The sequence below is a fragment of the Typopeltis vanoorti genome, chromosome 15, assembly GCF_054136105.1.
Source record: "Typopeltis vanoorti isolate ZY-2024b chromosome 15, IOZ_Tvanoo_1.0, whole genome shotgun sequence".
Lineage (NCBI taxonomy): Eukaryota > Metazoa > Arthropoda > Arachnida > Uropygi > Thelyphonidae > Typopeltis > Typopeltis vanoorti.
In genome coordinates this window covers 28,865,618-29,442,333 of record NC_143563.1, presented here as the reverse complement: position 1 = coordinate 29,442,333, position 576,716 = coordinate 28,865,618, and the positions used below count along the sequence as shown (strand labels likewise).

The window sequence follows — 576,716 nt, the reverse complement described above, 5'->3', positions numbered from 1 at the left end:
TGCGTGTGTTCCCAGGCTGGTTTGTCTATTTTTGAATTGAAAGTTCTCATTTAGACAGGAAGTATTTTTAAAATGAATAAGAAGTTGAGGCTTAAAGGATTTTGTTATGAAGTTCACGTGGAAAACGCGTAGAAGAATACTTGGGAAAGAATCTTCTAACAAAATGCAACGAGAATCAGAAGAGAGAAAGGAGGTGTTTGCGTTCATCCTCATACAGAAGATGATTTTTTAAAGTCTCCCATACATCTTCCTTACAATATCTCTAACTGCCAGAAGACAACGGAAATTTTACTCAGAGTTTGGCTTGCAACTGTCAGGAAGGCGAATTATGATCTCACTGGCCATGCGTGCACGATGAGCGGATCCAAAAGATCTGCTTGCAATTAATTTGTGCATATTTCTTTGTGTAAACCAGCCGGTTAATATTTTCTAAATAAAATATATTATTCATTATAATCTATAGAATAAATCGAAAAGATGTTGATCACCATAATCAATAAACTGTAACGGAAGAATTATATATATATATATATATATATATATATATATATATATATATATATATATGTTAAAGATACCAAGTAATTTTAAACCTGGTTTTACTCCATTTCCCAAGTAAGCAAACAGACTAAAAGTCAAGTTTGCGCCTGCAATTGATGCAAGTCTAACTGATCCCACAGGTAGTGCAGGACCAGGACAACTCGTGGCAAAGGTGGAACAAGCTCCGATCACTAATCTTAATATTTACCCTTAATGCCAAAACACATCTCCAAGAAGGGGATGTATGATGTTTTGTATTAAAGGCAAGGGGCCACTACCCAGACCGGTTTCGACCTTTATTGAGGTCTCGTCAGTGGGAGCTAGGCTAGAATTAGAAATACCAAGATTTAGTAGTACAAGTAGTATTTCTAATTCTAGCCTAGCTCCCACTGACGAGACCTCAATAAAGGTCGAAACCGGTCTGGGTTGTGGCCCCTTGCCTTTAATACAAAACATCATACATCCCCTTCTTGGAGATGTGTTTTGGCATTAAGGGTAAATATTAAGATTAGTGATCGGAGCTTGTTCCACCTTTGCCACGAGTTGCCCTGGTCCTGCACTACCTGTGGGATCAGTTAGACTTGCATCAATTGCAGGCGCAAACTTGACTTTTAGTCTGTTTGCTTACTTGGGAAATGTAGTAAAACCAGGTTTAAAATTACTTGGTATCTTTAACATATTTATACCCAAGGTAAAAATACTTTCTACATATATATATATATATATATATATATATATATATATATATATATATATATATATATATATAATTATACTCTCTTAGACAGAAAACCGAACTAATCCTTGGTTACATATACATTTAAAAACGCAGTTTCTAAATCCAGGTATTGGCTGCTTCTTAGACCATTATTAAAATTTATATTTATCTTTTAAATGATTTCGTACTAAAACAAAGTTCCATAAGAACAGTGCCACCTGTTGAAAAATTTCTGAAATTGTACTGGTCGATTTAAAATGTAACTTGACTATCATCTCCATTATCGTGATTTTTTTTTATTATGACCGAGTTTGCAATTAACATTGTTATGCACTCAATAAGTAGTAACTACATTATATTCATGGCTGCATTTTCCCTTCCCACCCCCCTCTTTACAGCTCCACTTTCTGTCACAGTTTTGCCTCGGCACCGAGTAGCAGACCTTGGAGAAACCATAGCGTTCAACTGTACGGTGTCTGGATTTCCAATCACGAAAATTAAATGGCTGAAAAACAACCGTCCCATCGCTAACAGCGGGAGAATCAAAGTCGATGCGAGAAACGAACTCGTTTTAAATTCTGTACAAAGAATAGACAGAGGAGTTTATCAGTGTTTTGTTTACAACGATCAGGAATCCGCCCAAGGAAGTACACTTTTATCTATTTTAGGTAAGTAAAAACTTTAGTTCATGATAAAGAACTCTTCGGACCGTAATTAGAATAAATTTTCATTTTAAAAGAATATTAAAAGGAATTTAGCCGTATTTTGATTTTAAGGATCAAACCTCCTTCCAAGAAAGCACACTTCCATCTATTCTAGGTAAGGAACAAGGGTTACAAAATGCATCTTAAAATTGTAGGCTTATCTGAACTTTCGAAGCTTAACTTGGTTTTCTAACAAGGAACACGTCGCGGACGTAATTAAAGTTTAAATTGTAACTCGAGAGGCACTCTTTTATTAGTACTTCTGAAAGTAAACTATCTTTTCACTCGCACATCAAGTTAACTTAAAAATAGAAGACACAGGATGGTAGTAGATAAAGTCCAAATTACTCCTCTTCTTTCGTCTTCGGTTTCCCAATTAGCAGTTACGTAAAACTGCGTGAGAAGCTCGTGCTTTAAAGTGGCACTCTCCTTTCTCTTTCTTCTTGGTTCCCCAAGCTGACAGCATGTTGTCTTCTATTAAACTTTCTTGCGTACTGCTATAACACAAGTCATCTCTCATAATGCGAAATCAATACTAATTGCTCCCGTCCTGGGCTTGTTTTATTCGTTGTAATTATCGCACCAGAATTAGAGGGGTGCTGGCGTGATAACTACGCCTTCGTTCTACCATTTCTCCTATCTTCGGAGACAAGAGAACGAAGGAGAAGGAGTAAAAAAAAAAATACAATTTCCTGGCATTGTCTCTGTATGGCTCGAAGGTACCATTTACTTCGTTGTCGAAATAGGAGATGGTCACAGCGCACATCTTTGTGTGTGTGTGTGTGTGTGTGTGTGTGTGTGTGTGTGTGTGTGTGTGTGTGTGTGTGTGTGTGTGTGTGTGTGTGTGTGTGTGTGTGTGTGTGTGTAGAGTGCGTAGTTAGCACCATTGTCTTGTTGTTAGTGTCAGAGAACAAGTGGCCATCTGATGGCCATCAAACTTTCCTTAATAGAAAAACAAAAGACACACACACACACACACACACACACACACACACACACACACATGGAGAAGTTGGGCAAATGTGACATACCAAACATCCCGTCATAGGGAAAAAAAGCAAAACTCAGAATCCCTCCACCAAACAGGAAGTCAACGAGTGATGTTTATGTGTAGCAAACGCACTTCAAACAGTCCACCCCAGATTTCGTTTGTAGAAGATGGAAAATACGTCAAAGTGCTAACGGAAAATATTTCTAATGATCGCAAGGTATAGGTGAGTATTGAAATTATCATGCACTTTTTTACCTATCAACACACACACACACACACACACAAACGCAAGCAAAGCCCATTACTTCTGACAAAAGAACGCTCACGCCATCTGAGGATCAGGTGGTGAACTACTGCATTTCTGGAGTCTGGTGAAGGTAAATGATTTAAATAAACATTTTTTTTTTAATTTCGTATAACTTCGAGTTTTTTGTCAATGAATAGAAATCGGGAAATTTTGTGTTTATTTTTTTGCTCGTTGGTTCATTCTAACCGTGTTTTTACCGACTTTTTTAAATGTTCTTATTTCGTGCGACATAATTTTTTTTTGTTGATAAAAAGTTTATTCGGATGTAACTTTTTTATTTAGTTTAGAATTCTTAAAATTTTTTTTTTTCTTCGTTAGTCCATTTTAACCGACCTTTTACAGTCAGAAAGTCCGTAACTTGGATTATGGTTAATTTTTGCTACTCGGGAATATATTTCGAACACAATTTTAATTAATGCATTTGAAAACTATCAATACCCCGTGTTTTTTTTTTTTTTTTTTTTTTTTGCGGATTCTTATTGAAAAATTAGTCCATTTGGCGGGCCGGATAAAATCATATCGCGGGCCGCATCTGACCCGCGGGCCGGAGACCCCTGGTCTAGATGATCAGTCTCTTGTTACAGATGGTTCAATAATTGTTTTCAACTTATGATGTTTTTTGCGACGATTCCAGAATTCTCCTGGAGTAGAATTTACGCTTACTGGATGTGAAAATAGTAAATCACTTTTCTTAAATAAATTTTAAAAAATTCATTTGTTCGTAAATTTTAAAATTAATATTTTAGTACTAAACTGTAGAAATTAGTGTTTCATCATCTTCAGTGTCGTCATCCGAATTTTGCAGGAGGTGGGCGGGGAGATCCCACACTATAAACCTTTCATATGCTGGAAAAATGAACTTAGATGCACATCCTGATTAGGAAAGGGCTTGTTTGAGAACTTGTTTACGGATATATGAAGGATCAACACGTGATACTTAAGTCTTACGCTTTGGCAAAGTAGTTGAATATCTGATAAATTCAAACTTTCTTAGAACTTTTACTTAAACAAAAGTGGGATAATTAAAATTACTTCAGGACTATTTAGTGTTTTAATTGTTGATTTTTTTTATTTTATATTATTTATTTTTGTAGCCTCCTTTCTCTGTACTAACCAAAACAGAGACCTTCATGTTTGATTCCCTCTTTGCTTGGATGAAATTCTCGCAGGGAATTTTCTCAATGCTTCTACATTTATGTAGAGACATAAATATAAATAGAAAAAACGAAAATAAATATAAAAAGATGTTGACGTACTTAGCTTTTATATCGCAATTCAAGCGAAAATGTTTTTGTGTTAATCGATCCGTTGAAGTCTCTGAGTTTGCCACTTCCTGGACAAATTAATTACCTTATTTTTTGATAAATTATGGAAAGTTTTGTTGTTGGAAGTGCCCAAAGTTCTCCCAACGAAATAATTAATTTATCAAGTAAAAACCAGAAAAAAAAATAGACATGAGGTGGTTAACAGACTTTCATGTTTTGTTTTTTGTAATGCGAACCACAAGCTCCTTCTAGATGAGGCAAACTCGAACTTGTTGGCATCACGTGCGTGCGCTCGTGCTCGCATTTTTTCTGAATTATGAACAACGTACTGAAGTGATTTATATTACCATCTGTGATAAATATTAAAATAAAAAAAAAATAAATCAATTATCTTATCATGTCTCAATCAGTAAGAGCAAACTCACAAAGAAAACTGTGGAATCTTGGAATTTGTTTTGTCCAATCTTGGAGAAACAATGATGGGCTGAACTATTATACGTCTGTACGGTATTAGTTTTCAACAGGCTTCAGTCGTTTCAAGAAACGACTTTTTTTTCTTATAATCACAGAAGAAAGCCTTCATTGTAAAGTAACTGCTTTGGGAAACTTCGGTGAATGCTTTGCATCCATGGCGATAACATTCTTGCTGATCATTACCCATCCACGACTTTTTAAATAATTTTAATAGTCTACAACCGCCGTCAAAAAAAGCATTAGTCGATCGCACATAATCCACGTATTGATCTTTTGTAAATACACAGAAAGCACATTACTTTCACGGCAATGAACCCATAAAGCTAGTTCCAGAATTTGCATGCATAATTAAGATCGCGAAATATCTTTAATTAAAATTCTGTTTGTTCACATCAGTAAATATCATCTTTGCTACACTGCAAACTTATAACAAAATAATGAAAGAAAACAACAGCGCAGGCAGACAATCAATGCTTTTAAAATAACTCAGATATAATTTTGATTATATATATACAGTATATATATATATATATATATATATATATATATATATATATATATATATATATATATATATATATATATATATATATATATATATATATATATATATATATATATATATAGAGAGAGAGAGAGAGAGAGAGAGAGAGAGAGAGAGAGAGAGAGAGAGAGAGAGAGAGCAACCACTGGTGGAGAACGCCTTTTGTTAAAATATCAGCCTCAATTCTGTTTATCAGAACATCCACAGAACTGTATTTAAAAATAAAAAGTGAAACGTACATTTTTAAAACTTACCTAATCATCTCCACGTGCAACTAGTTCCTACATCGTGTGCGCGAGATCTATACGTCGGTCTTCGGCAGAAAATGTCTACAACTGCGTCATGGGAACTCGGGACTCTTCTTGACGCATTCAAAAGTCTCTTCAAGGTGGTTAATATTTCTTGCATCTGTGAGCTTCTTAGGTAGGTTTTTATCCGTTTCTTTCCTGAGAAGGTTCCTTCGACAGTGACTAGTGGAAGGAATTGTCAAAATTAAAGCGTAGAGTTTCATAATTTCATGCAAGGCTGAACATGCTAAATATTCATAAACTTCTGATGTGCAGATCTTCTAAAATTCTGACGATGAATAGAAGACCAAGAACTCAGTTTTAAGCACATAGAATTCAAACAACTTTCATAAGATTTTATTCTAGACCCTGGAGCAATCGGTTCTCAACCATGGCCCATCAGAACCAGCTGGACCAAGACAATCAAAGATTTAAAGCGGTATCCAGACACCCTCTGCCATCTCATGAACTCTTTCGATAACCCAATATACACCATTCGATCAAACTATCCAGAAGCTTGCTCATCTCAACTCTCATTCTAATATGAAAGGAATGAATACGAAGTTGGTTCGCCGTTTCTTACTATAACAGTCTTCAGTCTTCTGGGAAAGTATTGCATTCGCTTCTGGTACTTCACTGCAGTAATTCCCTTCCATACCTACGGAAGAGCATTAGTGAGGTTGGCCACTGGTGTTAGACGATTCGGCCTGGCGCAAACGACGTTCCACTTCATCCCACTGGGGTTCAAAGGGACTGAGGTCAGGGATATCTGCCGACCAATTAAGTTCATCAACACCCGTCTCATCGAACCATTCCTGCATGCACCTTGCTTTTTGGACCGGGACACTGTCGTGTTGATGGATGAAAAGGCCTTCACCAAACTGTTCCCGTACATTTGGAAGCACAGAATTGTCTGGAATATCATTTATAGGCCGTCACATTAAAGTTTTCTGTCAGTGGAACAAGCGGCCCAGCTTGGACCATGAAAAATAGCCCATCACATTCCAGCACGTAGCTTTCTCCTAACATCAGAAAAAACAGACTCTTCGATTATCTGATTTATCCCTAAAGAAAACGAGTTTCCACTGCTCCAGAGTTAAGTAGTGTCCGGTTTTACACCTCTCCGCACGACGTTTTGCGTTGTCTTAGTTGATTTCAGGCTTGAGTAAGGCTACATGACAATGGAAATCCCATACTCTTCAGCTCGATGAACAGTTATGATGCTGGTGTGGCTTGAAGAACCATTTCGAAACGGTAGCGAGTGTTTCCAATGAAGACAGGCGATTTTGTTTATTTTTTTTTCTGCCACGCACTTCAGCACTCGACTGTCCTGGTCTGTGATTGTTTGCAACCTATCAGGTTGCGAGTGTGCTGTTTTGGATCCTAGCGGTTTTACACTTCACAATAACCATAGTGTATGACATTTGCAGAAAAATAGGATTATACTTCTGTTCGTCGGCATTTGTGGATAATCCTTTACGACGAGAATAGATAATAACTTAGCTTGGTGTAGTAAAACTCCTTTGCCTTATTTTTACGAAATAATACCGAGATCAAAGAGAAAGATTGAGGTCTCATCCGTGGGAGCCAGATCCAGAGGTCTGACTCCCACTGAAGAGATCTCAATAAAGGTCAAAACCGGTCTGGGTGGTGACACTTCCCATAATGCATAGAATTATACATGTCTGCAAGGAGATGCTTTGCATTATGGGATACTAAGGCAAGTGATGTGAAGTCATTAGCCTCTATACGAGTTGCCCAGTCATGAAGTTACTTCAGGCGCAAATTTTGTTTGCTTACACTTTGATAACGGTTTAAACCAAGTATATAATTTCTTGGTATCTTTATTTATAATATAACCAATTGAAAAACTTTCAAGAAGAGATTACTGTTGTTCTTTCGAAACAACTATTAATGCCCTGTGACTCTCCCATCTTCCCATTTAGAGAATGCTGTTATCACACGTGATATTATGGAGGAAGTCTGCTTGTTTCAACTTCGTTCATCCACTTCGGTGGTCGATACTTACAATGGGTGGTGGCTGGTCAACAGTCAATCAGCTAAGCTGATCTAACTTTCCTTTTTCTGCTAGGCTTTTTTTTCGTTCATTCTGTAAATGTCACAGAAGTGTCAAACCGGCGTACACGTAAAGGAATCCAAGTATGACCTTTGGTTTGATAGTGAATCTTCTTACAAGAAAGAGGCTAAGTACAAATGGTGTATTTATATATTTTAACAAAACTTTAACTCAAAATGAAGGATAGAAACCAGAAACAATCGAGAAGTATATTTTATATATATTTCTTTTAATATAACATTCCAAGAACAGTCAAAACGTCGTATGTGGACTTAAAAGTTCTTAAAACGTTGATACGATTTAGTTAACAAGCAACTATTTCACTTCGCTTTGAGGCGAACGATGTGATTTTTTTCAAGCAATGTTTAGAACACTCAGCAAGTATTTTTATTTCTTTTATTTAGGTTTCTGTGAAGGCTCCGATATGATCGCAGTACAAACTGAGCGTGTGATTGAAACATGTCCGAGAGCAGCCAGATGTGTACGAACTTTAAGCCATTCTAACAAGCAGCAATGATTGATATCTTACATGTTTAACACTCAGTGCTGGAGAAAACTTCCGTTGCTGCCACTCGTTCCTTATTTATCAAGTACATCACGTACATGACAAATTGCAAGCGCTTAAAGAACGCTCGGCTGAAGTTCTTTACAGAATATTCGAGACAAATAAGAGAAATTTGAAAGAATTAAACGTGGCTTTAGTTTTAGCCATCTCACGCGGAGTTTGCGGAAGCGAAGCCTTTCAAACTTCTCTCTTCCCCACCCTCTATTCGCAGTAAACTAGAGATGCGGTTCAGCGGTAAAGATAATACATAATTAATGATGGTGTCAGGAGAACAATGCTGACGACCTCGGCCTGTCAATGGCTTGACGACATTGTCTTCCTACATGCTGGTGAATTATCCACGCACCTAACACAGGCACTTTATTCTCCTCCACTTGACAGCTGAGGAACGTTCATTATGTCAGCAATTCGATGACAGTTATAAAGAGCTTTAGTAGAGTTTAAAATTCCTTGTTGGATATTTCAGCACCAAAAATATTGATCCGACTGAGAAAATGCTGTACTTTCAAAAGAAACGATTGGAAAACCAAAATAAATTTTTCAAAAATCCGGTTTGATTTTGGAAAATCCACTCAGACGTGGGACAATGACATAATCTTGTTTTGGTCGCCACCAGAATAGTTTAGAATTTTTCCAATACTATATCTTCGAGTCTACGAGATCTTAGGCTCGAATCTGTTATATCAAGGACTGTTTTGATGCCTCGTTTTGGTTACATTTATTAGCTGGATATCTGCGACAGGGTAAACTAATGTTCGTACAAGATTACAACAAGAAATGGGGAGAAAACCTTTATGAAACGGCTTTAGCATTTTTACATTTTTTCCCCTTTTTTGCAGTAAGAGTAGAACTAAAAGAAATTTGAGAGTTTGCAGACATTGAGTACAAAATCGTGTTGTCACACATTACAATAAGATGGCTAAGTCTGGTGCCTGGTCTGCAAAGTATTCTTTTGATTTGGGTAGGATTGAAATCTTACTTCCTTTCGCAGTGTGAAATTTCTCCCCCGAAACTAATCAGACATTTTTTGAAAATCTACTGAGTGAATTATTAGCCTTATTTTTATTCATGGAAGCCTTCAAAGTTTTCAAGAAACTGCGTCAACGTCTGAAAAAAAAACACACGAAATTTCCGCTACAGAAGTAGCTTTGAAGTACAAGGAATTGAAAGTAAAATTAATAGTCAGAAGAGACAAGTTCATCCCCACAGCTTTGCAAGCAAACGTATTCTCTGTATGCAAACGAATGTGACACAAATAAAGTACATTTTGAAAAGCATATTTTGAATTTTTATAAGAAATGTATCTCGTATTTAGAAATGTTGGAAAACAGTCTCAAAGATACAAAGCAGTTTTTCTTGGATATAAGAAAGTCAGGATTTTGAGCTTCAGTGCCGAGATGTTGAACCATCCGTAAAATTAGGAATAAAATTGAGAAAAGCAAGCAATCAGATTAAAGACATATCGAAGAATATCAGAAGGCCACATCGAATGCTGTTCATTTACGAGTTACGGTATTCAAAATGATGAAAACAAAATGGGAGTGAAAACTTTGAAAAGCTGATGGAGTTCATTTAATGCTTGCTTGATCAACAGCTGCAGTTGAAAGAGTTTTTTCTCTGATGAACAATGTTTGGTCTGCTGATCGAAGGAGACTTTTTAACTGAAAAAACCATCATCTCCTTCAAATAAACGTGAATTCAGTTGTGAATTGCTCGGAGTTCTGTTAAGTAATAAATATGACACTTTTTTTTAAAAGAAAGTTCATTCCTCTGAAAAATACGAATGGTAAAATTAAAGTGAATAAATATTTATTTGAAGGCAAACATTTCATTTTTCTTAACAATTTTTTTTATGGTCGACATTGATGTATATTGCTTTCAAAAAATATGGTAACTCTACTTTCAGACACATGTTAAGTTTAAAGTCTTAAAGTCGCGAATGTAGGCCACTCTGCGATGAATCCTACTGATTAAGCTGTTGCAAAAATGTCGACATGTTAGCCCTTGTATCAGAATATTAATTCTGACAAATTAACCTATTATCATACTAGCAATGGTCTGCAAATACATAGTAAAAGATTATTGGAAACATAAAGATTTCTGTTTAATAATGCATGCGAAAAATATTCACAGGTGAAAATTACCAAGTCGCAGTGCAATCTCTTCACACAACAGTGTGAAATTAACAGCAAACTAACAACAAAACACTAATGAAGAGTCCAATCCTGTGTTTGACTCGTTTCCTTTAGTGAACACTTACTAATGCAAAAGATAAATACAACAGTCTGAAGTACAGGGTGTCCCAAAATTCACGCAAGAAGTAATTTTGATAGAAAACACAGCTTTTTAATTAAAAATTGTAATTTCTTATTGATTCATAAAGTATACAGTATAGGGTTATGCATGGAATAGCATATCGGGTAATTGGCCTCCACGGCTTTGCTGGCACATACGCACTCTTTTGTCGAAATTTTCCATGACCGTTTTGCATAAATGTGGCTGAATTTCGTTGATACAGCGCTCAATTTCCTCCTTCAAGGCGTGGGCGGTCGTGGGCCTGTTGGCATAAACCTTAGACCTCAAAAACTGCAAAGAAAGCAAGTCCAACTGCGTTAAGTCACATGATCTGGGAAGCCAATTCTGATCACCAAAACGGGAAATTACACGACCAGGAAATGACTCATGCAGTAATTGAATTGTTTCTCGGGCTGTATGGCATGTGGCACCGTCTTGTTGAAACCACATGTCGTCCACATCCATATCTTTCAATTTAGGCACAAAAAACTGGATTATCATGTCGCGATAGCGAGCACCATTAACTGTTATTGCCTTACGAGCCGCATTTTCGAAGAAGAATGGACCGATGATGCCTCCAGTCCAAAATCCGCACCAAACGGTGACACGTTGTGGATGCATTTGTTTCTTAACAATCACTCGTGGATTTTCTGAACCCCAAATGCGACAATTTTGTTGATTAACGAAGCCATCAAGATGAAAATGAGTCTCATCGCTGAAGATGATTTTGTTCGAAAAATAAGCATCCACTTGTTGTTGTTCCATAATCCATTCAACGAACTCTCTTCGTTGTGTGGTCATTTTTAATAACCCTGAACTGTCAGCTGTCACGCTGTCTTTTTTTTTCTCGTTGGCAACACTTTACCGAACAAATGGCGCTAAATTTAAATCTTTCGTGAATTTTGGGACACCCTGTATAATCTTCGGAAGTCATAACAGAGGAATTACCTTGAAAATTATAGTAGCAGACCTAATATTCAGTTAAAATGATAAATAATTATTTATTTCTGGTGGTACAAATATGTAACATAATAAGGATGAAGAATATAGAAAACCATTCGAATATAGATGAAAAAGAAAAACGAAATTTAAGAAATGAATAGCATTACTCTGCACAATTATAGATGCACAATTTCTTTGTGGTGAAGACCCAACTTTATTTCCTGAAGAAATTTGTATTTCAGTTGGAATTATTGTAAGATATACTATGACAAAACCACATTCTGGTGGAATAATTACCTGAAAAGTTAAAAAACAGAATTCTTGGTTAGTTAAATACAACCAGCAACTGAAATGGGACATTGGTTCTCTTTCTCTGGACAAACTAAGAGATCTGGACAAACTAATCGTTCGTTATGTTTCCATAACGAATGATTTTGTGCTAATATCAATGCTCAAAAGTATATGTATTGGTTTAAAAAAATACAAATATATGCATCAATTTTACTACAGAAAAAATTTCCTGGATGGGCACAGAGATGAATAAGCTTTGCCCCGGTGACATCATGAAGTAGGATGACATCACTTCAAGGTCACTAGCATCATGTGAAAACATGCCCATGAGTCATCTACAATGAAAGTTACATTTTGAAAGAAACTGCCAGGGTAAAGAATCCTATAAGGAACAAAACATGAGTGCATTTTCAATTTACTGCAATTCGTTCAATCACTCCAGAGATCGTCTTGTGTTGTTGCTGTGTTGTGTGTCCAGTAAAGTAAAATAATCAGTGAGTGCCATAAGCCTTTGAAATTTTCTTTCTTCAAGAAAATAGCATGAGACAAAACACTCCAGACAACTCTAAATGGATAGAAACTGATTATTATTTGGAAGATATATACATTGTGATGTGGTTATCCAGGAGTACTTAGAAAAAATTATGTCGCTAGTGGTGTGATATCCTCGGATACTTACAAAGAAGATTAGATTATGAATGGGACATCAGAGACTGTAATATTCTCAAATGTCAAAATGGTAAACTAATCGTCGATGTTACAGGAGATGGTGTAAGTAAAGATTTCTCTATTAACTGCGAAGAAGCTGAGCGATTTTCACCAAAAATATACGACACTGATAATCATTTACTAGTTTTGGAAACTGACGTACCGGCTATCAGAATCATGGGAAGAATTATAACCACTCATCTTAACTCTTTGATGGTTATAATAGACTTTCGAGACTTTATGCAATTCAATAAATATTCTTTATTTTGGGACATTTACGAACTGTAAATGGACTGCTTGTGTATATCTGGTGACAAAAGAATACATGGAAATGATAAACAGGCATGGTGTTGTTTCAAGACTAACACCATATCAAATGTATGGATCTGTGCTTCCTATTATATCTGATCTTAAGATTCTTTTGTGTGACCAGCTGTTTTGATGTAATATAATCAAGAAACAGTGAGTAACGAACATTTGTATTATTAAACTCTTTGGAAAAGGTTAATCAGTAGGGAAACACTGATATCCAGTAATTAATTATTTTAGAAAAATGTGTACCACTACCTATTGCAAGAAAACGTGAATGTAAAAAAAATGTGAGCATATGTGTGTGTGATTGTGGGGGGGCACAACTGATATCCGGTGGTTAATTATTTTAGAAAATGTCTAACTGCTACCTATTGACAGGAAAACGTGAATGCAAAGAAAAAAACACCGCTGCCACCATATCTTGACTCTGAACTAAAAATTCCCATATTCAAAATCAGGAATGAAATACCACAAACTTATATTGGAAAACTCGTGCTGCCACCTATAAACAAATATTCTCGTAGTCCCACAATCGAGCTAAAGACCCTAACACTTGACCAAATATTCTCCCAGAATTCCATCTAATCATTACCCATAATGCCATACTCAAGCCAAAGGCTCACCTCACATCACTGCCAGATGGTGGTACCAGGACACATTCCAGAATTCCATGCTCAAACAAAAATGAAAGAATGCGACGTCATCCACAAATGGGCTCAACAGACCATGTCCCAGAATTCCATACTCAAACCATTACCCAGAATTCAACACTTGAACCAAAAGACATAACATGACGTCATAGACGGATGGTTCCTCAGGGAAATTCCAAGGATTCCATACTCTAACCATCATCCAGAATTCCATGTGCACCACTACAAACATACTAAACCAAAAGAGGGCGCTCATAGGATACAGATGGCCACGACAATGACGTCATGAAACTACGTCTCAAAAATTACGTCATTTAACCACTTCAGGTCAATGATATCACTTCTCTACATCTGATAAGAACAGACAGGGATGGCAGTGACGTCACATCCCCCATTTACCCTACCCCTATTTGGTTTAGAGTGACAGATTAATTACTAGTAAGCATCACAGCAACAACTTTTTCTATTCACAAAAACAGTTCTGTTCGCCCCAATGACTGGGAATCGCAACCATTCATTACGACCTGCCAGCGGCACACTCTGTATTTTACAGTACTCTTATCTGCACGTATTTGCAAATAATGCATGTGGTACAGCGCCCTCTATAGGTGAAAAATTGAAGTAACTTTTTGCCCCTCAAAAATTCCCCCTCCTTGTGATTCATTTTTGTTCATACTGCACTCTAATATGGATTTGGGGAGAACAAGATAAGAGACAAGTGGTAGAAGCTGAAGAAATGAAGTTCCTAAGACCGATGGCAGGTTATAAAAGAATAGACAAGACAAAAAATAAGAAAACGGTTATCCATAATTAACAGAATGAATGAGGACAGATGGCCAAATATTGCCTGAACCATTTGATTCCATCCTAAACTTCCATCTAATATAAACCAAAGGGACACCGATGAATAGGATGACCCAGGAGGAGATGGGCAGAAGTATTTTAGATCCTCGAAGATGTTACAGGCAAACAATTGCCTAATATGCGAAGCCAAGTACAAGATATATATTATGGAAGACGAAGAAATGCCCTGCGTGTCTCATGTTTCCTGAACCTCCAAAACAAATTAATTAATGGCCGATAAGTTTTTTTTATCTTGTTCTTCTGTTATATCTGTTGCGTTTATGATGTGGAGCATCATTGGCACCATGTTTTATTACTGTTGTTCTCCCTACGAATGACAAGAATTTATGACATTTTTTAAGAACAAAGTTGTTCTTTTAAAGTGCCGTAAATTCACCCATTCTATAACTCGCTGATGAAGACTATTCCACATACTGTCCACTTGAATAGTAAAAATGAACTTCATTCTCTTCTTGACTAACTTCTTTTCATATGTCATCTAATCAAACCCGGTTCAGAATGAAAAATGTAGTAAATCCCATAATCCCGCTCTTATACAATTTCTATTTTCATAACTATTACGATAAAACCTCTGTAGATAATCAATTTTATCTCTTATATATATTCTCAAAGTAGACTCTTTTTAATGGAGATTTTCCACCTCTTCGTTTCCCAATTCTGAAAAAAAAAACAGCATTGAAGAGTGATTGAATAAGACACATTTCGTCAATTTTATAGTAGATATTGATGGCCATCAGTTTCCCTTCAAACCGGAGAATATTACGTAGATATCCAACAGAAATTGATTACCATAATCTCCAACCTGGCAGACACACAGCAAAGTATTTTTCTGCGGTACTTTATAATAATAGGGAATGATGAACTGACTACTTTGTCAAGCCGTCGACATCACATGTAACAGATGAAGGTGTATCGATTTCACCAGGTCAGCGTAAGTTGTTCTCGAAGGAGATACCCAAGATGATCCTTGGTAATTAAAGTCACTTGATCAAGGTTATATTTAAGGAAATTATCGCCTCCTGTAGGCGCTGCTCTAAATATTGCCTGCATTAGGAGCTATCTGCAAGGTAGGGCGTGTCGGCACACTACGGACACAATAACATCCACCCTTCTTCTGCAACTGACAGCTTTTCCATCATCTCACACCTACAATTCATCACGTCTACTCCAGGATGGTAAGCAGGAGTCGAAGGAATAAAAAAAAGCTCCCACTTTCCATTTTATTTCATTTTGTTAGAATTCAATGGAACGTGACAGAATATTGTGAAAAACTGCACTTTAAGATGCCTTCCATCCTAAACACTGAACTACGTTACACATTGAGTGACATCTTTATCCAGGATATAAATGCTCGGTAGCTTTCGAGTGTAAAATGAATTAAACGATTTTTCGCTTGAAATCTTTCAATTAAGCATTTAAAGAATTTGACTAAACATCGTTCACTTTTATTTAGGAATTTAAATAATATTTCAGCCATGAAGTAAACAAAGACATTCAACGAACCATCTTTTTATATTCATTTACATAAAATCTCTCAAACTTGTTTCATTTCATACAACGAACTGAAAAATACTTTTATGATGTCAAAAACAAATAAGTTTGGTTTCCTCTTTCAAGGTTTTGCCTTTTAGTGAATACAAGTAGACATAAAAATGTAAAAATGTAAATATAAAAATATACATGTATGTGTTTGTTTATATATATATATATATATATATATATATATATATATATATATATATATATATATATATATATATATATATATATATATATAACAAGTTATCCATCCATATAACAAGAATCCATCGATAACAAGTTATCAACCAATTACGTATGGTACTACTAAATATGGTGCCATATGTAAATAAATACAACCAATTAAAAACCACCTTACCAGCCATTATGGATAAAATACGCATCCTCATACGCTTCGTATCCATCATATATTTCAATGTAATATCAGTGGTATTACAATTTTAATATGCACATCGCATCCATGATAAACTGGACGTATATATACGTCTTAGGTGGGTAGCGTGGTTAAATATGGTAATACCAAAAAAGACATTCACAAGCGTTCATGGCCAGAGGGATCCGATAAATATGGTCGGAAAATAGTCGATGCTTTTCTCAGTGAGTAAATATTAAAAAAAAAAAAAAAATTCCACGTGATTATCTTTTGATAACATTTCTTTACGCAGTGTCCTGACTCAAGGAAAGTGTAGCAACTCATTACAACTGACTTGGCAGGCGGCGCTGATAGATGACGTCATTGTCTCGTTTCCAATAGCAACATCCACTTCTCAGGTAAGTAAAAAAATCACGCACAGATAGTTCCGAATATTAGGAACGAAATAATGACTAATCAACATTGTCTGCATAAATGTCGAATTCGCTTGGAAACCAAACAGAAATGATTTCAATTTATTATTTTAAGTCTGGCAAAGTTTATTGTGGAGTGGCCACCAACCAACCGGGATCGTCCAACACAGCGCTGCAATGGTAATTCATGGTATGGCTGCACTGGCCTACTGACGCATTGTCTTTGCTATTATTTTTACTCCTGCCTAATTGTATTTTTGCAGTAAATGCCGTAAATATTTGTGATCTTGAAGACAGTTCTAAGACCTTTTTAAAGGGTGGGGCGAAGCAAGAATGCTTTTCATCTTCCCCGTTATCAGTAGAGGACAGTGTATGGATAAGGTTATTGAGCTATTGAAGCTCTGATCATGGCAGGAGGGTGACAGCAATAGCCAAGTCTCAGTTAGAATTTCATTGGCTACAGCATTGCCATCTATTACCATCCAAGGGTATTAATCACCGCATCTCACGGTCGATTCTCTATATGAGAAGCTTAAGAATGGCCTCACATTTAACTTTTATTTATTTATTTTTAAATTTGCTTTATCGCAAAATACTCATTATATAAATAATCGCAATGAATATTGTAACCATAGTTTAAGAATTTCATAAATTAATTAATTTAACCAATAATTATTAATGTAGTATACAATTTTGATAAAAAATTAATATGGAAAATGGAATAAAAATTGATACATTAATCGTTACCTTTATTTTCGAGTGCTAATATTCTGTTTTTAATTTCACCTGAAATTTAAGCATCATAAATAAAAAGATGGTCGAATAGTAATGTTTTAATCAAAATACGAGGGTGATCTGAAAAGTTCTCGGCCTCGAACATAGATGGTAACACTATCGGCAAGATTTATTTTTAAGTTGGTATATCTGTCATAAGCATCCCTGTGACACTGCAAGTGATTCTATCAAGTAGTTTGATTTATACAGCTGTCTGAAGAAAGTGTTGCCTGTATCCCCTTGAAATGGATAAAATTGAGTATCGTTTACCCAAAGGTTTAACGCCAAAGAAATTGATTGTAAGTTTATAAAAGTTTATGGGCACTCTTCTCCTTCGTTTTCGACAATTAAGAAATGGGCTGCAGAGTTTAAACGTGGCCGTATCAGCCTGGAAGGAGATCCATGTGAAGGACGTCCAAAAAGTGTAACCATTAACAACACCAGAAATCATTGATCAAGTGCACGATATGGTATTGGATGACCGACCAGTCAAAGTACGTGAAATTGCTGAGACTATAGGCATTTCAAAAGAACGTGTAGGATATATTTTGCATGAAGAATTGCAAATGAAAAAGCTTTGCGCAAGATGGGTTCTGCGCTTGCTCACAGCAGATAAAAAACGCACTCGCTTGAAAATGTCTGACCATCTCTTTGTGTGTCGATTTATTACTATGGATGATAAGTGGATTCACCATTACCCACCAGAATCCAAACAGCAGTCAAAACAGTGGACAGAAGCCGGTTGTTCAGCGCCAAAGAAAACAAAGTCGGTTCCATCAACAGTAAGGGTCATGGCATTGGTGTTTTGGGATGTTAAAGGCATTTTGTTTATTACTTATCTTGAAAAGGGTAAAACAATAACCGGGGAATATTATTCCGATCTTTTAACCAGACTACACGAAACAATTCGTGAGAAAAGACCCGGTTTGCAGAAGAAAAAAATCATCTTTCATCAGGACAATGCACCCGCCCTCAAAAGTGTTTTGGCAATAGGAAAATTAAGGGATCTGCACAATGAATTGTTGGGATATCCACCCTATTCCGCGGAGTTGGCTTCCTCTGACTTCTATCTTTTCTCAAAACTAAAACTCTTCCTCGCTGGTCAGCGTTTTTCTTCGAATCAAGAGGTGATTGCAGCTGTAGAGGGGTATTTTGTAGATCTTACTGAGAACCACTACAGGGACGGAATAATGGCGCTGGAGCATCGCTGGTATAAATGTATTAGTCTTAAGGGAGATTATGTTGAAAAATGAAAATAATTTTGAAATTATAAATTCGCTTTTTCATTGTTAGGCCGAGAACCTTTCAGACCACCCTAGTATATTAAAATGTAAATCGTTTTTGCATTTTCAATATTTTTTATTAAATTTTAAGATATAAAAAATCGCTGATCTCCAAATGATTAGCTGTTCTCTTTTCTGGTGTTTCATTTTTGTACTAATTATATTTCAAGCTGTGATCATTTTAATTAATTCCAGTTTTGATTTCATTCGATTTTCATTATTTGTTGCTGTTATTATCGTCAATGATTTGACTTAATTTCTTACTAATATTAGACTCTAACCGAACATTTTTCCTTTTTTATTTAATTTCTTTAAAAGCGCATTAGAGGGTTAGGCTTTTTTTCCCCAGAAAACTTCCTTCTTCTTTGCAAATTTTTTAATGCAAAAAAGAAGCAGAACATCTGGTGGACATCGGAAGCAAATCTACTGCAGCAAATTTTAACGAAAAAAAAAGCCTTAACGATTTAAAAGAAACAATCCTCGTTTAGAACAATTTAACTGCGAGGGAAAAAAATCAAAGTAAAAAAAAAAAAAACAACGCTCGCACTCATATCTAACAATAGCCGGCAGTGAAGTTAGCGTGCTGTATTTGTTATGCAATAAATTTAATTCACTTATACTGAATATTACGTGTGGTGCCCTCTAGGTTTTGAGTGGATTATTTAGTTTTGCAATTAACAATTGAGGTATATTGTTTTCCGAAATGCAAATATTCTGACAAAAATAAATCGTGTGGATTGCATCGGCCATAACAAAAGAGAATTAATTCTGTTATTTTAAGGGAAAATCTTATTAAGTTAGTTGAAGTTCCAGGAAAAAAAGCGTTTGACAATGAATTTTCAGTTTACATTTTATTATGATTATAGAATTTCTATGGCAATCGTTTTTTTTTTTTTTTTTTTTTTTTTTTTTTTTTTTTTTTTTTTTACGTGAAACAAATTGAATATTTTACAGTAAAAACTTGGTTATTGCGTGCGAATATAACGTCATCTCTTCACGGAAGAGTTGTCGATCTTTTCGGGGAATTTCAGAATTTTTTTTTTTATTGCCTGCGAGTTGCACTACAGGAAACCAATCTAATATCCTGTTGTTCAACAGCGCTGAAGACTTCATTCATAAAATCCTTCAATATTGCACTTCTCGCCAAAATCAGAATTTGAGTGATATGTTGACTTTCGCCAGCGTATACTTTAAAAAAGGTAGTAATGATATTTGATTCCGATATTTGATTCTTCGCGTCACACGTGTATTTCTAATACAAATCTTGTTTTTCAATGCCTTCCAGTTTAATACATTCTTGCCTTGAAACTTTATTTGATAAATGATATGAGATCTAAATATGGAAATAAATCTGTATTTAAATGAACCATTGGCTAAAACTCGATCCATTATGTGGTTCGCATTCATTTTTCACGCCTTTAATGATATTAAAGCAAGTCGAGTGAGAAATCGATTTAAGAAAACTGCTGCAATTTTTGCAAACAAAAAAACTGATAGGAAAAATACTCAGCGGAGTTTAAAAAAGACGATTCCTTTAATATGTATATATATATATATATATAAACTATTTCATAAGTATATAAAATTCTCTTAAATATGCGCCAGAATTTTGTTATCATTAAGAGTAATAAATATGATAAAAGTTATTTTTAAAAAAAAGAGTGGTCTAGATGTTCATTACGTATTTACAACTTTTTTTTTTTTTTTGGCTAATCAATTACGACTTTTTAGTCAACATTTTATCCTCTATACGAGTATTTTGTTGCATTGATAATTATTATCTTAATCTTATATCTTATAATATCTTAATATTATACCAAGAGTGATGAGCATGTTGGTTCTTATCAGAGCATATACTGTAAATATTACAGTACACAAATGCAATGGATCTTTTAAAATGCGTAGTTCGTCAATCAATTTTGGGAGGAAGAGGGGACAACTCCTGTAAGGGGGCCATTAAAATCATGCAAAATGAGTTCCAACACAAAATTTCGTAAAAGGTCGATTCCTATTTTTCCCCCATTATCTGAGTTGTATGTCGGTGTTTTTACACTCTCATTTGACCTTTACAGGTTCAATGCCAGTGTCAGAATCCTAGCTGAATAAAATCGAATAATATGTCGTCAAATACCAACTCATAAATTTCAATTTATCAGTTGACATTTGACTTATCGTCATTTCTGTTCAGGGGTTTGAAATCTTCTCGTGGGAGTCAATCTTTTAAATGAAATGCGAGATCTTGTGCTAATAATATTCTGTCGAAAATCAACTTAATAAATAATCTTTATATAATAATCTTTATAAAGCACTTCATGTCGTTATCTTACGATTTTCTGTTCACCCGTTGGACAGAAAATGATTTCATTGAAACGATACATACACAGACCCTCTTATCACATAATTATGAGCACATCAGGGGCCCTCCCGAAGAGTCATCACTTCCTCTTATTTTATAGACTTTGCAAGTTTTATTATTGTATAACTTTGATTACAGACCAACTGGCTATAGCAGGATTATTTAGATTTTAAATGATTAAATAAAAATTAAGATGACTATTATTTATCATATGGTTACCCATTATCATTAATTGTTTGGCGCACTCGCCCCTCTCGAGGCAGCTTGAGAATTTAACGTTCACTCACATAATTTGGAAACTTCCAACCAGTCCTAGATCCCATAGGACTATCCTTAAATTTAACTTCATCACCTTGGTGCACAGCACTCTGCTTTGTTATGATTTAGGACACGACAACGTTATCACTGCGTATCTGTGCTACAGTTTTAGTAGGGAAACGATCTTCCCACCGAAAAAAAAAAAAGAGAACTTCTTGTTATGAGAGTAACCAGGACCAACACTTTGGTAAAAAATAATTTGTAGGATATAGGATGCTACATAATGATATACCAGACAATGATATTCAAGATATATACACGATATACATGTAAAGATAATGACAATCAAATTTAACATTAACATTAACATTTCTGGCTAGATGGGTGAAGCAAAATTGCTTTTCATATTCCCCTTTGTCTTGTAATGGAAGAACTTTGAATGGAGTGTTTGTGAGCTATATGCTCGCCCATTGAGGGCAGTGAAGTTAGTTGCGTTCAGCTGAACTTAAAATAGATTTTGGTCTTTTAAATTTGTAGATTTCTTCTTCATTATATTCCGAGGCTTCCTTGATTAACGGGTTTGGATGGTTACTTGTCTTGGTAAAGAACTTCTCAGCTAGATTTATGAGAAAGGAAGAGATATAAGGTATATTAACTTCTCTATTGATCTGGGTGTTTCTTATGAACCAGGGGGCATCCAGAATCATCCTCAGACAATGACAATCAATCCTTATTCTTATAAGGACTGGCTTAAAGGGGCGAAGCAAGAATGCTTTTCATCTTCCCCGTTATCTGTAGAGGACAGTGTAGGGATAAGGTGTTATTGAGCAATTAAAGCTCTGATCATGGCAGGAGGGTAACAGCAATAGCCGAGCCTCAGTTAGAGCTTCACTGGCTACAGCATTGCCATCCATTACCCTCCAAGGGTATTGGATTGAATGAATCAGTAACCGCATCTCACGGTCGATTGATTAATTTCTCCATGACAATCAATAACACAAAGTGCTATTTACATTTTGATTCTATACAAAACAAATAAAGGTGTATTAAATTATACTACATTCTTAGAAGGGGGTATTTCTATAATCTATATATAATTTTTAAAAAATGTTTTTTAGTAAATTTTACAATAAATTATATTATATTTTGTATTTTATTTTATTATTTGTTTTGTTATTAAATCCAACTGAGAACGCACTGAGTCATTTGACATCATTATGGACAATGTGGTCAATCAGAATGTGCCGATGATCAGCACTAGGGAAACGCACACAATCAGAATAATTGAAGCAGATGCCTGTGAAGTTCTGAGAATACTCTTGGGAAACCCAAGTGCTGATCATCGGCGAAAAACTCCTTTCTGGTGATAATTTATGTCTATTTTTCTTAATATTGCTGAATTTTCTAAAGTTTTTAGTATTTTTTGTTTTTTTATTTATTATCATTTTTCCTCCAATAGCGTAAAATTCATGATCTCAGGGACCGCATTTTCTGTAGGAATCGTCGGCACTTCAATTATAGTTAACAGGAGACAAAAAATGAAGACAAATTTCTAGCAATTTCCTTTTCTTTTGTCCTTCTTATTTTCCACTCTGTCTTTCTTTTAAAAGGCCTGCTTACAGATGTGTAGTAAGGGCATAAAGTTATGTACACATTTTATTTATCCCTGGTGCTAATCAACCAGGGATTTAATTAGGTTTTATCGATCACTCGAAGTTTGGGGCTCTGCCAAAAAAAAAATAAATAAAAAAAAAATAACAAACCAGAATTACCGACTTTTAAAAAACAAGTCAGCAACCAATTAGCGTAAGCACATGTTTATTCCCACATGTTGAATAAACGATATTTTCTATAATACTCTTCCTAGTAGATTCTTGATAAAGCGATCGCCAGCGATAACTGGCGATCGCTTTATCAAGAATTAGGGTGACTTCGAAGCTTCTTTCCATATCAGGATCATCATCAAACAAAATTTCCTTAGCATGCTCAATGTGATTGAAAACTAGCTCAAGTTCTTTTGCAGTTAGTTGAAGGAGATCATTCTTCCTTTACTGTTCTGAATGGAAATCGAGCAAATTTCTACCATGTTCATTATCCAGTTCATCAAATCCGAGTTTTTTTTTCTAATTGCGCTGATTTCTTCAATAATGTTAGATCTTGGATTTTGCGCACGATGAACTATCATAGGCTTGAGTTTAAAGTCACCTTCTCCATTGCCTTCTAATAAAAGCGTAAGACGATCTTTAGACACTTCGTATCCTGGTTGAGATGCTTCCGTTTTAGCTACGAAAGTTTTTGTTGCTATACGCTTCCAAAAAGAGACCAGTTTCGTCGACGTTGAATATTTGCCGATCGTCATAATCACCCTCCTGAATTATCCTTTGCGATTCTTCAGGAAACGTGGCCGCAGAATGTCTTTTTGGTGAAATAGTTTGAAAAAGACGTTTGCGCTTTCCTATTCAGGTTTCTTTGGATCTACACAATTAGCAAAATAACCTTCATTGAAATCTGTTTCTCCAACATTCTTTCTATCTACTGCAGTTCGTCTGTGAAACGTCAGAGTTCAAAGCGCACCAAACAAACCTAAGTTAATTAGACGTTTTCTAATCCTCTGTGACTCTTGGTCTGCTGGAATTCCTTTCAAAAACAGAATAATTAAGGTCTTTTACTCTCAGCTTCCCTCTTTCATTCCCTCGGCACGTGCCTCTATCGGGTGGACTGTCACTAGCAGACTCTCGGCCATTACTTAAAAATGTAAATTACTTTGTGCAATAGGTTTGGTGATTCATAGCTGCCCGATCCTTCTGTCCTTCGCCTATTTAATACCTCGCCGACGGCCACTTTAGAAAAGCAAAACCCATTAGAGAAGTTCCTTCATTTTCTTAAGGAGGTTTTGTTGAACCTATGGCGCCCATCAACTAAGAAGAGATAAACTAAGAAGAGATAAAAAGAGGGGTGGCAGATGCGAAGCAGAACAGATGAGAGGAGAGAGAGAGAGACGATAAAATGAAAGGTGGATAACTGGAGTGCTGAAACACTGTGTTAAGTAACACACACACACACACACTGAGAGCAACATAATATACTGGACATACAACTTCAGTTGTTTCTTTCGTAAAACTCAAGCTGTTCATATTTTGACGTATTTCATTGCATGAACACATTCAAAAGGAATTAAACATATTAAGAGAGGAATAATTACCATAATTACGCATAATTCAAATATCCGAAGTAATTAACGTAATTTGTTCATTCAAAATTTTGATATTATTTATTTTTTTAAAGTAGTGATCTTAATGTTGGTTCATACTTAAGGGTTACTTTTTCTGAATTGATGGAAACAAACTGACCTTTTGAAAAGAGTTCATACGGAGATTTGTTTTTAAATTTTTATCGAAAAAATTTTCCAAAAATAAATTCCGAATTAAAACCTAACAGCGATTGTCTGCGTGTAATATTGAAGACAATTCCTATTGATTTTTTTTTGCCTCTTCTTCATTCTCGCTTGAGACCGACGCTTTAAACATCCCTTTTCACCGATGGTGTCCTCGGGCCATCTTTGAAGGTGTCCGAGGAATGATTCCGTTAAATCTTATTCCAATTTCCTTATCTTTCTTGGCTGCAAATGTTCTCTGCCATTCACTAGAAGAATTTGCTGGCTGGTACATACATTAACGTCAACTTGCGCCATCAGACTGGAAAGAGGGTACGACTTGTTTAAAAAATACTCTTACAAATCACATTTCTAGTGTCATTTTTTTTTTTGCGCCGAGGAACGAATATGTCAGAAAGTTAGAAGCGGACGATAGAATGGCAGTCCAAGTTCACACTTCACGATATTCTTATTCATTGGTATATTCGCCAAACCAGAGAAGAAGTTTGCATCGAATGTGGCTGGACAACCATACATAAAAAAAAAGTAATTATTTTCTTTTACACGACGGTAATTACGATTTCACTGAATGTACTTTCAAACTGGTTTTCCATGATAATATCTGGCTAAACTACCATATATTACAGGCCCACGTATAAGCAAAACTTCTTACCTATAAGCAGCACTTGGAATATTATATATATACATATATATTTGTCGTCACTTTATTTTTAATTCGTGCTAGAATTCAAGTTATTAATTTAGAAAAAATAGCATACAAATATTCGAAAAACGGGAAATTATTCAAAATTTGTTAAAATCAACGTGGATTTCGTTGCAGTGCTTTTTATATTTTTGTTTTCGTTTCCAGATGGCGATGGTGTCTGACATCGTGCTAAGAGTAACCAATAGTTTAAAATACATTTAATCATTTCAATCACGTAAATAAAGCCTACTAGAAATTATCCTTAACGTAACTTTTAGTTGTGTACTGGAAAGTATATTTAAAATGGTGTTCCATCGCATAAACTAGTGTTAAAGCGATTTTTGTAGAAAATGCAATTTTTCAGATTAGAAACGCGGTAAGCAATCAAATATTAATAATCATTAAAACCTAATCAAATACTGATTTGTCTTACGGTCTCAAAATATGGCAGTGTGGGGAATTACACTTTATGCCTGCACGACGAACACAAAAACTGAAATAAATTTATCTGGACATTGCTTACGGGTTTCTTTAATTTTTTAGTGGAGATCTTAGGAGTGGGAGGTCAGAAGTTCTGTGGTCGATTCTAGACAAAGGGGGGGGGGAATGATGAAGAGAAATGAGAGATCACTTTAGGCAATCGGGAACAAGAAATTGTAAGAAATTTATTAGGAAAATAAATTATTACCGAATGCACGTGATGACGATTGCTACTAGCCAAGAAAGTGATTCACGATTATCTCCAATTATATCTAACTGGTTTTTTCAGTTATAATACACGTTCCTTTTCTCTCCCTCATCCATTTCTTTTTTTTTTTTCAGGTGCATTCAATTTCTTCTTCTTCCGCTGCTTCTCCATGTTGAGAGATCACAGTTACGTTGGTACTGGCAGAATGCCACAAGAGAGGCTTCCCCAGCAGGCCCTCTTTGCCAAGGCAGTGGGTGGAAGGCCACAGGGAAAAGGCCAAGCACCCGCTGGATAGATTATATCCAAAACCTTGGGTGGACACGTCTGGGAGTTCCACCAGAATACCTGAGTTTGGTGGCCGAGGATCGTGACCATCAGAAGTTCCTCTTGCGTCTGATGCCCCCATAACAGAATTAGGAAAGGTGGGCCTTGAAGATGGACGGATGCATTCAATTTAATAATAAAAAGGAGACCGATGAACATCCAGAAGCAACTTGATCATTAATATGTTTTGGAATGTTCATCGGTCTCGATGAACATCCCGAAATTGTTTTTCACAGACTTTGTTTCCCAAAAAATTGTTTCTCATAGACTTTTTTTGCATTTTCTTTCCTTCCGCAGTTGTTATTTATTACAAGCCATGCGCGCTCCTGTAGACACGCAAATACCAATCATTTGTCAAACCTTTTCCGCAACATGTGTTGCCGTTCCTCCTCCTCCACCAATCATAAATCACTTCTCTCAGTAGTGGCTTTAATAACCAATAATTCCACCCAAAGAAGACTCACACTCGTCTACTTCACTGGACCGTAATTCTGGTCTATAAAACTCTCCGTGTCAGACTACAGGATCAATGGAGATGATGTATGTATGAAACATGCTTAAAGTTTCCGAAATTGTCGAATCAATCAACCACTATTTGCACTAAAATAACCACTTCCAGTCACCTATGGGATGTTATGAAGGAGTCTATTAGCCGCACATCAATCATCGAAGCGGAAGATCTAGTATTGCCTTCAACATCCCTCACACTTCCTGTGTCACCGCAGAAACCCGTGACTAATTACATAAAAAAAGAAAGAGCCACGAGCAATGAACAATTATCCGTTTCCCAAGTCGATATTTTATGATAAAAATCGATCGTAATAGAAGTTTTAGAAAAATTATCTTGCATTCAATTATTGGACTCTTGTTTTCTGCTCTTCAATGCACCGCAATAAAATAGCTTGTCGAGTGTGTATTTGTTGCGCGTAGTGTAATTAACTAGAACCCTAACTCATTAGCTGCACCTGAAACACGTGTCTGTTTGTAGAATTAATGACCACAGAGAAAACGAAATATGGAAAATGAACTAGAGGCTAGTTCAAGAAACATATTCCATTGTTGTGGATGATGAATTAAAATACGGAAGCTGGCATGAGACATTACACAATGATGACATGGTTGAAAACCTGATAAAGGATATAAATATGCAGTCCATTTAGAGTATGTAATTGTTGGCTACATATTCTAAATCTATCTGCACTGTTAGCCGGTTTATCTAAAGACTATGTTCATTCCTGGTTTTAGAACTTGTTGTATCGTTACAGTTCCCCCACGATGGAAAGTGGAGCCGACAGAGAGCAATGTAGCCATGGGAAGAGACGTGACAATCGATTGTCAGGCCGATGGCTTTCCTCCTACCAGGTTAAACTGGAGAAAGGCAATAGGTGAGTATACTCAACAATATACTGAACTGTAAAACGTTAAAAATTAGGAACTAACCTTCTTTTTTGATAGATACAATAACCGTGTTCTTCTCTATTTCTTCGATTTCCGAAGATTGATTTTCTTTTAAGAAATCTATGAAGAATACAAAGCATACGAGAACAATAATAAAGAAATGGCTGTAAAATGGTAAAGCAAATGACATGGAATAATAAGATGAAGTTTTGTAGTGTAACGGGAATGCATACAAAAGGATGCGCATTTTTTCTTTTTTGTATAAAATAAAACTTTCTACGGAATACAGTGTTAAGATTAATCCATTTGCAATTTGTGGATATTCCACAGAAGTAAAATCCATCCTTAAATGAGAGGCTGTTTTGACGTGGATGCGTATAAGTTGACACTTTTCCTTAGAATCTCCAAAGAACAGGCACAAGCACACAAAGAAATTGTCGTGCAGTATCATTAGCCAAGAAATGAAAGCATTGTGACTGGTTGCAAATCGCTTTCCAGCCAAGTTTCCTCTTCCCTGGTCCATGGAGATTGAAATCTCATCCCTGGGTCCATCCACGAGAACTGTGCGAGGAATAGGTTTTTGTGTAATCCGTCAACTACGGCATTAAGCGCTTTTCTTTAATATTTTTAAAGAAACGATTCCCAACACCTTACTCAGAGAGATGTTAAGCTTTTGGATGTGTTTGGTTAAGGCATGGAAAATGCGAGATAAACATTGTGATCCCACTGAACATGCTTGGATGACTGTGTCGCTGCTTGTTTCGGACGTGTATCCTGCCTTGAACAAAGGCGTTAGCGTACACTTCTAGCCGAGGATGTATTTCTGCAGCTAAGGAACTTGCAGTAATCATTGCACTCTGCACCTCTCCATATAAACATTATTTGATTGTTATTCCATTTTAAATCTGATGACGTAGCCACTATGATTCTCACGTGATGAGAATAGGTTTCAAATTGCTTCAAACGTCCCATGCAAAAAGTTATTTTAAGCCATTTTATCATATAATGATTTTGGGTACTTATTATTTATTTATTTACCATCCATATATATCATCCAAATATCAAGTAAACTGCATACCAGATGTGATATTTTTTTTCTCTAAGATAACGGTATTTACTTGCAGTTCTATGATGTATCCTTTGAACAAGAGATCCCTCGGGACTTCACACAGCCACGCCAACGTTCGCGTCACTGCTTTAAATCGTACGTTTTGAATGGAACAAATCTCCTTTCAATAAAAAAGATTTTTGTCTTCGCTTTAATGTGTATTTAGGTTTTAAAAAATGTAAAAAGTCACAAGACACCAGATCCATAGACAACAAGGAAGGTGTACACCTGTGCCTTCTCTAGGGAAGGATACGCTGCACGTAGCTAGCACTAGCTTCAGACCCGAGGCTGTAACACGAAGACCATAAATTGTGTATTATTATTATTATTATTAATTATAATTATTATTATTATTATAACCAAAGACTCATCGCGCGAGGGCACACTACTATACTTCGCTAAATACATCTCATCCTCTCCACTACTACCATCAACGCCATCTATCGCCAGTCATCACTAACAACAGTAATTTTGTCTGTAAATTGCGTGTGTTCTGAAGGTCGATTTGCCTGTACGCGGGATGAAGAGGGGGGGAAAAACCCTACTACCTCCGTATGGTATTATGGTGTAATGGTACAAGATATTATATCGTATATCGTATTATGGTATAAGATAAACCTGAAATGTTATTTTATTCTTACTTCTAAAGCTATAATGATTTTAAAATTCTTAGTGAAGAATTCTAGATCACGTAAGAGTTTAATTTTTATACAAAAATGCCTTAGTACGCAAAAGTAACTTAGAATCTTTCAAATTGTATGTCAGGTCTTCCGATCATTGCGAAGTTTATATGGGAGATAGATATAAACCAAAGTGCGCCGCTTTCGTTTGTCGTTCACGCTGAAGAAGGTGATTGGTGTTTGTGTAGTCGAAGCTAAAATAATGCTTCACAGTTTAATTATTCTGCAATGATAAAAATTATGTCTCATTTACTCAAACAGTCGACCTACAGTCAAAGTTCTTTCTCATGGCATTTCAAGGAACTGTACTTACAGAGGATATGTCTGTGGTTAGTTGGTTGGCATTTGGTTGGTGTATACAGGATGCGCTTGAACTCATAACAAATTCTAAATGAAATCGTATGCGAAAAGTGTTATTATTGTTGGGAATTATGTGTAAGTCACTAAGGTCATGAGAAGCATGTTCATCGGCAGGCTTGTTTCCGTTGCGAAGAATAAATTAGAAGAGTCCTGAAAGAAATGTCCTTGACTTTAACTCAGTGGGCACCCATTTGCACAGCCGTTAAGACTGCTTCATGAAAGATCGTGATATATTCCTTACTGAGAAAAATAGTAAGACCAGTTAATATACTGATTACAAAGACTGCCTTGTTTATTATCTGTGCCAAACGTCTAGCAGGATTGGCTCGGATTTAAGCAAAGTGATTCCTATAGTCCTTATAAGGACTGGCTTAAAGGGGCGAAGCAAGAATGCTTTTCATCTTCCCCGTTATCTGTAGAGGACAGTGTAGGGATAAAGTGTTATTGAGGTATTAAAGCTCTGATCATGGCAGGAGGGTAACAGCAATAGCCGAGCCTCAGTTAGAACTTCATTGGCTACAGCGTTGCCATCCATTACCCTCCAAGGGTATTAATCTTAATCACCGCATTTAACGGTTGATCAATTCCTACCACTTCGATCTAGCCCAGCAAAGTGATTCAATCGTCTGTTCATGGTAAGTATTTTATATAAGTAAGTATTTATTTGAGGTGTCAATCATTTCTGTCTTTTAAATTAGATAAAATTTCGAAATAATTTCGTAATATTTGATTTTTATGATATCGATGATACCGTCGATGACAGAGACACTCGCTAATTCGCAAGTATAGTTGGTGTAGGTTTACAAAGCGTGCATCCTCTTTTAGTTTTGTGTACAGATCACGTTTCCACAAACAGTATAATTAGAGCGACAGCCAAAAATGACTGACAGGGACAGGAGGGTGTTAAAACGGGTGACACGCAAAAACCGGCCAAAATCGGCACTGACCATCCGTGATGAGTTCTACAGCGCCAGTACCTTCATGGTGAGCACTAATACTGTACGAAAAGAACTGCATTTACTGGGTTTCCACGGAAGAGCAGCGGCACACAAGTCGAACATCACAACAACGAACAAGGCGGTTCGTCCACCCTGGTGCAAAGAGAGTGTGAACTGAACAATGAAACAGTGGAAAACGGTACTCTGGAGCGAGGATAGCGACGAACTTTCAGCTAACATTTTTTAGGTGTGGAAAGGAGTTCATAAACTTGGGATCTTTACTCCGTTGAGGGGTGTACTTTCAGAATGAAAGTTCATCTGTTTCATTCTGATTTCTGGAGATGAAGCCTAGTGAACGCTTGTCACCATAGTGTGTTTTATACTCACAGTAAAATTTGGTAGTGGAGGAGAAGTAATGGTGCGGGGTGCGTTCAACTGGTTTGGAGTCGGAATACTGGTCGTTGTCCGTGGTTCCATGAAGGCAGCTGAGTATCTTGATATTCTGGATAATCAGCTGCTGCCTACACTATGGAGTTTTTAGGTAACGGACCCGTGTTACTATCAGGACGACAATGCCCCATACCACGAAGCTGCAGCTGTTATGGAACGGTGAAGAGATGGGTGTCAAACGACTGCCGTAACCTGTGAAGAGTAATGACCTCAACCCAATCGAACGCCTATGGGACGAATTGGAGCGGTGATTGAGCTCCAGAGCAGCACGTCCTTGATCTGTAGCTGAATTGACTGCTGCATTGATGGAAGAATGGAGACAATTTCCACGTGATGTCTGTCTGTTTGCTGCACATTGGTGTAAATCCTCCCTCAAAGTGTGCAGGAGGTGATCAAAGCCGAAGGTGGATATACCTGATATTAGGGTTCCCCCTGATGGTATCAATTATAAATTGCTGAAGAGTCTGGGCAATTATTAGTACATAGCGTATTTGGAAAATGAGAATTCCTTCATCTCACAATTCTTAGCGTTTTTTTTTCTTCTTCGCTACAAATTCAGAATTATCTTCTCCACGTAGAAAATTTTCGGTAATCAATTACAGGAATTCTAATAATAGAAGCAGAAGGATTTGGAGAAGTCTCTTATTTATTTAGGTAACATTTTTGATTGTTACCTAAATTTTTAATTGGTGGTTATCCACTTAAAGCCTTAAAGGAAATTTTTTTATTTTATAATTTATTAATGTCTTTTGAATGCGGTACTTCGATAGACCAACTCCATCTAAAATTCTCTCAATTGGAGTATGGATTCTTTCCGATATACACTTTGACCTTGTAATTAATTGGCAAAAGTTACACCTAACTGAATCCAGAAAGATAAATCTAAATATCATAAAAAATGTTAAATAATCTTAAATATTTTTCTATACCAGGTATGCAATCCTGGCTTGTATCAAGGGAATGTTGAGAACTGCATTAAACGAACATTTATACAAATTAACCCTTCTGAAAAAGATTGAAAAATCAACGATCTGTAATTATTTTTAGTTTCTTATATCTTCTATTTTTCTGATTAAGAAAATAAAATAATATCTGGAAGGTTTTATCTATCCTTTTGTTGTAGAATTGAGACAACGAACCCCAATTTGCATTCCACTACATCCGCAATAAATGGATGTAGATCACGTGGTTCAATAAACCAATGAGAGTTAAGTTCCCATGATTGACATCGGTCACTTTCCATGATGATTTCCCAGTATTACTTTTATTGTAGACCAGTGGCGGCCGGTGAAAATTTTAAGTGACGAATTTATTAATAAATAAATTTACATATTAAAAATTGCTCTTATAAAAATATTTCATCCTCACCACGAACAAACACCAATAATAAAAGTTTCGTATCAATAGATGACAAGCGCAAACGAACATCGGCGTTAGATCGCAGTGCATCTGTTTCGTGATCTAAAGCGTCAATCGAACAATTCCAATTATTAACTATTCAATCAATGTCAAAACATAAGCTGTAACCTTTAACATGTTGTATTGCGTTTATATAATGGTGTAAGCATTGTTATTCTTTTTAAACACAAACAAAATTTATTTTTTTCATTTTTTGCTTGGGGATGCTGGAGTGTCGCAGTGCTTATGTACGGGCCGCCACTGTTGTGGACCCAATTCCAATCAAATTATGTAAATATTCAAAAAATTAATGAATTTAATTATTATTGTTTTATCTCAGATTAAAGTAAGCACAAATTCCTAAAAACATTTCCTTTTAATTCGCCGAGATTGTCAAAAGGACAGAATTCGTTCAAGTCGTAGAAGCAACGATAGATTCTCAGCGCAGTCAACCTGAAGCCGAGAGGCTCCCACTAATGTAACGGATTAGATAGTTGGCACGACACTTAAAAATAGTTGTCGACTTTAGAGACATAAATCCTCACACTATCCCTCCTGGGATTTTCTGGATGCTTTTTTCAAAAAATCTTCTTAATCCTTCGATTATGGCTGACGGGAGACATCCCAGCGGCAGGAGAATCTTTCTACTGTCTCCGGGCGGTGAAAAGATTTAAATAACTCGAGCTAGTGTCATTATCGACACTCTTTGCGACGTGTAGCAAAATGAAACACGCTCAACAGGATGCTCTGCTTTATATTTCTCATTGGTATGTTAAAACAACTGATATAATCCCAAGAAAGAACATACTCTGTTTGTTCTAGGTGTTTATCAGAACCCCTCGTGTAACATTAATCATATCATACTTCTTATGTATCATTGAGAATATAAAAATGCATACTTTTTTGTGAAAATTTCCCTATTTTTTGATAAAAAATAGGGAAACTAAAGCAAAAAAAAAAGGTGGACACTGTTTAATGAAGTGTTTCGATTTTTTTTTTTTAATTTGAAGAAGTTTTTTTTAATTTAAAAGCTCATATTAGTGTACTTACTCAGCATTTTTGTTGCGTCATTTGCTTCCTTTTGCTTATATTCAACAAATGTATGATAGCATACTAGCATACTCTGTTGATGGCAATACAATTAATAAAACTAAAATTTGAAAAAATACGATACTGTCAAAAACCGTGTTCTTCTTTTGGCTATAAAAATATATAATTTTGTAGAAATTAAAATTTCCATCCTACTTTATCTGTCCTAAACTCACCAACAACACGCAGCGTTAACCATGTATTATTTTATCGATATTAAATAATCCATACTTATAATCCCAAAGCAGATGTAAACTTTCTCTTATTTGTCATTCTCGCGTTAGCTGGCGCGTTTTCTCGTGATTGCCGAGTAAGCTCGTTGGGTTTGTTTGCGTTCTCTACGTGGAGTTGCTGAGTAGATTTACAGCCTGCTGAGACCCAACTCCTAGCAAAATAATAATATATTCTACGCGCATACACATAGCGCAAGCAAGAAAAATTGCGTTCGGATACAACTTTTTTACTGAGTACGAAATATAAGACGTCGCTAACGGTTTTCTTCAGATCCCTAAAGTCTTTTTAAAGAATAAAAAAAGATAAAAAATCTGTTGATGTTTTGCGTGGTAAGCATAAAGAAATATTGAAGAAATGGATTACTTATCACGAGAGTTTTGTTTTGGGCTGACGTATTGATTGTTCGTTTAATGACGTATGTGCGCATGTCAAACCAAAGATGTGCAAAGAAAGATGACAGGTGTGTTTTACTCTTTCGTTATTCCCATCTAAAACTGAACTTCTAGTTCAGTAGCGATGTTAATACGAAGCTCTTCCTTTTACGCAAAGAATGTGTTTTTCGTTTTAGATGCAAATAACCCACGAAAAATACAAAAAAGGTTATTTTACCTAAGAACGCTTTACTTAGATGGAATATATCATCGGCTGTTATGTGAATGTAGTGAATATATTGTTTCTTGAAGCATCTATTAAATAAAAAATAAAATGTCTGTTACAAACGTGCATGCTCGCGGATTTTGCATTCTCAGAACGTTAGCAATTGTTGGTAAACTAATAATGTTTTCCAATAATTATTATCTGAATATCAACAATTTCTCATGTAATCCACGTGTTCTTTTTGTAATAAAAGTTGTGGGTTTTTTAATTTTTTTGATTTTCTGTTTGTAACCAATATTACCGCATGCTTCACGAACTTCATAAGCTTAATTCTTAAACACGAAATTACTTAGAACAAAGTTAACTGTACGTCATCATTTTTGATTATTTTTTGGCAATCCACGGAAAAAATATAGTTCGGCCCTCGAAATATTTTCAGCCAGGAGTGGGGAAAAAACAGTTTTCCCTCTAGAAACACACTAAGGAGCCTTAGAACACGTGCACTAGACAAACATAATACACCGAAGCGCCTCACAGCTTTTACTGTGTCGTCAGTAAATTTTAAACATCACACACCAGCATCTTCACTTGTAATGTTTATCTCTAATTCTTGTTCAAAAAATGAACCTGCAAATGATTTAAACAAACTGCAACAAGGACCAGAATTTGACACTCGAGTGATCAAAGAATAGAAAAACAAAGAAAGAAATTCAGTGGTTTTCTTTTGTTTTTATGCTTACTGTCTTTCCTTGTGCGTATTTCTAAAATGCAGCTCGAGGGAAAAGTTGCCCGAACGAAAATGGATCAAATGCACCGCGTGGCAATCTGCAGACGCACACAATTTTTCGTCTGCCGAACAATCCAACGCTAGAAATAGCTAAAATCGTGAGAGTGTTGTACGTCTGTCATCCCGCTTTGCTCGTAAGCTGCAAGGTTGCCGATTAGGATGGTATAGTGCGTGCGTGCCGTAACCCAACCTTTCTCCTCACCCCCGCTCTCCCAAGTTCTTGCTACTTGTAACTCCGTTGGATCGGACCAACTTTAGAGGAAGTGCGGGAAACATTATGCAGACACACAAGAGATTCGTATCTCCGCGTTTTCGGCTTCGATTAGGTAATGAACGCTGGCGGTCATCGTGAGGCAAGACCAGCCGTAGTTACCTACGCTAGCGTTACACGGATCGATTACAACGCACAGCGACAACAGCTGGTGCCTTCTCCCCAATACCTGCGCCAGTCAGGCACGTAATCCAGACGCACGCGGAGTCTGGGGGTAACATATGTTATAAAGCGATACTCAGGCCAACAGTGGGAAGGTTGCGCGCTCCGATACACAACCCCCCCCTTCCCAACGTTCCGTTTCCTGAACAACATCCTCCACGCTTGCAGAGATGAAATTTATTCTTTTAAGAAAAGATTGGGATGATACCGAGATCGCTGCATCACATGTCCACGGTTCTCAAGGCCCCAACGACCCCTGTTAACATCTGAATCGGAAAACGATGTTCGAACTGATGCAGACTATGAAACTCAATAGAACAGATGAAAGAAGCAGACAGATATGTGTGCTGAGGATCTACACGCTTTGTAATAATGCACCCCGCTAATAACAATACGAATATCTCGTCCTCATGTAATACGAGACTGCACAAAACACTTTTTGTTTCTAATTTTGTTTTACAATCACAATTGCTGATTACAAGTATTCTTGGTTTTTCTTTTATGGGGAAAAATAACCCTTCATCTCTGTGTGAAACCAGCGAACTCACCTTCAATTAAAAGTCCCTCTGCATAATTCAGAGGGCCTGTTCAGAAGGTCCAATACCAGATGATTGGAGTAGAACTCTGATAGGTCTCATCTATAAAAAAAGGGAGAATAAAGCTGAATGTAAGAATTATGAGGAATTTCTCTACTAAGTATTCCATGTATGATTTATGCAATCATACTTGAAAAGAAGTTGAGAAAGATTGTGGAAAAGAGACTGGAAAACAAGCTGGATTCAGGCCAAACGAAAGTTGTCATGATCAGATTTTCACTTTAAGACAAATAGTTGAGAAATCGTGAGAATATGAACAAGGAAATGTACTTAAGCTCTGTAGATTGATGAAGTAGATTGATTAAGTACAAGGAAATGTACTTAAGTTCTGTAGATTGATGAAAGGCATACGACAAGGTGTCCAGAGAATAGCTTTTCAAAACACTATAATTGATGGAGTGAATAGAACATTATCCAGAGCAATACATAGTGTATGTTTAAGTTGTAAAGCGATAGATGTGAAGGAAATACATGAAGATGGTTCGATTTACGCAGACGATGTTGTACTCCGAAACACATCTAGTGCAAGTCTCCAGGATTCTCTGACTAAATTGGACACACTGCTCCCAACACGCACATTTTAAGAATAATGTCGGCCGTTAGGGAGAAGAATGGATGTGATTATCTAAGCGACGGTTTAGATTTACGGCAGTACGTTTGGAAACCATCATTTCCTCCAAGTGAGGTTTTAAGTGACGCACCGAACGTGATTTGTCATCCACTGGGATTAGCCATTAACTGAATTGTGCGCGGAAATAGTGCCATAATGGACCTCCAACCTTCTCAGATCAATGCCAGGAAAACGCAGCATAATGGTTCTTGGCAAATCAATGCAACCAATGATAAGTAATTACTGAACTATCTTTTGGACATATCTGACTTCGCTGGACATTCAACTTACACGTGGAAGTCAATTTTCGCAACTAAGTTGCTCTTATCAGGTACCGATGGTTAAATGCGTTCATAAATCCAGGTGAATTGTAATACAAACTCTATCCCCCACCCTGCGATTTCCTCGTCGTCTCATGTGACTTCAGCTTGACCACATCCGCGACTGCTCCTTCGCAGATCGAAGTGATGGGGCCCCCTTTAGAGAGAATGATTTATAGCTGATTTGTTAGAGAATTTAAATACGTTTTATCCTTATCAAATTCCTCATTCGCAGCAAAATGAAGTTTTATGCAATTAAGATTTCATGATTTCAAGATCACGTATTTAATTTCCGGGAGAAACTCCAGATGATCATGGAATTCCTTTAATATTACAATCAAGCATTGTGTGACATTTCTCTAGGTGCATGTTCGATCGAAATTAGTTACCTAAGTTATAAACATTTTATTCTTCGTCATTCCTACAGATCCACCACGACCCCCCCCCCGCACTTGGTGTCACCTCTGTTACAGCTTCTACCATCAATGGCAGAGAGATCCTGCAGATACCAATCCCGTAGATGGTAAATAGCGCAATCCGCTCTTTCTGTTTTCGCTTAATGTTCCCTTGCATGCAGAAATAAAGAAAAATAATACAGGAAACTTTCCTACATACACTGGCTACCAATAATTTTCCGGACACCCGTGTTATTTGAAGTTATGGAGCATTCCAGATTTGTTAATAACATAAAAATCGGTGTACAGATAGTAGGAAGCAGTATTTCATCGTAGCAGTTGAATTCAGGTGGTATGGCAATATGACGTGAACTCGGTGACTTCGAGTGAAGTGTCATCATGGGCTGTCGCAATGATTTCATGTCCGTACGCCATTGGCACTCAATTCGTGCATCCAAAATCAACGGTTGGCGATGTGATCAACAAATGGAGACGTTCTGGTATCACTAGTGCAGGAAACACTCAAGACGACTGGCGAAAATGACTAACAGTGAGACAGGAGGGTGTTAAAACGCAAAATCCGGCCAAAATCGTCACAGACCATCCTTAATGAGATCCAGAAGCGTTAGTAACACCATGGTGAGCACTAATACTGTAAGAAAAGAATTCTGAAAAGAACTCCATTTACTGGGTTTCCACGCAAGAGCAGCAGCGGCACACAAGACGAACATTATAACATCGAACAAGGAGGCTCGTCTGGTGCAAAGAGCGTGTGAACTGGACCAATGAAAAACGGTAGTCTGGAGAGATGAATCAAGTTTCACCTGTTTCCAGTCTGATGGCAGGGTGTAGGTGTGGAAGCAGCTTGGTGAACGCTTGTTACCACAGTGTGTTGTACTCACAATAACGTTTAGTGGTGGGGGAGTAATGGTGTGGAATACATTCAACTGGTTTGGCGTGGGGCTACTGGTCGTTGTTCGTTGTTCCATGAAGGCAACTCAATACCTTGAGGTGCTGCCTACACTGTGAAGTTTTTATGGAACGTACCCCTATTATTGTCAAGACGTGTTACTATCAATGCCTCATGCCACAAAGCTGCAGCTGTTATGCAATGGTACGAAGAGAAGGGGTGTTATATGACCCTGGCCTGCTCAGAGTACTGATCTCAACCCTATCGAACACCTGTGTGACGAATTGGAGCGGCGATTGAGGTACAGAGCAGCACGTCGATCTGTCGCTGAACTCAGTGCTGCTGAGTTCAGGGAATGTGTAGCAGATATCAGATGGAAACAAATTCCACCTGATATCTGCTGCACATTGCTGGAAGCCTCCCTCAAAGGATGCAGAAGGCGATCGAAGCCAAAGGTGGACATACCCGATATTAGAATTCGCTTGCTGGCATCAATTGCAAATTGCTAAAGTGTCCGGCCAATTATTAGTAGATAATTGTAGATAATGAGCAGTGAGCAGGACACATATGTTCTCAATGACCTCCAATTCGGACAGCTTTACGAAGTGTACTTTACTCCTTTTAATGCAATAGGGACAGGAGAATCCAGTGACACCGTATTCAGTCGCACTAGCGGAAGAGGTGAGTATATTTCGCCTTTCAATGTCATGTGATTTTCTATCCTGTGGTTAATTCAGGTTCTCCCTTTGGTTAGTCAACCCAGTTCTGTATAATAGCTTTCGTTCGTCTACAGTATATTAATCAAATATTGTCTTATATTCCCGTTTTCATGCATATAGAACGCTTTTCGTTCTATATGCAAGCAGTAGTCAAATATGTTCCCCCCAAAAATATAACTCACATTTCAAGAGTTGCCGGAACCGTACAAATGTACTTTAACAACGCATCTTGGTCTGAGACATTAATTGAAAAGGGAATAGACATCGGAGCATGCCACGTGAATGTCTCACCAATCGCAACTGCTCCCACAAAAGTAACAGTGTCAAATGTCCCACCGGAAATAAGCCATCAAATGCTTCGCGGATTACTATCAAAATACGGCACAGGGACAGGTAAAATCCGAACGCTACGCGCCTCTACAACTAGGCCTGAATTCGCTCACATCAAGAGCTTTAGAAGACAGGCTCTAATGCACTTTGGCGACAACACAATCGGCTCCATACCCAAAATAATCAACACAGAAATAGACGGAGTACCCTACATCTTTTATATTACTGTTGCTTCTCAGTGCTTTTACTGCCACGAAGAAGGCCATGTAAGGAAGTTATGCCCGTATATATCCAGAAATGAGAAACCAGTTAACAATACTACCAACCCTAGCGGATCAGAGAATCAGAAGCAGCAAGCAGCCAACCCCAAAAAACAGAGCATCCCTAACAAACAACAAAGATCTCCAGGAAACAGCTCTCAGTCGAGTACCGGGGAGACAAAATCAAGTGGTAGCACTATCGAAACCCACCTTTCGGAAGAACCTCCACCAACATCGAGTAAAAGCAATCCTAGAGAAGAGGAAACAGAACACAGACAACTAACTAACTCTGAAAAAGATAAAAATAACGAAGAGGAGCAAGAAACAAAAACGGAAAAACAGCCAAAGACAAACCAGCGCAGCTGCAGCAGGGAACCTTTGCCTCCAAGCATTCTGGAACCCTCCCAACAGCCTGTAGAGGAGGATGAAGAGATCGAGCTTCTTGAGTCCTCAGATGATGAAGAGGAAACTGGACATGCAGGTCTTCCTCATACTGAAGGCCCACTTACAAATGAGCAGCTTCAGAGCTTTCTTAAAAAGGTTCGAGGCTCTTCACAAAAACTGCTGAAAGCCTATGACTACACCACTGACATCAGTGGCCTTATCACCCAGCTGGAAGAATTAAGAACTATTCTGGCAGGAAAAAGAGGGAGAAAAACCACCAATCTCAGGAAAAGGATATACTACCTGATAAAAGGGCTTGAATCCCAGCGGCAGCGTAACTATCCGTAAAGGAAGTGAAGATTACCGCACCAAATAAAACTTAACCATAAAATAATGAGCGCCTCAGTAAACCTTCTCTCACTAAACGCTAGAGGATGTGCCACACCACTGCGAAACAGGCTGGTCCTGCAGCATATCCTTGCCCACCGGCCAGAAATAGTTATGCTGCAGGAAACTAACTTCCATTGCAACAGCAAAGCTTCATATCAACACTGGAAGAACTGGCCTTATACCATGCACCACTGTCCTGCCATACAACTTCATAGATCTGGAGTCAGCATTGGAATTCACCAAAACAGCGCTATAAAAGTAGAAATAATCGATACCTTTCCTGGGTGTGCAATATATGCACTCATTACAACTCAGACAGGGAAGAAAATATATATCATTAACATATACATCCCACAAAATGAACAGCTTGCAGTGCAGGTACTAGAGTTTGTGCGAAACCACCTCAGCAAGGTGAATGACCACATCATACTTGCAGGGGAATTCAACTGCACTCTGAATCCTGCAATGGACAGCAATGCCAAGAACATCGACACGCACTAGCTCAGCTTCTCCAGGATGTAATAAATGACCTCGAGCTGACTGACACCTTCAGACACTTGCACCCACATGAGAAAGTGTTCTCCTGGAGAGCCAAAGGTGGTCCTACTAGTGTCCTATACCAGGCACGGCTCGACAGATACTACACTTCGATGCACACAATACCCTACATCAGGAGAGTCAATTACCATCCATTTCATGCATCAGACCATGATTCCATCCTTCTTAGCATTTGCATTCCTGAACACACCAGACACAAAGGAGGAGCATACTGGATTTTTAACAACAGCCTACTCAAGGATACAGAATATCTCAGAACCTCCAAAATCTATATCGAAACTCTCATCAGAGATATACCTACTTCACAATCAATTTCCGAGTGGTGGTCACTTTTTAAATCCAAAGTTAGGGTATTCACCCAAAAATATAGTCACAGAAGAAATTTGGATAAGCATTCAGTCCTTAAAAATTTGCAACAACAACAGCAATTGCATCATCCAGAATCTGAGGAATACCAATCCCTAGAAGTCACCATACGCTCACACCTAGAGCACTCTGCAAGAGAAGCACTAATAAGAGCACGACGCAAACATATTAACTTCGCAGATGCCCCCACAAAGTATTTCTTCTCACTAGAAAAACGCCAACAAGAGTGCACCACTATATCTGCTATTAAAACAGATAATGGAAACATCATAGAAAATCATGACGAAATCCTCTTATATACCTTGCAGTACTACAAAAATTTGTACCAAGCCAACTCAACATCTATGGAGGCCATGAATATAATTCTCTCCGATGTGAAAAGACTCTCACCAATAACAAGGAGTAACACAGAACTCCCCATCACGTTACACGATCTGAAAACTGCCTGCACCTCCTTACCAAAAGATAAATCTCCTGGCATAGACGGGCTCACCACTGAATTTTACCAGTCCTTCTGGGAACAGCTTGGACCTATCCTCTACAGAGTTTTTATTGACGCGAATACCAATGGCTTCCCACTCAATATGACAACATCAGTTATTAAAATCATTCCAAAGAAAGGAGACGCGACGAAACTAGGAAACTGGAGACCCATCTCTATCACAAACACCGACTGCAAAATTATATCAAAAGCCGTTGCCAACAAACTTAAACCCGCTCTGAGCTAAATTATAAATAGGCATCAGAGCTATTCCATCCCTGGAAGATCAATCCACGAAAACTTACACCTCATAAGGGATCTCATAAGCATAGCGAACAACACTGAAACAATGGGTCTTGTAACACTAGACCAAGAAAAAGCGTTCGACCGCATTGAACACCTGTACCTCTTCAACTGCTTGAAAGCATTTGGCTTTGGTTCAGGCATCATTCACTCTATTAAGATGCTGTATGCAAGGCACAGTTTTGCATGAAAATAAACAACAGGCTTACCATAACTGCACCATACAGCAGAGGTATTAAACAAGGCTGTCCACTCTCCGGTCCTCTTTACACAATTGCCATTGAACCCTTTTTGTGTAGACTCAGCATGCTGCTCAGGGCATGCCACCCTAAACTTCCCTACCAAACCATAACCCTGACAGCATATGCTGATGATGTTACAATCATAACCCGCAAAGAAGAGGACTTCCATAACATACAGATGGCATACCAACAATATCAGGCAGCCTCAGGAGCGAAACTAAACACATAAAACCACAGGACTGTGGTGTGGCAAATGGAAAAACCGAACGGATTCCCCAATGTCTGGTACCTGGTCCACAGAGGGAAACAAATACCTGGGGATTTACCTCGGAAACACACCCTCTTATATGGATAAGAACTCGGAAGCACTGAACAAGCGTTTCAAGCAAGTACTAGGAAAGTGGGCAGCAATACGAGCCTCTGCCTCCACAAGAGGGAGAGCAATAATCGTTAACCAAATAGCCACCAGTGTCCTTTGGCATACACTAAAGATTCTTGCTCCACCAGAGGAATTCATGAAACAAATAAAGTCAACCATATATCGATTCATATGGAACAAAACAAACTGGCTTTCATACTCCAAGCTATGTACTTCTCTCAAAGATGGAGGACAAAATTTGACCTCCATTGACAATAGGATAACAACGTTCCGCGCTCGATTTCTCCTGAATACCATACAACCAAAGGAAATATCACACAAATGCACCACTGAATATATTTTCACTTCTGCCACTAGAGGTCTCTCTCTCTCCACAACCTTAAGAATGACAACAGCTCAAGTGCCAGTAAATTTAACAAACTTCTACAAAGATGCCCTTCGACGATGGAAGAAGCTAAACCTCCAGCACATAGTGAAGACAGCATCCCTACCTGAAATCCTCATGGAACCCATCTTTCACAACACGATGGTAAGAAGCCCTATCACTCAGAAAGAGTTTTTCTTTCCTCCATGGAGCTGGCGAAGCGTGAGGATCTTGGGTGACATTCTTTCTCCAAGCCTCACCTGGCGCTTTCCAAATTCTCTCGAAAACCTGGAATATGGGAATCAGTCTGAGCAGATAGACAACGTAAAGGCCGCTTTTCAAGCCGCTATGCCTGATAGCATAACAGAAGAGGGGCTTAGCCCTCCCAACTCAGAAGATCTGGCGCCTATCTTTCTGATAAAAACCAATAACTCATGGGAGAAACTTACACCCAGCAACACCAACAAGATCTACAGCACTCTAACACAACAGTCGAACCAAAGCACTTTATTGGAAAATCCTGCATCATCGGATCAAACACTATTTCAATGGGATCTACCATATCGCACAAGAGCCATCAAACCTGATGCAGATATTCAGTGGAGAATGTGGCATAATATATTACCCACTCCTACTATATTACGAAAATTTAACTCAAACGTCTCAGATAACTGCCTCTTCTGCTACCAATTAGGAACGGTCCGGCATATCTACTTGGAATGCCCAGTCGACACTAAATTAATCAGTTTGACTCGGGAAACGGCAGCTCTTACCTGCGGTAATCTTCATACAGAAGAGGAATATTTCAATCTCTTCCGTGTGGAGTCAAATAACCATTCATACTGCAATTACCTTTTCATCACCGCAAAAGCGGTAATATACAACTTCTACTTCAGACATACAAGACCAGACAGCACAGCAACTTCACAGAGAGAGGCAACTGACCAACTCACTGCAGCCTTCCAACAAAAGGTGAGAAGTCGGATCCTACACGAGTATCACCACCACCACAGGCAATATAACACCTTAGATCTTTTCCACTAAGACTGGAATCCACGGAATCAACTCCTGGCTGAGCAGGGCAACTGCATTATAATTCACTTTCCAGCATAGAAGTGACACCATCCCCCCCCCCCAAAGAAAGGGGAAAAAAGAAGGATTGTTGTGCTTAACAGTGCGAAAATTAATCAGCTGGCACTCTCATGTAAATAGACAATATTGTGCAATAGAAACTCCTATGTTCTTCCGCTTTTATGATCTTATACAGTATCATGTTAGAATAACTCTTAATGGCTTTAATCTAAAAAAAATGTAATTTTTCTTTTAAATGACTTCGATGTAACATACCTCAACAAGAATATGAGCATGTAATCTCTCTGCCTGACTGCAGAGAACCAAAAACCGGTTAATCCTGTAAATAAGATTGTTATGTTCACAATAAAAAAAAAATAAAAAATCTATCTATCTATCTATCTATCTATCTATCTATATATATATATATATATTTCTTATGAAGGTTGTTTTATATTTCCTTATGTAAAACTCAATTCTTTCTTGTAAGAAATCGAAAAACTGTCAGTAATACACATGCAGCTGAAAAGTCAGGGCCGGCGCGTGCATAGGCAGTACGTAACTGCAGCACCCGTAATTTTTCTCGATATATAAATATATTTATTAATTTATTTATCTTTGCTTGTAATATTTAATTTCATCATCAACAATCCCATACGATTCTCTTATTTTGCATAAAAAATAATAAAAATCCATCTTGTAGCACTTAGGAGGGTGAAGGACGCTAGCGGCACTGTGATTTCCACAGTGTCATATTGCTACGCGCTCAAGCATATGCATGTCATAGTGAGATGCGAGCTATTAGTGTAATGTGGCACTATCCGTCGCGCAGTTCCACTGTTGTTTATATGCAGTTTGCGCCAGTTGTAGAGTGTTCGTAGTGCTTTGCTCCGTCTCTTTAAATATTTGGACATTACAATTAAAGACATGACATTTGTTATAGTAATTTTTAATAGTTTTGAATTATATTAAACTGTAGAAATAAAATTTTATTAATACAGACCAGTATTTTACAATAAAATCATTTATTCAAACCTACCAGTTTCGCCAGCAAACTGTCTGGCTTTTTCAAGGCATTACGGAGATATGAAAGTTAGTAAATGCAAATTAAAAGGAACATAAAAAACGTAAACCAAACTAGTATCTAGGGTTTAACGTTTCGCGTGACAGAGATGACTTATTGTTCTTATTCATTATTACGCATGCGTGTTTATTGTAGACTTGTAATGTGATTACTGGCTAGTTGTAGTTCAGATTGATTGAGAGAGAGAGAGAGGATCAGGTTTTTCCACGAACTGTTTAGAATTACACCCTGATTTCTGTTGAGGTTTCCGCCGGTTATTAGTACTATTGTGGCTTCCTTAAATACACGATGCCTGTAGTCGTCATCGAGATATGGCATGGAGCTGTTTTGCCAATCTATCCTGTGGTTAGACGTGCAGAAATGATGTGCTAAGCCGGAAGAGATGCTTCTGTTGTGGTTTACATCACCAACATGTTCTTTTTGTCTAATTTCTAAACTTCGTGAAGTTTGTCCGATGTAGGCAAGACCACAGGAGCAGGGAATGGAATATACTCCTGGATATTTGTAGAACGGAACTTTATATTTTGGAGATCCTAAAACTTGTCTGATGTTGGTGGTTGGTTTGAAGACCACTCTGATGTTGTGGGCTCTTAGTATTCTTGCTATTTGATAAGAAATTGACTTGATGAAAGGTATCACTACAGTAGAAATGTGCTGACAGTGGGATTCTTCTTGTCTTGCGTTGTCACTGTATAGATATTTTTTGATGATGTTTTGAGGATATCCATTTTGTGATAATGTGTTAGCTATTAGTGAGAGTTCATTCTGTGTATCCTCCTCTTCTGATATAAACTTTTTCGCTCTATGTTTCAACATGTGGATAATACTCAGTTTGTGTGTCTTGTGATGGTTTGAAGTATAGTGAAGATATCTTCCAGTATCTATGGGCTTTCTGTAAATGGATAATTTGACACTGTTAGGTTGTTTTTTTTATCAAGATATCTAAAAAAATGCAGCTGGTTGTTGTTTTCTACTTCCAGAGTGAATTTTATCTTGCTATGTATTGAGTTGATTTTATCCACAAACGATTTTAGGTTGTCTAAGCTGTCTTGCCATATGATGAATATATCATCCACATATCTCCACCATGTAGATGGTCTCGGAGAGATTGCAGAGAGAATTTCGTTTTCAAGTTTTTCCATGAAAAGGTCTGCACAAGATGGTGATAGCGGGCTTCCCATTGCTAGGCTTTCTAATTGTTGGTATATGGTGTTGTTAACCTTGAAGAAATTAGATTGAAGGCAGTGTCTAAACATCTGTGTGATGTCTAGAGGAAAGAGGTCTTGGATGATGTTTATTACCTCTTCTACTGGAACATTGGTGAAAAGGGATACAACATCTAGACTGGCTAGCATGTCTGTTGGTGCAATCTTAATGGCTTGGAGTTTATTTACAAAATATTGACTATTCTTGATTCTGTTGATCTTATTTTATTATTTAATAAGTTTGTAAGACCTTTGCCAAAAGGTAGGTTGGTGATGATCTTCCATCAACTATTGGACGGAGAGGTATATCCTGTTTATGTATTTTAGGTGCCCCATACATATAGTCTTGGAGTGATAGGATGTGAGGACTTTAGTGTTTTCTTCACTTCTTCTGGCCAATTGTTACAATTTCTGATTAGTTGGTTTGTTTCATTATGATTTTTTTTTCATTATTACAAAAGCTGATAAAGGAAATTCTACAGTTATTCTCAACTCTAAAGATTATTACGATAAGTTAAACGTATTACTATCAGACAACTCCACCTATAAGATCTAGACAGAGACACCACAATAAAAAATCATGTACTTTTTGTACATTTACTAACTTTCTTAAGTCCGTAATGCCTTGAAAAAGCCAGACAGTTTGCTGGCGAAACTGGTAGTTTGAATAAACGATTTTATTGTAAAATACTGGTGTGTATTAATAAAATTGTTTTTCTATTATAAAACGACCAAAAATATATAATTTAAATAATTTATATTAAACTGTATAATTGTATCGATAATAAACAATATTTTTTCATGTTTAATTTTTTTTTTTTAATTTTTACCATAATTTTGATATTTTATCTAAACACGTACGTTGATTGACTTGAGAGAGAATATAAAATATTCCCGACCTTTCATGAAACCAGCGTTCAACGTTTCCCTTTCCTCATTGTATTTATTTCTTTGTTTTATTTTATACAAATACTTGACGAGCATCTGGTATATTCTGAAAATAATTTATATCCCCAAAGTATTGACTATTTTGCAAGTCAATGCACAGCCACACTACCGCTTGGCGCACATGAATGAAGTATGAAATGTCTTGATAGTTTATGTTTATTCCAATAGGTTCGCTGTTTTCCAGCCACCATTATATCATTTAAATAATAAATTATGAAATCGGAACACATGAGACTGCGCAGAAGTAACAAGGTGGTCTGGCAACGTGAAGATAGCAATACAAGTCGACTTAAAGTTTGATAAGTATCCAAGCACTTCGCTCCAAGCTAAGATGGGGATCAACATGACAGTTTATGCGACCTTACCAATAATTTAGTGAGCAGAAGCGACACAACCTCGAAAGCTAAACAAACCAACAACACTAATTGCGCACTAATCGCGCCTCACGTAACCAGTGAGAGGTGGCGCATGCGCGTTAGAACAAAACAGTTAAGAACTTTTTTTTTTTTGACACCTGTAATATTTGAAAAACACGTGGGTATATAGTGATGTAAAAACACCAAATAAAATTACCAACATCGAGATTATCGATTAGTGATAGAATTAAAATATTTAATACGCATTCGATTCAAATTGTTATTTTATTTTTTTCGCTTCTGAAAATCAAAACCCACAGGCGGGTCGCACAAAATCGCACTGCTGGCCGCATGCGGCCCGTGGCTGTGTTTTGGACAGCCCTGATCTAAACAGTCTTAATTATCTTACTGAAAAGTAATGATTTTTTGTTGTTGCTAACTTTCTCATAGTTGCGTGCGTGCGTACGTCATACGTTATTAATAAAATTGCAGCTGTTGACATTTATTAATTATAGTAATTGCATGCCAACGTCACTCGATTTATTATTAGATATTTGGCCGTTTCAATGCGAACTTGATATTCTCCATGGAGCATTTTATCTTTCGTTTTATTCTTGCAACTGATTTAGTTTAGAGCCTCTACTGGTGGATAAAAAAAATTACCAAGCATTGTGCACGGAATTACCTAAAATACTGCGTGTAATGTCTTCGTTTTTGACACATCTGGGAGCGAGATTAGAATTTTATATCACTTTCTGGGGGACTGCAGTGATATCCTATAATTATTGTGTGTCTATCCGGTGTCTTTTAAAATGTTCGGGCAGAAATGATAGCAAAGTACTAAAATTGGCAGTTTGAGTGAAAGCAATAAAAGATAAAAATGTTTTAAAACAGATTTCCAACACTTAGAGGACGGTGTGCCGTTAATATCTTTCAACAGCGAACGAAATAATCCCACATTGTGACGTCAAACGGCTCCAGAACACAAGCACTTGAAATGGCTTAATAATGGCACGCGAACCATCGTAAAAGTTCATCTTTATGGCACGCTAGCCATCATAAAGTTTGTTATTACAACACGCAGATAAAAAAAAAAAAGTTAAAGGGGAGTTTTCCCTACATTAATATCCAAGCCGCATGTTTTGAAAGGCTCAAAATCATCTTGAATAATTTCGACATTTTAATCCAAATTCAGTTTATTCTTTTTTTTTTTTCTATAATTTCTACATCATATCTCAATTGATGACTGCATTCTGTAAGGATTGAAATATTTCCGAACGTGCTGTTACCGCAAAATGAAATTTATACAAGAGCATTTCATTTAAAGTTTTGGAAAAATTAATTTTAACACGTGATGTGTTGCATAATGTTTTATAATTAGGCACGTAATGTACCTCTTCCAGAACATAATTATTTTACAGAATTTGCAAAACGTATTCTTCAGAGACGTAGGAGAAATTTTACGACCACAGTAAAGTTCAATTTATAAAATAAAAAATAATATAAAATAATATGAAAAATTGCCAGGACCCGGTTAGATGAATGTAGAACGTACCCTTCCTCCAACCGACAGAGGGGGTGATTGGTTTCTAAAGTAGAGTTTTCGGATTGATTAACCCCGTAGCCAATTCACGCTCTCTCTCTCTCTCTCTCTCTCTCTCTCTCTCTCTCTCTCTCTCTCTCTCTCTATCTATCTATCTATCTATCTATCTATCTTGTTTTGGTGGAGACTATGGAAGTGGAGGCTATACAATGAAGGCTATGGCATAACATCTTGCCACTTGCTAACTCCTACTAAACTCCACAAATTTCAGCTATTCTGCGAAGCTTCAAGCACCTTGGAACACACCTATCTAACCTGTCCTACTGTTGTGTCCCAATTTACGATTTCTACTCTAATCTTACAAATTCCTTTTATCTATATTCTTCTGACTTCTATGCCCGAGATTTTACCAAAACTTAAACCAATATCTAAGTTATTGCTCCCCGTAGTACCCCTAATATTTGTATTTATACTGCGCCTTTTGGGACGTTTAGTTTAGGATATTACATACATAAACAAGGAGAAAGAACTCAAATATATCTGAAAGCGTAACTATTGCAGTCGTGACACTCAACTCAATTCTCAACTTAAATTTTCCGCGTGACTAAGTACAATATTTTCAAGTGGTTATCAACTGCACCATTTATGTTGTCATAAATAGGGAGAAAGTCAATCTCGAATATATCTCTTAGTATTTAAATATTATTGCAGTCGTGACTCTTCATCTCTTTCCTCAACATTAAATTTCCCGCGTGATTAGGTACGATGATTTTAAGCGATGCATTGGATCAGCAACATCAGACAACTCTTTTATCACTGAACAAAAGGTTTATTAAGTTTCTAAACATGGTACAATTCAAATACTAAACCAAAATACTTATAGACTAACATTAAATCATTACAAGCAATATGGCTATTTGTGATTATGCCGCCATACACATTAATTCATAAATTCACTTGATGTGAACAAATTAGATCAATTCACACTATCTGATTATTCATACTGAAGTAGATTAACAAATCATTCACTGCTAACACATACTTGTGACATTTCAATTATTTTATACATTACATTAGGCATTCAATTCTTAGGATACGTAATTACTTAATTCACACTATTCCGTTATACCGTTATTTGCACTAACACACAATTATGTCATTTAAATATCTTGGGTATTTTTGCACGTCTATTTAAATAGACATGCAAAATTAGGACTCTTAATCATTCACAAATCTTTAACACTAGTCAATCTACACGTAACACATTCTATCATATACTAAAGTCCTAGTATAACTTCAACAGTTCTGTATTGGAATCACGATACTTTTCACAGACAAATTTCTAGCTAACACAGGTTATGATTTACAGTACCTTTCTTGAGCTTTTCGTATGGGCCTTTATTCATTTCCAAACGAACCTCTGGTATAACTTCTCGTAACTCTGGAATACTTTAACACACATATATTTGCTCTACTATCAGCAACGAGGACATCGATCTCTTTACAGCTTTCTGCTTTGCGTAGTTATCATTAGCGTCGAAACGAAGAAGATCCCTCCTTTTCTAGGACTCGATGGCAATTTTTCCTTTGCTTCCTACTCGGGAAAACGGGAATCGAAATCCCGCTCACTTTCGTTTCCGTGTTGTGATGAGGAGATATCACCCCTGTCGCCACTCAAGAAAACCCCGTGAACTCCACCGGAACGAAACCCAAACTCCAAGGCCAAAAGCTTCTTACTTCCTTTCTCCTCCTTCTACTTGTTTTTTAATCATCGACCAATTAGGGTGGCGTTTTCCCGCCAAACGTCATTTGATCGGCAAGTCTGTTTTCAATGTTTCAATCCGGGGATCGGCCCTAAGCGATAACTTTGCTTTTCTTGTGCTAGCCCGACTTAATCCCCTTTCAAACGTTTTCTATGAATTCTACTTAATAACTTAATCTCTCACATAACGTATTTTATGACTCACCCATTTCTACTTATTTACTTAACTCTCTCATTTTTAATCGTATTACAATATTAATCTATACTTTCATTTGTTAGCTACTTATTTAGTTAGAATTCCTTATTTTAAGTCATATTACAATATTAATACATTCCTTCCTTTATCAGCTACTTTAACAACAACCCTTATGTTTTATACATATTACTGGATGCAAGAAATTTTCCATTAAATAATTCATTTTTTTATGCAGGGGTTTTAATTTATGATATTTATTCTTCATGTTACACCATGATGGCTGAGAATACTATATTCCTAAGATATCAGGTGTAACACTACAAACCAAGCGATGATCACCTACGCCCTGAATACAGCTTCTAGCATCTGTAACTATGCACACAGCCAAGAAGACTACTGGAATTTAGTCAATACAGAAGAGGACAAACACAGAATATGAAATTTCGACTTCATCTGCGCCAAGGCCATCATTTACAGTTTCTACCTTAAGCACACAAGAAATAACCAGCACCCACCCATCACCGAATCGGAACGTACCCCCATGTGTAGCCTACGGCGGAAACTGCAAAGAACGTTTTCGCTGGAATTGGATTATTACAAAGCAACAGGAAATGTCGCAAAATTCATAGAGGAGTGGAATCCAACTGGTACCCTGTTCTGGATTGCCGACGACAATACACTTCAGCTGAAGAATAAGTAAAGGTCATGCTGAACTCTAATATTGACTCTTACTGAAAAGACACGTCCTGCCTACCACTAATTACTTTCCCCCTCATTTCTATTGTAGATCTAAAAAGAAAATCATTTTTTTTCCTCTTTCATATACATTCTTATAATATGTAAATAGTCATTTTTGTTGTGTATCTTCCAATGTATATTTTATCAAGTTTAATAAAAAAAAAATCTATCTTGTTTTGGTGCAATGTTTGACAGTAAGAAACATGCTTTTCTTTTTCTGTTGAATATTTGAATAAATACGAGTATACAGTTCTGACTGGCTTAAAGAGCTAAATACGAAATGGTATGAAGAAGTTCAATAGCTTAAATATTATATGTGTTATAGTTTGTTAACATTCCTATAGTCTAGATGTTATAGATGATTAACGATCCTATCGTAGCATTGATATATGAAGCAAAATTACATCGCAGTGAAAATAGATTGAAAATGAGAAAATAAGATGTTTTATTTAACGGTAAAACGCTAATCTTAATCTATTGCAAGGTCTTGTAACTCGATCTGTTAAATTCATTTCTTTTTTTGTGTTTATTTGTTGTGCAGATAGACCCCATCTCGGTTGCAGCTTAATTAATAAATTAGCATTTCTACATATAAAATAAATTTTCCTAATATTCAATAATCCTTACAGTTTACCTATAAAACGTCGCATCATAACATGAATATCCTATACAGTCATCTAAAGATCCCAATACTGGGAATGTTGTAAATTGTGGAGTTCATAGACTATAACTTGAAGAACACTTCTAGAGATTAATGGGCATACTAGAAGAGAAAATGTTAGTAAAATTACATTTAAAATATAAAATGCAATTTTTTTTTAGTTCGTTAATATCTGAAACTTTAAATATTACCCATTTAGATGAAGGCGGTTAAAATTGATAACAATGCATTTTATATTTTAAATGTAATTTAAAGTAGGAAAAGTAGAAAAAGAATTGATTATTAGTCACCTTTTTGGATTAATTTTTCAATGGAAATTAATTGTTGTTTTTGTCCTCACATGTTCTCAGACTAGGCCTCACAGCACATCCTTTCACAGATAGTCTGATATGGATTGAGAAAACGCCAGCTTCCCTTGCAGCAAACATTTTAAAGGGCGAATCAAACTATACGATGTTCAGAAATCTCTACTGAAATCTTTCAAGCTATAAACGTATTTGGTAATGAAAAATCCTGCTCTGTGGTCTCTGATGAGATTCGACAGTTCGAAACAGTGCCCAGGAAAGTGAAACCTAATTAAAGTACTAATAAAAAGCGAACATACGTGAGTGCTCCTGAGCAAAGCTTGTACCTTTTTATGTAGTACAAACCAATGAAACTCCAATGCCGAAGGTGCTATTTTCTCATAAGCTGTCTGTAAATTTTCTAAACTTTCCTAAGATTTTGGCTATAAAATATAGCTGCATCCATAATATCCTCCATTATTTTCATAAATAAAGCCTTTCAGCCTTATAATAATAAAGATAAATTTTCTACACCACACAAACACTAACGAAGATGAAGGTATAAATACGTTATGGTATGGTGTCATGTGAAATCCAATAATTTGTAATTTAATGCTTAAGGAGGACGTCACGTTTATTATAAAAATCCTTTGGACGAAAAGTAAATATAATGGTAATTATTTCTGGTATTTGTGGAATATCGGTAGACATACTTATCTGGGTATACTCTGTACGTATACCCAGATAGAGAATGATGCAATACATACATGACAAGCAGTTGTTATGTTATATATTAGTTGACATCATAGTATTTGATTGCTTTATTCGTCGCCAACGAAACGAAACCAAATCCTTAACAAATCTCTTTAGGATACCTCTTTTTTTCTATTGATTGATGAAGACCACCAAATGGATTCTTTTGTTTCCAGCTGAGTCGGTGTACGGGTCAAGGAAATCTCAATGTCGTGAGTCCGTTCACATGTACGACATTGAGAAATCGGCCTATCAGCGACCAACGAGTCGAGCAGAACCGGCTTACTATAATTCGACTTATGCCATAAGGCGAAAATAATAAAGCATTGCTTTATTATTTTCCAGAAACGTGTTTATTAATATATGAATTAGTTTAAAATGTTATTTTAGTAGATTTATTATCCGACTTCTACTCGCTTACTTTTATCAGTAAATGAAGTGGTTGAATGACGTAGACCAAAAAAATAAATAAAATTAAAGGTATGTCTGGCATTAAAGAGCTTAAAGTAGACGTTTTATTTATTTATTTTTATTATTTTTTTCTGTGTCTCCTACCCATGAAAGGAATTTTTAAACCTCTACTACATTCATACCACGACAGAGCTAAGGATGTTTTTTTTTCGATTTCTATTAAATTCATATGTTTAATAACTTTTATATTTAATGTTTAGATTTATTTTGTTTTTTATTTATGTTTTACCTGTGCGTAAACCTTGCTGTAGAGACCAATCATGGAACTGTCTGAAAGCTTCAATAAGCGGTGTGAGATCACCGCTAATTTTATCACTAATTTCATCAACACGCAGTGAAGAGACGGCTAACAAGTGCCGCCATCTCGCGGTTCCTAACCCTGACAATATTTTTAATGTTAATTAAGACAGTACTTAATTACTAAGACATTTTGTTCGTAAAAACTTTACAGACTATTTTTATGAACTTTATTTAGTTGATATGAAAACCAACTGCCAGCTAGGAAGCGGGAGCCAACGACTATCAAAACATTTTAAGCATCGGTAAAAATCATCGCATTAATCGGTCGTATATTCAGCTCTGATTTGGTTCCCTGCTACGATTTGTAGTTGTATTCTTATACAAGTAAGAAGTAGTTCCTAGTACACTCCACCAATGAAAACTTTTCAGGAATTTTTTTTTTTGGTGTGTGTGGGATGGGAGGAAAGAAAATGTCTTTGACTAACGAAATAATATCTTCATTTTCTGAAAAAGGTGAATGTTTGACGGAAGTGTTGGCTAATGAAATAAAAAATTATGTTGTGCAGGAGGAGTGGAACAATCGTGGGATTACACAATGATTAGATGTACAAATACATCGATGCAAATATTTTTTCGAGACCCCGCGTCAACCAGTGAAATTGATTTTATATTTTACTCGTTAATTTTGTTTTATGGCTTATTTTATTATTTTAAATAAAGCATTTTATCTAGAAGTTACTACTAAATTGAAAACCTAACAAAGTATTTCACTCAAAATGGGGATCCTAGGAATGCTGGTTTATCAATTGCTGCACTAGTCTAAATATAGAGAAAAGTCCAGATATAATTTTTTATATTTTTTACTCTCTCTCTCTCTCTCTCTCTCTCTCTCTGTGTGTGTGTGTGTGTGTGTGTGTGTGTGTGTGTGTGTGTGTGTGTGTGTGTGTGTGTGTGTGTGTGTGTGTGTGTGTGTGTGTGTGTGTGTGTGTGTGTGTGTGTGTGTGTGTGTGTGTGTGTGTGTGTGTGAAAACTTAAGCGGAATTTGATCCTGCTAAAACACTCTGCCTTCCCCAATATTGTGAACGACAATACTACAGAGGCTGACTTCTCTACTCCCGTGTCTTTATGCAGCCACTCTTCCAGATCATTTCTCCAGAGGGATGGAACAAGACTGACATGAGACAGATGGCGCTAAATCAGTTTCCTCTTTAACAATAAAATCTTTGGCAGGTTTAATGCATCATGCGCACATAATGGAGTTTTGTAACAAATTTCCTTAAATCTCACATTAAACTCTCTCTCTCTCTCATCTAAGTTTGCTCATCTAAGCGTTTTCTCTCTCTCTCTCTCTCTCTCTCTCTGCAGGGACACACACAAAGATGTCGTTGTGTGGAATTGCAACATCAGCCTCTTTCATCTTAAAACATCAACGAGCTGGATGGGTTAGCGGTTCGCACCGACGTCTAGCAGTCAAGAGGTGAACTGTCTCATTACTTGGGGATACATAAACAAACAACCTACAGATGAAGTATCAGATGAAGTTTGGATAGATGCTTTAAGTTTGTTACTGTTGTGAAAGTATCTGGGCTGTTGGAGACCCAGTACTTTAGTACGCAATGAGGTTTTCGATATTCGATATTTTCTTGTTTTCGTGCCGACTCTTCCCAACACAGGATGATACCCTCTAATTGTTTTATTTCTGTGTTATAATATGTGTCACATTCATCGTACTTTATCAGAGTCACGATCAAATGAGGCCATCGTTGCCCCCGAGGCCAAAGATGTTTAAGAGTTATATTATTCATCATTTTGGCAGCAGCAGACTTTTATTGTAGCTATTTATATGTTGGGTTGAAGTGTCTTTTTTTACTTACGTTGAAAATTATTGATGGAGTTGAATTTGAAGTCTGAATTTTCCTTTTGTCCGTAAACTAAGTGAAGAATAATGTAAGATATTTATACATCAGTCTTTCTTGACGCCATCAAATTGATTGTCAGTGGTTCATAAACGTATCACGTGACCAAAAGTGATATAATGTGCATGGATGGGATGTGCAGTATATTTTTACACAGAAACTATGCAACTCTGATTTAAAAAATCAAAAACTCTGATTTAAAAAAAATTCTAACTGCATTTTTCCTATTTATATATCCGCAGTTAAACTGTTTGAACAAAGCCTACAACTTAAGGAAAGTTGTAGTGTTTTAATTATTTTTATAACTTGATGTTTCTTTCAATTCGTTACTGCTCAGTGAAAATGTGTGTCATCTCCTTTGAGTGCTAAAATTGCTAGTTGGTGCATCCACTGACTTAAGAGTCAGCCAAATTCACAAACACTGAATACCCGAGGTGTTTTATTTGGTGTTATTCACGTACGTTACACGTTCGGTGGTATGATTCTTCTCCTTAACTCGGATTTAGATAACTTACCTCGATGCAACTCAACTAGCAGATATAATACTCTGACTTCTCAATACCTTAGTCCAACTATCAGGCGAGTCCTACGCTAACCAACTCTGTATTAACTTCAAAATATTACACAAAAGGAAAGTCATCACTTGTTTTTTATGGAAAGAAACTTTCATATTTATTTTTTTAAATAGAAATAGTAAATTGAATGAAAGAGTGCCAATTATCTACAATGAAGTATAACTTGGAAATGGCTCGATGTATCATAATTATAAGATAGGTATATAGCAGTTAGTATTGTTTTAATTTCATTGTAATTCACTATGTACAGCTACAAACAATGTCTCTTTAGTTTCATGAAGATATTTATATTATTTTGAATAATCATTAATATTCCGCGGAATTTTGAATTTATTTCTTATTATACAAAGTATAAAGAAGCAATTTTAACTTAAGTTAAATACACCTTTTATTTTCGAAATATTTTTCTTATTTATATTACGAACCCCTTTGAGGAAGATAGATGAGAAGAGGAAAAATGAACACCTGATTCCCGAAAAGTCCTTTTCAGGACTTCCAGGGTGACAAATGGCAAAATGCTATAGCCAATGAAGTTTTAACTGAGGCTCGGCTATTGCCGTTACCCAGCCATGACTAGAGCTTTTTAGCTCAATAACACTCTATCCATACAGATTTACTTCATTCAGATGACGGGATAAAGAGTCAAGGACTCAGTCCATCGCCCAGTTCTTTTAAGAACTAAGGAAGATAGATGACTGAGGGTATTCTGGAAGAACAACCTAAAGTCCTTTTCAGGACTTCCAGGGTAACAAATGGCAATGCTGTAGCTAATGAAGTTTTAACTGAGGCTCGGCTATTGCCGTTACCCAGCCATAACTAGAGCTTTTTAGCTCAATAACACTCCATCCACACAGATTTACTTCATTCAGATGACGGGATAAAGAGTCAAGGACTCAGTCCATCTCCCAGTTCTTTTAAGAACTATTAAGGAAGATAGATGATCACAATATCCTTGGAGGGTAATGGATGGCAATCTGTAGCCAATGAAGTTCTAACTGAGGCTCGGCTATTGCTGTTACCCTCCTGCCATGTTCAGAGCTTTAATAGCTCAATAACACCTTATCCCTACACTGTCCTCGACAGATAACGGGGAAGATGAAAAGCATTCTTGCTTCGCCCCTTTAAGCCAGTCCTTATAAGGACTATAAGGTTTTCGATAGGGAAGTGGTAGGTGGAGAAATCTATTAGTTCTTTTTAGGACTTCCAGGGTAACGAATGGCAATGCTGTAGCCAATGAAGGTTTAACTGAGGCTTGGCTATTGCCGTTACCCAGCCATGACTAAAGCGTTTAGCTCAATAACACCCCATCCACACAGATTTTCTTTATTCAGATGATGGGATAAAGAGTAAAGGACTCAATCCATCTCCCAGTTCTTTTAAGAACTTTGAAGGTTTTCAAATATTTTTGGAAATTCTCGTCTTCACAATTCTGTAAAATACGTAATTAAGAAGATACAAGATCTTTATATTTGAATTGTATAAGAGAATATCATTTGATGTAGCATACAACATATAATTAAAAATCGAAATATTTATGCATATTGCAAGCTGAGTGCACAAGATTGTTCTAATTAGTCACATTTGCAAAAGAGGAAAATTCGTATTACTCTCAGCTCTTGCATCCATTGAAGAAATGCTACATAGTTTCCAGTTACATCTGATACTGTCCATCAGCAGAAGTTCAAAGTATAATATAGTAAAGTAAGAACTATCCCAGGAAGGGTTAGGCTTCTTTTGCCTTTACACGTTTTACATTTTACGATATATAATAAATAGGATGATCTATGAAACTAATCTATTCGTCTGTTAAGGTTTTATTTTTGGATTAAGTTTAAGGAAGAGGTATGTTAATAGATTTCATTGAGCCACCCCCAGCACAAAACATTCTGTTATGCAAAATAATTTGCAATTAAAATAAATTAAATGCATCAATTTTCAGCATATTCACAAACGCAATACTTGTAAAGAAGTCAACGGACACCACAGTGTGAGGAACAAACAGTCATGACGCCCACCTTAATAAGATGCAGGACTTCCTTTCGCTGCGATGATACTTCCCACAAGCGTACGATATCGATCATAATGGAAATTTTGGACCATTTTCCTGTAGGCATGTAAGGAGGTTTGGAGTCTTGTGGGGTAGATGTCCTATGAACTCACCAGATGCTCCAGTGCATTCCAATAAGGCTGGAATCCGGGATTTGTGCAGGCCGGTCAAGTGTGTGTCCTTCATGTCCATAAACCAACAGTTACAGCAGCAGCCTTATAATATTATTGCTGAAAGAGACGATGGTCAATGACGTCGAAACACTGTATTGTCTAGAATGTTCAGGTACCTCTCGAAGATCAGTGTTCATGGTATCACAAACACAAATCCGTGGTTAAAACGGGAAAAACAGGACCATGCCATCACACCGCCATCTCTGAATTTCATAGCTGGGGTTATTCACTTTGATAAGAGACGTTCACCGAACCTACTCAATACCCATGTTACGAGTTTCGGGTCTGAAATGTTTTTGTGCATATTCGTGTTCCAGGCACACAGTCGATGCTTGGAAATCCGCATTAAACGTGCCGGCCGACGATTAGCGGTTTTTATATATTTTCGTAGCACTCTATGATCACTTTCGGTGAGTGCGGCTTGTTAGTCCACTGCATGTAGCACTTGCACTTAACTCCCTGCACTTCCTTGTCAGTATGGTTCACTGATTGTTGACCTGAAAGATGGCCCAATTCGTCAAAAACTTGCCAAAGAGATAGACCTGCAACATGGCATCCTATCATTCAAAGTTCCTTTTTGTTCAGCCATTTCTACTGCATACAGTTGCACTGACTTGGGAGCATCGCATTGCTCCAATTTATTCCGGCTACAAACACGTGACTCGTTCCATGGCACGGTGAACCTTGTCCATGAGAGTGTCTGTTGACCTCTTTCGAAGTAGTGTATAAACGCAATTTAATTTTGAAATAAATTTGTTTATTTTCGTTTTACTGTGTGTTTAAGCCACACCGTAAAACACACTCATGATTCTCGTCCAAATAAGATTTTTTGTATTTTCTTCTAATGGAAACAATCTTACAATCCAGTTCTCATCCTATCGCTGTGGCTATTTTAGTCTCTTTCCTTCGACTTATAATTTTAGAAAGGACTTTTCTAAAGTTATGGGGAAGCGCGATTCCTCGCGATGTTTCTAAGCATTAGATCAGGTTGGACACAAACATGAATCAGGAAGTTTCCATCATATGGTCTATCTTCTGAGTTTCCGGCCGTTTTTATAGTCGCCCATTATATGTGATGATAGATGAGCTTCGTCTTAAAACTATAAATAATCCTGGCCTCCTTTTACAAGACACTGTTCTTTCGCTTAATTTTTTCCATCAACCATCTACGGTTAACTACGAATCCAGTTCATAATTTTCTTGATGCTGGCATAATACGCTGCCCTTTGTCATCAGACAAACATTGCAAATCAACCAAACTCCAGACTATCTGCTTCTCCATCCTGTTGATCTCTCATCCATTCTTCAGTAAGGTGCTGAAGAATAACTCCACTTGGTCTTTTAAGTATTCAAACTGAAGTATCATTTTTGGTGTCGAAACCCGCTCGTAATCGTAACGAAGACCTCAAAAATAATGGCATTGCACAAGCCACCCATATCTTCTTTTAACAATAAGGTCGCTTCAGTTGGATTTAATATGGAAATATTCAGTCGAATGTTTCCATATTAAAACAATTTCTTTAATCTGTTCTTGCATCATAAGGAGAAAATTCTCTCCATAGCAATAAACTCCTGCTGCATAAAAATACATTTATTCGCACGTGTGTTTTTTTTTTCCAGTTTTATTATGAAAGAGAGATATACTGGGCAATTTTTCAGCAATACAAAAAATCGCCTTATTAATTCGTGTGCTTTTTGTCACATGCAAGGATGTCACTGTGAAAAGAATACCTAGACCATCTAAGTCCGACACGGACATATGCCATTATCCAGGCAAGCATTATTTTTTACTGTGTGTGTGTGTGTGTGTGTGTGTGTGTGTGTGTGTGTGTGTGTGTGTGTGTGTGTGTGTGTGTGTGTGTGTGTGTGTGTGTGTGTGTGTGTGTGTGTGTGCAGTAGATTTTACACATAGCTAGCATTCCTAACGAGCATGATACGAGATGTGTATGCTAATTAAATGCAAACATTCTTCTGCAGCCAGAATTTAAAACGGAGTGTCGTCCAATAAAGGAATCCTTTTCCGGGTCTAAAGAATTGGCTGTTTTCATACTGGTGTTGCACTGATAAACTAATTGCCTTTCACACAACATACGTTTCCATTAAAGAAAGGTTACAGATGCAGAACATGTCACAGATATTCGGTACGGACGTAAGTAAATAAGCTAACGCACGTCCTCGTTTCTTCAAAGAATTCTTTACATTTTTAATAAGAAGGTATTTTAACACCCGAAAAAAAAAGTTTCCTATTTATCAAAGAATCCTACTAGGAAGAAAGAGAGAGGGAGCGTATGCAAATAAGCAGTTTTTGGGGCTGACTCTGATTGGATGACAGAGCATGGACCGTGAAAAGACAGTAAATCATGCACAGACTCTAGTTAGTGAAGCCAGTGGAGTATGCTTCGAGCTGCTACCGAAGCGATGAATTCGGGAGAATGAAGACAAATTAAAACAGGACAAAGATATTACTTTTTTGCGAATCAAAAGACTTTAAAGAATAAATAAATGTTGGTTTCTTTCTTTCCTCATTTATATCGTACGCTGTCAACTAACCTCTTTTGCTTAAAAGAGAAAGATTGGTCCAAGACCACGCGAATATTAACACCTTAATATGCACCATCCGTGATAATCCTTGCCTAATTTAATACCTCTCTCTCTCTCTCTCTCTCTCGCTCGCTCTGTTTTTATCCCTTGCTTTTTCTTTTCTGTTTTCGTTCTTTTTAATCCGTTACATTTTATTTTTGATTTCTTCCTTTCTTTCTATTTGTCTTTCCGATTTCCAAACATTTTCTTTTCAATCTTGTTGCCATCTCTCTCTCTCTCTCTCTCTCTCTCTCTCTCTCTCTCACTTACTCAAATGCCATATATCTTTCTGGAAAGATATCCTCCCCTATTGCATAAGATAATGGACTATTCCCATAATCTAGATTATTTACTAATAAACTGTGGCCACTTCTCTACTATGATTCGCTTTGTTGGAGCAGTTTCAAGGCTTGAGCCATTTCGCTATGTAATACACATCGTTTTCCATTTCTGCAAGTGCGTTTGTGTGTTGACACCGTGCACTTACGTTGAGAAATTATATGTAAATAGTCATTTCTCTCGAATGTTGCTCACTAAAGGCAAACTGCACAGAGCAAAACTCAATGTGATGGAAAACAGATACACGCGAAGGCACTGTGAATGTATGAAAAACTGAAACTGGAATTAGGATGTTGTTTGAGTTATGGTTTCATCTGTTAAGATTTTTGGCAGTTTGGTATGCAGGTACGTTTTCGAGTTTGGATTAGGAAACAGGACTACTGAAGTTTATACTGAGATCCTAGACAACCCTATCCTATCGTGGCGGAAGTCCTAAAGAAATTATTCAGTCGAGTATTGACATGATAATGCACCATTTCAGTAGTGTGAAAATGAAATGTGATAGTTGGTTGAAAGCGACACGATTACATTGTTCACTAAGTTCTGATCTGAGCCCTTACAGCTCCCTCTGGGAAGAGTAAAGTCTTCCATGTTCAACTTCCTTACTGGAAATGACTCCAAGACATGAACTGGAATTCTCTAAATTTAATTTAGATTATTAATGTTTAAATTTAGAAGAATGCAGTCGTATTTATTCGTATCCAAATGTTTAGGAAATGCAGGAGAGAGAGAGAGAGAGAAGAGTCTAATACACCCAATAACAGAAGAAATGAATGAAAGATGTGGATGAAGCACGTGTTGTGTGAGTTTGTAATTGAACTGTGAAGAAAGATATTAACTGCTGCTACAGCACGCGTTTTTAAAAGATGTCAAATACATTGGAGGACTCATCGTAGGCAATTTGAATGAAGATCGACCAAGGAAATATCTGTATAAAATGCAAGCCGTACAAAAATTGAACTTTAGTGAGAAAGAAAGTGGAGCGAACAGTTGAGAGATGGATCATCATTCTATCAGTTAATTATTTTACGAAGCGGCATTCTTATTAGCACCACCATCATCTCCAATGTGGTAACAGGGTTCAATAGTTGGATATATTTGTTATTATGGTAGCATTATGAGCTATTCAGAGATAAAGTAACGAACCAGAAATCTAATTTATTAGATACTGAGATCTCATTACTTGTGATATATTTAGGCCAAGAAATAATGGAGTTTAAAACAAGTAGAGAAATCTTAAAATTTCAAAATATTTGTGTGTGTGTGTGTGTGTGTGTGTGTGTGTGTGTGTGTGTGTGTGTGTGTGTGTGTGTGTGTGTGTGTGTGTGTGTGTGTGTGTGTGTGTGTGTGTGTGTGTGTGTGTGTGTGTGTGTGTGTGTGTGTGTGTGTGTGTGTGTGTGTGTGTGTGTGTGTGTGTGTGTGTGTGTGTGTGTGTGTGTGTGTGTGTTTGAAATTATACCTGAGGAAAGAAGTCCTTTTTAGGGGACACATACGAAGGATAAAGTTTTGCTAGCAATGAATTTAACAAGGTCATCAGAAATCCACTGAAGAATGATGGATTTATGTTTATGATAGATATATTTGGCACCCCAGCCATAATTTATAGCAGATATTAGTGGAAAGTTGTGACAATGCATTGCGGTAGTTATTGCAAAGTTCACCCAAACCATTATTCATTTTTTTTTGTGAAAAACCTCTTGAAGACTAAACACAATATGTATTTATAGACTTTTGTTTATATCTGCAAGGGTTCTATAAACGTTTGGTTGAATATCGACATTTTAAGCTAACATTTTAAATGACAACCACATAAATCTAACAAAAAAAAACAATTGAAAAGACAAGTTTTATTACTCATGAACAAAATGCTCCATCGTAAAAATAAATAATTGAAAAAAAAAATAACCAGTCGAAAGACAAAGCCTGCAAACGATATTTGGCTGTGAAGAAAAACAACCACAACAAAAATTCAATTAACTCAGACAAATGCTATAACAGTTTGCTGCCGGGTGTTCTAACGATAAAAAAAAGCAACACGTGTAATTAAAAAGAGATGAATCAGACCTCGGAAAATTCGATAAAAACACCAAAATGAAGAGATTAGTGTGACAAGAATTGTAATAAATCAGATATGTGTAAGTATCACGAAACAGGGCAAACGGGAGATTTCTAACTCTGCTAATTGGATGAGCTATTAGTAAACTGATTACGGTAATTGGAAGTAATCGAGTGAGTTTCCGTGCAAATGGCCACATCTCCTGGTTAACTGTCAAATAATACTCGGCAGTAAAAAAAAAAGAAAACGTCCATTTATGTAACTGAGACTCTGCAATACCTCATTAAGATGAGGACCAAGATTTTGCCGATATACGCTTAATTCCCACATAGATTCAACCAATAAAGGGGAAAGTGGAAAGCGAGCTTTTGGCCACGTTTTAAATGAGTGGAATGCAAGTAACGGTGTTAATGGATTTAGAGGGACAAGGACAGAATTGTTTTATGAATACGTTCTTTGTTAAATTTCATTATCTGATGCTCGAACGTAACTTAATAATGATCATGCGTGCGTCTTGTTTGTAATATGCAAATGAAATCGGACAAACCTAAAAACTGGTCTGTGTTTTCCTCTCTAGCTCACATACCACATGAACTACTAGAAGAACTGGAAACTCACTCGTCTCATACAGTGAACTTGAGCCCATGACAAGACGGCCCTTGTTACGTTGGTAAGTGCGAAAAATGTAATCTTAATCATCAGACATTTATCATTGGACAAGAAGGTCCCGTTACAAAAATCCACACTCGAGTGAACGAAGTCGATAGTGTTCCACCAGCGTTTCCACCTCTCAGAGAAATTTCACTCTCACAAAATTTTTATTCTAATACGGATGTGTCAGGAGCTAAAGCCTGTAATTTCCACAAGAGATTGGTAAATTGATTTCACATTAGATTCTGTAATTTTTTCTAAAAACTCAGAGGTAATTCGTGAGAAAAGTGGATCTCATTCGCTTAAGAAATGTTCACCGCATGCAAAAAAGTACAGTAAGAAGCCCACATGAAATACGAATCTACATAAAATATATTTTTAGATACTAGCAGTCTATCCAACGAACTTGACTTGATTGTAAGGAAACCACATCTCATCAACACGGAAAACTGAGTTTGAAGAATGCACATACAACATTAAACGACTCTGGATAAAATTTCGAATTGCTCCACTTCTTGAAATTTGATCCAAGAAACTGTTCGCCCAATCCAATAACATTGGTGAGGCCCTTCCATCAGACACCGCAATGTTTTTGAATAAAAATGACACGATATCATGGAATGACTTTCTCCTCGCTCCAGCTTCCGTCACAACCATTCATAAATCTCAAGGAGAAACTTAACGATATGGTTGTGTACAATATGAAAGAACCAGCAGTCATCAGTTTATGCCGCCTTGACCAGAGTAACTGATATAAGTGGACTCAACATCGCTTCTCCTACCTGTGACAAGACCTTTCACTTTGGATTGGGAAATGCGCAATTTCTCAGAAAGGAGTTTGAAAGGTTAGAATGTAATCAGTTGAGAACCGTACAAGATCCTTTACTCGAGTTTGTCAAAAAGTAGAAAAGAATTATTCGTTCTTTCTCTTAATTGTTAGTCTCTCGGGTCATTCCGTAGATCTCATCATTGCCCGATGACGAGATGGTCTCTGAAACTTGGTTAAGTAATGACGACGGCGTGAGCCTGCCTACATTCGACAGTATTATTCAAATGAAGCCAGATTGTCGACGAACAGATGGAGTTGCCAAATAGCAAAACAAGAACAGTAGTGTACATGTTCTTACTTCCTATCTCGATATTATCTGACTACAAACGACAAGAATGTTCTGTAGGCTTCGCCAGAAAGGGGTTGCTACTTAATGTTATTTGCGTAAAGAACAAACCGTTTTCAAACCATTCGTATACATTTCTTCAAACCAGTCATTGAAGATATTGCAGATTTCATTAGTCGTTCTTCTGCATATCATTGATGGCAGTACGTTTAAAAAGAAACATTATCATCAAATACGAGGAATTTTAAATGAGGAATTCAGCTGGGACTGAGGGATTTTCATTCCTCTTCACAGGCAAACGGGTCCATGACCATACATATTGACCATACGTATCTGCAAGCATAGAACACTTAAAATATAACACCAAAAGATACATTTATTTTCAATAACGGACTTCACGATTGGTTACGAAAACTTTGTAAAAAATTGGTCCAAATTTAAAACACCTTCATGATAATTATATTACTTATAAGGTATAAAGAAAAAAAGTTAATATAAAGTAAGATATAAAAGAATATTATTTACCAGTGAAGAAATAATAGGGTATTATAAGATAAGGAAAGATGTGTTCAGTAATAAAACAAATATTTTTAAGTAGAACCCATTTCTTGTGGATCCTCAGAAAAATACAACAACCCTAATGAGTACAACCATAACTCCTGAACATCATCTTGAAGTAAACCAAAAATCAGATCTTACCAGTCAAATGTTTTTTACCATTTTTTCCCAAGTGCATTTACAAGTAATATTATGCATAGAAACTACAATTAAAGTAATATTTTTAGTTAACGGATGACAGCAGAAATATTAAAAATTGCGCTTCCAAAATTTATTCACGTTTAGTGTCCAGATTTATTTTTAAATTATCACGTCCATAACAACTGACAAAACCAGTGGTACTTCAACTGTCAGCAATGATCTTTCGGATATCTTTCATACAAGGGCCGAGCGAACCGCTAATCTATCCTTGAACCTTATTAAGGCAATCAGTTCTTGCCTACACTGAAAAATGTTCAATCATTATGTGAAGCTGTGAAGTAGTCTAATCTATCTTTTAATCTTATCCAGTTCTTATTTATTGTTTGCTTGTTTTTTTTTACTGCAAAAGCGCGATACGCAGTAGAATATTTACAGGAGAAATCTATATTTAGTCTTCAGATCTGATATATTTGCCGACAAATATAGTTAAGAAGTGCTTGAACGATTTGTCAAGCAAACCAATGTCATGTTTTGTTATTCTAGTTTATTCCTAATCGAGACACAAGCGATCTGATTCACATAAGACCCATCCAAGTATCAAAGAAACGAGATATGAAGCACATACGCACATCTCATTTCTTTCTTCTTCTTTAGTTGTTCGTTATAGGATTAATTTTGACATTTCACGATACTATAAAAAATAAATATATATATTCTAATAACGTCTTTTATTCTATAAAGGAAGAAGGCAGATAGATGAACTCCTTCAGCCATAACTAACTTCTTGAAGACAGGCGGCACACAGTCTGCAGGCTTCAAGCTTTCAACAGTAAGCCCAAGCTATCCATGAATCCGAACTATTCAGCACAGAGAACTGTCTCCTGGTCATAAACCCTAACATTCATATATTGTCTATAGCAGTGCATGTTCTTTAGTCGATTTTTGAGGTGCGGTCTTAAAGCCTGAATTCCAAGCGTAAAAAGCCTATATACCAAAGACAAAAATTTATTAATTCAAAAACTGGTCACAGAAAAAAAAAAAAAAAAGTAAAACTTCGTAATCGAGCCTATAACTGTCTTTTTCGAGGGGCCTAGCCGAAAAAATAAATTAATTTATTTTGAGTTATTATTCTTATAGAGTTATTGTTTATTTTCACTTTAATTTGCTTGTTTCTTTAACTTTTTATTCAATCATTAATAAAACAACCGTGATAATTAATTAATTTCAATAATTAAATCATTTTAATGAATTCATCATGTGTATGAAACTGGGCATCAGTTATTGTTTAAAAATGCACACAGACGGAAACAGACTCGAATGTTCTCTATTGCTTCCGTAGCTCAGTCGGTATAGACGAAGCCCATTGGTCGAAAAGATTTGGGTTACATTCCCGTCCATGACGTGAAAAAAAAGGTCTCTTACGTAGAAAGAGACATTTGTCCGTCTCTTTCGATGAAAAGCTAGTCTCATACGGATGTCGGGCGATTTTTTTTTCACCCAGAAACTCGGGTTGGTTTTTCGTCCCTCAGAACAGACAAACCAGCCCGTGAACACACAGATTTTGGGTAAAGAAACCCTCCCACGTGGTGCAGGTCGTAAATGGAATGGTCCACCACCATCCGACCTTTGGTAGCTTTATGTTGTCAGCTGAAAATTAGACTAATCAGTTAAATAAAAGAAATGCAGTTATTATGAAAATAATTAAGATTTAAGTACTCACATAATGGCACAGTTAAAACGATAACTCAATGCGATTTAAATTTAATGACCAATTAAAAGATTTTAATTAAAATATCAGTTATAACTACCTCATGTTAATTCAATTCGATGTTTGTGATGTTCATTTTTATTAAGCGTACACACCAATATCATAAAATTGAAAGAAATACTAAACGCTCCATTATTTTTAATTTTTTATGAAAGATTGGACAAATTTAAGTACTTTTTAATACAACACGCGTTGCATACTCTTAATAAGAATTTTATAAATAATAATAAAAACATAATCGCACGCTTTTATTTGATTATTAAGGCTTTTTTAGTAGGGAGGGATAGTTTTATTGATTTTATCTGTTTATTAATAGGCCGTTTGCGAAATAAGTTTCGCAGTCGGTCATCAAGCTGTCGCAAGTCAAACAATAAAAATAAGTAAAATGTCCAGAGTGGTAGAGGACAGAGAGGAATATAGAGAGAAAAAGCAAGAAGCCAAAAGAGTTGCCGCACAGGAGAAGGCCATGGCGTATCAAGACCCTTATGATTAATTAGAAACAAAGGAAGGACAGAGAAAGCTTTATCGATTGCAAAATGTAGAAATAAGGCATCAAAGGACATCGTGCATGTGAGGCAGACAAAAGACTCTGGAGAAAGGGTATTAAGGAGCGACGTGTATATAAGAAACAGATGGAGAATATACTTTGCAGGGCTTTTGAATGAAGAAAATGCAAGGACTCACAGAGAAGATGGGGAGTCTAATGAGGGGATGGTGCAGAACATTAATAGAGTGGAAGTGAAGGAGGCTATAAAGAGGATGAAGAATGGAAAATCAGTAGGCCCTGACAGGATCCCAGTGGAGGCATGGAAGGCACTAGGGGAAGTGGGAATTGACCTGCTGTTGGACCTGTTCATAAAAGTTTGTCAACAGGAAAATATACCTGAGGAATGGAGGGAACGTATTCTTCTCCCCATCTACAAGAGTAAAGGAGATACCCAAGACTGTAAGAATTACACAGGAATAAAGTTGATGTCCTACCCAATGAAGATCCTAGAGAGGGTTCTTGATGGAAGACTGAGGAAGGAGGTGGAGATTGCAAAGGAGCAATTTGGCTTCATGCCTGGTCGATCGACGACAGATGCTATCTTTGGGTTACGGCAGATGATGGAAAGGTTTCGAGAGAAACAACGGGAGCTACATCTGGTGTTTATTGATCTGGAGAAAGCGTATGATAGAGTGCCGAGGCAAGAAGTCTGGAGGTGTTTGAGGGAGAAGAAGGTACCGGAGAAATATGTCAGGTTGGTGCAGGAAATGTACAGAAATGTGAAGACAAGTGTTTGAACCTGCCTGGGAGAGACAGAAAGTTTTCCAGTGACAGTTGGCTTGCATCGAGGGTCAGCATTAAGTCCGTTCCTGTTTAATATTGTGATGGAGGTGGTGACGGAGGAGGTGAGAGAGGACGCACCTTGGACTATGTTGTATGCAGATGACATCGTACTGTGTGCACAATCAAGAGAAGAAGTGGCAGCTAAACTGGAAAGACGGAGGAAAGTACTGGAAGAGAGAGGTATGAGACTGAGCAGAAGTAAGACAGAGTATATGTGTTGCAATGTGGATGACAACCAGGAGACAGATCTAGAGCTCGAAGGAGATTTCATCAGGAAGCTCAGTGACTTTAGATACTTAGGTTCAACAATGAAAGAGGATGGTGAGGCTGAGAAGGAAGTGGGATGCAGGATACAAGCAGGATGGAAGAACTGGAGAGAGATGGCTGTAGTGCTATGCGATAAGAGGATACCGATCAATCTAAAAGGCAAAATCTATCGGGCAGTAGTGAGGCCAGCTATGACGTATGCTATAGAAACTGTGGCCCTGAGGAAAAATAACATCAGCAGGATGGAGGTAGCAGAGATGAGAATGCTTAGGTGGATGTGCGGTGTGACCAGAAAGGATCATATGAGAAATGACTATGTAAGGGGAACGGTGAAAGTTACGAACGGGAGCAAAGATACAGGAGGCAAGGTTGAGATGGTTTGGTCATGTGATGAGGAGGGAGGAAGATATGTGGGAAGAAAGGTCTTACAGATGGATGTGTAAGGGAGGAGGAAACGCGAACAGTCAAAGAAGAGATGGAGGGAGATGGTGGAGGAGGACTTGAGAATGAAGAACTCGTATGTGGCTACAGTCCAAGACAGGAGGGTGTGAGGGAGACTCATCATCAACAGTGACCCCACTTAAGTGGGATCACTGTTGACGATGAGTCTTTCAAAAATTCGCACATAGTCTATATTAAAACTATCAATATTAAAAAATAATAATTTCGAATAAAATTAATTCATTACTGTATTTCAGTTTTTTTAATTACAACTATTGGAATAAATTGGAATAAATCAGTATAAATAATGTACGCCCACAGATGCGAGACCCTTAGACACTTCTGCGCATGTCAGAAGAAGGAGAATCCATTCCGATAATAGGGTAATCAGTTCGTATTGTGGGATGAGTTGTTTATTATAACACGTCTGAAAATTAGCTTCTCTTTCATGAACATAATTGTAGTTTTAAAGTAGTAACTAATTTGCTCGTATAACAGTTGGAAAATGTTATGTATAAATCACGTGTTGTCGCATGTTGGTGATCAATTCGTACATCGCCTTATTTCTTTCTCCCCTTAAACAAGAACTGAGTCTTCTTGGCACATTGTCAATGAAGTGCTCGTATCTGTGGTCGGAGAGTACTTATTAATATCAAAATAAATACCACTGAATGTTCTTTTATTAAATTTTGATTTTATCAAAATATCAGAGTAAATCAACAACGGTGTAGATCAGTGGTTCTCAAACGTTTTACCTCTGATTCCCATCTGACAAGAGAAAACACTGTCATCCCCCCACAGCCGGTTTTATTTATTAAAATAGAAGTCATACTAAGTTTGACGTTTTATTCAGTTTATTTTGTGTTTTCTACACACTATTTAACAGTTTTTGACACAAAATAATTAAAGTATCACAATATTAGGCCTACAATAAAAATTAGTTTTAACACTTGCAATTAACCAAAATATGTATCGAAATGAAACAATATTTAACTTCTTCTTCTTCTTCTTCTTCTTCTGTAGCTTCTCCCACTTAAGTGGGGTCACTGTTGATGATGAGTCTCCTCCACATCCTCCTGTCTTGGGCTGTAGCCACATACAAGTTCTTCATTCTCAAGTCCTCTTCTACCAACTCCCTCCATCTCTTCTTTGGCCGCCCACGCTTCCTCCTTCCTTGCACATCCATCTTCATGACCTTTCTTCCCACATATTCGTCTTCCCTCCTCATCACATGACCAAACCATCTCTACCTTGTCTCCTGTATCTTCGCTTCTAAGTTCGTAACTTTCACTGTTCCCCTGACATAGTCATTTCTCATACGATCCTTTCTGGTCACACCGCACATTCACCTAAGCATTCTCATCTCTGCTACTTCCATCCTGCTGATGTTATTTTTCTTTAGGGCCAGAGTTTCTATAGCATACGTCATAGCTGGCCTCACTACTGCCCGATAGATTTTACCTTTCAGATTGATCGGCACCCTCTTATCACATAACACTCCAGCCATCTCCCTCCAGTTCCTCCGACCCGCTTGTATTCTGCATCCCACTTCCTTCTCAGCTCCCCCACCTTCTTCCGCTGTTGAACCTAAATATCTAAAGTCACTCACCTTTCTGATTACATTTCCTTCCAGCTCCAGATCTGTCTCCTGGCCGCCGCCCACTGTGCAACACATACACTCTGTCTTACTTCTGCTCAGTCTCATACCTCTCTCTTCCAGTACTTTTCTCCATTTTTCAAGTTTAGTTCCGGTTTCTTCTCTTGAATCTGCACACAGCAAGATGTCATCTGCATACAACATTGTCCAAGGCGCATCTTCTCTCACCTCCTCCGTCACCACCTCCCTCACAATGTTAAACAGAAACGGACTTAATGCTAACCCTTGATGCAAGCCAACAGTTACTTGAAAACTTTCTGTCTGTCTCAGACAGGTCCGAACACTTTTCCTCAGACATCTCCAGACTTCTTGCCTTGGCACTCTATCGTATGCTTTCTCCAGGTCAATAAATGCCAGATGTAGCTCCCGTTGTTTCTCTCGAAACGTTTCCATCATCTGCTGTTCCGTTGCAATCTCCACCTCCTTCCTCAATCTTCCATCAAGAACCCTTTCTAAGATTTTCATTGTGTGGGACATCAACTTTATTCCTCTGTAATTTTTACAGTCTTGTGCATCCCCTTTACCCTTGTAGATGGGGACAAGAGTACTCTCCCTCCATTCCTCAGGTATATTTTCCTGTTGACAAACTTTCATGAACAGGTCCCAGAGCAGGTCAATTCCCTCTTCCCCCAGTGCCTTCCATGCCTCCACTGGAATCCTGTTGGGACCTACCGATTTTACATTCCTCATCCTCTTCATGGCCTCCGTCACTTCCTCTCTACTGATGTTCTGCACCATCCCCTCAGAATGTTGCCCATCTTCTCTGTGAGTCCTTGCATTTTCCTCATTCAGAAGTTCCTCAAAGTATATTCTCCATCTGTTTCTTATGTCCACATCCCTCCATAATACTCTTCCTTCAGCGACTTTAATCTGCCTCACATGTAAGATGTCCTTTGCTGCTTTATTTCTACATTTCGCTAGTTGGTAAATTTTTCTCTGTCCTTCCTTTGTTTCTAATTGATCATACAGATCTTGATATGCTATGGCCTTCGCCTGTGCCACAACTCTCTTGGCTTCTTGCTTTCTCTCTCTCTGTGCACCTCTCTATCCTCTTTCACTCTTGACTCATCCCACTTCTGCTTTGCCTTCCTCTTAGCTGTCACTGCCACTTGTACATTATTATTCCACCACCAACCCTCCTTCTGCTTTCTAATCTTTCCAGATATTTCACTAAGCACCTCGATTTCACAGCTCAGGATTACTTTTGAATGATGTGTCCACCAATCTTGTACACTTTCCAGTCCATCCGAAATCCTCTCTAACACCCTCTCCCTAAAACGATTCCTCACACTCTCTTCTTTTAAGCGAAACCACTTAAGTGTCTTCATCCCATGGCTTCCAGAGGTTCTTATCTTCGATCTTATTTTAAAGTCTGCGCACAACAGTCGGTGTTGCTGTGCCACTTGATCTGTTGGAATTACTTTACAATTTTTCACAACCTTAAGATGTTTTCTTCTAGTCAAAATGTAGTCAATTTGTGAACTGTTGTTACCACCAGTGGCGCACTCAGAGGGGGGGGGGGCAAGGGTCCCGGGCACCCCCCAAAGAAAAGGAAAAAACACTAGAAAAATTTCCAAAAATCTTTTCCTAATTAAAATTCATTTTTTTTTTATTTATGTTGTGTGCTACTTATGAATTAGCGATCACTGCAGATGCTCAGTTATAGGTCGTATGCGATGTGTAGTGTGTATTTGCAAAACGTCTACTCAACTCGGCCCCCTCTAAAGGTTAAATCCTGAGCGCCCGGCCCCCTCCAAGATTAAATCCTGAGTGCGTTACTGGTTACCACTCCTAAATGTTATCAAATGTTCTTCCCTCTAGTAGAAAAACGAGTTCACAATTGCCAGATCAAACGCTACTGCAAAGTCCACAACCCTCTCTTCTTCCTGGTTCATCATTCCCACTGATTTTACAGAGAAAAATTAAATACTTGTTAGTTAAATGAAACAATATTTAACTAACAACTATTTAATTTTTCTCTGTAAAAATAATCAAACATTTCAATGTCAAAGTGTAATGTGATCGATGTTTTAGGCAAGTTCTGTTAGGTGGACTTCAAGCCAGTAAGCTTTCTAAAAAAAATCTTTTGGTTTATTTGTAAACTCAGGATGTTGGGTTTTAAAATATCTCTTTAATTTGTTAGGTTTCATACTATGTGCAGCTAAAATACTTAAACAGATTACACATTACGGACGTTCATCATTGATTACAGTTTTCGTAAAGCCTAGTGATAAATAGTTCTCATCATACCTCCTTATTTTCACACACACCGAATAGCTTCTTTCCCACCACTAGTTGAAGGAGCACTGGTAGCTTCATTTTTATCAGGATTCAGGAAACGCTTCATGACTAATTGTTCATAATCAAGTCAACTTTAAGAGGTAAACAAATCAGCACAATTGCGCTGAAACAAGGGCCAATGAGATGTCATTAAGTTGCTGCTTTCAGCTGCGCGTGTATAGTGCTGCCTAGAAGAGGATGCGGCTGCTGCCGAACTATCAACACTGCCTCTGGCGTTTTATAAGTGAGAGTGAAGAAAATAATTATTAGTTATTTTGAAATCTGGGATAATTAAAACCTGTATCATCAAAAGTTTTTCTTTCTTTTTCTTTTCTTTTTTCTTTTATCTGTAGGAAAGTATGCCGCGCCCCCTTTCAAGCAATTCGCTTCCCCCTGGGGGTCACCCCTCACAGTTTGAGAACCATTTGGTGTAGATAATTGTTAATTATATAAGGGATCAGAGGGTTAAGTATTCGGAGCTAATTAACACACAGACACACACACACACATACAGAGAGAGAGAGAGAGAGAGAGAGATGGTCAATTATCGAAGACTGCATGATGTTTGAGTTATTCGATTGTTGTTGTGTTCGTTCGATCGTAGATCGGTGAGTAGGCGACAAGCGAGTGTGTTCAATGTCAACGGTAAGCAGATTGAGACTGATGACCGACTGTGCATCGCGCGGAGGTGTCAGCCAAGAAGTGTGACCTGCATTCACCGTTACGCTACCGCCATTTGTTAGTCGAAAACCCCTACCGTAACCCATCACTACCTTCAATGTGTCCTCCCGACATTAAACTGACGACTGCACTTTTCACGTTACCAGGCAACGGAGCAAATAACGACCCTTTTATAGCGGCAGTACTTAACTTGACCGAGCAGACACTTTCTCGACACTCGCCTGCTAACAACCAGCACGTACGACCACACATTACTGCGATCGTAAGTCTTCTTCTTCGACACTGGAAGTAAGTCGGTTGTTTTTCTAGCAACCATGAATCTCAACTACTAACAGGATTGTGGAAGCGGTCTCCGTAATGGAAGAAGCCGAAAGCGTTTGAACGAAGTAGAGGTCACATTGGATGAGTTACTGCGAAGATAGCGGTTCCGGTGGATGGCCAAATTGTTCTTTCGCAAAAATAGAAAGAAAAGGAAAAAAAATTACTCTGGTAGGTTACTAAGGGTATCTATCGTTGAAATCAGGAAATTCATTTCTAAAAAAAAGAGTTCTTTTTTCGCTTGAAATATACACTGACTTAGCAAAAGTTATGGTACAAGTGCAGATTACATAAAACATCTTTCTTAGCCGAAATTATTAAAAGTAAAGTTTTCAGTCCACTGAGTAAATGTTTCTACTAAATTCGGGTAAAGAGGTGGTGATGGTTTTGCCCATTTCAAGTTTGAAGAGCAGTAGTTGTTCCATTTGCTGTGAATAATCAGCAAATATCGTTCTGTGCTTCAGGATTGTCACGTTTAAGCACTCTATAGCGGTGTGTATGTGTGTGTGTCGGGGAAAAACAGAGAATATATCCTTTTTTTTTATTCACCACAATTTCATGACTAGATTAGGTGAGACGTCAGGATTAGAGCCCAATCAACAGTTAGGCCCACTTGACAGTTAACGTAATGTTTTTGCTTGGATCGTACAAGGAGCTAATAGAGAGTGGGTACAGTTGTCAGACTTGCTATATACGTTGTCATAAAAAGCAAGAGAATAAAAGTTAACGATATGAGGATCTTCTGTTTTGCACAACGTGTAAAATTTTAAGCATTTTCCTGTTTCCACATCCACAGTAGGGGATTTTGTCCAAGGGCGGAACAATACAGAGCGATGCCGAAATTTCTAAAATTGCATCCAGAGAGAGAATTAACGTTAGAAGAAAGCCACTCAACTCGGAGTACGTTTTCTTGTATACTCTGAAACCATCCGACAGAATCATAAATCGAAGTGAACACCTCTTCGAAGGTCTGCTGCTTGTGGAAGTAAAAGAAAATCTCGCGAAATGACAGATCTAAGATTCCCCCCGCATATTTCTTAGACTTTTGCTAGCACGTGAGGCGAAGGCAGATGACAAACGGAAGATTTTCTTCCTATTTCTTGTAGATTTCAAACAATGTCAGAAGAAATGCGATGGTTGAAAGCTTATTTGTAACCCTAGAAACAAAAACAGATTTAAAATTGCACGAGATTTGAGCAAGTAGGTGAGAAACAGACTCGCATTGTTTCTTGTATATCGTAAATCTGTTTGAAAGAAGTGGATGTATTTTTTTGGAAACAGAATAAAGATTTGTAAAATCAGATTCCTTACTGGGAAACAGCGTTCAAAAAGTTGCATGTACACTAAGCTACCAAAAGTAAATGGATAGCTGTGTAATTATTGAGGCATTTTGCACTCCATATTCCGTATAATAAATAAAATACCACACGCACGCACACACATTCGAAAATATTAAAGTAATTGTTGTTTACTGCTGACAGTTATCTGAGTAGCCCTGGAGACAGCGGTAGATCCGATGGAAGACGAGTGCTAAAGCGAAAGAAATATCTCTTCAGTGCCCTGCTGAACATGGATCAGATGAAGTGTAGCTTCACATTTTTCCGATAGAGTACGCCTGATTAATGAAGAAACAATTAAGGAGGAAATAATTAAAAAATTAATTTTATTAATACGAATCTTATACCTGATAATGCAGGTAACTAGTGTGGCATTCCCCTTTATATTTAACAGCACTGACATTTCATATTTTATTGATCAAATATTCGTATTTTAGTCTAACAATATAGTTTCCATTTCTGTCGCCAGATGGCACCATTCTTCTCGGTGTGTTTGGCAAGACTGTGTTCCTGGCCGTTGTCATATCAATAATTGTTATTATTATAGCGTGGAGGTAAGATAATCATCTGATTTTAATCTGAAGTAAAAAAAACAAAAAAATAAATAAAAATGTGCCATTGAAACAATGTATAGAGGTCGTTCAAAATTAATGGGAATTTTAATTAAAAAGGTACTTTGAATATGGCACTTGCGTTAGTTAAAGAATCTAAAACTAAATCAGTTTGCTTTTAATTTACAAAAATTAAGCCCATTATGGCTTAATATTTGTAAATTAAAAGCTATTAGGGCATTAATATACACTGAAACGATCTTTGAGGATCTAATAAATTAGATCAACCATCATATGTTGAAAGGAAATAAAGTGGTTTAGCAATAACGACCTTAAAATTAAAAAAAAAAAAAAAAAAAAAATTAAATATATACTCTGTATATTTTGATAAACAAAAAAGTTTGATCTTTTTATCTTTTCGGATGTCCCAATATCTTTGGCAAATAAAGCATATGTACCACTTAATTTTATTAGGTATAGTCTCCGTAGTTCAATACGCTCTCAAGAATGGACAGGGTTGTTTAAAGCCGATTGCATTTGGCTGACTTAGATGGTCCAGTAGCTAGCTTAGTGCTCTCCAACCAATAGGCTGCACGTTCAAATACGACTTGAGCACAGATGTTTGTGAATTTGTCACGTAAAAATTCCAGATTGCTTAAAAATAATTTCGAAAAAATATAAAATGAAAATATAACTTAACCCCCCCCTTAGCAAACACTCAGCACCACTGCATTAAACGGCCATGGGTGGATGTCACATAAAAATAAAATAAAATACGATATATGTGATTAGCTGTGGTTTCTCGTTAATAAGATATAATACGATACGATGTATTAGCTGCTTGTGTTCCAGACCAGTTTATCTATGGGTAAAGTGAAGAAAGAGTTTCCGTAGCTCAGTCGATATAGACGAAACCATTTGGTGGGAAAGACCTCGTTTCGATTCACATCACTGACATAAACCGAATCATTTCTTTATTATTTTTAAGTGCCTGTGAAATATTTTATACAATTGGTTTATAAAAAAAAAAAGAAATATCCTATTTGTTTTAAGATTTCTGAAGAGATATTTCTATGCTTTAAAATTTTGAAGTTTAAGTTCCCATACTAGGAGAAAATTTATAAGTTATGGTGTGTAGAAGCTTTTATATTATGAGAGGTTGTTCATATAAATTTTTATATGCCAAACACACTTATTGGTCGTTTCAATGCTTCAGTTGTATTTGCTAATCCATGGAATGCATTATGTATTGGATTATATATATATATACTAGGGGGACTACACCCCCCGGCGCCCCCCCACCCCCCGAGTTCCGGACTGGTAGGCCGGTTCTCATTGAATTCTGATGACTCGAATTTTAAAGACTCGACACTCAGGGTATCCCCTGGGTTTCAAAACGTTTAAAAAAACGTGACATACATACATACTTGACCGCGACATACAGACTTGACATACAAACGCGACATAAAAAGTCTTATCATATTATATATATATATATATATATATTGAATTTTTAATATAAGAGGAAGATTTTCCTACTAGACCTTTTAAGGAGGATATTAGATATTTTGATAATTTATATGTCGGTGAATCAATACTATCAACTATTTGCCTGAGTGGACAATTTGCTTTATGCACCTTTGGTAGGTCGTATAATCTTGGAATAAGTGGATGTAAGGACCGAAGAGAAAGACGCTTTTTTCTTGGAAGTTCTGTTGTCCTCTTAAGGGGATTTTTTGTTCGATTATGTATTTCTCTCAACGGACTTCGCTTCTAAAATTAACGATACAAAACTGAAGAATTCCGATATTATGGCGAGCTATGGTGTTGTGGCACTTTTCACAAAGGCTCCAACGCAAAATGTTCTCAGCATTTTAAAAAACAAGAGCTCTAAAAAGATTTTTGCTCTCCTCTCACACTGCATTAATTCGGGGTATTTTAAGTTCGAAGAGAAAATTTACAAACAGAACAGTACTAGCTATGGGTATCCCCCTGTCTCCAATTCTGGAAAACATTTTCTTCGAGGACTTCGAGGAAAAAGCCATCTCTAAAGAAACATTAAAACTCAGAACATGGCTTCGCTATGTAGATGATATTCCTTATTTGGGAGCATGGTGTAGAGAATCTCACATCTTCCTAAGTCATTTAAACAACTTCCACGAAGACATAAAATTTACCACTGAGATTGAAGAAAATGGTTCCTTTTCATAGACATGAAACTTACTAGGATGTCTGATTCTTTAAAAATCTCAGTCTTCAAGAAATCAACACACACACACACGGATAGATACCTACATGCATCCTCACATCACTATCCCGCATAAACGTTAGTTATCATTTCCACATTGGCTTACCGTACTCACTCAGTATTGTCCGATGAAGAAGAACTAAAAAAAATGAACTAAAATATCTAGAAAGAACTTTCTTAAATAATGGATACTCTTCCAAAAACATTAAGAGGCAACTATACCAGCGTCCTCGAAACAATACAGAGATCCCTAATAACCCCAAGGGTTATATTTGTTTTACCTTACATCAGCTCGCTATCCCCGAAACTAGGAAGAATTTTGAAAAAAATTTAATATTAAAACGTGTTTTTCAACTCTTCCAAAACTAAGGTCAGTTCTAAGCCACCCAAAACGGGCTCATAAGCATCTTCAGTTCCCCAGTGTATACAAGGTAATATGTGATTGTGGGAGGCCGTACTATGACCAGACTGAGAAGTCAATCCTCCTACAGCTAGAGGAACATCACAAAGACATTTCATATAACAGAGTCACGTCTTATTTTCAGTGAACACAAACGATGAAGGACGCCAACAAGGAGTAGATTGGGATAAAACACCGAACGTTTATATTTGTCACGATGAAGTGGAATGGCGCATAGTTGAATCCAAAGCAATTATCCTAGACTCTTCACACATAAACAGTAACCTTAGTTATATACCTGACTCACAGTTCTGCCATTATATACTGGCGTACGCGTGAACTCCTACGCTCGCATTTGCACAGACAATAGAACTACAGAAAGGATTATAACGACAATTCAAACTTCACTTCAAAGTCTGTTATTATAACAGCACAGTGTTTTTATGGTTTTCTTAGTTTGCTTTAAGTGTTATCACATCTGAAGAAGTCATTTTTCACGAAACATGTTGTGTGCTCCATTAAATTAACTTGTTATCTATTTTCTCTGTAAAATTTATCATTCGCCAGTGTGTTGCATGGTTTGTAGCAATGCATTTGATCTATAACGTATTACTATAGTGATGAATTATGTACAAATATAACAAAAATTAACATAAACTGGGTTTTATATTGGTCGAAGGATTTTAATTGGTACTAAGTAAGAAACACCAACACGTTTTTCTTATATTCACCCTGAAGAAGCCAGCTGAGTTGTTTGGCTTCTTCACGGTGAATAAAAGAAATACAAAACAACTTAAACACTTAAACTGTTCATGAAAGAATGAACCGAATACAATTGTATTTTTTACAAAAAAACAGAAGAACGCGTACATCAAATGCATGGAGCGTGTATGATGTCGACTGACATGGAGCGTGTATGATGTCGTATGATATTATGCAGGAACGTTCTGTAATTAGCAGCGAAATTTAACTCTGGCGTGCTTAGTGAACTTATGAGGGTCTTCCAAATATCAGGCAGAATTGATCCTTGGTTTCCATTGAGCTTGTGTTTAGAACCGACGACTTTTATGGCTTGTTTTATGTATCGGGAGAGGAAATCTTCCTCTAAATAGGGCAGGGATCTTTCGTCCCATTCGATGGTATGGTTTCACCTCGAGAAAGGAAGGGCTAACCCAGAATTGTCTTCTCTATTGTTGTTTACATCGCCTACGTGTTCTTTTTTTCTAATTACGAAACTTCTTGAGGTCATCAAAGTATATCAACCGTCCCAGTAAGAAAATCCTTTCTCTGTCTTTTGTGAACGTAAGTCCAATAAAGGAGAAGTGTATTGCCTTAATGACAGTTCAAGTTTGAACGTGTGTGGTATTGGAACAAGTTTCAAGATTGAAACTTGTTCCAAGAGAACGTGATGTAAGTTCGAAACTGACTTACTAAGAATTACTGTAATAGATTGATACGACTTTAGAATTCCTTGGTGTGTATTTAGCGATATGTGCTGTGTGTATCATGAATGGCTAAGCAGAGTTGACAATTGAAGTATATCGAATTGTCTACAAGTGTGCTTAGAAGTTTAAAACTCTAAGAAGGGTAGAAATCTATATGTTAAGAATTTAACCATGCTGAGTATACTCTACTGTGAAGTTACTATTGTCTTAATAAGAACTTCTTTATTTCATGATCATTTTAATTATGTCTAGATCTTCTTAGATTAATGTATATTCATGTGATAGTGTATTAAATGTTTTTATTTAATTTGAATCTTGTGCTTGCCTGAGGTCATTTCAGTGCACCACGCATTTTAACAGTTCAGATCTAAGCGGAACTCTATTCAATGTGAAAGTAAGAAAAGATTAGAGAACCACGACTGCTATATAACTTAAAGGTAATTTGTCTAAGGAAGGTTCTGTCTTATTTAGATTACTGTAGCATTGTTCTTACAACTGTGGACACAGATTGGCGCAGTTAAATATAAATTTGCTTCGTGTTCTAAAAAGGAATTAATTAGATTAGCAGAAAGAATTACCGACTTCGTCGATAACCTCCCCTATTATCTTAACTCTTGTACAGTGTTACCCATATAGAGATTAGGCCTAGACTGTCTCGTGACTGAATACCAAAAATAAATTAGAAAACTGAATTCAGGCGGAATAGAACACACAACGAAGAAGAAAGACGTCACAACATCAGGAATGGTAATTGTTTGTCCTTCTCAAGTTCCAAGGTGAATTTTATTTTGTGATGGAAGGAGTTCATCTTGGTTAGAAAATCAAAAAGATATTTTTCTGTGTTTTTCCATACAATAAAAATGTCATCCGCGTACCTCCACCACCCTGTGGGTTTAGGGTCTATTTGAGACAAAATGTTATTTTCCAGTTTCTCCATAAACAGATCTGCACAAGGGGAGGGAAGAGGGCTGTCCATTGCGAGGCCTTTTAATTGTTCGTAAATCGTTCCATTCCATAAGAAAAATTGAGATTTTAGGCAATGATGGTAAAGAGAAGTAATATCTTCAGGGAAGAGGTTTCCCAAAATGCTGATTACTTCTTCTACTGGAACATTCGTAAATAAGGATATTACATCCAGGCTTGCCAGAAGGTCTGTATTGGAGATCGAGATGTTCTTTAATTTATCAAAGAAATATTGTGAATTTTTATGTAGGTATCCGAATTACGGATGTGTGCCGATAATAAGTATGTAGGAGAATTAATTCCATCCACTGTAGGGCACAGCGGTATTCCATTTTTATGCACTTTGGGAGAGCAACAAAGTTGCGGCGTTAGTGGATGTAACGACTTTCATCTTTGTTTTAAGTCTGTGGGCCAGCTGTCTGTATTATTTATCAAGTTGATTGTTTCATTGTGATTTTTTCCTGTGGGGAGGGGAGTCTGAATCTAAAACACGATAGGTAGATGTGTCAGGGAGTAAGTCTGTGATATTTTTCTTGTAATATCCGGTGTTTAATACAACTGTAGAGTTTCCTTTATCTGCTTTTAAGATGAACATTTCTCTATTTTTCTTCAAACTAAACATAGAAAATTTTTCTAAAGGCGTGATATTTGGGTTTGATACTTTTGAAGATGAGAGAATGGTGGCGCTTTTCAGTCTGAGATCATTTGCTATGGGTTCCGGTAATGACGAGACAGCCTTTTCTATGTTACACATGATGTCCACTTTAGGAATGTGGTCTGGGGCAATAGCAAAATTGAACCCTTTCTTTAGTATACTAACTTCCAGTTTTCTTAAAACTGGAAGTTAGTATACTAAAGCCTTTTCTATCAGCAAAAAAATCCAAATTGAAAAAAATTCAACGCTCTTTATGAAAACTATTATTTATCATGTTGTCTAAAAGTGACCATGGTTTTGGTCTACATTGTTGGAGATGTCTTCTCTTTTCCATTCATTGCCTAAAATCTTATTTTTTCTTATGGAATCAAAGATTTACGAACAATTAACAGGCCTCGCAATGGACAGCACTCTTTCCCCACTTGTGCAGATCTCTTTATGGAGAAACTGGAAAATGACATTATTTAAATTAAGGGGATATTAAATCCCACATTGTTTTAAAACCGAATAAGAAACTCAAAGATTGGAATCAGAGAGTTTCTTGCCGAATATAGTAAACTATAAAAGCATCGGCGATCACTAAGCGTCCGCTAAATGCAAGTGGCCCAGCACGTAGTGCAATACCGGAAATCTCGCAGCAAAGTCGGTAAAGTTCTGATCACTATTCTTAGGTATTTACCATAATGTAAAAACACATTTCCTAGGAAATGTATGCTGTTATTACATTATGGTGTTTATACATTTCCTAGGAAATGTGTTTTTACATTATGGTAAATACCTAAGAATAGTGATCAGAACTTTACCGACTTTGCTGCGAGATTTCCGGTATTGCACTACGTGCTGGGCCACTTGCATTTAGCGGACGCTTAGTGATCGCCGATACTTTATAGTTTACTATACTATATTCGGCAAGAAACTCTCTGATTCCAATCTTTGAGTTTCTTATTCGGTTTTAAAACAATGTGGGATTTAATATCCCCTTAATTTAAATAATGTTTTTGTTGCCGAAATGAAGCTTATTAGCTCTTTATATTTAAGTAAATGGAAAATGACATTTTGTCTCAAATAGACTCTAAACTCACAGTGTAGTGCAGGTACGTGGATGACATTTTTATTATATGGAAAAACACTGAAAAAGATCTTTTTGATTTTCTTACCAAGATCAACTCCTTCCATCACAAAATAAAGTTCACCTTGGAACTTAAGAAGGACAAACAATCACCATTCCTGGATACTTTAATTAAGAAACAAATGGATAGACATATCAGCCTTGCAGTCTATCGCAAACCAACCAACACAGGTCGATAATTGCACTTCGCATCTTCGCACCACATTTCTCAAAAACGAAGCATCGTACACATGCTAAACCATAGAACCTCTCGCATCACTACAGATGATAATGATTCCACAAATCAAAAACCCTGATAGACAATGGTTATCCAAACAAATTTATCCATAAGATACTTTTCTGTGACTCCCACAACAACAATTTGAGGAAACACATTACAAAGCCTCCTTTGCCATTCCTTATGCTGAGACAGTTTCTAAAAATGTTGCTACACTGCTCAAGCCACATGAAATACGAGTGACTTTTAAACCTTTAAAGACTATCCGCCATTTTTTAAGATCTCCGAAAGACAGTCATGCCTTCTTCAAATACGCCGGTGTCTATAACATTCGCTGTTCAGGTGCATTAAATTACATTGGTCAGACCTCAAGAAGTTTGGTAATTAGAAACAAAGAACACTTAGGCGATGTAAACAACAATAGAGAAGACAATTCTCGGTTAGTCCTTCCTTTCTCGAGGTGAAACCAAAACACCAAATGGGACAAAAGCTCCATGCCCTATTTAGAGGAAGATTTCCGCTCCCGATACATAAAAGAAGCCATAAAAGTCATCCGTTCTAAACACAACCTCAATGGAAACCAAGGATTAATTTTGCCTGATATTTGAAAGACCCTCATAAGATCGCTAAGCACGCCAGAGTTAAATTTTGCTGCTAATTACAGAACGTTCCTGCATAATAACAGTTGACGTCATACACCCTCCATGCATTTGATGTACGCGTTCTTCTGTATTTGTGAAAAATACAATTGTATTTCTTTCATTCCTTCATGAACAGTTTAAGTGTTTAAGTTGTTTTGTATCTCTTTTATTAACCCTAATGAAGCCAAACAGCTCAGTTGGCGAAACTTGTTGGTATTTCTTACTTAGCATCAATTAAAATCCTTCGGCCAATACAAAACCCAGTTTATGTCAATTTTTCTTACGTTTAGATGGTCGAAAATAACTTGGAATCATTAGGTAAAAATATTTATATGTACTAAAGATCTCTTTTTGTGCTGTAGGGTTGTTTGAAGAGCGGGAAAAGCGTGAATTACCACCACCACCAGAACACGAAACGGGATCAACGTTTAGAATTAGATTTCTACTATAAAAATGAAGAAACTTTGTCGCAGTATTAAAATTTCTAGTCTCACAGGAAAGATGAGTCTGTTGTGGTCTATCATTTAAAACGGTGCTATTCATGCCTATAAATGTACAAGGAAAATTGTAAATACATGACAAATAAATAACGTATGTCTTCTGTACCTAGTGGTGTCATTAGTCACTGTTATTTGACTTTTCTTTCAGCGCACGCGTGCGCGTGTGTGTATTTAACAAACTTAGAGGTGCCTGAGTGTAACTATGTGACTTTGTGACTTACACGAGTGAGCACATCCGCCTTATCATTCAAGCTGTAGTTCGTCTGGGTCGTTATCGCATTCCTAAAGTACAGGTTAATGGGTGCGTAGAATATAATGGCACTTTCCCTCATCTGAAACTCTTCCATAATATACAACTAATAGCCCTAATGATCACGGTTACTAGACACAGTTGTCATTTACAAATAGCCAAATTTCCTACTCCTGTCTGTTCAAAGTTTAGGATGCTAAATATGTTTTAATACTGTAGAATCGATTGCACACTTTAGTCGAAAAGCTCTAATACAGGTTTATCGCTTAGATGAGAATCGAATCCAGATCTTTCAAAGGGCTTCTTCTTTAGCGATTGAGCTACTGATGCTCCTTGGATTGTGTTCATTCCATACCACCTACACGAATTGTTTCAGTGACTTGTTAGACCGAGAACTGTTTGGTTTTCATTCAATCACTTTGTTTCAGAGGAATTCTACGATTAACAATTCACTTTCTGAAATCATATTAATAAGCACGTTTTTAAAATTATATAAAATTGGATGAGCTATAATGGTCGACAAGATGTAGAAATGCCATCTCGCAATGGTCAAAGCATATGTGAATTGGGGTAAACGAACAATTTTGATTCTCAACTAAACTGACTGGTGAGAATCAAGCTACTTCTCTTCACCGACCGAGCCGTTGAACATTTACTGAACATGCATGTGTAAGAAAATTTACATAAATAACATGGAAAAATTACCAATCTTAGGAATCTATTAATGGTAAATGTAACGGCAGCAACAATGTTTAACATTTTCCCAGAAGATTCAAGCCGGCCGTCAAGATTTAAATGGATCATTGAGTACTTTAGTTTGTTTTGCAAGTAATACTGAAGCAACTAATTGATGATACCGCTGTTCTTCACTGAGTTCTTAGGTTGGTTTGCCTGCTTTTTGGGATAAAAAAAAACTCGGGCTTCCAGTAGGGAAAAAATCTGTCCCCTTTGTATGAGATGGCATCTTAGTATGAGGTGTCACAGTCGTGATACCATCTTTTTTACGCATTCAGCATTCATTTTCAGTAATCAGAGGTTTAGTAATGCAGTCCTAACATGAATATTGGATTTATGAAGCTCACATCGTACAACGTTTATGGAACAAGATCTGTAAAATGAATATTCAATTCCACTGTTGCCAGTGCTGCAGTAGTTCGTTGTTTTTTCGAAACAATCCTTCTGAACGACGATCTCTTTCGGTCATATTTTATTTTCGCCCACTGTTTCTCTTTGATGATGTCGTCTTGCCATGATCTGTGTATGCAGACATAACTTTAGAAACTGTCGATCTCGATGCACCTAATAATGTGGATGTTTTTGTTCATTGATGCTCCCGCTAAGCGCCATCCACGATCTGTCCTCTCCCAGTTTTTCGATTTTTAACATGAATTACCACTCACTACAATCACTAATGCAATCCTAAATATCTTAGTATTTCCATTATTTTGTCTCATCCCTGTATATACTTTTTTTTGATGCAACGGATTTACTAGGCTTTATGATATGATTAAAAATGTAATAACTAGAAGCCGAATGATACCAAAATAGAAAATATACTATTTATTATTTGAAAGGAGAACTAGTTTCATTTTCTTAGAAGACTTCATCGGGTGCATAACATGAAAAGAGAAATACAAAAAAAAAAAAGTACACATTACAAATTAAAACATTGCAACCGTATTGCTGACATCTGAAGCAGTTCGGGATGCCCTAGTATGTCAGCAAAAATTTGCAATTTAATTTGTAGCTGCGTCTTGTAATGTGTACTTTTTTGTATTGCCCTTTATGTGTTATGCACCTGATGAAGTCTTCTAAGAACACGAAACAAGTTCTGCACTCAAATAGCAAATAGTATTATTTTCTATTTTGGTATCTCCCGGTTTCTAGTCATTAAATTTTAATAGATAAAATGGTCAATCATATTAGAATATCCATCCATCCATCAATGGCTTTTAACAGGCACTTAACAGCCATGGCTATCCTTGGACTTCCCAAACCATAATACGAGGATAAGACGAAAAACCCGACTTTCCGGGAGAAAAACCCTCTACCTCCGTATGTGACCGGCTAACTCACCTTTAGTCGAAAAAGACCAGATAAAGGTTCTTCACTTAACTGAAGGGAACCCAGGTTTTCCGACCAAAGGTTTCGTCTATACTGACTGAGCTACGTAGGCTCCATTTAATAATATAATATGCATAAATGACTAAAATTAATTATAATTAATATAATTAATTAAACACAATTTATCTATCTGCAATTCTATCTGGTAAGTTTTAATTAATTTAATAAAATAAAGTGTTCTAGGCAACACCGAAATTTCCATTCTCTTCTTGTTGATGTTAATTTCTGTCATAAAAAATATAAAAAATTGCATTCAGAAAATATACAAATATGAAATATTATTTTTCTTTTTTTAATTTCTTAAATTATCTAAATTTTCAAAATGTTTCCACTTTATTTCAATTACTTGATATTAAACATAAACCTAATTACGCATTAATTTGTAATCTGTTACCTAAATCGGTCTTGTTGCTTTTATACTGAACCTTCATTAAACTTAACTTGATTTTCTTCGAATGATGAGCAGAATTTGTTGTTCCATTTCATTTCGAACTCGATTTCATAGTGATTCGCTTTAAATATTCATGTTGTCTCGAGATTTCAATCAGCTGAATAAATCATCTCTAGTCTTGGAACAGAATTCAATTGTTTTGTTGCACTGTTTAAATATCTATTTCCTTTCACATCAACGCATCTAAACAATTCCCGGATCTTTTTATTTTATCTGCTTAATTACGTTTTCCTTTTACTAATTCTGTTTTTAGAACCAATTATTTTACATAGCGATAGAGAAATAGAAGGCATTTAGACACTTGTCCCCACAATACCACAGTTTGTGAAACATAGATAAAAACACATTGCGAAAAAAAGGTAATAACTACTATCTACTATAGCGTTGTGCAAATAATGCAACTAAATTATACACTGGTGTTCAAAAGTTAAGGACGAACTACATTTTACCTATATATGAAAAGATTTTCATGACTACAGCCAAATGTGGATATAAATATATTACCAGCATATTAATAAATTATATTAGAAATTTCGAACAAATTCAATTGAAATAAGTTTTTGACAAAAGTTACAAGTTTTTTAAGGACATAATTAAGGAACATGTCCACCCTAACCGCAGTTCAGCTCTCACAATGTCGAATCATGCTTAGCACCAAGTGATTCAGGAATTCTTCAGGAAAAGTGGCCCATTTCTCCTTCAGAGCAAGGAGAAGGCCTTGTTTGTTTCGTTAGGGGGATTTCGAGCGGCAATGCGTCTCCCATTACGTCCCAGACGTGTTCTATGGGGGGTTTGAGATCTGGAGAGCTTGATGGCCAATCGATTCGATTAATATCCTCGTTCTCCAGAAGTATCTACACTGCTCGTGTACGATGTGGTGTGGTGTGGCATTGTCATCCATAAAAATGAATTCTTCGCATACAGCACCACGGAACAATCGAACATGATGTTGAACAACTTTGTTGCAGTATCGTTCACCAGTCAAAGTCTCTTTATATTGCGCTTGAAAAATCTGAGAGAGGTCAATATGATTGTCATATGCACAAGAGGCAGTCTGTGGTGAATGTTTTTGTTACTAATGGGTAGAAATAGTAGCAAAAACAAAGATAGTGAAGCTAGTACTGGTGTATTAAAAAATAAAAAGTTCGAGTCCAGTCTTGGACAAAAAGAGGTTCTTTTTGTCCAAGCTAAATTGTACACAAAGTAAGACCTTTTTTACGTAGATTTTGCCTATAATTAAATTGAAAATAATCTGAATCAAAAGTTGGATATAATTATTTGCATCCTCATAATTTGCCAAAATAGCTGTTAAAATAAAAAGAAACAACAGCTAAGTGTAAATTGAATTTGAATAAGTAATTCTAGCTAATTATTGGATTAATTAGATATGTAAAGTGATATAAATGTAAACCATCTTCCGTTTTGTTAGATATTTCTTGATATCGCTGTCAGGTGAATGCTTATATACCAGCATATTACAGAAGATATTATCAGTGAAATATTTAGGAAACGCCCTCTAGCGTTGTTTTCGACGCACCTTTGCTTTTGTTAAGATCTGCTTGCAGTATTATTTCACTATTTATAGTGAAATAATAGCTGCAAGTAGATCCAAGTACCAATTCTAAATTGCTAAATGTAGAATAGCATGGTCAGTTAAATATTCAGAATATTGACTTAGCAAATATGAACTTAACTTTTTTGTCTATGATATTTCAAACTATTCGCTTCCAACAAAGTTAATCAGTGCCTCGCTCTTGACAGGAATATTAAAGTGTGTATGCGTTTCTGTTGGTTGGTAATCGATGTCAGTATAAAAATTATATAATTTTGAAGGGTTTATATATTTGCATAGTCATAAAGTATTCGTTTCCGTTTTTATTAAACATTAGCTTGAAATATAAAACCAGCGCTCATAGACACCACTGCTAATTTAGAATAGAATTCGATAAGAGGAATAACTACGATAAATGTAAGGCATATGAATTTTCGTTTTGACATTTAAATTCTCATGAAATTAAAAAAATCAGAAAGAAAGAGGGGAAACAAAAGGTTGGACATTTGACTGCACTTGTGACACCTTCATCTAATCGTTGACATTTCAAGTCAATCACAATAAAGTTTCACAACATGAAAAAGCCAATAAAACAATAAGAACGACTTTGTGATTTCTACGCAGTCTTTTTTAACAGCTGTTTCAGCAAATCATGAGGATCAAAACAATTATATCCAACGTTTGATGCAGATTACTAGAACTAATTATAATAGTTATTAGCTGTCTTGGTGTCTACGAAGGGAATGTTAGCAATATTCAGTGGAAAAAGAAATTCGAAATTAAGACGATATCCAGTAAGACTCGCAGTGTACGGCCAAAGAGAAAACTAATAAAATTTTTAAAACCAGCCCTTTTAACTTCCACTGAGCATTTTTTTATCTTCTGTATTTTCATAGGAGATCAAGAACACTGAGCCTTAAATTAGTTTTCCCTAAACAAACTTGGCGATATTTCTTTTTAATTATGTTTAAATGAGCTTGTACTTTTACACGATGGAGTTGATGGTTGAGATTACGGAAAAAACGACTTTGCCCACGACATCTGATGAATCAAAAAATTAAAATGCGCGATGAAATAAGAAAGCTAATGTTAAATATAAATTTAAAAAAAAATAAAATAAATAAATCCTCTAGTGGCTTTTGTTCTCCAGAGGAAGAAGTCGGAGCTCCTTTAGTCCTCACCAACATTTTGAAATTTCCATCCTTCAAGCATTAACTGATAGTAATTCAAACTATCAAGTCATGATATCAAAGCTTTAGTTATATGGTATATTTCAATTATATTATTATTATTATTATTATTAGTTTTTATTAATATATATATATATATATATATATTTAAAGATTTGAATGACTAGAACCGAGATTTAAGTAAAAAGGTTTTAATATAAAAACACTACTAGTTTAGGCCTGTAACAGCCTTCTTCAGGTGACATTATAAAAGAAAGAAAAAACACTAAACATTGAGGGTTAAAAGACTATGAACAACATAGACAGTCTCTATACATAATTAGCATGAAAACGTTGTAGTTGTATTTAAAGCTGTTCTTTCGTTTGTTGCATTGTTGGGAGAGTGCGTGCTTGCAGCCTCGCGTGAACGCCAGTACATGATTACAGCTGAATGACTATCTGGGAGGTTGTAGCTCAAGTCATTATTTAGATGAACAGGACTGAAGATGATTTCTCTAGATTCCACGATTTTTCTCTCTATTTCGTCACTGCAACGGAAGATGTTAGTAGATTTTTCCCAGCAGACTTTGTGACTTTGGTTTTCATCATTAGGATTAGCCGAGAAAAGGATATGACTTGATAATGCACTGGCTCGCTGTCTCTTGTAAGTAATGTCCCTCATGTGTTCTTCCATACGCAATTCGACAGGTTTGTCTGTCTGCCCAAAGTAAGGAATATCACAATCACACAATATTTTATATACACTAGGGTATTTCAGTTGATGATGACAAGGTTTTGGGTGGCTAATTAAGGAACGGATTTTTGGAAGTTGAGTGAACAAGGTTCTGATATCGTATTTTCTTAGAACGTTTGCTAATTTATGTGAAACAGTACTTATGTAAGGAATAGATATATTGCCTTTGAATCTATTTGTTTCTTCTGAGTGATGTCTAGGGGGATTAAGAAGGAATTTGTCAATGATTTTCTTGGAATGTCCATTAACTTCGAAAGAAGTTTTCAGATCGTTTATTTCTGTAAGAAATTCAATTCATTTGGGTCATCAAGAAGAGAACGGGTTCTATGTCCCAATGTGGAAATTATTCCAAGCTTCTGAGGAGGGAAATGATGGGACTGACTGTGCAGATATCTGTTGGTATGTCTGGGCTTTCTATATATCGATATTTTGAGTTTATCAGAAGAGCGAGTCAGTTTGACATCAAGAAAATGTAAGGAATTATCCGTTTCAAGCTCGGCAGTAATTTCTTGGATATTCCAAGAAAATCATTGACAAATTCCTTCTTAATCCCCCTAGACATCACTCAGAAGAAACAAATAGATTGAAAGGCAATATATCTATTCCTTACATAAGTACTGTTTCATATAAATTAGCAAAAGTTCTAAGAAAATATGATATCAGAACCTTGTTCACTCCACTTCCAAAGATCCGTTCCTTAATTAGCCACCCAAATCCTTGTCATCATCAACTCAAATACCCTGGTGTATATAAAATATTATGTGACTGCGATATTCCTTATTTTGGGCAGACAGACAAATCTGTCGAATTGCATATGGAAGAACACATGAGGGACATTACTTACAAGAGACAGTGAGCAAGTGCATTATCAAGTCATATCCTTTTCTCGGCTAATCCTAATGATGAAAACTAAAGTCACAAAAGCTGCTGGGAAAAATCTACTAACATCTTCCATTGCAATGATCAACTAGAGAGAAAAATCGTGGAATCTAGAGAAATCATCTTCAATCCTGTTCATCTAAATAACAACTTGAGCTACAACCTCCCAGATAGTCATTCAGCTGTAATCGTGTACTGACGTTCACGTGATGCAGCAAGCACGCACTCTCCCAACAATGCTGCAAACGAAAGAACAGCTTCAAATACAACCTACAACGTTTTCATGTTAATTATGTATAAAGACTGTCTATGTTGTTCATAGTCTTTTAACCCTCAATGTTTAGTGTTTTGTTCTTTCTTTTATAATATCACCTGAAGAAGGCTGTTACAGGCCGAAACTAGTAGTATTTTTATATTAAAACCTTTTTACTTAAATCTCGGTTCTAGTCATTCAAATCTTTTAAAAAATATGTATGTTAACCGAGTCAATGATCATTCTGTCATATATATATATATATTTATTTATTTATTATATAATAATATTTATTATTATAAATAATAAATATTAAATATTTATTATTTATAATAATAAATTATTATTATTATTATTATTATTTTATTAAATTTAAAAAAAATATTATTATTATTAAGAGAGACCTCCATGGAGACTTATTCTTGAATTCACACACACACACACACACACACACACACACACACACACACACACACACACACACACACACACACACACACACACACACACACACACACACACACACACACACACACACACACACACACACACACACACACACACACACACACACACACACACAGAATTGAATGACAATCCATTCCAATCACGCACCACCCTATGAGAGAAAAATTTAGCCCTGATCCACATCTTTGCGGCATTCATTCTCAGCTTCCAAAGATGCCCTCTTCTCCTTTTCCCACCCTCCATAAAATAAAAGCTCCATCAATTGAAACTCTGTACCCTTTCAGAAGTTTGTACATCTCAATCACATTTCCCCTCTTTCTCCAGTTTGCTAGGTGTCCGCAGTCTACAAATTCTCAACATGTCTTCATAATCAGTATTCCACAATCGTGATATTTTTAACACTCTCCTTTGCACTCTCTCCATTGTATCAGCATCCCAACGGAAAACAGAAGACCAGAGCGCACAATAGTCTAATTGAGGTATTATCAAGGCCTTGCAAAGAGGCAAAATAACATCGTTATCTTTATATGTGAAAGTTCGTTTCAGCATTGCAATTATCGTTTGAGTTGTATTTGCAATCTTTGCTATATTGACGTTGAATTTCAGCTTGCTATTTCTATCATCACTCCAATATCCCCAGCCTTATCAGTTTCTTCAAGAATAATCCCACCAATACAATACGACATTGGATATTTAATCATGTCAAAGTGCATGATTTTATATTTACTAACATTGAACTGATATCCATTCTCACGTGCTCACAATTCCAGCCTATTCAAATCATGATGCAAGTACTGCATATCAGCAGCATTCCTGATTATCTTACCTATCTTTGCTTCATCAGCAAATCGCTGTATGTCGTTTGTGAAATCCTTCTCAATATCATTAATGTACAAATTGAATAACAGTGGACCAATGACTGATCCTTGTGGTACACCACTTCTTCTCTTCTCTTCTTCTTCTTTGGTGCATCAATCCGAAAATTGGTAAATATAGCAGCACATCGCAACATCCTGTCTAATTAATAAATTAGATCTTAAATATAATAAATAAATAAATTATATTATAAATATTATAAATAATAAATAAATTAGTCTTAAATCGTGCAGACACAAATCCCCATATTCCACTTTTTGATATCTGTCAATCAGCCATCCTCTAACCCACGCTAATATTTTATAATCCAAACCCATATTCTCCAGTTTATGCAACAGTCTTCCATGCTGTATTCAGTCAAAAGCCTTAGCAAAATCCAAAAGTGTCATGGTGTATCCATTCCCCTTGTCTAGATCAATGATAAAATTATTATAGAGTGGGAGCAAGCTGCTGAAACATGATGTTTTCTTAGTAAACCAATTGCAAAGAGAGATTCACTGTCAACCCATTTTGGAATGCGAACCCCTAACAAATTTTTCGAAAATCTTCACCACCACTCCTAAGATACTGATTGGTCGATAGTTGGATACATCGAGCTTTGCGTTATCCTTATGCAATGGGATTACGATACATTCTTTCCATTTCAGCGTAATCTACTATGTTCTCTGTCTCAAATTATATAGCCTGGTCAAAGGAACAGTCGGTTCACCTGAACACACTTTTAGCACCCGTGCTGATATCCCATTAGTCCCTATTGCTCAATTGTTAATCAGTTTGTGCAACAGCTATAATACCTCCTCTTCATACACCTTAGTGTCTTCAGAAGAGGTCGCAGTGAACTCAATGTTGCATACACCAGGTTGGTGTATGCAACATTAGCCTTTAGCAGAATGGGCAGTTATTAGTTGAACAATCTTCTTTGCATCTGTCACCCTCACACCATCTGCATTTAGAAGAGTTATTCTTTCAATTTCATTCTTTCGTTTACTTGCAGCATATCGATAGAATAATTGTGAATTGTCTTTAGCACGCAGAGGCAGTTACTTGTCATACTCAAACTTTGTTTTCCGTACAACAGTTGTAACTATTCTAGTTTGCTACTTATAACCTTCATAACGGACGTCATCCTTATGCACATGATATACCTTCCACAACGTTCTTTTTTTACGAATCTCCTGCTTAATAATATTACACATCCACTTGACTCCTACCCTATTTATTCTTCGAACTCTCGGGACATATTCTGATATCGCATCATTTAAGTATTGTTTGAATGCTTCCCATGCACTGTCGATATTCTTTTCATCCAGTAACCGATCCCATTCCACTGAACTCAGTACACTCCTCAGTTGGTCATAATTTCCTGTTTTGTAGTTCAGCATGTAACCTTTTCTGAATGGAACATTCATAGACTTAGTCATTTCCCGAGCGAGTACCACATGATCACTGTCACCAACCGCAGGCAGAATAGTTGCGTGTTTAATTATAACATGCTCTGACAATATATAATCAAATCTAACACTCTTTTACCTCGAATTCCTTCTGTCACATTCTGCTTCAGAAAGTTGTCTCGCAACAACTCAATAAATTCAGTTTCGTTCTTCTCATGCGACTTTATTGCTACCTAAGAATTAAAGTCTCCCAATATGATCACTATTTTCGTGTTCATCTTTTCTATTTAGCGATGCATTTCTTCATCACTAGCACCGATCCACCAAGTCTGTAACAAACACCCCCACAATGTAATTGATCTTGTTGGATTCCACCTCAGACCAGATGGCTTCAAACTCACTGCTACATGAAATACTGTTATTAGTATTACAATCATAGGTCTCATCACTAACTGGATTCAAGTCATCCGATATCATTAGCAGCACGTCCCCTCCTCTCCTATCCTCTCTATCCTTCCTAAAAATACTGTACCCTCTACTCTCGACACCAGTTAGTATGTCTGAATCTGATAGCTACTAATGCCTACAATCTGAGGTCGCAACATATTGACTAAGGCAACAAACTCTACCTCTTTGTTTCTGATACTCCTAGCATTCGTGTGTAGACATGCTAATCTACCTGCACGTACTTCTGTATACTCTTGACTGCAATCTGCATGGCACAGTTGGACAACTTGCAGATCTCTATTCTTCTCTAGCGTCTTATACATGTAGACTTCTTTGCACACGTTTGATGGGTCCGAACAAGACGAACATAAAGTCGAAACCGTTCTCTCCTCGTCAACATTTCTACGATAATGCCCATTCCCGTCATTACCACAATAACTTTGTCGCTCTTACACTCATATTCTCACCATTGTTCCCATTATGTAGGATTAAAATCCGATTTTCTGGAAGAAAAATATCTTATTCGCTTGTAATTAACTTGGGAACTGTTCGAAGATAAGCTTAGAAATAATTTTTTCTAGTCAGGAAGAGAATTGAATTTATATTCTAGTAAGCTATCAGAGAAATTAGAAAGAGAGCTTAGAACGGTCATTGTCCTGGAAGTCTAGTGTTATGGATGCAAACGGCATTTCCTGAGGACTATTCAGACATACAGGGAGATGGCATTTGCATCCAGAGTTGAACTCAAATATTTCGAACCGAAAGAAAATATCTACCGAGCAACGAAATTTTAGGTTCTCAGTACCAGATAGCGAACTCAAACGTAGTATATTAGAAATTTTGGCCATCTTTAAAATTATATTTTTATATTTTACTTAATTTTTAAATGCATCTGATGTTTATGAATTATAAGCTGCTTTTCAAATATAAATATCACCTAAATACAAACTCTCTCTCACTCTCTCTCTCTCTCTCTCTCTCTCTCACTCTCTCTCTCTCTCTCTCTCTCTCTCTCTAGAGATTGCAAAGTAAAATCTATAGTAGACTGGGGTCGAGTGTTAGCAAGTAATTATGTCATAAGAGAGAAATTGTTGAATCTGATGGTTGTAGTGCGAGGGAAGAAATATGAAGACAATTGTATGTTCGAATATTGGTACAGAGAACAGACGTAAATAATATAAGAGGAAGATGAGCAATGGGTTCGATATTTCAAGCTCGCAAGTGTTGATCAGCAGCAGCTGGTGTTTTAATCCACAGAAAAAACTGCAGCCATTTCAGCTATGAAAATGGCTATTTGAGGCATAAGGCAGAAACAGGATGTCTAGATAAATTGACTGGAGATTGTATTTGAAAGAGGCGATACATCGACACTGGGTTCCATAAATTAAGGAACAAAGAGAAATATCGCGATAACTCGGAGGGAAGGGAAAATATTAAAATCAGGTACATTATTTAAAAAGTGACACTACGTCTGATTATCGCATACAAATGAGTGGCGTTGTGTTGTGAGCAGTATGTGCAAATGAGCCATGGCATAAAAGCGTGCGTTTTAGAGTGGCTTTGCATCTCGTGTCTGAAATTAGAACAGGGCATTTTGTAATAGCAAAATTCTTGGATAAGGACCAAGATGTCATTTAACCAATGAATTTAGGTGGTAAACCTAAAGACAGGCGCGCGGAGGTAGCCAGATCAGATGGCTGCAAGTTTGTCGTTCCGTGGTTCACAGACTGTGGAACCCATTGCAACGGCCACAAGCAGTATTTTGGAGATACGCTGAATAAAGCCATCTGGCGGCAACCTCAGTGAGTGACCGATATCAGCTACCCCGAATCTGACCTGGCATCAGCTACAGGAGTACTGGCATCAACTTCGACTGAGCACAGAAGGATTCAGGAAGTTGATGTGCAATCGGTTCACTCGCATTGTCTGCGTCCCATGCTACAGGAGAGAGAACGTTTGAAATGGGCAAGCTCCACGTCAACAGAACCCAAGACCAATAGAGAAGTAGCTATTGTTTACAGGGTTTTCCCAATTTGCTTTACAAAGCGAGTCCACACGTGCACTAATATGAAGAGAACCAGGTGCACGCTAGCATTTCTCTGATATCCATGAAAGGGTCATTTATGGTGGAGGTAGTGTGATGGTTTAGAGAGGTATCTCGATGGGTGGACATACTTACCTATATGTGCTTCCTAGCGAAACCATGAATCCAGAGACTTAAAGTACAGGTCCTAGGCCTCTCGTTCGTATATGGGGGTGGAATAGACAAGACGTTTATTCCACAAGACGATACTGCTAGCCTTCATCGAGCAAAGCTCGTCGATCAATTATATTCATGAAGAGACTGTCGTACATAGGAACTGGAAATCAGGTCTCTTCACCTGCGACTGAGCATAGAAGGATTCAGGAAGTTGAATCCTTCTGTGCTCAGAAAGATTCAACTTCCTGAATCCTTACATCCTTAATCCTATTGAGCTGGTTTGCTCAATAGGATTAAGGATGCTCTAGGTAGGAGTGTTTCTGCTGTCAACCCGCTCCTCAATACCTTGAAGGACTTAGCAGAGCGTTGCAGGAGGTATTATGATTCTTGTTGTGAACTGAACTCCGAACAAACAGTATGAAGCGTTGTTGTGAGCGCTGTGTTGCTGTGCGGGATGAACACATTCCTTTGAGGCATTTTGCAATCTAATTTTGACCTGTTCTTTTTTAACTATGATCTTCATGTACCCATTTGTTTCTGAATTAAATTATTTCTTTACATTTTGTGGGTGTCTTTCGTTCACATCTCTTATCATATTTCTTCTTACTGAAATGCATAAAAACTCAAGATGCCGTTTTTAAGTTATCGTGATTTTTCTCCGCGTTCCTTAATTTATAGAAACCAGAGTATTACATGCATTAATTTATTCCGGATAGAATCAATAATTTTTAGGGATGATGCCAGAATAGACTAGAGGTACTAGTAAACTCAAGAGGAAACTTCATGTTGAGTGGAGTGTATTTTGATAGAGTTAAGTTTATCCTCAGAATGTCGATGTTTAAGACATTGAAAATGAGAAGCTTTGAAGTATGAATCTTTTGGGCACCGGAAAGTTTATCGAAAAGATAATGAATGGACTGTGTTCATCAGAAAATCTATGAAAATATTTCAGGTTAGTTAAAGAGAATCATTTATCGATGTGAGAGTACCTTGAGTACTCTCACATCGATGAGGAAATCTGAAGAAAGGAAGCCATTCACCACAGTGAACGATCGGAGAGAGAGAGAAAGACAGAGCCTCCAAGCCCAATTAGTGGCGACGATGCCCTTTGCAAAGACCCATGTTCAAATAGCGTCTGGGGATGGCTGAAGAACCTTTATCTGGACGTTTTTCATTCAGAAGAAGTGAATTAACCGATCTCATATAGGGGTAGAAGGAATTTTCCATATGAAAACTTTCATTTTTATCTCATTATGACAGATAAATGAGCCAGAACCCATACAATTGACAGCAAAATGCACTGGTCTCATGGCGTCTTAATTTCTTTGGCCATTACACCCCTCCTAAACATCCTAACAAATAACACCCAAATGTAGCTCGATAAATAGTCTCGATGCCAGATTATTTATCAAGAAATTAATTGATCAAATCGAATATGAGTTTGCAGATGTTAATCATATTCCATCATGAATAAAAATTATATTTATTGCGAAGAATTAGTGTGAGAAGGTTTCAGTTTGGTCATGCAAGAGGAAAAGAAAAAGTATTCCACCGAAAGAATATCGACGTTTATGAGAGTCAGAATGTGAAAGTAAATGAAAAGAAAAAAGAACTGGAAGCTGCATCTTTAAACTTGTGTAATTAGAGATAATTCATTCTAAGTACAGCAAGTTTCATTTATCACTTATTTACTCAGCAATTTTTCTTAACGTGAGTTTGCTTGCTTGGTTAGAAATTAAAAAAGAATATTCCATCTCCCATTAAAACAAGCAAACACTCGTTAAGAAAACGTGAGTTTGAAAACAAATTAAGGACAAATTAATACACAAACCTGTCAGGGCCAATAATAATTAGTAAAATATTTTTCTTAATTATTGAGTGTTTCTCATTCTAGACTGCCAGAAGAAGAACCGTATACATTCCATTTTAGTTGCCAACTCGCTGAACTTTTTTCCTTGGATCTTTACTGCGCCAATTATTCAAAATAGTCAATCTCTGGCGAGTCAACATTCGATGTGACACCAAGATTGGATGCCAGTTACACACTGGTTCCCGAAAGCTAGTTGCAGTTGAAAGAGCTTCATCTACTTACTCCCTTCAGGGAATAGAGACCATTAGAGGAATTGTTTATTTAAATCGAAAAAATCTCCTTTGGATTTTTATTTTTCAGAATCCTCTTATAGTTTGATATGCAAAAAAATAAATGATAAAACAAATGCTTCTTATACATCCCCTTGTAAAATGTAATAGAAAAATAATCCATCTATCCATCTTTAAGTGAGAACCCCCTTGGACTTTACGAATGTCTTTTTTATTCCTTTCTTTTAGTTCTAGGATAAGTCAGCCTACTCTGAGTGGATGAAAAGACGACTGCTTTTAACCCTGAAAGGTGTTTTTTCTTTCTATCCTTCCTAACAATAAATGGTCTTTCAGAAACCAATGAAACACGAATCCAAGTAAACTTTACAAATGATAATTGTAAAGTTCTTCTTTGTATGAGTATTTACTGTTTTGTTCTGATAATCTTGTCACAACCATCTTTATAAGCAGGTATAATCTGACCATGGCAGAGACCGATATATTTTATAATTATTGAGGCTTCATCCTGTTTTGCCTTAGCAGCCATAAGCTGTATCTTAATCTAGGACCGCCTTATTTAGTGAGGGGGTTTCCAAGTAGTTGTTTGATTATCAAAATCCTGCTAACCACTGATGCCTCGTAGTTTACGTTCTCAGACTCTTCCGAGATCGCCTTTCTTGAGGGACCCCCCCACCCCCAAACAGATTCCTCTGTTGATACTGTAATTTGAACTAGGAAAAATATGAAAGAAGAATTCTAAGCGTGAATATGCGAACGTGTAAGTATTTGGTGCTAAGGATTAATTAGACTGCATTATAAACACAGTTCAAATATTTAACTCACAACAAATTTCAACATATTCCAAAAGTAATTTTTATCAAATCAGTAATTAGATATCTGAGATCCCGTGCTCAAAACGAAGACAAGATTTCCACTGAATTCAAGTCTTGGTAGCTCAGTTAGTATCGACTTTGTCCTTTGTTTGGAAAGACCAACCTTGGTTCTAATCCAATATACAGTGTGTCCCAAAATTGACGCAAGAAGTAATTTTGATAGAAAACACAGGTTTTTAATTAAAAATTGTAATTTCTTATTGATTCATAAAGTATACAGTATAGGGTTATGCATGGAATAGCATATTGGGTAAATGGCCTCCACGGCTTTGCTGGCACATACGCATTCTTTTGTCGAAATTTTCCATGACCGTTTTGCATAAATGTGGCTGAATTTCGTTGATACAGCGCTCAATTTCCTCCTTCGAGGCGTGGGTGGTCGTGGGCCTGTTGGCATAAACCTTAGACTTCAAAAACCCCAAAGAAAAAAAGCCCAACAGCGTTAAGTCACATGATATGGGCGGCCAATTCTGATCACCAAAACGGGAAATTACACGACCAGGAAATGACTCATGCAGTAATTGAATTGTTTCTCGCGCTGTATGGCATGTGGCACCGTCTAGTTGAAACCACATGTCGTCCACATCCATATCTTGCAATTTAGGCACAAAAAACTGGATTATCATGTCGCGATACCGAGCACCATTAACTGTTATTGCCTTACCAGCCGCATTTTCGAAGAAGAATGGACCGATGATGCCTCCAGTCCAAAATCCGCACCAAACAGTGACACGTTGTGGATGCATTTGTTTCTCAACAATCACTCGTGGATTTTCTGAACCCCAAATGTGACAATTTTGTCGATTAACGAAGCCATCAAGATGAAAATGAGCCTCATCGCTGAAGATGATTTCGTTCGAAAAATAACCATCCACTTGTTGTTGTTCCATAATCCATTCAAAGAAATTTTTTCGCTGTGTGTGGTCATTTTTAATAACCCTGAACTGTCAGCTGTCACGCTGTCTTTTTTTTTCTCGTTGGCAACACTTTACCGCACAAATGGCGCTAAATTTAAATCTTGCGTGAATTTTGGGACACCCTGTAGATCACGAAAAACCTTTATCAGAAATTTTTAACTAAAGAAGAGAAAACCGGTTTCATACGAAAGTGAAGGGATTTTTTCCCAGGAAACTCAGGATTTTCATCCGGAAAATCCACTAGAAGAACAATCAATAGGCTTAATACACTGGGCTCATAGCCTTAGTTGCATCGGCTATAAATCCAAACAAAAACTTCCTCTGGATTCTGTCTGTTCCTTGGTTTTTTTTTACGTCTTCTAAAATAGTATCTGTGCAGGTCCCTTAATAATACTCATTACGTTTCCCAAAGTTGTGATACTTTATTGGTGTGAAGTGAGGATACACGTTGTTCATAGAACTTCAGGATTTCCCCATCATATACACAGAGTTTGGTTCTGTTAGTTTATTAAGAATAATTTTACTATTTTGAAAGGTGTCGCTATTTTTTATAAACAATTTAAAATGTTTGGTAAATATACTTTCTAACTTTTATTACTTATCTTAAATATATATATTACTATTTTGAAAGCAAAGCCAGAAACCAAATTTTCTCCGAAATGGGAAGAATATAATAAGTTGTATGATATAAAAAATTATCAGCATTTTATCTGCATCGATCATCAGATGCTTCTGGGATTTATTTATATTATGTACTTGTATGTAACGAGTCAGGATATCTGTTGAATAGTTTTATTTTAAAATGTCATGTTCTTCATTTGAGAACTATACAAGCGTGAACTGTTATTTGGTGAGGATTAATTCAAATCATCGGGAAATGAAAAGAACCTATCAATAGAAGTGTTCTATACAATGCTGTAAGAAAACCAGTAATGGGAGTTATTCGATAAATTTCAAAAGCATTGTTAGTATACTCGAAGACGTAATTATTCACCTGGATAATGGTTATTCTACGAGAAGTATTACACGGAAGTGTAGTAAGCGTCACTTAGATTGCACTTAAGGGGAAAAATTGGAAAATTATAATCAATCATAAATCACTACCTTGGACTCAAATGTCCTCAACGCGTATCAGAAGGGAGGACATTGATTTAACATAAATAGTAATTCTTGCTGTCTACACTATGTACAGCATTTCTAGCATTAATCGTTTTTTACTTGTTTATTTTAGTGTAATAGTTATCACTGGTATGTCTAATTTCGCCTTGACTACTCACATTTAGTACTGCTTCTTACTTTGATATCATTAATACACTGATTCTTATAAATATTCACATAAAAATAAATAAATGAACATGATAATGCATTTTATTTCGCAAAGAGAATAGGTGAGGCCTTTAACCCTAACTCGCTTTTGGAAACTTTTAATCCCTATAGTTTAAACAAAACTATAGAGGGATTAGAAAACCAGCAGAAAAAGTTCTGCTAGTTAGCGGCTACAATAGAACTCGGAACTCTCATTCTTCTGATGGCCTAGCGCTGTGGATGCAAACGTCTTTTCCTATACGAGACGAGTAGCCAACATTGGATCCTCGAGGTTACAGGACACATTTTCAAACATAGCTATTCGTTGCAAATATTTAACACGAGTATATCAGGGATATACTCGTGTTAAGTATTTGCAACGAATGTTGAATATACTTTTCATTTACTAGTTAAGTGTTGAGATATACATTTATATCTTACTTAAAATCTTTCTAAAAACTCAAAACGATTTTAATCTTTTTTTATGATTCTTAAAGACAAAAATGTAACTCTTCATCATACATTTCCCCTGTTTTTTTTTTTTAATTTTAAATTGATATGAAAATGTTAAAGGTTTGCCATTGTTAGAATTTTAGAAGTACTTCTTTTATTATGCAAAGAATTTAAATAAAAGGGAAAATATTATTTCCAAGAAAAAAGAAGTAAAATGACTTCAACAAAAGTAAAAAAAGGAATGCATTTACATTACAATAAAAAAGATATCATTCTTATTAACTGCAAAGTTACTTAAGACATTAACGAGATTCAAAATTATTCTTGTGTAGTGCAGTGTCTTATGTGAATGTAATATTTTACACGAGGAAAAAGTATTCCGAGTAGAGTCTGTTTACTTTGATTGGTGAATGGCAAAAAGGTACCAAAACCACTTTTAAAGGGTTACGGAGAATCAGAATAAACAGCAAAAAAAGAAATTTGATGCGACCTCTTTTGCAGAAAAATCTTATCATGCAATTACAATAATCTCTGTTCCATTATGGAATTAATATAACATCAATGTCTTTTATGGGCTCTATATATATTCTAATATGTAGCTGTCTACATAAAATTCTCTGTCCTTAGGAGGTAAATTTATTTATAAAATTTCTTACTTCTATAACCAAAGTACGATTGTATTAGACGTATTAAGAGTCTACCAGTGTGTCACTGGAATTATGGGAGACGTATTGGGATTCGTGTATAATAGATCGATCCTTTGCTCATTGCTATTCTTAGTTTCCTCCAAGTCATTATAATTACCTCGTGAATAAAAGCGCATCAACAACCAGTAATTGCTCTTCTCTAAGACACTGTTCTACTGGATGGAAGGAGAGGAATTCTAATTGCTCCCAAATCCATCATGGAAGACAACACAGGTGCCAAATGAAAGCTGTGACAATTAATCAACAGATCCCTCGTGCCAGGAAAGGAGTTTTCTCTCCAGAAAACTCCGAAGAATATTCTCAAGTTTATATCCAATCGGAGATTTGAGTAGCTTTGGGATTCTGGAGAACTTTGTCTTCGAAAATTTACAGTCCGTTTCACAGTCATGTGAAACAACTTTATTTTCAGAGATAAAGCGCATTGTCGTAGCTGAGGGAGATATGAAGCGATTTTTGCTTTTCCTGATAGAGAATAGCATTGATGCTTTGTTAGAATACGGGTTTTTTTGCAATGATATCAACTAAGTTGCTGCAATGGATGGCAAGTTCTAACAAAAGGCGATGATGCAGTTGTGAGAGTTTAAATTTCTTTGTGTTGAGGACTTCAGTGTTACTAGGTGCAAAATAGATAACGGTATGCACAGTATACCGTTATCTATTTTATTTTTTTATTCTTCCTATCTTCTGTATTTTTTTTATCGTATGAATGCATCGCATAGCTAAACTAGACTGTTTTTTAAAATAAAATCTGTGTTTCAATCTTAGCTGAAGATGTTCATCTCTATAATGTGTTTAATCCTCATCTCTATAAGGATGATGTTCAGAATTATCCCAATTTATCCCGTGACTAGCAACGATCTAAGAGTAGGAATAAGTCTCAAGTTCTGGATTTAAGAAATATGGTTACAATTAATTTAGTGAAGTTCATTTTAGAATATATTTGTTTACGAATTCTTGGCTAATCGTAATTTGTTTACTTCTATATTTTACAGTCCTACCCTATCTATACACACCACACCCACACACCCACACATATGAAAGGTTGCTAAACGTATAACACAACGGAGTTGTAGCTAAACGGCTAAAGGGATAAAGAAGAAAAAAGAAATCTAAACTAAAGGGATAAAGAAGAAAAAAGAAATCAGAACAGTTGAAGGTGGGAAATCTGGTGTGAGGAAGGCCATTCCAAAGAACAGATGTACCTGAGATGAAAGAAGTCAATGAGACGTTGGTTCGGTAAGTTTCAAGAAGCTGAACTCTACATTAATGTTCACCAGCTGCTCTGGGTTTTGGATGTTTAAAGGAAATAGAAGAAATGATGGTTGGATAAATAAAGAAAAGGCTAAATAGAAATCCAAAGAACAGTAGGCACAGTAAAAGAACTTCTGCAGAAATTCATTGTTGTATGTTTGAGAAAGACAGGAAGAACATCTGCTATTCAAAATTCATTCCACCTTCTAGATAACATGAAACAATTCGGTGAGATTTTTTGTTCGAGAACAATTGCGAGAAAGAACGATTTATATAGCGTTAGAAATTGTCAGGTAAAAATAAGCTTCTTGAATGGAAGAGGAAACCAAGTTTTTTGGAAGCTGAAGTGGTGAGAAATATGATGTGCCAGGATAGAGAACAAATATGAAGTTCAACCAAAGAAGAAAAACTTATGTTGACTGGAGATAGGAATATTATCAAAGGAAAGTGAAGTTAACATTTTCTCTGTAAACATTATGATAATAACGTTTTTGTATATTTTCAGTTAGTAAGTCTGGATCGTGTTTTCTTACAAATGAAATTCACTAAGTTGTCATCGCTCCACTTGAGAACGATCAGGAAATCAGTACTTAAGACAGTGATTATGTAACATCTACAAACTTGAATTATTTGAGCACTACGCGTCTGCAATGAAGAGAAACATTGCGTGTACTATCATCGGCAAAACTATAAGTAGGATGAGTTCATTGAGAGAAAGATATTCGTTTATAGGATGAAGAAAAGTACATCATCTTGGGGTAAGGTGACATAGGTGGAGAAACGTGAAAAGAAGAAACCATCTACTATGTCATACAGTAAAAGATCAGAGAAGAAATTCAATAATTACTCCACTCAGTAACTACGCTCGCTGGAACACGTGCAGCTGCTGCTCAACATTCCTTCATAGTACACCTAGAAACAAAGAACAAGTTTCCTTTCCTCCTCCTTCATCCCCGCAACTGCTGCACTGTGGAACAGTCTGCCCCTGCTGTGTTTCCCAAGGAACATAATTTAGAGTCATTCAAATCAAATGTAAACAAATTACTCCTCTCCCAACCCACTGCCCATACACGGTACTAAGGTTGATCAACCAACCTCTCGTGTATGGGAACAACATAAAAATAAAATAAAAAGCTTTGGAAAACTCTATAGGGACGAAATGAATTTCTTCGGATCTTTCCATGCCTTGTGTCCAGAGGTGGGTGACGACAGCTGAGAGATATGATGTGAATAAAGATCGACAGACTTCATATTGGTAACTAATTAAGTATGAGCCTACAAGTAGTGAAAATATATGATTTTGATGATTTTCTTCATCGTTTTTGAGAGAAATGATATCAGAAAAATGGGACGATAGTTTCAGGGCTGAATTTTGTTTCCTTTTTGGAATGAGTTAGGCCTACTTCCATACTGTCGTGTGGAGATGGACCAAAAGGTCCAACTTCGTTGAGCAGGAGTTAACTTCTTTCCACTTTTTTTTTTCGTTATCTGTCATAGTTCTGAATAGGCCCCTATTTGGCTACGCTATACTGTATATGCTAATTAACATTTCTGTTTATATAAAACCTGGAAAAATGTCTTGCTCATTCTGCTGCACGATTCGGCGTTTATAATAATTTCCCATCCACTATTATAACGTAGTCAACGAAATTTAAGTCACCATAACGTAAGGAGGCTGGATAAAATATGGAAATACTGGTTATACATACATATTTCTTTATTAATATAGTGGTAGACCGCCTTTTACCTTCAGAACAGCCTGAATTCTTTTTCTTGGAATAGATTCAAATGAGGTTCAGAAGTTTATAGTGAAATTTTGCACCATTCTTCTTGCAGAACATCTTGAAGTTCTTATAAAAAGGTTGGAGGTGGAAATCTATTTCTTATTCAACTCTCAAAACTCACCAGAGTGATTCAATAAGGTTCAGATCTGGTCAGCGAGGGAAGATGTTGAAGGTCACCTTCATGCTCTTCAAACTACAATCTTTGGATATAATCAAATCTTGGATTTGGATCAAATCTTTGGATTACCTAAAATGTCCAAATAATCACTTGCAGTAATTCTACCATGAATGTAATAACGTGATCAAAAAGAATACTATGATATTGCTGTACCAGATGAACGAATCTCTTTGATATGATTTTCGTCCGCTGTTTCTCTTCGATGATGTTGTCTTGCCGTGATGTGTGTATACCAACATAATCTTAAAAAATCTAATAATATGGAAATTTTTGTCAGTCATGCTCCAGCTAAACGCGCACCAACGATCTGTCCGCTTTCAAAGTCAGAAAAATCTCCCATTTTTTGATTTTAACATTAGTTATCACTTAGTGAAATCACTAATGAACATTCATTGCTGCCACCGCAAGGTTATTCAATGTAGCCAATACAAACAAATTCAGTTCCTAAATATCTTAGTGTTTCCATTATTTTACCCAGGTCATATATGTATGTATGTCTGTGTATTAGTAACAGTAATATATAAACCCGTGTTTACCACATGCTTCTTATATAGTCCTTATATAAGGACTGGCTTAAAGGGGCGAAGCAATAATGCTTTTTATCTTCCCCGCTATCTGTAGAGGACAGTGTAGGTATAAGGTGTTATTGAGCTATTAAAGCTCTGATCATGGCAGGAGGGTAACAGCAATAGCCAAGCCTCAGTTAGAACTTCATTGGCTACAACATTGCCATCCATTACCCTCCAAGGGTATTGAATTGAATGAATCCACACATGCTTCTTGAACTTGAACTTAATTGGTTGATGGACTGAGTCCTTGAACTCTTTATCCCTTCATCTGGATTTTAGATTGTGGGTGATGAGATTATTGTGGGTAATTTACCCGCTCATTGTGAGCATTGAGGCTGTATCAGCTTTCTCTTGCGATGGAGGATTTCGGTTTTTTATGTTTGAAACGATCTGAGGGCTTGTAGTCCGCTGCCTGTCGAACTAGCTGATTTGGGTGATTATCCGTGATTGTGAAGAATTTCTCTGCAATGTTTGTCATGTAGGTCTTAATATCTGGAAGATTGGCTTCTTGATGTAACTGGATGTTTCTGATGAACCATGGGGCATTAAATGCCATTCTTAGGCATTTGTTCTGTATTATCTGAAGTCTGTTGATGTTGCTTTTAGTCGTGTGACCCCCAGGTTGGAGAGGCATAAGTTAGTTGCGGTCTGATTACCGATTTGAAAAGTAGGATTTTGTTGCTTATGCTTAGGAAGCTGTTCCTGTTCAAAAGTGGATATAGCTGTGCTATAGTCTGACTTGCCTTAGTGGCAACACTATCCATATGTGACTTGAAGTTTAGACGTCTATCAAGATAAATTCCCAGATATTTGGTAGAATTGCGCCAAGGGATGATTTTACCAAACATTTGTATGCTTGTATTCGGTTCTGCTTTACGTCTGGTGAAAAGTACTGCAGAGCTTTTGTTTGGATTAATTGCGATACGCCACTTGGTGTACCAATCCTCCAATTCATTGACTGCTCTCTGCAGCTTGATTGTGGCCAGGTGTGGACGGAAGGATCTGGCTATAATGATTGTATCGTCGGCATACAGAGCGGTGATAGCTGGAGACAGTTTGGGGAGATCTGCCATGTATATGGAGAAGAGTAGGGGAGATAGTAGAGAGCTTTGAGGTACTCCGGCGGTGATTCTCCTCTCTGTAGATCTGATACCGTTGAGTTTTATTTTAAATTTTCTGTTGTGTAGATATGATTTGATAAGTAGCACTAGTGGCAATGGAATACCAACTTCGTGTAGTTTAAAAATTAGTCCATGATGCCATACTCTATCAAATGCTTGAGTGATGTCTAGAAAAACTGCGCCAGTGTGTTGGTGCCATTCATACCCTTGGGTTATATGTTCGATAACTCTGTAAATTTGTAGCGTTGTGGAGTGATATTTCCTAAAGCCGAATTGTTCATCTTGAATTATATGGTTGATATCTGTTGCCTCTTGAAGCCGTGTGAAAATAGCACGTTCGGCTATCTTACCTATGCATGAAAGAAGGCTGATTGGTCTGTAATTTTCAGGAAACTGTGTATTTTTCCCAGGTTTGGGAATTAGGAAAACGTCGGCAATTTTCCATCGTTGTAGGAAATAATTTAGCCGGAGGATGGCATTAATGATGGCTACTAGATGCATAACCCCTTTGCGAGGAAGTAACTTGAGTACCTTATTTGTTATTCCATCTGCACCTGGAGCCTTTTTGTTATTTAGTTTTCTTAAAATCTCATATACTTCTGTTGGATGCTTCTTATCCTTATAAGGACTGGCTTAAAGGGGCGAATCAAGAATGCTTTTCATATTCCCCGTTATCTGTAGTGGGCAGTGTAGGGATAAGGTTATTGAGCTATTATTAAAGCTCTGATCATGGCAGGAGGATAATAGCAATAGCCGAGCCTCAGTTAGAGCTTCATTAGCTACAGCATTGCTACTCATTACCCTCCAAGGGTATTGCATTGAATGAATCAATCACAGCATCTCACGGTCGATTGATTCCTTCTTCCTCTTCAATCCCTGGATGCTTCTGACAATTGACAATTGACATTTATTCTTTAAAGGTGAAGCAAAATGCTTTTCATATTCCCCGCTATCTGTCGTGGTTACAGTGAGGGTAAAATTTACGAGCAGTTTGCTCGCCCTGAATGGGCATGGAGATTATGTATCGCTATAGGAGGCTAATATAGTTTTTGGTCTTCTATATTTAAATATGTCCGTTGGCTCGTATGCTGCAGCTTGTTGAACCAAATCGTTGGGATGTGTGGACGTCTTTAGAAAAAATTTGGAAGCTAAGGATTGTAGATAAGAGAGAATATAGGGAATATTTGTGTCTCATTGGAGTTGGCTGTTTCTAACATACCACGGGGCGTTCAAAATCATTCTCAAGCACTTGTTCTGCACTCGATGTATCTTAATAATGCTAGTATTAGAGGTGTGGCTCCAGGCTGGAGAGGCAGAGGTGATTATAGGACGAATCGTCATCTGGTATAGCTGCAATTTGATTCTGTTGCTGAGTTTGCTATTTCTATTAATTAGCGGGTAGATCTGAGCTATGGCTTTAGATGCTTTTGCACATGCAGACTTGATATGTTGGTTGAAAGATAGCTTTTTGTCGAGAATCACACCCAGGTAATTTGTTTCTTTCTGCCAGGGAATTTTAGTATTGAATAGTAATACATCTCCTGCAGGAGACATTGGCCTTTTTGAGAAGAGAACCGCTGAGCTTTTCAGGGGGTTGACTTCCAATCTCCACTTGGAGAACCAACCCTCCAGCTTTAGAAGATTTTCTTGAAGATTTCTGGTAACGAAGTGGGGTCTGAGAGAGCTGGTTAGTATTGCCGTATCGTCCGCATACAGTGCTAAAATGGAAGTTTTCGGATTGTGTGGGATGTCTGACATGTATACAGAAAACAGCAATGGAGCCAGTAGAGATCCCTGCGGCACTCCAGCAAAGATATGGCGCTGGGACGATGTAGAACAGTTAATTTTAACTGGCATTGATCTATTCTGAAGATATGAACGGATTAGATGAACCATTTTTAGTGAGATACCGGTTGTGCAGGAGTCCAAAATGCCAGATTTTGTCAAATGCTTTAGATAGGTCTAGGAATACCGCTCCTGTGCACTGGCGCCAGTTGTAGCTGGTGGTGATATATTCCACAATTCTGTGGATTTGCTGGGTAGTACTATGGTGTTGTCGAAATCCAAACTGTTCTTTAGGGAGGATGTTTAGGTCATTTACTGTGGTTTGGAGTCGTGAGAGGATGACCTTCTCTGCAACCTTACCCAGATTGGAGATGAGACTGATTGGACGATAATTCTGCGGTAAGTGTGGGTCTTTGCCTATCTTATGTATAGGTATCACATCAGCCATTTTCCAGGTGGAAGGAAAATAGTGAAGTCTTAAGATTGCATTTATTATACTGGTCAGATGCACTATAGCTTTTCGAGGCAGCAGCTTGATCACCCTGTTTGAGATGCTGTCTGGCCCAGGAGCTTTATTGTTCTTAAGTTTTTTAATAATATCATATAATTCAACAGGTGATGCGGGTGCAATATGATCGGCACTGGTGTCCGGGAGGTTTAGTGCATGCCTAACCTGTCTGTGGATTTTGTACAGATGATTGAAATCAATGTTGTTATAAGAAGGTTTGCACTGATCCTCAAGATTTTTAAGTATGGCTTCTGCCTTATCTGCATTTGTGTGGACTAGGCCCTGGTTTGAGATTATAGGGGGGGAGGGATCTAGTTTTATTTTTGATATTTCTCAGTACGCCCCAGATAGAGTGATCAATAGGTGAGATAGAGGCTAACTTTTTATCCCAAACTTCGTTTCTATGTGTTTTAAGTGCATCTCTTACTGCTCCATTCAATCTGTTAAGCACTGTCTTATCCTGAGGTGCGCGAGTGTTATGAAATCTCTTCCTAGCTCTGCTCTTTTCTCTGATCAGGTCCATAATGTCCTCTGCAAACGATCAGGCTTGGGAACAGGTTTCTGGTAGGATGCAACCAGTACAGCGGACTTAATCTGTTGGGTGAGGCTAGTCATTGCAGATTCCACATCTTCCGGTGTGCATATGTGAGGGACGGCATATGCACACCGACGACAGCTCGTTTAGTGATGTAAGGCTGTACTGCAGATTAATGCCTTGCAGGATGGCTATATCCAGGATATCAGCAGTGCCAGATGTACTGAGATGAGTTGGTTCGGTAGGTCCAGCCACAACAGCATGGTTTAATCCTGTGTAGCTAGAAAGGATGCGACCATTTTTGTTGGTAGATTTACTGTTCCAAGCAGGATGCTTTGCATTGAGGTCTCCAGCAATGATGACCGGTCCTTTTACTCCAAGGATGGCATCCAGATCTGAGGTCAATAATGTCTTTAATGGAGGGTTGTATGCAGAAAAAAATTGAGGTTTCCAATTGAGTTTGTGAGAACATTGATTCCTGTGATTTCGAGGTTGGTGGTAGTAGGGTTGGTTATTGAGTGATGACTGATATAGTTTTTGATAAGGGTGGCTGTACCTCCACCTCTATACCCAAGCCTGTCGTTTCTGTAAATCTGATACCCTCTGATTTTCAGGGTGTCAGCAGGCCTCAGGTGAGTTTCATTAATTAGCAGTATATCTGGGTTGTATCTATTATTAAATTCCTGGATTTCTAACAGTTTGATTTTTATACCGTTGGCATTCCAACCGATAATCCTAAGAGAGTTTGGGACGATTTTTTTCCTATGCATCAGAGAGTGCCGATAATATGGATTGGGCTTGCTGTAGGAATCTTTTTGTGACACTTAAGGATGGATTTGAGTTGCTGAAATCCTGCAGCATGTTTGCAAGAGAAGAGGTGATAACAGCTGATAGATTTGAGTGTGGATTATTCCGGTTCTGGGTTTGTACTATCTGATTGGAGCGGGCCACATCAGCATATGTTCTTACTTGATGTTGAAGATTCGTTTTCTTAAGGGGCTCAGTTAATGATGGGCGAGCACCTGTTGTCATGTATTCATTCTTGGAGAACTGAGTAGCCTGAGCTTCAGGAACTCTCGCACTAGATTACGAGGTAGATTGATGACTTGTATCATTCCATCTGTTTTTGGGGTGATATATACACCCTCTATAATCAGCAGGGTGAGGAACCCCACAATTAGCGCACTTAGCCGATTTTGGCTTGGATTTTGGCTTGGCGCAGGTGTTTGTGGGGTGATTCTCGCCACATTTTAGGCATTTGAACTGAGCTTTGCATAGCTTCTGGGCATGGCCAAATTTTTGGCATCGGTGGCACTGCCCAGAAGATGATTTCTTTCTCAATGGTTCTGGGGTGATTTTGAGTCCACATATTGATTTTAAATTATAAATGTCTTTGTAAATGTTATGAATTTCTACTAAAACTAAAGGCATAGGTGTCTTATTTGATCTAAACATTCTAGTAACCTTTATAGGGGGTAGTTCTTGTAGGTTAAGGTCAGCAAGTACTTCATCTATGTCAATATCCTCGGAGACTCCACGTAAGACTACTTTCAGATTTTTTTCGGAGGCAAGTGAAAATGTGTGATATTGGGTTCCTCTAGTGTCCAGTTCCTTTGTAAGATTTCTATAGTCAGCCACCGTGGTGGGCTGAATACGTATTCTCTCGTCTGAATTTTTAGCAGACGTGTAACGAATCTGTGAATTAGCCATGATGGTTCTGAGTGATGACCATCTCTGCTTTTCCCTTGGGATAATCGGTGGCACCTTTTCATTGGGGGAAACAGAGGGATCTGAAATGGGAACATCCTCGTCCATACCAACATTTGTTGACTCAGCAGCAAGAATATTTCTCTTCTTACGTGCGTGGGTTTCTTCTTGATCAGAAGGATTAGAGGTAGAGACAACTAGATTGAGTTTTTCCTCCATTTGAGGGGAGTCTTCATTTTCCTCAGCATCGACTTCAGGTGAGGAATACAAATTTAAGTACCCGGGCCAATCCCGTTCAAGCTTTTTGAGGAGCTTTTTAATGAAACTGAGTGCTAGCTTTTTATCGAGTGACTCGATAATAGTGTCGGGGTCAATAATAGTAGGCCATGTCAGCTTGAACTTCTTTTGGAGTTTATCAATGAGTTCAAGAGCTGGTATTCACTGATTTGCTCTTTATCGAGCAAATCAGTGAATACGTCTAGGTCAGGTACGCTCATATCGATTTAACTTCGTATGTGCGTTAATAAAATATCCCGCAGGTCTGAAGACCTGCCAGCAGAAATATTTGTAAAATATCCCGCAGCCGCAAAGGACTGCCTGCAATATCAAGCATAGCCGTGTCAACCAGCAATAAGATGTTAAAGTACAACAACAATGGCGATACTAATGGTAGTAGGCCTAGCGTATCGCCTTTGTGAAGTCAGTTGACTTACCTGGATAAACCAGTATGGAAAATAAAATGCCTGTTTATGGCAGCAGCAAATAACTGATATTACTAAAGAATAAGCATAAATCTCTAAAAACTTATCAGTCACATTCACAATTCACCATTAAAATACACGACACGAAACACTAACACGCGAGCCGCCATCTTACCTTCTTTTTTTCTCTGGATGCTTCTTAAAGTTCTTAAAAGAACTGGGCGATGGACTGAGTCCTTGACTCTTTATCCCGTCATCTGAATGAAGTAAATCTGTGTGGATGGAATGTTGTTGAGCTAAAAAGCTCTAGTCATGGCTGGGTAACGGCAATAGCCAAGCCTCAGTTAAAACTTCATTGGCTACAACATTGCCATTTGTTACCCTGATTAGTAAGTAAAGGGTAAAATCTCAAAAAATCGGACGATCTCTAGGCCACTCCATAGTGGGCGAAAGACCGTCCATGTCTCAGCGTTGGTTCCACTCATTGACGGCCGCCCCGTCCAAGCACCCCGACGGGCTCCCCGTTTAAGCAGAACCGCTCAGCGTTGGTTCCACTCAGTGTCGGCCGCCCCATCCTAGCACCCCGATGGGCTCCCCGACTCCTGAGCAGAACCGCTCAAATTCCGAGGAAAATAATTCACCGACAAGAACCCCTCAGCGGGCCCTGCCGGAGAACACTTTCCCCGGAGACTCAAGGTGCTCCCTTAAGGCAAAAACCCTAAGGGAGCGAACTCAAAAACTCACACCCAGGATAACAGCAACAGCCGAACCTCAGTTTACTTCCTTGGTTCAGCATTGCTAATTGTTACCCTGATTAGTAAGTAAAGGGTAAAATCTCAAAAAATCGGACGATCTCTAGGCCACTCCATAGTGGGCGAAAGACCGTCCATGTCTCAGCGTTGGTTCTACTCATTGACGGCCGCCCCGTCCAAGCACCCCGACGGGCTCCCCGTTTAAGCAGAACCGCTCAGCGTTGGTTCCACTCAGTGTCGGCCGCCCCATCCTAGCACCCCGACTCCTGAGCAGAACCGCTCAAATTCCGAGGAAAATAATTCACCGACAAGAACCCCTCAGCGGGCCGTGCCGGAGAACACCTTCCCCGGAGACTCAAGGTGCTCCCTTAAGGCAAAAACCCTAAGGGAGCGAACTCAAAAACTCACACCCAGGATAACAGCAACAGCCGAACCTCAGTTTACTTCCTCGGTTCAGCATTGCTATTTGTTACCCTGATTAGTAAGTAAAGGGTAAAATCTCAAAAAATCGGACGATCTCTAGGCCACTCCATAGTGGGCGAAAGACCGTCCATGTCTCAGCGTTGGTTCCACTCATTGACGGCCGCCCCGTCCAAGCACCCCGACGGGCTCCCCGTTTAAGCAGAACCGCTCAGCGTTGGTTCCACTCAGTGTCGGCCGCCCCGTTCAAGCACCCCAACGGGCTCCCCGACTCCTGAGCAGAACCGCTCAAATTCCGAGGAAAATAATTCACCGACAAGAACCCCTCAGCGGGCCCTGCCGGAGAACACCTTCCCCGGAGACTCAAGGTGCTCCCTTAAGGCAAAAACCCTAAGGGAGCGAACTCAAAAACTCACACCCAGGATAACAGCAACAGCCGAACCTCAGTTTACTTCCTTGGTTCAGCATTGCTATTTGTTACCCTGATTAGTAAGTAAAGGGTAAAATCTCAAAAAATCGGACGATCTCTAGGCCACTCCATAGTGGGCGAAAGACCGTCCATGTCTCAGCGTTGGTTCCACTCATTGACGGCCGCCCCGTCCAAGCACCCCAACGGGCTCCCCGTTTAAGCAGAACCGCTCAGCGTTGGTTCCACTCAGTGTCGGCCGCCCCGTTCAAGCACCCCAACGGGCTCCCCGACTCCTGAGCAGAACCGCTCAAATTCCGAGGAAAATAATTCACCGACAAGAACCCCTCAGCGGGCCCTGCCGGAGAACACCTTCCCCGGAGACTCAAGGTGCTCCCTTAAGGCAAAAACCCTAAGGGAGCGAACTCAAAAACTCACACCCAGGATAACAGCAACAGCCGAACCTCAGTTTACTTCCTCGGTTCAGCATTGCTATTTGTTACCCTGGAAGTCCTGAAAAGGACTATTCCTTCGGATGGATACTTTTGGAACTTTATTGAACTATTAAATAAATTTTATATCATATCCAAAAGGGTGTATTAATATATTCTGTATATACTAATAATATTTTTTTCAATAAAATGAATGCTATAGCATAACATCGTACTTTTATTTTACTTTATTTTAATATATATTCAAATAGATATAAATATCCTATTATAATTACTTTTTTTTTCGATTTGTAGAAATGAGTGGATTATTAACTTGTTTATTACAAAAATGAGAGAACTTGTAAATATAAATAAAGTTCTACATCGAGTCTTTATTAAATACATAAAGGTTGTAGAAATAAAACAAGCTGATACGAGAATATAAAAAGTATATTAATTAAATAGTATTCGTATACAATATACTAAAAATGAAGTCATCAATATTAAACCTTCGCACGCCATCTTAATTCTTCCAATCGATCTAACAGCGAGAACCAATACTGTATTTTAAAAAAATTGATGTCGACTGATTTGTTCGAGTATTCACCGGTAGAGGCAGCACCTTACTGATCCTCAACTGTTCGACGCTTCTGACGTAACAGACACGGTCAACGCTACCGTTAAGAAATTTAGGAAATTTTTACCTATCCGTCGTGGATATGATTTTTAGCGAATATTCGTTACTGTTTTCGTTCATGCATAAAGATAACTCATTATTTTCTCCTACTATAGGTTCCCCTTCTGATTATTTAAACTTATTTTACCTGGTAAGCAATAACTCTTAAAAATGCTATCCACTGAAGAGAATGTCTATATCAAAAAAATTAATCATTAACAAGTTTTGTACTTCGCATTTTTTATTTATATAACTTTTAAATACTTCTTCAAATAGGAACATAAGAAAACTATAGATTTCATTTTTTATAGAATGTAAAATGAATTTTTAAAATAAATTAAAGAAAGTAATAAATTTTAGAAATTTTTTAGTTTAAAGAAGTTTTTAATAGTACACCTTTTATTTTTTATTATAATATTTATAGTACACTGCTAAGTGAAACGAATCTCTGGTGTCAGTGTTTTACTTTCCATCGCGTTTTTGATGATTGTTTCAATGTTATGTTAAATTTTTTACGAACTTTTTTTATATCAAAAAAATTAATCATTAACAAGTTTGGACTTCGCATTTTTTATTTATATAACTTTTAAATACTTCTTCAAATAGGAACATAAGAAAACTATAGATTTCATTTTTTATAGAATGTAAAATGAATTTTTAAAATAAATTAAAGAAAGTAATAAATTTTAGAAATTTTTTAGTTTAAAGAAGTTTTTAATAGTACACCTTTTATTTTTTATTATAATATTTATAGTACACTGCTAAGTGAAACGAATCTCTGGTGTCAGTGTTTTACTTTCCCATCGCGTTTTTGATGATTGTTTCAATGTTATGTTAAATTTTTTACGAACTTTAAAAGGATTGCCCAACGTTCGTAAGAGAATGAAATGCGGCTGAGGGTCGGGGCGTAATGGCGGTTGCCAAGTGTTTATTTATATGTGTGATCAGTGATTTAAATAGTCGTTATGATTTTCTGAAGAAAAATTTATTTTGTAAAATATTTGCTACTGATGCTGGTAGATCGATTTGATCTACGGGATATTTATATATAGAGGTAAGTGTTCTTCATTCTGTGAAACATTTACTACCTTTGCTGGTAGATCGATTTGATCTACGGGATATTTACATTGGGCTCTAGGTCCCACTTCTCAAACTATTCTAATAGAGTTGTTGCCTTCTATCAATCATGACAAAACCTCTCAATGAAGGCATATTTGAAGAAGTTTACAGAGAATTCCTAAGATTAGGAAAACTTTTGAGCGACAACTGGCCAGGGAAAGTAAAGCTGTTAGATACATTCCCCCCTACAGCAGTCACAGAAGATAGGATGGATGATTCTAATGAAGGAAGTATGTTAACTGAACCAGAATCAAGTCACTCCACGAATACAGAGAATGCTGCATCTCAGGATAATACTCCGCAGTTTTTGGAAACCAACACAGAATTTCAAACAGTCAAAAAGAAAAGGAAAATCTCCTCTACTGCAGATACACCCAAAACAGTGGAGATAGAACCAGATAATGTAATTAAAGAAAGGGTACCCCCAGTCGTCCTAAGGGCCAAGGAGCACTGGACATCCGTTGCATCCACACTGAAATCTTCAGATATCACCTTCATTAAAGCCACAAACACAGAAGAAGGGATTCGCATACAACCTAAAACATCATCAGATTACAAAAAAATGACCAAACTTCTAGACAACAACAATTTGCCATATCACACTTTTGCACTCAACAGTGAAAAAAATTTAAAAGTAGTGTTAAGGGGAGTAACTGAAACATTACAACTTAAGGGATTTAGCCCAATTAAAGTCAGCCGAATGCGGAGAGCTGATAAAACACCCTATCCCCTAATTCTAGTGGAAATAAGCAAAGACCAAAAACATATATACAATCTCCAAACCATCTGTGATCTAGTCATAAAAGTTGAGGCATTGAAACATAAATCAACTACAACCCAGTGCCATAGATGCCAGTAGATTGGGCATGCACAACGATGCTGCAAGGCTGAATTTCGTTGCGTTAAATGTGGTGGCAAACATGCATCAAATGAATGCCATAAACCTCGTACACTTCCAGCAAAGTGTGCAAACTGCGGAGGACCACACCCTGCAAACTATAGGGGCTGTATAGCATTTCCTCAAAACCAGTAAACCTCTTCAAGAACAAGCGTCTTCCCATCAAACCATAGTCTCCACAACGGATGAAAGATCGTATGCTGAAGTTACAAGATCAACATTCCAAAAAGACCCAAAACCAAAGCAGTCACAGCAAACCAACAAACCTATCCTCCTAAACATAACAAGCCACTTAGGTGAAATGCTTGCTGAACTCCAACAAACCAACCCAACTCAAGAAGCCAAAGATATCATCTTAAGGCATACACAATCACTCTTTATGGAAATTCTTAATGGATAAATCTAAAAGAAAACCGAAATCATTACAAATTGTTTCATGGAATGCAAATGGTTTATCTATCAAATTACAGGAGCTGCAGGAGTTTGCAGCAGAAACTCAAGCAGACATCATCCTCATAAATGAAACACATCTTCGTCCAAGTGACAAAATCAGAATCAATAGTTATAGCACTTACCGTACAGACAGATGCTTTGCTAGAGGTGGAGGCACTGCCATCTTTGTGAAAAGTAACATAAAACATAATTCAATAGCAGAACCCCAAACAGAACACATGGAAACTACAGGAATAGAAATACATATGGAAAACACAAGCAGCATTACGATATATGCAGCCTACAACCCCCCAAATAAAAAACTCCTTGAATCTGACTTAGAGGTGATACTAAATACAGGCAGAGCAGTGATTATAGCCGGAGATCTTAATGCCAAACACTCAGTCTGGAACAGCAGAAACTCAAATATTAATGGAAGAATACTCAACTCTTCAAGAAATATAACAGTAATAGGACCCACTGAACCCACACATTATGGAGCTACCGGTCGTCCTGATGTACTAGATATAGCTATATTAAAAAACATAGCGCACAGCTATCAGATACAAGCAATCAACGACTTAAGTTCTGATCATAACTCCATCATATTACAACTAGGCACCATACAAGATATAACAGAAAACACCACCACATTTATAAATTGGAAACAACTTCCCTCAGCCTTCCAGGAAAACCTTGGTCCAATACCGCATATAACATCTGCTGAAGATGTAGAAAAAGCAGTGAAGACTCTTGAAAAACAACTGCTGACAGCTATAACGCAGGTAACAAATATAACCAAATGTACACCATCAAATAAACTTCCACAGGATATAAAACGTCTTATCCAAGAGAAAAACAGATTAAGAAGACAATATCAGAGAACAATGGACCCAGCGGATAAACAAGCAGTCAATAGAGCAACAAACCAGGTTCGATATGCCCTAAAGGACCACCGTAACCAACTCTGGAATAACAAAATTCTCCAATTAAACACAGAGGATCAGCAATATGGAAAATGATGAAATCACTCCGTTCAAAGCGTTTTACATTTCCTCCAATCCAAGGTGAATCTAATGTTGTCTACAACGACGAGGAAAAAGCTGAAGCATTTGCTGACAGTTTAGAAAAACAATGCAGCCCCAATTATATCAATAGAGATATAAATTTCATAAGTAAAATTCACACCCAAGTGCGTAAAATAACTCAAAATGCCTCATTCCAATCCAATAACAAATCCGTGTCACCAACAGTATATGAGATTTTAAGAAAACTAAATAACAAAAAGGCTCCGGGTCCAGATGGAATAACAAATAAGGTACTCAAGTTACTTCCTCGCAAAGGGGTCATGCATCTAGTAGCCATCATTAATGCCATCCTCCGGCTAAATTATTTCCTACAACGATGGAAAATTGCCGACGTTTTCCTAATTCCCAAACCTGGGAAAAATACACAGTTTCCTGAACATTACAGACCAATCAGCCTTCTTTCATGCATAGGTAAGATAGCCGAACGTACTATTCTCACACGGCTTCAAGAGGCAACAGATATCAACCATATAATTCAAGATGAACAATTCGGCTTTAGGAAATATCACTCCACAACGCTACAAATTTACAGAGTTATCGAACATATAACCCAAGGGTATGAATGGCACCAACACACTGGCGCAATTTTTCTAGACATCACTCAGGCATTTGATAGAGAATGGCATCATGGACTAATTTTTAAACTACACGAAGTTGGTATTCCATTGCCACTAGTGCTACTTATCAAATCATATCTACACAACAGAAAATTTAAAATAAAACTCAACGGTATCAGATCTACAGAGAGGAGAATCACGGCCGGAGTACCTCAAGGCATTCTACTATCTCCCCTACTCTTCTCCATATACATGGCAGATCTCCCCAAACTGTCTCCAGCTATCACCGCTCTGTATGCCGACGATACAATCATTATAGCCAGATCCCTCCGTCCACACCTGGCCACAATCAAGCTGCAGAGAGCAGTCAATGAATTGGAGGATTGGTACACCAAGTGGCGTATCGCAATTAATCCAAACAAAAGCTCTGCAGTACTTTTCACCAGACGTAAAGCAGAACCGAATACAAGCATACAAATGTTTGGTAAAATCATCCCTTGGCGCAATTCTACCAAATATCTGGGAATTCATCTTGATAGACGTCTAAACTTCAAGTCACATATGGATAGTGTTGCCACTAAGGCAAGTCAGACTATAGCACAGCTATATCCACTTTTGAACAGGAACAGCTTCCTAAGCATAAGCAACAAAATCCTACTTTTCAAATCGGTAATCAGACCGCAACTAACTTATGCCTCTCCAACCTGGGGGTCACACGACTAAAAGCAACATCAACAGACTTCAGATAATACAGAACAAATGCCTAAGAATGGCATTTAATGCCCCATGGTTCATCAGAAACATCCAGTTACATCAAGAAGCCAATCTTCCAGATATTAAGACCTACATGACAAACATTGCAGAGAAATTCTTCACAATCACGGATAATCACCCAAATCAGCTAGTTCGACAGGCAGCGGACTGCAAGCCCTCAGATCGTTTCAAACATAAAAAACCGAAATCCTCCATCGCAAGAGAAAGCTGATACAGCCTCAATGCTCACAATGAGCGGGTAAATTACCCACAATAATCTCATCACCCACAATCTAAAATCCAGATGAAGGGATAAAGAGTCAAGGACTCAGTCCATCAACCAATTAAGTTCAAGTTCAATCTCTGGTGTATTACTCGTCTGTTGGCTGGGATAAGAATAGCCCCAATGTAGCTCATTACGACAGTCATTCATTAATATGAATGGCTGTCGTGTTCTCCAAAACCATATGAAGATGCTGTTGGATCAATTTTGCAAGTCAAAGCGATGTAGAAACTTTTTATATTTAACAACAAAAAGTCAGCATCTGGTTGTTTAACTCATCATAATCATTGGAAAAAGGCATCCTCGTCTTACAGATTGTTTCGATTGACTTCATTTCTGCCACAAAACCTATGAAACACTTCTGCAGCTTCAAAACTAAAACCTGTTTTTGGCACACTTCTCTGAAGCAAATTCCCCAACATTCCAAGGGGTAGTGTTACACCATTACGCGTGGTTCAGGCGTGAGTAGAGCCGAAATATCGCGTCGTAAACTTGTGTCGTGTTAGGAAAAACAAAAGATGCCAACCTCTCGAGGGATTAGACATGACGGAGGGCTTCAGTTGGGACCAACAATTTGTTACAGAGGTTGACTGATAGTTTCATTACCTCCCCTAAAAAGAAACGATCCCCGAAGGCAAATAACATTCCTGTTTCCTCCCATTTTAGTCACTCTGCTGTGGGAGTACAAGGAGCGCGTGAGATCGGCGTGTAATTAATTTCAAAACGTTCAATCAACGTTTAAATAACTAATTACTGAGCTGACACGCATGGCGAGGCAGCCTTAAAGCCGAAACTACGTTTCGTTGCTTACACGAGTCCACCGTGCGCCTGCAGAGGACGTCCGTTCGACACGAGTTTTCCATTACGACGCTGCGGTAGTGTCAACACTGTGACACCGCTTCTGTGCACGGAAGAATACTCCGAAACTCGCTCAACTTTTATCACTGTAATTGTAGTCTCAAACTTATTGCAACTGTTCGGCATACAAGTTTCGTCCTCGCAGCAGATGAACTGAATAGATATCAAGTTAAGTGGGCAACTAATGGATGCCACTGCTTTTATAGTCCGTTACAAAAGGAAATTCTCCTTTCAATGAATAATGGCCTCCTCTTCTAGTTGCATCACTTCGTACTACTCTAAATGTACACCTATATATATATATATATATATATATATATATATATATATATATATATATATATATATATATATATATATATATATATATATATATATATATATATAGATAGATAAGATAGATAGAGAGAGAGAGAGAGAGATGGATGAAAGGTTTAGAAAACAATTCCTCTAATCGGTGACTAGAATATAGCATTTCCCATTTCTTTTAAATTAGAATTGTTGTCAAACTGTTTTCCTTATAGAAGCTGGAGTGGAGATGAGAATTAATCTCATTCGGTATCTACGTCATAGCTTATACGTATTTCCTGTCACTGCCAGATGTTCATTTAAGAGTGAGTTTTCCGTGATGAAAGCAATCATTTAACCTCGAAGTAAAACTATTGGTAAATGTCTTTTATTCGATGGATACGTTCTTCCTTGCCGATGTTACACGAACGTGTTTCGGGAATGGTCGGCTTTCTGTTGATAACTTCGACCATGTCTTATCCAATATTTTGAACAATCAGTTTATTCTGCTAACTCTTTTTTGTCATATACTTTTCACTGTAACTTCTATCAAAGCGAATCCATCAAACTAATGCGTGCATACAGTAGACTGTGGCAATTTCGGTGCACCCAAAACCGGATTGGTTCATATCAGCAAATTACAGCTATCAAATGCATAGTCGCATTTCGTTGGAAAACATTTCAGTTTATTTTATGTACAGTCAGAAAATCATTTGCATTTTTTTTCTTTTTTTTTAAATCGCAGCCGAATCTATATCTTCTATCTACAACACTCTACTCTTAGGTATACAGGTCACTGATGATCTATATGTAGAATTGTACCGGAAAATAAGTAGTTGAGGAGTTGTTTATTTGATCCCTTCCTCCATTCAGGGTGTTTTTAAGACCGAACAGAAACTCCTTTGATGGGTGATGCGTGGTTCCATAGTATGACGCATAGCAACTCGTGCTGTGAATATTCCAAGAGAGAGAACTGCGTAGAAAGAACAGGAAGCGTGCTTTGAATTCTTTAATGTTGCAAACCACGATAAACATTCTAAGTATTTACGAAAAATATCAAAAGTCGATATTAAGATTCCTACAGAAGTATGTTAGATTAGTAATGTTAATATGGACTGTCTTTGATGTAGTTGAGAATACCCATATGATATCCAAATATAAACTTTAAAAATATAAATTGAACACAATTTCATGTAAACTTTAATAGCTGCAATAGCCATACGGGAATTAGTTTACTAAATACGAGGTAGGAAATATAAGCAGGGGTATTAAAAAAAAAGAAACTAAACAGAATTGTAGAGAACAATTCAAACGTGAAATTCAAAAAGAAACACATTTTTCCTTTATTACGAAAAAGCTTTTTATAAAATTAGTAGACAAACACTGTTTTAAAATATTACCCCGGTTTATATGCACCAAAACAACTCTTTCATTCACTTCAAGAAATATAAACAGGAATAAATAGCAATCAAATGAGAAAAAATATCCGCATGGAAAGACATATCAAGAGGAATCCATCACGTGTGTAACTAACCTCATATCTACCTTTTAATATACTCGTATAAAAAATAACAATCTAAAATCAGCATACCGATTTGGTGTACAAAACAAAACACCGATAAAAATAGATACACTGTTGTTTGTAGTTCATCAAATTGTATTAGTTACGTCAGAGGATGATTTACGATGATCAGTAAAATCATTAAATAAAATTTGGAAACGATATAATATGAGTATGTGTAAAGTAGAGACAAAAATAATAGCGTTCAAAGTAGAAAACCCACTAAGAAGTAAAACAGGAATAGATAATAAAATATTATAACCAAATGCTTTCAAATACCCTTGTGACTTATCATATGAAGATATAGACATTAAAATATCAAATTTATTGAAGTAAACGGAATAATACATAACATATATAAGGCACATCTGATACAAAAAAAACACATCAGTATCAGACTATATGACATCCTTCCTAAGCCGAATTTTTTATATTGAAGAGAGATATGAATTATAAAAAAATGAAAAACGAATTCAAAGAGTTCGAAATGAAATTTCTTAGAAATAAACAGTTGGATATATCAAGTGTCACTATAAAACAGATGAAGAAAATTTCAATCCCTGAATATAAAAGCAATAAATTATTTCATACGTAAATATAAATAAAACTGGATAAAATATTTAAATTCAGTGGAGAATAACAGACGGTCAAAAATAATGTGTGAATAACAAATAAATAGAAAAAAGAAATTGGAAGACCAAGAAAGTGATAACATGAGACCAGAACGGTCCACTTCGTCTAAAATCCATAACAAGAAAATGAAAAAGAAGAACTTTAATAAAAGGAAACAGAAAAAGTAAGTAAACAGAAAAAAAGTTCAAATTATTTGTCTAATTTCTCAAGACAAAACAGTATGTGCTAAACTTTCAGGAGAGATTATCAATAAATATCTCGGAGAGAGTTTTTTTTTATAGGGTGAGAATCGAAAACCATGAAAGTAGCAAACTATACAAGACAACTCCTTGTAACATCTTCTGCCAGAAAATAGGAAACTTGACCCAATCATGAGTGAGCGGAAGGGTCAGAAGACTTTCCCTTCGTCATAATTTCCATCTATCGCACTGTGAAATAGATACCTTGGCATCATATTCTGTTACAAACTTGGTAAGATGCCAAAGAATGTAACAAATCTTCAAGAAGGGTTCAGACAAACAACTTTCAGTTGCTCCTCATCTAGACGCTATAATTTAACTCCCGAGAGGAGAGTGTCACCATCCGTATTCAGCCAACCAACAGATTGCAGGTTTGAATCCTGCAATAGCCATGGATGTTTGTAATGTCTTTAGGTGAAAGATGAATTTTATCGTCAGGTGTGAAACCACCCTCGTTGCTTATTAGAAAGTTCCATGTTTGGTCTTTAGAGCACTGTACCCGCATTATCTACTCTCAGTCTACCACCCACAATATTGCATCAATACTCGTATATTGCAGTCTATCAAAACATTTATTCCCAAAAAAATTAAGAAATATATGCATAACGTAGACTGCATGTAGTATCCTATGAAGTTATTTCGTTTAATAATTTTTATTTAATAAACAAAAGGTCAGAATATGAGTGAATACCTGATATGGCTGCGGGTTCGAATCCCGCCGTGGGCATGGATGTTTGTGATTGTCTTTGAAAATACTAGTGATGGTGGTGGTCAATAGATGGCGTTGGTGTAGTTGCGGTTCGTTGTAGCAGGTGGACTGAGTGGTGGAGACAAAGAGTTGTAGAGTAAGTGCCTCCATCGATGAGTCTTTGGACTCCCTGGAGGTGTTATGTAATAATAATAATAATAATAATAATAATATTTTTTACTAAATAATTTAAGGAAATTACGTCAACTAGGATATACATTAAAATAAATTTTAATATACTTCAATATTTCGGAAACGTCAAGTTGCCGAAATATTGATTTTCAAGAAACTTAAGAACAAGACACGTGCACGCAGGCACAACAAACAGTAAGTGAGGAAGAAGCAGGAAGCTATTATTTCTCCTAAAGTCCTGATGGTGCCCCCTAGCAGGCAATGTTGGTATTCTTGGGCGATTGGGCTGAAGGTCTTCTGATATAGGTTTCCCAAATTTGAGGCAATCTCATGCAGCCAAATTTGTTGAGGTTTGGATTGTTTCTTAGGGCTGAAGCTGATTCCATGAAAAGCCTTTCGTATTTGAATTTACTACGGTGTATTATCGTGGCTTTCTTCCACCGTATTCTATGGCGGGTATCCAGAGCATGGTCAGCAAGACCAGAGTGGCTGTATTGGTGAAACCGGATGTAGTCCTTGTGTTCTGAAATTCTGATATTTGCTGTCCTGCCTGTTTGGCCAAAGTAGGACAGCTTACAGCTGCAAGGGACCTGGTATACACCAGGTAGGTCTAGGGGGGGGGGGTTGGTCTTTAGTAGAGCGGATAAGGGATTTAAATTTTTTATATGGTCTGTAACAAGAAGTTAAGTCATGTTTTTTTAGGATTTTTGTAATTTTTTACGGAATCGAATATAGGGTATGGTGATGGATTTAGAATAATCCTTGTTGTGAGGGGGGGAGGGGGTTGTGGTTTACTGGCTTCAATATTTTTTGGATTTTTTGGGGGGGTAGCCATTGGCTGAGAAAGTGTTGAGAATGTGCTTTAGTTTTGTGGTTAGGGCATTGTCATTTGAACAGATAAGTTTAGCCCTGTTGTGTAGTGTCTTAATGATTCCATACTGTTGTGAGGGTGGCAGGATTGTTGGTGATTGTATCTGCCTGTATGGGTGGATTTTCTATAAAGTGAGAAGACCAAGGTTCCATCAGGCTTTGTTTTTTTCCTCTTCCATGGTGAAATTGATTCTGGGGTGTTGGTTGTTTAAGTGTGTTAGGAAGGAGAGGAGTGCATCGGAGCCATGTGGCCAAATAGCGAACACATCATCAACATAGCGAAGCCAAATGGTTGGTTTTTGTTTAAGGCTTAAACAAAAAGAGGGGACAGCCATGGAGAACCCATGGCTGGCCCCTCTATTTGTTTGTAGAATTTTTCTTGCGAAACAAAATAGCCTGAGTTCATTGTGAACTGAAATAGGCCTGTGATATCGAGAGGAAATTTAGCTTGGATTAGCTCTAAGGATTCTTTGAGTGGGACATAATAATAATATTATTATTATTAACGCAGTGAAACATTTAATCTCCGAGTAAAGCGATAGTTCTTATAGTCCGATTAAAAAAATATAAAAAAATAAAATCGGACAGAAAGAACCACAAAAATTTAAATTTCAAGTTTTCTCTTAAAGGTTTAAATATACAGTCTTATTAAATCGGTTGCTTCATTTCTATGTTGCTTCAAACAAAAACTTGAAGAAACTAATTGGTTGTGTTCTCGTCTGCGAAGTGGCGTGAAAACAGAATTGCGTTTCTGTTTCTTTCACAAATTGATTGAAAAAGGATCTTCCAACGCCTTCAAGATTTAGTTCTTCAAACACTTACACAACAGATCTTCCTGCACCTGATTTCTTAGTCATGCCCAATGTTACGTAACATTAAATGTTTGGAAGTTTTTAGCCAACCAATCAGAGCATCCTTGTGGTTCCGCATCTTTTCTAGTCTGACTTGTTCATCTCAAATTGACCGGAAAACATCCAAAAAATGAAAATGATTTCTAATTCTTCTAGTTCGGTTAATAACATTAATTAATCAAACTAGTAAAGACTTGCGATTTTCTTCCCAGAACCATTCCAAAGACTTCGATTGCACACACACACACACACACACACACACACACACACACACACACACACACACACACACACACACACACACACACACACACACACACACACACACACACACACACACACACACACACACACACACACACACACACACACACACACACACACACAAAATAATAATAATAAATAGATAAAACGAAGGAATTTCCAGAAGAATGTAACAAACATTTTTATTTAGAACAATGAGACGTCTCATAGCACACCAGTAACTTGGTTGCATCGGGAGTTGCGAGAGCTCTTCAGTAACCGTTACAAGCAATAGTTGACAATAAAAGTAACTTTAATTGAGCGCATTACAGCTAACCAGTATGGGAGGCCATCAGATTGCGTGTGTGTGTGTGTGTATGTGTGCGTGTGTGACCCAGTTTCTTGTTCGCAACAAAAATGCACTTAGAAGGGCGTTTTAGTATAATATCGGATACAATAGAATCCCCGCTGACGACACTGAGGGTAGTTAAGCCAACAATCTTTTTAATTTCTTCTACAAATGAACTTTGTGGAAAGAATGAGTCCATTTGGGATGTTTCATGAGCTGTTATGCACCTTTAATTAGTGGGCTTTAAAGCCCGTCCCTTGAAGATACAGATGGGTTTAACATCTGCAAATGACCTCGCAAGCCCACTCGTTACTTGGCTACAAACTCTTAATGCCTTCCTTTGAAACATTCAGGAACAATACTTAAGTCTTAACGTTATTTCTTTTATGGAAAGCTAAGAAAATCCACTAGCTAACACCGAATAGACAATGCAACGAATAAATGTAAAGAGAGGAGACATTAAAGACATTAAAGGTAGCTAAAGCTGGACTATAATTATTCTTTATGAAATGTATTAAATAAAAGCTTGTAATAAAAAAAAGGATTAAAATTTTTGTACTTTAGTTGTTAAATAAAATAAATTGTATTTCGTTATAAAACTAATATAATTAAATTTTATAAAATCCTCCGCTATATAAGATTTTTAACACATTATATTGCACTGTTCATCTTAACCAACATGAGTAACTTTTTAATAAAAGTTTTGTTGCTGTTTACGTTTATAAGAGGAAGAACGGACTGGTCATCCAATAACTTTGAAAGACCGAGAAAACACAGCTGTTTTTTTGGAAGAAGAAAAAAAAGGACAAAAAAAATAACTGGTAAAAATTCCTAACACAGAGAGTCAGGAAAACGAAATTATAAAGGTAAGAATGGTGAGAAAGTGGGTGTAAGAGCGACAATGGTACGTAACTGCGTTAATGATAGGAATAAGCTTTGTCATTGGAATGTTGACGAGGAGAGAACGATTTTGACTTTGTGTTCCTCCGGGTCGGACCCCATCAAACTTGTGCAAAGATGTCTACATATGTAAGGCATTAGAGAAGAATAGAGAATGTCATACAAAACATTAAACATTTATTTAAAAAAAGTGTACAATAAATTCAAAATTCGATACATACCATACCATACAAAATACAAACATTAAATAAAAAGAGAATTTTTAAATTTTTATTGCCTCATCCACTTCCTCACTTTATGGTTAGCGAAATCTTTATTTAAAAAAAAAGTTTAAATGGGAACATTACTGTGAATGCAATTACTAGCTAGCGCTGGCGCGGATCGCTATAACTACAGTGATCCGCGCCGAAAGAATCAGTGTCTTCTGGACACTCACAGCCAGCTAAAGAGCGTAGCCGTCTGTCTAAAACAAAACACAGTATCATTCTCGATATGCCATTATCCTTTATCATTGTTGTATTATTACGAGAATTAAAATCATGCATTACAAACACAGTTATGTGACACGTCGGGGCCTTTTTCTATGCCGAGCCCGTGACAAAAATCTCAGATATCACCCCCTCTCGGCGTCCCTGCGTATGATTATAGTATTACTACTAACAATATTTCATGTGGCAGTGAGGTTGAAGCCATCTGGTGAGCGGTGGAATCTAACAAGATCAATTACATAGTGGAGTGTCGTTAGGGATCTGGTGGATCGGGTGCTAGTGATGAAGAAAAGCATCACCAAACAGAATAGATGAGCACGAAAAGAGTAATCGTAATGGGAGACTTTAATTATCCAAATATTGATTGGGTAGCAGTAGAATCTCATGAGAAGAATGAAAATTCATTTATTGAGCTGTTGCAGGTCAACTTCCTCAAGAAGCATGTGTCAGAAGGAACTCGAGGTCAAAGCGTGTTAGATTTGATTAGCGTGTCAGACGGCGTTTCAGTTAAATACGTAAATATTCTGCTCCCCAGTCGGTGACAGTGATTATACGGTACTCACTTGGGAAGTGACTAAGTTTATGAATGTTCCATTCAGAAAAGGTTACATACTGAACTTCAAAGCAGGAAATTATGACTAGCTGAGGAGTATCCTGAGTTCAATGGAATGGGATCGGTTACTGGATGGAAAGAATATCGACATTGCATGGGAAGCATTTAAACAATACTTAAATGATGCGATATCAGAATGTTCCCCGAGAGTTCGAAGAATAAATAGAGTAGGAGTCATATGGATGTGTAATCTTATTAAGCAAGGGATTCGTAAGAAAAGGACGATGTGGAAGGAATACCGTGTGCATAAGGATGACGTCCGTTATGACCGTTATAAGCAGAAGGCTAGAATAGTAACAACTAGTGTACAGAAAACAGTCTGAGTATGAAAAGAAATTGGCTCCGCGTGCTAAAGACAAACCACAAGACTTTTCTCGATATGCTGCAAGTAAAAGAAATAAAATGAATACGAAAGAATAACTCTTCTAAACCCACGTGAGGGTTAGAGATGCAGAAGAGGTTGTTCAGTTAATGAGTGCCCATTTCGTTAAAAGCTATCAACCTGGTGAACGCAACATTCAGCTCGCTGTTACCTCTTCACTAGATGAAGAAACGCAGCTGTGTCAGGCCGAGGTATTAGAGCTGTTGCACAAATTGAATAATAATAATTCAGCAATAGGGACTGGTGGGATATCAGCACGTGTGCTAAAAGAGTGTTAAGCTGAACTTGTGACCAGCCTATTTATTATCAATCTCAGAACAGAGCAGATTCCGCAGGAATGGAAAAAATATATGGTAATTCCATTGCACAAGGGTGGTGCAATGGAACTACCATTACTAGTAACATTATTAGTAATAATGTTACTACTGAGATAGAGAAGGGGGATGGATACACCATGATACATTCAAATTTTGGTAAGGCTTTTGACAGAATACAGTATGGAATCATGTTGCATAAACTGGAGAATATGGGTTTGGATTATAAAATATTCGCGTGGGTTAGAGGATGGCTGACAGACAGATATCAAAAAGTGGTACAGGGGGATGTGAGTATGCAAGATTTAGGGTAACAAGTGGTGTACCATAAGGATAAGTGCTTGGCTCACTGTTGTTTAATCTGTACTTTAATGATATTGGGAAGGATCTGACAAGCGACATACAGCTATTTGCTGATGATGCAAAGATAGATAAGGTAAGACAATCAGGAATGTGGCTGATATGCGGTACCTGCAGAATGATTTGAATAGACTGGAATTGTGGGCATGGGAAAATGAGTGTCAGCTCAATGTCAGTAAATGTAAGGATTCACTTCGGCGTGATTAGATATCGAATGTCGTATTATATTGGTGAGATGTTAGAATAAACAGATGAGGCTAGGGATCATGGATTGTTAGTAGATAGCAAGTTGGAATTCAAAGGCCATATAGCAAAGATTGCAAATACAACTCAAAAGATAATTGCAATGCTGAAACGAATGTTCACATGTAAAGATAAGGATGTTATTTTGCCTCTTTACAAGGCCTTGATAAGACCTGACTTGGACTACTGTGCGCAGGTCTGGTCTCCTGGTTTCTGATATATTGGACAGAGAAAGTACAAAAGAGAGGTTTAATAATGATATCAGGATTGTGGAATACTAATTATGAAGTCAGATTGAGAATTTGTTGACTGCAGACACCAGCAAACAGGAGAAAGAGGGGTGATATGATTGAGACTTACAAACTTCTGAAAGGGTCATACAGGATTTCAATTGATGGAAATTTTAATTTTATGAAGGGTGGGATAAGGACATGAGGGTATCCTTGGAAGCTGAGGGCTAGATATTTCTCTCAGAGGGTGTTACGTGATTGAGTATTGTGAGTGTCCACTCACAACACTGGATATTGTGAGTGAAAGCAGCGTGAATGAATTCAAGAATAAGTATGATAGCTGGTGTGTGTAGTATGTGGCCTCCCTCGATGAGTCTCTGACTCCCTGGAGGTCTCTCTTAATAATAATAATAATAATAATAATAATAATAATAATAATAATAATAATAATAATAATAATAATAATAATTTGCTCCAATAGAATTGGTATTAAAGGATACATTATAAGTGGTCAGTGTGTTTAACGCTCTTATAAAATTGGTGATTTTTATCTCTTTTTATGTGTTTTTTTCCTTTGAAGATTTATTAGTGTCGATTTTTATATTTTAGAGTATTTAGTGTTTTATAACATATTTTTCGTAAGATATTACAGAAAATCGCGCGGCGTTTAACTTAGTAGAGATAAAAAAAAATTAAACCGAAAAATAAGAAACAAAAGCACGGAATAAGGTAAGATAGAAAGTAACAAAAATCAGTTAAGTAACGTACTTTGTAAAAAAAGAAGAACATTATTTGGTTTATGAGTACCATAAAATATGCTATCGATGAGCGGATTATAACTTCAGTCTTCTCGGAGGAAAAATTAAAAATATAGCACGTACAATTCAAAAACAGAAAAGGAAAGAGATCGTGATTGTAATTGGCACTAATGAATTAACTAGTAATAGGTTCAGTATGAGAGAGGACATGAAAAGGTTGTTGGAAGAGGCGAGAGTGAAGAGCGAGAAAGTGAAAATCGTAAGTACATTATTATTATTATTATTATTATTATTATTATTATTATTATTATTATTATTATTATTATTATTATTATTATTATTATTATTATTATTTTATTCACATAATTGATACAGAGTCAAAACAAGCTATCATATTAATAAAAATTTGACTGGTGATTCAGAACAATTCAGATTCTACCCAAGAATCTAAGAATATTCCGTCAGGTAGCGTCGTAAAATATGGACTGTTCCAAGTAATGCTGTTTTTTGTAGGTCATATGGGGTCAATTCGTTGATGTTTAATTGCTGTAAATAGTTGGATAGCTTCGCTGAAGTTGCACCGATAACTATTGGGATGACTTTGGTGTGTTTAAGCCACAGTCGGCCAACTTCGATTGCCAGATCTCGATATTTAGTAATTTTTTCCAGTTCTTTGTTGTTGATGTTGTTATCACTGGGTACTGCGATATCGATAATCCAAACCTGTCGATGTTCGATAATTGTGATGTCAGGTCTATTGTGTTCCAAATACCGATCAGTTTGTATTCTGAAGTCCCAGAGGATTTTTGCTGTTTCGTTTTCCGATACTGTCCCTGTTGCCACCAGTTATTAGAAGAAGGAAAGCCATATTTTTTGCATACGTGCCAGTGAATTATTTTGGCCACTTGATCATGGCAGTGTAGCTCAAAAATTATTATTATTATTATTATTATTATTATTATTATTATTATTATTATTATTATTATTATTATTATTATTATTGTGTTGCGCTCGTAGTCTGATTGTATCACCCCAACGATACAAGCAAACTATGAACTGAACAGACAAAAAAATACCGGTGAGTCTTATAATTTGAATTCCGTAAATTTATTACTAGAAAAAAGTTTTAGAAAATATAAAAGCCAGCTTAGTAGATCTTGTCCAAGAACTACTTGATAAACAGAATAAACAAATAACAAAACAAATTAGCGAATATGAAGAGTTTGTTAAATTTAATAATACAACAGTCGAAGAAGTCTTACAAACAGTAAAAGACATTAAAACCAGCATTAACCTAACTGACAGACAACACAAATTGATAAAAGACACATCCGAACTCCGTCAAGAATTTAATTCCCTAAAATGCAATTCGAACTTTTAAATCAACAACAACATAAAGAACACCTTGTCATAAACGGTCTTCCAGAAAGTGAATCCACAGAAAATCTCAGAGACGTAGTCATAAAGTTGGTCCCCTACAGCATAATGATATTCAGACCATAAATCGGATTCCCGGGAAGAACAGAAAACAAGGCTAGCCACGACCCGCACCAGTCATATAATTTCCTTCGTCTCACAAGCAAGGCTGCAAGAGACAATCTTATAAAAGCCAGCAGACCTGAAAAAAACAGTTGTCAAGGACTTAAACGCAACGCAAGACAACCACTCTTTCTATCTGAGTATTTAACACCTTTCAATCAGAATCCTTTGTACCAAGCAAGAACAGAAAAAACAGAAAAAAAATTATCAATTTTTGTGGATCAAAGACGGCAAGATACTCTTGAGAAAGTCACAGACTTCAAATTCTATACAAATAAAAAGCTTGGAAGATATAGATAGGTTGCCAGAGTAAAACAAAAGACTCCAACTTAGTTCAATAAGAAGATCTCAATACAACAAAAATGAATATGAACCATCAGATAGATGTAATCACACCATAATACATCAGTAATTGTACTTTCGAATCGCTTGATGCATGGAAACAACACACACAGTACAAGCGAGAGGTCTCTCAATCGCATATTAACATCGGAAGCATCCGAAAACATTGGTTATTGTTACAGGCTTATCTGAGGAATTACACTGATATTATTGATATACTGTATTGATTCTAACAGAAGTATCCATAACTAATGACGAAGCGACTGCTTTCCAAATTCCAGGCTTCCAACAACATAGATCATGCCGCCAAACAAAAAGAGGGGTGGAATATTAATATTTATCGAGCATAAATTAATAGCAAAAGAAACTGCCTATCAATTTGAGCATTCTGAAACCCTTTGCCTCGAAATCACTAATACCGCCAATAGACAGCATCCCATAACACTAAATGCTATTTACAGGCCACCAAACCTAAACATGATAAAATTCTTGCACGAACTCAATTGCTGGCTTTCAAGCCAAGAAATATGCTCAACCGAATACCTAATGATAATTGGCGACATAAACATAAATATTGCAAACGAAAACCAGAACAACACTGCGCAATACCTAGACACGCTATCCATGTATAATCTAATACCAAGAATACCATCATATACTATGGAAGAAATATTCGGAAATATTATAACTGCTTCCTGCCTAGATTACATAAACGTCCGAGCACCACCAAACAGTTACACTGCATCAGTCATAAAGTGCAAAGTAGCAGATCATTACCTCATGGCTCTAAACCTGCACACTAAGACAATATCCATGCAAGCAACGCCCCACAAAAGAAAAGCAACACAAAACAATAATAGACGAAGAAGTAGTCAACCACGAAATAAGAAAAACCAACTGGGAACACATGGCATCAAATTCAGCAGATATCTTATATAACAACATTAAACTCACACTGGAGGAAATATATAAGAAAGCAGCAAAGAAAGTCAGAATTCTCTCAAACCTAACCCAAAATCCTTGGATAACACAAAACTTAATCCTAGAAATACACAGAAAGGTCACTTTATGGAGAGAATTAAAGCGATATCCAAATAACACAGCTTTAAAAACTGAATATAAGATAACAAGGAATCGCCTTACAACACAAATCACAAATGCAATAAGAAGCTACTACAGAGAAGAAGCTACTACACAGAAAAATAACCTCTTCACAAAACAACATGAAGCAAACCTGGCATCTGATCAGTGAGATGCTAGATTGTGTTCTCAACACCACCTCCTCCGAAACCATAAAACACAGCTTTATGAAAGACACAAAACCTATCCAACAACTAGCAAATGACTTTAACCAATACTTTGCAGACTCCATCCAAGAACTGCACAGAAATATTCCCCCAATCACAAAACGTGATCCTCCACTTGGACTACAATCAAAACAGACATTATGGTTCCCAACGATGAATGAAGCAGAACTTCTCTCTGAAATACATCAAATCAAACCAAATAAAGGCCCAGGAATTGATGGTATAAGACCTAAGGATATCAAGAAACTTGCAACTATCTTAGGTCCTATCCTACTAAAATTAATAAACAAAATATTTAAAACAGGACAGATACCAAGTATGCTAAAGACCGCCATAATCACACCCATATACAAACATGGAAAAAGAAATTTAATCAGCAATTACAGACCCATAGTAATTTTTAATTTTTGGTCTTTATTGATCTAACTAAAGCACTTGATACACTCACACATCAAACCTTGTTAGAAAAGCTGAGGCACGTTGGAATAGACGGGCCTGTGCGTAGGTAGTTTACAAACTACCTCGAAAATAGAAAGCATAACGACACGAATGGGGTCGTTACTGGCAGCTCTGTACTTCAACCGAAGTAGAGAGCTACCAGTAACCTGTGGAGTGCCACACGGAGCTGTGCTCTCCCCAACTCTATTCAACATTTACACGCACGATATTAATCAGCTACCTCTCAAAGTTAAGATATCCCAATACGCAGACGATACAGCGATAATATCCATCCATAATAACACAAACATAGCCCAAACAAATATACAACATGACATAAATCTGATCATAGACTGGCTCACGAAAAACTCCATACACCTAAACTCAGATAAGACAAAATTAATGATATTCAGAAATCCACTGACTCGACCAGTCGATAACAAATATATAACCATCCAACATCTACTCTCCAACATAAAAATACACAGAACAGCGAAAACCACTACAATCACTCAGATTGAAGTGGTTTTCGATACCTTGGAATTTACTTCGATGCAGATATGAACTGGAATAGCCACATAAAGCATCTACACAACAAACTCCGAACAATAAGTGGCAAATTCTACAGGCTAAAAGACAGTTCCCACACGCCTAAAAACACTAATATACAAAGCACTACGCCAAAATATACTAAGATGCGCTATAACAACGTATGCTTTCGGTGCACTCTACAAACTAAATAGATTAATGTCGTTACAGCACAAAATGATAAAACTAATATTTTGGGAACAAAGAGACAATAACGACTTTATATACACTGCAATGTCAGAACACAAAATAATGACAGCAAAACATTAATGTCACTATGCAGCTTTGCTAAAACATTATTTCGATGCCAACTACAGGACAGTCAGAAACACATATCGCATAACAACACCTCGGACAACTAATTATATCACATATAAATACGATAATCACTACGAAAAAGCCACACGAAACTTCTACATCCCAGACATGATAAACAAATTACCTTTTGAATACAGAAACCTTACAAACTTCAAAAGAGCTCTGAGGACATTCTATGAACAAGAAACACCCAAAATACCATATAAACTTAATGAAACACAATATATTCGTTCAGGATTCCACTTCAGCGACGCATCAATATTCCAAGTTATTGTGTGTGTGTGTGTGTGTGTGTGTGTGTGTGTGTGTGTGTGTGTGTGTGTGTGTGTGTGTGTGTGTGTGTGTGTGTGTGTGTGTGTGTGTGTGTGTGCGTGCGTGTGCGTGCGTGCGTGCGCGAATCTCTCAATCATAGATTTCGTAGCTTCCCAACACAGCAAAAAAAAAACAATAAATAATAACCAACTGGTGTCATCCTCAGATAAGCTTACATAAAAGCTTCGAGGATGAAAGCAAAAAAAATGAGTTCTCATCCAAGATGTGTCACATGTAAACCAATATATGTAATGTAAGTATCATATGTAAACAAATGTAAGTAATGTATGTAATACCTAACAAATGTATGCAAAGTAATAAAAAAAAATGTAAATCATGAGTTTACACCGTATGTTTGTGAAAATAAGGACACATAATATTCAGATTGCATATGTGTAAATACTGTTGTATAATCACACCTTTTCAAACTTGAAAAAAAAAAAAATAGTAAACCACAACATGTAATATTATACAACTTATGTAACTCTGAACAATATAATTGTAAATTATTACTGTGATTGTTATTTAAAAAAAAAACTATTTTATCATCATTACTATCTATATCTCATTACATGTAGCACAAAGTGCTGAACCTTGTAAAATAATATACTGAATAGATGATCATTGTACATATGTAAAGATTTGAAAGAACAATAAAAAAAATTAATTAATTTAAAAAAAATTGAAAATTATTATTATTATTATATTGAGATAATACCGAACAATATGAAAGATAATGCTTTCTTGAAATATTTCTTTCAAATATCCCTTTGCTGTAGTTTACGCAAAGAATATACTGATCTAGCTGAAAGCCTGAAGTTTGTTTAAATTTAGCTGAAATTTAGCTAATTTAAAATAAATATATATTGAATTGAATTTAAAACACAATTACTTTTCACTTATTTGAATATAAGGGTCAAAAATGAAATTTATTTATTCTAAAATAATTCCAGTTATGTTCAACAGCTCTAAAAAAAGAATAAAGTCAGTTAGTGAAGGTTAAATGATAATATATTACTGTCAAGAAAGTCAATTTACTAATCGAAAATCTCAAGAAAACTGATATAGTAATACATTCAACTACAGGATATTAAAGATCTATTTTATAGCCAAGTATAGAAAGAAACTTAAACTTCTGAAATTTATCCTGCGATCTCTTATGAGAATATGACCATCGGCATTGGATTTGGCTGGGTTACAAGACTTCAGTATGAGATCACGTAATATTGCTAGGGGAAACGAACTTATTTGCTTCGTTTGAATTCTAAGCAGTTAATTTAAACATTGTACACTTGATTATAAGCATTGACAAAATTAGCAAATCCAAAGCTATTGACGAAACAAGACTGGCGAAGGAATTCATTTCGATCAAACAGAAACGAATTCCCTCAGCAGCAAAAGGCCACCAAATAACATTAACATGTTTGTCGCGTTCGCTTGTATCGTTGGGGTGGTTAAAATAATTTCTCTTTCCCCCTAAACCACGAGCGCAACACCGGAATTCAAACTCGTTGGAGTAGAAATACCCAAATTGAATTAAAATCCTCGCGGTAGCCCCGGAATTAGTAAGGAGGAGGAGGAGGAGGCTGAGTCGGCGTCACGGAGTGGAGCTGTCCAGGAAAGAAAACCAAGAAGGACATTCTTTCTCACGGAGGCTGAGTTAAAAAGCAGACCTTGGCGTGACTCTTAGCTGTCCTAATGGAATGCCGACGTTCTCATCCGAAACTTGTGGCCGTGATGTGTGGCGGTGTCAGCGAAGGCACGAACGCGGGCGTTTTATAGTGTAAGTTATGTTCCGCCAACATTGGCGACTTTCTCTGGAATGTCAGCCTCGGGCCCGTGGGACTGCTGCCGGAGATTACGCGAATATTTAATGTTCCACGGGACTGATTCGTGCTGCGAATGTCTGGCATGCCACAAACCTACGCAAACGTAAATCACGAGCTCCTGGCACATGCAGGCGACGTCAAGGGAGATATTCTGAAGGAAGAAAATCGCGAGGCATACGTTGTGCGCAGCTGTTTTGTATAATAACACCTTCCGGAGAAATACGACGCTGCTTCCAGATAAGTGCTGCCGGCAGCATTTTACGTGTGCTTATAGTGGCCTACAGCGCACTCGACTCTTTCTGTGTGCGGTAATTTTCGCACTTGGAATGATTAACGCTCTTTATAAAATCTTCCATTCCCACTCCTTCTAACCTCCAGTGTACGTTAGATGAGGCCATCATACGATGGTTAAAGAGCTAAGCTCACTCCACACAAAACTAATGACAAAAGGTTAAGCTTAAAGTCCGCGAATATTAAGGATACATAGCTATGTTAAACGTTTTGAAGTGTAGGTTCAGAAAGATAATATATTATTATGTGAAGCGATTAGGTGATCAAATCACGTTACACCATGTTAGAGACGGATAATAGCTGTGGGAATAGTAAATGACACCCTCATTAAGCAAATACAGCGTGTACTAATTAAATCATTTAGAATTCTACTAATTTTCCGTGCGGTAGTTGATTTTCAGTGGGATTCATTTTCTCTCCCTTAAAACTGATTAATAAATTTGGGTAGACAACTTTGGACAAGGAAAGGAAGAAAAAAGCACTTTGATAAAGAGGTGTACCATCGGTTCGTAAATTTGATATATTTGCCCTTAATTAAGTCCGCATCCACTTCTCTCATTTGTAGTGATCGTCAGGGTACACGCTCATCTTTATTAGGCTTAGTGATTTACACAGCGTCGCCTTCTGATGGTCGGCCTGATTGCAATAATCACTCAATTGCAGCCATAACTTTGAAGCAAGCCATGCATTTTCTGTCTCGGATGATTACATCATTTTGGTTGCTATCCTGACACGTTCGCGTTCGGTATGTATAAAATTGCAGAAGATAAATTGGGATTTTGCACATCACTACTCTCACCCTTTCCCTACACTTCCATAACACATCCGAAATTTTCTTTCCATCTCTATCAATTTTATGCTCTCCTTCCATGTATCGCTCCATCTACGGACTGTATTTACACTACTTGAAAGAAGTCAACGAACACCCCAATGGGCAAGGTGCATCCTGCTATGTAACGATAACGTGTTTGTAGTGGGTATAAATTGGAGGAATATGATGCTCCCAAGTCAGTGCAACTGAATTGAGGAGGAATGGCTGAGAAAAGGGAACTGACGAAGTTAGAAAGGGGCGTTGTGATAGGATATCATGTTGCAGAACTGAAACACGAATCTGCACAAAAACATTCAGAACCGATAGTACAACATGGGTTTCTATAGCAGGATCGCAGTATATGCAAGCTCCACTGAACCAACAAGCTGCGTCGCCTTCAGTGGTGCAAAGAACGTGTACAGTGATACGTGGAAGCTTTGAAAGCTGTGCTATGGAGCAGCGAAACACTACACCTTGTTCCTAGCAGATGCATAAATGTGGGTGTGGTGGATGCTCGCTGAACGTCTCTTCGGAGGGCGTAACTCCAGCTATGAAATTAGGAGGTGGTGGTGTAATGATGTGATTCTGGTTTTCTTGGTTTGGCCTCGGACCTCTGTTTGTGGTGCCACAGACATTGAACTCCGAGAGGTACCGCACATTCTTGACAATGCAATGCTTCCTCTTTTGTGGCGTTTCTATGTACTAACCATTGTCTCTTTCAGCAACGCAATTCAAAGGTTATAAGTCTGCTGATGGACCTACGCGGTTTGTGGGAATGAACCGCACTTGTCTGGTCACCACAGAGCCCAAATCTCAACACCCATTGAGTATCTGCGGGATGAACTTTAGCACACATCCGCACAAAAACATACATTATCGAAGCGCACAACACGGATTTCTATTGCAGGACCGCAACGTGCAAACTCCACATCACCAGAACCAACATGCAAATATTAAACATCTGCGGGATGAACTGGAGGGTCGGTTGAATTCAATGGACGTCCATCTCACAGTGGTCCAGGATCTCATTACTTTCTTTCTCATTTTCTTGGTCATTAAAATGAAAGAAAGGTGCCAAAACCTCATATCCCAGCTTTTCTATAACAACATGCAACATTCTGATTCTTAAAATGATAATAAATTCAATTTATAAGAAGAATTTTATTGATTTATTTTCTTTTTATCATCTGCTTAAAAGTGAGCGATCAGCAACAGGTTTCTCTCTTCTTGATTCATTGCCGTGATTTTTAAGAAAAACGTATTCACTTCTATGCATTTATGTTAAGTAACATCTGTAAAAGGCAGGCTTATCGACGAAGAAAAGATGAATGAAACTTGAAATGTGAAATGCCTGGAAACAAGATGCAAGAAAAATGTTAACTCTCAGTCAGCAACACGTAGATGATTGAAGAGAATGACATTTAGAGAAAAAAAAAGTTTTCGATGAGTCATCACTTTTTGCCATTTTATGAGCTCCAAACTTGTGCAAGGAAATCGATGATTTAATGAGCACATTTTCCATCTTTCCTGAAAACGAGCAACAAGAAGAATGACTCGTCTCTCAATATGTCGCCACCGTCGTCAACAGGTTTGTTGATATGTCTGGTTTGCAGTTCGTGCAAGAAGCACGCTGAGAAAAACAGTCCATTGCCTTATCGATAAAATGTTATTAATGTAGTGACACGCTGACATATCTCCTCCATTTCCTCTCTATCTCTGGCACACCGTCCTTCTCCTGTCTGCGCGACCGTATCAAAATAAAAATAGAAGGCGGGCGGATAAATGAAATCCGCTAACAAAACGACATTCACCAGTTTTTGTAGACAGATAACAATCCGTTTATCTCCCTTCCTATAACAAAAAACAGGAATAAATGCAGTTAAATACCACACGCGCATTTCAAAGTTTTTTTATTATTATTTTTTATAATCACAATGCGTTCAAACAGAAAAAGAATTTTGTTTTTACACGAGCCACAATTTGATTTGCAGATATGGTGCGTTGTTGTTTTCTCGTCTGTCTATAATCACATTAATAAATCTTGTTTCGTGAGTTGTTCTTTGTCGAGTTATTCACAAGACAATATGATTGGACAGATGTAAAATACACGGTGATCAAAATTAAAGTATCCCTGTTTAAGGCCTTGTGGATCATCAGGCAGTGATCCAAATGGTCCGAAACTTTGCAGAAATACACCATGCGTTATGAGAAACACGTAGTCTCAAAATGCACGACCAGGAACGTTGTAAACATCAAATTCATGAATATCACCCAACTCAGCATGTGCCAGGAGGTTTAAAAAGATGGACACGGGATTTTTCCCTTCGTTCTGATTGTTAATACTGTCCATAGTGATGGCATTAACCTTGCTTCAAAGCTTTGCTCGTGAAACTGCACTACCTAAACGATTGCAATGCCGTTGATGACTTCACGAATTTCGTTGGTGCTCTGTTACGAATGATTAGTCGTTTTACAGAAACCGGATCTTTGAGAATAAGACTTGGCAGAGGTCGCAAACCAATCGGTTCACAAGTGAATGAAATGGCTACTGCTGTTGTGGAGCAGGCCAAGAATAACAGCGTTGGTTCTTGCAGTGCACTTGCTGCATGAAGACACGTGGATTACACAGCTGCGCGTAAATTCTAGGAATTTAATTCGCAAGACTTCGAAAGTCGACTGACATTCGCTTTAACATTCCTTCCTTGAGTGGGGTTGAACGCTGTTTGGCGGTGGCGGATTTTGTGGAGAAATGAGGCCCACTTTCACCTGAAAGGAACTGTGAATAACTACAATTTCCGGTATGGGTTATCCAAAACTTGCATGCGACCCCACAAATTCCTGTGCATTCGAACAAAGTTACAGTCTGGTAGGGGGATTACAATTTCGTTTATCATTGGACCATTCTTCTTTGAGGACATTCGCCAGTCACGTCCTGTGACCTGCTCACTTACTGCCGAGAGCTACCGCGAAATGATGAACAAATTTGTTGTGTCACAGCTACAGCAGGGCATGTGAATGGAGTCGGTTATTTTCGTTCAGGAGGCGGAGGCCCCTAGCCACATGGGTCGATCCGTACATGAGGTTTTTGAAAACATTTGACGGAAGCCAGAGTGATCAGTGCCTTTCCCATTGCATGACCGTCTCGTTCACCTGATCTGAAACGCTGTGTATTCTGGCTCAGGGAATTCAAAGACAGGGTTTATCGGGATCATTCTGATAACCCATCATGTGAGCAACATCAGTCCCGAGTATTCTGCTTCTGACCGTGCAAAGGATGGTTTGTGGAATACCGGGAAGGGCGGCACATTGAACAGTACAGCTCGTGAATCCATAATAGAAGACACACAGAAAAATTACTACATCTACATTTGGTACAGCATACATCGCCCCTGGTGGTGGATTTTAGAACTTTTTCACTCCAGATATCGCTTCCGCATGACGTATCATGTATTCCTGCAAAGTTTCGCAGCATTAGGATCACTGGATGACATTCGACAAGGAGTTCAACAAGGATAGTTTAATTTCGATCACCCCGTAATCTACGTAGTAGTTTCAGTACATTTCTAGGTAATATTTTCTCTTCCATTTATAAATAGCTCACAATGAAACTTTCATCTCATTTAAGAGTTTGTAGATTCTTTGAAAATACTTCACATAAAAATCATTTAGAACAACTGATTAGAAGTGCTTGGATTATCTCTTTTCCACTGCGATGAACTGTCTTTGAATCAATACCGTCTACGAAGTGTCTTCATCGATCATTTGACTTGGTAGCGTAACCTGTTTCGCCCTTTCCCAATATCAGAAAGTTCCATCAGCTAGATGCGAGTCTGAGAAAAGTGAAATGAGCTCTACTCTGGCACCAGGATCAGTTATTTAATGCCCTTTGCAACTAAATCAAATCAAAAACGAAATTTACCCTAAGTTTAAACGTCGCTGTACATCTGTAAACATTTGCGATTCGTTAGGTATCGTAAAACATTTTCTTTATTTCAACGGTTCTGAACTTTACCTGAACGACAGTCCATTAGTGAAATTAAAGTGAAATCTACTGAGATGAATTACAGATGGGATTTGAAGGTACATCTAAAGAATGAATCTTAAAAAAGGCCTAAAACACGGTTCAGTTATTTGCAGAAATTCGATAAAAAGATTCCCATTTGCATGCATTAGCTAGATGACAACACAAGACTCATGTGTTTTAGGCAATGCAATCCATAGAACGAGTCGATAGCTCACACATTCCCAAAGTAATTTTAAATTACGTTGCTCAGTTGATGAGCTGACCTGCACATAAATATATTATTACAAGTGCTGCCATCTGTCGGAAAATCCTAAAACTATCTACTTGCAACGCAGGGTTTGAACGAACGTGTTATTCAATAAATAAATTAAAAAAAAAACGTATAAAGCAAACAAAGTTTTAAAACTTTTGTGAATAGCAAAAAATGTATTTCCAATAATCTACTGTGGAGTTTAATAGTTTACACAAACTCTAGATAATTTTCCGTTCTGTTTGCTGTAAGAATCACTTCTTTAATTGACTCAGACTTAATTATTCGCTTAATCAAAGTCATTCACTGCATTTTTCAAGGTGGTCACACACGAAAGTGATCGAACTGTCGGGTACACGTAACTCCCCTAAGTTGATGACATCTCTTGTAACGAGATTACCTTCTTGAGTGTTGTATTTAGACTGCGTTTATCTGGAGGTTAGAAAAGAAAGTGCAGCTAGCCAAACAACGCCGTATAAACAGCGTCAACTGTTGTTTGGATGTTAACCAATTTACTCGTAATGCGTCTTCCTTCTCTCCTCCCCCCCATAAATGCTTTCGGTAATTGTTTTTGTAGTAGATGAAACTTCCGCGACCCCTATCGGTAAGCATTAGAATCTTCATCAGAGGAAATTAGTCTCTACAAATCGAATTTTTATCCATAAAGAAAGCATTTCTGGTATGCAGTAGAAGAACGTTCCGTTTGCTTAGACAAAGCAAAGAAAGGACGAAAACAATTAACGGGAAATAAGTCGTTAATTAAGAGATGCCGTGGCTTCGACCGAATGGGAAAAATACTGACCGAGGATGTATAAAGGTCGTCCGTTTTAAATTATATTTTAAGATTGTTTCCGTATTTTTTATTTCTGATCCATGCCACAATTTCTTTTACGTGACAAAATATTTTGTCACGTAAAAGACATTTAAAGATTTAAGATTTAAAAAATTTTAAAATTTAAAATTTAAGATTTAAAAAAATCTTAAAATATTTTAAGATTTTTTTAAACGTTTTTTTGAGAACTACTTAAAATGGGCTTTGTTTGTGTTGCAGTAGTTTTATTTTTATGAGAAATATCAGAATATTTATATTTTATCTTTTTGAATCATTTCCCGTTATATATTATACAAATAGATTCTCCGTAGCTCAATGGGTTTCGACGATGCCCTTTGGTTGTAAAGATGTGGGTTTGAATTCTGTGTAGGGCGCTAAGAACACCTTTCAAAGGACTTTTCAACTGAAGGTGAGTTAGTTGGTCTCATACGGTAAGTGGTAGGTTTTTCTCCCGGTTCTTCTGGGTACCTCAACTGCCGAGGAAAACACACGCAATTTACAGACAAAGGAGACTATAGAATAAGGATTAACCACTGGTTTCGAAAGCCTAAATATTAAAAGCGATATTCTACGCGTAAACGTAAGACAGAAGATATTGCAGCAATGCCAGGTAATAATTCCATAAAACAATGTACTGTCACGGTTCACAGTCCAAGGGGAAAATAGCAACGGTGCCTCCATCCATAGTACGTAAAGAAGAGGCTTTAGAAATCACGTATATTGCTTGCTCAGCCAATCCAGAAAACAGAAAAATAAAAAATAAAATAAAAATAAAGGTCCTGAGTGACTCGACATGAAACGTTGTAAAGAGATATCACTAATATTTCGTCATACTATGCGTGCGTGCGTGCGTGTGTGTGTGTGTGTAACTTTTTTGTTGTCTCTGCTGATCCAGAGGTTCACAGCAGATAAGTCATTTAAATATTCTTGTGCAAAAGTTACTGTTTTCATTTTTAATTAATTTATTTATTTGAAAACATCTTCGTATTTCGAATATTCTGTTCGAACTCATTTATTATTCTGCATATTTACCTAAGACATGTTCGTATTGTTTGCATTCTGTGAAATACGAAACTATTTTACATTTAGTTGAACATGCGAATATTGTTTGGCTGCGAGCTAAACCTATTATTTGTTGCCTTAATACGTTTGTGAGAATCTGTTTGCTTAGTTAGCACAGCTCTTGCAACATATTAAATATTATTTGATTTAGAAACGGAATTCGCATTTCCGTAGCATGCTTCAATACTATTTGTTTTCTATTCAGCGAATCTTATAAGGATCTTGCTTTTTACTTCGATAACAACTTTTCCAGTTCGTTTAAGCCTTTTAAATAATTCAACCGCCAATACTGAGCAGAAGGACTGTTGTAAGTTTAAGGGATGAATATATCGGCATTGCGTCTCCAAAACAATAGAATCCCATGAAACAATATAAAAAGTTGGAATAATTTTGTTAAAAATTACCGGCTAGTCAAAGTGTGTGAATTTTCTGAAACTATAAGCATTTCGAAAGAACGTGTAGGATATATTTTGTATGAAGGATTGCAAATGAAAGAGATTTGCGCAAGATGGGTGCAGCGCTTGCTCACAGCAGATCAAAAAACTCACTCGCATTAAAATCTCTGAAGAGTGCGTGGAGCGTTTTAACAAGAACAAAACTGATTTTCTGCGTCGATTTATTACTATGGATGAGACTTGGATTCCCCATTACACACCAGAATCCAAACAGCAGTGAAAATAGTGGACAGAAGCCGGTTGTTCAGCGCCAAAGAAGACAAAGTCGGTTCCATCAGCAGGAATGGTCATGGCATCGGTGTTTTGGGATGCTAAAGGCATTTCGTTTATTAATTATCTTTAAAACGGTAAAACAATAACCGTTTTAAATTATTCTGATCTTTTAACCAGACTAGACGAAAAAATTCGTCAGAAAAGACTCGGTTTTCAGAAGAAAAAAATCATCTTTCATGTGGACAATCCATCTGTCCACAAAGGAGTTTTTACAATGGGAAAATTAAGCGATATGCACTATGAATTGTAGGAACATCCACCTTATTCCCCAGATTTGGCTCCCTCTGACTTCCATCTCCTCCCAAAACTAAAACTCTTCCTCGCTGGTCAGCGTGTTTTTCTTCAAATCAAAAGGTGATTGCAGCTGTAGAGGGATGTTTTGTAGATCTTACTGAGAACCACTACAGGGACGGGCGGTGGAGCATCGCTGGAATGAATGTGTTAGTCTTAAGATAGATTATGTTGAAAAATAAAAATTATTTTGAAATTATAAATTCGTTTTTTCATTGTTAGGCCGAGAACGTTTCAGACCACCCTCTTATGCAGCCAAAAACATAATTCTTTAAGGCGTCATGAAAAATAAAGAAAATGTCACGCGAAATATTCAACTGGACTGCAGGAAAAGACCTGTTGCTAAATTTAAATAAATGAACCGATTAAAATTTTACTTATAAGATTTTTCATTATCAGGATTGTGAACGAAGTAGCAAAAATAATTCATGAAATATTCAGATATCTGAATTTTGCACCTCAGATAGGAACGATAAATATTTTAGTACTTCAAGTACTCCAGTCCCCTTCGGGTAGAGCAATTTCGAGTTTTCAAAAGTACTTCATGTCTTAATTAAGGATAACACTAAGAACCAATTAAGGATAACACAAAATACAGCATACATGAATACATGATACGCTTCATGGCATTTTTCTTAATATTAACAAGGCATCTTAAAGAATTGTTAATGCGTTTTCTACATTTTTAGTATTACAATATATTAAAAATAAAAAAGAGGGTGGTACTTCCCACACCGTCTTTCCTTAAACATATCTAATGTTAAATTGCAGTCGGAAGAGGTTGACAGGTCCATCTCTCTGCGTGTAGCTTATTCTTATCTGTGTGTTCCCAGCGGCGAAACTTGCTGCCCATTTCTCTCTCTCTCTCTCTCTCTCTCTCTCTCTCTCTCTCTCTCTCTCTCTCTCTCTCTCTCTCGCGTAGAAAAGTGGGCGAAAGTTCCAAGAAGTTGAGGTCAATATTTGCCGACGTGTGCTACTCTACCACGTGGCTCGTTTTTCATCGCGTGGCAGCAGGTTGTGACGGCCGGTGCTATTGCGGGGCCTTCGGCCTCCTACTACCGTCAGGGTCGCACTCATCACATTGCATGTCAAGCCTCCGGGACAACCGTGTACATGAGCGACTGAACGCAGTCGGACAAGGAAAGGGCGTGTTCGCGATATCGTCTGTCGTCACATCGAGTCACCATGCTCCCAGCTAGTAGGCAGACAAGGTTCGGAGTGTCTTCGCTGGGATCCTCGTACTTCGTTCAGGTGTAAATGCGCGTGGGGAGGGTTGCTAGGTTGATTTGAAGTGCGGAGTTGTCTAACCCACCCACATCCATTACTTAAACACTGCTCATTACTGTCTTACTCGAAGTTTCTCCGTAATCTGCTAACTGTGCTGGACTGTCGTACGGTGGTCAACTAATGTGAACGTCTATTCCGGTTGCGGTCAACGAATCACGGAAATGGAGATTGTGGACACAGCATAAACTATTAAACTTGGTAAACGCCATGATAATTACCATCATTTATTTAAAAAAAAAATGGAAAAATGGCAAAATCGTGTATTCATTGTTGATGTTACCAGTTTTGCATTTCTCTTTGTTGTCTTTTAAAGCTGTATTATTGCGGTTTGTTTTATTGTCAGTGTGACCAACAATACTCCTCCTAAACGACAGAATCAAATATGATATTGGGAGTTCTGAGTTTTCTGGATCTGCATTACTGGACAACGAACCATTTCAACTTATATATCAATAGACATCAGTTTAGGTTTGAACATTTCCGTTTCCATGTACCAATTTCTTTTATAATAAGAATTACCCAAGCCCTGCTTTTGTCCTTAGAACTGCAAATGTGGATTTTAGAGAAAGGATGGCGTTAGATATGTGCAAAGATACGTTCACAGAAATGAAGTAGCTCAGTATGTTACTCAAATGCTGTTCACTGGAATGATCGAGATTCGATTGTCGGCTAAACACGCGAAGAACCTTCATTAGAGCTTTTCAATCAAGTTGAGTCCACCTGTCTCATACTTAAGTCAAAGTGTTTTTTTTTCTGAAAGGATTTATGGTTTTTCATCCCACAAAACTGACCAGAAGAACACAAATAACATACAGACATTGGAGACTATGAAACAAGTTCTACTCTGGGGATCGAATTCCGTCTAGAATGTAAAAAAAAAAAAAAAAAAGAAGATTTTTAGGACTTTTCAAATGAAGGTGAGTTAGTCACTCTCATACAGGGGTGTAAGGATTTTTTCCTCCCGGAATCACAGGTTATCTTTTCCCCGAAACATACAAATTGGCCATAAGAACACTACCATGACATCCATAATTAAGTGAATAGATAGGATTAACCGTCCTATCAGAGTATTTATTAGGTTTCAAAGAAACGAAGTTACATCCCTGTGACAAGCTATTAGGTATAACTTTACTCTTCTGGTTCGCCCGCGGTATTAGACTGTACAGCTGAATATCACTATAAAAAGAATAAACCATAAATCACTAACGTAAGAAATTAAATTCTTCTTATAAATATTATTATAACCAACAAAGGCACAAGCATCAAGAGGCATCCTTAGTATGAACTTACTTGAAAAAGTAAACGCACTTAACAGAAAAAGCAAGCAGTGTTAAAGTAAATATCGTGAATTTTTAATAGAATAGCACGGTCTGGTTTTTCTAAACTCCTAATGGTATTTAAAAAATTGTAACAACATTAAGGAGAAAGAGGAGATAAACAGAACCCATCATATCTATTAAGGCTAAGTATTAATCTTTCGCCTTTAATTAAACAGGTTTCCATGAGAACCATTTCTAAAAAAACTGTAGAGGTGATAGCATGTTCGACAAAGACAGATTTTTATTCTTCTTACTACGAACAGCTATAGATCTACCGGACTGGCCAATATATGACAAAACCACACGCGCAAGGGAAACTAAACATCACTAGAGTAGTGTGATTGTTATAAAATATTACTTTCATTCAAAAATAATTTATATAATCCTGCACACCATCTAAATTGATATTTTCCCAAAATTCATGATATCTGTTTAGATCATGTATTTTGGTCAAAATGATAAGCAGGTTTCATGACACGTCTCAAACCTATTTCAATGGCTTTAAAAATAGAGAAATATGTAGTAATGAAAGTACAGTGTTAAGATAAACAGTAAATGCATCTAAATCTACATTGTTTAAAACTCACTATTGTTGAAACTGAATATTGTTCAGTGAAAGTCGATTCCAAAAACGATTCATTTGCAATTTATTTGTTACATTAACAAATGCTCAGTTAAATGAACTAATTTCTTTAAATATTTTCCCAATATATTTAATTAAAATATTAAGGCATATTATTTACTGATTAACATATCAGAATCAGTTGAATTGTTCACAGAATACCATGATCATTATCTATAGACTTTTAATAATTTTCGTTGTTTTGAAAATAGTATTAAATGCAATTCTTTGAACCGTTAAAACAATGCGAAGTATTTTGCCATTAAATAGGCAAATAGTTTCGAACTATTTCCATACTTTCTTACAATATTGATTGTTTCATTTCACTGCAACTTGGGAAAACAGAAGCATTGTTTAAACTTTTTAATAATAAAATTGTGTAACAATTTGAAGTTTGCATTGTTGGGTTACATCCAGCAAAGATGAGTTTATTAAACATCGGCGAAAACATTTCATCGTTCTCTTCCTTATTTCATTCTTATCCTGTTTACGGCTGGAAGTTGAAAGGAATGAAACACAAAAACATGTTTAGCGACATTATTCTTTATTTTATGTTTAATATTCAGAGTTTTGTGTTCCGCGTGGCTTTGTGTAAACTTCGCATATTGCATTTCTTTTTTTCTCCATCTGCAGGTGCAAAGTGAGCAAAAAACTGCCGCTTATGAGTCGTGTTTGGACCGAAAGAATATCGTTCCCTTTCTTCATTTTAAGGGATTTAAGGCGGAAGTTCGCATTCCTAGATGCATAACGTGCGTCCGTTACTCTGGATTAGCACTCCGTTGCCATAGTTACCTGTCGCTTGTTTGATGTGTTCGGGCAAGTGGAAGGCTTAGTTTAGTCAGCACGCGAATTTGATTTCAAACAGCACGGACTGACTTTTCTTATCTGATTTTGTAGTTTGTGGCTACGTTTGCAATTACAGAAGTTCATTTTTAAAAGAAAAATCCATAACTCTGATAAAGCGTGATTTTCCCCCTAAATGCCGCTTTTTAAAGGAGATCAATCTCCTCGGTTTTCGTATTGATTGATTTTTCGCTCTTCAAGAAGATAATTGCGACTTTATGACTTTGCTATACTGACTAAGACTGGATGGTGCTGACTGACAGAAAACAACTGAATAGTAAAAGTAAAATCAATTCGCTCTTATTCAATATTTTGAATATTTTCCTATAAAATATTTAAAAATAATAAATTATTTTTGGAAAATTAAATATTTTTTTAATCTTAGATGATTTTAAATTTTAAGGAGGACAAGCGATTACACTCATTTTATTTAAGAATACGGATTAGATTTTTTTTTTTTTTTCAACTTCAATTGAGAATTTTCGAAAATATAACTGTTTGACTGTAAATGTCTTTTTAAAAAAAATAAAAATGTGGATTTATTCAATTGAGAACATAAATTTAAAATATGAAAAACGAGGATGTATAAGAAAAATAGTTTTAAATTATAAGAATTATATTTCCTCTTTTAAACTTTTTTAACTTTTAAAACAGTGCGCCAACCGACACAGAGAGCGCGCTGGGGCAACACACCAAGCGGCAGCTTTTGACAACAAGCTTCCATTTCCCCCATTCTGTTATGAGCATTAGTCGTCGAGTTACTCCGCTGAAGTGAGCACGTGCACAATCTTTTCGTCGAATCAGTGACGAAATGACAATGAAAGAGTTTGAAGAACAAAGCGCGCGCGGGTGTGTATGGGGGAGTATGAAATTTTGATACAAACTTGGTATAGATTTTATAGAGACATTTCCATTGCTTAACCAACCATACGGGGAGGGTCCCCTCGACCAATTTATTTAGCGTATGGCTCACACATGAAAAGTTACCTTACAATAATCTTTAATATATATATAATCATTTAGTGTAAAATAGACAAAATACTTAAACATGATACAAAACAGTCATAAAGGAGACACCCAAGAGTAGACTACAACTGTATGTCTAGGTTGATTATCCAATCAACTGCGCTTGGTGTAGCGTGAATGAAGTCCGAAAGGTTTCCACTGCATGCACGTTGGGCACATTCTACTGTAATTTGACTAATTGTCTGGCGGGGTGATCCACAGTCGCACTTGGATGAGGCAATCATGTCTCATTTGTAAAGATGGTCTGCACATCTGCCATGATTGATGTGGATTCAATTAAGGGTTGACCAAGTTTTCCGAGGTAGGTCAAAACCCGAAAGCATCTCTGTTGAGTCCATTAATTCATGGAAATCCCCTGTTGAAATGTTACACCAGGACTCTTTCCACTTCTCCTTCATGCTAAAACTTGTCTCCGCAAGATTTTTCGCTGTTATGATTGGAGGGTGCCTTGGCTTTAGCCTATTTATTTCTAGGGGCAGGATGTCTTCATGGATTCGGAGATCTTGGATTTCCATGATTTTGCTGTATTCATGTAGAAGAAAGTTGGATCTGGTAACGGACCTGGAGCCTCGTGAGGTGTGGAGGTGGGATGTTGCTTAGCACATGGCCGCTGTTCAGCCATAGAGGTGAGTAGCATTCAGCTGCAAAGTAAACGAGACCAAGAGAGCAGTGGAGCAAAGCGTTGCTGCTGAGACACCCCAAGTTTTGTTCCACAGATTTTGCAGTATATTGCTTCGTGTTTTTATCTTGGATGCTGTGTTAATGAGATGTGGTTTAAAGGAGAGCTTTCTATCAAAAGTGATGCCCAGATATTTTGGGAATCTATTGAAGCGTAGCAATTTGTGGTTGAAGTAGACCATCAGTTCTTTGTTAACCTGGTTATTGTTCACGTAGAAGAATGAAACTTCTGTTTTGCTAGGATTCGGACGTAATCTCCATTTGCAGAAGTATGCATCTAGGACTGGAAGGCCATTTGTTGGTATATATTCCATTGTAGTAAAGTTGGCTAGAACAATATCATCAACGTAACAAAACTTCTTGGAGGCTGTAGTAAGCAAATCCGCGATGCATAAGTTAAAGATTATATAAGTTAAAAAGGAGGGGAGCCAGAAGTGACCCTAGTGGTAATCCATTATCCAGTGTTCTTTGTTTACTTTTGTTCTCGTCCATAAACGCTTGGAACAGGCAGTTTCTTACCATGTTTTCAATTAGTTTAGCTATCGTTCTGCATGGAACCGCACGGAGTAACTTGTAGATTGCGCCTTGCCTCCAGACTATCAAAAGCTCCATTAAGGTCTACAAAAGCTACATCTGTTTTCAGGCATTGTTGGTAGCCTGTCTCTATATGTGTGGTGAGTGACAGAACCCGATCACAGCAGCTTCTGTGATCAGGTTCTGTCAGGCCAGATGCCTGTTTCACTGGGACTTGTTCTATTATCTTAGGGGAAATTCTATTGAGGATGAGCCATTCTAGGAGTTTATAACATACACTAAGCAGGGCGATTGGCCGGTAATTTTCTGGTTTGCTGTTGATGTTTCCTAGTTTTAAGATGGGGATAGTTTTTGTCCTCTGAAATGCTTTCTGAAGTCTACCAGCCTGGAGGATGTCAGAGAAAAAGCAAGCCAACCATTGTCGAGCTTTCTGGCGTGACTTCAACAGGATATAGGATGAATTCCATCGAAGCCTGGAGCCTCGCCTGGTTTTATATCCATTAAAACACAGTGTGAATATCTTCAAAAGTGAAAAGTCGCGAATATAAAGGGTCTGATATTCTTCAAATACGTAAGTTCCCTTTTTATTTGAAGAGTGTGTTGTTTATCCTTGGCAGTATATTTTGATGTACTGATAATATGTGTGATGCATATTGGTTAGGAGGAAATAGCTGATTGTTCTCAGACAGTAGGGTGCCACTACCTAGTTTTCTTAGAAGGCTCCATGCTTTTCTACTGGAGTGCTGAAAATCGAGTCTTTCTACCATCTCGGTCCATTTTTTCTGTCGGTTGGTGACAAGGCTTTGAATGAGTTCATCTGCAATGTCAGGGTCGTCACACTCTAGGTATTCTTGATACAATTTTTTACTATTTTCGTCCCATCCAGGGATATACCCCATGCGGAAACCTTTTGGTAAGGTCTTCTTACCTACAGCTAAAACAGCTCCCCCCAATCTCTTGTAATTATTGCTTGTTGGAGAATCCAACGATCATACTTGTCAAGATAGGCAGCAAATATATCCCAGTTGGATTTCTGGAAATTTCAGCGGGGATGTTGGATGGATCTGACAAGGAGTACCTGCAGGATTACCTCTAATATAATTGGTCTATGTTGGCTTCGCGGAAAGTTTGAGAGAACTCTTCTCGATGTAGGTAACTGTCGTCCATTGTTGTCTTGAGTGACGAAGCAGAGGTCAGGGTTGTACTCCGTGTTCCAAGCTGCTGACTGGAAGGAAGATCAATCTTTCGGATCGAAAATTAGGTTCATGTTGTGAATTTCTGCCCATTCAGTCGAAGGCTCTCCGCATTCAATGTTGGAAGCATATTTCCATTGGCGTGGTGGCTGTTGAAGTCTATATGCATCTCAGGGTGGTTGTACACTGGTAGAACTTGCGGGGCCCACAAGAGGACTGGGGATTTGTACACGTTGGAAATGGTTATATTCCCTATCTTGGTTGTTATCAGATGCACGCCATTGACAATGTTGGTTGTAATGAGGTGGGAATCTTGTAGGATACTACGTACATAGGTGGCAAGGCCCTGTGCATGATGGTAAGTGGCTCCAATAATAATGTAACTAGAAATTGTATCCCTGTGGCACAGTTGGTCCTCATCCTTGCAGTGAGTCTCTCGGACAAATTTGGGAAAACCAGACTTGGATGTTGGAAAAGTCTGCTGGAGCTAAGTCCAGCAGACTTTTCTGGTTTCCCAAACTTAAAACCACTTTGAAAGGACGTCGTTTTCAAACCATAGAGGATATTCTGGAAAATGCGACAACAGAACTCCGCGCGATCACAGAAAGTGCGTTCCAAGAAGCATTCCAACAACGGAAGAAACGTCGGGAGGTGTATCGCCAGTAGAGGGGGGACTACTCTGAAGGGGACAGTGCTTAAAATGTTGGGGGTAAAAGAAATAACTATCACATCTACAATTAGAAAAAAGAAATTGGAACAAGATAATCTTTGATGGATTATTATTATGAACTAAATAATAGGAATTGTATTTTTGATTGTCTGCTTGAACTAAACAATGCACGAAATATCATTGTTTTAAAGCTATCAGAGACCAGATGCAAACGTAACAATGAATAGTAACTCGTTCTAGCTCTGAACTCCTTTATTCACATTTAATATTCTAACTGACTTACTTGATTTGTTAGGAATAGGAACACCACAAAACGATTTTAAAAGTACTTATAAAACAAACATTTCCTTATGTAATTATGAAAATAAATGGAGACTCCAGTTGAATTTATTATTTTTGTTACTTGCCTAACACTTACTCTTTTTAAAAATTTTTAAACAATGAAGTTAAAAGGTGTGGTGGGGGGTGGGGGTTCATGATTACGTGCTGATTTCTTTGGAGTTGTTTTCAGTTTTTAATTATAGTTGTTATTATTATTAGGTTGAAAACAACATAAAATATCGAATTAACTTAATTAGTTTCATTAATTAAGTTTCATTAATTTCATAAATTACTTTACACCATCCTAAATGACAACCAGCATTTTGGCGTTAAATACTGCGTAAGTGTGTGTGTGTGTGTGTGTGTAATAATGTGAAGCACAAGCGATCTCAGGATGCAACAATTCTTGTATCAGCTTCTGGAGGTCTCCCAGTAATGACGGATGCTTTCAGAGAACTTAATTTTTGATATCAAAACTAATGCAATCGGAGGATTTTGGATGTTCATTGCAATGGATGTAATTATTGCAAATGAGTGTGGATAAACAATATTTCGTGATATTCGCGTATTTAATTTGGATGCAATTTTAGATAGGATAGCAGTGTATAAATGCAAACCGAATTAACGTTAGAAAATCTCACCCCTTTACGTATCTGGATTAGGTATAAAACGCAGCTCTGAATTACCTAGAAAGAAATATGGAACTGTGATACTCGTGATACTGTGTCTATAAATGATGTCGAAATCTAAACATTTAGAAATTGGCTTAGTGTGTGTGTGTAATATGGTAAGCGATCGTGAATTACACTACTATAGAAAGAATACATGAATATTAATTGATAAAATGTACCGCATTCTGTACTCTTTCCAAAACATAGCTAGACAATGCAGTAGATCTGGTTGCACGAGTGATTAGCGTACCCGATCTCTGAACAACAGTACGTAGGTTCGAATTCGTTTCCGGAATATGTACAAAATAAATACATAAAACAAAAATATGAAATTAATAAAAAAAAAACTTATCCCACTGACGGTGGTAATGGTTTTCAACTTTAGTGGGTAGTTTCTAACTGGTTTGTCATTATCTTAGGTTGAGATTACTTCACAATTAATTTCGACATCGAAATCCCACTACCATCGCGTAAGGCCAAAAATCTTTGCTCGTGCAATTTATAATCCTAATTTCCCTTTATATACATGTGGGAAGACATTGTCAAGAGTAATTAGTTAAACTTAAATTTTACCTTTAGAGAAATGGATGATCCCAAATTTTCCTGAGTGGATGATCCGAACTTCCATTAAAAAAAAAAATAAAAAAAGAAAGTCCAATTAAGAATTATTTTAAATAACCAAAAAGATAGTTTTAAATGATTTAAAAAAAAAACTACAATGAAGTTTTCGAAACGATTTTACCTCCATTTTAATTGGAACAATCTGCACTAACAGAACCTGCTTTGATGTATAATTTTCTAAATAAGCGACGATAAACCGGGCGGTCAGGAAAGTTTAAAGATTAAACTATGAACGACAAAAGCGCGTTGAACGGATGAGGATTTTGCATTCGTTATAAGTCGATTGGAATTATTGTGATGCGGTGTTGAGACAATGTTTTTTAAGCACGAGGATTCCAAAATCGAGTTTTGTGTTTCTGATGTTTTTCTTAGTGAGCAAACGGTTTAATTTATTTCGTACCCTTTGATTAAAGCACTCTAATCCGATTTGGGAACGGAAGCCTCGTCTTTTTAATGAGCGCATTTACATTTCTATTACTTCTCGCGCATCTTTTACCACCACCACATCTACATTGGTGCGTTCTCATTTTACCTTATCCCCTCTTACAGTCGAGGTGTAAATGGTAATCAGCAAAAGGAAATTAAAAATCCCGCTGCTACTCTTGCTAAAAAAATCAACAATAAAATGTTCATTTCGAATGCGTTGCACGAGACTGTAACTGTTTAACGAAGTCAGTATTTTGCTACTCTCTCGTGCTATTATTATTATTATCTCTTGGTTCGTTTACTTTTTTAGCGGTTTATAAGACTTCGATTGGAGTTGGGATTTTTTACGCTCCAAATAGTGAAATGGATGCTGATACATCGTTACTATTTTGGCATCCATTTTGATAAATGGCAGAGCGGAATTTAGTTCGTTAATCTTCTAATAAATGTAACGGGACAACAATTAATTTCAACTCGTCAGTTTCATTCGAAATGCAATTGGATAACAAATCATTTCAACTGGTCAGTCTTGTTAGAAATGTAATGGGACAACAATGCCTTTTTTTAACTTTATCGCATATATATACATCGATACTTTAATGATAATAAATATGATTGTTATCATTTTAAATAAATATTATTAAAATATTATTAATTTTAACTCGTTAGTATTACTCTCAACGAGACAATAACTCATTTTATATTCTCTATGTAGGGGGATAAAAATTAGCTTTAATTCCTCAGTTTTGATCTTAATATAATGGGTCAAAATTCAATTTTACCAGTTTCGAATTAAACCATGTTCTATAGAATCTTGAAGAGATCTCGATTACATTATGCTACTACCCGCACACCGCGTTTCTACGCTGTTTCGTCTTGTATTGTTTTCATGCAAGTATATCAAGGAAGCTTAGTCTCTCTAAGAATATTTACCACAGAACATGATCCTTAGCCTGGTTGGAGAGTGGGGGGAGGGAAGTGACAGAGGAAATAGGGGGAACTCTTCTCTTCAGCTGGATAATCAATGCGTAATTATGATCATAACCACCCATTATCTAGATCAGTTTACGATACGTTTTAGAAGAAAGTCACAGTAATTAACTATCCATCATTTGGTTAGTAATTTTCATCTCTTCTTTTAGGGAAAATATCTCGTTGCACCCGGGAAAAAGAACTTGGAAAATGGAGAATGCGCGCGCACACATAGACACACTTCGATTAAGTAAAATGTGAGGTACAATACACGCACACACAGGCGCGCTAAGTAAAAGATGTCGCATACAATACACAAGTTATGGACACAAAGAAAGGAAGGAATACATAATTTACTTAGAAAGATATGACATGGGATTATAACGAATAATATTTAAAGCTACTAGAAAGGGGGGGGGGGGATGGATAAGTCCGGTGTGATTAGCATAACTTTCCAAATTACCAAGAACTGCCTAATCATGAACTGAAAACTACTATAATTTAGAACGGGAAGTGTTTAAACCATCGAAAACATTCTTTGAATTATAAACAATGATTACAAACATGTTTTTATTCACCATAAATATAAAACAATGCCCTTTTTGTTAGAGAAATATTTTTTAAATAGCTACTCACTGCAGATTTTCCGACAATAGTGGCTAACCTACATTATCATTTGACTACTGCTCTTGTACAGAGTTAATAAATGACCTTCCGTCAGTGTCGGAATAAAGGATTATTTCTTTCTTTAAGCGTTCAAGTGATGCACTTAGCTTGTTCTGACCATAAAAGCGGAAATATATTCTTTCTACTGCTTCCGGGGGATAAAGGCTTTTTCTGCTTAACCACAGAGCCATATTTCTCGGATCACCTTTAATGGGAATTTAATGTCGACAGGTCTCTCGCCCATTTATATCGTTAAGTGCTAAAAAGTGACCTGTATAGAAAATCTTTTATTCTATCCCTCTTTGCAAGTTCACCGCAAACCGGAAATCGACATCACCTCCAATCAATATACCCCCTCTGTGCGTGTGTGTGTGTGTGTGTGTGTGGTAAAAGGAACATTTGGACTTATATTGATCGAAATAAAGATTCCGCACCAGTCCTTGCCCCCCCCCCCCAGTGAAGTCACGGATGGGTGAGATTTCAAGCTTTGGTTTCATCTTGTATTCGCCCTGCCGACTTCGAAACTTATGAACAAATGCAGTTGTGCTGAAACCTCGAGATTCTGTATTAATTTTTGTTTTTCCCAATGTTGTAAGTTTTTGTTGCAAAAATAGATTTTTGCCGAAAGATGGACCATAGCTAACCACAGTTGACCTACTTCGTGGAAAACTTCAATGCATTTTCAGTAGTTGTGTTACACATTCCTACACGAGATATTTGTCTAGTTCGGAAATTTTGGGTTTAATCAATAGACCAGAATGACATTATTTCAAGTGTCTCCCATAATAATAAAAATACTTGATTTCATTTAATTTAATTTGAATTGTATTGTTTACTTGTTTAATGTTAGAATTCTCGATTCAATTTCATTTTTATTTGCATTGAGAAATATTCGTTACAATCAGCAAACCAACAGTTTGGATTGTTTGTACTTGTATCTTTGTAATTTGTTTATTTTCATTACGTTCGTTTTGTAATTTATTTTAAGGCAATTTATTTGCATAATTTGAAAAGAACATCTAATAATCAGTTTTTATCATTGAAAGCCTAAAAGGAAATCAAGAAACAATAAACTACTAATAAATCGTGACTGAAATTCTTTTCATCTTTTTTAATACCATTCCTCATATCCACTGCCATTAGCAAACCTAATGACAAATTTATGTTTCTAAATTAAACTTCAAACGGCCGAGTTTGGTAGCTTCTGTCGTTTTTGTTTGTAATTCTGTTTTTTTTTTTTTTTTTTTTTTTTTTTTTTTTTTTTTATAACGCACTACAGATAATGCGGTAATTTTTTTGCGTCTAATAAAGTGTAAAAACTGAAAATTCAGCACTTTCATCAAGAAAACATAAAGCGATTTATATAATTCGAGAAGCATCTAAATTTAATTTGATGCAAATAGCTTTAACTTATCAACATAATCTATTTCCACAATTATTATTATTATTTTTTTTTTATTCAAAATAAATGCAAAGATTACTTGCCGGGAGATGGCATTATTATCATTTTACGTAATTTATTTCATTTGATTATCATGTCACGAGCTGTGCAACGTCATGATCGTTTGCTAAATTCCCATTGTTGCTTTGCCTAATACACACGTAAGTTTGGCTATTTATTTAATTTTATTGAGATTAGGAAAATTGTCAAATATTACGATTATTTTTTTTTCCATTTCACAGCAGTAAATTTCAATACTTTGAGGAATCTTAGTCGATATGTTTACGCAGCAATTTATTATTCTGATATGTCGCATGTTAACTCCGAATTTAATTTCATAAATATTCTATTATTCCTCTATTCGTGGGAATTCATATTGTATATTTAAGCAAACGGAAATGGAATTTTTAGAAATATCTTGCTGTCATCAGCTCCAAACCGTTATAGAGTAGGAAGGGTAGTTTATGAAGTTGATATTAGATGATGTCAGAGAAAGTTGAGTTCTATTTTCTTCTGTTAGACGAATCACTCAATTATCGTTCTTCAGACAGGAGACTTGGTCACGGACCAAGTTCGAAGAAGTGCTTTCTATTATCGCTTGCAAAACATGAACAAAAGAATGAAAGAGAGAGAGAGAGAGAGAGAGAGAGGGTGAGTGACTCAACAGCTTCCTTGAACGTGATCTTTTCGCACGCTTGTGTAGTTCGGTAGATGAGATCGCAAAATGTGTGCTTTACATGCCAATTGCAGACTCCATTTTTGTCGAGATCAATAGTGTGCGTCATAAAGGAGTCGAGAGGCAAGAACTCTCGGCAGCTTGTGAAAGGCTCATATAAGACCTGGAGATCGAAATCGACCCAGAAGTCAAATGAGGTTAACGGCTTTTTGTGATGTGCCGAGGGGCATCTCCACCTCTCTCACACCGGAATATTGTGCCTATCAACAGACAAATATCGCTTCGTTTCTGGAAACCTCCCCGTCCTATAGGATAAAAATAGAAACACTTAGGTGTCCTAAGGTGTCTTCATCTTTAAGAATGCGTACGGCCACGAAATTGATAAAATACGAATGCTTTTAAAGTGGACTTGTCGCTTTCTTTGATAACACTGCGTTAGATTGCATACTCAAGAGACGTCTGTTATATTCGGGGGAGAGATGTGCCCCCTGCTTAGAAAGAGGGTGCACTTGATTTGAAATAACGGAATTTATTCTCTTGTTCATTATTTACATCAAAGCAGCTCATTTCTTATGAAAGTGTAAGGAAACTTGCCTTAGCAATAAAAGATGACTTTTAGATCTTTGTGTTGAAAGGACACGGATTTAACTGTGGACACTCGCGCACAAGTCTTATTTCGAATAATATATCTTTTGAATGAGCGTAGAAACTTACTCTGATTACTCCGCTTCAGCAAAAATTAAATTAATAGATTTATTTATTTGTTTGTTTTTCTTTATTTATTTATACATTTTTCTTAGTCACGCGATTCGACTCTGAGATTATATTTAGCTTAGTCTGCTTTGCTTCTTTCGGCTTCACTGCTTCATCTTTTTTTCCCCTGCTAGTGATTGCTGTCAATCCATTCTATATTGTACAATAAAATCAGTTTTATCAGATTTTATTTAACATTTTCTGCTAATACAGTGAACAAATGTGTGTGTGTGTGTTGCCAACTAGGACTGTGTATGAAAGGGATCCATTTTCAGGAAAAATTAATTGTAGCAAGTATTTGTGTACATTATCCTTTGGGAAGTTCAACTAACATCAATAATATTTCCACACAAATCCATCTCGTTTTCATTGCGATGAATATAGACTGATTGATCAACGGACACCATAGTTTGACAAAAGAGCAGCCAAGGCCCCCTTTAATACCTTAATAAGATATAGGACCATCTTTTGCTGCAATGACTGTAGCAATCATACGGGACATACTTTTAACAGGTGTACGATAGAGTACTGATGTAGAGCGAACGTACCTTGACTTCACCCGACACTCCAGTTCATCACACAGCTGTTCAATACAATTCAGATCAGAGTTTTGTGGAGGCCAGTCAAGTGTGGTAACGTTCATGTTTACAAACCACGCAGTTACAGCAGCAACCTTATGACACAGTGCATTGTATTGCTAAAAGAGACAATGGCCAGTTTCGTAGAAACCCCACAAAGAAGGAAGAATTGCAGAACTCCAGAATGTTTAGGTACCTCTCGGAGTTCAATGTTCGTGGCACTACAAACAGACGTCAGAGAACAAACCAGGAAAAACAGGATCATATTGTCACACCGTTACCTCTGAATTTCATAGTTTGGTTTACGCACTCTGGTAAGAGACGTTTACCAGGCATTCACCACATCCAACACTCGTCTATCTCAGTATCGTATCACCGATTGTTGATCTGGGATGGCTCAATCGTCAACAATTTGACGAACAGATAGGCCTGCAACATGACATCCTATCACAATCCCCTCTTTAAAACTTCAGTTCCCTTATCACAGCCATTTCACAGAGATACATTTACACATACTTGGGAGCGTCGTATTCTTCTAATTTATACCGACTACAAACACGTGACTCGTGTGTGTGTGTGTGTGTGTGTGTGTGTGTGTGTGTGTGTGTGTGTGTGTGTGTGTGTGTGTGTGTGTGTGTGTGTGTGTGTGCGTGTGTGTGCGTGCGCGCGTGCGGGGGGGGGTAGAGCTTGAGCCACCTTTACAAGGAATTGTTCCAGCAGTTACCAGATCACTCCGAAATAGTCCACACAAAGGCAAGGCTTTGAAAAAAAAAGTGACTGATTCGCCTTATTTAAGTAGCTAGACCTTATCAGACATATCCACATACATATTTGTATGATTTATATATTGATGTGATATATCACTATCAATAGACGTCTTTGTGTGATGAATCACGAGGGGATTCATCTCACAAAGAGATAACCCTTATACACATGTTAGTCTTTTATATACTAAGAATGGAAAATACCCTCCTGCCATGATCAGAGCTTTAATAGCTCAATAACCTATCCCTACACTGTCCTCTACAGATAACGGGGAAGATGAAAAGCATTCTTGCTTCGCTCCTTTAAGCCAGTCCTTATAAGGACTATAAGGACTAATAAGTAAAAAAAAAAAAAAGAATTCATTTTAAAATTCACCACATTGCTTACCAGTCGTGCTATGTGTGAAAAAACAACAAACCAAAAAAACAAAAACATGTGACCTGATCGGTGCAAAGCAACAGGCGTAAGTGCAACAATATACCCGCATCTTGCTAGATATCTAGTAATAAGGTTAGTCTTTCTTACACAAATGAAATAAATTAAAGTTGTTGGTCAATGAGTTTGGATTTCACCTATGGACGATCACGACTACAGTTTTTAAACTCCAAATATTCCACGGATTACTCACCCGTGCTCAATCGTCTGTTGTTATTTAAGACTGCAACTTTCGAAGCTTGAAAAGAAGTTTAACATTTCGAACAGAATGGGGAGAGCGACAGTTGGCGTTCTCAAAATAGCGAAGTCTGGCTGAATATCTACGCCTGGTGGTAAGATATGTCTCAGTGCCTGCATACAATTTAGAAATATGAACCAGGACGTAAGATAAATGTTTAGTATGCGAGACAGGTCCCCCCCCCCCCTCTCTCTCTCTCTCTCTTTTAGCATGACTACGTTAACACTCACCTATATTTGATCTCTCCTTTTTAACTGAAATACCAGTTTAGTTAAAACTTACCTTTCTGAATGGAAACTATTCAAGTATAATGGACGATCAACACCTTATGTATTTCTATACCAAGCTGGATAAATCCGTATTAAATTAACTGCGATGATAATCGTTGCATCTACAGTCTAGTCGAGAGGGTCGTTTGGTGAAGTTGGTTGTCAGATGGACCTCGGTAAGGAACCTGTATTAAATAGTTCATAATAAGAAAATAAAGTCAAATAAAACACACACATACACAATTTCAGGAAATAATTAAAAAAACATAGAAAAGAAAGCACGACATTACTATAAAATTATAATAAACATTTTACTTCTGTCTAAAATAAATCTAAATTTAGGATAGACTTGAAAGATTTATAAATTCATCCTAAGGAATAAGTTCCCTATCCTCATTAATAACAACAGGAAGGAAAGACATCGGAACGTGTGATGATGACCATGGTACTCTTTGGAGAATGGTAAAAAAAAAAACATAAATTTTCTTTTCTTTTCTCTTTAACACTTTCGAAAACTTTCTCCATTGAAACTCCAATGAACCATGAGGGAGAATGTGGAGGAAATGGTTACAGCATAAAGTTGGGCGAAACTTTACGTCGAATTCACAGGGGTGGGAAGGTTGTTGCCTTCGTGTGCAACAGATTTAGCGTCTGGTGTGCTTTGAAACAGAAGTCACGTTATTCCCAACTGGGAATAACGTGACTTCTGTTTCTCCTTCCCATGGTTTGGCTACTGATTCAGTTCTTATGATCCAAAGACCTGCTCAAACCGAATAATAGAAATCATCCTCAAAAGAAAAAAGGCTTTCGTCCCTTATTCCACACCAAATTCTCAGTCACTGCCCAAGGTTGGTTCTCAAAAAAGTGCGCAAATGCTGTAAAGGAAAAAACCTCTCTGCTTTATTTATGTGATTCCCAACCACGAACTTTTACTAGTAAACTTGTAATATATAGGTAATGTGGATGGACTAAGGATGTTTTCATTTTTATCATTTTATATATTTTTAAAACTTTTTTATTTATTTTTACACGAATGGCTAAAGACCAAATCCCCAGCTGCTCACTTTGCCAATACTGCAGTCCGCAAGAGTTGTAAAAGAATGATCACCATCCAAGTCAGACTTTGAAAGGTCCAAATGCTGCAAAAACTCACCTCCAGCCCAAATGACAATCTCTCTCTTTCTGATCCCTTACCAAGGCCATTAAGCACCACTTCGGCCCACCCAGTTTTCCACCATTCTCATATCCGAATGGTACTGTAGTTATCTCACCTAAAGACAAGGCCAATTTACTGGTCGCTCTTCGCTTCCAATTGATGCATTGTTGACCTGGGAAAAACTCCTTTCACTTCACCAGAAACGACTCCCTTCATGTCACACATTGACTTCCGACAAAAAAGAAATCCAAAGAATCCTTAATAACCTGAACACAAACAAGATATCTGGTCCTGATGGTATCCCATCTATTGTGTTAACAAATTGCGCCACAGAACTATCACCTATCCTATATCGCCTCTCAAATCTATCCTATCCAACTAGCTAGCATCGACCCAACAACATGGAAACAGGCCCATATTCAGCCCATCCTAAAGAAAGGTGCTAAAAGTCACCGTAAAATTGGTCTCACATCTGTTCTTTCTAAAATTATGGAGAATTTCATCAACAGTAAATTCCTGAACCACTTACAGACATACCAATTAATCAGTGACCAGCAGTTATGGCTTCCGCCTCTCGCGATTTACAGCTGATCTTGCTGTCACATCCACCTCTGGACTCAAGCCATGGAAAAATTTGGAGAAACTGCCCTCGACGTTTCAAAGGAATTTGATCCGGCTTGGCACAGGGGCCTACTTAAGAAACGGCAAGTCTCCTCACTCTGCAACTGGATCACTCAGTACGTATCATAGTGGACAGTTTCCTCTCCGCAGATATCCCCACCAATGCAGGAGTACGCCAGGGTTATTTCACCCAATCTCTTCCTCTTGTATATAAAATGATCTTCTCTCACAGACTTCCAATCCTATCCATAGCGCTGCTGATGACGGTACACTCCTTTCCTCCTTTTCATTCGACAAACGTTTTAGTGATCAAGTATTAGAATCCTTAAAATCTACCACGACCAGTAAATTGAACTCAGATCTCCTAGCTATATCCCACTGGGGCGACAACCACAGCTTTGTAAACTTCATTGTCACCAAAACTCATTCCAGTCTGATCTCTCGCTAGAAAGAGCTTGCATCCCTTCCCCGCTTATCTTCAGTAATACTGAGATATCCAAACATGATCAGATTTCTCGTCTTGGACTGACATGCACCTCCGATCATTCCTTGCACAACCATATTTCAACTATAGCTTCTGCAAACTCCAAAAAACTTGGTGTACTTTTTCGCACAAGGTTACTTCACACCTCCACAGCTGCTAGCTCTATACAAATCCCAAATCCGTCAAGTCATGGAATACTGCTCTCATATTTTGGGCAGTGCACCAAAATCTTCTCTAAAAGTGATCGATTCTATCATCAAGAAAACAATCCGGCTAATTAATGATCCCCCTCTCACCTACCCACTTCAACCCCTCTCTTACAGACATTCAGTTTTTGCCTTGTACCTCTTCTACAGATACTTTTATAGATAGTACTCTGATGAATTAGCCACTATTATTCCGCCATTCTCCTCCAAAATCATTAAAACAAGAGCCACTGCTAACGAACACCCTTTTCCAGTTCATCTTGAAAATCACCGACCCAACTTCACTGCCTCCTCTTTCATTCTACCTACATCTGTTATTTGGAACAGTCTCCTCCATTCTGGCTTCCACAAAGTTTACAATCCTCAGCTGTTCAAATAAAATGTGAACAGATTCCTCCTTTCTTCTAATACTCTTGCCCACACACGGCACTAATGTGCTATGTCTTGTGGTCTTTCATGTGTGGATCATATATATGAGAGTGATCTGAAAGGTTTTTGGCCTCGACCATAGATGGTAACACTATCGACAAGATTTTTTTTCTAAGTTGGTACATCTGTCATAAATATCCATGTGAAATTATAAGTCATTCTATTAAGTAGTTTCTTTATACAGCTGTCTGAAGCAAAAGTGTTGTCTGTATCACTTGAAATGATAAAATTGAGTATCGTGCGGTTATAAAATTCTTTGTGAAAGAAGGTTTAACACCAAAAGCAATTCATTCGAAGTTCCTAAACGTATATGAGCACTCTTCTCCTTCGTTTTCGACAATTAAGAAATGGGCTGCCGAGTTTAAACGTGGCCGTACTAGCCTTGAAGATGATCCATGTGAAGGACGTCCAAAAAGTGTAACCATTAACAACACCAGAAATCATTGATCAAGTGCACGATATGATATTGGATGACCGGCTAGTCAAAGTGCGTGAAATTTGCTGGCGCTATAGGCATTTCAAAAGAACGTGTAGGATATATTTTGCATGAAGTATTGCAAATGAAAAAGCTTTGCGCAAGATGGGTGCCGCGCTTTCTCAGAGCAGATCAAAAACACACTCTCATGAAAATCTTGGAACAGTGCTTGGCGCGTTTTAACAAGAATAAATCTTATTTTGTGCGTCGATTTATTACTATGGACGAGATCTGGATTCATCATTACACACCAGAATCCAAACAGCAATCAAAACAGTGGACAGAAGCTGGTTGTTCAGCACCAAAGAAGACAAGGTCCGTTCCATCAGCAGCATCGGTGTTTTGGGATTTTGGCATTTTGGCTGAAGGCATTTTGTTTATTAATTATCTTAGGCGCCTTTCCACAATGGTGTTTTGTCAATGGGAAAAATTTAGGTATCTGCACTATGAATTGTTGGAACATCCACCCTATTCCCCAGATTTGACTCCCTCTGACTTCTATCTCTTCCCAAAACTAAAACTTTTCCTCGCTGCTCAAAGTTTTTCTTTAAAAGCAACAGTTCTCTTACTGAGAATCACTACATGGACGGGATAATAGCGCTGGAGAATCGCTGGATAAAATGTATTAATCTTAAGGGAGATTATGTTGAAAAATAAGAATAATTTTTAAATTATAAATTCGTTTTTTCATTGTTAGGCCGATAACTTTTCAGACCACCCTCGTATATAAATATATATATACACGAGGTTCAGTAGATTTCTATTCGTTTTATCTTTATGCAACAATTCTTTTATCATTTATTTACAAAAATAAAAAAAACAAACAGGATTAAGGATATCGTTGAATTCATAGTCTGTCGTCAAACAGAATCCACTGGTTTAGTATTTACTGATAAATATAAACACTTAGAATCTCATCTTCCTTGAGAATTTTTTTCTGTCTCTAAGAACCAATCAAGTCCATCTCACTATCTGGTAGAGAAATTTCACTTCTGATGCATATTTTACCTGCAGCCAACTGTTCATATACTATCAGCAATGCACGATATTAAAATCTCTGGTCTAAGCAGAGAAGACTACTCTTCAATGAATGATTATTCCCTATTTTCAGTACATAAAATTCGGAATTCAAAACGCCTTGAGTGGTCTGAACCGTCACAAAAGAACCTAACAGTATTCTTGTTATTAAAGTATTTCACAGCTGAGATAACATCATTTCTCGAGGCATGTATGGGTATAAGAGCATAATTTTTTTCTTTTTTGGAAAGAGATGTTAGTCTTACTGAGCAACGTCAAATAGATAACCTTGAAAACCAGCCATTGCCACTAGTGGGTTAACTTCGTTATCATTAGAAAATTGCGTAGTTTGTTTAACATTTACTTAATTAAACCAATGTAATGGACTTCGATATGAGAGGCATCTTCAAGTGGGTCAAAATTCATGACGAAAAACGTTTTGCCCAATTCAGCAAATTATATGACATTCAGATATGACATTGTGTCATAATGCCCGTCCCGTGTTCTGGGGAATACAAGAAAGAAAACGCAAACTTACACCCTCTGTCCAAAATGAAACCGATCTTTTCGAAAATAGAAGAAACTAGTGGCGCCACCTGTTGTAACTTTCTGCTGTCGAAAGCGGCAACCTTCATTAGTGTTGTGTCAACCGTTTATGACATTTGTTTCATTAGACGACGAATTATAGTGCCAAGAATGACAGTGTGTTTTGACGAACGGTCGGGAAATGAGTTTGAAACAGAGTGCTGTGAATGACTTTTGTGCTAAACTTGGTAAAAGATTTACCGAAACGCATCAAATGCCTCAAAAAGCATACGGTGATGAATGCTTATTCCGTACTCAAGTTTACAAGTGCTTTAAGCGATTTCAAAGTGGTCATAAGACGCTTAAGGACGACGAAAAACCAGGCCATCCAAACACTGGACTGAGCGAAGTTAACATCCAAAAAATGCGTGATTTCATCAAAGAAAACCCGAAATCGTCCGTGAGATTGATTGAACATGAATTGGGGATTCCAAAATCAACTGAGTACAACATTTTGACTGAGAGTTTGGGCCTTCGTGAATTGAATTCGCGATTTGTTTCCTACAAGTTGACCGACGACCAAAACATGTATCGAATTGAACACCGCAAGGACCTCATTAAAACTGTTCGTAAGGACTCAAACTTCCTCGAAACAATCGTTACTGGTGAAGAAACGTAGTGTTTTGAGTATGAACCTGAAACAAAGCACCAGAGTGCCGAGTGGAGACCACAAGAAGAGGAGCATCGGAAAAAAAGTCGCTTGGAGAAGTCAAAAGTAAAGACAATGCTGATTTGTTTCTACGATTCCAAGGGCATTATCCACAAAGAATTCGTTCCGCCTGGCCAAACGGTCAATGGTGAGTTTTTATCTCGAAGTTCTGAAGCGATTGATAGCGAGAATTCGTCGCGTACGTCAAGGATATCGTGACGACCACCCGTCCGTCAAAACACACTGTCACTCTTGGCACTCGGCTTCTAATGAAACAAATGTCATAAACAGTTGACACAACTCTAATGAAGATTGCTGCTTTCGACAACAAAAAGATACAACAGGTGGCGCCAATAGTTTCTTCTATTTTCGAAAAGTTCTGTTTCTTTTTGGACAGAGGGTGTACGAACAATACTCAAAGAATTGTTTCCTTCTTATTATCTTCTTCCTTCATATTTAGACTACCAGTTGTTCATTCCCCCCCCCCCCTCGTGCAATTGTTATTCAAATGCTGGATTCTCTTCTTCGGAGATACGCATAGAGGGCATACCTCTGCATTTTTGTGCTCACAGCTACCTCATAAAGTGAAAAGAAAAAATCATTATGATTGATTATTGTTATGATTCTAAGGAGTTATAATGTACAAGAAACTTCTAAATGACATCCAGCGTCTCCCTTATTCTATCTAAAATTAAGTTGAAAGTTGACTAAACAGAATAAGTAATTATTCTCAGATAATTACTAAGGTCCTTTTTCAATCACTTATTCAACTTAAATCAGTGAATATTAGTAGCATTTTGAACAGTAATTGAGTCCAAAATACCAGCCTTGTGGGGGGGAGGCTAAAAGAGCAGGTTTCTTTGCTAGAAAACTTGGGATAATTCCTTCTAAAAATCACCTTAAAAGCAAGAGCAGTTGATAGACGTATCACAGAAATATCTGACAGCGATTAGTAATCTTAGCACTAATCTTAATCCAACGTTCAACCTTACACAAGCAAGACATGAATATTTATGTCTTGTTTACTTATGAATTATTCTCCACTAAACATTAGTGACCTCTGGCGATAATAAAAAGAGAAGAGGTTAATGTGACACCATGGAAAAAGCAAACCCGCACTGCAAATATTTGCTCAGAGCGCAGTCGACGAGCGCTGTATAGTAGATGGTCTTATTTCTTCGTAACGATATGGCTTCGGGAAACTTAGTTACTTAGCGCGATGGTCTTGCAAAACAATAAGCGCTTCGCTTAGACACTCAGCAGGTCATATTAACCATAAACCGCAGAAAGTTAGAAATGTATGGAAGTCGTAGAAAATTCGAGCTGAACATGATATTGTGGATAAATTGAAATGCTTCATCTTCGACAACAATCGTATCTCTATTAATATGATCTATAGTGCTGCCATCTAGAATTATTTTAAATTATTAGGAATATTTTTATGAGATTTTCTGTATTAAAAAAATTACAGTCATTTTAAGAGCACTATAAGTTGTTTTAGACTTTTGCATCGATGCGATCTGGGACTGACTCACATCAAAAGATAAAAAAAAAAAAGCGGAAACTTGAGACAGAGTTTTCTGCAATACAAAACAAAACAAAATAAATAAAGTCTCCGTATCTTTATGTTCCAGAACTCGGGCCTTGTTTATACCCAAATGTATTCGCATACAAATACTGCCATCTGCCGGTGGCTACGATCTGTAAATAAACAGAGATGCCATTAACCGGGCTATTTCGACAAGGCAGAGCGACAGCTGACGAACGATTTCAGGCATGGTGTTGCTAGACAACAGGAACACCAAATCTCGCCATTATCTCGAGCACTTAGAGCCTGCTTGATGGAGTTCCCCAGGCAGAGCCATAATTAGGTAGACACCGCGTGCAGAATATAGCAACGGTAAAGGGAAGAAAGCGCGAGGGGAAGAGGGAACAACCGAGTGAGATGTTTCAGTTCACGAGCTTATCCGACATCGTTTTACTGGGAACGAGATTATTTCTTAGTCGGGAAGAAAGAGAGAGAGAGAGCATTAAAACAAGAGAGAGAAGTAATCAAACGTCTTCCTCGTGCGTTAAAGCAGCTTTTACTTACTTTTTCAGCCAGAGAAACACAACCTTCGTTTTGTTTTTGCGTTTCACGCGCTTCCACTTCCCTTCTGTTATCGGGATCAAGTCCTGCACGAAAAGGTTCAGTGAGCGCGCGTGTTAATAAAGCGGACCCTTGCAAAATGGCCTCTCACTACTGAATGTGATTGGCGAAGGGAGAGTTTTACAGCAGATAATCGTGTAAACACTTCAGTCTAAGTCGTCGTTCATTATTTATTAAAGTGATTGCTGTTGGAAGATGCTTTGTTAGATCCGTTGGTGGAATTGAATTCTCCTGTCTCTTTCTGCTTATGTCAGCTTCTTCGTTTACGTCATCTCTCCTTATCCACTTGTCGCTATGTAATAATCAATCGCGTCACTGCTTGATGCGTCTATTGCGAAGAATTTCATGCTTAGATTATTCGGAAAGTGCCAGTACAGAGAGAGAGAGAGAAATAAATTTGACGACATTCAAGTCTTGTCTGTACTTTTTTAGCAGTTCGATGTATAATAACGCTTGCCTGTTATCGGCTACACATTACTTTAGTGATGAGGCATCGTCTCGTTCTCTTCTATGTACGGCTGTTATGGAGCTTCTATGATTTGATAAATAGTACTAACTAGAACTCACACTATATATTTTTAATATATCGGAATAATCGGAGTACGCCCGTCTGGTTGGCGATCCGCTCTTCACTGAAAAGGCTCGACAGAGGATAGCCATCCTCTCGCGTATTGCAGGCATGAAGTAGTTTGATAAAGTTCCATGTTTGGTCTCTAAGCTAGAGTACTCGTCTATGTAATAAACAAATAAAAAATACAAAACGAAATAAGAACTAAAAAGTAGAAAAATCCGTAAACGTATTTTTGTATGGTAGGATTACAAAAACCTTTCTTGATCGGAGCCGCATAAATAAAACAAAAAACCAACATGCATAAAACGCAGGGATGGATACCGTAGTGGATCACCAACTAATAGTTAATGGATTCGAACCTACTGCGAACGGGGATATTTGCGAACATCTGTAAGTGAAAGATGATTTTCTTCGGCCGGTGTGAGACGACTGCTCTGCTATTGAAGACCTGAAGTAGCTTGAAAATTTCCACGTTTGATCCCTAAAACTGGGTTTTCGAGATGCCTGATCGTTACCCCAGTAATGAATGAATGATAGGTTTACGACCTTTAGTGGGTGGGATTCACATAAAGTATATTTTATTATGCAAAAAAATGTTTTAGTATGGTTTGGTTGGTATTTTATGGGTACTTTTCTGTATAATCATCTAGTTATTTTGCTCAGATTCCCCTCTACATTCAGGTTTTCGCTTGATCAGCACTTAATCCAAATACTACCTTCTCGAATAGGCTGCTATTACGTCTTACTTTCTTGGATCAGGTGTATTTAAGAACATTTATAATTCTGTAGACACGATCAGCCTTTGTACATCAAGATGTTCATCTGTAAGTTGGCTGTTCTTTACCGATTTTTTTGTTTCTTTGATGAAAATCCCGAGTTTCTGCAAGGAGACTGGCCGCTAGCTCGTTATCAATTCAAAAGGTCATTTTTATTTCGGATTAATGTCCTTGATATCACTGACGAGAATCGAACTCGACACTCATTTCAAGGATCAAAAGTTGGCTTTTTGATATGTCAGAACAGTCATTTTTAACATGTAAAAGAATTTTTTTAGGATACGCCAAATGAAGTATACTTTTTAATAGGCCAGAACTATATTTTGTTATGTATCAGAATAGTCTATGATGTGCCAGAACTATATTCTCTAGTAATCCAGACAAACAGTAATTGTTCCAAAAGTACTATGACATATCAACAATATGATAATTATATAGTACTTTTGGAATGAACTGCAAATGTCATAATATTTTTGGAAGGAAATTATTCCAGGAAATACACCTGGAAGATCACATTTCTGATCTTCCAGGTGTATTACATTCTGACTTGCCAAAACTACGTTTTGATATGTCAGGCGAAGAATATATCACCGTTTACCAGATGATGGATTATATTTTCATTAAGCGCCAAGACGTGCTGGTCTTGCCATAATGATGAAATTCATCTGAAATCGGAGAAATTCAACAAACTCAAACAGGAATCCCAAGCAGTGCTTGGCTAAGTGAAGCGATTCCTCTGCACGTTACAAGACTTCTAAGTGGAAAGTTACAGCTGGTCTTAAGATGTTAAGAAGCCTTATGGATGCAGGGCGACTAAACGAATATTTCGAGCAAGACATGACACTGAAAGGAAACTAATTAGGGTGTTTACGAAGCTTCAAATCTTCCTTCTTATCTTTCTCATCTTGACGCTGATCCCAGGAGCAGGCTGGGTTTAATGTGACCCCGAATCCTGTTTCAAATAACACACGCAAACACCCTTTACAGAGCGATTTATCGTCGTGTCGATGTAATGGACGGAGACTTTGAGGTGCAGTTTCAAGTGAACAACAATCGGTTAGCCGCTTCTCATTTCCTCTCTCGCGATGATGACAACCAAATTGAAAATGCTCGGAAAATTACCGTCAGCGAAAGAGCTTAAAACCGTCGACCGATGCGGATAAGTGCGGAGAGGTCTTCTCCAACAGAATACTTTCGGGTGGCTTTTAGAATAATGAAAGACGCATCAGAATCCTTCTTTGGAAAAGCAGAAGAGGGAATTATAGCTTTAAAAAAGGGTTATGGAAGGTTGTGCCTTAAGAAGAAAATCTTTGTCTATTACGAAATTCACTGGATGGTAATGGAAATAAAGCGTCTTAGAAAAACACTCCACTTTACGATATTAAGTCCCTCTCTTTCTTATTAAATAGAGTTGCTTCGGTCCGAAATGCAATCTCAACCCTGCTTGCCTGTCGACAGTGGTTGTGAAGTGAAGCTAATCACGTGGGAAAAATATCACGTGGGAGCGCTCCGCACCAGAGATGGCAAACATTTCAGGGAAAAGAGTATCGAATCGAAAGATTAACCAACGTACTTAACAGAGGCGATGCGACAACAGAATTTTATTAATGGAAATACTCCGATGTTATGCAAATGCTTTGCGATTACATCACGTGCAGTTTACGACTCATATTTCGCCAATTCGTCTTCCTTTCTCCACTTGTGTGCATTTGAAAGTATTCGACTTTCCTTTCGTTGCTGCAAGGATTTCAATGTGTGTGTGGGGGGGGGCGAGAACGAGGAAGGGGAGAGTGAGAAGGGTGATCTTTGTATAAACAGAGAACGCTGTGTTTCTGTTTACTTTACTCAGACGTCGATTTCCGTTTGCTTTTCAAGCTCCGTTTTCCACTCCAACGCAGATATCGGGGAGGGTTCAATACCGTAATTTACTTAGAGAGAAAAGATTTCAAGTTAAGAACGACTTTTGAGATGTGTTTTGATGGATGCGATCGGTCTCCTTGTGCTCCATTTGTTTTTTCATCTCTCTCTCTCTCTCTATCTCTGCTGACTGGCATTAAATAAATAAATATAAAAGATGTATCCGTTTTATTTCCAGTTCGTTTCTCTCTGTCTATCTTATCATTAAGAATCTTATTTATGTATGTATTCTATAATTATCATATATTCAAATCTGTTATTATAGTGCTTATAACTCGGTTCTTTTTTTAACTCATCCTTCCCTTAGGAAGAGTAGATTCCTCTGATTTCGTTTAGGAGAATCATTTTAGTATAATTTTTCTGACAAATTACTAATAATATACTAATATAGTGCTTATAGAAGTCAAATATTCATTTGTACAGCCCTGCCCTGGAGACTGAAATCCATTCTTGCAGACACATCTTCAGCAAGATCTAAAAAAAAGAAACAATATTCGTCTCCCTTGAAAAATGCTTGCTTAGATCCTAAATACCAATTTTCATTAGAGTACGCAAGTGCTGAAAAACGAATCTAATACGTGCACAATGAATCTTAACAATAAAAGTAAACTAAACGTGTGATCCATGGCAACTGAGTTTTGGTAGTGGTGCCCTCTGTGGATATGTTTAGGAGTCACTGTCTTCTTATTATGGGTTGTCTTTTCTCATGGGGCTTCTCGTCCCGAAAGTTAAACAGCTTTTAAAAATTAAAATATTCCTTATAATTCAATATACAGATAAACATTTGAATGTTTTTAGTTTTTGATGCAGGCAGAAAAAAATCTTCATAAGAGCATAACTATCATATTAACGAATCCTATGGCAAGGCAAAAATGTATTTAAAAATTAAATACTACTAATAATAAAACTTCTAAGATTCGTAGCGACTCTCTCTCTCTCTCTCTTTCTCTCTTTCTGATATGAACTATGTCTGAAGCCATTAGATTGAAAATTTTATGTGTAGTTTCTTTGCTTGTAATTCTTTATCTATTAAGCTTCAGTGTGGGTATGTGCGTCTGTATGTGTGTGTGTGTGTGCGTGCGAATGACAGAGAATAAGTCAGTAAACAGAGCGATTAATAATTCATGGACAAAATACTTACAATCTCAACTGAGAGTTGCAGAGTATTAGTTTAGCAGAAACAGCAAAGATATCAGGACAGAAATTAATAATAAATTTCTTTCTTTCACTTTTTAAAGAGCGGAGAAGCGATTTTGTTGCATTCTGAGTGCTTCTTTAAACTTATACTATCACATGAAGAGATTCTTTAGAGAAAAGTCCATAGTTGTACGATAAGGGGATGGTTAATAATGGAATTACTGCATAGGTCCGACTGTTCTGGAGTTGTTGTTTGGATCAACTAATGTAGGTTATCGCTAGAAATGTTTTTTTAAGGGTGGGGAGTCGCACTTAATTTTCCATCAGGGCAATTTCTTTCATTCCTGCACTAGCACAAACGGGGCCGAAACAGCAGCAATTTTCTTTATTATTTTTATTGCATTCACGGTTAACCTAATAATTCGACTATAAGCAGCCCCAGAACCGAAAATGCTTTCATCAATTATCGATAGATCAAAACTAACCTTTAATGATATTAGTTATATTTTATATAAATAATTATTAATAATTAACTGAGGCTTCATGTAATTCATGTAGAATTATTCAATGGGTGTTTTTTTATTATTCGACGTGTGTATTCCCTCGATTTTCCGCATTAAAATTGGTTTGTCTGCGCGATGTTATGAATTGATTTTCTTGATATAAAATCTTCGTTCTGGTCAAGTGCACCAAATGTTTAAAATTCCTTCTATTCAGTTGAATGAAGTTGAGTTTGGGAAAGAGGAACCCGGATGTTAGTTTTCGTAGCAGCAGCACTAGTAGTAAGAGTGCTCTTCGACGTTTTGCGATCGGAGAATTGAAGTAACCCAGAAAGACAATGAAAGCGAGTCCTTACAATATTTATGGCGTATGCGAACAGTGATTGATAACACGGCCACGCTTTATGGATTAAAGTCGGACGCTTCTCCCAATATTAGTAACGTCGAGGCCTTTGCTAGCTTTGCCAATTAAATTAGACATAAATGCCCGCAGCCATTGTGATGCGACGCACAGCAGTTGAGCGCTGTCTGTTACAATTGCAAGGTGGTCACTGACCGAGAGAGAATCACATCCGACGGAGATGCAATTTCAAATATCTCTACGGCGCCTGGGAGCTCGTACACCTTTCCAAGGAGGAGAGAAGAGGGAAGACTGTGTGTCTGCCCTTCTCTTCTGAGATAAAATATTCCGTCAAAACTTTGCTTCTCAAGTGAAGGGGGGGGACATCGTTAACTTTAAGAATTATGCCAACTTTGTGTTTCCCTTTATGCGATGTATCCCACAAGTTCCACCCCACCTTCGTATAAACATCCGCTTAATGTCCAAGGTGCTGTTTAAATCAGTTTCGCCCCAGGGAATCCTTTGCCATCGGAGACGCGCAGTCAGCAACCAGCGGCGACTCTACGACTCACTTACTTCATGGCAGATAACGGGGATCAAAGTCATCAGTGTCCGTCACGGTCGCCGATCTCGGTCTTGTTTTATCGAGCGTTCCAGACACCGCTACGGTCAAGGGAGGTCTCCTCATTTACGAGTGCGATTTGTTTGAACAGTGCTGTGAAAGTACAACTCACTCGAATGGAATGGAGGCGAAAGGCTCGCGCTTTTTCGAAACACCTAAGTTGGATTAGGCCTGGATAATGTATCTGGTGAATTTTTTCCCCTTCACTCCTCTTGCTTTCATCCTCTCCATCCCTCATATACTTCTCTTATTCATCCTTTTATTTCTTTCCCCCCCCTCTCTCTCTCTCTGTTGCTGAATAATTTTCTCCTCTCTTTTCATTTTCTTTCCTTCACTGATTATAGTATTTTCTATACTATTTCCTCTCCTCCCTCCCTCCCTCCCTCCCTCCCTCCCTCCCTCCATTTGTTGAATTTCTTTGTTTAAATGTGACTCTCTCTTTCGTTGATAGATGCGTTTCGCCAAATTTATAAGCGCCTGTTTATCCATCTGCCCGATGCAAGCCGCTCCCTCTGACTCTTGTTAGACTAATTTTGGTGAAATCTGATATTTGGGATCCTTACAAAACGTCCTGTACTAATTTTAATTGGTCCATCTCTAGTGAAAATTATATATTGCAATATCTTCGTTCTGTGTTGATGGAATTTAATAAAATTTGTGATATAGGATGAGCCTAAAAAACTGTCCGTGGGATTCAATTTTGGTTTCAAACGATGCTATTTGGTGATAGAATTGCCATTAAAATTTGTCTTTTTTGTTTCAGCTGAACAATTTGTAGTTGAAAAATTAAAATCGAAACCGAATTGTATATCCAGAGTATGCGAGTGAACAAGAAGAGAAATAGTCGCAGGAAATCATAAAAGATGAGTGTTTAGTAATATCTCTCTTGTATTAGTAATTGCACTCATTATCACAATTGAAATTCGGGCTGCTTTTGTTGACATACGTACATATATACACACACACACACACTGCACAGATTGTTTCATTTTTTATATAAAGGTTTTTTACTTGGTTGAAAATTACATTAAACTTATCAGTACATTATATTTTATTGTCCTTTCTCATAAGTGTTAAGTTTGCGCGTGAAGTATCTTCAGAGTTACACTACTTATATATAGAGCCTGATGACTTCACATCAATTGCCTTAGTATCCCATTATGCAAAACACACATCCTTTCGGGTGTGTATGAATCTATGCATTATGGAAAGGACACTAATCAGACCGGTTTGGAGCTTCACTGAGGTCCAATCACACCTAGAATTTAGATAGATATATACCAGTTGCGGTTTAGAATCACGAGGTGGCAGTAGTTGTTTGTTGAACACTCTCACTATGCCTTGAAAATCATCAGTAGCCATGAGCTATGAACGAGAGTAATTAACGGAAACCGGATGCCCATTTTGCAAAAGTTATTACAGGATATGTCATCGATTTTGGGGAAGGAGGAGGAGGAAGAAGATTTTTAGACTGTCGATATTTAGGTTCTCGATAGAACTATTATTATTATTATTATTATTATTATTATTATTATTATTATTATTATTATTATTATTATTATTACAGAAAAGCTGAGGCATGTTGGATTACACGGGCCTCTGCACAGGTGGTTTACAAACTACCTCCAAAATAGAAAGCATATCACACGTATCGGGTCAAACCGAAGTAGAGAGCTACCAGTAACCTGCGGAGTGCCACAGGGAGCTGTACCCTCCCCAACTCTATTTTAAAGTACAACTTTAAAGTAAAGCGAAACCACTACAATCACTCAGACTGAAACAATACGATACCTTGGAATTTACTTCGATGCAGATATGAACTGGAATAGCCACATAAACCATCTACACAACAAACTCCGAACAATAACTGGCAAACTTTACAGTTCCCACATGCCTAAAAACACTAATATACAAAGCACTATGTCAAAATATACTAAGATACGCTATAACACCGTATGCTTTCTGTACACCCTACAAACTAAACAGATTAATGTCGTTACAGTACAAAATGATAAAACTGATCTTTTGGGAACAAAGAGACAATAACGACTTTATATACATTGCAATGTCAGAACACAAAATACTGACAGCACAACATTTATGTCACTATGCAGCTTTGCTAAAACATTATTTCGATGCCAACTACAGGACAGTCAGAGACACATATCGCATAACAAGACCTCATACAACTAACTATATCACATATAAATATAATAATCACTACGGAAAGGCAAAACGAAACTTCTACATCCCAGATGATAAAGAAATTACCTTTTGAATACAGAAACCTTACAAACTACAATAGCCTGAAAAGAGCTCTAAGGACATACTATGAACAAGAAACACGCACCCAAAATACCATACAAACTTAATGAAACACAATATATTCGCTCAGGCTTCCAGTTCAGCGACGCATCAATACATTCTAAGTTATTTATTGTGTGTGTGTGTGTGTGTGTGTGTGTGTGTGTGCGCGTGCGTGCGTGGTGCGTGGTGCGTGGGCGTGCGTGCGCGTGTGTGCGTGCGTGCGCGTGTGTGTGTGCGTGCGCGCGCGCGAATTTATCAATCATAGATTTCGTAGCTCCCCAACACAGCAAAAAAAAACAATAAATAATAACCAACTGATGTCACCCTCAGACAATCTTACATATAAGCTTCGAGGATGAAAGCAAAGAAATTGCTTCTAATCCAAGATGTATCATATGTAACCAAATACATGTAATGTACGTATCACATGTAAACCAATGTATGTAATGTATTATATGTAATCAAATGTATGTAATGTATGTAATAACTGTAACAAATGTAGGCAATGTAATTAAAAAAAAAATTTTAGTAACCTCCGTGGAGTCAACGGACTCATCGTGGGAGCCAGCCCCACTCTATCATCATGAGCTTTGAAGTTATTTACATTGTCTGCATTCATAATACACTCCGGCAATGCAATCCACTCACTGACAACTCTTCACATAAAAAATCTACTCCTCACACCCTTCTTCACTACATCTTTATACAACTTCCAGGGGTGGCCGTTCGTTCTTCCCATCTTAAGATCCACTATTTTTATAATTTCTTCTGTATTAATCTGATTGAATACTTTATCTAATTTAAAATTTTCTATCATATTTCCTCTTTTCCTTCTATCCACCAACCTCTATAATCAACATTCTCTGAAATACTCTTCATAACCAACATTCTAGAGTGCTGATATCACTTTGGTTATTCTTCTTTGGACGCTCTCTAGTGTTTCCACATTACAATAAAATCTAGGTGACCAAATCTGAGCAAAATAGTCCATATGTGGTCTGAGCCATGCTTTATATAGATGCACCACCACCACCTCCTTATCCCTACATGTCAATGTACCTTTTATCACAGCAAAATACGATATGCAGTCTTTGCAACAGGTGCGATGTGCCCTCGAAACTTCAGCCCACTGTCCACTATCACTTCAAGATCCCTAATCTCAACCACTTTCTGAATTACAGCTCCTCTAATACAGTACACAGCCTTATATCTCTGTACTCCAAAGTGTAACACCTTGCATTTATGAACATTAAAAATTCACCTCAACTCATTTGTCGACAGCTAAAAGTCTATTTAAATCTTCCTGTAGAGAATTAACATCAGTAATACTCATGGTACATCAACTTAAAATGTGGTGTACAATGTACTTTTTTAATTGGGTTGTTTGAATAAAGTTTCTTTTCTGCATGCAGTTTGATAAATTTCGGTTGAAAACAACAGAATTATCAACTATCGAAAATTATGATTTTAAACAGCTCAAACATGTGGTGTGTATAAACCTTGTTATATTACCCCTTCTAAAGTTAATTTGTAAGTGGTGTGAATGATGCTGTGCAACAAGACAAAGGGAGGCAACAATTAGGAGAATTAAAAGTGAAAGAATCAGAGGCGTATCAGGTGTTGCTTGGGTTAGATATTAATAAGGCTGTCAAACTGGATGACATCACCACGTATTTTTAAAGAATGTAATTGTATTGGTCATATGAGTACCGTGCTGTGTTAAAGCAGTCACTTATTTTTGCATACGTTACTTTGAAATAGCAAAAATAGCTAAGGGTGCAAAGAAGAGTTACAAAGATTATATCCGGATTATGGGATTTAGATTATGAGGACAGATTGCTTGTATGTGGTAATACAGAGGTGTTATTTATATGCTAATAATAAAATATAATTTCCAAATAAACAAAAAGAAGGAATCTAAAATTTTGGAATGAATACAATACAAAGTTTTTTTTTATTATTTAGAGATGAGTTTATATTTTTGGAGTAGAAAAAGTTTCTCTTCGAAGATCCCTCTCACAATCAAAAATGGGAGGAAATCAGCAGCGTTGTATATATTTATTGTATTAAAATATAATATAATGATAGACAATAATATTATTTACAGTTATAATAATAAAATAATCTTTTAAGAATGGTAATTATCTGTCATTATATTATTTTAATTCATTAAAGGTATTAATTATTTCAAAAATATTAAAAAAATATAATGGGAGAAAAACCTAGCTCTTACTCCTTTCTTGATTGCAAATAAATTTAACTTCCATGCATGTCCCATGTTCTCTGCCTACCTTCCATATAACGAAAAATTTCAACAGACTATATCAGTGGCGGTTCGTGGCTTGAAATCGTGGGGATGCTGCAACTTTCGAAATAGACATACACACTGTAAGTACAATATATACGTGTTGGGATAAAATATCAAAATTATGGTAAAAATTAAAAAAAGAATTAAACATGAAAAAATATTGTTTCTTATCGATAAAATTATACGTTTGGTATAATTCAAAATTACTTAAAAATAAAATATATTCTTCTTGTTTTGTTTCATGAAAAAATATTGTTTATTATCAATAAAATTATAGTTTAGTATAATTAAAAATTACTTAAAATAAAAATCCATTATCATAACCCCAATAATGTTCTAAAATAAAAACTATAACAAACGTTATGTCTTTAATTGTAATGTCTAAATATTTAAAGAGATAGAGTGAACAGGATAAGCACTACGAACACTCTATTACTGGTGCAAACTGCATATAAACAACACTGGAACTGCGCGACGGACAGTGCAGCATTACGGTAATAGCTCGTATCTGACTATGACGTGCATATGCTTGCGCGCGTAGCAATATGACAGAGTGCTGCTAGCGTCCTTTGCCCTGCTAAGTGCTATAAGATGGATTTTTATTACTTTTTATACAAAATAAGAGACTTCTATCGGACTGTTGATGATAAATTAAATATTACAAGCAAATATAAATAAATTAATAAATATATTTATATATCGAGAAAAAGTGGGGGTGCTGCAGTTCCGCAGTGCCTATGCACGAGCCGCCATTGGACGATATCCTATAACACCCATTCAAAAGTTTATAAAACTCTACTATATCACTCCTCCTTCTCCTGTTAACCAGAATCTGTTAACTCGCAACCTGTCCTCATAATCTAAATCCCATAATTCCGATTGTAACTCTTCTTTTCACCCTTTCCACACTTTCTTGATCTCCTCGGAACTCGAGAGACCAAATCTGCGCACAATAGTCCAGGTGTGGTCTTATCAAGGTCTTGTACAAAGGCAAAATGATTTTCTTATCCTTACGTGTCAAGTTTCGCTTTGACATCGTATTTATTCTCTGAGATATATTTGCAACGTTTGCTATGTGACCTTTGGACTTCGAATTCTTATCAACCATTATATGAAGATCCCTAGTCTCATCAGTTTCTTGTCGCCTCATCCCACGAATATAATATGCCGCTGAAAATCTCATCACGACAAAGTGCATAACTTTACACTCAATAACATTAAACTACAGCAATTTTTGTTTGTCCAAATTTCCAGCCTATTGAAATCATTCTGTAGGTGCTAAATATCAGTAGAATCTCTGATTGCCCTGCAGATCTTCTTATTATCAGCAAACAATAGCACATCTCCTGTTAGACCCTTCCTAATGTCATTAATGTACAGATCGAACAATAATGGCCCAAGGATTGAACCACCAGTCACCTTAAGTCTAGAAGGTTCACACCCACCGTATACCATTTGTCTTGATATCTGTCTGTCTGCCATCCACTTATCGAAGTCAAAAGTTTATTCCTGTCCCATATTCTCCAGCTTATACAACAGCCTTTCGTTTGGTATCGTATCAAATGCCTTAGAACCATTTCCTTTATCCAACTCGGCCGTAACATTGTTATAAAATATGAGCAAATTGCTAAAACATGACCTTCCTTTAGTAAACCCATGCTGCTCGTTGCAGCGTATAGCTTATTTGTCTATCCATTTCTGTATGTGAGTTCTTACTATCTTCTGTAACATCTTCACTACCATTCCAGAGGTATTGATACGTCGGTAGTTAGATACATCAGTTTTTGCATTACCCTTGTACACCTTTTGCACAAACCTGGAACTGTTCCTGGAACTGGAAGTGTGCATGATAATTCCAAATGGAACTATCGGAACTATCAAACACATTCCTTCAATTACTGTGGTATCATTCCTGAGCTGAGACTCAAGTTATACAAACATGTGAAAGGCCTAACTAATTCGGGTGAACATACCTTTAGCAACGGTGCCGATATTCCATCTGTCCTTATAGACAAATTCTTATCCAGCTCATGCAACAACTCTTCTTCCTCATTTTCCTGCACCTCTAACCTTAATCCAATGTAGCAGAAGCACTATGCACCATTTTACATACACCTGGTTGATATATCTCAGCAAAGTGAGCACTCATTAATTCAACAATCTCATTAGCTTCCGATACTAGAGTGTCATTTGTATTCAGTAAAGTTATTCTTCCACGTTCATTCTTTGATTTACTTGCAGCATAACGATAAAATTCTTTTGGATTGCCTTTAGTTTGCATGGCCACTTTTCTTTTCATATTCGGATTTAGCTTTACGCACAGTACTCGTTATTACCAATACTCGTTATTACTTTTCTGGCCTGTGAGAGGAGTTATATTTCATAACTCCTCTCACTTTTATTCCAACAGTACTTTCCACATCATCTTCTTTTGTGGATCTCTTGCATAATAAGGTTGCACATCTGTTTCACTCCCAAAGTATTTATTCTTCAAACACTAGGGATACATTCAAATACCTCCTCATTTAAGCACTTTTTCAAGATTTCCATGCATTCGTGACATTTTTTCCAATCCGCAACTGATACTATGGGACAAAAGATAGTACTCTCCTAAGTTGGTCATAATTTTTGTTTCCAAAATTCCGAAAATAAGAACTACACTAAAGGATGGCAAAAATCTTTTACTATCACCTTCCAGATAGAATGGCTTGTTAAATTATTCTGCATTTTTTATTCTGTAATTCTTATTTATAATAAAAAACTGTATTGTCATATAATCTTGTTAATATCACCATTTACAAAAAAACAAAAAAAAACATACTAAATAATAAATAACTTATTATTTTTGTGAATTATCTATATAATTAAATTAAAATTTAGTTTTTAGTTACCGGATAGTATTAGTACTTGCAACTAATAACTTCTTCAGCAAGACAGCAATATCAGAATTTAATTCTGAAGTTGCGATACCATGTTTGTTAATTAAAAATTAAAAAAACCTTATTAAGATCATTAAGGCATAGCAGTAACTAAATTATTATTTAATTCAAACAGTAATTAGTTGTCTAATGAAAATCTAACTTCCTGTTCCATAATTTTACTGCAGTTTTTATCGAAGGATATCGCAACGGATTCCAAGTTTGGTTAATTCAGTTACTCCCAACTAGGAGTTTAGGAAAGGCAACATCTAATGTATCCGTGGAGACTCTTCTTTGAGAGATAATTACAGAATTATTTGAAAACCTTTTGTTATTGCTTGGAATTTTATGAAATAATTCATTTACAGAATGCCTCCGCCCCCCCCTCATTTCCCTCTCAAAACGCCGCGATAATATAGAATTAAAGTATTTAATTCGACTCACTCTTCACATAAATAAAGTAAAGCTGAATTTTAATTAATTCCAGCAACGCTGGAGAACATCACAACCTTCGCAGTAGTTATTGATCAATACGTATGAACTTTCTACAGCCTCGCCTAATCTTTTTTTCTTTCTTTTTCAAGAGTGTGTACTTGGAATGTATTCAGAAATATAAAGCCATTTATCAGGACTTCAATAAAGACAAACGAATCTTCCTTCTCTGGGGAAATTGTTATCAAAATTGCTTTCTACTTCTGTAAATACCGGGAAAATAGATCGAAAAGTCTATCGAGGCGAGGTCTTTGTAAAGGTAATTGCAGCCTTTGGCACACAGTTCGTGGGAGTTTATTTGTATGCCAGAAGAACAATAATTCCTCTAAGTCCTTCCACCCCTTTATGAAAGGAGTCCCAAGGGTGATTTGTATTGGACCGCACATTGTTTAAACAAAATTTGCATACGGTTCTGGTGGTTTCAGAGGTGAGGTGGAGTAAATTTCTGACATAATTTATGTATGCTGTTCGGAGAGTTAATATCCGGTCCCTTGATCAACTACGCGAAATTTAGGCCTAACGTTATTGGTCGTCTCGAGATAAAATTTTTGAGGCTGTGAATACATCACTTACGCTTTTTCGAAATGACTTTGATTGCAAACATATTTAGTGAATTTCAGATGACGTATATAAACTTTTCGTTAATCTTATTAAATACAAATGAATGTATATTAATATTCACCATATAAATTTGAACCCTTTGGGCTTAACACTGAATGTTCTATTGCGTTTCCATTTGAAGACTTCGCTATGTTTGAATCCAAATTTCGAATACCCTTGGATAGTTCTATTTTCAGCTTAGAAAGAAATATCTGAGTTGTCCAAAAACAATTTGGCTTTTAGACACTATATGACAGGACGATTTTTAAGCTAAGCAACCGAGATTAAAACCAGATGAAAAAGATTACATAACATATTGGAGTCAGATAGTGCTATATAGCCAAACCGATCGAAAAAAAATATTAAATGTTAACAGTTTTAAAGAGAAGTATCGTAAAAATCTGATTGATTATCACGTAAATTAGAGAAACTAACAGGAATTGTTATAATTAAGAGAAAGCCAATCCACTTAATGTAGTTCTTGTTTCATATTAAGAAAACAGGCAGAGAAGTACATTTTGAATTCTTTCTTTCTTTCAGGTTGGATATTTTTATTTACTCAGGATAGAAAATCTGAAAATTAAAAAAAAGGCTATACTAAATAAGAATATCTTGCTTGTTTTTAAAAAAAAATATTTTAAAAACATGCATTTAATTTTTGATAAAATTTCAAAATGTTTAGGAAAAAACCTACTTCCAAGTTAAAGTAAAAGAGAATACTGTAAGTCTTTAAGAGATAAAAGTTAGGTTTAAATGAGGGATTTGTTAAATGAAAGTAAAAAATTAATTTTCAATAATCAGACTTGAAAATTGTGTTAGGAAAAATAATTAATTGAGTTAAGGAAAGATCAACTTTCTATAGTTTTAGTAGTTATATTAGTGACTTTCTTGACTGTTAATTATTATTAATTATAATAACTAAGTCCTAGTAGCCCTAGCAATTGTTTTCGATTGCCTTTCATAAAGTATGTTCACATTGCATGGCAAATAAAAGTTAATGTTCCTCTCTCTCTCTCTCTCTCTCTCTCCCTCCCTCCCTCCTAAATCTCTCTATCTATCGTCCATTACATTTTTCATTATTTTCTCGAGATTTCTTTCTATCATTTTACGATTCCCTCGGCAAGCAGTTCTCTGCAGAACGCGATAATATTTCCATTCCGCATCTTCTTTCATTGTAATCGCTTCTTCTGCCGCTGCTTGATTGAAACCCATCGCCTTTCCTCCCTCTTTTTCCTCCCACACGCGCCTTTCTAGGGAAACGTGATATCGTTACCCGCGTTTCTTGCTACGTCAGCTACAATTGCAACAGTCGCCATTCTGATGGTTTTAAGTCACGAGGAACAATAAACGAGACCACTTTGACGAAACGGAAACGATATCTGGTCCTCCTCGTATTTACAACACGCTTCCGGTGTTTTGATGTGTTTTTTTCCACGTAATATATAAAAAAAGTCAGCTTTCATTTCATTTTTGTCTAAAATTGATTCGTGCACGCTGTTAATTTTATTTTTATACATCAAACTATCAAAAGAAAAACTCTTGGTGGAACTGCAGTCGAAAATGCTGCTGCTAACATCCTTTCCTCGCATGGGAAGCAATGCATCCATTCCCCTACCTCTTTAGAATTTGATCTTCAATCCCACGGAGTCGCATTTCTTCGTTGAGGTAGGCGAATTAAAGGCGTTTGATTTCATTTCTTACTAAATGCAAAAACCTGTGGCTGTTTAATTTCTTGGTTTAATTTCGCCATCCATGTTTCTAAGAAATAATTCGCTGAAGATATGTCCAATCAGCAGAATGTTGTTCAATACGCTCGTCCCTGTACATGTGGCTTCTCTGCAGAACTCCTTAGTACACCTCAGCTGCTGGATTTCAATTTAAACCTTTGTTCAGTTAATTCACAGTTTAACGCGAGCCACCAAACGCTTTCCATTTGAAGGGTTGTTATGATGTTCGGTATTAATTTAAGGTTAGAGAGCATTCAAGGTTTATAACAAGAACTGATAGAATTAATGAGGTCGAATAGTGATTGGAAATTCCCGCTCTCTCTCTCTCTCTCTCTCTCTCTCTCTCTCTTTTAAGATTTAAGATACAGTTTTCTCTCTGGATATGAATAAACCTTCCCAGTTACTAAAAAAACTCTAGCAGGAACTCCCATTTTTTATTTTAAACGAAAACCTGAGTAATGAATCATTTGGTTCTATTGTTGCGCTTGCATTGTATATCATACCTTCTCAGATTCAAAAAATAAAAATAACAAATAAAAAAAAAAAAAAAAAATATATATATATATATATATATATATATATATATATATATATATATATATATATATATATATATTGTTCAAGCTCCGACAAATCCCTGTCATTATGCTGAATCGTAGCTAGGCTTTTTATCTTCTCTTTTTTGACATTGTCTATTGTGAAACTTTACAGCTAGTCTTTCGTTTGTTAGAATAAAGAGATAGATTTTCTTGTCACTGTTTTCACGAAGATTTTATATTATGAAATATAGATTTCTGCTTCGTATTTTCCTAACCTTTCTGAAGAAACAAAAGTATTTATTACTAACCATATATTCAAAAAACAAGGTTTACACAAAGACATTCTGCAGTTAGAGAAATTCCTACAACCTTTCTTATTCAACCACTTTATTTGCTTAAATCGTAGGTATAATATTCTTATATTCTTATTGATCGATCTGTAAGCAATGATTATCTTAGTTATATCTTCATAATATTTATCTTTTTAAACGTAACAAGTTTTGTTATCATATAAGCTTACAACGATTCGACGTACAAATATTTCGTTTATTAACCCGAAATCAATTTATTGATCCAATTAATCCCTTCAAAGTCAAAATCTATTATTTCGATAGATAAAATAAATTGCTATAATAGCGTAGCCCCAGTAAATTACAAAGTCTGAAGTATTATGAAAAGGATTTTTGGTTTTTTTTAAATGAATTATTTCCAATTAATCAAAATTATTTGTTTTTTCTATATTTTGAGACAAATAAAGTTTGAAATCTGTCTGCAGAATAACAGTTATACTGAGAATCTATCTTATAGATAACACACACACACACACACACACACACACACACACACACACACACACACACACACACACACACACACACACACCATATCCTTTTTATTGTGTTTCTCATCAAAGTGTAAGCACCACATTAACTTCGTTGTGTACGCCCATCCGTCTGTAAGCACACATAGAACAACTTCGCATTAAAAGGATGGAATTTAACGAAAGTGAGTATTTGGGATATTTGCCAAATATTCAAGGACAAAAATGATTCACAGCATGCCAATTTGCCTTTTTGATAGGGGCTTTAAATTAAGATTAGATTTTAATAAAAAGTCACAAATTACAACAAAGCAACTGAAGCCAATAAAAAATACGTTCGTTTAAAAACGGTAATAAATACACTGAGCCTACAATATTTCGAACTACAGAAGCCATGAGTTCAATTTCTATAATGAATAAATCTCTATACAGCAATGAAGGTGCGTAGTTTGTGAATATAATCGAAAACCAAATTAATAGCAACAGTGTTTTGTAAAAATCGCGCAACACATTAGCGAGGTATTAAATAATCGTGTGCTGGGTATTGTACACATCAGGGGACATTTACGCTGATGCAATAACCATAAAATATTTCGATTCTTTAATATCTGTGACCCATGTGACCAACGCTATCATAATAAAGCAGATGCGCATTTCTGTCAAAGAACCAGCCAAATAAACAGACGGTGAAGTATTTTATGATTGTTTCTGCTCATTTACATATTATTTTCTTAGGCTGCTGTTTAAGTAGTTTAATTTGAATGTCATGAGGTTATAGTTATCAGAAAAGTATTGTAAATATTATGTAAAGAAGCATTTAAAAATACATTATTAAAATAAAAAATGAACCTGTGTTATAAAACTTCTTAATTTTCGAAGGGGTTGGGCATTTATCTGAATCGAGATAGAAGATCATTAACAACAAATTAGTTTTATCTGTTTAAGTGTGAAAAGCAAATTCTACAAATGTTTTGTGAAGTTGTTTTTCATTTAATGAATTCAAAGAAACTTTTGTGATTTTTCTAGATCACAACTTTCATATTAACGGAGCGCTGTTTTGACATTTTTATTCTGTCGCTGCAACAATTCCTTACGAATAAGAAAACCTAAGAATCAAGTTATCCTAAAGGGAAAAAAATCTCTTCATTTCCACTGTATGCTTCCTATTCTACGTGTGTCAAGCATTTCAAGTTCTTAAGGACATTACTTGGAAACACATGGAATGAGACAAAAAAACACAAAGCATATTTTGGAGAGCAGCTTCCTTCTTTTTTATGAGTTTACCGGATTTTTAAGGTGTCGTTTCTATTTTTTCATAACGCTAAAAAGCTGTCGAGGTACTTGACCGGATTGTAAGCAAAAGAAAGGTGCAAAACTTCGTTATGCTTGACATAAAACTGCAAAAAAGAGGAGAGGCGAACTTTGTGTGAGTGTTTTATTTAAGAACTAAACAAGATGCCAGCTAAGAACACACGTCCATAGATCATAAGTGGAAATGCAAGGAGAAAATCAGGCAAAATGATGAAGATCCCCATAGACGTGTATGAAGGAGGAGTTAATGGCCCGGGAGATACGTGATTCAGTCGACATCGCTGTAACCCGACATCACACCCGCCATCCGCTGGGGTGGTTGTAAAAAGCCGTCGTAAACCGCATTAAGCTAAGAGAGAGTAAGGTGGGGGGGGGGAGAAAAAGCGTCGGTTGCCTTGCCGAAGTTTGGATGTTGGAACTGTCGTAAAAACAGGCAGGGCTTGTCCAACCAGTGCTGTGACTGAGAGATGGAGGACCCGTAATGTGTGTTAAGGCAGTGTCACGGCTTTGTGTGAGGGTTAAGTACTCCTCAACCAGGATAAACTGGGCATAACGGGCAATTCTAGAGTTGTCCGATCTTACTAGCTTTATAACGGCTCCTCCGAGGCAAAGTGGAACGCATGCGTAGTCCTGTTTTTTTTTTTTTTTTTTTTTTTTTTTTTTTTTTTTTTTGTTGACTTAGCCCAGAGAAAGACTGGTTATCGCAGAACACCCTTGGCATTCAAAAAAGGCAGAATATTATACGGCTTCACTGCTGCATTAGTGACACCAAGCGGTAAAAATATAATTCGTAATTATTAATGCAAAAAAAAAGGGGAGGAAAAGGAAAATCTTTATTTTCGAGACTTAAATTCTACTAAAAGGTGTGTGCGTGTGTGTGTGGCGGAAGCTGTCTGCTCCGATGAGCATATCTGAAACTCATTAGCTGTTTCGTAAGGAATTCCATTTTAATTCCGTGCATACTTAGTCGTTGCAATGCACTCTTATACTAAATTCCCTCATAATGCATTCGGAGTCGAGAGTAGGTTACCCAGGCAACAGGAAATCTGGACACTTTGGAGATGGCAGTGATTGAAATGCCTCCGATGGAAAATGTTGTGTACGGAAGTGTTTCATTCTGAGTAAGAAAACTGAAACGATGAACTTTTTGAAGACGTACCGCGGAGTGGATCGTAGAGTCATAGAGGATATTAATGTATTATTTATTATTTCTTCGGGAGCATTTAATTTCACAATTTTGGTTGTATTGATAATACGCGATAGTCTTTCTGCTATTCTACTGACGTCAGTTTCCGTACAGTTAATGCCATTTGCCATATTTTATTTAATTAAATGGATGTTGCCACATGATATATTCCAAAGTAAATGTCATTGTTATAAATGCTTAGTATGAGCACCAAAACAAATCAAGAGATTATGCAGATTTCGTTCTACGTTGATGTCTCGTGATACACACATAGACACATTTTCTCGTCTCTCTTCTTAAACCGACTTCCTTCTCTGGGTTCGAATCGACTACGAGGAGAGAACATTTACAAATGCTTTTCAGCTAAAGATGAATTAAGTTAAAAAATTAAGGGTAGAAAGATTTCCCCTCCTTCCCCTAAACTGGAAAATCCTTTAACAGTGGGCAACAGTCTTTTTTCGAAAAGAAACCACAAAGAGAATAGTTTCTATTTAAAAATGCAAACAAACTAAATTTACTAATTAATCTTTTATGTTAATTTGTCTAATAGAACTTACCCGACACTTTCGCCTTCGCAATCAATGAAGTGCGTAAGTGCGGTCTAAAATGGACACGAAGTACTCTATCTCAATGTTACCTGAAACATTGTCAGGTATTAAGAGTATTACCAATTACAAAATTACGGAGTCTGTCTTATCCTAAAACAAAAAAAAACACGCCCCTACGGATGAAAGGAAACTAATTAATCAATATTATCTATGACCATAACTGGCCATAAACAAGTTGCAGATATCAATCAACGAATTAGAGAATTGGTACAGCAAATGGCGCATCTCGATCGATCTATTCACCAGACGTAAAGAAGAACCGAATACAAGCATACAAATGTTTGGAAAGTTCATCCCTTGGCACAACTCAGCCAAATACCTAGGAGTTCAGCTTGATAAATGCCTAAACTTCAATACACACATAAACAGCGTCTCCACTAAAGCTAATCAGACCATAGCACGGCTATATCCACTCTTGAATAGGAACAGCTTCCTAAACATAAACAACAAAATTCTTCTCTATAAATCAGTGATAAGACATCAACTAACTTACGTCTCACCTGTCAGGGAACGCACGACCAAAAGAAACATCCACAGATTACAAACAATCCAGAACAAATGCCTAAGAATGGCGTTTAATGCTCCTTGGATCATCAGAAACTTCCAGTTACACCGAGAAGCCAACCTGACGGATATCAAGACGTACATGACAGTCATTGCAGAAAAATTCTTCACAGTCACAGATAATCAGCTAATTCGACAGGCATCTGACTACAAACCTTCAGATCGCTTCAAACATAGAAAACCGAAATCCTTAATCTCAAGCGAAAGCTGAAACAACGCAAAATGCTCACAAAGAGCGGGTAAATTACCCACAACAATCCCCTCATCCATAAACTAAAACTCATATAAAGGGATGAAGAATGAAAGACTCAATCCATTATCCAAAGAAGTTCCCAACTTGCCAAGTACCACAAGAATGAATGGGAAAAGTCTACTTCTCCCTTGGTACCTCTTTTTACAAAAATACTAATAAATATTAGTACTTCAGTAAAAAATAATATTCTAATACTAATAAATTTTTCTTCGTGAACTGTAAATACCAATTGCTAAGCTTCAAGGTATTGCCACGAGCTACGCAGCGACACCTAATCGTGTGTGTTTACTCCATGCTAAATAATTTCCATTTACCTCAGTTAACAATCATCACTTAGAAAAAAAGTAAATTAAATAAAGAGACCGGTGACTTCTGAGAATCAACATCAAACCCATTCGATCCATTATAATACACCCCCAGGATCCAACTCGGATGTGTAATATTCTACTCGAAATATAGATACGAAACAAATTGCATGTCGAATTAAATTAGTCTAAGGGGTGCATTAACACCTGGACACAACAGACAATAAAAGTGTTTGTTTGCCCACTTGCGTTAACCTTACAAAGAAGGTGATCTCTTGACGCTCTTACGAACATGACCCTGAACGAGCTGCGCGCTCTTTGTTCAAGAGAGAGAGAGAAGAGGTCGCTGGTTACGGCATAGGTTCAAATAATTAGCTCGCTCCTACGTACACTGCCGGAGTGGGAAATGTTAATTAATTCCATGTCGGCAGCCCCGAGTGGCAACTTTTTTTGTCGGACCAGTTCGAGTTGGACTTTCCACTTATCCAATATCCAAGGCAAGCAAGCCCCCCCCCTTTCGTCCCTCTTTCCCCTGCACGCAACCTGCAGACGTAATTAATTTAGAGATAAGACCTGTCGTTGGTCTGTGTGTTTTCTTCTTGGCCAATTATTGAGGACAATAAGGTGGTGAGTGGTTGGGCTATCAAAACTCCTCCAGCGAATGTCACTCGCGGACCGTTCAAGCCATCCCTGACGCACGTGCTAGTGACAGACGCTTCATTAAATCTATTGGTGGCACCTTATTAGTTTTAGGAGGTGCGCAACAGCGTAAGTAAGTCCTCTCTCTCTCTCTCTCTTTCTCTCTTTCTCTCTCTCTCTCTGCCGTCTCTGAGTTACGCTTGCCTGCACATTAAGACGCTGTTGACGTGCGATCGATGGCGCAGGCGCCACATTTCAGACGGAACCTGGCGTCCGCGATACATGCTGTGTATTCACGGACGTTCTCCTGCCCGCTACGGCTGTGAAGGCGATAACGGCGGATGCCGTGTGCGAGCCACGAACAGCAGCCGATGTCCAAGTCAAAGAATTCTCTGTCAGCTCTCGTCGAGTGGCGGGCCGTGAATGCGGACAAGTCGTCGCGCGAGGCGGAAGTCGTGTTCGAAACTTTCTCAACTTTCTAGAAAAGGCCGCGTTCAAAGAGTAGTCGCAGAACTCGGAAACCGCTTTTCCGCCCTTCTGATTCTTCGCAACTCCTCACGTGGAAAGCGTCGTCGGTGTGATGTGATACGCGTTGTGTTGTTGCCACGTGCAAGTCCCTGATACTGTTGGTGCCCGCAGGAATCTGGTGTCATGCATTGGATAAATTACGCACTGGTCGCCTGTTGGAACATTCTGTGTGCACGTGCGAAATCTGGTAAGAATGATCTCTTTCTGCATCCCTTTATTGTGACGTGTCGCTGCTTACGTCCACTCGAAGCGCCGATTGTTTCACTCAATTAGACAAAAAAAAAAAATTATAAAATTAAGAATTCCGAATTGTAACCGAACTGAACCCGATTTTAAACCTTGCATTAGTCAGCGTTGATATTCAAATGGCATCACTTTTCGCATCCCCACCCTCTGCAGATATAACACCATGTTTGTTATGTTCAGGGAGGGTGGGGATGGGAAACCCACGTCTGTTTGAATTGCTTCTAGCTCAATCCGATACTCTACGTATGTAACGGAGGCTTTTTTACTTCTCCGACCTAAGGAAAACAAAACATTCCGAAACAAAAATTTTAGTTCAATTTCATATTGCGACAGTATCGCATTTTTGCTAATATCGTAACTGATCATGTCTTCATTTTTTAAATAAAGTAATACCAATTACCTCTTGTCGTCTTGTTATGAAATTGATGTTTTACAACATAACGCTTAATTTTCAGTGTTTCAACTGCATTTTAACTTCTTATCATCCATGGTTCGTCTTTTTTTTTAGTTCGAGAAATCTTGCGGATGTAATGCAATTTCTAGAATATTGAATTTTAATGGAATTTCGATGTAGGACGGAAAATTTTGTCCCTGTTTTCTCTAACACATATCTGCGCATAATCAGTACACATTGTCTTGTATTGCCGTTGATAAAACGAATTTCAAATGTGCTCCTATTTTTACTGCCTTAGAAATATTACTGATATTTCTAATTCTCCTATTTTTCTATTGTTTTATTGTTTCTGTAAATTTCATTTTAATTTCCCCTTTTGTACAGTTACGTCATTCGAGTGAATTATTGTACATAGTTTTTAATGGCTATAACATCGTCAATATTCCACTGTTCTTGGACGAGAATTTTGTCGGTGTTTTCCTTGATATTTTCTGTATTTAATTTGAAGCATTCCTTCATTAAGACGATTTTCTTACTTAGGATACGTCAATGCGAAATACCTTTATTTTTATAATTAGATTACTAAATAAATCGGAGCTTTCTTGCTGGAATAGCTCACTTCACACTTGCCATCGAACATCGAATGCATTGCCATTAACATTCCTCGTGGATCGGATTCCCACTTGCGTCCTAACTTGCCTTCGCTATTAATGCAAACCGATGGACATGCTTTTTCCATTAACGTCTTCACGAACTCTCGTACAACATTCCAACTCGTCGTCGCTCTTGCTGATCCAGAAGAATGCACCCGGGGTGAGTTCCAACCTTCTTTAACAAAGTTATAATTAGTTCATTTCTCTATTCGTTTGCCGGTTTAACTAAAATGATTTTTCTTAATGAGTTTCTGATAATTTCTTCAGGCTTCTCTTTTACCTCCTTTCTTCATTTACTCTCTCTCTAAAAAGTATATTTAGAGTGGATGAATTATTTTTGTATATGAGAAAATGTAAACACGCCTTCGGATAATCCTTTTAAAAACCTGCAGTCTTTTTCCTTCCTGCACTTGTATGACTGGATAAATATCACTTTCAATAACTAAACACGAACTCTGCTTTGCTTTGAACAGATGATGGGACAGTATTAAAATATTTTGAAATGATGTGTTGGAGCACTTCATTCCAAATGAGTTCATCGTGTTCAATAGTAAGAATACTTCTCTGCACGCTCATCTGACAGTCATGTTATATTTATATAAAATATATTTCATATATATTATTTAGGAAAAAAGCGCATGCACTTCTAATAATTATGGGCGTGGGTGTGCATGCATGTGTATATATATATATATATATATATATATATATACATTTATTACGCAATTAATATTAATAAATTAAAAAATACCTAAAAACGTCGTTGAAAAGAAAGCGGATACATTAAATCAATTCTTTTTCGGTTTATTATTGTTATTCATTCTGAAGGTAATGAATACGACTCCATCACATCAAACAAAACGATGTTTTTTTTCTGAGGATCAAGACCTTTATAGTCCTTATAAGGACTGGCTTGAAGGGGCGAAGCAAGAATGCTTTTCATCTTCCCCGTTATCTGTAGAGGACAGTGTAGGGATAAGGTGTTATTCAGCTATTAAAGCTCTGATCACGGCAGAAGGGTAACAGCAATAGCCGAGCTTCAGTTAGAACTTCATTGGCTACAGCATTGCCATCCATTACCCTCCGAATGTTTACGTAAAAGTGAACTCAAAAAAAAATTCGGACGATCTCTAGGCCACTCCATAGTGGGCGAAAGACCGTCCATATCTCAGCGTTGATTCCACTCAGTGACGGGCTCCCCCACCACCGAGCAGAACCGCTCTTATTCCGAAGAAAAGCATTCACCGACAAAGCTCCCACCGGGCCGTGCCGGAAAACACTTTCCCTGGAGACTCAAATTGCTCCCTTAAGGCAAAAACCTTAAGAGAGCGAACTCAAACTCTCTAAACTCTGCGCCCAAGGGGGTAACAGCAACAGCCGAACCTCAGTTAAACTTCATTGGTACAGCATTACCCTGTGTTTAAGTAAAGGTTAAAATCTCAAAAAATCAGACGATCTCTAGGCCACTCATTCGTGGGCGAAAGACCGTCTAAATCTCCGCGTTGGTTCCACTCAGTGAAACTCGACCACCGAGCAGAACCGCTCATTCCGAAGAAAATAATTCATAATTCACCGACAAGAACCCCTCAGCGGGCCGTGCCGGAGAACACTTTGCCCGGAGACTCAAATTGCTCCCTTAAGGCAAAAACCCTAAGAGAGCGAACTCTCGAAACTCAGCAGGATAACAGCAACAGCCGAACCTCAGTTAAACTTCATTGGTACAGCATTGCCATCCGTTACCCTCCAAGGGTATTAATCACCGCATCTCACGGTCCATCCCATAACCGAGGATCAAGACACCCACCTTAACTGCCTAGAATATATTTATTATGTAAAAAATCAAATACTGTTGAAATCGATTTACCGAAATTTTGCAAATTTTAAATCATATAAAAATATTTTAATTCACTTTTAAATGGTATATTATACTTATCAAGAAATTATATATTCAATTTCTTATTTACTCTGTATTGTTTTAAGTAAAATTGAAGTGAGTTTAAAATGTGAAGTCTATTATGGCAAAGGTAAGAAGGTTTAGACCACGAGTAAGAGGTTAACAATTAAAACTTAAAACATCACATTATGTAAATAATTACCAACTATTTATTTGATATCCCAGTTACCTAAGAATAGAATTTTAATCTTTCCAAGATGCTAAGAGCACAGTGGGTATGTGCAAACGTTGATTTTCTATTCGTTATTGGGATATGGAAACCAATCCGGTTTCTTAGACTCTTTGTCCATCGGTAAACAACAATGCTTGCTTCTTATTCTATGTGAGGGGGAAATATACAGATAACAAAGTGCTTTGAAGAATGTTGAATAAATGACAGCGGGTTTAAAGGGAAAGCGGAAGACAAGATAAACAAATAAGAATGTGCGAAAGAAGAGGTATATGCAGGATAGTCTGTATATTGATATCCAACATACTTTTCAATGATTGCTCATTGCTCAGAGCCTAACATTGCTATACGCGGTTCTAGATAATTTTAAAACATTCCCAATTCAGTGAAAAATGTCAATAAAATATATAAAAATAAAATAAATAAATAATTAATTAATAAAGAAAAAACAACCATGCATTCTAAAACGTAAATTTGCTTTTTTAAATATATTTCTCTTGTTTAACTCTCAAGTAGGACTTTCCACGATGCATTGTTTGGGATAGAAATACGCAGAATAATTGACTTAAGCCTAATTTACATAATTAAACTGGATTTTTTTTTTTACTTGCCTAGCAGCAATGGCTTAAGTAAGCTAATTACGTTTAAAATAGTTAATGTATAATAAAATAAGGGAACACTGTCAATTCTCGGCGTTTCCTTACTTTTTACAGGGGAGTGTAAATAATTAAATAGAAAAGTCCATTACTATCAACCTTAATCGCAGCAATGCTAAGCGAAATCTGCTTAAACGACCGCCATAACTGCTTGAACGTCCTCAGATTAGCGATATACAGATGTCACAGTAATTAATTTACACCTTAATTATCACAATTAGTAGAACAAATTAATTAGTTTGCTTTACTTAAGATGCGAATGTTGGATTCCGTCTCTAGCATAAACAGATTAACGACTAGGGACGAATTTATCTTTGCGCGCGCGCGCACACACACGCGCACTCACATACACACAATTAGGCTAATTTCATTTAGGCAGTTGATAGCATTTGATGGCTAACGATAGAAGGCAATAGAGAAAGTTGATAAAAGCATAATTTAAACGAATATAACTCGCAAAGGATGTCCTTGGTAGCAGAAAGACATAATTTTAGATAATAGAAAGCAGTTAGTAAAGCAGGATTCAGGATTCTCTTTGATTGCCCGAACACAAATGGATGCTAACAATGAGCTTCAGAAATTTCGAATAAAAGAGTGAAAAATCCAACGAAAGAACCCAACAGCAAATGCGGAAAGTTAAACTGGAGAGTTAACTGTTTGTATTTAGAATAACTGTTTTAACGATAGTTTATGACAGTTTTCAATTTGTATTATTTTCCCATGTCTCAAACCGATTCACAAAATTACGTGAATTGTCAAGATCTTGATTGCACCTGTGAAATAGTTAAACTTCTTGATTCTTAAACCGTTGCAAAATATCAAAATAGCTGTTACAACATAAAGAAACAAATACTGCGTTTTGACATACACTATGCTGCAAAAAAAAAAGCATTGAACACTGGATGTTTTCAAACATCATGCATTTATTAATGTCCATATACATTTGGTCGTGATTCAAGATGCTAAACTTACGAGTAGATTTCTTTTTGTAAATACTGATAAGTGGACAAGGATATTTTGTTTTCTTTCTTCGCCAAAGTTTATTTTCTGTAAAATGTCCAACTATCAATTCCCGTAGTGAAATCGTCATCTATGATTAACCCCGATAATCAGCGGTGGCAAGTAATTTATGCGTTGTCGTTTCCCTACTCGTGTGGCTACAGTGCTCGCAGTAGAATATATTGCGTTACCATGGTGATACCTAGTTGAATCGTTTCCCTAGAACTGTCCGTCGTTGACAATACAAAATTGTCCACAATGTCAATATATGTTCGCTGTTAATTTTTCCAGTCATAGCAAGGGGTTGTTGGTAAAAGAAGAGAAGCATCCATCCCCGCACTTACTATAACATTACACGAAAATGAGACAATCTTCTCCAGTCGATAACTTTCTTCTGGCAACTGCAAAACCCAAACTTCTTATAATCAAATACTCCAACTTCAAATTTCAAATTTCATTTCACTGTTCTTTTAATCAATATCCTAACTGGAGAACATAATGAACACCGAACTAATAGGCTTAGTGGATTGCATACCCGCTGCTCTACAACCAACAGATCGTCGGTTTGGATCCCACAGAGCCATGGGTGTTTGTAAAATCCTGTTCTGAACGAGTTTGTATAGCTCCTTGAGTTTTGCAAGGCATGTCTTTAAAAATGTTGAATGAATTTCGACAATTTAATTACTTCAGTTTAATTGGAAATATTTACGAAGTGCTTGGCGTACTGACATAGTAGGTTGTATCAAGTATAGAAATCCGCTGTTTTTAAGAACTTCACATACTAAGCAGGAATAAGTCGGAAATACTCTTTCAAATAATGTCAGCTCTGATTAACTATCTTAAAAATAGATTATGCAAACGTCACTCATTCTTAGTCAAATGTAGTGACGTCATAGTCACAAGTATATTCTAGGTATTCTAGTAGATATAAAATGTTAATCGCGATCTGTAAGATCAGCATCCAATTTCTTTGTCCACCCCCCCTCTCTTTCTTTCTCTCTCTCTCTCTCTCTCTCTGTGTGAGAGAGAGAGATTGCTTTTTCTGAACTAGAAAGTATAATAATGGTTGGATAGTGGAAGAAGACGTATGATGAGATGAATCAGGTGGATGTATATTTTAAATAACTTTAATTAAATCCCTGCTAAAAGAAACATGGGTGAAGCGATGTTTACAGTAGTCTAATACTTGTTATTTGCCAAGAAAGTTTACATTTTATAAGTTCTCTTTCCTACCAACAAAATGTTTTAACTGCACATTGTTGATGCAACGTATTTCCACATTTCTTTAAATTTCCACAACGAACGCCGACTGTATCGATATTTCGCATTTAAGAATGGCACACTGGTGTCCTCTGAGTTTTTCATTCTTTTGTGTGTTTAAAAAAAAATGTTTTTGTTACTTTACTTAAAGTGAAAATTTTCGAAATATCGGGTTTCTTTGTTTGTGAGCGAAATATGCTGCCTTCAAATATTTGTGAATAGCTCCATCGGTAGGAATGCACTGAATTCATCAGAAAACGAGGGGAAGGAACGGGGGATAAGGTTTAGCTAAAAGCAACTTTTTTTCAAAAACTATGAAACAAAAATATTCTTTTTTTACAGTGGAACTGATACCGTCCATAAAAGGGAGTCTGGATAATGTACGCGAACGGACAAAAATGTGCTAACTGCTGCCAAGTGAAGGAAGAAAAAAGTGCTAATCAAATTACGTTGGTCTCTATCTGAAAGAGTTCGCAGCTTACAGCGCAGACTCTGTTTGTCTGTTTTAATCGACAGTACAGAAAGAGAACACTTGGAAAAAATAATACTTGATTTTGCGAATAAAAATAAAAATCCAATTTCTAATTAAAAATTAGTATAAAATGTTTTATATATTTTTATTATTTTAGTCTTATACTAACCAAATTTTGAATTATCGAGTGAGGTTAGTAAACGATTCATTATTGAGTATATCTTTTATACTTGTAATACAATAAAAAATAGCTTTTTACAGCGAGAGTGTTGTTGTGCATGTACATATATATGTGTATATGCACATGAAGTATATATATTGATTACCCATGTGTTCAAACTGTTCAATCGTTGGCATTTATACATCACTAATCTAATATGCTTAGGTGGTTCTACACATTTCATTTGCCATCCTCAAGTGATGCAACTTTCTTTTACGATAGATATTTGGGTATCTTCTTTATCAGCAACTGTTTCGACAGAAACTGTCAGTTCCAGCGGATCGGGTCTCTTAATGTCTTTCTATCCTCCCATATTTCTAAAAGGAACTAGAACACGTTCTCATTCAAGCTCCTTTTCTTCTTAATCTTCTTCTGTTCTTTCCACTTTTTTCCGTGGTCTTTCTCTTGATTCTTTTCTCATCAATTTTCATACACATTCTCAATAATAGTCTAAACCACTTCAAATGAAAGTTTATAAGAAATTCTTCAACACATTCTAGCCCCAAAGCATTCCTAATAGCTATATTTCTTGTATATTTCTCTGTGTTTCCCAACATTGTCCTTAAAACATCATCCTCGTATCCATTAGGCTCGTATTCTACTTCTCTTTTGGAGTCTTTATGTCTCTGCTCATAAAACAAAATACTCAAAAAATAACTTCTATAAAGCAAACGTTTATAAATGTAAATATAAGCGTTAAATCTGTATTACACTATTTTATTTGTCCAGTTTCTTTTGTAGCTCTTCTTGTGAAACTATCCACAGTTGTTTCTCCTCTCTGGCCATTACCTATATCTAATATGATATTCATCACAACAGAGAACAGCAATGGAGATGAGACCCTTGCTTGTAGCAGTCCATTATAAAGTGCAAGCCACTCCGAATTATCAAAGTTAGTATTCACACAGCTTTAGACTGAAGATACATATTCTTTATCATAACTATTTCTTCTTTTCCTGCACCTATCTTTTCTGAACTTCCCAGTCTTTTTCCTTGGGTCCCATTCAAACGTTTTACCCAGTCGATAAATGCCATAAATTTCCTTTTTTCCATATATAAAAATATCAAATTATAATTTGATCTACCTTTTATTAAACAAAAGTGTTCTTATAGCACTTCTATTTTATTCCTTGTTTCCATCAACCTGTCATAAATCTTTGCCAGTAATGTTATTCCTCTGTAGAGGAATAACATTGCTGTGCAAATAACATTGAAACATAGTAATGGAACAACAATTCCCTTTGTTTCAATCATCAGGAGTCACCTTCTTTTTTGAAATATATCTAAAGATGTCATACCACTGTTTCAATCTTGAACTATCAGAAACTAATTAATTCAACAGACAAATCATCTTCTTTTCCATATAATTTTTCTTGTTCAAATTAATATATTCTTCCAATTAATGTATAAATTAAAGCTAAATGTTTATATTTTCCTCTTTAAGTATTTTTTGCATGGCTATTTCTTTAATTATAAACAATATTATGATCATATGTTTCTTTAACTCTTTCTTTCCACCATCGTGGTTCACTTAATTTTCCGCAGACCTCTTCTGTTCCTACCATTACATCTTGAAAATTTTCCACAGCATCAGCTTACTATTTCTTTTTTACCACATTTCGTTTCCATCATACTACTTAGATACCACTTTCTATACAGATCCCTTAGAAGCCTAGGACTTCCATCCAAGGCTACATTTGGCAAAATTTTGATGTCGCAACTTCCCTCTCGATTCTTTATCAAGGGTGCAATAATCTACTATCGATTTTTTCTCACCATCCCAACTATACCTTGCAACTGTGTGGGTTTGTTTTTTCTGAAACCCACTGCTAAATCGATGCGCCTGTCGGAACTTTACTAGATCCCGTCATTCATACCAATATCCATTGATACTGACGTGGTATGAATATTTACAGCTCCATATTTCCCCTCCTGTCATTTTTGAACTAATTATTAGTCAAATTTCTTCGCCATAATTTGGTTAGTTTACCCACTAAGTTTGAGAGTATTTTGTCTACTAGTTCTCTTTACAGGTTGTCCCGAATACGGTCCCGAATACGAATAATTTGAAACACCTGTATATACATGGTGAAATGATAATTTGTTAAGTTATATAGATTTTAGACATTATAATAATAACCTGCTATTGTTATAAAATGTCTGCTTGTTGGTTTGTACTTTATGCACATGCAGGAATGTTAAGGTATATGAAAGGGTGCGTGATAGGGCACATAAAACTCTACATGAATACGATAGTGAATGCAAGAATTTGTTAAAAGCTTCTCATTTTTATTCGCAACCAGTGTAGACAACTTTAACCCAAAATATATTGAGAAACCAACGTTCCATCGTCCATATTAAAGCATCCGAAAGGGAGAAAATAAATTGCTTGTTCAAACACAGCCCTCGTTGGAATTATAAACAACTCTCATTGCATCGTACAAAAATTATGATTTTTTTTATTATTATTATTATTATTCGCCGCACTTTAATCTCCTTGTAAGAAGGGACACGCGGAGCCTAATTTCGATGTTAATTACAGCACGATTATCAGTACCATTCGCCGGTGGTGGATTCCTAAAGAAAAATGTGTTCTCTCTTATGCTTTTTTTATTTCTTCACCTGTTTTCACCTCAGAGATAAGTAAGAATTCTAATTATCCCCGAATTTCTCGTCTGTCTGTTGAATGCTTAACAAGAAAGATCCGCTTTTCCATTCACGATTCTTTTTTTTTTTCAGCGAAATCTGCAGATTCAAATTACTCCTGCAGATAGAAAAAAAAATCACCTTCGAAAATGCATTCGACGATATTAGCAAACGATGATGCTTTCGGAGAAACATTTGCGAGCGGTGTGATTTCAACGTAAGACTGCTCGCACCTTAAAAAAATGTAAATAAAAAATAATAAAAAATATAATGAAGAAATTCTCATAAATAATAATAACAAACATAATACATAGAGAAGGAGTGAACTTTTAGATCTTTAGTTAACAGCTAGATCCTGGACATTAAAAATTAATCATGCAGCTGATTTCATCTTCCCAGTGACTTGCCAATTCATACATTTCAATAGCAATAGTGCGTAAAAATATAATATACGTAACATATTTTATTGGAATGGATTCGTGACCAATTTTATTAGAATAGATCAAAGTATTACTAAAAAGTAATGAGTGCTCACCTAATTGCCGAGTGTTTTACGGTCGATGCAACTGAGGTTATGATGCCACTGTGTTGTATGTAAATTATGTGTGGTCTTCCTCTTGCCTGTTTCTTGGATGAAAAATCCTGCCCTCCCGTATTAGACTGGATAACACTCACCTTGAATTGAAAAAACCCTGATAGAATCTCTTCACGTCCTAGATAAGTATCGCATCCAAGTATTTTCAAGAGGCTCTTGTTGGGAGTGCATAGCATCTTTGCATTTAACACAAAAGGCTTGTGCATTTGAATCCCGTTGTCGCATGAATGCTTGTAAATATCTTTAGATTGTAGATGATTTTCATCTCCGATGTGAAGACTATTTATTGGCTTGAAAAAGGTCCATTAGTTTCTGGAACTAATCTGATCAAGAGAATTTTATACGGTCAAATATCAATTGACTGTATGGTGCAATTCGTCCTTATATCAGGATGGACAGCGCATGAGTCGATTTTTTTCCTCATATAGTTGAAGAAATGCACAACCTGTATAAACTATATTTATTTCCTTTTCACAATAAATTTCCCAATAGGGACCATGAGTACAGAAAGAAGAATCTAGTTAGAGCTGTATAAAGCATTTATTATACTCTAGCTTTTATGTTACGGTGAACTAAGACTGTCTTGTTCTCTTTTGATTTCTATCCAGCAAAAGATTTGTGCTGTAGTTTACGACTGTTTGCGAAATAGAACATTTTTGTTACGATGCGGAAGTGTTTGCAAATCTTAGAAATCCGAGAATTTCCATTCAATGAAAGTACGTACACAAATAATTTACAGGAGGTAGTCTTACGAAATCACCGAGTTTTTACTTTGTTAGTTACTCTCACTTTAGACTTTTCAAACGAAGGGAGAAAAAAGTTGACGTAACAGAAAATGAATGCTGTATTAGCAAGCTTTCTCAGAAACGGAAGAAAGAGCTGAGAGTGGAGCTGTTTTAACACCAACACACAACGTTTATAATTTCAGTAAAATACCAAGGTTATTATATCGATGTTGGTACACTAATTAAGTTGAAGATGTCTTAAAAGTATTCTTTAATATCACGTTCTTCTTTAAAACCTTAAAAGAACGATGTCAGAATGAATACACACACACACACACACACACACACACACACACACACACACACACACACACACACACACACACACACACACGTTTACATTCAATTCGAAACCATCAGTCATAATAAATTAAATATATTTATATTTAAATCCCTTGATATGAAAAAAAAATCATTTGAATGCATGTCATGTTAAATACCGAAATGCAGCGATTAAACTTTTATACAAACACCGTTGAATTACTTTAACAGAGTTGAAGATGTCGGTGCTAATTACCAGTAATCCGAAATAAATTCCGAGTGACATCATCCGTTAACCACAGACGCTCGAAATCAATTAATAATCGCAAACACGTCTCTCATCCTTGCAACGGGATTTTCGCAACCAGAGATGACGGGGATTTTACCCTCGCAAAGGGACAAAACCGACCGAGAACACAATCCATTATCAGATATTATTCATACCTGCCTTATAATCTTAGATACGTCCTTAATTCCAAATACAGGGAAATTAATACGTAGTCCAATATTACTGCATTCCATCCCCCCCCCTCTCCATACACAGATGGATTTAAGGATCTTCTGCAACGAATGAATCGCTCATTCTTTAGGGAGCACCCAATAACAATTGTAGGTCATTTAGCCTTTTTTATCTAACAAGAAATATTTTAAAATAATTTTGGAAGTTATTTAATTATTCATGGACTTGAGTTCTTTTTGGGGATTACAATCTTCAAAGATTGGTAATGATCACGAGAAAAAACGCTGTATTGGTTTATTTCTTTGAAATGAAATAAAGAATGCATTAATATTAAACATTTTTAGCATTCTAAATTGGTCAATGTGTTTAGAATGTTTTAGCTCGTGCAAGGAACGTGAAATAAACAAAGCGTGCAAATTTTGCATTTTTATGATGAAAATAGGACGTAAGCAAAATATTACTCAACACTAGTATACTGCCTTACAAAAGTTACCATACACTTCTTCTTTTTTTTTTTTTAAATCAAAAGTAAAGAGAATAGCTTGACTTTTTTGCTAGTTCTTACCAAAGCTTTTCTAACTTACTTTAACTTTCTCTCTTTCTCCCATCTTCCAGTAACAATTTTAAGAAAACGATATGCATTACAAAGTATAGAAAATTGTATTTTCGTTAGCGATGAAGTGTTTTATTCTAGAAATCCCGAACATGCACACTTTGTGTTCGTAATGTTCACTGCAAAAAGGGAAAAAAAAAAAAAAACAATCGGAATTTCTGAATGCGGAATTAAGATCTAGGACAAAGTTAATGCTGCAGAAACTATTGATTTTTCAGTGTTCTCCTTTTTGTCATCAATTCCTATTTTCCCAGGATGCGCTCCATCCATCATTACGGGCTTCTTTCGTCATTTTGCCTCGGAAAATAACGATAGCTCGTGCCTCCGTCGCGAGCTGTGATTGCACCTTCCATCCGAACTAACTCCAGTTCGAACTCTATCTGCTATGTACACAAGAATTGCCGACAGCTGGATGAAGGAAGAACGGGAATAAGGGACAGTTTAACGAGAGGATTGAGGGGGGGGGTTGCATTTCGATCGCACATATTGATGAAAAATTTCCATTGTTTGTCGAGGCCAATTTCAGCGAATTATAGGGTGACATTTGACACCCCAGCACGAGCAAACAAATAACGCCGACATTAAAAGAGGTACTTGAACAAATTTTCGTCCGTCACTCCCGAACTGTGACATATAAAGTGATGACCCGAGGATGATATTCAAGGTGACAGCTGACGTCTGCTTTTGATAAAGCGACCGCCAGCACGCTTTAACGGACCGAAGGTTATGTAAAGATCGACGAAGATCGTCTAGTAAGGAGGAAAAACAAAGTGAACTTCGACTGAATAAACTATTCGTCCTTCTCCGTTTATTTTTTTTTCAATAAGCTGAGCTTAGGTTTTTTCATCGGCGCACGCAAGTTTAAATTTAATTAATCTTATTATGACGTCATATACAATAACACCAGCTTCCGATGTGTACTTCGTTAGTAGAGATTATGCATCAGCGACATCTACCAGAGTTTTGCAGCATTGTTTATCAAAGTAGTGAAGGGGAAAAAATGGATGACTACTTCTAACAGAATAACTAGAATATCACAAAATATTTTTTCATATATTAGTTAACATTGACCTCAGTCACCAGTAAAGAAAACAAAATCGCTCTGTGGTGTACCGGAGAACTTCTCAAAAATAGATGAATAAGACTTTTAATTAAATTACTGGAAGTTGGAATTTTTTTTTTAATCTTAGTCAACGTTGACCACAGTCGCCAAAAAAAAATTCCTCTCTGGTGTACCTGCGTTCTTTCCACTTTACCTTTTAAGCCATTGGATCGAACGGCAGATGGTTCGGTTTGTGTTTTCCCTTTTTTCCTTTTATTTTCTTTTTTTTTTGTGCGTTTTGAAACTCTCTCTCTTTCTTTCATTCTTTGTATAAAAGTGAAAACAACCCAATGAGTGCCCAAAGAGAAAACAGCAACAGCTGTCTCTTTTCCATTGAAGCTCTCACGAAAAATGGAACCTCATCGCGAATTCTTTCGTCAAGAAACCACAGACTGTTATGAAGCGTGAAACGGACTTTCGCTTAAAAACAAACGCCCATCACCGGGATGCTTCTCGCCTCTATTGCGGGAGAAAAAGAGCGAAACTCTCTCTCTCTCTCTCTCTCTCTCTCTCGATGGCGATAGACAAATTAGGAATGTGGTGATTACTTTTCTATGGATGAGACGAGATAAAAATGAAACTTCACATCATCTAGTGTGGTAAAATGCTTTCCCTTTCTCTCTCTCTCTCTCTCTCTCTCTCTCTCTCTCTCTCTCTGTGTATGTGAGAGAGAGAGAGAGAGAGAGAGAGGGATACGTTAACAAAACTAGATGGTTGTAATGTTTACTGTGCACTTACATTTCGGTCCCGCATTTCTACTTTCTTCAGTTCTTTTTTTTCTCTCGTAAACATTTCTGTTTGTTTTTGTGATTTGCATTCTGTTTACCAAATCCCTTACCGTCAGTGTTGTTCTTGTGCACTCCCAGTTCTGATATATGCTAATGATCGCTGACACGACTTCCCCAATACAACACAATTTTGCAGTGAAAGAAACGTCAACAAGACTCATCAAAGACGGTATTTCGATTCACAGATAAAACACATAAAGAGGTACGGAAATTATCTGTCGGAATCATTAGGAAAACGGTGGTTAGTATTGTTTAACTCAAAACCTGTTTCTCGTGTCACAGCAGCATAAATGGCTTAGGGAAATCATCCATAAGTTGCGTTCCGGTGTTTTTAAGGTACCCCTTATGACTGAAGAGGCGGATTAATATGTACACTGTCCTTGTTGTTGTTATTAAAAGTAATTCTTTCTCTCTTCCTGAAAGAACAGTACAGATATAAACGAACTTTATTAATCAGTAGAATAACGAAAACAAAGCTCTGATTCCCATCGTCTTTTCAGCAGGAGGAAGCAATGCCTAGGGAAGGGGGGAGGAGAGAGAGAGAGAGAGAGAACTGCAAAGTTCCAACGTATCATTCTTTAGAGTAGTCCAAAGAACGACAGTAAACTTGAACCTAGACCGGAAAGGCTTTGATTGAGTCCTCTGTAACTGATCAAACCATTAAATGAATGTGAGTTTGCCCAGTCTCATACGGAGGCTTTATGGAAGGAAACCCTAATTTCAATTATCCTTTCTTCTCATCTTCTTTGTGTCATCGAATGATTTGCTGTGCTTCATAAAAAGCCTACAAACTATTTTCTATCAATCAAGATTTAAACTCAGGTGCCTTCTCCATCACGCAACTGTCGAGTTTCGTCAGACATCAAGTTGGCATCACTTCGCCAAACCGACGTTCAAGGAATCTTTCTCCATGATGGCACGTCTGTTATGATAACAATTACGTGCTTTTATTGAAATCGAAGTCCCTTCAACGTTTTTTCTGCAATATTTTTTCATGCCATTTGCTATCGTTTACCATCATTCGAACAATTAAACAAGTTTAGCTGATTTACACAAAGCCTTAAATTGTTTAGTACGGTGTTACTAAAGATTCCAAACACGAAATCTGCAAATCCAGAATTACGTTACTATATGCATGCTTACACACCTTTATATATAGACAAAATGATTCTATAGTATGTAATCAAATAAATGTAGTGACTTAATAACTTTTTTTATTTTTTGTGAAAAGGTGAATTGGTTTCATAGAAATGCTAAAATGAGGTATTGATGATCTCCCATATTTAGGCTTAGCTCATTCCACTTTAAACTTTTACAAAATTCTTATAGTTACTAAGTCTTTCTTCCTGAGTATTGATGGACACTGTCTCTCCTCCACTTAGGCATCCACGAACGAAGAGCTCCTGTCTTTCTTCAGGAGCCGCCATCAAAGGTCGAGTTCATGAACACTACGGGAACTGTCGTTTCGTGTTCTGCGTACGGAAATCCGCCTCCAGCGATTAGCTGGGAGACTGCGGATGGTCACGCCGTGCCTGACATCACTGGTCTGCGATACGTGAGACTCGATGGATCCTTGGTGTTCCAGCCGTTCCACGCGGATCAATATCGACAGGATGTTCACGCCATGACCTACACCTGTGTGGCCTCAAGTGCAATTGGGAGTATCGCCAGCAGGAATGTGCACACAAGAGGAGGTATGGTCCGTCCATTTCTTAAATTTATTTTTAGTTAAGTATTTCCTGACTTATTTTATTTATTTGTAAATCGCTTTATTGGTAAAGGCTACCTGCTGGTATTAGGGTAAAAAATGTAATTCATCTTGAGTAAAGTTTGAGGGACCAGTCCCTATAATACGCAGAATGTATTATATTCTCCTCACGCCATTATTAGACTTGCATTTGGACCATGATCTGTTCAGTCCTTTGAAATAAACTCTGATCTCTTACGCCTGACAACGGTGGCGCTGTCCCTCTCATGACGTCATTGACTCTTGGACAACAATGCTAATGTTAAATGCAGCAAAGTTGTAAGCAAATAAACTGCAGACGTGAAGGAGGCTTAAATGCGTGCTTAACCAATTAAAACAAACTAAACTTGAACAACGAACTATTACAGAAGTGATTTAATTCACAGTTTCCATTCTTTTACATTTAGGCTTACAAGAAACACTCGGATTTTAATTATTTTGCGTGAATAGCAACAAACTCTTAAAATTAACGAAGTCATCCAGTAGTATTGTAAACAGTACTGTTTTACTCTTGTGTAAACACAAGACTCTGTTCAGACATCTTCTGTTTCATAATTTCTCCAACGAGGCTCCACGCAGTCCCCTGTTTCTAGTAACCTACCTGCATTTGCGGTGATTATGGGGTAACCTCGGCGCTCCATTCTATATAATGAGAAGAACGTTAAGTTCGCGAGACTGTGTCACTTAAACCTCCTCCAGCTAATGCGTCGCAGCCGATAAATATTCATGAGAGATATTAACAGCAAATCTCCAACGCAATCCCACAGAGTTTTGAAATTTTTCTTTCCTTCTCTTTGCTTACTAACAATCGCCCAACATAAATCTAATTTTGAAACTCATTCCGTAAAAACCTGCAATTTCAAGAGGCTCTCGTACCGCCGGACAAAATTCTCCGAAATCGCAAATTCGTCAAAATTAGCGCGAATATTTTAATGGCAAACGATTTCCTCTTCCCCCCCCCATCCCCTCCCTTAATGCAATCCCCATCTGTGTTAAAACTTGAGCGACTGCTTGCGTTTAAAATTAATTAACTCCCCAAATCTCCGTAACGATTTGTGACACGCAGTTCAGTATTCCGCTTCCGTATTATTGGGCGAACGGTCTTTTAAAATGACGGCTGGAAGTCACAACGACGACGGGTTGGTTCCGTTTTCGTCAGTCAAGGGAACAGATGTCGAGGAAGTTTTGGACGTCACATCCAAATGTATTTGTTTCTTCTTTCTTTCTGGAACGATGCGATAGAATATCGGAATGAAACTTGGGTGAGTTGGTGCGTGTAACACTAATCTGCTTGTACGTCAGTTCGCATAAACGAACACGCCGAGATGAAAGTTCATGTGACTGAATTGTCGCTATGAAAGGTGAATGTTGGTTAATGAAGTTTCAAACTAAGTAGAGGACACTGTTTTGTCAACTATAAGAAGCATGAAATGTGTATAAAATATATAATTCGTGACTCAAATCTAGACGTACTTCGCTCGAGGTTTGTGCGCTGATGCTGAAAGCCTGTTTGAATTCTTTTTCATGGTTTCAACCATCGATTTTGTTACCTCACAGTTTTGCGTGGGGCCGAGTGTAATACTGGAGGAATGATAGATAGAAACAGATGTCCTTCTTGTCCTGTAAGTCAGTAAATTATTCAACGACACTTTGGCTTAAAGAGAGATGTCTTAATCTCTCGCAAGTTAACTTTATTCTTATTTTAATCTTACGTGAAATATTTAAAGGTTATTCTGTATTTCTAACGTAGAGACAATTGAAACATGCAGAACTCAACCAAAAGAGTGAACTGAAATCAAAACCAAAAATAGTAAACTGAAAACCAACATTATTGTGAACTGAAACAAAAACCTAACCAAAACAAAAAAAAATGACAAAAATTCGGCTTGTTCGGATTAATTTGTTTGCTTTTGTAGGTACGAGAATTTGATTATTATTATTTTTTTTTTGTTTACGCAAATTTATTTAAAACAAATTATTTCATTCAGATGTTTTCCTTAGTTTTTATAATGTCTTGTTGAAACAATCGCTAATGTGTTCAGCTGTTGAAATCCTTTCCTGGATTATCTTGTTGTTCAGTTAGGGCACTTTTAGGTATTGTCATTCATATTATTCTTGACATAATAAGCACAAATATAACTTGCATTATCATTTCAAATTTATTTATTACTTTATCGAACGTATTTAAATATATTGCATTCGAGTGTTTTCCTTAGATTAACGTTTTATAATGCTGCCTTGATCACATTAGTTGTGGAAAAAGTATTTGCACTGAAATCCCTCTCCGGATTATCTTGTTCAGTTATACCACTTTTAGGTACGAGTATTGTCATACATTATCCTTCATATAATAAGCACAAATGAAGATATTAGGGACTATTCAACTAAGTAAACATGCAGCAGTTTTGTTTCGAGTATAAAAGTGTTGCTTATAGAATGAAATTGTAAAAATTATATAAATCAAATGGATATTGAATCCAGCATTATTTCAGTATATGGAATTGTAAAGATTCGCTCATAAATGGCAACTTTCATGATATTACATTTGAGCCGAGCCAGAGAGAGAGAGAGAGAGAGAGAGAGAATTGATGGAAGATCGAGTGATTATTCTCTCTCGCTTCCAGTTTAATTGCGACAGAATGTGCTGTGAATTAGACGTTTTCCTCATTTCCACATTCCGTTTTTCCAGATGGATGGCGATAAAGAGACTGCTATGGATGAGAACCCCATCCCCGACACCCATAATTCCATAAATGCTTTTTGGGTAACTCAGGCAATAATAATAATAATAATAATAATAATAATAATAATAATAATAATAATAATAATAATAAACCTTAAAAGCATCCAATTCATCTTGAGATGTCTCTTTTTTGCTTCTTGAGACTTTAGGCACAGTAAAATAATCAAGAAAAACCAAAGCATTCTGTATCACCTTCCTTTCTCATGGAAGGAATAGATAAAAAGAAGTGAGGACAGACCCTCTCAACAGCATTACAGAACATTTCGGCATTGTGTATATGTGCTTTCCAAGCTCTCTGCTTCAGAATAAAGTACTAGGGTTGCAGATGGTTAGATAATCCACGTGTACCGGGTCTGATATCCATTATGCCTCACCGATTACGAATATGAACTTTGACTACCTTATGAGAACTTTGCGCAGGACTACACCACGCTAACTTCCTATCCCATACTACAGAGCACCATCGTGGTCCTGTACAGCTTTTTAGCTATCTTTTCTCGTAGTCGAGAGCCTGTGCATCAAGTTTGTAGAGTGTGCGATTTTAAATAACGTTGAAAAACTTTTAATATTAATTTAGGAATTTGAAAAACAAATGAAAGAATATTGATATGTTAAAAAAAGTCTTCGTAGCTGTTGTGAGTTAAGCCCTAATAAACCTCATTCGGACACATCCAGCTTATGAATGGAGAGAGAGAGAGAGAGAAAGAGAGAGAGAGAGAGAGAGAGAGAGAGAGAGAGAGAGAGAGAGAGAGAGAGAGAGGGAGAGAGAGAGAGAAGAAATCAGCATATTTCTTGCAGTTGCGATTGAAATACATTTCGAATTTATTTAAATGCAAAATTACTGAAAAAAGTTTGGAAAGACTGTTTTCAGCCAAAGCGATTTTGGATTACATTAGGAGTGGAATTATTTGTGTATTTATGGCAGGGGCCCCGAGAGTGCACGATCCAAGTTTGCAGTTCGTTTATAATTCTTTCATCACTGCAATATTCGGTTGCAAAAGAAGTCTTCGGGTGGAAACTAGAGTCGCCTTTATTTCACTCCCTGTGCCTCGACGGTAAACCAGAGTGCATAAAAAATCATCAAAGTAAATGGAGTGAGTGCTTTTGTGCGTTCGTTCTTTCTCTGTAAATTCGGAATGTGTAGCTAGAAGTAATTCATTAAATTAATTGGAATTGCTTGGACATTCAGAGAGAGAGAGAGAGAGAGAGAGCCGTTTGTTGCAGAACTTACTCGGGAAGGATAAATATTTACAAAAGCGCGTGTAGATGTTGCTATGCAAACATTCGGATTAAAATTCGCAAAAGTATTCTCATTCTGAAAAATCTCGAAGGTTTTACACACGTTTTAGGGATCGATAAACAACCAGAGGCAGAGTTTTTTCTTTTTTGTACTTTTCTTAATGTTTTTCTTCTGCAGTTGTATGAAAATACAGAAATACGATTCACTAACAACCTACTAAAAACACAATTATGGTGCTGATTTAAGCTTGGAGAAATAAATGATGCAAAACGTATTCACTTCTATTGCGTGTCAATAAAATTTATTGAACTTAAAGAACATAAAAATTAATCAGCGAATATTTATTTAAATTCATAATCGAAATCAGTTTTCATAAAAATACTGAAACGTCAACCATCTAAAACAACAAACTCTTACTCAGAATGCATTGAATAAGATGAAGCAATCCCAACTTGTGAAGAGAGTCAATCAAAATATAAAAGGAAATAAAGCCATTTCTTAAAGAGCTGCGGAAAAATTAAAGCAAAACATGTTAACGATAACACATTTCCAGAATACAAACACAGATCATTGTTACAGCTTGTTACTCCGCATTCTTCTTTGGTCTCCGATATAAAGAATGTTTTTATTCCACGTGCATTTCATAGTCTGCTTATTCTTTTCCTTTATATGTTTCTTAACAAACTTTATAGAAACCATTTTTCGTCATCACTCACAATCAGGCCAGATTCAAAATTGGTTGAATCGTCATTGAATGATGTTTCTATTATCAATTTACTGTTGTGTTAATCATCTAAAAATAGACAGTGACGAAGCAGTCTATAGCATCCAATCCGGGCTGGAGATTTAGAAATTTCAAACTCCATATAATTGAATTTGATTAATTTCACTCGTTTGTCTTTTCAATAATAATTATGACAAATTCATAGTTCAAACCTTTGTAAGTATACTCCGACAATGTTTCTAGGGTCAGCCGAGATCTAAACTTCTCTTCTGTGATTTTCGTTTTTACATAAATCTTGATTCGCACTGTACACAAATAAAAAATCACTTTTATTTCATTTTTTTTCCGAGGGTACTGCACATGTTCGTCATAAATCGGTGTAAGTTGATTACTGCGGTAAAGAAAGCGAATTTACTGAGTACTGTCCGACCACAGATGCGAGACCCTTGGCTGGCAATGTGCCAAGAAGAGTCAATTCATCTTGAAGGGGAGAAAGGAATAAGGTGATGTACGAATTCATCACCAACATGCGAAATCACGTGCTTTGCAGGTAATATTTTCCAACTGTTGTACAAGCAAAATAGTTACCATTTTAAAAACTACAATTATGTTCATGAAAGAAAAGCTAATTTTACGACGTATAATAATAAACACTAATCCCACGAAACGCACTGATTACCCTATAATCGGAATGGATTCGCCTTCTTCTGACCATGACCATGCGTAGAAGTGTCGAGGGGTCTCGCATCAGTGGTCGCACAGTAGCAGCTACAAACAAAAAACTTCAGAGTTCAATAAAATTCCAACATGAGCCAGTTCACTGAATTTCTTTTCATTTCCATCTAAAAGTGAGCCAGTGTTCGGTATTTTTCATTCCACGCAGCCTAATCGTCGAAAATAGAAACAGTTAACAGTCGTAAGTACACTGCCCTCACGTAGCCTTAACTATTTGGATCGTCGTCAACCACTTCGTCGTTTACAACGAATCCTTAGATTACATTGTATAATGTAACATTCGTTACATAATGTAAGTTTATCGCGCTAATGTACAAGATCAACAGAAACGTATAATATTGCTGAGAACATTGCATTCGTCATTTTGCACGGGCTATATTTTATTCTTGTATCAAGCGGAAGAGTCATTTACTGTCATTCGCACTTACTCTCTTATCAGCGATTCTCCCGACATCAGAAGCACATGAAAATGATTGCAGCGACTCTCAGAGCAAGCACATTCATAAATAAATTCTGTTTGGCTAATTTACAGGAGTTACACGACGTGATTCTTTCTCCAACTACACCTAAATCGTGTCTTTTTCCTGTTTAATGTTTCTATCCTGGATTTATAAAAAAAAAAGAAAAAAAAAGCATTAATTATTCAGTATGCAATCACGTGACTGTACATCTGAAGAGAAAAATAGTTTCATTCATATTGTTACGTCACAACCCAAATCAATTTGTGCTCGTGGCAAAAGAAACGTTAAGTCTATATCGCACACTGGAAAAATAATAATGATAAAAAAATATAATAATAAATTTTAAAAATAATCGAATGTTAAAATAAATATACGAGAAAAACAAACAATTTTAATAAATAATATGCAATGGGGGGGGGGGGGACATAAAAAAACTATCGATTTATAAGCGATGATGAATGTTAATAACAGTTCGTGGAAGGTGCAGTTACTAGTCTAATACGAAATGCTTCAATATTTTGTTGCAAACACAATAATTATCTCGCATCCGTAAAACCATTTACGGTGTAATATCAATATCACGATTCCCAATTTTACGTTTCCTACCAATTTTTCCACTTTTTTTTATTTTTTAAAGCAGTTTCAAATTTTCCCTGATTTTACGTTTCTACAGTATCATGTTTTTTCTGAAGTTGAGATTTTTTTAATGTTTACTTTATAAACTTCCTGTATCTTTAACAGTTTAACAATTAGATTTCTCGGAATGGTTCAAAAATAAACCATACGAAAAGATTCGTATCTCTGTTGGAAATGGTGAATAGAATTCTGCAAATGCATATTATCGTTTGGCTGATTGATGGTTACACGTGATTTGCCATGCCGTATGTCATTGCATAAGGTTTGTTCCTGTTGCTCTTTACTATGGCCTAAGACTTTTTCTAAGAATTTACATCATTACTAACTTCCTGTCGACAATTTTCCTCCAAATCAGTCTGTTACCTATCAAGACTCCAGCATTATCAGATCTTACATTTCTGTCTTCTAAAGCACTTTTTACCGTATCAATCCACCTATGTCTTGGTCTTCCTCTGGGTCTTTTTCCTACCAAACTGGCAGAGAAAAATTGTTTTGCTAATCTTTCCTCTCCCATTCTGTTTAAGTGACCATATCACCTGAGATTAGCTCTGCTAACGCATTCCTGGATGCTGACAATGTCAAGTTCTTTCCTAATATCCTCATTTTTAATATGATATTGCCATTGATGCCATCTGTTCACGCCTCTAATCTTTCTCAGGACTCTCATATCTGCGATCTCTTGTCCTTGGGCTCTCATACTGCGGTCCCTAGTATGTATTTCAAATAATTTCAAGTTTCAAATTAAAAAATAAAATAAAAAAACTACCTCCCACTAAGAAAACATACTCCATATGTAATACATTGCAAGTACTTGATAACAAAATCATTATACAAAGCTTAGATTAGAAATTAAAAGATGTTCAAATCGCAGCGTTAAGTAACTATTGATACAGAAGACTAATATGTGCAAATTTGGATTAATATCAGACTTGAGAGATGATAATATTTAAAAGAGGGGAAATAAATATTTATTTACACAGAAAATCTGAATTACATCATAAAAGATCTTCCCGTTCCTTTACGAAGGTCTAGACCAGTTTTCCAGATTTTTTTCGTCTTTCAGAATGTATCTCACAGATTTTGTAGCTTTAACATGATTATTGGTGAACTGTCTTAATGATAATGTATAGTGTCTGTGGGAGGGCAGCTGTTTATCCTTAACGACCCGATTCGAACTGGGATCAGGTCGTTTTCATTCTAGTTGTCTCCAACTTACACTAACTGTCGCTATGTGAACTAATTGTGTCCGTACAGTACTTAATTATACGTGTACTTACAGTATATAGTGTTTTACCTAGCGGTAAAACATTACTATGTAATGTTTTACCGCTAGGTAGCGCTAAGGTAAACGAGGTCATATTATAATTTTGTTTATACTTTTTTTTTTTTTTTTGAAGATTGTGCTAATGCTCTTCTATTTTAGTTTCTTTCCTGCTAAAAGTATTCATATCGGATATTTTTATTCTGATAATTTATTCCCCAGCGCCCTCTATTTGTGAACTGGAAAATAGGCGATGATATGTTGGCGGCTGCAAATGCGTGTTTTTGTGTGTAATTAGCCTCATTAAATTTTCATTAAGTCGCCGTCTTAGATGCAGTCCTGGAGGTCGTGATGGGAGTTCGGGTTCCATTTTTTTTTTCTTTCTTATTGAGAACGAACGATGTATGAAGTGAGTAAAACGGTGAAGAAAAAAAAATCGCATCTGTTTAAAAGTTACATTTGATGTGTTTGATTTATGATTTACAGTAACTCACGAGCAATTACCTGACAGTGATGGTGCCAGAAACAGTCGGGAGTTCTCACTGATTCTGAGTACAACCCGGGAGACTTCCTTCACACACACACACACACACACACACACACACACACACACGGATGAATCTGCTAATTATTTTCGATTAAATTCAACATCTCAGTGTTACGTAACAAAGCTAGCGGACACCTCGGTCTTTCGTTACATTACTGCCATCTAGTGGATGAAACAGTCACTAATATTTCAGCAATAAACTTTTTTTTTAAAAAAAGTCTGTATATTTCATATAAGTGCCAGAAAAAAACAGCGTGTAACATCGAGAAGAAGCCAATAAAGAAATCAGAAAGAGCAATAAACAAAGGAACATGCAATACTATAAAGCTTTGGTTTAGAGATTGATAGACACAATGGATTGCCTCTCGTCTGTCCATTTGTTTACGTTTGTTTGTCATGGAATAATTCGGAATTTCGCCATTAGGAAAAAAAATAAGGGAGCGCCATGATTCAACAATAGCCTCGTGCGCTTGTGCACACGAAAAAAAAGGGAGTATTGTGGAAATCGGGGTTCCATTACCCGGCGAGTAGGGGAGGGGGGAAGAGAATCAGTGAAGCGAGACAGAAAATTTTCTCGACCGCATTACATCTGGCACGAGCCATCAATAGAGTGAGCACGCGTCTGCCCGCCGTGTGCACTGAGAGATAAATCATTCTGGAGAGAACATCGCCCGCTGCAACGATAACATCCGTTTCCTTTTCAGCGAAGGTACTTTTATCCCGACTATGTCCGTCACATTGTGTGAATCTCTGATTTATAACGCCCAACTTCAACGCCAATATGTACAAAGTGTGTGCGTTCGATCCCAGAATTCTTTTCGGCGTCCTCCCCGTTTCTTTCTCATTTACGCGAATTCAGCGAAGAGTAAAACCAATTCTCGCACGTGTCTGTTCTACGGACGCGGAATAAACTTGTGTCTCTTTACTTTTTGCTTAACTTCTAACGTCTTCTAGAACTATCAACACCCTTCGCACACCAAATGAATCTTCGCTCGCGCGTGCTTCAGATAATTCCTCGAGAGCGGCATGGAATTGTTGTTACTATTGTAAAAATTAGTTGGAAATACTTTACCAGGTCCTCCCTGCTAGATGAATACATTCGCAAGCTTATGTCCAAGAACCCGGATGTTACCATTACGCCTTTCAAAGTTATGCACAAGAAACATTAGAAGGCAATTACAGATAATAAATTAACGTGTGATAGCCTAATACAGGAATGTGTTACGTCATTATTGCATCACGCATTACGTCATTATGCGTCACTTGCAAACGACCAGTCTTTCTTTAGGAAGATTGAGTTTCTCGATAACAGCGTTTCTGTTTTATTTGTTTACTTTTTAATTTTAAATTGACACAAAACATATTGATAATAATTTTTTCATTTGATAATAATTCATTATTTATCTTACGTTTCTTTTTCACTTCTACAGGTACATAGCTAGAGTTCACTTTTTTTTTCGCCACCCATACTTTTCGTTGCCCCTCTTTCTCATTTATAAAAGATAATAATTTAACTCTACCTACACATATTATTCGATTCCAGTTTATTATTTTTGCATTGATAATAAACGTAAAAACTATAAATTTATTGCAAATTTCAAAGTATATAACAATTAATTATAAAGCCTTAAGTATTGGGCAAATAACTGTGAACAAACGCAAGACTATAAAATACCTCTTATAATATATTATTGCGTTTAAAGAGAAAACGTTTTACGACTTAAGAACGCTCACTAGCAGCAAGAAAATTTATTGATCGCTAAAATTTGAAAAATATGCCCACCAATTTCTCATCCCTACAAAGAATTAGTGGTTTCATCAGGACTCCAGAAACATCAAAAATATATAAACAGAGTTGACTCAACTAAACGCTGCAAAACCGTTACAACAAACTTAAATAGATTCATGCTAATAGATAAGCGTGGATTTGAGGTGAGAAAGAAAGAACACGTTGCAGATGTCGAACAAAAATAAAAGACAGATCTCGAGTAGCCATCCATACTTATAATATTAACCATGCAGTTGACTGGAACCTTTCAACTATATCTTGTATAGAAAAGATCTTTTACAAATTAAATATTTTACCATCATAGACGTCACCTTGCCAAGTTGTTAAACTGAAGAGAGCTAATACGTGCCACGAGATTTCACGTTTATTTGTTATCATTTATCTATTTTTATGGTAATGGCTTTTGCGTTGGTCAATTCTGTTGTCTATTTATACATTTTTGATGCTTAATGAACCCTGATTAAGTTCATTGTAGGTGTATTTTCAAATTTTAACGACTAATAAATTACCTCGTTATTAATGAAATATCTTGTACATTTTAAAATGTGTAGTAAATTAAAAGGTACGCTTTATATTAAAAGTAACCTTTAAGTGCAAAGAGATTTGAGAATTTACAAAAGATCAGTTTTGCATGCATTAGGTGTCACCAAATAGTGCGAACGTATTTTTCGATCCACAGAGCCTCTGTAGCTCATTTGCGAAGACCATTCAACATCTAACGTTCGGATACAAATCCTAGATTCCGCTTCCTAGACGGATTTGAATTTCATCGATTTTTGACGATACTTTTACAGGACTTTTCAAATGAAGGTGAATCAGCCACTCTCATCAGATCAGCGTGGAATCGAACAACTCCGTGCTTGTGTGCGCGAAATTGAGTTGACGATGACCTCCGGAGGTTTATTTATGTCGTATGATGATTCAACGCCCGTGAGCCGATTTTTACGGGGAGGTTTCACCATTCCCCCCCTCCCTATTTTTATCCGGGATCGGGACCGGCATAGCTGACGAATCAGACCTATGGCTGGAGGGACCGTCTGAGGAAATTCAGATGCAAACTTTTTACGATTACATTCATGATGACGCTTTACATTACTGGCTTTAAAGTGGCTGATGGTTGTATGACAGATAAGACACAAAGCCCTTTCACCCTTTACAGTAATTTTAAATTTCTTGTTCGTATTTCCGTTTTATGCTCTTCTGTTCCTCAGTCATTTTAAACAAAGGTTTTATAACTTTCACTAAAATCAATCTTAATTATTTATTCATCAGAAAAGTACTTATCTACACTAAAATTCACTAGTTATGTTCCGCTACCACCACAAGCGCGTAACTTGCGTGTACTGCATGAAGAGTGATGACGCAAAGTCCAGGCAACAGAGGCGGTGGGTAATGCAGCGATCCCAGTAGTCACTTTTGGAACTAATTTTGGCGGGAGCGACACAGGTCATAAAATGTCGAAACACTTTTTTACCAACCAAATACGATAATAAAAAACCTTTTGGCAGGTACCATTTAAAAGTTAAAAATGTAAAGTTTCAAAATATAAATGTAAAGTTTTCAAAAATGCCTAATCTATAGCTTATATAAATCTGGGGGAAAATACACCGTCCTTTAACTTTTGGTGGAATAGTGCACATTTTGTTGTTACTTTTGTAGCACAAAAGCTATTATGTATGTTCATTATTACTGTCAAGTTAATTTGGTATTTAAACGTGCTTCTATGAGGCTCTTTCTTCATTGTTTAAATGTAAAATGCGACTCTTCAGTAGATCTCTTGTTTAAAGTTGTAATTACAGCCGATCATCTGCAGAAACAGCCTCGAGACCAGGCATGTTAATGACGTCATCGTCCGAACTAAGCTATCGTTATGTGCTTGACACTGTATGCAGCATGTAAACACGGCGAGCATAATAACAGCGACTAGGACTTGCCGAGGCTTATCAGTAAATGGGGTGTTGTACGTAGCAACCCTCTTGTGCAGCTGTACGTCGGAAGGCGACTGCAGAAATGATTAACGTTATCAGGGTAGCGTTGGAGGCGGTATATATTTGGAAGTGCAGTTTCTGTTTTGCCGGAGGGGGATAGGCGGATATTTAATTAGGAAGAGAAACAGATCTTTTATTATGAGCTCAGCACAGCACCAGAGGGAAAAAGCTTCCAATGCTTTAGGAGGTTGCATTTAAAAGCGAAGAAGAAGAAATTTCTAAGAAATGCGATGAACGAACGGTTATTTCTTTGGAAAAAACCCAGCGGTAAAAAGCTTTCATAAAATGAAATGGGGGAGGGGATGGATGCGATTAATATGATCCGTGAAAGTAAAACTTGGAAGATGAAAATCAATTTAGCTTTCGAAGGTAATTTTACGCGTTTATTACAGCAATGGGACTGACAGAGAGAAAAAAGTGGCAGGTAAAATAGTGTGTAATGAATTTCTGGTGGAGAACTGTTTACTTCATAAGGGGAATGATTATGATGCCTTTTGCTTCATTTATAATAACGATATATTAATAATCACATTAATAAGTAATTTTTACATGTCGGGCGCTATTCTCTCTCTCTCTCTGTCTATCCAAGTTCAACGTCACAAAAATCCACCTAAACAGGCCACAGACTACATCTTATTTTCTCCCATCAAAAGTTTCTTCCTCTCTATTGTCCTACAGTGCATGTGCAGATACATTTGACCACCTTTTTACAGAAATGTCTTTCAAACGTGGAAAAGGCTCGATTTACAACATTCAGCGAAAGTACCCTCACTTCTTGAATTACTCAAAGAGCTTCTATTCCATAATAACATGGTAAGAAGTTCCAACACAACGAAGCAGCTCTTTTTCCCTGCATCGATTTGGTGCGGTGGAGTCGTATGGAGCACTTATCCGCAAATCTCACGTGATACTTCCCGTCAATTCCAAGCAGAAGAGATGGAGGTTATCAAAGCAGTATTTCAGATGGTAAACTAATTAAACCCAAAACTAATATCAAATGGAGAATGTGGAACAATTTCGGTCCCCGCTCCTATCATACAACACAAATTCAATCCGGATTTTCAAAGAATTATTCTACGATGGAAACGGAACAGTTCAGCATATCAGTCTGGAGTACTCAGTTAATAGCAAATTGGTCACTTCGTCTTGGAGAACTGCAACTGTAACTTGCACTTGTCTGCATTTTCAGAAGAAGATTACCTTCCACCTTTTGGTCATACAAAGTCCAAAAACCTTAGTCTAGAACTTTTCTCTTCAGCACTGTGAAAGCTGTGATATACACCTTTTATCTTCGACACACAAAGAGCAGATGCCACGAAACCTCCATTGAGAGAAATAACTGACCTTCTGTTTGCAGCTTTCGAACAAAAGGTGAGAAGCTTTTCTCCACAAGCACCATACCATGTTTGACCAACACCATTCATGTGTTCTACTAACAATGGAATGTATTCCTCGGTGAGCAAGGCAACAGCATCACAATCCAGAGTTTGTAGTAATAACATTATACCAGAAAAAAGAAGAATGAAATGGAAAGGGGAAAAGATGGCTTTCCTGCATACATATTGAATATAAATGTTATTTTCTTGTTTTCTTCTATATATATATTTCGCTCACGATATGGCATCTTGTAGTCACTCCCCTTCCAAGAAAACGAGTTATTTGAAGTTTTTCCTCCATCCCATCAAGTTCCTTCATTATTTTTCAACTGCCCACAACACACACACACACACACACCTACGGTTACCTAACCTGTCCTCTTAAAACAATGGCTGAAGTTCTTCCACGATAAATGCTAGGCCTAAAATCGGTAAGCTGTAGTGGACTCTCCAAATACAATTCATGCTGACACCCTCGATATATCAACCCCAGTTTAATATCTGTTAGAGGAACCACGATTACTGTGATAAATCTATTCTGAGACCACTAGAGGGTGTTCAAATCGGCTTCATTTTACTTTCTGGAAGATTGAGGAAGTAAATCTCTTGCGAAACTGCAGTGCAGAGCCATTTCATCGATAAGCTAAACTGAGGCATCGTTTTTTCCCCTCTCTCTCTCTCTCTTTCTTTCTATCTATCTATCCCCCTCCCTTCCTTCCCCCCTCTCTAAAGGTTTAGTGCGCTATTAGCCTTCCAACATGCCCGCTCAAAGATTAAAAAAAAAATTATGGATATAGTTCGGAAATTGAAAGTCAGATGACGCTGTGGTCTAAATGACTAATGACAAAACATATATCAATATGTAGGAGTGTCAGTTGAGTATGGAAGTATGAATTCCGCTGCTCTCTGAAGGAATGTGTATACATCTTATTTAAACCACAACTGAATTTCTGTTTCTAATTGGTATCATATCTGGTGTATAAGGGTATACAGAAGGTGGATTAATGAATTTAAAAAATTTAATTAAAAATTGAGCTCATCTTGTTAGTGATAGAATGCCTTTTGGAACCTTAGGAAATTCTTATATCAGTATATTGCTACTATTAGCCTGAAATTCCACTTCTTGACAATTTCTATTGAATTAACAGCATTTTTTGCCATTAGTCAGTTTTTCGATTAAGTTATTTTACAATCCTCAAACTTTAAGCTTAATAGAAAGTTGCATAGACGTGCATAAAGTTTAATTTTCTGTCTAACGATTTATATCCAGAACACTTGTTATATATGCAGTCACCAGAGCGAACTGTAGTGATAAGGGAGAAAATACGGTTCAAATAAGACACTCTTGCTATTAAATAGCAATTTTATTGCCTTGGCTTGATCGGGTTTAAACGGGAAATCAGCAAGAGGAGAACTTGTCGCCTTTTTTTTTTATTGAAGACAAGGGCAGTAAGGAGCAATAAAATATCCGTCTAAAAAAAAGTCAAAGAAACAGTTAAGACAAACGATGGAAAGCTGAAGAATGGAACTGCAGAAGATATCGCAAATACACCACGCGAATCAAGATCAATAGCAGCATCGATTTCTAGGAATATTTATTTTATTCCAAAATATTAAGAGTACAATTTTCATTTTACATTAAACTTCGGAGCCTCCGTAGCTCAATCAGTATAGACGAAGCCCTTTGGTCGGAATGACCTGGGTTCGATACCTGTCAGTGACGTGAGGAACCTTTATTTGGTCTCTTTCGACTAAAGGTGAGTTAGCCGGTCTCGTACGGAGGTAGGGTTTTGTTTCATCCGGAAACTAAGGTTTTTTTTCGTCCCCCAGAATAGGCAAACCGGCCCCGTGAACACACATGAATACAGTCATAAATACGTCCCACCCATATACCGGTCCCGAGCCCGGATAAAATTGGGGGGTTGGGGGGAAGCAATGGTGAACTACCCTGTAAACATCTCACCAGGAATACTTTGTGGGGAATGCCTACAAAGTCACCTACGGTCGGAAACGACTGAAAGGGAAGAACCAGGAACCATCAAGCTATAAGTAGAGCCATCCTGGCATCATTCCCAAAATGAATTGTTTAGCCTTAAAGTGTAATTAAAATTTTAAAAGAAATAAAATCAATAGTGTGCCTTTTAGTCGAAATGCACTTGCATTGTCATTTTAGAGGGATGTTTAATTTTCGGAATAATATTAAAATAGAAATTATATATCTTTATTATTATTATTATTCAGTTAGCCAAAAAGCTGGCAATTTTCGAATACTACTGTAACAATGATGATTCAAAATAAAAATGGAGAATATTTTTTATTTATTATTTTTAAAACAATAAATATACAAATTGTAATTCGCAAATTGAATATTAACTAACCGAAGAGAAAAATGCTACTGTTCTAAACTAAGTTTGACCTATTGAGAACGCCATTTGCAATAAGTCGAAAGAAGGCTGTCAATGAAAATATAGCGTACATTTAATTCGAATCTACAAATATCAACTTTCAATCAAAGCAAAGCATATTTGATTTTTTTGATTTAAAAAATGGTAAATTATCATTTTTTTAAAAAAATTAAGTTTATTTTTTCAGGAGTTTTTCGTTTTTTTTTTTTTTTTTTTTTTTTTTGAGTAAGATATTATGCTGTACAAGAAATTATATATGCTCTATTTATTCTTCGTCAGGATATGTCTAAATATTTTTCTAAAATTTCTTTGGTAATAAAGATTCAAAATTTGCAATGAATTTTATACCTTACAATAATGTACGTATAGTAGACTCGTGCGGTGTGGTAATTGTCGGTAGGTGGCGTTACTATAATTTTGGATCTAATTAAGTCGGTTAAACTGTTCATCAGTTAATCAACTAACCGATGCCTGAACTCCATAACTTTAAATCTTTAAGGTCATCCCATGAGGAGCTGGCACACTCTTATATCTCGAAGTATTTAGAAAAGCAAGTCTACACTCGATGAGAATTTCGATTTGAGAAACGAAACGATCAAACTGCACCCTGGTGAGTGCTTTTAAATCAGTGACGTTACATCAGAAGTTAGACTTTTTTTTTTTTTTTTATTTATCCCGCCATCCAACTGCCGTACTTCACGAATAGCAGTTCGGGACGTGGAAGGTTCCTTCCTGCGAACAAGAACGCACTTCCTTTTGGGCCAGGGAGAGCACCTAACTTTAAACTGTGCCGCCAGCCGTAACGGCACAGCTCCCAAGAACCATTAGCGCGGAGTCTCGACGAACACTGGGAGCAATACGTCAAAATCCATCTTAGCAGCCGTCCAAGGTAAAGGCTGAAGTTTCTCTTGGCTGTAACAGGAAGATAGTTTCGGACTGGGGAAATGGGCTGAAGATAGGAGAAACAGAGAGTGAATAGTGCATACTTAGAGGGAAACTGCTCTTCTGTTTGCGCTTTTCAACGCTCGTGAGCGATGAACGCAAGTTTTACTGATTCCAACTCCTGCCACGCAACACCTCAAGAAAAAGATCTTCTCGATAGAAAGTAAAAAGGGAAAGCATTAGAGATGGCTGCAAGTTCTGCTCCTTATTTATTACAATTCGGTGTCAGAATAAATACTTTTCGGCACGTCGCTTCTTTACTTCTTTTTTATCTATTTTCACAAGAGTTTTCCTCCTCAATGTCAGTCACAGCAGTATAACTTTCGTCGCCAGGTGGCATGGTTAACACCATTTAGTAATTTACTATTTAGTTAGAAACTTCGCCATTGTTAAGCCTACTGTGTTTGAAATAGGGTGATCCAAATTCCAGTTATGGAGTACTTCATACGCAATTAACCTGAACTCTCTTCCTCTTTAAAATTAAACCAAAATTTTATGGCTATCTAGAAGAAGCAAACAGGTACATGTCATATTCGCAATTAAAAACAGTCTGTTTGATAGCAAGTTGATGATAGCAAAACTGCATCGTCAAGTTCTGTAAACAGAGGACAGCAAACACGGTTTGCAAATACAAGTGAATCTCATATTTTAGAATAAATTTAATAACTATGGGATTCACGCATGCACGAACAGTTGATGGAATATCTGATAAATACCCCTTCAAATGTTGAATGATCACGTGGAATCTATTAAGCCATCTCATCGACAGCTTAAGCTTGTGTTGTTTCTAAAAGTTCTCGTGTCGTTCTTGAAATTCTAACTCACGTATATTCAGACCGCCGCCCATTCAACGGTTTTGTTAATTACTTTTTTGTTTAATTACTCGGTATTGCCATTCTAAATGGAAAGCGCAATACTTGGATCATATCTAAGACTAGGGTGAAAGACATTACAATAGTAGCCATTAAAAGATCTAATTGGCAATTGGCAGCACGCATTGCTAGAACTAACACTCAATTTTACAAGTTGATATCTGAATGTTATTCTACAGACGGAAAAAAGCTACAGGAAGAACAAACAGACAGTGGGGTGATGAGATTAAAGATATGGTTGTAATTCAGTGACATAGAAAAGCTCAGGATAGGACTGAATGGGGAACTTTCAGGGATGCTTTCGTCCAGTAGTGGACAAAAAATGGCTGATAATGATGATGATATTTGTGAGACTTCTTTTATTTTAAATTAAAAATTATAGAGGAATTTCAAACTTCTTTTTACAATTTAAGTTCTGTTTGAAGTGTATAATAAGTATTGTTTTATTATTTATAATCAATCCAGAAATTATTGGATTGATTATAAATCATATATATATATATATATATTAATTTAGGGAAAATTTTTCTTTAATCCGTAAATAAGACTTTTAGGTAGGTGGCGCTTCCATCGATAATGATTAAGCCTAAATTAGTATGATCCTTAATGCGTTGCAAACGTATGTGATAGCTTTTTGTCTAAGTGCTCTTGGCTTTATCCATTAGCAGACAAATCCACCTCCCTCCCTCCCCACCTACCCTAAAAACTGTTGGTTAGTTTTGCATCGATAGCACTATAATCCATAAACTAGCTAGTTAACAAACAACGTAAGTGAAAGTACTTAACGTAAGTCTTTTAATTAAATTATGAATACTACTGTTCAGTTTTATCTTCTTTTAAATTCTTCATAAACTTTTTTTTTTCTTTCTTCATTGCAATCCATTTGGAGATGTCTGTAGAGCTCAAAGCGAGAAGTGGCCCATTTACAAATTAGTTCGCATAATTTATCAAAGCTGGCAGCGATTGTAAGCTGTAATGGTTGCCATTAGAGTTAATGACCCCAAATACGGATGGATAATTTTGAAGGAGCACTCTGTTGAATCTTTTACGATCCACTCCGAGACAGAACCCCCTAAGAGATTAAAGACAAACAATGACCGTAATTACAGCGAAACTAAGAAATTAAGAAAATGTTGAGCTATTTAACAAACTAGTGTATTGAAATAGGCTAAAGATGATGTCTGCTCCTTTGAAAAAATCAAACCGACTAAATCTGGTTACCATGGTAACGAAAAGTCTCGTTACCTCTTTGATAGATTAGGTTGATTTGATTAAGAGCTACTAAAATGCATATTTCTTATTTAAAATATTTTTTTTGGTTCTCTCTCTCTCTCTCTCTCTGTGTGTGTGTGTGTGTGTGTGTGTGTGTGTGTGTGTGTGTGTGTGTGTGTGTGTGTGTGTGTGTGTGTGTGTGTGTGTGTGTGTGTGTGTGTGTGTGTGTGTGTGTGTGTGTGTGTGACACATCTCTTCCATATAAAGAATTTCTTTGTGAAATGCGCGATGGCTTGTCCGTAGATAATCACTTGCTCTTCAGTAACATTCTGCATCTCCATTACTAGCAAATGTGTTATGCTCTACTAAGTCAGAAACCTCAGAAAGAAAGAAAGAGAGAGAGAGAGAGAGAGAGAGAGAGAGTGGAGGAGGAGAAGGCTAAAATGGCGCGAGATAAAGTAGACAGCCTTGAGATTCCTGAGTATGAAGTACGCAGTTAAGATCCAAGCAAGAGCATAAAAATGGATGTGGATTGCCCACGGAAGGATAAAGTGATGGATTTAAAACTTCCCAAAGCCGGAAGAAAAGAAAGAAATGGCACATTAAAACTGCAAACGACATGGAGATGAAGTAGTTTGCCATCAGAGACCACGCTGATTGTGCTAACCCTTAATTTACATCGTTTGTACGATGTAATAATTGCTTAATTAATCTTAGTACACTGCACAGTAAAGTGCTTATAAAATTTTTTCCCAACTTCTTTAATTTAATTTTCATGGTTTTCTCTTGCATCTTTCATTTCTTATCTGTTTCGGCACACGCTCTCTCTTAGAATCAATTAGGTGCACCTACCAAAAGACACTACATGCTCATTGTTCTAAGTTTTGACTTGACAGGATAACGTTCAACAGCAACTGTGGCTAGGTTAGGCATGAATTTTAAGGAAGCGAAAAAAGACTGAAATACAATAATCATTTTGACTGGTTCTCATTACAAAAAAGACCCAGCTCCACTTCCCGCATGAAGACGGTTGTCAAGTCTTTGCTTCTCGGCACTATTCTATCTTCGCTCACTCAGGCAAATTTCTCCTTAGGAGAGTGCGTGCTCTGAAAATCATAGTTTAAAGTTTTATAAGCAGAAGCGCGTATAACATTAACCACACTACAAAACACCATCTCTCTCTCTCTCTCTCTCTCTCTCTCTCTCTCACACACACACACACACACACATTATTATAATTTTATAATCATCTGCATGTTGATCAGCTCTCAGCTGATTTCTTCTCAAGTTATTCTAGAATAACCTATTCTTAAGTTGTTTACTTTACTTTTTCGAATAATTAAAGCAAGAAGATTTTATATATTTCTCATTAATTCTATTAAATGCATAATAATTATTATAGATTGAACAGAATTTATGTTCAATTTAATAGACTTAACAGAAATAATTAAATAATAATACATAAAAAAATAAAACACTATCTGCATGCAAAATTTCAACGTTATAGGAATAACTATAAGTTCCTGAATTTCGTATCTAAGCCTTAAAATCCAATATATACAGAAAGAGGGGGGGGTTGTTGCTTCCTCTTTAAATTAGAGTGCTTCTGCATTTCCCACGCCAAGCAGAATTTCAAATATGTATGAATTCAGCATTTTCAAAACAGATACGCACATAATATACATAAGTAGGCGCCGGACATTTTCTCGTGGTTTAGGTGCTTTGAATCATGAAAAACTTTGAGAACTATTGCATTTATTCTTAACGAACAGTGCATACAATCATCGAGCATTTCGATGCTAGAGAGCGTGGATTCAACAAAAAAAAAAAAAAAATCTCGTGTCCCGATCATCTAATACGAATATGTCAGCACTTCTACCAACTGCACCAAAATTACAATGGATTCTCCTGTCTTTCACAGTTATGTCTTGAAGAATATGCTATCTTTCAAATTTTGAATTTATATTTTCACGTTGGTTTCTCTCATTACCACATTACTAAGCACAGAACAGTGAAATAAATTTTTGAATAGATTGCCTGTAGCTCACTTGGTACAGACGATGGCTTTCTAGAACCAGAAGAACCTTCTTAAGAATCTTTCTACTGATGCTGAGTTAGCCTTCGTCATACTCTTGGCAAAAGTGTTTTAACAAAAATTAACAGCTCGTTTTTATTTAAAAAATCGTAGTTCTATACATAGAATTCATAACTGATTCCAGTTGGTGAAAGAATTATGGAGATTTATACGTGTTTTTAAACTAACTCTGAAAATTACTTTCGATAATATTTTAGCTCTCTTAGTGTGTGAATAAAAACCTTTTTATTTTTTGCATCAGTGCTATCCGTTGATTTAACTGAAATTGTTATTTAAGCTTAATTTGATATTAAAGAAGAGTGTGTGTGGGAGGGGAGAGAAATGCGCAATATAACATCCATTGTGACAATCAGCTTTTCCTGGTGACATTTTTATAGTACAAAATTTTGGCTTTTCATATAATTTTTAATTACGAGTTTATTAAATGATTAACTGAGGAACTAATACGATTTTGTAATTGTCCATATTAGAAACTCAAGAGATTTATTATGACTTTAAAATGTCTTCGTCTTTATCATTTACAGCATGTATTCGTAATGCCTTTTCTGAAAAAAAAAACAAAAAAACCATATTGGATTTTTACTCGAACTTTAAAAAAAAGTCGAATTTTATGGGCGTTGTAAAAATCAGAAAGATTTATATTTTTCTGTCAACAACAATGCAGCCTTCGCATTCGAAGTTCTGTGTCGTTTTTTGAAAAAAAAACGTAAGTTGGGAATTTTTAGAAAAGCAAGTTCTTTTAGCGTCGAATATGTTTGTGGTTTAGTCTCAAACATTTCCCTCTCTATGACTCACCTGCGCATTGGTTGTTCATATTATGGCAAACTTGTTAAGAACATGTGAGGCCTTTGTAAATACGTCAATTAATTGTCCTATGGCCACTTTATTTTGCAGAATGAAAAACCCAAGATTCTTGGAAGAAAGCTCTGCCATCTCTATATGTCGTTACATTAGTAAAGCAAAATCGTACCAATCGGAACTGTTTAGCTTTATTTTCTCTCTCTCTCTCTCTAGATCATTGGGATTCGGAATGATGTTGATTTATTCATGATTCAGTACACCTTCGAGATTTACTACGATATCTATGAGGCGTGAAGTTTTATCTTGCTTCTCTATTTTACATCAAAAATACAGTTTTTGATGTAAAATACAAAAATACAGTTTTGTTTGTTCCGATATAAGCAGCGATATCGACATATCCGGGATATATCCACATATCTATAATAATAATAATAATAATTCCTATTCTCTCAGCCTTACGGCTGGTGGGGTAGCTAGGGAGATGATTATGAAGCAAGGTGGTTTCCCGTTGCCTTTCTTGTCGTAAGTATATTTATGACTGTAGCCGTGTGTGTTCACAGGGCGGGCTGGTTTGCCTGTTTTGAGGCACGAAAAACCCGAATTACCAGGAGAAAACCTTCTACCTCCGTACGAGACCGGTTAACTTACCTTCAGTCGAATGAGACCAAATAAAGGTTCCTCACGTCATAGACGGGAATCGAACTCAGGTCTTTCCGATCAAAGGGCCTCGTCTATATCGATATAAGCATGGATATCGACAAATCCAGAATATTTCCACATATCTGCGAAGATAATAATAATAATAATAATAATAATAATAATAATAATAATATAGAAACTCTTTCTGCACGCATACCCGCTGGTTGAGGCTTGTGTCAATAAACTATTGCATACTTTAGTTAGTTGATGAGATAATAGGACAAGTATTCCTCTCTTAATATAATGTTGCTATCTAAGAAAATGCATTAATATGCTAGAAGACGTGTATGGGAAAGAATCAGTGGATTTATATCTGGAATGAGTAGCTACTTTTATGAGAAAACACTCGTACAGCTTCATTTATAGTAGAAAGGAACTTTTTAATACCCTAATATAAGCCTCTGGTGAGGTCGATATTGGATTGCAGCTCACAGAGTTTTTAGTGGATGGCAAGAGAATCAAAGGTATTCAGAGAAGATTGCATCTTGATAGTTATAAGAATCGGTTGGTTAGTTGCAGTCTGATGAATTTATCTAACAGGAAACAGCAAGGAGATTTAGTAGAAGTTACTTCGGGATGTATATAAGTTTAATATGAATAGGCTGTTGGCACCTTCTGAACCTGAGCTTTACTGTAATAAAAAGGTAGTGAAGAAGTTCAACTCTTACTGTTAGATTATTTCTATCCATTCATGACGGGATATAGAAGGAGTGAATTTATGCAACTTTAGACAGAATTACGCAGTCAGTTCCAGTGACTGGAAGAGATGTTATTAATTAAAATATTAATCTAATGTGCATTAATTGTGCATAAGAGATCATTATATATATAAATGAAAAACGTATACATAACGATCACAGTGATCAACAAACTTGAACTTTTTCTTAATATACTGGGGAAAATAGTCCCTGATTTCAGAGATTTCGAGAAAAATTATTATATCTGTTTAATAAAGTATCTGGATTTAATATGAAAAAAAAATTTTTTTCTATCCAAACAGCGTTTCTAATTTCATAATCTGTCATAAGACATTCACTATATGGATCCTCCAATAGTTGTCCCACGATCATTGCAAAATATTGCGATTATGCGTAGTTAGGAAGTTGACAGCAAATATCATCTAAGTGAACAGAGGGTTAGAGATGTGAATTTATCAAAAACGAGAACGCAAGAGTTGTCTTCAAAAAGGGAACTAAACTTAGCTATAGAAACAAAACCCCTGAAACCGGAAAACTGTGATGTAGTAAGGCATGAACGGAATGAAGAGTTCCACCGGGCAATCGTGGTAATAATGCAATTTTTAAAATGCAAGATAAAGAGCAGTCTAAATTCAAGTACTTGCATCATTGACTATATATTTATAAATCTTAAGTCTGCTATGGAATAACAGACTTTAGTCTGCTATATTAAGGAAAACTGAATGCTGGTAGGTATGTATCTTCGATTTTCTCTTTTTTAAAAAACCAGCAAAATTACTCTTGGTTTCTTTAGAGTGGAACGGAGGTACGTAGATAAGAAAGAATGTTTTCCGGGTTAGTATATTTTTTAATCGGGATTTTCATCTCACAACTCAGAAAATGATACCAAAGAAAACTAGGATCACTGATGGCAACAGTTGCCTGTTGTATTTTTATGCACTTTCGTCTGTACTCGAAAGTAGAGACAACTAATCTAGCAGCGAATGACAAAGGTGAAGACTTGCTGACAACCGAATTCAAAACTTGTTACGTCTAGAAGTATCTCCTTTTTTTTTCGAGAAACAAAACACCATAGCAGACTTAAGATTTATAAATATATTAATATTATATATTCAAGTACTTGAATTTAGACTGTTCTTTATCTTGCATTTTAAAAATATAGATTTATTTTTAACTGAGAATTATGGGAAGGTGTGCATTTTTTTTTAATAATTTTAGTCCTGAATAATACATTAGCGCCAAGCTCGTTTTGACATACTTGTTACAAAGAACGATCATGTGCTGATATACATACCGCCACTGAATGAGAAACTTATTTTACGTATACGCATGCGACTGCCAATACCGATCCTCTTCAATTCCCTGAACATATTTCGGCGAGATATGGATCGCAAACAACCTTCATTAAATGCTTCGGTCAATTGCTGTAAATAGGAAGTTCTGTTGTCCATACAAGCTTCTCAGACGACGGCTATCCCGTTCTTGATATAGGATCAAAGTTACGCCTCTTAGACAAGCGATGTGGGTTATTTTTCTACTGAATCAACACCCGAGATATCCCAGCATTTGAGAAACCAGTTAACTCTGCTGTTTTCAAAATCGTGGCTCCACCCAGACGGGCACCCACAATTTCTCCTTATGATCAACATATTTGACGATTACTGACCAGCAGTATTCTCAAATAATTGCCTAGAATCCGTGATGACACAAGTGACTAAGTATTTTGCAAATACGCTGCTTTTACATATTATACATCTGTATAAAGGTTTATAATTCAACGGTCGGTATGTGTTGTTTCGTTTTTAAATTATACGTCCTAAAATACGTAGAATCCAACTCATGAGATCCATCCTAGTTAACTATATCATTGTTGACCAATGTTATCTAATTCAGTTGAATATGTCGATGTTTTAACGGGTCTGCGTATAAATACGTATGCAAAACCAAAATAATACTACTAATAAGCATAATAATAAAGCTATATAACGAATAATGAGTATAAGCAATTAGGGGAACGGCAGCACACACACACATGAGGAGAGAGAGAGAGAGAGAGAGAGAGAGAGAGAGAGAAAGACTATAAATACGAATATCAACTCTAACTACATTGGTGATTCCACATGGTGTAGCTCACCTGCTGTTCAATTTTTTTCCAGCATCGAGTTAGGCGATTTTTTAATGTGGAGTACGATTCATTCCCGGATGCATATATCCTTGCAGACCTAAACACTAAACCAGGATGTATTTGGTAGCAATGTTGCATGAACTGTCAAGGTATGAATTATGAACTGGGATAATTTTCACCGTTCATGCCATTGCCAGTTTAGATGGGTCTTAGTCTCCTTGTAGAAGGCTGATAATACTACTTCTAATAACAATTTAAAGAAACAGTTTTAAAAAGAAGATATTTTCCAGGAAGCAAGTACAAGGGAAACCCTTGGGATCTTATGAAAGGTATCTTGACAGTTGGATATATCGAAGTATTCTTTGAGTAGTTAACCGCAAAGTTAATTAAAATAGTACTTAATTATTTAACTAAACTTTCAGTAAGTATAGCACTCGATACCTAATCTGGGTCAACATTTTTGAAACTTCTCTCGCACCCCTGGAAATGCTTTCTCGCACCCCCAGGGGTGCACACACCCCAGGTTAAGAGCCACTGTCTTAAAGAGATTGGAGAAATATTAAAACAGGCAAAGGTGAGTTTCGATCACCTCTTATTTGCTTGAACAAACGATGAAAGAAACATTCTCTAGTGGCTATAACATACTTGTGTGATTAATATTAAAGTACACATTATTTAACAATGACAAGTGGTAGAAATATTCGTTGATAAGCTTCGCAGTGTCAAAAATAAATTCTGTATACACATCTATTTAATTCACGAAAGAAATTCTTTTATTGATTTTCATTAAAGTTTTCCGTCAATCCAAAAGTCACTGTTAGAGTTTATGTAACAGTCTGAGAAAAAACATAATTAAACATTTAAATTACGCAATTAATTTTAGGTCTTGGATAATCAATTTAGGCTGAATTTTTTTTCATCTGCAATAACCGAGTAAGAAGCAATAATAATAATAATAACTAGTACTAGTCTTGAAGAAAACTTTCCCGGAATAATAAGAAGAGAATGGCTTCTTTCATTCTGCGAATTCCATCCAGTCAACATACCAGACGTGCACACGAAGATCTTCAGATGGGTAACAAAAATATAGATTATCCAGCTAACTCGAGCTATTAGCATACCCGAGAGATAAACATTAACATTCCTTCTGCAATAAAATGGAAGCAAATTTATAATGTGCACTGCACTGCGCTCAAGTTCAGAAAAACACGGCACTAAAGTAATGGACAGGTTTAAGAAGAAAAATAAGGGTTATTTTGCTTAGAAAATAAGAAAGAAAAAGCGACTTAACTGCCATTGAATTACAGAAAGTTTTGGACGCAAACGAACGAAGACTCAAACTACAGAAAAAATTAATTAATTATAAGAACATCATATGACGAATGATACCATACTTTACACACTCACACGACAGTCCTATTAGTGAAGACATTATGCAAAAAAAAAGAGCGCTCAACAGTCGATTAATAGTCCCTTGGATGTCTGACGGGATCTTCTTCACGGCAGTCTGTACACGTACAGAGCAATGGGGGAGTTATTCAAATTTTCATTTCTCTCTTTTTCGTTGTCTCCTTTGCATAAACAGGATTCGTGAGAAGGCTCCACCTGGAGTGGTATTTTATTAACTTGGGATACCAACTACATATTCAATGAGATCTTTACAGTTGGAAGGGAGGGGGGGGTATGGAGATGTCATTTATCTGCTTGCTGCTTCGTGGAATTCCTTGAATAAAAAGCTAGCGTTTCAAATTATTTAGATGGCCAAGTGAGGCAATTTATTCGTGAGAAAAGTACGAGGGAGGAAAATGAATAGATGAGAATCTGTTATAAGAGTAAGATTGCGTCACACGAATGATAGCATATCAGGTAGTCGCACGAGTAGAGAAAATCGTGTGATATATCAGCAGTTTTGTTCTTTTTTTTCTTCCATTGAGAGTAAAATTAAATCCAGTTTTCGTTGATGTTTCCTTCCAAGTGGATTAACAAAACCTGACATTATGCCAAAATAACTCCGATTAATCACTGACGTGGAATGGTTAATTGCTTGTTAAAATGTTAAAATGACTTTATATATATATATATGTGTGTGTGTGTGTGTGTGTGTGTGTGTGTGTGTGTGTGTGTGTAAAGAATTGTTTTCCCACGCCAATTATTTAAAACAAAGTTTTGAAAAGACATTTTTTTTCAATTAATAGGTACATGATGCAGTTATTTTAACTGCGAGTTTTCTAATATTTCATACTTATTTAATTATAAAGGAATTAATATAACTGGCTATTGATTTCTTTGAAATTTTATAAACGTTTTCACAATTCGCAAAAACTTGAACATTTTTAGCAAATAATCAAACATTATTTAGTTTGTTATATGACTTTGTATTGATGAATTTTATTTATTCAAGTCTCTCAGGGCCGAAAAGGGACCATAGGGTGAGAAAGGTTGACGCTCAAAGAGGAAGTGAATGTGTTTGTAAACAATAAGGATATGGGGTGGCCTGGGATGTAGAGAGAAGAGATAGCTTTGAAGAAAGTTCTCTAATAGATATGGAGAAAAATAAATGGCTCGAGAAAGGGATGGAGTAGTCATATCTAATAAGTGGTATCAGTGAAACTTGTTATCGATACAGAAACGAGCTGTTATATTTACACACGAATGCTAGAAGTATCGGAAACAAGGAACAGAGAAGAAAATGTATAATGTTTCTCATGCAAATAGAAAGGATAAAAAAAAGGAGGTGGAGTGCTATTGATGAGAGAAAAATAGTTTATGTCCATACAAGATAGAGATGCAAGCGGGGAATAGTGGCAGTGGTTTAAGGGAAGAATGGTGTGAGATAGAAGCGAATAGAATGAAATACTTAATCGAATGTTTCTGTAGACCAGGTAATGTGGGTTATAGTTTCCATGAAATGTATAAGCACATTAGTAAACTAAACAGGAAAAGAGTGATCATTATGGGTAATTTTAATTATGACTTGGGATATTATAGATTGGGATGACGAAATAGCAACCAGAAGTAAAGAAAATGAATGTCTTGAGTTTTTGAGCCTCAGACAGTACGTAACAGAAGGCATGCGAGGATTGAGGTTCTTGGATTTGATCATCTCATCAGAGTACAGTATGTCATCATAAATGAGTTGTCAAATGTTCATCCAGTTAGTGAGAGTGACCATGAAGTGATTACCTCGGTGGTGGTCAGCGATGTGAAGACTTTTGTGAAGAAAAGGTATATGTGGAACTACAATGTTGGTGATTGTTGAGAAGTTCGGGAGACATCTTGCAGCTGTAGCAAGGAAAGAGTAATTGGATGGAAAGTAAATTAATGCTGCTTGGGTGCTATCTAAAAACGATCTAGTAGAAGAAGGTTAAATAAGGTAGGTGTGAAATTATTATGATTATTATCTGAGACCTCCAAGGAATCAATGACTCATCGAGGGAGGCTGTAAATTACCCAACCCAGCTATCATACCTTCCCTTAAATTCGTTCACACTAGATGCACTCACTACCCCTAAGGGCAAATTATTCCACTCACTGACCTCTTTCTGTGAGAAAAACCTAGATCCAACACCTTTTTTGACTGTGAACAAACTTAACTACCATGGATGCCCCAGTATTCTCTCTTCACCTTCATATAACGAAAATTTCACCAGACGATATCCTATAGCACCAATTCAGAAGTTTATAGACATCTATCATATCACGCATTTTTCTCCTGTTTACCAGAGTCAGTAATCCACATATAAGCAATCTCTCCTCATAATCTAAATCCCATATTCCGGTTCTAATTTTTTGCAACTCTACGTTGCATCCTTTGCGCAGCTTATTTATTCCGTTGAAACCCGGGAAACCAAATCTTCGCACAATAATCCAGGTGAGGCCGTATAATAAAAAAAAGAGGAAAATGACTTCCTTATCCTTACATGTCAAGGTTTGCTTCAATTCAAATTCCATGCTTCAACATCGTAATTATCCGCGTGGATAGACTTATGTGTTCGTCAGACATTTTTGTAATAGATTTCACAGTTTGATATGAACACAGATGATTAAGAAAAAAAATCGTAATTATCCTCTGAGTTGTATTACAACTTTTGCTATTATGACCTTTGAACTTCAAATTTCTATTCACCAATATCAAGATCCCTTGCTTCCTCAGTTTCTTGTAGCATAATCCCACTAATATAATATACCGCTGGAGATCTCATCACGCTACTAAAGTCCATAACTTTACACTTACTAACATTAAACTAATAGCCATTTTCGTTTGCTCAAATTTCCAGCCTATTCAAATCATTTTGTAAGTGATGAATATCAGTAGCATCCCTGATTGCTTTGCCTATTTCGACATGATCGGCAAACAATTGCACATCTGATGTTAGACACGGCCTGATGTGATTAGTGTATTGAGTGGACAATAATGCTCCAAGGATTGAACTCTGAGACACCACTGGCCACCTTAAATCTAGCAGATTCACGCCTACTGTATACCACTTTTTGATATCTGTCTGTCAACAATCCACTGATCCAAGAGTTTACATTCCAACCCCATGTTCTCCAGTTATACAACCGCCTTTCATGTGGTATCCTATCAGATGCCCCAGCAAAATCCAACATTATCATAGTGTATCCATTCCCTCTATCCAAATCGACCGTAATAGTTTTATTGCCGAGTTGACCTAACGTAAAATGGATGCATGAAGCGATTAAGCATGAAATATAATAGAAAAAGAAGGCATAGAATGAGGGGAAGCAATCAATTCCATGAGGAGTACAAAGAAAAGGCAAGAAGGGTGGCTCGGTTGGTTAGGGTAGGAAAAGTGCGGTATGAGCAGCAATTAACCAATGAAGCCAAAAATCAAATCCTAGGGGGTTCTTTCGATATGTAGCCAGCAAAAAAAAATAATAATGATTATATGGTAGGATGACATTGACTGGAGAAAATAGTATAAGGACAACTGCTGCAGACGATAGTTGAAATATTTAATGAGCAGTTCATAAAGTTCTTCGAATGTGACATTATGGAGAGTTTGAGAACAGTGAGTGATGAAGAGACTGGATGTGAGTAAGGAAGAGGTATATGGGGAATTGAGCAAACGTCATGTTAATAAGTTTGTGGGACTTGATATATCACCACGTATTTTGAAGGAATGTGCCAGGGAGTTGACATCCGCCTTACATATTTGTTTAATATAAGTCTTACATTGGGTCAAATTCAAAAGGAGTGGAAGGAAGGCAAGATTGTATCGTTTCATAAAGGAGCTTCCAGAGCTCAGGCATCGAATGATAGGCCAATCTGTGTGTCAGGTGTTGTGATTAAGATGTTAGAGGCTGGTGAGAACCAAGATTCAGAAGTGGGTTGACAACAGCGGTATTATCTTTGATAGACAGCACAGGGAAAGCAATGTTTTAGTAATCTAGTTATTACAATAAGGTGACAGCTGCACTGGACGAGACGAGGGAGATGGATACACAGTGATATACTTAAAATTTGCAGAGGCTTTTAATAGTTTGCCACATGATAAGTTGATAGTCACTAGTGGTGTGCTAAAGGAGTTAGGTTAAACAACAGTGTCCCTGTTTTTAGGGACACTGTTGTTTAACCTGTGTGATAATGATATCAGGAAAGATTTGAATGGGGATGTTGAGAAGAATTATAAGGGTTTGAGCAGTTTTCGTGGCCTTATAAGAATACTTAAACAGACTGAATGAATGGGCAAGGGAGTGGGTATACCAGTTCAATGTTGCGAAATGTCAAGTTTTATAATTTGGAAAGCAAAGATTGGATGTAGAATTTATACTTGGAGAGGATATGTTGTTGAACGTGGAAGAAATAAGAGATCTTGGGATGATGGTGGATAAGGATCTAAATTTTAGAGGACACAGGTAATGATGGATAATGATTTAAAATTTCGAGGACACACTGCCAAAATTCGAGTAAAACACAATCAATTCTGCCAATGATGCGGAGGGACACTGACCTATAGAAGTAAGGCGATTCTAGTTCCATTGTTTAAGGACTTGATCAAGCCACATATGGTCTACTGTGCACAGATTTCGTCACCTGTTTTCAAATGGATGAAGAGATATTAGAAAGGGTCCAGAGGCGATTGACTAAAGTAGTTCCTGGTCGCGGGAACGTAGAGGATGAAGAAAGGCTGTGAAGATGCAATTTCCAGAGTTTAGTGGATAGGAGGAAGACGGATGATATGATAAAGACGTACAAGTTGGTAAGGGGTTGTTTTAGGATTAACGTTTAAGACGTTTTTCATAAAATGGTGGGAGATCGCGGAGAACAAGAGCTCATCCCTGGAAGCTGTGTCATCCTTGTGAGCAAGGGAGTATAAAGCAGGTTTTTTCATGGATAGTTCTGAATGATTGTTATGCATTGCCTGAGAACGTGGTGTCTGGAGAATTTGAATGTATTTAAGGCACAGTATGAAGAGATTGTGTGTGTGTGTGTGTGTGTGTGTGTGTGTGTGTGTGTGTGTGTGTGTGTGTGTGTGTGTGTGTGTGTGTGTGTGTGTGTGTGTGTGTGTGTGACAAAGGGACCACCCGCATCTTTGACTTCATGGGGGTCTTGGGATAATAATAATAAGTCACCTAATCTGCATCAAATTTCCTATAGCACCCTGATTCTGTTGTAAGATCATTGATAGCATGATCAAGTTGATTGCGATGAAGCACAGTAATCTAATATCCAAAAATGACTGCTTCTTTTTTTTGTTTTTTGTGACGTTGACTACTACGGATTTTGAAAGCATATCTGATGGCTCAAACTGGGTAATAATTCATTTCATGTGTCACATTATGCTCTTTCTTTCATCCCTTGGTTTCCTTTTACGATCAATACGTTCTTAGTTATTGCGTCAGCCTGCGTTTAATACCTAACTCTTCCGTCATTTGCATCTGTGTCCACTTATCCGTAACTAAACCACCGGTTATAACATAGTACATCGACTCGTGGATGTAATTAATTATGTACACGACATCATTATACCTGAAAAGCATCTTCCATCATACCGCCACTCACTATATATTTCTTCATAACTCTAGTTCATGCTGCAGTTGGACATGATATGCCAAATAATTAGATAAATGGACGAATTATTCGAGATGGTTAATTATCTGAGACAGCAGATTATCAGACATGGTTAAATTAATTTCAATAATATAATTAGGTCAGGGTATGGTTTCAGAAAAGTTTGGAGGGGGAGGGTATTTACTTATAATTATCTATGAGTGAAAGGACTACCTGTCAAAATTATATTTGGAAAATAATTGGGACATGAAAAACTAGCTTTGAACACATGTAATCAGATATTGATCCACTGCGAACACTTTGATATCCATTTTCTAGGTTGAATGTAAAAAGATACAGGGTGTGTAAAAATTATATGCAATTCAAAGAAATCAAAAGACGGTTTACACTTGCTTTCTAGTGATCCATTTGATTTAAAGAAAAATAAAATAAAGAAAGAAACCATGTGAGCTTGGATCTTATAACTGAGCGGTTAGACAGACATGTCTGTTTCAATAAATTAAAAAGAGAAAAAGAAATAACATAAAAATTCAAATGATCATAGGCGTGTAACCGTCCTAAATTGCGGCCATGTTTATATGAATTCTTTGAATCAAAAACCCACTAGAAAACGTCCCTGATTTTGTTTTAAAAATAAGTAATTTTAAAAATCAACCTCTGCATATAATACTAGTCTTCATTCAGTATTTTTATTTATTTTTCATGTAAGTCCCACAGGCAGAAAGAGTGTAACCTATCTTACGTTAGTACAGGAAGTGTCAAAGGTCTAAATAATTCAGAAATCCTTCTCAGAGAGAGAAGAATTTTGGATTATTGAAACTAATATCACAGTAAGACGTGGTGTAACAGTTTTCCTTTGTTGTATACACCAAATTATATGGTCCTTGTTTAGTTTCTGTCATGAGGTAGAACTGGCTTGTGAGACGTTATTAATGTGAACACTAAACAAAGTTTATTAAATGAGGGTGTGGGGAGGGGTGGGGAACGAATCAACATCTCGTTACTATTGCTGTCTAAGTGCAGCTTTCTTAGAAATCGAACTCAAGACTGTAGCCATTTAACATGACAGAAAGGCGATTCTTAAACTGCGCCAGCCCTATAACTTTCCTAATGGTCTTAAAAGTATTCCAGGAAGACAAATTTACAATCCACTTGACAAGTTAGTCGTTTTCTCAAACCAATTGGATTTTACGTCGCTAAAACTATCCGTCTGTATGGGCTGAGCGTAAGACATTAATTGCCGGGGAGGGAGGATAAGCTAACCCGCTCTCAACTAAAAGCGTATACACAATCTTCTTAAGATGTCAGTCTTAGGGAGAGCGGAGATGAATAAAATCACCTCCAATGTCTTCGATACTAGTGAACTGTATGCGTTCTAGTCACCAATAAGATGGAAATACCGCACTCATTGTCTCTAGAGCCTACTAAAGCAGCTTGTAGGAGAGAAAGAATGCTGCATTGTATACCCGTAACTGCCCCACAGGGACTGTCTCACGAGCGCTTATCTCTTCTCACCGCCAGCAAGCGGAAACTTCTCGCTGACATATTGAAACGCTGCAACAGCGAATGAAGCCTGCTTTGTTAATGATACGAACAGAGCATCTGGCGTGTTCACCCCCCCCCCCTCCTCCTCCCCGTGATTCGCTTGGTTTCTGTAACTCCTTCGCTATTCCACGCGACCTACCCGGGAAGGGGAAACGGAACAGCAAAGTAGTCACCGATAATTAGACTCTTGCAGTCAATCTGCTCCGATTCGTCTTCGGGTAGCGTTTCTTCTTCTTCTTCGTTTCTTTCTTTTTCACGGTTGCCAAGCGACAGTTTAGCACATGCTATGTTGGTACGCGCACGCGAATGTTCTCTTCCCCCCACCCCTTCCAATCGCCTTTTGTTAACCGTTACTTGGCTCGCGCCATCTGGCTAACGCTCGCTAAAAGAGACAGCATCAGAACAAACATGACACAAATCCAACCGCACAGCCATTAAATGGCGAAGTCCAATTACCTGTTGTGATTGTTGCAATTCCCGGATGTAACCTGTCAACACCATCCCATGCAATCTTCCATGGCTGCGTTTAAATTTCCTGTCATAAACTGCTGGCAATAGATGGTGTGGGTGATAGATTCGTGGAAGTGTAATGAGGATCGGAAAAGAAGGTTGGGAAAAGAGTTAGTTTCGAAGAGAGCAAAAGATTATGACCAACCCTCCAATGAAAAACTGCTGCATCATCGGTTTCATGACTACGAATATCGCTGGATCCTCTGTGATCTTATTGACTGGCTAATAAATACGAACCAACATATCATACCGCTTGGAGAATTAGTTTAATAATAATGAACAAAATCAAAACAGGTTTAGAGCGAATTCTAAAAGAAATAAAGTTAGGTCCGTCGAATGACCTTAAGAAATGGTTGCGTTTTGTAGTAAATGTCATTGCTTCATATAGGTTAGCGTCGATTTGAATTAGGTTTCAGAGATGCAAAAAGGTCGAATATTGAAAAAAAAAAAAAAAAAAACTGAATAATGTATGGCTGATGATTAACCGACTTGCTACTCTAAAAGACCAAATAACCGAAAAATTAGCATGAAAAATATTATTTTTCAAACAAAAAATTGACAATGAAATTTGTTACTGTATACCCCCCCTCCCTCCTCCTGCCCATCCAAAAAAGAAAAACGTTTTCTATGTTTTTTTAAATATTATTTAAAACTTCCTTATTAAATAATGTATTATATAACAGGTGATGGTGCTTTTCTTATTTTAACCTTTATTCCTGTTCTCTTTTTTAAAATTATAAGATACTATAATTATATACAATTGTTTTCCATAAATAAATTCCATTATTTTTCTTCTAACTGAACGAAATGAATCCTTATCTGAGAAATTACAATTAATTTTTATATGAACATCCTGACCTGCATGCTTTCCTTCCCATGTTTCCTGAACAAAGGTCGTGATACCTGCAGAAAAGGTTTTTGATCCACGTTTCGTATTTGTGAAACTATTTTGTAATGATAGCCCATTTTCAAAAGATATAAGTTTAAAAAAAACGATAATACATTGGCACCAGTGAGCTTCAGGTTAGGTGATTTGAAAACTCTGCATTGAAGATAAAAAAATAAAACATTTTCAATCCATTTCAAGTTTTCACTAAAGAGAATGGCGGTAGTACATATGAAAGTGAATATCATCTACCGCTTAAAGACAATCATCCATGCTGCAGCATGATTCGAATCTGTGGATTATAAAGAAAGGAAGATTTGTGCACAGCCAATAAGACCGGCAAAATATTTGCCGAATCCATCCATCCGAATCTATGTACTGAGTCGGGAGTATCATGACATTTTCCTGACTTAGTACACAGAGAGGTTAAGAAGTACTCTATTAATGGCAAAATTCCCTGAACCTAGTAGTATTAATGCTTTCTTGCTTCCGTCACCAATTAAAGATCTCTGCATGTCCCTTAAAATCATCAGCGGACATCATGCAAACATATCCTGAAGAGACAAATGTGGATATAATCTTTTTTCCAACAGACAAATAAATTATATTACACCAAAAATTAGTTATAAATTTTACAAATTAAATTTCAGAACCTTTTTGAGAAAGCGTACACATTTCCTAAGGACGTTGTTAAGGTATTAATGCACAGTGCCTACAGAAAACTGTGGAGAGACATGAAATATGTCCACCCCTAACTGCGATGCAGTTCTCACAACGTCGTACCATGCTTAGCCCCAAATGATTCAGGAATTCTTGAGACAAACTGGCCCACTTCTCCTTCAGAGCAAGAATGAGACCTTGTTTGTTTTCTGAAGGAAAATTTCAAGCAACAATACATCTCCCTATCATTCCAAACATCTTCTATGGCTTGAGGTCTGGGCTGGAGAGTGCTGGCTACTCAATTTGATTAATATCCTCGGTCTTCACAAGTATCTCCACCGCTCGTCTACGATGTGGTGTGGTGTAGCATTATCATCCATAAAAATGAATTCTTCGCTTACAGCAACCCGGAACAATCGAACATGACATTGAAGAACTTCGTTGCAACACATTCACCAATCATAATCCTTTCTTCCAGCACTTGTAGCTCAGTGCGTCCATTACGTATAATGCTTCCCCACACCATGATCTGAGCACCGCTGTGCACTATCCCTTTCAAGAACAATCTCGCGATCGAAAGCTGTGCATGCACATTTTAAAGCCAGATCAGGTGTTGTCTGAAATCGGATGAAGGACTAAAACGGCTCTCATCTGTAAAGAGTACCATACCCATTTGGTGTGTTATTCATGGACACAACATCACCGAAAACGCGCTCTGTGATGAGCTGTGAATAAAGGGAATCGGATATCTTGTCAGTTTGTTGAGATATCCGAGTACCTTTGCTTGAATGGAGTCGACTTGCAAGCTGACCTGCCGTGGTGCGTTGATTACGTTTGCTGTTAAAATCAAAAATCTGTTTTCGTGCTCCGTGGTAGAGCGAGGGCCACCTCTCGGTGGACGCTGCCCACAGCCTGGATACAACGCTATGTGAGATTGCAAACTCTCTGGCAATATAATTAATCTTGCGGTCTTCTTCACGCTTTCCAATAATTCTTTCGAACGTGAAATCATCTAGAATCTAGATGATGCCTTTGAGACATTACAAGACATCCAAGTTTGCAACTTTATTCCTTCACGAAAACAGCTTTATTCAAACACAATTCGCTTAGCGCAGCCTTTTGCTTTTTTATCCTGTTGAGAGCTACCACGTGGAACCTTTGCGCGCAATTGGAAAATTTAAATGTGCTTTCTACTCGAAATCGTCAGTTGTATCAATTAGCACAAGCTGATTCGTCTGAATTTGTGATTGTAATCTTCAGAAGTAGTGTTCGTCCAAAGGCTTTGTACAGCAGCGTATATAATTTTTATGTATTTATAATCTTTATCTTTTACTTGTTTCATGATTTTAAATGTAGGAAATATTATCTAATATAACAAAATCATTATTCTGATCAATCATTAACCTACTCGGGGTACACATGCCTAATGGGCATTTGTCAATTCTTATTCATTCCTCGAATACAAAAATCAGTTTCACATTGCTGTGACTCATTCTGGCTGGATGAAATTTAATACATTTAGAAATTTAAATGTATTAAAATTTAATACATTATATATAATACGACAAAGTCAATTTTTTAATTAAAACGTCCCACTACACTCTCTAGAGCTCTATCAAGTAATATTCAGAGCACAATGACAACTTGTGTTTTTACTCTGAACGGTTTCAAGTTGTATTCTGTGTAAAGAGTTATAAGAACTCGATGTTGAGGTGTTTATGTCGTCTGTTTGGTACGTTTTATTGCATTCATTCACATTGTTAAAATCCAGTCTTAATTTGAAGATCAATCGATGCTTTTTCTTGATCAATAACAATAATAATATACAGGCGGCCCGGTGTTACGGACGACCCGACTTACGGTGTTCCGTACTTACGAACGGACTTCCAATAAGGATAATTAATAATTACATTAATAATTCAGGAACTCGTTTCATTCGCGGATGTAAACAAACCCGCACTTCACCATATTATTAAAGCAGCTCTTACGTTATTTGGAAGTCAAATTTAAGGGCCTGGGTCACACTTGCCATGTTTGAAGATTGGTTCGTGAACTGTTTTATTCCTGCTGTGGAACGTTATTGTTCGTAAAAGAAAATTCCCTTTAAAATTCTGCTTTTGCTGGACAATGCTTCTGGACATCCAATATCTTTAGATGACCTTCACCCCAACGTAAAGGTCGTATTTTTACCACCCAACACTACATCGTTACTACGGCCAATGGATCAAAGAGTCATTTCTGCATTTAAGTCTTATTACTTATGGCATACATTCCCGCAAGCAGTCAGGGCTACGGAAGATGATGTGATGGCCTTTAGAGAGTTTTGAAAGAATTATAACATCCACGACGCCATCAAAAACATTGCTGATTCTTGGGAGGAAGTGAAGCAATCAACAATATGAGTAGTGTGGAACAAACTGTGACCTCAATTCTGTGATGATTTCCGTGGCTTCACAGAAGACATCGCCGAAGGCAGAAAAGCTGTGGTGGATAGTAGCAATGCACTGCAATTGAACATCCATGAAAATGATGGCATTGACTTACTAGAGTCCCATTCACAAGAATTAACCAATGAAGACCTTATGGAGATAGAGAATCAGCTGATAGAAACACAAGAACACGAAGAATCGGAAGATCCAGAGCCAAAAAAAGTTCACAACAAAAGAATTAGCTGAAGTCTTTCGTCTCGTTGAAGCAGGATTTTCTAAGCTTGAAGAGAAAGGTCCTAACATTCAGCGGTTTACAAAGGTTTATCGTGCAGTTAGTGAAAATATCAGCTGCTGCAAGGCCATTTACGATGAAAAAAAAAAAGAAGGGAACTTCCTCCTTTTCTGGAGAAAGCTCCTCTCCTCCAGAAACAGAATCAAATCCTGATTACAGTACAGGGGTATTATTATTATTATTATTATTATTATTATTATTTCCGCATATGCGCTGTTCATCAGAGATCCGAGTTACGTACAAATCCGACTTAAAGACGTCCTTAGGAACGTATTTCGTTCGTAACCAGGGGACTGCCTGTATTCTTTTACTATTAAAATTTCGTTTTAAGCGGGCTATTTTAACGACAAACTAGACAAAATTCTTCGTAGTGTGCACCGCTGAATATGGCCCTAGGGTCAATCGTTGTGACTGATACCACTACATGACAATGTAAATACAAAAACACATTTTTATGTCGTCTACAACCACTTCCTTCTTTGTTTTCATATCAGATTTTTTTACGAGACATCACTTATTTTTATAGATGAAGCAGGTAAAATATTCGACAAATAACTGGCCAAATTAATTGAATAATGCGATCTGTAGTATGTCTATAACATTTTCTTATCTTCTAACTCCTTCATAACACCATTTTGTACCCTAGTTGATTGGAATTAATTGTATTAACGCTTAAAATTTCAATTAAAGAGGAGAGAGAGAGAGAGAGCTTGAATATTTTAATAGCATAATGTTCTACTGAGAGCTTGTATTTAACAATGAATAATGATAATTTAATCTGAAAATTGAAATTTGCATCTTTTGTTAAATTTTTATTATTTAAGCGCATCGAATGATATCATTTTAGAAGTGTTCTGATATCTTCTCTTCTAGAATTAATAAGCCAGAGATACTTAAAACCGCATTATTATCAGGATGATGCATAATAGAAGGAAAGTTTTTGATAGAGTTTCAGGGTCTAAATTATTTAAGAATAAGATTTAATATTAATTAATTATATTTATTTTAGTTTAAATGTTTTTTTCGATAAAGGGTCAAGTAATACTTTCCTGAAATTCTAAATCCAGGGTCTAGGATTTATTTTAAATCTCTAAGGCGCAGTACAGTTCTAAATCTGTTTCTCAATCTGATATAACTGGAACGCTTCCACTTCAAATAACGTTAAGTGACCCATTGGGATTGGTATATACGAGTATATGGGAATTAGAGGTCATTATCGAACTTCAAAGTTGGCATTCCTGCGAATAGGATTTAAGGCGCATGCGCGACTTACCTCGTGATAACTGAAAACACTTATTACGATGAGCAAAGGTCACACGTTGTTGAAGTTCCATTGCAATTTCTCAGTTTTGTGAAGGATTTAGGGTCCGTTTCGCCCCTTCCCCAAATACACACTTCTAAAACACTCTAGTGTTTTCATTTGTTCTGCGAATAACAGAACAAATGAAAACAAATTGGATTCTATATCGCACAGCCAATAGGACTGACACTTTAATCAGAAAGATTGGAATTCAAAGACGCCAGGAAATGTCCCTTTCGAAATCGATAACTCAGTTTCTTCAACTTTATATACGAACATAATATTTGAGCAATGCAATACTGAAAGGCTATTATATAACTGTATTTTAAAACTCTAAATTTGATAAGGTAAGTCCTGTTTTCTTGTGTGAACAAGTAAAATACGTATACAAAGCTGGGAGCCCATCGATTTCGATGGACTTTCGTTATTTGCTGCCAGCACCATGTAGATGATTGCACGTCCTTCGCATGCTCTATTTCGCTAATGAAAGTATTTTCCAATGAATTAAGTTGATTTATTTGACAGGATTAATTAGCAGTCTCTCTTGTAAATCTTGTACTTGATCTTTTGGATGTTATAAGGTCGAGTATATAATGAGAGTTCACAGCGGTCAAAAAAAATATGTCGTTATAAGAATGTCCGTTATAACGAATTATATGGTAATACTTGTTTCTTAATCGATTAGCAAATATAGTAATTTTTTTATTCATATTTCCATAAATATTGCAGAGAATTTCATTCAATTAATAAGTGAATTTATCTTACTGACAATTCAATCGATTTGTCAAAAAAAGATATTGACGCGGGTTTAATAACTCCAGGCATTCCTGCTGGCCATCATGTTAGTGCGAATATTGGGAAAAACTTGGCTCTGCGTGGAGTGAGGTGGCAGTGAAAAATAACGTTCGCTGTATATTATGCGCAGCTTACCTCTGTCCAACTGAAGTGCTTTTTTTTTTATTGTGATAATTATTTTGATAGTTTACACGCGCTATACGCATGCAAAATGGCTTTTCAAACTCTGCTACATTAATGAAAGAACGAAAAGAAAAAAAATCTCTAACATGCATAAATAAATGCAAAGAATAAAACCAAAATAAAGAATAAAAGATTATAACGTATTAAGTAAAATTAAAGAAAGATTCCAGAAGGTTATTTTATTCTAACTTTAGTTGCTAATCAAATCTTCACACGATAATAATTCTCAACAAATCTCTGAAGTGCCCTGACAGATATATTATTGAAATAATGCGAGGTGGAAGGGGGGGGAGGTCAAAAGTGCTCAATATAATGAAAATAGTAACGTGCCATTCTGGTTACATGTATTTAATATTATTACGTGGTCTGTGCATGCAAAAACAGTAAAAACGGTTTTACTTGGCTTTATAGACAGTACGCGTTACAATGGTGTAATGCGATATCGATTGGAGTCTTTTTTGGTTAGGAGGAATTTCATCACGAGTTTCTACCAAATCGAAAGAGCAGCAGCGAGAGGACATTCCTCAAAATCTAGTTGGAATGTTTCTCTATGATACTTTCTTCAAACGGAGAAATCAGCCAAATGATGCTTATACGAATGGCTATTTCAGCACGACAAACCCCAACACATCACTTGATTATTACCTACATAAGATAGGGCCTGCATAGTGCAATAGGGGCAAATGTTTTCCATAGGAAATTTCTGGATTCGAGTCGCATAGAAAACGCAAGGAACTTCATAATGGCTTTTGAAGATAAAGTGGAGTAAGTCGCATATCGGTGGTTTCAAACTGTGTTTTTCAATCACAAAAATAGACAGTCCATTCATAATGAGGACACGTAATAAATCGACATTATATATACTGCCCTTACAGCCTTGGTTGCTTCAGTCGCCATTCAGATCGAATTCATCTAAAGTGGATATTATTTATATTATTCTCTAAACACATACTTTCTGTGTTTTCTCTTTTCTTTTCTTTTTTCTTCCAAAAATGACCTCCAGTTATTAAACAAGCGGTCGTGTTCAAAACAAATCCAGCTGTGTATAAACAAATCTTCGTTGAATTTACAATTTCAGCATTGTTTTTTAAAAAAAAGGTCATTAGCTAAGTGTTAAACGATCTGGAAGAGAGCCCAAACATGGAATCATTTCAAGATATTTATTTATTCTACACACGAAAGGTACAATAACCTACAGCACATCAGTGCTGTGTGAGGTATAGATGATGGTAGAGAAAGAAGAAACCTATTGTCATTTTTCCTTAAAGACCTATAGGTTGAAATTATTGGAAAACATGTCACGAGGAAGGCTGTTTCAGAGGTAGATGGAATAAATGAGGAAGGGAAGAAGCGGATGTTAGACAGCAGCTGCTCTTGTTTTAACAGGTCTAACAGCAAGTGGAGGAATGATGTTTACCAATTCACTGTCGCATTAATCATGGAAAATCTGTAGAAGAGACGCAGAGCTAAAAATGCGTCTGAGAGATAGAGGTTGAAGTGAGCTTGTGAGGGAAGGGTCATCTATGAGCCGAATTGGTCTCCTCCTGGAGAGCATCAAGAATTTTTAAGGAGTTTCATACTTTCATACATCCTCTTTTAAATCGGAGTTGGCAAGTGAACGGGAATTTTGTATGGAATGAGGGATGAATGAGTTCATGCCACTGAGGATGATTTCTTGTGACTCGCTCAGAGAAGGTGTCTGGGTCAGTAGAGCGGAAGCACTAGTCACGCCATGGATAATAAGAGTAGTAATTCCGGAAGGTGTGGTCATAGGAAGGACGTTTTGTGATGCTGGAAATTTGTACTAGATTGTGGTCTTATTTGCCGAGAGGAGAGGTAACTTCTACTGTATGTGGAAGGAGAACTAGTTAAAAAATAAAGATCAACGGAAGAGTGTAGGGGATTATCTGGAATTCGGTAGGTAGTTGTACAATTTGCGTTAGATCGTTGCTAATAGCAAAATCTTCTGCATCACGTCCGGCTTGATCTGTAGTGTTGGAGAAGGGGAGCCAGTTGGAGTTGTGGATATTCATCTATACATTAATTCATTATACATACATACATACATATAAAGTTTATTCACAATATGATACAATGTGAAAAGGGAAAAGAGATTTATATTAAAAATTAAATATTGCAAATTATGGTCTTCCAAGTCTCTCTATCTTGAGCTAACTGGTAGATGTCAGATGGAGTTTTGCAGTTCAGCCTGCTGATGGTTTCACATATGTATTGCGAAAATTGTTTGCATGGTCTTCCTCGACTGCGTTTGCCATCTTCCGGTTTGCACAGGATGAGGGATTCCAAAAAGGGCGACACTTCGGGATTTCTGAGTTGATGCCCAAGCCATCTGAGTTGTAATTTTTTGACTATACTGACAAGTGGTTCTTGCTTAGCCAGATCTAGTACAGCAAAGTTAGTAATGCGGTCCATCCAGGTGTATCCAAGGATCAGTCTGAGACATGTAGCTCCAAAGGAATTAATTAGATCTGTAGTTTGTTTGGTGCTTATTGTCCAGGTTTGAGAACCATACAATAAGATAGATCTATTGGTTGCATGGTATAGTCTTAATTTTGTATTTAATGATACTAATGATGATTTCCAGATCTGACGGAGTTTGTTATGGAAGACTAGAGCCAGGTGTTTACGTTTCCTGGTATAATTTTCTGCATTGCTGATGTACGATCCAAGATATTTAAAGTCATTTACTCTTTCTAAGGATTTATTGTTGATATGAAGTTTTCACAACCTATTGAGAATACTTTGGACTTTTGGATGTTGATCTGCAGACCAATAAGTTTAGCCTGTGCCTCTAGTAGACTGAGATGTTTTTGTGCACTTGTTGGTTCTGTATCAATAAGTACAACATCGTCAGCAAAGCTAAGATCAGTTATTTGCATGGTGTGAGTGGATATTTTAATATTAAAACCAAGATCTTCTGTGTTGATGGTCCGTAAGATGTAGTCCAAACATATTAGAAACAAATAAGGTGCTAGTACATCACCTTGCAGGACTCCTTGTCACTGGAAATGATTCAGATGGTTCTGTTTTAAAGATTACTGTAGCATTGTAATCTTTATAAGGCGCTGAGATTGCTGGTATGAGTTTTGAGGGTAGACCGTAGAATCTGAGTATTTTAAGCATTGCTTCTCTATTAATGGAGTCAAAAGCTTTTTTGAAGTCTATGAAGGTTAAAATAAGTAGTAAGTTTTATCACGTGAACCTTCTATGATTTTTTGGTCCAATGTATCTGTTCTACTGTACATCGTTTTTTTTAGAAATCCAGCTTGATTTTTTCTTAAAAGTGGTGTTAAGTAAGGGTCTATTCTATTGAGTATCATCCTATTGTGGATTTTAACTGTGGTTGATAGCAAAGTAATACCTCTGTAGTTATCCATTCTATTGAGACCCTTTTTGGCTATTAGAACAATAAGGCCTCGTTTCCATTGTTGAGATATTATTCCAGTGTTTAAAGCTTGATTCATTTTGGCAAGGAGATTGGAATATTTATTATGTATTATTTCATTATACGGATATATTAACAAGAAATTATTGTTTTGTAATATTAATATTTACAGGGTAATAAATACTGCAAGGCATATTTCCTTTTGGTGAGCAATTCTTCATGTTATTTTATTGTCGTGTAGGGATAAATATTTACAAATAAATGTATTTGAAAACAAATAAACTGTTGCATGTAAACTGTTAGGATTTAATTTAATTCTTCTGAAAAATCCTGATTTCTTAATCCTTCTTTTTTAATCATTGTTTTTCACGAGAATTGTTTCTGTTCTTAATTCGGCCTTCTTTCTGAGGAATTTCCACTCAGTAAGAAAATGAACGGCTATCCTAAACCAACTTATTCATTTTTGACAGATTCTGCAAAATATCGGCGTATTTGATTCGGTTAAAACAAGGAAATTTTCTTCGCGAACTGGCGCCTCTGGCTGTATCCTTTCCAATTATTTTCAACGTAGTGGGTTAAGGCTGAATTAAGTCGCCACAATTCCTTGATACTAAGGAATGGCGACTTATGGAGAAATGGCGAAAATTTCGAGCGCTTTAACTTAAACAGAATTTTGATAAATGTTATTCGACTTCATCGGAAAGATTTTTATTGCCTCAAAGGCAAAAGCATTCATATTTTGCCATTAGGTTGTTGAGAGTAGGAAATATAAACAATAGTTTCTTGTTTGGGTATGAAACCAGTAATTATTATGTGAGGTTCCTCTTCGCATTAAAATCTTGTTTGAATTCCAGAAGAAAATGTTCAGCTCACTTAACTCTTCTCCTACTGGCAACATTAGTGTAATATTAATAGGATTTTGCCGTTGCACAGGGTGTATGCTTCTCTTTCTTAGTAAACTTACCGCATAGTCTACGCGTATATATCAACATTTTTCATGAGAGATTCATTAATTTCGGACTCATATTCTTACTGAATAAGGTAACTTCCTCCCTTCCTTATATAGGCCCTAGTGGCCTGTTGCGTTCGTATTAGGCATGGCCTCTTACGATTCGAACCGCGACCACCTCGAGGATAAGGTGATTGGCCCTATGCCTCCTAGTGTGTCTTAGGTCTGTAGATGCGTGTGTTCACGGGGCCGGTTTGCCCATTCGAAAAATCCGAGTTTCCGGGTGAAAAAACCGCTACCTCCGTATGAGAGCGGCTAAGTCACCTTTAGTCGAAAGAGACCAGATAAAGGTTCCTCATGTATTGGAAGGGAATCGAGCCCAGGTCTTTCCGACCAGTGGGCTTCGTCTATACGGACTGAGCTACGGAGGCTCGACTAAGATAAGTAGTGTTTGTCATTTTTATTGCAAGCTATTACAGACTCTGTCATTCAAATAAATCGTCCTGGTGGCTAAATTTCGTCATTTGTTTATTTGTTACGTTTATTTATTACTGATCAGTAGGTCATCTGCTAATGAACTTCCCCTTCTCCTACTCCTCAAAAGGAAAATGCGACAAACAAGGCCTTATATTGAGGATGGATACACACGCACGCACGCACGCACGCACGCACGCACGCACACACACACACACACACACACACACACACACACACACACACACACACACACACACACACACACACACACACACACACACACACACACACACACACAGCATTTGTGGTCCAACCTACTATCATTTCTGTAGTTCCGTCAACATTTCAAACGGCTTCATGTAATTTTAATCCAAATTCTGAAAACTGTGGATTTTCAGATGGCTTTTATTGCTTAGTTTGAGGTCATCAACTGCACTTTTCTTAGTACATGAAAAAAAAAAAAACATATTTAGCGTCCAGAGTAAGGTTTTATCCCTGATTATCTAATCCTTTTAGCTCATTTTACGGTTTTAATATACTATATTTTTCTAAACAATTCTGAAATGAATGTTTTTGCTTGTTACATAAATATCAGAGAACGCTTTTGGTTTAACCACTACGAAATTTCAGAACTGATACTACAATCTCCTTGTTAGCGCCCTCTTTAATATGACACGAATTTACATTTTAATAATAACATAAATGGTATTTACTATAAATAGAATATGACATCAGACTTGTGCAATCTATACACTAGACTTGACATTTTGTCCTGAAATGCCGTCTCCTTGATTTTCTTTCTTATCGAAACGTCCTTTTCCTCCTCGCCCTCACTAATTCACGTTCTCTAGATTGTGGAGTGACATCTTTCCTCAATATTTTTAGGAGGGTTATTGGCTTATATCTATACTGTAGCGAACAAATTAATCCAAAGAAGCCAAATTTTCTTCAGCTTTTTCGTTTTGGTTTTTGTTTCAGTTCACAGTAATTTTTCTTTTGGTTTTAGTTTACTATTTTGGTTGATGTTGCGTGTTTATTTGTTTCTGTGTTTATTAATATTGTTGTACGTTTGTAATAGTGTAAACAAGCTGACATTCATACTGTCTTATTCATTTTGCGTAGATATAAAATACATCTCAAGGAAACTGTTCAAAAATATGTCCTCTTTCTCAGCACACATCTGTTTCACAGACAAATTGCCAATAAGTGTAGTGTTGGTTTGGGAACGATAATATGATTTTAAATAAGTTCAGAGGGACAGGTACCTTTATTCAAGACATAAAAGGAAAATGTGAGCGAAAAGAGAAAACTACACTTATTCAAGATCGTTTATAGATTTTTAGGAAAAGCTAAATGAATCCAAGAGTGCCTGCTGTAGATTTAAATTGAGACTTGGAAGCTAGTGGGGTTAATGTTTCTGACATGATAGTCCGAAGAAGATTGTTGGAAGCAGGGAGGACTGCCCACAGACCAAAAAATAAACAACTGTTAACGAAGCCTATGCAGAAAAAGAAGCCCCATTGGGCAAAAGTGTACAAAGATTGGACTGTTGAGAAGTGGAAGGTAGGTCACATTCTCAGAGGAGAGCCATTTCTTTCTCCAAGGCGAGAGAATACCCTATGTTCGTGAATCAACGGCTGGGAAGACCTCTCACCTACCTTCAACAAGCTCATAAACACCCAGATAAAAAAAGTTCCGGTGTTGTTGTTTTTTTTACACATGATGGTCCAAGATTACGTATACCTTATCGATTACGATTTCATCATACCTGTTGACGGTATGATGAAAAATATCCAATACACAAAACTATTGGAGAAAAGAGTTGACCCAGAAAGACAAAAACTCATCTTCCAACAGAATCTCGCTCCATGCCATACTTCTAAAAAAGTTAAAGAGTTCCTCAAAACTCACAACATCCAATTAGTTCAGTGGCCAGGTAAACTCTCCTGACATTAACCCAATAGAAAATTTAGACCATAGTGAAAAAGAGACTTGGAAAATTAAATTGTGATACAAAGGATAACTTAATGCAGTATATTCCGTTATAAAAATATGGTTTCGAGATGCAGAAATAAGAAAAATGTGTTCTACGTTGGTAGAGTCCATGCCTAAGCGAATTAATGACCTTACTAGGAACAGAGGAGCACATATAAATGATTAGGTAAAGTTGGAGTTGAATTTTTGTACTTATTTTCTTGTGAAATTAAAATGTTTCTTTAAAATGTGTGTTAGCATTAATTTGTTGGCTACTGTAAGTATTTAAGTATTCACAGCGTATACAGACTTAGTATAAGATCCCTGTCGCGAATATGTCATTGCGTTACAGAAGCATGAAAGATGGTAAGCCACCTTCGTGTGTTTCTGGAACTGTTTCTGTATGATCGATAGTTTGTGAAGGAAGTAACGTCTAGCAGAAGAATAATTTGTGAACAAAATCGGTTGCACCTGGTCTGCCACAAAATTCCAGATAAAATTAAAATTTGTTCCATCTATAGTAGCGTGTTTTTTTTTTTTGTTGCTAAGAGTGTAACTGACTCGATGAATGAAATTGTTATTACATCCCATTAACAAAATAATCTGACGTATTATTCATTCCGATATGTGCCTTTGCAGGACATGGTCGCTAGCTGGATTTGTTTTCTATTTATCAAGAGCTTCTGGATATGATCTTGATCTTCATATGTATGAATATCTCAGCAGGGAGAAGAAGTTTCCATGATACTGCATTGCATAACTAGTTCAGATTAACCTACTACAGTCGGTTACTTATCCCGTAAAACTAAGATCGTGCTGAATTACATTTTCCTTCCATGCAGGTGCCCCTGTATCTGCTGACTTTCTTTATATAACCTAGAACAGACACCCGAAATTTCTGTCAAACCTGTACTGAATTGAAGCTCATTACAGTGTAAATATAAATACAGGGTGTCCCAAAATTCACGCAAGAAGTAATTTTGATAGAAAACACAAGTTTTTAATTAAAAATTATAATTTCTTATTGATTCATAAAGTATACAGTATAGGGTTATGCATGGAATAGCATATCGGATAAATGGCCTCCACGGCTTTGCTGGCACATACGCACTCTTTTGTCGAAATTTTCCATGACCGTTTTGCATAAATGCGGCTGAATTTCGTTGATACAGCGCTAAATTTCCTCCTTCAAGGCGTCGGTGGTCGTGGGCTAGTTGGCATAAACCTTAGACTTCAAAAAACCCAAAGAAAAAAATCCAACGACGTTAAGTCACATGATCTGGGCGGCCAATTCTGATCACCAAAACGGGAAATTACACGACCAGAAAATGACTCATGCAGTAATTGAATTGTTTCTCGGGCTGTATGGCATGTGGCACTGTCTTGTTGAAACCATATGTAGTCCACATTCATATCTTGCAATTTAGGCACAAAAAATTGGATTATCATGTCGCGATAGCGAGCACCATTAACTGTTATTGCCTTACCAGCCGCATTTTCGAAGAAGAATGGACCGTTGATGCCTCCATCCCAAAATCCGCACCAAACAGTGACACGTTGTGGATGCATTTGTTTCTCAACAATCACTCGTGGATTTTCTGAACCCCAAATGAGACAATTTTGTCGATTAACGAAGCCATCAAGATGAAAATGAGCCTCATCGTTGAAGATGATTTTGTTCGAAAAATAAGCATCCACTTGTTGTTGTTCCATAATCCATTCAACGAACTCTCTTCGCTGTGTTTGGTCAGTAAGCTTCAGTTCTTGAGTCAATTGAACTTTGTAAGCATAAAGATGCAAATCTTTCGTGAGAATACGCTGTAGAGAGCTTCTCGAAATGCCCAATTCAAGACCACGGTGCCGAATTGATGTTCCTGGACTCTCAGCAATACTCTCACGAACTGCTTCGATGTTTTCTGTTGAACGACTTGTTGAAGGACGGCCAGAGTGTATAAGATCACTATTTGATCCAGTTTCCTTGAATTTTTTAATTAATCTTTTCACAGTTGATGAAGTTAAATCACTATTCCGACCATATTTTGTACGAAAATTGCGAACTGTAGCTGCCAGACCTTCATTATTTTTAAAATATTGCTCAACAATGAAAATGCGTTGTTCTTTCGTGTAGCGCTCCATTTTTAATAACCCTGAACTGTCAGCTGTCACGCTCTCTTTTTTTTTCTCGTTAGCAACACTTTATCGCACAAATGGCGCTAAATTTAAATCTTGCGTGAATTTTGGGACAGCCTATATATAGAAATGTATTATAGTCCTCTCTTGACCAGTAGGTGGTGCAGTTTGTCGACCACCTCTAAGTTTCTGTATTAAGAGAGGCGGTTATAAGCGCTGGAATATTATTTAGGGATAGATTTATTTTTAGCAGACTAGGAGTATATGCTAACAACATGTTGTCTTATAAAGAATGAGCTAAATTTGTTTTAGTTCTTTATAGGATACGATTTTCAGGTAAATTTTCATAATAACTACTATTTCCTTTCAGTTTGAGAATAGTTATTATAATTATATATTAATCATATTGGTGTGAGTTGTAGCAGTGTGGTAAACTCTATAGGATATAATATAAATAATACAATTATAAATACTTGCAGCAATATTCGAGCTTCATTGTACCAACTATTTTAATACTTCAATTACAATTTCTCTCCTGGTTGTGTCATTCTTTCTCTTTACGTGTCAAACAAAACCATCCCAGTGGCTGCATTCTAATCCGGGTAGTACCCCCCCCCCTCATCGAGTCAACAAAGCAGAGCGATGGGCGAAGAGCCAAACAGTGTTGCACTTGCGACAGAAAGCAGAGAAACTTCCTTCCCATAACGATTTATTGATAAGCCTAATCTGAAACCTTTTAGTGAGATTTTGACATTTTAAAGTGAGTTCGATCGCTGCACGTGACTTGTCAAGTCAAAATGGCCACCATTAAACACAGATAACTTAAGTTTCTTTTAATGGTCGCTGACAACCAATAAATCAACATGAAATTTGAAAAGATAAAATGTTGAGTCTTGTACTAAACATAACATGCGCAGTATGAAAAAAACCCGGTGATCAATAAACGGTAGATTTCACAATAGCGCGCCTTCTTCTGGTGACGTCACTTATCACAACAATTGAACCCAGAGTCGTTTTTTGGTGAATGTGATTATGGGTTCTCTTTATACTTTTATACTTTCCAATATTTCTACTAAAATCGATATAAATTAAATTTGAGGTGACTCCCAAAGGGAGTAAACACCTAAGTACCAAATTCTATTATTAATTTCTGCTCAGGTAAAAAAACAACAGTTACTAGTTAAATAGTAAACATGCGTAGACAGATAGAACGAATCTAATATAATTCTTAAGCATGTATCATTAAGAAATGAGTGCGGAAGCAACTCTTTATTATTATTATTATTATTATTATTATTATTATTATTATTATTATATATTACATGCAATAATCGCATTTGTAATTTTAAAATTTTGAAATAAAAATGCTATATACATTGAATGTTTTTAAAGCAAACATGAGAAATTGGCCCTGATGTAAACAAAACCCACTTCCAATATTTAATTTTCCAAGGCTTACGAAGTGCAATGCAACGTGAGATTGAAACCTATTTACCGCATTTCAGTCCGGAAAACCCACACCTAACTAGCGTCTGTCCAGGTCTCTCTCGTCTGTAAATATTGGTTGAGCAAAAGTAGGCCTACGCAAAGCTCTTTGAATGTGTTTACTCTGCTACGAGTTCGCAGGATTACTTTTTCACTGTAGATATTACAAAATCAATTTGAAAATATTCGCCGGCACTCGATCTCAACAATTGAATTTAATGTCAGAGACGGGCGATCGGAGGACTCTGCGCGATGTGCTATTAATTCCAGGACGGTAAATACGAAGTGGACAATCCTGGTTAAACACGGCTGACGTTTCTTCACAAAAAAAAAGACGTGCAGTTAGAGATACTTGCAGTTAAAAGTAGGTCACGTTTTTCAAAGAAATGTATATAAAGAACATTCGATAGATTTAATATAAAATACCCTGACGTCGCTTTATACATAATTACATAAACCTTAAAATAAATTTATCCGAATTATTTATTTATTTAATTATTATTATTATTACTATTAACCTATAAATAGCCTGAAAAGAACTCTAAGGACATACTATGAACAAGAAACACGCACCCAAAATACCATACAAACTTAATGAAACACAATATATTCGCTCAGGCTTCCAGTTCAGCGACGCATCAATACATTCCAAGTTATTTATTTATTGTGTGTGTGTGTGTGCGTGTGCGCGTGCGTGCGTGCGTGCGCGCGCGCGAATTTTTCAATCATAGATTTCGTAGCTTCCCAACACAGCAAAAAAAAACCAATAAATAATAACCAACTGGTGTCATCCTCAGATAAGCTTACATATAAGCTTCGAGGATGAAAGCAGAGAAATTAGTTCTCATCCAAGATGTATCATATGTAACCAAGTGCATGTAATGTACGTATCACATGTAAACCAATGTATGTAATATATGTATTATATGTAATCAAATGTATGTAATGTATGTAATAACTGTAACAAAAGTATGCAATATAGAGTGATTATATCCATTGCTATTGTATATATAGAGTGTAAAATTGCAAAGAAACATCTGTAATAATCATCATTATGAATATTATAATAATATATGTTGTAAACAGTTATTGTTATTATTATTATTTAAAAAAAAACTTTATGTACGAGAAAGTATATGTTATGCATAATTGTGTTCATATAATGTATGTAATTTATCTGAAAAATAATAAAATGTTAAAAAAAAATTTAAAAAAAAACCTCTATGGAGTCAAAAGACACTAGCGGGAGGTCCCACTGTCACACATAGAATGATACCGCATCTAAATATGTTTACAGTCTCCGCACTCACCACACTCTCCGGCAATGCATTCCAATCCCTAACCAATTTCCTTGAAAAAAATCTGTTCCTCATCCTCCCCCCCCCCTACTCCACTCTCCTTATACAGATTCCAGGGATGACCTCTTTTGCTCGTCCTGTCTTCACCTATTCTATGTAAAACATCTTCCACATTTGGCAATAACCAATCAACTATTAAAATTATTTATAGAAATAAATAATTCTAATATCATTTGTTTGAACGTTTTTTCCACTAGTAGTAGTAGATTTGATGACAGTTTTATCTGGTGCAATTTATGCACTAACAATACTGACAAGTATTGATGATTCATGAAAATTTAAATAATTTAAATATCTAATGAAATTTATAAAAACGTTATATTTAATAGTTCAAGCACGAAATAAAATACTAAAATAGTAACTTTCCCATTTTTTTAAATTTTATTTTAGATGCTTAAACAGTATATAAGATCCCTTATAATAAATTTAGAAATGCACCTAATTTTTTATTTCCTAATTGCTAGTCGTTGAACTTCCGTTATGAAAGTCCGTGAGAATACGGTCCTCAAGTACCAAAAAAAAAAAAAAAAAAGATTTCTGATCAGTATCTTAGAAAAGGGTTATATGATACTCATCACATACCAGAGCCACTAAGAGTTCAATGATAAATCAATTAACTTCACTGAAGATTTAGATTAGCGGAATCTCAAGCAGTACACGTACATATTGTACGCCCACACTTCGTACAACCGACAAGAATAATCAATTCATGCTGAAGGGGAGAAAGAAATAAAGGATGCATAAATTGGCCACCAACACGCGAAGTCACGTGCCTTATACATAAATTTTCCAACTTCTTTTGACATGCGCAGAAGTGTCGAAGGGTCTCGCATCTGTGGGCGTACAGTAGACGAAAACGCACGAAGATACGGCATAACTGTCACTATTTCGTGTTTCTAATCCTAATTAGCATTACGAACACAAAATTATCCTCATTATAAAATTATTATTATTAATTATTATATTGTAAAAAATAATGCTCTATTTACCGACACCAGTGATCAATTATCTGGACCATCTAAAAAACACAAAAATACCTAGAGAAATTTCAGTCAGTGATTAGAATTGATCCTATAAGTTCTCTTTTTTATCCATTTAGCCATATGTGCTTTACTGCGAGTCACGCAGGCACCTAAAATAAATATGTTATTCAAAAAATACGACATATTCTGGTGAATTATTATGAAACTATTTTCAAGTTTTTGATACCATAGTTTATACCCAGTCATTTTAGCTATGAATAGTGAGTCTGTTTCATTTATAAAAGTAAAATTATATTGTTCATGCGCTTCGCACAGATGGACAAATACAGGGTGTTCGGGATAAATTTGACATATTTATAATTAATTATATTTTTCCGTAAGTTACATGTATTAACACACACTTCTCTTCATTTAAAAGTTTGGACCCTTCTTCATACAAGATGTCAGAAAGGATGGATAGCTGGAACCCACCTGAATCATGGAAGAGAATAACTTGTATCATGATGATTCGTGCCCGCCATCAAAATAAGGATATTACGACTGCTGCCCAATGCTCCCTGAATACAGTAAAAACAATCAGGCATGAACTAGAGACTTGCAATGGTGACTACGAGGATGTAGCAAGAAGAAAGATCCCTAGCAGACGATCTGATTGCGTTCGTACAGCAGAATTCCTCGCAAATCTGCAGGAACAGGTGTTGAAGAACCCTGGCATTGGAATTCGGGCTTTGTTCGTGGAGTTGCTAACTGTAGTCAAGCCCTGGATAACAAGGGTAGCCAATGGTAGGCCGTATGTATGGCAGCAGGATTCGGCCCCTTGCCACACCTCTGGGAAAAGTCAAAAATGGTTGTCTGAAAATTTCTACGACTTCACCAGTCCAAATGTTTGGCCTCCAAACTCCCCAGACCTTAACCCCATGGATTATTTTGTATGGGGCGCAGTTGAAAAAGACACCAATCGCACTTCCAGTAATACAAAAGCCCAGTTAATGGATAAAATTAAAACAGTTTTTGCGGCCCTTCCCAGGGAGACTGTAGCATCAGCTTGTTCGAGGTTCCGAAGCAGAATTGAAGCTGTGATCGATGCTAATGGTGGTTATTTTGAGTAAATCTTGTTGATAGTATTGTAATTAACTCTGCCTGTAATGTTTTTTTGTCAATTCATTAAATTTAATAGATACAAAGAAGATTTTCTTTTTCCTTACGAAACTGTCAAATTTATCCCGAACACCCTGTATATGAGTTATTTTCAAGTCCTTTATAAGGAATCATTTTAGAATAATGCTGAAAACAAAAGCGAGTGTTTGTGTACTATATATTAATTAATGAAACACGCAAAACAGCTTTGTGCATATTTTTCTGAAATCTAGAATATATTATTATTATTATTATTATTATTATTATCATTATTATTATTATTATTATTATTATTATTGATCTTCAGCCAGAAGTATATCCAGGGTGAAAACGGCAGAACATCAAAATTACCCACAATAAACGTAATTAGAAGTTGATTAAAATATTTCATTATGTATAACAAAACAAGCCATTTACACTTTTTTAAATAAATATTTCTGATAAATAAAGCACAGGTCTGTACATAAACTGAAAGAATCAAAATATAATTCTAAAATGAATATATTTTTCAGGGTTATACAGGAGAGAGAGAGGGGGGGGGGGAAATTTCTATGCTTTCAGCAGAGCAATTTTCTGAAAGAACTCGTCTCAGCTGCACGAAGCGTTTCGCAAAATCCTCGTTATTGAGAAGCGTACCAGTTTACTTGCATTCCTGCTTGGATCGGGCTACACTTCCTTCTTCCCTATGGCAGTGATGTTAGAGGAATAGTCTGCTATGTAGGCTCCATTTGAGGTTTTCGCTAGTCTTAGTAACTGTTGGGCAATGATTTCCTCTTATGTGTTTTTAGGTCGAAACTGGAGATAATGGCTTTTGCAACGATGAAGAAGTTTTATGTTTTGTGTCTTATGGACTGTTTAAAGTAGTTACAAGTGATCTTCTAGGCTGTGAGTTTGAATGCAAGTGGTAGAGCAGTAAACTTGTAGGCGTTTCGATTATATATATGAAAATTAAAAAGTTTGAATGACTAAACATCGAGAATAGTAAAGAATGGGATTTAATAGCAACACTACTAGTTTCGTTGATAAAACAACTTCTTAAAGTGTCCAACAGTTGGATTCCAACTACAAAGGATTATATATACAAAAAACTACAGAAACATTACATAATAACGACAAAAGATCTATTATAAACTGTAGTACAGTTTAAACTGGATTACGTGCTATAGTTCCAGCTGTATATGTAACTGCGTGTGAGAGAGATATCGCGAGAGCGCCAGTACTGAACAGTAGAAATGTGCGTATCAGATAAATTGTAGCTGTGGCTATTATTCAGGTGGGTTGAATCGAGTGAAATTTCTTTGGATTCGAGAATACGTCTCTCAAGTTCATTATAACATTTATGTATGTTTGAAGTTTGAGACCAGTCTATAACGTGGCTGGAGAGAGCGCTAGCTCGGGTTCTGTTGTAGGAAATATCTCTCTTGTGTTCCTCAACACGGAAAAGGATATATATATATCAGTCTGACCGTAGTAAGGCTTTCCACAATTACACATAATCTTGTAAACTTGTAAGTGATGTTTTTCTTTAGGTCGACTGAGGATGGAACGTAGTTTAGGAAACGTAGTGAAACATGTTTTGATGTTGAATTTTTTAAGAATTTTAGCCAGTTTGGGAGAGAAGGAACTGATAAAAGGCAAAGAGATATACGCTCTTGAGGAAGAAGAGTCTTCCGTAGTGGGTTGATGATTGCGGAAAAGAAATTTCTCAATATTTTTTTAGAGAGAAACCATTTTTGAGAAAGGTCCTTTTTAAAAAATTAAGTTCATTTTGAAGTCGGATAATAATGACCTGGCTCGATGTGCCGGGGTGGAGAGAATGCCAAATTTCTGTGGAGGGTAGTATTGGGAAGAAGCATGAAGGTATCTGTCAGTATGTGTAGGCTTTTTGAAGATGGAGATTTTGTAAGTTTTAAGTCTGAAAAAGTGAGACAGTTGTTGATTTCTAGTTCATAGGTGAATTTAATCTTGTGATGAAAATTGTTGAGATGATCCAGAAAAATATTAAGGTTATCTAGGCCGTATTCACAAATGAGAAAAACATCATCAATAAAACGCAGCCAGATCTTAGGTTTTAGTGTAGACGAACTAATTGCTTTTTCTTCAAAGTCTTCAAGAAATATATTTCCTAGAACTGGGGAGAGTGGGCTGCCCATGGCTAATCCTGAGTTTTGTTTGTATATCTTGTCTTCAAATTTAAAGTATCCTGAATTAACACAGTGGGAGAGTAAGGCGAAGAATTTTTTTGGATAATTTGTTCTTAAGGAGATTGAGAACTTCCTGGGTTGGAACATTTGTGAAAAGAGACACTATGTCAAAACTTGCCATTAAATCTGATTTGTTTAGTTTGAGGTTTTTGATTTTCAAGACGAAGTCAGCTAAATTTTTTATATAAGAAGATTTTCCTGTTAGGTGTCTTAAGGAAGAGGCGAGGTATTTAGACACATTGTAAGTTGGTGAGTCGATACCTTCAACTATTGGTCTTAGGGGAGTATTGATTTTATGGATCTTCGGAAGGCCGTATAATCGTGGGATTAAAGGATGAACAGATCTGAGCCAAAGACGGATGTGCCTTGGTAATTCTGAAGTAGTTTTTAGAAGAATGTTGGTTCCGTTATGAAATTCTCTTGTTAAGTTCAGAGTAAGTGTCTGTCTCCAATAATTCAAGTATTTTGTTGCGGTAGTCAGTTTTGTTCAGAATGACTGTGGCATTCCCTTTATCAGCTGGAAGAATTATGATATCTTTATTATTTTTTAAGTTCTTAATGGCTAATCTTTCCCTATGAGAAATGTTATCAGTAGGGGATCTAGCATTATTTATCGTGAATATAACTTTTATACGTAGAAGGTTTGCTTTTTGGTATATTCACGATAAATAATGCTAGACCCCCTACTGAAAACATCTGTTGGGGTTATCAGTAGGGGAGGTTAGCATTATTTATCGTGAGTTTTTATCTTCAGATAAAAACTCCAAGAACTTTTTACCCATCAACTCAAAGGCTATCTCTGCACTGCTCCGATACATAATCTCTGTATCATAGGTGGAGAAGATTTTAAATGCACAAATAGAATTAGATGATTTAGGAATTACAAAAAATATAGGATCTTTCATGTAACACAATACAAAAAATGAAAAACGGAGATCTTCTCGCTGAACTACAGCATACTAATAACCTTGTCGATTTACTGGGAAATTTCTCACAAATCTGGAAGAACATGGAGCTGTCAGCATCCAAATGGAACAATATCACAAACAGATCATATTTTAATCAATGGAAATTGGATAAGATCAGCTCAAAATTGCAGAGCTTACAATAATGTCGAAGTAAACTCAGATAAAAACTCAGAACTAAACTAAAAAGAGTGAGTACATATATAAAATTTTGTCCATCGCGGGAAAAGCCATTATAATGAACAATCTATCCATGAAGTAGCAGCAAAACGTTTGGTCACCAACACTTCATCTTCTGAAGGAAATGGGTATCATAAGTATCATAAGGTATCATATCCTTTTTTGTTAGAACATGTTTCTTTGAGAACTTTATTATTCATTCAACTAACTCTGAATGTGTACGAAATTTACTTCTAGAGATAAACTTAGACATTAGGCAAAATTCCCCAGAATACTTCCATTAATATTCTCAATGGAAGCATTGTGGGAGATTTTACATAATGTCCCACAAGGTCTCTTATCATCAATGTTGCATGCGTTTTGAATCACATTAAAGCTTCATAATTGTCCCTTAGTCCTAATTCCTCTTCCAAGAGCAAATTATCAATATCACGAAGGGATTTTTAAGAAATTAGTAAAGTCTCTCATCAATTCTTCTGTTGCTATTACAAAATCCAAGAAGTATCCTTATTTTTTTCCAGATGTGACGTCATAATAAATGTTTTCGTATTATGACCTCTAAGTACACCATAATGGCGTCATGGGAAAGAGAGGGTATTGAAATTCGAATGTAATTTCTGTTTATCGGTGTGTACATAAAACTGTGCTATCTGGTTGTCAGTTTGTATATCCCCTATTACTACCAATACGCTACCTAAACTTGTTCGAGTTTGGTAAACATCTCGATAAAGTTTAATCAACTCAAACATTCGAAGAATCCCAAAAGGGAAAAGGGGAAACTGAGTCCGATGAGTGATGACCCACTTCCTTTGCATGCTTGCATCAAATGCCCATCAGCTTAAGATGCCGTAAAATTTGACGCATTACTCAGTCAGACAAGCGACCATTACCGATATCTGTAGGTTCGAGTGTGAAGTCAACCCCCTTGTCACGTCTTTTATTATGTGTGCTTCAGTGGCCACACGCGCAACTCGTGGTTTAGACGTTTCTCTCAATGCTTCATGTCTGACAAAGACACCGCGTGATGTAAACTTACCAGTTTGTTGTCACGAATGGAGCTGAGCTACGAGATAAAGTGCTGGCAGAGGGAGAGTAAATCCATTATATCTAATTGCAAATTACTTAGGAGAAAACGTTACGATGCGTCAGCATTCTGCTCACTCATGCTAATGGGTACTAAAATAAAGATTTCATAAACTTGCATTTTGAAATAAATTCAAGTTTCCGCATGCTATCTTCCACATAGTGAAACAGACATGCGTACATCCGGGTTCCATTCCAAGGTGCCATGTTGTATTTATGGGGGAATAATCTACTCTGCTAAAACTCGTGCATCATTTAAGCCATTGTTGAAGCATGATAAATAAAGAATATTTTGCTTTCGTAATATTTTAGATATTTAAGGACTTTTAAATGCAGGAAATTTACGTTGTGCCGTAACACTAAAAAGATTCAGGTTTAGTTTATTTTTATTAATGCGCAACAATTGGTAATAACATAGCGCAAGCTTTATTTATTTATTACTAAAACAAATAAACTTTTTCAAACTTTTTAAGTTTCTTTCTATATTTGGCTATAAAATATGGTTGGATCCATAACATTCTCCATTTTAGTATTATCTTTCTCAATGGAAATGTAAATATTTTTGTGCTTATTTTGTAAGGTATGTTGACAATAGAACAAACTGTTGTTTACGGAATTTAACTTTGACGCTACCTAAAGCGACGAGTGTCGACGAGACACAAGTGGACAGTAAGGAGATATCACAGGTTCATCCTCCAAGGCTGTCACTTGAAGAGGAAGTGAAAGGATTTTGTTGAAGAATCCTTGAAAGTATTTGCGATAAAAGTTTTCTTCGCGAGGTTGGAAGAACAAAGATAAGCAATAATACAAGAACAGCATCATGTACAGAGATAAAGAACGGAAAAGGGAGGATAAGATTTTTTGTAGCAGATGCATAAGATGAAAGAAAGACGAGAGGAACACGTATTGAAAAATTGTAAAGATTTTCATGCATCGAAATGTTAATAGTGCAGCAATAAGAATAATACATTCTTTTTTTTGGATTCATATCTAAGCATTGCAGCATTAACCATATGGAAATAATAAAATTAAACTAAAAATTGTTAATGCCATTATTAGTACAGGTATCAGTTTTTTAGTTTATTTGGTTTTAATGTTTGGAGTGGTTATTGTCGATAATTATTAAACATATCGAATTGTTATCCGAAGCGGCATTACCTTTGTGATTTATGAACGATGGGCTGTATCCACTAGATGTACCGTCTTAAGTTAAAATAATTATTTTGATTTTCGTTTCGTGAATAATTTAATATAGTATACCTCAATTTACGAAGCTTCGCACGTACGGACATCTTGAATTGTCACTTACCCCGAAGTTACGTCGCTTGCTTAGGAGTTACGATTCTTTAGTACCATCACACTACCACGAAATATGTCGCTGTCTCGCTATCGTCAGTGTGCCATCACACATGGTTAGTGTCAGACCTATTTGTGTTGTGTTGCGCTCTTTGATTGCGTATTAAACTGGCTCTTATCTTCAGTAATTTTCTTCTATCATTTTGTTGTGATTATTGTGATTAAACTTAATATAATGGCAGATAAAAGATAAAAAGAGAAATAGTTAGACTTTTCTTATTTTTTTTTTCTCATTCGATTCAAAGGTTAAAATGATTCAACTTAGTGATGAAGGTCTATCGCAATCTGAATTCATTCAAATTCATGAACTCATTAAATAAACCACTTTTCGTGCCATTAGTATTTTTTTTTTTTTTAGTCATAACCACACCATCTTCAAACTTCGACATGCTTCGATTTACGGACATTTTCGAGTTAGGAATTCTGATAAGATAAATTTCCTTAATGTTCAGAGGTACATAATTTTTATATAATTATACTAATGTTATGATAATGATAAAAATTGCTACAAATAAAAAGAGTATATGAGCTACAGCTAGACATGGTATTATGTAATGGTAATTGTTTTCAACTGACAGTACGTAAAAAAATTGCACAACTGGAAGAAATATTTATTCACATATCGAAACAGGAAATACAAAAAAATAAAAATAGAATAAAAAGTGGGTCAGAACGTAAGGTTAAGACAATTGTTAAGAAATTGGCCTCCTGAAGAGAAAAAAAAACTCTTTTTTTTTTAATTCGTTTCACTTTTCACTTCGTTTTAACAAAACGAAGTGAATTTTGATATTATTTTGCTGTAGATTTGTAAGACATAACAGCAACTATATTAGTTTTCAAATATCAGATTGCTTTGCAGCAGTTACTAACACGTACTTGTCACGATGAGCCGCCCAAAGATATTTCTCTTGTAGAAATGATGTGTCGTTCCTGTTTCTTTTTGAACATTACCGGTATTGGAAGTCGATAACTTATGAGTCTTGCCAGCTATTGTTATGGTTTAATACATCAAATAATAACAGAAAAAAACTGTAATTGTTCTGCTGGGTGAAATATTTTCAAAAGGAATCGGTTTTAACAATGGACTCCAAGGTAAAGTGGAAATCGTTGCTAGTAGTCGGTGCATAAGTGAGATACCGTAGTTGATTAAAAAGAAAACAAAAATCTGTTTCCTTGCTGTCTGATTTCATTTAAAAGTGGAACTCAGTTAATTACAATCTCGCAAATGGAAAAAAGTACTTTCAGTTAGAATCTAGGGGAAATATTTTATGAAACAAAATAAAAAATAAAACCGCATTGAAATGAACTTGGAATAAAGAAAAAAAAAGTATGATATTTCGTTTTTGGTTAGGAACTCCTAGGACTGTATTATCATATTAATATTTAGAGGATAGCCAAACTTTCTCTTGATAAAATTCTAGTTCTGTTTAGCATAAAAATGTACAAAAAAGCATACCAAATTGAAAAGGAGAGGAAAGTCATGAGATTATCAATAACATGAAATCTAGAAAATATTTAACATAAAATTCAGAATCGAGTTTCGCCACGCACTATTCTGGATATTTAAATTAACCAACCAGAAGAAGTTATGAAGGATTTGATTTGCAGATACCAATATAAGGAGCAATATATATTGCTCCTTGTATTGGTATTCGCATTAATTAAGATTGCGAGAGTGAAAAATACTGGAAGCGATTCTGTTGCTTCCATCAAAAACAAGAAAAATAAGCAATAGATGGAGAATTGGAAAAGGTTAAAGAAAACTGGAACATTTGAAAATAGTAGATTAAAACTAAATATCGTTTAGTTTTATCATCCATTATACGAAAAAAATCAATTGCTAATACAAAGTAATCTGCATTTCGTATGCTTGTGCTATGTTAATTAAGAGCTTTTGGTTCATTTATTTGATAATATATTGGTATTTCTTTGATGTTTCCTTTAGTGCTGCATCAGCATTACAAGGTGGAAACGCGAGACGAGTTCGTGATGAAGGGGAACACAGCTGTGCTCCAGTGTGTCGTTCCAGAACCACTCAAGGACTTCATCCACACCGAAGCTTGGGTCAGAGAACCAGCCGAAGTTATCGAAGCACACCGAGGTGAGTGAGGATCTCCTGCAGTAACTCGATAATTTTAATTTCAGGTGCAGCCATAACCAGCGGCAGCAGCTGGAGAGACAGAGGGAAAGAGAGTAGAGTTTAACGTAGAACTTTGGGGAGGATTAGTCGTGTAAATATCTCATGTAAACCCATTACAGAAATCTCGGCCTGTCGACGCTGTTTGTTCATTTAATTATGGACTAACGGCCCCCTTTTCAACAGTTGGTTTATTTACAGATCTAATCACTCACGTGATTCCGGGAGATCTGCATGCGTGTTTGCACTGGGACACATAATTAAGTTGTGAGATTCATTCTTTTATGTTTTAACTCTAATTCTTCGTATCCTCTCCATAGCATTCTTAAAGTTGTCCTTCACGTTATGTGCTTTGCTCCAAGGTGTATAGACAGAGAGAGAGAGAGAGAGAGAGAGAGAGAGAGAGAGAGAGAGAAGGCTCTCTCTCTCTCTCTCTCTCTCTCCGCTATTTTATTTTCATACATTGGTAACCTTTGAGGATATCGACATCTCTGATGCTTGAAGTGCACTCACACACTTGCTCTGATTCATTTTCTGCTGAGTTCTGCGTGATTCTCAGTTTTCGTATCCCTAGAAAGTGATTAAGTCCCAAATATTTGCAAGTTTTCCTTTGTGATTTGAGTCCTTCACTAAGAATAGTCCGTTTTCGGATATGACATGAATTGGTGATCGAGTGTGTGAGGTTAATGAAAAGGTTAGAACGCACAGAGAACCATCGGCTTTATAATATGCCGTTCGTTAAATTAATAGCAGACTTTTGCCTCCGGCTTAATCACAACACAATGGCTTTGATGACTCCGTCTGCATCCACTTTTCCACGTATAAGGAAATGCAGGCTACTTACAGTAGATTCGATAGGACTGTTTGCATCACCACTTTTGTTATATACGTGTTTTTTTATAATAATCTTATACGAATAGCTGCTCAATCAAGAGCACATCGTAGATGGCTATGAAGCGTAGAAGCGATCTGCTAAGCTAGCTTAAAATATGGAATTATGGCATCATGCATGACAAACGGTAATGACAAAAATATTGTATTAGAAGCGTGTAAACAGATTGAACATTAAACGTGAAGCTAATAAGACCGAACTGTTTTGTGCTACAAAAATTCTTGGAGGGCTAATTCCTTTCAAAGTAGTATTCCTTTCATAGTTAATTTCTTTCAGTTCTCCTTTTCAATTCTACGTTTTTATGTAGTCTTTTATTTATTATTATTATTATTATTATTATTATTATTATTATTATTATTATTATTATTTGGTAGATATCTTCTAGTCCTGATTAAAACATCAGCATCATTGAATTGTTGATCTTTCTTGGCTGTTTGAAACTCTTTAAGTTTCTCTTCTAATCTTTTGTTCGAAAATTTTCCCTTAATCATTTATTATTGAAACAATAGATAAATCTTAATTAACCTTAAATCTTTCCCACATGATTGAGAGCTGTGTTTTTTGTGTAACCATTATGATGCCGCTGTTTTAATCTGTATCCGAAACGTAGACCGTATCTAGCCAATGCGGTATACACAACCTGCATTTCCGTGATAAAAACCTAAGTACCTACCTCTATATGAGACCGGCTGACTCACCTTCAGCTGAAGAGCCCTGTGAGGCTCTCGCATCCTAAATGAGATTCGATCCCCAACCTTTCCAACCAAAGGTGTTTGCTGATACCGGCTGAGAAAGTCACCCAAAGTCAAAAATTAGATAAATTTATACCAGTTTAGTTTATTCTTAAAATAATTTGAAAAATCCAGCACTAATCATCAGCACAGATTCTTCGATAGAAAGTTTTGAAGTAGCTCTTGTAGTCATAGTTATAGTCTTTGGTTAAGGCTCGGGTAAGTATTTGGGAGAAACCCAAGGAATCCAGTAGCTATTGGCATTTCCAAAGCATTTGATCAGGTTCAATGTCCTTCCACACGCATTTTACGATTGGGTCTATATCCTTTCTCTTGTCATTCAGTGCGTGTTGATACGTTTTTATTTTCTATTTTTTTCTACTAATGTCAAAGTTCCGTAGAATTCACTTTATATCTTCACAGACGAGAAATCCGGGGTTCCTCGCTTGCGCGCACAAACTTCTGCGTCTCTAGTTTCTATCGCTTATGTTTGATTTCAAAATCAAAGAAGAGAGGCAGAGTTGTGCAAAATGAAATGAACGATGCCAAACTGTTTAACTGTTGCCAAACTGATTTCCTCCTCTCTTAATTTATGCAATTCGGAAAATTATCTCTAAACCTCAGGAGTCCTAAACATAGTTCTGAGGTTAAGTCAGACTAACCGTGATCCATTTCTCATTGAATTACGCCCTGCTCTCTCAGGACTATTGAGTGGAGCATGATGGATATTTTCTACACATATTTTCGTGTGGTGCAATTTCATGTTTGCGCCGTGGAACAAATTTCCTCTATTTTCCAGATATTCTATGCGAGCATTAGCGAGCATTATTCGAGAGGCGGAAAAAAAGTCGATGATTTTTTCTTTCTGGCCATCGGGACGATGGTACCCTTTTTTTTCTCTATTTTTTTTTCATGTTAATTCCAATGGAATGTTGTAAATTTTGTAGTATTAGTATTAGAACCGCAGGTAGACTAAGGATTACATAATACGAAACCCAGCTCTAAGACCAAACATGAAACTCTTTTTTTTCAGCCACTTCAGGCCTATTCATCTTCTTAACACATCCACATATCATTCATACATATGATTGTAGTCGAACCTGACTAGCAGCCATTTGGTTGGAAACGAAAACGCAATCCACTGGCCAACTAGATCAGCAACCTATATTTCATTAACTACAGATGCAATTGCTATTTAGCAACAACCAAACAAAGTTGAGGACATGATAACCTTTTTGTTGAGTGAGTATTGGTATGGTCAGAAATTATAGCAGAAGTTGGGCAGGTGCATTATCTTAGTTAAGATGTCGGATGCTCGCAGCATCTTCTCACCCATTACTCATTTTATCCGGTGACGCTTGAAATGAGTAACCCTTCATTTTCTAGGAATGTTTGTCCATTTTGAAAATGCAGAGTCACTCGAAAACTATCTCGCACAGTTCATTGAGTCACCCTTAATACTGATTTTAGTAAGTCGTGTTTCTATTCGTCTCTTTCTGAATTTTACACAATATATAAATGTTCAAACACGTGACAAAACTTACATCGCCACCAGACAGCGTCGTTGGCCAGATATAGTCATTCTTATGATGCTTTTTTTTTATCAGGTAGTGTACTGTACACCAATTTCACGACTGGGTTCAAGGACTTTAAAAAATGGCAAAAGATGGAGACAATTAGTTTACAAACATTTGTAGACAGCAAGCGATCAGCTGATTGCAGAGAGAAAGTGCGGCCAGCATTGGTGTGGCTGATCTGTTTGGCCAATATTGGTTAGCGCATCTGCACTTTAACCAAGAGATCGGATTCGAATCCCGCTTTGATTCTGGATGTTTGTGATTATCTTTAAGTAGGATATGATTTCGTTGTCCGTTTGAAGGAACTGTCCCGAATATTGTTAAGGCCTTCAATGGCTTAAAAAGCTCCATGTTCGGTACTTTTTAGCAGGTCAGGTAAAAGATTAATAATCTATACCCCCCCATCCGAGATACCAATGTATTACTTTTATTTATGTTACTCCTACCCATGAATGGTTGTAATTTAGAGATAATTACGCAGATTTTTCTGGAAATAAAAACTAATGTACATTTTTCTTAAAAACACTAATAGACGTAGAATCCATCAGTGGTATCTTTCTTCCCTCCGGGAAACTTGGTTTTTCACCCCATAAAACAGGCAAACCGGCCGAAGAATACACGCAATTGACAAACAAAATACACCGACTTGGAATTGGAATTTTTATTGCAATATTATTGGACTTTTCATTGAATTTTTCTTAACTAACAATTTTCTTTGACCTCGAACTCTTCTATTATTGTAATATTGCTATTTATTATTCCGAAATAAACAAACAAACAAAAACGCTCAGTTTTGTTAGTTTCGTGCGGGTGGCTTATAAAAAATACTTCAGTTTTTTGTAAGCAAGACTTCAGTTTTCGACAAGACAAGTCCTTTCGCATTTGTATGCGACTGAACAATTCATCTACAACTGAAAAGTTCTGACTTAAGTTCCGTGACAGCATTTGAATCCGGTTCTTTCCAATCAAAAGACAGTAGTTGTTATTCCAACTACGCCACTGCCGCATTTCGTTCCGTCATGTTTAATTAAATTTAATAACAGCACAGAAATGGTACGACGTGTCTTCTAGTAGACAACTTAGAAACTTGAGTTTGAGTTTTCATTCTATCCAAAGAACTCAAGAACTAATGAAGTAGACAATCTTAACTCTGCTCAACTACGAAACTGTGGTGAGAAAATTATACTTTCTGTCCATTAAAGTTTGTCACTCTCCAGAACACATCCTTCTCGTAGCAGTTAGCCGAACAGCGAGACTTCGGTTAACCAGATATCGCGAGTGCAGCTATAACGGCTACAGGGCGCATTTCTATTCACCGTTCATCACACAGGCTGACAACTTTGCCTTCTGGTTATTGGATTCACCTTCGTTCGAGGTTAATAAGCAACGCTGCAATTGAAGTGTGCTATCAAACGCTAATGACTTGTAGTGCATAATGACACGAAGCTGGTGTCAAAATGTCTCCATGTCAACTTGTGTGCGCGTGTGTGTGTGCGTGGGTGATAATGTCGTTGTTGCCAAGAGCCTGGAGCTGTTCACAGCAGGTGTGATAGAACGACAAGCAGTTCCCTCTTTCCACGCTAATAAACCACTCAATTGATCTTAATGCTCAGTTACAGAGAGACCTTCCCCACAATAGAACTGCCAACAGATCAATAGGACCACGACAATATTGACAACGGAATTACCCGAATTATCCATTCATAGGTGCACGTGTGAATAAACTGAATGTTGAATAGCTAAAGATTATGGAAATTCTGTCACGTGTGTACTCGTCCGTTGTGATGGCAACCGCTATAGGGTGTATGACACGTGACTTCCTTATTATATAAATCCACACCGGAAAGGATAACAGTACTAGTAAATAGGCTTAATGCTGTTTTCATAGTCTGAGTTATCCTTAATTGTATTACGCATGCGTGATCTTTTGCTGGTTTTCAATTGTGTTCAGCAGTCTTGCATATACCGTACACTGAGTAAGCTTAGCACACACACACACACACACACACACACACACACACACACACACACACACACACACACACACACACACACACACACACACACACACACACACACACACACACACACACACACACACACACACACACATTTCAAAATGAATAAAGAAGAACGCACTGTTTATAAACTTAAGGGGTTATACTCGTACAGAGCAGGTTTTCACGGAAGATTCGAACCCACAAACTTGTTGGAGAGCGGATATGCCATAGCTGCAATGCCATCCAGGCCGGTTAATTTCCTTATATTAACTTATAGTTTCCTATAAGTGATATTTTCTATTGACCTCTTGTTATTGTTACATTTTTTGTGAAGTCGTTTCGCCTAGCATTTTGTTAAAGCTTATTAGTGCAGTGTTAAGTAACAAATATATTCGTTTAAAATTTTGGCTCTTTGATTTATTTTGTTTTATATCCTTAACAATTTTTGTTGCTTTAATATTTCAGTTCCTAGACTTTTTTTATACCTGTAAAACTAAACAAATAAACTCGTATACAGTCACAAGAAGGGAGTGAAAGTTTCACAATTGAATGCTTGTACAGTGACGTCATGCAATATCACAGTACTAAAGAAACTAGAGCCGTTTTTTTGGCCTAAGCATGATAAACATTTTTCCCCTTTCAGTTTTTCCATTAAGATAATTCTCGAGAAATTTTAATGCGATCCTGAATAATGAATTTCATTACATTTCATCAAGCAGGGAGGAATTATTATTAGAATTTCGAATCGTTTTGCTAATTAAATTATACTATAGCAAAAAATATAGCAAATTATAGGAATTATAGCAAAAAAAAAAAAACGAATCATTAACCATTCTGAAGAATAAAAATCAATCCATTACAACACAATCCCTACATGAACAAATAAACATACGTATTAGCAACCGTTATAATTGTTTATGAATATTATGCAGATGTCCGCGCGGTTAGCAGAATGGCTTTGCCCTTCGCACAATCATAAGGAAAGGAGTGTCCTAAATTCGATTCTCGTCGGCGACGTGAGGAGCTGAAGGATCTTCCTCAGCCATAGCCAAGTTAGCCAGTCTTGGGCATGGACAGCAGGGTTTTTCCCCAGTTAACCTGGGGTTTTTCATCCCACAAACAGGCAAACTGGCCACGCGAACACACAGCCATAGGATATAGTATGGCAAGGAAGGCAACGGGAAACCACCTTGCTCATAGTCATTTCCCTAGATGGTGGCATATAGAGCTACCCCTGAACAGCCGAAAGGCTATAACCACAACAACATCGTGCAGAACATGGCGCCAAGCTTAAGCTTGACATCTTGTAATGGAACGCAAAGGATCATAAAGGGGAAGGGGGTGGAATTGCAATGATATATCGCAATAACACTCTAGCAAAATAGAATTTAAGAAACTTCAGAATTTCTGTGTACACAAGGTATCCAGTGATATTAAGAATTCCTCTGTATTGGCTGAACAGGTTTGAATGAAATTTGAAATAAAATATTTCACTTGCAAACCTACTACATATCGACATCCCTACGTACGGACAAAACAGAATTTAATAAGTACTTAAGCAATTTGCCAAATGTACATCAAAATGTTTTCATTGTTACCAGTAGTTCTTAATACGCGTGCATGCAATTAAATTTTATCCTAAAATATGGAAATAGAGACGATGTCGGGATTAGGATTTGTGGTTCTGATGAATGTCTTATTTCACAGTAATCTTTGTTCTACAACCCATTTCTGATAAAATGTCAAAGCAGTTCGTTGATCTTTTTTGTTGGTTTCTTGTTTCATAGCCAGCGTTACTCGATATTCTCCCATCAACAAGCCTGTACGTCCATGTTCGTTGTTCCGATGCTCGATACCGTTTTGATAATTAGTGAAACTTCTCCATCGGAAGACAAACTGTTTACGTCCTGACATCTATTCCTTTGGTCGTAATTAAATGCATGAAGAGTTGATTAAACCGCTTTTAATGATCTCTAACGAGGGTTTCAAGCCTAGAAGATTATTGGTTTGATTAAAAGGCGTAATGTGTAGGAAAATGGAAGCCATTCTATCTCTATTAAGATACTTCTTCCCACCTTAGCCCTCCCCGTTATCTTAATAGCGAGGGGAAAGGGGGGGGGGGGAAGTTAGGATGGCAGTTGCGGAAAATTCTTCCAGTGTTTCCTAAGCATAACGCAGGAGTTGAGAATAAATTAGCGAATTGCAAGTCTTCAAGTCTTTGCACGAATTGTGGGAGGAGAAAATTAATTAGAAATTGAGAATGTTCCTATAAAGGATCTTTAATGAGCAATTCACGAACTGCTTATCGGCACTGTGAGAGATAATAATTAGCATTTGGAAGCAGTGCCTAAGAAATTCTCACACCGTGTTAAATCTCGAACGTTGTTAGACACTTCTGTAGATGGAACAGTCAACCTTAGAAGAAACCGTAAGCAATATTTTTAAAACTGGTGGCCCTCTGCCTAATTTACTAGATGAAAACAAGCCCATGAAACGTATTAGTGTAAAAGTATTAGTATAAACAATAATATCAGATCATCTGAAATAATGCCAATGAAAGGTAATACTAAGATAATCACTGTTTTATATTTTTCTATCCCAACGCTCTCAATAGAGAAAATTGGTTACTTCATAGCTTCTTCCATTACGAGTCACTTCAGTGATCCATTCAGTATTCTGGATAGAATTCGATGACAATCACTTTGCAAAATGTTAGCCTCAGTAATCTTTGTTCTACGACTCTATCCAACTGAATCCAACTCCAACTGCGATAATAAACATTTTAGCTCCGAGACTTAAAAACGTTTGCAATTTTAACCCTAGAAAACTACGAAATAGTTAACAATAGAATGGCAATTAAAGGAAGCGATATCATTAAATACCTACAAAAATTCGTGCCATTAGTATAGCGATGAACAAAAAGACTGAATGGCAGCGGGAGAAGAGAACGAAGGGCTCAGTGAAGATATGGAACGAAATAAATCTTTGATAATGAATAATAATGCTTCGGTTTCAATGACTGGCGGGTCAAAATGCACAACGGCATTTACAAAACCGAGGTTTGTATTTCTTTCGTGTCAGCCATTTCAATATTTCGCTTCGTACAGTGTTACATGTATCGGTGTGATGCGACTGCGCGTGCTACTTTATTGGTAATGGTGTAAAAGACTAATTAAATAACTGAAAATGTTTTTTACATCTTTCATGAGTCGATATATTTCTTTCCCCGTTGCATTTTTCAGGTCGTTACAACTTTTTCGCTAGCGGAGAACTGCACGTGAAAAATGTCCAACAAAGTGACGGACTCAGTGCCTTCACGTGCCGAACAAAGCACCGCCTCACCGGAGAGATAGTGGCGAGCAGCACACCTGCGCGAATTATAGTAACAGGTGAGTGGCATTCCTTCATGGCACTTCTTTATCAATCAATTCAGAATTCAAAAAATACTTGAAAATGTAAATAATAATAATAATAATAATTAAATGGAAATTTTATAATAATAAAGCAACGTACGAAATAACGCTAACTAGTGATAACTAATATCAAGCAAAACAAACAAACAAACAAAACTATAAAATTCTGTGGCCATTCTCGTAAGAAACTAATTTCCAGTATTGCAACAACGAAATTTTTTATTGATTTTAGTAGTTTCTCACACAACTGTGGCAGGGTTCTTCAGGAAAATGTTTACGCAAGAACTGTTACACCAAAAGTAGGCTTAGATGTGAAACGTTAAAAAGTAACCAGTAATTAATAAACACCGCACTGTCTTTATCACATGCACGCTTAGTAGTTGAGTTGGAAAACACGTCATTCATCAGAGACTATCCTTATAAAATTGAGATGTTTTATGATGCCTTGATTTTTGTCGCACTAAATTAGATTAGATCATCTCTGCTTTTTTTTACTTATTTACATTCATAGCCATTGAAATCGAGGCCATTTTTCTGTCGACAGTCATGTTTTTCCTTTGCGTATGAAAGGCTAAGTCTAACTTATGAGCTTTTTATCCCTTTTTTATTTCATTTTTTATTTTATACTTTCGAGTTGTGCAATTGAGAATTACGGCCGTTTTATCCGTTACGTTTTTAATGTATGACAGAAATGACACCACCTTCGTAAATGTTATTTTATTGACTATTAGAAATTTAATGATCATCCATTTTTGTAGTTGGTTATTAATTGGTTTTTTTATTATTCTTTTATTTAAATGTAGCCATTTTTATGATGATCTCATACATGCATACATTTTTTGCTTGTTTATATCACTTAATATTGCAGAGTTTCCTGATACCTCGTTTCGGAGCAGGGTGAGATGGTGAGAAGCTTTAAGCCTGCTTTCGCTTGTAATATTTCTTATGTAAACATCGTATTCGTTACCTCGCCACCTTCATTTATTAAAACAGGAAAAAAATCTTGATTTCATTAGCGACGTGTATGTTGAAAATTAATATAAGTTTTATTAAAAAGTAATCAAAATTAATTATATTAAGAACGAACTGAATCTGCTGATTTAAATTAAATTTCTGTTGCGAGTAACACAATTCGCAATACAGCTCCGCCAGAGTTCACATTAAAAAAAAGGTTAAAAAAATGCCATTTCAATTGTTCCTACAGAATAACTCACTTAATTTCGTCTTTTTATTTGTTTTAATTTTCCCACGCTTTGCACACTTGCCACGCGAAGGACTGTTTTAATTTAAAATATCGCAATCATAGCTGCCATTTGTTTTCTCATAAGGAGCTCACAACAGTCCACGAAAACCTCATTAAATAAATGGGTTTTCTACTTTCTTTGGTCGCCAAACTTGTAATTGAACTTTGCACTATGTACGCTTTTTTTTCTCCCTCTCAAATTCAGGTAATCATAAAAGGGTTCATGTTGATCCATATTTCTCTTCATTCTTGAAATTCATTAACCAATATGCTCTTGCTGTTGCAAGTTGAATAATATCGTCGATGATGTCATTTAGCATAACGTTGTTAGTATGGTGTTCACTATGACATTCACCAACGTTTGGAAAAAAAGCAGAAATCACTTCGCAAAATGTTTAATCAATGCTAAATATGTCTTTAGAATATTTCTAAATATTAAGCAAGTTTACTTCTAAAATGTATGTAATGAACATACATAGTTATAAATAAAAAATTGGAATCAAGAAATAAGTATGGAAGTTTCAAAGGCAAGTGTCTGTGGTTTAGAAGTTCTGTTAGAAATTTTCGGTATTGAGATCCTATTATGATGTAAATAGAGTTTAACAAAAATAAGCAATTAAAATCCGATAAGTTTCGTAAGTCGTAAAACTTACATCAGGAGTACTGGTACAGAAACGTTTTACATAAAAGCGTATTAACATTTACACATATTAGATGTTTTTGACAGCTTCGTAACTGTCAAATATAATAGATAAACCAGAATACAAACAGTAAATTCGTTACTGCATGCGTGTTGGAACATTGCTAGTTGTTGCTATCACGTTCTGTGGTATCACGCGTGTGATATCCTACGTCCGTAGCAGTAAATGTTTGATGAAAGCAGATCATAGTTGATGTAAAATGAAGTTAATTTTCATTGTATTCTGTAAGGATCCTAATCATTTGCGAGGTTTCTTTAAATTTTCTTGTAAAACAGTTAATCAATATATGATATATTTGTTTGTTGCCAAATTACTTGAAAATTTCCTACAGTGGTTGTGTGGGGGAGCTAGGCCTGATTTCGAGTAATTTAATGCGGATCTCTCCGGACCTTCCTGTCTGGCCTACATAACAAATGCCACAATTTCATTGCCGGCCTTGTTTGGCGGAGTGGTTAGCATATCCGCTCTCTAGCTAAAAGGCTGGGAGGTTCGAATCCAGCTGTGGGTATGGATGTTTGTGATTGTCTGTGGAAATACTAGTGGAGGTGGTAGTGGCGGGTAGTAAATGGCGTTGGTGTAGTTTCGGTTAGTTGTAGGTAATCGATTGAGTGGTGGGGACAGAGAGCTCTAGAGTAGGTGCCCTCCCTCGATAAATCTTTGGACTGCCTGGAGGTGGAGTTGTCACGTAATAATAATAAATGCCTGGGATGATGTGGAAGTTCTGGTGGATGTAGGAATCTTCAGATTTTTTGTAGAGGTACCTATACATACAGTAGCATACACACGCATACAGCAACGAATTTACCTTTGTATTCTGGCTTATCAATTATATGTAACAGTTCATCAAAACATCTAATATGCGTAATTAATTGTTAATACGCTTTTGTTGTGAAAACATTTTCTGTATCAGTACCCCTGATGATAAGTCTTACGACTTACGAAACTTGTCGGGTTTTAATTGCTTATTTTTTATTAAATTCTTTATTTACATCATAATGTGATCTCAATACTGAAAACTACCCACAAAATATGGAAGTTTGGAAGTTATACGAGACTAATAAAAAGTCATTATCATTCTTGTATGGTGACCATTCAGTATTTGCAACAATTGAAGCTACAGTTGTTTTTAGCAATGCCTACTGCACGAGTTTATTTGTTATCATTATAATATTGTGTTTGATATCAGATCGCTTTGATTGATTAATTTTGCTACTTTTTTAATTCTATTAAACTCAATATTTGGTAGAAATCTCAATTACCAACATTAAAGAAACTTGGGGGAAGCTTCCAGTATTGAGACCAGAATTTAAGGCAAATAACGAGTTTAATAAAAAAAAATAAGCTATTATAAATCTACAAGTTTCGTAAGTCGTCGACCTTACATGGTTAGGGGTACGAACAAAAAATTATAACAACACTAGACTAGAAACAATTAATTACACATATTAGATGTTATCAGAACTTCGCAATTGGTAGATACAAATAAAGAAACTTGTTAAACAACATTTAGTGTATGCGTACGGACGGACAAAGAGAAAATACAAAGTTATTGATTTTAGAATTGTGCCTAAACTAGTTTCTACATATTTCTTTATTGTTGTTGGATGTGCTGATAATTTTCATTTTAATAATCTAATCGACTCGTATATAATGGCTATTTTGCCTATTTTTTAGGAGTACCCTTTTTACGATGTCAATGGTTTTTCGCTCAATTTTTAGAGCATTATTAGTATTTTAAAGACATATATACATGAAGAATATAAGGAAGGAATAACTTTGGACCTACCTTTGTAGGATGTTCTTGGTTATCTTCATTTGGAGCAGCATCAGTCGTCTAGCGATAAACATTTATATATAACTGCTGAAGTATGACGAAAAGGAAGATAACGTGGGTGCAGATGTGGAGATAAAAGATGTGGGAGAATTTCGGATAAAACAAATAGAATATTTTTAGGGGAAAGGAGAAGGATAGAATATGATGATGATCTTGATTACCGAATTTAAAACCCGGGTTTTAAATTCGCATACCTTTGTTTTATTCGCAATTCTCCCACTTCTTTCTATCTCCACATTTTCACCTCATTTTCCCTTCCTTTCTATCATGCTTCAGCAGTGCTATATAAACGTTTATCGCTATACGCCTGATGCTGCTCCAAAAGAAGACAACGAAGAACATCCTACAAAGGTATGTCCAAAATTATTCCTTCCTTTAAATTAAAGATACCAAGAAATTATATACTTGGTTTAATCCTTTATCCAGGTGTAAGCAAACAAGTTTGCACCTGAACTACTCGCATATGAAAATATGACTTTTGCATTACTTCTATCTTAGTATCACCTCTGGATCTGGCTCCCACTGATGAGACCTCAGTAAAAGTTGAAAACGGTATGGGTAGTGACCTTCCCATAATGCATAGCATTATACATGTCTTCAAGGAGATGTGCTTTGCATTATGGGAATACTAAGGCAAGTGATGTGAAGTCATTAACTTCTTTATACGAGTTGCCGCAGTCCTGAAAATAGTTCAGACGCAAACTTGTTTGCTTACTCTTGGATAAAGGATTAAACCAAGAACATAATTTCTTGGTATCTTTAATTTATAGTATAACCAAGTGGAAAAACTTCCAACAACTTATTCCTTCCTTATATTCTTCCTGTATCTGTCTTTAAAATACCAATAATGCGCTAAAAATTGAGTAAAAAGCCAAGACATCATAAAAGGGGCACTTTTATGATGATAAATAATATCTATTTTATTCTATTTTAATATTGATTTCATCGACTTGCATAATGACGTCTTTTACCCATTTTACTTTTAATTTTTCGCGTATAATTTAATTTATTATATGCTAAGGATAATATTCTGTGTTTGTTTCATTACGTATTATCTGACATTTTAATTCCTTTAAAACACTTGATAATATCTTATCTCGATAAACATAAATTTTCAGTTGTACATGCTATCCTTTAAGAGTTTTAGAAATTTTATTAAATAATTATTCGTAGAATGGATCAAATTAAAATTATAATAAAACTTAACGAATACGTTACTGACTTACAAAATCTGAGCAGTGTAATATAAATTACTTTGGCCATCGGATAAAAACATTAGAAATAATGTTTCGCTATCAAACAAAACTTTTATATATTTATAAAGAGATCGAAAAAGTGCAATTTTAAAAACAGAAATAAATGCATTAGAGATATATTATGATAATATAAAGTTTTCGAAAGCGTATTTTAGTTGGTTTAATGGAACGAATTTTTTCCCTCGTTCGCTTAAAAATACTGAGAAATTATTCTGATTTTTATGTTTTGGGTACGTCAAGTCAGTATATGACACCTTTGACAGACTAATTATCTTTATGGATTTTAATCACGCTAAATGAGTTCGAGCGATGGTCGGCTATTCTAATTTTCTAAATTCTTTTTTTCGCTCTGAAATTTCCTCCTCATTTTCTCGTTGCACTTCAGTTTGTTTCCTATTACTAGTCTACACTCGCAGAGCATTGCATTTTTATGAAACTCTATTCAGAATTATGACGTCATTTCCGTCTACTTATTTGACTAATATTGTTAAAATTTTCGATGAACAAGACGCCTCCTCCGTCTTATAGTTGACAACGATGGTGACAAGTCGTTTACTTGAACGCTTGAATCAGGGTTCGCGAAGATCGGCGGACTGATAAACTTTTAATTAAAGAACATAACCCAAACAGTGCGCATCTCAATTGAAATAAAAAAAAGTCATATTATTTAAATTATACATATTTGGTCGTTTTATAATAGAAATACAATTTTTATTAATACAGACCAGTTTACACGTCTACAACAAACACGCATGCGTGATAATGAATAAGAACAATAAGTCCTCTCTGTCACGCGAAACGTGTAACCATAGCTACTAGTTGGTTTACAACGTTTTTTATGTTCCTTTCAATTTGCATTTACTAGTTTTCAGATCTCCGTAGACACCTTGAAAAAGCCAAACAGTTTGCTGGCGAAACTGGTAGGTTTTAATATAAGTTTTATTGTAAACTGGTCTGTATTAATAAAATTGTATTTCTAAAGTCATATTATGCACAGTCAATGCTGCTATATTCCTGCACTTGAAAAAAAAAAAAAAAAAAAACCCAACCACACACAGAGAGAAACAAAATTTACCTTCATATTTACCGAATCGACTTTTCATCCTTCTCTTTCATTCGATCATCCTATTTTTCGGAACAGTCTTCCTGTTCCAAAGAAGATGCTATTTGTTTATAAATTACTTTTTCCAGCTGTTCAGAAAAACCTATCTGCCGGTTCCAACTTTCTCGTAAGTCCCTTGCCCACGTATGGTAGTGATGTGGTACAGGTTTTGCAACTTCTCGGCTTACGGTTGATGCAAAATAATAATAAGAAAAAGAAGGAGAAGACGATGATGATGAGGGGGAAGATTAAACTTTCCAATCGAGTTGAAATTATACGAAATTAATTATCAAAGTCTGTTAACGTAAGCATTTTACTATTCTTTACTATTCACTAAATAATCTTTTTTTACTAACTGCCACAAATTTTGACACTAATCTTCAACGCATTCATGTTATTGTTGAAGTTGAAGAAGAAACAGTGTAATATTTCCTTCTGTTTCAACGTTTATAGGTAATGCAATTTTGGTTTATTAAAAGAAAATGCTGTATTTATAACTTAAGTAGTTCATAAATATTGAACATTTTAGTTTGGGAGGGAAGAATGTCATTCTTTGTTTCGGAAAATTAGTTCACCATTTTTTTGTTCGTCTCTCATCTCATTGTCGGTCATCAGGGTACAGAAAGGATGCTTTTACAGAAAGGTAAAGGGCCATAATGAAAGGGGAAAAGATCAGAGTATGCGAGAGGATTACAGTTAAACTAACGTTTTAATCCTAGGGAAGTTGCCAAACTATAACCAAACTATTCACTTCTAAATTTGCAGAGAACCCAAATATTAATCTTGGCCTGGAACTCAAAAATTACCAAACTGGAAAAGCGTCTGATAAGACATCGTAATAATACTTTTTTTTTATCTTGGATGAGAAGTAATTTTTCTGCTTTCATCCTGGAAGAGCTTATATGTAAGCTTATCTGAGGTTGACACCAGTTGGTTATTATTTATTATTTTGCTTTTGCTGTGTTGAGAAGCTACGAAATCGATGATTGAGAAATTCTCGCATTTGCGCGCGCGCGCGCACACACACACACACACACACACAATAAATTGGAATGTACTGATGCGTCGCTGAATTGGAAGCTTGAACACGAATATATTGTGTTTCATTAAGTTTGTATGGTATTTTGGATGCGTAGTAGTTTGTAAGGTTTCTGTAATCAAAAGGTAATTTGTTTATCATGTCTGAGATGTAGACGTTTTGTTTGGCCTTTCCGTAGTGATTATTGTATTTATATGTGATATAGTTGGTTGTTTGAGGTCTTGTTATGCGATATGTGTTTCTGACTGTCCTGTAGTTGGCATCGAAATAATGTTTTAGCAAAACTGCATAGTGACATAAATATTGTGCTGTCAGTATTTGTGTTCTAACATTGCAGTGTATATAAAGTCGTTATTGTCTCTTTGTTCCCAAAAGATCAGTTTTATCATTTTGTGCTGTAACGACATTAATCTCTTTAGTTTGTAGAGTGCACAGAAAGCATACGTTGTTATAGTGTATCTTAGTATATTTTGGAGTAGTGCTTTGTATATTAGTGTTTTCAGGCGTGTGGGAACTATATCTTTTAACCTGTAGAGTTTGCCACTTATTGTTCGGAGTTTGTTGTGTAGATAGTTTATGTGGCTATTCCAGTTCATATCTGCATCGAAGTAAATTCCAAGGTATCGTATTGTTTCAATCTGAGTGATTGTAGTGGTTTCCCTGTTCTCTGTGTTTTTTATGTTGGAGAGTGGATGTTGGATGGTTATATATTTGTTATCAACTGGTCGAGTCAGTGGATTTCTGAATAATATTATTTTTGTCTTATCTGAGTTTAGGTGTATGGAGTTTTTCGTATGAGCCAATCTGTGATCAGATTTCTGTCATGTTGCATATTTGTTTGGGCTATGTTTGTGTTTTTATGGATGGGTATTATCGCTGTATCGTCTGCGTATTGGGATATCTTACCTTTGAGAGGTAACTGATTAATATCGTGCGTGTAAATGTTGAATAGAGTTGGGGAGAGTACAGCTTCCTGTGGCACTCCACAGGTTACTGGTAGCTCTGTACTTCGGTTTGACCCGATACATATGATATGCTTTCTATTTTGGAGGTAGTTTGTAAACCACCTGTGCAGAGGCCCATCTATTTCAAAAAAAAAAAAAGAAGAAGAAAAAAGTATGTATCATATGTAACGAAATGCATATAATGTACGTATCACAAGTAAACCAATGTACGTAATGTATGTATTATATATAAACAAATGTATGTAATGTAAGTATATTTATCGCTCGAACTCATTTCGCGTGATTAAAATCCATAAAGATAATTAGCCTGTCAAAAGTGTCATAAGTATAATAATAATAATAATAATAATAATAATAATAATAATAATAATAATAATAATAATAATAATAAAAACAATCTGATCGGAGTTGTTCGGCCCTCCACGAACAAGAAGCCACGTCAGTATCCGCGGTAACTGACATGTTCGGCTGATCTGACAGTTCAGTTTATTTAGTAAAATACCCTCTTACAATACCATACCTTTGTGTAGTATTGAGAAGAAAGAGGTAAGAGATGAATAATAAATCCATAATATAATAAGAATAAATGCTCCCCAGGATAACCGTTTGAACAGCTGAGAAATGTAGTAAAGGAAACCAAATTTCTTCTCTCCCTGAATTACTGCCCAAATCAAAGATAGTCATTTATTAACAACGCACTTCTTCTCAAAAAAAAAGAAAGAAAGAAAGAAAAAGAAATAATCATTAATCTTCGTATATAACTTGTTTTGAACTTTTTTGCCTTTTACGTATTTTCCAAATGCGAACTATAAAATATTTAGGAAGAAAAATGGACTACTTTGTCTTTTCCTGGGATGGGAAAACGCAGCAGAGGTTCTTTAAAGGATTATCATTGGAATAAGGAAAGATACTCAGAGCCAGCAGACAAAACTAGAAGTATTAAAATTTCACTGGTATTGCAGTATGGATAGCATCTATTGTGAGCATAACGGGATTCTCCTCCTGCGATGGAAGATATCTATAAACTCTTTCGAGTTATTTTACCGCTCTCAACAAAACACCGTACATTCTGATGAAGATTACGAATAAAATTTATCAACGTTACTCTAATCAGAATCTTATACTTCGCTTTGTTTCATGTTGACAGCAAAACGTTTTGTCGTTTTTGTACGAACGGTGTTTTTACTACATTCATCATCAACATTCAAATGTAGTTTATTACGGAGAAATATTTTTTCTTAAAGGAATTTACCATAATTTATGAGAACATGTATTCTTATTCTCATTTTATTTTTAGTTTAAATCCAAATCAGAAAACAAATACTTGTGAACAAATGTTCCTCCTATAATATGCTAAATCTTATACCAATCGCAAGAATTTCAGACTGTACATTCAAAAATGCAACTAAAGAACAAGAATATTTCTTCCTATAGGTGACCATTGCAATTACTCTAACTAGAACTGTAAAATTCATTTAGAGGATGTTACACACTTTCAGTTACCAATAAATATTGCATTAACTCGTGCATATAATTAATTCCTCTTTTTAAATAAATAAATGTTCATCTTTAATCGTAATTTAAAATCTCGGTTCCAAATATGATCTTGTTTAATAATCGAAAGTTTCAACGAATAATGTCAAATATATGCATTAATAATTTTTTTTTTCTTTACGACACGAGCTGTTATCTACTCACCGCGCATAAAAAGGTAAAGAAAAAAAATCTTGTGTAGATTGTAAAGGTAGTCCTGTTTTTATCTCTTTCAACATAAAGTCATCCAAAAAAGTTCGCAGCGATAAAAAAAAGGGGATCAGCTAATATTTTTTTTTTCTTCAGTTAGTTCGTTCGGAGTACAAAATGAACGATTTGAGAATCCCACCTGTACAGCTGAATAGATTCGTTTTCCTTAACCCTTTGATTTACATCCAAGACAGGCTAAATTCACATTGAGTTATCACAGTATTCCATTCCATTTAAAGTACCTTGGACTCGGAAACTTGGACAAAATAAAACAGTCCTCCAAGTGACAAATAAAAGTGTGGGAAATGGCTGAAATAGTCATCTAAATTTTGCACGCTTTGACAGAGCGGAGGATAACTGTCGGATGGCAGTGAAGACATTGATCGCCTTGTCGATTAAGACGTCTCTGAGTGAAGAACGTTACTCTGATGGATGGAGCTCTCCACGAGATTGGAGAATTAGAAATAACGGCGTCGATGGACAAAGCAAACTGACATTAGTAACTAAAGGGAAAGAAGGGTTGCTAAGAAACACTTAGACGTCAACACACGCAGAGAGGGAGAGAGCTTTTGATACATGCGGGGTGACATCGCTTGCTTCAGCGAAACCAAAAACCATTAAATGAATTATTGATAAAGCAATCTTCAGCACAATGGGACAGCTGAAAGTCGGTGTGACTTATTAACTTATCTTGATCGCCGAACGTCACTGCGATCGGACAAAAATATAGCATCGACGAGACGAGAAAGGGAAGCTGACAAAGCATCTCTATAATTAAGCTGCGTCTAGCAAAGATAGTTTTCTCGACTCTTTCTATTTCTGCACTTGCAAAAATGCAGATTGGGTTCGAAAAATCACGCTGAGTTGTTCCGGTGTAATAGATGCACTGGGAGGGAGAAAAAGGCTTCGATTTGACTGATATTACAATTCTTCCCCACCTCCCTTAGCTTCCCCGCCGTTTAGTTTGTCGTGAAGGGAAGGGAAGAGCCGATAAAAGATAGACGCTGTGGAAACAACGTGAGAAGTGCATTCCGTTATCTCGGCTGACGACAGATTTCATGAGCTGGCAGTTAATTATTACACTTGAGAGCTCGAGGAAAGCACCAGCGATAACTAATACGAGTGACCTTAATGAGTTTGCCATCAGAATTATTCGTGGAGGAAGCAGCACGACATCGAAGGAGAGAAAAAAAAGTCTTTCATTTAGCAACCTTAAACAACCTGTTTAAAAAGTTCGAAGAATTATTTTCGTTGCTACTCATTGCAAAACATTGCCTGGGGATGATTTATTCTTTCCTTCTTTTCCCACACCACACATTTATTTCTATTACATTTCTTTAAATAAAAAGTTGCAGGTTGCCTAAGCTGTAATTTGGTCTACGCTGATAGCTTATTTGTGCTGCATTTTTGTTTGTTATTATATCAAATACTGTATATTTTCGGCTAGAATTCTCTGGCATCTTATAATGAGAAATCACCAATAAAATATTTTCCTAACGTTTCTCTTCTGTTAAATAATCAAATTATAAATTTATAAGAATGTAAATTCATCGTTATTTAAAAATCAAGTAAATAATAATAAAATATCTTTCACTTAGATTACGTGATGGCAAATGTCTATAGCGAAAGACTATTTGGCACAAGATCAGCTTTTATTGGATTGATTCCCTTAAATCGAAACGTTGAAATAAGACGCACTTAACGATCGAGTTTACGTCGTGGCGTTTACTTCTCTCAAAGAATCGCTTTTTTTAAGTACTTTCAATTCAATTTATAATTTCATTTTTTTAGGAGTTTCTTTCTGAATTGCTATTTTCATATTCATCAGCTTTCACTTTGGAACCATCCGGCACCCAAAAAAAAAGGTGAAATAAAAATAATGAGAAGGAAAAAATGGTACCAAGCTGTCTTCGCCTGCTTACATAAGCTATCGATTTGGATGATATTCATCTGCGACATAAACGAGAACTAGAAACTCGGATTTTATGTATTCTACCATTTTACTGTATTGAAGAGTTTGGAGTTAACTTACAAATTATTATAATTGGTAATAAAGTATAAAAATGAAATCAATGAACTCGTTGGATCTCCGTGGATCATATTCCGGAACTGTATATCGGAGCTACTAACTCCGGCGTAGAAAATGCTTGAAAACTAATTTAAGATAATTAAGTATCGGAAACATATGCTATTAAACAATGTTAAAATAAATAATTTATTTATTTATTATACTTTTACAAAAAAAAAAAAGAAAGAAAGAAAGAAGGTAATTCTATTTTTGCGCTCAGTAACAACAACAACAACAACAACAACAACAATAATAATAATAATAATAATAATACCAAATGTCATCCAAAAGTTTATTAATGAGACCAGTCGGTCTACTCAGCATAAAGCCAATCCTGCATGCAATCTTCAATAATTAATCCAAGCTTTTCCTGATTTCTTTCCTTAAAATAATTAATTTAATCGGTTCTATGAAAATTCATCGAAAGGCAGTTTACCGGATGGCAATTGATCAAAAACGCAATGTGTCGAATAAACAATTAATCGAACAACAATTTAACATATGGCAATTCATCGCAAATTCAATTGATGGAAAACACAATTTACCGATAATTTTTCGATGAATTATTTCATGATTCATCGAAAGATTAATTTTCTTGAAAACTATTGTTTTAAAGGGCTCGTTAAGAAAAGCCAACGTCACCCGAGATGACAACATAGGTAAGTGGTAAGTGGTCATTGAGACGCAATAATTATTTTTTGTTTTTTGCAACATTATCCTATAAGCGTAACTGCCACTGTGTAGATAGTGATTTATCTCTAGACAAAAAAAAAAAAAAAAAAAAAAAAAAGTTTGTTCTGATTTTTTCATAACAATAACGATCAGGTTGAAACCAAAACTGTCACTTTTTAAAATAAATCTTAACTATACAATTTCATTAAATCTTATCCAACTAGAGCGGAATTATTAATATTATTTCTAAACTTTTCCATTATTTTTAATAAAAGTGATCCTGTTGGAACTAAAACTGAAACACAGTGACTTCTTGTGCGTTTTACCACTTCGAAGTTTGCGTGTATGTATTCCACAATAGCAGAGAGTTATTGCAATAGAAAATGTCGACATTGCGACTTTCTGTAGCCCCGAGTAGTTTAACTGAAAACTGAAACGGTTCGACAGTTTTTTTGTAAAAGGTTCAAATACTAAATCTGAGTAAAATGCATCCCATATAACTGATGTCTGCGTGCGTGGGTGTTGTGTGTGTGAGGACGTCACCATATTAATACTATTATTACTACTAATAATGGAGCCTCGGTAGTTCTGTCGGTATAAACAAAGCCCTTTAGTTAGAAAGACCTGAGTTCGAATCCCTGCATGACACGAAGAATTTTTTCAGTTCTTCAACTAAAAGTAAGTTATCGATCTCATATGAAGATGTCAGGGTTTTACTCCCGGAAACTCGGGCGTTTCATCCCGCAACCCAGTCTCCATGATCATACATATATACGGACATAAAATCCCTACCGGATAAAAAAGATAATGGGAAGCCATCTTGTTCTTTGATTATTCCCTAATAAAATAGCAATGCATTAAACTTTCTGTTGAGGGAGAGGAGAGGGATAAGGGGAATAATCATTATAATAGTGATTAAGATTGTTTACGTATTATTTTCCAGATCCTGTAAAACACACATAAAATACACGAAACGTATATACTGACTAAAAAAAATGCCACACACGTGTACAAAATATATGTAAAGGGAATATCATGCTAAGCTTCAATTACACAACTTAATCCATTAAAAAATGCAGTTCCGTTTGATAAATATACTTCACTTCACGTCTTATAATTAAGTTTTCGATTTAACTGTTTATTCGATGATTGGTAGTTTTGACGAATTGTGACTTTTCGATGAATTGTTCGTTCTCGACCAATTCCTTTTCGATAATTTGTGTTTTCGATTAATTGTCGTTCGATGAATTGCTTTTCCGCGGAACTGCCTTTCAGATAATTGTTTTTTCGATTACCTGTTGTTCGATGAACTGTTTATCGATTAATTGTTGTTTCGATAAATTGCCTTTCGGTGAATTGTCGTTCGATAAATTGTCATTCGTTGAATTGTTTTCGGTGAATTTTCTGGATGAGAGTTTAATTGACTTCAGCATAGTATTTCCAATTAGTTATTATTAGAAATAATTAAAGAAAATAAATAAAATTGTATATATGCTAGAAAACGTTGTTAAAATAATCATTAGTATACGCCAAATAATGGTTTACAATACATAAATATATCAAGATGTAATAAAAACAGCCGATTTTCCTTTTGTGGTATTAAATTATAAAGTGGTTACAAAAAAAAAAAAAAGGATGTAGTGCTTAAAAATAACCGAGAAAAGCTGAGGCTTTAACCCAATTCTAATCCATATTCCAATTCGTAAAAATATCTGACTTCCGAATGCACATTGTCAGAGCAATAAGACTACTATACTTTACGTTTGTTTAATTAAGATTAGATTTAGAGAATATTGTTTTTTTAATTAAAATAAGATATAGTTTTTCATCTAAAAGAAGAAGACAAAAATTATTATATCCGATTTAACAAATTGAAAAGAGAGGCTGGAATGTTAAATTAAACCTGCAAATGAGATATTTTAATGGAACAAAAAATCACTTATGCAGAACAGATTCGTGATCTTCAGAATGTTTTACTTCGAACATAGGATTATAATATGAGTTGTAAGGGTCAATTTTTACAAATTCTCTCAACGAAATTATTTGGTATTATTCAGGAATACGGAGGAAGCTATCGATATTACATACAAGAGAAAACCGGTATGGAGCAATCCTGACAGGGAATTGAATGTTACATGTACCATTCCTCACAATCACATTTCTATCCAGAAAAAAATTCTAATAAGAAATATGTTTCTATTGAATTTTATTTTAAAATGAATAAAAAGACTTGTGAAACGTGTGAATTACCGGAAATAACATATGGAGATGCTACTTCCGGATGTTAATATGTCATCGTTCTAAAAATATAAACATAAGTTAACTTAAGTATAAGTTAACTTAGGAAACTTGATAAGAGGTTTTTATTATTATTATTACCTGAAAATAAGTTATCGAGACTCACACGCAGATGAAGGGGTTTGCATCCCGTATAAAACAGTCCAGCAGGTCAGAAAGAGACGCATGCAATTAACAAACATAATACGTTGTCCTTATAAGTCTCATAACTTTGGTTACTCAGGCGGTAATTAAAAATCGCCTAATCAAAGCTTAAAATCACTCAAGGAATTGATTCCTGAAGTCGGGCAGATTTCTCCTGCCGCGTGTATGAATAAAAAAGAAATGGAAATCTACGCATTGTTTATGTGTACTACTAAAAGTTATTGGAAAAATGATGCTGCATTTTATTTGATATTTGTAAGATTTCCTCGATTAATAATGCGAGTTCATTTCCTTGTGATTAGAAGGCAAATGGAAGAAATGAATTGTGGACTTTTATTCCAAATATGTCAGAGTATTCTGTTCAGAAACAGCTTTCAAACCACTAACTCAGTACTGAACAAACGTTTACCATCTTTCGAAATTAAGTGGCATTTCTGTTGTTCATCTATTATCTGCTGGCGGCTATTAGGCAAAATAAATGAAGCTGTGGCTTCGCCGCGCGTGTTTCTGTAGGAGTGAAGTCTCTCATTAGATCCAGCAGGGAGCTTTTTAGACCTGTCTCTGGTTCGGAATAAAAATGGTGCGCGCCATTAACAACGTGCTAATCTGCTTCATGGCAGACCACTGATAACAGCCGCATTCGTGATTCGATAGAGCGAACGCAATCATAATTAACCTCGGCGTACTCTTTCCTCGCACTGCTCTTCCTTCCAGCTATAATTCTTCAGTGTTCTTTTACAGTGTTACAAAGTGCTCGTGGGAGCATTAATAAGCGCGTTTAAATAAAGCACGCGCTCCCAATTACATTTCGATATGTACATACAGTAGAGATTGTTCGGAGATAAGGAAGAACAGACAGCACGAGATGATTTCATATTCACACCGAAGCATCTCAACGTTCTTAATGCACGGCCGTTCAGAGTAATGAGGAGGAGAAAAAGAAATATTTTGTTCTATTCGTTATTAGCTGGTTTTCTTTAGTTCTTCTCTGCCTCTCTCTCTCTCTCTCTTTGTTTTTCGGTCTTTATATCCTTCCTTCTCTTCCCTTGCTTGCTTTTTCGTTTCTCCTCTTTCTTTCGTTTTTTCTGTGTTCTTCGTTCGTTTTCTTTTCCTTTCTGTTATCCCTCTTTCTCTCTTTCATTCTTTCTTTCCTCCTTCCTTTCCTCCACTTTCTCCTTTTCTTCCTTTCTTGTTTCCCTACACTCTCTCTCTCTGTCTTTTCTCTCTTTCGCTCCATTCTTTTTTCAGTGTGTGTCGTTTCTTTCTTTCTTTCTGCGTTGTCCTCTCTTTCTATGTGTGTCGTTTCTTTCTTTCTTTCTGCGTTGTCCTCTCTTTCTATGTGTGTCGTTTCTTTATTTTTGTCTTTCTCTCTTTCTGTATGTGTCGTTTCTTTCTTTCTGTGTTGTCTTTTCTCTTTCTGTGTGCGTATGTCGTTTCTTTCTTTCTTTCTTTCATTCTGTCTGTGTTGTCTTTCTCTCTTTCCGTGTGTGTCGTTTCTTTCCTTCTTTCTGGGTTGTCTCTCTCTGTGTCGTTTCTTTCTGTGTTCTCTTTCTTTCTTTCTTCCTGTGTTGTCTTTCTCTCTTTCTGTATGTGTCGTTTCTTTCTTTCTGTGTTGTCTTTTCTCTTTCTGTGTGCGTATGTCGTTTCTTTCTTTCTTTCTTTCATTTTGTCTGTGTTGTCTTTCTCTCTTTCCGTGTGTGTCGTTTCTTTCCTTCTTTCTGGGTTGTCTTTCTCTCTTTCTGTGTTGTCTCTCTCTGTGTCGTTTCTTTCTGTGTTCTCTTTCTTTCTTTCTTCCTGTGTTGTCTTTCTCTCTTTCTGTGTGAGTAATTTCTTTCTTTCTTTCTTTCTTTTTGTATGTGTAGTTTCTTTCTTTCTTTCTTTCTGTGTTTTCTTTCTTTCTCTGTTATCTTCTCTCTTTTTGTGTGTGTCGTTTCTTTCTTTCTGTATTGTCTTTCTCTCTCCTTCTATGTGTGTCTTTTTTTTTCTCACCATTTTCTTTCTCTCATTTCTCTTTTCCACTGTTTTCTCTTTTCTTTCTTTTTCATTGTTTCTCTATCTTCTCTCGCTATCCGCTCTTTCTTTCAATGTTCTCTCTCTCTTTCTCTGTTTGTTTTTCGGTCTTTATATCCTTCCTTCCCTTCCCTTGCTTGCTTTTTCGTTTCTCCTCTTTTTTCGGTTTTTCTGTGTTCTTCGTTCGTTTTCTTTTCCTTTCTGTTATCCCTCTTTCTCCCTTTCATTCTTTCTTTCCTCCTTCCTTTCCTCCACTTTCTCCTTTTCTTTCTTTCTTGTTTCCCTACATTCTCTCTCTCTCTCTGTCTTTTCTCTCTTTCGCTCCATTCTTTTTTCAGTGTGTGTCGTTTCTTTCTTTCTTTCTGTGTTGTCCTCTCTTTCTATATGTGCGTTTCTTTATTTTTGTCTTTTCTCTTTCTGTTTGCATGTGTCGTTTCTTTCTTTCCTTCTTTCTGGGTTGTCTTTCTCTCTTTCTGTGTTGTCTCTCTCTCTGTTACTTTCTTTCTTTCTGTGTTCTTTTTCTTTCTTTATTTCTTTCTTCCTGTGTTGGCTTGCTCTCTTTCCGTGTGAGTAATTTCTTTCTTTCTTTTTGTATGTGTAGTTTCTTTCTTTCTTTCTTTCTGTGTTCTCTTTCTTTCTTTCTTTCTGTGTTCTCTTTCTTTCTTTCTTTCTTTCTTTCTGTGTTGTCTTCTCTCTATCTTTCTGTGTGTGTGTTGTGTCTTTCTCTCTTTCTATGTGTGTCGTTTTTTTTCTCTCACCATTTTCTTTCTCTCATTTCTCTTTTCCACTGTTTTCTCTTTTCTTTCTTTTTCATTGTTTCTCTATCTTCTCTCGCTATTCGCTCTTTCTCTCATTTCGTTCTTTCGCTATGTTTTCTCTCTTCTTTCTTTCTTTCACTGTTTTTTTTTTCTCTCTCTCTCTCTCTCTCGCTCTATCCATTCTCATTTCTTTCTTTCACTCTTTTCTTTCTCTTTCTCTCATTCTTTCTTTAGCTCTAATTTCGCTCTTTATATCTCTCATTTTTTTTCTTTCTTTCGCACTGTTCCGTTCTCTCTCTCTCACTGTAATTTTTTGTTTCTTGATTTCCAAGAATAGCAAAGTTTTTTTTTTCGTGGATGGTTTGTTTTTTTAAGTTTTATATACCAATACAGAAATAAGCACTTACTGAAAATACAAAGATGGTGTCAATTAGACACTCATTAAACACGCCCCAAGAATGACCAAAAAAAAAACTTGCGGCACGTTGCCAGGCAACCCAAGACAATACAAGGAACCATTCATCAAATGTTTACTTTCCACTACTGTTGCGAAGAGGAAGCAAACAATGGAGTGATGAATGTCTGATGTCACAAACTACTGAGAGTTGGTGAGCTTACTCCACTTATTCTTTAAGGGCAAAAATCGAATGCGGCGAGAGAAAGTCATTATCGGTCCAAACTATCGCTAGGGTGGTGGCGGCTTGTCTCTCGCACACCATACGGAACAGCGGATGATGCCGGGTCGTAAGTTGGATTCCACCTGATGATTTGAGCCATATAATTACTTTCTCCCTGCCAGAGAACGTGCACACGATACATTTCACAAGCGGCTCGTGAAGTTCACGTTTTGGAGAACATAAATTATTTCTGCCCCGCACCCACCCCGAGCTGTCAAATGACTCCTCCTGGTCTCCCTCTCTATTGGATGTGCTCTTTGTTCTACGTTGAAAGGCGAAATCATCATGCACAGGTGTTCTGAGCACAGACACACTGAAAATTGATTTCGGAAAATTCTCGGCAGTTTATTTTAACGAATCTGTCTTTACATGTTAACTAAAGGAGCTTATTTAATCACGAACACGGGATGTGGGTGTAAATCACGGCGCAAAGCGCGTCACTACCAACGCCTATTCGCACGAAGATTTTTAAAATAGAAAATTAAAATTCAATTGCGAACATGGATAGATCGAGACCCAAGAACCAATATGGAGAATTAAACGTCTTAATGTATTAGGAGATTTGCGAAAGAATAAAACAGAAAGATGTTATGGAGGAAAAAAAAAGGGTTCGGGCTATTCATATCAATAAATTAAAAGGATTAAGTGAGTCAGGTGAATAATTAATGGCAAATCACTTCATTGTTTTCATAATTATTATTAATATAACAATTAATATGATCTTATATACCTTCAATAATCGAATATAAATTTTTACACGGATCAACATGCAACAACTGATTTGAATTTTACATTTCCATCCGTGTGCACTGAAACAGCATTATTCAAAAGGTTGACTTAGTTCAGCGGAAGTGTCAGAGGATCACAATATCCTGTGATGCCATAGGCGATGTTATTTACTGAACACTTCGTTTGTACAAATATCTCATTAGTTATCATTTATGGTGAGGCCAATGCTTCACAGATGAAGTATCCGTATAAAATTAATTTTATATGTAAAAACTTTACGAATTATAATTATAATGAATTCGCGGTTTTGGTTGGTCAAGCTGAATCGATATAATGTGTCCGGTACTTGAAACCGTTAGAAGCAGTAAAAGTATAACAGTGAGTGATTTTAATCTGTAGATTATTGATCGCAGTACTGAAGCAGCTGCTATTAAGAAAGTGTCCGAGTCCTTATATTCGTGGTTTTTCTCTTTCTTCTCTTTAGAACAGCAGAACCGAGTCTGCAAAAATGATAACGTTTTCAATCTAGTCATAACACTTTAGGAACTGAAGATTAACCGAATTAGCTTCTCTAGGATTTTAGGCAAAAAAGAATTATTTGGAATTGACAATAATACGAAAATTAAATAAAAATTCCTAGTTTTTATTAAGTTCAAAATTAATTATAATTAAAATACTTTTAATTAAGTTTTCGATGAATATCATTAAAATTAATTATTATCCATAAAAATATACATAAATTAGGTAATTTTTGTATATTTTTTGTTTCATGTGTGATGACCATTAACTTCATTAACCAAAGAATACGATTATTATTATTATTATATACACGGCCATAGTGTTCATTCACAACAACGCAAACACAGCTTATATAAATATGCAACACGGCATCAATCTGATCACCAACTGGCTAATTGAGAATGGCATAAACATAAACCCTGAAAAAACAAAGCTAATCATATTGAAAATCCCCACACAAGACCATTAAAAAAACTAAGCATCTCACTATCTGACATCCATCCTCCTAAACACTGTACACAAAGCGCTGATCCTAAAACTGCAATCATCGCACATGTTTTCGAAAACAACACGTTATCTTGGACTTCGCTTCGATGCTGATCTAACTTGGAATAGCATACAAATTATCTACACAACAAACTCACGATAATAGTAAGCAAACTGTATCGATTAAAAGGCATTGCTCCGACACACACAAAAATACTAATTTATAAGGAATTATAAATAAGTGAAAACATTTTAAGATATGCAATTACATCATACGTAACTTCAGTGGCACGCCAAGGATATTTGCCGCCCGAGTGCAAACTTTTATCGGCCGCCCCTAATGCTGCATTGTATAATCCAAATTAGATATTAGCTACATAAAATGCCGCACTATCAATGTTGGTGCTCGGGTGCAGTGCACCCTCGCGTTGGCGCGGTCCTGCGTAACTTAACATGTTACAATCGTTGCAATATAAAATGGCAAAACTGGTAGTCTGGGAACAAAAAGATATCACACTCATATGGGCACAATAACAGAAGACAAAACTTTTAAGGTAAAACACTTATGTCACTACTTACTCATGCTAACACCCTACTCCATATCAAACAACAGACTATCCAGAACAATATATTACAGAACAAGACCAAGTCAAAAACTAAATAACATATAAGTATGATAAACATTATGGAAAAGTCACCCGGAGCTTCTAGATATCTGACATGACCAACAAATTGCAATTCGATAGGAGCAACCCAGAGACCTACAGAGAGATGAAACAGGGACTATATGGATATTACAGCCAGATTGGAAATTAGAGGGAAATTACAAAAGCAAAATAAATAAAAAAAATAAAAAGAACGAAGTTCTCTCAAACATCAATACAAGGACAGAAACAAACCCAGTTTCTCTCCCCATCCGAAAAGCTTTCAAAAAGAAAGCTAAAGGCGCACAAAGACAGCGGTTGTCCGTGGGGCATATACTCGCTTCTACAAGCTATCCAGAAAAATGCACTTTTTACTCTATACTGTACGAAGATGGGACAGAATAATAGAAACACTAAGATATTTAGGAATAGAATTTGTTTCTATTGGCTATGAAAAAGATTGTGGTCGCAGCTGAATGTTTTTGTTTTGTTTTGTTTGCACTCTGTAGTTCTCGCGAAAGTACACTGGTGAATTTATCGAGCGATAATTCGCTTTAAAAAAATCGGAAAATTGGAGATTTGTCCGACTTTGAAAGAGGACAAGTCGTTGGTGTGAGTTTAGCGGAGCATCATTGACAAAACTTTCCACATTATTAGGTGTATCGAGGTCGACAGTTTCTAAGGTTATGTTGGCATACACAAATCATACCAAGACAACATTATCGAAGAGTAAAACAGTGGGCGAAAATCAAAAATGACCGAAAGAGATCGTCAGACACTGAGAAGGCTTGTTTCGAAAAATCACAGGTAATAGCCGAAGTGAATATTCATCTTGCAGAACCTGTTTCCACAAAAACTGTCTGACGTGAGCTTCATAAATCCAATATTCACGATAGAGCTGCAATTGCTAAAGCTCTGTTGCGAAAAAGAATGCTCAGTTAAGTAAAGGATATCCTCACAACCGTCAAACATGGACATTAGAAATCTGGAAGCGTACGATATGGTCAGATGAGTCAACTTCGAACATGTTTCCTACATCAAGACGAGTTTACATTTGGAGAACACACAAGAAAACTACAATCCGGAATGATTGCTTCGAACAGTAAAAAACAGGGGGGGGGGGATTCTGTGATGGTTTGGGCAGTATTATCGTGGTAATTATTTGGTCATTTTGGGTAATCAAGTGCATCACATGATCAAAACATTATTTTCAAACAACAATACAGTATTCCAAGATAACCATGCTCCAATTCACATAGCTGGGAGTGTATAGATGTAGTTTGAAGAGCATGAAGGTAACTTCAACATCTTCCCTGATCACTAAAATCACCAGATTTGAACATTATTGAACCACTATGGTCAGTTTTGGAGACTAGAATAAGAAACAGATTCCACCTCCAACGTCTTTGAAATAACTATTTGAAGATGTTCTTCAAGAAGAATGGTACAAAATTCCAAATTTAATCTAACACCACATTAATAAAGAAATATGTATTCATAACAAGTGTTTCCGTTATTTTGTGCAACCCTGTATATATTTATATATGTGTATCTATATATAAACAGTTAAATCGAGACCTGACATGTAGTGCATAATGAAACAAGCCCTCCGTCATCAAATGTCTTCCTGAGATGAGCTCACAACAAATTTTGAGGAAGATAGCGAAAACGCCACCAGAACAAAAAGAAAAAAAAATCAGCGCAACTGTGGCAAACACAATCATCGATAGTTATCATAAACGAATGTTCTCAGCATTTTGTATTGAAACCCTATAATCTCAGTGTTATCTGGTCTACCCTCACTGATTGAGACCTCAATAAAGGTCGCAACCGGTCTGGGGTAGTGACCTTCCACCATAATATATAACATCATACATCTCCTAGGAGATGTGTTTTACATTATAGGAAATACTAAGAATTGTGATCAGAACTTTACCTACCTTTGCTACGAGTTGCCCTGGTATTGAACCATGTGTTTTAGCTTACGCTGCAATCTGTCGAAACTTTTATAGTTTGCTATATTCGGCATGAAACTCTTGGATTGGATTTCCATCTTTGAGTTTCTTATTCGGCTTTGAAATAATGTGGGATTTAATATCCCCTTAATTTAAGTAATAATAAAGTTTTAACCGTTGTAACTAATATTGAAAAAAATGATAATTACGCGACCCTTCCAGTGAAACTAAAGACTCATCCCGGTAGGGAACTGTACACTGCAAATCAGTATCGAAGTGCTTTAATCCACCATTATACTATGCCATCTCTTCCCCCCCCCCCACTAGTTTCGACCAGAGATAATAGGGATGATTTCTTCCCTGAAAATCTGGTTTTTCATCCACAAAACAGGTAAACCAGCCAGAAGAACACTTACAAATAATAGAAGGGAATACACTAGCCTCAGTTGATTCAGCTGTAATCCCAAATTACAACAACGACTGCGCAGTAATATACTATATACATGGTGCCCATAAAATAACTTTCCCTCTTTGGAGGTATCTGTAGTTAAAACCAATAAACAGAATGAGACCAAATTTTATATTGACTTTTGAAGGCATGGAGAGATGATTTCCCCGAAAAAAATATTTAGTACCAGAAGTCGCCGATAGGGGAATTTTGGCGCTGGCGGAGGAAAGCAGTCAAATATTTGCAGTAAAAGCAGGTAAAAAAGATTATGCAAATTTTACTGTGCGTATGTGACAGCAGCGCCACCAATTCGACTTAAAAAGGGATTGGGAACATTCAGGCAGTTATTCGAATGACTGACGAATTGTGCTCAATATGCGTCCTACCTTGCCTCAGCATGCTTTACTAGTTAAGTTGTTTTACCTTAAACAGTGAAATGCCGTACCAGCTCTTCGGGAATTTAGAAGGTTTCATAACCTGTGTACAGATCCTATGTCAGCTGTAGCACTGAGAGCTATAATTAAGAAGTTTGAAGAAACTGGATCACCAGGAGTTAGATCTCGCAGAGGATGGAAAGCAGTGCAAGAAGAGAAAGTAACAGACGTTGCTACTGCGGTGTTCGACGACACAGGGACCAGTATTGGTCCAAGCGCTCGTGCCATAGCTCGCAAATTTGATATGGCTTATGGTACAGTCTTGAAAACTTATGGAAAATGCTTCACTTCTATCCGTATAAGTTCAGTCGTGTGCGAGTACTAACTGCCGCAGATTATGATAAGCGCATGACATTCGCGTTAACGTTTCTTGCCCGAATGGAGGTCGACAATGACTGGCCTTGGAGAATATTGTGGGGTGATGAGGCTCATTTTTATCTGAATGGGTCGGTCAATATTCACAACTGCAGAATTTGGGCATCTGAACATCCCCAAGCGATCCAGAAAGTACCACTGCCTCTCCAAAAGTAACCGTGTGGTGTGGCTTCACGGCCGATTTCATAATAGGACCATACTTTTTTGAGTGCATTATCCTTACAGGTTCTGTAACCTGCTCCATTACTGGAGAGATTTATCGACGAATGCTGGAAAATTTTGGCATTCCTGCATTGAGCGAAGGCAATGTTTGGACTCCATAATTTTTATGCAGGATGGAGCACTGCCACACATTGAACGTTCAATACAGCGCCTTTTACGCGAGCATTTCAGTAATGAGAGGGTTATCAGTCAGTTCTTTCCGACGGCATGGCCGCCTCGATCCCCGGACATCACTCCATGTGACTTTTGGCTGTGGGGGTATTTAAAATCCGTTGTGTATGTTGCTGGCATTCCCAACTTGCATGTCTTGAAAGAGAACATAAAACGAGCTGTTATGAACATCCAATCCGACTCCTTACGCTCAGCTGTAGACCATGTCGCACACCGGATGCAATTTGTTGTACAAAAGAAAGGTCAGTACATTGAAAATCGTGAATGTCGTCCAGGGGACCCTGATTCTGATGAATAAAACATTATTTCTTGTGAGTTCAATCACTACATTAATTTCTGTGTCTCTCGCAAGTTGTTGTTTTAGTTTAATTATTATTATTATTATTATCATTGTAACGCGCCACACATCCGGCTGGAATGAGTGACGTGGCTGTCGCTTACACCCTCGAAATGTTATTATTCCATTTTATCTCCCTTTAATGTAATTATCCGCTTGTTTTCGGCTCCGCCAGCGCCAAAATTTCCCCTATCGGCGACTTTTGGTACTAAATCTTTTTTTCGCGGAAATCATCTCCTCCATACCTTCAAAAGTCTCAATATAAAATTTGGTCTCATTGCGTTTATTGGTTTTAGCTACAGATGCCTTCAAAGAGGGAAAGTTATTTTATGGCCACCCGGTAGTCCACTATCTACACACTACGCCATCTACTGTCCACTAATAATATTTCGGTTTGTTAATGAGTGTATTTTCTGTGTTCTCTGGCCGATATGCCGGTATGTGGATGAAATAAACGAATTTACAGGAGGGGGGAAAAACTGTCTACCACCGAATGAGAACGGCTAACTCACTTTCAATTGAAGAAGTCTATATAAAGATGCCTTTCCTCATAATGAGAATAATTTTCATTTTCGATAATAAAATAATTTTTAGAAACTTCAGGTAATAAGGAATGGTACGGTTTTTAACCTATAAAGTGCGCGGTGATATGTGTGTGTGGGGGGGGACACCGTGTCGTTCCTTAATACCCGAAGTTACTCTATAACTTCGGATATTACCGTATAGTAGCTCCGACATGATAAATGATATACCATATAACACCATGCTATAAATTAAATTGACTTAAAAAAAAAAACAGTGAACTGAAAACCGTTAAATTAATTTAAAATGTATATATTTTTAATTAAAAAAATTAATTGAATACATAACATACCAAATAATAGTAACTAAATTATATTTAATATTGATGAATTACGTGTTCATTTGATTTTAAATATAGACTGAGATTAGATATCATTTTACCCCCCCCCACACCCCCTAAATGTATTTGTGTGACGGTTTGAACTGATAAAGAAAGTAATGTGCATAATCTAGATAAACATTCTAAAGAAACGGACTGTATCTTCTCACAAGATTTCAAGAACTTGGAAATTTTATTATTCAAGACTGATTACTTTTTTTTGCTGAGCTTTAGAAATTTATTTACCATCGGTACCTAACAACGCTACGAATCTTTGCTTAGCAAACAGAAAGTTATAAGTAATTAAGATATTTATTGCTCGGCAAGTTCAGTATATTGTTTTCAAGAGAGTTTGTGCAGCGAATAAACACCGATATTCGTTTTGTCCGTCTGAATGCATATAAAATGCATATATATTAATAATAATAATAATAATAATTACTCACTATAGGCAGGTGTTTCAATCAAATAAGCATTTTTTTACTCTTGGGAGGAGGATCAATTTTCTTGCAAATGATTGTTAATCCTGTGAGAATTCCCTTGCCATTCACAGACGTGGCGTGCTTGTCCTCAAACCTGCACAAAAATTGTTTTAAAAAACGAATAAAAAGGTTATTAATATCACACGATCATGCAGCTTATGAAACTGAAGTGTCAAGTTAAGTTGTGCAACTATGCAATGAGACAAGAGCATTCATAAGAACTTTTTAACTAAAGGGGGTGAGTTAGAGGGTTTCACTCGGTGGTAGGGGAGATCCCATTCCAGAATGTTGAGTCTATCCATAACAGGAAAACCGTATTGGGAACACACAGACAGTTTAGAGACATCCTTGGTGTAATCTAAACAATCAACGTCATCTGCACTAAATATGAATGTTTGCAAACGACTTAAGTCATAAAATGAGGAAATCACGTGAACTCTTAGATACCATAAAAAGAAGGAAAACTGCATATCTTGGTCACCTACTTCGTAATGAAAAATATAAGATACTTCAGTTGATTATAAAAAGGGAAGATAAATGGAAGAAGAGGACAAGGAAGACGAAGAAAATCTTGGCTGGTAGACGTCAGACAGTGGACTGGTATGAACTCTGAGAGACTGCTCAGAGTAGCTGAGGATCGCTCAAAATTTGCCAAGGTGGTCGCCGACCTCCGATAGGAGATAGCACTCAAAGAAGAAGATACGCAATATAACAAGCTACGTTTGGTTTTATTTTATTAGAATTGCAGTCAAAACAATGAGAAATGTTTTGATCCAAATATATGCTGATACACCAGAGTTCTGATCCTGTATCGGAAGTTTACCAGGAATTCTTTCGTTAAATACTAAGTCATATGATAACAGACAATGAATACAATTTCTTCCCTCCCCCGTTAATAATTCTTTGTTGAATTATAGTCATTGACAGGTTAAATTTAATCAAATTTTAAAAGAAATACCGAAGCTATTCCAGAAATGAAATTCGCCACTTGGAAACAGCCTGTTACAGACTCAGTTTCTCCTGTTTGCTTATAATTGGGTTGCATGCTGTGCACAATTTCCTGAAAATAAAGTCAACGGAAGAGGAATGCATTAAATGCTATGCTAGGATACAAAGACAGTTAAAAATCAAATGACGTGTAAACAAAATAAAGATGCAACTCGCTGAACGTCCAAAAAGTCAGCTGGGAGTTATTTATGATAAATGAGACGTCAATGATTGTGTCGTGGATGGGAATAAATATGCGAACAACGCAATCACTTTGAGTGACTTAAATCGAGACTGAATCGCTGTTAGCAAATGAAACTGCGATAAAACGACTTTAACTACTAAGAGAGGAAAAATTAATCGATTTACGAATGATAGATAGTTTTCCTCATTATCCTACCTATATGTTTCTCCAGTCATAGATACCATTGGAGGAATATATAGGTAGGATAATGAAGAAAACAATTAGAAATGACAGCATTTACTGAATGCGTAAAACAAGGCCCATTTAAGAACTTTAGAATTAATAAAGAAATTCAAACTGTTTTATGATACGTATAAAATCCATCACAGAAGTATTTTGAAAAGTATATGTTTGATCTCTCCTGCTACTGTTTTACAGTTTTTCGCTATGAAAAATACAGAGGAAGGAAACCAACAAAGTCTATAAGGGTACCATCAAAATTCTCAAGTGTTAAGGAAAGCATGTCGCAGGAGGGGTGCAAAAATCGAATAGATGTCACTCTCATGAAGTCTATAAATCTTTTTATTTTTTTTTTACGCTGAATACATTTAACTAGACAATCAATGCATTGGCTAGGTATGACTTTTGCCCCAAAAATCATGCCCTAAAAATGGTTTCTTTGGAACCTTTAGGATTTTTGTTGAATCCATTGGAATCGTTTTGATCCACTTAAGTTCGTGTTTCTTTTGAGGTCTAGTAATTAGTTTGTAAAAGGATGGTTTCAAACTGAATACACGGATTACTGGTAATTTTAGGTATATCATCCGTAAAAATTAGTTTCACAATCTTCCTGTTTCTCCGAGTTTTTTTTTTTTTTAATGTTCAAATTACTTTTGATTTTCCGGTTAGCGGCACAATGGACACTTTCTCACCAACCACAATGGTTCCTATCGCTCTACTTTGTCTGTGTAGGAGTTCTAGGCTGAAATCAGCACAACTCTTCTTCAACACCTTTTTTTATTTAATCATCGCATTTGGCATCCCGCAATTCGAGTAGAACTATATTTGGAACTAAATAGAAGATATTAGGACATTATCACTATTCAGAAAATAATAAATAAATAAAATCACATGTTATAGTTTAAAAAGAATGAACTTCTGTAAATGTTTTCAGCAATGGCCCATTCACTCTAAGAAGTCGCAAAAGGAATGACTTCGAAGTGGTCAGTATGGAATATCAGGAAAATCAAGTTAACTTCAAGAAAGACACAATCTGGAATTTTAATCACATCTCTCTCTCTCTCTCTCTCTCTCTCTCTCTAACTGGATACAATTGTATACAACCATTATTAATGTCCAGGTTAGTTGGGTACTTAAAGAATTCTTCAGCTACGCATTCACAGTCTTGTCCATGAATGGTGCATATCTCAAAGCTCATAAATTCCTTCATTAGTTAAAGAATTTTTGTATCTTCAGTTCTCCGAAACGCACTCAAAGAACAGTATTTGCAGTCCAATACTAAACCGGAATTGGTGCACGCTGTACTTTAATCAGAAATTGTCTAAGATTTTAGTCAAGCAAAACTGAAAAATCAATTGGATGTACGTCTTCATACTCATGGTGAATGAAAGCAACATAATTTCCGTAATCTCCCTTAGCAGGTTTCTATTTGACCACTCTTTTAATGATGCCTTAAGTGGCGGTAATCAAGCATACAGGACTGGAGGTTCGATATTACAATCTGAAATAACCAATACACAATACTTCTAGTGTAAAATTCAGCAAATTATAAATAGTTAAATAGCATTTACTGGTAAAACAAAATATGTTCTGAAGGCGCATTCTTTTCTTCTCCTTCCATCTTCTTCTCTGAAAACGAGGTTCTTCGTTTAAAAAAAAAAAGAAGGAAAGAAAGAAACAGTTACTTGAAGGATTTGAGAAAGTAAGGGGAAAAGCTGGCTGAGAAGGACCGACAATCTTAATTAACACAAGGCTTAATTACATTCGACTCCACTCCTCCATTTACACGTTTTCGATACCAATACTCAACATTTCCAAATCTCATGAGCACGAACTGGCAACTTCCATGTGAAACATTTAACCGCAGTTCAATCGCACTGCACATGGACGGACTATTTTCGTCTGTCGGTACGCAGTGCGTTGTGTCACATGAGTGACATGTTGGTGCATCCAGCTATTCGTATTGAACGCACAACTGTCGAAAAAGCTTCTTACCTCGCCACCTGGTGCCCACAATTAGCAATTTAAGCAAGCATAAATTGCATGGATTTTCCATTTTCGTAGATGCTGTAAATGAAAAATTTCTAAAAATGTGACTGAATTGACGGGAAGAGAAAAGTTAGTATATGGATGAAAGACTTAGTCATTACAATATATCTTGGATTTTTTTGTTTGGCAAGGATAAAAATGATGATGATGATATTTGGAATTGCCTCGTTTTCTACGTATTTATACTTTAACATTAAAAACACCTGCAGGAACGCTAATGTCTTTTCCAAATCCATAAGTTATTTCTCTTCGTGAGTTCTTGCTTTTCCATCTTTCAGGGATATACATTCATCTATAAGCACATTTTTTTCTATTTTTCATTTAATATTAATTTTGTACCACATATCAATTAGATGCTATTTAAAAATTGACAGCCTCAAATGCAGGTAAACTTATGTATTCTAGTTCTAAATAGAATGAAAATGAAGCACGATGGCGAACTTCCCGATGGCAGCGAAAAGTGATTACGGAACTAGGGTCGAGCAAACTACACTATTTCGATACTGTTTGAGGTTTTGTTTTGTAATGTTATATTAACACTAACACGTATTTCGTCTCTTAATTGTATTGTGTGTTAAGTTCGTTAATTATGATTACTTGGGAATTACTTGTGAATTTCTTTTATGTCTTGCGATTTATGTTAATTTCTTTTCATGTGAAATTGTTTCTTAATATATTTTATTTTAGTTTTTAATTTTCTCAGCGAGAAACAATCAAGCTTTTTTTATATTTTTTTAAGTACAAGATTACTAAAACACAGAGCCGCCAAATGTATCTTCATCTATACAAATCCCACCCGCATTCTTAGAATACTTTGTATTTTATCCTGAAGAGGATTCGGCGTTATTTTTAATGCATTTTAAACATTACCATCTAGTCATTCAACTTTTTTAAGAGGAGGAGAATTAACATAAAATATCAATAAATCGAATAAAAACTCTCCAGCGACATTTTATGAGAAACCATTTGGTATCTTTTTAAATGATTTTAGGTCAAGTCCTCAAAAAGCAAACATGCGTCTTCATCCTTAAGTATTTTACTTCGCAACTCGGTTATTGTTCATCGTGATTAGCATTATCTAACTGCGACTCTGTGCACTGAATCCCTAACTCCCTTCCTATTTACTAGCTCTTGCAATGGGGGTCCGTCACCTGTCTTTCCCAAAAGGAGGGAAAACGTAACCAATATTAATGTTTAGTAGCATAATTAATACTTGTCACGTTTACTGCGTAGGAGTTCAAGCACGCTCCCAAGACAAAACCATTTTCGGCAGCGGGATCAACTCACTTCAGCATCGTTAACAGAAGTATTTGGCCGTCGATGGGGATTATTTTGAAACCAATAAGCGTTCTTCTCCCTTAACACCGACTAAACAAATCCACTAAAGCCTTTTATTGCACATACGGAGTAAGCGAGATACTTATTCATGCTACGGTCGTCTCACTCTACTGTTGTTGAGAAATCCTGTTGACAGAGCAATATCCGAGAAGAAAAAAAGAATAACAAATAACAATATTAATATGAACGTGTAAAATATATATGTAAATAAATCAAAATTAATTTTTCAGCATATTACACACCAGTATTCACATAAATGTGATCTGACATTTTAAAACAAATCGGATATTAATATCTATATATTGTCGCAGGCAGTTTTAATTAGTCATGCCAATTACTGTCTAGAAGAAAGAGTTAAATCCCTGTAAGCCGGATAAAAATCCTAGTAATAATAAAATAGTTGTCTAAATTGAAAGTAGTGACCTTCTTTTCACAAAAAGAATAAAGATAAGTTTCTGTCTGCCTGCGAGCAAATATTTCATTAAATTATAAATTGCCTTTAAACAATTTTTTTTTTCATTTCATATTAAGTACTTTTCTTCTAACTTTGTTTTTGAAATTGCAGTAATTTCTTTGTTAACTCGGACCATTTAAATAATAAATTGCTTTAAATAAAGCTCGGGAGTTAACATTAATGCAAAATTAATATCAAAATCTTTCTGTACGTCTTTTTTTTTTACGCCTCATTTAAAAGAGCAAACGACTTTCATATTATTCAGCGAGTTAGACATTTTTCACGCGACAGAGCTTCACGTAACATACGTCATTGTTACCATGGCATAGCACGCGCTTAATGTGAATAGAGTTGGTAGTTCTGGATTCAGAAAATTTACATCAAACCAACTTTTCGTCATGGATGAATGAGTAGCTTTCGAAAATCTCTCATTCTATTAAAGAAATAAATTATTTTTCCATCGATCAAATTTGTAATGCGAAACAAATTTGCACTTTATTCAAAAATTATACTTTAATGTTTAATTAAAGTTTTGGTAAAATAAGTATAATATTTAATAATGAACTTACAAAGAAATACATATTGGCATCAATGTACAAATGTATCCCAAAGGCCAAAAGGCTGAATAAGGTTCTTGTAAAATAGATGAATGTGGAGCTTAAGCACGAAATTTGGAAAAAGAAAGTCCTTTGGAGGAAGTACAAGATGAATAATGGTAATCAGTCACACGAAGAATATAAAGAGCAAGCCAGGAGAGTGACTCAGTTAGTAAAAAACAAAAGTAGAGTATGAGCAGAAATTGGTAAATCAGGGCTAAGAAAAACCCTAGAGAGTTTTTTAGATATGTGGCAAGTAGAAAGAAGAATGATCATGGAAATATAAAGTTAAGGAGTGAAAGTGGTAGAATGGTAACTGCTGCAGAAGACATTGTTGAGGTATTCAGTGATCGATTTATAAGTGTGTTTCATCCTGATCAGGATGGAATCATGAGGAACTTAAGTGTAGAGGACATAGGAGAGGATAGCTTAATTGTGAGTGAGCAGGAGGTATTTGAGGAAATAAATAACCTTGATGTTAATAAGGCGGAAGGATTTGATGAAATATCACCACACATCTTAAGGGAATGTTCCAGGGAACTGGCAGTAGCATTGGCATGCTTGTTTAACAAGAGTTTTGCAACAGCACCGGTTCCAAGGGAGTGGAAAGAGGATAAAATTGTTCCACTGGAGTGGTGAGGCGTGGGATCAAATTATAGACCGATCTGTATATCTGGAGTTGTGGTCAAGGTCCTGGAGAAATTAGTGAGAATTAAGATACAGAAATGGGTTGTTAACAGCAGTATTCTCTGTGGTTATCAGCATGGATTTGAGGGGAGATCATGTTTCACTAACTTACTTATGTACTATAACAAGGTGACAAATACCTTGGACAGAGGAGATGCATATACAGTGGTGTACTTGGATTTTGCAAAGGCTTTTAATAGACTGCCACATGACAAGCTTTTAATTAAATTGAAAGATATGGGATTAGATAACAGACTTCTGTGTTGGATCAGTGATTGGCTGTCAGCTTGGTATCAGAAAGTTGAATGTGGTGGTGCAGTATCTGGAAAGAGAAAGGTCACCAGTGGTGTGCCACAGGGGTCAGTTTTGGGGCCATTGTTGTTCAATTTGTATGTTAATGATATAGGGTTGGGTTTAACTAGTGATATCCAGCATTTTGCAGATGATGCAAAACTGGTGAGAGCAATGCACAATCAGGCTGATGTTAATGCCTTACAAGAGGACTTGAATAGATTGCATGAATGGGCAGGTAAGTGGATATATCAGTTTAATGTTGCCAAGAGTAAGGTTTTGCGATTTGGTAAGCAACGATTGGATGCCAAGTATACACTTGGTGGGGAAACTTTAACAGAAGTAGAGGAGATGAGAGATCTAGGTGTGTGATGATGGACAAGGACCTGAAATTCAGGGGCCACATTGCACAAGTTGTGAAGACATCACATCGAATAATGGCAATGATGCGGAGAACCGTGACATACAGAAATAGAGAGGTTATGATTCCATTGTATAAGGCCTTGATCAGGCCTCATATGGATTATTGTGCACAGATTTGGTCGCCGGGTTTTCATGGTGACGAGGATATGTTGGAAAGGGTACAGAGAATATTCACAAAGGTAGTCAGTGGTCTTTGGAATGTGGAGTACGAGGACAAATTGAGGGAATGTAAGTTGCAGAGCCTCGTGAATAGGAGGAAAGGGAGGATATGATTGAGACATATAAACTGGTCAGGGGGTTGTTATCAGGTAGATATGGAAGAGATTTTTCATAGAATTGGAGAGAGAAGTAGAACAAGAGGCCATTGCTGGAAAGTGTATAAGGAGATTGTGAGCAAAGGAGTGAGAACCACGTTATTTGCATGGAGGGGGGTTGGTGAGTGGAATGCATTGCCTGAGTGTGTAGTGAATGTGGACACATTGAATCAGTTTAAGACGAGGTTGGATAAGCATTGTATGCAATAGTGAGTGCCTCCCACGATGCTCTGACTCCATGGAGGTCTGGTGTTGATGATGATAATAATAATAATAATAATAATAATAATAAAGCTCTCATGGACTCTACGGAGGTGCTACAGTAATACTACTACTATTACTATTAATAATATTTTTTTATGACAACGACATGGTGTATTGTCATACAGAGCATTTACGTATATATATATAGATGAGATATATTTTCTGTAAAAAAAAAAAAAAACTGAATCAGTACAAGGATTCAGTACAAAATGCAGAGTACTTAATTCTTTAAAAATATAATTATACATTTTTAAACTAATTAAATATTTATTCATATTTACATATGGACTGGCATGAATGTGCATACACCTCACTAATACAATGCAGTAATACAACTCATAGTTCAATAGTAATAATAATAATGGAATGATTTTTATTAATATGCATAATTTTTCTGCATTTTTTTTCAATAATTTTCATAGATTCTGTGTTTATTATTATTATTATTAAGAAAGACATCCAAGGAATCAGAGACTCATCGAAGAAGGCCACCTACTACACACACACATACACACACCAGCTATCATACTTATTCTTGAATTCATTCACACTGCTTGCACTCACAACAACCAATGGGAATCCATTCCAATCACGCACCACCCTATGAGGAAAAAACCTTATTAGAGACATTCATTCTTAGCTTCCAAGAATGCCCTCTCGTCCTTTCCCTACTCTCTATATATTGAAAAATTCCATCAAATGAAATCCTGTATGACCCTTTCAGAAGTTTGTAAGTTCAGCCTCGCTATAATATTTATATAGCTCCTGTTTCAGCTTTTTGTAGGTTCCTAGAATTATGTTGTCGAATGAATGTTTATCATGTCAGGTATGGAGAAGTTTCGGGTGTATTTTCTGTAGTCATTGTTACACTTATATATTATGTAGTTTGTTGACTGTGGTCATGTTATCTGATATATTGTCCTGGTTACTCTGTATGTTGGACTGAATAATCTTTTAGCATGACTGTGTAGTGGCATAAGTGTTTCACCTTAAATATTTTGTGTTCTGTCCTTGCCGCCCGTATAAGTGTGGGCATGTTTACCATTTTATTTTGAAACAATTGTAATCTGTTAAGTTTGTAATCTACGCAGAATGCGCATGATGTAATTGCATATCTTAATTGCATATCTTTTCGCATAATGCTTTATAGATTAGTATTTTTATGTATATTGGAGCAATGTCTTTTAATCTATATAGTTTGCTAGCTATTATCCTGAGTTTCTTGTGTAGGTAGTCTGTATGGCTATTCAAACTTTGATCAGCATCGAAGTGAAGTCCGAGATAGCGTGTTCTTTTCGCTTGTGTGGTGGTTGTGGTTTTAGGTTCTGCGCTTTGTGTATAGGAGGTTGGATGTCGGATAATGAGATGCTTAGTTTTTATGGGTTTAGTGTGAGAATTTTGAATATCATTAGCTTTGTTTTTTCAGGATTTATATATATGCCGTTTTCAGTTTCCGGTTATTGAGTTGATTGGTGTCGTGTTTCGTATTTGTATAAGCGATATATGCGTTGTTGTGAATGGATACAATGGCCGTGTCGTCTGCGTACTGAAATATTTTACTTTTTAGGGGAAAAGAAGGCAAATATCGTGTGTGCATATGTTGAACAAAGTGAGAGATAGAACAGCTCCTTGTGGTACTACACAGGTTATCGGTACCTCTTTGCTGTGCGCTGATCCTATACGTGTGATGTGCTTTCTGTTTTTCATGTATGCTTTAACCACGCTACCGGCCAAGACGTCTATAGACGTTCACGTTATCATGGATGCGAAGTGCTTATTAAAATTGTAATACCATTGTTATAACAATGAAATATATGATGGATACGAAGGTATGTGGATGCGTATTTGATCCATAACGGCCGGTAAGGTGGTTAAACCACTGGAGTAGACGACCTCCGATTCTTATTTATGTGTTAGTTTGTTCAACAAGATTTTCTGAGTTAGTGTGTCAAATGCTTTTGTAAGTTCAATAAAAACGGCTAATACTATTCTGTTTTTATCTAATGCAGTGTGTGTTTATTAGGAGAAGTGTTGATGTTCCTTTATTTTTTTGAAAGCCATATTGTGTTTTTGGGACGATAAGGAATTTTTCAATATATGTGGAGCAATACTACTATTAATAATAATTCCAAGTATTTTCCCGTTGGAGAGTGTTTTATACAACAAATACTAAATAATTCGTTTTTCTAAAAAGAAGAAAAGTATTTCGTTATATATATATATATATATATTAAATATTCTTTCCAAGCCTTTATGCGCATAGTAAACATTTCTGTCATTTTGAGTGGAAAATTTCAGTGCAGTATCGTACAGAGTATATAATATTAAATAAATATCCATTTTGAAAAAGACATCGCAAATAGATTTCAAATAAAATATTTACTTTGCTTGCAATATTCCATGAAGAAATTGAAGAAAACATATGAAATTCCGAGAATATATTTTCCTGATATTGCAAAACAAGGACTAGGAAAGCGTGAGTCACTGATATGACATAAAAGACAATCTAAAAGAGTTCATGACAGTAATAGACCCACACCAGATGATTCTTTTCCTGTTTGCTGTGCACACGGCATTGTCTATCAAGAGTCGGATTGAAGAAAGATTTATTCTGCATTATACTGACATTTCACATAAAATATGAAAAATCTGCGTTGCCTATCGATAGCTCTGTAATTCTTGTCAATACTAAAAATATCTTCAAGGTATTCGGCGATAACAAAATACTTTGTTTCAAAGTGAAAAGAATGGATTGTATATTGACAGTCTTATACATCCTAAACTTAAAAAAATTCAGCATTTGCAATATGCGTTGTTAAAATATTGGAGTTCAAAAACGCGCTGCCTGTTTACATTAAACAGATTATGTAAATAGATGTTTATTGTTGCGTATGATAGTTCTATAAATATACTAAAATATATAAAATATAAAACAAAATATCCATAACAGTACTACGATTATTATATTATTAATAATACGTTGTTTTTTTTTAAATACTATATACTATATATTATTAAACAGTAGTTATATTTTTTCTAATAGTACTATAATGTAATTACAAAGCTAGAATATAAGGTATGAATTCGCGTTCAAAGTTAACTTAAAGTCATTTCGAACTTCATGATTATCTTGAACAAAACATAATGGATGTCAGTTCAATGTGGAAAAGTGTAAAGTTATGCATTTTAGCATTAAAAGATTAAAAGCTGTGTACTACATTCGTGGAACAGTACTCCAATAGATTGATGAGGATAGGGATTTAGGGGGGGGGGGTTATTGGATAGATAGGTAATTGAAGTTCAGAGGACATATTGCTAAGGTGTTCAAGATAACTTATAGGATTACTTGGTTATTGGAGATTGAACAACACACTAACATGCAGAGATAAATATGTTATTATTCATCTTTATAAGGCGTTGCTACACCACATCTGGATTACTGTGCTCGGGTCTGGTTGACTGGACTCCTTGGAGATGAAGAAGTGGTAGAAAAGATTCAGTGGCGAGTGACCAAGTTGGTGAATGGCGTAAGGAATGCTCCCTACATTGATAGATTGTGGATTACAGAGATTGGCTGATAGGCGGAGAAGAGGGAATATGATAGAAACATTTAAGTTACTAAAAGATTTTTATAAGATTGATGCAGGCGAAATAGTTCATCATTGGGATAATGATAGTGGTGGAAGAACAAGAGGTCATCCCTGGAAATTAAGTAAGAGTGTGGTTAAGAAGGGTATAAGGACTAGATGTTTCGCATGGAGAGTGGTGAATGAATGGAATGCGTTGCCTGACTCAGTTATGAGTGCTTCGTGAATAGTTTGGGTCTCCCGCGATGAGTCTTCTGATTCCATAGAGATGCCATATAATAATAATAATAATTAGTAATTTTAGTACATAACCATTCTTCAAAATAAATAGGGATCACATTTCTTTGAAATGAGTGAATACTGCTTCTCATTTTTTAAAACTTAATCATAGTATCCTTATAGAGAGGCCTGCTAATACAATAAATGGAAGTCTGATCCATATTTAGGCGGATTATTTATGCAATAAATATAATATCCGTATTGACTTTCATGCTTGATTGTAATTAAAACTATTCTTATGTGTAGATTTAAAGATAACCAATTGACTGTCAAATATATCTTAGGTTTATAAAGGTTTTTTTTTTTTGTCTCGATGCTTGAACGTGCAGGGATAATTTTGATCCTACTTTATTTAAGGAAAAATGTGAAGCCATGAACTGAGTTTCATAAAGTTCTGTCATTGAAGAACTATGTAAAAACGCTAATATATCGAACATCTCAAAATGGTACAGAGGACAATACATTTAAACTCTTTCCTATCTGAGATTCAACGAACATATTAGTTAATTATTCACACCAGACGTTATTTTGACGCCATGTGATCACTCCCATACCGCATTCGGCTTTAAGAGTGAAGCCTTCTGCTAGAAAAAGTAGTAGGAATGGATAGTCCCTTTCCAAAAAAAGGAGTTAGTATAACAATCACAAACATCCACGCCTCTAGTAAGATTCAATCCTGCAGACTCTAGGTTCTAGAGCGGATACGCTAACCACTCGGTCAACCAGGCTGGCTAGTGAACACATTACATAACTTAATTAACTTAGTCCAGAAAAATACTAAATCCACAATATGAAAGCTCTGTGCAATGAAAAGCAAGTTTCATGAGACATATATCTGTTTGTTTTTCATTTTTTTAAGAAATGCTTAGCAATCTCTACACACACTTTTCTAACAGATCTTCGATACAAATTTTCATAAAGCGAATGTAAATATGTAAAACGTATGCAAATAGTGAGCGTGTTGTATTTGTGATGTACCTCCCTGATAATCTTTGCAGCTTAACGGGATAAATCCACGCAAACATAAAGCCCACGTTTAGCCAGTAGAATTAAATCTTAATGTTTATAATGAATAGATAATTTGGCGTATGAGCTGAATGCGTACTGCTAGTAGAAGCCAAAGTGAAAAACATTATATTATGAAAATCAGCATGTGAATATCTCGTAAAATAACTCGATTTGTATTTTTGCGAGTATAAAAGAGCAATAAAAATCGATTGACAGATAATACTAATACAAAAATTTGCAATTCAGTTATACTTCACTCAAAAACATTTATAAATAAAACAGAAGTGGATTTTCAGAGTATTCTTATGCTTATATTATGTAAAGGTTTGGTTTGGGGAGATCAAATATTCGCATCAGAAATTCAGTTTCAAAAAAAAAAAAAAAAGCGATAATAATAAATAATAATAAAAAAACACACTCAAACTTGCCTAGTTCCTTAGCCCAGCAGGGATATCGGAATATCTTCAAACTAAGATAAAAAAAACTAATTCAGAAAGCTACGTTGCTGACTGTCACACATATCGTTTCCGTCCAACAAGAATTTAAAATATTTGCTGAATGAGGAGAAAAAACATTATCGGAATTGTCAAGCCAAAGAATTTTTATTCTTTATTCGATTTAACCGATCTAGTACGGAACAGCAGCGCAATTTTTAATTCTAGAAATTTGGCCTTGTATTCATAAAGAAATAAACCTCCTGTGAAGCGCAAGCACTCATTAAAAGTCATAATTGTATTTTAATATATTACTAAACAACGGTATAATATATATATATATATATATATATATATGAGTGGGTCGGGTTACACTGCATGTAACATTGCATTTTTCTCCCTACTTTCATCTCGGTATGGTATCACTCATTGTTGACTTGGAGATGGCCCAATTATATATATATATATATATTATTAGACATCTCCAGGGAATTCAAGACTCATCGAGGGAGGACACACTTGCTCTACAGCTCTGCCTCCGGCACTCAATCCACCAACTGACTGCAACTACACCAACGCCATCTACCGCCGATCACTACCACTAGTATTTTCCAAAGACAATCACAAGCATCTATGCCCAAGGCGGGACTCGAGCCCACAGTCTTTTGGCTGGAAAGCGGATACGCTAACCTGGCTGGCCGAGTGGTTAACGTGTATATATATGTATGTATGTATGTATATATATATATAAGCTCCGATAACTTTCCTTAGAATTTTCTCCTAATGCAAAGCACATTTCCTTGCGGAGATGTATAATGCTATGCATTAAGGTAATGGTCACTACCCAGACCGGTTTCGACCTTTGCACCTTATGGCAACTTGTTTAGGTAAAATATTTATAAGATCTGTATTACTTCACCCTTGGCATTTTTTAGGTCTGGCTCCCACTGACGAGACCTCAATAAAGGCCGAAACTGGTATGGGTAGTGACCATTACCTTAATGCATAGCATCATACATCTCCACAAGGAAATGTGCTTTGTATTAGGGGAAAATTCTAAGGAAAGTGATCAGACTTACTCCACCTTTACAACGAGTTGCCTAGTGTTGCACTACGTGAAGCCCCAAACTTGACTTACTTGTCTGTTTGCTTACTTGGGAAAAAGGATTAAAAACATAGCTTATAAAATTGGTTGGTATCTTTAACATAATATATACCCAAGGTAAAAAAACTTTCTACAATAATAATAATTATTATTATTATTACAAAGATCTTTGTCCTCGGTTGCTTCTTTCACAAGATGCATAAGAAAGTTATCACGCAACATGTCAATAAATTCTCCTTCGTTCTTATCATGAATTTTCTATGTTATCCAATCAATATTCGGATAATTAAAGTCACCCATAATAATTAGCTGTTTAGTACTCGTCAGGGTAATTTGGCGATACATTGCTTCATCCCCAGCATCTGAACCCGCATGTGTGCATTAACATCCCGTCATTCTGGTCTGAGCTTTATATATTTCATAATTCCTTTATTACTTAATATATGAAACAAGCCCACTTGGTTGGCTGAGCGGTTAGTTACTGCTTTCCTGAGCGGAAGTCACAGATAAAAAATTTCGAAATAAGTATAAAAACACTGATATCAATTTCTAAATGTTAAAAAGTCTTAAGAAAAATTCTTGAAACGTTTACATTTTTTTTAAAGAAATTTTTCATAAAAACAAGATATGGGTTAAAATGGACCATGTAACGTTTGATCTCTAGGTCAATTCAAATAAAACAGAGACAAATCCAAAGTGTGCTGGCTATTAAATTTTGAAAGAGATAATTAGAAACAGATATGATTACGAGTGGTACTGTATAATAGGGACACATTCAGATAGCGCATCATTTAAACTTCTTTTCAAACCATCCCATGCACTTCTGATATCCTTCCCATTCAATAACTGATACCCTGGAACTATGGATGCAGAGACAGAATCTAGCATACAAATTAATAAGGAACTTATATAAAACGAAGTTCCATAAAGATATAGAATAAACTAGCTTGTCTGGTTGGCAGAAGGGCCAACCATGCAGGCTAGGTATCTGCTCTCCAACAATAATGGTCTGGGTTCAAATCCGTCATGGACATGGATGCTTGTGATTGTCTTTAAGAGGAAGATTAATTTCATCTTCGAGTGTGAGACTACAGTTTTCTTAATGGAAGCCTGAAATAGTGCGAATGATTTGCGAATTAGTACAAATAGTACTAATGTACGGTATGCTTTCAAATATGTATATATGTAGAAAAAATTCTTAGCCCATCCACGGTACAAATGTTCTGAAGGTTTACAAAACTATTTTGCCGGTGGGAATCGCGTAAAAAAATAATTCGAAATCAATCTAAAATACTAAATATTAAAATTCTCAAGAAAAAAAATCAGTTGTGCAGCGCCGTATTTTAGGAAAGCATTCGTGGATTAAAATGGACTCATATATAACACTAAAGTCTTTAATAATATAGAGAAACAAATGCAAAACGCACTGGCTTTTAAGTTTTGAAAACAAGAATGAGAAATATAAATGCTTATGAATAGTATTTGAATAATAGGACACACACACACACGGAGAGAGAGAGAGAGAATATAACGTATAAATAAATAAGGATGTATAAAATGAAGTAATAAATATTCACATTAGCAAGGCTGTAGATAGCTAAGAATAAATACTTCTCATGAACTGGTGAATATTGTGGTTGTCCTTAAGTGTGTTTTTAGAAATATCCGCCTCCGAATCGCCACACAGAAAACTTATCATTTTAATACGATCCAAACAACTAACGTAAACTTTAAATGAAAATAAAAAATAAAATAAAGAAAGAATAGCGAGATGGCGGAGTAGTTTTAATGTTGCGAGAGTTTTAGTATGCTAAGAAAGCGTTTCAAAGAAAAATCGGAAGAACGAAATGGAGTGTGTGTGGGGGGGGTGTATAATTTTATACAGTGTGGGATTTTCTGGGAATCGGATTACAAGCTAAGCCCAGAAACTTAACAGTTCATTAAAGACGGGAGTAACGAACAAAAGTTCAGAAAGCCGAATCTGCAGAAAGTGAGTGAGGAAAAGCTAAGAATGCTAATGTCCAGCAAACAGCACGAGCGACTGGAGCTCACTATCCGCCTTTAATGAAGGCCACTCAGTGTTTACATTTTCTCTCTGTCGTTGCACAAAGCATGTGGGGTAATCAGTCGCAGGAATTACAGAGGCTTCGGAGAGAAATTCGATACTGTCGCATAGTGTGTGTGACTGGAATGCAAAAATACGCAAGCAGTTAGAGAGCCTGAAATTCGAGACACTGTGCGTCATCGTCAGTCGGTAGGGAAGTTTTGAATTGGGTATTTAAATAGCAAGCGATCAGCTCGTTTTCTGTCAATAGGAATGAAAAAATAGTATTTATTGTTGCGCAGATGTGTGGGATTAATTTACATTGCGATCTTATATACATTATAAAAATGTAGTTTTTTTTTAATACTAAGAATTATTCATAGTGTCGCAAACCATCATTAATATTAGGCATGATTCGCAACTTTCGTTTCCGAAAGTTGCGAAACTGCTTATCAATTTATATTAAGAAATTAGTATGTTTACTAACTTTTGAAGCTCACTTCTAGAACTAGAGTCTCATTTTAGAATGCAGTTTAATGCGAAAAATTTGAAAAAAAAATATAATTGATTATACATTCTTGGGAGGTTAGTTTCTGAATGGGCCATATCTACTCCCCCCCCCCTTCTCAGGCTTTAATAGTAGTAACTTGTATTGAAAACATTTGCTTATTTACTAATGTGCATATTAATAAATGAACTGGATTCATTCCTCGCTAATCAATGATAGCAACACCCATGGATATCAATACTGTAAGTAATAATTCTGCAAGCATCGTTTGCCGAGTAGTTAGAGTATTCACATTTTCTCCACCCAACAGGCGGCGGTTCACATCCCACATTGGGATGTGAGCCGCCTTGTCTTTTTTTCGTACTTGTCTTTTTTTTTGGAGGGGGGGAGATAATTAATTTCATTGCCCATAGTGTGAGACCAGAGTCCCTCTTGTTCGAAGCTTGAAGAGAATTGAAAAGATCCATATTTGGTCTCTAGAGCAGGGTTCCGGTAAAGATGAATAAAAACAATTAATAAAAATCCTTAGCCTATCTACGGTACTAATATACGATAGATTTACGGTTTATCGTGGGTGGAAGTCACATAAAAAGTTCATATACAGTGTGTGTGTCCAAGGAATATCCAAAAAAGTAGGATCTTTGCGAGAGTAAAATAATTTTGACATTAGACTTCAAACGAATATAGAGTGCAGGTTTTGTATTTTTTTTTTCTAATACCTGCCCCCTCCCTTTAAAACTCTTGTTACGAATGGGGATATTTCCCAAGTCGAATCGCGTACATGATTTCTATTATAATAGCAGTCACGTATTTTTATTTATTTATTTATTTTATTTTATTATTTTGTTGCTGTTCTTCCCGCTACTTCTATTTTCCTTGGAACGAATAACACTAAACATAAATCCAATTAATATTGATTGAGTACATGTGTAATTAAAACTAATACTGCAAGAATGTTATGTAGATATTTTTTTTGCCATCTATGCTTTTACAAATTTTAACATTAGCAGTTGTAAATGAATGTCTGCGATATTTAGCGATTAACCCTTCATTGACTCTCTGCGACCACCATCAAAGCACACAGCTCACATTTATAAGTGCTTCTCACCCGAAATTGAGTTCTGCAGTCTCATATAGAAGTGACTGGGCATTTCCTCAAAAAACACAATCCACACACACCGGCTAGTCGTATTTATTGGGATTTAGAAATCCGGATCTAATTGGGGTCTCTTTAATGGCTAACAATAAAAATTTATTATAAATTATTAATATTATATTTTCACTCAAGCAGCGAGAGGTCATGCAGCTGGTCTTATTTAAAAGATGCAGTAGGTGAAATCGCACGCCGATTTTCAGTTGTGACATCACAGCTAAATTTGCATGGTTTTTTCCCCATTTTAAATGGATATCAGCTATTGATTCATAATTTCATTTTCCAATATTTTAATTTTGATACTTTGGATGGTTAAGTACTCTACTTCTCCGAAAGATCCATCCGTAGAATCTCTCTCTCTTGCTCTTCAGTCATCAAAAGTTGCCCGTAAACATCGCTTGTTCCCTCTAGATAACACATTTCACTGTTCGTTAAAATCGATAATCGCTTTGGCGTCATAAAAATAAATTAAAGTTTTTTTTTTTTTTTTTGGTACCTCTTTTCGATAAACGTTAATGGACAGGAAGAGCAGAAAGCTGTTATTACACATCTCACCTTGTCTGCCAGAGATCATGCACTTTTAATGTTGCTACTTTAAGTCATCCAAGTCGATTAGACATCACCGAAAATTTGCTGCTCTGTTTAGCTTTACGTGATTTTGCACCGATTAAAAAAAAAAACGAGAATAGCACGATTATTTCTTTCTCTGAGTGAGGTTTTAATACCGGTGATACCCGGATGTGCTTGCTTACGAGACTAACGCAGAGAATCGTAACTTTTGCCTCGAAGCGTTTTAAAGAATCGATAGTCATTTTGTTCTAAAAAAAGAGACATTATCATGTCTATAAAAATTGTTTCACTTAGCGCCATTACAGCTTTTACGGTTATAATCGAGGACCTGATGTGCGACCCAGCAAGCGTAACGATTTGGCGAAGTATTCTTAAATATGCTAACATACAAAATCTTCGCTCTCCAGGTTTCTTGTGTGTCTTAATGATTCCGCTGGTGGGAAGGAAATTTGTTTATTAATGCTTGCACTTTCAGTCAGCAACTTTTGTTGTTTCGTTGATGTTATTTAAGTGGGTATCGTGATGACAGGAATGGTTTCAGTAGAACAACCTTTCCGCATTTTTAAAACAGAAATTCAACTTATAAAAATATATGCTGATATTAAACACTTAAAAGATCGTCTGGTAGCTTGTTCATGAGTATTCGTAAATAACGAATACTCATGAATACTCATGAGTTTTTCTCGGAAAATCGAGTTTATCATCCTGCAATCAGGCCAACCGTTCACGAGAACACACGCAGTTTACATACAAAGTATACTTATAGGCATAAGGATATACGGAAGCTTAAAGGCCTGTTAGAACCAATTATCATGATAAGTAGGAGGATATCCTGATTATATCTGTGATATATCAAACTCGTGTTTATTATAAAGAACGTCGGCGCAAAAAGTGAAAATTGTACATAAGAGATTTTGTTGTTTTTTAGAGATCTTTCAAAAAAAATGGGAAAAATGATTAGTTCAAGAATCCTGAAATAGTTTCATGCCTTTCCTTTGAGGTTAGCTACATGCATATTGATCAGTCGGTAATAATGTTAATATTCGATGTCACTATGGACAAGTATAGTTTGTAGCTAATGTGTTTCATTTATCACTTCCTTCTATTATCCTGCAGATGAAGGACATGCAAAAAAAAACTAAGAATTAAAAGTTCACTTTTTAATTCACGATGTACCTTGTGCCTTATTTTTTATAAATACAGAAAATAGTGTTTATTTAAGTTAAGGGATATTATATCCCATATTGTTTCTTAGCCGAATAAGAAACTCAAAGAATTTCATGCCGAACTATATAAAGTTCGGCAATTCCAAGCGTAAGCAAATACCTGGCCCTTGTGCAGTCAGGTGTAGAGGGTCAGGTGCTGTACACCTGACCCTTGAAGGTAGTGCAAGCTGAGGCAACTCATGTAATGTCCAGGTATTTGCTTATGCTTGGAATCGCCGAACTTTATATAGTTTCTATATTCGGCATGAAACTCTGAGTTTCTTATTCGGCTAAGAAACAATATGGGATGTAATATCCCTTAACTTAAATAAGTTCATGTCGCCGAATTGAAGCCTTTGGCTCTTCGTTATTATTAATAATTAGTAAATAGTGTATTTATAGACTCTTGTAAATACAACATTTTGTCGTATACGACAAAACGAAAAATTGATTGTTTTATAAGAATATTTAAAGCATTATATTTTGGCTTCGCACAAAATTCATCATGGAGCAAACGCCCAAAGTTAAGAACATACATGCACTTCAGTAAAATTATAAATGTAAATTTAAACTAATCATTTTTGGGATAATGTAAGATTCGAGTTCATACAGGCCCATTATTAGATTTTTATTCTTTCCCTGAATTCACTGGTTGAAATGGGTGATTTTTCACACCTGTGCCAGTAAATTCTTTCTCTTATAGCTTGAATACGTTTATCTTTCTCTGGCGGAAAATACAAAAAAGTATGGAAAATAAGTCGCAAATAAAAAAAAAAGGAAAAGAGAATTGATATACGAAGAGTTTTATTTTGATACAAGGATAAACTAATGTGACAAGTCGCTCTAATAAAATCAGCAAACTTGGAAACTAAATTAAATTTTCAGCTGATCGTACATACGCAGCAATAATGCAATACTATTTTCTAATATCTTTCAGTTCTCTTACATCTTACTTTTAGTAAAATCGAACAAAATCAATAAAGAAAGATGAAAGAGAATACAAGTCTCGAATGTGATGAGTTATTACGACATACGGGGATGATTGAAAGAGATGCGACAGAAGAGCCTTCAAAGCAAGCACAAATGATGTTATACGTAGCAAAGACTGTCGTGTCTTGTCGGTGAGAGATGTAATGAGAAGTGGGAAGTTCACAAGACGGCAAACTATTTTGACCAGATTAGGTTAGCGACGTAAAGGGGTAAAAGGAGTGTCACTTATTCCAGAGAGAGAGAGAGGGGCTCACATACGAATGTCAGAGTTTTGCAAGTATCATTATTGAAGTGGTAATATAGTTGTGTGTGTGTGTGATGGAAATGTTGGAAGAGGAAAACAGATTTCGCTGTAAACAGGTATTCTTGGTTAAAAAATAGTCTTTTACTCCACATACTACGAGTTCGTTTTAATAGAATAAATCCTGATGAGATGACGTCAACTTGCAATTTAAAGAATGCTTCGTATCGTTAAGCCTAATGTATTAACAATCTATCAGTAAACTTTCCGAGAGCAATCATCCCCAAAGTTAATATGCGGAAAGGGGCGGGTGTGTGTGTGAAATGAATGAAACTTTCTCTTAATACCCTCAAATGATGTCTCCTTCCTGCGGGTATCCGATTGCATACCGGAGAAGTAATTTCGAGGTGATCAATATTGCAGAGTAGATTGTTGTCAGCGAAAACGACTCCACTGTCTATCCTATATGTGGGAATTATCCCGGTAATTATTCTAATCATCAGCTAATGATTCGACGTCCATCTCCATCGGCCAATTAGTTGTCACGATGTCCCATCTAATGAAGGCTGTTGGCCAACTACAGGAGGAGCAGTGCGCACTCGTTCATTTTTTGTTCGCAAATACAGAATAAATAAGGAGCTACTACATACATATACGGAAGTTTATTCACCCCACTCATTTGTCATTTTTCCAGTAATTTTATCCACTCTAGGTGGGATGAGGTTCATATTTCCTTAGCTTTCTTCACTTTTAGAAGCCGTATAATTTGGCTAATACTTACAGAGCTTTATTATATATTTATGATATTAGTACTGGTGTATTGGAGATTAACCTTTTTCCCCTTCAAACAAACGATGATTCACCCTGAAAGCCATTAAACCTGTCAAATATTTACCCACGATCCCGCATAATTTCCCCTATACTGAATACTCTGACCAAGGCGCGTTAACAAACCTCAATTTTCAAAGACGTATACGCATGTCCATAAAAAGATGCAAAACCTCTCATTATACCTCCAATCAAGAGGCTGCGGGTTCGAATCCCGCCGTGGATTCGTAGATTGGATGTTTGTGATTGTCTGTGGAAATACTAGTGGTGGTCAGCGGTAGATGGCGTTGGTCTAGTTGCAGTCAGTGGGTGGATTGTGAGTTATGGGAGCAGAGTTGTAGAGTAGATGCCCTCCCTCGATGAGTCTTTGGATTCCGTGGAGGTGACTAATAATAATAATAATAATAATACCGAAATTATCTTTCTGTTTTCGACTCATCATATAAGCTTAGTGTCCCTGATTTTCATACTAAATTTCATACTAAAATAGTAAACAGATTAGAATTAAAAATATTTTCTTTTATTTTATTATTTTTCAAATTCATAAATCAGTAAGCTAATACACCATTTTACGTTTTCTATCAAAGAAGATTATTTAATCAATGTCCACATATCTGTTTCTAGATAATTACATCTAGTTTAAGCTAAACATTAATAAATTTAATTATACTTATTGGTCAGGTTAAACATTTGTTATATGCCCAGATTTTGATTGGTTATTTGCATTTAGGTTAAATTATTTCTATTGATATTTTGGATTAATTATATATACATGCTGTATATATACACATGGCGGCCATAATTAAACTATTCAGTGCCTCATTAACTCGATCTAACAACTGGAATGTCACCAAATTTGGTAGAGAGACCAATCAAGACATAAGAAGGATTCTGTGAAAAAAAGTTGAAAGAGTAGCCGATAGGAGCGCTGTAAAACATTTAATATCAATTTAATTTAATACAGTAATTACGGTATTACAGTTACTGGAGCGTGTTGCACAAACCTGGTGTACAACTAAAGCATTTCGAGTTCATCATGCGAAAGAGGACTAGGTTCAATGTGGGAACCTTTCTGGTGGACCGGAAATTGCATGATGTACACAGTATTCTCAATAGCAGAACGTAACATGTGAAATAATGTTCGTCACAGTGATACGTTGTCCTTTAAAGCTACCAAGTTCGAGACAGCACCCATGATAGATGCTCGGGTAACCTCACAACCAAAACATCGCAGAGTAATATCAGGGGAACGAGGCGGCCATGCAAGTGAAAGAAGCCACTAATCACTCTTTCTTCTATGAAATGTTGCCGTAGAAGCCGCTGTATCGGTCGTGCAATGTGGGAGGTGGTTAAAAGTGGTCTCGTCCAGACGTCGTTGCTGGCGTTTCGGAATGACAAAATTGTTCAGCATATCGCGATATTTCCCAGGGTGATGGAATAAGTTACAGGTCCGGTCGGAGTGATGTTCTCAAAAAACAATGGCCCTATTATAAAATCTGCAGTGAAGCCACACCAAACGGTAAGTTCCGGTAAATCTAATGGGAGTTCCTGGAACACATGGGACGAATCAGAAGCCCAAATTCAGCAATTTTAGGTGTTTACAGTCTCGTTCAGATAAAAATGCGCCTGTCTCCCTACAGAATTTTCCAAGACCAAGAATCGTCGACTCCAGTCTCACCATAAACTTCAGAGCAAATGTCAGTCACTTATCATAATCATCGTGTAGGATCTGCTGAACGCGGCTGATCTTGTATAGATAAAATGTAACAATTTTGCGCAAGACTTTCCATACCATGGAATAAGGCGTATCCAATTGTTGTGCTACTTCACGGGCTGTGCTAGTGCTAGATCGAGTTAATGCGACTCTGAATAATTTAATTATGGCCACCATGTATATATACAGCATGTATATATAATTAACCCAAAATATCAATAAAAATAATTTAATCTAAATGCAAAAACCAATCAAAATCTGGGCATATAACAAATGTTTAACCTGACCAATAAGTATAGTGCTACCAGTAACATTTTCGTGTGATCTGATGCACTACACTCGTTAAGAGAAAATAACTTTACATTTTGCCTATCAACAGGAATGCGTTTGTGAAGTTCTTTACTTTGTAGTTCATATGATGGCAGCAGAACAGGTGTTCAACTTCGTTTTATGCACATTTTCGGCTTCTTGGACTACAACAGCGTCATATTCCTGCTATCGGCAACTTTTCGAACTATTTTTTTTTTTCACGGAATCCTTGTTCCCATGTCTTGATTAGTCTCCCTACCAAATTTGGTAGATCGAGCTACATAAGGCACTGAATAGGAGAAGTTTAATTATGAACACCCTGTCTACTGTATATATAGGTTAGATCAGATATTTATAATATGCATATTTCGATGAGTATCATGTGAAGTTCTCTAGATTTGATACTGCTCTCGGCGATCTGTTTTATTCGTGTTTTTACTCTCGATGCCATATTAGGTTTAGATTTGTTTTTTTACTTTTTTAAAACTCTCGTTATCTAGTTTAGACTAGCATAAACTATCAAGATGTACAATTCAGACTGTTTGATGTTTTAAAGTGAATAATATTTTGCTTTTACCACGCAGAACCGTACGGACAAGTTCCACCTCGCATCACCCATTACGTGCCTCGCATCCAGAAGAGCCGAGGAGATGATACAGAACTCCCCTGCGTCGCCCAGGGCTATCCTCTCCCCAAGTACAGATGGTATAAGAAAAACGGAGAGAAGTTAATGCCCGTGTCAGGAGGGAGACGGATTCGTGTTGGCGATGGATCGCTAACGATTCTACAAGCAGAGGTGATGGACAGTGGCAAATACGTGTGTGTAGCGAACAACACTGTGGCAGAAGATAAAGCTGAAGTGGAGGTTACAATAACAGGTAAGGTGCGAATTTCTTGTGCGAATAAACTCCCTTAACATATTATCAAAAAAGTGACTTCTTTTTAGATTCGAAAAAGCAAATTTTAAATTAAGTTTGATTTAACAAAAACAGAATTATGTCATCATAGGATAGTAATATGCAAACAGTTTTAGGAGTGAGAAAGAGAAGAATTTATTAATTTTGGATTGTAATGTATACATCGCATAAATTTCGGAAGTCGTAATGTTCTTTCATCGCAGAACAAACCACGTCTAAAAGAATACTTTTGGCTAATTTCAATATGCAACATTTGTGGAAAAAATCATTTAACAGTCTGGATTTGCTATACGGATGATGTTTTTGCCATTTTGCTTCGGTGGACAAGATATTTTAGATTCTTTTTAAGTCGCTTAAACAGTCAACACCCTCAAATATAATTCAAAATAAAAATAAGTCAATTACTATCCATTCCTTTCTTGTCGCACTAATCAAACATCTTTCAAATGGTTCATTATCTCTTCTGTTCATAGAAAGCCGTCAAATAACACTGAATGATACTTAAAAATCATACTATTATCCATCCCAACAATATGGAATGTTCAAGACACTCACACGAAGAGCCAGAGTTATTTGTTCTAACGAGGCTCTCTTCTCACAGAATTCAATTACCTTCAGCATACTTTAAACCAATGGCTAAGATCCCTATAAAATAGATAAAATTCTACATTTCTCCTACATAAGAGAAAGCGCTATTATTCCTAATGTATCCGTGGTAACACCCGAAAAGACGACAAACGTACTAAGTCAATATAACCTTGACACCATATTCAACCCACAGTGCAAGACACCAACTCTGACCTGCTCACCAAAGGACAAACTCCATCCTCCATCACGTCCTGAGATGTATGAATCGCCCTACGATAAGTACTTGGGCTGCTATAGAAAGGCGGTCAACATCCTCTTTGGAGAACACAAGAAATATACTCGCTACAGTCGTTATCCCTGTCCCAATGGCTTTAACAGGCCTTTAGGGCCCATAACCTTCCAATGCTTGGATTTCGTAACCGAAGTAGGAGGATACGATGGTCACTCCTATGCCTCTAAGCATTCCTGGCTGTATCCTTGTGTGTTCACAGGGCCGGTTTGTCTGCATGCGGGATGAAAAACCCCAGATAAACTGGCGGAAAAACCCTGCTGTCCACGCCCAAGACCGGCTAACTTGGCTATGGCTGAGGAAGATCCTTCAGCTCCTCACGTCGGCGACGGGAATCGAACCTAGGACGCTCCTTCCCCAGGCATATGGTTGCGAAGCGCAAAGCCACTAGGCTAACCGCGCGGACACGCTGCAGTCTTATGGCAAATCAAAATTGGCAGACGATGCCTTCGATAGCCTTTCACAGGATTACATGAAAGAACACTAATGTGTTATACAGAAGTCTTTAGATGTCGGAGAGATCATTTATATAGTCAGCATCGACAGTGAAACACTTGCGTAACCTTAAAAAGCATGGCCGCATTGATTTACCTAAAATTTGGGAGATAGTCGTTTTAAAATCGATTCCAATTCAGCAACTGTAAAAACTTCTATTTATACAACGTTAGAGGAAGTCAGGTTAGGACTTTGGATCTTCTGTCCGTTATACCGGTTTGCTACATTCATTATCGCTTATATATCGTTACGAATAATTTCATTCAGAAGATGCTGGTTGAACATCCAGACGAAACAGACAGTTAATAAAAATCTTATTTATCATTGATTGTTTTGGTGTTGTGTAATACTTAAAACTTGATGAATAATATCCAAAACATAAGGTCAAGAATATCGTGAATGATATTCTTGGTGAATGACGAGAATAATCACAGTTCGCTTTAGATTTATTTTTTTTTAATTAAATATTATATGGACCATACTTAATATGAACGGCATTTACCGGTAAATTAAATATAGTATAGTACAAAATTTTATGAACCCTCATATGAGATATAAAATAGTCTGTTACCATCACCATATTTTATAACAGCATGAATAAGAAAACATATTCATATACAGAAATATGCATACAACTCATGTAGATAAAGTATTAAACGAAACCAAATGGCTCTGTTGTGTATCAAATGGTGAATGTCAGATGGCAAATGGGTCTTGTCTTAAAAAAAAAAAATGTATTGCCAATACTGTTTTCCTGACCTTCATCTTCCACTTTGTCGACTACTTCGAGCAAAAGAGCAACTTAGCAATCCACCCTCACTATAAGTGAGGGTGGATTGCTAAGTTGGTGTCCCAGTCACCTCACATAACTATTCTGAATTTCTTCTAATAGAGATCTTTGCTGCCTCTCTTCAACAGTGACAGCATTCAGAATGTGATCTTGTATATCCCAGTAGAGATCAAAGGCAAGTTTTCCCAAAGCCGTTTTGATTATATTAACTGCGCGTTCAGTAGTGATGTTCTGTGTTTGGGAGCAATATATAAATATGGCGTGATTGGTGGTTTTGTCCACTAATCAAGCAAATCCAAGAATATTTTGGTGTTTTTGGTGATGGGTTTGAATTTCCGATATTAGTTAGGCTTTCTTGGAACTGAATACTTTGTGAGCTTTCTTTTCACTATGTCAGATTATCGATGTACGAACCAAGGTACTGAAAATATTTTACTTATTCAGAAATGTGGTCATTTAGCATAATGTTTCCTTCTGTTCCGGTTTTAGGACTTTAGTTTTTTAGGACTGCTGTTTACTGCCAACCGCATCAATGCTGCATTTTTACATAAGTTACGTAGGTGGTTTGGGGAAGTGTGAATACTAGAGTCGATTAGCACATCATCATTTGCAAAGCGGAGACTGCCTATGTGAATTTGGCCTGCGGAATCTTCAAGATTTATTCCGTATCCATCTTTTGTCAGTCGGAACACGTAGTCGAGGGTGATAATAAAAATATATGGTGTCTCCCTGGAGAAGTTTAGTCGAGGAAAGCTCTCAGTCATCTCTCCTGTTACCAATACCCTTGCATGGTAATTCTGCTATGGTTCTACTATTGCTTTATTTTCGACTATGCATAATAACTGAGAATTTTGATCAACCATATTATTATCATGCCACATTACCAATATTAGCGTATTCTTATTAAACTTTGGATTTAAGAAAGTTCTAGGTTATTTTAGTGATTGAGTAGTATAATGTTAATTACTGCAAAAAAAAAGCCCACTTAAGAAGCAGTTTTTGATTGCTAAGTAATCAATAATATGAAGAGGATAGTAATAAAGTTATAAGAAGAATATAAAGCCATTTAAAATAATAATGAATAAAGAATTAAAGTAGCTTATTGAGAGCAGGCGCTTAAAGAATAATATTACTACACATTGCATTTTTATCGCACAGTTTTTCTGATAAAAATGCTACAAGACTGTTTATGAATATGGTAAATCACCAAACATTACCAGACTTGAGCATTAGTCGTGTTAATCATACTATGTAGATCAATATTACAGAATGAATAGTCAACAAACACGGCTAATGGCACATCTTAATGCGATGTTTATTGACTAAAATATTCGCTTCTGTAATAGTCATGAAACATTATTATTTCTTTCCAGAAATAACAGTGTCTTTTCAATTATTTAAATAATTCCTATTTTCAGTGAAAACATATTGCCGGACTGATACTCTTTTCATTTGTATCGGTAAACTATTAAATAAAACGATTAATTCACCACTACTACCTTAATTATAATATTTAAGTATTGATTTTTGATTCTTCTTTATTTATAAAGAAATATCTCTAGTAAAATACATCTTTCTAAATTTTAATTAGAAGTTACTAAAAAATTAGAATGGAGAACTTTGCTTTTTCTATCTTCGACTAACTAGCAATTTGTTTTCCCACAAACAACATCCGAAGGTGGTTTGTTGCGAGTATGCTTTATTCAAGCGTGTAAAAAAAAATCAACTAACGCCTTTTATTCCCTAATAGGGAGTAAGCGAGGCCTTTATACCCTATCTAGCTTTTGGAGACTGAGTGGGCAGTTCAATCTCCACCGGTAGCCAATCAGAGATAGCTGGCCCATGTCTATCACTAATTATAGCAGCCGCCGATGAAGAGGCTGGCAAACAAGTGCTGCCATCTCTTGGTACCTAACCCTAACAAGATATGTCACTGTCTGAAATAATGTGGATACTACGGTCGATTTTCCTGAGTTTACGGGACGAAAAACCCGAGTTTCCGGGAGGAAAAACCCGCTTGCCTGTGCCAGAGATCGACTAACTCCGGAACCGGTCGAAGATAGGCTTAGAAACAGTCGAAAAGGTGATTAAAATGTGCAATCGAATTAAAAACTATTCAGAATTCGCCTCACATTTGATGCATTCCTGAAAACAAATACTACTCCTCATCCAGTAGACTTGTTCCACTGCACAATGGGCTTTTCTAGCGTTAATCGTGTGTAAATTTCTTCCAGTTAACAGCGGCTGTTGAAATAACTTTGCTACTTTTGCATACTCCGCTATCCTAATAGACAGTATTTTAAATTTTGCAATTTAATTACATCGTAATAAAATGCTATTCATTTATTATTCATTATTGTGTATGAAATTTTCTCTTTATTAAATTCAAGTAGAAAGAGAAACGAATTATTGTACAAAGAGCATCGCGTGCTATTTTAAGGAGTTAGCGCAAAATTTATAACCGTAAACTGCTTCTTCAAAAGAAATGAGTTGTTACATAAAGCTCGAATTTTCCTTCACCAACTGGAAATGCAGTATTTAAGTATGAGGAGTATATTAAAGATTATGCTAAAGCTGCTATGCGTTTAATGCTTCTAAGATTACTTTTTTTAGCCAATGCCACTTTATGGAATGCGTGTTTAAGTGGCTTCGTAATTATGGAAATGGGAAAAATATTCTCTACATATATTATTGTTAAAGAATAAAAGCAGCTCTACAAGCTATTCGCTTTGAAGATAAGCGATTCAAATCGCTAATGGCTGATTGCGTGAAATTTGTATGATTAATTTCGTTTTTGTCTACAAAGGTCTATGCTTGGGATGCTCAGAGAATAGATAGTAGCAAGTGTAAATTAAAGCGCTGGTTCACAAAATTGTAATTAAAAAATGTGTTTTTGTTCCTCTAGATCATATAATGTACATTGGAAATGTTTATTCTTGAATTTTCTGCAAATTAAAAAAAATCCAGCCTTAATTTAAAACAGGATACAGTTCGTTCCATTGGATCAGCACATTGTTTGTTTATGATGTTGCCACGAGAAATATTTCTCTCCCCGGGTAGAACAATGCAGTAGACGATGATGGACGAACAAACAGTAGTGAAACGTTTCTGGAAGCAACATTAACAACATGCATTCCATTAAAAGCTTCAATGAACGTGGGACTGTGCAATGTCCGGAATGAACGGAGCACGGTGAACTTTATTCCGTGTATGCTAATGAACCTCCAAGTATTTGATGACTAAAATGGCAAAGGATGTCCGTCTGCCAAATACGAATTTTGAAAAAAAAATCTGAATTGTGAACCTGAATTAGAAATGGATGCAAAGTTAAAATAATAAATTCTCGAAAAGATAAGTAAGAAGTGGAATTATGTTTGTTAACTGCATGTGTTCACAGGCTAGTGTGCTTGTTTTTGGAGGAAGGGTCCTATTTTAGACAAAGAGACGGCTTTTTTAAAATAAGCAAGAAGCAAAGACTCAACGAATTTTAATATGGCGAAGAGGCTCAACCGCATTTGTTCACATTGAAAACGTCTAAAAAAATTCTTCAAGCGGAATGCAACGCAAATCAGAAGAGAGAAATGAGAAGTCTGCGTTCATTTTCATACAGAAGATGACGTTTTTAAAACCTCGTTAATCCCATACAAGTCTTCTTTAGAAAATCTCTAAATGTCAGTATATGACAGAAATTTTACCCAGAGGGTAAAATCAACCAACCAACCAACACTTCCTCTATGTTTTTTTTTTTCAGCTGCGCGCACTTGCTACTACTCTGCGCGGAAATTTTTTACACGACTCGAAAATTAGTGGGCACTTAAAAAATGTTCGACCACTCACTCTCGCATTGCGATTGACTTTTAAAACCGTCGAACTTCAGCTAGTCATTTATTTTAAACAAAAACGTATCTACACTGGTTCTTTCTCGTTAAAATGCTCCAACTCTAAGACTTCTAACTTTTGCTTTAAATAAAGAAAACAAAAATCCACTATTACATACAATTTCATCTCTACACGGAATCATACAGAAAAAAAGGCAAAGTCCGCTGGCAGCTAAGCGACAGCATTTCAGTTGCGATACGGCAGCACATGAGCACAGCTTACAGGAAAGGTTGCTTGCAATTGTCATGAAGCAAGATTATGATCCCACTCGGCATGCATGCTTGCACTAGAGTAGATCTTTTGAAATGACCTCATAGTTTTCTTATTTAATTTATCTAAATAAAAAACCCAGCAGGTTTATATTGTCTAAATAAATTATATTATTCATTATATACTGTAAATCTATTATTAATATATTTCGAATAATAATAATAATAATAAGAAGAAGAAAATAAATCCGCTAATGCATATAATTCCCAGTTAGCTGGGGCTAATCGCCCTCGTTTAGCCCTAGGAGGCGGTTCAATCTCCACCGGTAGCCAATCAGAGATAGCTGGCACAAGACTATCTGGGATTATAAGGTCATTCGATGAAGAGACGGCTGAAAAGCGCCGCCATCTCGTGGTTACTAATCCTAACATTATATATTTATTGTCTGAGATAGTATGGGTTCTATGGTCGATTTTCTTTAGTTTACAGGACGAAACACCCGACTTTTTTGAAACCGTTGGCCCGTGCAGAGATCGACAGACTCGGGAACGGTTGGAAGAAAGGTTTAGAAAATGTTCCTCTAGTCGGCGACTAGGTCTTTCTTTATGCGACCAAGTACTGTAGAGTGCAAACACACTACTTCCAGTGATGATGATGATGATGATGATGATGATGATGATAATAATAATAATAATAATAATAATAATAATAATAATAATAATAATAATAATAATAATAATAATAATAATAATAATAATAATAAATTAATTGATTAAACACAATTAGAGCAATAAATTCTTGGACAATACCAGTGATCCAATACAGCTGGCATAATAGATTGGACAAAAGAAGACCTGGACAAACTGGACCGCAAAACTAGAAAACTACAGTAATGACTATGCATCATGCATTACATCCACGAACTGATGTTCGGTTGTACCTACCGAGGAGAATAGGTGGACGGGGTCTGCTGCAAGTGAGACAGACTGTGGAAGAAGAAGAAATTGGTTTAAGAAATTACATCGACAATAGCTTTGAGCCAATGCTTTAAGTAATTAAACAAGATGGCCTTCTATAAACAACAGGAAACAAATCCGATTGCAAAGAGGAACAACAAAATATCCGATATGTGCACTGGAAAAATAAACCCTTGCATGGCCAATTTCTTCGAGATACTGAGGACAAAATTGACGTGAACAAGACATGGCAATGACTACAACACAGATACATTAAAAAAGAAACAGAAATATTTATTCTAGCAGCCTCAATAACAGGCATTACAAACTAATGCAGCAATCAAAGAAAAAATTTTGAATATCAATAATAACAGCAAATGCAGATTATGCGATCAGAAAGATGAGACTGTAGAACATCCAATCAGTTCCTGCAGAAAAATAGCTCAAACTGACTATAAATACCGCCATAATCAAGTGACCAAAATAGTTCATTGGCATGTATACAAAAAATATGGCTTTCTTACTTCTGATAACTGGTGGCAGCATAAAATAGAGACAGTATTGGAAAACGAAACAGCAAAAATTCTCTCGGACTTTAGAATACAAATTGATCGGCATTTGGAACACAATAGACCTGACATAACAATTATCGAACATCGACAATTTTGGATTATTGATATCGCAGTATCCAGTGATAACAACAGTAACAACAAAGACGTGGAAAAATTACTAAATATCGAGATCTGGCAATCGAAGTTGGCCGACTGTGGCTTAAACACACCAAAGTCATCCCAATAGTTATCGGTGCATTTGGTGCAACTTCAAAGAAGCTATCCAACTATTTACTGCAATTAAAAATCAACGCAGTGACCCCATATGACCTACAAAAAACAGCGTTACTTGGAACAGTCCATATTTTACGACGCTAACTGTCGGAGTATTCTTAGATTTTTGGGTAGAATCTGAATTGTTCTGAATCACCAGTCAAATTTTTATAAAAAAATAAATAAATAAAAAAATCAGCTAACTTTATTAGCTTTTATTTTATTTTAAAGTTTTTTTATTTCCATATATAGGGAGTAGGCGAGGCCGTTTTTAGCCCTATCTAACTTTTGTTGACTGAGTGGGCAGTTCAATCTCCACTGGTACCCAATCAGAGTTAGCTGGGCTAGCTATCTCTGATTGGGTACCAGTGGAGAGACGGCTTAACAAGTGCCGCCATCTCGTGGTCCCTAACCCTAACACTCGTATTTAATGTCTGAAATAATGTGGATTCTACGGTCGATTTTCTTGAGTTTACGGGACGAAAACCCGAGTTTCCTGGAGGAAAAACCGGCTTGCCCGTGCCAGAGATCGACTAACTCGGGAACCGGTCGAAAAAAGGCTTAGAAAAATTTCCTCTAGTCGCCGACTAGATTCGAAATCAAGTCTTCCTTCATGCGGCCAAGCGCCGTGGTGTACAAACGCCACATCCACTGAGCTACACGGGCCCTGCCAAATTTTTATTTATATCACATCTTGTTTTGACTGTGTATCAGTTATGTGAATAAAATAATAATAATAAATTATAATCTATAGTATACAATGACGCGATTTTCAGCCGTCTCTTCATCGAATGCCGCTTATAATCAAAGATAGTCTTGTACGAGCTCGTATATGAAACAAAAATGTTTTGGATATAGTGTATATTTAGGGCTTTGGGGACAATATTTCCTTGCTATCAACACTAGTAAATGAAGGACTTTTCCAATACAAAGTATAATATATAACGTAATCTGTAGATGCTGCAGTTTCATCCAGCAAATCAGTAATTTTGTGATTTTGACATTACATCATCTCTGCTGAGAAATGTTAACAAACTACTTAAGGAATTATCGCATTCTGGAGATAATGAATTAATTGTTATTGTTATAATTATTATCTGAGACCTCCAGGGAGTCAGGGACTCGTTGAAGAAGGCTATAAATCACTGAAACCAGCTGTCATACTTTTTTTTAAATTCATTCACACTAGATGCACTCACTATCCCTAAAGGCAAACTATTCTCACTCACTGCTCTGTGAGAGAACAACTTAGCTCTTACCTCTTTTCTTGACTGTGAACAAACTTAACTTCAATGGATGCCCCGTGTTCTCTTCCCATCTTCCATAAACGAAACATTTCATCAGATGATATCCTATAACACCCATTCAACAGTTTATAAACCTCTATCATATCATCCCTCTTTCTCCTGTTAACTAGAATCTGTAATCCACATACTCGCAACCTGTCCTCATAATCTAAATCCCATAATCCGGATATAATCTTTGTAACTCTTCTTTGCGCCTTTTCTACAGCTTCTTTATCCCATGGAAACCCGAGAGACCAAATCTGTGCACAATAATCCAGGCTTTATTTAGAGGTAAAATGACTTCCTTATCCCTTACATGTCAAAGTTCGCTTCAACGTCAACATTACACCAAGATTCCTAGCGCGATCAGTTTCTTGTAGCATAACCCCACAAATATAATACGTCTCTGGAAATTTCATCAAACGAAAGTGAGTAACTTTACACTTACTAACATTATTACACTTGCCTACATTTCCAGCTTATTCAAATCATTTTGTAAGTGCTGGATATCAGTAGAATCCCTGATTGCCCTGCCTACCTTCGCATCATTCATTGGCAAACAATTGCACACCTCCTGTTACACCCTTCCTAATGTCATTAATGTTTAGATTAAACACCAATAGCCGAAGGACTGAACCCAGAGGTCACCACTGGTCACCTTAAATCAGTCAATTAGCTGTCAAGATTCACACTCACCGTATACCACTTTCGTGATATCTGTCTATTTGTCAACTCTCCACTCATCCAAATCAAAAGTTTACATTCCATATTCTTCTCCAGTTTATGAAACAGCTTTTTGTGTGGTATCCTATGAAATACCTTAGAAAAATCCAACATTATCATATTGTATCCATTCTCTTTATCCAACTCGGCCGTAACATTGTTATAAAATATGAGCAAATTGCTAAAACATAACCTTCCTTTAGTAAACTCATGCTGCTCCTTGCATGGTATATCTTGTTTGTCTAACCATTACTGTATGGCGAGTTCTTAACCAACCTCACTGAAATCTTTCACTACCACACCGGAGATACTAATAGGTCGATAGTTATACACAGTTTTTGCACCACCCTTGTACAATGGAACAATTATAGATTCCTTTCATTCCTGTAGTATTATTCCTGAGCTGAGACTCAAGTTATAGAAACATGTGAAATGCCTAGTCAATTCTGCTGAACATTTCTTTAGCAAACGTGCTGATATTCCATCAGTCCCTGTTGACAAATTCTTATCCAGGTCATGCAACAGCTCTTTATCCAGTGTAGCAATAGTGCACCATGTTACATACTCCTGGTTGCATGTAACATGCAAAGTGAGCATTCATTAATTGAACAATCTCATTAGCTTCCGACACAAGAGTATCACCTGTATTCAGTAAAGTCATTCTTTCACGTTAATTCTTTCTTTTGATTGCGGTATACGATAAAATGCGTTTGGATTGCCTTCAGCTTCAGTTTCTTTTATCACTCCGATTTAGCTTTCCGCACGTTACTTTGCTGGCCTGAGCTTTGTATATTTCATAACTCCTCTCGTTCTTATTCTCACGATATTCTTTCGCATCATTATCTTCTTGTGAATCGCTTCTAAGGTTTCACATCCATTTCACTCTCAACATATTTATTCTTCAAGCACTAGGGATACATTCAGATACCTCCTCGTTAAACACGTTTTCCAAGATTGCCATGCACTACTGACATTTTTCTCATTTAGTAACCTATTTTGAAACCATGGGACCAAAGATAGTATTCTCCTAAGTTGAAGAAACTTTTCAGCTTTGTAGTCCAGCATGTGACCTGTTTTAATGGGAACATCAATATAATTAGATAATTCCCAAGAAAATGCAGCGCGACCATTGTCACCAACTGATGGTAAAATAGCCATATTCTTAACAGAGACCCCTTCTGACGCAATGAACAAATCTAATATTCTTTGACCTGGAGTTCCTTCTTTCACATGCCGCTTGAGAAAGTTGTGTCGCAACAATTCAATAAATTTCTCTTCATTCTTATCATGAGATCTCTCTCTTCTACCGCAATCAATGTTTGGATAAATAAAGTCGCCCATAATGATCATTCGTTTAGTACCCATAAAGCAATATTGGCGATGCATTTCTTCGTTCCCTACAACTGAGCCGTCAAGTGTGTATCACACCTTACCATATATTTCATTTTGTTAGACTCCAGTTAGCCTTAAAACTAACCGCTACAAGGGACATTGTTACCATCATTATTTTTTCGCATTTTTACCCTAACTGGACTTAAAGCATCTAATATCATTAGTAGTACTGCCCTCCTCTCCTATCTCTTCTGTCATTTCTTAAAATAATATACCCATTACACTCGATCCCACTTACCATATCTGATTCTAATAACCAGGTTTCTCTAATGCCAACAATCTTAGGCCACATCGCATTCAATAAAGCAACGAACCCAAATCCTTTGTTTCTGATGCTCTTGGTATTAGTGTACAGACATAACAAATTACAATCTAGCCTATTCTTATAATTAGATATGCAATATATTTGGCCTTTTTGTAGAACTTTTTTCTTTTCCCTCCCCAGACATACTCAGATTTTGGTCAAAACCTAAAAGCACATTTTTCCACCCCTTCGCCACATACATAACCATATCCGAAGCCATTCATATCTTTATCACGTTTGCATACCATAGCTGAACTTTCATATACATTTTTCTCATTTCTCCCTTGATGATCTAGTTTCCCTGACTCTCTTCATTAGGTTTCATACCAATAAGTAATTTTCCCAGGCTCCTGATGCTAAATGAATTCAAGTGCAGACCGTCCCTGTACAAGTTCTGCCATCAAACACACTCCACACATATAAAAGTTCGCATCCATTTTTTCTACACAGCCTGCGCATGAAATCAGTTGCTATCATTACCCTCCTTGACTCCGTACTGTCATATCTGGGTAGCAAACCTACAATTTTTATTCTCTCACATTTCTTTCTCGCTTCTTCCAATAGACCTAATTATTAGTTCCTACCAGAATTATTATCTCTTTTACTTTTATTTTCTGTTTTTCAATTACATTTGTCACGTTTTTAATTTTAGCCTCCGGAAAACTAGAAGTAGTGCCACCCTCGGCAAGCGTGGGTGGCACAATTTAAGATTGAATCACCATACCACATCACATCACCTCTTCTTTCTTAGATTTCAATTGACTTATGTTGTTGTTATTAATATTATGATTGCCAAATTCAGTGCTTTCCTGAATCTTCTTGTTCTGATCCTTTTTCTTATCCTGTCTAAGTTTCGTTAATCGTTTTTCCACTTTTTCTAATTCTCTAGTCGGTTTTATAATAATCGGGATATTTCCTTTAATCGGTATCTTTCCAATGTTAGAGTATTCTCAGATAAATTATCATCATCACTGTTCAAAGCTTTTGCTCATCGGGACGAACATTCTCCTCAATAGGAACAACTTTAACTTGGGCATTGAACAATGCCCTGTTGTGACGAGTTTTCGGTGCCATTCTTAAAAGTAGTAAAAACTCATGTTTCTACAATTATATTATTAAATGCTGTAGTACAATAAATACACTAAACATGTAATAATATAATAGAAAGGGGGATGGTAAATCCCTTTATGTTTCTACAGCCGGGTACGAAACTCGGATCGAAATCCATAGAGTTTCATGCCGAAATATATATATATATATATATATATATATATATATATATATATATATATATATATATATATATATATATATATATATATATAAGTGAACACGAAATTACATACCTCTACTATCGAATTGCCGAAGTGGTGTACTCCTATATTTATTGTTAATTACTAAGTTAATAAGCTGAAAGGCTATTTTACCGGCGAACATGGTAATAGAAAGTGGGATGGTAAATCCCTTTATGTTTAATAATAATATACTTAAAATACACCAGTAAATCTAAGAAAACACTCAATGAATAAACAAAAATCATCCCTTTATCATTTGCATACCATAGCTGAAGTTCGATCTACTTTCCCTGACATTTTTCTCATTTAGTAGCCTATTTTGAAACAATGGGACCAAAGATAGTATTCTCCTAAGTTGATGAAAATTTTCAGCTTTGTAGTTCAGCATGTGACCTGTTTTAATGGGAACATCAATATAATTAGATAATTCCCAAGAAAATACAGCATGACCAATGTCACCAACTGATGGTGACATTGGTCATGTCATGAAATCATTAGCTATCATTATCCTCTTTGACTCGGTACTGTCATATCTGGGTAGCAAACCTACAATTTTTACTCTCTCACATTTAGGTCTCTTACCTTTTTAAATACAGTTAAGTACTCAGCAATTTGAAATTATCGTTCTGAGTATCTTCATTAATTAAACTTAATAAAAACTGATATTGCAAATACTTCGGCTGATGTAACTGAAGACATTATTAGTATTTTTGTAGGTAGGTTTAAAGTCATAACTAGGATGCTAAGTATCTGTTAATGCCATGGCTAACTTTTAAATAGGCTGTTCCCTTTAAAAGGGGCAGTTTTAAGCGAAATCCTAATTCTCTTAGCTCAAAACAGAGATAATCCTTGGCAGCATGTACATTTTAAAACACTGCTTCTAAATCCAGGTATTGGCTGATTCTTAGACCATTATTAAAATTTATATTTATCTTTTAAATGATTTCGTACTAAAACAAAGTTCCATAAGAACAGTGCCACCTGTTGAAAAATTTCTGAAATTGTACTGGTCGATCAAAAATGTAACTTGACCATCATCTCCATTATCGTGATTTTTTTTTTATTATGACTGAGTTTGCAATTAACATTGTTATGCACTCAATAAGTAGTAACTACATTATAATTCATGGCTGCATTTTCCCTTCCCACCCCCCTTTTTACAGCTCCACTTTCTGTCACAGTTTTGCCTCAGCACCGAGTAGCAGACCTTGGAGAAACCATAGCGTTCAACTGTACGGTGTCTGGATTTCCAATTACGAAAATTAAATGGCTGAAAAACAACCGTCCCATCGCTAACAGCGGGAGAATCAAAGTCGATGCGAGAAACGAACTCGTTTTAAATTCTGTACAAAGAATAGACAGAGGAGTTTATCAGTGTTTTGTTTACAACGATCAGGAATCCGCCCAAGGAAGTACACTTTTATCTATTTTAGGTAAGTAAAAACTTTAGTTCATGATAAAGAACTCTTCGGACCGTAATTAGAATAAATTTTCATTTTAAAAGAATATTAAAAGGAATTTAGCCGTATTTTGATTTTAAGGATCAAACCTCCTTCCAAGAAAGCACACTTCTATCTATTCTAGGTAAGGAACAAGGGTTACAAAATGCATCTTAAAATTGTAGGCTTATCTGAACTTTCGAAGCTTAACTTGGTTTTCTAACAAGGAACACGTCGCGGACGTAATTAAAGTTTAAATTGTAACTCGAGAGGCACTCTTTTATTAGTACTTCTGAAAGTAAACTATCTTTTCACTCGCACATCAAGTTAACTTAAAAATAGAAGACACAGGATGGTAGTAGATAAAGTCCAAATTACTCCTCTTCTTTCGTCTTCGGTTTCCCAATTAGCAGTTACGTAAAACTGCGTGAGAAGCTCGTGTTTTAAAGTGGCACTCTCCTTTCTCTTTCTTCTTGGGTTCCCCTTTTGCGCCAAGCTGACAGCATGTTGTCTTCTATTAAACTTTCTTGCGTAGTGCTATAACACAAGTCATCTCTCATAATGCGAAATCAATACTAATTGCTCCCGTCCTGCAAGTGTCATGGGCTTGTTTTATTCGTTGTAATTACCGCACCAGAATTAGAGGGGGTGCTGGCGTGATAACTACACCTTCTTCCTACCATTTCTCCTATCTTCGGATGCAAGAGAACGAAGGAGAAGGAGTAAAAAAAAAATACAATTTCCTGGCATTGTCTCTGTATGGCTCGAAGGTACCATTTACTTCGTTGTCGAAATAGGAGATGGCCACAGCACACATCTTTGTGTATGCAGTGCGTAGTTAGCACACTTATCTTGTTGTTGGTGTCAGAGAACAAGTGGCCACCTGATGAAAGCAAACTATCCTTAATAGAAAAAAAAAGGAGAAAAAAAAAAGACATACACACACACGCATGGAGAAGTTGGGCAAATGCAACGGTCTGGCACATTAGGGAACACAAAATGTTACAGCTAGAAAGGTTTTCTGGATGCGATAACAGTTAATGATTATTACTTGGGAGTTCTTTTAACCTTTAAGGGGTGGAATGCTGACATGTCTTTGTACATAATCTATGGCAGCAACTTCAGTTTTTTTTCTTCTTCAGGTAACGGGGAATAAAAAAATCTCATCATATGACTGCTGTTAAAGCAAGACATATCTGACTTGGCTAACTTCCTACAGTGATAATGGTTGTTTAGCGTCTTGCGTGTTTGTTTTACAGACGCAAAGGCCCATCAAATGGTTTGTAGCTGTTTTTTTTAAAGAAAGCACTTTACGTTAATGACTTTTTTTCCCTTCTTCTTTTAATGAAATATTTCAAAACACTTAAAAAGTCACGTGGCCGAAGATTTATTTAAAAATATGAAAGTTGTTATGCCTAACTTTCAGATTTTTCGAATCAAGTGATCGAATATGATGTACCAAACATCCTGACCATAGAGGAGAAAAAAGAAAGAAAAACAGAAATTGTTTCTATCCTCCCACCCAATATCAAGTCTTCTTTCAACGACTGATGGTTACAGTAAATGCACTTCAAGAAGTTGTAAAAAGCGCACTCTAGTATCAGTTTGCAATACTTGGAAAATGCACATAACCGCTGAAAAAAAAAATGATTTCGAATGATCATAGATAAGAAAACAATAAAATTGAACGCCATCTATGAGAGTTTGACTACTAAACTATCATGCATTTTCGTACCTATCACACACACACGCCCACACACAATCCATTAGTTCAGACAAAATAAAATTCATTCCATCTATGAATCACACTGCAAACTAGTGCATTTCTCGCATTAAAAAACTAGGGATTGTTCAGCGTCAGTGGATAGGAAGCAGATCCTCTAGTTGTAAAATAATAATAATAATTATTATTATTATAATTATTATTATTGGAGAAAAAACACTTAGATACGCGTCTTGATTATGATTATGTCTGTTGTTGTTTGAGAACTTGGGAAGGATCGACATGTGATACTTAATCAAGTCTTACTCCTAGACTGGCTACATGAATTTCTGAAAAATTCAAACCTTCTTGGATTTTTACTTATAGAAAAGTAGAATCATTGAAATTATTCTACTTGGTGACTATTTATTGCTTTTAGTTAATGATGTTTTTTTTAATATCATTTATTCTGTGGCGTCCTTTCGCTGTAATAATTAAAGCAGAGACCTGCACGTCTGACTCGATGAAATTCTGGCAAGTAATTTCTCAGTGCTTCGTTTGTCTTCATTTCATACTCTATTCCAGAGTATGAAAGTCAACAAGATGCAACTGTCAGGTGATTGAGAGTAATAGAGATATAGAGAGATAAACTGTAAAGAGAGAGTCAGATGTCCATGCGAAAAAGAGAGAATTTGACTTTCTTTGAAAAATCCGAAAACGAAAGTTTTAAACGCATGGATGGATGCTCACAACGAGGTTAAAAATACCAAATATATGTCGAGTTTTATTGCATTTTCAAACACAAAAACTGCCTGATTAGGTTAAGGGCCCAATATTGTTCAACGAAATGCTAGGTTGAGTTCAAGTAAAATATATATACTGGTTTACTATAATAATAATAATAACAATAATAATAATAATAAACGTTTGTTCAAAGTGCAGTGTTTATCACTAAGAAATAACATTAGTCGCATAATCTTGTGTATTATTACCTTTAAATCCTTTTCTCTTTTCTTTTCTTTTCTTTCTTTCTTTTCCATGCTATTTTTCCTACTAGACAGCCCTCCAGAGTTCCTGTACACGTTCCAAGAACAAGACGCCCATCCCGGTTCTGCAGTTTCCCTGAAGTGCGTGGCGTCGGGCAACCCTCTCCCACAAATTACTTGGGGACTTGATGGAGCATCGATTCCCGAAGACCAGAACTTCCGGGTCGGAGACTACGTCACCATAGAGAACACAGTCGTCAGTTACGTGAATATATCAAGGGCCAGCGGGGAGCATGCCGGGGAATATATGTGTACCGCTAGCAACGAAGCGGGAAAAGTGGACCACAGAGGAGTGCTTCGCATTCCGGGACCACCAATGGTACGCCCTATGAAGAATCAAACATTTGTGGCAGGAGATACCATGAGACTCGTCTGCCCTGCTGGAGGACATCCCATTGACAAGATATCTTGGGAAAGAGGTAAATAAATAAATTATAAATAGAAATGTACAGACATAAATAGAAAATAGAAAAAATTAATATAAATAAAAAAAATGAATATAAATAAAAATAAATATAAATACAATTAAATAATAAAGTAACACGTAAAAACCACAGTGATATCTTTAATTAGTAAAAGGGCAGATATTTCGTACTAAAATTAATAGTACATCGGTGATCCACCGAACATTTTACCTGTATTCCATTCCTATTACTGTTACAGACACTGAAGATGTACTATTAATTTTAGTACGAAATATCTGTCCTTTTATTAATTAAAGATATAACTGTGGTTTTTATGCGTTACTTTATTATTTAATTACTGTGCCACAGGTTCCACTAAAAATTATAAATACAATTGCATTTTAAAATTTCAAACTTACATAATAAGTTAAAAAATACGGTTTAAATAGAACCCCGAATAACTCGAATATGAAGAATGCGGATGTATTTAACTTTTATTTCATAATTAAAGCGAATGGTATTGTTTTAATTGATCCCTTGAAGCTTTCAAGGAGCCTCAGTAGCTCCGTCAGTATAGACAAAGCTCTTTGGTCGGAAAAACCTAGGTTCGATTCCGACCAAAGGGCTTTGTTTTTCCTACCCTACGTATGAGACTGGCCAACTCACCTTTAGTCGAAAGATAAGAAAGGTGAGTTGGCCAGTTTCATACGTAGGGTAGGGTTTTTTCACCCGGAAACTCGGAATTTCGTCCCCCAGAACAGGCAAACCGGCCTCTTGAACACACATGGATTACTGTCAAGAATACGTCCCAGCCATATGCCGGTCTCGAGCCCGGGAAGAACTGGGAGGTTGGGGAAAGCAATGGTGAACTACTCTGTAAAAGTCTCACCAGGAATACTTTGTGGGCAATGTCTACAAAGTAACCTATGGTTGGAAACGACTGAAAGGGAAAACGATAAGCTTTCGAGTCTGCTACTTCTTGCACAGGTTAGTTACCTTTTTTTTTTGACAAATTATGGAAAGATTTGTTGTTAGATGTGTTCAAACAAAGTTCTCAAACAAATAATTAATATATCAACTAGAAAATAGAAAAAAATAAAGTAAAAACGAAATCGGTAATAGACTTTCGTTTTTTTCTGTAATATGAACTATACGGTCCTTCTAGATGAGAAAAAGAATGTGACAGTTGTAGAAGGAGGAGGGCAGAAGAGAAGTGGGTTCTCCAGCGTGTTTTAACTGATTTCGTTTGCAGCGTGTGTATGCACGTGTACGCATCTATTGAATTATGAGTAAAGTATTCAAGCAGTTTATACTAGCATCTGTCATACGAGTAAATACTAAACACAAACAAAAAAATATTTATCTTATCCTGTCTCAATGAGTAAGAACAAATTCACAAAGAAAACGATACAAATAGGTTGTAATATACAAGTAGTTCTGTGATTTCTAATCCTGAGCAGCTTCCTCCTGTCCTTATCTGCCTCTTAGTAATTCCAATAAGCTGATTTCTCTTTATTTTAATCCTCGTTATTGGGTATATAAAATGAAAACAATTTTGTTAAAATTTACTTTCATGATTGGATAATTACTAAACATCCACAAACTGTGGAATCTTAGAATTTGTTTTATCCAATCTTGAAGAAATATTGCGATGCTATAGCTTAAGCATCGCAAACAATGATGAATTTCTCCCATCTATTTACTAAAAAGAGTTATAGACATTTACATTCTGATTTATTAATGGTAGATCTGTAACTTATTCTACATTAGCTACATATTAATCTTTTGTAAATACACAGAAAGTTCGTTCACTGAATTAACCAATAGAACAAGTACCAGAAATTTCAAACATACCTAACATCATGAAATAAAATATCTTTAATTAAAATTCTGTTTGTTCACATCAGTAAATATCACCCATGTTACACTGCAAACTTATAACAGAAGAAAGAAAGAAAACAACAACGCAGGCTTGGATTAAATGCAAACAGACAATGAATACTTTAAAAATAAGTTAGATATAATTTTGACTGCGAATATTGCAATAGAAATTGGTTGTATGGTAAAATCGCTTAGAGATGTATTTTTATCTCTACGCGTGCAGCATGCGCGGAGTCGCTGGACATCCTCTACGTGCACATTGTGGTCAGCAAATTAACGTATGATATATACCAAGCTGGCCAGATGTCGTACAATAATGGACCATCCAATTATGCATATCTTATTCAGTTTTTTACGTGCGAGCAAGTTGTTTACGCAGCAGCACTTTTTTTTATTTTACAGGAAGTGATTTTCATGTAGCTCAATAATGATGATTAATGCAAATTAAACATAACATTCACTCAATTTTACTGATTAAGCACAGTCATTAATGATGGATCTTTAGAGTAGCTAAAAAACGTTCGGCTGTTAATTTATGTATATATTTTACACATATATTCATAATTAAAAGCTCTTTAAAATTAATAGTAAACAACTTTATTAGCGACGTCTTGCTCTATTAATTCTTAAATATAAGTATAAGTTTAATTACACATCGAACGTATTCAGCAGAAAAAGAGCTGTCATGGGTATAAAAACCACAATTTCCTGATTCAGTTATTAACACGATGAAGGTTGATTTCGTAGATCATTTTATTTAATTAATTCGAGGCAGCTGCTAACAAGAATTAATAAATAAAATTAACTTAAAGTCTTGTATGAATTTTAAACGCTGAAATAATTTGTTAAAACCCAAAAGCTGAATAAAAAGTTAAATGACACATTTGAAAGTTGCGTACTCTATAATCTGAAAGTTTAAAATTTACAGTGTTTGCAATTCAGGTTAAGTAGTTTGTTTTATTAGAGCATACACGATTTAAGTTACTGGAATGTGCTGGATCATAATTTCCATTCGCAAAAAAGCGCATTTTTAATATTAACATATTCCATATATTTCTCTAGTTTATTACAACTACACAAAAACGATCGGTCTAGGTAGAGACCGACTTGAGAAACATCATAAGCAGAGGAATGCTTTAAAAATGTCACGTGAACCAACAGCAGCTAGTTCTATGAAAAAGTATTTCTTTTGGTCAGATGTGCGCATTTTAATACAGAGTCATCCTACCTTAAGCATTTATAAAAATCGTAGTTTTCTCTCTTTCTTTGTAGAAGAGATCGATGTATGAAATTTGAAACTAGGAGCTTTTGATGATCTCCAAAAGGAGAGCGTAGTGCTTTTTGAATGGAACGCGCAAGGCATTTTACAATCTCTTAGACATCGATGGTATTCTCTTAAACAAGACGGATCGAATTTACGTAGTTAAGAGCAGTAGCGGAAGAGCAGTGCAGTCTTCTCGTTACACACACGGTGGATGTGTTACAGTATCGGAATGGCATTATAATCCCTTAGCAACAACATCGTTCTGTGAAGAATAAGAATTTTGCGATGACGAGAAAACCATAGCTACGCTTTTCATAGAACAGAGAAGTAGCATCAACCAACACTAATGACATAGCGAAACCCTTGGTAAACAAATACCCATTCGAAGCTAAAATAGTACACAGTACTTAGAGCGCCCTCTTTCACCCGTTTTGAATAACAAAAATAGAAGATTTTGTTAACATACCTTAAAACGGTGTTCTCGTAAAGTTTTAATTAACCTCTGAGTTTGAAAACTTTTTTAAGAAGCTCTTAGGAATTCAATAACCTTGTACTTGCAAAAAAAAAAAAAAATTCATACCTTTCCGCATACAATATAGGAAAATTGGAATATAAATGGATTTAGTTTACAGCTTAACTAAATCATATTAAATCATATAAATATAATATTCCCCATTTTACTGCCTTTTTATTTGGATAATATAACTTCTTTGAGGTTATCACGAATAATGTCATCTACATCTGCCTCATCACTAGAATTAATCGGCAAATGATTTAAGCACGTGGAACAGTTCTTTATAATGCTCATTGTTGGTAGAGAAAGGACAAAGAAATAAAATAAACATTCTGATCTGCTAATACGCCCCGAAAATGCCTTTTTCGTCATTGAAGTAGTCATTGGTACTCCACCCCCTCATCCGGGTCATAAAAGACGCAGTAGCGGAATTATCTCCTATTGAGTTTGGACTCAAAGAGAACCAATTTCAACACACCCACATGCTGTGAAGAGATTCCATTGTTGGATGTGATCTGTCATCGATTATTCCTCTCATAGCGGCTGAGGATTGTCTCAAAAGATCGTATAATGCATTTCTCACAGTGCTCTTGCATTTCCCGAGTTGCGTCTTGAAAGGAAACGGGAGTAAAAGATATCTTTGGAGACAAAGAATATGGAAGCTATTAATCATACGGATTAGATTACTGCGGCCAGTTCCTAAGCCTATTTACTTGGAAAAGCTGATACTTGACTATATGGAATATCTCCACTGAGTATATACAAAGGCCCGCCGATATTCTTTTAGATATTTTATTACCTTTCTGAGTGTTATTAACTGAACTTGAAACAATTTTTACCCAAAGTTGAGAGTCAGATAAGAAATTCAATTTTTTTTTCTATTTTCCGATTATTCTAGCAATCACTGCAATACTTTTACCATGTCGTTCCGTCGACTTTTTAAAATAACCATAAAATATGCACACTGCAGTCTCCATGGTAATATCTGACGTCATTCTCAAAGGGCAGATGGTAGTTTTCATGGTTATCACTTGGGATTTTCTATGAGCGAAAGTTTCTATAGGTTTAGTAATCCTTTTGAAGAAACATAGTGCTGCCCTCTTCAGGGAAAAGTGTTCTACTGGGAAAAAAAAAAATATATATATGTATAATGTATGTATGTGTGTGTGTGTCTTTATTTAACAATACAAAATTAATAACGGAAGTTTTTTCCGTTATTAATGTTGTATCGATATATCTACTCACGGTATACCTCTTTTAAAACTTCTCGTGTCTTTATTTAGTTATTTAAATTTAAATAGAACAGTGTCGAAATATCCGTAAGCTTATGAAATTCTCGGAAGCTTCCTTCACTGGGGGGAGGAGTATAAAACAATAATTAGAAAGAGTTATATTGACGGTTAAAAAAAAAAAAAAAAAAAACTCAGTTTCCGCAGTTGAAGCTTCGATTTCGTACAGATTTGTTCCAACTACCTGAAACTGTTCTTCCGTTCTGCTGGCTTCACTGGCTATCAGACTGACGTATCTCAGTCAGCTTCCTTACGTACGGTTGGCTAAGAATAATCAATTTCTAACACGTGACCCAGTACAGTTCTTTAAGCCCAGGGAAATGGAATGCCTTAACTTCTCCATAATAGGAATAAAATATTTCTAAAGAAGTCTGGAAAGAGAACTAAAACTAAAAACCAAAAATAAAAAGAAACGAAAATAAATAACTTTTTCTAGTTCGGAATACCAAATCCTTCAAAATGAATGTGAATACTAGGGAACACAAAATAACAACTTTTAAAGCGGATTACCAGCAAAAGTAAGTCTGAAGTATAAGTCACTTCATGCAGCAAAGTTAGTCTCATAGCGTAGCGAAGAATTTTCTTAAAAGCTGACCAAATACTTCAGAAAGTTCTTTAGTTTCCAGTCATCAATATACAGTAAGAAATATGCTTCTGTCGATCAAAGTTATACATGTATAAGACGTTTTCCATTTTATATCTGTATAAACGTGTTTCCATCTTATACAGATATAAGATGGAAACACGTCATAGCAAACATGCCATGTTCCACCAGGCTGGGAGTGAGTAAAGATTGCAGCTATATTTGAAACAATCATAACGTAACATTGTTATTTTATCCCAGCTCATTGCAACAATATCTATTTCAACACGTGCAACTATGGACAAGATATTTTTTCGCCATGGCAACTATCGCAACAGTGTATCGACACGTACAACTAAGGCATAGCCACTTCTTTAAAATGTGCTATTAATGACAGTAGAGTGTATTGCTAGGCACCCACTTTACTGCAGATGGAAAGCAAGATAAAGAAATAAAAATAAGAATAGTCATAGCTAAAGATGCATTCTGGAAAAATAAAGATCTGCTCAGAAGTTCCGTGAGTTTCGAGACAAAGAAAAGAATGATAAGAACATTAGTGTGGCCAATTTTCACATATGGAAGTGAGACCTGGATATTCAAGAAGAGAGTAAGGCAACAGATAATGGCCTTTGAAATGCGGTGCTATAGGAGAGCTCTGGAAATCTCATGGACAGATACAGACATCCTACAGAGAATGAGAACGCAGAGATCTTTATTACAGGAAATGATCCAGAGAAAGATGAGATTGACAGGACATGTACTGAGAGGTTCAGCAGGACAGAGGATATTAACAGTTTTAGAAGGAAAAATTATGGGAAAAGGATCAAGAGGTAAAAAACGAAAGATATGGCTCGAAGATATAAGATCATGGACAGGATCACATGGCTATGCAGAAACAAAAAGGAAAGCCACTAACAGTGAGAACTGGAAGGACATGGTGCTGCACCCTCTCACTGAGGAAGCTACATGAAGAAGAAGTGTGTATTGCTAGTGATAACAAATATTAGAAACAATAATATGGAATATGCAACCATTGTCTTTGTTAGTTTTAGTATGAACAATTCATTTTAAATTACTCCAGTGCATAAGCAAATGGGCTGATTGGCGAATTTCGTTAATTCGTGTAATTTATACAATTTGTTATACTGCATGCACAAACCCAATGAACCTTATAGAAATTGAAGTAACCTCTTAAGTTTACATGGAAAATACAAAGCCACGTACACAGATCTGCATAATTTTAATCTGTTTTCTCGATAAGCTGAAACAAAGTTTTCAACGAATGCAACAATTAGACTATAAATTCAGTATACGGGCAGTTTCAAAATCAGTTGCATGGTTAGCCAATTTCTGAATGATTAATAATCAAAATAAGATACATTTCCTTTTGATTTGGGACTGAGTCAATGAAGATATCCTGCAGAGGGTGGAATTTAACCTTTTATTTTTATTTTTTTTTTAAATGGAGTCTTGTATAAAGCTAGTATAATCAAAATTACTATTTTCTGAGCTACTGAACTTTATCATAAGAAGGAATATATATTACAAAAATGTCAGGTTTTCTTAATGGAACAGATTCTTCTTTTTTATGTGGATCCAACTCACGAAACGCTGTTATCCTATAATAGATTAGTATTAGTATCGTGGGTGGTCGGGATGAGGTGTAGGTAATCTGGAAATCCTTCTCTGGAGACCAAGCATGGAATTGTTTCAAACTACTTCATGCTTTGGGTAAGCAGGGTGGTAGTCACACTCGGCGGCAGAAAACTTAATGCAATCTAAACACTTTGGCAAACACCAGGCCTGCAGTAGGACTGGAACCCACAGCTTAATTGTTGTAGAACAGGTATGTTAACCACTCGAATGATTTACTTGGATCACTTTCAATATTTTCAGAATACCAAAAATAATAGAAGAGATAAAAACGTTTATTATTCCAAGAAGTTAAAACTAAAAGTCATCTGCTTAAATTGTTAAAGATACTTGTTTATATGACCTTTGCTGAGTAACACCATCATATTTTGAATATCTGCATTTCTGAATGACTATCCGACTGAGGAAGAGAACAGATAGAATACTCGATGTTAGTGTAGCAAAACTCATTTTTCTTATTTATTACAAAAGGGTACCAGATCAAAAGAGATTACTCTTCAGAATCCTTTTAACTGCTAATTTGTTCCTAGCATATGAATAAAATGTCATTTTTCATCTGAAACAACAGCTACTAACGCGATATTCGGCGCTACCGCTTCCAGTGGTTGGTGACTGATTAAACATTCGACCACACTGGCTGAAATTTCCTTTTTCTGCTTGGCTTTCTGCATCATACGTATCTTCGTTTCTGCTTCTCTCTCATTCATTGTCTGAATGCCAGAAGTGGCAAACCAGCGTAGATTTAAATGAATCCAAGTATGACCTTTGGTTTTACAATTAATGACTCTACACACAAGAGGCTGAAGTCAGTCATCTCTGATTAGAGACTTCTTTTCCTAGATTCTGTTTCAATGGTAAAGAAACGATGCAGTGTAGGAGACAAATGGAGCAATAGAAATTTTCTAATGCCACTTACTGGTTTCCAAAAATTCCTATTCGGTGGTCACAAAATGATTTTTTCAAAGTAACCAGAAAATAAAAATGAAACCAAGTATTTCTTACTGATAATCTGATTCCAGTAGATCTCAGAAACCTTTACCAGATTGCAACTGAAAAATTATGTGAAATACTCGTATTTGGGAACAGGAGGACAAAAGCAGCAAAACTCATCGTCCCTCACTTCTGAATTTCCTTGACCGATATATTTCTAACGTACTTCTCCATGTTAGAACTGTACCCCAAGTTTTCCTTCCCTTCAAATAAAAGTTTATGAACATTTTGGTAATACAGGATATTCACCTGATACATTCATAGAAATTTGGATCACAATAAATATTGAAAGAAAACACCTATAATCATGACGTTTTTTTGAGTAGAACATATTCTGTAGTTTATTTACCCTACGATCATTAACTTCCCTTCGACTTGCTCCCTCTCCTAGCCTTGTTTCCCGAAAGAATCAAGTTTCTACTCTCACCAGATTGGCTCAACAGCTGCATTACAATTTCAACTGTAGTAACGATCTGTTGTAGAAACTATTGTATTTACCTTCGTTTGGTACTTTATATTTTGATATTTTTATATATTTTATATATTATATAAAATATAATATATTATATATTATATTTTATAAATATAATAAATATAAATATAATATATATATATATATATATTTGGTGGTCTATTTGGGCTCATCAAAGCACATTACACACTGAGTCCGTCCATGGCTGGCTGTTATTTTCAGTTTCACTGTTATTTTTTGTTTGTTTTTTTAATTATCTACAGACTTAAATTATCTACAGATCTGTAGGACACATCGTAAAAAAATACCTTCAGGAACAAAAGTTACGTTATGTGATCCTGTAACGAAAGCTTGCTTATTCAGTTAGAAAAGTTTTGTGAAAGCATTTATGCAATTTTGCATAAAGTCCTAAAAAGGACTGGGAGATAGACTGAGTCCTTGACTCTTTATTCCTTCATCCGAATGAAAAACATCTGTGTGGATGGGGTGTTATTGAGCTAAAAGCTCTAGTCATAGCTGAGTAACGGCAACAGCCGAGCCTGAGTTAAAATTTCATTGGCTACAGCATTGCCATCCATTACCCTGGGTCAATCTACCCCTCAGCAATTTTTATATTTTTTTTGCATAATTTGCATTTTATTTTTTTATATGAAAAAAATAAAATGGTGTTTTGGCATACTTAAGATTTTGATACTTAAGTTAAAACTTTAGATTTATCTCAAATAAATGATTTTTTTTAAAGTGGCATATTGCAATATTTGGGAAAGTATATTCTACATTCACTCATATTTTAAGACAACTTTTAAGACTCAAAATATTTGTGAACGTTCAAGTTCTTAAAGCAGGAAGTTGATACAATTTAGTTAAAAATCAGCTATTTCACTTCGTTTTGAGGCGAACTATGTGATTTTTTTCAAGCAATGTTTACAACACTCAGAAATATGAATGCAGCAGGTATTTTTATTTCTTTTATTTAGGTTTCTATGAAGGCTCCGATATGATCGCAGTACAAACTGAGCGTGTGATTGAAACATGTCCGAGAGCAGCCAGATGTGTAAGAACTTTAAGCCATTCTAACAAGAAGCAATGATTGATATCTTACATGTTTAACACTCAGTGCTGGAGAAAACTTCCGTTGCTGCCACTCGTTCCTTATTTATCAAGTACATCACGTACATGACAAATTGCAAGCGCTTAAAGAACGCTCGGCTGAAGTTCTTTACAGAATATTCGAGACAAATAAGAGAAATTTGAAAGAATTAAACATGGCTTTAGTTTTAGCCATCTCACATAGAGTTTGCGGAAGCGAAGCCTTTCAAACTTCTCTCTTCCCCACCCTCTCTTCGCAGTAAACTAGAGATGCGGTTCAGCGGTAAAGATAATACATAATTAATGATGGTGTCAGGAGAACAATGCTGACGACCTCGGCCTGTCAATGGCTTGACGACATTGTCTTCCTACATGCTGGTGAATTATCCACGCACCTAACACAGGCACTTTATTCTCCTCCACTTGACAGCTGAGGAAACCAAACGACTTGCAGCAAAGTGAGAACGTGCATTATGTCAGCAATTCGATGACAGTTACAAAGAGCTTTAGTAGAGTTTAAAATTCCTTGTTGGATATTTCAGCACCAGAAAAATTCCAGGTTGACCTGGCTGAAAAATTTCTATAATTTTCGAAAAAAAAGAAATTATATTGTTACCGGAGGAGGGCACACGTACTTGTTCAAATGCTTTTGGTATGTCACTAGAACTCGGTCTCTAAATTATAAGCATTTTATTTTACCACAGATACTATATTCACAGAAGAACTGGAAATCAAAAACAGATGGAAAAGATACTGAAAGGAACTGTACATCTGAGAGGTTAAGGAAAATTTGAATGAGCCCTCTCACCAGGAAAATTTGGAACCTCCTCACTTCTTTCGCATGAGATTTAAAGAGCAGCTAAACAGATGGAATCCCAGCAGAGTTAATTGAGGTCACAGGGAATGGAGAAATGTGAGTGTTTCATAGATTGATTACATGATATGAGAGACAGGATCATGGCCAAGAGACTGGGAGAAGTTGGTTTTCATACTACTACATAAGAAGGGAGATGTGAAGGATTGCAAGAACTATAGAACTATTAGTTTAATCTCTCATGCAAACAAGATTTTATTGGCGATCATGCTAAATAGGATTGAGGCCAAAGTTGAGGCAGAGATGCCTGAAGAACAAGTAGATTTTAGGAAAGACAAGGGTAGCAGAGATCAGATCCTTTGCCTTAGATAGATAATAGAAAAGCATAAAGAATTTAGCCTCCCTATGGTAATGTACTTCATAGACTACTCTAAAGCTTCTAAGTGTGTTCAGCATGCGAAACTGTGGGAAGTAATGAAAAGAATGGGTTTTCCTCCACACACTATCAGTTTGATAGCTAACCTATACAGTGTGCAAAAAACAACGGTAAGAATTGGTGTTCGATTAACTGAGTGGCTTCAGGTAAGAAAGGGAGTTAGGCAAGGATGCCTACTTTTTCCTTACTTGGATGAGCTTGAGACAGGAATTAGAATGGGTGATATATTGATCGGTAATCTGAGGCATGCTGATGGTAGAGTAATTCTTTATGATGATAAGGAAGAACTAGGACAAATTCGTTACAAAGTTAACGATATCACTGAGAATGGAGGACTTCAGCTCAATCCTAGCAAGACAAAGATTATGTTCTCAAAGGTAATGCAGACAGGGAAGCTCCTGAGCTCCAGAAAGTGTGCCTTAATGGAAACAGAATTGAGAAAGTCAGACAGATTGAGTACCTGGCATTCATTATTAATGTGAAGAATTGTTGTTAACAGTCAGAGACTTGTTTAACGTCTGGAAGGATGGATCTATTTCCACAAGAACAAAGTTGAGGATTCTAGATGTATTTGTTTTTCCAACAGAGACTTATGGATGCGAGATCTAGAACCAAAAGAAGTCTGAAAGGAAAATGATAGCTTCTTTTGAGATGTGGTGTTACAGAAGGCTGTTGAGGTGATCATATAGTGAAAGGCGGACAAACCGATGGGTGCTAGAAAGGATCGACAGACCTTTACGAAACACTTGGACACATTAAAATGATGGAATAAGAAATTCTTAAAATGGTAAAGTTCCTGGAAAAAGAGGAAGGGGTAGACCATCAATGAGATGGATGGTGTTTCCGGAGTGACTGGTCTTCAGAGAATTGAAGCCTCCAGCAGAGCATACAACAGGACTGCCTGGCGAGGAAATACCATATGGTATCTTCTGATGTCCAATGAACAGATGGATGGACTAAATTTACGGAAACATGACACACAACATGATAACCGTATTCGATGAGTATTTAACATGCTAAATAAGCCATTGTAGTATTGTCGTTAGAGGAAAAAATGTTTTCTCTACCTTATTATGTGAAACGCCAGTACTTTTCCAATTTAAAATAATTACCACTTTGCGATATTTACTGTTATTTAAATCTTATTTTATAAAGAGGATAATAACGCATCGTTATCAAATTAAAATATATTATTTAATTAAATAAAATTAAATGAAAATAATTTCTAGAAACTAGTTTTTACCAGCGCCTTTCTGGAGCTCAGTTTCCTGCATTATATCTAAGAAATTGTTCAGGCGGATCCTGCGTACGAGAAGTGATTAAAATATTGGCGAAATATCTCCATCAATTTCAATCAAGAGAATTCTTATCAGATGCTCAGGACTTCCCCTGAGCCTCCTTATTTTCTCACTAGTACTGCATCGCTTTTATATGAAAAATTGACGCGCTCACATAGTAAGAAGCGTACCGCTGTCCCTAGTCTCCGGGAAGTGCAAGACTGTCGTGTATGCTGAAGATGTTGTCCAAGATTCCGATTCCATCTTCATTTTCTTTGGAAAATGAAGGTTTCATACTAATCCAAAGAAACAAAATCTAAAATGAAAACCTTGAGAAAATTCAACTCGAACAATCGGCCGTTGAGGGAGGAAGGGGAGAATCTTTTAACAATAGTAGGAATACCCTTTCCTGCTAGTCCTATAATATAACAGTACTGCACTATAATATTTATAGTGTGGTATATTATATTAATAATGAACATTACTTTAAATTGCAGATTCTCCATAAAAACATATAGTATACCATAATGACAGAACGGACAATAATTCGGTATGGTAATAGCAGTCAAATAAAATAATAATAATAATAATAATAATAATAATTACTCATCGCGTGTACGATAAAGCGTTAACGTATACGCATTTTAACCAACAATCTGCAGGTTCGAATACTACTTGTGGTCATAGATATTTGTGATTGCCTCAGGTGGGAGATGAATTTCATCTTTCCGGTGTGTGTGTGATCACTTCCAGGTTTATTGAAGGCCTAAAATGGCTGGAAAAAGTTCCATATTTGGTCTCTATAACAGTGCTTCCATATTATCGAACTAAATAAATAAAAATATAAAACATATATAAAGTTAATTAAAAATAGAGAAAAAAAATCATTAGCCCATTCAGAGTGCTAACGTACTCCTACCCATGAAACATTTACATCTGATAGATGTAGATGTTTCATGGGTAGGAGTATGTTCAAGTGAGTGAAAATTCATCGGCAGCATTATCAAAAACTGAAGTTTCATTTCAGCCAAGTCGCACAGAAAGACAAAAATATGCAGATGATCAAGCAGATGTTCAAAGGTACTATAAGAATTCAGATTATTAGTACCAAGTTACGTAAAGAACTGCATAGCTTCTGTATGTAAGGAAAGATATTTGTGTATAAATCAAATATCAATCATAGCAATCGAAAGTCCAGACACTATACTGCTGTAAATAAGATCGTGACCGGTCCCTAATATGATAGAAGTTCGTGATATGGAACGAGTTACACTGTACTCTTTTTTGTTCTGATCGAAACTGTAGATGTAGCGATGCTGTTCGGAGGGGGGGGGGGGGAGGATCAACTGCTTATGTCGGATTTCATCGTCCTAATTGTGAAGTTTAGTGGCTGCGCCGTTTCTCCTGCGTATTGAGCAGGACCTTTAAGCAAATTAATATGTAACTGTGATTGACACAGTGCTTCCTATATTGTCACTTCCTATATTGCAGCATAGAACCCCGTTTTATTTCAATATATTGTGCTATATTGCAGGTGTTATTGCGTCATATATTGAAGAAAATTGTGTGACCAAAACTTGATTGCTCTATAGAGAGTCCCAATCGCAGCTCAATAAAACGTTTTTGGCATAAACAAGAACACTAGTACTGCCACTGAGCCTAACAACGGCAGTGAAGTTATCATAATGAAAGCAGCACAGCGCAAAATATAATTCCTTCAACGACAACAATATTATTATTATTATTATTATTATTATTATTATTATTATTATTATTATTATTAAGAGAGTCTTCAGGAAGTCAGGGACTCATCGAGGGAGACCACACACACACACACACACACACACACACACACACACACACACACACACACACACACACACACACACACACACACACACACACACACACACACACACACACACACACCAGTTATCATACTTATTCTTGAATTCATTCATATTGTTTGCACTCACAATGTTTAATGGCAATCCATTCCAATCACGTATCATCCTATGAGAGAAAAATCTAGTCCTCACCACCTTCTCAGCGGCATTCGTTCTCAGCTTCCAAGGATTCCATCTTGTTTTTTTTCCCCACTGTCCATAAAATGAAAAATTCCATCAAAATATATGAGCCTTTCAGAAGTAAGTCTAAATCATATAACCCCTCTTTTTTACTGTTTACTAGCGTCTGCAGTCGACAAATTCTCAATCTGTCTTCATAAACAGTATTTCACAATCCTGATATCATTTTAACACTCTCTCCACTGTGTCAGAATCACAATGGAAACCAGGAGACAAGACCTGCGCACAATAGTCCAAATGAGGTCTTATCAAGGCCTTGTAAAGAGTCAAAATGACATCCCTATCTCTACATGTGAATGTTCCTTTCAGCATTGCAATTATCTTTTGAGTTGTATTTACAATCTTTGCTATATGGCCCCTGAACTTCAACCTGCTATCACTATTAGCACTCCAAGATCCCTAGCCTGATCAGTTTCTTCTAGCATAATCCGACCAATATAATAATATACTGTACTAGGAATTTACTGTTGAAAGGACTTGTTACTACAAAGGCTGGAAAGTGTAATAATTAAACCGTGCATTGCTTTGAAATTCGCAATACTTATTTCAACGTTGTGTATCTAATATGATTAAGAAATACCTTTTTAGCCATTCAACATCATCATCACTTGTACTTGAAAACATGGTGATTGGCAAATCATGAAGAGAAGAAGGTTGTTAGTCGTATGCTTTGTGTGTGTATGTGTGTTCAGGTTTTACCGGATGACAAACCGAGTTTCCGGGAGGGGAAAACTGCCAAGAACCATGCGGTTATTTTAGACATTAGTTTATATAATATGAACTGATGGCTAAAATATTAGAGACAACCCCTTGCTTAAATCAAATCTCCACCAAAGTCACTTGATATACTCAAGTGTCTTTGGTGGTACCAACTATAAACAAGCAGCAGTGTACTTCCGGAAGAATGGTTTTAGTTTTTGTTTTGATTTGAATTAGAGTCCTGTCCTGAATGATTTCGAATGTAGTCATAACCACATTGATCGCTAAGATTAGAGAATGGAAAACTACTGCCTTCTGTTAGGATGACCACGTGCATCAGTGTCTCGAGCATACTGAGAATGCAGTGAGAGACAGCAAACATTAAAGTCAACGTTGGGGATATGGCTGTAATCAGCTGATTGGTGCAATAGGTAACGCTGGATCGACAGGAATATAAAGTGAAATAGACGTACTACGATTCGCAAAATGACTACAACCGACTGTTATTGGAGAGTATCTGAATGCACCATGTGCTGGACACTGTCCTAAATTGGATACAACAATCTACGACCAATCAGAATATCACACCTATCCAAAAACAAGTACTTACTGCTAAGGTGGATGATGGATCTTCAGCATTGAATAACGGAAGAAAGAACCAGAAAACTGAAGAAAGGTCCATGGAGTGATCAATCTTGGCTGTTTTGTTTAACGCGGGCAGATCAAAAATCTATGGCAAACACAAAATTCACCTCTAAGGGCCGGTTATAGTTGAACATAAACAGCACCAAGAGACAGAAGAGCAGTGACGTCTGGAGAATGTTTTCTTAGGCTCAAAGATAGAGCAAGGACTAAATGTTGCAGCTCATGTGAATTTTTTTGCTGACTGAGTGTATCCATTCATGTTGATCATTAACACTGCGCATCATGGATCCTTCTGGCTAATTTGATATGATAAAGGGCATGTGCCATCTAGAAACAGTTACAATAACTAGATCATGACTTTATCTTAATGAACCACCTCAGTTAACCGATCTTAATCCCATCGAGCCTCATTAAAATGCAGGAGAACGAAATTATCTCGGGAAACTCATCATCATTCAATATAAAGAACTGTAAGAATTTAGTTCATCATGTCATGGTGTAGGATACGCATCCAAACGGAAAGTCGTAGAGCTGAAGAAGGCTACGATATATCGAAGGTTGTTCTGAAGGCTCATTATAGTCCAACTTTACTAGCTCGGTATCACTAACACAGTGAGCATTCAAATTGGTTTTGTATTTAGCTGGACATAAATCTAGCTTAAAGTGTTAGTTTTATATCCGTTTCAAGATGACTGTGAGCATCTTAAAAAGCTGAAATCAAAACATGCAGCATTATTAATTACACTTTGATTATTTGGGCGTCTTGTAGAGAAGTCGCAGTTTTAGATGGTAAAGTGAACAAGAATGCACAATTTTAAGTTAAATTTCGAAATCATCAAAAGAATCTGAGAAAATAATCCACTGCATTCCGTTGAAATTGTGTTCAAGTGGGTTAGGCATTTTAAAAGAGGCTAGAAACGCCTTGAATCTATAATAATAATAATGTTGCTACGTTTTTCAATAAATAAATAAATAAAATAAAATAAATACTTTTTAGCAAGAAAACCATGTCTAACGAGACCATGTGAGGGGATCTGTTATTATTCTATCATCCATTGCTCTAAGATCTGTAGATCAAGATCAAGAGGGGCCTTGATCTCAGATCAAAGCCCCTCTTAAAGCTGCACTCGGAAGTAGCATGATGTAGTTATTCAAACAATACGGCTCAATAATTACAGCATGAACTCTGAAATGTACATAAATGATCCAGCGCTGGCGTGCATATTTCTTTCTTGTCTAACGCAAAAGCAGCTCAAACCGTATTTAACTCCGGATTTTAAGAAAATAAGAAATTTTCCTTATAAGATACTTTACCCTTCTGTGAGCTTCGAAAGTAGGGTAGCTCCCAGAGGAGATAAAAATCCGTGCAGTATTGTAGAGATAACCGGAGCGTCGAAGAAGGGCCATGCCGGAGATTTGAAGGATTGCCGGTAATGCATGGATGAGAAAATTGCATTAAAACCGAATTTATTGATTATTTGAGTATTACAAAGCACCTTTGGGACACGCTGAATGGACAGGACAAGATAATAAGGTGATTTGTTAACGTAAAATATCGAGCCACTAGCTAGGATTTGACTTGAAGTTGCTATAATAAATTCAGAACTGCTCTGAGTGGCTATTGGAAAGCAGCCATGACAAAGTCGGAGAGAGAGAAAGAGGTGAATTTTATTGTGGAACAGTAGTAATAAAACAAGCGCGTAGAGACGGTCGGATATATGACTTTTTACCGCTGGAGATCATAGCAAATATTGACACTTCCGTTTCCACGGCTTCAAAAATAGCGAAGAATGTACAGACTTATTGTTATGTTAGAGATACGAGAAGCGACTAACAAGGGGTTTACTTTTGACTGACGAGCTGATAACGAAATCTGAAAACATGTTAAGTATTTTGCTTTACATCTGAAATCTCCGAATATTTAAATGGCAAACAATGCTTTCTTTCTGAGTATCTTATCAACATTTTACTTAAGAAAACATGTCTAAAATTATTGTTACTTCAGCAAGTTTTTTATAAATGTTTTATGTGTTTTCCTAAACATAGAGCTTTTCAAAACATGATTAAATGGATCTCCTTTAGCTAGTAGCCGAATCTCATCGCCTGTTGTAAGATTCAGCTTATGGAAAGCCTGAACGTAGCTTGAAAAACAAGTTCCGAGTTTGGATTCAGGAGAAAGTCAACCAGATTATCTTACACTTAATCCATTAATGATGTTTAATGATTTAAGGCTGGTTGATCTTCGTGGGTGAGATTCGTATTTAAAATAAAATTAAATTAAAATTCCGGTTAGTTTAATAACTGATTCTTCTGGTCACCTTTAAGAGAAACTGCTGATTCACCTTCAGGTGAAGTTCCTATAAATATTTCTTCCATGCCAGAGATATATTAACTGTGTGCCATCCAAACAGGGAACTTTCGTCCTTACGATGCTATACATTCATATACACAGCATGAATGAATTTATGCAGCGAAAATAGTTTATTAGGTTTCAAGCTATAGCGTGATAATATGCGTTATTTAAATGACACTTATTATCGCAATGTCATTCAAGTGACTCAATCTTGTATGATAGTGCCTGTCATGTATCAATTTCGCCAGTCATTCAAGGGTCTGGATGAGTAAAAGAACACCTTACCGAGTTCCGCTTATTGTTTAAAAACAAGTAACTGTTCTTCAGGAGGATTAAAAGGATGCTGTTCCTTATTAAAAAGATCTGTATAATAATGTGATCACTGTGTGGATGGTTGGATAGGTGGATGTGAGAGTGTGGGAGCAAGTCTCGACACTAAGGATGAAAATTTTATCCCTGCTTTGCAATTTCGCTTATTCCGATAACTATTGGGATGACTTTGGTGTGTTTAAGCCACAGTCGGCCAACTTCGATTGCGAGATCTCGATATTTAGTAATTTTTTCCAGTTCTTTGTTGTTGATGTTGTTATCATTGGATACTGCGATATCAATAATCCAAACCTGTCGATGTTCGATAATTGTGATGTCAGGTCTATTGTGTTCCAAATGCCGATCCATTTGTATTCTAAAGTCCCAGAGAATTTTTGCTGTTTCGTTTTCCAATACTGTCTCTATTTTATGCTGCCACGAGTTATCAGAAGTAGAAAAGCCATATTTTTTGCATACATGCCAATGAACTATTTTGGCCACTTGATCATGGCGGTATTTATAGTCAGTTTGTGCTATTTTTCTGCAGGAACTGATTGGCTGTTCTACAGTCTCATCTTTCTGATCGCATAATCTGCATTTACTGTTATTATTGATATTCAAAATGTTTGCTTTGATTGCATTAGTTTGTAATTCTTGTTCTTGAGCTGCTAGAATAAATCCTTCTGTTTCTTTTTTAATGTATCTGTGTTGTAGCCATTGCCATGTCTTGTTCACGTCAATTTTGTCCTCAGTAAAAAAAGTGAATGAATTCAAGGAAAAGTATGACAGTTGGTGCGGGTAATATGTGGCCTTCCTAGATGATGAGTCTCTAGCCCTTCCGACTTTTCTCATAATAATAATAATAAACAAATTCTTTATGTTTTTAAAGAATTTGTTTATCAAGTTGCATCAGTAAAGATAATTTACTGATGCAACTTGCCAATAAATAATTTATATATTAATATAGCTTTTATAACGTACTATGGAAAAACAATGACTCGAAATATCCGTTGTACCCGAGTTTGGAGTTTGTAATCGAAAATGGTACATAATTTTTAGTACGTCTGTTTTGAGGTTAGGCGATTCATTCGGATCCCATAAGTCTTTTTAGTGTGAGTTGCATATCAAATAATACCATCAACTTTGCATACGAACTAGTGTGGTCACAGATGAAAAAACAGGGCATGACATATTCTGAATATATCTAATTAATATGTACGATTTGAAGACAATGCCTTCGGTATCGATGGAAGTGTGTTAGAAAAATGAGATTAATTTAGTACGGTAAGCGCGATCCTCTTCCATGGATTAGAGATAATGATCTGAGTGTCACATGCTTCCTGTGGATCCCAAAAGAAAATAAATTAACCGCATATTTTTGGCATTTTTTTCCATTTTTCCTTTTTCTAAAGCCTGTTCATTCAGCTTATATCCATCTAACATTATCTTCTTCGCCAACCGAATATCCTTGCATTTGTCCATATGAAATTTTAACTCCCATTTCTCCCTCTACTCTTCAATGTTTAAGATAATCTCGTAAATAACTTGTGTCATCGGAACAATTAACTGCTCTGCCCAACTTCACATCGTCAGCCAAGAGAGAAATACTGCTCTTGATATTTGAACCTAAATCATTTATGAACATGTTAAACATGGATCATAACACTGAACTATTTTGTAACCTGCTTCTAACAGACTCGCTGTTTGAAGATCCTCACGTACACCCCTTGCTGTTGTATATCTGTCAACCAATTTCCCAACTATCTCATTAGTTAATCATCAATACCTATTTGGTATATTGAAAAAACAGGCCCTAATGTACAATTTATAATTTATAACGCTATCAAAGCCTTTGTAAAATCCCAAAAAAAATTTTTTTTAAAAATCACATTATTTCCCTCGTGACCGCTTAATAAAATCCTCCTGGGCTGTACTCAACAACTGATTCTCAACTGGATATGATTCCTAATTAATTTTTTATAACTTTTTCAATAACACTAAGTAAATTTATCGGTTTATGAATCTCCACATTATATGATGACCCATCTCCTTATGAATTAGAATAACCCTTACTAACTTCTCGTCAGAAGGAGCTGTTCTTAATCTCAGCGACTCACTGAACATGATTCGAAGTGGATTTATTAACACTGATATCCACCACTGTAATGTATTCTCAAACGGGACACTTTATTTTGATGGAGTTCTTCTACTTATTTGTTCCCCGTTCTCTGTATTCACATATTGAGGGATGATAGAGTAAGAAACTTATTTTGTTTTTATAGTAGATATTGATGACAGCTGCCCTCTGTTTCCCTTAACAAACCGGAGAATATTACGTAGATGTCCAATAGAAATTGATTACCATAATCTCCAACCCGGCAGATACACAGAAAAGTATTTTTCTGCGGTACTTTATAATAATAGGGAATGATGAACTGACTACTTGATCAAGCCATCGACATCACATGTAACAGATGAAGGTGTATCGATTTCACCAGGTCAGCGTAAGTTGTTCTCGAAGGAGATACCCAAGATGATCCTTGGTAATTAAAGTCACTTGATCAAGGTTATATTTAAGGAAATTATCGCCTCCTGTAGTCGCTGCTGTAAATATTGCCTGCATTAGGAGCTATCTACAAGGTAGGGCGTGTCGGCACACTACAGACACAATAACATCCACCCTTCTTCTGCAACTGACAGCTCTTCCATCATCTCACACCTACAATTCATCACGTCTACTCCAGGATGGTAAGCAGCAGTCGAAGGAATAAAAAAAAAGCTCCCACTTTCCATTTTATTTCATTTTGTTAGAATACAATGGAATGTGACAGAATATTGTGGAAAATAGGCGTTTAGGATGACTTCCATCCTAAATACTGGACTACGTTACGCCATGAATGACATCACGTGCTCTTTACCTAGGATATAAATGCTAGACTAATTTTTAGAGTTTTCAAACTAGAATGCAAAATGAATTTAGCCATTTATGGTTAAATTCATTTCGATTAAAATCTTTCAACTAATCTTTTAAGCTAAATTAATTTTGACAAGGGATCATTCAAGTAACCATTTATTATATTCATTAATTTATCACTTAAAATCATTCAAACTTGTTTCATTTAATATAAAGAACTAACAAATAATTTTATGGTATTACAAATAATAAGTTTAGTTTCCTCTTTGATGGTATATAATTCTTTTCTATCGAATAGGTAAAAGTAAGTAGACAAAACTATATTAAATAAATAGTAATAACAATTTTGACAGTAATATTTATAATAATTTTATAAATGAAATAAATTCCTTGGTATCACATATAAAAATTATAAATATAATTTTTGTTTAATGTAATAACACAAAATTTGTCTTTTAGGTATATTGAACTGAAAACTAACTCTATGGTACAATATATCTATAAATATACAGTTTTGTATTTTTTTTATGGATCTTCACTCATAAAAAGTTATAAACACATTGCATTAGTACCATAGATAGGCATTCGATAATCGGGAAATACTTTTTTAAAGACCAAATATTTTTGTTTGTTCTTTAGAATAGGATGCTGGCCTGGTTGACCAAGCAGTTAGATATCCGCTCTCCAAACAGGCTCCGATTTCGAATCCCGATGTGGGCATAGATGTTTGTAATTCTCTTTAGGTGTGAGACCAGTGCCCTGCTTATATTGAAGGTCTGAAGTGGCTTTAAAAAGTTCCATATTTGGACTCTAGAGTAGGACTTCCGGATTAAGTAAAAACCAAATAAAAATACAAATAAATAAATAAAAAATATTAATAAAAATAGGGAAAAATCCCTAGATTACTCATACGAATGTATTATAGGTTTAGCAATAACCTTTAGTGGGTGGGAACCGCATAAAAATAATAATAAAATAAAAACTCTGTGTAGAAAGGGAATCTGCGACCTTACAACTTCTAGCAGAACGCTTCACCCCAAAACCCTATGCATTACTGGAGTTACCAGCTGCAGTGACGTCACATGTGAAAAAACTAACTTAGAGCAGGATTTTGTTTTTTCAATCCACGGCCTCTTTAACAAGTGGTACAGTGGTCTCACACAGGGGAAGAAATCCATGACATTCACAAGCATTCATGGCAGGTGGGATAAGATAAATATAGACGGAAATAGTTCATAAATTTTCATAGTTAGTAATTATTGAAAGAAGGAAAGTTATAAGCTTTTGATAATTACAGTCTCCAGGTGGAAGGAAAATGTAGCTACTCATTACAACTGACCTAACACGCAGCGCTGTTAGATGATAGTACCGCCTCGTTTTCAATAAAGACATTCATGTCTGATTTTAAAAAAAAAACTGACAAATAGTTCCAAATATTATTATCAAAAGAGGAAATAACTAATCAACATTACTGTATAAATGGTGAATTCGCTTGGAAAAAAACAGGAAGTATTCAAATTTAGGATTTAGGAGAAAAATATTTAGGATGGAAAGATATCAGCTACCATGGACAGATATAGACCAAAGGGAAAAAAAGAGAGAGAGAGAGAGGAAGACCAGCTGTAAGATGGAAAGACCATTGAAGCTGGAACAGGTAAATGCCTAATCCTTGAAGAGAAGTATTCCAATTCATTATTTGAAGTCTCTAATACGGCAGTCAATGTTTTTCATGATGATTATCGTTCGCTACGCGATTGAAAATTAAAAATAAAAAAATATGTTGTGCATAAGTTATTCACTGTTTAAAAGTTATAAATAACATCAGATCCACTTTAAAATTATCAAATGAATGTTATTCAATCATAAGTGACTATTTATGGTCATTTCGCCCAATTCATTTTATATATATAGAGTATATGAGTCTCCATAGCTCAGTCGGTATAGACGAAGCTTTTTCGTCGGAAAGACTTGGGTTCGATTCCCATCAGTGACGTGAGGAACCTTTATCTGGTCACTTTCGACTAAAGGTTAGCCGGTCTCATATGGAGGTAGGGTTTTTTTTTTTTCACCTGGAAACTCGGGTTTTCGGCCCTCAGAACAGGACAGGCAACCCTCCCCGTGAACACACGCATCTCAGACATAGGACACATCGGGAGGCATAGGGCTAACCACCTTATCCTCTGGTTACGGTTGCAAGAATACGCACCTCGACACCGTAAAAGGTAGAAGAGGACGATTAAGAAAGAAAGAAAGAGTATACAGTATATACCGAAAGTGATGTCATGCATATCAGTAACAGCTTTACTCCTTGAAAGAGAAACTGTTTTCTTTCTTAATTTTCGCAAAATAAAGAAAATAAAATGCCAACTGAATACACTATCTACCAATAATTGTCCACACACCGCTGTTATTTGAAGTTACGGAACATTCCAGGTTTGTTAATAACATAAAAACCGGTACACAGATAGTAGGAAGCAGTATTTCATCGTAGCAGTTGAATACTGGTAGTATTACAACACGACGTGAACTCAGTGACTTCGAGAGAGGTGTCATCGTGGACTATCACATTGGTGGCATGTTCATACGTGTTATGCCGCTCAACTAGAGCATCCATAATCAAAGGTTAGCGATGTGATCAACAAATGGAGACGTTCTAGCATCAGTAATGCAGGAAAACATCCAACGCTGCTATCGAAAATGACTAACAGGGACAGGAGGGTGTTAAAACGGATGTCACGCAAAAATCGCTACAGTCGGCACAGACCATCCGTGATGAGTTCGAGAGTGCTAGTAACACCATGTTGGACACTAATACTGTACGAAAAGAACTGCATTTACTGGGTTTTTACGGAAGAGCAGAGGCACACAACAACGAACAAGGCGGCTTCTGGTCTGGTGCAAAGAGCGTGCGAACTGGATAATTGACCAGTGGAAAACGTACTCTGGAGCGACGAATGAAGGTTCACCTGTTTCTAGTCTACTGGCAGGGTGTGGGTGTGAAGGCAGCCTGGTGAACGCTTGTTACCACAATGTGTTGCACCCCCAGTAAAGTTTGGTGGTGGAGGAGTAGTGGTGGTGTGGGGCGCATTCAGTTTGTTTAGAGTGGGACCACTGGTCGTTGTTTGTGGTTCCACGAAAGCAGTTCGAGATTGGATAAGATGACAATGCCCCATGGCACAAAGCTGCAGCTATTATGGAATGATACGAAAATAAGGGTGTTAAGTGACCCCGGCCTGCACAGAGCCCTAACCTCAACCCTATCGAATGCCTGTGTTACGAATTGGAGCGGCTATTGAGGTCCAGAGCGGCATTCTTCGATCTGCCCCTGAACTTAATGCTGCTTTGATATGGGAATGGAGAGAAATTCCACCTGATGTGTGCCGCACATTGGTGGAAAGCCTCCCTCAAAGGTGGAGGAGTACACATAGGTGAACATACCAGATATTAGGGTTCGCCTGCTAGTATTAATTGTAAATTGCTAAAGTGTCCGGACAATTGTTGGTAGATAGTGTATATCAAATATACTATATTCCCTATACTTGCAGGACTAGGCTCCTAATAGTAAACTGATGGTCTAGTTGGTGTTAAATATTAGCTTTTATGCCAAACTCCTGCAATGCGAGTAGGGAGAGCTTGATTATCCCAATAAAAGTATGAAAGGGGATAGAAAATTATCGAAATTTTAAAAGAAAAAAGTTAAACTTTCAAAGTATTCCACTATAATCTCCTTGTAGGGGGGAACCTAAAAAGGTATAAAAATAATTCAATATGATTTATTAATTACCGATAACTGCTGCAAAATTGATCAGTTGGTGGCAATACATGACACCATGCACATCCGAAATATGTCTGCTTTTCTATGTAATCCAAAATAAGTAAAACAAAATAAAAACACATTCTTTCGCCAGAGTTATTAAGTGCAGAATAGTGATAAACTTTTCTACTTCTCACACATTTAATTCGGCGAGTTGACTCTCAAAATACACAAACCTTGTAAAGTATTTAATATATTATTTCATAAAGTAAGTCATATCAGTTCGAACTGAACTGATATGACTATCATTCAGTTAGCTAAATTGCCTCATTGAGTGGATTCACTCATCATTTACCCAAAGCATTAAAATGCATGCGATTTTAAATTAATTACATAATAATACAATTAAATTTAAATAATTAACGAATGACATTTGTTCTATCTTTTGCCATTTTCTCAATAATACTGAGTAATTCCATATGTAATAAGCTAAAAATTGACTTCGTGCAAGATTTCAACACCCTTCTTTTTCCTCACAGATGGAGTTCGACTTCCTGACAACCACAGACAGACTGTTTATCCTAACGGAACGTTAGTGGTCCAGTCAATGGAAAGGGTGGCTGATGAAGGTCGCTATACGTGTGTTGTTCGAAACAAAGAAGGTGACAGTGCTCAGGGAAGCTTACACATTACGGTCAGAGGTTAGTGCATGCTGGTACGTTAACGAATTAATGCTAACTGATTAATGAGACGCTAGGCGTTCCTAACAGATTTTCTTCTTTCTTCTAGTGAGACCAGTGATCGAGCCTTTTACCCTTCCGTCATCTGTACAAATGGGACAACGTCTTAGCATCACGTGTACAGTTACAAAAGGAGACCCACCTATAACGATTCAGTGGTTTCGAGACGAGCGCCAGCTACCGGTAGAAAGTGATGTTCAAGTTTACAATTTAGCTGACTATTCGTCGACCTTACTGTTCGAGGCCGTAAAACCGGAACACAGGGCTAACTACACCTGTGTGGCCACCAACCAAGCGGGATCCGTCCGACACAGCGCTGCAATGGTAATTCATGGTATGGCTACACTGGCCTACTGACATATTGTCTTTGTTATTATTATTTTTACTTTCATCCATTTGTATTTTTATTTTCTTGCTGACTTGTTATTGCCTCTGTGTGTGTGTTCGTGCGCTCCTAATGCCGTTAATATTTGTGATCTTAAAGACAGTTAAACTGTTTTTTAGGGATCATATTGTTGATAAATAAGTGAATTTGATGCTTTGCCCCTCCCCACTCCTCCTGCTGATTAGCCATAGTAACGTATACAATTCAAAGTAATGCTATCGAAATAACCATTTTTTATTTTTAATATTAAAATGTTATTTTAAAATAATCCGTTTCTGCTGAACAAGAAATTGTTTCTCTTGCAAGAAATTGTTTCTCTTGCAAGAAATTTTAAATTGTGCTCCCAAACGCCATACTAAACGTTTAAGAACTGCCTCATATTTAGCTTATATTTACTTATTTTAAATTTATTTTATTTAAAATACTCATTATAGAATTAGTGGAAGAGTATCTTATAAGCGTAGTTTAATGATGTCATAAACAATTAATGAAAGCAATAATTATTAATGCAATATACAACTCTGATGTAAATTAACATGGAAAACAGAATAAAAATTGATACATTAATAGTTACTTTTTTCGTGTGCTAATATTCTCTTTTTATGTTCACATGAATTTTAAGAATTATAATAAATAACAAGATGGTCTAATCTTAATGCTTTAATCTCAATGCTTTAAATATATTAAAATTTAAATCATGTTCGCATTTTGAATATTTTTTTTTAATTTTAAGATATAAAAAATCGCTTATCTCAAAATGATTCGCTGTTCTCCTTTACGGTCTTCTATTTTGTACTAATTACATTTCAAGCTGTGATCATTTTAATTAATATCATTTCTAATTTCACGTAATTTTTTATTACTTGTTGCTTTTGTGATCATCAATAATTTTTTTCTTAATTTAATGTGTTAATAACATTAGACTCTAACCCACCATTTTCCCTTTTTTATCTAATTTCTTTAAAAGTGCATTAGTGGTTAAGGATTTTTTTTTTTTACTTTGTAGAAAGCTTCTTTCCTTCTTTGCAGATTGTTTAATGCAAAAAAGAAGTAGAACATCTGGACGTCGCAAGCAAATCGACTAAAGCACATTTTAACAGGAAAAAAAAAAGCCTTAACGATTTAAAAGAAACAATCCTGATTTCGAACAAATTTAACTACACAAGAGAAAAAAAAAAAAAAAAAAAGAAAGTGCGCTCATACCTCACAATAGCCTCAGTGAAATTGGCGTACTGTCTTTGTTCTGCTATAAATATAATTCAATTACACTGAATATTACGTGCGGAGCCGTACCTCGAATTTTTTTAAGCGAATTATTTAGTTTTGTAATTAACAATTGCAGTATATATTACCGAAATGTCAATATTTCGATAAAAATAAATTGTGTGAATCATATTGACCATAACAAGATAATTAATTCTGTTATTTTAAGAGAAAATATCTTATTACGTGGATTGAAATTCTACCAATAAGAAATACGGTAGGAAAAAAGGGCGTTTTACAAAGAATTTACGATTTTCACTTTATTATGATTAAAGAATTTTTGCTACGATCGAACTTTTTTTATTTTTCCTGATAAAAACTCAATCTTTTACAGTAAAAATTCGCTGATAGATCTAGTACTTCTCGAATATTGCGTGCGAATGTAACATCATCTCTTCACGGAAGAGTTGTCGATCTTTTCGGGGAATTTCAGAATTTTTTTTTTTATAGCCTGCGAGTTGCACTACAGGAAACCAATCTAATATCCTGTTGTTCAACAGCGCTGAAGACTTCATTCACAAAATCCTTCGATATTGCACTTCTCGCCAAAATCAGAATTTGAGTAATATGTTGACTTTCGCCAGCGCATACTTTAAAAAAGGTGGTAATGATATTTGATTCCGATATTTGATTCTTCGGGTCACACGTGTATTTCTAATACAAATCTTGTTTTTCAATGTCTTCCAGTTTAATACATTCTTGCCTTGAAACTTTACTTGATAAATGATATGAGATCTATATATGGAAATAAATCTGTATTTAAATGAACCATTGGCTAAAACTTCAATGAATTATGTGGTTAGCATTCATTTTTCATGCCTTTAATGATATTAAAGCAAGTCGAGTGAGAAATCGATTTAAGAAAACTGCTGCAATTCTTGCATTAGGCTAACAAGAAAACTGATAGGAAAAATACTCAGCGGAGTTTGAAAAAGATGGTTGTATTAATATATATATATATATATATATATAGATAGATAGATAGATAGATAGATAGATAGATAGATATAGGAAAAAACTAAGAATAGAAAAATAAATTATATTTTACAAGTATATAAAATTCTTTTAAATATACAGTCAGCATATAATCATCTTTAAAAGTAATAAGTATGATAAAAGTTTAAATTTCTTGTTTAAAAGCAGTAGGCTGGTATTCATCTTGCATTTGTAACTATTTTGGTTAACAAAGAGAGACTATTTACTAATTTAATAAGCCAAAAGGCTATTTTACCGGCGAATATGTTAATAGAAAGGGGGATGGAAAATCCCTTTATGTTTTTAAAGCCGGGTACGAAACTCGGATCGAAATCCATAGAGTTTCATGCCGAAAAAACTATCGGCGAGCCCAAGTGTAAATGATCACTTGGGTAGTACAACACCAGGGCAACTCCATGCAAAGGTGGAGCAAGGTCCGTCACTAACGTTAATATTCTCTCATAATGTAAAACCCAGCTCCTAAGAGATGTATATACAGGGTGTTCGGGATAAATTTGACATATTTATAATTAATTATATTTTTCCGTAAGTTACATGTATTAACACACACTTCTCTTCATTTAAAAGTTTGGACCCTTCTTCATTCATATACAAGATGTCAGAAAGGATGGATAGCTGGAACCCACCTGAATCATGGAAGAGAATAACTTGTATCATGATGATTCGTGCCCGCCATCAAAATAAGGATATTACGACTGCTGCCCAATGCTCCCTGAATACAGTAAAAACAATCAGGCATGAACTAGAGACTTGCAATGGTGACTACGAGGATGTAGCAAGAAGAAAGATCCCTAGCAGACGATCTGATTGCGTTCGTACAGCAGAATTCCTCGCAAATCTGCAGGAACAGGTGTTGAAGAACCCTGGCATTGGAATTCGGGCTTTGTTCGTGGAGTTGCTAACTGTAGTCAAGCCCTGGATAACAAGGGTAGCCAATGGTAGGCCGTATGTATGGCAGCAGGATTCGGCCCCTTGCCACACCTCTGGGAAAAGTCAAAAATGGTTGTCTGAAAATTTCTACGACTTCACCAGTCCAAATGTTTGGCCTCCAAACTCCCCAGACCTTAACCCCATGGATTATTTTGTATGGGGCGCAGTTGAAAAAGACACCAATCGCACTTCCAGTAATACAAAAGCCCAGTTAATGGATAAAATTAAAACAGTTTTTGCGGCCCTTCCCAGGGAGACTGTAGCATCAGCTTGTTCGAGGTTCCGAAGCAGAATTGAAGCTGTGATCGATGCTAATGGTGGTTATTTTGAGTAAATCTTGTTGATAGTATTGTAATTAACTCTGCCTGTAATGTTTTTTTGTCAATTCATTAAATTTAATAGATACAAAGAAGATTTTCTTTTTCCTTACGAAACTGTCAAATTTATCCCGAACACCCTGCATATTGTTTTACATTATGAGAAGAGGTCACTACCCAGACCGGTTTCAACCTTGTTTGAGGTCTCATCAGTGAGACTGGAATATCAAGGTTTTAAGTGAACACGAACTTACATACCTCTACTATCGAATTGCCGAAGTGGTATACTCCTATATTTATTGTTAATTACTAATTTAATAAACCGAAAGGCTATTTTACCGGCGAATATGTTAATAGAAATATAAGTTCGTGTTCACTTAAAACCTTGATATTCCAGGTCTACCTACTCACTGATGAGACCTCAAAAAAGGTTGAAACCGGTCTGGGTAGTGACCTCTTCTAATGATGTAAAACAATATATATATATATATATATATCTCTTAGGAGCTGTGTTTTACATTATGAGAGAATATTAAAGTTAGTGACGGATCTTGCTCCACCTTTGCATGGAGTTTACCTGGTGTTGTACTACCCAAGTGATCATTTACACTTGGGCTCGCCGATAGTTTTTTTCGGGATGAAACTCTATGGATTTCGATCCGAGTTTCGTACCCGGCTTTAAAAACATAAAGGGATTTACCATCCCCCTTTCTATTAAAGAGAGACTGTTTATTGTAAACATTGTCTGCCACAGGAATTCACATTTTTATTTCCTATACGAAGATTAATAACAGCTGAAATCAAGTTTATGAGAAAAAGTGCAAAATATACTCTAGTCAATCACAAAAAAAATGAAGAAAAGAAATGAAGATTATGAAAGAAATAAACCAGGAATAGAAAAACTAAAGAAATATAAACATAAATGGACGGAACATGTTGAAAGAATGATAACAGGAATATCACCAAAACAACCTTAAATTAAAAAAAAAAAAAAAAAAAACATTAGGAAAAAGAAAACCAGGATTCCTCTAAAGATATTCAACGATGGCTTCTAAGGCCGGAACAGGCACTCTAGGCCTAAACCCTTGAAAAGCATGTCGTTGATGATGATCTACTATATGCGTAATAGTTGTATCGATTTTCGTTATATTAATAGTGATGAGCATGTTGATTCTCAGAGCATAAACATATTATGCAGGATATAAATGTAATGGATCTTCTAAAATATGCAGTCTATCAACCTAATCGAGACCAATTTTTCATTTTAAAAACTCATAAAAAATTAGTTCCAAAATAATTTAAAAAAAAAAAAAAAGGTCGTTTCCTAATTTGTGTTTTTCCAATTATCTCAGTTTTATGTTGGTTTGGTCACACTCTCATTTTGGAATTTTCAAGTTTACAATATTTAATACTTGTAATCAAATAAATATCACGATATCAAAGTGTTGTATTTTTAATGATATTTGGTGACATTTGACTTATCGTCATTGTTGTTCGAGAATCGCACGAGAAACTTAAAAAGCTTCTCGTGCTATTTTTTCCTAAGCGGAGTTGAACAATAAGCTAACATCACTTGAGCAAAGCAACACGCTCAGTGATGTTACCTTCCTATTTTCTGTCCAATAGTTGGATAGAAAAATATTTTTCGTCACATCGTGTTTGTGTGCATGCGTGTAATAGCGCACACCACTTGCATGTGTCACTCCCTATTATTTCATAAAGCTAGTTCCTAAACTTTACTCACATAACAGAATGACTTAGATGCCAAATGATTTAATAAAAATTCAGATAAATGCTACTGTATTTATTGTATAGTTTTATATTATCATTAACTGTCTGGAGCACTCATCCCTCTCAAAGGTAGCTTGAGATTTTAAGATTCACTCACATGATTTGTAAAGTTCCAACCGTAATCCTTGATCCTATTTTAATTTAATTTTTAATTTAAAACTTCATTTTAATTAATCACCTTGGCGTATGGAACTCTCTGATTTATTATAATTTAGGACTTTTATTACTGCTTATCTGTGTTCCAGTCTTGACTTCACAAGTTTAGAAAATCCATGAATTGTATTATAAGTTTTATCCTTTTCTCTTTGGGAAACTATCTCTTTTGATTCCCACTTAAAAAATAAAATAAAACAAAACATAACACCTTATAATTTAGTTAATTTAGTTTTAGTTACTAATATAGATGGAAAACCTAGCTAAAAGATGTTCCTCTGTTTTGATGAAAATTTACAAGAAAACAAAAGACGTTATTCTTCTCTCTGAGATTTGAAATTAACTATTCGTGTTTTCAAGATTAATTATGAACATTCTAAAACCGCACACCTCTACACATATCTTAATTAAATCCAATAACACTCAATCAATTGTTGATGTGAAAAAGCAATTTTTTTTTTTTTTTTTGGTTAGATGGGCGAAGCAAGAATGCTTTTCATATTCCCCGTTATTTGTAGGCTAGGGTGTTATTGAGCTATGAGCTCTGATCATGGCAGGAGGGTAACAGCAATAGCCGAACCTCAGTTAGAACTTCATTGGCTACAGCATTGCCATCCATTACCCTCCCTGGGTATCCATTTTAGTCGCCTCGTACGACATGCATGGGCTGCAATGGAGCTATTCTTATCCTGGCCACCACATGGGGAAAAACCTGAAAATGTTAGGACGTTTGCTTCTACTTATTCATAGTTCTATACAAAACAAATAAGGGTATAACGCATTATGAATACATAAGGGAACGGTTTTTCTACCCACAACAGATACAGGTTTATCATCACATTTTAATAAAAAATAACTTTGAAACCTATAGAGTTATTAAAAAAATTATAGTTAATTTAAAAATAAATTATAGTATAAGCTTTTAATAATATTTTTTATTAATTATTTTAATAATTATTAATTATTAAATATTGAATCATTAATACTGAATCATTTGATATCGTTTTAAACGAGGCTTTGAATCAGTATAACTGAACTAGAGGCTTTTGATTGTCTGATAATACATTTGGAAACCCATGTGATGAACGGTTTATAAAAACTCCATTCTATTGACAGTTCCCGTATAGTTTTTTAATACTCGTAAATTTTGTAAAGTTTTTCCGTTTCTCCTTTTTTTTTATTATTTTTTCCCTTAGTAGCGTAAAATTCACGATATCAGGGACCGAATTCTCGCGAACGGTGTTACTGTCTATTAAATCCTAATATGCTGCAAAAAACCTCATCAAATTTCGATTTTCACCAAACCTGTGTTGATAAATATGAACAGAGCAAGTGCACATACAGATGTAAATTGAAAATATGGAAAAGAAACCAATTATCTGTCCATCTGGTGTTCATTATTGTCTACTCTAACTTCCCTTTTCGTTTTTTTCTACCATTTGGTACATCTGATGACGGAAACATTTTCTGACTGGTGGTGTCTGTAGTCGTTTCGGTTCCATTCAACATCCATCCCCTCCACTTCTCCATCATCACTGCTCTGTTTCATACTGAACATGGAAACAACGCTGCTTACAGTAGTATATCGTCTGGTCTCACTGTGTTCAAAAAAAAAAAAAAAGAGGGGGGGGATCGCCGTCAGCACTTCAATTGCAGTTAAACAAGCGGAAAAAATGAAGACAAATTTCTAGCAATTTCCTTTCTGTTTAGCCTTCTTTTTTAACTCTCTGTCTTTCTTTTAAAATGACTGCTTAGATATTGTGTAGTAAGGGAATAAAGTTGTACGCACTTAAGGCTTGGTGCTAATCAACCAGGGATTTAATTAGGTTTTATTGATCACTCGAGGTTTGGGATTGTGCCAAGAAAAAATATATATAACAAAACAGTATTACCGAAGAGTGACTTTTAAAAAACAAGTCAGCAGCCAATTAGTATAAGCACATGTTTATTCCCACATGTAGAATAAAAGCGATATTTTCTATAATAGGTTTTTCTAATAGAGCTAGTTGGAGACCCTATAATTAACTTCCTACTTTTGTGAAAGAACAGGATTCTATATTTTCTTGAAACTGAGAAAATCCCGTGATTGTGGAGCAATATTTTAGTGAGATTATAAATAAAGATTCATCCATAGTTTCTATCCCGTATTGTCTATTGTTAACAAATGCTTTTCAGTAAAGATAAACATGGAGTAACGATACAGAATAGATCCTTATGAATTTTTAAATAAACCATAAGAAACAGTTTTTGAAAGAGAATAATTTACAATCCTTAAAGCATTATCTTATCTTTCAAAAACTGCAGTCGGCGAACAAACTGTAACATACACCATCAACAAATCTCTACAGTTGCTTTAACATGTTCACGAGTCGTCAAAATAGTATAGATATTATTATTATTATTATTATTATTATTATTATTATTATTATTATTATTATTATTATTGAGATAGAGACCTTCAGGGAGCCAGGGACTCATCGAGGGAGGCCACATACTACACTCACCAGCTATCATAATTATTCTTAAATTCATTCACACTGGGTGCACACAGAACATCCAATGACAATCCATTCCAATCACGCACCACCCTATGAGAGAAAAATCTAGTCCACTCCCTTCTTAGCGGCATTCATTCCCAGCTTCCAAGAATGCCCTCTTGCCCTTTCTCCGAACTTCCGTAAAATGCAAAATTCCATCAACTGCAATCCTGTATGACACTTTCAGAAATTTGTACGTCTCAATCATATTTTCCCTCTTTCTCCGGTTTTCTATTCTGTGCAGTCTACAAATTCTTAATCCGTCTTCATAATCAGTATTGAATAATCCTCACATCATTTTAAAACTCCCCTTTGCACTCACTCTCTCTCTCCAATATATCAGAATCACAACGGAAACCAGGAGACTAGACCTGCGCACAATAGTCCAAGGACTTGGAAAGAAGCAAAATGACAACCTTATCTTTACATGTGAACTTAAAGATAAGGTTTCAGCATTGTAATTGTCTTTTGAGTTGTATTTGCAATCTTTGCTACATGGCCCCGGAACTACAACTTGTTATCTACTAACACTCCAAGATCCCTAGCCTGAGCAAGAGTTTCTTCTAGAATAACTCCACCAATATAATACGACGTTCGATAACTAATCACGCCACAAAGTGCATGACTTTATATTTATTAACATTGAACTGACATCCATTCTCACTTGCTCACAATTCCAGCCTATTCAAAGTACTGCATATCAGCCACATTCCTAACTACCTTATCTATCTTTACATCATCAGCAAATAGCTGTATGTCGTTTGTCAAATCCTTCTCAATATCATTAATGTACAGATTGAATAACAATGGACCAAGCACTGAGCCTTGTGTGACACCACCGGTTATTATTATTTATTTTTTTATTTTTTTATTAATCTTTGACTGATTATGGGCAGTACTACCCACATCACGTCCAGACTTGATATAAGCCTAAGCCTTTACAAGTGTTTTATCCTACGCCTGTTCTAGTTATCATTGTAGTCATTCAATCGTTGGCATGCCACCAATGTGCCCTCTAGGGTCCTCAAGGAAAAAACTTTTATATCCTTCTGCGTAAGCCCAAGCTGTTTTAAGTCTTTATAACTATCTGCGCTCCATAGGCCATGTAAAGAGATGGTGGCGCTGGTAAACCTCGGAGTTGCCCCATGCTCCTCCCGTATCATACTAACTAGATCTTGGTTATTCTTATAATAGTTTACCTTATTATTATGGCTATAGGCTAGAGGGCGCTCTGTTCCCACCACCTGGGCATCAACTACCCAAACATCACCATCTCTTTTAATCACTAAGTCTGGCTTACGCAAACCCTCAGAGGCCCTATAATGTGGTTGTTCCACCGCGGTCTCCCAACCTTTGTTTTTAAAGCGGTTGTTCAGAATGGAGACCACGGCGTCATGCCTCTGCACGCCGACCCATGGGTGCGGAAGAAACACTGGGCTATATGAGACAATGTCTCACTGTAGTGGCAGCCATCGCTACAGTTGGAGTCGTCACTACCCCATCGAGCTGTGCGGGCTCGAGTTGGTAGGGCATTGATCCTCGTCCTGATAAGGTCAATATACTCGAATCCAGGGAGGAGTCTGGTGCCATTCCTTACCCAATCATGCTGTTGAGGCACCAGATATGACTCTTTTAAAGGAGCACCATCTACAGAAGAGTGCAGCAGAGATGCCCATCTCTTGTGTTCTGTAGGTGCTGACTCAATGAAGGTGCCTTTAGCCCGCCTAAAGTCTTCTTGTATAAATGGGCTATAGAAAGCCTCTCTGCAGATAGGGAAAGAAGATATTTCTAATTTCGCGATTCTGGACAGCCGCAGGCGTGGTATTACCCCTCTAAGTGATGGAACCCCGATCCCGCCGTCCTTCGTCCTTCATCCTCGCGTGGAAATATGCAATAGGGGTGTCAGGAGGCAGTCGGAGCCATGATCTCACTGCTGAACGGATAGCCCTGTACATTCGGGACAGTACCGAGATATATGTCCTACCAAGCACCAACTTGTGGTAAAAGCGAGGTAGGAGATAGTAGGAAAGGAGAAACAGTCTTTGCTGGGGCTTGAGAGGAGCTTTCCTCAAAGAAGCGATCCCAGCTTCTTTGAGGAAAGCTCCTCTCAAGCCCCAGCAAAGACTGTTTTCTCCTTTCCCACTATTCTGAGATAGAAGGTCTTCTGTCCCTTCTATCCCAGCTTCTAGGATAGAAGGGACAAAAGACCTTCCCTTTGGGGTGAACATGATACCGAGGTATCTCCACTCTACCAGGATGGTCAAAGCATGCAATGGCATCCCGTGCAGGGAAAACTCTATAGTTTCGACCTTAAGCTTCTTGTCACGACCAGAGGGGACAATAGCTAAAGATACATTAATAGAAAGGCCTCGAATAGAGAAAAAGTCAACTGCTCGGTCAAGGAGTCCCTGCAAGCCTGCCTTAGTAGAGGCTACGAGAATAAGATCGTCCGCAAAGACCATAGCATTAAAGGAAGAAGAACCTAAAGAGTAGCCTATATGGCTAGGAAGAGAGTGAAGAAAAGTTAAAGAAAAGGGGAGATAGAGGATCACCCTGGCGAACACTCCCTCACTGCGGGAATAGAAGTCGCACGGGATCCTGTAGTGATAGTGATGGAGCTCCCCAAGTATAGCTCCATAACATAGGAAAGAAAGGGTTCTGGACATCCAGCACTAGACAGCGCTCGAAGGAGAGCAGGAAGGGAGATGGTATCAAAAGCCTTTGGAGGTCCAGCAACGCCATATATAGAGTCTTAAGGCGGCGTAGGGAATCAGAGAGAAGAGAAGAAAGAAGATATATATTTTCGGCACAGCCGTCTGAAGGGACAAAAGCTCTCTGTCTATAATCATGCTGTATATGTTGCTGAAGTCGTTTAACTAAGATTTTATGATAGAGTCTAAGTATCACAGGGGAGATGGTAATAGGTCTAACGTCTGATGCACAGCTTGAAGTTTCTTTCTTCAAAATGAAGAAAGTTTCTTTCTTCGGAATCAAGATAGTTCTTGAAGCGCGTAGGTATGGTAGTATTGCTTTACTGGAAAGGAGAATGTCCAATAAGTCGAAGAATCGTCAGCGGCACCTTCCGAAGCCTAGACGCAGGAAAGCCATCAGGTCAGGAGGCGGAAAAATTGGATGGAAGAGCCTGTCTCCATACAGGGGATGCTTTAATCCTCTGTATGGAGACAGGCTGCTATATTTGAAGGGCAGGAATGGACGTCAATATCGTAGGAGTCATCATCAAGGAAGTGTGGAGGTGGAGCAGAAAAGACTGTACTCCAAAATCTAACAAAATCATCATGTAAGTCTGCTAGAGGTAGGGGGGAAGCACCATCAAGGACGGGTTTGGCACATTGCCCTCTATCCCCCCCCTTAAAACTTGCATACTCACATCCCACTTATACCACTTTTTGACATCTGTCAGTCAGCCATCCTCTTATTCACGCTAATATTTTATAATTCAAACCCATATTCTCCAATTTATGCAACAGTCTTCCATGCTGTATTCAGTCAAAAGCCTTAGCAAAATCCAAAAATATCATGGTGTATACATTCCCCTGATCTAGTTCAATTATAACATTATTATATAATGCCAGTAAGTTGCTAAAACATGACCTTCCATTTGTAAACCCATGTTGTTCATTGCAAAGCAGAGATTCCGTGTCAATCCGTTTCTGAATGCGAGTCCTAACAAATTTTTTGAAAATCTTCACCACCACTCCTGAGATACTGACTAGTCGATAGTTGGATACATCCCTTTGCCCTACCCTTGTTCAACGGGATTACCATACATTCTTTACATTCCCGTGGAATCTTCCCTGTTCTGAGACTCAAATTACATAGTCTGGTTAAAGGAATACCCAATTCAGCTGAACATTCTTTTAGCATCCGTATCGATATCCCATCAGTCCCTATTGTTTAATTGTTATTCAGTTTATGCAACAGCTCTAATACTTCCTCTTCATACACCTCAGTTTGAAGTAGTGAACTCAATGTTGCATGCACTAGGTTGATATTAGAGAAATGGGCACTCATTAGTTGAACAGCCTCTTCCGCATCTGTCACCCCTGCACCATCTGCATTCAGAAGAGTTATTCTTTCATAATTATTCTTTCTTTTACTTCCAGCATATTATAGAATTCTTGTGGGTTATTTTTAGCTTGCAGAGCCAGTTTCCCTTCATACTCAGACTTAGCTTTCCGTACAACAGTTGTGACTATTCTAAACTGCTAATCATAATTTTCATAACGCACGTATTCCTTCTACATCATCCGCTTCCTACGAATCTCTTACTTAATAAGATTACACATCCATTTGACTCCTACTCTATTTATTCTTCAAACTCTCGGGACACATTCTGATATCGCATCACTCGGGTATTGTTTAAATGCTTCCCATGCACTGTTCATATTCTTCCCATCCAGCAACCGATACCATTCCGATGAACTCAGTACACTCCTCAGTTGGTCATAATTTCCTGTTTTGTAGTTCAGCATGTAACTTTTCTGAATGGAACATTCATAAACTTAGTCACTTCCCAAGTAAGTACAGCATGATCCCTGTCACCAACCGGAGGCAGAATAGTTACGTCTTTAACTGAAACGCTCTCTGACACCATAATCAAATCTAACACTCTTTGACCTCGAGTTCCTTCTGTCACATGCTACTTGAGGAAGTTGTCTTATATATAAAATATATAATATATAAAATATAAGATTGTCTTTGAGATACAGTATTTTATTTTATTATTTTTTTACAATACAAAAACCAAAATGGTATAGTAATTTATTCTACTTGGCCTTGAAGGAAAGTTTTTATAACATTTTTCTGCATTTTGTAAAATATGAAAATATTTAATTCATAAGATGTTAATTTCAAAATATTTTTTAATAATATTTTCCAAGAAAAAAAATGAGGTAAATTCCATTATTTCGTTTTCCTGAACAAGCGCTTATCATATGGCTTTTCACTGGATTTTTCAGATTATCCCAAACGCAAGGCCAGTGTCATATTATGCCAGTAAAATTTCGCGTATTCCAAGGAATGTTGATTTGCATGTTGAACTTATAGAAGCAATAATATTTATTCACATTTTGATGGATTAAATAAATAAATATTATATATCTTAGTAGTCTACAGTTTACTTTTCAGGACACTGACAAACAGGGAGTAAAAATTATTTTCCTCATTCCGAATGATTTGCCTTTTTTTGTTGTTGTTGTTGTTGTTAGAGAGAAAAAGACTCATCCAAACGCTTGAGCTTCACAATTGTCCACATGCTTCGTAATCAAATTATATCCACTAAATATCCTAGTTTACAAGCATAGCACTAAAACCTTTTAGAAAACTTTTAGAAACATTGAGATAGTTGGATTTTCCTAGGACCATTCTCTATTTTTTGGAGAAAGTGAATAGAACAATCTACCCAATTTAAAATACAATAAACTTTACCTTTTTTATTATAAAGAAGGGATATGCAAAGGCAACGTAAGATCCCCTCAAGACTTTCCACACCTTCGTCTGTAGATGACGTCAAAACAAAGAGGAGAATGGGGCGAGTGTATTGTGTCATGTTCTATTTCCATCTGTCCCGTGACTGTTTACATATTATTGGGGATCAAAACTCTTTCACCTGGGTATGAGAACCGGAGAGAGAAATGGCGTTTGGTGAAATAGTTTAAAAAAGACGTTTGCGGTTTCCTATTTAGGTTTCTTTAGATCTACACCATTAGAATCTGTTTTTCCGATATTCTCTTTTCTTTCCGCCTACTGCAGAGACTGTAAATCATTAGATTTCATAGCCCACCATACAAATATATGTTAATTACACCTTTTCTTATTCTCTGTGACTTTTAGTCAGCTGTATTTTTTACGGTTCCTTTCAAAAACAGAATAATTAATGTCTTTTACTCTCAGCTTCCCTCTTTCATTCCCTTGTACGTGCCTCTATCGGGTGGACTGTCACTAGCAGACTCTCGGCCATTACTTGAAAATGTAAATTACTTTGTGCAATAGGTTTGGTGATTCATAGCTGCCCGATCCTTCTGTTCTTAGCCTATTTAATATCTCGCCGACGGTCACTTTAGAAAAGCAAAACCCATTAGAGAAGTTCCTTTATTTTCTTAAGGAGGTTTTGTTGAACCTATGACGCCCATCAAACCCTTTTTCACAAGCTAAGTTCCATAAATTAAGAAGAATGAAGAGATAAAAAAAGAGGAGTGGTAGATACGAAGCAAAATAGAGGGATAGAAGAGTTACGATGAAATGAAGGGTAGATAACTGGGATACAGAAATACTTTTGAGTTAAGTAACACACACACACACACACACACACACACACACACACACACACACACACACACACACACACACACACACACACACACACACACACACACACACACACACACACACACACACAGGAAGAATTAAGAAATGAAACAGATGATAATATTCGGTCAAGAAAATATGATCTTCTTAATATCCCATTTTATGTTGACTCGAATAAGCGTTAATTTACCATCCATCCAAAATAGCTTTATCATCTAATTCCTCCTGAGTTTATATATAAACGTATATTTATTATTGAATTTATAACGTGATTTGAGCTACAGTGAAGAGCATTATCATTTTCATAATTGGATATTACAGTTCTATATTAAAGATATTTATGTAATATTTACATTTTAATTTCAGAATGGGAAAATTCACAATAAACTGAATATTACGTTAATTAATTTAAGAGTTATAAGTTGCCAAACTACATTTGATTATTGAACTGTCCCTAAGTTATAGCTGTGATTTAATATGTAATATTTATCGCTCCATCTATAAATGAAAGATGAGGTGATGATTAATTGGCATATTTAATAATATTATGAGTTATTAAAATGTCAATCATAATTAATCATTAATAATTAATACAAATCATTATTATGATTTGAAAGAAAACTCACTATTGCAGACTATAATCCAATCCCACAGATGTATTGACCTCAATGTATCGTACGTGAAGCGGCTAAAGAATTGTCAGTGCCCTTGACCATTTTGTTTAATTTGAGTCTCGGGTCTGGGTTAGTCCAGAAATTACCGACCGATCAGAATGTGAGGAATCGTTGCCAAGGTCTTGGAGAAAATAGTCAAGAGAAAAATACAGGATTGGATAGATGAAAATGGGATACTATATTGGGGACAGAATGGTTTTGTGAAGGGTAGATCATGCCTCAGTAACTTGCTCACGTTTTATAACACAGTGACGGCTGATCTGGGTAAGGGTAATGGGTTTACAGTGATTCTGCTGGACCTTCTAAGGCCTTTGACAGGATACCACATGGAATTGTAATCATTAAACTGCAGCATATGGGGATGGATATAGGGTTGGTGAGATGGATAGGACGGTGGTTGATGGAGAGATATCAGAGAGTGGTTTATTCAGGAGTAGAGTCCAAAAGACGGCCTGTGACTAGTGGTGTGCCGCATGGTTCTGTTCTTGGACCAATGCTATTTAATTTGTTCATTAACGATATAGGAAAGGATCTGAGAGGAAGTGTTCACTTGTTTGCTGATAATGCAAAGTTGGGTAGAGCAATTGTGAGTGCACAGGATGTCATAATTTTGCAGGATGATTTGGGTAGTTTGGAGGACTGGGCTAAGGAGAATGGATGTCAATTTAATGTGGCAAAATGTAAGGTTATGCTGGGGATGAAACGATTAGCAGCAGTATATCACATTGGTGGAACCGTACTCCAGGAGATTGATGATGTCAGGGATTTGGGAGTGTTGGTGGATAGGGAGTTGAAGTTTAGGGGGCACATCGCAAAAGTGGCTAAATCAGCTCATCAAATCACTTGGTAGACAAACAGGTTATTGTTCCTATGTATCCAGCCTTGATAAGACCCCATCTAGACTACTGTGCCCAGTTATGGGCGCCAGAGTTTCTTCTTGATGGGGAAGAGGTGGAGAGGATCCAGAGACGAATGACCAAGATGATAGCAGGTCTATGGAGTGAACCTTATGAGAACAGGTTGAAGATTTGTGGGTTGCAGAAATTGGTTGATAAGCGGAAAATGGGTGATATGATTGAAACATTCAAATTACTGAAGGGTTTCTACAGGATTAATTCAGAAGATATTTTTGAGAATAGGACTGGTGGTGGGAGGACTAGGAGCCATACATGGAACTGGGCAAGAGCGTGGTTAGCAAGGGTGTTAGAGCTAGGTTTTTTACTTGGAGAGTGGTGAACGAGTGGAATAAGCTACCAGAGTCTGTTGTGGGTGCCATGACTGTGAATGGGTTCAATGCGAGGTATGATAGATACTGTGTGAATGTCGAATTGTTCTTGATATGATGTTAGGGCCTCCCTCGATGAATCTAAGGACTCATTGGAGTTGCCTGTAATAATAATAATAATAATAATAATATAATATATACTCATTAGGAATTTAGACAGCGAAAGGGTGACAGTTATCTGCCATACTCTCTCTCTCTCTCACTCCCCAGACACCTATGAAATCATTGATATCCTCAGGTATAGCTGTCAGTGTTGGCTGAAAATGGAGTCATTTCCCCACTGAACTTCCAAAAACGTTATATGTAAAAAAAAAAATCCGCTTACTCTCATTGTTAATAAAAGTTATTAGAGGTCATACAGTTAACTCAGTTAATAATACAGGTAACAACAAAAATATTTATTGGAAATTAGTTAATAGAGATAACTTAAAAAAAATAAAATGTTTATTACAATCAGTAAATACTCCATTAATTAATAACATTATGAACAAGTACGTTATGTCATCATCATCAGCAGCAGCCATTTTCTGTCCGCTACTGAACGGAGGACTCCTGAAAGTCCTCCATCCTGTCCTATCTTGAGTTTTTCTATGCCACTGAGTTCCACCCATCCCTTTAATTTCATCCGCCCAACGTCTCGTTTGTGTTCCTACAGCTCGTTTTCCATCCCCACGACACTTTAGATACCAGCTTTGTTTTTCCTGTAGCGTGACCTGACATTGCCATTTGGATCTTTTAATAGCTGTTGTAATGTCTTTCACCATGGTATTGCGTTTTCTGTATTGAATGGTAATATTGAGCAGTGATCATTCCATTTTCCTCCAGGTAGACCTCAACTTTTTCGAAAAAATGCATCTTTTATTTCCATATGGCACGGCGGAAGTTACAACTTTCGAATATTTTTCTTTTAAAACAAGACTGAATGTTTCCTTTGAGTATCTCGGTGTTTCTAAAGGCAATCCAACCAAGTTGAATTCATCGTCTAAACTCAAATAAATTTAAACGGAACTTATTTGAAGTTATAGGAAGCGCAAATTCTTCTTCCCCAGAGCCCTCCTCTACCATGAACAGTGTATATATTATTAAATCTTTTAATATTATGAAGATTATAAAATATATAGCAATATTGTAAACACTACTAGGGACATTTTTGGAAAAATGCGCACAAATTTAGTGGAATAGCAAGTACAAAGGAAATAAATGCAAACTAAATAACGATTGTTTAAAGTACTGGTTGTTTTCAGCACGTAATTATCAGAGTATGATCATTTTGTCTTCGAATTAAGTGTTTTCTGGGTGAAATTATTCAGATTATTTAAATAGATCATTCGAGATCAGTTTTCGCTGACAGAGGAAACCCAAGAAATCATGCAAACATCATAAACCAGCCAAATGCGTTAGGACAGTGATGAAAAGTTGAGAGCAGAAGCGTCCATTAAACATCATTAGGCATCAGGTTCCTTAAGCAGGAGTTGGCCAGAACTTTACAAGCACGAAGTAAGCATATGGTACGACTTCGTTGTCATGATACCTAGATACCAAGATTATTGTAAACGTTTTACGCATTGCACGTCTAGCCGTTAGAATGATGTAATAATCTTCACCTTTACGTCCACTGTAAGTCAGAGTATTCTTGTTTCGTGAAATAAGACTTTCAAAATGGAGGAGAAATTTGGCTCAAATCATATATCGCGCATAATGGGCCATGTTTCATTGAAATTTAGTATTTTATGTTATGGGAAGTGCTTAGCTTAAAGAACCGCTTTATGGGAAGCGCTTCACTTATCATTGAAGAAGTTTATTCTGGAGTTGCTCAACTTATAGATATCAACAAAAATGTTTGCGATACGAATATGACTTACTCAAACGTTGGAAGACAGTGATAAGGCAAAATAGAAATTATACTGAATTCCTATAAACTTCAGTCTCCAAACACTGCCTCGCCTACTCTCTACGGAGAATAAAATGCGGAAATTTCAGAAAATTGAGCACTCACGTATTACCGTTTGGTTCTGAAATTTGTTTCTAAAATAAAGAAAGTGTACTGCAATATTTTTGATAATGAATGAAGTAGAGAATCCCTTATTATTTTTTTTCTCTGCGCTCATCATTTTGTTTTTAAGCATTGGTGCAATTTATGTTTGGAGATTTTGAACCACTGTGCCAAATTTTATGGTGATTCTGTACTCGCCAGCTTGATTAGCTGATTAAATGTGGTATTCTTTTTTCAACCGTCGTATGGAGGTTCAAATTCCATTGTAGGCAGAGATATTTGCAAATATCTTCAGGTGCTACATGTTCGTCATCCTCCTGTGTGAGAGCATCGTCCTATTTATTATTATTGTTATTATTATTATCACGTACCGCCTCCATGGACTCTAAGATCTCATCGCAGGGAGGACACTATACAACCCACACATCACATCATCCACTGCAACACACTACGCCATCTGTCACCCACCAATAGTATTTCTCTGTCTGTTAATTTCGTATGTTCTTCTGGTCGATTTTTTTGTTTTCGAGACGAAAAACTCGTTTTTTCCTAGAAACATCCTTGCTATCTCTGTATGAGATCTGCTAATTCTCTCAGTTGTAAAAGTCCAAATAACAAATTCTTCTTGTCATGATGAAAATAAACGGACTTGATGTTTTCCCAATAGAAGGATATTGCCACATGGTTCTTCAATCTACGCTATGGAGGAGCATATTGGAGACTTCAAGTGATTGGAAGTGTATGATTTTTTTCCCCAAGTGATTGGAAGTGTATGATTTTTTTTCCCAAGTGATTGGAAGTGTATGATTTTACAAAGTGCCATCAGTAGCGTACAATGGGTATTCTAGTGGGTTGTGTTATGGTGAGGCACTATAATTAAAAATTCATTAAATTTGTAGAATAAACTTACTTTATTAAGAAAAAACATTCCATTTATAGGGCACTTCAATGCTTCATTTCCGAGATGTAAACGCTATGTAAATTTCGAAGAGGCAGACTTTCATGTAACCATCATTAACAATTTTTAGCTTGTCCTGATATTTTCAGTTTAAAAAAGGTGTAGACAAAATATCTTCATTGCTGTTTCGATTTGTTGAGAAGGATAAAAATAAATGTCAGTTAAAAAATACGCAGTTATCTAACAGGAAACCATGAGGAATAACTAACTGCACTTTCCTCCTCGGCTGCAGGTAATTTATTGATGTAGAACCAAACTAATTGTGCCATTGACAGCCTGCACGATTTTAATTCTCCCGAAAATTTCAGCCAGTACGAATGGGCCAGCGAATGTACTGCTTTCTCTGTTCACCATTAGTCGCTAAAAATTCACGTAGATGCCTCGTTCGCAGACTCCGCTCAAGGAATCACATTACTCTCTCTTCAAATATGACTAAGGCGTGCTTCAAAGGCAAAGATCGCCTTATTTGATTCACAGTCGCACTGTGAATGACTTGATATTTTTAACATCACATGACCATTTCTTGCAAATAAATAACTGACATAAATTATTATTATTATTATTATTATTATTATTAAGAGAGACCTCCAGGGAGTCAGAGACTCATCGAGGGAGGCCACATACCATACACGCTAGCTATCATACTTATTCTTGAATTCATTCACATTGCTTGCACTCACAACATCCAATGGCAATCTACTCCAATCACGCACTACCCTCTGAGAGAAAAATCTACCCCTCACACCCTTCTTTGCGGCCTTCATTCTCAGCTTCCAAAGATGCCCTCTCGTCCTTTCCCTACCCTCCATAAATTGAAAAATTCCATCAATTGAAATCCTGTATGACCCTTTCAGAAGTTTGTAAGTCTCAATCATATCACCCCTCTGTCTCCTGTTTGCTAGTGCCTGCAGTCTACAAATTCTCAATCTATCTTCATAATCAGTATTCCAAATCCTGATATCATTTTTAACAGTCTCCTTTGCGCTCTCTCCAATATATCAGAATCACAACGCAAACCAGGAGACCAGACCCACACACACAATAGTCCAAGTGAGGTCTTATCAAGGCCTTGTAAAGAAGCAAAATAATATTCCTATCTTTACATGTGAACGTTCGTTTCAGCATTGCTGTCTTTTGAGTTGATAGGTAGGTAGTGTAATCTACCTACCTATCAACTTTTTTTTTTGCAATCTTTTTCACATGGCCCGTAAACTTCAACTTCCTATCTATTAACAATCCAATATCCCTAGCCTCATCAGTTTCTTCCAGCCTAATCGCACCAATATAATACGACATTGGATATCTAATCATGCCGAAGTGTATGACTTGACATTTACTGACATTGAACTGACACCCATTTTCCCATGCCCACAATTCCAACCTATTCAAATCATTCTGCAAAGACTGCATATCAGCAGCATTCCTGATTACACTACCTATCTTTGCATCATCAGCAAATAACTGTATAATAAATAAATAAGTTTATTTCCAATAAATAACTACTCAAAAATTGTTTCTTTATGATTTCTGGGGGACTTTTAAATAAAAACTAACATGAGGTTTTAGCAGCTTGAACTTATGACTTCATCTGTTCGTATCGAACCCCCCCCCCCCAGGATGCGCGTTATCGTGTCATCGTAGCATTTGCCAGGATGACGCGACATTTACTTTCTGAATTAAAGATTGGGTTCGAATTCAGTCTAGGACGATAGGAGCCTTTATAGGTACATTTTCAACTGCAGGTGATTTAGCCGATATCATACGGATATAGCAGAGTTTTTTTCCCTGAAGACCCGAGGTTTTCTTCCCTGACACACACACACACACACACACACACACACACACACACACACACACACACACACACACACACACACACACACACACACACACACACACACACACACACACACGTGCTGGTCTAACACCAATCTGCCTGAAAACGCAAGAATTCTCTCTTATGTATGAAATTCCTTCCCGAAGATATAACGGAAATGCCAAATTGATACAAATTGCTACGAATTTCCGCTTCATTACAGTAGGTGGCCACAGGCAGCAAAGAAAGCATAGAAATCTCTGAAAGTGACAAATTCCACATATATATATACGGGTATATCCTCTCTATTCCAGCAAGCGCGAGGCAAAAAGGGGACGCACCTGATAATAAGCCACATTCGCAGCATTTACCCGACTCTGGACATCAGCCTCAACTTTGTTGTCTTCAGTCACAAAAGAACCCTAGTACCTAAATACCTTCACCCTCTCAAACTGTGCAGCTCCCTCTGGATCTTGAGCAGCATGGCGACTCATAAAAAGTTATTTTGTCTTCTCGGCATCTATTTTCAGGCCAACCTATTCTGCAGTTTCTTCAATAGCAGTAACCAATGCCACCGCATCGTCCCGTTGATGCGCTATAACGTTCATATCGTCAGCGTAGCCAAGAATCCTAACTTGCACCCCCATGTCGACTCCACCTGCCACTTTCTGTGTGTTTCTAATTACTTTTTTCCAACACTAGATTGAAGAGAATCGAAGAAAGCCCATCACTCTGCTTCACACCGGTCTGTACTTGAAACGGGTCCGAAAGGTCACCTTCTGCTTTCACTCTTGCTCTCGAACCAGCTACGCACACCTGCGCCATTTTTTGGAGTTTTCGAGGAATTCCCAGCTCTTCTAACACCTGCCATATTTTTGGGCGTATCATTGAGTCATAGGCTTTAGAAATGTCTATGAAAATATTATGAACTTCCCGGTTATATTCCCAGCACTTTTCTAAAACTTGGCGCAGCGTGAAGAGTTGGTCTATTGTAGAACGGTTCCTCCTGAAGCTCGTCTGGTAGTCACCAAGGCACTCTTCTGCATATGGTGTGAGGCGCATTAGCATAATGTTAGACAGCACCTTGTAGCCAGTCGACAGTAGTGAGATGCCCCTATAGTTGCCGCATTGAGTCTTATCTCCTTTCTTATATACTGGAGTGATCAGCGACTCCTTCCACTCTTCCTGCTCCAGCAGGACGTCCCCACCATTCTTCAGGAGCTCCGCCGGTATGCAGTCCACTCCTGGAGCCTTATTATTTTTCAGCATGTGGATAGCACGAGTAATCTCACTAAATGTCGGCTCTTCAATAAATGGTTCAGCAGTTTGATAAGGAGTATAATCCTCCGATATTGACATTCAGCAAGTTCGCAAAATATCTACGCCACCGAGCGACAGCATCTTTTGAGTTTGTTAATAGATTTCCACTCTCATCTCTTATGGTTGCCGCTTGTGTCTGGGCACCTCGCATGGCTTTGATCGTCCGGTACATCTCCCGTCCATTATTTGTCACTCTATTTCTCTCTATACTAGCCACTTTCTCATAAAGATACTTCCGCTTTTCCCTGCGTAGACAATTATTCACCACTCTTCTCACCCTTTCATATGCAGCTTTCTTCCTGCTATCCGCTAGGTAGTTCAATAGTGCTTTCCTTCGTTTCGCTACAGCTTCTTCACACTGTCTATGAAACCATGCTTTTCTCTTCCTCTTTCTCTTTCCCACAGTTCTCGAGGCAGCTAACGCGACCGTATTTTTGATGTTGTCCCACATCCCATCCGGATCATACTCTTCCTCCTGTAACTCCCCAAAACGATTCTGCAACTCTAACTGGAAAGCCCGCTTGCCTTCCGCTGTTTTCAACTTGTCCAGGTCCCATGCCGATCTTATGGTAAAACACGCGGGCTTCTGAACTGCAATTCTATGCCTGAAATCGTAGGCTACCAGATAGTGGTCGCTATCTCCATCTGCTCCTCTGAAACTTCTCACATCCGAGATGGAGCTGTGGTGACGTCGATACACTAGTACATGGTCTATTTGGTTAGCTGTTCTACCGTCTGGCGATCTCCAGGTCTGTTTGTGGACGTCTTTATGCGCAAACATAGTGCTCTTTACAAAGCATCCCGTAGCGGCGGCAGCAAAACTCGCAAGTCGGATCCCGTTATCATTGCACTCCTCATGTAGGCTCTCACTACCCGGGAAAGGGCGCCACACGCGCTCTCTCCCCAGCTTCTTGTTGAAATTTCCCACCACAAGCTTGACGTCATAGGACGGTATATTATTACAAGTACGCTCAAGCACTTCATAGAAACAATCTTTAGCTTCCTCCGAGCTCTCTTCAGTAGGCGCATAACAGTTCACAAAAGACACATTTTGAAAACGTCCCTTAACTCTAATAGTACACAGCCGATTGTTCACAGGTTTAAAATTTAAAATATTACACAAAAAGTTATTACTAATTAAAAATGCAGTTCCGAGGACTCTTCGTCCTCTGTCGTCACCACTATAGTATAGCGTGTACCTCTGATTGCGGGTTGAGCCTTGTCCAGGCCAACGCGCTTCTTGTACAGCACAAAGTCCAATTTTATGCTGTCGTAAGACATTCGTCACATTAAAAAGAGATCCTTCTTTCACCAAACTATGTATATTCCAGGTCCCAAAAGTATTACTAATCATAGTCACAAAGGCGTTCGAAATTCCGAGGCTTCTGTGGTGCTTGTTTCGTAACCAATAGGGTTTTTACAGAAGGGGTGGTTGGCCCCTCGCTAACCCTCCCCTTATATTAGGATTCCTTAACTAAATTGAGCAGCATAGTACTAGCGACAGAAATTCTTAAGCAGTTGCATACAACAAAGTACTATAATAAGCTTCTACTCAAATTAGGCTTAGTTGCTCGCACATTCTCTACCACTACAGTTTCATAAAGTATACTCACTAAAAACCAGTAGACAATTTACACAAACCTATATGCAATGTGTTCATCCTAAACATCATAATTTTAAAATAAATGCTCCTCAACAAAAATATTTCACTAAAACGCGTAAGCAACTTTATACAGCTAAATCAACCACCAGCCACACGTTACAGCGCCACCTTTTTATCAAATTACATTAGGGCAAATACTAAGAATAGCGATCCTAGCTTTATCAACTTTTACAACAAGTTGCCTGGTATTGTACCACCTAGGTGTTTGCTCACACTTGGACTCACCGAACTTTTATAGTTTGCTATATTCGGCATGAAACTCTTTGATTTCTATCTTAGATGTTTCTTATTCGGCTTTGAAATAATGTGGGATTAAATATCCCCTTAATTTAAATAATTTTAACATCGCCGAAGTGAAGCCTTTTGGCTCTTTATTTCATTAATTTATCTGTGCACATTTTTGATAACTCGTACTGTAAAGTATTAAAGCTATTATCACTATAATCTTGGTATTATCTGGTCTACCTACTCACTGATGAGACCTCAATAAAGGTTGAAACCAGTCTGGGTAGTGACCTATCTCCATTAATGTAAAACAACATACATCTCCTAGGGGATGAATTTTACATTAGGGCAACTACTAAAAATAGCGATAGTAGCTTTATCCACCTTTAGAACGAGTTGCTTGGTATTTTACCATCCAGGTGTTTGGCTCACGCTTGGATTCGCCGAACTTTTATAGTTTGCTATATTCCACATGAAACTCTTTGATTTGATTTCTATCTTAGAGTTTTATTATTCGGCTTTGAAATAATGTGGGATTAAATATCCCCTTAATTTAAACAATTTTAACAACGCCGAAGTGAAGCCTTTTGGCTCTTTATTTCATTAATTTAATGTAAATATGAATATTTCATCCAAGAACACATTTAAGAAGAAATTAAGCGTATTAAGACAGGAATAATTACGATAATTACACATCATTCAAATATCCAAAGTAAATAACACAATTTATTTATTTAAAATTTTGATATCAAATATATTTAAAATAGGGATCTTAATATTGATTCATACTTGAATGAGGTTTTTTTTTTTTCTCAATGGAAGGAAGCAAGTCGATTTTATAGAAAGTATTAATATGGAGACTTTTCTTTATAATTTTCATAAAAATCTTAAAAAAATAAATTCCGAATTAAAACCTAACAGCGATTGTCCGCGTGTAATGTTGAAGACAATTCCTATCGATTTTTTTGCCTGTTCTTCATTCTCGCTTGAGACCGACGCTTTAAACATCTCTTTTCACAAATGGTGTCCTCGGGCCATCTCGCTACTTTGAAGGTGTCCGAGGAATGATTCCGTTAAATCTTATTCCAATTTCCTTATCTTTCTTGGCGGGAAATGTTCTCTGCCATTCACTAGAAGAATTTGCTGGCTGGTACATACATTAATGTCAACTTGCGCCATCAGACTGGAAAGAGGGTACGACTTGTTTAAGAAATACTCTTACAAATCACATTTCTAGTGTCATTTTTTTTTTTTTTTTTTTTTTGCGGCCGAGGAAATATGTCAGAAAGCTAGAAGCGGACGATAGAATGGTAGTCCAACTTCACACTTCACGATATTCTTATTCATTTTTATATTCGCCAAAACAGAGAGAAAGATTACATTGTATGTGGCCAGACAACCAGAAACAGTGTGTTGTTGTTTTACAATGGTAATTATGATTTTACTGAATATAATTTCCAGATTTTTTTGAAGAGTAATAGCTGTCTCAACAACTATCTTATCAGGGCGCCACCTATAAGCAAAACGTCTTACCTATAAATAGCGTTTTTAATATTATACATTATTTTTCATCAGCTTTATTTTTAATAGATGCTAAAATTCAAGTTATTAGTATTCAAGTTGTTATTTATCTTTTAAAAATTTGCGTGCAAATATTATTCGATAAAAGTGAAATTATTCAAAATTCATGTTAAAAGCAACGTGGGATTTTGTTGCAGTGCTTATTGTATTCTTAATTTATTTATTTGTTTTAACTGCCAAATAGTGATGGCTTTTGACATCCTGTTAATAGTAATCAATATTTTAAAATCCATTTCATAATTTCAAACATGGAACTGAAGCCTACTAGAGTTATCCTTAACGTATGGATAAAATCGCATAAACTTGTTAAAGCAGTTTTTTTTATAGAAAATGCAATTTTCCAGATTATAAACGCGGTAACTAATCAAATTTTAAAAATCATTAAAACATAAAAAAGGCGTTGATCACAAACAATATCGTCATTGATTTGTCTTACGATCTCAAAATATGGCAGTGTGGGGGACTAGACTTTAAACCTGCACGACCATACAAAAACTGAAATAAATTTATCTGGACATTGCTTACGGGTTTCTTTAATTTGTAGTGGAGATCTTAGGAGTGGAAGGTCAGAAGTTCTGTGGCGAATTCTAGACAGGTAATGACGAAGAAAAATGAGAGCTCGCTCTACGAAATCGGAACAAAAACTAATTGTAGTTTTCCGTTAACTTTATTATCTACGTGTTTATGATCACAGACACAAGTTAAATGATGACGAGACTTTCGGTATCCGGAGAGTTCATAGAAAAGGCAATTAATCGAAAGACAATTCATTGAAAAGGTAATATATCGAATGAACAATTCATCGAACGACAATTCGTCGAAAATGCAATTCATCGAAAAAACAATTCACCGAAAATTGTAACTTTTCGAAAATGTTATGATAAAAGTGATCCATTTAGAACAAATACCGAACATGCAGAGTGAGAAAGCGATGCTACTTTAATTGGGAATAATTGTAGAACAATCTGGTTTCTTCTTGTCTTTCTTGTCCGATAACTGTTTGATATCTGTTCATGGGACTTGCCTGTTTCCGGGAGGAAAGGCCCAGCCTACGCAGGCTCCATTATTATTATTGTTACCAGCAGTAATATGCGACTTCAATACAGCAATTATTATGGGATGAATAAAATTCAATCCCATAATAATTCAAATAGAATTATTATGGAATGAAAACAAGTTTCAAATAGCGAATCTGATTCAGTTCGCTATTTGAAACTTTTACAAGAAAACGTCGAACCGTTCCAGTTTTCAGTTCATCTATATTCGGGACAACAAAGAAATCACGTGTCCAAATTGTGTATTACGATAATTCTCTGACTTAGCGGAATTAGTAGAAGTTGTCGGTAAAAGACGCTGTCTCCGCGGTTCAGTTTTTGTTCTAAATGGATCACTTTTATCATAACATTTTCAAAAAAAATCGAAATGATATTAGCAATTCCGCTTTGGCTGGATTAATTTAATGAAGTTTTAGTTAAAATTTTCGGTGAAGTTTGAGGAAAATAAATAAAACAGCATGCACTGAAATGAACACCTACCTATCAGACGATCACAAAAAAATTATAATAACAAGAATCAAAGAAAAACAGTTACGGGAGTATGGATATATATATATATATATATACAGAACTCCTACTAAAAAGGTTCCTCAAATTCTCCAAAACAGAAGAGCAGAAGGAAAGATGCCACTAGAAGACCTAGATGAAAATGGATAAAAAGTATCAAGAGTTTAAGTGGTGTAAACTTGTGGAGAAATTTAAATAACTTTGCTGCAGATTGATTGAACTGAAAAGCTATTGTTCATGGTAGCCTCAACTCGCTTTAGACCGATAGAGATGATGATGATATATCTATAGTCAGTAACAGAGCACCGCCTGTTGCGGACTGTATATATTGGATATATTGCAATCCAGTATATGATTCTAGATTGCAAAATTAAAAAATAAAATAAAATAAAAGATGATGATTTAAATTATTTTACATAGTTTTAATGACTAATGGCATTCATGAAGACATGAAGAAAATAGACCAAATGATGGTTGGTGGGCGAGGGGAATATCAGCAGGAGGAAAGCAGGAAGAAATTGGGGTTATGGAACTATAAAAGCGGACTATTTCATTTTTTTATGCTACAACTTAAACGCTACATGCATCAAGCGAAAAGAACATAAAGAATAATATATTTATTATATATTGACTCACATAAAGAATCGAAAACTCACATAAACACACACATACAAGATACGTTTATCAAATACGTGAGGAACTCAAATAACCTATTAGATTTGTTCTGTCCGCTCATAAGCAGTTATTCTGCGATTTCAGTGAAATTTGGTACTGGGAATTCTTAAAAACTTTGTAGCTTTCAAAACTATGTTTTGTAACAATTTTGTTTCAATCGAATCATTTGCAGGCAGCACAAAGGGGCAATCAAGTCTAAATTATATATTGCAGATTATATACTCTGCTGTGGAGAAATGGTATTTAATAAAATGCGGTTTGTAGGAATGCATAAGAATATACTCATGCGTTGCGATTATTTTCAATGGGTTATTTTTATTAGAAAAACAAAACAATTCAAAGTGTCATAAAGTGTCACAGTAGTGACACTTTATGACAAGGAGGAAGGTTCAACTTCTTGAATAAAAAAATGGTAGCTTCATTGAAAGGTGATCCCCATCCCTCTATTTCTCTCTCTCTCTCTCTCTCTCTCTCTCTCTCTCTCTCTGTCTGTCTTTCTTTTCCATTTCCCTTGCGTATTAGGCTCAATGGCCTGTCACGGCTAAGTCACTTGGTTTCTTAAAACCTTTACTAATGCTCAGAAAAGGTAGTAAATTCTATCTGCCTAGTCTGTTTCCTCTGGTAACTGCATGCATTCTTCTGATCAGTTTGCCTATCTTGAGGATTCGAAAAAACTTGGCTACTAAGTCACAATAGGCATCTATTAAAGAAACATACTGTAATATCAAAAGAATTTAAACAACAGGGTTCTCTTATATTCAAGATTTAATTAAGTAATTTGTAATCATGTTCCTTTCGGACTGTAAACTAAGATCTTTAGTTGTGATAATCTTATTCGGAAAGGAATGAGAAGTCGTGAGGCGAAGGCCTCTGTCTCTCATACGTTTCCATTTATTTTCAGATGCATTCAGTTTAATAACAAAAAGGAGACAAATGAACATACTGAAGCAACCTTGATCATTAATACGTTTTAGTAAATATTCACCTTCTAAAAATTGTTTCTCATAGACCTTTTGCATTTTCTTTCCTTCCGCAGTTGTTATTTATTACAAGCCACGCGCGCTCCTGTAGACACCCAAATACCAATCATTACCTACATTTGTCAAACCTTTTCCGCAACATGTGTTGCCGTTCCTCCTCCTCCACCAATCATAAATCACTTCTCTCAGTAGTGGCTTTAATAACCAATAATTCCACCCAAAGAAGACCCACACTCGTCTACTCCACTGGACCGTAATTCTGGTCTATAAAACTCTCCGTGTCAGACTACAGGATCAATGGAGATGATGTATGTATGAAACATGCTTAAAGTTTCCGAAATTGTCGAATCAATCAACCAGTATTTGCACTAAAATAACCACTTCCAGTCACCTATGGGATGCTATGAAGGAGTCTATTAGCCGCACATCAATCATCGAAGCGGAAGACCTAGTATTGCCTTCAACATCCCTCACACTTCCTGTGTCACTGCAGAAACCCTTGACTAATTACATAAAAAAAAGAAAGAGCCACGAGCAATGAACAATTATCCGTTTCCCAAGTCGATATTTTATGATAAAAATCGATCGTAATAGAAGTTTTAGAAAAATTATCTTGCATTCAATTATTGGACTCTTGTTTTCTGCTCTTCAATGCACCGCAATAAAATAGCTTGTCGAGTGTGTATTTGTTGCGCGTAGTGTAATTAACTAGAACCCTAACTCATTAGCTGCACCTGAAACACGTGTCTGTGTGTAGAATTAATGACCACAGAGAAAACAAAATCTGGAGAGAAAAGGGGAAGGGGTTACTTGGGATTGTAAACTTTTCGAAAAGTATGCGATAGTAGCCTTCATTTGAGAGCTGAAAGAAACTTCAGGAAAAAGTTTCCATTGTTGTGGATGATGAAGTAAAATACGGAAGCTCGCATGAGACATTACACAATGATGACATGGTTTAAAACCTGATAAAGGATATAAATATGCAGTCCATTTAGAGTATGTAATTGTTGGCTACATATTCTAAATCTATCTGCACTGTTAGCCGGTTTATCTAAAGACTATGTTCATTCCTGGTTTTAGAACTTTGTTGTATCGTTACAGTTCCCCCACGATGGAAAGTGGAGCCAACAGAGAGCAATGTAGCCATGGGAAGAGACGTGACAATCGATTGTCAGGCCGATGGCTTTCCTCCTACCAGGTTAAACTGGAGAAAGGCAATAGGTGAGTATACTCAACAATATACTGAACTGGAAAACGTTCAAAATTAGGAACTAACCTTCTTTTTTGATAGATCCATCATCCGTGTACTTCTCTATTTCTTCGATTTCCGAAGATTGATTTTTTTTTAAGAAATCTATGAAGAATACAAAGCATACGATAATAATAATAAAGCAATAGATGTGAAATGATAACGCAATGACATGTAATAATAAGATAACGTAATGTAGCGCATGCTAAATATTTGAGATAGCCAATGAGATTAGAATTACTATAATGGTATGTATAAGGGCGATCAATATTTGTTTACATGAGATAAAAATGTCTACGGAATACAGTGTTGCATGGCTTCACCCTGTCTGAATACCTAAAGCTAGTAAATTATATGTGACCAACAAAACAACAACAAAAAAGTTCCTGTAAACACATTTGTAGTGTAAAAACTGCTTCTCCGGATGTCATCAGTGCTTCTAAGTGAATCACATTTTTTGGTAAATCCCATACATTAAAAGGAGAGGACCCTAAACTATGAAACGATTTATAGTTTTTATGTTGTGAATCAAGATTTAAGACTCATACAAGTCACGTGATAACCCTATCACTAATCAGTTCGTTCTATGAGGTTTAAATTTACCCCTCCTTATATCTGAAAACGCCTCTCTTACTGTATTGCAATATATTTTCTTTTCTTTTTTTAAATTAAGGGGATATTAAATCCCACATAGTTTTAAAACCGAATAAGAAACTCAAAGATTGGAATCAGAGAGTTTCTTGCCGAATATAGTAAACTATAAAAGTATCGGCGATTACTAGCGTGAGCTAATGGAAGTAGTCCTAGTACGTAGTGCAATCACGGGCAACTCGCAGCAAAGGTGGTAAAGTTCTGATCGCTATTCTTGGTATTTTTCATAATGTAAAAACACATTTCCTAGGAAATGTATGCTGTTGTTACATTATGGTGGGAGGTCACTACCCAGACCGGTTTCAGCCTTTTTTGAGGCTTCATCAGTGAGTAGCTAGACCAAATAGCTACCAAAGGGTTCGATCAGAACTTTACCACCTTTGCTGCGAGTTGCCCGAGATTGTACTACGTACTGGGGCTACTTGCATTAGCGCACGCTAGTAATCGCCGATACTTTTATAGTTTACTATATTCGGCATGAAACTCTCTGATTCCAATCTTTGAGTTTCTTATTCGGTTTTAAAACAATGTGGGATTTAATATCCCCTTAATTTAAATAATGTTTATATCGCCGAAATGAAGCCTATTGGCTCTTTATATTTAAGTATTTTCTTTTTTTTCCAAATGTGATTTAATTCGAATTTAGGTAGATTCTTCCTTTAGTCACTTCGCTTAAATGAATGTCACTACAGAAAAAGTCCTATTTTTAAGAAATTTTAAGTTAACATAATTACGTTTTAATTTTATCTCGAGAAAAGTTTGAGTATTCAGTTAGTTAAGATTAATCGATTTGCAATTTGAGGATATTCCACAGAAGTAAAACCCATTGTTAAATGAGAGGCTGTTTTAACGTGGATGCGTATAAGTTGGCACTTTTGCGCAGAATCTCCAAAGAACAGGCACAAGAACAGAAGAAATAGTCGTGAAGTATCATTAACCACGAAATGAAAGCAATGTGGTTACAAATCGCTTTCCAGCCAAGTGCCCTCTTCTCTGGTCCATGGAGATTGAAATCTCATCCCTGGGTCCATCCACCAGAACTGTGCAAGGAATAAATTTTTGTGAAATCCGTGAACTTTTGGCATGAGCGCCTTTCTTTAATATTTTTAAAGAAACGATACCAAACGCCTTACCCAGAGAGATGTTAAGCTTTTGGATGTGTTTGGTTAAGGCATGGCATATGCGACATAAACATTGTGATCCCACTGAACATGCTTGGATGACTGTGTCGCTGCTTGTTTCGGACGTGTATCCTGCCTTTAACAAAAGTGTTATCGTACACTTCTAGCCGAGGATGTATTTCTGCAGCTAAGGAACTTGCAGTAATCATTGCACTCTGCGCCTCTCCATATAACGATGTTGTTATCATTGTTCAGTTTTGTATCTGATGACGTAGCCATTATGATATTCATATGATGCCATCTCGTGATCGTATGAGGGAACAATCCATGCAAAAGTTTATTTGACCAATGCAATTCCGTCCCTTTCTGCAAATGATGTGCTTTAATTTAGATATGCTGGTACTTTATTCTTCATTTTGATATTATTATTATTATTACTGTTATTATTATTATTATTATTATTTGCTTATTTCTTTAACATCGATCTACGTAAGTAAACTCTATATGAGATGTGATATTTATTGGATAGTAGATCCACCTTTGAAGTAGATCAAACCTAGTAGAGGGAATTGTACTAAATGCAGTAGTGTCACCTAGCGACCAGTTCAGAAAATTGCTTTATCGCATCTGATATAAGTATTAACATTATTATTTGTTCTACTAGTTATACGAGAGCTTTAATAGTTTTTGGCAAATCTATGAAATCCTTATGGTCTTCATGAGTGTCCTTAAGTCTTTCTTCGTTACTGTTTATTAAAAGGGCTCGTAGGAATTTTCTTTTATAGCACCCAATATATTTCGCTTCGAAAAACGTTGAGCAGCTCTAAGGAAGGAAAACCTAACTATATAAAGGAGAGAAATAAATGTTACAGAAGGAAACAAATAAAATAAGGAGATGGATACGATGGTTGGAAAAATAAAAAAAAAAGAAGCCATTTAAGATAAAATAGAAAAAAGGAGCTAACTATAATAGAAAAAAATCAGATAGAGAGAGAGTGAGAATAATCAAAACAAGAAAGAAAAGGACAGAGTTAGAACCGAATTATCCACCCCGTTTTTGCTTACTAGTGGTACTTAATTTTAGTAGCAAATTAACTTTTTTCCTTGGCGAATTTTAAGGAGCAGTAAAATATCGCTAACCGAAGTTCCCAACATTGTGTTTTTCATGTAATTTGGTCCTTTGGCTCCACCTACAGTTAACTACCTCTAACCTTGCCTTCTCTAGGGAAGGATACGCTGCACGTAGCTAGCACTAGCTTCAGACCCCAGGCTGTAACACGAAGACCATAAATTGTGAAAGTAACTTCTTTTGTTCCGATCGATCGAGTCTGCAAAATAAACGACTTGTTGTGGCGGAATCTCCTGGATAGCCATGCCGGGATAACAGTGTAGGCAATTTACACATTTCATATCAAAATATGAGACAATTTATACAAACTTTTCACCTAAATGTAAGTAGTGACGTTCAGTCAGATTTAATTTCCGATGTTTCAAACAACTCACCTGTAGTTCATAAGCCCTATTTGTCGTAACTCCCAATCGCAAGATTCTCAAGTTAAATCCTATGTTTTTTTGTGCCCCCTCCAAGTGAAGCCACGGCTCTGCTGTGTGCTATCTACAAAACACGACCGACGCAAAATAAATCAGATAAGTGATTTAATCTCACTCGGCAAATTAAATACGACGTAAACAATTTCCATTATATACACCAGGTGGCGCGAGTTCGAACTATGCGGATTTTTTATATATTGTGGAGGAAAACTGTTGCATTCTTTTTACTATATATCGGTGAAGAATGAAAGAATGTAAGATTTTTACAGATTATAAAGACAACAGAGAATGCCTGAACATTATTTATTGATCCAATTACACTGCTTGAGGTTACGTCAAAGTTTTCCGAGACTACATATAAAGGATGAATCGCATTTCCGGCATGTTAGGTAATCACCCGAGAGGAAAAATTTTGAACAAGGTAAATTGCTTTTAATAAGGATAACGTCTTCCCCCTAACCCCCAGCCTCTAACCACTCGACCGTATCTCTTCCCAGTCTTGTAAGGAAGTCTGAATTTCCTGATTCAACAGCAAAAGATAATGTAAGTTATAAAACAAATACTGCTTCTAAAGTAATAAATATTACATAATAGAATAACGTCGTTCGGATACAAGTGGCACAGAGGTGCACAAACTGCAAAAGTAAATGACTTTCAAATTATGGTATAAAAGATATATCTGAATTATTAGTTCGCTGTGGGTGGCATCTAAAGTTATAATGATAGGAGAATTCTTATTGAGGAATTCTATATCACTTAACAGTTTAATTTTTATACGAAAAATCTCTTAGAAACCCAAAGTAACTTCATATCTTTCACAGTGTATGTGAGGTTATTTGATCATTACGAAGATTTTTGGGGAGATAAATATAAAAAAAGGATTGCCGCCATTCCTTTGTTGTTCATCTTGAAGAAAGTGGATGTCATTTGAGCACTATAAATCAGAATAATATTTCACAGTTTAATTATTCTGTGACGATGGGATAAAATATCTGATGTACTCTGAAAGTGTGTCTACAACTAAAGTCCTTTCTCACGACATTGCAAGGCACCGTAATCATAGATGTCGTGCCTTCGGTTGGTATAACTGTGTATATAAGATACGCTTGAAATCATAAGAAAGATGAGACTGGTGTAAATGAAATCGTATGTGAAAAGTTTTAATTCGCTATTTACAAGCGTTTCTCTTGAAGAATAGATAGATATCTTTATATATCTATTTCCTCCTGACATTAGACATCTTTTCCATCATTGCCTCAGATTTTAACTGGAGATAAAGATTTTACGACCAGAAATTCTAGCAATGGGTTCACCACTATCGAATCCCATCGCCAATTTATATATGGAAAAATCTGAGGAAGAAGCTAAAACAACCCTAAAGTCATGTGTTGTGTAGATATGTTGATAATATGTTTATTAAATGGAAACACACCAAGAAAGACTTTGAAGATTTTGTACATTTCCGGAATAATCCCATTCGAAAATCAATTTCAAATTAGAAATAAAAAAAGGACGGGTAAATTACCATTCCTAGATAACCTTATCAACAAAATCATCACCGGAGGATTAACATTAAATATTTACCGGAAGCAAAGTCACACGTGTAGATATCTACGTGCAAGCTCTTTTTATCACCCTCAACAAAAATTAGGCATCATCAAAACCTTTTAAAAATAGCTTTAAATATGCTCAAAAATTATATAATTAAAAGAACAGAAGAACTTCAAATCCTATTTAATCAGTTCCTCCAAAATGGCTACTCAAAATAGTTACTAAAGAAACTTTTATTTTCCGATTACCTGGATAAACTTGTTATACGTTGACAACACATGAAAAAAAATAGTTCAGTGATTAAAATCCGTCAATATCAGAACGGCGTTCAAACTAGTTAACTAAGAAGTTTTCTACGTTTCCCCTAAAGACAACGTTCCATTCTTTGTTCCTGTGAGAAAGATGTACCCTGGTAAAATTGGGAAAGGTTCGAAATCCGTAGAAAAGAACATGTAGGCGATGTTGAAAATAAGAGAGGAAAAAAAGCAGACTCGCAGCACATATCCTAACAGAATATCACACGGTAAATTGGCAAGCTTCCTCTATGCCTTACTTAGAAGAAAATTACTTCTTCAGATTTTGCAAGGAGTCTTCAGAGGTCATTCGCTCACATATACGCTTAATTCAAAACCAAGGACTCATACTTCATGGCACATGGAAGTCATTAATTAGTATATGTAAAAGCACAACCTCTCCAATACCAGCAATCACATACAGAATATAACAATGTATAGATGGCCTAATGATACACGTGATTAAACTATCAATCCAGTATTTTTTAATTAAATAAAACCGCTGATGGGAAACGCTTGAGTTGTTTTTTTTCCTTGTTGTTTTTGTTGTTCGTTTGTGTTAATTATCTTTCTAAAGATGATGTCAGCCATACAAACAGCAAAAATATGGGACAAACCTAGCTAATTATTAAAGTTCATAGATATCTACTCGTAGTGAATTGCTTCAAGTATTATTCTTGTTTGGAATTATGCAAAGGTAATTAAGGTTACGAGTACTATATTATATCTGTTAAGTGTTACATGTTCATCGGAAGGCTGTTGAGAAGGATAAAGCACAAATTTCTTGAAATGTCTTAGACGAGAGTTCAATGAACGAATCTTCCAGTGCAGCAGAGGTGCTATATATAATTGCGAAAATGCTGTGCTTAAAAAATGTCTCAAAAGTCACTCCTTTGAGAAAAGGCATCGCTTTAACTCAGTGGGAACCCATTCGCACAGCCGTTAAGACTGCTTCATGAAAGATGATCGTGACGTATTCCTCAATCGCATCCATGACAGAACTGCATCATATTTATTAATCTTCAAGTAGAGTAAAAATGTGACTTTCATTTACGATATAGTGCCACAATATTGAATGAATCATAATAAAGACTGTAACGATATTGAATTTCTTCTAACCATGTCGAATCTCTAGACTTCATAAGTAACATCATAGAGTTAAGTTTTACTGGAGAGGCCTGTTTTTATGTTTGAAAGAACTGAGAAAAATAGTAAGACCAGTTAATATACTGATTACAAAGACTGTCTAGTATCACAAGGGTAATCATATTTCTAGAATTTTTCAAGTTAGCTTTGAATTTATTTCAGGAAAAGTTCCCCAAAACTACAAGCCTGTAAGTAGTACCTCGCACGTGCACGTATTTGAAAATGGATCCCTCACCATCCTGGACGTTACCGAAGAAGACGAAGGTTATTATCTGTGCCAAGCGTCTAATGGGATTGGCTCGGATTTAAGCAAAGTGATTCGATTGTCTGTTCATGGTAAGTATTTATTTGGGGTGTCAATCATTTCTGTCTTTTAAATTGGATAAAATTTCGAAAGAATTTATTAATATTTGATTTTTATATTTCGTTCATGATTATGTATATATATATATATATATATATATATATATATATATATGTTTTTAGTGGCTGCACATTTTAAAACAAAGTTCCAGGCAGAAATAACCAAGAAAGGTGAAAATGCAAAGTTATCCTGTCAAGCTTTTGGCGACAGACCTTTGACTTTAACGTGGCTCAAAGATAAACAAAAACTAGATCCTAAGTCAAATTCCAAGTAAGTTTATTTATTACACCATGTATTTACCTTAAATCATAATTCAGTTTTTCTGATGTTTGACTACAACTAAAGAGATGAAATTGTTACAAATTTCTTGTTACAATACTGCATGCAAAATACTGTGAGAAAAAGAAAAAAATCTTAAAAGAATTCCAAAGTGAATTTGCCGCTTTAACGTTAATTTGCTAATTGTTGAAATGATTATGAATTCAATCGATAGCACAGAAACGGTTTAAATGACAGTTACTTATTTTGCGTATTCCTGATTTCAGTGTTATACCAACGATGGCAGAGATGCGCGCTAATTCACGAAGTCGTGTGTGTGTGTGTGTGTGTGTGTGTGTGTGTGTGTGTGTGTGTGTGTGTGTGTGTGTGTGTGTGTGTGTGTGTGTGTGTGTGTGTGTGTAGTTATATAAAGGATGAGTCAAAATTCCACGTATAAACTTTGAGGGGAGGTAGAGAACATCAAAATCAACCATATTCACATAGGAAAGCATGACCGCAAACGCCACCGGAAGGTACTAACAGGGACACAAAGATACAGAAATAACACAAGGCAGTAAGTAGTGTAAAAAACTTTATTAGGCGTAACTGAACAGTTCAATAGTAGTTGGATACATAATATGGTAAAAGAGGTGCATGTCTGCTATCTCAGCGTTCGTAAAACGACGCATGTTCTTCGTACGACGTCGAAAGCCTGAATGAGGATACCCCGATTGCCCACATCGAGCGCTGGCGAACAGTGCCACCTATCACTTTCAGGTGGCATTTCCGGTCATGCTTTCCTATGTGAATATGGTTGATTTTGATGTTCTCTACCTCCCCTCAAAATTTGTACGTGGAATTTTGAACCACCCTGTATATAAAGCATCCCTACTGTTCTTCTTTTTTTTTTTTTTTGTATACATCAAGTTTTGGATATCAATATAATTTGGATGATTTTAATTATATTTTATATGCACTATACTTAAGTAAAATTATAAAAATATACAATATTTTTACAGTATATACATGTATATGTTTAAATACGCATTATTTCAGCCATGTACTTGCATTTTACATCGACTCTAGTACAGATGGTCACTCATTTATACGCGACATATTGAGAAGATTTTCTGTGACTGATTAAGTTTTAACAGATAGACATATTTCGAACAACAATTGGCTCGCCTCACAACTCCTAGATTTTTCCCTAGTCACAAAGTCAGCATTGTTTTCTCCAACACCATCGCCTGATTTCATCATACCACATCTTTTTCGTATTTATTTGCATAAAATTTCCAGTAATCTAATCAAGAATAATAGAAACAAAGATTTTTATTATTATTCTGCGGTTCTTAATGGATCCTTAATTCCGACTCATAATCGTCCAAGGCTTTTCCAACCATGAGAAAAAGTTGGTTAGCCCTATAAGTATACACTGTATTTAAACTGCGTGTGTTCTCCTGACCGGTTTGCCTGTATACGAGACGAACGAAACTGATGAAAAAGCCATCTTCCCCGTATGCACCTGGTGAACTCACCTTCACTCAAAAAGCCTTGATAAACGTTATTTGCGTTCTAGATGGGATTCGAACATGGAATCGTCGAAACCGAGTGAGCTACGGAGACTCAAGTGCGATTTAGAGGAGCAAAATATTTATTCATCAAACATTTTTAAAGGCAGTGGAGGAGTTCATAAACTCTTCGAAACTCTACTCCGGTTTAAGATGGTAGTGTAAGCTTTGAGATTAACACACATCTGAAGATTTAGGTGACATGAATAAAATTATATTCAATTTACTGTGTTAAACATGTGAAACTGTGGGAAGTAATGAAAAGAATGGGTTTTCCTCAACACATTATCAGGTTGAATAGCCAACTTGCATAGGAAGCAAGAAGCCATGATAAGAACAGGTGTTGGATTGACTGACTGGCTTCAATTGGAAATGGAAGTTAGGCAAGGATGTTTACTTTCTCCTCACTTGTTTAGTATGTATGCAGAGGACATCATGCGTGAAGCACTGGATGAGCTCAGGACAGGAATTAGGATAGGAGGTATATTGATCAGTAATCTGAGATATGCTGATGATACAATACTCTGTAATGGCATGAAAGAACTAGGACTAATTCTTGACAAAGTTAGCATGATCAGTAATAACAGAGGACTTCAACTCAATTCCAGCAAGACAAAGATTATGATTCTCAAAGGAATTACAAACAGAGAAGCTCATGAGAAACAAGTGTACCTTAATGGAGAAAGAATTGAGGAAGTCAGCAAGTTTGAGTACCTGGCATCCATTATTAATGTGAAGAATTGCTGTTCAGAAGACGCCAGAAAAAGGTTAGGAATGGCTAAAACAACAGTCAGAGACCTGTCTGAAATCTGGAAGGATGGATCTATGGGAACAAAGTTGAGGATTTTGGATGCAGTTGTTTTTCCAACAGCGACTTATGGATGTGAGACTTGGAACCTAAAGAAGTCAGATAAGAAACGGATATCTGCTTTTAAGATGCGGCGTTACAGAAGGCTGTTGAGGATATCATATACTGAAAGTCGTACAAATGAATGGGTGTTAGAAAATATCAGTAGAACTTTAAGGTTCCTTAAGGATATTGACAGAAGAAAGTTAAAATATTTTGGACACATAGAAAGGATGGAAGGGTGATTTCTCAGAACAGTAATAGGTAAAGTTCCTGAAAAAAGAGGCAGGGTAGACCATCAATGAAATGGATGGGTGGTGTGTGTGGAGTGACTGTTCTTCGGAGAGTTGAGGCCACCAGAAACCAAACAACAGGACTACATAGCGAGGCCTGGTGTGGTACATCACCGAGCATCGGAGTAACCATATGGCATCTGTAGATGCCTAGTGAACATAGTAGTAGTAATTAAATTATATTCAATTTAATTTAATAATAGGAAACACATATTAAGATGAAACCGTGTCAGACAAGCGAAAATACTAAAAACCATATTCTTCTGTTGAGTCTTATTTGGGTTGCTGAGTAACGTATTTTTGGTGACGGGCGAGAAGGGAGATTAAAATGATCATCACGGTCGTTGTTTTTGAATTATGGCCAAAGCAACAACTAAGACTACGAGGACTCGGTATTACTGCTTATATAACTAGTTTCGCAAAATAGTTTCATATACTTCAGATTAAAAAAAACAACAAGAAAATGCATTATACATATCATTAACATCAATTAACAACTGTCATTATTCAAATTAAACTTGAACTAGATGTTGAAAATCGGACGAGATGTCACACGCGCGGCTCATTGTTGCAATATGCTGCATAGTTTCTCTCATAGCCCAATTCATTAATATGCAGATCTGTTGTATACTATATGCTGCCCATAGTTAATTTAAGATGAGGCTTTTTTTATTACATTGAGACGGACATAGCATCATTTCTCTCGCTTCTTTAAATCGATGTACGTAACTGTTGAATTCAATGTATGGCAATTTAGAGAGTTGCCAATTTACTTGGTGTTTTTCTCTGGTGGTGTGCAATGCCACTACTGATTTATGCTCCCATTTTTTCCTCCACATTCTTGAAATGTTCTTTTTGTCTGATTTCTTCGCGTCGACTCGTCTGTCCAACGTAACAAGTGCCGCATACAGAATATTTTGTACACCTCTGGTCGTTTAAGAGACAGCTGAGGTCATTGCGCCGATCTTGATCATGGATATTTGTTGTAGTGGTTGCACGTGTTATAGCTGATTTGCCTAGCAGAGATTTAAAAAAAAAAAAAAAACTCTGCTACCTTCTTGCTAACTTTTTCAAATAAAAATATTCCTATTTATATTTTTTTATACTCTGGAATAATGCTTTTATCTTCTGGGATAAGATCGGATGCAACTTGAGGCCTAAATATAAAGTAAGTATTAACTTTGCATTATGCATCGCATGTTCGAGAATACGAAGATATTATTTCGTTTAGACTAACGAAATTTCCATCGGTGTATTCAGAAACTGGAGCTTAATTGCAAGCGAAGCCACCTACACCGTTGTAAATATGAAGACCTTTCGAACCTCTTCAAAACGGTCTCTCCGATTTTATTACACTTTGCTAGTAACGTTAAAGAGGAAAATAACCCGCCCATCTATTTCCCGGATTTCCCGAGCCTGCACACATCTGCACACTATCCGAACAACTCGATAACTAATTAATTTCGCTAATTAGTTTTCTCCTTTACTTGATGCCGTGATGCCGACGCCTTGGTTTGCAAGCCGGATTTTCCGAGTTCACATTACTGTCGGCACTTTGAAACGACGACCCGAATATATATCCGGGAATTCATGAGGACAGTAATATCTCGAGCATACCCGATTAGTCGACCATCTGAGCAGCGAGCGGTAAGCTGATTTGGCTAGCAAAGGATAAATTAGTTCGCAGAAACTTGAGGACGGGCCTAAACTAGTGGCGCTTCCTGCAACTAAATTAGCCTCCACATTCCGTTCTATAAATGTGTATATACAATGCTAGTCAACATATTAGGACACCTTTCCGTCAAGCAAGGAAATTACAGCGATAACATTAATTTAAACTCGGGACTATTGTAAAATCATAGCAACCTTTAAAACACAGGAAAAACTAGGTAAAACCAGCAAAAAACTGAAGTAAATTTTGTAATAGTTTTCAAAAATAATAGAAATATATCTAAACATAAAAAAACTTCATAGAAAGTTTCAATATAAGATTTAATTTATTTAATTTGTTAACAAAGAGATCATGTTCGTGCACACACGCACACACGCGCACGCACACACACACACACACACACACACACACACACACACACACACACACACACACACACACACACACACACACACACACACACACACACACACACACACACACACACACACAGCGGATAGACAAAATAATGGAAACACTTGTTATACATGCATACATATTTCTTCATTAACATGATAATGGCCACTTTTACCGTGAGTACAGCCTGAACTCGTCTTGGAATGGACTCAAATAAGTTTTGAATAGTTTCTAGTGGAATTCTGTACCATTACACTTGAAGAACTCAAGAATATCTTTAAGTTGCTTTAAAGAGTTGGATGTGTGGAAATCTGTTTCTTATTCTAGTCTCCAAAAGATATTAAAGTTTACCTTCATGCTCTTCAAACCACGACTGTACAGTTCAATCTACACGAATAGGGGCATTGTTGTTTTGCAATGCTGCATCATTTGGAAATAACGTTTGGATCATGGAATGGCCTTGATTACCCAAAATATTCAAATAATCATTTGCAGTAATTCTATCATGAAGGGTAATAATGGGACCAACAGTACACCAGGATATTGCTGCCCCAGACAAACACAGAAGCATTCTGTTCGAACCAGGCATCCGGATTGTAGGTTTTCTTGGATGTTCTTCAAACGTAAACTCGTCCTGATGTAGGATACAGCGTGAAGGTCGACTCATCTGACCATATCACAGTTTCAGTTTTCTAATGTCCAGGTTTGACGATCGTGACACCTGCGTTTATGCAACTGAGCATTCATTTTCAGTAATCAGAAGTTTAGCAATTGAAGCCCTAGAATGAATATTGGATTTATGATGCTCACCTCAGATAATTTTTGTGGAAACAGGTTCTGCAAAATGAATATTCAGTTCTGCTGTTACCTTTGCCGCAATAGTTCTGTGCTTTTTCGAAACAGTCCTCAATGTTCGAAAATTTCTTTCTGTAATTTTTGATTTTTACCCACTGTTTCTCCTTAATGATGTTGTCTTGATCTAAGCATGATCTGTGTATGTCCACATAACCTTATAAACTATCGATCTGGGTATACCTAATAATGTGTCCTTTTCTGTCATTTGATGCTCCAGCCAAAAGAGCACCAACGATTCGTCCTCTTTCAAAGTCAGACAGTCTCCTATTTTCCAATTTTAACACGAATTATCATGAGAACTTGCATGAGAACTACAGAGTGTAAACAAAACAAAACAAGAACCTTCAGTGCTACCACCACAAGTTTTTTTCAATGTAGCCAACACAAAAAAATTATATTTTTAAATATCTGTACGTTTCCATTATTTTGTTCACCCAATGTGTGCGTGCGTGTGTGTGTATGTGTGTGTGTGTGGGTGGGTGGGTGGGTGTTATTTTTATAGCATAAAGTGCTCAATTTAAAAAATTGTGTTGAATTAATTATATTTATTATAAATAAGTTATATTATATAAAGTATTACATTATGAATTAGATATATTATATACATTATTATATAATATAATTATAAAAACAAGCCGTACACACACCAATGCCTGAAAGCCATGAGAGCTTAGCGGCAAAGAATAGCTGTCAACCGATATGCATAGTTTGTTAGGGATAAAAAAAAATAGATCTGCATACCACTTTTTGTAAATAAAAGGACATTAGAAAATTCTTTATATAACTTCTTATATGTATACTATGTGTATACTTCAGTTATCAAATATCAAAATATTTGAGTAATTCCTGAAAGAGAAAAGATCAACAAGAAATGTGTAACTCAGGAAACCCTAAAATTGGTACAAGAGAAAAGAGAACTGAAACTTAAAAGAGATAATTCAGAGGCAGCAGATGAGTTATACCGTCAAAAATGCAATGCAGTACGGAAAGAAGCAAGATCTGATAAAGCCAAATGGTTTGAAGACATGTGCAAAGAGATTGAACAGTACTCTGGAGAACACAAAACTAGAGAGGTCTACAAACTTATAAGAAATGTCAATAGGAAGTGGCAAACAAGATCAGTAGTAGTCGAAGATGGTAAAGTATTGATGGACAAAACCGAAATCATACACAGATGGACAAGATATTGCATCAAACTATATAAAAATCAACTAATAATACTGCAACAGAAGTAATCAAAGAACTAAAAGCAATCTCTCCACTAGCAGATATCTTTGATAATGACATCTTGGAAGAGGAGGTGAATAAGGCTATAAAACATCTCAAGAACAACAAAAGTCCTGGAGATGACAACATAATAGGCGAGATGCTTAAATATGGGGGAGAATCAGTTGTAAAAGAAAGGCATAAGCTATGTAATGAAATATGGAGATCAGGGTATGCCCCCGAAGAGTTGAAAAAATCGGTCTTGGTTGTTCTTCATAAGAAAGGAAGTGCTTTAGAATGCACCAATTACAGAACTGTTGCATTAATGAGTCATCTTGGTAAAATGCTGATGAAAATACTAAGAACGCCTGAAGGATCATATGGAGGCACATCTTTCTGATCAGCAAGCCGGATTTCGGAAAGATCGAAGTAATGTACAACAAATATTCGCACTAAGACTAATAGCAGAGAAAGCTCGAAGAAAGAAAAAACGATATACTGCTGCTTGGACTTCCAAAAAGCATTTGATAATATTGACCAAAATATAACATGGGCTGTCTTGGACTCCTATGATGTGGACAATAAATTGATCCACCTGCTGAAAGATATAAACAGCCAAGCACAAGCAAAAATCAGGATAGCAGGTGCGACTGGAGATTGGTTTGCCACTAGTCAAGGCATAAGACAAGTGGACCCAACATCACCAATCATCTTCATCACACATCTGGGAAGAACACTAGATAAGATTAAAGAAGGTGGAGGCATTTCAATAAATGGCATGAGAATAAATTGACATCGTCCTGATTGAAGAAGACGCAGCAAAGCTGAAACAGAATTGAAAACACTATTCACAGAAGGAAAAAAGATATGGATTAAATATCAACTTTGAAAAAAATAAAATAATGATATTTGGACAACAGCAATTACTGAACAGAGTTACCATAGAGAGATTTCAACTATAAAATGTAGAACACTTAACATATCTTGGATTCCACATGACTTGGACCCGAAAAATGAGATAAAAATTAGAATAGCCAGAGCAACAACTATTTTAAAAGCCATGGACAAAATATGGAAGAGCCGAACTATAAAGGTGCAAACTGAACTCCGCATTGTAGAAACCTGTATCTTCAGCAGCATGCTCTATGGATGTGAGGCCTGGGTACTCCTGAAAGAATCTGAAAGGAGGATATTAGCATTTGAGAGGAAGTGCTATAGAAAGATCTTGAGAATAAGCTGGATCCAGAAAGTGAACAATGAGGAAATCTACAGACGAATACAACCAAAAGAAAACCTGATCCAGAAAATAATCAAACGGAAACTACGTCTCTTTGGCCATATATGTGGAATGAACCATGAGAGGAAAATAAAAATGCTGCTGTTTGGGATGATTGAAGGAAAGAACAAAAAAGGAAGACCAAACAGACAATGGGGCGATGACACTGTCAAATGGTGCTGAAACTCTACACACAAACTGAGTCATCTTGCACAAAATAGAATGCAATGGAAGAATCATATCAAGATGGCATCAGACACCTACAGGCATTGGACCGATGGTTGTTGATGATGATGATGAATCGGGAAACCTACTTTTCATGTAGGTTTCCACATTTGGCCCTCCACATTTCACCTAAAGATTCACGCATATCTATATCCATGAAAAGATTTCAACTCGCATCCTGTTGTTTGGAAAGTGGGTATTCTACCTAATCGGCCAACTAAGCGGATAAGCTTTATAACATTAGATATAAAATAATGTTTATATAGATACAAATAATACTGACAGAGAGGTAATGCAATTAAGAAGTTATGTATCTAAAATATAATGAGGAAAACACTGATGATATTTTAACTGACAGTTATGGATATTTGAGGCAGAGATAGTTTATTGATCTAAGGACACAATGCATAGTGTGGCAACAAAAATGATTGTTAACTTAAATAAAACTAATGTGAATATCATTCCGGAAAAGGGCACTAGAAGAGCAATGAACGGTGACATTGGCAGTCCCACCAACCAATCCAAACCAGTTGGCCTGAGTTGCTGTTTTGTTATGGATGTTCTTTGTGCATCGTGTGAAACATCACCGTCAGTAACCAAAGAATGGAACGACATATCAATATCAAGTTTTGTGTGGAACTAAGCAAAAGTCCCATTGAAACACAAGAAATGTTATGAACAGCTTATGGGGATGGAGTTCTGTAATGAGCACATTTTGATGGTTTACGTATTTTAAAAAGAGCAAAAAGGAATGTGAAATACCGAAAACGATTATCAGCCTAGACTTGGTGGACAAAGTGCACAGTTTAGCAGCAAGTGAGCTCAGTGAGAATAGATATTTCGATAACATTCCACAAATTACCACGGTCTGGTTGGTGGCTGGAGCATGATGACAATGGTCTTCTGCTTTATCCAGCAATCAACGTTCAGAAGCTTCGGACTCACAAGCTTCTGAACGTTGTGAGAGCAGACAATCAATCCAAAACCTGAACGCTGTAACAAGTATATTTGGTCCTTTGGGAATTATTTTGAGCAGGAGACGCATAACAAATTAATTGTTTTATCCATAGTTTAGATTATTTGAATTCAGTCTCATTACTTTTATGCTGTGATGTGTGTGTGTGTGTGTGTGTGTGTGTGTGTGTGTGTGTGTGTGTGTGTGTGTGTGTGTGTGTGTGTGTGTGTGTGTGTGTGTGTGTGTGTGTGTGTGTGTGTGTGTGTCAGCGTTAATTAAGCCGCTTACGAATATTTTTAATGCATCGTTAAAATGAGGAATAGTCTTGTCATTCGAAATTTGAAAGAATTATACTATTTGAGAAGAAAAGTGGAATATTCGTATAAAGTGGAAAATCATAAGTCACTTAGTATTATAATTAGTAGTATAAAGTGCAACGTAATGAATACCTCAGTAAGGATCCATATTCAAAATATCCTACATGGGAATAATATTTATTGAACAAAGCACGGCAATCATTTTTGACAAACGCATTAGATTTTTATGAAGAATGATCAAAAAAGTTACAGTAATGACTATGACCGTTCTTCATAAAAATCTACTGCATTTGCCAAAAGTGATTGCCCCTAGCAACGCCATATTATGCTTTGTTCAATAAACATTATTCCAATGTAGGATATTCTGAATGTGGATCCTTACTGAGGTCTTCATTACGTTGCACTTTATACTACTAATTATAATACTAAGTGACTCGTGATTTTCCACTTTATACGAATGTCCCACTTTTCTTCTGAAATAGTATAATTCTTTCAAATTTCGAGTGACAAGGCTATTCCTCCTTTTAACGACGCATTCCTCATATTGAGGAATTCACGAATATGACGATTGGGATATTTTGGTTGAAACTGATTTTAAGTTAAGTAATCATGTTGGAGATATAACAGTTAAGCTAAGAAGGACGTTAATTAATTAAAAAAATTGGTAATTGATATTGGATTATTATTAGGAATTACTAGTTCTTATTATATTGAGACCTGCAAGAAAAAAGAAACTATGATGTTTTTTAATAAGAGTTGCTGGTGAAGTATTGGATTACGGCTCTCTCAGCTTTGATCACCCGATGTTTAATGGTCGAAACTATTCATAAATATTCACTAAATGAGTGTAAGTATTTTATCATGATAATATATTCGGCTGATTATCTGAATCTTGTTGAAATAAATAGTAGAAGAAAAGAAGATAATTTGTTTAGAAATTATTCACAGATCGCTTAATAATAGAGATAGCCTGATTCCACTGTATTTGGCTAAGCCAGATACTGTTAGGGTAGAATAATAATTTAGTGAAGGACAAAAAATCAGGACTCATAAGAAGTTTCTTTATTACAATTAGTGTGAAAAACAGTTTAAGCCGGCCTGGCTGGCTGGCCGACTCACACGGTCAGCATATATGCTCTCCAACCAAAAGGCTGTGGGTTCAAATCCCACAAATGGACATGGATGTTCGTGATTGTCCTATTAACTCTGTGTTAATAGGAAATTAAGTTTAAGAGGAAATTAGATAAATATTATGAGTGGATAAATAATTAGCATAATGTTCATTTGGTTGTCATTGTTAATTATTATTAATTGCTATCATACTGTTATTATGAATTTTTATTGATTTAATTGATTACTTTAAATTTTAAAGGACATTTGATATTAACATAGGGACAAATTATCATAATAATTGGCACTGAATACGTTGTTATTTTTATTAAATTTCTTTATAGTTATTGCTATAACTATAAAGAAATTTAACAAGACGAGAATATCTTTATATGGAAATTTTTCAACTGAAGGTGAATTAGCCAATCTTACGGGGGTAGCAGGTTTTTTCTCCTGGAAACTCGAGTTTTTCATCCCGCATACAGACAAACAGACCTTTAGCACACACGCAATTTATAGACAAAAAATACTTGTACTGGCGGTGGTGAGCAATAGATGGCATTGGTGTAGATGATGGAGACGAAGAGTTGTAGAGTAGGAGCCCTCCCTCGATGAGTCTTTGGACTCCTTGGAGGTGTCACGAAATAATAATAATAATAATAATAATAATAATAATAATAATAATAATAATAATATAAAGATGTTAGCCGATAAATATGTACTAGTAAACAGTTGAGTATGTTGGTATTAATCTGTTAATTATTATTAAGTGGAGTACCGATTGTTGACCTAATGGCTATATTACTAATAAGTAATTAACACAGTTGAATATTTTGTTACTGCTTTGGGGAATGTATAAAAAAATAGGGGAAAAAATAAAACAGGTTGCGTGTGAGAGGAAGGAACTTGACATTGAATAAGCACAAGTCAACCTACAGCAGGCAGTGGGTAAGAAGACTGGGATCGACGTAGACTGTCCAGGCTTATACAAACCAACCGCAAAGCAACGGCGGAACAAATCACATCCAGTTTCAAGAAGGTCCAAGCACCGTGAGCGAGCGAACCCTACATACCATGAACTACGGGAGCCGACGTCCTAATCGTGTACCATTGTTGATAACTCGGCATCGAGCATTGTGCTTCTGGTGTCGGGACCATCAAAACTGGACTTCTGGACGAGAGTTTTGTGGTCTGATGAATCCCGTTATCAGTTATACCGAGCTGACGGGAAGGTGCGGGTGTGGGGTTGACAGCATAAGGCCATGGCCCTGTCGGACCAGGTCGGCTATGTTCAAGGAGTTGGGCTCTGTGATGGTTTGGGAAAACTTATCATGTGACACATTAGTTGCCTTAGTATGCCTGGAGTGGTCCTTAAATTCCGCAAGCTACCAGAATGTATTGGCTGATCATCTACATGCTTTCATGGCCTTCGCGCATCCTACAGCCTATGGCCTGTTTCAGCAGGACAGTGCGCCCCTCCACTGGGCCGCAACCACCCAGGCATGGCTCGAGGAACACTCATCCGAGTTTGGGAACTGGACCATCCACTGGTCCCCAATGTCCCCGGATTTAAATCCGATCGAGTCTCTCTGGGGTGCCGCAGAGCGAGATATCAGATCCATGTATCCGGGACCAATGTCTAATCCGCAGCAGCTGTGGACAATGCTGCAATAGGCATGGCTGGAATTACTTCCAGAAAACCTCCGGGATCTGGTGGAGTGAATGCCTCGGAGAGTACCGGCTGTTATTCGTGCCAGAGGAGTACCGACATGCTATTAGGCAGTGGGTATCTCTAATGTTTTTTCTACTTAGATATCGATTTCGACTTACCACAGTGCATACTAATACAATGAAAATATGTCCATGATAAGGGGAGAGGGATTTGAGAGAATTAAAGTTTTGGATTTCTGGCAAAGAAAAAGGAAATTTTACCTTAAATATCTGTTTAATTTAAATAATATTCATGAATAAATATCAGACACAGCAAATATCGTAAAAGATGCTACGAGAGATGATAAACTAACAAAACAAATAATAGTTATTTCAAATTAGCGGCCCACGACACGCTGTCTTCTTCCTCTACTGGACTTCTTGGTCGAAAGGCACTGGTGATTGTTATAGCACAAGAATAAGCCAAGTGTGCGGTCATAAAATGGAATGCCCAGGGGTTTAGTTAGTTGTATTACTTGGTCACAACAAAACAAATATTATTTGATAACGGACACTATTGTTAAAAACACACCGTTTCTTATAAAGCAAAACCATTTGCCTAGTACGCATCATGTCATATTACTTCAGAATCGTACCATATTCATTATCATCTCTTCTGATGGCATCTCTGTTGTTATTAATCAAGGACAGCCACTCTACCCTAAAGCCCAAAGTCTACCTTATCTGTACATACTATATAGAAGTAACTTATGCTCATTATTACTATTGTTATCAGTTTAAAGCAACTTTTTATCTACAATGTATTATTTTAAAAAAATATATAGTGTTCCAACAGACAAACTTCTAAAAGTTAGTTCTGGGAATTTTCCCAGAAATAATACCTAACTTCTGAAATTCTCTCAACTAAAAGTAAGAATCTTGTCCAACATAACACATTGACTTTGTAATTATTTTGCAAAGATTACACGCAACTGAATCTGAAAATTACTTTGCCAATCATAGCCTACACACGAACGTCTCCTTTAAAAGTAGGCTATCAGCTTAATTTCACTAAACGGGTCTTTAATTTAAAAATTAGTGTTATAAAGATGGATAGAACTATAGAACATAGGAAATATTCATCTTATTTCAGATAGAACGTTTAGAGATAGAAAGCACACAGGCGATGTATTAGTAGAAGAGTGAGGTATTGGCTTATTATGAGCATACTTTGATCGTTCAATGCATAGCTTTAATTTTACAGGCGACCCTATTCATTTCTATATGGTGTCTGAATAATGTTCATCATAATCTTTATAACATTCGAAAAAAAAAAAAATATATATATATATATTATTATCAGTTGTATTTATTTGGTATGAAGATATGTTCATATTTTTTACTGACTGAATTCCGAATAAACAATTAAGAAAATAAGAATAATTTTGAAAAAAATTTAAGATAAAAGGGTGCTTTTCTACTCTTCCTAAACTCAGATCAATTCTGAGCAAACCCAAACAGGCTCACAACTATCTTCAGTTTCCAGGGGTGTATAAAATCACATGTGACTACGGGAAACCATATTATGGCCAAACTGAGAAGTCCATCCTCCTACGTCTCGAGGAACGTCAAAGGGACATGGCTTACAACAGAACCAGAGCAAGCGCCCTCTCAAGCCATGTCCTGTTCTCAATGAACACAAATAGTGAAGGCCGCCAACATGAGATCAACTGGACCACAATATCAAACCTTCATATATGCCACGACGAGGTCGAACGCCGCATAGTTGAGTCTAAAGAAATTTTCCTGGACTCTCATCACATAAACCGTAACCTTAGTTATAATTGACCGGATTCATTTAGCTCTGCTATCAGATATTGGCGCACTCGTGAAGTCACACGCTCGCAGATGCCTAACAGTAGAACTTTAGCCCAGACTGCAGCTTCAGTTTAAACTTAATTGTAGTTTATAGTCGATTTTGTAGTGATACAATGTTTCTTTGTGGTGTTTTTTTATGTTTGCTTTCAATGTTCTCACGCCTGAAGAAGTCTGCTTTCCGACGAAACATGTTGTGTGTTAAATAAAATTAATTGTTTGTCTAATTCTCGGAATTCAGTCAGTAAAAAATATGAACATATATATATATCCGCATGTAAGCGCAAAAAAAAAAGCACGAAACATATTTTAATTTATATTAATTTAAAGAAACTGAAACACGATAAGGTATATAAAAATAAATATAAATCACAGGAAATTTTAATACACACGCGCGCGCGCCTCCTGACTTGTAATACTCGTAGATGAATAAATGTGTTCTGGAACAAATATCGATATGATTTAATTGCATCTGGATTAAATAGAAACAAAACATTATATAAACAGTTTTCTTAGTTATATGTATTTTTTTTTCTAATTAAAAAAATAAAATAGCAGAAAGAGTGCAATCACTCATTCCATAGTGAAAGGATACGATAATGTCCAGTCTGGCATTCCAGTTCGTTGGCAATGAATTGATGTAGTTTATGCAAGTTTCCATAGAGACAATGAAATTTGAATTAAGTTCCTATGACTATTAGTCAATTTCCTTAGTTAATCAATAGCACTGTAGGCCCAGTTTCGAAATCTCAGATTAACTAGAGATCATAGTGAAAGCAAATTGTCAAAGAATTTTAGTTTTTGTGTGATCGTCAAAGAAAATTCAAGGGGAAAAAAGAATTCACTCAAGTCGTAGAAGCAACAATAGATTCTCAGCACCGTCAACCTGAAGCTGAGAGGCTCGCACTGATGTAACGGATTAGATCGTTTCCACGACACTTAAAAATAGCTGTCGATTTTAGAGACATAAATCCCTCCTGGGCTTTTCTGCACGCTTTTTTCAAAAAATCTTCTTAATCCTTCGATTATGTCTGACGTGAGACATCCCTGCGGCAGGAGAATCTTTCTACTGTCTCCAAGCAGTGGAAAGATTTAAATAACTCGAGCTAGTGTCATTATCGACATTGTCTGCGACATATAGCGGAATGAAGGAGGTTCAATGCAATAGGATATTTGTTAAATGGTTGAGAAAAAAAAAAACGATATTGAGCTGTTATTATATTAGATTTATGAACTCTACTATCGTTTAAAATATAATAAAATAATAATAACGTTAAAATTCTACGTTTCGACTTGTATATTATGGTCATCTTCAGGAATGTATATATATATATATGTATGTATATATATATATATATATATATATATATATATATAACAACGGGAGTTACTCAACTCCCGTTGTTAGTCTTGCCACTTGATTTTAAATGATGTATTCATTAACAGCTATTACTATAGTCGTCTTAATTCTTTGCTTGCTCTGTAGTTATGTATTTAGCCTAGAGTCCTTAAAATAACTGGCTCTCCTGTTGATCTTTCTTTATTGAAGATAATATTTTTTTCGAGTAGCTAATAAGCTGATGTGATGTTCATTATACGACTACATAAGATTTTTTATTAAGGACTTTTACGTACTCTGGCAAATAATTAACGGGATTAAGTTGCGAAAGAATACATTAATATAAAGTGGTAAGACTAACTATAGCACTTTAATAACTGTTTTCTGATTGGCTAATGTAATTAATTATCGCTTTGATTATTTTTTATTTATTATTTATGAATTTATTTTTTTAAGCACAAAGATTCAGGCTTGGCAGGTTAATTCGTTTCAAACATTATCCAGCTTACACAATAGTATGGTGCTCTAATGTAGTATGTATACAAAAATTTCTGAAGATGACCTCAATATAAAGGACAAAACATAGAAGTTTAATGTCATTTTATTAAAGGATGTTTTTTTTTTTAATCGCAAACGGTAGGTAAGTGTCTCCCTAAAACACTAAGTGATTTCACTGTTCGATTACATTTAAAGAAAGTGTAATATTGAGCTCTGTCGAAATAAGAATTCAGTCCTCTAGCGGATAGCATATAAGGAGGGATGATAAATATTTTAAATGCTCAGGTTCAATGTACACAAATGTACGTTAACTTGAGTATTTTTGTTTTGCATGAACATTTTTCTCTTGTTTTTTCTTGTTAGATATGAGCTCGTAGAAACAGTCTTCAACAACGGCACTCTTTCTGAACTTGTGGTCCATGGTGTAGACAGAGGACACTCGTCACTATTTACCTGTGTGGCTTCGAATGCTTACGGAAAGGATGAAAAACATATTCAATTGATTATACAAGGTGGGTTTATTTTCAGTGTAAATACAATTTACGGAAATTAACGTTTAATTTTTTAAATTTCCTTGTTAATTATCATCGTTATTATTTACTAAAATTGAAATAATGCTGGCTCTAAATAATGCTCTTTATTTTTGTAAATACTTTAATTCTTCACTGACCGAAAGTTCGCTTACGAAAAATACACCTCCGACATTTCAAGTTCCCTAGTACTGAACGAGAGTTTTTGCTATCTTAAGGTTTCTTTCGGTCTGGCTCCCGCAGAGGGGGGGGAGCGGCTAAGATTTTGGAGGTTTGCCTTGAGAGAGCAACTTGAGTCTCGGGGGGGGGGGGGGGGGAGTTCCGGCGTAGCCTCTATCGGATCAGTGTCATTCGATGCTTTTCCCCTGGAATATGAGCGGCTGTGCTCAGTGTGGAAAGGCAAACCTGTCACTGAGTGAAACCAACGATGAGTTGGACGATCTTTCGGTCACTCGTAGGGAGTGGTCGGGAGGATCGCTAATTTTTAGAGAGGTGCTTCACTTAAACAGTGCCTGTCCTCTGAGGAGAATCAACCAGTCCGAAACAGTTGTCAGGCCAGTGAAACCTTATCAAAATGAACTAATAGAAAGCGAATATGTGGACACTTTGGCGGCGTTTATGTTTTCTAAGTAGCACGCGCTAAAGCAACTCGTGAATGGTGGTGAGTGTATTCCTGTAAGCGCTCTGGTCAACTTATATTTACGAAATTTTCATAGTTTCTACATTCGGCTTTGAAATAATGCTAGATCTAATATCCACTTTATTTATATAATCATTATTATTTTTTTTTTTGCTTATGTAATACGAATAATGTATCCATCGCACAAGAACAATTCTTGTGCGATGGATAGTAGCATTATCGTCCATGAAACAACGTCACCAGCTGGATTAAAAGTCAACACCGCAGAATGGACAACATAGGCAACAATGTTCAGATATTCCTTAAAGAACACCCGATCTTTCAGCAGTATCAGGATATTAGTTCAGTACCAACAGAACATATCCCACATCATGATGCCAACTCCAGAATGCTGTTTCATGAGGCTTAATCAAAATCTCTGCCTACCGTCGGTACAGAACAAGGTGTACCTTGACTCTTCGGACTACATGACTTTTTTTTTTTTCTAATCTTCTAATGTCAAGTCACGGCGTCCTTGACACCACTGTAGACTAACTTCTTACACTGTAGACACCCGGGATATCTCACCTTTTGAGAAACCAGTCAGCTCTGCTGTTTTCAAAATCGTGGCTCTAGCCAGACGGGCACCCACAATAAGCCTTTTAGTGAGTTGGGAAGCTCCTTTGTTTTTTCCATTGTGATCAACACTATTGAACTACTGACCAGCAGCATTCTTAAATAGTTGCATATGCGCTGCGTAAGTGACGTTTTCTAAGCTGCGTAAGTGAAGGTTTCTAATTCAGTGGCCTGTATAATTTTCGTTTGGAGAACTGCTACAAAATGATGCATTAAACCTAGAAAAGAGCATTGCGAGTCAACCGGTTGCAAAAGCGACTTAAAGTTTTTAACTCAAGCATGTCCTTGGCATAAATTAAAGTGATAAATATGTTATATCCGAAAAGAAAATTAATGACTGGTGCCATACTTTCCGGAATAAATATACTTACATCAGAAAGAATGTTCTTCGAGTTCAACTATTTTTAACTATGTTCATCGATTTCTGTTACAGAGCTTAAAAAGTTCCTTATCGGAATCAGAAGTTTAAAGCTATATATAAAATCGTATTATAATATATAAATATAAATGTAAATTTAAAATAAAATAAACTTAAGATTACCACCTATAACAAGAACAGGAAGAAAATTTAAAACATTTATTCATAAACTAGATTATTAAATGACAGAATATACAACGAACAAAGAATTAACCAATATTTAGATAGAATAAAATGAAATGAAGAAATAGAATGACTTAATATAAGCATTATACTAAATACAGCAGCAAATGAAAGCTTAGGAAAGACCAAAAAATTCAATAAAAAGAAAAAAAACTGAAGATATGAGATGATACAATCAAAGAAATAATCAAAATGATAAAAGAAGCATATCATAAATGGTTAAGCAGTAAAGGCTTAGAAGATGAAATAGAATATAAAAGAATAAGAGCCATGGCTAAACGAGAATAAAAAGACATAGAGAATCATGGACCAAAGTTGTTTCTAATTTAGAACATGATTTATATAAAATAAGACCCAATGTATATAAGAGTTTGAAACATTTAATTACAGATACTAAAGAAAACGTAAAATTAAACACTGAATTGAAATTGGAAAAGGAGAGTATATGCTGCGTAGAAATTTCTAAATTGCTATACAGAATTGTGGACAGATAAATATTTTAAAAAAGATAACTAGCAAAGATTTAATGAAAATTAAAAGGAAATAACTAAAGAATAATTAGAAATTAGCCTGGAAAAAACAAGAAATGGAAAATCACTTGCAGAAGATAACTTAGATTTAGAATTATATAAATATATAGGAATAAGATTTAAAGAAAGACTCCTATTATTTTTAAATAAAATCTATTCAATAAGTAACCCGCCAATAGAGTGGAAAAAAGTTGTCCACTCTATTTCCACTCTATTTTTAAAGATAGGGATCACATTGTGATCCCTATCTTTAAAAAAGGTAGCAGAGATGACCCTAAACATTATAGAGGTATAAGTATTCTAAATTCCTGTTACAAAATATATAGCAGAATTTTAAATAACAAACTAATAAAATATTCCGAAAATATTATTTTAGAAGTACAGAATGGATTTAGAAAAGGACGACCATGTATAGACCCAGTCTTTTGCATAAAATTAATAACAGAGAAAAGAAAAAATACAGTTTAGAAATACATATTACATTTATTGACTTTGAAAAAGCATTTGATAAAGTTAAAAGAAGATTTTATTTAACATATTAAAAGAAAGACAAATACCAAATAATATTCTAAAATCTATCATAAGTATATATGAAAATAATCAAATACAAATAAGATTAAATTATGAACTATTACGTACGAGAGAGATAAACCAAGTGGTCCGACAAGGATGTCCCCTTTCAGCAATTCTTTTTTAATATTTATTTAAATGAAATAATAATAAGCTGGAATAAAAATTTCCATCAAGGTATTAAACTTTCTCCTACTGTGAACTTAAACACTCTCCTTTTGCCGACGACCAAATAATAATTACAAATTCTGAACATAACTTACAGAAAGCTATTTTAGATCAAAATGAGATATCCAAAGATTGTGTATGATAATATCAACAGAAAAAATCAAACACTATGGCCTTTAAGGGACAAGATCCAGCAAGAACTAAAATAGTATTAGATAACAAGATCTTAGAACAGGTGAATTCATTTAGCTACCTAGGATGTATGATTACATATGAAACTGAAAAAGATATAAACCTAAAAATTGCGAAATATCTAAAAATAACAGGTGTAATTAACTCTATATTTAAACCAAATCTAGTACAAAAACATACCAGAATAAAAATATACAATACATTAGTTCTACCAGTCTTATTGTATGGAAGGAAAATCTGGAGAATAAAACAAAAATACAAACGAAGATTATGAGATAAAACTGAAAAGAATATTCTACGAGTACTTGTATTCGAGCACAAAAGAAATGAAGAAATTATGAAAGAATTAAACCAGGAATCAGTATCGAAAAATTTAAAAAATATAAGCATAAATAGATGGAACACGTTGAAAAAATGAAAACAGAAAGATTATCAAAATAAGCCTTAAATTACAAACCATTACGAAAAGGAAAACCAGGATGTCCTCTAAAGAGATTCAACGATGACTTCTCAAGCTAGAATGGCCCGGAACAGCCAACTCTATGTCTAAATCCTTCAAAAGCATGAAGATCATAAAATCGTATTATTCTGAGTGAGGCATGTGATGCTAGGAATGTTTTAATAATAAAATTATTTCTAAAATAAGTTTTCAAAATTCCAGTCTATTGAAATCATTAAGTGCTGAATATCAGTAGTATCCCTGATTACTCTGCCTATCTTCGCATCATCCGCAAATAATTGTACATCTCCTGTTAGACCCTTCCTAATGTCATTAATGAATAGAATGAACAGAATGAACAACAATGACCCAAGAACTTAACCCTGAGGTACACCACTGGTCGGCTTAAATCTTGCATATTCACACCCACCGTATACCAATTTTTGAAATCTGTCTGTCAACCATCCCCTGATCTAAGTAGAAAGTTTATATTCCAATCCCATATTCTCCAGTTTATGAAACAGCTTTCTTTTGTATGGTACCAGAATAAAAACTTGGTCTTAACATCGTTATAAAATACGAGCAATTGCTAAAACATGACCTTCCTTTAGTAAACCCCCATGCTGTTCCTTTTGCAGAATATAGTTTGTTTGTCTACCCATTTCTGTATGAGAGTTCTTACCATCTTCTCTAACATCTTATACATTCACTACCACACCAGAGATACTAATAGGTCGGTAGTTAGACATATCAGTTTTTACACAATCCATGTACAATGGAACTATCATACATTTCTTGCATTCCTGTGGTATCATTCTTGAGCTGAGACTCAAGTTATACAAACATGTGAAAGGCGCAACCAATTCGGCTTTAGCAAACGGGCTGATATTCCATCTGTCACTATTGACAAATTCTTATCCAGGTGATACCTTAATAAAGACCTCAATGACATACGAGTGTGGTTTGAAAAGTTCTCGGCTTAACAATGAAAAAACGAATTTATAATTTCAAAATTATTTTTATTTATCAAGATAACCTTCCTTAAGACTAATACATTTTCCTAGCGATGCTCCAGCGCCATTATCCCGTTCCCTTAGTGGTCCTCAGTACGATCTGCAAAACAAGACAGCTGCAATCAGCTCTTGATTCGAAGAAAAATGCTGACCAGCGAGGAAGAGTTTTGGTTTTGGAAAGAGATAGGTCAGAGGGAGCTAAATCTGGGTAATAGGGTGGATGTTCCAACAATTCATAGTGCAAATCCCTTAATTTTCCCACTGCCAAAACACTTTTGTGGGCAGGTGCATTGTCCTGATGAAAGATGATTTCTTTCTTCTTTCACGATTTTTTTCGTCTAGTCTTGTTAAAAGATCGGAATAATATTCCCCGGTTATTGTTTTACTCTTTTCAAGATAATTAATAAACAAAATGCCTTTAGCATCCCAAAACACTGATGCCATGACCTTTCCTGCTGATGGAACCGACTTTGCCTTCTTTGGCGCTAAACAACCAGCTCTTCTCTCCACTGTTTTGACTACTGTTTGGATTCTGGTGTGTAATGGTGAATTCAAGTCTCATCCATAGCAATAAATCGACGCACAATATCAATTTAACCCCCAACCGGCAACGACGTCTACAGAGGTTCAGCTAAATCTGGATACGAAGCTCTAACACCCATTGAATAACATGGATAAGAAGTGCAATTTGGTGTCACTATTTCATCCACATCGGCTGTTAGGGAGGATTCTCCAAGCACTGTTCACATATTTTCATGCGAGTGCGTTTTTGATCTGCTGTGAGCAAGCGCTGCCCCCATCTTGCGCAAAACTTTTTCCTATGCAATTCTTCATGCAAAATATATCCTACACGTTCTTTTGAGATGCCTATAGTCTCAGCAATTTCACGCAGTTTGACTCGCCGGTCACCCAATACCATATCGTGCACTTAATGATTTCTGGTGTTGTTACACTTTTTGGACGACCTTCACGTGGATCGTCTTCAAGGCTGATACGGCCACGTTTAAACCCGGCAGCTCATTTCTTAATTGTTGAAAACGAAGGAGAAGAGTGCCCATAAACTTTTATGAACTTCGAATGAATTTCTTTTGGCGTTAAACCTTCTTTTATAAAGAATTTTATAACCGCACGATACTCAATTTTATCCATTTCAAAGGATACAGGCAATACTTTTGCTTCAGACAGCTGTATAAAACAAACTACTTGATAGAATGACTTGCAATTTCACACGGATTCTTACGACAGATGTACCAACTTAGAAAAAAAATCGTGCCGATAGTGTTGCCATCTATGGTCGAGGCCGAGAACTTATCAGACCACCCCTCGTAATTACCTTGCTATTCTTGTTCAGAAATTCCTATTTTATTGTATGTTGCTGTGTAGTAGAGTACTAAACACACACACACACACACACACACACACACATACACACACACACCAATATGCCATAAATTTTTTAAAAGATCTGAGTGAATATATAACACTTATTTTGCGTTTTTTCTGAAACGCTTACATATTTCTAGCTTTCTTATAATGCAAAAGTATTTTCCCATTAACTTGAAAGATGGAGAAAGAACTGTGACATAATTTTGCTTTTTCTCAATGACTTGATAGGACATTACTTGGAGCTAGATTTTTCTCTCAGAGTTGTGCGTGGTGCGTGATTGGAATAGATTGTCATTAGATGTCGTGTGTGTGTGTGTGTGTGTGTGTGTGTGTGTGTGTGTGTGTGTGTGTGTGTGTGTGTGTGTGTGTGTGTGTGTGTGTGTGTGTGTGTGTGTGTGTGTGTGTGTGTGTGTGTGTGTGTGTGTGTGTGTGTGTGTGTGTGTGTGTGTGTGTGTAAGTAGTGTGAATGAATTTGAAATTGTATGACAGCTGGTTTAGGTAGTATGTGGTCTCCCTCGATGAGTCCCTGACCTCAGAAGGTCTCTCTCTTAATAATAATAATAATTTCAACCAGATAAGGGTTTTTGAGATAACATATTATAATAAAATGATATAATATTTAAAGGTGAATGACTTAAGTAGAAAGCTTTTTACCTTGGGTATATATTATGTTAAAGATATCAAGCAATTTTATAAGCTAGGTTTTTTTATCCTTTTTCCCAAGTAAGCAAACAGACAAATAAGTCAAGTTTGCGGCTGCACGTAGTGCATCACTAAGCAACTCGTGGTAAAGGTGGAGCAAGATCTGATCACTTTCCTTAGAATTTTTTCCTAATGCAAAGCACATTTCCTTGCGGAAATATATGATGCTATGTATGATAATACATACCCAAGGCAAAAAACTTTGCACATATTACTCTCACCCTGAGATTTTTATTTAATGAGGTCAAAGCACCTTATGGCAACTTGTTTAGGTAAAATATTTATAAACTCCGTATTACTTCACCCTTGGCATTTTTTAGGTCTGGCTCCCACTGACGAGACCTCAATAAAGGTCGAAACCAGTATAGGTAGTGACCGTAATGCATAGCATCATACATTTCCGCAAGGAAATGTGCTTTGCATTAGGGAAGAATTCTAAGAAAAGTGATCAGAACTTACTCCACATTTACAACGAGTTGCCTAGTGTTGCACTACGTGCAGCCGCAAACTTGACTTACTTGTCTGTTTACTTACTTGGGTAAAAGGATTAAAAACCTAGCTTATAAAAGTGCTTGGTATCTTTAAGGTGAATGACTTAGTTATAGAATTTTAAAGAAACAGTTAAGACTATTTAAAATATGAATTAAATTTTAACAATATATGTTACATTATTCCACAGAAAACATAAATCAATATTATTTACTTCGTCAAATGATTAATATATATTCGATCAAAATTTAAATTCTACTTGGCTAATATCGATATTATTGTTTATACTGCATAAAAGATTTTAAAAAAAGAAGAAAAAAAAGCTAATATTAGTGTTTAACACGAGAACTAAACTTTAAAAGGAAATAACTTCTCAAATTATTATGGAAACGTAGTGGCTCGTCAAGAATTAAATTGTGTTTTCAAACTTAGACGCAATGTGATGCATTTTCACATCACTAGACTTTTCTTGATTTATAGAGCAACCGGACAGTCCCCAAGATCTGCGTATAGCCCGACATACCAGTCGAACTGTGCAATTAGCTTGGTCTCCTCCTTATAGTGGAAACAGTCGTCTACTGAAATATCTCCTTCAGTATGAAGAGGTCAAGAATAAATCGCACGAAGAAGGTAAAGAATTCAGATATCTTGAATGGCTTTTGCTTAACAATGAACTTTTCAGTTTTGTTCGTTAACATATCAAACACTCATTTCTAGTTCCACAATATTTATCTAAGTTGAATAATAACGATGTACTCCATTTTGCGAAACAATTTTTCAGCTGCCAGAAGAGGATCAACTAAACGGTTGAGTGTCCCGCCTTCTGAAACTACTTGGGCAGTCAGTGGATTAGTTCCAAGGACAACGTATGCCTTCAGAATTTCTGCCGTAAACTCTGTAGGAGAAAGCGAACCCAGTCAGCCTGTCAGTGTGGAAACGGAAGAAGAAGGTAACGATGTCATGAATAAACAGAAATTGATAACAATAATTTTGCATGTTGTTAAGATAAAACTTATAGAAGTAAACTGCCGTTAACTTCGAATATTTTCCTCAAAGTCATTTTTATTTCAATCGTTAACCGGGTATATTCTTTGAAAACTAATATAGAGTGAGCCTCGATATCTTAGTATGTTTCATGGTTTTTGTAAACAGTTTATAATATCTGAGGTTAATATTATTAAATATTGTTAAAATATTCTCTGCAGTTAGTATTTTAGTACTTTCATCATTGCCCATCTTTTGACGAATATCATAGACACATTTGTGGAAACACATGAGATTCGGGCATTTATACTTTTCTTAAATAACAGTCTTCTTTCTGGTCTGGCTCCCAAGTACTGTAGTTCTAGACTAATCTTCACCTTGAAATTTCTTAAGTAATAAACTCCACTCCTCATAAACTCCATCCCTACTCGTTCTTTTTTGTTCATTACTATTATCATTTTGCACAAACCCCTCTTCCTCAATTCCTATCCATATCAGAGGACAACTGTTCTGCGATTTCTGTACTACCAGAATGCCACACCACGTGACATTTATTGGAAGATGGCTCCTATATAAAGATCTCTCTCAATCCAAGTATATTATTGAACAAATCTGGTTGTGTGCAGATAGGCATATTTATGAGGTAGAGTCACAAATATGGCCTTACTTTAGGATGGCAGCACAACGGTTGCAATAACCTATCGCAGTACGATTCAGTGTGCCACAGGATATTGGCCAAAATGATTTCTCAGCTGAAAAAAGAGCATCATGATCTCCTGGCAGTGCAGATTTGTTGGTCAACCCGTAGATAATTAATATCGATCCTTCCATGGTTGTTAATACAATAACAACCGGTGTGGTGTCTCCACGGGAAAAATTATTATGAACACTGCATTTAGCACTAGTTCACGATATCAGACAATAACAAGCTTCATGACTCTCTTCCCATTTTTATCCAACAATGTCATTCTTCCGCAATCATTTCTCCTACTACTGGCCAAGTTCAAAAATTCCTTAGGATTTTCTTTGGATTTCAGGGCCAATCTCTTCTCATATTCCAGTTTTGCCTTCCTTACCATACTAGTCACTCTCCTGTGCTGTCTGCATGCTGATAATAAGGCGAAAAGTGCCATGCGCATTTGGATCAGAATCATCTCTGCATGCCTCATTTACTCGATCATTCACTTGATACCACTCACTTTATTGATTGGGAAAATCGGAAGGCACATAAATGTACTCTGAAGCTCTAAAATTATCCCCTTTCTATAGCATATCAAATGGCATATATTAAAAGCAGTAGGATGCATGTCATGCAGAAATATTACTATTGTAATAACATGCATTTTGTTGATAGAGCATCATATACTATAGCATTTAGAGTAAAGGTGTGTGTGTGTATATATATATATATATATATATATATATATATATATATATATATATATATATATATATATATATATATATATATATATATATATATATATATATATATATATATATATATATATGTGTGTGTGTGTGTGTATGTCGACGATGCGTGCCGGCTGACATAATTTATCAATACATTAGTACACAATTCCTGTCTAAAAACATTATGTTTGTGAACGCAATGCAGTAATTTGCATTTATAAATTTGCTCTATAGCATTCGCCCTTTTACTTACAAGTGTGACATATTTCCGTTTAATTAGCAAACTTTAACTGGAACAGATAAATATGTGAAGTCAAAGACCAAGGAAGTAAGTACAACATATAGTTCTGAAAAATAATATTTCTCTGAATTGTAAAAGAGAATTTGTATGACTGCGCCAACGGCGTTTTAATTAGACATTGGAGATATAAGAATGTTGTTGCCGATAATTAGTTCAGTGATAACGTCAAGTTGCCGTTAAGATAATCAAAGAGGATGCACTTGTATCACTTGAAATTGAGGTATCATTTCATCTATGTTCTCTGGAACAGTCTTACACACACACACACACACACACACACACACACACACACACACACACACACACACACACACACACACACACACACCATCACTTTCTCATAGACATTTCTGCTTCTACCTATTTATTATTAATAATTTTGTGAACACTATTCTGTTAACTGACCACCATCATTCCTCCACCTTCCTTTAAACGTGTATAAGCACAAGCACCTGTTGGTGTATATCTACCTTCTGGCTACCGAACAACTTCCCCTCCTCCTCCTCCCTTCTTCAGTAGACCTGTATTCTCTAGAACAGTGTTCCTCACTAAATGTTTCAAAGTACTACAACTTCCAACTGTTCCATCGTGAGATCCTCTTCCTCTCTTTTTAACCTCTTTTCTATTCACAGCACTAATGTGGTATAAATTCTACTGGAAAAAAAGTAAAATGATTGTAATGAACTGTAAAAATACTTCTGATTAGAACCCACAAAAAAATGCTCATAAGACATTTATTTAAATCAGAAGGAAGCTGCGCACACTGCCTTCCTATTAGAATAGCTCGCTGTGTTGATTATTGGAAAAAGCTGAACATTTAATTTTTCACATGAACGTTATTGCTATACGGTATTATATAAATATATGCAAATAGTTCTATGTACAATGCTTATTAAATTGCAATAGCCATACACGTTTCCTTTTTATTTATGCATTATTTAAAAACCTTGCTAATCGATATTGCGCAAAGCAAGGCATCACTGTAAATTGACTCTTGACTTTGAATGAAGGGAAAAACTGCAAAACAGACTCTGAATGCAAACTTGTAAACAGCATTCAAACTGTCAGATGTGTTCTTTACCCTAGTGAATGATAAGACTTCTTTTTCAAGAGAATGTCGCCATTTTTACGGAATACAATCTAAAACGGCAGCTCAGTACCAAGCACAAGGTATACATACCCTTTTTTTTAAGAATGCTAATAGACCGCATAGCTGAGTGCAGAAGTCAAGCATATTTTATGTTGTATATTTCAAGCATATTTCATGTCTGTTAATTACTTATTTCTGACTGGTTAATTCTTTCGTTGGATGAAAGGTTCGATCCATTAGATATGCAGTATTTGTATGATATGTGTGGATTAGAAAGTAGCAATGCCCTTTTTTGACAATAACGTTTTTTTTGTTACTACTGTCGCGTAAAATGTTGAATTATGTCACAGAAAAAACTGCTAAACATTTATGAATTTTGGCGAAAAAACAGATAAACACATAAAAAACATAAACTAGTGATAACACGCTGGCGTCACCTAGTGTTGCCTACAGCTCTAATTCAAAATTTCCAACTTGCTCCCTCACACATAATTGCTGTTTTAGTAAATCATTATCCCCTAGAAGTGCGTTAAGAATGCAATACCCTGGGTAACGGGCATCAACTGAAAACATTATTATTAAATGGGGAAGAAAGAAATGAAAGCTATAGGAAATTGTAGATTAATAAAAGCTACGATATTCTGAAAGAGACTTGCAACAAACACAAAGAAAGAGAATTGAGTGAGCAGAAAAGCCCCATGTTGGACGGTGTTTATTGACATGGATTTACAGATTGAAAGGACAAAAATATTTCGATAAGCGGATTTCAGATGTGTGACACTGCAGGACGAATTCAGTACATGCCGGCGGGATAAGAGATATGCTGCACGTGATCGCCTTCAAAAAATAAAAGGGAAGGGTATTGGTGATTTTTGTATACATTTTGAGCTGTTATATTGACTGATGAGGTGTAAAAAGATACGGTATTTATAAAGAAAAGTAAAATATTCATTTCAAAAAAAAAAAAAAACTTAAATTATTAGGTATTTTTCAACACCTGTTTCTGTAAACTAAAAAATATAGTAAATAACAAATAAAAAAAAACAATACTTAATTTACAAAATACATTACTTTGATTACTGATTCCAAATATATATCACTTAGAATGTGTTCAAACATTCTTATTTATGTGAAAGAATTAGGCTTAACGTGTTGAAAACAAACAATTATACGTGTGTTGTTTACCCAAGCGTAGATTTCAGTTTTATTGAAAATATTTTATACACACACTCGTAAAGGCTGAGGAGATTAAATGCACGAGGCGGCCATCAAACTTGTGTGACGGCATTATAAATAAATTATATATATATATATATATATATATGATTGAAAAAATCAACTTCTTCAGGTATAAAAGACAAAGAATTATATAAAAAATAACAGAGACATTATAAAATCACATCAACAGATCTAGTATAAAAGCCAATAGTACATTTTAAAAGAGGAATGCGTGCTGGAGTTTCAATTGAAGTTGACTACGTGCGTGAGTTATCACGAGAGCGCCAATACTGGACAGCAATGTGTGCGTCAGAAAGATTGTAGCTAAGACTGTTGTTTATATGGGATGAATCGAGGGATATTTCTTTAGATTCGATTATCTTTCTTTCGAAATCATCATAACACATATGTATATTCGAAGTTTGCGGCCAGTCTACGAGGTGTTGGTGGTCTTCATCCGAGTTAATAGAGAAGAGAACGTGGCGTGAGAGAGCGCCGGCTCTGATCCTATTGTAGGATATGTCTCTTCTGTGTTTCTCAATACGTAAAAGGATGGATTTAGCCGTCTGACCGTAATATGGTTTGCCACATTCACACATGATCTTGTAGACTCCTGGATACTGAAGAGGGAGATATTTTACTTTAGGTCTACTTAGTATGGAGCGAAGTTTTGGAAACGCAGTGAAACAAGTTCTAATGTTGAATTTCTTAAGAATGTTTGCCAGTTTTGGGTATAGGGCTGATGTATGGCAAAGATATAAATGCTCTTGGGGAAGAAGAATCTTCAATAGTAGATGAACGACGGTGAGAGGTAAATTTATCAATCTTCTTAAGAGAGAAACCATTGTTGACAAAAGTCCTTTTTAGTAAATTAAGTTCATTTTCAATTTCTGTTTCAATTCCAAAATCAAAGACGTCAAACTCAACAAATCAGATTTAATGGCAAGTTTCGATATAGTTTCTCTCTTCACGAATTTCCTATCTTGCCATATTTTGTGTTCGACAAACCAAAAATAAAGATTTCTCGTTTGCTTTCTATCATGATTAAAATATTCTGTGTTTATTTGTTGCAATATAGCGCATCGCCTGTATGGTACGTTATCTAATTTCTAAATATTCTTTCTTTCTTTCCTCATACTGAACATCTTTTATGCAGTCAGTGAAGACATTTTGTCCTACGGAGGATACAAATTTCCGAATACGGCCAAGAGAGAGAGAGAGAGAGAGAGAGAGAGAGAGAGAGCGGCTATCGTATATATATATATATATATATATATATATATATATATATATATATATATATATTAGATTTATCATTGCGAAATTTTTCCTAATCAAAAAAAATACATACCTCCATCTTCTCCAGAACAAACTGTCCAAGAAATTATTTTCCTTACTCTCTCACTGTGTAAATTCAGGATACTTCAAATTCGAAAATAAGACTTACAAACAGAACTCAGGATTGGCTATGGGCGGTCTGCTCTCTCCGATTCCTGCTGATATATTTCTTAAGGACTTCGTAGAAAAGGCGATTAATTCCTCAACACTAAAACCCAAAATCTGTTACCGTTATATAGATGATATATTCCTCATTTGGGAACACGGTTTAAACAACCTCAATATTTTTCTAGACCATCTCAACAAGTACCTACGAACTGGAACCCAACAACTGTCTTCCCTTTTTGTACTTAAAACTTACAAGATGCGCTGAAAATATGAAAATCTCTATTTTTAGAACCCCCCCCCACACACACACATACAGATACCTTCATGCTTCTTCTCATCACTACCCTCCGCAAAAATTGGATATTATTTCAACCCTGGCACATTCGAACCAGATCTTTATTAACAGACGAAACAGAAATTGAAAATGAACTTAATTTACTAAAAAGGACTTTTGTCAACAATGGCTTCTCTCTCAAGAAGATTGATAAATTTATCTCTCACCGTCGTTCACCTACTATTGAAGATTCTTCTTCCCCAAGAGCATTTTTATCTTTGCCATACATCAGCGCTCTCCCCAAAACTGGCAAACATTCTTAAGAAATTCAACATTAGAACTTGTTTCACTACGTTTTTAAAACTTCGCTCCATACTAAGTAGACCTAAAGTAAAACATCTCCCTCTTCAGTATCCAGGAGTCTACAAGATCATGTGTGAATGTGGTAAACCATATTACGGTCAGACGGAGGCTAAATTTATCCTTTTACGTATTGAGGAACACAGAAGAGACATATCCTACAATAGGACCAGAGCCAGTGCTCTCTCTAGCCACATTCTCTTCTGTTCTCCATGAACTCGGATGAAGGCCACCAACACCTCGTAGACTGGCCGCAAACTTCTAATATATATATGTGTTATGATGAGTTCGAAAGAAAGATAATCGAATCTAAAGAAATATCCCTCGATTCATCCCATATAAACAACAGTCTTAGCTACAATCTTTCTGACGCACACAATGCCACTGTCCAGTATTGGCGCTCTCGTGATAACTCACGCACGTAGTCAACTTCAATTGGAACTCCAGCATGCATTCCTCTTTTAAAATGTACTATTGTCTTTGATACTAGATCTGTTGATGTGATTTTATAATGTCTCTGTTATTTTTTATATAATTCTTTGTCTTTGATACCTGTAGAAGTTGATTTTTTTCAACGAAACTAGTAGTATCTCAGCATTAAACTTTATTCTTTTTTATTCTCGGTATTATAGTCATTCAAACTAATTTATTTTTCATAACATTATCTACTGAGTAAATATGAACGCCTATATATATATATATATATATATATATATATATATATATATATATATATATATATATATATATATATATATATATATAATTTATTGCTATTTATTTATTGTCGTCGATTACTAACTACTATTACTATAATTATGCAACTGAGGAGTATTGCAATTCGTTATGAAATTGATAATAAAACGAGTTGTATAAAACATGCATTTTTTTATATGTCATATTATTATATCTTATAGCAGCTTCTTTACAGATTTTTTATTAAAACTTTCAGTTAATGAACTATTTTATTTCCATGAACGGAGATTAAAATGGAAATTTTTTTTTACATGATCCGGAAAACCAACTTGAAAAGTTCCATCTTTGATCTGGAGACCAAACATGGAACTTTTTCAAGTCACTTTAGGCCTCCAAAAACGATGTGGCAGTCTCACGCCTACTAAAGACATTCTTAACACCACGTCCATATCGTCTGGAGAGTGTAGAAATTATCCACATTTCCAACCAGTACTTTGACATTTATGTAGCAAAAAAAATAAATAAATAAAAATAAAAATCGCTTCATATAGGTATATTTGAGATCAAATTAAGGTGGTTTAATAAAAACAATAATTTAATTAATAAATGAATAATAAAAATTGTTATACACAAATTGAGAAAGCCTTTCAAATGTTGTATGAGGGTGTGCTGAAAAGTTGTGATAATCACCAAGAAGGAATTGAGATAGACCTCGATTGAGGTGTTTATCAGAAATTTTCACCCCCCCCCGGAATATTAGCGGTGATTTGTTGATTTTGACTTTCGTTCCAGCTCCAGGTGGACCACCCCTACATGTGAAAGTGAAACCTCTTTCTTCTACCACTATTGCTGTGGAATGGGAAGTAAGTTGGCCTTTCTTTATTATTACTTATCAATATAATGAAATCCAAAATGATCTACATTTAATAGTTACTCACAGACCGTGTTTTATTACTAAACGTTTTATAAAATACAATGATGCATACTATATATGTACGCAAAAAAGCAGCGTTGAGAAAAAAAAAACGGGCACATTGGTCCCTACACAAAAGTATAAATGAAATGATGTAAAGAAATTTTGAGTATCTGAGAATATTCAACAAATGCATGATAGCATACTCTGTTGATGGCAGTGCAACTAATAAAAACCGAAATCTGAATTGGGAAAAAAAAAAAAGTGTTCTTCTGGCTACAAAAAAAAATATATTATTTTGTAGTAATTAAATTCTCCATTCTACTTTATCCGTACTAAACTCACCATCACTCTCACAGCATTAACAACATATTTAATTGTTAATATATATGGTGTATATACATCCTACAGCAGACGCAAGCTTGCTCTTATTTGTCATTCTCGCATTAGCTCGCGCGTTTTCTCGTGATTTGCCGAGTAAGCGCGATGTGTTTGTTCGAGTGCTCTACGTGCACTTGGTGAGAGGTGATTTACAGAGTGCTGCGACCAAACTCCTAGCAGGAGGGACGGAGGAAAAAAAGTAATATATTCCACACGCATACACATAGCGCAAGCAAGAAAAATTGCATTCGGATACAAAATTTTACTGAGTACAAAATAAAGGACATTACTGGCTTTTTCAAAACTCTGTATTAAAGTACACATTTAGATACCTAAAAGTCTTTTTTAAAAAATAAAAAATGACAGCAAATTTGTTGACGTCGGATATGAAATAAATGCGTGGTAAGCATCTATTCTGGAAATATTGAGTTAATGGGATTACTTATCACGAGTGTGTTGTTTTGTGCTGACGTATTGATTGTTCATTTAATGAAGTATGTGCGCATGTCAAACAAAAGATGCGCAAAGAAAGGTGACAGGTGTGTTTTACGCTTTCGTTATTCTCATATAAGTTACATATATGGAGATCGATGAAGGTAATAGGTATTGCATGGATTCCTGCGACAGGGTGGAGAGCGGCAGATGTGTTGGTGTTGGTTTAGTTCGCTATCGATATCCGGCAAAGCGTTACCGAACAGTAACTTAAAGATAAGGACTCTCAATAAAGCTAAATGACTCCGATTCAAATGCCCGCGGTGGAAAAGAGATTGAAATAAATGAAAGGTAGGATTGCCAAAGATAGAGAGAGGGAAAAAAAAAAAGAATGAAGATAGTAATGAACTTTCATTAGCAGAAAAAGGGCAATTTAACTATTGCGACGCATTTTAACTTTTGCCATTGGTCCGTTCAAATAGATGCGAGGAAACAAAATGTCTTAGCCATTTGCTGGTGACGTGTGCAAATAATGACTTTACTGGGGAGTGAAAAAAAAAGGGGGGGGGGATCGAACACGCTAACACGTTGTGCATTTTAAAACTGAACTTCTAGATATATATACATATATATGGCAGAAAAATGGACTGTTTAGTGAGCTGGGAGCGCGCCAGTGTAAGAAAGTGGATCGAGCATGAATTATATCGTTTAAGTAAAGTAAAAAAAAGTCAGGAAAGGGCCATTAGCTCAAAAGTCGTGTTCTTTTCAATATTATTAAATCGATGTCACGTATTTTCTCTCCAGTCTCTAGTGTGCGGTGTGTTAGGGAGTTTTTTTCTTTCACTCACTCGAGAAAAATTAAGCGAACTGAAGGGAATGGTGCGATCAATATCACACTTATGTTTGGCTCTTTTCTTTCACTTCATAAAACTCGTATGTTTTCTTTGTCTGTTAAATGAACGGGTGATCGTTACCTTCAAAAGTTTTTAGAGAAGTCAACTAAGGAGCTGTGATTTAGGAAATAAACTGTCCTTGATGTTAACGGTTTTCTTTCGAAGCTAAAGTGCAATAAATAAAACTCGGAATTCGCAGTTGGACCACTAAAAGCGGCCTCGTTCTCTTATAAAAGTGATGGGAAAAAATAGCAATAAAAATCTATTTTGTAGTAATATTCATTATTAAAAACAGCCATATATCAAAATGAAAATTATAATAATGATAAAAAATAAAACTTTTAACGAGTACACCTATTGAACAATGCTGCGCCGCTCAACATTTTATGGCGGCAAATATAGTTACTCAAAATTGACTCTTTTTGATTCATTAGCTTCTATAGCGTATTCCTGTGGAATGAAAATTACGACAAACTCCACCATCTGATAACAAATAACAGAGAAAAAAAAATCAAATCGCTATGCAACAAATAAATAAAATAACTAAAAACGGTTTGGACCTATAGTCCTAAACCTGACATTTGTTTTAATTTTAAATTTAGGGGAGGTACTATTTTATTACCGAGAAAGCATAATATCTATCCCTTTTTATTCGTACAAAAACGCTATTGGCTAAAGACACCAACAAACGCTAAGAATCCACCTATCCACGTGGTGTCATAATTACCGTAAGCTATTACTTCTCAATCAGCATCAAAGAATGTCTTGCACCTTCGAAAACTGTTCTGCACATAAGCCGAGTACAGTTTGAACTCTCTTTGGGTGCTTTCATTATAAAACATATCAATAATGCAACACAACCTAAAGAATTCTTTAGTTATAAACATTCGACAGTTTACCAGGTTATTCTAATATAAAATTCTTTCGATAGCTGATTTTTCGAATTGCCTTTAAATTAATGCGCTAAACGTGAGAATTTTTGAAGTAATGTTTTCATATAAGACACAAGTTCGTAATTGCTAAGACTTTTATAAATCAATGTTATCGGAGATATCGTTGCTTTGATGGATTAAAATGACGTATGTTATTGTCGTGTGGTGTTCCTCCCAATTTTTCCTCATCCGTCTCTGAGGGCCGGTTGAAGTTGTGCCCTTCAATGAGAGACTTCTAAGTATGTATTTTTGACTTTAGATCCGTGTGTGGTTCACTGGACCGATTTGCCTGTTCTGAGGGTCGAAAAACCCGAGTTTCCGGGGGGGGGGGAGCCCTCTACTTTCGTATGAGACTACCAAAGACCAGGCAGTTGATTGTGAATATTGAAATATTCAACTGATAACAAAATTCGTCCGGATATTTGTCTGGAACTATAGGCTTAATAACAACGAAGAGAGAAATATGAAATTCGAAACTATCCCACCAGTAAAACATCCTTCAGCATGATAAAATATTTCGCTTTGTATTTACATTTCTATTTGGCTCTAATTATACTAAGAGTGCTTTTGTTTATCCTTTTTTTTTTAAAATGGAAAACACATTAGTGAAAGGTTGGAACCGTACAACACATTTGTTACCATGGATAAGCTAGGAATCAAATTATCCAGAATAAACCCTGGTCTAAAAACTAAACCATATTTTAGGCCATCAACAAGCGGGTTGGTGGCTTCACAAAAGATGGAATGGCAAACACGCCTCTAAAAATGATTGATATTATCCACAAGAGAGCAGAGCTGATTAATTGATGACTCTCTCTCTCACTCTCTCTCTCTCTCTCTCTCTCTCTCACACACACAGATTCACTCATTTCGGCTCTCTTATAGATGTTCTGTTTCTTTCTTCTTATGCCTCTTCCACTGGTATTTTCATGGAAATGCCATCATCATTACTTCACTTTCTTCCAAGATTGTAAGAATATGAATAGTTGCTGGTCAACATCCGTTTACTTTTAAGCTTCAAATGTAACGAACTAACTTCTAATTCTTTCCTTCCTCCTTTTTTAATCGTTATCCTCTCTAATGAAAACTATAGTGAAGACGTTCGTCTTCACTATAGTTTTCTCTAAGGATTACAACCTCCAAGTGTTTAAAAATATATCAACAAGATCATTCTTTCTTCTTGATCTCACTTGCCCATACATAACACTGTTGTATTATTTATGATTTTGCAGTCTCTCTTGTGTGCAATTGATGCGGATCCAGGCCAGCAATCTTCGAAGAAAATGATAACGGTTTCTTTCTTTCTTTCTTTTTTTCCCCCATTATCACAATTTTGAACACTTGGGAAAGAGAGAAGGAAAGCTGTTTTTGTGACAACAGGACGAGAAACCACTTATAATAACACTTAACTTAAAGACAGAAAATAACAAAAGAAAGAACTTATACTCGTGTTTTACGTTTCACCAATTCTAAAATTTAAATCTGACTGCTTTTTTATCGTAAGACTATAAAACGTATATTAATAAAACATAAATCTGCTTCCTAATATCATTACGGTTTCAACGTTCTGATATAACAAAATATTTTCTTGTAGTAATATAAAATATCTTGAATTGTGACGGACTTGTGTCCATCACTTGTGTCGGTATACCGGACACAAAAAGTCTGCAATGAGTGTAGCGGAGAATATTGAAAACCCGAAAAAAATAACATTTTACGTCATTTCGAAATGATTCTAATTTATAATAAGAAATGTTTAGGTGAAATATTTTGTCCCATTTCAAATCACTTTCATTACAATAATGGGCCCCTGATAGGCTCTCTTGTATATAAAATAGGTGGCAGCCACATTCTGCTAAGCTCGTTTCACCGCTGAAGGGTATCGTATTTTGCAAAAGCTTGTTAGAAAACTGCTCTAGCGGACAACGTAATCTCAGAGCGGACAACTTGAGCTCTTGGATGGCGCAGAAATTTCCGTGTCACTAGGCCAGTCTATTAGACTCACTAATGACTTCCCAAAGGGGGGGGGGTCTAAATCCTCTCTGTTAAGGTTTCAAGCTTTAGCCTTAACACACACATAGACCACAGGAGACTTCCCTAGAAGAGAATTAGCTTCTGTCAAGTCAATACTAGACGGCATGCAGGTGCAGAAAAAGCAGGCGGAGAAACCGTAGGCGGGAGAGGTTGCAAAAACATTACAGTCTCATGAAACAATTAGCACTTAAGCCTAACGATGTCATCAGCCCAAACTGATCGACTAAACACGCGATGCATCAGATATCGAGACGCCCAATCACGAAGTGAAATAGCTCTCTACATACAGCGCCACCTACATAATATTAGATTGTGTGCCAAACAATAGATTGTAATTACGATTCTAAATAGTACGGGAATGCGTGCCTGTTACCCTAACTTGTGTTATAACTTTCACTTTTTTGTGGAACCGGAACGAAAGTACTCTACGCAGCGATTATAAAAGCATTTCACATATTTACCATTTTAACGTGCGCTGAATTTTATCTCTTTCGTAAACTATCATTAAACATCCCACATTCGTTACATCCATCCCTTGCTTTAACTTCTCGGTTCGTTGTTAACGCCGTCACGTTTTCCGTAGCGATGTTAATACGAAGCTCTTCCTTTTACGCAAAGAATGTGTTTTTCGTTTTAGATGCAAATAACCCACGAAAAATACGAAAAAGGTTATTTCACCTAAGAACGCTTTACTTAGATGGAATATATCATCGGCTGTTATGTGAATGTAGTGAATATATTGTTTCATGACGCTTCGATTGATTCAAGGAAGCTTGTGCTCGCAATTCTATATTTGCAACGTTGCTTGGAAATAGTGAAACGTATCATTTGATACAAGAATAAAATATAAATAAAATAAAAAATGTTTGCTATAACAGCACATGCTCGTGCAAATTGTTTTCCAATTGTTGGTAAACTAATAATGTTTTCCAACAATTATTAACTGAATATCAACACTTTCTTGGTAATAAAGTATTTTTTGGACACAAAGAGAAAAGTTTTTTTGTTTTTTTTCGATTTTCTGTTTGCAACCATCATTACTGCATGCCTCATCAACTTCATAAGCTTAATTCCTAAACACGAAATTACTTAGCGCAGCGTTAACTGTACGTCATCAGATAGTGTAAAGTTATCTAGTCCATTGCGGAAGGGTAGGGCACGAGAATTCGTTCCAGCTGAATGTGTCCCAGTGTTTTGTATCATTAATCATTTCTACCATTCATTTCTTTCAGACAAACTAATTGTAATTTATAAAAATAGCGAGTGATTGTTTGCTCCTAATTACACTTCCCTGAGCTCTAACAAAGGTTTATTAATCGCTAGAATTTTTAATGTAGGCACTCCTTCCCCCCCCCCCTTCCTTTTTTTTTTTTTTGCCTCTGTATTGATTAGTTGCTTTCAGCTAGAGATTTGTGGTTTAATCATTGACAAACGAATGAGCCTACACATGCAACGACGTGTGCGTGAAGTAAGCAACACTCTACAAATACGATGTCTTATATTGATTATAAAAGTTATAAAAACTGAACACTGTTTGTGATTTAAAAATAATCTTGGAATTATTTTTAAATCACATAATTACTTTTCATATGTTCAATTGTGCAATTGTTGTTGCTACTCCCACTTATCAATATAATAAACTGCAGTGATAAGTATTTTGTATAAATATCAGTTGCTATCAGCTTGCAAAGAAACACCGCTGCTTAGTTTATTTGCAATTACAGCTAGATCAACTAAGGCTATGAGGCAAGTGTCTTCAAGTTAACATGCTAAATGTATCTGTTGTTCAGTCGGTTTGTCTATTTTCCTATAAGAAAATTCCGAGTTTTCAGGGGGAAAAAAAACATTCTCCTTATGACAGCGGCTAACTCGCCTTTAATTAAAAAGCTTTAATAAAGATTCTTCGCGGCCTAATCGGATTTAGAATCCCGAGTAGGCCGCAAGACAATGCCCTTCGGCGTTTTCTCAAACCAAAGGACATTGTCTAAACATTCTGACAACTGTTGTGGACCAAAGTATGAGTAATGGCAGCCGTTAAATTTCTGAACAAGCTGATGGACATAGGACTGACTTCTTTATACCGAGTCTTAAAGCGACTAACTTCGCAAACATTTTGAAGAATGTTTTTTTTTTTTTAAATAATATCCGAGTTAATTTCGTTCGATTAGGATATATGATCATTTATTTGTGGCGAACATAGCTGCACTCACTCCGTGCATTTCTTTTCCTGTTCTACGGGAAAAGCACAGGTTACACACCTGGTTTTACCTTTCAGTCGTTGCAGATCGTAGGTGACTCCGTAGGCATTGCCCACAAAGTATTCCTGATGGGATTTTTACAGGATAGTTCACCATTGCTTTGCCCAAAGTCCCTCAGTTTTATCCGGGCTCGGGACTTACATATGACTGGGACGTATTCATGACTGTAATCCAAGTGTGTTCACGGGGCCAGTTTGCTTGTTCTGGGGGACGAAGAAACCCACTACCTCCGTATGAGACCGGTTAACTCACCTTTAGTTGAACGAAACCAGATAAAAGTTCCTCACGTCACCGACGGGAATAGAACCCAGGTCTTTCCGACCAAAGGGCTTCGTCTATACTGACTGAGCTACGGAGGATCCAGGTACACCACGTACCACTAAATCTCTTGCATCTTTGCAGGAGAGATTATAAGCGTTTCACTATATCCGCCTCTGTTCAGTGAATCAGAAAATGCGATTTATTTTTATTTTGTTATTTTTGGCAATCTATTGAAAGAATATTCTTTGAAGAGCCATCTAAGTTTTTTTCAGCCGGGGCTAAGTTAGTCCACGGGAAGGTGTGGGAGGAGGAGGTTCTCTTCAGAAACAGACTAGGAGCCTTAAAACACGTGCAGTAGACAGACATAATACACCGTAGCTCCTCACAGCTTTTACTGTCTCGTCATTAAATTTTAAACATCACACACCAGCATCTTCACCTGTAATGTTTATCTCTAATTCTTGTTCAAAAAATGAACCTGCAAATGATTTAAACAAACTGCAACAACAAGGACCAGAATTTGACACTCGAGTTATCAAAGAATAGAAAAACAAAGAAAGAAATTCAGTGGTTTTCTTTTGTTTTTATGCTTACTGTCTTTCCTTGTGCGTATTTCTAAAATGCAGCTCGAGGGAAAAGTTGCCCGAACGAAATGGATCAAATGCACCGCGTGGCAATCTGCAGACGCACACAATTTTTCGTTTGCCGAACAATCCAACGCTAGAAATAGCTAAAATCGTGAGTGTTGTACGTCTGTCATCCCACTTTGTTCGTAAGCTGCAAGGTTTCCGATTAGGATAGTATAGTACGTGCGTGCCGTAACCCAACCTTACCCCTCATCCCCTCTCCCAAAGTCTTGCTACTTGTAACTCCGTTGGATCGGACCAACTTTAGAGAAGTGCGGGAAACATTACGCGGATTATAGACACACAAGAGATTCGTATCTCCGCGTTTTCGGCTTCGATTAGGTAATGAACGCTGGCGGTCATCGTGAGGCAAGACCAGCCGTAGTTACCTACGCTAGCGTTACACGGATCGATTACAACGCACAGCGACAACAGCTGGTTCCTTCTCCTCCAATACCTGCGCAAGTGAGGCATGTAGTCTAGGCGCTCGCGTTGTGCCGAGTCTGGTTAAGGGTAACATGTTACACAGCTATACTCAGGCCAACAGTGGGAAGGTTGCGCGCTCCGATACACAACATACATCTTCTCCCTCCCTTCCGTTTTCTGAACAACTTCAGCCATGTTTTCAGAGTTGAAATTTATTCTTTTAGGAAAGGATTGCGATGATACTAAGAACGTTGTGTTCGATGTTCGCGGTTTCCGTAGGTCAGCGACTCGTGCTGACATCTGAATTGGAAAACGATGTTCGAACTGATGCAGACTATGAAACTCAATAGAATAGATGAAAGAAGCAGACAGATATGTGTGCTGAGGATCTACATGCTTTGTAATAATGCACGCCACTAATAACAATACGAATAGACATCTCGTCCCCTTATAATATAAAACTGCATAAAGCACTTGTTTTTTTTTCCGATCTTGCATTTATTTACAATTAAAGCTGAAGCAGCTAATTACATGTATTCTTTTGCGGGAGGAAATAGCCCTCCATCTCCATATGAGATCAGCAACAGGGAGTAGCGAGCCGTCTGCATTAATTCGTCGTGAACCCCTCATAAGGACACTCTACCCGTCCTAAGGGACGGATGAGTCCCTTAAAATAAAAAAAAAAAGCGTTGTAAATTCAGACTCACCAGCTCGTATAATGCATGCTTTGACAAACATTCATGCTTAATGTGGGATTCAACCCGCATTGACCAATTGAGCTATCGAGACGGTCTTTGAACCTAACATGCATCTGCTGGCTTTGTTGGCCGAGTGAACAGTAACAACTTTCCATCTAACACATTGCGTTTTCGAATCTTATTGCAGTCATGGATATTTCGTGGTTATCTGTAAGTGGGAGATGAGTTTCATCTCCTGAAATTTCAGAACTGAAAAAGTAGCTTCAAAAAATATCAAAGTTTGGCTCTAGAGCATGGTTTGAATTATATACTTCTTCGTCAAACCATAGCACTAAATGTCCGATGGATTTATAACTTCTATAGGCGAAATTCACATTATAAAAAAGCAACATACTTGAAGCAGTCTCACTTCGATCACAATGTTATGCAAAACCTTTTAAAATATTTGCCATTTAAATCAGGTAAGGAAGACGCAAATTATATGCGGAAAAGGTTTTGATTTCGTTAATGTGAAATAGAAATACTATCAGAAGCACTTTATATTTTAGTATATTTTTCTGTCGGTCCCTACACTTATGTAGTGACAGAGAATTTAAAGTCGGCAGCATCACGAGGGAGACAAGCAGGTATCTACTTTGTATACCAACTGGGGAGACACATATAAACCTGTAATAGTACGGTAATATTTTCAGTGACATGCATTTCGTATCTTTAAAAAGTTCACATAATATACATGAAAGCAAACCCTGCCTGGAGAGAAGATGCTTTTGTATACTCAAAACCCTGATTCTATCTCAGGAGTGTTTTAATTTCTTGCGATTGTCCTTATTTTGATTTACAAAAATAGAGATGAAAGCTTTATTTCTAAAAGTTCATTTATTTGTGCAATATTTAAACAACGGATATAATTATAAAACTAAATGAAGCTTAGACTGCAAATGAATTTGGAAAAAAAGTTCAAACTAAAATTTAAAAATATCATTAATATTTAAAAACCTATTTATTTGTTTATTCAATTATTTTTTTTATTCTGTGTTCGCGAAGTATACCAGTTTACATTTAAGTTTAGTTAAGGTTTATCAAACAAAATGATCTTGCGGACACATAGTTTTAGATTTGTGAATTAAAAGAATTTATTATTAGTAAGATTTGAAAATAAAAATTCATTTAATAGAAATTGGTACGGAAATGATTTCATTCAGGTTTAACCTATGTAATGTTGTATGATTTCTTCAACAGAGTGAAGATTCCGTAAAAATTTTACCATCATTTTGAATTTATAAATATAAACTGATCTACGATCAATTTAAACTGTCGGTTTCTAGAAGCTATTGACACAAATGCTCGCTTCTCTAATTTGGCAGATGAAATGAGCTGTTCTTATTGTCGTAAATAATAACACAGCAATCAATGCTCATTTGAAAGCAGATAACACGCAATCCCTTCAGTTAAAGCGAAACAACGCAATGAATTGAAGAAGCCATATATTCGTTTGTGTGTGTGCACGGGCGCGTGGGCGCGCTAGCCGAAACTACAAAGAAATCGATTGGTTTGTCTCCCAGAATGAAAAATGTTTTGCAATAGAAGAACGTAATGAAAGATGATTTTTATGATGCACAACACAAATGCTACTTCTGTTTATATTGGTAAGTCATCGACATAGTATTTAACTATTATCACCAGAAGAGATATGCTTAACGGAGAAAAAATAATTAAAGATGATGTTTATTTCTGTCTGTAATTTATGAGTTTAATTATTGTCACGAGGAGAAATAAACGCCTCGAAAATGTAAAAGGTACAATTAAATGTATTATTACGTCATTCATATGGATTTAATTGTTCTAGAAAAAGTTAAATAATACAAAAGTAATTTCCCCCCCCCCGTTAACTGTGATCATCTTTTATGTTGTGCAATTTTTTTTACTATTCTGCATATCTCCACCTTTCAAATTAAAAAAAAAAAAAGAAAAGCGTTTGGGCAGTCTTCTATTAATACTGCTGTGTTTATCATTTTATTCTGCTACCGCTTTATCCCATGACTTATTCGTGATGCAATCATCTTTTGTAAGTTTTGATTACATCCTTTGTTGCTTCTTTTTAATTCCAACGTTCTTTCATTATCAAATGCATTCTTCAAATGTTAATAATTATGTTTTCGTGGTTGAGTGAATCTTTTATGTGTTTCCCTTACACTTCAGGTTTCAATCCACAACAGTAGCTAGTGCACATTACAATCGTTTGTTAGCCCGAAATGAAGAAGTTAAATTGAAGGATTAGTCGAATTTCTTTTCTTTTCTTTTCTTTTTTTTTCTCTTTTCTACTTTCTTAATCTTCCACTAAACCGTTCATTATTCAAATATCAGTTCACGGCAAGGGAAAAAAACTCATTTTCTTATTAACTAGCTTTCTCTTTCACTGGCTACAATTCTCCAGTGAGATCGTACTTTAAGCACTTGTGGAAAACTAATGAATACGATATCTTGTTAGTACAAATCTTTGTAATCTATAAAACAGTGCATCCCCGCTAATCCTTAAATGTTTTGGTAAACGAAAATTATATTTTTTAATGGGCAATTAGTTTATGTAATTTTTAAACATTATTCCCTCGATTGTTTTCTATTATAAGGAGAGTTTTATGTTATTTAGCACCGAAATCTACTGTAACCTATTGTGTGTTGTTTCCCGAACAGCCACCAGGGGAGGCACTTCAGTTTGGAACTATCCGAGGCTATTACATCGGTTATAGACAAGTCGACACTACGGAACCCTATATCTATAAGACATTGGAGATTAAAGATGATGCCAAAACACAAACCATTCTTACCAATCTCCGGCGGTCAACTAGCTATAAAATTCGAGTGCAGGCCTTTAACGCTAAAGGTGCAGGTCCTCCATCGGATGATATTCCGACGGAAACGTTGAAAGAAGGTAAGCATTCAATTCTGTTTTAGTTAAAAGATTACACAAATGGGATTGACACGAATCATCCAATTTAGATCAAAGTACTTAGTACTTTGTACGAGGTAGTTAATTTTTTATGCAAAAGTCGAAAGTAATTAGCGCTAGTAACTGCCGAACCATATGGAGAAAACAAAGAAATCTTGGTAGTCTTTTCAGCTTGCTTGATGGTTATCATTCATGAATAGCTAAAAAAACTAAATAAACATAAAAGAACGTGTTTTTCATAGTCAATACCTATTTGATATGGGAGCTGCTTGACAGTCAGAAAGGGAACCCGATGATATCATTAATAGCCAGTCCGCCCTTTCTGGGAGAAAGATTTTTTTTTTTTATTCAGTACCCGAACCCATTGATGGAAGGATAAGGATAACGAAGAAACCTCACGAATGTTGTACTGACACACAATCCTTTTTTTTTTTTCGTACCCTTAATGGAAATCATCATTAGTATCATTAAAGACAAAATTAAGACTATACCATGCAATCAGTTGATCCATCTTCTTCTTCCCCTTTTCGTTGGCCCTTGATACGGGTTAAAAAACCTACATACATTGTTTGTCAGAGATATCTGCAAGAAAGCGTTGTAGGAAATTTTCGGTGCTTTTTCACAGAAGAAGAGAAGGAAAAAAAAACTTTCGTCTTGTTCTCTTGCTCCAACTACTTAACTGCAAATTCTTCGCTATCTTTATAATTTAACTCTATCTAATTTATTTCAATATAATTTCTTCTTCTTTGACTACCATCGCCACACCCTCCTCCTTTCTGCTCAAGCATACATTAAAAACAAAACTGACCATACCACTCAAGTAAGATTTTTTTCCCCTTAAACTTAAACTAAATGAGTCAGACACTCAACGTTACTTTTATTAGTGATACCAAATAAATAAATATTTGCAATGCATTTTTACTATTTTCAAAAGAACCATTTACTCGCAGTCGAAACATTGACTGCTATTAGGAGTACCAACATGCATGGCATTTTGCTCTTTCGTTTCATTCGTAATGACTTCAGTCAGTATTGAATAAATGGCGAGTTAATCGTATTAACATTATGTACAATTTATGTACCTGGCTGCTTATTGCTAAGAAACAGTTTGGAAACATGCAAACTGCAATTACAATAAATTTAATGACCATATGAAAATCCTTTGCCATTATAAATCTTTCTCTCTCTCTCGGTTTGCCATCGTGGTGAATCATCCAGTGAACAGCACTCTGCCTTTGGTTTTAAACACCTTGATTCAAAAAATGTTACTGGGTTCCTTAGCAGGAGTATTTTTCTAGTTTTTTTTTAATAAATCTAATCAATCTCGGAGGGTGGAAGGATTTCCTCCCTTTGAAATGTAAAGCGGTAGAAAAATTCCAAATTCTGGTTTTCCTTCTCACCAAACAAGCAAACTAGCCAAGATACGTTTCTGTCGCTTCATAAGTTCAGCGTTAATTGCAAACAAGTTTTTTAGAAGGGACAACTATCATACGACAACATAAGCTGCTTGGAAAGAAGCCAACGAATACCCCGTCGACAAGGGGCACATCGTGCCATGTAACGAGTCACGTGTTTGTAGCCGGTATAAATTGGAGGAATATGATTCTCCCTAAGTCAGAGCAACTGTGTTCAGGTAAAATAGCTGCAAGAAGAGAACTGATGGGGTTTGAAATAGACGTTGTGATCCATGTTGCAGGCCTATATGTTCGGCAAATTGCGTCATCCCAGGTCAACAATCAGTGATACCACACTGAGATGGAAGCGCAAGGAGTCAACTGCAAGTGTTACCTGTTGTGGACGGCCCACCACACTCACCGAACGTGACTGTAGGGTGCTACGAAGGATAATATGTAAAAACCACTATTCGGCCGGCATGTTAAATGCGGAGTTCCGGTCATCGGTTGGAACACGAGTCTGCACAAAAAAATGCAGAACCGAGGCTCACAACATGGTTTTCCAAAGTAGGACCGCAATATGCAAGCACCACATTAGCCAAACCAACATACAGCATCCTCTTCAGTGGTGTAAAGAGCGTGTGCGTGTAAAGTAGAAGCTTGGAAAACTGTGTTATGGAGTGACGAACCATGCTACACCCTCTACCAAGTAGACAGACTGTCGCAGTGGGTGCTCGGTGAACGTTTCTTACCAGAGTGCTTCACCTCAAATATGAAATTTGAAGGTGGCGCTGTGATGGTAAGGTCCTGTTTATCTTATTTTGGGCTAGGACCTCTATTTGTGGTGCAACGAACACTGAACTCCGAAAGGTATCTGAACATTCTGGATAATGCAATGCTTCTTTGTGGCGTTTCTACGGAACTGACCCATTGTCTCTTTCAGGAAGACAATGCAATATGTCATAAGGCTGTAACGGCGTGGTTTGTGGACATGAACGTCACCACACACATGACTGGCCTCCACAGAGCACCGAGCTCAACCTTACTGGACATCTATGGGATGAACTGGAGCGTCTGGTAAGGTCAAGGGACGTCCGTATCACAACAGTCCAGGATGAAAGGTCCAAAATTTCGTACGCTCTTACGCTTGTGGAAAGTATACCCGGTAGGATGGCTGTAGTAATCCCAGCGAAAGGAGGTCCTACATGTTATTAAGGTGTCGCAATGGCTGTTTTTGTTTTCACACTATGGTGTCCCTTAACCTCTTTTCAAGCAGTGTATATCAAATCAATTTTGTTTTCTTTAAGGTAAAGTCTAGACCAGGGGTCACCAAAGTCATTTGCCCGTCGACCCCTTCAAGCGTTTCTTGACTTTTTATCGACCCCCTCTATTTTACTATTACGTAATTATAATAGGACAAGCAAAAAAGACGTTTATGTGAGTTTTTAGATTGTTTATTTTATAGTTACAGTGTTTCTTGTATGTATAATAAAATATAAATTATTATATTACTACTACTATTACTATCACTAGTAATATCACTGGTATTACTAGTGATATTAATAAACTACTGGTATTAATATCACTGGTATTACTACCAGCCCTGCTCAACTCTTCAACATAGAGAAGTTTAGTTCGTGAATGAATAACGATTGAATTATAATATGTATGTTGATGAATTTTAGAACTTTAACGCGCACTTGTATGTCGATGCGCAAAAATGAGACTGGGATCGAATACTTGTAAGTATCAGTAAATAAGAACCACGTACATGTTGCAATCTCGCTCCCACTGCGCCGGCCGGCAGGAACCACCAACATCCGTTTACTGGTAAATACGTCATTTTGGCCTACTTGATTGGCCTCTAACTATTTTCATGACCTTACTCCATCTTACAGGTCCTATTCATGGACCTGTAAGATGGAGGTACTGATCCCACGATTCACTCTTAATTGCGTTGTCAATACCTCCATGTCTTTTGTCATGGAGGTAATCCAAGTTAACCGAATTAAATATTACCCATACAATGATGTCTTATATTTTTCTGTCGACCCCCAATCGACCCCTAACAATGTCATATCGACCCCTTTGGCGACCACTGGTCTAGATGTATACAAAGTCAACCAAACATAATTTTTATTAATTAACTTAACAATGTTCATTGCTGGAGTGTGTTTTTCAGCCGGTTTGTTTATTTTACAGGGACTGAATTTATTGAAGACAAATGTATTTCCATCCTACAGAGACTGGCTAAATCACCTTCTTATCCTAGATGGAATTTGAACTCACTTCATCACCCTGAAGAAAGTAGGGAGTTCTTTCGAATGTGCTGAGGGAGACATAGCAAACGGCAGAGAGTCTCATCCAGTTAAGATTTCGTTTGTTCTTGTAACTGAAAAATATTTTACTTAAAGTGCTCCGATAATTAAAGCGTATAATAATAATGCCTGGGTTTAAAGCTATCACTGTGTAACAAATTGCGATGGATCGGTTATATGTAAACGAATAGGTTGTGTGAAGAAAATTTAACAAGCAGCGAGACAAAACTTCAGAAACGTGAGGAGTTCGTTAATACAGGTGACTGATTGCGACTTGCACTTCAAAGATATCTTTGTGTTAAAATCTCCCTCTTAAGAGCAACCAATATGGTTCTAATTGGCAATTATGTGGATGATGAGCAAATCTTTCTGTTTGCAGGGAACTTGGCAGGGCTTGTTGACAGACTGACAGGGTCATCCCTTTGATGCTAACCACACAGGAGTGTATTGAGATTCCATCGTGTGTACTTATCGCGGGGAATTAACTTCGTTCTCGAAGAGCTGGCCGTCACACTGCTCCCAACACGCACATTTTAAGAATAATGTCTGCCGTTAGGGAGAAGAATGGATGTGATTATCTAAGCGACGGTTTAGATTTACGGCAGTACGTTTGGAAACCATCATTTCCTCCAAGTGAGGTTTTAAGTGACGCACCGAACGTGATTTGTCATCCACTGGGATTAGCCATTAACTGAATTGTGCGCGGAAATACTGCCATAATGGACCTCCAACCTTCTCAGATCAATGCCAGGAAAACGTAGCATAATGGTTCTTGGCAAATCAATGCAACCAATGATAAGTAATTACTGAACTATCTTTTGGACATATCTGACTTCGCTGGACATTCAACTTACACGTGGAAGTCAATTTTCGCAACTAAGTTGCTCTTATCAGGTACCGACTGGTTAAATGCGTTCATAAATCCAGGTGAATTGTAATACAAACTCTATTCCTCCCCCCCCCCTGCGATTTCCTCGTCGTCTCATGTGACTTCAGCTTGACTACATCCGCGACTGCTCCTTCGCAGATCGAAGTGATGGGGCCCCCTTTAGAGAGAATGATTTATAGCTGATTTGTTAGAGAATTTAAATACGTTTTATTCTCATCAATTTCCGCATTTGCAGCAAAATGAAGTTTTATGTAATTAAGATTTCATGATTTCAAGATCACGTATTTAATTTCCGGGAGAAACCCCAGATGATCATGGAATTCCTTTAATATTACAATCAAGCATTGTGTGACATTTCTCTAGGTGCATGTTCGATCGAAATTAGTTACCTAAGTTATAAACATTTTATTCTTCGTCATTCCTACAGATCCACCACGACCCCCTGCACTTGGTGTCACCTCTGTTACAGCTTCTACCATCACTATGAAATGGCAGAGAGATCCTGCAGATACCAATCCCGTAGATGGTAAGTAGCGCCATTCGCTCTTTCTGTTTTCGCTTAATGTTCTATTTTCAGTCTATCTAAATTAGTCCTAATAGCCACACAACAGAGTTACGCCTTCTTTAGGAAAGTTGTTCTGTAATAAGCAAAGTGATCCCTCTGAGACAACCAACGCCCATAAACTTAACAATTCCACTATATCATTACAGTACTTGGAAACTCCAGCGCCCTCGTCATCTACAGTCCGCACATAGAAATTACTAGAAAATAATACAAGAAATAACTTTCTCAAGTATGTCTTGAGAGAGAGAGAGGTCATACTTTTTTAATACATAATACGTATTTTAATACGAGAAAATGCCAAGAAATAAGACTAAATTTATTCCTAACAATGCAATATATACAATACATAATGTATGTAGATATGATACAATCATTAGCTTTGATACGAGCATTTTATGTGCTCATCTAATATCATCCTTGTATTGCAGGGTTCATTATCCATTACAAGCGAGAATACGGCTCTTGGAAGGAGATAGAAGTGAGTGGTGAGCAGGACACATATGTTCTCAATGACCTCCAATGCGGACAGCGTTACGAAGTGTACATTACTCCTTTTAATGCAATAGGAACAGGAGAATCCAGTGACATCGTATTCAGTCGCACTAGCGGAAGAGGTGAGTATATTTCGACTTTCAGTGTCATGTGATTTTCTATCCTGTGATTATTATGGGTTCGCTCTTTGGTCAGTCAACTTAGTGCTGTATAATAACTTTCATCTGCCTATAGTTTTGTATATTCATTGTTATTTTCTCGTTTTTTTGTGTTAATTTCGCTTCTCGTTCTATGAACATATTTCCATTTACCTCTTTTAATTTCCATTTACCTCAATAAATAGGCTTTTAAAAACATTCCTCAAATTATTGTTTTATTTTATTGCACAAATTTTGAAAGAATTTTCATATCATGACTTATTCCATTCAAACATAATCAACACAGTGAAGTGATTGGAATCATATCCAATACCATAAATAATTTCTGCACTAAAAAAAAAAGCAATATTTTTTCCTCTACAAATTGTAATTGTATATAAATATAAAAACAATAAAATTATTTTAATAAAACGTTTATATTATTAACAGTTTTCTGTTAATAATATTATACATGCAAATGCAACAGTAAAAATAAATAAATAAAAACTGTAAATGCAACTAAAATAAATAAGTTATTTAATTTAAAATTAATTCACTTCTATATAATAGATGTCGCGATGTTATGATACGTAATGTTTTCAGTTGATAATCGCTGCGTATGATGGGAATTATTTGTAACTTTTAAGCGTAACTGTTAAGAATTCAAAACGATGTACATGATATTAATTACTGCTATTCGATAATCTATGCGATATAATATGTGAAGCCTGCTATCAGAATCAATGGTTATAAATAGCCAATCTTAATTTCATAAATAGAAGACGAATTTAAGAAATTAAATTCATGGATGAAAAATTAGAGTTCGAGAACAAAATTGCATATTGTTTTACTTGGGAAATGATAATTCTAATATATCCTTGATTTTTCATAAAACCGGCCCTCCATCTTTCATTTTTCTCATGTATTTCTTTTCATTTTTTTTATAAGATTTGACAAGTATCCAATACATTCTGAAATTAATTTATGTCTCTAACGCACTGACTGTTTTTTTTTCCTTTTCAAATTATGCAATAAACAGCCACAGTACAGCTTGGAGCACATATGATGAAGTACGAAATATCTTAATAGTTCATGTTTATTCCAATAGGTTTGCTGTTTTCCAGGCGCTATTATATCTAATAAATTATGCAATGGGACACATATGACTGTTCAAAAGTAACGAGGTGGGCCAGCAACGTAAAGATAGCAATACAAGGCGACTTAAGTTTGATAAATACCCAAGCACTTCGCTCTAAGCTAATATGGGGATAAACTATATGATATTTTATGCGATCCTTACCGAAAATACAGAAAGGTGGAACTATGCATATTTCGCTGATTCTGTGATTTAACAATTAGGACTATCAGCAGATAATTAATATAAAGATGGCTGCCTCATGACATTTTGACAATTAAGTTTTAAAAGAGGTAAACCGTGAGTAGACATAACTATACATAAAAATATAACGGAAAAACTCACGTAGAAAAATTATTTAATGGTATAATTTTCGCCGATGAAAGAAAAAACATTACTGAAGATGCCTGTGACACACGGGCGAAAATTATACCATTAAATAATTTTTCTACGTGAGTTTTTCCGTTATATTTTTATGTATATTTTGACAATTAGCATAACAACAAACGCCAGTTCAGTATGATCCATTGCAGTGTTTAGGAAGAATACATTATGTAAATATAAATTAATTAGTCGTCACAAAGTTTAATTACAAAATTTTTAAAATACTCAAATTGTTTATGAAATATACATTTCATGAACAACAAAGCATTTCATTTTCGTAATAAACAAAACGCTACGCTTCACTGTATTGGAGCTACTCCATTTTACTAAGCTGTAGGTCGAAGAGCCTCCATAGCTCAGTAGGTATAGACGAATCCCTTTGGTCGGAAAGACATTGGTTCGATTCCCGTCAGTGACGTGAGGAACCTCTATCTGGTCTCTTTCGACTAAAGGTGAGTTAGCCAGTCTCATACGAAGGTAGGGGGTTTTTTCACCCTGAAACTCGGGTTTTTCGTCCCCCAAAAAAGGTTAATCTTCCCCGTGAACACACACGGATTACAGTAATAAATAATGCCCTTAGGGGATGCAGCAGAAGAGTTACGCACCAGCTGCATTAATTCGTCGTAAGCCCCTCATTAGGTGGGACACAACTCGTCCTAAGGGACGGATGAGAAGGATAAGAGGAGTAGGCTGAAGAGTAATCGGAACAGAAAATATGTGACAGCAAGTATTCTTAAACCATTTGTATACTATAATATTCTTTCTAAATTCGAAATCTTCATTATCCAATCTCAACAGTTATTATTCCATACCTTTTATAAACGACTATTAAGAAATGGTGTATAGTTATTTAAAAATAGTGTCTAATTATATTCTAAATAAAGTTCTATTTATGAAAAATAAAAATAAAGTATTTTGTTTAATTAAATAGTGTATTACAGTTTACAAAATATTTCATATAAATTTTAAATTATTTTGCTGGCATTAGTAGAACAGAATAGTCAAGAAGTAACTCTTCCATTGAAGTAAGTCTCTCTCTCTCTCTCTCTCTCTCTCTCCATATTTCATTTCCCAGTGAAAATATATATCTTATTATCCATGAGTCTGTTTTTATGTTTCGTAGTAGATTTATTTATTTAGATGCCTCCTGGATCAGGAATCTTTCGGATTTTCAGGAGGAAGTTTTTATAATCGTGATTTGTAGATTTCATGATTATCTATATTTTGACTTTTTTTTTTAAATTTTACGTTACATTTTTACTGTAGAAACTACTCGGCATTTAAAATAAACAAATAAAAAGGGACAATGGATGCCAAGTGATCAATTGCAGACTTGTTGCATTTTATCTCAGTAAATTCCAAAATTATAAATTATAATTTCGGAACAGATAATTTGCTCTGAATTCCTCATTACAGCAAGTCTTAGCATATTTTTAAATGATATAAATTACAGATGTCGTTAACTTAACATATGTCAATCGAAATACTAAAGTGTTATTTTTATGCATTAGCTTTGTGTGTGTTAATAAAATTGCAGCTCTTGAGATTTGTTAACTATAGTACTTGTATATCAAATTACCTGATTTATTATCAGATATTTTACAGTTTCTATGCGAACTTGATATTCCCCATGGCGCATTTTATCTTTCATTTTATCCCTGGAACTGGTTTTTAACAGAGAACGTTTATTATCTTCACATATATCACTTAATACCAGAGTAATCCATTGTAATATATCTGTGGTTGGCGATAGTTGGCTGCCGGCAGCTAGATAACATTGTTAGGAACAGAAAAAGGAAAGTTGCTATATGAGATGGCAACGGGCCAAAAATATACAGAGAGATACTCCATTATTTTTCTCAACTAGGTGTTATCAGTTATCTGATCCTTTGTTGACCTGCTACCGAGTTCAACATATCCGCATTTTCGTACTTTAAGGTCATTGCAGGAAAGAATTCTTTCTACAATGGTAAACTTAATTAAAATGCCTTGCGAGCGAACAGTTTCTTTCACCGGACTTAAGAATTTCAAGCGGAAGTTGAAGGCAGGTAGGAGTTTTATGAGCTTCGAACAGCTAATGTAAAATATTTGTTAGGGTAACTTCTTTTCCATGTGAAATGGATAAATATAAAATTTGGAACACGACTTAGGAATGAAAGTCCAGATAACTGAAACTTCGCAATCTTTTTTTTTCTCTTTTCAGTACACCAAATATTTAATGATGTTTAATGATTAAATAGTTCTGGAAAACATTTTCCTTTAAAAATGTTTTCCAGAACTATTTACTCGAACATATAACGCCATTTTTATGCAATTAAATAGTTTTAAATTATCCCTGAGGAACAGTTCTCGGGGATAATTTAAAAATCCCTGAGGAATAATTTCAAAATGTCCAAGCGATAATCAATTTCCCTCCAAGTGTTCTCCATCATTTATGGTGTAACTGTTTCTATCGCAGCAACAATTCTGATCTTCAGTTCAGCGAGCGAGGTCACAGGGATCTGGTAAGCAATGTTCTTCACGTATTCCCACATGAAGAAATCAAGCGGAGTAATCTCGGGTGAGCGCGTAGGCAATGGAATCGGTCCGCCACGCCCAACCCAGCGCCCAGAAAAATGCATGTCAATACATTCTTGAACAATGAGAGCCCAATGTGGAGGTGCTCCATTTTACTGGAACACCACATTTGGCTGATGATCTTCCAACATACAAAGCTGTAGCATGTCCAAATAGTTTACCGTTGTCACTTTTCCGCAAAGGAAAAGGGCCCCAAAACTTCCGAAACTGACAAAGCACACCCAGACCTTTGGACTAGCTCTTTTGAATACTCGAATTGCGTGAGGGTTTTCTGATCTCCATATTCTGAAGTTATGATAATTTACCCTTCCTCATATGCAAAACGTTGCTTCATCACTAAATATCCATCTCCGAAGATAAATTTCATAGCTAAAACTTTGGACAGAATGTCTTAGGCAAATTGGAAATGGCGGAGTTTATCGTCCGGCTGTAAAGCCTGCACAATCTGCTGTTTGTAGGCACGGAGTTGAAGGTTATGAACAACCCTCCAAACAGTTGTTTGTGGAATACCCAATTGCAAAGAAGCTCGTCTAGTCGATTTTTGTGGGCTTCGATGTAATGCTTCAATCTACATCTTCCTGCGAAGTGCTTGGTCTTCCTTTTTGGTGCTGAACACTACCAGTCTCTTTTGAAATTGCTTTAAGCAACATCGGATAGCATTACCTGAAGGTGGATGTTTTCCACACTGAGATCTGTAATGACGTTGCATTATAATAACGGATTTTGTTTTGAAAAACCAAAGTTGCACATGGCTTTCTCTTGAACAGTCACCATTTTGAAGTATGAAGCCATATTATCTCCCAGACATCAATACGAAGAGTACAGCATTACCTAATAAAACTTTTCGAGTTACACTTTCATATTCTGTAAGTCGTTTTATTTAGTTGTTTCCGGTTTGAAAATTATAGGCAATGGAAACCCCGACAATAATTTCGAATCACCCTGCACACACGCGCGCGCGCACACACACACACACACACACACACACACACACATATATATATATATATATATATACATCGGCTAACGCCTTTTTATTCCCGTATAGGGAGTAGACGAGGCCGTTTTAGCCCTATCTAACTTTTGGAGACTGAGTGGGCCGTTTAATCTCCACTGGTACCCAATCAGAGATAGCTGGCTATTATTAATTAAGCAGCACGCAGTGAAGAGACGGCTCAACAAGTGCTGCCATCTCGTGGTCCATAACCCTAACACAATATACTTTAATGTCTGAAATAGTGTGGGTTCTACGGTCGATTTTCTTGAGTTTATGGGACGAAAAACCCGAGTTTCCAGGAGAAAAAACCCGCTTGCCCGTGCTAGAGATCGACTAACTCGGGAACCGGTATATAAGTAAAGTACATATTATAGTATATAAATTTTTATTTTTATTTTTTTTTTATGAAATCCAGATATAAAATCAGTATGTAATTCTTAGGGATAACGAGATAGCTGCAGTTATCTACCATACATATCCTCCCCGGATGCCTACGAAAAGCATTGATAGCCTTGGTTAAGATATCCGTGGCGGCTAAGAATAGAGTCTTCCTGACAACCTGTTTTCAAAAATTTTGGACTAAACGACTTCGGCACCTCCGTTTGGGGAATAAAAGGCGTTAGCGAATTTATTTATTTTCTATGATGCTTTCTTAAACTTAGAAAGAAATAAACTTTAAGGTATAATTTACAACTAGCTATTTGTTATAAATTTTAGATGACACATGTCCAGGTGATCGATCGTCTATAGTTAACTCTTACCTAATCAAAACTAAATTTTATCATTAAAAGTAAGAGAAAAGAAAAAGAACAGCATTCGTACTGGTAGCAGTAGCTGGTGTAAGAGATAAATAAAACAATTACGATGAGAAAAAAAATGAATACTTTGATCAAATCCATAAAATAAAAATTGGACAGACAACGTATAATTCTATTATAGAAGTATAATTCTTTGTTTAGTACGTAAGAATAATGGAGTTTTAATAACAAAAGTTAAATCATGTCAAGTCTAGTCGTGCAGTCCTTTCATACACTTTCGTTAAAACTGGAGAGAGGGGAGGGGAGAGAGAGAGAATGTATTAACGTTATGTGACAGTTCCTAACACTTTCTTTGTTAATGGCTGTCAGGCTGCAGTTGGGTTAATTATATAAGTAAAGTGTAATCCTCTACTTTTAACACTAAATCCGTAATGCATGATCAATGTCGAAATGTGTTTAAAGGCTGAAGGAATAAAGAAATTGTAAGCACTCTACGGAACCAATAAATTTGCTTCAGTTGGAAAGTAAAGAAAACAAATGAGAATTTAAAATATATGCAGGGAGATGAAACGAAAATAAATATATGTTAGTAAGTTCAATATCCAAGAGCTAAATAAAAAGAACTAAAATGAGACATTATCTGACTGTATGTATGGAGTTACATCTAACTCCATACAGTCAGAGAATGTCTGACTGTATGGAGTTAGATGTAATGGTATTATAGATGTCAAAATAAGGAAACAATAACAGGAATATAACGAAACATTTCATCATTTGAAATGCTATAACACCCATTCGAGTATGTGGATTACAGACTCTGGTTAACTCCTGTTAACCAGAATCTGTAATCTACATACTCGCAATCTGTCCTCATAATCTGAATCCCATAATCCGGATATAATCTTTGTAACTCTTCTTTGCACCCTTTCCACATCTTCTTTATCCCCTTGGAACCCAGAAGACCAAATCTGAGCACAGTAATCCAAGTGTGGTCTTATCAAAGCCTTATAAAGAGGCAAAATTACTTCCTTATCCTTACATGTCAAGGTTCGCTTCAGCATAGAAATTATCCTCCGAGTTGTATTTGCAACTTTTGCTATGTGACCTTTAAACTTTAAATTCTTATCCACCAATACACCAAGATCCCTTGCCTCTTCAGTTTCTTGTAGCATAACCCCGCTAATATAATATGCCGCTGGATCTCTAATCACGCCAAAGTGCATAACTTTACACTTACTAACATTAAACTGATAACCATTTTCGTTTGCCCAGATTTCCAGTCTATTCAAATCATTTTGTAATTGCTGAATATCAGTAGCATCCCTGATTGCCCTGCCTATCTTAGCATCGTCAGCAAACAATTGCAAATCTGATGATAGACCCTGCTTGAAGTCATTTATGTATAGATTGAACAATAATGGCCCAAGGACTGAACCCTGAGGTACATCACTGGTTACCTGAAATCTGGCAGATTCACACCCACTGTATACCACTTTTTGATATCTGTCTGTTAACCATCCCCTGATCCAAGTCAATAGATTATGTTCCAATCCCATATTCTCCAGTTTACGAAACAGCCTATCGTGTGGTATCCTATCAAATGCCTTAGAAAAATCCAACATTTTCATAGTGTATCCATTAATCCAACTCGGCCGTAACATTTTTATAAAATATGAACAAATTGCTAAAATATGACCTTCCTGTAGTAAACCCATGCTGTTCCCTGCAGAGTATAGAATGATTGTCTACCCATTTCTGTATGCGAGTTCTTACTAACTTCTCTAAAATCTTCACTACCACACCAGAAATACTAATAGGTCGGTAGTTAGACACATCAGTTTTTGAACCACCTTGTGCAATGGAAGTATATTACATTCCTTCCATTCCTGTGGAATCATTTCTGAGCTGAGACTCAGGTTATACAAATGTGTGAAAGGCCTAGCCAATTCAGCTGAACATTCCTTTAACAAACGGGCAGATATTTCATCTGTCCCTATTGACAAATTCTTATCCAGGTTATGCAAAAGCTCTTCAACCTCAATTTCATGAACCTCTAACTCTCCATCCAACGTAGCAGTACCACTGTGCACCATACTACATACACCTGGTTGATATATCTTAGCAAAGTGAGCACTCATTAACAGAACAATTTCCTTAGCTTCCGACACTCGTGTACCATCTGCATTCAATAAAGTTATTCTTCCGCATTCATTCTTTCTTTTGCTTGCGGCATAACGATAAAATTCTTTTGGATTGCCTTTAGCTTGCATGGCCAATTTCTTTTCATACTCCGTTTTAGCTTTTCTCACAATACTCGTTACTTTTCTGGCCTTAGCTTTATATATTTCATAACTACTCTCACTCTTATTCTCACGATACTCTTTCCACATCATCTTCTTCTATTGGATTTCTAGCTTAATAAGGCTGCACATCCATTTCACACCCAACTTATTTACTCTTCGAACATTAGGGATACATTCAGATACCGCCTCATTCAAGGGAATGAAGCGGTATCTGAATGTATCATGGGAATATATGAAGGTATCATGGCAATCTTTTTGAAAGATTCCCATGCATTGCTGACATTTTTTCCCATTCAGTAACTGATACCATGAGACCAAAGATAGTATTCTTCTAATTCGATCATAATTTCAGTTTTGTAGTTCAGCATGTAGCCTGTTTTAATCGGAGCTTTAATACAAGTAGATACTTCCCAAGAAAGAACAGCATGATCACTGTCACCAGTTGGTGGTAAAATAGCTATATTGTTGATAGAGATCCCTTCTGACGCTATGAGCAAATCTAACACTCTTTGACCTTGAGTTCCTTCTTTCACATGATGCTTGAGAAAGTTATCCCGCAACAATTCAATAAATTCCTGTTCTTTCTGATCATGAGATTTCTCTTCTACCCAATCAATGTTTGGAAAATTAAAGTCACCCATAATGATCATTCGCTTAGTATCCATGAGACTAAATTGGCGATGCATTTCTTCATCCCCTACAATTGAGCTGCCAGATCTGTATCAACATCCCACCATGTATTTCATTCTGTTAACCTCCACTTCACACCAAATAGACTCAATCTCATCGCTGCTATATACCAATGGAACAAAATATCACGGACGAAATTAAAAGACGCATAATGCTTGGGTGGAAAGCATTTGAAAAATTACATTCAATATTCAAAAGCCAACTACCATTATGCCTGAAAAAAAAATCTTTAACCAATGTATTCTCCCTATATTAACATACGCTGTGAAACATGGACACCGAATGCAAAGGAAATTGAAAAATTAAGAACAGTACAATTTAGTATGGAAAGACGTATGCATGGTATCACAAGACTGGATCATAAAAGGAATACGTGGATAAGAAATCAAACCAGAGTCTACAAAAGTCTCTGACATCATAGGAAGAATACAACATCTGAAGTGGCAATGGGCTGGGCATATTGCTTGAAGACAAGATCTACGATGAGCAAAAGCAGTACTGGATTGGATTCCACGAGAGGAAAAACGACCACGACGCTACCTAAATCACGATGGACTGATTATATCAACAGATTTTCAAGAATGACATGAGAAAGGAGAGCCATTCACAGACAGTTTTGGAGTAATCATGAAAAGGCCTTCATCCAGCAGTGGATCGACAATGGCTGTTGCTGATGATGATGAATTTTAATATTTGTAGCTAAAACATTTTAACTTATAAACGAAAATAGCTTTGGACAAACCGATAACATAATCGCTATCTCTGAGTAAAACGATGAACTATTGTACTCTTCCCCATTCGAATAACCGAGGGGAAAAAATCGGCAAGTGAAAAAGTTTAAAACTAATCATTATGTATAATAACCATAAGCCATCGAAGATAAGGGAAAATATTATTAGTAAAATCGTGTATAGCTTTAATATTAATAAAGGTTTTGATGAATTAACTTATAATATAGATAATTTACAGAAGTTTTGTTAGGTGACCTAAACAATAATGCCATGTCTATACCATATGTAGTTTACATCCAGACATGTTTGGTGAATTTATATATTATCATTTATAAATGATAGAGCTTATCGTAAGACTTCATTTGCATTTTGAATTTCTGTTTTAAATTCTATATAAAATATGTTACTATTTCTATGTCATTTTCTTCGCTAATCTTGTGAACCATTAACAAAGTCTTAAGTAGAATACTTAGTTTAACTACGGATACACCATAAACTAAAATATTAAAACGCTCTGCGCAGTGAATACATCATCATCATTGCCCATGGGTTCAATGTCCGTTGGTGTCTGATGCTTGTTACACCATTCTTTGCCATTTCTCTCTGTCCATTGCCAGATGACTCAAATGCGAACTCTTTTCACACTACTCTTTGATATCATCTATCCACTCTCTCCTTGGCCGTCCTCTTCTATTTATACCGCATTGTACCAAGCATAATTTCCTTTGAATTATTTTCTGTATTAGATTCTCTTTTCAGCTTACTTTGTGATATAGTTATTTATATAGTCCTTTTCATCGAACCAATTCATAGAATCTTTCAATAAGAAGTTGTTTAGAAAGTCAATATTCGTCTCACTGAGTCTTTGACCATTACCCATGTCTCATAATTATAGAGAGCATTTGGGAATATGCATGCTTCCAGGAGTCTCAGTTTTATGGGAAGGCTCACTAATTTACTTTTCTGTATCTTGTCCATTGCCTATAGGTTTACTTTAGCTTTTGTTATCCGAGATCTTATGTTTTTTTACCTAGATTATATCTAGATCCTGCATCATGTTATTCCCTGGTATGTGAAGTTCTTAACCTCTTCCGGCTCTTGTCCGTTGAACTTTATTTGCCTTTTCATCCTCTTCTCTCTGAATATCATCCCCTTCTCTCCGAATTTTTTGTTTTATTGATGTTCATTTTTTCCTTCTTCACTTAGCTTCAGCACTGTTATTTCTGGTTCTTCTTCATCTTCTTCAATAATGACTATGCATCTATAAATCGCAATTTTTTTTATTTTCACACCTTTAAATGAAATTCCTCTTATATTATTCTGTATGGCATTCATTGTTCTTTCTAAAAGCATGATAAAAGATGCTTGGAGATATTGGGTCTTCTTGTCTGTGTCTCTTCTTGTGAGGAATCATCTTTCTATTTCTCCACAGTTCTCACTGAAGCGTCTGCAGTATCATTGATGTTCTGCAAGTGACATATCAGGTTATTGTCCACTCCATAAGATTCGAGTATAGTCCATGCCACTTTCTGATCCATACTGTCGAATGCTTTCTGAAAGTCAACAAAACAGGCCTAAACATTTTTATTTTTACGTAGATAGAGCCATCTCCACAATTAATCTTAACATTAATGTTGCACTTCTGTCTCTTCTGAATTCTGCTTGCTCATTTTACAGATTTTCTTTCATTAGTCTCTCTATTCTTTCCGTTAATATCATCATAAGTATTTTTCCTATATGACCCGTTTAGAGATATTGTTTTGTTATTTCTGCAGTCCATTTTTCTTCCTTTTTTTGTGAATGGGTATTATAGGATCGATCCTGTCCATTCTTTTGGTGTTTGGCCTTCCTCCTATGCTATGTTACAGAACTGATACAGATCGTCTATTATCATCTCGCCACCATGTTTCAATCTCTCCAGTGATCTCATCATTACCAGAGCTTATATGATTTTTCAAATGTTTTACTGCCTTTACAACGTAATCCCTTAGCATATTTGTTTCTCCTTCCGTGCTTGCTGGTTATATTTTTCTTAATTCATCAATTAACTTCTTTTGGACAGCAACATCTCTCCCTCTGTCTCTCTCTCTGTGTCCTATACGAGGGGGGAAACTAAAATTCTGATAAACACCTAGAACAAAAACGATATTAAAGCAACTGATGTAACCACAGGAAAGAATATATCTTTAACCCTTTAACTCCAATGTTTCATCAAATTGTAAGATTTTTTTTCTTTGATGATATATAAGACGTCGGAGGTTTTGGAGAAATTCGAAGACACAGGGGTGCAGGCGCGATTAAATTTTCCATGGTGTAAGAAAATTCAGCAACTGAGATTCACCAAACTTTGTGTGAGACTTTAGGGGCCTGTGCCCCTAAAGTCCCACGCATATCCAACATTTGCTAAATGGTTGGCGAAATTTAAAACTGGGCATTCTGCGACAACAAATGTTTCCCCAGGTCAGGAAAACCTTCCACGGCGATCACATCTGAAAATATCGATGCAGGTCATGTCATGACCCTTAATGATAGACGAATACCATCCAACAAGATTCCAAAGATATCACGGATCGTTATCCATCAATATATGGCCATGAAGAAGCTATTAGTGAAGCGTGTCCCCAAATGTTTGAATTCCGACCAAAAGGGAGAACATGTGCTGTCATCTCAAGGTATGTTGGGTCATTTTGAGAAATCAGTTGCAAATGTTTGGCTCGTATTATGACTGGTAATGAAACATGGCTTCATCACCATGAACCATAGACCAAACAACAGTCAATGGAGTGGAGACACAAAACGTTCTCCATGGCCAAAGAAGTTCCGAACCCAAAAGTCAGCAGGGAAGGTTCTTGCCATTGTCTTTTGGAATATGGATGGTGTAATCCTTACCAAGTACTGTACCTCAAAAAAGGTTATGCTTCTACAGTAGTAGTTTATTCAACAGCTCTGAAGGGAATGAATTAGGTACTGAAGGATAAACGCAGCGGGAAACTGACCAGAGGCGTGTTGCTTTTGAAGAACAACGCACCTCCTCACACTACTGATGAAACCCAACAGACAATACACAACTTGGGCTTTTACTGTTTTCCTCATTCACCCTATTCGCCAGACCTGGCCCACCCATCTGACTATTTCCTATTTCCAAATTTAAAGAAACACTTGAAAGGAACAAAATTTAGCACAGATGAATCAGTCATATCTGCAGCTGAGGACTGGTTTGTGCAACAAGGGAAAGACTCCATGTCTGGTCCTTGAAATGTTCGATACTGCTGAACTGGTGTGGCCGATCTCTTGCTTATGAGTATCATGTCTAGCATGTTCTTAGTTCTTCCATCTGCAGAGAGTGGACTGCAGAGAGTAGACATGGCAGTCATTTTGCTGGAAATGTGTGCTGAAAATTACCATGTCATGGTTCAAGGCAAATTCAAGTATTCGTTTTCCTCTTTCATTGTTTTCTCTTTATCCGTATTGCCTATTATTATTTTCCATCCTTCATTGTCCTTTACAATCTCCGCAAATAATTAGAATAACTTTCTCAGCTATTGATTTCAAGGTTATTTCCAAGTCTATAACTCTATTTCTTCTTCAGTACATTCTGAAGTGGGTGACTAGATCTGAACCGCTGTGATGTTAGATGATCATGTTGCAAATCTTGCCATCGTTATTCTTTCCTTTACTGGTTTGTATCCTAATAATACTTCTCTTCCTCTTTTACTAAGAAGAAACCCAACTCTTGCCTAATGTTTTATGCTATTGCCAGACGAAATGATTCTTCTATCTCTTATGTCCCCTAACTCTCTGCTAATCCAAGGATGTCACATCGGTATCGGCCCATCTGCTTGCAATGTACGTCTAGCTTTCCAGAAGCCCATAAAGTACGACTTTCCGTGTTCCTACCGAAAGCTTGTCTCGTGCTGGCTCTCATTTTATTGCACTTCTTTTGGTTGCTAACTTATCGATCTAACCCCGATCGATGGCTACGCGGACCTTGTTTATCGCCATGTCCAAGCCGGCATGTTGTACTTTTCCTTTACACTTACATATTGCACCAGATTTCAATCATGCTTTGTTTTTACAGTCAGTGCATCGACATTCATCTGACCAACCTTAATGGTTCTTTCAGCAGCCGCTGACATTGGGAACAGAAGTTCTTTGCAGACCTACCATAAATCAGACACTGCTGCTGCTGCATGTTGGCCCACTGGAAGTATTTCAATTCTCTTCTGCCACTCATATCCGAGAGACATCCCCCTATCTTCAACCCGAGAACGTGCCTTGTAAACGTTTTGCTCACATAGTTACTCTTTATTGCCATTATTGGGTATTTAGAAATGATAATATTAAGTAAATATAATGCTATTAATACAGATCCTGTAACACTTAATTCGATACTAGTTTTTTCTTCAAAGTAAAATCCACTACAAGTAAAGCAGTCAACAGATACCATAGTGTAAAGAACAAACAGCCATGGTGGCCACCTTAATAAGATGTAGGACCTGCTTTCGCTGTGATCACGCAGCAATCCTACAGGGAAGAAGTTCCACAAGCGTTTGATTGCGATCAATGGAATTTTGACCATTCTTCCTGTAGGCATATAATGAGGTCTTGGACAGTTCCTTTGACCTCAACCGACGCTCCAGTTTATCCCACAGATACTCAATGGGATCAAGGTCAGAGCTCTGTGGAGGCCAGTGAAGTGAATAACGTTCGTGTCCACAAAGCCAGGTAGTTAGAGCAACAGCCTTATGACACGTTGCATTGTCTTGCTGAAAAGACAAGGGTCAGTTCCGTAGCAACGTCGCAAAATAGGAATATTCCGGACATTGCATTGTCCGGAATGTTCGAATACCTTTCCGAGTTCAACGTTTGTGGCACAACAAACTGAGGTCAGTGGCCAAACTAGATAAAAACAGGACCATATCATCACACCGCCACCTATGAATTTTATAGTTGGAGTTACGCGCTCTGGTAAGAGACGTTCGCAGGGCATCCGCCACACCTACAACAATCAATCTGCTTGGTAGAGGGTGTAGCATGATTTATTGCTCCATAACAAAACTTTCCAAGCTTCCACATCCGATCTAAACGCTCTTTGCACCAATGAAGACGACGCTGCATGTTGGTTATTATCCTTCGTAGCACCCTACGGCTACATATGGTGAGTGTGGTGCGTCGTCCACTGCAGGTAACACTAGCAGTTGACTCTCTGCGCTTCCATCTTAGTATAGTATCACTGACTGTTGACATGGTATGGCCCAATTTGTCAATAATGTGCCTAACAGATAGGTCTACAACATGGCATCCTATCAGAACCCCTCTTTCAAACACAGTCAGTTCCCGTCTCGCAGACATTTCACCAGAACAGAGTTGCGCTGACTTAGGAGCATCATATCCCTCCAATTTTTACCGGCTAAAAACAAGTACTCATTGCGATGCCTCTGGCCCATGGGGAGTCCACTGACTTCTTTCCAAGCAACGTATGTAATTATCCATTACATGCGTTATCATCCATACAGGATCACGGGCTGAGGCTTCAAAGATGTACCTGTTAACAATATGAATATCTTCCATATGCAAGTACTGTACATGACCATTTTTTTATATAATGATATATTAATACATTTATATTTATGGTTTAAATAAAGAAATTTTGCATAAAACACACAGAAACGCAAGCACGTCACAGTAACTACAATTGTAAAACCATTAAAACAGGTAATACAGCGAATGACGATGCGCTTGCTACAGAGTGGCAGTACGTATATATATATATATATATATATATATATATATACGTACTGCCAGGCGTGCGTCCGCAAAATATTTTTCCGGGGGGGGGGGTTAAAGCTTGGAGACAAATAAATACATCAATAAATTTTAATAATAATTGATTTAATTAAATAATTACATCAATAAACGTATTTTAGCATTTTTGTTGTTATTATTATTTGTCGAGGTAAACTATAAATGTAGTACATTATTTTCATTTTACATCGATTTTAATGATCTTTAATTCTTGGGGAAAAACGTTTTCAGAATTAATAGCTTTTAGCACAATTACATATATAAAAAAAATTGACCGGCATATTTTATTAAAAATCAACTAATTAATTAACACCAAAATCCTAAATTAAATTATTCAGTTTAAAAGCAAAAAAATCATAAAACTAAAAAAGTAAAATAATATGAAATTACATACACTTACCTTTTAAAAATGTATTTTTCTGTTTAAATTTGTTTCACTATAAATTTACAATTTACACTTCACTCAGTGATTCACTAGACACAAGAGGGAAAACGAACTGGTCTCGCTGTTCGCAAATCAGAAAAAGATGAACCAAAAACAGGAACACGTGTTTTATTGCTGCAATAAAACACGTATTCTATAGCTACCCCACCGTACACCGAAACAGGCCAACTCATAATTAAATTTTAAGACAGACAAAGCTTTCCATGGTCGAGGGCTTAAGGTTACATATCTCAATCACATTTACCATTATAATTTGCGGAATTTTTTACTCGAGTTGGGAGGTTCCCCTTTTGCCCATCTCCCTCTGCAGACACCCCATGACCGTATGATTGCATTTTTATCAATGTATGAAAGTTTTGAGAGTGCATAGTGCATCAGTGCTCATCTTAATTGGTCCAATGCAATTAATTGCAGGATAACTTTGAATACTTCTGATTAGAGTGGGGGAACAATCTGTTTATTTTAAGATTTATTGGAAAACAACAATGTAGGAGAGTGCTATAGTTGGTTGGTATATTTGAAATACTCAAAGATGAAAATATGTGAACCATAATTTATAAGACATGTTAGAATAGGAAATGAAAAGAAAGAATAAGTGTAAGTAGAAATACACCCATTCATGGTAAACGAATTATTAATAATTAACATTTTTGATATGTGTATGTGGTCCTATAAGTTGCTGGGTCCTATATCTTATTCAAGTCTAGACATGAATAAGTGAATTTATGATGGCATAATTAAAAAAAAAAACTTACGAGGAGACAGAGAATGGCAGGAATAAATACTGTTTGATGGAGCAGCAAATCATCTTGTAAAATTTGTTGCCCATGTTATGTGTATTTCTCTGGTTTGTATATATTTGGCTCCGTTTTCCAAGAATTTTCTTTTGTTTACTGAGACTCAGTATACATAACATCCAATCATTATCGGAATTATTCCCACTTTCGAGAATCCTACATTCGTCAGTTTTTTTTTTTTTTTTTTTAGTATCAGCGATTCTTCTGTCTTATCAATATCACATATGCTGGTATTTTGTTGTAGATCAACAACGTCTTATGATACACAGAATATTTATTTTTATTCAGGAATATTTATTTAAATATTCCTGAATATTTATTTAAATATTCCTGAATAATAGAATTCCTGACTAAAAATATCTATTATAATAAATATAATAGATATTTTTACTGTCTGTTGTTTCCGAAGACCAGAATAAAAATGTCTCTATACCGTTAAAAAACTTGGCAACCTCAACAGATGTCCTACTGCTTAGCAAGAGAAACATCTCCTAACATCCACTTTCAAATTTTCAGTTCCAGAAACATGTGTAACAGTTGTTTGTAATACAGCCATCAGATACAGTAAGTGCTCAAGTCATTATAAGTGACATCATTCAATTGGATTGGTTGACACAATAACCAATCACAGACGCTAGGTGCTGGGTGGGCTCAAAATGTTAGCTCACCCAGTCTCGTCGGTTTAAAAATACTAAAACGCTAAGAATTTGACCCGCTGCGCCCTCTTTACATCTTTTCGAAGGGCTCAAAGGTGTATGCATTTTGAAAGCACACCTTTTTCCATGGGCTATTAACGCGAATGTGACGCAATGTTTACGCGTCGAACAGCGCTCTCTTCATGAAGCACTAATGCTTTATTACCCTCGTGAAGAGGTCAATGAAGCATTAGTATATTGTGTTCAATTTTAGGAATCGCGTAAAATATATATATTTCACACGAAATAAAAAAAAAAAATTAAATATATATATATATATATATATATATATATATATTCCACTTTAGAAAAAATCTAAAGTGGAATTTCTGAATAACTTCGGAAAAAAAAAAGTTTTAAGAGCACATGTATTTCATTACGTGTTACAAAATGTGTTAGAATATGCGAAATCCCCAAACTAGGTATGCTAAAAAAATGTTATATGCGAATAAGCATTGTGGAATTAATCAGACGAATGCCACTGTCTGTATAATGTACAGTATATATATATATATATATATATATATATATATATATATATATATATATATATATATATATATATATATATATATATATATATATATATATATATATATATATATATATATATATATATATATTTATTTATATATATATATATATATATATATATATATTTATTTATATATATATATACATACAGTATAACATTACCACTTGTCTGGGAATGAAGTATTATTATGCTTTCTCTTCAATGTTTTCATGTTACTACCATTTTCGTTAATGTGAATTCCATTCCAGAAAGTCTACATACGAATCATACATTAGAATCCTGGATGGGCTAAGGGTTAAATATTGAGAAAGTCTTCTTTAGGATTGGAAGGAAATTAAGGCAGATGTGGTTACTCGGTCTTAGTTACTTTTAAATAAAATGTTTTAGTTATTGTGAAATAATCGCATTCTTTTAAAACATTTTCCCCAAAATTTGGTGAGGAATAATATTTTTTAAAAAATTATTATTTAACAAATTGCAAAAAACCCAAGCGAATCTCGCTAATAATCATTGCTATAATCCTGGTAAATGTCACTTACAAATTACCGGATAAGAATGTCCTGGCAGCGATATCCCAAATTCCAGAGACGAAACATTTCTCTTTGAATGTGTCGTTTGAGTAAGTGTCTTTTGTCGTTGCTTGTAAATGAAAACACGAGTTTACTGTATCGCTATAAAACCCAAACAGCACACGACGTCCTCTCTTCTCGGTTAAAGAGAGGTGTGCAGAATATATCTCCGTTTACAGCGTCGTTCAATGTTGATTCAGTGGTAGTTGAAAACAAAAGGCAGTGGTGACGGCCAGTAGCAAATGGCCAGCTGCAAGACTGTGATAAAGATAGCGAAGAGGATAAACTGGAATTCCCAAATGTTCTATTGCCGGCGATTGCGGTACCTTCCAAATGAAGTTAGAAACGCGATCAGCGTTCCTACTACTACTGTCTCCCGATCAATTCCCAATCTGGCAGACAGGAAATGAATACCGAGAGAGTGAGAAACCGAGAGTCTTGCCATTTAGATTCTAAACACTTAGCATCCCATCATTCTCTCTTAGATCCTTCACTCCATTCCGTTAACGCCTTTCTTCTGTAGCACTTCATGGGCTATCCTGTAATACCCTACCTTTTCCAAATGCATATCGCAAACACTTCCCTCGTCTCATGCGGAACTCTTCTGTAAAGAAAGAGAGAGACCACTGATTTAGTTTAAGAGCCTCTGCTGGTGGAGAAAAAATTACCAAGCATTGTGCACGGAATTACCTAAAATACTGCGTGTAATGTCTTCGTTTTTGACACATCTGGGAGCGAGATTAGAATTTTATATCACTTTCTGGCGGACTGCAGTGATATCCTATAATTATTGTGTGTCTATCCGGTGTCTTTTAAAATGTTCGGGCAGAAATGATAGCAAAGTACTAAAATTGGCAGTTTGAGTGAAAGCAATAAAAGATAAAAATGTTTTAAAACAGATTTCCAACACTTAGAGGACGATGTGCCGTTAATATCTTTCAACAGCGAACGAAATAATCCCACATTGTGACGTCAAACGGCTCCAGAACACAAGCACTTGAAATGGCTTAATAATGGCACGCGAACCATCGTAAAAGTTCATCTTTATGGCACGCTAGCCATCATAAAGTTTGTTATTACAACACGCAGATAAAAAAAAAAAGTTAAAGGGGAGTTTTCCCTACATTAATATCCAAGCCACATGTTTTGAAAGGCTCAAAATCATCTTGAATAATTTCGACATTTTAATCCAAATTCAGTTTATTCTTTTTTTTTTCTATAATTTCTACATCATATCTCAATTGATGACTGCATTCTGTAAGGATTGAAATCTTCAGTTCTTGCCCAATATAATTTATGTAAGAACATTAAATGTAATGTTTTGTAAAAAGTAAATTAAACACGTAATGTGTTCCCTAATGTGTTCTTGTTGTGAATGTAACGTATCTCTTCCAGAATATAATTATTTTGCGGAATCTGCAAAATAAATTATATTCTTCAGAGAAGTAGGAGAATTTTACGACCGTAGTGAAGTCCAAATTTTGGAAAACACTAATTCGTTAATCTATTTTTTGTAGCTCCGGTAGCACCAGAAAAGGAAACTCTTCTTTCAGTGAATATCACAACTGTTCAAATCCAGCTGAGTTCCTGGAAGACTGGAGGATGTCCAATATCGCATTACGAAGTTCATTACAAGCCTCAAAGGCAGAAATCTTGGACGGTGTTCGCAGATCGAGTCTCCCCAGACAAAAAATCAGTTGGGATTGGAGGGTTAACACCTGGCACGCTTTATCAGTTACAAGTGACGGCGCATAACGAAGCAGGGTCCACGGAAGCAGAATACATTTTCATGACACCGTCATTAGTAAGAGGTGAGCAAGTTATGTATCATATTGAGTAATTTTATCCAACGTTTTATTTTTTTTTGTCATTTTCTCTAAGCTTCTCTTATCTCTTACAGAAGGCGTGACCACTGATACGGTACTTGTCAGTGGCGACAACCTCCCGTTTTACCTCGAACTAGAGGTCATCCTGCCAGTGTCCCTGTCTCTAGTAGTGGTAGTTTCCGTGCTTATACTTGTCTGCCTTATCATGAAGAAGCGAAGCCCTTCGGAGAGTTCCCACACAGGTTCGTATATGCGCATAGTAACACTGCTTCTATTACTACGTCAAAGATAAGTTCCTTTATGTGTTTCTCCCCATGGAGTTTCTCTTCCTCCTAGCATTCCTTATACAATCGTTCATCATTGTTAATTTCATTTCTCTGGAACTCTTCCAAATAGAATAATTATTTCTAAATAATGATTCTAAATGAATGCAGTCTAATCTAATTCTAATGAAAATATAATAAATGCATTGCACGAGATATATGCATAATCTCTTTTAATCATACAATTTAATAAGCATATGTTTTTAAAATTATATAATACAAAAGGTTTTGTATACGTAGTTGACGGTGTACATTCTGTCAAATTACATAATGATCCTTAAGGCCAAGAAATATTTTGATAATAAAACTAGAATATATATGTATGTGAATATATGCATGGTAAGAGACCGTTATTCTGTCGCGAGGCATTCACTTCATGGAAAATAATTAAAAAAAATAGTAATTCCAGTTAAATTCGAACAATCACACAGCCATAAGGACTTAAAGAAAACCCACGCACTGACAAAGCGGGCATATTTTAATATTACCAAAATGATTTGACGACTCCGAACATCCAATGATATCTATAAAGGATTATTAGACGGTAGAAATGGAATATTTGAAGTGTTTGTATGCTGTTCCACTAAATTTCTTACGATACCTTTTTTTTTTTGCACAAAAAATTCTATAATGTTCTGCAGGGAAATTAAAGACAAAACCATCCCTAAAAATTCTGCAATGCAAAGTCTGATTTACAGATGAAGTTCAAATAGAACTTCATCTGTGAATCAGTGAAGTGGGTTTTCACACCTGAAGAGCCATCATAAACTATATAGTTATGAATTTTAAAAAATATAATCCTAATGTTATCATGTACATACATTCTAATATCCCACTTGGCGATCCAGATGCATTTCTTTAATATAGTTATATCAAGCAGTGATAATCAAGGTTGATATATCTTTACATACGAAGATGAGTTTCAGATGACATCAGCCTTATAATAAGACAACCCATTAGCCAACCTGGTTGAATGGTAGCGTACTTGTTTCCTATCCAATAGGCTGCGGATTCGAATCCTACCGTGAGTATAGATGTTTTGTGAATGTTTTTAGGTGAAAGATGGATTTCGTCTCTGACCAGGCAATTCTATTCTGCTTACTGAAGGCTTTAAATAGCTTGAGAAAGTTCCATGTCTCTAGAATAGGGTTTCAATTTAATTATATATATATATATATATATATATATATATATATATATATATATATATATTACTTGCCGTACTATATCCTATGACTGTAATCTGTGTGTTCACGGGGCGGTCGGTTTGCCTGCTTGCGGGATGAAAAACCACAGGTAAACTGGTGGAAAAAACCCTGCTATCCATGCCCAAAATCGGTCAACTTGGCTATGGCTGAGGAAGATCCTTACAAGTCATCTACGGGAATCGAACCTAGGACACTCCTTCCCCAGGCATATGGTTGCGAAACGCATAGCCACTAGGCTAACATATGTCCGCGAAGATATATATATATCTTCTTCTACCCATCCCTTCCTCAGACGGGCAAGGCCCATCTGCGTTAATTCTGTGTGATCCCATTAAGAATCGCAGAGAATTAATATAGCGGGCACGACAGTCCTCAGCTGCTCCCCCCCCCCTAAGGGAAAGATCTGTGTGTTCTGTGTTCTGTAGATCTGTGTGTTCATGGGGCTGTTTTTGAGGAACAAAAGCCTAGTTTCCTGACGAAACCCCTCTACCGTATGAGATTGACTAATCTACCATTTGATAGATGGGATTCGAACCCTGATCTTTCCAACCAAAGGGTACGTCATAACCAACTAAGCTATGGAGGCTCCAGTGTTAGTATGCGTGCCCGATATAGTCAGGTTCCAACTGGCTGATTGGATGAAGTATCCGTTCTCCAGCCCTTAGCTCATGGCACTAATATACTATAGGCTTGCAACTTTTCGTGGGTGGAACTCACGTAAAAATTATTATTTTTTTTTTAATTTTCCCCCTCTTTTCCTCTCAGAAAACCCATACAACTGGCGGTTAACATGGTGGTTAACAATGCTATCGTAGCATTAATCAAGTTTATACGAAGTAAAGTTACTCCGCAGTGAAAATTTATTGAGCATGACATAAAGAGAAGATAACGGTAGAATATCAATGATCAAACTACTGAAAGAGTAGTAATCATCTGGCAACTAGTTTTTTTTTTTTTTTTTTAAGATATACTCCATCGCGGCTGCAGCTTAAAACATAAAGTAGAATGTTTGCATACAAAATAAAGTTACCTTATATCCAGTAATCCTAAAAGTTTATTGCTAAATCTTCGGATCACAACACGAATATTCCATACAGTCATCTAAAGATTCCAATGCTTATGTTCAGGCACTGACGGCTCTGTAGATCTCAGTTTTCCCATGTAAATCAGGTTTCACCGTTACACTACTTATGTTGCCGTATTGCAAGTATTACGTTTCGGGAAACGGTTAGGAAAATCCTGCAGATAAAAAGATATAGTTCATCTTATGTTTTCTTTCAGCTCACATATCACGTTTACTTTTTTATATAACAAACAAAAAACACGAAAATTTGTAGGAAGTGAAATAAGCAATGTTTCGTTTCTTAGAAGAAATAACGCTGCATCCTTAGCCATATCAACAGAGAATCTATGACATGATTGATATTTAAAATTAGCATCAGTTTCCACACACAAAAAAAAACAACTGCAGTGAATGCTTGTTCATAACGCCCATTATGGCGTGATTGACTGACCGATAAACTGAGTCTGTTATGTAATTAAAATATTAAAATTCTGTAAGTGGTTAAAATTCTAATAAATATCGTTCCATAACCTTAGTTCTGATCAGCTAAATTATTTCTGTTCATTTAATAGAAATGAGATCTCACCTAGAGAGCACATTGATCTGAGTTCTCTTGAATAGGAAAATGGCTTCCAACTTCATGTGTGGCACCTCCAATCTTAGGAAATCATTTTCCAGTACTTCCCTAAAATTCAGATACATTTCCATTGTGTCTCCTTCATTTCATTAACAGTTTTAATATAATTATTGTAAGAAATACTTATCAACATGCATAAATCAATTAATACAATTTAGGACTAAGTATTAAGATAACAAAAAAGATTATGTATGAAACAATTAAATGATGACGTATTTTGAATCACGTGAACCAAGATTGTTGCATTTATCACTTCCATTATTTAAAAATGCATTGAGATTTGACCTCATTTTACTAGATTAAAATTTCTAAATTGCAGTGTTCTCAATTTATAAATTCACAAACAATTCTGGAGGTTAATTTGCATACTAGACTACTAAGGGTTAGTAAAATTATATTTAAAATATCAAATGCAGCATCTTTTTGTTTAGTTTCTGAAACTTTAAATATCACCCATTTAGATGCAAGTAGTTAAATTTTATAAAATTGCAATTTGCACTAATTTGGTTGTAAAAATAAAAAAGTGATGTGTTTACAGTACTATACTTAATTTATATGTTTACAGCTAGAATGAAGACTTTGCATATTATCTTGTGTATCATGTACCAAACCGAAATTATAACAAAAATATCGATTTAATCTCAATGGTATTAATAGATCGTGAATTACTTTCCTAACCGTGAAAGTAATTCAAGATCTATTAATACATCTATTAATACATAATATATATAAATATATAAACATAAACATAATTGATAAATATAAACATAAATATAAATATAATATTCTATATAAACATAATTCATAACCATGAAAGTAATTCAAGATCTATCAATACATCTATTAACATCTACAATACGCTCCTTAAATGTTCATCTCCAAATTATTTTGCTATGTGGATAAAACATCCAATCCTCATTCTACCATAAAAGAGTCAGAATGGAATCATTCGTAGTATCTTTTTTTTTCCTATGTCGCGCCTCTAGAGACTCTCAAATACGTACAAATAGAAGAACAAAATAATATCCAAATATAGCTGTGATCGAGCTCAGCTATCGATAACGGCTAAGGATGGAGATTGGCTGTCATCCAATTTCCAAAAAGCGGTTAGAACTAAAAAGCGTTCTTCTCACTCCCTTTAGAGAACAACGAAAAAAAAAGTATTAGATTTTTATATAATTTACACAGCACTATATGTCTGTTTGCAGAAGAATGATTTGTGTCACTTCCCTGACATTTATTCACAAATACCGTTGAGAATAAATCGATATTTTTGTTATAATTTCGGTTTGGTACATGATATACAAGATAATATGCAAAGTCTTAATTCTAGCTGTAAACATATAAATTAAGTATAGTACTGTAAACACATCACTTTTTTTTTATTTTTTCAACATAATTAGTGCAAATTGCAGTTTTATAAAATTTAACTACTTGCATCTAAATGGGTGATATTTAAAGTTTCAGAAACTAAACATAAAGATGCTGCATTTGATATTTTAAATATAATTTTACTAACACTTAGTAGTCTAGTATGCAAATTAACCTCCAGAATTGTTTGTGAATTTATAAATTGAGAACACTGCAATTTAAGAAATTTTAATCTAGAAAAATGAGGTCAAATCTCAATGCATTTTTAAACAATGGAAGTGATAAATGCACGTGATTCAAAATACGTCATCATTTAATTGTTTCATACATAATCTTTTTTGTTATCTTAATACTTAGTCCTAAATTGTATTAATTGATTTATGCATGTTGATAAGTATTTCTTACAATAATTATATTAAAACTGTTAATGAAATGAAGGAGACACAATGGAAATGTATCTGAATTTTAGGGAAGTACTGGAAAATGATTTCCTAAGATTGGAGGTGCCACACATGAAGTTGGAAGCCATTTTCCTATTCAAGAGAACTCAGATCAATGTGCTCTCTAGGTGAGATCTCATTTCTATTAAATGAACAGAAATAATTTAGCTGATCAGAACTAAGGTTATGGAACGATATTTATTAGAATTTTAACCACTTACAGAATTTTAATATTTTAATTACATAACAGACTCAGTTCATTGGTCAATCAATCTCGCCCTAATGGGCGCTATGAAAATGTTTTCCTAAGATGTTATGAAAGTAATTCAAGCAAGAGTGAATAATGTAAATCACTACAAAGAATGCAAAAATCCTCTTGAGTTCCTGAGCGGGCTCACTTAGTTAGTATTATTCCTTAGCAGGCATCTTATTGAGAGTAGAAAGAACAATTTGTTATTGATTACCTTTCTTTATTTGATTTTGCACATTGCAATTAATTGTTGAAAATGTCATCTAACAGCGTTTTTGTTACTAGAGCTGCATATATAATTTTTTGAAGTAGATATCCACTCAGCCACTTGGGCTTATTTATTTCAGGTATGAATTATTGAAATATGCGGATACTACACTGGATACCTCACATTAATGTTCATAGCATCTTTTTGGTCTAGAAATATGAAGAAGGATGAAGAATTAATATAGCAGCCATAATGGAAACGTAATTTTAAATATATGTGTTAATATTATCCATCTGAAATTGCATTAGTAAGAAGTGACTTTGCCATGGTGCTTGAAAAAAAGGGGGAACAAGCATCTTTCCCTGTAGAGGAAACTAATACTGAACGTTGTCTCCTACCCAATATAAAGAGCAGCTATAATCGAGATATGACGTCGTAGAGCTCAATCCCTATTGCATGATGAAAATAAGCAAAACACAGAAGTAAATCTACCACTGCAATAGTTAAATGAAGGATATTGTGAAATTGCACCTCAAAGATTCCTAGATAAGATCGTCATTTATAAGGAGCTATTGAAATTACTTATGCAGATGACTTATCAGACCAGATTGCAAAAACACTTCGAGAACTAGAATACGGAATAAACTGGCCGACTGCAGAAATCTACTAAACAGTATATATCACTCTGATATGTTCTCAGCATATCACCCTGATAGGTCCTCACAACACGTGCTTTCACAGATATTCATACTATGGGAAAACGTCAGCATCCCTTTGAGCACATTTTTTATAAAGCAATCTTCAAAGAGTCTACGGAAATGATCTTATCAAACATCATCTTAAATTAGAAAACCAGGGAGAATTAAAAACTGTAGAATGTTTGGAAAGCACTAATAAAGCGATGCATTCTAACAGATATAGGCTATGAAAAATCCTATCTACAATAATAGAATTGCGAGACTCAGTAATGATGTTCATCACGTATGATATTCAACAGAACTGTTTGGTGAATATTGTCACAAATAAAATCTATGTAGTTTAGTTATTCTTCATTTATATGTTTTCCTGTTATGTGATCTTTTTTACATTAGTTCTGATAACGCCATAAAAATAAGGTGCTGAGAAACGCATAGATAATTAGTGATCATATGTTTTATGTGGGAATAAGTTCCTTTCTTGAAATTACTTTCTAATTGCTCATGTATACGGACAGTATAAAAACTGGAACTTTGGACAATTCTTCCTGCAAAATATATCCCAACTGTGCCAGTGTGCAGGCGGAAACCTTATGATCGAACCTTGGAGAACCGATTGGAGACAACGCCTTGTTCGTTTCAACACATTGCTCATAATCTTCGATACTGTAGCTCGTGATACACCTACGATTTCTGCTGTTTTGGTTAAGGCAGCTCCTACTAGCCACACTCCAACGATCGTACCTTTTTGGAGGTCACTGAGATCTGACATTTTGCATACTAACTGCACACAACAACAACAATCACAGAGACAATATCATCCATGATGTGATGGTGCAGTATTATATCGGCTATCACATAACCGTGCTATAATCGATGTTTAATTAGCTTGTTCACTGACAAGCTGAAGAGGAAGTTTCAAAAATGTGGATTCAAATATCAGACATACCAAGTTTAGTCCCATGTCAACAAATATTTTTAATGTGAGTGAATTTCGTTATCCAGCACATTTATAAGATTGCGTGTCCTTAAACGACCTAATTTTAAAGATTATTTTATAAGAAAACTGTATATATATATACAGGGTGTTCGGGATAAATTTGACAGTTTCGTAAGGAAAAAGAAAATCTTCTTTGTATCTATTAAATTTAATGAATTGACAAAAAAACATTACAGGCAGAGTTAATTACAATACTATCAACAAGATTTACTCAAAATAACCACCATTAGCATCGATCACAGCTTCAATTCTGCTTCGGAACCTCGAACAAGCTGATGCTACAGTCTCCCTGGGAAGGGCCGCAAAAACTGCTTTAATTTTATCCATTAACTGGGCTTTTGTATTACTGGAAGTGCGATTGGTGTCTTTTTCAACTGCGCCCCATACAAAATAATCCATGGGGTTAAGGTCTGGGGAGTTTGGAGGCCAAACATTTGGACTGGTGAAGTCGTAGAAATTTTCAGACAACCATTTTTGACTTTTCCCAGAGGTGTGGCAAGGGGCCGAATCCTGCTGCCATACATACGGCCTACCATTGGCTACCCTTGTTATCCAGGGCTTGACTACAGTTAGCAACTCCACGAACAAAGCCCGAATTCCAATGCCAGGGTTCTTCAACACCTGTTCCTGCAGATTTGCGAGGAATTCTGCTGTACGAACGCAATCAGATCGTCTGCTAGGGATCTTTCTTCTTGCTACATCCTCGTAGTCACCATTGCAAGTCTCTAGTTCATGCCTGATTGTTTTTACTGTATTCAGGGAGCATTGGGCAGCAGTCGTAATATCCTTATTTTGATGGCGGGCACGAATCATCATGATACAAGTTATTCTCTTCCATGATTCAGGTGGGTTCCAGCTATCCATCCTTTCTGACATATTGTATATGAATGAAGAAGGGTCCAAACTTTTAAATGAAGAGAAGTGTGTGTTAATACATGTAACTTACGGAAAAATATAATTAATTATAAATATGTCAAATTTATCCCGAACACCCTGTATATATAACCCAAAGAAGGTATTATCACTAAACAAACCTTTTGATGTCTTAGGAACGATATATTTTATCCACAATGCGCTCTTTGACTGAAAGAACTAGACACAAATCTGTTCTGGGATAAGAAAGTGGCTATGGTGTTTCTGCAGAAATAGGTTTTACATCCTACAAGTGAAACCCACCACGCACGAAGAACACACACACAGTTATAATACACTGTCCTCATTGCTTTAGTTGCTTCTGCCGTAACGCCAATTAATTAATCCGGTCATAAATTCAGTTTCACTTTCCACAAACAAAAAACGCGGCCCTGGTATTGAGAACTGTCGGAATCACAAACAGTGCAGTTTAACGCTGGAAGCTCAATGTATTGTCATTCATTACGTACGTTAGTAGGAATTGAAAACCCGCGTTTAAGATAGGAAAAAACCTCCGATATGTATAAGGATGAAGAACTGTCGTTCAGCTGCAAAGCCATTATAAAAGTTCTTCTCGAGATTCGAACCTAGGTCTTTCCAACCGAAGACATTTTCGTTACTAACTGAACTAACGCGATTCCAATTCAATTTGCAGGGATGCTTATTCATTCCTCTTGGCATTGTTTCTCTTAATTTCATACTGTGTAATTATAAACACCAATTTTCCAAAATTTCTAATGGATATATTACTAAATAGTGAATTCTTAATTACAAAATTAATTTATAATTCACAATGCGAAAATATTAATCTAAGTAGTAGTACGGACACTTCTGATAAGATCAAGATAAGATAAGGAATCGTGACATGATTGGTTGTTCATTTGATGACGTCATTGTTTATGTGACGTCATGAGTTTGGAATTTTTCTGGGGACCATCTGTGTGTGTGATGTCACGTTGCTTGTTTTGCTCGCGTATGGAATTATGGGTGATGGTAGCAATAAGGATTCGTGTTGTGATTGGGGCACTCTTTGAACAAGATCAAGATAAGATAAGGAATCGTGTTGTGAATGTTTGTTATTATCAGATATAGATAAGTGACGTCATTTGTTAGTTGTAAATAAGTGACAGTGTTGTTTTGAATGGAAAAGGGAGATATATTAGTCGATAAGGAATCGTGTCGTGATTGGTGGGACACTTCTGACAAGATCAAGATAAGATAAGGAATCGTGACATGTATGTGTGTTGTTTTCAGATGAAGATAACTGATGTTATTTGTTAGTTGTAAATAAGTGATGTTCTTGTTTTGAATAGAAAAGGAAGATATTATTTTCATGTCGTGATTGGTGGGATACTATGAACAAAATAGGGGTTGGGTGAATGGGGAAGCAATCAGTGTCTTGGATGTGTATTGTTATGAGTTGTAGATAAGTAAATGGTTTGGATATGTCATTAGGTGATGGATAGTGATAAGATAAATTTTGGAATGTTTGAAATTTCGCTGGGGCCCCCCTTCTGTCAGGGACATCACGTGGTGTGTTGGGTTTGCCTAATGTATTGTGGGTTATATTTAGAGATAACCAATCGTGACGTTATGTGTTTGAAAATTTCTGGGGAACATATGTCTCTGTGATATCACATGGTGTTTTGGTTTGCCTGTGGAATTGTGAGCGTTGTTTTTGAGATAAGATATCTTGGAATTTTCCCAGGGTGACAAACATCCATCATTGTCATCAAGTTTTGTGTTAGTTGTCTATAGATGGCAGTACTAATTTTCCAATTTTGGGGTATTTCTTTCCTGCTAAAGGGTGGGAATTCTTAGAGTAGAGTCGTGATGGTGGCAGTGATTAGACTTTCCTGAATAATTTAATTATATGCTGGTATCCCTCAAACATACACTTTCTTTTTGCTCTGAAGTTATCACTATCAGTTGGAAGTGACATCACTAAAAGATTATTGGCAAATGACAACCTCTTTTTCAAATTAACGTTATCTTGTTTACAAATGTTTGGGTGATGGTGTTTTTTTAGTTTACATGAAGAGAAAAAACCAAATGGCATTTTAAAAAAATAAATTAAAAATAAACGGCGACTTAAAAGCTTACAATAATTTTTTTGTATGTAGTCAATAAATTCTAATGATAATTTAAATTTACTTACACCCTTTCCAGAATGATTCTTCTTAATGCAAATAGATATTCCAAAATAGTTGAATTTTTATCCACACCAAAAGACACAAAAACACAATATTGAAAGAATGAAATTTCTGTAATAACCTGAAAAGCTATTTGACTTTTGTTCGTTAGATTTTCTGTCCGTTTGGCACACTGTTCATTCCTTAGCATTGGGTCATACTATGTTTCTATTCCCAAGGTGGTGAGTGTAACCTCAAACTGTCTTTTCCTGACTAATATATCTGCCAGGGATCCGTAATTTCCCATGTCTCAATGCGGATTTTTTTTTATTTGGTTATTTTCTATTTTACTTTTAAAATTCAGTTAACTACATATTATAACCAGAATAACTGAGTAAAATAAATAAATAAACTGTGTGTGAATTATTTTCCCATACTGTTAATTTTCATTAGACTTGTTTGTAGATAACTGAGTGACTCATATCCGGTCAGATCTCGTTCAGAGCTTGGGAACATTAGTTAGACATTTGTAATAAATAATCACTTTCATAGTGATTATTTCATAGACATATTACGGTTTCAAAGGTAAAATTTTCCCAAGGTTGTGCATTACTCATGATTTCTGATGTGACTAAATGTTCACACTAGTGATGTGTAGCAAAGGCTTGCAATTTGACCTCATGTGATGATGAGAACTAAGTTATTCAAATCACTTCCTTTCATAGATGTATCGCGGTTTCTTCAAAGGTAAAATTTTTTCCCAGGGTTGTACATTACTCATCATTTCTGTTGTGACTAATTGTTTATTCTTTTCGAGGTGATACAGTAATCTATTACACTACTGTTGGGTTGCGAAGGTTTGCAATTTGACCTTGTGTGATCGATGAGAACTAAGTTATTCGTTGTCACATGTTGTTGTTATTGGTTTTCCATTGGTTCTGATTTTTTATAAATAGACTAATGGGCTAGGTGCTTCTCTTTGTGTTTCTAGTATTTGGAATATCTGTATGCATTCAGAAGTTTGTAGTTCCAAAATGAGTTTTTCTGGAGAAAATATAAGTTAATTTTATGTCATTTTTATGTCAATGTCATTTGAAAATTTTAACATTAGTTGAATTTTTTTAGTGACTACGTTAGCGAATTTTGTCTATAAAGTTATAAGATGGTTTTTGCAATGGAAAATTAAAAATCATGTTCATTATTTTCAATCTGTTTTGTGTTAAGTGAAATCCCATAAGTCATTATATATATATATATATATTTTTTGTTGTTGTTGTTGTTATTGATTGGGAAAATATTGAGTATGGTTATTTAGTAAACTGTGTTAGTAAAACCATCGCATAGTGTCGAAATTGTAAAACCACTTTATGATGAGTAACATTTATCTGAAATCTAGAAAGTAATTTTTTTAAGGTCTAAGTTACAATATATAAGTTTATAAGGTGGTTTTGCAATGGAATTAAAAACATGTTCATGAAAATACTTCAAAGTGGTTCTGTATTAAGGTGAAATGTCCATAAGTCATTATTATTTTTATTATTCTTTTTTTTGTTTGCTAGGGTTTTTTGGAAAGATTTTGGGGGGTGATGTTTAGTAAAATTGTGTTATTGAAAGGATTGCATAGTGTCGCGATTGCAAAATCACTTTATGATGATTAACATTTATTTATAAGAGATTTCTGAATCCAGAAAGTAATTTTTTATAGCGATCATCAGTCATTCAATTTGTTAGTGGTGGCATTGTGCATAATCATGCACCAGTTATTGTTGAAGTTGATTTAACAGATTCATCTGTAAGTGAATATGAACAACAACAAAACACAGGTCATGGCATTAATCCACGTGTTTCTCTTGCTGGTGTGGCTGGAAGCTCTCATGATCCCTCACAATTTTTACATTCTGAATGTAAAACTAAAAGCTCTTCTACCACTACTGACCCCTCACTCTACAGGGATTTTTATTCTGTTTCGGTGGGCCGATCACGTAATTCTATCAAATATCAAACTCGTCAAATGGAGTATCAAATTCAATTTTGTGATCTTTAACTCCTTCCACCAGAGTGTTTTTTTGAAATGTTTCGAGATATGCTTAATGAGATCATTCAGCATTTATCGAGTTTAGGAACTTTTTCTCATGTTCGGTTGGGCGTTAGTGCATCCAGTTTAGAAAGCAATATTAACTTACCATTCATGTTGCTTTCTGAATTAACTATCCAAAGAACAGTTGATGCATTTTATGCTGTTGCCAAATAGAAATGTGAGTTTCTTTTGGCAAATGATCTTACTATTGATATTGTACTTATTAACATCAGTAACAATGGTGGAGGCAGATCCAATGTAAAAAGAAGAATGCTGCTTAGGCTGGATGAATTTGTGAAAATAAAAAAGCTATTGTGGAAATTACCAACAAAGACAATCTTTGCATGGCCCGAGCACTTGTTCTGGGTGTTTCTGCACACACTGATGATGCCCAAACATACAGACAAGTGCGGTTAGATTGTAAAAAGATACAAACCAAGAGGGCTTTAACTCTCCACAAAATTGCAGGGATTCTGCTCCTTTCTTGCGGTATTCCAGAAGCAGGTCTCTTTCAAAAGCATTTGACTCTGGAATGCCAATCATACTTTTTTCGGGTGATGCTCATTTTTCTGTGATGTTTCAGGGACCAAAGGCCAAAAAGCAGATCTGTCTTTTATACCGCAGCTCTCATTATGATTTTGTGCATAGCGTGCCAGCTCTGTTTGAGAGTTCCTATTATTACCCCAGCTGTTCGAAAACATTCAAAGAATTTATCCAAATGCAGATGCATTGATGTATAAACGTCTGCATCTGTTGTCGTACAAATGACATTCATAGTGTGCAGAACCTTCTTTTGTGAGAGTCATGCAATAGATGTTTCTACAGCAATGATTGTCTGAATTTGCACATATAAAATCATATTTGTTCAAACTCCGTCATTGCAGACAGTGTTTGGCTACTTTTTCTGCAGATAAAAGCCATGTTTTTCCACCTGAAAATTTCTGACGCCACTGCAAATTAGTTCACCCAAAACAGATGTGTTTTGTGCAAAATTCGGAGGTCTCAAATAAGGTTTCTATGACACACAAACTATTGCTAAAAATCATCGTCATGTTCCAATATTATGTATAGCTGATTTTGGTACTCATGATTGTGAGTTCTTGGGTGTAAACTGTGTGGTCAGTTCCTATATGAGTTGTTTTCTGTCAAGAATATCATGAAAAGGGGATCGAGTTGGTAGGATCCTTCAGACTGTCAAACCAAAATACGAAAATATTCATGTGATTGCACATGATTTTCATGGTTTTGATGGGCATTTTATTTTAGAATATCTTTTTTCAAAAAATTTCCAATCCCATGTAGTGTTTGACAGATTGGAGATACTTGCTATCTATTATGACCCTTTAAACATCATATTTCTTGATAGTTTTTCCTACATTAGTGTGGGTTTGAGGAAACTACCAGCCATGTTCGATCTCCCTGAAGTTCATACGGGTTTCTTTCCTCATAAGTTTCACACATCTGATTCTCTGGAATTTATGAACAAAGAAACTCATACAGAGTTTGAGACTTGGTACGAAAATCAGCTGGACACTGAATACTGTCTGAAAGTGGAACTATTAGCTTATGCAAAAGATGACTTGCATGTTTTGCATGAGTTGCAGCACTTTTCGCACTCTCTTCATACAGCTAAACCAGATTGATCCTTTCTCCATGACATTACAATTGCAGGAGAATGTTTGAGAGTATTTCTCCAAAACTTTTTGAAACCTAACACTTTGGCCATACTTCCTGCTTGGGGTTACATAGGGGCAAATGAGCAAAGTCAAAAGGCTTTGACTTGGCTCAAATGGCAAGAACAATAGAACAGCATAACCATACAACATGCATGTTCTGTGGGGGGAGAAGTCCGCATCAGACCTTATTTTGTCGATGAGAAATGTGGAAGGTTTTTATATGAATATTACGGCTGCTTCCATCATGGGTGCCAAAAATGTTACAGACCAAGTGTTTCTGTATGGTTTCTGTGTTTCTGTATGGTTTCCAACAGAAACACAGTTTTTGTAGCAAAGGATTCGACATGATCTCAATTCGACATGATCGCAATGCCAATTTAATACTGAAATTTCTGAAACACAGCCTTAAAAAACTTTATTGCTGCTCTTAATATTCCAGATCTCATTTTACTTCATAGTAGTCTGCATGGTGGAAGAACTGACTGCTACAAAATATATCACAAAATTCAGTCAGAAGGGGAAGTTATTCGCTATTTGAACTTCAATAGCGTTTATCCATGGGTAATGAAATACCAGGTGTTTCTTATGGGGCATCTCCCGAAGTTATTCTCGATAATTTCGACTATTCTCCTGGAGTATATTTTGGTATTTGCCATGAAAAAGTAGAAGCACCTACCGATCTCTTTTTACTGGTTTTTCCCATCACAGTTAATGAAAAATTAATCTTCCCCCTATGTGGAAAGTGTACTTCCAAAATGGCACCATTATTCTCTTATGGACCGATCATTTACAAGTTTTTGGTGCACTCCAGAATTAGATTTAGCATGTGCTCGCAGTTATATAGTTATAGAATTTTACGAGGTATGGCATTTTTCTCAAAAATTTGAAGGTGAAGAAAACTTCTTTTGTCACTACATTGATACCTTTCTGAAGCTGAAACAGGAAGCATCTGGATGGCCTGAAGGTCAAAGCTGACATTCTTATCTGGATGAGTTTTTGCTAAGGAAAGATGTTATGTTAAATAGTGAACACATTAGTTAAAACCCTGGTAAACGTTCACTTGCTAAGCTTTGTTTGAATTCTCTATGGAGAAGGCTTGGTATGAGAATGTTAAGAACTCATACCCAGGTGATTTTCTCTTATGAAGACCTCATAGAACTTTGTTTAGATAACAGTAAAGTTATCCAAGATGCTAGGTTAGTTTCAGAAGAGCAGATGATAGTTGCCTACTCTCCTATTGAAGGCACTGAGCCTGAAAATAGGAAAGGGAATGCTGTCATCTCATTTGTACTGTCTATGGTAGGATAAAGTTTTATAACGTCATGGAACCTTTGCAAAGACAGCTTTTGTATACAGATACAGATTCTGTCATTTTCAGTGAAAAACCAGGTGAATACTCACTGTCCACTACCTTGGGGAGCTAGGTGACGAATTCGACGGTGACTTTATAGTTGAGTTTGTTACTACAGGCCCCAAATCTTATTCCTACAGAACATGGGGGGGGGGGTAAGATTGTGACCAAATGCAAAGGCATTACTTTAAATTCTCGGGTGGCCACTGAGATTAATCTGGAATCTATGATAGCAGTAGTAAGGGGTGAGCCACAAAACATCCAAATCCCTGTACCATATTCTGTCCATAGAGACAAATGGAGCTGTCAACTCAAAACGACCTCCGTAACAAAAAGATTTGGATACACTTTTGCGAAGCGCATAGTGTCAACAGACACACACTCACATACCCCATAAGCAAAAGATGCCATCTATGGGACAGAAAACTAAACAACATTCTATATGGTAGGTAAAAATCCATGATTGTTTCCCAACACGACAATTTGCAGTGTCGCCCTTCTCTTGTACAGTTTTCACATCACTGTTATTGTTACTATTATTCCACAATAGTTTTTTTCCCCTTAGAATTTAAAAAGAAAAAGTCGTCTTGGTATGTTTACATGATGAATGTGATAAAAAAAAATTAAAAAAGAAAAAAAGAAAATCTTGATGGGGAGATTTTTTATATTAAAAACAATTAACTATCTGTTTTTACATGATCTCTGATTATATAAAAATAATCACAGTCTAATTATGTTATCATTTTTGCTATGTTCATGCATCCATTTACATGCATTATTGCAGGAGCTACTCAGTCAATATTCATGTTGTCTCTCATAGAACATTGTAATCAACTAATCAAACCACCACCAGAACGAATCGTTTACTGCTACAATGAAAATCAGGATAAATTTAAAAAATTTACCAACATAGAATTCGTGAATGATTTGAAGTTACCTGAATTTGATTTTAATGCGAGAAATTTACTCATAATCGATAATTTGGTTCACCAGGCTAAGGACAGCACGGAAATAGCTGATGTTTTCATAAAAGGTTCACATCACCGTAATCTCAGTGTCATTCTACTGACACAAAATTTATTCTGTAAAGGTACACATTTTCGGACAATTTATCTCAATAGCCATTATGTTATTGCTTTTAAAAATCCCCGAGATTCTTTACAGTTTTCTCATTTAGCTTCCCAAGTATTTCCAGGACAAACGAACGTATTAGTTCAGATTTATAAAGATGCAACACTGGAACCCCACTCATATTTAGTTTTAGACTTTAGACAGGAAACACCTGATATTTTACGCTTAAGGTCACGGATTTTGCCAGGAGAAGAACCCAATACAGTGTTTATCCCTGAATGGCTGATAGACTCAAACGCTATGAATATCTCATCAAGTACTTATCTCATTCCCCTCCCAAACAAGCAAATGATACTTTAAAACACTGCATCCAGCCAAATCACCACACTCTGTGAAATATGCAAAAATGTTTTATCTGGACATATTCCACTAAAACATAACCAGAAGTTACGCCTACGAAGGAAAAAAAATTATAAGAGCACTAAGTTGCAAATCGCTTCCCTTCATTACTAGAAGAAAACTGGTTTTACAGCACGGGGGAGCACTGTTCCCATTATTAGGTATCATTGTTCCTTTATTGAGTTGACTTATTAGGAAATGAATCGTATGCTTAAAAAATTTACGCTCCTCCAATCACCAGAGAAGCGTGAACTGTACACACTAGATGATGAAATGAGTGCCATTTTAAAAATGAGAAATCAAAATCCAGATGAAAAAGTAAAAGCATATTTAGTTGTTTTGCAGAAGTATTTAGGTTTGAAAAACCGATTGGCTCACACAGAAGGAGAGCAACAGGAACATAGACTGTCACATCCAGAACCTACACTGAACAAACCGAATACCCAGAACCATTCCCGTCAACCATCAATGTCAGCAAGTCCCAGTGAGGAAAATGCTTCCAGTCCACTCCCTACCAGCAGGAGAGCTCGAAGAACCTATACCAAGTTCGTCTTTTTATCTCCCCGAAAGCTGCGTGGGAATAAGAAACTGGTGTGGCAAAAATGGTAAGTTAAAAAACAATTTTTTTTAAATTATTTTTTATTTTCAGTAAATGATCTGTAACAGCATAAGTTACTACAATATAATTTAACCACAAATCCTTAGAATAACATTTGCTAATAATATTTTGCATAGAAAGACCACGACATCTCAATATTAAAAAATATACACAGTGCAAACCACACGCGACAGATTCCTTAGCCTGTACAGCTACAGTATTATAATGCCATTTATTAGTGTTGATATTCAGAAAGTTAACAATATCGCTTTCGGGTGGACGACCGAAGCTATCGAAAAAATCGCCGTGTTTGTCTTTAATATAGATTGCTTGCCAATGTTGTCCTGGCAACCAGGTCAGATCTGTGTTCACGACGAACATCGACTGTTGTTGTCTGATCGGATGTTGTGGCAATTCATCACGAGCACAAATTCCTAAACCCACTTTTCTTGTGGTGCTTTCAGACTCTAGTATGCTTACTAATTGTTCAGTGTTCGTAGTCCAGTAACACAGAATGATCCTTTGTTACGGATAACGTACATTCTGTATAAAGAACCACTGTGATGTTTTCAGGAAGAGGTTGAGCAAATTTAACTTCGAGGCGCACACTTCCTCTTCTTAACAGGCTGACATGGGGGCAACGGCATTTTGATCTGGCAATGTCAAATCCATAGAGAACGTTTCCCTTTACGTATTCCTCATAAGAAATGTCATTACCACAGTCTCTGTTCCATTTGCCTAGCGATGTGAACAGTGACATATAACATCTGCTGTAATGCCTTTCTTTTTTTTTTTTTAAACAACGAAACCTGTGGTGCGTTCATAATTAGAAGAAACACACGTATAAACCACAGTGAAAATTATTTAATTGTAAATATTTCATCCTAAGTATCTTAGGACATCATCAGTACAGTATTTAAATAAAAATTAGGAATAACATACAGTTAGGACGCATGATTACAATAGAATCTCATGAAAACGTGCATAACGTGCTAAAGTAGTACAAAAAAAAAAAAAAAAAAACGTTAATTATTTAACACAGTTTTGTATGATAATTTCCCATACTTTAGGAATAGTAAGAACGTCGTTGCGGTTTAGGTTTGGTCTGTGTAGTAGGGCTTCAGAACTTTCTTTGTATAAACGTTCATGTTTAAATAAAGATCTATGTAAAAGTTTAGCCTTTTCCCAATGGATCCTATGGTTTGGATTTTCAATTCCGTGTTGAGAGAGGCCAGATTTCTGCGGTTTAAGAAGACGAATGTGGTCTTGATGTTCCGAGATGCGTTTCTGAACAGACCTACCTGTCTGTCCAAAGTAAGATAATTTGCATGAGCATGGAATCTCATAAACACCAGGTAACATCAAGGGTGAGAATTTGTCCTTAGGAGAAGGTAATAAGTTGTAAATTTGGTTGATAGGCTTGTAAGTAGTGGCAAAATTGTATTTCTTCATAATTTTAGAAAGACGTTCTGAGATGCCTTTAACGTAAGGTATGGGAATCCTATGCACTTCTTCCTGTCTGGTTTGATGTATGCAGAAGTGACTGATGATTTTTTGAGTTGTTTTGGGATTATATCCTTTAGGATGGCTGTATTTTTGATAACTTCTAATTCCTGGTTTAAAGATTCTTCAGAGGAGCAGAATTTGTGTGCTCTGGAAAGTAGTGATTTAATAATGCCAGATTTCTGAGATGGATGATGAGCGGAAGAATTGTGAATGTAGCGACCTGAGTCTTCTTAAACCGCAGAAATCTGGCCTCTCTCAACACGGAATTGAAAATCCAAACCATAGGATCCATTGGGAAAAGGCTAAACTTTTACATAGATCTTTATTTAAACATGAACGTTTATACAAAGAAAGTTCTGAAGCCCTACTACACAGACCAAACCTAAACCGCAACGACGTTCTTACTATTCCTAAAGTATGGGAAATTATCATACAAAACTGTGTTAAATATTTAACGTGTTTTTTTTTTTTTTGTACTACTTTAGCACGTTATGCACGTTTTCATGAGATTCTATTGTAATCATGCGCCCTAACTGTATGTTATTCCTAATTTTTGTTTAAATACTGTACTGATGATGTCCTAAGATACTTAGGATGAAATATTTACAATTAAATAATTTTCACTGTGGTTTATACGTGTGTTTCTTCTAATTATGCATTTCTTTGAAGTTCGGAATCAAAGGTTGTGAGGGATACTGAATACCGTCAGCTGTCAGCGGAAGAAAATTCAGATTGAAATGATGAAAATAAATGGATTTCTGTTGAAAGTGCCATTAAATCCATCACTAGGCGACCAGTCCAATAATTAATCTAGATGGTATTTCACCTAGATACAGATTGTCTCGTGTGGCATCTGACATACCCTTGGGAATCGAAAAATAAGACACTTGCACACGATTGATGGGATATACCATGTTTGACTTGTCTAACACAGACAGGTGAGCCAGTTGAATCTTTGGATTTATTTTGACTTTGCAGACCGAAGGTGTAGCCTCTTCAATTTGCACTTTAGCCTTAGCATCAGCATTTGCAGTCAGTAAACAAAATTGGGGAGAACTGCGTTTCTGTTCGTGTTCGTATGGTTCGCAGTTCGTCCCAATTTTGATCAAGTACCGGTCTTGATGCATGTCAGCGTGTATTCGTCCAAGCTTCTCGACACTTTTCGATTGGTTAATTCGAGCTTGTCGTCTACGCATCCCACATTCACTTTTGGTAAACATATCACTAACATTAGCCACATCATCTTTAACAAATAGTTCATTTATCAGTTGACTGTTTTTAGCATCTCTGTCATAATTTAGTAGGTTTTCAATATAAGCCCTATAAGGATAGGTGTCTGATGCCACATTCACTAGTTTATCTTGGAGAAAAAAGTCAATTTGACTGAACAGGGAATGGAAAAAATTATTCTCAACACCAACTGAAGAATCTTCGATAGGTTTGCCATCATTGTCAGTGATGCACACACGAACGCGTAGGTATGATTTTCCCAAATCCAAGTATTCTTCAGATGTACCTGGTATGCAAAACTCCACAGGACCTCCACTGTCAGTACTGGATATTGGTTGGTAGGTGACATAAGAACTTCTTTCCACACACACATGTTGACACGAGGGTGGGAAAAAAGATCTAACTCTGACATCATATTCTCAGCAAAAGATGTCATCTCGCTTGCGCTTTCAGTATTCGTTTTTTTCTTCTTGCTTTCTTGACCTCTCTGAAATAATCGACTCTGAGCCTTTTCAGCAATGGTTTTCCCAGCTTCTGATGCTCTGTTTATAAAGGCTCGACGTACAGGGACCCCTTCCAATACATCTCCTATCATATGCTGACCGACTTTTAAGGCTTGACGACCGACAAATTGAGCTGCAGGTTTTAAAAGTGGACTTAGAAAGGAGAAGGCACTTCTGAAAATACTACCTAATCCGTACCCATGCTGTATCGAGGGCCCCTTCACTTGTCGGAAGTGTAATTTAACTATTGTCTTGCCGCCACGAAAGTGGAACAACTCGCCGCTGTCAGAACGAATTTCAATGATAATTGACTGATTGTTTTCGTAACGGATAATGATCAGGGTGAGCAAAAACAAAGGAACACTTGGTGCTGCAATGAACAACTCGTAAATGATGCACATGTATCACCAACTATGTTCTTGGATTAAATCAGAATAAACAAAATATGCGGCTATTCGAACCTTTTCATATCAACTGGATATTTCCCTGTGATTGTACCTTTCAGTTTAACACCAATCTGATTAAAAGCCAGTAGAAGGCCTAAACCCGAGGCCTCCTTGGGAAATCAGGTTGTAATCTTTTGGGACTGTCAGAGAAATGGTGTTGTTTGGGTTCTTTTTTCCAGTAATCACAGAACTCACATCAAACACTGCTTGAAGAAGTTCAGAGGGTGATTGTAACTGCCATGGGGAATCTTGTACACTTTGTAAAATCCTTCTTTAGACTTTTATTTCCGGTGATGTTGTTGTCAATAGTGTTGACTCCTCCAACTCCACGTATCATACGAAACTCATCGTAACCGGAATCGATGTTATTAAATTCTCCCGGAAGATGAATTTTGGCAAGAGCAACTTCCCGTTTACCTTTAAGTCTGATCTCGTGTAGTAATTCCACTTGAAATTTCGTTCCGTGTTTGTAGGAAACATTTTCATACTGGCGTTACTGGGAAGGGTTAAGCAAAACATCTTCGCTAACCCAAGAATTATACGATGAGGGATAACCGAGCCACTTAACAAAATACTGAAGCTTTCCTTTCTGTTTGCGGTGTTTAAATACTTGTTCGATTAGATACACATCTTCCGGAAGTTCATTGGGTATATCAGCCTTTTGCAGTTGAGGTTCATAGAAAGTTCCCTCCACTATTTCTCCGTCCCGACTGCGAACTTTATATACTACAGGGTTTCTATTAATAACCTAAGCAATAGTGAACAATTCTCGTGTCTAGTTACCCCAATACCCTTTTCTAAATTTGTGGGTATCATCACTTAAAACCACTCTATCACCAACTTGAAATTTTGGTTTGGTAGGCTCTTCTTAAGTTCAGTACAAATATTTCCAAACACGATCCTCGTTGTGAAAGTCAACTTCCGAAGGAGCCATACCGATAGTGCAGTGTGGCGTGAGGTTACTCTTACTTTTACTTTTACTTTACTTTTTTTTTTACTTTTACTTTTAAAATGGAAGATCTATCATCCATTTGTAGATCTTTGTTTGTTTTCAATGTTCTGATAAATCTTTCTGCAATAGGTGCTTTCATTTCGCTCCTGGTCGTGTAGAAATGAATATTATGGTTCTTAAACAAGGCACGAACTTTCTTGTTGCAAAACTCTTTTCCTTGATCAGTGTTTATGTAACGTAGCACTTCTTTAAAAATAGACTAGAAAGCATTAACAACAGCGTCTGCTGGATTTCTTCTTCAGTGTTCGAACCCAAACAAATCGGGAAAAACAATCAATGCATACAAGAAGGAAACGCACACCCCCATTCTCTTTTGCATGGGATGACATATCTGCCAAATCACATTGAAAAGTGCAGGTACTTTGATTTGATTGCATTTAAACTTTCTTCTAATGGGTTTATGTCTGACATAAGTAGGTTGTGTTGCTAACCAACTTTTCTCGGTTTCATGTGACAAATTTGTATGTTTCTGTAAAGCTTTGATACTTCCAAAACTAACTACTGTATTAGGATTATAGTAATCTGCTAACTTTTCCATTACTATCAACGATTTTTTTTCTTTGCAGGTGAAAATCAAGACCCATCGCAAAAGTGGCAGATACTTGCTTTTATAGCTAATATTATGCTGCTAATATTAGTGTATACGAGAATTGCCATACTCATCTGGGGAGCAGTATCAAAATCACCCAATCGTACATGTCTCATCAAAGAAATGTTACGACAAGAAAAACACCACATGCTATCTGTAAATGATATCTGTAAATTCCTATTTCTGCATATTACATTGTAAATAATATCTGTGGAATAAAATATGTAAACTTAAATGAACAAACAGTGTCGATGATGTGTTATGTATGATTAAGTAAGATCACTTTTGAAATCACGGTGAATTCACACACAATTTATTTATTGATTGATTGATTGAACTTTAAGATCTTAAATTTAGACAAATCAAAATATTCGGATGAATTATGAATAAAATAGGAATTCGAATATGAATATAGAATAAAATATGTATGAGCTATGGAAAAAAAAGTGTGTATTTGAGGGACCCCACCATATAATTAAATTATTCAGAAAAGCCTAAACGTTGCCGCCACTATACTCTAAGAATTCCCATAGTCTTTAGAATATGAATATAGAATAAAATATATATGCGCTATGGGGAAAAAAAGTGTATGTTTGAGGGACACCAGCATATAATTAAATTATTCAGAAAAGCCTATTCACTACCGCCATCACGACTCTACTCTAAGAATTCCCACCCTTTAACAGGAAAGAAATACCCCAAAATATATTGGAAAATTAGTACTGCCATCTATAGACAACTAACACAATACTTAACGACAATGACGGATGTTTGTCACCCTGGGAAAATTCCAAGATATCTTATCTCAAAAACATCGCCCACAATTCCATAGGCAAACCAAAACACCATGTGATATCACAGAGAGATATGTTCCCCAGAAATTTCCAAACACATAACGTCACGATTGGTTATCTCTAAATATCTAGAGATCATATATCTCTAAATATCTAGATATTTAGAGATATATGCAAACCCAACACACCACGTAATGTCCCTGACAAAAGGGAAGCCCTAGCGAAATTCCAAACATTCCAAAATTTATCTTATCACTATCCATCACCCATAATGACATACGCAAACCATTTACTTATCTACAACTCATAACAATACACATCCAAGACACTGACGTCGCTTCTCCCCATTCACCCTACGCCTATTTTGTTCATAGTATCATACCAATCACGACACGAAAATAATATCTTCCTTTTCCATTCAAAACAACAACGTCACTTATTTACAACTAACAATTACGTCACTTATCTTCATCTGAAAACAACATACATACACGTCACAATTCCTTATCTTATCTTGATCTTGTTAGAAGTGTCCCACCAATCACGACACAATTCCTTACCCACTAATATATCTCCGTTTTCCATTCAAAATAACATCGTCACTTATTTACAACTAACAATTACGTCACTTATTTACAACTAACAAATAATGTCACTTATCTTCATCTGAAAACAACACACATACACATCACAATTCCATATCTTATCTTGATCTTGATCTTGTCAGAAGTATCCCACCAATCACGACGCGAATCCATATCCACTAATATATCTCCCTGTTCCATTCAAAACAACAATGTCATTTATTTACAACTAACAAATGACGTCACTTATCTACATCTGATAATAAACATTCACGACACGATTCCTTATCTCCTCTTAATCTTGTTCAAAGTGCCCCACCAATCACGACACGAATCCTTATCGCTACCATCACCCATAATTTCATACGCGAACAAAACAAACAACGTGACGTCACACATACAGATGGTCCCCAGAAAAATTCCAAACATTCCAAACTCATGATGTCACACAAAGAATGATGTCATCAAATGAACAACCAATCACGTCACGATTCCTTATCTTATCTTGATCTTGTCAGAAGTGCCCCTACTACTACTAATCTAAATTAAAAATCTGCTTGCATTACTGTATATGTACTTCCGGTTACATAAAACTATTTCTGAGAAGTTTCTCAAGATTTATCCAAAAATGTATCGATTAACTGCAGTGTGAGTGCAAAAATTTACAACAGCGGCTGCGCAGAATATAGAGCAAACTGTATCTGTTTGGCAGATATTGTATATATATATATATATATTAATTAGCCTCTGCAGTCTCACTCTCTATATGTTTCGTTTTCATAACTTGAGATGGATGCGATATCACACACGTTTTATCAATTGCTTTTTTATTTCTATAAATATGTTTCATTATTGTTTCTGGAAAAATAATTAGATTTTCTTTTACTATATTTACTTTATTTTAGTATGTTATATTTTATTTACGCTTGAACATATAAAAAAAAATTTGACAGTTTATAGCATACACCTCTAAGTTTTTCACATCATAATATTACAATAACTTACATTGTATTGTAAATTATTGTGGTTCAATGAAGTGATTTAGGAATCAATCGACCGTGAGATGCGGTGATTGATTTATTCAATCCAATATCCTTGGAGGGTAATGGATGGCAATACTGTAGCCAATGAAGTTCTAACTGAGGCTCAGCTATTGCTGTTACCCTACTGCCATGATCAGAGCTTTAATTGCTCAATAACACCTTATCCATACACTGTCCTCTACAGATAACGGGGAAGATGAAAAGCATTCTTGCTTCGCCCCATTAAGCCAGTCCTTATAAGGATAAGGATAAATTATTGTAATGTAATATTATATTATGATGCGAAAAACTTAGAGGTGTGTGCTATAAAATTTTTTTTGACAGTTTAAACTGTATATGCGAAACGATTAAGTATGAATCGACTGAGATGCGGTGATTAATACCCTTGTAGGGTAATGGATGTCAATGCTGTAGCCAATGAAGTTCTAACTGAGGCTCGGTTATTGCTGTTACCCTCTTGCCATGATCAGTGCTTTAATAGCACAATAACACCTTATCCCTACACTACAGATAACGGGGAAGATGAAAAGCATTCTTGCTTCGCCCCTTTAAGCCAGTCCTTATAAGGACTGTATATACTTGTCCCCGTGTGGTTGCCGGGATAAGAATAGCGCGGTCGTAAATCCATGCGTGTCGTAAAAGGCGACTAAAATGCACGCAGAGATTCGAGAGTTTGAGTTCGCTCTCTTAAGGTTTTTGCCTTAAGGGAGCAATTTGAGTCTCCGGGGAAAGTGTTTCCCTGCACGGACCAGAGAGGGGCTTTGTCGATGAATGCTTTTCTTCGGAATTTGAGCGGTTCTGCTCGGTGGTGGTGGACGTGGGTGGAAGGCCATCACTGAGTGGAGCCAACGCTGAGATGGACGGTCTTTCTCCCACAATTGAGTGGCCTAGGCATCGTCCGAATTTTTAGAGACGGCTTTACTTAAACATCGCCTACGTAATCTATGCGTGTCGTAAGAGGCGACTAAAAATAGACGCTGAGTTTCGAGAGTTTTGCTCTCTCAGGTTTCTTACGAAATTTCGCTCTCTGGGGGGGGCTTAGATTTCGAGAGGTTTGCCTGGGAGTACATATTGAGTCGCCGGGGAGGGTGTTCTCCGGCATGGCACAGTGAAGGACTTTGTCGGTGGATGCTTTTCCCTGGAATATGTGCGGATCTGCTCGGGGGGGGGGGGGGACCCGTCACTGAGTGGAACCACCAATGCTGAGTTGCACGGTCTTTTGGCCACTCGTAGGGAGTGGTCCGGGGGGGGGGATTATCTTAATTTTTACAGTTGGCTTTACTTAAGTATTCCGACGTAACCTATGCGTGTCGTAAGAGGCGACTAAAATAGACGCTGAGTTTCGAAAGTTTTGTTCTTTCAGGTTTCTTGCGGAATTTTGCTCCCGGTGAGGGTGGGGGGTTGATTTCGAGGGGTTTACACTTGGAGAGCATTTTGAGTCTCTGTGGAGGATGTTCTCCGGCATGGCCCGTGATGGGGCCTTGTCAGCAGATGCTTCTCCCTGGAATATGAGCGGTTCTGCTCGGTGGTGGGGGTGCCGTCATTGAATGGAACCAACGCTGAGTTGGATGGTCTTTCGGCCACTATGGAGTGGTCTAGGGATCATTCTAATTTTTAGCGTTGCCTTTACTTTAATAGTGTCATAAGAGGCGACTAAAATAGACGCTGAGTTTCGAGAGTTTTGCTCTCTCAGGTTTCTCCGGGAATTTTGCTCCGGGTGAGAGGGGGGGGCTTAGATTTTGGGGGATTTGCTCTGAGAGAGCATTTTGAATATCCGGGGAAGGTGTTTTCCGGCGTGGCCAGCGTGGGGCCTTGTCGGTGGATGCCTTTCCCTGGAATATGAGCGGCTCTGCTCGGTGGTAGGGTGAGCCTGTTACTGAGTGGGCCAACGCTGAGTTGGACGATCTCTGGCCACTAACGAGTGAACTAGGGATCGTTCTAATTTTTAAACAGAGCTTTACTTTAAAATAGCTCCACTGCAGCCCATGAATGTGTTACGAGGCGACTAAAATGGGTACGCAAGGATGGTAATGGATGGCAATGCTGTAACCAATGAAGTTCTAACTGAGGCTCGGCTATTGCTGTTACCCTCCTGTCATGATGATCAGGGCTCATAGCTCAATAACACCCTCCTATCCTTCTATTGTCCTCTACAGGTAACGGGGAATATGAAAAGCATTCTTGCTTCGCCCATCTAGCAAAAAAAAAAAAAAAAAAAACTGTATACTTGTGATTTTACGAAGTTTTGGGAAAATAATATAACTGAAGGTAAATATGAATTTGCCGCATCATACAAAAACTAACGAAGTGATGTTTATTATTATGAATAGATGTCAAAATATGAAAATAGAGAATTTCTGGTATGATTCTATCAAATATTTAAAAAAAAGTGTCACGTATCGCACTGTAGTAGTAATTGTTGCTGGTATTTACGGAAATTCTTGTAGACATATTTCTCTGCGTATGCATGTAATAAGAAATCTGGAAAATAATGGTACAATGACAGGCAGTTGTTATATTAGTGGGCATCGCGGTATTTTATTGCTTTATTCGTTGCCAAGGAAACGAAACGAAACCCTACAGATCTCTTTACAATCCCTACCCCCTCTCCCTATTGATTGACGAAGACCACGTTTCTGCCACCTAATCGATTCTTTTGTTTCCAGCTGCGTCGGTGTACGGGTCAAGGAAATCTCAGTGTCGTGAGTCCGTTCACATGTACGACATTGAGAAATCGGCCTATCAGCGACCAACGAGTCGAGCAGAACCGGCTTACTATCCTTCGCCTTATGCCACAACCCACATCTCCGAGTCCTCGTCTCGGAAGTGTTTGGAAGACACTGTAAGAGACGTAAGTGTGATTAAACCAAATACTTTTATGTAACATTTTACGATTTTCTAAGTCTTATTATACACTGGAGCTGCAGTTCTCATCTTGTGGTCCAATATCCGAGTAGGTCTCAGAAAGTATCCTTAAGGGTTCTACAGTCATATCTAAAGGTTTCAAATATATATAAATAAATTTTTTATATAAATTTATAGGACATTTTGTAAAACTGAATATACATAACTACACTTCTGAAAATAAGGTCCACCAAAGAATAATACTCTGATGCGGATTTGTGTGGTTTGTATAGAATATAATTACAGCAGTTTTATTGTATGGTAAAAAGAGCTTAAAGTTACATTGATCTACGTAAGTTATATATCAGGTAATACGATCACTATGTAATTAAACAAAATTACTTCATTAAAAGTATCAAATAAGAAGAATTACCCTGAGAGGTGTCAGATGACGTCAACTAAATTAAGTCCCCATTGAGGACGCTTGAAAAATTGCAAATTGCAAATCAGGATATTATGATATTAATACAGAAGTTACTTATTTTTTTTTGGGGGGGGGAGTTCACAGACGAAAGGTTGTAAACTGTGAGTGTAAATTATTATTATTATTATTATCGTTGGTGGGGGCTAAGGTAAATAATCCACGAATTCTGCTGTAAAAACCAAATACGGATTTTTTTTTTTTTTCAAAAGCCACTTCAGGCGTACAATAAGCAGGACGTTGATCTTATGGTAAGCAAGGAAAATGGTTTACCACTTTCAGAAAAATCTATGCGACAGTGGAATTCGCGTCCACGATTTGCTGCTGGTTGGAGAGTTGAAACTGAATCAGTCAAAAAGCACAATTGTTCTTGGAATTCATCATTTGACACATTATTTGTTGTTTTCCTATCACCCAACAGTTTGCTAATCAATGTACCGGAATGATTTTTAAAACAAATCTAAATAGCATTGCCTATTGACTGAAACATGCGTAGGAAAATAATCAGGCATTGCTTATTTCTTTCCAGAAATATGTATATTCATATATGGATTAGTTTAAAATGCTGTTTTAGCCTTCGTATCAGGTTTTTACTCTTTTACTTTTATCAATGAAATAGTTAAATGGCGTATTGGGTATAATAAAATAGGGTGTTTACCTGCCATTATATACAGGGTGTTCGGGATAAATTTGACAGTTTCGTAAGGAAAAAGAAAATCTTCTTTGTATCTATTAAATTTAATGAATTGACAAAAAAACATTACAGGCAGAGTTAATTACAATACTATCAACAAGATTTACTCAAAATAACCACCATTAGCATCGATCACAGCTTCAATTCTGCTTCGGAACCTCGAACAAGCTGATGCTACAGTCTCCCTGGGAAGGGCCGCAAAAACTGTTTTAATTTTATCCATTAACTGGGCTTTTGTATTACTGGAAGTGCGATTGGTGTCTTTTTCAACTGCGCCCCATACAAAATAATCCATGGGGTTAAGGTCTGGGGAGTTTGGAGGCCAAACATTTGGACTGGTGAAGTCGTAGAAATTTTCAGACAACCATTTTTGACTTTTCCCAGAGGTGTGGCAAGGGGCCGAATCCTGCTGCCATACATACGGCCTACCATTGGCTACCCTTGTTATCCGGGGCTTGACTACAGTTAGCAACTCCACGAACAAAGCCCGAATTCCAATGCCAGGGTTCTTCAACACCTGTTCCTGCAGATTTGCGAGGAATTCTGCTGTACGAACGCAATCAGATCGTCTGCTAGGGATCTTTCTTCTTGCTACATCCTCGTAGTCACCATTGCAAGTCTCTAGTTCATGCCTGATTGTTTTTACTGTATTCAGGGAGCATTGGGCAGCAGTCGTAATATCCTTATTTTGATGGCGGGCACGAATCATCATGATACAAGTTATTCTCTTCCATGATTCAGGTGGGTTCCAGCTATCCATCCTTTCTGACATCTTGTATATGAATGAAGAAGGGTCCAAACTTTTAAATGAAGAGAAGTGTGTGTTAATACATGTAACTTACGGAAAAATATAATTAATTATAAATATGTCAAATTTATCCCGAACACCCTGTATATATATAATATTTTTCTTTAATTTATTATTAATATTTAATATATTAATATTTAAATTTTTATAGTTTTATTTGTTTTTATCCCTGGTCTGGCAAACACGATCTAGAGACCAAACCCAAACATGAAACTTTTTCAAGACACTTCAGGCCTCCATTAAGTGGGACGGTGGTCTCATCTCACACCACGAGATGAAATTCATCTCCTGCAAACATCCGTGCCGGTGGTGGGAATCGAACCCGCAGCTTGGAGTGCAGATACCCTTTACTCGGCCAACCTTCAATTTGCGAGAAAGTTTGCACACAAGCACCTACTGACGCCATTATATCACTCTTCGATTAACAATTGCCTCTTTGAGGCCAAAGTCTTCTCACAAACAACACTTTTTCTTCTTCCTTTTTCCCCTCTTATCTTGCGGTGTCGAGGATTTTTCTATTCATTTAACCGCAACCGTACACAAGGATAAAGTGGTTAGCCGTATACCTCACAAACAACACTTATATATTAAAAGTCGTGGTTGTTTCCCATTTTTATAACCGTATGTTGCATATACGCTTTATTCAGACTGTGTCTAATTATAAAGACCCTTTGTCGCAAATATTTTACAGACCTTTTTTTAGGAACTTTATTTGGCTGATAAGAAGAACAATTTCATTCTAGTTTGGAAGCATGAGCCCGTGATCATCGTAATATATCATGTATCTGAAAATCATCGCGATAATCAACAGTATATTAAGATCTGATGTGGTGTCCTGGAGATGTTTAGGAGAGGAAAGAACGGGCTCTATCTTCTAGTAATAAAATAATGCCTTCATTTACTGAAAAGGCTAGATTATTAGTGTTGTATTTTATGTGTTGACTAACGAAATGGAAATTATTCAGTGTTATGCAAGAGAATGAGTAGGAAATTGCAGGGATTACACAGTGATGAGGTAAACAAATAGATGGACGAAACCGTTTCTAGCGGTGTTTGGCGTGCCTAAAAATATACTAACGGAACTAAACTTTGCTACCGGAGATTGCTAGTTAAATGTTTTCGCTTTAAGCTGTTATTAATGCTTATCATTTAAAATACAACAGTGAGTTTCATTTAAAACGAGGATCCTTGGATTACTGGTTTATGAACTGTTGCGATAGTGTAAATATAAATACAAGTCCATATATATATATATATATATATATATATACCTATTTTACTCTGGCGCGCACACACATGTGTGTGTGTGTGTGTGTGTGTGTGTGTGTGTGTGTGTGTGTGTGTGTGTGTGTGTGTGTGTGTGTGTGTGTGTGTGTGTGTGTTTAATGTCATGTTAGTGTAGAATCTGATATTTTATTTCCTGAAAACTTAAGCGGAATTTGATCCTACTAAAATGCTATGCCTTCCCGAGCACTGTGAACGAGAATACCAAAGAAACACGCCTGAGAGAGAGAGAGAGAGAGAGATGAAAAATAAACTTTTCTAGTACCGTGTCTTTATACAGACACTCTTCCAGATCATTTCTCCAGAGGGATGGAACAAGACTGACATGAGACAGATGGCTTCTGCAATAATGGATCTAGCTAAATCAGTTTCCTCTTTAACAATAAAATCTCTGGACTGCATAGCGGTGCTGGCAGGTTTAATGCATCATGCGCACATAATGGAGTTTTGTAACAATTTTTCGTAAATCTGACATTACTCCCCCCTCTCTCTCTCTCTCTCTCTCTCTCCGGTTTGCTCATCTAAGCGTTCTCTCTCTCTCTCTGCAGGGACACACACACAAAGATGTCGTTGTGTGGAATTGCAACATCAGCCTCTTTCATCTTAAAACATCAACGAGCTGGATGGGTTAGCGGTTCGCACCGACGTCTAGCAGTAAAAGCAGTAAAGAGGTGAACTGTCTCATTACTTGGGGGGGGGGGGGAGATACATTGAAGAGAACCTACTAGTGCTAGATGAAGTCTAGATGGGTGCAGTTAAATTCGTTACTATTGTGAGCTGTCGTAGACTGAGAATTTACAGTAAACATTCAGGAAAGTTTGCTGATGCGCTGGTGAAAATAGCGACATTCGATATTTTACTGTTTTCATGCAAACTATCCCTAATACCTATAGACCTATACCGCTGACTAGTTTTTTATTTATTTTTCCTTTTTTTTTTTTTTTTTTGCTTTTAATATGTGCCACATTCATCTTACTTTTTCAGAGTTACGATCAACGAGATCACCGTTGCCAAGGAAACGAAAAATGTGCAACAGTCATCATATCATTATTGGTTTTGGCAGCAGTAGACTTTTATTGCGGCTATTTATACTGGTACTGCAGTGACATGTTTTTGTGTTTGTTTTTTCTATTTGTTATGTTGGATATTATCGACGCAGATTAATTAGAAATCCGAATTTTCCTACTGTACCTAATCTAATTAGTTAAGAATGATCTAGGATATTCATATATGACAGTCTTTCTTCACTATACTTCATCAAATTGATTGCCAGTAGTATTCGTAAAAGAATCATGTGACAGAGAGTGACAGTGTGCATAGATGGAATGTTTAGAACATTTATACACACAACAAAAACTATCCAGTTTAACTCTGATGAAACAATTCATACTGTATTTTTCCTGGTTATATGGTGGCGTTAAGCTTTTAGGACAAAACCTAGAACCTAAGACAAAAACAATTCAGAATGTTATAATGTATTTATTTATTATTATTATTATTATTATAAACTGACGTTTCCTTTCATTTTGTCACCCCCAATACCGGTGAAAACGCCTGTTATCTACGTTGGCCTGTTAACCGAGTGATTAGCATATCTGCTCTTCAACCAACAGGCTGCGGGTTCGATTTTCGCCATGGACATAGATGTCTGTGATTATATAGGTGGGAGAGTTCATAACCAAGCGTATGACCTCTCACCTTCAGATAATACCGGAAGCCTGAAATGGCTTGAAATAAGTTTCACGTTTGGTCCATAAAGCAGGGTTTATGGACTAGGTAAAAAATAGATTGAAAATAGCGAAAAATAATCTTTAATGAGCACCGTGGGTAGATCATGTACTATAGGTATACAACGTTTTGTGGGTGGAAGTCATATACAAAAATCTACTTCGAACACCCTGCTTATTTACGCATTCACTGAAGGGGCAGATTTATTTTCAAAAACAGAATGTTCAGGGTGGTTTTCTTTTGTATTAGCCATGCTTGTGTTACGTCCGGTCAAGTGATTATTTTTTCTTCTTCACTTGGAAACCGACAAACTAGCTGTATAACCCAACTCGAACTGGCAAGTATAGTACACCGATGTCTTAGTTGCTTCTCATTAATTCTAGACAATCTAACGAAAGTCGACTTAATAATCATTGTGTTTGGATGTAGTTGTGGGGAGGAAGTCATCTGTTATAATTTGGCTAATTCAGAAGTTGTCAAATGTGGCTTTTGACTTTATTTATTGTTAAAAATCATCACATAAATATATGTTAAGCCCGGTTCTGATTGGATATTTTCAGTATAAGACAAGCACATTCGTTAGTCTACAATGAACAAGCTGACACCATGAAGTTATTTATGATATATCATCAACCAGCTTTAATATTACAGTGAAATTATTATTACACCTGACTGTTTTTGTTCAACATACCTGTACATATTTCCCTAACTATTCTTTATTCGAGGCCAACTGGCTCATGTCGCAGCAAAAAAAAAAAAAAAAAAATCTTAGAAATGCTCTAAAAACAAATTAAGCCTAAATTGTTTCCAACTAGCAGGTGACTTCCTAGGCTAAACAATCCAAATAATAAGTAACACCAGCTATAAAAGGAATCCATTCTTCCTACATGATCCAAGTGAAGGTTACTGCTTTGTTTTTGGATTGGGTTTAAGAGAGAGCGCATTACTTCCCTCCCCCCATAAAAAAAGAAATGCCCCTGTCCTTGTTTCAATCTCAGAGTTTCAAATTCAATATTTAAAGCATGTAGGTAACCTGCAACCCATGCTCGTAAATATACTACAATATTTTTTTTTTTAAATTACAATTTTAATGTCGATGATAGTGTCTTATTTTAAAAGCTACATAAATCGATTCATCATGTGGTAAATACAATCAATAATGAAAAATGTATGTTAAAATGTGCAATATTAATATAATATTTAATATGTAATAACACAATAATTCTATTCTCTAAAATATTTAAATATAGGATATTATGAATCCAATCATATTTTATAGCCAAATAAATGTAGGCAAACATAGCCAAACATAAAGGGGTCGTGGGAGCTAGTGTCCTTTAAGTTGTGAAAACCGAGGCAATTCCAATGCCGAGGTTTATATTCTCATAAACTCTAGTAAATTTTCGAGTAAATTTAAGTTTCTCTCTACATATTTGGCTAAGCCAGTCGATAATATTCTCTGTTTAAATATCTTGTCTATACCAAATTGAAGCCTTTCGGCTCTATCCTTTAGTAATCTATTATCTAAAATCATTTACAATTAAAAAAAATTAAATGCATCATGTTTTCACCATATTCAACAAATATAAAAACAAATTAATGTTAATATAAATTTACTTTCGATGTATTGACATATATTTGAATAAAATGTATATACTAATAATTATTATTTTCGTGTTCATTCTGTTATAAAATAATTAACTAGCAAACAAAACATATTTTAAAAAAATTGCTCACTATCCAAAAGGTTTGTGTGCACATGCTTTACATTAACAATATGTAAGATATTTATACGATTTTGAGGGAAGCAAATCTTACAATCAGATTAGCATCCTATTGCTGTCGCGATTTTAGAAAGAGCTTCTGATCCTTCCTGAAGTTCTCATCATATGATCTTTCTGATAGTACATTACGTGTGATGGTGGATGAGCTTAATCTTGAAACTTTGTAATAATCATGGCCTTCCGCAAGGTTCTGTTCTTTTACTCTCTCTTCTTTCTTTATATATCAACGATCATCTCAAGTTTCAGATTCTTTTCAAGTGAGGTGTAAATGGAAGAGTTTCTCTCTTTCTCTCAAACATAGCTTTTACCATTGAAATGCTCCGAAACATCTTTTCACTTTTAAACAGGTGATGCAACTGTTGTTTGTAATAAACAACCGAAGCAGCTAAGGTTATGAAACAAGTGTATTATATTTGTTCTTATAGCTGATTTTCCTGTTTTGAGGGAGTGAAAAAAATTCCTTCCAGAATTTGTTCTCCTCGACGATTAGTTCATATAAAAAAGAATCTCAGAAATGTTCATTGTGCCTTACGCGATTCAATTAATGCCCTACAACAATTAGTGCCCTACATCTTTTCAATTAAAGTGCATCGTCTATACCGTTTGTGTTACAAAATTCCATACAGAAGACGCGTATAATTCAAAATTTGGTGGTCAACTCTATTCAAAACAGTTCTGAATGTTCTCCGTTTTCAAAGAGCTTATATTTGCAGTTTGATGTATTTGGATTGTTTCAAATGAAGACATTTCTTCTATTTTATCTGTTCTTACTGCATAAGGAGCAAATTCACAGCAATAAATTCCTGCTGCATGAAAATACATTTATCATTCCATAATTCTTTTTTTTTTACTTTTTTCTTCCAGAGTATGTTTCGAATGCATATCTGCTTTTAACCAAATCATACTTTTCGCTGAATATCAAAACTCATTATAGAGGAGAGGTACGTTGGTGAATTATTCAAGACTATCAAAAAATAGTTTTGAATACAAGACTATTTCTTGATAGTCTTGAATAATTCGCCTCATTAATTTTTTTTTTCTTCTTTGGCAGATGCAAGAGGAGCCTCAGTATGCCACTGTGAAAAGAACACCTAGACCACCCAAGTCCGATATTCACATATACCATTATCCAGGTATGCATTATTTCTTACCGCGCGCGAGTATGTGTGTATTGCAGTAGATTTTACACATAGCTAGCATTCCTAACGAGCATGATACGAGATGTGTATGCTAATTAAATGCAAACATTCTTCTGCAGCCAGAATTTAAAACGGAGTGTCGTACAATAAAGGAATACTTTTCCGTGCCTAAAGAATTGGCTGTTTTCATACTGGTGTTGCACTGTTAAAATAATTGCCTTTCACACAACATACGTTTCCATTAAAGAAAGGTTACAGATGCAGAACATGTCGCGGATATTTGGTACCAACATAAGTAAATAAGCTGACGCGCGCTCACGTCTCTTCTAAGAACTCGTTACAATCTGTCTTAATAAGAAGGTATTTTAAGACCGGAAAAAAGAAGTCCGTATTTATCAAAGAATCCTACTAGGAAGCGTGTGTGTGTGTGTGTGTGTGTGTGTGTGTGTGTGTGTGTGTGTGTGTGTGTGTGTGTGTGTGTGTGTGTGTGTGTGTGTGTGTGTGTGTGTGTACACATAAGCAGTTTTTGGGACTGACTCTGATTGGATGACAGAGCATGGACCGTGAAAAGACAGTAAGTCATGCACAGACTCTAGTTAGTGAAGCCATTGGAGTATGCTTCGAGCTGCTACCGAAGCGATGAATTCGGGAGAATGAAGACAAATTAAAACAGGACAAAGATATTACTTTTTTGCGAACTACACCCGAATCAAAAGACTTTAAAGAATAAATAAGTTTTGAAGGAACTCAAGAGACTATTGGGGCCTTTTTGCTTTCGTTATTTCTTTCTTATCGTGTCCCCTCATTTCTCCTTCGTAAAATAGACAGATTGGTCGAAGAGCAAGCATATTAAAATGCCGTAATATCCCCATCTCGTGATATTCTTTGCCCAAAACAATGTTTAATTACCCAACAATTATCTCTCTCTCTCTCTCTCTCTCTCTCTCTCTCTCTCTCTCTCTCTCTGTGTGTGTGTGTTTCTTTTATAATTTTTTTCTTTGTCCCTACTACTTGCTTTTTTTCCGTTTCTTGTTGTCTTTCTAGTTTTCCTAACTCTCCAAAAATATTCAAACGGCCTAAATATACATCATACACCGTGCTTATAACCTCAGTTACCGTTGTATAGTTTTAACTAATCAACCACGTCTCTGTTTCTCTCTCTCTATGAATTAATTTCTTTCCCCCTCTCTATCTGAATTATTTCTTCCCCCTCTCTCTCTCTCGCTCTGATTTTTTTTTATTTCTCTTCCTCTCTCTCTCTCTGTATTTTTTTCTTTTCCTCTTTCTCCCCCTCTCTTTCTCTCCGAATTTCTTTATTTCTTTTCCTCATTCTCTCTCTCTGAATTTCTTTATTTCTTTTCCTCTCTCTCTGAATGTTTTTATTTCTTTTCCTCTTTCTCTCCCCCCTTCTCTCTCTCTCTCCCCTCTCTCTAATTTTTATTTCTTTACCTCCTCTCTCTCTCTCTCTCTGAATGTTTTTTCTTCTCGCGCTCTTCCCTCCCCCACCCTCATCAATTTTTTTCTTTCTTTTGAATGATCAAAACATATACTATCATACAACATCCGGAACCAAGTGAGAAATACAAGTCGAAGTGTTGTTGTACACCTAATGAGAATACAGACAGTTCCGTGTTTCTTAGCGGAGTTGTTTGTTTGTTTTTTCATTACAACCTTTCAGAATCCAGGGAAAATATATCCAAAAGGGCTACAGCTTACAAATAAACTTCTGCTACTGCCGTAGTCCTTTCTGTTTACATTTGTTATTCTGTCACTCACGTAGCGCGTGCTCTTCGGTTACGAGTGTCTGTTTCCTGTAGTGTCCACGTCGTTTAATGAATCTCGAAGCGAGCTCCACAATGCCCGATACGTGCTGTAGTTATTATCGCATTCGCCAACCTCATCCATCACTTCAGCAGCACCTTCATTCTCCCTCTCTCTCTCTCTCTCTCTCTCTCTCTCTCCATATGCAGTAGAAGAACACTAAGATTTCGATACCATGAATATAAATTAAAGGGTAGCGGAAACGGCGCAAGCGCCGAAGAGTATCTATTGCCAACGTGCTTTTCTAAATAAATTCGGCCCACGGAACTGTCGTCTGAGCATGGAGGACAAAGGAAACTTTTCTTGACTTTTTCTTATGATAGATCTTATGGTGCGAAAGAGTGCTTTGAATACTTAACATGCTTCATCTAGTTTATTATAACTGGTTATTATTAACGATAAAAGTCGGAGGGTTGATTAATAACATCAAGGAATTCTAACCTTGAAATTCAATTAAAATGTGCAAACGACGTTCAGTTTTACTTTAAATTATACTCAAAAGGGATTACTTATAAGGGATGATATTCATGGGGTGGGGTGATTTATGTTTACAAAGCCTGAATTACAGTTATCTACAATGGTATGAAAAAATGGGAGAACTGGGGATCATGTGACCTCTAAACATCACGAAGAGGAAATCCATTAATGAAGCATGAGCTGCACTGAAAAGAACAGAAGATTCCAATTACCTATATGTGGCTCCTCGCCTCTGGATTTTCTCACTGCAGGTACCTAAGGCATCCATCGTTAGTATACTTGTAATTCCAATCAGGCAACTCTAATTCACAGGTGGTGTATTTGTACGGAATAACGACGCTACCACCCATCGAAATGGTTCTGGATAGCACCCTCCGCTCAACGATTGTTCCTAATGAACATATTCATCCTCTGCATAGACAGTTGTCTCTCTTGCATAAAACAACGAGCATTCACCGAAATCTGTCGCCTGAAAGATACCTTCGTGATCTGGATTATACATTCAAGAAGAAATATGACCTTTTCTACTATGATATGCCTTTGTAGGAGCAGGTCTCAAGGCTTTGAGGCAGTTCATTATGTTACTCATCATTTTTCCATTTCTGTAGGTGTGTGTGTGCGCGCGTCACTCACACTGTGTTGCAGAAATTATGCGCACATCGCTATTTCTTCTAGCGCCTGGTGTACTGGTGACAAACTACATAGCACAAAATATAGCATAAAGGCATAAGAATGCATGTTAAGGTACTGAACATCTATATAAAACTGGGATTAGGATGCGATTTGAGTTTTCTTTGCATCTGTTAAGATTTTTAGTGTAATTTGGTACATTCGAACTATATACGAGTACATAAGGTTTGTGAAACACACGGGTGTCCGACTGTGCCCCAGTGAATATAGACTTATCTAAATTTCAATAAATAGTTTAAATTTAGCAGTCCAAAATAGTTTAATGTGCATATCTTACTAAAAGTTACCCAAAACAACTGAATGCAGTCATATCCAATTGTCTAGGAAATACACAGTGTACCCATTAAGTAATGTGACAACAATTATTATATCTAAACAAAAAACCATATTTGGTATTGTCAATTACACAGATTCAAAATAATCTCCCTCCAATTCCACACAACATTTACATCTGTCGTACAGGTGTTCGAAGGCATGGCGGAAGTCCTGAACGGGTGCTCTTTCAGAGTCTGGGTCATATCTCATTGGATGTCGGTGAGGCGCTCCCCCTTGCAAGGCACATTCCATCTTTGGGAAGAGGAAAAAGTCTGCGGGAGCCAAAGGTGGCGAATGGGTGTGTGTGTGGGGGGGAGGATTTCGATCACACAGATCGACTTCAAAGCCTGAAACTGTTTCACAGGCAGCCCATAGTGCGCGGGTGCGATGTCGTGCAACAGAAACCAACTATTGTTATGGAACAGTTCTTTCCTGACACGTTGCATTACTCCTAAATATTACTGACCATTCAGTGTAGTACCGTCAGAAGCAAATTCCAGCAGCGTCGAAAAAAAAAAAAAAAAACAGTGACCATTGTGTTGACACGTGATTTTTGTATTTTACTTTCTTCTGCCGGGAAAAAGATGTTCCACGCCATTCCATGCTCTGGCGTTTCTAGATCAAACTGAAAACACCAACTTTCATCGCGGTGAAAATTCTTTGCAATACATCACTATCTTGATCAACTGCACAGATGAAATTTTGACAACATACAACCCAGTGCTTTCTTCGTTCGTGCGTCAATGTGTGCGGCACAATCCTTGAACAAATCTTCTTGTACAAATCTCTTTGTAAGATTAATCTGGCCGTCCTTACCGACACCAAACTGCACAGCGAGCAGCCGAGTGGCTATTCGTCTGACATGGGCAACAATTTTCCCTAGCTTTCACCACATTTTCATTTGTCAGTGCAGAAACTGGCCATCCACAACATAGTTCACCCTCCAGGGACTTCCTCCCCTCTTTAAACTGAAAACCAGCCGAATAGCTGTGCACGGTTCAGACAGTCATCGCCGTCAACTTTTTTTAGGTCTTGGTACACTTCTTCTGTAGCAGGTTTTCCTAATTTACGGTAAATTTTTATCACAGCTTCGATGCAACTTCTGACACGCTCCACTCACATACTCTTACTTCGACGGTTGCTACACGAAAACTGCTGCGTCACCCGACTCCAAAGTTGCATCTACGATTACAACACACTCTAGCGGTCAAAACTATAAACACGTTTATTACTTTTATTCAAAGGGCTGTCCAGTAAAAAATTAATCTGATTACTTAACGGGCACACTTTGTATATAAGAAGGAAGGCTGTTCCAGCGGACAGCAGTAGAAACAATGAATAAACAGAGAGAAAGAATAATTTATTGTGTGAGTTTGGAGATGAACTGTGAGCGGGGGTAGAGTTGGATTAGTTAAATGAATTAGTTGATGTTGAATAGTTACTACAAGCGTTTTATAAAAAAAGTTAGAATTGAGTAGAGGAATTATTGAAGTAATTTCTGATGAATGGTTAGCATGGAAATATCTGCTGAAAATGTAAGTAGTAGAAACTGAACATCTGTGTGAAAGAGAATAGAGTAAATAGTTGAGAGATCGTTAATCAACTTAAATGCTTTCATAATAGTAATAATAATAATTATTATTATTAGACACCTCCAGGGAGTCCAAAGACTCATCGAGGGAGGGCACCTGCTCTACAACTCTGTCTCCGCCACTCAATCCACCAACTGACCGCAATTACACCAACGCCATCTACCGTCGACCACCACCACTAGTATTTCCAAAGACAATCACAAACACCCATGCACACAGCGGGATTCGAACCCGTAGCCTTTTGTATAGAGAGCGGATACGCTAACCACTCGGTTAGCGTATTTAAAAATAAAGCTATGTTTTGTTTAATCACTGTAAATGTAGGTTCTATGACTTTTAGTGGAATTCCAAATCTTTAACCGCTAAATTTTAAACAGCAACTATCTAGATGTAACACTAATTGAAAAAACAGCAAGTTTTCTTTGACACAAACAAAACATTCCATGACAAACGTGTACAGCAGTTTTAAAGACATTTCCCAGTAGAAAAACAAAAGCTAGCAAATGATATTTAGCTATCAAGAACAACAGAACAACAACAAAAACATTCAATTAACTTAGATTAGTGTTTTAACAACTTGCAGATGTTATAACGATCAAAAATCAACACGAACAATTAAAAAGAGATGAATCAGACACCACACAATTCGATAAAAACTGATAAAAACACCACCAAAATAAAGAGATGTGTAACAATAATTGTAATAAATCAGATATGTGTAAGTCTCATGAAACAGGGCAAATGGGAGATTTCTAACTCTGCTAATTGGATGAGCTATTAGTAAACTGATTACGGTAATTGGAAGTAATCGAGTGAGTTTCCGTGCAAATGGCCACATCTCCTGGTTAACTGTCAAATAATACTCGGCAGTAAAAAAAAAAAGAAAACGTCCATTTATGTAACTGAGACTCTGCAATACCTCATTAAGATGAGGACCAAGATTTTGCCGATATACGCTTAATTCCCACATAGATTCAATCAATAAAGGGGAAAGTGGAAAGCGAGTTTTTGGCCACGTTTTAAATGAGTGGAATGCAAGTAACGGTGTTAAAGAGGTAAATGGATTTAGAGGGACAAGGACAGAATTGTTTTATGAATACGTTCTTTGTTAAATTTCATTATCTGATGCTTGAACGTAACTTAATAATGATCATGCGTGCGTCTTGTTTGTAATATGCAAATGAAATCGGACAAACCTAAAAACTGGTCTGTGTTTTCCTCTCTAGCTCACATACCACATGAACTACTAGAAGAACTGGAAACTCACTCGTCTCACAGAGTGAACTTGAGCCCACGACAAGACGGCCCTTGTTACGTAGGTAAGTGTGAAACTTTAAATATTAAACTTGAATATATATATATATATATATATATATATATATATATATATATATATATATATATATATATATATATATATATATATATATATATATATATATATATATATATATATAAATGACAATCACATGTGCTCTCTAGTGAGTTTGCAACTTTGCGAAGGTAATCCACCCCTCCTAGGTTTAATCTTCACAAAAAAATGATCCTCGTATGGAGGTGGCACAGAGATGTTAGTAGTTAAAGGAGATCTAGAGGAAACGTTATTAAATTGTATACCTAAGGTAAGGGGGGATTCAGGTAGGAGTTAGATGGATGAGTAGTATCGTTGAGTATGAGCTGCAAAAAAAAAATTGTTATGGAGGGTATATAAGGAGAAAGGTGATCAGCAAGCTCATGAACAGTACAACGGTCAGGCAAGAAAAAGTGACCAGCATGGTAAGGAAGACAAAATCAGATTACGACAAGGAACTACCCAAGCAGAACAAAGGAAATTCAAAAGAGTTCGTTTGTTATGTGCAAAGTACGAGGAAGAATAACCTTAATGAATGCTGATAGTGACGAGGTGACAGAAGCAGATAAAAGTTACTGGATGACCACCTTACAAAGGTATGTTATATCATGAAGGTGAGGTCAATACTGTGGCATAAGTGACAGAGAATGATGTGGGGTAATGAAAGTTAGTAATTTACTAACTTTTTATAATAGTGACAGCCAACTTGATAAAGGAAATGGCTACATATGATCATGCTGGATTTCGCAAAGCCATTTAACAGAATGCGATAAGAAGGTGGCTGCTGGACAGATATCAAAAACTGCTGTATGGAGGAGCAGAATTCAGGAGAAAGGAGGTGACTAATGATGTGCCGCAAGGTTCCGTGCTAGGACCACTGTATATAAATGATATATAAAATAATCTATAAGGAAATATTCAATTGTTTGCTGATATGATACAAAATTAAGTAGAGTAATATTTAATCAAGATGATGTGATTGTAAGCATGAGCATGCAGAATGATCTAAATAGGCTGTCAACATGGGAAAAAGATAATGGGTATCAGCGTGATGTGGAGAAACGTAGTTATGCATTTTGGGATAAATCGATTGCAAAATGTGTACCACATTGATGGAACTGTACTCCAAGAAATAGATGCAGCTAGGGATTTAGCGGTGGTGGTAGATAGAGATGAAGTTTAGATGGCATATTGCTAAAGTAATTCATAGGATTACTTGGCTATTGAAGAACACACTAACAAATAGAAATAAGGAAGTTGCTATTTCTCTTTATAAGGGCTAGATACGACTCTACATCTCGATTACTAGCTCAGAGATCTCCTGGGTTTCTTGGGGATGATGAAGTGGTAGAGAGGATTCAGAAGCGAGCGCCCAAGATGATAAGCGGTCTGTGGAATGCTCCCAATGAGGACAGACTGAGGATGTAGATTGCAGAAGTTGGTTGATAGGCGAAAACGAAAAACTAGGAGATATGATAGAAACATTTAAGGTACTTAAAGGATTTTATAGGTTTGATACAGGGGGAAATGTTTTCGCACTTGTCTAGAGAGCAGAACAAGAGGTCATACCTGGAAGTTGAGTAAAGGCGTGATTAGTAGGAGTGTAAGGACTAGATTTGTCGCTTGGAGAGTGGTGAATGAATGGAATCCCAGTGTCACCTGTGAGGTCTTTGTCTCTTAATGGATTCAAGATGAGATATGAAAGATTGTGTGGATAGTTTGGGTCTCTCGCGATGAGTCTTCGAACTCGATGGAGGTGCCCGTACAATAATAATAAATATCGAGATCAGAATATGCAAGACCAAGTCTAGACGTATCGATAGAGCTCAATATCAAGCCCAGTCACTCCAAGGGTTTTTCTTCCTTTTATAAGCCTCTATAATGTGGCCTCTATCGATTATACTCGTATTGGTATACTTTGAAGAGTGCCAAGGTGCTCAGAAAGACTTCTAGTATTCCAAGTATTAAAGTCCCGTGCCGCCTCAACGCGATCGCAAAAGGTTCTGGAATAGTGATTAAAAATTCTAGAATGTCTTGAGAGCCTTTAAAATCGATTTACTGGATGGCATTTTCGTCATATGCTGCTGTGCGTTGCTGATTTTAAAAGGTAGCAGAAAATGTTTTTGCATAACGGAGGAACATCTGGGGCGGAAATCGAGTTTAGGGACATTAATGATGAGAAAGGAGATAGCCCTTCCCTCAAACTCTCAATGGAATATAGACGTCCTGTACATTGAAAATCCCTCTTAAAAAAGTGGACGAACAATAAAATCATGATAAGCTTTTTTAAAGAGAAACTTCTGAAGAAATTTTCGACATCAAAATACTGATAAAAATGCGCAACCTCCTGTACAAATAGGATGTGCATTAAACTTATTAAGAATTAATAACAGCTCTTCCCTATTGCTATTCTGAATGTAAATAGACCGCACCCAGTTAGCTACATGCATTAATAACGACGAGAAGAGGCTTGAAATATATTTTAAAAGTTTTAAAAGAAGCTGTTGGTAAAGGTTATATAGTGTAATCGGATCATTCAAAATTTACTGACGCGGTGTTGGAGCCCTTCTTGTTATACACGTAAAATACTGGTTAACCTAACCTAGAAATTTGGGTTGAGGGATAACCAAAACTAAAAAATCCCATCTGTCATGTGAACATGACTGATGGGAATTTTCTAAAGCATCAGATGGTCCTTGGCAGGAACGTATTATGATCCCCCTCCCTCCTTGATGATATGCGTACTGGAAATCTCTCTTTCCTTCGCTTAAGTGAAGAGAGAGGGCTCCGAAATTCTCTTTCGTCTTCAAGAAAATAAAACATTCACGAAAGGGGTGATTGGTTCTTCTATTGCTGTTCCCGAAGGTAAAGCTCTTGATTTTTTGGTTTCTTCAGTGTCATGTCTCGTAAGTCGCGTGAACGTGCCACTGATGAATTGTTTATGTTCTCCATGGTTTCTTGGCTAGTGATGACTTTTTTCGGTCGCAATCAAATTTTGGGTTGCTTTGAAGCTGTCCCCACAGATATTATTCAGCAGTAGTGTAAGTCTAGGAAACCGTGTTGTGTTCCTTTTATTTCTCTTTTTTGCTTTACCTAGTGTTGTTTTTAAATTCCTTGATTTAGATGCTGTTTCTGGTAACATAAATTCTTGAGGTTTTGTGGTAGTTGCGATCATGTCGTATTAACATCTAGAGAAGAATTCGACAGTGGTTCTATGGCACTAAACATTTTTTGCGGAAGCTCTGATAGAACGTATTTTACCTTGTATTCTTTTCCACACTGTCTACAAGGACTTGTGCATTGCTCAAAGGCAAAGTCCGCCTGTACGTAGCTCTTGCATTTAGAGAGGAACAGTCCACCGATATATTCCAGGAGGAATCTGTTTTAATTGTTCTAAATAAACTTCCACCAATTATGTGGGCCACTCTAATTCCAGCACAATCAAAGCCTTGTTAAGTGTTTATCTCTTGTATGAAGTTCATTAACCATAATCTGATATTTCCCCCCGCCATAATAGGCGAAACCATAGATATTCTTTGATCCACAAAGGTACTTAGAGTTTGTGCAACCACACGCTTATCGGACTTGATTTCAAAACTCAGTATACGTACTGAAGACGGAAGAGAGGCTATTACTGATTAAAGATTGGTATGACTAGAAAAGAAATAAGTATAATGATCGGGCAGTCAGAAAAAAAAAGCCTAAAACCACCAGCAAATAGAAAATCCCGTAGAAACAAGACCTGCCAACAGAGAGAGATTCCTATAAGCGCAAAGTTTGCTAGCACAAAAATCCAGAACAATCGAGTGAAAAATGCTAGCAAAATGGGGAAATAACAAAGGATGGATGAAATACAGAGTAGAGAAGACTCTGCTTTGCCCCTTTCCTCTATCAGCTGTTCCCAATAGCAAAAAATCTCCTAGAAAAGGATGATCACTGCTAGGAACAGAGCGGACAGCAAGACAGTCTGCTATTATAAAAATAAAAGAAAAGAAAAAGTGAGAGAGAGAGAGAAGCAAAACTCAGCATGAAATTACTCGTCAAGACTATTAGGCACAAGTTCGCTCGTGATGACTTATAAATACTTCATTCAACATAAACCTATAATTTCTGTGCGTTATATTATTTTATATTATAATTATAATAATAAATTTAGAAAAACATTATTATTATTATAAATTCATTACAATAATTATGTCATTATAACAGTAAACGAATAAAAATATTTTCGAATGTTTTTTTTTTAATCCAGATTCAATAATATTCCGAAATAATTTTTTTAATTCAGACCATATGTTTTTTTCTTTTCTTATTGATAATTTTTTATTGATTGCTAAAATATTTATACATACAATAAACATCTTGTGTGACATTGCACCTTATAATTTTACAGAGTTCAGCACTAAGTGCTGAAATTTCTACATTGGATTTCAATTAAAATTTTTAATAATACTTTTTTTGCCTTTATGTATTTACAATTTACATGTTCTTCTAATACTAACAATGAAGATTATACAGAATTTTTTGTATAATTTGTTTTTTTTAAAGTTTGAGAAAGAGTGATTATGCAAACAAATTTCTGCATTTGTTTATAAGGATTACTTGTAGATGAGTGAGGCAAGTTAATCCCACCTACTTCGAAGCTTGGATTAGCTTTTATGAAGAGAGTGCGATTTAGCCTTAACTATTTATGTTGTTGCTACTGTTTATGTATGGGATGTAGGCATTGGATGCTAGTGATTTGTGATGTGTATATTAGTGTTAATGGTTTCTTAACTTTGTTGGTATATTTTCCAGAGTTCGTTTTTTAATGTTCTGTGGTTATCTACATGTTTTAAATTTCTTGGTAGGTTGTTGAGTTGCGTGGGTATCTGATGCGATCTCACAAAAGAACCGTATGAGTTGTTGAAGGGTGTGCGGATGTAGAGAGTTGTTGTAGGTCGTGTTATACGATATGTGTCTCTGTTGTTTCGACAGGTGATGTTGAAGTAATTCCTTGTTAATGTCATGTAGTGTTTCAGGTTTTTAATGCTCAGAATTCTGTGTATCGCCATGTGCTTGTCGGATATTGGTTGTCGCGTGTAAGGTGTCCAGATCACTGTTGACACGATTTTCCTGTGTAGTGTTTCTAATTTTGTTAGGTGGCTGTTTGATGTATTTGCATAGACTGTTATTCCGTATCTGAGTAGGGATTCGCAGATACCGTGATATAGGAGTGTTTTTATGTTGGATAGAATAATGTCTTTAACTTGGAAGAGAGTTTTGCTGCGATGATCCGGAGTTTGGTGTGTAGGTATTCTATATGTTTTGTCCATTTAAGGTAGGAATCTATATAGAGACCGAGGTATTTTGTGTGTATTACAGTTTTGATTTCGGAACATTGGCAGGTATTTTTGTTGTTAATGCAGCGGTATGTGTGACAATGTATCGATAGTGATGCAGGGCGTATGATTCTTGGGTTGTGTATTATCAACATCTGTGTTTTCGTGCCGTTGGTTAGAATTGCGTTTTGGTGGAAGTATGTTGTGATTTCATTTAGGTCTTGTTGTGCTTTGCAGAGAGCTGTGTTAATGTCTGTATGGATTGCTAGTAGAGCAGTGTCATCTGCGCTTTGAAATATTTGACTTCTTATGGATATGTTATGAACATCGTTAATGTATATGTTGAATAGAGTGGGTGATAATATGGCACCTTGAGGTACACCGTGTTTTATTTGTATACTCCGACTGTGACATGTACCTATTTTTGTTACTTGTGTTCTGTTTAAGATGTAGTTCTTGAACCATGTATGCAGTGTTCCTCTTATACCTGTTGAGTATAGTTTGGTGAGTAGTATGGCATGTTCAAGTTTATGAAATGCTTTGGTTAGGTCCAGCAATATAAGTACGGCGTACTTGTTTTTGACGAGAGCTTTGTTTATTGTGTCGGTGATGTCTTCTAATAAAGTAATGGTGCTTTTTGTTTGAAAGCCGTATTGATTTTGTGAGATGATGTTGAACCTCTGTAAATAGTTCTGTAGTCTGGTGTGTGTGTTATTTTTTCTAGAATTTTTGATATGACTGGTAGTGTAGCTATTGGTCTGCAGTTCAGAGAATCATTTCTTTTGCCGTGTATTTATATTGGCATAATTACTGCAGTTTTTAGTTGTTGTGGAATAATGCCTGTGTCGAATATTATGTTCACGAGTTTCAAAAGTATTGGATTTATTTGTTATAGTGTGTTATAAGGTCAGTGAGTTTTATTTTGTCTATTCCTGGAGTGGTCTTTGGTTTTAGTTGTAGGATTGCTTCTTTCAGTTCCTGTTTTGTTATGGGTGGAAAATACATCGTTTGTTGTTGACTTTGTGTCGGTAGTTTTTTGTTGATCGTTGGTAGTTTGTCTTTTTTGAGTTGTGTGATGTTGTTTGTGAAAGCATGGTTGAATGAGTCTGCTAGTTCCTCTTGGTTTGTGTCCTGACCGAAGCTTATTGCAATAAAATCTTGTGCTGAAGTTTTCTTTTTTTCGAGTTACTATTTCGTTGAGTGTAGCCTATGTTTGCTTAATGTTGTCGTTATATTCCATGAATTTTTGGAAGTAGTAGCGTCTTTTTGCCCTACGAATTTTTGTTGTTAGTTGATTTCTTGTGTTTTTTTATAAAGGTTTGTAAATGTGTGTTACTGGGTGACTTTTTAAGTTTTTTCCATAGATTTTCTTTTACAGTAATAGTATTTATTATGTCGTCATTTGTCCATGGATTGCTGTCTGTTTGTCGCTTCCTTTGCTTTTTTGTATATTTCTGTGAACTTTAGTTGAAAATTCTCGTATAATGTTACAGGATCATTTATTTTAAGTAGGGAATTCCAGTCTGTATTTTTTTACTTGGTTATCGACAATGCTCTTTAGTATGATCGAGTTTTGTCGACTTTTGTGGTGGTGGGAGGGGGGTAGGAAACGTAATAAAACGAAGTTGAGACAAAGTAGTGATCGGCAATTTTGACGTTAATTACTGATGATGTATGGATGGGGGCCCGTATGTCGATATGATCAATGCATGATTTTGTTAGTGAGTTATTGAGTATTTCTTCTCTTGTTGGGGAGTTAATGGTAGGGTTTATGTTGTACTGACTTAGTATATCTAGATATGTGTTAGTGGTTGAAGAAGTGTGGTCAAGCGTATTTATGTTAATGTCTCCTATTAGGATGAGCCTGTGTGTTGTACGGGGTTCGATGCCGCTTAGCCATGTTTCTGACTCGTGAAGAAAACTGAGTGGATTATTATCGGGGTCTGTATATTGTCTATTTGATACTATTGTGGCTATTTGTGATTTCCAAAATTAGTGTTTCCGCATGTTCGAACCGAGTTTGTTTTTCGGTCACATTGTATTTTTCTTTGATAAATGCCACGTTGCCACCTCCTCTTTTGTTTGGTCTACATAAGTTTGTAGGTTTGATAATTATTTATGTTGTATGCGTAAATTTCTGTGTCGTTTATTGCAACTTCGGTCAGTATTAGCGCATCTATGTTTATCATGGTATAATTGAGCATCAATGTAAGCCAGTGTTTTTTTTATACTTCTTATGTTTGTGTGTATGATAGTGAAGTTGGTATTGGTGGAAATGCTGTCTGACCATTTCTTCAAAGAGTCAAAGACCTTCAAGTTTATGTTGTCTGACTGGATATGTTCGCCTATGTTTGAGATCTCCATTATATAGTTTTTAAATGAGCTCTAATCTTATTCTTAAGGATGTGAAAAGTTAGTGTTTTATATTGGTAGGCTGTGTAAGTCGGATTCACTTGCAATTATGTGTACTCGAGTGTTTTCATTCTTTCTCATAAATATCTGGAATTCTTTGTCCACAGAAGCTTGTAGTTTTTCTCTGTTTTTGTTTTGCTTGTTTGATATAAAAGATTTTTGAAGTATGGAGTCCAGTGTTCCATTATATAGATTGGTGTGGGGAGTTTCTTATCAGTTAGGATCGTTGTTGTCGGCCTTGTTTTCTTGCTTGCTGTAAGAATGGAGTCTCTTAGACTTCTGTTGGTAAACCGAGCGATGATTGGTGGCGGTCTGTCTTTGTTTTTTTTTTGTGGTCCTCGGTTAATAGAGGTGATATCTGTGGTTGCGATTTGAATTCCAATTTTACTGCCGGTCAGTTGCATTATCTTGCTTAAGTCTTCTGTATTTTCTTTCATTATGTCCTCAATTTGAAGTTCTTTTTTTCTTTCTTTTTGTAGCATGTGCTCCCTTTGACACTTGAGTGTGTTTACTTCTTTCCGCAATTCTTGATTTTCGCGCTGGAGTGTTTCTTGCGTTTCTATCGCTACCGTTAATTTCATTTTTATTTCTCGCACGGTTCCTAATATTTCTTCAGAGGTATCGTTATTGAACTATATGTAATGTTCATACTCCTGGAATTTTTTGTTAATTTGTTCCATGTGCGTATTTAACAAGTCTTTTACCATGGGTTTAAATCAATCAAAGTTATCTGTAATTTTAGGATCCGGAAGCGGCTTACCTTGATGTGCGTCGTTACTTTTCTTTGGTGTCTGGTCTTTGTTCTTCATTTTCTCACGGCACTGTTGACATCGCCATTCGGTCTGTTTCACGGCTCCTTTTGCTTTCCACGTGCTTTCTGAGATCCCTGAACAGTGGAAGTGTTGTTTTTTTGTTACATCCAGAACAATGCGGCCCGTCCCCTTCATCGCTTAATGGTTTATTGCAGTTGTTACAGCTCATTTTGCTTGAAATTTGCTGTCTTGGTTACCTTTAGCCTTTCTTCCCGTTAGCGACTATAGTGCGACTTTTAAAATGACGACGTCCTTTGTTCTTCGTTGGCCTGCAGTACACTCTATATCTTGAAACACTGAAAATTTGAATATTACTGATCCGATTTTGGTGATTTGAACTTCCCTGTCTTCGGTGTGACTAGCAGAATTAAATAGTAGCAAGTTAGAAACATGAGTTAAATAACACTTTAAACCTATAAAACCAGGAGCAGCGATACAGCATACGTGCATCTGTCTGCCTACACAGCGTCCTCTGTGTAGTATACTATCGTAATAATAATATGTAATAATAATAATAATAATAATAATAATAATAATAATAATTGATGCAATTAGCAGTCAATATCGGCTCTTAAATTCAAAAAAATTACATTTTACATGCGAAAAATAAAACTGGGATTTAATCATTTTATTAAATCCTTAGTTTAACTAAATTCTGGATTTAATAAAATTATTCGGGACTATTTTCCTTAATTTATTATTATAAAAGAATTATAAAAGATTATAGTATACAATAAATGCTACTTAGATCAAAGTAGCATTCATTTTTAAAGTTTTAAGGTCAAATTCAAAATGATCCGATAAGCGTCCATATGTTAATATTCTTAAATCAAGAAATGCTTTGAAAAAAAAAAACAATCAATGTGAATTAAGTAATTATATATATCACCACGAATATATATTAATGTGCCTAATAGTCTGGCTGAGTAAATTTCCTTGCATTTGTTACTATATTTATCTAATTTGGAATAGGTGCATTACATTATTATCTGATGTGCCATTAACCAAACAGAAAGAATGCTGCAAATGTTTTTATACGTTTATTTTATAATGTATCGCTCAAAATGACAAACTTATATACAATAATAAAAAAGCAGGTAATATGAATAACTTCGTTGCATAATGATAAGTTATCTTATCAGTAATGTTCATCTGTATATTGTTCATGAAATAATTCATAACTTAGTAATAAAATGCTTAAATTCCATTTATAAGGAAGATAAAAAAAAGCATTACTATATATGTGTGCGATTTAATATTGCTAAGTGACACTTCCAAGGAATCCACGGACTCCATTCGGGAAGTCACTCTGCTCCATTTAGCCCCTGTCTACACACAACGCGACTACCACCACCTACACACTGCATCAACAGCCCACCAAAGAAAAGTATTTTTGTCTGTTGTCATGGCCGATATTTTCCTGTATGCGGAATGAAAAACACGAGCTTCCGAGAGAAAAAATCCTGCTATTTCTGTATATTGATCGGCTAACTCATCTTTTAAAAATCCACATAAATTTGGACGAGAATCGAACTCAGGTCGTTTTCTTTTCCAATCGAAACGCTATGTCCCATCATTCTTTTATTTGAACTAACGGGCGCTTAAAATGAATAACCTGAAATAAGTGATAAGATTAGGTAAATTTCAAAATTAAATCAAAAAATTTTACGGCTAGAACAACGATTAATGCATTTTATTCTTAAATTCATTCCAGTTTATGTCACCATACATTATTGTATTTTTAACACAATACAAAAACACAAGTCCTTATAAGGACTAGCTTAAAGGGACGAAGCAAGAATGCTTTTCATCTCCCCATTATCTGTAGAGGACAGTGTAGGGATAAGGAGGGGTTATTGAGCTATTAAAGCTCTGATCATGGCAGGAGGGTAACAGCAATAGCTTAGCCTCAGTTAGAGCTTCATTGGCGATGTTTAAGTAAAGCCAACCTCTAAAAATTCGGGCGATCCCTAGACCACTCCATAATGGCCGAAAGACCGTCCAACTCAGCGTTGGTTCCACTCAGTGACGGACTCCCCCACCATCGAGCAGAACCGCTCATATTCCGAAGAAAGGCATTCACCGACAAAGCCCCTCACCGGGCGGTGCCGGAAAAAACTTTCCCCGGAGATTCAAATTGCTCCCTTAAGGCAAAAACCTTAAGAGAGCGAACTCAAACTCTCGAATCTCTGCGTCCCAGGAGGTAACAGCAACAGCCGAGCCTCAGTTAGAACTTCATTGGCTACTGTATAAGTAAAGCCCATCTCTAAAAATAAGGACGATCCCTAGACCTCTCGATAGTAGCCGAAAGACCGTCCAACTCAGCGTTGGCTCCACTCAGTGATGGCTGTCCCACCACCGAGCAGAATCGCTCATATTCCAGGGAAAAGCATCCACCGACACAGCCTCTCGCCGAGCCATGCCTGAGAACACCCTCCCCGGAGACTCAAAATGCTCTCTCAGGCAAATCCCCCTCACCGGGAGCAAACCTAAGAAAGCGAAACTCGGCATCCCAGGGGGTAACAGCAACAGCCGAGCCTCAGTTAGAACTTCATTGGCTACAGTATTGCCATCCATTACCCTCCAAGGGTATTAATCACCGCATTTTTGTATTTAAGAAACAATATATTTTATATATGAGAAATAAAAAGGTGTATTATTACATATAACTAAATTTGAGTTGATATTATTAGAGAATTCTTTTTAATTTTTATTGTAAAATGTTATAGTGCACAGAAAATTATATGAATTGCTTTCAAAAGCATTTTAAGATAAAATTCAACACGAGTCGAAACTCGTCCATATGTCGACATTATTAAACTGCCAGGGTAATAATAACATTTCAGAAAAGGGGAGTTCGTTGCCTTTTGTTTGCTACCCAATCCTCTATCATAGTTCTTGTTTACTTCGCGGTCTCATCTAGAGATGGCAGCCTTTTCCTACAAAAAAACTTGGATTTGTTTCTTCCCGAGTTTTTTAATACGGCAAAATATGCGAACCGATCAGAAGAAGAATTCAATTAATGACTAGCACATCATCGGGCTAATGGAAAAAGAATTCAAAACAATCCAACCCATGCACAGAGGGAAATTATATTTTTCCCTCACATGAGACTAGTGTGTTGTGTGCAGCATACTAAAACATCGCCGTTTGTTATTTAATTCAAAAGAATATTTGTCATGAAGAAGGCTTGTAATTAGTATAGACCATCTTACCACTCAGCTATGGCTAATAACACTTATTTCATGCTTAACGACATAACATCATGGAGTATAACGTCGCACAAACAAAACATAACAAAAAAGTTTGCTGATGACCAAAAAAATAAAAAGTTGTATTTATTTAGAGATGGTGCCACGATTGTTATGTGCTTTATCCTTGTCATGTAATGTAATATATTATATTTATTTAGTCATAATATAACTGATGGAACAGTGATTCAGGAAATAGCATCACTGGTATCGCATTCTTTCATTTTGTCTCTATTATCTTGTTGATTGGCTGGAGAACTGAATTCAAATTTAAGATGGGAAGAAGCTAAAGATGATGTAACTTATTTTCATAGTAGTGGCAAAGTTTTCCCACTCCGAAACTCGGGCTTTTAATCCCACAAAACTGGAAAAAAAACATACCGGCCAGAAAAACATACAGAGTTTACAGACATAATATACACTAGCCTCATAGCCTTAGTTACATTCGTAATTACAAACTATCCAACCAAATTTTAAGAACAAAAGTCGCATGTAATTTATATTTATTTCATCAATAACTTTATGAAACACTGCGCTCCTTAAAATTGAAAGGACGATCTTGTTATGTGAAGCTGGATACCTATGTAGGGCATGTGCTTCTAAAATTAAATGATATCGGATTTAACAGTCAACTATTGAAATAATTTTAAATATAATAATTTTGTCTAGTAAAATGAGAGTTTCCTCATCTCACATAATGAGGAAAATCAAATAATTTTGATTATCTGCCTCTTTATACATTAACGTTAATAATTTTGTTCCATCATATATGACAAAATTAGATGTCATATGAAAGCATGTCGTGAACCAGTAACATAAGACGTTATCCGGTTAATGAAGACAAGTAGTTCATTAATACGTAGAGATTAATGATCTTCCGACGTTTGAAAGGTCATCCATTTCTTACTGAAGAACTAAATAATTGATAGCATGTCAAAAAGATGACATCCTACTGTGAAAGACAGTAACTTTGCATTCGCAGATTTCTTTTTAAATTTTACGTGCTTGTTATTACATTTAATAGATTTGTTACCCGTTACTCAGTTTACCACCAGTTCTTGCATGCCGTTGATTATCACTAAACTGGAGATGTTACATTTAGACAGTCCTCTCTGGATCATTCCAGAAAGTTTTCGTTTATTTTTGTTTCCTGAAATTCACTTCACTTTGTTTGATAAGCTGAAATATCATCCCATTCAGAAATCCTTTCTTTTGGTCTTAGAGTATTATGATTAATGACATTCTATTAGTAGTCATTATCTTCAGCAATATTCAAGAAATGTTCAGTTGTTTGATTACAAAACTGTCAACCGGGTTAAGGTGCTGATGATCATTTCACAAAGTTATGCGCTTATAGCATTTGAGCTTATAGAGGAGCCCAAACTAGGTTCACATATTTTAAAAGATGAAGAGATAAGGCATCTTACGACACTTTGGGTCATGATCTGCGATACGTGATAAGACTCGGGCAGTTCTGTGTGTGTGCGTGTGTGTGTGTGTGTCTTCTATTCGTAACGTTATCTGCAAGACCACTACTAGTACGGCACAAAAGGAATTAATTTAGCGTGTTTGTTACATCATTTCAAAACATACTTGTTAATCAAGGGATTTAATTTAGTTTATACAGCAGGGGAGAATATTCGGGGTGTGCTAGGTATGTGCGATGCTCATCCACCGAATAGCAATATCACCGATATTATATTTTTGCATTTATTCCCGTTAAAAACGCCCCTAATTGTTTCCAGCCTACAAGTGATTCCTAAAAGTAAACACAATACTAATGCTTCATGAAGAGGGCACTTTCTGACGCGTAAACATTGCATCAGATTCGCGTAAATAGCCAGGGTGTGCGCTCAAAATACATACACCTTTGGCCCTTTGAAAAGATGTACAGATGGTGCAGCGGGTGAAATTCTTAGCGTTCCAGTAGTTTTAAACCGCTCAGAAGGATGACTCTGAGACAATAACACCTATAGACTGTGACTGGATATTGTGGCAACCAGTCCAATTGAACGTTGTCATTTGTCATGAGTTGCTGTTTTTGTTTTCTGCGTTTCATCTCATGCGTGAAGTGTGAACTGACGTGGTAGGCAAGTTTCTATATATAATATAGGCGTTTTTAATATATAATTTTCGATAAATTTATAACTTTTTTGCATATATTTACAACGGGAAACAGTATTGTAATCTAAGGAGGTAAGCCTCGTCCTCCTCTTCCAAATTTAACGCCTTTAAGTAATTCAAATAAACAAACCAAATATAGCATTCTCCTTCATTATCGTTTTCTAATAAACAGTATCTTAAAACAAACATATTGTCTCCCACTCTGCGCAGATTTGGTTAAAATTGATTGATAAATTAAAGTATTCATAGTTATTCTGTAAGTAATTGCATTGGACCAATTAAGATGAGCACTGATGTGCTATACACTCTTAAAACTTTCATACATCGATAAAAATGCAATCGTACGGTTAAATTGACGTGAATTTTGTAGCGCGGGTTGCATAAGCCACATGACAGCACATCCAACCGAAATGGGCATGCAACGCCATTGGTTTACAGGTATTATAGATAAAAACTTCAAGTACATGAAAAATGACAATAAAATAAAAGTGGTAAAACGTTATAGTTTTAGAGTAGTTATTTTTCTTCAAAAATGCGCCTCAAATAGAACTGTTTGGTAAAAGCGTTCATGAAATATGTGGCCTCAAATTTTAACACTAACTTTTTAAAAAAATGCCTTTATTGATATTAAGATCTCATATATTCATATATGCTCACCTTTCACTCACTCACTCACACACACACATTGTTTTACTTCTCTCTAGTGTTATTGATATTTGTTGTATTTCTTTGCAGCCAAAAAATTGCCTAGCTATCGATTTAAAATGTCTTCTGCAAAATTTCCTATTGTTTGTGGTCTCAATTTTAATAAATATTTTAGTCTTAACATTTCTAGAAATTCACAGTAAATTCATCTCTTTTTCTTGAGCATTTACTTTTCCTCTTCCTGTTGAGAATATTCACATGCTAATATATCCATTTAAGTTATCTTCATGAAAGTTATTATATCCCTCTTTCTTGGATAGTTTTGAAGCCATTCTATTGGAGCAGTTCACTCGAATGGCTGTACAGTCTATTTTCAGTAACTCGAGTTTTGAATGATGTGCCTGTGTCATTTGTGTTGTCTTCTGCTTTTCTCAAATTGTTTGATCAGTTTCTATTTCAAGTTCGTTCTTTTTCTTGACTGTCTCTTTTTTCTAGAGTTCTAGGTATTTCTGAAGCAATGCGTCCCAAACTCGGCAGTTATATTTATGGGTGACAGTTGTTGTTTGAGGTTCATCATCTGCCCAAATCTGACCTGATAAAAAGCATTTCTAATCGCATTTTCCCGCTAACAAATAGGTGCAATCTTCAAACTTGACTGCATAATGAATATCTTATAAACTTCTAAGTGATATACTAATAAAAATCCCTTTCAAAAGACTGGGCTGGTTTGGACTTTTTAGTTCTTTGGGTCTCAGATGGCTTCAAGCCATGGTCTTTCCAACAATACTCATCTTTATTAAACACGTAAGTGACAGATTTGCAAGTGGAGAGAGAGAAAGAGAGAGAGACTTTTTATTGCGACAAATCCATATCGTATGCGTTTTTTAATATTTCTTGTTTATTTTGTGTGCGGAGTTTTGAATGATATTTGAATTTAGGATATCAAATGCATAGCTAACTATTTCGTAAATTTTTCCACACGTTTAGAGTATAGAAAAGATTATGTATAGCAGCAGATTTTCTAATGTTTGTATTTCGGTGAAAAATGTTGTATGCGTATTGCGATAATTTTCCATTTGACCATCAGCAAGTGTCTGGAAAATGTTTTTGTTGATCACTTACTCGTTCGATATCTTAAATCCTTCATCTAACAGTCGGCTTCTGAGTAGTTTCATGAGACAGAAAACTGGCATGCTAAGCCATTCGTTACTATAGTTGGAGGCATGGCTAGACTTCAAGTGACGTTTTAAGTCAGGCCATGCACTGTGCATCGCATGAGGAAACCCTATCGTATGTTTGTTCCAGTTACCACGGCTTTGATGTCTTATCGTAAATCAAATGTATGACAGACGGCGGTGAAGATGGCATTTAATTCGTAAAGATTATAGGGATAGTTGAGGTATTTTGAAAGGAGAAAATAAGGAAGAGGAACTAGAAAACATGGAGAGATTTGAAATGATAAAGCGAAGGGAATAATGCAAGATAGAAAGAGCTGTGTAGAAGGAATGGGACAGGAGCAACGAAATCGGACAATTTCGTTGTCCTTTTTTACTTCATGACACTATTGATGATATCTAAGGAAAGGGATAGGAATTGTTGGTCACGGGTGCCTTGCAACTAATGGAAGGCTTTGAGAATCCGAGATAGAGATAATATAGTTATGATATGGATGGATCCATATCATTTGCTTTGACGCGTATAAATGTTTCAAATACAATCTACGATGTTTATGAGTGGTTTATTTTTGATATCATAAAAGCAAATCAGAACAATGATAATATAGGGTGTCCCAAAATTCACGCAAGAAGTAATTTTGATAGAAAACACAGGTTTTTAATTAAAAATTGTAATTTCTTATTGATTCATAAAGTATACAGTATAGGGTTATGCATGGAATAGCATATCGGGTAAATGGCCTCCACGGCTTTGCTGGCACATACACAATCTTTTGTCGAAATTTTCCATGACCGTTTTGCATAAATCTGGCTGAATTTCGTTGATACAGCGCTCAATTTCCTCCTTCAAGGCGTGGGTGGTCGTGGGCTTGTTGGCATAAACCTTAGACTTCAAAAAACCTCAAAGAAAAAAGTCCAACGGCGTTAAATCACATGATCTGGGCGGCCAATTCTGATCACCAAAACGGGAAATTACACGACCAGGAAATGACTCATGCAGTAATTGAATTGTTTCTCGGGCTGTATGGCATGTAGCACCGTCTTGTTGAAACTACATGTCGTCCACATCCATATCTTGCAATTTAGGCACAAAAAACTGGATTATCATGTCGCGATAGGCACCATTAACTGTTATTGCCTTACCAGCCGCATTTTCGAAGAAGAATGGACCGATGATGCCTCCAGCCCAAAATCCGCACCAAACAGTGACACGTTGTGGATGCATTTGTTTCTCAACAATCACTCGTGGATTTTCTGAACCCCAAATGCGACAATTTTGTCGATTAACGAAGCTATCAAGATGAAAATGAGCCTCATCGCTGAAGATGATTTTGTTCGAAAAATAAGCATCCACTTGTTGTTGTTCCATAATCCATTCTACGACCTCTCTTCGCTGTGTGTGGTCAGTAAGCTTGATGTGTGTGGTCAGTTCTTGAGTCAATTGAACTTTGTAAGCATAAAGATGCAAATCTTTCGTGAGAATACTCTGTAGAGAGCTTCTCGAAATGCCCAATTCAAGACCACGGTGCCGAATTGATGCTCCTGGACTCTCAGCAACACTCTCAAGAACTGCTTCGATGTTTTCTGTTGAACGACTTGAAGGACGGCCAGAGTGTATAAGATCACTAATTGATATCCAGTTTCCTTGAATTTTTAAATTAATCTTTTCGCAGTTGATGAAGTTAAATCACTATTCCGACCATGTTTTGTACGAAAATTGCGAACTGTAGCTGCCAAACCTTCATTATTTTTAAAATATTGCTCAACAATGAAAATGCGGTGTTCTTTCGTGTAGCGCTCCATTTTTAATAACCCTGAACTGTCAGCTGTCACGTTAGCAACACTTTACCGCACAAATGGCGCTAAATTTAAATCTTGCGCGAGTTTTGGGACACCCTGTATTATGACTGTAGGTTAGAATTACCAACTCTCATGGAATTGGATGTTTTCCCCGTCTCTGAATATGTGCTAGTCGAGAGTGCTAGACGTGAGGATAGGGTGATTCTCACTGGTCTGATTGACTACTATTACAGATTACCAGACAAAGTTTACCAGTGTGGTATTAATTTTGCATTAGGTTCGTTAGAGGAAGTGATACGAAAAAAGTATAAATGTTATTTATTTTCGGATTCTTTAGTTCGAAAATAATATAAAAATAATAATCATTAATTATGCTTGAAGCAACCACTATAGCCACAAGGTCTCGACAAGTACCTTAGTGACAAAGAAGACGAAAGTTTTCATTACAAGCACCGTTTGGGTTTCACTTGGATTAAAAGTATCAACGAAGTAAGCCAAATTTTGCAGAAAGCTAGCTTTCGATGTACGACCAACGTGATATATACAAGAATACGAAATTATTGAATATAAGTAATTCTAAATTTTATTATTACTATAATAGAAGCTTGAATTACTTTTGCCACAAGTTGCCCACCCCATCCATATATATTACTTTAAAAGTATTGTAGTGCATGTCGAGCCAGCTCATGGTGAAGTCCTACTGAATGCATAGTGTTTGCTCAGATTAAAATAATATATACATTTCTTTAAATGGGAATAGAATTCTGTTAAGGAAAAAACAATAATGATTCATGTAATTTTAGCTATGTTACAATAATCGCTCTAACTGTGGCTAAATTTAAAAAACTCTCCCAGAATTAAAAAAAAAAGAGATATCTCCCGTTATGTTGGCAATAATAGAGCTCGATATTATCGATATTATTTTATTAATTAGGCTGAATTATTAAAGTTCCGTATTTTCAACAAGTTTTTTTTTCAATTCTTCCCATAATTTTTAAGAATCGAAAGTTTTAGGTAGTTGTAAGTTCTGTTTATCTCAATAATTCTCCATCCCCTTCCAAATTTACTAATTAATAAGTTCCAACAAATGGAGAATTCGATATCTGCTAATTAACAGTTTCCATTTTATTGAAACTTCAGTATAAGTGACACAGTAACAGAAATCATCAGCACAAATATTGTTTATAAGTGAAAAAGTAAGTATTGTTAAGTATATCAATGCAAATTCTAAGACTGAAGCTTTTGCTTAAGAGAAATACTTAACATATATTGTAACGTATCAATTTCTAAATATTGCTAATGCACTTATTTATTTATTTTAGGAAGAAGAAATTCAAGGTTACTATCTTAGCGATTCGTATGAAACAACGGATATACTTGTACCTAAATGTTTAGGATAAGACTTTCAAGCCGAAGAAATTGGTAAATTAAAATATGTCCAGATGCCTGGACTCTGTGCCACTCAAGAACATGGCAGAGAAACTGACTTCCAGGAAAAACATCATAAAGTGTCGATGAGAGAGAGAGAAAGAAGGAGAAATCATTAGAGGCAGGGAGCGGAACTGTTAAGTGTGATGTACAGTTTGTCAGATTAAGTTATTTCTTCCTAATGACGTCCGACGCAAGATCGTTCACATGGTTAAGCGCTAAAGACGCACACACACAGACACACACGCACACACACACATAAACTTTATTGAGTTACTGATGACCGTTTGGGAATTGTGAACACGCGACCTATTTTAAAAGCTTTGCAAAAATCAGAAATCAAGGAAGAAAGATGCGGACATTAACTAACAAATTAGACATATCTTGTGAAAAAAAATGCGAGTGAAGTATATTATTATTGTTAAGCAGCTTACAGAAATCGCATTATACAATACACCTGGATCAATTTTATTTTTTTTTTTTTGCTCATGGTATTAATTGAAATTAACTGACACGGCTTTGAATGAAAAGCGACTCAGATGAAATAAGGGACACTTTAATTTCTGTTAAACATGTGATTCTTATATAGGAAATAATTTCCTGTTGAAATATTTTGGAGTTTCCATCTTAGAAAAAATATTTTTACATCATATTTTAATTAAATTATTTTCATTTATTTTAATAATTAGTTTATATTTTCAAAATTGTATTTCCTAATCTGTTATTTGCACAATTCATTTTTCATCAGTACTACTACTTATCACTGCTACGAAACTACTGGTGGTAGGATTATTTTATGCATGAGTTGTAATTTCAAATGTTTTTGTGACTTGTTAAGATTTAAAATGCGAAATATACGAGCATAATACCGAATACCACTCAATGATTTATTTGAAAAGGTAGGGTCTGTTGATAACGTATGTAAGTTATTATAAAATAATATTTACCTTCCTTTATATGAAATTACTTTAGCTACTTTTAAGTTGCAAGCATATCAGAACCTCATTCTTATAGAGACGAAAAATAGCGGGATATATTAATATTGGATATAATAATGGATCCGTATATTTTGAGCAGGCTTGCTATTATTAAAATTTCCTTTCTCTCTCTAAGAAAGAGCTATGCTGGGCATTCTTGAATTAGAGAAAGGACCTCATTAACGGAACATGAGTAGCTTATCCCGTGTTGATAATAGGATGATAATTTCTAATACAGCATACCAAACATTATTATTCGTTTCCATCTTCAGATTTCTACAAATAATAACAGAGGTAGATGGAATGAAAGAGGAGGACAAGAAGTTGGTTCAAGTAAGTGTGAAGTTAACTGTAAACGCATACTGACCAGCAGCTGCACGTGTTATTACAGGCTTCAAGTTTTCAGCTTGTGTTCTTCTAGATAGTATCAATAATTTTAGTTTTTTTTTGGGGGGGGGGGGGGATAGGAACATCGTCCTGATTTTGACGCCCTGTTCTATGGAGAAGGGTCGCCAAAATTTAATAATAAAATTTATTAAAAAGAAATTATTCAACTATTCCGATGGAAACGTTTAATAATTTATATTTATTGAATCATTTCATATTTATATTATATACATTTATTTTAAATTTCACCACGAAATAACTTGGCTCATCTAGAATTGAGACTATAATTTGAATTTGTCTAGTGAGTACGGAAAGTGGTGTGCAGCGAAACATTGCAACAAAAGTCGGGTTAATTCATGGAGGAGCATAAATGTAGGAGGAGGTTCCGTTCGTCAGGTGTCAATTTATGTATCCATTTCCGGCAGTGGCACTGATGCTACTCGCAGATGTCAACGGTTTGTCATTTTTCAGTAAATGATACGCTGATTCTTCATTTTTACTGACAGCTGCTCAGTGCTTTTTTTCTTTTCTTTCTTTTTTTTTTTGAGCCAGGTATTTTTCACAGTTAACTCCAATTTTTAGAACGAATTTTCAAAATATTTAGAGACTTTATTTACAATAATATTTAACTTTCACTAAAGGTAATCAAAAAGTTACCTTTGAATTATATAATTCGAAATGAAGCTTTGTGGGTATTTTTTTAAAAACAGGATATTTTCTGTGGTTTGTTCTACTATTTCAACAATAGAATAAACAATAAACTTAGAAAATAGCACAGAATTCATTATGAAAAACATCCTTTATTGATTCGCTTCTATTTCATTCATAACGACCACATCTGGATTCTTGATCTTTTCTTTGATTCAAAACAGTCATTCTTTTATATCTGACTCCAGTCTGAAATCCAGCCAAAGTTGATAATATACAATTATCAACTTTGCAATTGCAATATTTGCAAAGTCGATTGTAATATTGCAAAATTTGCAACATTACACTTGTTTTTGCTTTCGCTCTCAGACCAGTTTGCCTGTTTTGTGTGAACAAAAGCCTCGCTACATCCATACGAGACCAGCTAACCGAACTTTAATCGAAAAAGTCACTTGTAAATGCCCTTATAATTAATAGTCGACCAAGAGCACTTGAATGATAGGCTGAAAATATTTTCAACGTTTCCATTTTAATTCTTACCTTGTTTCGTACTTTATCGGTTCACACTCGGTTTATATTCTTTGCTTCCGGATAACCTGATGTATTTTGGAATGAATACTAAGAAATTCCCTCCTCCCTTCTTACGTCCACAAATAAATACTACTTTTTTTTAATAATAACACAAATTTCGTCAACAGAATATGTGTAAATGTTTTAACTGAGGTGCTTCCATAGTTGTTATAGCTGAAGTTCTTATATGGCATATTAGTCTATTATTGCCTGCTAAATTGAGCCGTCTTGGAAATTCTATACAGATATATGACTATTGTTATACAACGTTTCCCTCCAAAAATTTTGTACCTATTGGTTATCTTTCAAGGATCTGTTGTATCTGAATCGTCTATATACATTTTGTTCCGATTATTAGAAGTGAATTTCCTCAACTGTTTTATGGCAACTATTGTAAACTGCAATTGCCCATATTATTGATCTCATTGTTGGCAATGAGATCAACCTCACTATAGAATCCTTAGTGTCCTTTGCTTGTTATCTACATTGACAGTATACGTATTGTTATATTTGAATCGAGAAAATGGATTCTTATGTACAAATGATATCGAATATATTAGCACCAATGAATTTAATTATTTACTTCAGATAAATCAAATTTTTATCGGTGTAGTGCACAATTTAATATACAGATAGAAATTTGATGTAAAGTTGCCAGTTAGTTTTTCTGTTTCAACTGCCGGAATTAGAAGTTAATATTAATTTTATGTCTTGCAGACAGACAGACAGTAAAGAAAAAGAACTTTGAAAGGAGCCAGAAATAAACATGAAATTGAAAACTAATCGGTAGAAATCACTTATCTGATATAACTTAATCTAGTGTTATAAATATTGTTATATAAATGTATTTAACAACAGAAAGTCCTTATTAATAAAGTTCCTTTACGAAATATAATACATATCTATTGTTATGGAAAAGTTCCTATGGCTAGGTCAATGCTGTTCACTTTTCAAAAGATAAGATATCTAATATTTTAAAAGCTTATTCTTGTTCATGCAGTTATTGAAATATATATGTTTATTATTAAACACACGGATAAGTGCAAAGTTAATTTTAAACATTTTAAAATATTAACATATCAGCGGAATACAAAATTAACTTCTCAAACCTTTTCTTGTTAGTTAAAAAAAAAGGTAGCAAATCTAAATAATGTAAATAAAATAAATTTACATAACCATGAGATATCCCGCACCATTTTATAAACGAAAAAAAAATGCATAAAATTTTAGTATATTTTGGAGAAAACAAAATATATCTAAATAAGTATAATTATGAATGTTTATTGCATCAACAACTATTTACAAATGTAAATATCATAACGTTCACGCCGAAACGGTCATTAGTTAATTCATTTCATTTCTATTTATCAAGAATCTGCCGCTAGAATATACTGTTAGGTTACTGGTTCGTTTAATAAAATTTGCCATATGCCTACTGTGGTCCTAAAAGTTTTGCAATGTACAGCTAAGGCCGTCAAAAATCCTCCTGCAGAAGATATGTTGGTAACAAGGAATGTTTTTAATTGTTATTCTGGCCGTTAGTTGTACATGTTGGTTCCTAATACAGAGTTTTTGGCAGCGAAAAAAAAAAAGTAAAAGACTTTTGGATTGTTGATAGCTTCAATTAAAGCTTGTTCGCTCTGCTTGTAATGTAAAGAGGCCATGTTGACAAATATGTAAATATTTCGAACTACAGTCTTCCTTCTCGGTTTCATTAACGTTTCTGGTTGTTTAGCTCGCAAGGAAAGAAAAAAAAAAGAGACTTGTTCATGTTTAACTCGGGTGAAATCAGACGACATTTGTCTCCAGTCATAAGCAAATACATGTTGTACATAAAAGATTGTATATCCTGGAATATAATCAAACTTTCATGTTATCTCCAAACTGTTTCTCTTGAGGAAAGAGAAGCAAAAAGTGTTATCTAAAGAAATGAACTATAATGTCCGCATTGTCGTTAAAGGTTTTACATAGGTTTAAAATGAAATCCGTAACCATAGTGTTGTTTCTTTCCCTGTATCGCTTTGATAAACTTGTACTGAGTTTTCAATAAAATCATATATGTAATATGTTATGTGGACCAAGTTTATTCTACAGTTAAAATCATCATAATAGGATTTTTTAAAACAACGTGCGATTGCAAAAGTATACACCTTTCTAATGTACAACCCTTAATATTTAAAGATTAGATGTAAACAAGCTATATATAATAAATTTAGTTTAATCCTTTATCCAAGTGTGAGCAAACAAAGTTTGCGCCTGAAAGTATTTTCAGGACTGGGGTAAGGTAGTACAACACCGGGAAACTCGTAGCAAAGGTGGACCAAGCTAACATCACTCCTATCTCAGTATTGTTGGATTCTGATTATGTAGAGATTACAGTAATTATTATTCGCTTCAGAATCCAACTTGATCTTCCATCACAAAGGCTAGACTTGTAAATATTATTTAATGTAAACAACTTATTTTACAATTTAATATTCATATAACTACCTTAATTTTGTCTAATATTTAATTATTCAATCAAAGATATATGTATTAATAATGAAAATACTGTATTAAATATTATTAAGCTATTTTAATTATTACTATGTTAATATTATAAGAACTTGTATTTGATAATTTAACTGGCATTATTTGAAATGTAAATATTCTCTATTTATTCCTGTTTGTAAAGTTTAACGTTATGTAATAGCTCAATTTTATTATGTTTCGTTTTGTTGTCATGGAAACGTATGTTAGATAGCTTCCGCGTTTTGGAACACCACGTGAGGAGAAGGTTTATTGAAAAGAGTTTTAGATCACGAGAACAATTTAGGCGGGAACAACGGATATAAAAAGGAAAGAACGCTGAAAATTAAGGGAGAGACCAACTCCACAGAGACACAAATATTCCCTATATTCTCTCTTATCTACAATCCTTAGCTTCCAAATTTTTTCTAAAGACGTCCACACATCCCAACGATTTGGTTAAACAAGCTGCAGCATACGAGCCAACGGACATATTCAAATATAGAAGACCAAAAACTATATTAGCCTCCTATAGCGATACATAATCTCCATGCCCATTCAAGGCGAGCAAACTGCTCGTAAATTTTACCCTCACTGTAATCACGACAGATAGCGGGGAATATGAAAAGCATTTTGCTTCACCCTTAAAGAATAAATGTCAATTGTCAATTAAGGGGGAGATTAGATTATTAAGAAAGAGAGAAAGGAGAGGATTGGCATTAGGTTGGAATCGGTGCATTCGGCATCGGGATTCATAGTGCGATAATAGCGAGTTGGCAAGTCACTCAAGCAGCTAATAAAGTCTACTAGTCGAGAGGCGGTTAGCTAATAAGTTGTAGAATAACAATTATAGCTACGGAAGACAGCTGAGTGATTACTAAATAGACTAGCGATACTTGAGTTGAGATTCAATTTCAGGGCCGACCTGTCAAGGACACACAGAATCTTGAAATAAAGCACGGAGTTACTAGAATAGTAAAGGCTGTAAAATTGAGGTTTACCGTTAGCTGTGCTTAGAATTATAGTGCCTAAAGAATTAATCGAATGCCGGATGAATGAACAACTGTGCATATAAAACCTAAAGTTAAGGAATTATTGTGTATTGCCTTATTTCATGAGTGATCGGTAGTACTTTATGCAACAACGTTTATTTATGTATATTGTGACGGATGATTAATTCAGTTATTGCTTAGAAGAATTTGTTTAATGAGTGCCGTTTACTGTTTAAAGTGTTTACAGTTGTAAAAGGTATAAATGTATAAGTAGATGAAGATAGAAGATTATCGGTAAGATTATTCCAACCATTAATATTCCTATACAGAGAAGTGTGAGAGTTTCATCCTAGAATTTCCTTATACTAACAGTAACTATTGAGGAAGTTAGCTAAAGTGTAAATTTAAAAGTGTTTGTTTGTGAAGAGGTATTACTGTAATTTTTGTTGTATTTGGAACTTAAGGAACTGTGAGAAGACTGTATTATAGAGACAACAGATTTACCATTGTATGACTTGAATGATTGAATTTACCTGAGGAGTTAAAATGTTTGTGATATCTTAATTACTGATTTATACTTAAGTGTAAAATTTGTGATTTTAAAATTAAATGTTTGTTTTTGTTTGTCTAAAGTTGTATTTTGCCTGAATCTCTTTTACTGCACCATTCATAAAATATTCGAACCAAAGCGGATAAATTAAGTAAGTCAAATATACTCGGCCAGTATATATTTTAAGGAGAAATAGTTGAAGGTTGATTTTTCTTCAATTCTTGAACTAATTCAGATACAGGGTGTTCGGGATAAATTTGACAGTTTCGTAAGGAAAAAGAAAATCTTCTTTGTATCTATTAAATTTAATGAATTGACAAAAAAACATTACAGGCAGAGTTAATTACAATACTATCAACAAGATTTACTCAAAATAACCACCATTAGCATCGATCACAGCTTCAATTCTGCTTCGGAACCTCGAACAAGCTGATGCTACAGTCTCCCTGGGAAGGGCCGCAAAAACTGTTTTAATTTTATCCATTAACTGGGCTTTTGTATTACTGGAAGTGCGATTGGTGTCTTTTTCAACTGCGCCCCATACAAAATAATCCATGGGGTTAAGGTCTGGGGAGTTTGGAGGCCAAACATTTGGACTGGTGAAGTCGTAGAAATTTTCAGACAACCATTTTTGACTTTTCCCAGAGGTGTGGCAAGGGGCCGAATCCTGCTGCCATACATACGGCCTACCATTGGCTACCCTTGTTATCCAGGGCTTGACTACAGTTAGCAACTCCACGAACAAAGCCCGAATTCCAATGCCAGGGTTCTTCAACACCTGTTCCTGCAGATTTGCGAGGAATTCTGCTGTACGAACGCAATCAGATCGTCTGCTAGGGATCTTTCTTCTTGCTACATCCTCGTAGTCACCATTGCAAGTCTCTAGTTCATGCCTGATTGTTTTTACTGTATTCAGGGAGCATTGGGCAGCAGTCGTAATATCCTTATTTTGATGGCGGGCACGAATCATCATGATACAAGTTATTCTCTTCCATGATTCAGGTGGGTTCCAGCTATCCATCCTTTCTGACATCTTGTATATGAATGAAGAAGGGTCCAAACTTTTAAATGAAGAGAAGTGTGTGTTAATACATGTAACTTACGGAAAAATATAATTAATTATAAATATGTCAAATTTATCCCGAACACCCTGTATAGAGTGGCGCAATCTTTAAATATAAATTTTCTCTATATTTGAATTACAAATCAACTTGCAACTTATCAATTAGTTAAGAACATCGTAATTGTAATCATTTCGGATCCAAAGTATAGATTAAGAACAAGTAGGATCCAACAGTATCTCCCATAATGCAAAACACATCTCCTTGCGGATATGTATAATGTTATGCATTAAGGGAAGGGCCACTACCCAGACTAGTTTCGACCTTTATTAGCAAGGTCATCTTTACCTATAGGAGTTGCCAAACGGTGTGCCACCTTCTTATTAAATTACTCTGAATTTAGAGAAAGATCCCACTGAAGAGACCTCAATAAAGGTCAAAACTAGTCTGGGTAGTGGCCCTTCCCTTAATGCATAACATTATACATATCCGCAAGGCGATGTGTGTTGCATTATGGGAGATACTGAGATAGGAGTGATGTTAGCTTGGTCCACCTTTCCTACGAAGTTGCCCGGTGTTGTACTACCTTACCGCAGTCCTGAAGATATTTTCAGGCGCAAACTTTGTTTGCTCACACTTGGATAAAGGATTAAATTAAATTTATTATAGTCTAACCAAGTGAAAAATAAACTTTCAACAAGCTCTCTCTCTCTCTCTCTCTATATATATATATATATATTTTTTTTTTTATTTTAAGAATTGAATGACATAAACCGAGAGTAAAGGACAAAGGTTTAAAAAAATTGTAGAATCTAGATAAATCATCCTCAGCTCTGTACATTTAAATAATAATTCAAGCTACAACCTCCCAGACTCATTCTGCTGTGATCACATACTGCTGTGATCACACGAGATGCTATACGCACGCATTCACCCAACAATGTGGCCAACGAAGGAACAGCGTTGATTACGATAACTACAACGTTTTCATGTTAAATATGTATAGTAACTTTCCTGTGCTGTTCACAGTTTTTATCTTTAATGTTTTTTCTTTTTTGTATAAAAACACCTGAAGAAGGCTGTAAAAAGTCGAAACTAGTCGTGTGATACCATTAAACCTTTTTCCTTTACTCTCGGTTTATGTCATTGAATTCTTTTAAAAAATATGTTTAACAACCGAGTAAATCAACGTCAGTACACACACACACACACATATATATATATATATACACACACATACTTTTTTACTCTAATACCAAAAAAAAATCTAATAACAAATACGAAATGCACAATTATTATTATAATTGTGCATTTCGTAGTCTCAATCTTATACTGGATATGCAGATTTTTTTTTTATCTTTGCTAATTTTGCAGCTCATAAAAATTCGGAATTAAACCAAAAGTAAGAAAATTCGACAAATTTTCATAAAGATCCCAAATACAAAGTTGTTATACGTGTGCATACAGAATGGGGGGGGGGACTAACAGGTATTTACACATTTTATGAGAAACGCCTGTTAAAACTGAATTTCGCATTACCAATATTGTTTTAAATACACACGTGTTGGATCCTATTTCGTCTTAACCTATACTTTCGATCCGTCAATTTTTCACTACGATGTTCTTAAGCAAAAAAAAAAATAAGTTGCTAGTTGATTTCTAATCCAAATATAGAGAAAATTTGTATTTATTCACTGCGCCACTCTATATCTAAATTAGTCCAAGAATTAAAGTAAAACCAACTCTCAACTATTTCCCTTTTATGTGTTGTTATTATGTATACAGGCCGAGTTTATTTAACTTATTTTATTCACCCACTTTGGTTCGATTATTTTCTGAACGGTGCAGTAAAAGAGATTCAGGCAAAGTACAACTTTAGATCAACAAAACAAACATTTAATATAGGCTTACAAATTATATACTTTAGTTTAAATCACTGAATAAGGTATTACAAACATTTTAGCTCATCTGGTAATATAGTCATATAATTTCAGGTAATGGTTAATCTGTTATCTGAAATACAGCTTTCACAAAATTCAATTAACCATTTGAAAAAGTTCAATGTCATAAGTTCCTAAGTAACCAACTACATTAATATCTTATAGTTACTTAAGTTTCAAATAAGGGCAGCAACGCTTCTTCACAAGTATACACTCTTAAATCCACACTCCAGCTATTCTCCGCAAAAGTTACTGTAGGGATATTTTAGAAAGAAACACGCACATCTCTGCATAGGAGTAACAAAGTTGGTTAATTCTTACCGGTAAATTTCCTTGTTCATCTACTTATATACGGACACCTTTTATAACTGTATTCACTTAAAACAATTAACAGCACTCATTAAAAACAAAACAAATCCTCTTAGTAATAACTGAATAAATTAATGATCGCAATTCACATAGTTAAAGGTTCTTGCTTGGAGCAAAACGCTTGTACTATCTTTGACATCACTTGACCAATTCAGTATTCTACCAATAACTCATGAACTAAGGTAACACGCAGTAATTCTTTAACTTGAAGTTTTTATGCACAGTTGCCTATTCTTCCAGCATTTAATTAACCTTTTAGGCACTATATCTCTTAGCACAGCTATCGTTTAAATTTAACCTTTCTGCCTCTACTTATTCTCTTAGTTACTGCGTGCTATTCTTCAAGTTTCTGTGTGTCCCTGAAAGGTCGGTCCTGAGTCAAAATCCCAACAAAATTATCGCTAGTTATCCAGTTGCTACTTTGTTATCTTCCGTTGCTTTATTTGTTGTTCTGCAACTTACTAGCTAACTCGCTCCTCGACTAGTAGACCTTAGCGAGCTACTTGACTGACTCGCCGACTCGCTGTTATCTCTCTACTCGCTATTATCTCACTCTGATTCCCCGAATGAATCGTTTTCTCTGTTCTTCTCTTATATATCCCTTCTTCCCGCCGAAATTCTTCTCGTGTTCTCCTCTACTAAAATCCTTTCCAGCCCTTCAATACCGATCTGCCACACTCTGTTCTAAACTCGCGCCAGCTATCTTACATACGTCTCCATGACAACTAAAACAAAATATAATAAAACTGAGGCATTGCACAACGTTATACCCCTACATACAGGAACAAATAAGGAATATTTACATTTCAATTAATATGCAGTTAAAATGTTGAATACAAATTCTTATAATATTAACATAGCAATAAATAAAATAAACTTATTAATATTTTAATACAGAGATTTTTCACTATTATTATATATCCTTGATTAATTAATTAATTATTAATAGAACTTAAAGGTAGTTACATGAATATTAATTTATAAACAAGTGATTTACATTAAATAATAATTACAAGTCTAGCTTATGTGATGGAAGATCATGTTGGATTCTGAAGAAAATATTAATCACTCAAATCTCTATATATTCAGAATCCAACACACGTATAACAACTTTGGTATTTGTTTCATACAATCATACATAAATATAATCAGTTCACCTGTCTCTTTCTCTATAATTAAATGACTTAAATAATGACTATTATGGTTTAGAAATTACCCTCATTTGATACTTTTGATGAATTTGGTTTATCTGTGGTACCTTAAATATTCAATATTCATATAGAGGCATTCGGTAATTAATAGCATAGCATTTTAGCATTTCCATGGACAGATCAATAAGATACAAACCAAAGATATTCAAATAAAGATATACCTTATTATTATGAGAATTATGAAGAGTAACTACTTAAAAATAGGTTCTTTATGAAAATTTAACAGAGTTCTAATAGGGTCGCATTTTTTCATATAATATTGAGAAACGACTGGTTATGGGAGAGGGAAGAGTCTAAAATATTAATAATAAAACATAGGCGAAAAAATTATTACAACGCACCTTCATGGAGTCAAAAGACTCCTTGCGAAAACAAATTAATCACAAACAACGTCGGAGGGAAATAATAGCAGAGCGTGGTTTCGATCCACGGACCTCTGGGTTATGGGCCCAGCACGCTTCCACTGCGCCACTCTGCTACATGCGTTCCGGTTCCTTATAGAGAGTATACTACCTATTTCTGAAATAGATGAAAAATTATATTTTGTATTGTAATAGAGTTGTCTTGACTTACATTGTACGGAAAGGAAACTTCCAGTTTAGTCCTATCTCGCAAAATGTAACGCAGCTTCAAATCATCTCTCTCTCTCTTCTTTTAAAAGGTATCAAAACAACGTTTGCTAAAATAAAGAAAGAAACGTAAATATGATTTTTGAATTCAAACTCATCAGATAAATTAATTTCTTATTTTGTCACTTCAATAATTACAGAAATCATTCAGTACAATAACAATATTACATAAACACTTAAAGTCGCCATCCTAATAAGAAAAATTGAAATATTTTTTAAGAAATGACTTCCTTGTGACATGCCATTTTTTATAATATATCTTTTCTCTTTTCCATCCCATAAAAAACTTAACATTATTTAAAAATAACTCCTAATCTATTAATGCAAGACAGTGTATTTTTTCCTCACTATAATATATTTTATAACTCGATTAGATGGCCTTACATCGAACATTAAGCTTTCAAGAAGAAAAGGTAACAAGCAATTTGGAAACAGATTATTGCTAAAGCATTATTTTGCCATCTCTGATATAAGGATTTTTACTATCGTGCACAACGTGCAGTGGTTCTCAATTGTATAAAATATTTCTGTGGATTATATGGAGAATAAAAATTGGAAACGAAATTTGTTGAATAAATTATATAATGATTTATTTTACGAATATTAGCTGGAATTTTACTGCTCCCAATTAATAATCCTAAGTGAAGAATGGAGTACTATAATTGACGCATGCGCGGTGTCGCTCATTGCCTTTGCTAGCTTCTGTGTAACAATTACTGCACGCTTGTGAAAGTAGCAGACGACAATGAAATATATCATAGAGTAATTTAGGGCTCGAGTTTCATTCGCATTTTAATCAAAATAATTCCTTTAACAGTTCAAAACATGTGACCATTCACAGCATAACAGACACACAAGAATGTCTTTGATGTATGATTAAAGAAATTGCGAAATTCTGGCCGGAAAAATGATAAATTAGTACGGTACGCTTGGCATAACCTAACCTGAGTTAGACCGACCACCAATGGAATGTTAGTGAAATTTAACTGTTATTGCGGCGAAATCATCGCCGCTTTTTAACGCCTCGCTGAACAGGCAATCGGCCTATCCCCGCAATTCTAACTTACTCGTGGAAATGACGCTGTAGTTTGCCGTTGTCTGTTTAGATAACGGAATGGTGCGTCCAAATGAAATTCCATTCACGATCGAATTAAAAGTAAGAATGAAATAATATTTCACTAGGCCTAATGCTGTGGCTTAGATATTAACGGCGAAATTGCGCTGGCATTATGCGGAACATTTGTTTACAATTTAAAAAATGAAATGAACACGGTTTATCGTTATTTTCCATACCGCGGTGTAAAAATAAAATAAAATAAAAGCAGAAAACAATCTGGGAATTTGTTTCGTTTTCTAAAAGCTTATGCGTTGGAAAAGATGTTTCGCTTGAAATAATTCAGGTTTGCGAAGCGTTTAGAAAATTGATAGAGCGTCTCAAAAACAACTTATTTAACACACAAATATCAGTTTAATAGATTAAAATAACTAAAGTAAGAAAAAAAATGCACTCTCAAGCAGATGTTTTATTTCACTTAAGGGAGTTATCTGCCATTTGGATATAAGAACGAATAAGTTGGCAAGACTACAATGTTTTGAATGTATTTTTTATGAATATTTGTTATTCATTAGCAAAATGATCGTGACGATTAAAATATCTCTGATTATTTTATTTTTTTATAGTGTTTCTATATTCTCTATAAAAAAAACTGTACGATGTCAGGTTTGGTGGTTATGTAAGATGAAAAAACCACATTCTAGGAGAGAATCGTAATACTTTCTTATTACGGCTAATTCACTTTAAATGAAAATTCCTTCTAAATGTGCCTTTTATACTGGAAAGAAATAAAACCCAGACTTTTCAATCAAACATTCATCTTAACTGCGGACCACACTATGATAATTGCGAGATGCTTCAACAACTGTTTAATCATGTTAACTGCTTATAACTATTAGTAATATTTAATTGCATAAATAGTTAGCACATAAATTACCAAAACTGATTATTCACAAAAAAATCGCAGAAAACCCAGGATTATGCAGTTACCTATCAGAAAAATCGGCCTCCTCCAGAAGCTTCTTTTTTTTTAATATAAAATATGTCAGGACCCCCTCCTGATATAGTAGTATGGTTGGGAGTAAATAGAAATCTCTACTGAAATAGTTAATAACATAAAGGTTAATAACCTTTATGTTATTAACTAATTCAGTAGTTTTTTTTTTTTATATTTGAAAATATCTATACATAATACTTATAAACATATTTGCACATTATGTAAAAGCAATATTCATTAGTCGGATAATTAACTATACTAAATAATTGTACCTTGGATTGTTTGTATTGAAAAATAATTAATTTAAACTAGTCTTTTTTTTTTTTTTTAGGATGAGTTTGTTTACTAATATTCATAGCTTTGAACTTGGAAAGGGGTGCTTTTATTCTAGATTATTTTTCGGAGACTAGAAAATTAAAACTGAAAGAAACATAATAACTTTGATGAATACTTCCTGGATTTTAATTCTTTCTTGAAATGCAAAGATGCGAAATAAGACACCTTTATTACAGTGACATTTGTGCAATGTTTTTATTATTTTATTTTTTTATGACAGGCTTCCAAACTTTGCGAGCCCTTTCGCTCTGCCACTGATTGTCTTTTTTCATGAGCTTATGTGTACTAGAAAAGTAAAAATATTCGCGTTAATTTATTATGACGATATTTCATGTCTGTAGCGTGGTGAAATCGCAGAATAATGTTATATTCTTGTCCTAAAATTTTGAAGATTACGCTGTACAACAGTTGTACAGCGTAAAATATAATCGATTTTTATAATATGGACCATTACAGATAAACTAAGTAAAATGGGAGATCAGAATGGAAAATATGTATTAAAATGGAATCATTAGATTTCATCCAATTTTATCAGAAAGGTTAAGACAAGCGATAAAGTTTGTAGGAGCCATAATGTGTTCTCTTGCTATCATTTCCATTAAATCTAGCTATTATATTATATTAAAATGGAGTATGTGTAGTAGACATATTTAAATACTTTTATGGCTTACACATGTAAAAAATATATATACAGTAGAATTTTATTCAAAAACTCCAATAGATTTCATTCAACGTTAGGTGGACATCGTCAGGAAGCCAAATCGTTACCTATATTCAAAATATGAATCATAAAGCACATGCTTACTAGTTCGTATCTCCGTCGCTTTTTGAAGTATATGTGGTTATGCTATTAGACTTCAAAGGAGCAATTGCAAAAATTGCTCCTTTGAAGTCTAATAGCATAACCATATCTCAAATATCTCAAAATATATCAAAATAATTAATAAAACACAGTATAGACAATTAATAGTAATCACTTTTCAAAACTTAGAAGTTATTACATAACGATATAATGCAAAGAACACAGAATAAAGAATCTACTGTAGAGTGGAACTTGATTATGTATAAGGATGAAATCAGAACAGCTTCTGGAGGCTGATTATATGTTGAAGAGGCAAAATTAAAGAATAAATGCGAGATATAAATGGCATAGGGAAGCAATGAATAGTATATTGCGGATGTGCCAATAAAAGATTATTCATGGGACATTTACTTCCCACAAAAACGCATGAAACTCACACACCTGTCTTCTTTACGCAGTTCTGGAAGTTCATATTTCAGAAAAAGCTGCAAGTCTGTCCGAGTCGTTTGATTGAATCAAAGAATTCATTACAACTCTGATAATTCTCCAAGCATCCTAAGTGGATTACCGAACATCGACAGAAATTACGAACCGTGAACAATGCATCGCTTTCATCAGAGAGCCAATAGATATCTACAAGCTGCACCGACTGAGGGGAAGTGCGGAAGAATGGGGGGAAAGAGTCCATTCCAAAAAAAAAAAAAAAAGACAGAGAGAGAGAGAGAGAGAAAGGCATATCCAGAACCGGAAGTTAATTGTACTGTGAATGGATTAATTACTGTCAATTCATCGTGATTTTTATACCTGTCATATGGTAGACAGCGTGTTATTGTACCAGCAAGTCCTTTGTGATATATCGAAGTATCACTTGCTTTTTACCCTAATAAACTACCTCTGTTTTGTAAAAATATTAAGATCTATTATTTTGCTAAGGATGTGAAGAAATTGTTAAAATATGGCGTTGTATACCTACGTGTTTATTTTTTAGCAGTTCGAATTATGAAGTAATTGATAGTTATTCCCATTAATAATGAATATTTTTACGTTTAAAAATATCATTGAGACTAGGGATTTGAAGTCGGAAAGGGGAAGAGATTTACTCTTATTTAATAGAATAAATGCATGTTTACCCCAAAATATTTAAAGTGAATCTCATCGTTAGTCTGTAAGATACGCAACAAGTACATGCAATGATATTTCGACTGATCAGTTAGATAGGAAGCAATCATACGCCATTAGCTCACTGGAATGACCACGTCGCATTCAGTTTTACCATGATGGCACTACACGTTACATTTTGAACTTTCTGCTGTGTTTTGTTCACACTAAAATTGCAAATCAGGTCTGAAAATTCGAGACATTAATTTGTTCTTCATATCTAGAAAAGTAATACAAGACTGAAAGTTAGCACTTTTTGGAATTCTCTATTTTGAATGTCAGGAATACCAAATATCATTATTATGTGACACCTCCAAGGACTCATTGTGGGAGAGCACACTACTTCACTACAACTCACCCTCTCCCTTACTTTAATCCTTACCAACTAGTCGACACTAAGACCATTAACACACAGCGCAATCTAACACCCGCCACTAATATATATTGTCTGTAAATTGTGTATTCTCATGGCCGATTTGCCTGTATACAGGATGAAAAACCTGAGTTTTCAGGAGAGAGGAAAAAAAAAAAAAAAACTGTTACCTCCGTATGAGATCGACTAATTTACCTTCAACTAAAAAAGCCCACTTCTCTTGTGATGACGACAATCGAAATCCGTTCTTTTTCGGTCGAAATGTGCATTGTACGGTGATTCTTCCAATTGTGCTACGGAGGTACTTCCGAAAGGATTCTAAAAGTTCAGTACTTAAGAAGAAAAGTGGGCATCTCGTAATTTCTGTTCCTATACTTTTTTATTACATATGCTTTACTTAACCATAGGGAATTTTTATGACCCCAAAAATTATAGCTCAACTATCTAATATGTTTCAGAAGAAACTTTTAAAAAATACTTAACTTTCAATAGCTTAAAATCCCATTTCTTGGAATCCTACCTAAGCCTACACATCTGAGTACTGTTGTATGGTGAGGGAATAACAAATACACTAACACTAATGTTAAAGTAGTAATTTAATTTTTTTTTAAATCAGACTGAGAAAACAAAAAATAAACGCATTGTATATTGCAGTAAACAAACACCACTTAGATGTCTGAGATGGCAGGATTTTTTATCTCACAAAACGGACAAACCGTCAAAGAACATACGCAGTTCACGAAGATAAATACACTGGCCTCCTAGCCCAAGCTTGGCGGCAATTCCAAAGAACAACATCCTTTAGCATGGATAAGAATTTTTAAGTGTAGTAAGTTACAAGGATTCCATACATGCACATCTACTTATATGACAAATACTAGTCTGGATAACACATACAATTAACAGACAAAATACGCTGTCCTCATAGCCATAATTATTTCGAAATTAATTCCAAACAGCCACAATCAGCTGGGATTCAAACTCCTACCAGGCTTGCCAGTATATTCACATTTACTGAATGTATTATTTCGGTTCATTAAATGTTTTTGGTAATAATGCAATGTAAATAGGTTCTTAACATATTGCAACATGAAACAACATGCAACATGAAATTAAACTTAAGCCAAGGAACTGACCATACGAGAACTGGTGCTTTCAAACCGATCTGGCCGCTGACCAAGGAACTGATGTTTTCTTAAAATGCAACCATGTTTCTTAAATAGTGGGTGTGGCGTCAAACTGTGGAAAGAAAAATAGCTTTGGCAAAAACATGATAACCTTCCTCGTGTGGAATTTTATCTATCACTACTTCTAAAGAAGAATTAGAAGATGAAAGAGTATTAGGAAATGTGCCAATACATTTCATTATGAAGTATGCTAAATTAGTTACCAGTAAGAGCCTCCGTGGCTCAGTGGGTATAGAAAGAATGAAACATCAGGGTTGGAATCTCATCCGGCAAGTGAGGAACTTATTTTAGGTCTTCTTATCAAATGGTGAGTTAGTCATTCTCATAAGGTGGAACGTTTTTCTCCCGTTGTTTCTGAGGGACGAAAAATCCGAGTTTTTCGTCCCTCAAAACAGGCAAACCATCCCCGTAAACACATAGATTTACAGGCATAAACCCCTGCCCTTAGGAGATGGATGCAGAAGAAGAGTGACGTGCCGGCTGCATCGTAACCCCTAACAGGAGACTCTATTCCTCTTAAGGAATGGATGAGTTGAAGAAGATGTGACCAATAAATAGCATAGCGTAAAAGTCAAGTAAAAGGAGAGTTTACCATTATTTTTCGCTTTTGCAGATGTTAGAGAAGCACGTAATATAATTAGTATTTTTATGTGAATCCCACCACGAAAGGTTATAAACATATAGTACTTTAACATTATTAAGATACTTGGAGGTTGATTTAGGATTATATAAGATGGAAACCCTGTTCTAGAGGTCAAACATGGAACTTTTCAAGCCATTTCAGGTCACCAATAAGCAGCAGTAGCCTCACACTTCGTGACAAGATTCATCTCCATCTAAAATTTGATTTACTATTATCGAGATTAATGAAACTGATTAATCTTCAAACTATTAATTATTAATCCACGTAAAACCCCACATTTAAGGCATACTACACCACATAAGCAGCAGGCAAGAATCTGTTTTCTTAGTTGTCCACGCAATAAGAGAAAGGAGTTAGCGAGTTTGGCCGTAATTTGATCAAAGGTTACTACTCCGGTGGGAATTATTGTTAGAGAGCAAGTTACCTTCGTTAGCCATCTCCGCATCAACCTAGAGCAGGATATAGCCGTCAAATGAATACCAAAACGAATAATAAACGGAGCTGTGTTCTAATATTTATCATCTGAGTGACATCCTACAAACTCTAGTCCTGATAGCTTCCCTGAACTGCGTAGAAAGTACAGTACACAGTACTAATGTTTAATAATAGGACAGGAAAGAGGGAATTGTTTCCGTTGTATTCCTGGGTCCCAGTTGGCCTTAACAAGATAATAGAAGCTCCGGTTAGATAGCCTATTAGATTTTCTAAGATGACAGAAGTGTCCGTGCATTCGCAGGCAAACTTTAAACGAAACTACCATAATGCTTTTCTGGTTTAAAATTGATACGTTCGTAATTAAAGGTAATTTGAATTATCTAGAAATGAACCTAGATCCTAAAATATCCAAGGATATAACCATTAGCCCCATTACAGATAAATGCTCCTCTGTCGGTTCTTAAAAATTACTTTTGTAAACCAGTGAAATAAATTCGAATTACAATGATTATTAATTAAAGAGTATTTAATATTGTTATTAATGATACAATCTGAAATATGATGTCATATTATGTTTCGACGATTTACTTGGTGGGCTTTAGGTAGAAGAAAAATATGTTCCATATTTATTCCAAGGATATAGGATATCCCTTTTAATAATAGAAGCTACTTTTAAAATATTTTTATTTTAAAATTTCATTCAGTATTTTAGAGTGTGGGTATTTTTCATTTTCTACGGAATGTGTCAGGTCTATTCTGCAGCTGAGATACAATGCGAATAACATATCACCCATGCCCCTACATCGTATGAGTGAGCGCGCGCTCGAGTGAAAGATAAAAAGAGATGTTTCTTTACTGACGAAATTTCTCCGTAATACTGAATAACCTAATACTTCGTAATACTGAGTGTTGTGATTTCACTCAGAATCCTTTTCATCTATGCGATGATCGATCAAAAGAGTTCATTTGAGGTAAAAGTTAATCGAAATAACTTTTGTATTTGATTTTTTCTGATTTTAGAGGGTTATTATCATTATTATTATCCGAGACCACCAGGGATTCAATTACTCATCGAGGGAGGCTATAAATCACCCAAACCAGCTGTCATATCATCCCTTAAATTCCTTCACACTAGATGCACTCGTTGCCCCTAAAGGTAAACTATTCCACTCACTTACTTCTCTGTGAGAAGTAAATTCGTATCCCTTTCCCGACTACAAATAAATTTAACTTCCATGGATGCCCCCGTGTTCTCTCCACACCTTCCATATAACGAAAATTTTCATCAGACGATATCCTATAACACCGATTCAAAAGTATACAGACCTCAATCATATCACCCCTCTTTCTCCTGATAACCAGAGTCTGCAATCCACATACTCCCAATCTGTCCTCATAAACTAATCCCATAATCCGGATATAATCTTTGTAACTCTACTTTGCACCCTTTACACAGATTATTGTGCGCAGACCAAAACTGCGCACAATAATCCAGGTGTGGTCTTATCAAAGCCTTATAAAGAGCCAAAATGACTTCCTTATCCTTAGATGTCAAAGTTCTCTTCAACATCGTAATTATCGTCTGAGATGATTTGCAACTTCTGCTATGTGATCTATGAACTTCATATTCCTATCCACCAATACGCTAATATTCCTTGCACCCACAGTTTCTTGTAGCATAACCACACTAATATAATATGCAGCTGGAAATCTCATTACGCCACAGTCCATAACTTACACTTACTAACATTAAATTGATAGCCATTTTCGTTTGCCCAGATTTCCAGTCTATTCAAATCATTTTGTAATTGCTGAATATCAGTAACATCTCTGGTTGCCCTGCCTATCTTGGCATCATCGGCAAACAATTGCACATTTGATGTTAGACACTGCTGCCTGATGTGATTAATGCATAGATTGAACAATAATGCCCCAAAGACTGAACCCTGAGGTACATCACTGATGTCCTTAAACCTGGTTGATTCACACCCACTGTATACCATTTTTGATATCTGTCTGTCAACCATACACTGATGAAAGTCAAGAGTTTATATTTCAATCCCATATTCTCTAGTTTATGCAACAGCCTTTCGTGTGGTATCCTATCAAATACCTTAGAAAAATCCAACATTATCATTGTGCATCCATTCCCTTTATCCAACTCGGCCGCAACAGTGTTATAAAATATGAGCAAATTGCTAAAGCATTGCCTTCCTTTAGTAAACTCATGCTGCTCCTTGCAGAGTACAGCATGTTTGTCTACCCATTTCTGTACGCGAGTTCTTTACCATCTTCTCTAAAATCTTCACTACCATACCAGATACTGATAGGTCAGCAGTTAGACATATCAGGTTTTGGATTACTCTTGTACAATGGAACTATAATTTCTTCCATTCCTGTGGTATCATTCCTAAACTGAGAATCAAGTTATACAAACATGTGAAAGGACTAGCAAATTCAGCTGAACATTCCTTTAGCAAAAGGGCTGATATTCCATCTGTTCCTATTGAAAAATTCTTATCCAGGTTATGCAAAAGCTCTTCAACCTCATTTTCATGAACATCTAACTCTTCATCCATTATAGCAGTAGCACTGTGCACCATGTTACATACACCTGGTTGATATATCTTAGCAAACTGAGCACTCATTAACTGAACAATCTCATTAGCTTCCGACACTAGTGTATCCATTCCTATCACTAGAATACCATCTGCATTCAATAAAGTTATTCTTTCACATTCATTCTTTCTTTTGCTTGCGGCATAACGAAAAAATTCTTTTCGACTGCCTGTAACTTGCATGGCCAATTTCTTTTCATACTCCGATTTAGCTATCCGCTCGTACTTTTCTAGTCTGAGCTTTATATATTTCATAACCCCTATCACTCTTATTCTCATGATATTCTTTCCACATCATATCCTTCTTCTTGCGGATCTCTTGCTTAATAAGATTTCACATCCATTTCACTCCCAAACTATTTATTCTTCGAACATCAGGGTACATTCAGATACCGCCTCATTTAAGCACTTTTCAAAGATTGTCATACACTACTGACATTTTTCCCATTTAGTAACTGAAACCATGGAACCAAAGATAGTATTCTCCTAAGTTGATCGTAATTTCCAGCTTTGTAGTTTAGTATGTAAACTGTTTTAATGGGAACATCAATACAATTAGATACTTCCCAAGAAAGCACAGCATGATCAATGTCACCAACGGATGGTAAAATAGCCATATTCTTAACAGAGACCATTTCTGATGCTATGAGCAAACCGAAAACTCTTTGCCATAAAGTTCCTTCTTTCACATGCTGCTTGAGAAAGTTGTCTCGCAACAATTCAATAAATTTCTCTTCTTTCTTATCATGAGATTTATCATCTACCCAATCAATGTTTGGAAAATTAAAGTCACCCATAACGATCACTCGTTTGGTACCCATAAGGCTAAATTGGCGATGCATTTCTTCTTCATCTGCAGTTAAACCGCCAGGTCGCAACATCCCACCATATATTTCATTTTGTTAGCCTTCACTTCACATTAGATATCAATACAAAACTCAAACTCACCGCTACACGGGGACATTGTTTTCTTGGTTTCTACGCTAACTGGACTTAAGTCATCTGATATCATTGGTAATACTCCTCCTCCTTTCCTATCTCGTCTATCATTCCTAAAAATAGTGTACTCATTATACGCGATCCCACTTACCATATTTGATTCTGATAGCCAGGTTTCACTAATGCCAAAAATCTTAGGCCACATCATATTCAATAAAGCAACGAACTCATTTCTTTTTCTTTCAATTCTAGAAGCAACTGCTTTTACATAATAAATAAGTAAATGAATAAATAAATAAACAAATAAATAAACATACATAATAAATGTATCTTAAAACAGAATACCGTTTCATATTTGAAGTAGCATTTTAGAAATTTACTCCATTCCTTATCACAGACAAGCTAGACAAAATGTTAACACACCCAAATTACAGACGCATCTGTCTCGTGGCCTTAGCTGCTCAGTGTTTAATTCTAAACAATTTATCCGAAACAAATACTCTCGAGGTTATTGTTAATCATATTTGCCATCGCTAAGTCTCTCCTCTCCTCTCCTCTCCTCCCCCTACTTATTCGAAAATATCCACTTGCAGCAACTTTATCTTCCTTATTTTCGTGAAAATAAATAAAGAAATAATATTGAAACCATTTTCCTTATTTTTTATTTTATTTTATTTTATTTTATTATTTTATTATTTTATTTATTATTTTTTTTTGTATTTCTAAGAAATTACGACAAAAACAATTAGTATTGTAGTTTGGTTGTAATTTCAACCCTTACTTATCTGTTTGTTTGTCGTTTTCTTAAATAATAAACGTATACTTTTATAATGGAGGCAATACATATGACAGAAGAATTCCGTTAGTATTTCTTAGTGTCAGGAATGAATCAAAGATTGCACAATATTCCAAAAATTACATCAATCAAATTATATTCTAAAAAGGATCTTCTTTATAAAAATAACTGAAAAAACATTATATGCAAAACAAATATGGAAAAGTTGTTTCTGTTGTTTTACTCCAAGTATTGATTAAAACAAAAAACGAAATATTTTAGTAATACGCGGAAACTGACAAGAAATTAAGGAAGGTTTGTGTTTTTCTTCCTATTTATATAGAATTAGCATTTTCTGGTTTGCCTTTTTGTGCATGCGCCAAATATTCATATATTCAGAACCCTTGGCGCCTCATTAATTATAATCTTGAATACTCCCTCCGTTTACTGGTGTGTGGGCACTCCCACTTTAAGATCTAATTAATCATCAAAGAGTCAGTGGCAAGTTTTTATTTTTATTTTATTATTTTCTTTTCAAAGAATTAAGCGCTATATTAATACGAATTTTAATGATTATAAAAACGGGGACATAAAAACTTGCATGATAATGTGAACTTTCAGCAAAATCTGAAAAAGTGATGTAAGCGTTTATTTGGGGCAAAGTTATGTCAATTTTTTTTCCTTTGTCACAAATAATGTAACTCTAATGATTCACAAAGCACGAATAATGTTGTATTTTTCAGAAATCACACACACACACACACACACACACACACACACACAAGCTTACAAACAGTAAACCTACTAGCTAAGTTGGCAAGGATAAACTGGGGGATTAGGCCAATGAGCCATGAAGACAATACTATATTCGTATATACCAGAGCTATACTACTATCGATATCGTTTGCTGCACTGGCTTGGAAAGATGCACTAAAATCTAAGAAAAACCAACAAAATTTCAAAAAGAGTACAATGCTTATATTGATACGAATAATTAAAGGATACAGGACAATATCTTTCGAGGCAGCTTGCGTTATCGATGGTCTAACACTGATATGCCTGAAAATGCAAGAATTCTATCTTACATGAAGTCACTTCTGAAAGATACAACGGAAATGACAACATTGATCCAAACTGCTACGTAATCCTGCATCATTACAGTAAATGACCTCGCCCAGCAAAGAAAACATACATTAAGGAGAAAAGCTCCGAAAGTGACGTATACCACACACACATATATCGACGAGAGTAAAACAGAAGGAAACGTCAGTTGTTCTTTCATAGTATATTACAGACAGTTCCTCATACAAGGTTGCTGTTTTAGACTGCAGAAATTGCTATAGTTTATTCACTTAAATAGAAGGGGGGGATGAAAAGTTCTGACAAACACCTAGAACATGGTTTAATCTCAATTCCTTCACTCAACACCTGTCATCAAAAGACCACAAAAATTTAGTGATAGTAGAAGCGCAATAGACGGCATAAAAAAAACAGAACAACCATATAGCGTTAATGGAACAGACAAGAAATCTGGTTTCGAATCTCATTCTAGAAGAATGGGAAATCAAGTTCTGCTGGATGAAGGCGCATACTGGGATAGCAGGAAACGAGTGAGTGGATCAGCTGGCTAAAGAAGCGGCTATAAACGAACGGTTAGAAACAGGTTACCAAAAGTACTCAAAATCTGCCATAAAAACACTTGCAGGAAAAATAAGCCTAAACTTTGAAAAAGAAGGATGATAAGCATCTAAAAATAGATCAACAACAAAAGAATTCTTGTTGATTATCGGAAGCAGACTCCGGCTGAAAGTACATGCCGTCTCTCCAGGTTTAACCTCGCTGTTAACGGGGAAATGGAAAATTAAGGCACTACCTAAACAGATTTGATATTCTGGAATCGCCATCATGCATTTGTTGTCCACACCTTCAACAGACTGTCCATCACTCACTCTATGCCTGCCAGCTACTAGACTCCATCGGGTTGCTCCTAATACATCATCACTTCGGTGAATGAGTGGCCCAGTGTCAAAACAGACGACTTGTCGAAAAATATTATCCAAAATTATCTGTATTCAAAAGACAGATAATTTCTGCGAATAGAAATGAAAATTAAATAAAAAATGAATGAAATAAAAAGATAATGCGTTTAACTCATTTCATTTGACTAAAAATATATAAAGTATACAGATTATACTTGTTTGTTATTATGTGTCAGAAAATTTGCTAGTATACATACACGTAATAATTTCATCCCCATTATGGCGATATAAGAAGTATGTTCCAAGAAATATGTTTATTTTGATATAAATATCCGTGCATTAATAGTAATCCCCACTTGGTGGCAAATAATCAGACTAGATTATCCTGTTGGTTAGCTATTCTGATCTTGAATGTATATATCTCTCTACATAATAATGACACTGCGTTTACAGGGTTTCTATGGAAGTAAGATATGAGTACATGACAGATCGCAGATTAGGTAGTGTACATTTCGTCGTCAAGAACGAAAGACACAACATGAAAGTAGCTGAGTGGTGAGTGCTCACCAATATTTTCAAACATACTGCTTTCATCTAGACTACACCATTACATACAGAGTGTGTTACAAGACTGACTGGGGAAAACAGAAATTCAAATCCATGTGAAATTTTATTTATTCTGATTGAAAACAAGTAAATAAAATAATAATAATAATAATAATAATAATAATAATAATAATAATAATAATAATAATAATAATAATAATGAAATCGGCAATATTTTAATGCGATATGCTCTCATTCACGTTATAATCTATAATAATTCTATCCCAAAATGATATTAAAAAAACTACATTCACACATCGTCCTAGATCCCAGAAATAATAATTTTAAAATCATACCATATATCTCGTGTGATAAATAAATAATAAGAATCAACATAAAAAATGCTACGTATATAAATTAAAGTGATATCATCATTTCGTGTATCCCGTTGTTTTAACTTCATTCTTCACTACAATTTTCCACACACACACACACACACACACACACACACACACACACACACACACACACAAGTTTTATTAAAGTTAAATCAATGAGTGGCCAGCTTTTCTCAGAAAACAAAATGTTTCGATGAGCAGCATTTATTATCCGAATGAAATGATTAACGCAATTTATTAAGTAAACTTTTTTTAAGTGATTCCCATCCTTGAAAGGCTGTAAATATACCTATAATAATTTATTACTGTTAGCGGACTAAAGACACCATACACGCACGCACGCACGCACGCACACACACACACACACACACACACACACACACACACACACACACACACACACACACACACACACACACACACACACACACACACACGCGAGTCGCACAAGCTCAGGCGCGAACGGACGTGCCTGAAATCGCTCCTGCTTTTACCTTGAATTAGTGCGGTATCGAACAGAAAAACTGAATGTATCTAGAATCGACTGATAGCTCGTACAGTGCTCTATCTAACAGTGAGTAATTTACTTTACAGTTTCATAGTTCTAATCGCTTATGAGTGAAATTTTATTCTATCTTTATGAACTGAATACCGCTGGTCCGACTATCTATTGTTCATCTACCTCAAGGACAACGTCTCGGAATAAGGCTTATAACACACAACTTTAAATAACATTAAGATGGCGGCACGGGACGAATTAGAGTTTCAAAAAGCCCTAGATTGGCTGCGTAACGTTGAAAAAGTAAGCGGTAATTTATGTAGGACATACTAACCGCAGTTAGCGAACTAACGAAGGTTTTCAATAAAATGAAAAACGAAACTAAAGTAGCAATAGAACTACGGGCAGCTGCAAGCAACCAGGAAGAAGTTAACTTAGCTCAGCCTACTCAGCTATACTCGCAAGTCGTTAAAAACAACGATAAAAACAAAGACAGATTTGAAAACAATCCATGCTATAAACTAATAGTGAAACTGATAGCTCAACTAAACAGCGAGGAAACTAAAAATATCATTAAAGAAAAAATAGACCCAAGGAAAATCAAGATCGGAATAACAAAAATGAAAAGTATTAATAACAGAGGAGTCTTAATTGAATCCAAAGAAAAGACTGACATAGACTTGCTACATAACGAAATCACGAAGGAATGCAAAGACACGTTAGTAGCAAATCCCAGCAAGAAATATCTCCAAGACTAATTATATATGATATTCCCAGTGAAATGGATACGAACAACGCAATCGACTCAATCCGCATGCAGAATGAAGAACTCTTCAGAACCGATACAAAGCTGACACAGAAATTTATCATGACAAATAAAAAAAAAAAAAGAGAAACTTAATTATCGAAGTCGATCCATCAGTGAGGACCAAATGCTAAAAACTGGTGTCAAAATACTGTGGAGAATTTGCCATTGTGCAGACTATGTAAACATTCTGAGGTGTTTAACTGCAATAAATTCCACCATCACACACGAGACCAGAGGGGAAAACCACCTGTCCATTCTACTTTAAAGAAAATAAGTTCAGCGAGTGCCCACAAAATAAGTCTGAGATGAACTACATCTTCTTCTTCTTCTTCTTCTACAGCTTCTCCCACTTAAGTGGGGTCACTGTTTGTTATGAGTCTCCTCCACACCTTCCTGTCTTGGGCTGTCACCACATCCAAGTTCTTCATCTTCAAGTCCTTCATATTCTACCAGCTCCCTCCATCTCTTCTTTGGCCGCCCACGCTTCCGCCTTCCTTGCACATCCATCTGCATGACCCTTCTTCCCACATATTCGTCCTCCCTCCTCATCACATGACCAAACCATCTCAACCTTGCCTCCTGTATTTTCGCTCCTAAGTTCGTAACTTTCACTGTTCCCCTGACATAGTCATTTCTCAGATGATCCTTTCTGGTCACACCGCACATCCACCTAAGCATTCTCATCTCTGCTACTTCCATCCTGCTGATGTTATTTTTCCTCAGGGCCACAGTTTCTATAGCATATGTCATAGCTGGCCTCACTACTGTCCTATAAATTTTGCCTTTCAGATTGATCGGCACCCTCTTATCGCATAACACTCCAGCCATCTCCCTCCAGTTGGCTGGAGTGTTATGCGATGAACTACATAAATTACCAAAATCACAACAAGCATGCCAAAACCAAAAACGACCGCAAACAAATGGCACTAAGCAAAGACTGCCTGCCATACAACTACTGCAGACAGCTCAAAATTTAAAACACAGATTATGGAAAGCAATAATAAAGCTAGCAGAAACAGCACCACTTCCCTGGCATGCCTTCAAATAAATCTTCAACACTCTATAAAGGCTGTAAATAACTTAACAAAACTCATAAATAGAAGAAATATAGGACTACCATTAATACAATCACCCTACAACATCAACAACAAAATATGCAGCTTTCCAAGTAATTATGAAATATTTTCAAAGGGATCTTAAAGAAAGAGAGCTACAATACTAGTGATCAACCCTGAAGGCGAGGCAATATTAATTTCGCAGCACAGCAACGAGGCTCGGTACTTATCGAAATTACATAAAGAGGAATTAAAATTTTTGCTGCAAGTAGGTATCTAAGCTATCACGCTGACATAAAATTTGGTGTGAGAAAATTTGGTGTAAAATTTGGTGAGGCTAT

The 576,716-nt window shown here is 36.2% G+C and overlaps 1 protein-coding gene and 1 non-coding gene across 2 annotated transcripts; one reads left to right on the top strand and one right to left on the bottom strand.

Annotated features, from left to right (window-relative positions):
* The first annotated feature begins 212,064 nt into the window (after window positions 1–212,064).
* Window positions 212,065–541,995, top strand: LOC150098552 (cell adhesion molecule Dscam1-like). Its single transcript, XM_090405263.1, is given in 25 exon segments — window positions 212,065–212,071; window positions 212,534–212,845; window positions 275,516–275,671; window positions 284,117–284,296; window positions 334,920–335,213; window positions 349,447–349,716; window positions 352,482–352,889; window positions 378,437–378,604; window positions 378,687–378,971; window positions 409,170–409,266; window positions 412,970–412,980; window positions 415,799–415,966; window positions 416,117–416,264; window positions 432,701–432,849; window positions 440,714–440,842; window positions 441,006–441,161; window positions 448,787–448,857; window positions 460,540–460,777; window positions 465,824–465,922; window positions 466,390–466,575; window positions 486,529–486,822; window positions 486,912–487,079; window positions 514,622–514,806; window positions 522,630–522,711; window positions 541,784–541,995. Coding segments are annotated over 25 exon segments (4,473 nt in total).
* Window positions 541,996–559,550: 17,555 nt separating this feature from the next.
* On the bottom strand, window positions 559,551–559,622 carry TRNAM-CAU (transfer RNA methionine (anticodon CAU)). Its single transcript has one exon. It is a non-coding gene; the product is annotated as a tRNA-Met (tRNA).
* Window positions 559,623–576,716: the final 17,094 nt, after the last annotated feature.